The sequence below is a fragment of the Schistocerca nitens genome, chromosome 4 (assembly GCF_023898315.1).
Source record: "Schistocerca nitens isolate TAMUIC-IGC-003100 chromosome 4, iqSchNite1.1, whole genome shotgun sequence".
Lineage (NCBI taxonomy): Eukaryota > Metazoa > Arthropoda > Insecta > Orthoptera > Acrididae > Schistocerca > Schistocerca nitens.
Genome location: NC_064617.1, coordinates 685,767,122 through 686,299,053, shown reverse-complemented (window position 1 = coordinate 686,299,053; position 531,932 = coordinate 685,767,122). Strand labels below are relative to the sequence as shown.

Sequence of the window (531,932 nt, the reverse complement as noted above, 5' to 3'; positions counted from 1 at the left end):
ATATATATATATATATATATATATATATATATATATATATACGACGGTAGTAACTGTTCCCGAAAGAACAATTACTGTGGATGACCATGCAGCTTTGCTAGAAATGAAATGATTATTAAATAGACACCCTCGCTGCATACAGGCGTTGATGTACTTCATTGGGGACATGTTGAAAATGTGTGCCCCGACTGGGACTCGAACCCGGGATCTCCTGCTTACATGGCAGACGCTCTATCCATCTGAGCCACCGTGGGCACAGAGGATAGTGCGTCTGCAGGGACTTATCCCTTGCACGCTCCCCGTGAGATCCACATTCCCAACATGTCCACACCACTACATTCGTTGTGCGCCTAATAGATGTTTGCCCATCATACTCATTACTCGTGGCAGATTAATCTACCAAGTCCCGTACCAAACGGGACTTGGTAGATTAATCTGCCACGAGTAATGAGTATGATGGGCAAACATCTATTAGGCGCACAACGAATGTAGTGGTGTGGACATGTTGGGAATGTGGATCTCACGGGGAGCGTGCAAGGGATAAGTCCCTGCAGACGCACTATCCTCTGTGCCCACGGTGGCTCAGATGGATAGAGCGTCTGCCATGTAAGCAGGAGATCCCGGGTTCGAGTCCCAGTCGGGGCACACATTTTCAACATGTCCCCAATGAAGTACATCAACGCCTGTATGCAGCGAGGGTGTCTATTTAATTATCATTTCATTTCTAGCAAAGCTGCATGGTCATCCACAGTAATTGTTCTTTCGGGAACAGTTACTACCGTCGTATATAGTTAAAATATGGCTTCCCGGCCATTGACCTTCTTGTGCGAACGCACACGCTATGCCCGAACTCGTACGGGACTTGGTAGATTAATCTGCCACGAGTAATGAGTATGATGGGCAAACATCTATTAGGCGCACAACGAATGTAGTGGTGTGGACATGTTGGGAATGTGGATCTCACGGGGAGCGTGCAAGGGATAAGTCCCTGCAGACGCACTATCCTCTGTGCCCACGGTGGCTCAGATGGATAGAGCGTCTGCCATGTAAGCAGGAGATCCCGGGTTCGAGTCCCAGTCGGGGCACACATTTTCAACATGTCCCCAATGAAGTACATCAACGCCTGTATGCAGCGAGGGTGTCTATTTAATTATCATTTCATATATATATATATATATATATATATATATATATATATATATATATAGCGCTTTTGTTCGGTAAGTCACATCATCTTTGTTATATATATATATATATATATATATATATATATATATATATATATATATATATATATATAAAAAACAGACTTACCGAACGAAAGCGCTATATAGAGGGAAACAAACAAAGATGATGTGACTTACCAAACGAAAGTGCTGGCACGTCGATAGACACACAAACAAACACAAACATACACACAAAATTCAAGCTTTCGCAACAAACTGTTGCCTCATCAGGAGAGAGGGAAGGAGAGGGAAAGACGAAAGGATGTGGGATTTAAGGGAGAGGATAAGGAGTCATTCCAATCCCGGGAGCGGAAAGACTTACCTTAGGGGGAAAAAAGGATGGGTATACACTTGCACACACACACACACATATCGATCCACACATATACAGACACGAGCAGACATATTTAAAAACAAAGAGTTTGGGCAGAGATGTCAGTCGAGACGGAAGTGCAGAGGCAAAGATGATGTTGAATGACAGGTGAGGTATGAGTGGCGGCAACTTGAAATTAGCGGAGATTGAGGCCTGGTGGGTAACGGGAAGAGAGGATGTATTGAAGAGCAAGTTCCCATCTCTGGAGTTCGGATAGGTTGGTGTTGGTGGGAAGTATCCAGATAACCCGGACGGTGTAACACTGTGCCAAGATGTGCTGACCGTGCACCAAGGCATGTTTAGCCACAGGGTGATCCTCATTACCAACAAACACTGTCTGCCTGTGTCCATTCATGCGAATGGACAGTTTGTTGCTGGTCATTCCCACATAGAATGCATCACAGTGTAGGCAGGTCAGTTGGTAAATCACGTGGGTGCTTTCACATGTGGCTCTGCCTTTGATTGTGTACACCTTCCGGGTTACAGGACTGGAGTAGGTGGTGGTGGGAGGGTGCATGGGACAGGTTTTACACCGGGGACGGTTACAAGGATAGGAGCCAGAGGGTAGGGAAGGTGGTTTGGGGATTTCATAGGGATGAACTAACAGGTTACGAAGGTTAGGTGGACGGCGGAAAGACACTCTTGGTGGAGTGGGGAGGATTTCATGAAGGATGGATCTCATTTCAGGGCAGGATTTGAGGAAGTCGTATCCCTGCTGGAGAGTCACATTCAGAGTCTGGTCCAGTCCCGGAAAGTATCCTGTCACAAGTGGGGCACTTTTGTGGTGCTTCTGTGGGGGATTCTGGGTCTGAGGGGATGAGGAAGTGGCTCTGGTTATTTGCTTCTGTACCAGGTCGGGATGGTAGTTGCGGGATGCGAAAGCTGTTGTCGGGTTGTTGGTGTAATGGTTCAGGGATTCCGGACTGGAGCAGATTCGTTTGCCACGAAGACCTAGGCTGTAGGGAAGGGACCGTTTGATGTGGAATGGGTGGCAGCTGTCGTAATGGAGGTACTGTTGCTTGTTGGTGGGTTTGATGTGGACGGACGTGTGAAGCTGGCCATTGGACAGGTGGAGGTCAACGTCAAGGAAAGTGGCATGGGATTTGGAGTAGGACCAGGTGAATCTGATGGAACCAAAGGAGTTGAGGTTGGAGAGGAAATTCTGGAGTTCTTCTTCACTGTGAGTCCAGATCATGAAGATGTCATCAATAAATCTGTACCAGACTTTGGGTTGGCAGGCCTGGGTAACCAAGAAGGCTTCCTCTAAGCAACCCATGAATAGGTTGGCGTACGAGGGTCCATCCTGGTACCCATGGCTGTTCCCTTTAATTGTTGGTATGTCTGGCCTTCAAAAGTGAAGAAGTTGTGGGTCAGGATGAAGCTGGCTAAGGTGATGAGGAAAGAGGTTTTAGGTAGGGTGGCAGGTGATCGGTGTGAAAGGAAGTGCTCCATGGCAGCGTAGCCCTGGACATGTGGAATATTTGTGTATAAGGAAGTGGCATCAATGGTTACCAGGATGGTTTCCGGGGGTAACAGATTGGGTAAGGATTCCAGGCGTTCGAGAAAGTGGTTGGTGTCTTTGATGAAGGATGGGAGACTGCATGTAATGGGTTGAAGGTGTTGATCTACGTAGGCAGAGATACGTTCTGTGGGGGCTTGGTAACCAGCTACAATGGGGCGGCCAGGATGATTGGGTATGTGAATTTTAGGAAGAAGGTAGAAGGTAGCGGTGTGGGGTGTCGGTGGGGTCAGGGGGATGATGGAGTCAGGTGAAAGGTTTTGCAGGGGGCCTAAGGTTCTGAGGATTCCTTGAAGCTCCGCCTGGACATCAGGAATGTGATTACCTTGGCAAACCTTGTATGTGGTGTTGTCTGAAAGCTGACGCAGTCCCTCAGCCACATACTCCCGATGATCAAGTACCACAGTCGTGGAACCCTTGTCCGCTGGAAGAATGACGATGGATCGGTCAGTCTTCAGATCACGGATAGCCTGGGCTTCAGCAGTGGTGATGTTGGGAGTAGGATTAAGGTTTTTTAAGAAGGATTGAAGGCAAGGCTGGAAGTCAGAAATTCCTGGAAGATTTGGAGAGGGTGGTTTTGAGGAAGAGGGGAAAAAAGGACAGGTATACACTCACACACACACACACACACACACACACACACACACACACACACATATCCATCCGCACATACACACAAAATTCAAGCTTTCGCAACCAACGGTTGCTTCATCAGGAAAGAGGGAATATATATATATTGGGTAGTTATACATTACCTAATATATGTTTTCTGAATTGATCTTGCATTTTTAGTTTTTGTGATGAAGAGGACATGAAACATGGTAAAATGCATTTAAATATTGTTGAAACATAAACATTAGGCTACACTGCTGGCCATTCTGTTATCACAATGTTTATTTAGCTGTCACATTCCGTGGTTTTGCAGACTCATGCCAAAGTTATCACCTTTCGACCTGACCTACATCTTGAGCTATGCTACATATGTCTGTCAGCACAACAAAGATTTCAGGAGGAGGGGGGTCACGGGTAGTTGAATATCTCACACTAGCCCAGGTTTGTTTGACCCACTGTAGAGTGTCACTGAGATGCTGAAATACTTTAACTGCCAGGTGACTAAAGTTAGATGTTGACTATCCCATGAAGGCATACTTACCATGTTTCAAGAAACAGTATCAAGAAAGGAGTATGGAAAAGTACAACTACTACCTACGTATTGCTCTCATGGAGATGGCAAAGACAAGATAAATGTACACAGTGTGCACAGTGGTGTTAAAGTAGTCATTCTTCTGCTTTTTAATATTACTAAGAAAGAAGCAGTCGTTTTTAGTCAGTAGTTACTCTCTTAATTTTATTTAGATCACTTTAACTTGTGTAGGCTCTGAAAATCTGGAAGAGTGGAGTGAAAGTGTTAATTGTTAATGAAGTACACAGAATTAGTGTCAATAGCTCTTTCTTTGCTAATTTATGCTTGACTTGTTCTACATGTGCAAAAATATATTTCCAGCATAAATCATCCATAATAGGCTCTACGAAATGATAAATTAATGGTAGATCTGTACTTCACTCAATATCTTGCAGAAGTGTGCTTTACTTACAACATTCTGATTGTTGTTCTTAATGTGCTAGGACTCTATTTTAAACCTGTTATGTAGTTGTTTATGTTTTCAACAGTGTCTTCATATATTTTATGTAGAGTTCTACCTATTAAGTTGTGTCTAAGTTGAGCCTTATAATAGTATTAACATCAAGAAATGAAGTAAGTAATGTGAGCGACAGAGATCAGGGCTGAAATTCTTAAGCTGTCATTTCAGTAATCACTCTGTCCTAAATATGCATATAAGCTTTTACTCACGATTTAGCTGTTCTCCATCCTGTTCGTTTCTCCCACAGGTGCTATTCCTGCAGACTCACAAGAGATCCTCTGAGGAGCTATGAAATGTAGTTGTATATTGAAGCTTTGATGATATGGTTTTAGGAGCAGTTCCTGTTTCAGCAGATCCATAGTGTGGAAATCCTATAGGATGTAGATCATGTCAGAAAAACAAGAACACACAATGAATATTTACAAAACACACACACACACACACACACACACACACACACACACACACAAAAGAGAGAGAGAGAGGTGGGGGGGGGGGGGGGGAGAGAAAACAAATATGCTAATGTCTCTTCCACAGATCGATTTATATATTTATTCAGCCTTGATCACTGTTTAGAGTGATATTGGCTGCATCAGTATACATTTACAATTACAGCTATAGGATTAATTACAATTTGAGCATATACATCATTATTTTACGATAGATTGACATGCATTAGTAGAATAATTAATGAAAACATAAGCAAAACAAATAAACTAGTATTAATTTAATTTACTACGTATAAGCAACCAATTTTAATTTCTGTTGCAATGTATGAGATGTAAGAAAAAATTTTCAAGTTTACTTTTCATTGGCGTAGTGTGTGTAGTGCCTTAGTACTGCAGATTCCTTCTGATTATTTTGGACTGGTCTTGAAATATTCACCCAGCAGGATAGCACAGTGGTTAGCACATTGGACTCTCATTTGGGGGGGGGGGGGGGACGACACTGGTTCAAAACCATGTCCAGGTTTTCCATGATTTCCCTAAATTGCTTAATATGAATGCTGGGATAGTTCCTTTGAAGCCACCTTCTGTCTCCATCCTTTCCTAATCCGAGCTTGTGCCCCATCTATAATGCTCTCATTGTCAACGGGATGTTAAACACTGACCACCTCATCCTCCTCCTCCTCCTCCTACTCAAAATATTCCTTAACAATGTAAAACTTGCTGTTTATACAAACTCTTTTAGTTTTGTTTTGAAAACTGGTAATGCTTGTATGTTTTTTAAACTGTTTGTAATTTGTTGTTTAATGAGTTCCTAGACTTAGTAGGGTCTTTATTGGCCAATTGTGTTGGGACACTGTTGGTGTGATAGTTATCTTTTACTCTTATGCTGTAATTGTGCAGTTCTCTGTTTAGCATAGATGTACAATTTAATTTGAGCTACATGGTGGTTTCAAATATATACATAGAGGGTACAGTCTAAATTTTATATTCTTTGAATTCGATTTTACAGGGCTATCCCTGTGATAGCCTTCCAGTACACCTAATTGCTTTTATTTTGCAGATTCATCAGTCTGTTCATATGCATGTTTGCTGCCCTATCCTATATTATTGTTATACAATATGATAAATACGGATGAATTAATCCATAGTACATCTTTAACAGAGTGTCAATATCAACTGTGTGGGGCAGTTTCGTCATTAAAAATACATTACTGCTTCTTTTTGAGCTGGTCTTTTCTATATGATTGTTCCAAATCATAAGTCTGTCTATCGTGAAATGGTAATTAAATCGACACACTAGCTGCAAACAGGTATTGATAAACATCATTGGGAACATGTTGAAAATGTGTGCCCCGACAGGGACTTGAACCGACTGGGTTCCAGTCCCGGTCGGGGCACACATTTTCAACATGTCCCCAATGATGTATACCAATGCCTGTTTGCAGCTAGGATGTCGATTTAATTATCATTTCATTCTAGAGGAGGTGCATGGTCATCAATAGTGTCTATTCTTTCAGGAACAGATACTACCTTCATATCTGTCTATTATCAATCCCAGGACATTTACAAATAGCCTGTTTTCACTTAAATATTTATTTGCTCTTTCTGTATTCATGATAATCCCTGTTTCTAAATCATTTATTGAGCTATCACTTACAATGAGGGTTGTATTGTATGCTTACAAGATTACCTTTTCTGTTCCTGATGCTACCATGTCATTTACATTCAATGTAAGCATTAGTGGAACAAGTATTGAGCCTTGTGCTACCCCATATTTTACCATTCAAGAATCAGAGTAAAAGGTTTCATTCTTATTGTTTATATTGTATCTTAATTTTACACTTTGATCTCTGTTTTCTATAAATGATTTTATTAGACTGGCTTCAGTCCCCTTGATACCATATCTATGCAGTTTTTCTGACAGAGAGTATGGTGTAAACAAGTCAAAGGCTTTTGAGAGACTGACAATATGCTGCAAACCCTCTTTTGTTCTTACAGAGCTTTGATTACAAGTATATCTCAAATGAAATAGTTGTCATAGATGTGGAATAAGTAAAAAAAGAAAACTTCAATAGATTTTCGTTTAAAAGGTGATAAATAACTTGTCACAAAACATTTTACAATCATCACATTACTGAACTGAGTTTCTACAGAAATCTGATTGTACTAATACTCGCATTATTTGATATTATTTGTAACATATGTACTTCAGTTGGTTCTACTAAGAAATTCGTCAGTGCTGTAGATGATGTTGGCCACCAATAAATCCCTTAGGCTCTTCTTCAAGTGAACTTTATTAATACTGTAGTTAACTTTTTATGGCTGATAGCAAGTTATTGAAAGTGTGTGAATAAGTGACTTTAAATTTTTACATGAACTTAGATATTGCTTTGAAAAAGATATATACTTTTAATGAAAAATTTCATTAAGGAATAAATATATTGGGAATCAGTAGTTAATATCCGTGGTTTCCTAAATAGACCTCTGCAAAATGTTTTTGAGTTCACACCACAAATAATTCCTATTACACATTTTTGGACCCATAAAACTTCAGCTTTGCTTGCTGAATTACCCCAAAAAATAATCCTGTATGATGTTACGGAATGTAAGGAAGCATAGTATGCCAGCTTTTTTTTATTTTTGTAGCACCTTTGTCTGGCAACTTTTACATTGCAAATAAATATTTTTTTAGGCACTTCAGCAGTTCTGTTGTGTGCTCCTTCCTGTTAAATTTATTATCAGGCTGCAATCCCAAGAATTTAACACTGTCAGCTTCTTCTAGGTGTTTGTTTTCATATTTTAGGAATATACTAGGGGAAACCTCTTGTAAGTTCTAAACTGCATGTAATGTCTTTAGTGAGAAAGAACTGGCTAGGAATTATCTATTAATGTCCATGAAAATGACATTAACCAATCTTTCTAAGTTTGTACTTGATTTGCTGTCTGTTGGATGATGCCTGATACCATAATATACATTTCTTTCATAGTGAAACCCTTTGTTTCCTGTTGGAGATATAGTATTTTAATCATTTTGTAGCATTTCGTGTTACATTGTAATGTAATTTACATAACAGGATATTGTGACAAACAGTCAATTTCCTTTGACAAATCTCAAAATATACCAGCAGTCTGTAATTTATTGCCTAATGAATTAAATACATTCCCACAGAATGTGTGGATATACTTCTTAGTATCATACCCCTTTAGAAATCTGAACTGTGACATGAAAAGTATGAGGGAGGATTGGAAAGTAAGGCACAATAATTTTTTCCTCCTTTGCTGTTGCAGCCATAATGTTGAAATGTCATGACAATATGGTCTGAAGTTAGCACTACAGAGGGTATGATTTTTTTTTATGTGCAGCTGTAGCAAGAGAAGACTGAGCTATAAAATAAACATGGCATGTGTTTACTGTCGTGAACGTGTGAAGAGCAGCAAAGTGTAGCTCAAAATTTGTGGGCCAAAGAGCGTAAAGTGAGTGAAATTCACACGGACATGTGTGGCACTTACGGGGAGGACTGTATGGACTGTAGCAATGTCTCCAGGTGGTGTGCATTCTCCCAAGAGGTCCATGTGAAACTTTGTGATTCGCCATGTTCCAGGTGGCTGGTAACAGCTGTAACTCCGCAGGGAGTGTCAGTGCCTTTGAGGCAGCAATTTTTAATGATCACTGTGTGCAACTGTGAACCTTATCAGAGCAATTCAACATTTCCTTTGGTTCTGGGTGCCTAAGAACCTGACAGACAACCCCAAGGACCAGCAAATGACAAGTCTGTATAACTTAATGTTTTACTCTGCAGAAGGGCATGACTCTCTGAAAGGAATTGTCACTGGCGATGAGTCATAGACATACAGCTACACGCCTGAAACCAAGCTGACCTCTATGGAGTGGAAACATGCTAGTCCCTCAGTAGGAGAAAAAAAAAAAAAAAAAAAAACGCAAAGTGACTCAATCTGCTAGGAAAGTGCTTGTGAGAGTGTTTTGGGATACGCATGGTGTGTTATTGACATGTCAGAGTTCTTCATGACAGTGCTCACCCACAAGTTACTGCACTTGTTTTTGAGAAAACTGCTAAATTTGGGTTGGAGGTACTCCAGCATCCACCATACAGTCCAGACCTTGCACCATTGGACTTCCAACTGTTTGGTACCATTAAGAAATTCGCAACAAATGCAGAAGTGAAATCAGCAGTGAACAGGTGGCTATACTCCAATGAAACAGACTTCAACAAACAGTGCATACTGAAACTGGTATGAAGATGGCAGAAATGTATTGAGAACATTGATGACTATTTAGAAAAGTAGATAAAAGATGTAAGTTCATTTGTAATTTTTTGTTTTGTTTTGATACCTATTAAAATTTTTGGTAATAAAATTATTGTGCATTACTTTCCAATCTTCCCTCATGTATTATTTGTTGCCAGATGGTTAATAAACTGATTGTGTATTGCCTTTTCTAAGACTTTTGAGAATGCTGCTAAAAGGGAAGTGGGATGGAAGGTTGAATGTATTTCTCTTTATATATTCTTACCCAGAGGCATGACTTCAACATATTTCAACCATTTGGTAATTGTTCCATGGACAAAGAATTAGGTTTCACAGGTAACTTAATAAACTCAGAAGCACATTCTTTAATTAACTATGTCGGTATTTTATTATAACCAGTAATTTTTTTTGATTTTAAAAATATACTCTGCAAGCCACTGTGAAGTTCATAGGGGAAGACACATTCCACTGTATTAGCTACTAGGGCATTTTCCCATTCCACTCATGTATCTAGTGCAGGAGGAATGATTGTTTAAATGCTGCTGTGCATGCTGTAATTTAATCGTCTCCTCATGATCCCTATGGGAGTGATATGTAGGGAGTTGTAGTATATTCCTAAAGTTGTCATTTAAAGCAGTTTCTTGAAACTTCATTAACAGATTTTCTCAGGATATTTCTATTTCTAGATGTTATAGGTCCCACACACATGAGAAATATTATAGGACAGATTGCATGAGAGATTTGTAAGCTATCTCCTTTGTAGACTAATTGCATTTCCCCAGTATTCTGCCAATAAACTGAAGTCTGCTATCTACTTCACCCATGACTGAACGTACATGATCATTCCATTTCATACCTCTATGAAGTGTTACGCCCAGATATTTGTATGAGTTTACAGATTCTAACAGTGATTCACTGATATTATGATCATAGGATATTATGTTTTTCATTTTGTGAAGTGCACAGTTTTACATTTCTGAACATTTAAAAAAAAGTTGACAATCTTTGGACCACTTTGAAGTTTTATCAAGGTCTGACTGAATATTTTTGCTGCTTCATTCAGAATGGACTTCATTGTAGGTAACAGCATCATCTGTGAAAAGTGTGAGGTTACTATTAATATTGTCTACAAGATCAATTGTATACATCATTAATGGCAAGGGAGTGAACGCACTTCCCTTGGGTATAGCCTAAGTTACTTCTACACATCTTGGTGGCTCTCCATCCAAGGTAATATTCTGTGTCTTCCTTACCAAGAAATCCTCAATCCAGTCACAAATTTTGTGTGATTCCACATATGATCATACTTTTGATAATAAGTGTAGGTGTCTTATTCACATTAGTGAATTTATTGTAATGACTGGTCTGAGGTACTCTATTGCAGCATCTACTGAAACTGGCAACCCCCAAATTGTCAGCAATAGTTATGAAATATTTATTAAAACAATTGCAACACTGCACATATCTGTTACCAAAGTGTAATTTACCCTGAATGCTATCCACCTCTCGTCATGTGTTGTTCTACCAGTCTTCTACATCACTATAACCCATATTGTTCTTTATTTCATAATATGGCGTAATTATCTTTTTTGTAATGAATTTACTTTCAAGTCAATATTACTGTCTTTCATATTTTGCGTTATATCTTGTAATGAGCTGCAACATCAACATTAGAGCTGTATCTGACTTATAGCAACAGTTTCCATTCTGTTTTACAATATACCTTTATTCCTTTGGTAATCCATGCATCTATGTGGGTTTTGGTGTAATCTGTGTTAGTTTTGGAGGAAATAAAGATGTTGTATTTTTCATACACTGTAAGCTTTTGTGGCTGACAAGACTTCAGTTAGAACTTCCATGCTTATAGGTCAAGGTTGATGAGTAAAACTTTGACCTAATGTTTCATCTCTGACTGTGGGAGACATCTTCTATGGTGTTAAATTAGATAAAATATGGACATCAACATTGCATTGTAAGAATGACGATCAATTACTTTCAATTGCGAATGTTGGCATTACCACAGATAATCTCGTAACCAACATTCTTCGATGGACTGTGGTGCCTGCTACACTGCCTATATATTTGGCACTCCCACGAGTTCTGGTTGCAGTTCAGCACTTTATGTCTGGAGATGTTTCCCACAGCCTATCAGCCCAGAAGTTCTAAGTGATGTTGTATTTTTCATTCACCCCATGAGCACTGTATACATTGCTCCTATTCATGTCTTTGAGGAGTGTCCTAAAATAATCCATTTTTGGTGTACTGAGTATGCACTTGAATTCAGATTTAATAGATGTCACTGCCAACAGGTCACTTTGTTACCTGTAGCCACCTCTTCTTTTTTTCCTTTTAGTCACCTTTAGTTACTTTTTCTTGTTATATGTCACATTTCATGGATTCTGAGGTGATTTGCTGCTCAGCAGCAGAGATGGGAAAGTGTTTATGCTAATTTGAATTTGGTAATCCTTGCAAGTGAAAATATTTACACATTCCAGTGTATTAGAGTGCAACATCATACTTCCCAGTTGTTGTATCTTCTTCTGCAACAACTTAATGCACAGGAACGTCATGCTAAGGACAATGCTTCTGGAAAAACCCGCAGTGAAAGTTGAACAAAAGTTGTTTGGTCCACTCCATATATTTTAACTCAGTTAGCCAGAACATTCCAGGAAAAGGAGCCATTGATAGATTTGCTTTAAAGTGAAATAAAGAAATTTGTTCAGGTGTTGCTAGGAAGAATTTTTAAATCATTAGTGTTTAGCACGAGTGAACTATCAGAAGCTGTTTCACTGGTATCCAGTTTACTGTCTGTACAATACATGTTTTGTGGTAGATTAGATTATATTAGATTAGTACTTGTTCAAATGGTTCAAATGGCTCTGAGCACTATGGGACTTAACAGCTATGGTCATCAGTCCCCTAGAACTTAGAACTACTTAAACCTAACTAACCTAAGGACATCACACAACACCGAGTCATCACGAGGCAGAGAAAATCCCTGACCCCGCCGGGAATCGAACCCGGACGCGGGAAGCGAGCACTTGTTCCATAGATCATGAATATGACACTTCATAATGATGTGGAATGTGTCAGGTTAATAAAAGGTGTCCATACAAGATATTACATTAGACAAAATGTTACATGACACTCAATATTTTTAATTTTTTTTTTTGTGGGGTTGGGAAATTACCCACTTACTATATCCAAAAATTCATCTAATGAGTAGAAGGAGTTGCCATTAAGAAATTCTTTTAATTTCCTTTTAAGTGCTATATGGCTATCTGTCAGACTTTTGATGCTATTATGTAAGTGACTAAAGACTTATGTGGCAGCATAATTTACCCCCTTCTGAGCCAAAGTTAGATTTAACCTTGAGTAGTGAAGATCATCCTTTCTCCTAGTGTTGTAGTTGTGTAAATTCCTATTACTTTTGAATTTGTTCGGATTGATAATAACAAATTTCATAAGTGAATATATATATTATGAGGCTACAGTGAAGATTTCTAGCTCTTTAAATAAGTGTCTGCAGGATGATCTTGGATGAGCTCCAGCAATTATTCTGATTACAAGCTTTTGTGCAATGAACACTCTTTTACTCAATGACGAGTTACCCCAGAACATGATGCCATACGAAAACAGAGAATGAAAATAGGCGTGGTAAGCTAATTTACTCAGATGTATATCGCCAAAATTTGCAATGACCCTAATAGCATAAGTAGCTGAACTCAAACATTTCAGCAGATCCTAAGTGTGTTTTTTTCCAGTTCAACCCCTCATCAATGCATACACCTAGAAATTTTGAATATTCTACCTTAGCTATCGATTTCTGATCGAAGTCTATATTTATTAATGGGGTCATTCCATTTACTGTGTGGAACTGTATATAATTGTTTTGTCAAAGTTTAATGAGAGCCCATTTGCAGAGAACCACTTAATGATTTTCTGAAAAACATCGTTTACAATTTCACCAGTTAATTCTTGCCTGTCGGGTGCGATAGCTATACTTGTATCATCGGCAAAAAGTACCAGCTTTGCATCTTCGTGAGTATAGAATGGCAAGTCATTAATATATATCAAGAACAGCAGAGGACCCAAGACTGAACCTTGCGGCACCCCATTCTTGATTGTTCCCCAGTTTGAGAAAGCACCAGTTTTTTGCATATTATGTGAACTGGTTATTTCAACCTTCTGCACTCTTCCAATTAGGTACGATTTAAACCATTTGAGCTCTGTCCCATTCATACCACAGTACTTGAGCTTATCCAGAAGTATTCCATGATTTACACAATCAAAAGCCTTTGATAGATCATAAAAAATCCCAATGGGTGACTTCCAGTTACTCAGAGCATTTAATATTTCATTAGTGAAAGTATATATAGCATTTTCTGTTGAAAAACCCTTCTGGAAACCATACTGACATTTTGTTAAAACTTTATTTTTACAAAGGTGTGAAGCTACTCTACAGTACATTACTTTTTCAAGAATTTTGGATAAGGCAGGCAGAAGAGAGATTGGGCGGTAGTTGTTGACATGAGACGTATCCCCTTTTTTATGCAGTGGTTTGACAATGGCATACTTCAGTCTATCTGGAAAAATACCCTGCTTCAGAGAGATATTACATATGTGGCTAAGAATCCCACTTATTTCTTGGGAACAAGCTTTTATTATCCTGCTGGAAATGCCATCAATTCCATGTGAGCTTTTATTCTTGAGAGAGTTTATTATCTTCCTAATTTCAGAAGGAGAGGTGGGTGGAATTTCGATTGTATCAAATGGTGTGGGTAAGGCCTCTTCCATTGACTGCCTTTCTTCTTATAATGAACATTTACATCCTATTTTCTCTACAACATTTAAAAAATGATTATTCAAAATGTTTTCAACTTCCGGCTTGTTGTTTATCAAGTTTCCATTTGCTTTGATGGTGATGCCGTCATCCTGTACTCTTGGCTCTCCTGTCTCCCTTGTAATAATATTCCAAATTATTTTGATTTTGTTATCAGAGGTATTAATCTTAGACATGATGCACATCTCATGTGCTGTTACAGCAGCTTTCCCGCAGATATCTGTAAAGGACCACCTTCAGTTCTTGACACATGTTAAAAAGCATTTTACTGAGGCCTGTACATATCGTCTTTGTAAAGCTAACCCAGCAAGTTCAAGGAATTTGCAGCATTTCTGATGTCCTCATCCATCTGACAGAACATTAGTGGGAAGTGTCAGTGATATTTAAGCACCACTAAAAAAGTGCTTGATATTGATCTGCTAGTGGATGATTGAAAGCTTCTCCTGTTGGAAACCAACACAAGTATAACAGTGTGACATGTTTGACTAGAGAACCAAGGTGTGGAAAGCAATACTTGCTCTGTCTAACAGGAATGCTGAAGTTAAAAGTTTTTTTTTTATTTATTTGCATCAAGAAGATATGATTATACAGGATCAGGCATCACTCTCAGAACAAAAACTGTCTATGTAGTTATGACAGTAAAAGATACAATGACATTGTATGACAGATAATTAGTTTCGTATTTGCATGATAAATTATAATGATGTGGAATGAGTCACTTTACATTCCCATTGCCAATTAACTGGTAAATATGGCTACATGCTGACCATTTATAATAATAACAATAATAATAATGAAAAAACAGCTCCTTTCTTTTGTGGAATGTGCATGCAAGAAGTACTGGAAGTACTTAGAAGAAGGAAGAAGAAAAGAAGGAAAAACAAAAATATGAAGAGGGAAAAAAAGCAGTTCAAGGAAAAGAGTCCACAAAAACTTGGAGCAGGGAAAAAGGAAATTTCATCATTTGGAAAAATACCTAAACAAAAAGACAACAAAGACAGGAAAAACTAATGGCATCTGAAGCTAATGAAAGACTTTAGGTTGCCTTACTGAAGGAAGAATTGCCCAGGCCATGTTCACAGGTGCCCAGGGCATCTTGACAGGTCCTCTTCAGGTTCAGGAAGAAGTTCAGAATCAGAAACAAGATGCAAATGTTCTCCAGTCTAGAAATGTTAAAAGAAGGAGAAGTACTTTAATAAATGAAAAGCACCAATTTGCTCCTGTTCTACAATAGTTCTTTTATTGTGTTAACCAGTTTTCAGCTTACAAGGTCATTCTCAGACATTTACTGAGTATTGTCACCAAAGAAGTTACAATGTTTGCAAACAACATTGGTAGAGAAAAAACAAGTCTAGACTGAAGCAGAAACATACAGTAAGTAACATCTTTGACAGTGTGGTGGTAATGCAATGAATAAGTAAAAAATTGAACTGTAAATAACTAAAAATGGAGTAGACAGGAAAAACTTTTTCACAAAACAGGAGCAGCAAGCCTACATATCAGCTTATATTAATAAACAAAACTAATAAAATAAAATTAAATTAATGCTTGACAAGGCTACATTGTTGTTGTTGTGGTCTTCAGTCCTGAGACTGGTTTGATGCAGCTCTCCATGCTACTCTATCCTGTGCAAGCTTCTTCATCTCCCAGTACCTACTACAACGTACGTCCTTCCGAATCTGCTTAGTGTATTCATCTCTTGGTCTCCCTCTATGATTTTTACCCTCCAATACTAAACTGGTGATCCCTTGATGCCTCAGAACATGTCCTACCAACCGATCCCTTCTTCTGGTCAAGTTGTGCCACAAACTTCTCTTCTCCCCAATCCTATTCAATACTTCCTCATTAGTTATGTGATCTACCCATCTAATCTTCAGCATTCTTCTGTAGCACCGCATTTCAAAAGCTTCTATTCTCTTCTTGTCCAAACTGGTTATCGTCCATGTTTCACTTCCATACATGGCTACACTCCATGCAAATACTTTCAGAAATGACTTCCTGACACTTAAATCTATACTCGATGTTAACAAATTTCTCTTCTTCAAAAACGCTTTCCTTGCCATTGCCAGTTTACATTTCATATCCTCTCTGCTTCGACCATCATCAGTTACTTTGCTCCCCAAATAGCAAAACTCCTTTACTACTTTAAGTGTCTCATTTCCTAATCTAATTCCCTCAGCATCACCCGACTTAATTCGACAACATTCCATTATCCTTGTTTTGCTTTTGTTGATGTTCATCTTATATCCTCCTTTCTAGACGCTATCCATTCCATTCAACTGCTCTTCCAAGTCCTTTGCTGTCTCTGACAGAATTACAATGTCATCGGTGAACCTCAAAGTTTTTATTTCTTCTCCATGGATTTTAATACCTACTCTAAATTTTTCTTTTGTTTCCTTTACTGCTTGCTCAATATACAGATTGAATAACATCGGGGAGAGGCTACAACCCTGTCTTACTCCCTTCCCAACCACTGCTTCCCTTTCGTGTCCCTCGACTCTTATAACTGCCATCTGGTTTCTATACAAATTGTAAATAGCCTTTCGCTCCCTGTATTTTACCCCTGCCGCCTTTAGAATTTGAAAGAGAGTATTCCAGTCAACATTGTCAAAAGCTTTCTCTAAATCTACAAATGCTAGAAACGTAGGTTTGCCTTTCCTTAATCTTTCTTCTAAGATAAGTGGTAAGGTTAGTATTGCCTCACGTGTTCCATTATTTCTACGGAATCCAAACTGATCTTCCCCGAGGTCGGCTTCTACTAGTTTTTCCATTACTCTGTAAAGAATTCGTGTTAGTATTTTGCAGCTGTGGCTTATTAAACTGATTGTTCGGTAATTTTCACATCTGTCAACACCTGCTTTCTTTGGGATTGGAATTATTATATTATTCTTGAAGTCTGAGGGTATTTCGCCTGTTTCATACATCTTGCTCACCAGATGGTAGAGTTTTGTCAGGACTGGCTCTCCCAAGGCCGTCAGTAGTTCTAATGGAATGTTGTCTAATCCGGGGGCCTTGTTTCGACTCAGGTCTTTCAGTGCTCTGTCAAACTCTTCACGTAGTATCGTATCTCCCATTTCATCTTCATCTACATCCTCTTCCATTTCCATAATATTGTCCTCAAGTACATCGCACTTGTATAGACCCTCTATATACTGCTTCCACCTTTCTGCTTTCCCTTCTTTGCTTAGAACTGGGTTTCCATCTGAGCTCTTGATATTCATAGAAGTGGTTCTCTTCTCTCCAAAGGTCTCTTTAATTTTCCTGTAGGCAGTATCTATCTTACCCCTAGTGAGATAAGCCTCTACATCCTTACATTTGTCCTCTAGCCATCCCTGCTTAGCCATTTTGCACTTCCTGTCGATCTCATTTTTGAGACGTTTGTATTCCTTTTTGCCTGCTTCATTTACTGCATTTTTATATTTTCTCCTTTCATCAATTAAATTCAATATTTCTTCTGTTACCCAAGGATTTCTACTAGCCCTCGTCTTTTTACCTACTTGATCCTCTGCTGCCTTCACTACTTGATCCCTCAAAGCTACCCATCTTTCATCTACTGTATTTCTTTCCCCCATTCCTGTCAATTGTTCCCTTATGCTCTTCCTGAAACTCTGTACAACCTCTGGTTCTTTCAGTTTATCCAGGTCCCATCTCCTTAAGTTCCCACCTTTTTGCAGTTTCTTCAGTTTTAATCTACAGGTCATAACCAATAGATTGTGGTCAGAGTCCACATCTGCCCCTGGAAATGTCTTACAATTTAAAACCTGATTCCTAAATCTCTGTCTTACCATTATGTAATCTATCTGATACCTTTTAGTATCTCCAGGGTTCTTCCATGTATACAATCTTCTTTCATGATTCTTAAACCAAGTGTTAGCTATGATTAAGTTGTGCTCTGTGCAAAATTCTACCAGGCGGCTTCCTCTTTCATTTCTTAGCCCCAATCCATATTCACCTACTACGTTTCCTTCTCTCCCTTTTCCTACTACCGAATTCCAGTCACCCATGACTATTAAATTTTTGTCACCCTACATTAGGAGGTATAAAACATGGAGAGTGATACACAAACCAATTAAAAGAAGCAACAATTATCAGTCTAACTATAGAATACACAAGGAACTTAAGCAATATCAATAAGATAAACAGAAATAAATAAATGCAGGAAAATGGAGGTGTTTGAGGTAACATTGTTATTTAAATGCAAGCACCCATGGCAGCAAAAGGTTGGCATGAGCATAGCACAAGAAGAAATAATAAAAAACTTGTGACAGATAAAGAAGTACCTTAGTAACAGGATGGATTTTTGGGTATATAAGGGAGAGAAACTGTAGGTCCGTGTATCATGTGCTCAGCTTCTGCAGTTGCCAGATCATCACTGATGGAGGAAACCACAACAGTGAGTATACTTATTCATAATGGAATCTTTGTATAAACTTGCACATAGTGTCATTTGTGGAAACCTTAATAATGCAATTGATGCATTAGATCTTGGTTTACCACATAGTATTGAAGATGATATTTTGTTAAATTTTCGTTATGACGAAATGAAATTTATGTTGGATGCATATCGTTTACCAGAAAGTTATATTTTTACCGACAGTGGTAATGTTCCCATGGTTAGCGAAATAATTATGATGCTCTTCAAGCAGCTGAAAAAATTGCACTTAATACACCAATTCCGTGGCCAACAATGTGCTTACTTAGTATATGCAATTTTCCACAAAGCACATTTTGGCAAAGCAGATTCAAAATTACAATGCAGTTTATTGACATTTCTTTCAAAGAATATATTTGGACAATTTGCGAATTATGCTTGTCTAAATTAACAGAAAATTGGCAAAAACAATCAGTACAACATATTCTTCCAAATATTAAAATTCATTTAATAAGCAAAAGTCCTTATTATACACTCCTGGAAATGGAAAAAAGAACACATTGACACCGGTGTGTCAGACCCACCATACTTGCTCCGGACACTGCGAGAGGGCTGTACAAGCAATGATCACACGCACGGCACAGCGGACACACCAGGAACCGTGGTGTTGGCCGTCGAATGGCGCTAGCTGCGCAGCATTTGTGCACCACCACCGTCAGTGTCAGCCAGTTTGCCGTGGCATACGGAGCTCCATCGCAGTCTTTAACACTGGTAGCATGCCGCGACAGCGTGGACGTGAACCGTATGTGCAGTTGACGGACTTTGAGCGAGGGCGTATAGTGGGCATGCGGGAGGCCGGGTGGACGTACCGCCGAATTGCTCAACACGTGGGGCGTGCGGTCTCCACAGTACATCGATGTTGTCGCCAGTGGTCGGCGGAAGGTGCACGTGCCCGTCGACCTGGGACCGGACCGCAGCGACGCACGGATGCACGCCAAGACCGCAGGATCCTACGCAGTGCCGTAGGGGACCGCACCGCCACTTCCCAGCAAATTAGGGACACTGTTGCTCCTGGCGTATCGGCGAGGACCATTCGCAACCGTCTCCATGAAGCTGGGCTACGGTCCCGCACACCGTTAGGCCGTCTTCCGCTCACGCCCCAACAACGTGCAGCCCGCCTACAGTGGTGTCGCGACAGGCGTGAATGGAGGGACGAATGGAGACGTGTCGTCTTCAGCGATGAGAGTCGCTTCTGCCTTGGTGCCAATGATGGTCGTATGCATGTTTGGCGCCGTGCAGGTGAGTGCCACAATCAGGACTGCATACGACCGAGGCACACAGGGCCAACACCCGGCATCATGGTGTGGGGAGCGATCTCCTACACTGGCCGTACACCACTGGTGATCGTCGAGGGGACACTGAATAGTGCACGGTACATCCAAACCGTCATCGAACCCATCGTTCTACCATTCCTAGACTGGCAAGGGAACTTGCTGTTCCAACAGGACAATGTACGTCCGCATGTATCCCGTGCCACCCAACGTGCTCTAGAAGGTGTAAGTCAACTACCCTGGCCAGCAAAATATCCGGATCTGTCCCCCATTGAGCATGTTTGGGACTGGATGAAGCGTCGTCTCACGCGGTCTGCACGTCCAGCACGAACGCTGGTCCAACTGAGGCGCCAGGTGGAAATGGCATGGCAAGCCGTTCCACAGGACTACATCCAGCATCTCTACGATCGTCTCCATGGGAGAATAGCAGCCTGCATTGCTGCGAAAGGTGGATATACACTGTACTAGTGCCGACATTGTGCATGCTCTGTTGCCTGTGTCTATGTGCCTGTGGTTCTGTCAGTGTGATCATGTGATGTATCTGACCCCAGGAATGTGTCAATAAAGTTTCCCCTTCCTGGGACAATGAATTCACGGTGTTCTTATTTCAATTTCCAGGAGTGTAGTTTTGGGGTAATTTCTCTGCCTCATATTAAGCAATATGGACATTGGTGCATGTTTTGTGCAAACACACCATTATTTAGAAGTGTATGTTGTGGTGGTGCCCTCTCTATTGCATAAGATTCAGAAGATGAAGATTCTAATTTTGTTGAAAATTTGCTTGCAAATTTGTAATGGACAACATCATTGAGGTGATGCAGATGCTGTACACTCTTCTGGAAGCTCAATTTTCAACTCCATCCTTGAAAGCACTTAAGTACTTGGTGATGAGATTACACTCCAACATCGCAACAGGAAATGGACTCTTAGGGGAATATGCGACCTTAATTTTGAGCTATGTGATTCAGTTAAAAGTTTCTTCACAACCACTATCTGCCTTTGGTTTAATGACCTTATTAGAATTTTTGAAATCTCAGAGCGATGGTATTTCACTGACATTATTGTCATCAGAGGACCGGATGATGTTAATGAATTGTGTAGATGAATTAATATTATCTCACAAAACTACCCTGGAGAAGTTATCATGTACAAACAAGATGGGGACCACTTCCACATTATCCATGACTGTATCTACTCCTCCAGACAATGCCGATGCCGTTTCTGCACTGTCTTATTTATTGCCACCAGAATTAAAAAAACCAATCGATGCTCCATAGCAATCAAATTCTCAATCAGTAATATGTTCTCATCCTGATTTCAATAATGTACGTGTGAGAACTGTCTGTTGGAGGAAATCTGATGAACTGAAAAATGCATCTAAAAACCTTATCTGCTTGCTTTTTTTAATCTATTACAAATGTATAATGTGAAATATTAAATAAATGTAACACTTGTTTATACTACATATTGTTTATTGAAACTCAATTTTTACGAAATTAATGTAACACTGTACTATACAAATTTGTTTACAATATATATAATAAAAGTGTTATGATTGTTTCATTTCATACTGTCCCTTATATTTTGATGACTCCTCATTCCTTGTTACATTAGACATATAAACCACCGTAAAATGGGGTGACTTTGTGACAAGTTTTGCATGTTTTCACTCGTACACTGATCAATTTTTAACATAAACTGAAACGGATGGCATCATAAGATAGCTACAACCTTCCTTTACAAGATTATGTCTTCAAAAAATTTGTATCTTTTTTATGAACGACTATATAAAGGGAAAACTCTGTCACAAAGTCACCCCAACCTGTGGGGTGACTTTGTGACAACATTGTTTTTGGGTTACAAAGTATGGGAAAAAAATAATGTCATAATTTTGACCAATCAAAAAGTATATTTAATCAATGTAAATGTGTTTGATGCTTTGGTAGAGCTACATCATTTTTACAAGTGATGAAAAAGGAGCTCCCTAATCTAGATTTTTCACCTCAAAGAACCCTCGCTTTCCTACCGGTCTTGGGGGGTCGATAGTGTACAAAATTTCTTCTTTGGAGTACAGAATAGCATCTTCTTTAGTAGGCAACTTCCAGAACATCTTGGTCCTCTCCATAACGCTGACAATGTAGCCCTCTTGTTTTTCTTCAGTCACCCTTCCTGGAAAAAGTTTCCCTTCAAAGTTCACCACTACAAAATCATCCACTTTGAAAACGTTTTTTTCAGGAGCCATGCTGTCGATTCCCAAGACGTCTTTATCATTTGGAATCACTTTTGTGGGAGACATTTCAGGTTCTGAATCCTCCAAACAGCTGAAAGATTCATCCAGCACGTCGGGGTCACTGGGATCTTCATCCGTCCAGTTCCTCTCTCTGCTGTTGTCTTCATCTGAAGAGCTTTCTTCAGACATCTCACCTGCCAGTACAGCCTTTTCCTTGGATCCGCTGGGTCTGGAGGAAGTGCTGGCTTTTGTGTTCTTCCCTTTCGGCTGTTCCGCCCTACTGGCTTCGATTTCGGCACTGGAGATACTTCTGCCTGCTGGAACAGTGAGCCTTCTCCTTCTCTTGGGGGCCCGGCATCCTGTAACCTCTTCTCTCTTCTTCTGCAGTTCTTCTATGAAGATCTCACCAACCACTCCTGATAAGGACTGTAGGCTCTCTTCCAAGACGGCCTTCGGGAGTCTTTGGAGGACTTCCATTTTGTTAAGCGGAAAAATCCCAGTCTTCCTAAATCCTGACTGGAGATTTTTTATGATGTTCTCCTGCAGCTTGTCCATCATTTTCTTTAACAGACCAGACAGTTCATCTTTTGGAACTGATGTGCACCGGCTACCAGATGTCAATTGCTTCCAATCTGACAAAATTTCACGCCAAATCAGTTTTAGAACTCTGAATATGGCAACATCTAGCGGATGCAGTAGATGTGTCGCATTTGGTGGGAGTGCAATAAATTTTATCCCATACTTTTCGCAGAGTCGAATAACCTCTAGGTTAATATGCGAACTCAAATTATCGCCAATAAGAACTTTTTGGCCATCTTGTTGTTTCAGTATGGAGAGCATAAGATTGATGAACCAGTCCTCAAACACTTGCTGATCAAACCATCCAGATTTAGTACGATTGTAGCGGGCTCCTTCAGGTCCATTTTCGGTCCAGGTCGACCACATGTTCTCGGCCTTGTAATTTACGTATAGTGGAGCCAACTGTCCTGCGGCGTTCCCACAGACCATAATCGAAGTACACGCTTTGGAACAATTTTGTATCCGCTCTGGATATTTTGCTCCTCTTCTGACCAACACTTTTTTGCTTCCCGGATCGTCCTGGACGTTCGTTTCGTCGTAATTCCAAATTTTTTCTGGCGGAATACCCTCTAACTCCTTCTCTAAATGCTCAAAATATGAGTCAATCACTTCAGTATCAGTCGCAGCTCTTGCATATGTGATATTTTTGGCGACACGTTCAGAGAGAACATACTTATGCCGCTTCATAAATGACATGGCCCACTCTCTCCCAGGAAAGTTTCCATTTCCAAACACGGGAACTTTTCTTCCAGTTCAATCTAGATATGATTTGACGACACAGCGCAAATCAAGTAATGTCATTGGGAAACCATAAGATGCCATTGCAATGGAATGAGCAACGAATGTATCCTCTTCTTCTTTTGTAAAAATAGGTTGACCCCCATGCTGTCTTTTAGGTTTGACTGTCTCTGAGTTTGAGGTGGTCGAATGTTTTATCTCTTTGGTTTTGTTCCACAATGTGTTTCGATGAATATTGAACCTAAAAGCAGAGAAAAAGAATGTATAAAACATATATACCAGTATGGTATAATTCAGAAAAAAATACCATACCTTTTAAAAGATGTTTAATAGAAAAAATGCCAAAAATATCAGAATTTTACGAAGGTAGGTTTAAAATTTGCATAAATGCTTCCTTTACAAATGCCAGAAGTTGCAAATTGGTGTAAAAACCCGTTTTATGACAGTAAAGTTTGTAACAAAATAAAGGAATGTAGGTAACTTCCTGGTGTACATAGCTGTATTTTGCTCCCTATTCAAGCAGAAGAATTTGCTTAAAAACGCCAAACAGATGGTCATCTAAACGTCTATTTTAGCCTTACAGTATCCAATAAAACGTTTACTTCCTGTGTGACAGTGTATGAAAAATTAAAGAACTGCCACTAACCTTTCAGATGCTGCTCGCAGGGTCATTTTCTTTGTTAAAACCAATTTAACGGCTTTATCTAACGTCTCTGGAGAGTAATTTCTATAGGCTCTTGCACCCAACTTCCTCTTATAAGACCTCATCTTCTTTTCAGTGCTTGAAAGACAAAAAAACGTGATAAAATATAACCTAAAACCATGGTGGGGTGACTTTGTGACAAGTTGGGGTGCCACAAAGTCGCCACACAAAGTGCGTGCATTTCAGTTTTTGTCTCATATGTTCAACAAACATGGCTTGATTTAATCGATATTCTACAATAATTTGCCCAACATATTAACAAACAAATGTACATACCTGTTTTAGTTGCGTCCTTAACGTAAACGTTTTCACAATATAAAGTTTCCCTCGTTTTACGAAAACGTAAATAACAGCGTTTCTAAGCAACGGCGTCGGAAAGAACTATGCGTGTGCAGAAGCTTCACCCTGCTGCCGCTACGTGGCGTGGCATGTCTGACAAACGAAATGCGTGGTTCAGCTCTTTCCTGAGACGAGCGGTCGCGGCGCGAGATTTAAAATACGAAAACTTGATCCTTGTCACAAAGTCACCCCACCAGTCACAAAGTCGCCCCATTTTACGGCATATCAGAAGTTTGAACATTTGCTACATTTGCAAAAGGATAATGTGTTTCTAAACCATCCGAATATACAGAACACTCAGTAATGACTTCAAATAACATTTGGGTATCTGTATATTTTGCAACATCAGAATTTAAACTACTACCGGTACTGCTTAAATCATATGTAGGATTTATCCCAACTTGAAGACTGGATTGAACATTAGTATCATCAAGTCTAGTATTGTAGCCCACAGAAGCAATGTCAGCCTTCTCTTTTAAATTGTTGTATCCATATTTATCTCCATTCGTTTCTAAGCTAACAGCTCCTACTAGTTCCTCTTGAATTTGCGTTGGTTCTAAGGGCGTTTTAGAAAATTTATCACAAGTCATGAAAGGAGTACAGTGCTTATCGCCATTCATTCTGTATCGTTGAGGTACACCGGATGAATTAGCAGTAGTGGGAAAAATATCAACATTACATGGTTTTGGTATTTTAAGAAAACCTAATGTAGGGTTATATTCATAATTAACAACACTTCCTGTACGTGCATCGGCATCTACTTCAGAAATACGTGGTTGTACACATTTCCAACCCCAATTATGTAAGCGTTTCTCTTTTGTGCTTGACACACATGCATAATAGTATTTCATATTAATAGGTTGCCCAAATTAATGTGCAGGAACTGTAGTTAAAAAAGCATATTCGTTATTTTGATATCCATACCATGACTTCCAAATTGGAGATAAATCTCATTTATGATCAATACTAGTTGTTTCCATTGGGGCTAAAGTGCCAAATGCAGTAAACTTTACATTACCACCAGGAATTTTCATATTAATGCCAATGCTAGTAATCATATTTTTATTTTTATTTTAAGTTAAAAGTTCTGAATTCGATGAATTAGTTGGAAAAGCAATCCTAGGGCTACGGGCAATTACTTTTGCAGAGCAATGAACAGTTCTACTAGCATCCGGAAGTAAATCAAATTCAGATGGCGTCATGTACAAAAATGGTCTATCGACAGGAATTTCAGCTAAAAGTGTTATCATAAAAACAGCACTTTCATGAGTTATTACTTTGTATGCCAACCCATATGTAAAAAAATCTATGTACTTTCCTATATCGTGTTAAGTTTTCCGTGTCTAAAATGGATGGTGCAGGCAAAGGTACATCACGTGTATTTGCAGAATCACCCGTTTCACTTGATGCTGGTGCAGTGCCTGGTAATGATTCTGTTGTGACTTGCTGATCTTTCAAAGTGCCGCTGGACAGTTACGCGCGTCCTCTACATGCGGTGCTGTCTGCCAGCCACGTAGCAGCGGCGCCACCTAAGCGGCCAGCCAGCCAGTGGCCGCTAGACTTGGACTCAGTGCTGATTTGAATGTTACTGTGTACACATGTCTTACTTTGTCTACTTGCTCTGTGACTTACATGTGTTGTGTCGTTTTTGAAACATATGTGTTCAACTTGACGTTACAACAATTTGTGACGAGGTAGTGGATTTTTCCTTTTCATCGTTGACCCACAGGTTTCTATGGCTACTTTAGAGCAACTATTGCAAGGTCTCATTGAACAACAAACGCTTATCACATCGGTGATTCGCGATTTCGTCACGGCATCCAATGCGGGGCGTTTCTTGTCATTGTCTATAGGCCTACCTCCTTTTCCTCCTTATGACGAGACGGCGGAGGACTGGTCTGATTACGAAAAACGTCTTCGACAGAACTTCTTGACATTTCATGTCATGGACGAACAAACATGTAAGTCTCTGTTCGTTTCATGGATTTCACCTCAAATGTATCGGTTGTTGTCGCAATTGGCTCCTTTGAAAGATCCTGTGTCTTTGTCCTTTGCTGACGTGCTCACTTCTGTCCGTATAATTTCACAAGCAAACGCATGTGGTAGCCTCTCGTGTTGCCTTTTATCGCTATCAAAAACAACCGAATCAATCTTATCGTGCTTGGGCTGCTGAACTTCAAGGCCTCAGTAGAAAGTGTCAATTTGTTACTGAAGTTCACAAAGAATCCTACGCAGATTCAGTGGTACGGGATGCTATTATCCGGTCGGCGACCGACAAAGAAGTTAGGCAATGTGCCCTTCAGTTGGCAAATCCGACTCTACATGAAGTCCTATCCATCGTACAGTCTTATGAAATTTCTCGCGCCGCTGGAGCACAAATAGAGGCATGGGGTGACGTCGGGGAAATACGACGTCCGTGCGCTGTTGACGACACGTGTGGCGTGTCCCCGCAGGCCGACGTGGCTGCAGTATGCTACCAAGCGCAGCCTCGGCCTAACCGTGAAAAAAAGTCTAAGAAACTGCAGCAAAACCCCCGGCAACTTCCTTCATGTCCGCGGTGTTTTACGAAACATTCGCGGGAGGTTGTCCCCAACGTTGGGCTGTGTGTCACAATTGCAAAAAGAAGGGTCATGTGTCATCCGTTTGCAAATCCGACCGCATACCTGATGTTCATGACCGCTGATTCAGCTTCTGTGTTGTCTGTAAATGGTACTTCTTCCCTTTCAGGGAGCCGGCCGCGGTGGTCTAGCGGTTCTGGCGCTGCAGTCCGGAACCGCGGGACTGCTACGGTCGCAGGTTCGAATCCTGCCTCGGGCATGGGTGTGTGTGATGTCCTTAGGTTAGTTAGGTTTAAGTAGTTCTAAGTTCTAGGGGACTTATGACCTAAGATGTTGAGTCCCATAGTGCTCAGAGCCATTTCCCTTTCAGGGAAGTTATTCCTCACTGTCCAAATCCTTGGTTGGGATGTCCTCATGCAGGTGGATACTGGTTCTGCTGCCACTATAATCAATTCTCAGACATATCCTCAGTTGGGTTCTCCAATCCTATCACCTGTCACTCGGCAATTACGGACGTACAATAAACAGAAGATTTCTCTCATGGGACAATCTAATGCTGAGGTATCTTACAAATCCGTCGTTCGCACTGTTACCATATTTGTGGTCGACCATAGTAGCGCAGAGAATTTTTTTGGTTTCGATGCCTTCCGTGTTTTTGGGTTCTCCATAGATGACTCTGTCAATATGTCTCTGATGCCATTCCTTATGCCCAATTGGATTCCTTGTCGATGACATTTTCGTTCCTGTTTTCTCCTGGGTTAGACCGTGCAAATGACTTTGAAGCTCATATCATGCTGAAACCCACTGCTCGGCCTAAGTCTTTTTGGGCTCGGCCCATTCCTGTGGCGCTTCGCGATTGGGTAAAACGGGAGCTGGATCTTCTCACTACTTCCGGGGTCTTGCTTCCTGTCACTTCCAGTGAATGGTCCTCTCCTGTTGTTGTCGTTGCTAAGCCAAATGGTGATATTTGTCTCTGTGGCGATTTTAAATCCACTGTAAATCCTCCATGCCTCATCGACACTTACCCTATGCCTCAACCTGAAGAACTGTTCACTAAACTTGCTGGAGGCCAGTATTTTTATAAAATTGACCTGTCGGAAGCTTATCATCAACTTCCTCTTGACGCTGCTTCCCGGCAGTTTCTGGTCCTTAACACGCCTTTCGGCCTCTATCAATACCAACGATTGCCATTCAAGGTTGCCAGCGCCCCTGCTCTCTTTCAGCGATTCTTGGAACAATTATTGCTCCCTGCCCCTGGGTGTATCAATTACATGGACGACATTTTTGTCACTGGCTCCACCCCTGAAGAACATCTTCAGAATTTCTGCACACTTTTTCATGTCTTACAGACTGCCGGTCTTAAGTGTAATCTTCAGAAATCACCATTTTTTCAGGCATCTGTCACGTACTTGGGGTTCCAACTCTCTCGGGATGGTATTCGTCCACTTCAGCAAACTGTCACTGCGATCGATGCTCTTCCTCGCCCTACATCTGTTAAGGAGCTGCAGGCTTTCTTGGGTGAAATGGCATACTATCACAGGTTTTTACCGTCTGCGGCTTCGGTGGCTCAGCTGTTACATCGCCTGTTGCGTAAAAATGTGCCCTTTCACTGGTCCGCGTCACGCGATGCAGCTTTCCAAAAATTGAAGACTGTGCTGAAACAGGCCCCGTGCCTGGCTACTTATCGACCTGGCCAACATCTCGTTCTTGCCACAGACGCCTCTCAATACAGGGTTGGTGCAGTCCTTGCGCACCGTTTTTCTGTTGGTTCTCAACAACCCATTGCTTATGCCTCCAAAACGCTCACGGATGCCCAATGAAAATATTCTCAAATCGAAAAAGAAGCTTTGACCATTATTTATGCTCTTCATAAATTTGGTGTTTTTCTTTATGGATCCAAATATCATCTTGTTACGGACCACAAACTTCATGTTTCCTTGTTTCATCCATCAACTTCGCTTCCCGACAAGGCTGCATACTGCCTCCAGCGTTGGGCTCTGTACTTGTCTCATTTCAATTATGAAATTCATTTCCAGCCAACGGCTCAACATGCGAATGCTGATGCACTGTCTCACTTTCCCATAGGTCCTGATCTGGCATTTGATAGGGACGAACTTTTGTGTTTCCACCTGGATGTTGCCGAGCAGCGGGTTGTGGACGGGTTCCCCATCACAAGGGACCGGCTGGCGGCTGCTATGGGTTCTGATCCTACCCTCTCCCGGGTTTTACGCTCTGTTCAGAAGGGTTGGCCAGATCGTTCGTCCGCTAAGACTTCTGATCCATTGCGGAACTACTACGCTTTGCGCTACCGCCTCACGGCCAGGGATGGTGTTATCCTCCTTTCCACCAATAATGCTTCGCCGCGTGTTGTGGTACCTATGTCTTTGCATGCTTTGGTCTTGCGCCTCCTTCACTGAGGGCAGTGGGGTGTCTCTCGCACAAAATCTCTGGCGCGCTGTCATGTGTACTGGTCCGACATCGACTCTTAAATTGCACACATGGTCACTGCCTATGGCCCTTGTGCGTCACAGCCCGCCACCCCGAAGTCATCTTTGTTACCGTGGCCTTTGCCTGAGAAGCCCTGGGAGTGTATTCATGCTGACTTCGTGGGACCTTTTTTGGGTACTTATTGGCTACTCATAATTGATGCCTACTCTAACTTTCTTTTCATTGTCCTTTGCGCATCACCTACCACCGCAGCAACCACAAGTGCTCTCGCTCGCATTTTCTCTTTGGTAGGCCTTCCCTCCACTCTTGTTACTGATAATGGTCCACAATTTGCCTCTTCTGAATTTGCAGATTTTTGTGCTCGTCATGGCGTCCTGCATGTCACGGCCCCTCTGTTCCATTCACAATCAAACAGTGAGGCTGAACGACTGGTCCGCACATTTAAGGCTCAGATGAGGAAACTCCTGACTTCTTCTGCTGCTGATATTGCGCTTCTCCTATTTCTGGCTTCTTACTGTTTCACCCCCATTGGCAACCGCAGCCCGGCTGAGCTCTTACATGGCCGACAGCCCTGCACGCTACTTCATCTTCTGCAGCCTTCCACCTTACGGCCGCAGGTGCCTTCGCTTGACCGGTTCACTGCCGGCGACCTTGTATGGGTACGGGGATGTGGCAGGCGGCCAAAATGGAGTCCTGGCCGCATCTTAAGACACCATGGCTGACACCTGTATGAAATCCAGACTGACACGGGTGTTGCAGTGCATCATTCGGACCAGCTTCGGCCTCGTGTGCCAGCAACACCTGTTCCGAATGCTGCTACACCACCTTCGGCTCTACCTGATGCTTGGGATCTTGGGATCTCACAACGCAGCCCTCTCACCATCATCTCGGTGCCAGCACAAGAAAGGACACCACCAGGAGACGTGCCCATGCAGGAACCAGATGACCATCATCTGTCGGAGCAACTCTACTTGCCTCCTCCTCCTGCAGATGCCAACACATCGCCCATGTCTCCTGTTATAACTGGACTTGCCGCAACAGGCAGATTGGTGCACGGGGCCCCAGCAGATTCGACCCCTACATCTCCTGTCATCTCGACCAGTTATCATCGGGGACACTTCTGTCCGTACGGGAAGCCTCCTCCTTGAGACTTTACGGACATTCCAACAACACCTATGGACGTTAGCAATCTACGGGCCACCTCCATCAAGACCAGTGCAAAAAATTCAAAGGGGGGAAAAGTGTTGTGACTCACTGATCTTTCAAAGTGCCGCCGTGCAGTTATGTGTGTCCTCTACATGCGGCGCTGTCTGCCAGCCATGCAGCATCCGCTCCACCTAAGCGGCCAGCCAGTCAGTGGCCACTAGACTTGGACTCAGTGCTGATTTGAATGTTATCGTGTACACATGCCTTACTTTGTCTACTTGCTCTGTGACTTACATGTGTTGTGTCATTTTTGAAATATGTGTGTTCAACTTGACGTTACAACAGATTTCTTTTTTTTTCTTGGCGTCATTTGCCTTTTGCAATTGTGCTGTACGTTTTCCTGAATTTACATCCATACCACTCATATTTGTGTCAGAGTCAGAATATGGAACCAATGGTGCACCTGGGTTGTGACTGTCCGATTCTTCTTCCGAATGCTCTTCAGAGAAGTTGTCTTCGTGATGAGGGGCAGTTTCTCCAGGCGATGCTAATGATGATTAGATTAGATTAGATTAGATTAATACTAGTTCCATGGATCATGAATACGATATTTCGTAATGATGTGGAACGAGTCGAATTTTCCAATACATGACATAATTAGGTTAATTTAACAACATACTTAAGTTAATATAACAACTTTATTTTATTGTGTTTTTTGTTTTTCTTTATTATTTTATTTATTTATTTTTTTCTTAATTTATATCTAAAAATTCCTCTATGGAGTAGAATGAGTTGTCATTCAGAAATTCTTTTAATTTCTTCTTAAATACTTGTTGGTTATCTGTCAGACTTTTGATACTACACTCCTGGAAATTGAAATAAGAACACCGTGAATTCATTGTCCCAGGAAGGGGAAACTTTATTGACACATTCCTGGGGGCAGATACATCACATGATCACACTGACAGAACCACAGACACATAGACACAGGCAACAGAGCATGCACAATGTCGGCACTAGCACAGTGTATATCCACCTTTCGCAGCAATGCAGGCTGCTATTCTCCCATGGAGACGATCGTAGAGATGCTGGATGTAGTCCTGTGGAACGGCTTGCCATGCCATTTCCACCTGGCGCCTGAGTTGGACCAGCGTTCGTGCTGGACGTGCAGACCGCGTGAGACGACGCTTCATCCAGTCCCAAACATGCTCAATGGGGGACAGATCCGGAGATCTTGCTGGCCAGGGTAGTTGACTTACACCTTCTAGAGCACGTTGGGTGGCACGGGATACATGCGGACGTGCATTGTCCTGTTGGAACAGCAAGTTCCCTTGCCGGTCTAGGAATGGTAGAACGATGGGTTCGATGACGGTTTGGATGTACCGTGCACTATTCAGTGTCCCCTCGACGATCACCAGTGGTGTACGGCCAGTGTAGGAGATTGCCCCCCACACCATGATGCCGGGTGTTGGCCCTGTGTGCCTTGGTCGTATGCAGTCCTGATTGTGGCACTCACCTGCACGGCGCCAAACATGCATACGACCATCATTGGCACCAAGGCAGAAGCGACTCTCATCGCTGAAGACGACACGTCTCCATTCGTCCCTCCATTCACGCCTGTCGCGACACCACTGTAGGCGGGCTGCACGTTGTTGGGGCGTGAGCGGAAGACGGCCTAACGGTGTGCGGGACCGTAGCCCAGCTTCATGGAGACGGTTGCGAATGGTCCTCAGCGATACCCCAGGAGCAACAGTGTCCCTAATTTGCTGGGAAGTGGCGGTGCGGTCCCCTACGGCACTGCGTAGGATCCTACGGTCTTGGCGTGCATCCGTGCGTCGCTGCGGTCCGGTCCCAGGTCGACGGACACGTGCACCTTCCGCCGACCACTGGCGACAACATCGATGTACTGTGGAGACCTCACGCCCCACGTGTTGAGCAATTCGGCGGTACATCCACCCGGCCTCCCGCATGCCCACTATACGCCCTCGCTCAAAGTCCGTCAACTGCACATACGGTTCACGTCCACGCTGTCGCGGCATGCTACCAGTGTTAAAGACTGCGATGGAGCTCCATATGCCACGGCAAACTGGCTGACACTGACGGCGGCGGTGCACAAATGCTGCGCAGCTAGCGCCATTCGACGGCCAACACCGCGGGTCCTGGTGTGTCCGCTGTGCCGTGCGTGTGATCATTGCTTGTACAGCCCTCTCGCAGTGTCCGGAGCAAGTATGGTGGGTCTGACACACCGGTGTCAATGTGTTCTTTTTTCCATTTCCAGGAGTGTATTTGGTAAGTGACCAAAGACTTTAGTGCCAGTATAATTCACCCCTTTCTGTGCCAAAGTTAGATTTAATCTTGAATAGTGAAGATCATCCTTTCTCCTAGTATTGTAGTTATGCACACTGCTATTACTTTTGAATTGGGTTTGGTTGTTAATAACAAATTTCATAAGAGAGTATATATACTGAGAAGCTACTGTGAATATCCCTAGATCCTTAAATAAATGTCTGCAGGATGATCTTGGGTGGACTCCAGCTATTATTCTGATTACACGCTTTTGTGCAATAAATACTTTATTCCTCAGTGATGAATTACCCCAAAATATGATGCCATATGAAAGCAATGAGTGAAAATAGGCGTAGTAAGCTAATTTACTAAGATGTTTATCACCAAAATTTGCAATGACCCTTATTGCATAAGTAGCTGAACTCAAACATTTCAGCAGATCATCAATGTGTTTCTTCCAATTTAATCTCTCATCAATGGACACACCTAAAAATTTGCAATATTCTACCTTAGCTGTATGCTTCTGATTAAGGTCTATATTTATTAATGGCGTCATACCATTCACTGTACGGAACTGTATGTACTGTGTCTTATCAAAATTCAGTGAGAGTCCGTTTACAAGGAACCACTTAGTAATTTTCTGAAAGACAGTATTGACAATTTCATCAGTTAATTCTTGTTTGTCAGGTGTGATTACTATACTTGTATCATCAGCAAAGAGAACTAACTTTGCCTCTTCATGAATATCGAATGGCAAGTCATTAATATACATATAATAAGAACAACAAAGGACCCAAGACTGACCCTTGTGGAACCCCATTCTTGATAGTTCCCCAGTTTGAGGAATGTGCTGATCTTTGCATGTTACAAGAACTACTTATTTCAACTTTCTGCACTCTTCCAGTTAGGTACGAATTAAACCATTTGTGCACTGTCCCACTCATGCCACAATACTTGAGCTTGTCTAGCAGAATTTCATGATTTACACAATCAAAAGCCTTTGAGAGATCACAAAAAATCCCAATGGGTGGTGTTCGGTTATTCAGATCATTCAAAATTTGACTGGTGAAAGCATATATGGCATTTTCTGTTGAAAATGCCTTTCTGGAAACCAAACTGACATTTTGTTAGCACTTCATTTTTACAGATATGTGAAGCTACTCTTGAATACATTACTTTCTCAAAAATTTTGGATAAAGCTGTTAGAAGGGAGATTGGACGGTAATTGTTGACATCAGATCCATCCCCCTTTTTATGCAAAGGTATAACAATAGCATATTTCAGTCTATCAGGGAAAATGCCCTGTTCCAGAGAGCTATTACACAGGTGGCTGAGAATCTTACTTATCTGTTGAGAACAAGCTTTTAGTATTTTGCTGGAAATGCCATCAATTCCATGTGAGTTTTTGCTTTTAAGCAAGTTTATTATTTTCCTAATTTCAGAGGGAGAAGTGGGTGAGATTTCAATTGTATCAAATTGCATAGGTATGGCCTCTTCCATTAACAGCCTAGCATCTTCTAATGAACACCTGGATCCTACTATATCCACAACATTTAGAAAATGATTATTAAAAATATTTTCAACTTCTGACTTTTTGTTCGTAAAGTTTTCATTCAATTTGATGGTAATACTGTCTTCCTCTGCTCTTGGTTGACCTGTTTCTCTTTTAATAATATTCCAAATTGTTTTAATTTTATTATCAGAGTTGCTGATTTCAGACATGATACACGTACTCCTGGATTTTTTAATAACTTTTCTTAATATAACACAGTAGTTTTTATAATTTTTGATAGTTTCTGGGTCACTCCTCTTTCTTGCTGTCAGATACATTTCCCTTTTCCGGTTACAAGATATTTTTATACCCTTAGTAAGCCATGGTTTGTTACAAGGTTTCTTACGAGTATATTTAACTATTTTCTTGGGGAAGCAGCACGTCATCCCAGTCTAACTGCTGTAGGCTTTCCCTGAAATTTGCAATTGTTAAATCGTTGACTGGACGTACTACTTTGGAGGACTGTTTAGTATTGCTGAATGGAGCTATGTCATATATTGTAACTAGCTGTGCACCATGATCAGAAAGACCATTCTCAACAGGCTGAGCATTTATCTGGTTAAACTTATCTTGGTCTATAAAGAAGTTATCTATCAGTGAGCTGCTGTCCTTTACCACCCGAGTAGGAAAATCAATAACGGGTGTACAATTTAAAGAACCGAGTAATACTTCAAGGTCATTTTTCCTATTACCCTCTTTCAGAGAATCTACATTGAAGTCCACACAAATAATAATTTGCTTCCCCCTGTCTGACAGATAGCACAACAAGGAGTCCAAATTTTTCAGAAATAGATGAAAATTTCCTGATGGGGACCTATATACGGTTACAATTATAAATGTGCCTTTATTTAATTTAAGCTCACAGGCACATGCTTCTATATGTTTCTCTACACAAAACTTTTTTGTTTCTATACTCTTTGCACAATGATAACTTTTGACATATATGGCAACTCCTCCTTTCTCCATATTTTCTCTCATTACATGTGCAGAGAGCTTATATCCACTTACATTTACCTTATCCATATCAGTAACAATGTGATGCTCAGACAGGCATAGTATATCTATTTCATTCTCAGCTTCTAAATCTTCTAAACAAACCAGAAGCTCATCTACTTTATTCTTTAAACTCCCAATATTTTGATGAAATATACTTACATTATTTTTAATTATACTTTTATGAGAACCTTTCCTTATTCTAACATTTGCAGTACTCTCCTGTCTGAGTTTCTCATTGTGCTTAGGCCTAGTTCCTATACCAGTGGTCACACGGTGTTCAGAGAGGCAGATTATGTCAACTGGGTTGGGTGACTTTAATTCATCAATGCAATTACCTAGGACTGAGATACAACTTGGTGGAGATAAAATTTCTGGTGATTGGTGAAAATTTATAATTGATAGCTGTGATTGGTGATCCAATGTGCTAGAATTGTGCTGTTTAATTTCTTTCCTAAACTGAAGATTTGTTTCAATCCTGACCTCTCATAGAACTTGACATCTTTCTGTCTTACCTATCCTAAAAAAGGTGCTGCTCCAACACCTGTAACCACTGGTATTTTACCATTCATGGCAGTGCCTCCCCCCCTTAAATTTCCTGCTATTACCCCAGCCAGTTTCCCCTTCCCTTTCCTGTTGAGATGTAGGCCGTGCCTGGTATAGTCCCACCTACTGAGATAATCAACAGGAACCACACCAATATGAGCCCCCGCACCCGACCCAAGCAGCCGTTCCAACTCCAAATTAACTCTCCCAACAGAAGAGTTCAAATGAGGCCGGTCATGGCGTCTCAGGACAGATACAAATTCAACATTGGTGTGTCTCGATGCCGACGCAATCTTTACCAGGTCACACTCTATACTGTACCCAGGATCTCTGTCGATGCTGTTCCCTGGCCCTCCCACAATAACCACGGTGTCTTCCCTGGTAAATCCTTTACAGAGTGAACCTAAATCCTCTGTCACCTGATCCAGACTAGCACTTGGTTTGAAAAAATTTGTGACCTGGTATTCTGGTCCTAATTCCTCCTGCAGAAGTTGGCCTACACCTCTGGCATGAGAACTGCCTAACAACAAAACTTTCTTCCTTTTCGATGACTTTCCTACATTCTTTATCAATTTCCTATTGAAAGTTTGTTGTGTCCTCTCTACACCTACCTCTGCTTGAGGCTCATCAGTTTCTAACTGAAGCAACAGGTCAAACTTATTTTTGACATTCACCACAAAACTGTCAGACTTAGTTCTAGGCCTGTTCCTTCTGCTACCTGTTGCCACTTCCCACCTCTCTTTGCCCTTCTCCCTCCTTAACCTGTCCAGATCTTCCCTAGCCTGATCTAGCTCAGCCTGAAGGGCAGCAATTTTCCCCTCCTGTTCCACTATCTTCCTATCTCTGCTGCAAATCCTACATAACCACTGATGAGCCTGATCCACTTTCCCAACACCCACGCCACTGCAATCCCCCCAGTGAAAAAAACTACTACATCTATCACACCAAACCCCGGAACTAACAATTCTACGGCAAGTCAGGCACTTCTCACTCATGGCAAAAATAATAATTTAGCTAGAATAAATCAATTAAATTACCGAAAATCAAAAAAGACGTTACAAGAATTAAGCCTATTCACAAATGTATATAAGCAAGTTTCTGATTTAAAATTCCACTGTACGATGTACGCTGTACGCTGTTATTTGGTTAACATTATATTAAAAACTGTGGCTATGTAATGGTGTGCATTAAATAAATGAACCAAGTAAAATATAAACAATATTTGATGAGACAACTACAAGAGGTGTTAAACATGGACAGTAATACAAGTACCGGTTAAAAGAAAGCCTTAACAATTGAAACTACAGCCTATATGGAATACATAGACAACTTCAATAAAACAAAAGGACTTAATGAATACAGGAAAATGGGGACATTTAGGAACAGACAGTGTGGGAAGTAGTGAATATCAGAGATGATTATGTGAAGTTTAGGAGAGGGGAGGTGTTGAGGTGTGTCTGTCACTTAGGATTAGATCTGGACTGTGAGCAAGATCTTTGTTAATTTCCAGGGCTTCCAGCAGGTTGAGTTTATGGCCTTTCTTTGCTAAGTGAAGTACATAGAACACTGGCTGGTAGTTGTGACCCTCACTCAGTACATGCTCAGCCAATGTGGAGTCAGAATTCTGCAACCTCCAGCTGCGTTCATGTTCAGTCAGTCTAGTTGCTATGTCTCTGCCTGACTGACCGATGTAAAATTTGTACAATCAGAACAGGTGGTTTTGTATACCCCACTGTTGTCTAATAACTGGATCTTATCTTTGCTATTAAAAATACACTGGGCTGTTGAGTTCTTAACAAAGTAAGAAATCCTATACTTGCAGGCTTTCAGTGCTTTGACTACAATCTTGTGGTACCTCACCTAGATGTGGTGGTGTACACCATTTCTTGCAGACAGTGGATTGGGAAGCAGGTGGGGCATAGAGGAGGGGTATAATTTTCAATTTTTGTGTCATGTGCAAGATGTGGTCAGTAAGAACTGGACTGTACCCATTGCCTGCAGCAATAAATTTTATTGTATTTAACTCTGCTTTAAAATCATCTCTGGACATGGGGATAGATATTAGATGGTGTAACATTGAGTGGAAAGCTGCATGTTTGTGAGCTGTGGGGTGTTGTGAGCAAGAAGGTATTACTGTACTTGTAGTTTTTCTATAAATTTTGAAATAATGTGTGTGTGTGTGTGTGTGTGTACTGATGTCAGTGGTGAGATCTAAGAAATTAATGGATTTGTTGCCAATCTCCATTGTGAACTGAATATTTTTATGCTGACTGTTTGGATTTTTTTAAAAATGTGTTGAGTTGTCTTGTAGTACCAGTCCACATATACAGGACATCATCTACATATCTAAACCAGTATTTGATATTTGCACTCAGAGGTTCTGCTTTTAGAAAATTTTGTCCAAAATGGTCCATGAATATTTCAGCCAACAGTGGACCGTAGGGTAACCCATAGCTAAGCCATCTAATTGTTTATAAAGAGTCTCCTGGAACTGGAAATAGTTGCGTGCCAAACATGTCTGAGCGGCCAGTCTCAATTCATTCAATTCCACAGGATTGACATTACACTTGTGCATCAGCTCTGTCAGAATATCAATGCATTTTGCCACTGGTATGTTGGAAAATAAACTGCAGACATGAAAGGATACTAATTTATCACTGTGTGAGACAGGTATACCTTTTAACTTATTTACTACGTCCACAGAGTTTGAAATACCATGCTTTGGTTTGCATTTAATCTTGCTCTTAGTTAGGATATCCAGTTTACTAGCTAGTTTGTAAGATGGAGCAGTGAATGATGATACAACCGGACAAATAGGAATATCTTGTTTATGCAATTTAGGAAGCCCACACATTCTAAGGGGCACTGGGTTCATATTAGTAAACAATTTTGCTTCAAACTCAGAGAATATGCTTTTGCATGAATTGATTGCATATTTAACATCCTCTTTGAATAATTTAGTAGGGTCTTTAGAAAAGACTTTAATTCAATAATTTTTACAAAAAGTGAGTCTTAATTGCTCCAGTGTAATTTTCTATGCAGCTCCATGCTTAGTTTTATCTTATATTTCTTTCAAAACATAACTTATATTATGATATAAAATGTTTGCTAATAATGATAGAAAGTTGCTAAAATGTGCACAGCTTATGTAGATAGAAGAAAATAGTGGCCAAGCCACTTGCCAAGTCACGCAGTCGCTATCAGTGTGTGTGACATTCACTGAAATTCTATATTCCCTTGTAAATAGAAAAAAAGGTAAAATAAGTATGAGGTATGTCACTTTTGATGGATATAGAATACAGGTTAAAGAATTGATTTCTTGTTTCTTGTAAACAGGTAATCATGGTTTTAGCCAGCCTGTTTAATAGAGGATGTTTTTTTCTCTCTAAATAAATAATGTCCTTTTTTAAATACATTTTGTTACATCTTAAATAAAATTAGTCACTTTTGGCTAAATTTTGTCACTTTTATCATCTTTTCACGTGCAAGAACTGTTAGCAGCCTGGAATATAGTTTATATCATGTTCGTTATTAACAAAATTTAATAATGGAAACTGTATGTCATGACCTAAGAGATCATTGACTACTGATTTTAAAATATAATTATGTTCATCAGACCTTTCTATAACTGTATTGTCAATGGTTGCCACAGATCAATTAGCTATTCTAGTTATGAAGTTTATTGTGGAATTAAGTTGGATGGTAGTGTTATTGACTCTAATAAATTCTTACTGGAATTTTTTTTTTTAAGAAAATGTACATCAAAATCATCAGAAACCACTATTTCTTTGTTTTTTGTTGTTAAATAGGCAGTAGAATTTCAAGGTGGTTTATGAACAGATTAAAATTACCAGTAGGTGCTCACTATACATTTCCTATTATGAGGGATTTATTATGAAATTCTACTTCTGCCGCAAATGCTGCCATATGCTGCTCTTGGCAAAATTTATGAATGCCTATGTTCTTCAGTTTATGCCAATTCCTGATGAATGTGGCAAATCCTCCTTCCTCCATTTCTGCTCTACAAAAGGGAAATATTAATTTCAATCCTGCACCGTAACATGTAACACATCTATATTTGTGGTCACATGATGTCCAGAGAGGAAGATTTTGTCGGCAGGGTTTGATGACTCCAATTCATCAGTGCAGATAAGTAGTTTATTAATTTTTCTTATTAGTCCTTGAATATTTTGATGCAATAAAGAAGCTGGTATTTCAGTTGACTGAGTTAAAATTGGGTGAAAATAAAATTTCTGTTGATTGCGGAAAATTTTTGGTCAACAGCTGTTTGTGCAGAAGCAGTATACCAAAATTATGTTGTTTGGTTCCTTTATCATACTGAGAGTTTGTTTCAATCCTAACCTCCCTTAAAATTCAATTTATTTTTGTCCTTCTAACCTTAAAAAAGGCGCTGTTCTGAAACCTGCAACCACTGGTATTTTATCACCCATGATAATACCCCCCCCCCTCCTTTTAATTTTTCTGCTACTAGCCCAGACAGTGTACTCTTCCCTTTCCTGTTGAGGTAAAGGCAATGCCTAGCATAATCTCATCTACAGAAAGAATCAACGGAAATATACCAATAAGTGACCATGCACCCGACATAAACAGCCATTCCAACTCCAAATTAATTCTCCATATAAAAGACTTCAAAAAATGAGGTCATTCATGGCATCTGAGAGCAGATAGAGACTTACCATTGGTGTGTACCAATGGTCAGGGGTGCCAACTTATAAAATAATAAAGGGGGGGGGGGGGGCGGGGGCATACTGGGGGTCTTGCCCCGGGAAATTTTCTAAATTTTAGATGAAAAATAGTGAGTTTTAAAGTTTCTTTTAGGCATTTTAGGGCAATATCATCTACATTAGAACCTCAAAAACTGGACTCTCAATAATTTGACATTCCGGGAAACTCGACAAGCCTGACACATTTTTTGGCTTTGAAAAAAGAAACAAAACATAAACATGCATGGTATTTTTGTAAAAAGCTAATTTAATTTACAGTAATAATCATGCTTATAGACTATTACAGAGCAGTGAATATATAGCTCTGAAAAAGACTGAAGTTATATTTAAATAAATCCTAAACTATCATTAAAAGAATAAAACATAAAATATTGCTGTTGCACAGTAATAGCACTTTGATTAATGAGTGAAATAGCTAATTTAAGCTTACTTTGAATAAGGCTCAGGGTTCGTTAAATAAAAGCAATATTTCAAAATTAATGCTTTAATACAGTTAATAAAGTTAATACAGTATGCCTAATACTTTCAGTCAAAAAATGTGTAAATAGCGGATTTTAGTTGGGTTTTACACCCTAAAAATATTTAAGTATTTGAAAATAAATAATATAGTACTATAGTAATACAGCACTAAACTAGTACCAATATTTTGAAATTGAAAATTTAACATTATGTATGTATTTAATTCTCTATTTTATAAAGATTTTTGATATTGCTCTACATGCCATTATTAGGGTTAGAGTGTCTTTAGAAAGGTGCAAATGTCGACCGTCTGACTGGATTATTGAATATGAAGTCGTTGATGACTGGTCAGATATCCAGTTCATCCAAAACATCTTGGTGGGCATAAAGAACAGCCAAGTTGTTCAATCGCTTATGTTTCATTGTTGATCACAGATATGACTTCAGATGTCTAAGGGCACTAAATGACCATTCTGCTGTTGCTGTCGTGATTGGAACTACTTGGAGAAGCTTAATGCACTTCATTACTTCACATATCACTTCTCCAACTGCAGGCTCTTGTGTAATGTACTTTCTTACATCACACATGTTTTTTAAGACCAGTTGTTTTTTATTAGTGATATCGGCTAACATATTCAAGTGTAAGCACAGTCTCTAAATGTCTATGTCATTTTTGAAAAACTCATTTGATTTTTTCAAATTTGTTTCACCTCAGTTTACTAAACATATTCCTTTGGGGTTTTGAAAGTGTGCGGTGAGCTGGCTTCATTGTTTTCATACTTCTTTGGTATACTTCGATTCTGAGGAAGCGAAGTATCATCAACTTGTGAAGGTTTTTCTTTTAAACAGAATTCCCAAAAGTGTTCAAAACTATCACGCCTTCCATTCAATATAAAAATCAAGCCCACATATATTTTTTCCAGATCAGCTACACATAGATGAGGGCACTGAATTTTTTCATTGACTTCCTCTACTGGGTTCATTGCATGGCAAAAAAGACATGAAAAGAAATAAGTCTTGAATTGTAACATTGACTCAAGGTAGTCTGCACATTTGTAACCTGCCTCTGTTTTGTCCTCTGCAGAAAATGTTTCGGAAAACTCTAGAAGTTCTTCAAAGTTTTTCAATATTCTCCAGATACTAGATGCTCACATACTCCATCGAGTTGGGCAAAGGGGTCGCAGACCAGCTTGGTCATTGGCGGTCTCACAGTGCATGCTTCCAAAAAGTCCCAACCTTCTACTGGATTCCCTTGTGGAGTTTATTAAGTCCTTCTTAGCTGAAGCCATGATATCCCTCATAGGTGTAAGATGGCAGAGACTGTCTACAACTGCCGAGTCTAAACTGTAAGCAGTGCAGTGCGCATAATGTGTTTTTGGCTGTATATCCAAAACTAACTTTTTAAGAATCCTTTTAACTTACCTCTCATATTCAAGGCACCATCATAGCACTGTCCTCTCAAGTTATCCATTGACAAATCAAGATGAGCAAAAATGTCTTTTAAAATACTAAACAGAGTTTGTGATTCAGTGTTGAGGATCTTGTATAAGCCAATAAAGTCTTTGTCAACCATAATAGAAAAATGTTGAGTCTTCTTGATTGAAGCCAATACCTTTCTCAACACAGACTTTCCTAGTAGATCAATGATCTCGTTTCAAATACCGTAGGACGTCCACTTATACCCCGAATACCCCAACCACTCTTTAAACTCAGGTATGTTATTCTTTCGGAGTTCCAACAATTGAAAAAAAAATTAAGTTTATATCTTTGTGCCCTCTAATTGCTAGTCCTTGTCAGCATAGAAATTGCACGGTTGTAAAACTTGTCTCGAGAGCTAAAAGGCCTTTCTTCATATCACTATCTAACTGTTCATTCAATTCGGAGGCTACACTTCGGTTACTGATAGAATTTAGTTTCAAAACAACTTCTTTATACATAAACATATTTTCATGAAGACAGAATTTTCCCAAAGCCTTTTTCCAGTTAGAAAACCCTAGGGAAGTAAATGCATCTTCTTATTTTGAAGAAAATTGTAGTACATTTTTAGCTTCTGCCTCTTTGCAGATTTTGCAAAAAACTTTTTCAGTAGATGCTTCATATTCTAGCCTTGTATATTTGATCAACCAATGCTTCTGAAATGATCTTCCCTTACTGGGTTGTCCAGGTTTCGGCTGTGAATCGTCCTCGCCTGAAGACGATGAAGCAATTGACGCCACAATAATTGTTGGAGGTAGACTTGCAGTATCATCAGCTTCCAAGTGCACCTTTTTGGCAACAGATTTATCCATTGCAAACTTAATTCACAATACACTAAGAGACTAAAGTAAATGAATAAAATAAATAGTCCACTAGACACTAAAGTCAGAACACTAAACATGTCTGCAGCATACACTGAATGAAACTATCCACACTGAATGACTGTGACAGCGGGGTGGGCTCTATATGTCATAATGTCTTGAAGCATCAAGACGACATAAGGTGGAGGGTTCCAGCTGCTTCTGCTCCAGTCCTTTGGATGTCGCTGTGGCCTCAGTGCTGGCCCGCTGGCGCCAGACTTTACCCAAAGGTTCGCCCAGCGGGATGAATTCTAAGTGTGCCCGCAGCACCATATCATGATTCCCATCACTCGTTTTCAGTTAACCTGCTTATTACTGTAATAATTATTTGTTTTGACTCATTACTGAATGTATTTTAAAAGGTAACTATCATCCAACAGGGAAAATAAAAAAATACCAACATAATTTTGTGATTTTACAAAGCATAATGTAACTAATATTTTTCTTAATGAAACAGGCCCCATGGAGTCGTTGCCTGTGCCAGTGCTTATGTAATCTTTGCCATAGTATATATTATCCAGGATCTCTGACAGTACTTTTATGTGGCCCACCCACTATAGCCACAGTGTCTCCCTTGGTGCAGTCTTTGCAGAGTGATCCTAAATCCTCTGTCACCAGCTCTGGACTAGCATTAGGTGATCTGGTGTTCTGATCCTAGTTCCCCCTGAAAAAAGTTGGCCAACATCTCTAGCATCTACATCTACATGACTACTCTGCAATTCACATTTAAGTGCTTGGCAGAGGGTTCATGGAACCACAATCATACTTTCTCTCTACCATTCCACTCCCGAACAGCGCACGGGAAAAACGAACACCTAAACCTTTCTGTTCGAGCTCTGATTTCTCTTATTTTATTTTGATGATCATTCCTACCTATGTACATTGGGCTCAACAAAATATTTTCGCATTCGGAAGAGAAAGTTGGTTACTTGCTTTGCTTTGCTTTAATGACTTCCATCCCAACTCGCGTATCATATCTGCCACACTCTCTCCCCTATTACGTGATAATACAAAACGAGCTGCCCTTTTTTGCACCCTTTCGATGTCCTCCGTCTATCCCACCTGGTAAGGATCCCACACCGCGCAGCAATATTCTAACAGAGGACGAACGAGTGTAGTGTAAGCTGTCACTTTAGTGGACTTGTTGCATCTTCTTAGTGTCCTGCCAATGAAACGCAACCTTTGGCTCGCCTTCCCCACAATATTGTCTATATGGTCTTTCCAACTGAAGTTGTTCGTAATTTTAACACCCAGGTACTTAGTTGAATTGACAGCCTTGAGAATTGTACTATTTATCAAGTAATCGAATTCCAACGGATTTCTTTTGGAACTCATGTGGATCACCTCACACTTTTCGTTATTTAGCGTCAACTGCCACCTGCTACGCCATACAGCAATCTTTTCTAAATCGCTTTGCAACTGATACTGGTCTTCGGTTGACCTTACTAGATGGTAAATTACAGCATCATCTGCGAACAACCTAAGAGAACTGCTCAGATTGTCACCCAGGTCATTTATATAGATCAGGAACAGCAGAGGTCCCAGGACGCTTCCCTGGGGAACACCTGATATCACTTCAGTTTTACTCGATGATTTGCCGTCTATTACTATGAACTGCGACCTTCCTGACAGGAAATCACGAATCCAGTCGCACAACTGAGACGATACCCCATAGGCCCGCAGCTTGATTAGAAGTTGCTTGTGAGGAACGGTGTCAAAAGCTTTCCGGAAATCCAGAAATACGGAATCAAGTTGAGATCCCCTGTCGATAGCGGCCATTATTTCGTGCGAATAAAGTGCTAGCTGCATTGCACAAGAACGATGTTTTCTGAAACCATGCTGATTACATATCAATAGATCATTCCCTTCGAGGTGATTCATAATGTTTGAATTCAGTATATGCTCCAAAACCCTACTGCAAACCGACGTCAATGATATAGGCCTGTAGTTCGATGGATTACTCCTACTACCATTCTTAAACACTGGTGCGACCTGCACAATTTTCCAATCTGAAGGTACAGATCTATCGGTGAGCTAGCAGTTGTATATAATTGCTAAGTAGGGAGCTATTGTATCAGCGTAATCTGAAAGGAACCTACTCGGTATACAATCTGGACCTGAAGACTTGCCCGTATCAAGCGCTTTGAGTTGCTTCGCAACCCCTAAGGTATCTATTTCTAAGGAACTCATGCTAGCAGCTGTTCGTGTTTCAAATTCTGGAATATTCCATTCGTCTTCCCTGGTGAAGGAATTTCGGAAAACTGCGTTCAATAACTCTGCTTTAGCGGCACAGTCGTCGGTAACAGTACCATCGGCACTGCGCAGCAAAGGTATTGACTGCATCTTGCCGCTTGTGTACTTTACATACGACCAGAATTTCTTTGGATTTTCTACCAAATTTAGAGACAAGTTTTGTTGCGGAACCTATTAAAGGCATCTCGCATTGAAGTCCGTGCCAAATTTCGCGCGTCTGTAAATTTTAGCCAATCTTCGGGATTTCGCGTTCTTCTGAACTTCGCATGCTTTTTCTGTTGCCTCTGCAACAGTGTTCGGACCTGATTTGTGTACCATGGGTGATCAGTTCCATCTCTTACCAATTTATGAAGTATGAATCTCTCAATTGCTGTTGCTACTATATCTTTGAATTTGAGCCACATCTCGACTACATTTGCATAGTCCCCTACATTCTTTCTTTTCATTTTATTGCTGACTATTTGTTGTGCCCTGTCTACATCTACATTTATTTAAGGCTCATCAGTTTCTGACTGAAGCAACATGTCAAACTTATTTTTGGCATTCACCACAAAGCTCTCAGATCAGTTGTTCTAAGTCTGTTCCTTTTGTTGTCTGTTGCCACTTCCCACCTCTGTTTACCATTCTCCCTCCTTAAACTGTTCAGATCTTTCCTAGCATCATCTAATTCAGCCTGAAGGGGAGCAATTTCTCCCTCTCTTCCTATCTTTCTCTACTACATATCCTACAAAACCACTGAAGAGCCCTGTTTACCACCCCATTTCCCATGCCACTTCATCAATGTTCATAATTCTTATGTCTTGTGAGGAATAAGCTACAGAACATAAGTCTTCTCCCCTGTCATTATGTTCCAGTGGGTGTCACACCATTATGGTTGCTGGTCTCAGTTTAGGGATGATTATAAATATTTTGTGCACGTTATAGGCACCATTGTGCTGTGGAACCATTTGATTGTGGAAGACCTGATGAAATAACAACATTATGAGTACATAAATTTATTAAAGAAATATGGATAATTTGGAGAACTAGTATGAAATACACTGAACTTTTATTCCCCTTATGTATAACATGTGTTCAAATTATTGTACTAGTGCCAGCAAAGTTTCCTCCCATTTTGAATTCACATTTGTGTCTGTGAGTCTTCACTTTTCTAGACCCAGTATTACAAATGACATCAAAATGTTATTACATGATACACCAAAGACTGTTTGTTATAACTTTGTAAAACAATTTTATTTTCAGTCACAAACACAGTTAACATTTCTAACTAACCTATTATCACTTTTGACATTTAAGTAATATTAAGCTATCCAGTTGTTTCCTTTATGCTAATAAGGAACAAAAATCTTAAAAACCATAAGTTATAATAGGTCCATATCAAAAATGAAGGATTCGTCAGTCACACTATATTCACTTATTGAGAAGGTGGTGCACTGTATGATAGTATCCTAACTGAATAATGATGATATCCTTATTAAATTACAACTTGTATTTCAAAATATTTGCTCAACTAAGAATGCAATTTACACATTCACTCGCAACATTTTACAAGCGTTAAATAACATAATAGCACTGATTGATATTTTCTATTTTCTGTGACCTGTCTACAGCATTTGGCTGCATGAATCACAATACCCTCCTTGGTAAATTGAGATTTTCTGAAATTGATGGTATAGCCTGCCAATGGATAGTGTCATATGTAACAAAAAGAATCTGGAAAGTTGTCCTTAATAATTCAGCCAATGTAAGCAGGGGAGATTCTTTTGACTGAAGAAAATCACTTCTGACTTCCACAATGCTCAGTCATACATCCAGTATTCTGGTGTATGTAAATGACCTTCTGTCTAATATACAAAAAGCATAAGTAGTTCTTTTTCCAGATGACACTAGTGTTGTAATCAGTCCAAACATATATAGCAACAGAAGAAAGTCTAAATAATGTTCTTAAAATTATTATTGAGTGATTCTGTGTGAATGGTCTCTCTCGGTTTCAAAAATACAGCATGTTCAGTTCTGGGCATCTAGAGGTACTATGCCAGAGATACATGGTGAGAAAGAAAGCAGATTGGAAAGTTCAAGAAATTTATGTATCAATATTAATGAGAATTTAAACCAGAAAAAAATACATATTTTAACTCCTAAAACAACTCAGTTGAGCCACATTTGCTCTTCAAATCACAGTAAATCTTGGAAGAGACATATTAATAAGTTAACAGATTTTCTGTCTTTTCATTCAATAATGTCATGTAGTACAATGTTCTGAGGTAATTCACCTTTAACACCTAGACTCTTATGAGGCCAATGGTGACCATGGCTGAATTCAGTTTTTACAGTTTCTAACTCACAATTCAACAAGAACTGACATTTTAATCAGACAGAATGGGCATATTATAAGCGAGACGGAACAGTTCAAGTTCCTAGGCGTATGGATAGATAGTAAGTTGTTGTGGAAAGCCCATGTTCAGGATCTTGTTCAGAAACTAAATGCCACTTTATTTACCATTAGAACAGTATCTGAAATAAGTGACATTTCAACACGAAAAGTAGTATACTTTGCATATTTTCATACGCTTATGTCATATGGTATTATTTTTTGGGGTAATTCTTCTGATTCAAAAAGGGTATTTTTGGCTCAAAAACGGGCTGTTCGAGCTATGTATGGTGTAAGTTCGAAAACCTCTTGTCGACCCCTATTCAATAGTCTGGGAATTTTGACATTGCCCTCACAGTATGTATTTTCTTTAATGTCGTTTGTTGTTAGCAATATTAGCTTATTCCCAAGAGTTAGCAGCTTTCACTTAGTTAATACTAGGCAGAAATCAAATCTGCATGTGGAATGCACTTCCTTGACTCTTGTGCAGAAAGGAGTGCAGTATTCTGCTGCATCCATTTTCAATAAGCTACCACAAGAACTCAAAAACCTTAGCAGTAGCCCAAACACTTTTAAGTCTAAACTGAAGAGTTTCCTCATGGCTCACTCCTTCTATTCTGTCGAGGAGCTCCTGGAAGAGCTAAAAAATTAAGCAAACTCCAGTGTTACATTCTTGATTTTCTTTATTTAAACTAACGACTTGTCGCCTGAATATGTTTCTTATATTTCATTTCATTCTGTTTCTACAATCGTGTTATAATTTCATGTATTGACTCGTTCCATGACCATGGAGACTTCTCCTAAATGTGGTCCCACGGAACAATAAATAAATAAATAAATAAAAATAAACACCATGGCCATAATATGTGGTGCTCACCCATCATCATCTTGTTGACATCTGTTTAAGGAGTTAGACATTTCGACTACTGATTCACGGTAGGCATATATTTATCCCTTCATGAAATTTTCTGTAAAGAACCCACTGCAGTTAAAAAGGAACAGTGATGTACATAATTACAATACCAGAAGAAAAAATAATATTCATTATTTGACAATAAGTTTGTCTTTAACTCAAAATGAGGTGCACAATTCTGCCACCAAAATTTTTGATCATTTATCCAGTGATATAAAATATATGACATACAGCAATGTTATATTTGAAAACGAATTGAAAAAGTTTCTCCTTCTCTATTCTGTAGAAGAATTTCTTTTTGTATCATTTGAAAAAGGTGATGGATAGAAATTATATCTTTATTGTAAAAAGTATAAAACTCCTTGTAACTGGTCAGCATTTTGTCATATTTTCATATGAATATGTAATATAAATAGAAAATGACATTGTCTTCAGTAATCTTTCACAACTGTTGGTCAACTTTTGCTCAAATGAAGTTCAGTGTGATTTTATAATGTTATTGGTATTTTTCCATTGCATAATAACTGTTTTGCCTCACAGCTAGGGCTGATTAAAGTTTTTCTAACTTTCGCTTATGAACCAAGGATTAATTTTTCCATTCATTCATCATGTCCCATAGATTTCAATGTGAAGGAGATCCTTCAGGGACATAGAAAGTATCAAGATGTACATTAACAAAGACAAGCAACTCTTAAAACCTGCAATAATAATTAATTGTTATGCTATTGTAAATAACTTTTGTTCCTACAATACTTGGTGTATTAAAGATTATATTACAATAAAGTTCGCTAATTTTCAGCCATGTGTCAATCCCATTGTCACTTTGCCAGACGATTATGAGGAACCACTCATCGGAACATTATTTTATTTCTGCAAACTAACCTGGCTGCAAACCTAGGAGCTATATATTAGTTCAACTCACTGGGAAAGACAATGCAGTTATAAAGATTACTTTGTTTATTGAGTTCTGTACACTTTGTGTGCAGGCTACGTAGTCCCTGCTGTGTTTTAGCTTCTTTGCATACCTCATAGGTTGCTCAGGAACAATTATAAAGTAATTAGAGCAAATGAACAATATTTATAATTCATTGATTTTATCTGCTTTTTTGTCCACAAGTTAGTTTACAGCTTGGTATCTTCTGTTTGCATAATTTAATTCAAAACCTATACACAACCAACCTGGTCACAAAGAAAAGACAAAAAGAAGACAATTTGTCACACACCCAGGACATTCTGTGCAGAACTTGTTTATATGTGTTGTTATGATTTCAGAACATACAAGTACTGCCAGACAGTTCTAGATATGTTCAGTGTTGATGTTCAGTTTCCTTCACCATCCGTTGTCAATCAAGGCATCTTAACAAAAGATGTCACGTAATGGGATTGATGTCTACAACAAATTTTCCAGTAACATATCAGTGAGTTTTACAAAATAAGTATGTGGTGGATAGAAGTTGAGGGTAAATTGGAAATTTTAAATTGACATGAAATACACAAATGACTATACAACCAGTATATAGACAGTAAAATGACAGAGAGTACATGGTTATTTTGGAGGATAGGCTGCAGGAGGTAACCTCAGGTGAGAGTTCATGATGTAGTAGGCTGTTGAGCTCACAAGGTTCATTACTGAAAAGTAAGTAGAAGTATATCATCTTTCTTTTTCCTCTCCAATTTATGTTTTAACACCTTTAACTCGCAACAGTCAAGCACTATTAAACCAAAATCCATTATGAACATTTTTAAACTGTTTGGGACTGGGTGACATGATTCATTGTTTAGACACTGACACTTGACTCTTATTCAGGACAGTGGTTCAAATACCTGCCATGCTACCCAGATTTAGGTTCTCTGTGATTCTCATGAATTGCTTAATGTCAATTCTGTAATGGTTTCTTTGAAAGGGAACACCCAAGTTTCTTTCCAAATTTGAGCTTGTACAAAATCTCTAATGATATTATTGTTGATGGAATGTCAAACTGTAATCTTCATCCTTTTAAACTGTTTAGAGTCTGCCTTTTTGCCTTGAACCATGACTTTTATGATGTGAGAAACATAGAAGTTGGGTTTCACTTGATTAATGTTCTTGAAATCCATGCTGGTTGGCCTGGAGGAGGTCATTTGGTTCAAGATACCTCATTACATGCGAGATCAGAATCTGTTGTAGGATTCTAATACAAATGGATCTCAAAGATATTGGACAGTAGTTTTGTGCAACACTTGTACTTCCCTTTTTGGAGAGGTGACATGTGCTTTCTTCCAATCACTGAGCACAATCTGCTTGTTTGAGAGCACTTTGATCTATTATTGTTAAAAGTAGGGCTAACTCAGACATAAAAATCAGTGAAGTATCTGATAGGGATTACGTCAGGCCTTGAACCCTTGTTCAGTTTTAACAATGTTGGCTATTTTTCAATGCTAGTGACACTAATACGTACTTCATTTGCCTTTTCAGTGGTATGAGAATTAAATTGGGACAGTGCTCTTGGACTTTTTTCTTTAATAAAGGAACATTTGAAAACTGAGTTCAGCATTTCAGCTTTTTAATATTTATGGAATATTCTGTAGGTACTTAGAGACACACTTCAATAATATGGTATTGATGTTCCACAATAATATTTATTTAATAGTCTGTTATGAACTGGCTTTCAGCTTTCTAGGCCATAATCATAAACTTAGCTATAAACAGATATCCACACAACTTCAGTGTGATTTCATAACTGTACAAAGATTGTTTTTCAAAGATATATAACTCTTATGACTATATATTGATAGAAAAACACAAGCCTAATGTAATACCCAAAGAAGTTCTGAGCAAATGAATCTTATATACTAAAAGTCTAGGAATACATAAGCCAAATATATTGTAAATGTGAGTACTGGCACAGATCACTGTCTATATGCGAAGAATAGTAGCTCTGAATGCTGTCCCCAAATGTCAGGGGGTAAAAAAAAACTCACCACTAGTCAAACACACAGGGAGGAACAAACTTGGGCTGCTTGGACTTCTGCTGCAGCCTTCAAATGACAACCCATTACTTGACCAATGTAATTAAAACTAACTCATCTGATGAATACAGCACCACACAGAACAACATACATTTGGAGGACACAGGACAACACAGGAGTAGTTTTCCACTGTGGGCACCCCGAATTTGTTGTATGCTACTCCAGAGAAGGTAGAGAAGCTTTCAGTGACTACTACACCAGCAGACATCAGTCGTTGCAACAGTTCTGTTCACTCCAATCAACTGCAGATGATTATAGTTCACCTTTGGAATGAATCTCATTGCCATACTCTAGACAAGGTCACTCCCCAACATGCCGTACCCATTCCCCATCACGGTAGAGAGATACTGGCTGCTTGCATAGCTGCCAAATTCAGGAAAACCAAGCAAGATGACTGTCTAGGGAGGAGAGGCCACCACAGACAAAAATCCTCCATGACAACAGTCACTAATATATCAGGAAATATAACATATGCCATAATCAATGGCCAACTTGTCTGAGCACTAGTCAACACAGGGAATTCATGGCAAACTTGTCTGAGCACTAGTTGATGCAGGGACTTCCTTTTCTGTAATTTTGGATGCATATCATCGCCCACTAAAGATGACTATGTTCTGTGGTATGAAATCGAGTGTGTTGAAAGTTGCAAATGGGAAATATGTCTAGCTAAGAGGAACATGTTTTGCAAGAATAGCTATCAATGGCAAATTACAACCATTTGAATTTCAAACAATGGAAAATCCAGGATGGAATGCAACAATATTATGAAAAGAAAGTTGCCACTCACCATATAATGGAGATGCTGAGTAGCAGGTAGGCGCAACAAAAATACTGTCACAAATAAATCTTTCATCCTGTAAGGCCTCCATCAGAAATAGATAACAGACACACATGCACACATACACACATACTCACATGCAAATGCAACTCACACACATGACTGTAGTCTCAGGCAATTGTAGCCACACTGTGAGCAGCAGCACCAGTGCATTATGCGTGATGGGAGTGGCGACTGGGTGGGGGTAAGGGGAAGGCTGGGGCGAGGAGGGGGTGGGATATTAGGGTAGGGGTGGCAGACAGTGCAATGCTGCTGCAGAGCGCGCAGGAACAAGGTGGAGAGAGAGTAGAGCAGCTATGTGCAGCCGGGAGGCTAGACATTGGACAGTGGAGTGTTGGGGAGGGGAGGGGGTAGTGGAAAAGGAGAGAAGTAAAAATCTAGGTGCAATAGTGGAATGAGGGCCATATAGTGCTGGAATGGGAACAGGGGAGGGGCTGGATGAGTGAGGACAATGACTAACGAAGGTTGAGGCAAGGAGGGTTATGGGAACATAGGGTATATTGCAGGGAAAGTTCCCATCTGCACAGTTCAGAAAAGCTGGTGTTGGTGGGAAGGATCCATATAGCACAGGCTGTGAATCATTGAAATGAAGGATGTCATGTTTGGCAGTGTGCTCCACAAGTGGGTGGTCCACTTGTTTCTTGGCCACAGTTTGTCAGTGGCCATTCCTGTGGACAGACATCTTGTTGGTTGTCACATCTACATAGAACGCAGTACAGTGGTTGCAGCTTAGCTTGTAGATAACATGACTGGTTTCACAGGTAGCCCTGCCTTTGATATGATAGCTGATGTTTGTGACCAGACTGGAGTAGGTGGAGGTGGAAGGATACATGGGACAGGTCTTGCATCGACACCTGTTACAGGGATATGAGAAATGAGGTAAGGGGCTGGTAAGTAGGGGTTGTATAGGGATGGACGAGAATATGTAGGTTCAGTGGACGGCGGAATACCACTGTGGGAGGGGTGGGAAGGGTAGTGGGCAGGACATTTTTCATTTCAGAGCATGACAAGAGATAATCGAAACCCTGACAGAGAATGTGATTCAGTTGCTCCAGTCCTGGGTGGTACTGAGTTACGAGGGGAATGCTCCTCTGTGGATGGATGGTGAGACTTTGAGAGGTGCTGGGAGACTGGAAAGATAAGGCATGGGAGATTTGTTTTTGTCTTTGTGTATCTCCTGTGCCTTATCTTTCCAATCTCCCACCATCTCCCATAGTCCCACCATCCAAAATTTCTATGTTTTGGCTTGAAGCAATTCATTGTTATCTTCCTTGTGCCTTTTGAGCATTCCATTTGTACAGAGTTCAGTGGCTGCTGATGTGCCATCATTAACTGTTTTTATATTGTTTGTTCAAGCTTCTCATTATTGTTGTGTGTAGTGTGGGTCCACTTCTGCCATACCTATATTGTGCTTTTATTTGCAAACTATAACTGAAAAACGGCGTTGCTATACTATTGTGTTTAAGCTGCAAGTGACTGCATACACTAAAAAAGAGCACAGGAACAGGGCTGCAGAAAGGCATTTTGGGCCATCTCCAACTGATAAAATGATAAAAACTTGGTGAAATCAGGAAGACATGAAACATATTTGGAGCTGCGAATATTGACAACCATCAGCTGTATAATGGAATGATGACAAAGAAAATTTGTGCCAGACTGAGACTCAAGCCTGGATTTCCCACTTATAGTGAGTGGTCTGGCTGCAAGCTGTGCTCCGATAGTCAAATAGTAAGACTGCAGCTGATGGTTGTCCATGTTCGCAACTGTGAATACATTTCATGTAATTTGTAATTTTATTTATCCTGTAGATCATACATTGTGTGCAGAGAAGCACATGATGATATAGGACAAGTCACAAATGGAGATGAAATGATACATGGTTAAAATGATTATGACAGTGATCTTATAATGATACAAAAGTTCATACACAAATCAAAAAAAGTTTTGCATCACCTTGGTTCCACGAGTTCCGGGACCTGTATAGAAAATTGAAATAGAGATCAGCATAAACATCATTTCCGCCCTTTTATTGCTCATGAAAACCACACACTGCATGTTGTACCACCATACAGTAAGACCTTCAGAGGTGGTGGTCCAGATTGCAGTACACACCTGTACCTCTAATACCCAGTAGCATGTCCTCTTGCATTGATGCGTGCCTGTATTCATCGTGGCATACTACCCAGAAGTTCATAAAGGCACTGTTGGTCCAGATTGTCCCACTCCTCAATAGCGATTCAGTGTAGATCCCTCAGAGTGGTTGGTGGGTCACGTCGTCCCTAAATAGCCCTTTTCAATCTACCTGAGGCATGTTCAATCAGATTCATGTCTGGAGAACATGCTGGCCACTCTAGTCAAGTGATGTCGTTATCCTGAAGGAAGTCATTCACAAGATGTGCATGATGGGGGCGCGAATTGCCATCCATGAAGATGAATGCCTCGCCAATATGCTGCTGATACAGTTGCACTATCGGTCGGAGGATGGCATTCACATATCATACAGCCATTATGACACATTCCATGATCGCCAACAGCGTACGTCGGCCCCACATAATGCCATCCCAAAACAGCAGGGAACCTCCACCTTGCTGCACTCACTGAACAGTATATCTAAGGCGTTCATCCTGACTGGGTTGCCTCCAAACACGTCTCTGACGATTTTCTGGTTGAAGACATATGCAACACTCATCGGTGAAAAGAATATGATGCCAATCATGAGCAGTCCATTTGGTATGTTGTGGGCCCATTTTTACTGCACTGCATGGTGTTGTGGTTGCAAAGATGGACCTTGCCATTGACGTCAGGAGTGAAATTGCGCATCATGTAGCCTATTGCGCACAGTTTGAGTTGTAACACAATGTGCTGTGGCAGCATGAAAAGCATTATTCAATATGGTGGCGTCACTGTGAGGGTTCCTCTGAGCCATAATCCATAGGTAGCGGTCACCCACTGCAGTAGTAGCCTTTGGGTGGCCTGAGCGAGGCATGTGATCGACAATTCCCATCTCTCTGTATCTCCTCCATGTCCGAACAACATCACTTTGGTTCATTCTAAGACGCCTGGACATTTCCCTTGTTGAGAGTCCATCCTGGCACAAAGTAACAATTTGGATGTGATCAAACTGCGGTATTGATCGTCTAGGCATGGTTGAACTACAGATAACATGACCCGTGTACCTCCTCTCTGGTGGAATGACTGGAACTGATCGACTATTGGACCCCCTCCATCTAATAGGTGCTGTTTGTGCATGGTTGTTTACATCTTTGGGCAGGTTTAGTGATATCTATGAACAGTCAAAGGGACTGTGTTTGTGATACAATATCCACAGTCAACATCTGTCTTCAGGAGTTCTGGAAACCGGGGTGACACAAAACTTTTTTTTTGGTGTATAATACATGTGTAGTGCCAAGAAACAGAAAAGTGTGTAGGTGGATATCTTGTGAAAAATTCAGAATTGCACATTATTTCTAAATAAGTTTGCATTATTAAGGGAAAGAAACATATAAGCAAATAACATGGAAATTAAAAAGTACTGTACACATTTAAATATCCTTTTCTAAAATAAAACAATAAAGATGACACACTTCTGTATCAAGGTGTTCGGGTTTACATACAAAGTTCAGACCATGGACAGAACAAATTTTTATGTTTCAAGACATTGATCTATGCTATAACAACACTTTTGCAATAAATATTTTTTGATAGCAGTTTTAAATTTTGAAATGTCTTTTTTTGTTTTAATGTTATTTAGTAGCTTCTTGTACAGTCTGTTTCCTGTTTGCTTTGGTTAATTCTGTTTTAGTGTTGTGTATGCATGTTGAACATGGGTATCCTGATTTTTCCATGTATTATGCAGATGGATACTCTGGTTAGTCGATACAAGAATGTATTTCATAATGGCTGTAGTCGCTGCAGCACCTGTTTCTTCGGACATGCATGCATATCTGAAGAAATATTGCATCATAATTTGGAATATCACATGCACTGCAGTATCGTATGAAATCAGGAAAATGTTGTAAAGAAACCACCCCGCAGTAAGCAATCTGAGAACTGGAACTGTTAAATGGCCAGAACTTGAAATAGAACTCAGTACTTGGATTTTAGAGAACCGAAAAGTGAGAATTTCAGTTTCTATTAAAATGATGATTCATTAAGTGAAAGCAATATCCACTAACAAAGGAATCACCAACTTCACTGGATCAGTGTCATGGTGTTTAAGTTTTATGAAGAGGTTTCAGTGAGAGCTGCATCAAACCAGTCTCAGGACTGACAACCACAACAACAACATCAGCTTTGTATGCTGACCAAGACGAAAACATCACAGAAGATGCCAGCAGTGTACAAAGAACAAAGTGTAGAATTTCTTCAATTTCTCATTAACACAAGAAAAGACAAAAGTTTGAATTTTCACAATCTGGAAACAGGGATGAGACTCTGCTAACCTTTTATGTGCCTTCTAACAGAACTGTGGGTTCCAGAGGCGCAAAAAGTATTATTGTTAAAACTCCTAGGCATGAAAAGACTCATTAAACCTTCTGTGCATGAAAAGACTCATTAAACAGTCATTTTATCCCGCTGTGCTGATGGGACAAAATTGCTACTCCTTTCGATTTTTAAAAGAAATAAATTTGTGAATGGATAAAATATGGTTTAGTGATCTGGAGGGGTACTGAAGAATCCTGTCCTGTCACTATGGGGCCAGTTTTGTACTCACAGAACAGAAGACATTATAAATACACTCAAAGAATTGAAGACTCACTTAGCTGTAATTTCAGGACTAACTAGTATACTTCAAGCATTAGCTGTATGTACTGACAGACGGATACAATCTACAGATTTTGAAACCACACCATCTGGAAGGAGGAAGAGACCTAGCATTCCTCAAGTTTGTGAATGGGTCAATGCTTCATAGGCCTCTATAAAAACTGAAACAGTTATTTAATCATTCAAGAAGTGTGGAATGAAAATAATGCACTGGATGCTACAGCAGATAGTTTATGTATGAGAGTTAGATTTTGACATGGTGGCTTCAAGTATTTCTTCTTTCATCTCTGAGGATGAATTTTGTGGACTTGAGGACAAAAATTAAAAGCTGAGCACTTTTACCTATGTATACTGCCTAGATATTTGATACACATGCATGTATGTGTTATTGTTTTTCCATGTATGCATTAAGTGAGAAAATTTTCTCTAAAAACAAAGTCGTAAAAAGGGGTTGTGTCTTTTACACTATTGTCTTTTATACCCTGGCAAACACAATAGTCAGTTGGCTGTACACGAAACTGAGCTTCAATTGGGGTGATCTTTTGTTCAAAACTGCCGCATCTGGCAAATAAGTATCAATGAGTTGCGGATGGAAGCTGTTACTTTGTAGTGATGTGAAGTGGAATGACCATGTAGACTTAGTTGTTGGTGAAGCATGTGGCAGACTTTGGTTTATTTGTAGAATACTGCAAAAATGCAATCAGTCTACAAAGGAGATTGCTTATGAATCACTCTTGTGACCCATCCTTGAATACTGATCATGGGTATGGGACCCACTCTAAATAAGGCTAAGAGAGGATAGTGAATCTATACAAAGAATGGTAACACAAATGCTCACAGGTTTTCTTGATCTATGAGAGAGTGTCACAGAGTGCTAAAGAAACTGAAGTGGCAGAGTCTTGAAGATAAACATAAACTATCTTGAGAATGTCTACTTACAAAGTTTCAAGAACTGGCTTTAAATGATGACTGTAGGAAATACTACAACCTCATATGTGTCACTCTCATAGGGATTATGAGGGCAAGATTAATTAGAGCACAAATGGAGGCATTTTACCAGTCATTCATCCAGTGGTCCATACATGAATGGAATTGGGGGGGGGGGGGGGGGGAAGACACCCTAATAACTGGTTCAATGCTGTGTACCCTCTGCAGTGAACCTCACAGTGGTTTGCAGAGTACAGATGTAGATGCAGGTAGAGATGGAGGTGTATACAGTGACTGGAAGTGCACGTTTGTTAACCCCTGCCAGGTGAGCAATGTGTGCAAGAGTAGGAAAACATATTTAAATATTGATGGTATAGAATTACACTGTAACATTGCTGAGGTGCATGATTTTCTTTGTGTATGAAAGAGCTGATCCTGTGACAGAAAGATGTTTTTATCAGTTTGGTCCACAGGATAGGAGACAGAATATTCTCATAGTGTAATGTGAATATTAAAATTCACAGAGGTTAGGATTTAATGGGGAGGCTGTTGATAAGATTAGTGAGGATGCTCATACTGATCTGTTACAGATATTACTTGTAAGTTGGTAGTAATGAATGGAGGTGAAGTTTAGTATGAGTCATCTTAAAAAAGATAAATACTCCTCCAGTACATTCATCCATGACTTTTTTGGTGGTGTAAGAGGAGTAAAATTGACTGTTTAAATTTTCCACAGTAAAGACAGTTGCAAGCACAGGTGCTCTTGTTCTGTTTTGTATCATAAAGTCTGCCTTAAGGAATCGTTTTGCCAGGAACATGTTTTGGTTACTATAAGATGAATGTTAGTTACTTATGGTGTCTATATAATTTGTTGCTTTCAGAATATCATGTTCACTTTTTTTATATTAATGTTTATATTTATTCATCAACCACTGATCATATAGATAATATGGGTTCTTATATGCATACATTAATGCAATTTCATGTTAAATTTAGACATCACATTTAAATTTTAAATTAAAAATTAAATGTTTGGTTTTGGATAACATGCTATTATATACTTATTCTACTTTGTAAATGCAGTTGTTTATTAATAGGTTCTATACATACCTCTCAAAGGAATTGTATGATAGGTGTCTCTCTGCCAGGGGTAGTTTATCATACAGCTTTCTGTCAGTATATTTGAAATTATTTTTGGAACTTATTTAATCTAGAACATTATGAATTTATATTATTTCTGTTCCTTGATTCATAACTGTGGATAGAGTTTGTGTAAGTTAAAGTCTCTGGCTTTTTTACTGATAGGAACAGACTTTAATAAAGAGGGAAGATAAAATTAATATTTTTAGTCCTTTAAAATGTGACTGTCATGACTCTCTGGTATGCCTGTACCTGTTCTCATTGCCTCCTTTTTACCACATACTGTTCACATAAGAAGAGTTGCCCCATAGGAAATTTCCAGAAGTTAAGTGAGAGTGGAACAAAGCATAATATGAGGACCAAAGTTGTTGCTTACTGACACAAGGTTTTAAAATTTGCATAGTAAGTAAATCACACATGACATTTTAATACACAGTTTGCCTGAGTGTGCATTGTATTTCAGTTGTGGGTTCAAATGAATTCATAGTAGGCCAACAGAGTTACATCCATTTACCTTTTCACTTAGTTTGTGGAAATAGATGAATGAAGCATCTCCAGAAAGTAAGAACCATATTGGAAAAAATTATAAAAACGCTTGTTCAAACCAAAATTTATTTTTACAAGGAAGAGTATTTTTTAAACTATTTTTCTACATACTTGCCACCATTATTCAGATATTTCTCTTAGCAGAAAACCAACTTTACGATCTAGGAAAATGAAAGTCAACTATGGTGGATCCACTATACCAGAGCAAACCTAATACAAGTGATTTGCTGTGGGATACTCTGGAATTTGAAGACTGTTCTCTTTTTTGCCTTAGTATTTCATCAGTGTATAGTATATTTTGAAGTTTAGATGTTTTCAATATTTATTTTGTAATATGTGTTCCATCTTCATGATTTGTGAACATCCCTGTATCCTGTGACATATTCTAATGTAATGCAAAATGTTGCTCATTTAAATATAATGGGAAGCTAGTCAGCAGTGTCACTTTACTCTCAACTTCTAGTTTGGAAACCTTGTGTTGAATTTTTCTGTTTAATGCAAAGGATGTTATGCTCACTTTTATTAATGATTAACAATGTAGGAAAAAGTAGATTGCTACTTACCATAAAGAAGACACATTAAGTTGCAGACAGGCACACAATTTAAATGCCTGAGCTGCTAGAGTTGGCATTCATGTGTGCATGAGGTGATTTGCTTGAGTGTACAAAGGGCATGTGTTTCCCTGTTTCTCTTTTACTGATGAAGGCTGTGGCCAAAAGCTTTGTGTAAATGTCTTTAAATTGTGCCTGCCTGTAACTTAATGTGTCTTCTTTATGGTAAGTAGCAATCTACCTTCTCCTACATTGTTCATCATTAATAAAAGTGAATATAATATCCTTTGCATAAATCAGAAAAATTCAGCCCAGTGTTTCCACGGTAGAAGTTAACAGTAAAGTCTCCAGAATGCATTCTGGCCTGCGCTGCCAGAGTTGGCGGTCATGTGTGTGTGTGTGGTGTGCTTGCTTGTGTGTACGAGTGGTGTGTGTTTCCCTGTTTCTTTTTTGCTGATTAAGGCTGTGGCCGAAAACTTTGTGTAAGTGTCTGTTAATTGTGTCTATCGGCTACTTAATGTATCTTCTTTGTGGTAAGTATCAATCTGTCTTTTCCTACGGTGTTGATATTCCCATGTGGAATTTCCATTTTTTGTTAATGATTAGTTACAATATTTTTTTCATGCCTATATTTTATCAAGTGACTGTGCTGTGTGGATTCTGCTTGTTCCATTCACAAACAATGCATGGGAGAATGACTGCTCAAACACATCTGTGAGATTTTATCCATATAACTCTTTCCCTACAGTCCCTTCAGGTGCTGTTCTCAGAAGACGGAAAGGTATTTTCGTTTTTCTCCCTAAAAAAATTATTCTTTAAATTTTATGACTAGATTTTTACATGATATTTTGTGCCTTACTTCAATTGCCTGCCTGTTCAGTTAATTCAGCTTTTCCGTGGCATACTCCTGCAAGTCAGGCAAATCCTAGACTGTTGCTACTCTTTGCCAGTGAGCTAAAACAATATGACCACTTGCTTAATAGCATGTTGGCCCATCACTAGATTGCAATACAGCAGCGATTCTGAGTGGTGTGCATTTGGCAAGTCCTTCATAGAATTCCAGATGGCCATGCATAGCCCATACAATTCTGTAAATTATTAGGTGATGCTTTATGGGTGCAGAAATGGTGCCTGATAGTGTCCCACATGTGTTCTGTCGGATTTGGATCGGGTGAATTTGATGGTAAAGATATGTAATGAATTCACTGCCTTGTAACTTAAATCAATATAACAGAATTCTGGCTTGTGAGATGGGCAGTTGTCCTGATAGAAAATACCACAACCATTGAGGAAGAAATAAAGCATAAAGGAATAATGCAAGTGATCTGTGATAATGATTATGACATCAGATCTGCCAAGGATCATCATCTGTCCTGCTGTACTGTGTGGGCAAGCCACTGACCTCCACATTCTGTAATGAATTGGGGCATCCAGTGTGTGTCATTCACCTGCTTTATTTCTTCGTTTGTTGTGTCGATGTACTGCATTGCTATACTGGCTGAAAAATGGTGTTTGTAATTTCGACACTGACTACTGTAAATAATGTAGCCAATAGGTGCACAGTTGCGTTTCACAGTTGTTTACTTTCACTGTTCAAAAATCCCCCATATACATATTTAATATGGCCAGTGCACTATTGTTTAACTTTTGATAAGCATCATTAATAGTTTGCAGACAAACATCCACATACTGGTACAATAGTTTACTATTGAATACCTACGAGCAGTAAAAACCTAACCGCATAGTTCACAGTACTTGAAGGATAAAAAGGTACATGTGGAGCAGACACTGTCATTGTTTCAACACACGGCCTAATTGTGTTACACTTATTTCACGGATGCATTGTTGTTGATCTAACCAATACAGGTTCCTCGTCTGAAACTCTGCTATGGACTGACTGCCTCGTGACCAAAAACCGGGCCTTTATATATCAGCACAATAATAGGCGCTGAAATTACACATTGTTCAATGTTTAATTTACATAAATATCAATTAAAACTTAGCTCATTAAATTAACTAAATACATGAAAAAATTGGTTCTTTTTAACAGTTTCTTCTACTACAAATGTTAGGCTGAATTATTTGTTTAAATTATGAAATTTACAAATATCATTATGAAAACAATACTTCTGACAACTGTTAATTACTTTGGAATTAATTAAGGGCTGGGTCTGCTAGCATTTTCGAATAGAGCCAAATAGATACTTTAAGAATGCTATTAGTTATTCCCCCAAATATTTATATGTAGTACGGAATTTATATTTGTTTATAAGTCAACAAGAGAATTTAAGTTATGAAACAATTACTGATTTCACCCTGTAATGAAAGATACTACTTAGTAATACTCAAAATAATTAGAAAATCAATTACATACATAAGTCTAAGCACAAAATTAGATCTGGTGTTATATTCTTTAAAACTGAGGGCCAGTCTCTCTCTTTTATAAAAATGCAGATTATACTCATGTATGTTATGGTAATTAGTTAGAAATGAAAAAATGAATTTAAGGAGGAAGATGGCAAAACAAGAGGGAATGTAAAAATACCCCAGCTTGCTTCGTCACAAGTGCCTTGTTGCCTACTTGAGGTTCCACTGTCCTTCAATCACTTTCCATAGATGCTAATGACAGCAGCACACAAACAGCCAATCAGCGTCACCATTTCTGAGATACACGTTGTCATGTGCCAGCCCATAAAAATCTGCCATTTGTCAGATTCACTTATGTCAGTGGATTACCCATTTGTGTCCTGTATTTTCACTAGAATGATTCCTCATTTGTCTCTGATCTTCTTGTCAGATACTTTCAGCATTACATCCACATGAAGTCACCAGGCAGCATTCAATCTCATGGTGAGCTGTTTATTTGTTTCCTCCCCTCCCTTTTCTCTCCCCTTGCTCAAAATTGGATATCTCAAAGATCAGACAATATATACCTGTATATCAAGTGAACACCTAAAAAAACATTCTCTTTCTTACCTTAACTACAATTTCCCAGTGTTATACCAATGATAGGAATCAGTGACTTACTTCATGTCTAATGACCTATAATACATTTGATGAGGGAAGATCCCTGACAGCTGGCTGTGCTGTAGCCAGCTTTCAACTGTGGAGCACAAATGACTGCGGTCAAAAACAAGTTGTCTGTAGAGATGCAAAAACACTGAGGTATTGCCATAGAGATACATACAAAATCACATGTGTCATGACTATGGCAAATCTCAAGAATCTTCTTTTTCCTGCTCTGTAATAGAACACAGTTTCATTTTATATATGCAGCAGGACAAATGCCAAGATTATCACAAACTATGACTCATGAATATGTGGCAAAGGAATACTGAATTTTTGTCTTTTGTGAAAAACTTTACTTTTTAAATTTAAAGGCTGACACATTTACTAAGTTGATACCTTTTCAATCTCTGGCTGCATGTTTTAAACTCTTATTTGCTTAATTATCCCTCTTAGTGCAAACCATGGAACATATAAGTCTTGTGTGATAATGATGGTGGTGATTATGATGATGATGATGATGATGATGATGATGGATTGAAATGTTTGCCTGGACACACAACAGCAAGTTATTCGACACCCGTACAAAAACAGATTGAGATGAGTGTCAGTAAAGTACACAAAACAGGAAGGGAAAACAGCACATAAAACACAGGTAGCAACAGTGGGAAAACTAACCACAGAACAAAATATTGTGTCAATAGTAAAACATTAACAACACAGGAAGAAAGTGGTATAAGGAGCTAAAACAATGTAGCAGATGGATGTGACTAAAAATAAATAAGGAATTAAAAAAGGAGAAGCCAGTTACTCTGCAACACGCAAAAACCTCGAGTGTAAAAGTTTAGGCCAGAGTCTACATACATCACAAAACTGGAAAACCTTAGTCACACTCATCTCATCATCAGCTAAAATAGAGGGCAGATCCCCACCAATATTTGCTTCTGCCCTTGCATCATGGTATAAAATGCGTTCCGTTAAAATACAGTGGATAGCGATCTGTACTCCACAAGCATCACAAAATGGGGGATCCTTTTGCTGTAATAAAAAGCTATGTGTGAGAGGGTAGTGCCCAATTCTAAGATGCATGAGGGTCACTTCATCCCACCTGAGCAACTGGCAGGAGGAACGCCATGGCCGGGTTGTTGACTTCACCAACTGCAGCTTATTGGCCTTTACCACCAGCCTTTCCTCATCTCACAAGTGCATGCATTTCCTGTTAGTGCAGAAATGACAGCCTGTGAGAGAACAGGACACTGTGCCACATCCTGTCCTCTGCAGGCCTCCTTGGCATCATGATCAGCCTGTTTATTGCCTCATATCACTACATGACGTGGCACCCAGCAGAATGACCCATGACCCCTACTTACTTACCATTGGAGCAAGTACAGTTGGTCATATATCAGCCAGACCAACTCAGTTGGGCACAGGTTCTGTAACAACTGTAAGGAACTAAGGGAATCTGAGCAAATGAGAAAACATTTGCCCCAAATACGATGATCTGCTCCAGTGCCTTCAGAATTGCATGGAGCTCCACTGAGAAAATGGTGTATTCATCAGGAAGGTGAATCCTGGTGACATGGTTGGGGAACATGACAGAGCAACCAAGGGAATTCCCTTGTTTGGAGCCATCAGTGTACATTACTGTGAAACCATGATGCGTATCTAAAATGTTAAAAAACAGAGATTGAAATGTAAAATCTGTCACACGATCTTCCTTAAAATCTGTCAAGTCTAAAATAAGTCTGTGCCTCTGGAGAAATCAAGGCAGAAGTCTGCTCCCACCACAATGTGAAACATGAAGACAGGTCACGCCCATCGCTAGAAGGCAATCCTGTGCACGAATCCCATAGGACCTTGTTGCCTGTTGCCGGTTATGAAAAAGCCTTTCCAGTGGAGGCTGAGCAAAGATATGGTAGGTGGGTGTCTATGATGTGGACAGTGTTTTATATGCCTGGACACCATAAGCCACTGTCACCTCATGTGAAATGGTGGTCACCAGCCTCTGCTCAGGGCTCGGTATGGGGCTTGTTCTGAATGCCCCAGTGGCCAACCAAATCTCTTCATGGTTCACCATGTCCAACATCTGTAAATAAGAGGGTCTTGCACACCCATACATTGTGCACCCATAATTGAGCCAAGATTGCACAAATGCTCTGTAAAACTGGAGCAGACAAGTCCTGTCTGCTCTCCATGTACTGTGGCTAAGATATTTTAAAATATTTAAAGCGTTAAGTGACCGTTGTTTCAGGTCCTTAAGATGTAGTAACCACATAAGTTTAGAGTCAAATATGAGACCCAGAAACCTCACTGTGTCTTTAAAAGTAAGGATACTATCCCTCATCCTCAACTCAGGAAAGGTTAAAACTGAACGAGAATGGTTAAAAAGAATACACACAGACTTCTCGGTGGAAAACTTAAAACCACTCTTCTTCGCCTATTCATCCAAATGTCAAAGAGTTAATTGCACCTGATATGTTGTCATTGTGAGGCTTGAAGAAGAATAAAACACAGGGAAGTCATCCACAAACAAAGAACATTGGACAGGACTTTTCACTATGGATGTAATGCTATTAATAGCTGTGGCAAAGACAGTCACAATGCTACCTTGAGGGATATGTTCTCCTGCTCAAAGTGATCAACATGATGTCACTGGCTCAGTGTCTAAAAAAATATCATGGCAAGAGGAAGGATTGAATAAAAATGGGAAGACAACCATGAAAACCCCATTTGTGAAGCTGCTCCAGGACAATATACCTCCAAGTAGTATTGTAGGCCTTTTTGATGTCAAAAAATACACCTAGAAGGCGATTATGGTGTAGGAAAGCTTGTTGTATAGCTGCCTACAGGAGGGCAAGGTTATCAAAGGTGGAGCGAAACCCCCTGAACCTACACTGAAAGCAAGGAAGGAATTGTCTGGATTGTAAGATCCAGACAAGGCGGCAGATGACGATCCACTCCATCTTCCCCATGCAGCTAGTGAGAGCAACACTACAGTAACTACTTGGGTGTGTACAATCTTTCCCATGTTTTAAAAGGGGAATTAAAACTGCCTCACGCCGTGAGTTGGGAAAGTGACCTGGTGCCCAAATGGCATTAAAAAGTGTGAGGAGGATATCTTTGATTCCCCTTGTGAGGTGCCACAGCAAACTGTAATGGATCCTGTCATGACCAGGGGATGTGTCACAAGCTGCAGACAATGTAGAATCCAGCCCCTACATGGAAAATGGACAGTTGTAATCTTCATTAAAGGTCGACTCGGAAGTCCAAACTATACCTCTCAGCAACTGCTTATGGCACTGGAAACCTGGAACATGACTATCTGTTGCAGTAACTGTGGCAAAATACACTGCCATAGTCTGGGCAATGTCTTGCAGATTCGTTTGAATAGTGTTCGTTATGCATTACAGCAGCCATGGAGCACCTCCCTCCTCTCCCCAAAATTTGCCCAATGGTCTCCCAAACAATGGAACTTTTGATGGAATGATTAATGGTGTTCAGGAATTGTTCCTATGACCTCTCCTTGCTCTCTCAAATAATTCGGTGACACTTTGCCCTTGCCACACAAAAGGCTGCAAGATTCTCTGCAGCTGATCGACACTTTAACCTATGCAGAGCTGCACGCCTGGTCCTGATTGCAGAGCGACATTCATCACTCCACCAAGGGACCGGTTGCCTCTTCTGTTGTCCTGTGGACTGTGGAATGGATGCTGTAGTGGCGTGGTGGATCATTTTGGTAATATGATCCACCCATGCTTCGATGTTTGCACAGTGTTCGAACTGGGCCATATGGCTATTAAAGTATCCAGTTGGCACTACTGAGCACCCAAGACAGTGGTTTCCTTTTGGCTTCCACTCCATCTGCTAGGTGAATCCAGATCAGGAAGTGATCTCTTCTGTGCAAGTCATCAACCACTTCCAATTGAGCAGTGTGAGCAAGAGCTGGAGAGCAAAGTGAGAGATCAGTGGTAGAGAGTGACCTAGATACTGTGCGGAAGTGAATGTTGTGTCCCGCATTTAGCAAGTATGCACATGATGATATGAGAAGCCTCTCAATTGCTCTACCCCTGGGCCAGGTAGTTGCAGAGCCCCAAAGAACATTGTGTGCATTAAAATCATCACAGAAGATGAAGGGGTGGAGGAGCTGTGTAATAAGGTCATTAGGATCTCTTCATCATGTACATCATGTGGGGGCAAGTAAAGGGAACATATTGTCAATGGATGACACATGTGCACGGATTCGGCAACTGCTAGTAAACTCGTAAGTGAGAGAAGCGAGAAGTGATAGTCAACACTGATGAAAATACCTTTGCCTGCTCTAGCTCTATCTCCAAGCAGGTCATCCTTTTTGTGGAGTACTTAGTTTCTTAGCTTATGGGTGTATGATTGATGGAAATAAGTCTCCTGAAGTCACAGAGACAATGGTCAATCCTGAGATAGTAGACGAAGTTCCTCCACATGCTGTAATGTGCAGTAAGCCGTTTGGACAACGTATATTCTCAAATTTATGATCTTATACTTTTTCAATCTTATTTGCAATGTTTTGAACTCTGACTGTATAGTAGCAAATGTCATGCTAACACAATTAAGCCCTGAGATTAAAAAACAAATTTCATAAAATTTCTCTACTACAAACAGATATATTTTTGTTCATGTGAATTTTTGTTATGATAATTGTTCTATTGTGCTGTTGAGCGAATTTCATTTCCTGTAAATTATTTTTGATTTAATGTTCTATGTTTTGATCTTAGTATGACTATATCTTTACTGATGTACTTTGGAATGGTGTTAACTGGGTGCCGGTTGGTTGTATGCTGTCTGACAGGAAGGAAGGAAGGAAAGAGAAATGTGAAGTTTTCTGGAGTTGCATACAGATGGAATGTATTTTGCTGTTTTAACATTGTAATAGATGGCAGCAAGGCATCCAGGACTTTTAAATATGAAAATTATGTACGAATCATTTTGTCGTCAATGTTTCCAGACCTACAAGAAAACCTGGCTTCCAGACAGAAGAAATTCAAGCAGTGGATTTAAGGAGATCCTCAAAAAACAAAATGAGTATTTTTTCTTTAAAACTACCAATAGACCCGACCAACAATAGTTTTACTCCATGAACATTTATTAAAATTAGTGGTCTTCCAATTGTGCGAAACAAAGGAGGTCATTAAAATGCGTCCTGAACTCCTACAAGTTCCACTGAAGTATGGGAGTCCTCTGTGACAGGGGTGAGATGTTTGCCCCACACATACCTCATACTCCATCAGCTCTGGGGAAGAGACAGATGAAGCATCAGATAAAATCACATTGACATGGTCAGAAGGTTTACCTCTTGGTTTTACCTGCTGTTGTTGCTCTATAGTAGCCTTTCATTGTTCTGTGGGCTTTGGTGGAGCCAGAGTAGGAGTGCCAATGGCTGTGCTGGGTTTCGGAACAGCCTCAGCTGTTGGAGGTGCCAGGGGCTCACCCAAGTTGGCCACTGTACCTTTGTCTGCTGTTCTAGTTGAGGCTACAGGCTCTGAAGTACTTGGTGCCTTGCAAGTGCACTGTCACATCCAGGTGTTAATGCCAACACTCGCCACCTCCATCTGCTTATAGGCATCTGCTTTTGGAGTAGGTTTCAGAAGCATTGATGCAAAAGATGTAACAAATGTGGGAGGCTGCATGACTTTGTAGATTTTCTTGGGCTCCCCATATTAGATACCCTTTTTGATTTTTTATTTCCTGTACTTTGCATTTCTCTAAAAAGATTCAGTATTCCCTACTCCAAACAGGGTAGTTTCCAGAGCAATTGATACATTTGGTTGGAGACAATGTGGCGGTTCCAACTCCTTTATTTCTTCTGATTGTCCTTGGTGTCGACGTACTGCATTGCTACACTGGCTGAAAAATGTGGTTTGGAAGTAAACACTGACTACTTTGAATGATGTAGCCGACAGACGCACATTTTCATTTCACTGTCTTTTACTTACACTTTTTCAGAAACCCCCAATAATAAACAGTTACATATGGCCAGTGCACTATTGTTTAACTTTAGATAAACCTCATTATCAGTTTGCAGGTAAACTTTGACATACTGCTACAATAGTTTCCTGTTGAACATCTACGAGCAGTAAAACCTAACCACAAAGTTCAAAGTTCTTGAAGAATAATCAGGTACATATGGAGCAGACACTGTCATTGGTTTTACACATGGGCTAATTGTTTAACACTTATTTCCACAGTCAAGTTGAAGCATTGTTGTTGTTCTAACCAATGCAGGTTTCTCGTCTGAAACTTGGCTGTGGACTGACTGTCTCTGGCCAAAAACCAGGCCCTTATACAGGGTAGTCCATTGATCGTGACCAGGCCAAATATCTCAAGAAATAAGTGTCAAACGAAAAAACTAAAAAAAAACGAAACTTGTCTAGTACGAAGGGGGAACCCAGATGGCGCTATGGTTGGCCTGCTAGATGGCACTGCCATAGGTCAAACGGATATCAACTGCTTTTTTAAAAATAGGAACCCCCATTTTTTATTATATATTCGTGTAGTACGTAAAGAAATATGAATGTTTTAGTTTGATCGCTTTTTTTGCTTTGTGATAGATGGCGCTGTAATAGTCACAAACATATGGCTCACAATTTTAGATGAACAGCTGGTAACATGCAGGTTTTCTAAATTAAAATACAGAATGTAGGTACGTTTGAACATTTCATTTCGGTTGTTCCAATGTGATACATGTACCTTTGTGAACTTATCATTTCTGGAAACGCATGCTGTTACAGCATGATTACCTGTAAATACCACATTAATGCAATAAATGCTCAAAATGATGTCTGTCAACCTCAATGCATTTGGCAATATGTGTAACGACATTCCTCTCAACAGCGAGTAGTTTGCCTTCTGTAATGTTTGCACATGCATTGATAATGCGCTGATGCATGTTGTCAGGTGTTGTCAGTGGATCACGATAGCAAATATCTGTCAATTTTCCCCACAGAAAGAAATCGGGGGATGTCAAATCCGGTGAATGTGCAGGCCACGGTATGATGCTTCGATGACCAATCCACCTGTCATTGTTTTTACACATGTCATGAAATATGCTATTTAATACCGCTTCAACCACATGTGAGCTATGTGCCGGACATCCATCATGTTGGAAGTACATTGCCATTCTGTCATGCAATGAAACATCTTGTAGTAACATCAGTATAATATTACGTAGGAAATCAGCATACATTGCACCATTTAGATTGCCATTGATAAAATGGGGGCCAATTATCCTTCCTCCCATAATCCACACCATACATTAACCTGACAAGGTCACTGATGTTCCACTTGTTGCAGCCATCATGGATTTTCCATTGCCCAATAGTGCATATTATGCCGGTTTACATTACCACTGTTGGCGAATGACGCTTCCTCGCTAAATAGAACGTGTGCAAAAAAGTCTGTCATCGTCCTGTAATTTCTCTTGTGCCCAGTGGCAGAGAAATGTACACGATGTTCAAGGTTGTCGCCATGAAATTCCTGGTGCATAGAAATATGGTACGGGTGCAATCAATGTTGATGCAGCATTCTCAACACCGACATTTTTGAGATTCCCGATTCTCACCCAATTTGTCTGCTACTGATGTGCAGAGTAGCCACAACAGCAGCTAAAACACCTACTTGGGCATCATCATTTGTTGCAGGTCGTGGTTGACCTTTCACATGTGGCTGAACACTTCCTGTTTCCTTAAATAATGTAACTATCCGGCAAACGGTCCGGACACTTGGATGATGTCGTCCAGGTTACTTGACAGCATACATAGCACACACCCGTTGGGCATTTTTATCACAATAGCCATACATCAACATGATATTGACCTTTTCTGCAATTGGTAAACAGCCCATTTTAACATGGGTAATGTATCACGAAGCAAATACCGTCCGCACTGGCAGAATGTTACGTGATACCACGTACTTATACGTTTGTGACTATTACAGCAGCTATCACAAAGCGAAAAAAGTGGTCCAACTAAAACATTCATATTTCTTTTTGTACTACACGAATATGTAATAAAAAATGGGGGTTCCTATTTTTAAAAAAGCAGTTGATATCCATTTGACCTATGGCAGTGCCATCTAGCAGGCCAACCATAGCGCCATCTGGGTTCCCCCTTCATACTAGACAAGTTTTGCGTTTTTAGTTTTTTCGTTTGACACTTATTTCTTGAGATATTTGGCCCGGTCACGATCAATGGACCACCCTGTATAAGGGCCTGGTTTTTGGCCAGAGACAGTCAGTCCACAGCCAAGTTTCAGACGAGAAACCTGTGTTGGTTAGAACAACAACAATGCTTCAACTTGACTGTGGAATAAGTGTTAAACAATTAGCCCATGTGTAAAACCAATGACAGTGTCTGCTCCATACGTTAACAAAACGCAGTTGATATCCATTTGACCTATGGCAGCACCATCTAGCGGGCCAACCATAGCACCATCTGGTTTTCCCCTTCAAACTAGACGAGTTTTGTTCTTTGTAGTTTTTTCGTTTGATGCTTAGTTCGTGAGATATTTGGCCTGGCCACTATCAATGGACCACCCTGTATATCATCACAATAATAGGTACTGAAACTACACATTGCTCAAAGTTAAGTTTACAGAAATTACAATTAAAACTTACTTCATTCAATTAACTGAATACATTTAAAAATTGTGTCCTTTTAACAGTTTCTTCTACTGCAAGAGGTCGGCTGAATTATTTGTTTAAATCATGAAATTAACATATATCGTTAAGTAAACAATACTTTTGACAAAACTGTTAATTACTTTGGAATTAATTAAGGGCTGGCTTTGCTAACATGTTTTCGAGGAGATCCAAATAAATACTTTAAGATTACTAGTATTTCGTCTTCCAAATGTTTACAATTAGTATAGAATTTATATTTGTTTATATGTCAACAGTAGAATTTAAGTTACAAAACAATTACTGATTTTGACCTGTAGTGAAGGATACCAACTAGTAAAAGTCAAAATAAATATGAAAATCAATTACATACATAAACTAAGCACAAAATTATATCTGGTGTTATATTACTTAAAACTGAGGGCCGACCTTTATCTTTTATGGCAATGCAGATTCTATTCACGAATGTGAATGGTAATTAGATAAAAGTAAAAAAAAAAAAAAAAAAAAAAAACGAATTTAAGTAGACAGTGGGCAAAACAGGAGGGGAATTAAAAATATCCCAGCTTGCTTCGTCACAATGAGCAACTAACTCCTTCATAAGCAGCCTTACCGCAGTTGCCACATGTCGCCTTGCCTTTACACCCTAAGGTTGTATGCCCAAAATGCTGGCATATAAAACAGCACATTGGGTTTGGGAAATAAGGCCTCACACTAAGGCGAATGAAGCTGGTCTGATCATGCTCAGGAAGTTTCGTGCTACTGAATGTCAAGATAAAGCAGTCAGATTTGATAAGATTGCCATCAACCCTCTTCATGAAATGTTGCACGTCAGCTATATCTTCTGGAGCCCACTCACATTACTATTCCTCCTTGGGAATGTCAGCTACATCCCTGCACATCACATCAGCTTTGCTATAATTCAAGGTGCTGTGTAGTTCAGTGTCTACATACTCCCCAAGGCATTTAGCAGTTTAGAGGTTAGCTGCTTGCTGGGAATTGGAAGTTTCCACTTCCACTAGCAGGGTCCCATTGCACAAGCGCTTCGCTGATTTTAAGGAGCCACAGATTCCCTCCAAACCATTTTGTATACAAAAATGTGAAACCTTCTCAAAACTACCCTTCTTCTGTTTCACTATGAGAAATACATTCTGAGGACCAGCATGCCCTCTGTTACTAGAGACTGTACTTTTCAAATAAGTGCTGGAGTGAGGAGGACTGACTACTCGAGCCCTCTTGTTATGCTGGATGTTAGTACCTTCCAGTGGCCCACCCTTTTCGCTGGCAGGAGGAAGATTTCATAGGATCCATTTCGGTCCCATGAGCAGCTAGGGAAGTAAGGATCCACTCAGACAGAGCCCCACATGCCTGAGTAAGCCTTATACAACTGAGGTGCGGCAGGTTCCCCAGAGGTCACCTGAAAACAAGTGTTCCATCTGAACAGCCATGTGTCTCGTCAGCACACAGCACACCTTGAGTTTGAGGTTTTTTTAATGGAGATTTGGTCCATCCTTGCGATCCGGGCAGTCAATCCTTGATCCCCATTCCCTGAGACGCACAAAGTTCCACCGTCCCATCGCATGGTGGTCGCTGAAGTATGCCCACAGTGCATGGTGACAGGGGACTAGCAGCACTTACCAGTCACCGGCTCAGGAACCCCAGGGTCACCAAGCCGGTACTCCGAAAATGAATGCCGAGCCCTTGAGGACATAAGTCTGCGGGAGAGCACTCCTGTTACCATGGCAAGTATGATAATTTAAATTGTCATGTAACTAGGATGATGTTGCTGTGGCAGTAATGTACAGGATGAGTACAATAAGAGAAATCAGTACATTTAAGCACAGATACCCAATGAGTAGGACACTCCAACTCTGATGTAATGCAAACTCTGGCTTCCCACACACCACTATATTGACTGTGTTTCAGTCAGGAAAAGTCAGTGTCCATGAACAGCAGTATGTTATTGATGGACCACGAACTACTATAGTTTGTAATAGTAGATAGGTAGACTACAGTGTTGCATATTACTCACTAGATCAATGCTAAACAGCAGCAACCATACCATCCAGAGCTAAGTCTCTGTTATGTTGTGCCAAAGCCACAGCCTCACACATGTATCTCCTCTCAGCATATATCAGAGAACACAAACTGTGCAAGTGATGCAGGAACACCACCATTCGCTGCCTGAATTATATAGGGAGGACACGTAGAAAGGCAGTGTTTGGGTCGATCAAGAACTACATGTGGTGATACATCCCACTTCCAACAGATCACCATTCTGGCATGTGGTGATGGCATCCTCATTTGGTTAAAGCTTAGTTGGGATGGCATGGAGTCCATAATATATTTGCCATAATCTCTGACTGATAAATGGTCAAGAACTGACTGTAAAGACATATTCATCCATTTGTTTGTATAGTGCAACCCACAGGAAACTTCTGTAGACAATGCTTTGGCCTATCACACCATCAGAATGGAAAAAAAAAAAACTCTACGTGGACTTTACAATGCTTATGTGACTATAATGCTTATTTGGCCCTAGGTTCCTAGGTGGGTACTACTTCCTGTCGAGGGTTACTAGATAGCATGGCATGCACACACTGGTAAAGGAAGCTGTTATCTGCCAATGTAGAGTGCTGGGAAGGGGATATTTGAGGAGAGTCACGAGAGTGAATTATGCTGTTCGGCCACCCGTAAAAGCTTGATTGTGAGATGAGAGTGGCCTTGTTGATGCAGGTTCACACATAAGCATAAAAATTTTGTGGGCCTGCTGAGCTGAGCAGACTTGAGGCACTGGAACCTGTGGCTCATGGATATTGGTCATAGTTTGTGGATTTTCCCTTGAATATGAGACACGCTGACTTATGCTATATGCATGATGTATACAGCCTGCTGCACCAAGAGCCTGATATCCATGACCAAAAATCTGTTTGTAAAATTCTTAACAAACATCTTACCTCTCCAGCTGACACCATAAAGTCAGACCCAACATCCCAATATACAGCTACACAGAAGATAAATCCACAGCTACAAAACAAACACTGAAGTGGTTGGAATGGTCTTTTCAATGCAGTAATTTTAAAAAAGCACAAATGTTGTGTTTAAACCAAATACACATCACATCAATTTTAGCTTCAAAGGTGGTATGTTTCCTAATGCATTGAAAAAGGAGCATTGTCAGACCAGTTTCAAAGGAGGAAGGCTGAACTACAGATCAATTACTCTGATTCCATCATGTAGTAAAATTTTTGGATTGGTGATACTGCACAGTGTAGTGCTCTTTTCACTAAAAACTCCTTGAAGAAACACAACATGAAAAGATTACAACACCACAACAGCTGTGACAGAATTTTTGCACTAAGTCTGTCGCTGTCTAGATGAAGGGAAGTATACTGTAGGCATTTTTTTAGATCTCACAAAGGCTTTTGACCTAGTGAGCCATGCAGTTCTCTAGCAAAAACTGAGGGCTTGCAATGTAATGCACATATCTCTCGAACTCCTATCTGCTTACCCCAAAAAACCTCTAAACAGTACACAAATATAAATTAACAAAAGGGGTGAGGAAATTCAATATTAAGTCTGTTACAGAAACAGTAATGCAGTCTGTGCCCCAGGTGTCAATAATGGGACAGTTTCTTTTTTTTTTTTATATATGCAAATTATATTATACATACTTCTAATTCCCATATAATTATTTATGCAGATAACACATCTTTACTGTTTTATGGTGACAGTTAGGAGGATATAACATATTTTTAGCAAATGGGATATCTGATGTGACTGTTTTAGTAACCAAGATGTAAAAGTAAATACCAAAAATCACAATTATTGAAATTCAAAGCACTGTAGGAAAGATTTATTGAATTTCATATACAGACAATGAAGACTATAAATTCCTTGGTGTGCATTTGGATGACAGTTTTTGATGGGAAAACCATGTTAACAATGCAGGAAAATATGCAGTACATTGTACTTGCTTACGTGTAATAAAACACTAAAAATGTATAATAATACAATTTTCCCATTCAGAAGTTATGGGATAGAGCTCCGGGGGTGTGCTACCATTGTGCAGAATGCTAGTGCTACGAAAGAGAGCTGTTGGGCAGATACATGGCCTGGGATACAGGGAAACTAGTTGTGATGCCCTTATCACAAATAAATATTTCTCTGTATAGATGTAAACCATCAGCGTGACACATCCAAATGATATAGTGTACATAATCACAACACAAGAAATAAGAATAGTTATTACAGACAAAGAACAAAGTTAAATGTGGCAGACCACAGTCCCTGTATCAGGGGCTCAATGTGGTACAACAAATTACCAGAATTGATGAGGATGTACTGAGGATCCATTTAAAAAATATCAAAAATGTTTCTTGAAATGAATCTTTTGTGGTGAAATATGTTATGTATTAAACCTTTGTACACAAATGTGATATGTATTGTATCTCTGTAACAATATGACATTTAAAAGGCCATCATTTGATGACTACTCATAATAAATAAATAAATAAACAGATAAGTAAATAAATAAATTGGTACTGTACTCTTGTGTTTCCTAAAACCAGCATTTTCTAATTGACCCAGAAACAGTACTTTACTACATTGTGTTAATGCTGATGATTTTGTGGTGGCTAAATGGGAGACAGGTCTCTTAACTATTGTGTATTATCAGTTGGACAGTAGTTATGCTAGATGTTTTAAATATGAGTACGTTATGTTATGGTTAAAGGCGCTGTTATGGTCATGTGCTTATGCTAATGAAAGGATGTGGCATGGTTGTTTTCTGTTTCAATAATACTGAACTGTTTCAGTTTATTTCCTGTGGCATTTTCTCATGCATAATCTGCAGATGTGGATTGAAGTATGTGTACCCAAGTGCATATTTATGACAGTGTATTCAAATGGCAGAAAACCCAAGGGCTTTTAAAATGGATGCTACTGTTTTTAATAGTTTTGTTATTCATGGTGAACATTTGATCTTTTAGACTTAGTATGTTTCTTAAGTTCCTTTGCACTGGCTTATTTTCTTAGCACTGCTTTTTTAAACTTATGATGCTAAACTCATTTAAATGTCATTTAATTTGTCACTTTTTAAGAAGTTATTTTAAGCATTCCATTTATGAATCTGATGATTGTAGCCAGTTGTTCTGGTCAAGGTAAATCATTATTTGTATTGTGCTATTGGTTAGTGTCATCAGTAAATGCATAAATATTATATTGTCAAACCAAAATCTCTCAATTGATTCCAGCCCTTTCATCCTAAGGGCCTAACCAGATACAACACCTGGAATGCCTTCCAGCAAAATAATTCAGGCAGTACCATGTTGCCACCATCACCATTAGTCTTGTGACATTCATATAAACATTGAACTGCAAACGAGGACTCTCTCTCCACTTGCGACTTCTGTGGATGAAATGTTTGAGATGATTCAATCTGTTTATGTGACGTGCTGTATGTACATGTGTAGATGATTGTACTTAAATATACATCTGTATCGAAATATAAAGTGGAAATGTTTGATGTTGGGATAGAAACCCATCACATTCCCACAGTGGTGACTCCATTACGAATTTTGAGTACATTCCATGTCTCCCACGCTAGTTCATTGTGCTATTAGCGATTGTTCGCTGCCGTGACTTCTCCATACAATGCTCTCCCTGTGGACTTGGAAGCTCAAACCATCTCTCCAGATGTATTCATCATGTCTCCCACAAGCAGATTTTCTCCTGCTGACTACAATCCATGTGCTAAACCCATGTCACATGAGATGTTTGTCTCACCACAATGGCTGTTTGCTACACCTCTGGCCAGAACAATGGACTCAGGATCTGTATTGTCGGATTGTGTTTGTCACCATGTGCAGTTCAACTCGGACAATATTCAGACCAGTGTTCTGGCAATCATAATCTGAACACACAGGTTAGATTGCCTCCACAGCTGAACATACATTCACAGTGTGCTCCCGCAACTGCTACTGTGGTGCCGTGTGCAACGCTGCCATTACCGCACCATGTAACATGTTTCAATCAGCTGTCCTCCGCACCTGTTATGACTCCCATGAATACTATCCAAGGACATATCATCACTAATAATGATGCCCCTGGCCGGTGTATCAGTTCTGGGGATCCCAGCTCCTGGCACCCTTCCACCCGTCTGTTCCATGGATCGCCGAATAATTGTACTCTCTCCTGCAACAGCACCAACCTCCGCATGCTCTACTACAGGTTGCAAGATGCCTGGCTGCCAAGATGCCTGGCTGCCTGTGCTCACTTTCCCTGCTCTCCAAACATTCCCAGATCATGCACATCCCTACCCAAAGTAATCGATGACGACAAGCCGCCCCTTCTTGCTAAGTCTCCGCCTCCACCACATCCAGCTCACCAATACTGCTGGTATCACAAGGTCTTCGGTGACACAGCTCAGTAGTGTAGACTGCCTTACCAGCACACAAATGCTGTCCACAGTGCACAGTAGACTCCGAACCCTGTGGGGGATCAGACAGGTGTACCCCTATACTGCACTCCATACATTCCCCCATTTTTCCCAACAGCCAATTTTATGTAACAGACATTCCTTTGAAACACAATTTTTTGTGGACACAGATGCAGACATATCTATAATCCCTACATCGATGGCTCCATCTGCCTCTTCTCCGTCAACTTCGTTCTTCCAAGCAATCAGCGCTTTGACTCTAAAGACTTCAGGCTCAGTCAAAGTTAAAGTTCACCTATCACAATCCTTGTGTTTCACCTGGACTTTTTACATAGCCAACATAGATGAGACAATCCTAAGGATAGATTTCTTGTCACACCACAAATTTTCTCTGAATGTCGTTCAGGGCACGGTGCTGCACCATCTTACGAACACAGACACATACAGTATCCTCACCTTTCGCTTTCCTGTTCAAGTGTTCTAGTGGTGAATAGTTTGGTGTGTGAGTGTTCCACCCTCATGGGTGACATTCTGAGGAGTATGAACATTTTACTGTTGGAGTGTGAGCCTGTGATGAAAATCCGTCAGAGAACAATGAGCTCCAACACTGCATTTTGCTCACCTCCAACAAGCTTGCCTCTGGTCACATTCAGCTGCAGGACATGAAGTCATGACAGCAATGACAGGACAAGTTTCTTCTGCTGGCTCCAGCCCGGTCACTTCTCCAATCAGTCCTATGAAACATTTTGCATGTGACGAACAGGTTTTCATGGCAGGCACACCACCCACACCATGCTTGTATCTCCCTGCACTGGGTGTACCAGTCAGTGTGCCTGAATGCCAACTCTGCCCTCACACATGTGACATGCCCACCTTCCTCTGTGCAGACTGACATGCTGCATATTGATAAACAATCCCCCTCTCCTGCGTGCCAGCCATGTGATGCAGCCGACACCTCTGTTTCTCACGCTCACCCAGTACCACTTGTGTCCGTGCTGGCTTCCATGCACACTAGTGACAGTTGATGCTCACCATTAGCTGCACTCACTACTGGTTGCCCAGCATTCATGCATGTCACGTGCACGAGCCAAACATGTCACTTTCGCACACCATTCTCTACTCACTTCATTGATCATATTTCGACCTATGGGGATACTCCCCACACAATGGACACGTTTGTTAGCCAGGAACTCCTCATGTGCAGCATTCAGTGTTCTCCGTCATGGATGGGACAGTGCATAATATAGTTATTACTGATGGCCCTCCAATCCAGCATAAAGTCAGATGCCTCAACCATATTAAATTATGCGTGGCATGGCAGCAAATTAATGATCTGTTAGCTGCAGGTATACTACAGCCATTGTACAGTAATTGGTCATCACCTACTCACTTTGCTACCAAACATGACAGCTCATTTCACATGTGTGTGGACTACAGGTGTTTAAACACAAGGACCATAGTAGACAATTACCCAGTGCCGAACATCAATGACTTCACCCACATGTTATCGGTGCTTCCATCTTCAGTGTAATTGACTGTAAAGGTGCCTACCTACCTGTGGCAGGAGGATATACCCAAGATTGTAACTATCACACTGCTAGGTTTGATCCAGTACCATTACGTGCTGTTCGTACTTAAAAGTGCTGCCCAGACATGGTAATGATTTACTGACTCCACCTACGAAAGTTTGAATTTTGTTTTGAGTACCTCGACAACATACTAGTTTTCAGTAAGACAGCCGAGGAGCACGAGTGTCACTTATCCACAGTGCTGAAGATCTTTGAGTCGAATGTTGTAGAAGTCAACAAAGATAAGTTAAAATTATGGCAGATATCTGTAACCTTCCTCAGCTACATATACTTGTAGAGAGTATACAACCTCCAAAAGCTCATGTGTAGACCATCTCATCTATGTCACCCACTTTGACTTACAAAGAACTGTATTCACACTGTCAACTATGACCACCATCACTTGCCCTCAGCAGCTGCAGTACAAGCTCCTCTCATGGATGCACTGTCAGGTAAGCAAACCTCGGGACTCCGACCAGTTCATTGGATCGAACCCATGTTCGAAGCCTTTAAAGCACTAAAGGTTTCCCCAACCTGGGCTGTGACACTTGCCCACCTGGACCCCTTGGCCAAACTATTCATAACCTCAGACGCTAGTGACACAACAGTGGGAGCTGCCTTTCAACATTGCTCTGGTGACAGCATCTCACCCCTGCACTTCTTCTCGTAAAAACTGTCTGCTGTACAGAAGAAATACTTTGCCTTCGACAGGGAGCTCCTGACCATCTATGAGGCTCTTAAAAATTTGTGCCCTGATGTTGAAGAGCACACATTTTATATCATCAAAGACCACAAATCACTCATGGATGCATTCCAAAACCCTCTGGAGGACCCGTCCCCTTGTCGTTTCTGCCATTTCGACTTGGTGTCTCAGTTTATGACAGACGTCCTCTATATCAAGGGCACAGATAATATCACTGCTGATTTTTTTCTCACATGTCAATGCAGTGTCCAACACTCGCTGGTGTTCACCAAGGCACAATTTCTTGGCATCGCTGATGAGGTCTGGTGCAATTCGTCGACTGGGGTCTTACACCTGGTGTTACTGGCTCCCTTATACTGTCAAATTTTTGATACCTTACACAATCTTGCACACCTGGGCATTTGTGCATCTACCCTGCTCATTACTGAGCACTTTATCTGGAAAGATATCAAAAGAGACTGCCAGATGTGGGTTCACAATTGTATCCCTCGCCAACACAACAGTTAGCTGCCATGTGGTCCCCCTGCTGGGTAAATTTCACATTCCTCGAGGATGTTTCAGGCATGTCCGTAATGATATCATCAGTCTCCTTCCACCATCAGAAGGTTTTAGATACGTCCTGTCTTTTATTGATTGCTTGTTCCGATAGGTGGAAGACATACCTTTGCTGAACATCATGGCCGAGACAGTTCCCAAAATTTTGTCTCCTCTTAGATCACCTGGTTTGGCTGCCCAGCCACAATCAGAACCAACCAAGGCTGGCAATTTGAGCCATCCCTGTTCTTTTTGCTGTGTCACATGTGCAGTATGCATCAAATCCACACCACCTTGTACCACGCCCAGAGCAATGGGTTGATGGAACGGTCGCACCACACTTTAAACACCACCCTAAGATGCCATAACTGCCTTTGATCAGAAGCTCTACCTTAGGTCCTTTTAGGTTTACGATCAATGCACAAACCAGACATCCAGGACATTATTTCAGAGGCAGTTTACGGGGAGAACATTGTCCTGCCAGGTGAACTAGTCCAGCCCACGGCTCAGGAGCATTTCTCCCACCCCCTTCCAGACTTCATTAGCCACTTGCATACGCATTTCAAGCACATACGCCTCTATCCACCGATTACCCAGACCCTGCTGGTCTCCGGAGTACCCTCTTCTCTTTGAGACTGTTCCCATGTCACATTATAGGATGACGCCATATGTCAACATGCACAGCCCCCCTACCAGGGCCCCTTCAAGGTTCTGCAACATGGGGATTCAACATGCGACATTCTTGTCAGGGACACTCCACAGACAGTTTCACTTTCACTGCATTGGGTCAAACCTGCGTTTGTGGACTCCGATTCTCTGGCACCAGGCTTTCCCAACACGTCTGACGACCTAGGCCCACGCCATGTTTCAGACTCCTTGAATGATATGGCACAAGTCACTCAGGCCCATGGTCCCTCACTGGTGTCCAGCCCTAGTGACTCTCATTTTCCTGGTTTCCCAGACAGTTCAAGTGACACTCTGATCACAGATTTTCCAACCGACACCACCCATGATGAGGCCGACCCTCCTACAATCATGTTTCATGTCTCAATTCCGGCACACCATGTGGAAGATGTCTCACTGGTAGTAGATAATGGCCATCTCCTCATCCTTCGGATGGGCTTGAACCCTCCATCAACAGACAAGCGCCTGGAAGTCCCGGTACTACAGTGTTTTGCTCTCCCTCAACACTGCAACCCCACCCTCCTACATGCCTTCATCTCTCCACTCAGCAAGATTCAAATCATCTCTTTGCACTTCACTTCTTCTCCACACTTCGGCCCACTGGCTTTCTCTCGAGCTGACGCTGCCTCACCTGACCACGCTGTCTGCAGGACTTCATGTTCCACCACCGAATTCATCGCCGGACGACGTGGAGATACAAATCATCCAGCTCCTGGACCCCACGGCACCCTTGAATACGATTCAGATCCTACACCTCCCCCCCCCCCCCCCCTGGACTAATCACAAGTACTCTGTGTGTGTGTGGGGGGGGCACAAATGAAAAGTTTGAGATGATTCAGTCTGTTTATGCGATTGTTGTATATACACACATAGATGCTTGTACTTAAATACATATTTGTATCAAAATATAAAGCTATAAAGTGGAAGTGATTGATTTGGGGATAGTAACCCATCACATTCCCACAGCCTCATGCATGCTATTATTGGTGTCAAGCATTCCGTTATTACCAAGTCTACTAACAAAATTGGACAAATTTGATAAATTACTAATCATCTGTCTGCTTAACTGGTAGCACATCAAAAATAATGGTTTAATTTTATCCATATTTTGCAGCTGTGACTGTGTTTAGTATGATAATGGTGACTGAAATTAAGTGTGTTAGGAGAGGAGAGAGGAGGAGGATTGTGTGGTCTTTTCAGTGTCAGTAACATTACAAAAATTAATTTCCTAGTGGGATAAAGAACTAACTAAATGTATAAAAACAATGTATTAATTCTATAAAGAAACAGAACTGTTCAAGTTTTCTGTTTTCATAAAGTGTAGTTGCTGGGATATCTCATATTTAGATGATTATGATTGCTTCATTGGACTGAGCACAGTTTACTTCAACTGGATTCTTTTTGTATGTAGAATCTGGTCAGGAACATTAAGGTGAAAGCTTTAAAATAATGTGATAGTCAGTTGTCTGATTTAACAGATTTAATTCTTATAAAAACTAAATATTGGTTTTACATAAATACTGTTATTGTTTTATTGCTCACATTTCATATAGTTTGGAGGCTATAACGTCTCCAATAGCACCAACTTTTAACAGTGGGATAAAGAACATTACATTCCATGTAAATATGATATCCTCACAAAATGAAATGCATTTACATACAACTTCTATACATATTTAAAGAAAAAAAAATAAAAACAGATGAACAAACACACTAATTTTGTAAAGATTGTTCATGTAAACAACACTTGAATTATCAAAATGTTTAATAACAAATATGTTCTGTCACTTAATAACCAAATCAGATGAGACAAAAAAGAAATACACAAGTTCACGTCATACTTTGTACAGCTTCAGTCTCACCAGAATTTCTACGCAAATTCTGAAGGTCTGTGACAAGACTCTTGTCTGAAACTTCTAGAAAGCTATAACTCTTTCATTTACTCTCTCAGTTCATCCTTCCACCTGGAACATGTGCCTACAGACATGCATGCATTCATGTGCACAAGCGTGCAACCACTCTCTCTCTCTCTCTCTCTCTCCCCCCCCCCCCCTGCCCCCCGCCCCCCATATCCCTCTCACAGTCTTTAAATATAAAAATAAATGATGTGCATTTCTTAGGAACATCTACAGCAACACAGTATAAGTACTTTTCACTTTAAATCGTCAGGAATGAATTATTTTTTCAGTCACATCTTCTAGACATAACTAACAGGACATCCTCCATCAGTAGTAGGTGACTTCTCTATCGTACTTTCACTCGTTGTAGCTTCAGGGATTCCTGTAGCACTGTCATCTGGATATTTCTCAGTCTTAACAATTCCATTTTCACTAGGAACTTTTCCCATAGCTGATGCTTTATCTTCAGTCTGTTTTTCAACAACCTTTACTACAGTATACTTCCTTGGAGGACCAGGAAACATTTTACTTATCTTCAGTGCAAGTGGATGAATTAATTTTTCATCATATATGCAGTCATCAGATGTACCTTTTAACAAAGTAGAAATGTGAATAGATGTTAAAATTTGTACACTGGGAGGAAACAAAGAAATGAATACTTGGGTATAATCTTATAGTAAAACTAAAAACAAATCTGTATTTAAGGCATATTTTATTAGTAACTGCTGGGCATATGCAGTATTTCTGTAGTTACTATTTGCAATTCTTAAATATAGTTCAGTATCTCCATGACTTTTTTGTATTTTATTGTTCAGTTTTCTCTACTTTACCTGTAATGTAGCTACCAACAACTCCAAGGAGTACTGTGAGGCCACAACCAATTAAGGAGTAATACATGTATGTGATTGCATACAACTCTTCAAGAAAATTGCTGAAAATATAAAATGTTATTATTAGCTATGTTAACTTTATCGGGCTTCTACATCAGTACATTTTATTCTAAATCAGTTTCTGAAAATTATGAGTTTACCACCAAACCACATCAGCTAAGTAACACTTTAATCTCTCTACTGCCACCAGGTTTCTGTCATTTCCAAGTGAAGTAGGTTATAAATAACTGAAAAGCAATCTCCCTTCTTTCTGTTAAGTGCAAAATTCGATCTAAGACCCTATTTAAATTTTAAAGACAGAAACAGGCAACCTGGGTGAAGTAGGCCCATATCAGACAGGAGTTTAAAAAAGTGGAATTTCTTTGTAAAACAAATTCTAAATCTTAAAAAGATGCTTCAGATTTATAACACCAGTCAAACAATAACTGTGCATTCCTGACAAGTTAAAACTGTGAACTGAACTGAACTGGACTGGACTGGACTGGACTGAGACTCAGACAGGGATAAGTGCAAATGTGTTTCTCTGTTGGGCTTAATGGATAAAAAGATTTTTTTACAGATACATCTTGTGAAAATTCCAACTGTAAAACATGTGTGGTCACAGGAAGAAACAGCTGTAGAAACAATAAACTGGCACCAAGACTCATAAGAAACCAGTCATGGAATGAACCAGCTAGAATAGGAACGATTTTCAGCTACATGAAGGTTAATAAAAACAAGTGATTTCCAGAAGGAGCTGCATAAAAATGCAGAAGAGGTCTGAGAAAAATAGTTTGTTGTGCACACTAGTAATGATACACACAGGATGACACTCCCAACATCAACGCAGCACTTTGAAGAATAATGGAAACACTATTCCCCAGACTCAAAAGCACAAAAGTAGTCATGAAGACTATCGGGTGTGTCTCACAACAATTCATGCAATTCATGTCAGGCTCACTCAACTGGACTACCATACAAACTATTATCACACCACTCCAGCACAGTAACGCAAATGTCAACACAAACTCACAGATCCTGTTTTGGAATGCCAGCAGGATCTTAAACAAAAGAAATGAAATGGTGGCATTCATTAAGTGAAAGGGTATCTGAATTGCTCTTGTAGATGAAACACTGCTTACACCTCACAAACAGCTAAACATCCCAGGTTATTGCATCTATCAGGGCAACCAAGCAGATGGCTGGCAGGGGGGGGGGGGGGCACAGCCATCATTGTACACAAAGACATAGATCATGTGAACATCAAGCTCGCTGCACTTGAGAGACTAGAGGCTACAGCTGTCAGAGTCATGTTCCATGGAGCTAACACCACACTGGTATCACTGTACAACCCACCTAAAAACATAGTAACATGTGATATCAGTACAGTTCTCAACATAGCACTGAGGTAATTGCCACTGCAGATTTAAATGCAAAACACCCCGACTAAAATTCATGAATACATACTGCCAATGACAAGAAACTATACAAACATGCACTAGGTCAAAACTACATTGTACCCTCATCAAGGGTATCACATGCACACTCAACCTAATGTTTGAAAATGGTCTGGACTCAGACCAGATGCTGGTAATACTTCACACAGAAGAAACACTGCAGGATGGAGAACCACACAGGATACTGAGCTACAGGCACACAAATTGGACTCTATTCAAGGAAATGCTTGATAGTCATGTTCTGGACACTCACAAAATTAACAACACACAACAAATTGATGAGGTGGTTGAGGCTCTTACTACAGTTATCCAAGACACAGTGTCAGATTCCATTCCACATATAACACCACAACAACACTTGTTGGTCACACCCCAGGAAATCCTGGGCCTTATCCCAATGAGGAACCACTTCAGGAGATACTGGCGGCATACCAGGCATCCGTTCTATATGCTGTATGTTAGCAGATTCCAGGGACTAACACAGGAGAAAATACAAACATTTAGAAATGAACAATGCGGGCAGAAGCTTGCAAGGCTAGACATCAAATGTCCTATCATGTGGAAGGTAGCCAGACACTTCACCAGGGAGAAACATTACACACACCTGCTCTACAAGGCCCAGATGGCCCTGAATACCCCCAAAGAAGAAGGCAGAGCTTATGGCCACAACATTTGCAGTGTCCTTCATACTGAACCTGGCTCCTTCAGACCCAGCATTCACTCTTTAAATGGACCAGGGGGTTACACTACTTGTAACTCAACCCAAACACAATGAAATCAGACATACTAGCACAAATGAAATTACTTGGGATATCAAGCATGCCAATATAAGGAAAGCCCCTGGTTCTGATGGCATTCAAAAGCATGTCTACCAGGAGTTCATGGAAAGAGCTGTAGAATATGTGACACACATACCAAATGCCATCTTACAACACCAACACTTCCCTGACATTCGGATGGCACCCAAGGTCCTGATGTCCAGGGAGCCAGGGAAAGACCACTCCCTGCTGTGAAATTACTGACCCATCAGTCTGCTGTGCTTCATCAGCAAGATTGACAAGAAGGTAATACTAAAACACATCAGTAGGCACTGCATTGTCAATGACACCCTATAGCTGGAGCAATTTGACTTTAGCAATCACCACTCAGCAACTCAATAGCTCCTCTGCATAGCTCAATGTATAACACATGCTACATCACGAACAAAGAAACAGGGTCTGTGTTCCTGGACATTGAACAAGCTTTCAATGCAAACTAAATGATACTGGTTTTCCTGATGGTCTATACATCTCATACACTCATATCTCACAAACAGATGTTTCAACACTGATGTGCAGGGCAGACAATTTGACACAACATGATATCCAAGCTAGAGTACCCCAGGGAAGCATACTGGGGCCCATATTCTTCAACCTGTACATTAATGATCTCCACGCAATACAAAACATGACATTGGCCATCTACGCTGATGACACAGCCATCCTTGCACAAGATCGGATTATGTTGAACATAAATCCCTGATTACAGACAGCACTCAGAACTGCTGAGCTTTGGTTGAGATGATAGTATATTAAAGTAAACATTGACAACTGCGAAGCAATTCTGTTCACAAGCAGACTGAAGCTGCTGCGCCAGCATCAACACTATAGACAGGTAACACTACATGCATGCCCAATACGTTTCTGAGAGGAAGTTAGATACCTTGGTGTTTTTCTGGACTGGAAACTTACACAGGGGGGATCACATAGAATATGTCGCCAACAGAATGCATGTGAGGGTCAATCAGTTCTACCCAATGCTCAACAGGGAAAGCAGACTAAACAGGGGGGGGGGGGGGGGGGGGGGATGTCGAGGACCATATACATGACACTGATTAGAACTCTGATGATGTACGCAGTTGACATCTGGGGATATGGAGCTCCTGGACACTTGTGCTGCCTGCAGATTGTACACAACAAAGTACTATGCATCATTGGCAATGCTCCACACTACACTTGCACTGTGAATCTTCATACTGAATACCTCCTTGAAACCTTCAAGGAATATTCAAAAACCTCACCACATGACTATACAGGAACTTTAGACACTCAGACAGTCCATTCATCCTTACTCTGGGACACTATGATCACAACCATAGGTGGAAGCATATGTGGCCAAAGACACTGCTAAGTGGGGCATAATCACCTATGGCGAACTTACACACACTCACAAGTGACAATATTGGCAAGCCCTTGAACATCAGCAATTCTTACTGGATATGCCAGCTGGTATCACAGCTGACCCACAGGCAACAGCAGGGGATCTAACAAGCCCACACACTAATGCACAAACCAAACCCCAACACTACCCTACACTGTGAATCCAATCCATGACCTATCAGACACTAAGCGATGATGAACCCAACTGTTACAGGTATACTGAAGCTGGTCAAGAAGCCAGCACTGGTTCCCAGCTGAAACCATTGAGTAACAATGCTTCACAATGTCAAAGGTATCCACCTGCATGATACCGTTTACTAACAAAACCTATGCTTGCATGACCTGTCACAGGTAGCAATAAATCCTCTACTGCTCTTACTACCTGACCCAACTACCACAGAGACTTTTTTCCCTTCACTTTTGCCTTGGCACTTTTTTTCCCCTCTGCCCTTCTAACTGCTACCCTTTGTGTTGGTCATCATGCCGGTGTGGGCATGGAGGGGCTCCACCCTACAAAACTAGTAATGATATGTAAATTGTACTGAGGTGGACAGTAATAAGCATCAAAGATTTGAATAATTCCAGACTCTAATAGTTTAGGCTGAAATGTGTAAGCTATTGTGGCTAAATAAATATTATATGTCATTCATGTAACTGAAAATTTATACTGTTCTAGGACATCAGAAACAATTATTGAGAGTCTGACATTACCAAAGTCATATTTTTCAGTGTCCATTGATGTCTAGATTATTGAACAAAGTTTTAAAAGCCACTGGTAGTGAATAACTAAATGATAATTATTTTGAGTTTATTTTGGCTCAGTTCAGTAAATGGATTTGGTGAAATCAATGGACAGATGATCAATGAACCAATACTGTGAGTTATTATTTCTCATCATTACTGACGACTTACAAGCAATGTAATATCCATTAAAAACAGAACTTCACTCACTCTGCATCTCCATCAAGTGCATCAACTACTTCCTCTGTGGAATTCAGTAGGTACTCTGGTAGCTTGCCTGAGATGTTTAATCTACTCATTAATTCTTCAACACTCAGTGCATATGAAATTATTGGGTTTGCTGGTGCCAGATCAGCATATGACGTGTTTGTACAACCTTCTGTAGAAAGTGGTAACAGAGCAATTGGTCCTTGGTCAACAGTCATTCTGCCAAATGTGATCCATAAAGTAACAGCATGGCTTACAATCATACCTAAGGCTGCTCCCTGAAAAAATATATCTGTATCATTAATTAATTATTAGTTACAATATTACTAAGAGCAGAATTATATATGACAAAGCACTGCTGTAAGCATTGGTAAAAATATGAAAGTTTAAACTCTGAATTTTGCATTTAAAAGTAAACCCAAAAATGAATTATTGAGAAAATGCAGGATTATGTATGATTCAAAATGTAAAAAGTTGCTTTGGTGGAGTATTGTGGCACCTACATATTTTTATCTGGCAGCAAATCCAAATAGTCTATTTGCAACAGATCTGCTGGGAAAGCTTGGAAAGGGTCACCTTCATTAGACCACAAAAAGAGGAATATCTGCTGCTCTACTCTGTACACACACACACACACACACACACACACGAGACCACAGTCTCTGGCAGCTGAAGCCAGACTACGTGCAGCAGCAGTGCATGATGATGGGAGACAGGCAACTGGGTGGGGATAAGGAGGTGGCGACACTGGACTGGGCTGGAGTGGGGAGTGGAAGGGGAGGGATAGCAGTCTAGGGTGAGGGACAGTGAAGTGCTGGGGAGTGTGCAGGGATGAGATGGAGAGAGTGTGGGGAGGCGAGGGGGAGGGTAGCGGGAAAGGAGAGAAGTAAAAAAGACTGGGTGCATTGGTGGAATAGAGGGCTGTGTAGTGCTGGAATGGGAGCAGGGGAGGGGCTAGATGGGTGAGGCCAATGACTAATGAAGGTTGAGGCCAGGAAGGTTACAGGAACATAGAATATACTACAGGGAGAGTTCCCACCTGAGCAATTCAGAAGAGCTGGTGTTGGTGGGAAGGATCCACATGGCACAGGCTGTGAAGCAGTCATTGAAATGAAGGATGTCATGTTGGGCAGCATGCTCAGCAACAGGGTGGTTCAGCTGTTTCTTGGCCACAGTTTGTCAGCAGTCATTCATGCGGACCGACAGCATGTGGTTGTCATGCCCACATAGAATGCAGCACACTGGTTGCAGCTTAACTTGTAGATCACATGACAGGTTTCACAGGTAGCCCTGCCTTTGATGGGATAGGTGATGTTTGTGACTGAACTGGAGTAGGTGCAGTGGGAGGATGTATGAGAAAGGTCTTGAATTTAGGTCTATTACAGGGATATGAGCCATGAAGGTAAGGGATTGCGAGCAGGGATTGTGTAGGGATGGATGAGTATATTTGTAGGTTCGGTGGATGGTGGAATACCACTGTGGGAGGGGTGGGAAGGACAGTGGGCACGACATTCTCATTTCAGGGCACAACTAGAGGTAGTCAAAACCCTGGCGGAGAACTTAATTCAGTTGCTCCAATCCTGGGTGGGACTGAGTTACAAGTGGCCAGTCAGTGAGATTGTGGGAGGTGGTGGGTGACTGGGAAGATAACAGATGGGAGATTTGTTTTTGTAACATATTGGGAGGACAATTACAGTCTGTAAAGGCCTTAGTGGGGCCCTCGGTATATTTCAAGAGGGACCGTTCCTCACTGCAGATGCGATGACCATGGGTGGCTAGGGTGCATGCAAGGGACTTCTTAGTATGGACAGGTTGCAGCTGTCGAAGTAGAGGTATTCCTGGTGGTTAGTAGGTTTGATATGAACAGACCTACTGGTGTCGTCATCTTCGAGATGGAGGCCTACATCTAGGAGGGTGGCTTGTTGGGTTGAGTAGATCCAGGTGAAGCAAATGGGGGAGAAGCTGTTGAGGTTACCGGGGAATGTGGAAGTGTGTCCTCACCCTTGATCCAGATAGCGAAGATGTCATCAGTGAATCTGAACCAGAAGTTTAGGATTCTGGGTGTTTATGAAGGATTCCTCTATATGGCCCATGGATAGGCTGGCATAGGATGGTGCCATGGGGGTGCCCAAAGCTGTACCCTGGATTTGTCTGTAGTTAATGCCTTCAAAGGAGAAGTAATTGTGAGTGAGGATATAGTTGGTCATGGCAACTAGGAAGGAGGTTGTTGGTTTGGAATCCATTGGGTGTTGGGGAAGGTGATTTTCAATAGTGGTAAGGCCTTGGGTATTAGGGATGTTAATGTAAAGGGAGGTGGTACCAGTAGCAATGAGCAGGGCACTGTGTGGTAAAGGAACAGGAACTGTGGGGAGTCAATGGAGGAAATGGTTGGTATCTTTTATATAGGAGGGTAGGTTCTAAGTGATAGGCTTAAGGTATTGATCTACAAGAGCAGAGATTCTCTCAGTGGGAGCACAGTAACCAGCGACAATGGGACATCCTGGGTGGTTAGATTAAGGACTTTAGGAAGCATGTAGAAGGCAGGAGTGCAGGGAGTGGTAGAGGTGAGGAGAGGAGAGAGATAGGGACCAGGCTGAGGTTCTGGGGTATACCTAAGGATTTGAGGAGAGACTGGAGATCCTGCTGGATTTCTGGAATGGAGTCAAAGAAGCAAGGTTCATAGGTAGATGTATCCGACAGCTGGCGGAGTCCTTCTGCCAGGTAATCCTTGCAGTTCAAAACAACAGTGGTGGAGCCTTTATTTGCAGGTAGGATTATAAGGTTGGCATCAATTTTAGGTGGTGGACTGTGGTTCTTTCTGCAGATGTAAGGTCAGTTTGCATGTTGAGGGATTTGGGGAATGATGATGAGGCAAGGTTTGAGGTTAAGAAATTATGGAAAGTTAACAGGGGGTGATTTGGGGGCAGTTAGGGTGGATCACGATTGGATGGAGGAGTGAACTGAGTCAGGCAGGGTTCAACATTGGTCTTTGCTTGAGTCTGATTGGTAGAGACGGTGGCGAAAAAGTGTTTACACTGTAGGGTCTGGGAGAAAGAGAGAAGCTCTTTAACAAGTCCTGCATGATTGAATTTGGGAGTGGGGCAAAAGGTGAGGCCTTTGGAAAGTGAAAGGACTGGTAATTATGTGGGGCTAAGGCTTTTTGAGGAAAGGTTCATGACTGTGTTTTGGGTCTGTTTAGATGCTGGATTCTGTGTGGTGGTGGGAGGGAGTTTTGGAGGGTGGAGTAAATGTATTAGGTCTGTGAGATGGGGTTTGTCAGCTATGAGCAGATGTGGGGGAGCTTTGGAGGTTGTTGTAGAGGTGGTGTGCAGTGGTAGTCCAAGATGGGTGTAGGAAGTGTGCAGGGTAGAAGTTTTCTGAGGTGGCTTTGTGCATGTTGCTGTATTTCCATGAGGATAGGAGTTTCAATGGGTGTTATGTGTTCCAGGAATTTGGGATTGCATAGCAGGAGAATTTTATGGATGGAGATGGGGTATTGCAAGGAGGTTTGGACTTGATTGATATGGCTTTGCAGGATTACGTTGGTGAGAGCTAAGGACTAGCAGAATCTGAACAGATGGAGATCATTGTGGAAGGAGGGATGGCAGCTTGAGCTGGGTAATTTAATGGTAAGGTCATTTGGGGGGATTCCATGAGCCAAGCAGCAATGCAGGAACATTATATGGGACTGGGCTCTGGGTAAGGATAAGGAAACTTTTCTGTATTGATGCAGGTGGAAGGACCAAGGATCCATGGTGGTGGAAAAAAACGTGAAAAATATGTAAAAAACATAGAATTACGTCTGAAAAAATTCATAAAAATACGTTCGAATAAGTGGGAGAAATCATGAAATGAATGAAGTAGGGGGAAAGAAGATGAAATCTGAGGGAGTACGATGATACTCAAAGAAGAAAACCCACTAAAATTGGCGTGATGTCACAATAAGATCAAAGAAAAGATATAAATAAAAAAAAAATACTGTGAGTTGCAGGTATGATGGTGAATAAGTGTGAAGAAGAGGAAAGGCAGATGAGACTGTATGAGGTGAAATTAGTAGGTGCAAACTGGAATAGGACAGAGAATAAGTGGAGGCAGGGGAGGGGTTGGTGGCACAAGATACAAGGTTGTGTGGCACCGGAAAGGTGTGGGAAATAACACACAAAAATATGGGAGAGTGATCAATTTGAAGGTATAGGATTAATGATATTGGTGGGAGTAATGTGGGACATAAGATGCTGCACTAAGAATCAGCTTAGTCTGTTGTGTGTGGCCAAGACAGCTGATACAATGTGGCTCGTAAGTAGAGCATACAGTGAGGTTTGTAAGGTGATAAAAGAAATACAGGAAAGAAGAGAATGAAGGATGGACATTGAGTATAGTAATGCATTAGAAAATAGTAACAGAGGAAAACAGCACTGTGTTAGAATGGAAAAAAAAACTGCCAGGCAAAATAGAAAAAAATGGAACATCCAGGATGAAATGTAACAATGTTATTAAAAGGATAGTTGCTACTCACCATATAGCAGAGATGCTCAGTCGAAGATAGGCACTACAGAAATGATGTCCAAAATAAGTTTTTGGCCAGCAAGGCCTTTGTCAAAAATAGATGACACACACACACACACACACACACACACACACACACACACACACACACACACACACGACCACAGGCTGGGCTGGTGTGGGGAGTGGAGGGGGAGGGATAGCAGGGAAGGGGTGGGGGAGCATGCAGGGACAAAGTGGACAGAGAGTGGGGCAGCTAGGTGCAGTCAGGAGGAGGTTAGACGGAGATTAGTGAAAAGGGAGGGGGGGGGGGGGGGTAGCGGAAAAGAAGCGAAGCAGAAAGACTGAGTGTGTTGGTGGAATAGAGGGCTATGTAGTGCTGGAATGGGAACAGGGAAGAGGCTAGATGGATTAGGACAATGACTAATGAAGGTTGAGACCAGGAGGGTTACGGGAACGCAGGACATATTGCAGGGAGAGTTCCCACCTGTGCAATTCAGAAAAACTGGTGTTGGTGGGAAGGATCCATGTGGCAAAAGCTGTGAAGCAGTCATTGAAATGATGAATGTCGTGTTGGGCAGTGTGCTCAACAACAGGGTTGTTTTTGGCCACAGTTTGTTGGTGGCAATTTATGCAGACAGACAGCTTGTTGGTTGTCCCCACATAGAATGTGATTCTTGATACCAGAGTGGTCTTTAAAGGAGCAAAAGTTACAAGTAATGCTGATATAAAGCAATATGGACATACCAGATGGAAGTTATTAAATTATGTAATTTCTTCAAATGCAATGTAATTACATTTATTTGTGTTGGAGGTACTTGAAATGCTCAACCCTGGAATGGTGAAATGTGAGAAAACAGTGTATATTAAAGTAAGCAGTTTTAAAAATAAATGCAACTTTGTCTCATAGTTGCAACAAAGCAATAAATTCTCCTGAAATGGAAATTTGTGCTTCACAGATGAAATTTAGAATTTTTAGTGATAAAGACATAAAGTGATTTATGTCTAGTTGTTTTCAGATTACAGTAATCATTCAGTGATATTTTTTTCTCTATATCATTTATATAATATGAGATTGAAGATTATTTTATGATATTGTTTCACTGGTTACTATTACTGCTTTAACTCAGCAGTAAATAGGGCTGAAGATTTAGACAAAAGAGAACATCAGCTGAATGTTTTTTATCCTTAGCCTTATTATCTAAGCATTCACGTTAAATCTATTCAAAAATAAAGTATTAATACTAAGAAAGTTGCTGTCTCATCAGCTGTACTTATATATATCAATAAATAATTATATTACTGTAAATAAATTATACACAACTGCAACCAGTCACTTTTTTCATTAATAATGCTTTATTACATTAACCGGTTTTCGAACCCTTTCAGGTTCATCTTCAGATGATTTCGGGAGAATCCGGGAAGTTACATCATTACTGGTGGTAGCATAATGCTGGGTGCTGGTTTGCGACAGTATAGGCGGCTTTTTTCGTATCTGTCTGCATCCATTTTGAAGTCCAGAACACTTTCACACGAACTATATTAGTTCACACTTTAACAGTGACACTTCACAACTTTACAACTGTTGTAAAGCGCATGCTGGATGCTGGTGAAGTGTCACTGTTAAAGTGTGAACTAATATAGTTCGTGTGAAAGTGTTCTGGACTTCAAAATGGATGCAGACAGATACGAAAAAAGCCACCTATACTGTCGCAAACCAGCACCCAGCATTATGCTACCACCAGTAATGATGTAACTTCCCGGATTCTCCCGAAATCATCTGAAGATGAACCTGAAAGGGTTCGAAAACCGGTTAATGTAATAAAGCATTATTAATGAAAAAAGTGACTGGTTGCAGTTGTGTATAATTTATTTACATTAGTATACAGTCACGGTTCTAAAATATCCGTAATGGATAAGCATAATTATATTACTGATTTCTTCCATGTTTCATGTACTCTAATCATATCACTACTAAGTGTATGTCATAAAGAAAATACAATGTACAATACCTAAACAATAAAGATTCAATAAATAGTTACTTCTATACAGCTGTACAAGTTAAATGTGCATTTGAAGTCAATGTTTGCAATGTTGAAGCAGAAGTTTATGGTATATACATGTTGTTATTTTAACTTCTACTTATTTGGATTGAAAAAGACAAAGTGAAGAGGAGTGATTAAGAGAGAAGATGTCACAAATGGCATGCATTCATATGACTTTCTATCACATCATCCTTTCACATATTTCTATCACATCATCCTTTATAAATAGCACAGTACCATACCTTCCAGTTGCAGCATGGGAACAGCATTGCTAATACAAATACTCCAAGGAGAGGTCCACTTGTTGCAGATGTCATAAGCATTGAAGACTCAATGACTCCTGATGACATTGCAACAAGGAATGCAATTCCTGTGATAATGGCTCCAAGAAAAATACCTGTTGGTAAGAAATTGTGTTTTGGAATAAATGTATAATATTTAAATTGAATTTTACTAATGTACCATAACTATATATTCTTTTACAATGTCAACTGTTTATTATTATCTCTTCTCTTAAGAAATAATACAATTTGTACCCTATATTTTTGCTTGTGGTGATACGTATAGTCTTTCAATAGTTGAGTAAGTTTCTGGTACTTCCGTTGTTTTGCAACACGGATATATTATAAAGCAAGCTACATGTATGAAAATTATGTAAATAATGAATAAACACTCAACCAGGCAGATTTCATATGTAATTTTTATCATGTTCTACAGTGTCCATCAAGAACAGGTGTGGAATAAGTCAAGGCATAACATAGCAATAAATTATCACTATACTTCTTAAAATTATTTGTGCTTATGCCAGCTAAATGTAGCAGAGTCAATTAAGAAGAAAGTTGCAGTTTTGGTGGTGCGGGGAATCACTCATCTTGCTACAGTCCAAGTTGCTACTTTGTTATTTTAATTCTGATAGCTAGTTTCAGCTATGCCATCTCCACATAAAATATGGAAGAATTAAATGGTTTATGAAAGGCATAGATAAAATTATAATACACCTGTTGTTGTTGTGGTCTTCAGTCCACAAACTGGTTTGTTGCAGCTCTCCATGCTACTCTATCCTGTGCAAGCCTCTTCATCTCTGAATAGCTACTGCAACCTACATCCTTCTGCATCTGCTTAGTGTATTCATCTCTTCATCTCCCTCTACGACTTTTACCCTCCACGCTTCCCTCCAATACTAAATTGGTGATCCCTTGATGCCTCAGAATGTGTCCTACCAACCTATACCTTCTTCTAGTCAAGTTGTGCCACAAATTCCTCTTCTCCCCAGTTCTGTTCAGTACCACCTCATTAGTTACATGATCTAGCCATCTAATCTTCAGCATTCTTCTGTAGCACCACATTCTGAAAGCTTCTGTTCTCTTCTTGTCTAAACTAGCTATCGTCCATGTTTCACTTCCATACATGGCTACGCTCCATACAAATACTTTCAGAAAAGACTTCCTGACACTTAAATCTAGACTCAATGTTAACAAATTTCTCTTCTTCAGAAACACTTTCCTTGCCATAGCCAGTCTACATTTTATATCCTCCCTACTTCAACAGTCATCAGTTATTTTGCTCCCCAAATAGCAAAACTCATCTACTACTTTAAGTGTGTCATTTCCTAATCTAATTCCCTCAGCATCACCTGATTTAATTAGGCTACATTCCATTATCCTCATTTTATTTTTGTTGATATTCATCTTATATCCTCCTTTCAAGAAACTGTCCATTCTGTTCAACTGCTCTTCCACATCCTTTGCTGTCTCTGACAGAATTACAATATCATCGGCAAACCTCAAAATTTTTATTTCTTCTGCATGGATTTTAATTCCTACTCCAAATTTTTCTTTTGTTTTCTTTACTGCTTGCTCACTATACAGATTGAATAACACTGGGTTTAGGCTACAACCCTGTCTCACTCCCTTCCCAACCACTGCTTCCCTTTCATGCCCCTCGACTCTTATAACTGCCATCTGGTTTCTGTACAAATTGTAAACAGTCTTTCACTCCCTGTTTTTTACCCCTGCCACCTTCACAATTTGAAGACAGTATTCCAGTCAACATTGTCAAAAGCTTTCTCTAAATCTACAAATGCTATAAATGTAGGTCTGCCTTTCTCTGACCTATCTTCTAAGATAAGTTATAGGGTCAGTATTGCCTCACATGTCCCTACATTTCTACGGAATCCAAACTGATCTTCCCCTAGGTCATCTTCTACCAGTTTTTCCATTTGTCTGTAAAGAATTCGTGTTAGTATTTTTCAATTGTGACTTATTAAACCGATAGTTCGGTAATTTTCACACTTGTCAGCACCTACTTTCTTTGGAATTGGAATTATTATATTCTCCTTGAAGTCTGAGCATATTTTGCCTGTCTCATACATCTTGCTCACCAGATGGAAGAATTTTGTCAGGTTATCAGTAGTTCTAATGTAATGTTGTCTACTCCCGGGGCCTTGTTTTGACTTAGGTATTTCAGTGCTCTGTCAAATTCTTCATGCAGTATCATATCTCCCATTTCATCTTCATCTATGTCCTCTTCCATTTCCATAATATTGCCTCCAAGTAAATGAAATGAAATATCATGTGGTGATGGCCACCCAGTAGAGAGACCCTATCACTTGGTGCAAGTCTTTTTACATGACGCCACTTCAGTGACTTGCGCATCAATGAGGATGAAATGATGATGATGAAATTGACACAAACACCCAGTCCTTGAATGGAGAAAATCTCCAACTGAGCCAGTAGTTGAACCCGGGCCCTCTAGCATGACAAGGAGGTGTGCTGTCTACTCAGCTACGGAGGTGGACCGCCCTCAAGAACATTTCCCTTATACAGCCCCTCTATATACTCCTTCCACCTTTCTGCTTTCTCTTCTTTGCTTAGAACTGGTTTTCCACCAGAGCTCTTGATATTCATACAGGTGGTTCTCTTTTCTCCAAATCTCTCTCTAATTTTTCTGTAGGCAGTCTCTTACCCCTAGCAATATATGCCTCTATATCCTTACATTTGTCCTCTAGCCATCCCTGCTTAGCCATTTTGCACTTCCTGTCACACTCATTCTTGAGACGTTTGTATTCCTTTTTGCCTGCTTCATTTACCTCATTTTTATATTTTCTCCTCTTATTAATTAAATTCCCTATATCTTCTGTTACACAAGGATTTCTACTAGCCCTCATCTTTTTACCTACTTGATCCTCTGCTGCCTTCACTATTTCATCTCTCAACGTTAGCTTTTGACAATGTTGACTGGAATACTCTCTTTCAAATTCTAAAGGTGGCAGAGGTAAAATACAGGGAGCGAAAGGCTATATACAATTTGTACAGAAACCAGATGGCAGTTATAAGAGTCGAGGGACATGAAAGGGGAGCAGTGGTTGGGAAGGGAGTGAGACAGGGTTGTAGTCTCTCCCTGATGTTATTCAAGCTGTATATTGAGCAAGCAGTAAAGGAAACAAAAGAAAAATTCGGAGTAGGTATTAAAATCCATGGAGAAGAAATAAAAACTTTGAGGTTCGCCGATGACATTGTAATTCTGTCAGAGACAGCAAAGGACTTGGAAGAGCAGTTGAATGGAATGGATGGTGTCTTGAAGAGAGGATATAAGATGAACATCAACAAAAGCAAAACGAGGATAATGGAATGTAGTCGAATTAAGTCGGGTGATGTTGAGGGTATTAGATTAGGAAATGAGACACTTAAAGTAGTAAAGGAGTTTTGCTATTTGGGGTGCAAAATAACTGATGATGGTTGAAGTAGAGAGGATATAAAATGTAGACTGGCAATGGCAAGGAAAGCGTTTCTGAAGAAGAGAAATTTGTTAACATCGAGTATAGATTTAAGTGTCAGGAAGTCATTTCTGAAAGTATTTGTATGGAGTGTAGCCATGTATGGAAGTGAAACATGGACGGTAAATAGTTTGGACAAGAAGAGAATAGAAGCTTTCGAAATGTGGTGCTACAGAAGAATGCTGAAGGTTAGATGGGTAGATCACATAACTAATGAGGAGGTACTGAATAGGATTGGGGAGAAGAGGAGTTTGTGGCACAACTTGACCAGAAGAAGGGATCGGTTGGTAGGACATGTTCTGAGGCATCAAGGGATCTTCAATTCGGTACTGGAGGGCAGCGTGGAGGGTAAAAATCATAGGGGGAGACGAAGAGATGAATACACTAAGCAGATTCAGAAGGATGTAGGTTGCAGTAGGTACTGGGAGATGAAGAAGCTTGCACAGGATAGAGTAGCATGGAGAGCTGCATCAAACCAGTCTCAGGACTGAAGACCACAACAACAACAACAACAACGTTACCCATTCTTCTTCCACTGTACCTCTATCTCCTTTTTTTGTCAATAACTCCCTAATGCTCTCTCTGAAACTTTCTACAGCCTTGGGTTCTTTCAGTTTATCCAGGTCTCATCTCCTTAAATTTCTACCTTTTTGCAGTGTCTTCAGTTTTAGTCTACAGTTCATAGTCAATAAATTGTGGTCAGAGTCCACATCTGCCCCTGGAAATCTCTTACAATTTAAAACCTTGTTCCTAAATCTCTGTCTTACCATTACATAATCTCTCTGCCACTGTCTCCAGGCCTCTTCCATGTACACAAACTTCTTTCATGATTCTTAAACCAACTGTTAGCTGTGATTAAGTTATGCTCTGTGCAAAATTCTACCAGGTGGCTTCCTCTTTCATTTCTTACCCCCAGTCCGTATTCACCTACTACTTTTCCTTCTCTTCCTTTTGCTACTACTGAATTCCAGTCACCCCTGACTATTAAATTTTTGTCTCCCTTCACTATCTGAATAATTTCTTTTATCTCATCATACATTTCATCAATCTCTTCATCATCTGTGGAGCTAGTTGGCATATAAACTTGTACTACTGTGGTAGGCGTGGGATTCATGTCTATCTTGGCCACAGTAATGTGTTCACTATGCTGTTTGTAGTAGCTTACCTGCACTCCTATTTTTTTTTATTCATTATTAAACCTACTCATGCATTGTCCTTATTTGATTTCATATTTATAACTTTGTATTCAGCTGACCAGAAGTCTTGTTCTTCCTGCCATCAAACTTCACTAATTCCCACTATATCTAACTTTAACCTATCCATTTCCCTTTTTAAATTTTCTAACCTACCTGCCCGATTAAGGGATCTGACATTCCACGCTCTAATCCGTAGAACACCAGTTTTGTTTCTGCTGATAACAATGTCCTCCTGAGTATTCCCTGCCTGGAGATCTGAATGGGGGACTATTTCACTTCTGGAATATTTTACCCAGGAGGTCACCATCATAATTTAACCATACAGTAAAGCTGCAAGTCCCCGGGAAAAATTACAGCTGTGGTTTCCTCTTGCTTTCAGCCATTCACAGTACCGGCACAGCTATGCCGATTTGATTAATGTTACAAGGCCAGATCAGTCAATCATACAGACTGTTGCCCCTGAAGCTACTGAAAAAGCTGCTGCCCCTCTTCAGGAACCACACATTTATCTGGCCTCTCAACAGATACCTCTCTGTTGTGGCTGCACCTATGGTATGGCTATCTGTATCACTGAAGCACACAATCCTCCCCACCAATGGCGAGGTCCATGGTTCATGGCTGGAATAATACAGCTAGGAATGAAAATATGTAGATTTGCTTTAGAGAGTCATTGTGGTTGCAGTGCAGTCACCAATGAGGTAGTAGTTCCCCATGATGGGCACATGTCAGCTCTGTGAATGAAGCAACTTGTGACTGACAAGCAGCAGTGCTCATGGTTTCATACAATTAAGCTGTTCATTCATTCATTCATTTTGTCTGTATTTCTCTCCTTTCCTCATATTCTGTAGATCCCATCAAGAAGGAGAACCTTCTGGAATGTGGAACAAGTAAAGATACACTTTAACATGAGACAAGGAAATTGTAAAAGCTTAAGCTGTATGAACAAACTATCACTACACTACTTAATGCTATTCATGCTTATGCTGTCTAAATTTAATTCAGTAAGTTAAAAAGGAAGCCACTACTTTGAAAATAGCTGCTGCCTTCTCAGTTATACTGTAGAGCTACTGTTTACCTGCTATTTGTCCCTGCATCTGTACAAACAATCCTATTTACAGAGCATTTTTACTTGTCATGTAGCTTTACAGTGAATACTACTATATACCATGTAGGTAACATAACTTTTCAGTCTGTATACAGGTATTCAGATAGTCCATAAAAAGAGTGACTAATAATATATATTTTTGATTTTCTTTGGAACTGGTAAGGATTTCCAGTTTCTTGCTTTATGGAGTATGGGAGCTTGCTGAATATCTCCCCACCAGAGCACATAACTCCATTCTGAACCCTAAACTCTTGTCTTGTGTTGAATCAACACAATGAGAGATTCTTCTAAAAATGTAACACACTGACCTGAGATTCTTGATTAGTTTATATTTTGACTTCACTTTAACTTGCAATCCAACTAGGTCCCAAGGAACATCACTCAGAGAATTTTATTTAATGTGTGACCATCAGTGCCTACTTCTGCTGCTACCAGTAAATCGCATAACACAGCTATTTGCAAGAATGGTTGAATGGTCTTCACAATAACATTCCCATTGAAACTAGGATTACATATTGTAAAATAGCTTGGTAATTTATTTCTAAATTCAAGTGTCTTTCAGAAAATATATGAGAAAATCTTAATAAATTTAGAGTATCTGTATCAATCATGTCTAGCTAAGAAGAAAAAAAGTAAATTTCAGAGAGTTATCATGTTTTTCTCAATCATGCTATTCAGAGGGACCTCACAGGATTAAAAATGCAAAGAAGTTTACAGGGACACACAGTGGATAATGAATTTAATTCTTTCCCAAAAATATGCTTAAAATATGTCCACATAATGCCTCTTTCTTCATCTGAGGCAAATATGAATAAAAGTGCTTGCACAATAATTAGTGGAAAAAAATGTTGTACACATGCACAATCTCATGTTCACAAATTGCCCCATTGTTAATGCAATCTGCTATGCGTCCACTTCTTTGCTTAGCAGCTGCACAGCTTATCAGTGTAATTGTGGTGAAGGGTGATAGAAAAAGAAAACCTGAAGGTGACTATGAGTAAATCAGTATCTAAGTAACAGAGGTACTATACACAAAAAAATATGAAGTGGCAGTGAAATTTTTGTATCCAAATGTTAGAAGGATGTCACAAGATTTTGATTCTGCTTGGGAAACAGAGAACATGTATCCCTAGGCAACATTCTGTTATGTATAATGTGATTTGTACAGCAGTAAGGCTCACAGAAGTATTTCACAATCTGTCAGCTGGCAAGTGATGTAGTGATTTGATCTGTTTACGCTGTCTTGCAAAAAGCTGAAATATCCAGTCAGATGCCAATGAAACTCTGTATACATACACACCATCACATTAAAGCTACAGTTCTCTGCTACATGTAGAACAGCCACCAGAGTGCATTAGCATTGTTACCAAGCCTGGTAGGATATATAAGGGATGTGAACAGTGTCAGATGCTGTGTGATGACAGTGAAGGACATGAAGATGCCACGTGCTTATGAGAGACAACTTTGTCAGCATGTGACAATGTGTGAAAGGGTCCTCCTGGTGTCTCCCCATTAGGTTGGCTGAGAAAGTGTACAGTATCTAGGTTTGTGGGGCATTTGAACAGGAAAGTGACTGGATGTAGGTCCGTAAAGGTTCTGGTTGACCTCAATTGACAACTGGAAGGGAGGTTCACTGTCGTGTGCACCAAGCACATCATAAACCATCCACATCTGTGCCTGCCATAAAAGGACAAGTGCTAGACTCCTTGCAGCATTCTGTGTCATCCTGCACTGTTTGCTGGAGACTAGCAGCAGTCTGAATAGGGAACTACCATCCTCTACATTGCATTGTGTTGTGTTGTGTTCATTGATGAATTGCAGTTCTGTACCGTCCAAGATGACCATTGCCTGCAAGATGGCAGTGGTCTGTTGAGATGTTCCATTCTACTAATGTTTTGGAGATGCACAGTGGTAGGACTCCGGGTGTCATAGTGTGGTGGAGCACCGTCACTCAAAAAATGGTATAGATTAACATCCTCAGACTTTATTTGGGAAGGCCATAGCTTTCAGAATCCACTACAATGGACTTTGTGTTTTCCAAATTTGTATTTGAGAAGGCCATAGTTTCCAGAATCCACTATAATGGAGTCTGTGTTTTCCAAATTTGTATTTTGAGTTCTAGTAGTTTGCTGAGGAGCTCATCCTGTGCCATCTTTTTCCTTGTCCTATTTTTCTTATATGTGGTGTCTAGGCAGATGCACTGACTACTATGCCATCTGGACACAGTGGTCTCCACAACTGCATGGACTACCCTAGTATGCTTCCCATCAGACCCAAATTCTCAACTTATACCAAACACTATTAATATAGTACCACTGCTCATTAGTTTCATTAGTCGTGGCATCTCAGTGATTCCTGTAAGAGGTCGAGCTTGGTATGAATCTGTACTGAAACAATCATTTACTGTTATCACCTTAATTATATACACTCCTGGAAATTGAAATAAGAACACCGTGAATTCATTGTCCCAGGAAGGGGAAACTTTATTGACACATTCCTGGGGTCAGATACATCACATGATCACACTGACAGAACCACAGGCACGTAGACACAGGCAACAGAGCATGCACAATGTCGGCACTAGTACAGTGTATATCCACCTTTCGCAGCAATGCAGGCTGCTATTCTCCCATGGAGACGATCATAGAGATGCTGGATGTAGTCCTGTGGAACGGCTTGCCATGCCATTTCCACCTGGCGCCTCAGTTGGACCAGCGTTCGTGCTGGACGTGCAGACCGCGTGAGACGACGCTTCATCCAGTCCCAAACATGCTCAATGGGGGACAGATCCGGAGATCTTGCTGGCCAGGGTAGTTGACTTACACCTTCTAGAGCACGTTGGGTGGCACGGGATACATGCGGACGTGCATTGTCCTGTTGGAACAGCAAGTTCTCTTGCCGGTCTAGGAATGGTAGAACGATGGGTTCGATGACGGTTTGGATGTACCGTGCACTATTCAGTGTCCCCTCGACGATCACCAGTGGTGTACGGCCAGTGTAGGAGATCGCTCCCCACACCATGATGCCGGGTGTTGGCCCTGTGTGCCTCGGTCGTATGCAGTCCTGATTGTGGCGCTCACCTGCACGGCGCCAAACACGCATACGACCATCATTGGCACCAAGGCAGAAGCGACTCTCATCGCTGAAGACGACACGTCTCCATTCGTCCCTCCATTCACGCCTGTCGCGACACCACTGGAGGCGGGCTGCACGATGTTGGGGCGTGAGCGGAAGACGGCCTAACGGTGTGCGGGACCGTAGCCCAGCTTCATGGAGATGGTTGCGAATGGTCCTCGCCGATACCCCAGGAGCAACAGTGTCCCTAATTTGCTGGGAAGTGGCGGTGCGGTCCCCTACGGCACTGCGTAGGATCCTACGGTCTTGGCGTGCATCCGTGCGCCGCTGCGGTCCGGTCCCAGGTCGACGGGCACGTGCACCTTCCGCCGACCACTGGCGACAACATCGATGTACTGTGGAGACCTCACGCCCCACGTGTTGGGCAATTCGGCGGTACGTCCACCCGGCCTCCCGCATGCCCACTATACGCCCTCGCTCAAAGTCCGTCAACTGCACATACGGTTCACGTCCACGCTGTCGTGGCATGCTACCAGTGTTAAAGACTGCGATGGAGCTCCGTATGCCACGGCAAACTGGCTGACACTGACGGCGGCGGTGCACAAATGCTGCGCAGCTAGCGCCATTCGACGGCCAACACCGCGGTTCCTGGTGTGTCCGCTGTGCCGTGCGTGTGATCATTGCTTGTACAGCCCTCTCGCAGTGTCCGGAGCAAGTATGGTGGGTCTGACACACCGGTGTCAATGTGTTCTTTTTTCCATTTCCAGGAGTGTATGTATGTGTGCTGTGCATTCTTTCGGACATGTGTGCAAGAACAGGCTCCATTTTGATCATGCAGCCACTCTAAGTCAAGACAAAAGGGAATTAAAGAAATTGGCAGCCAGTTGGCATTTACATCAATGGGAAAGGTTGAAAATTTGTACTGGACCAGGATTCAAACCCTGGCCTCCTGCTTACTAAGCAGATGTGCTGACCACTACACTATCTGAAAATGTTCAGCTTTCTCCTTTGGTGTAAATCAATGCCCATTGGCAGCTAATGTCTTTAATTCTTTTGTGCCTACACTTATCTTATTTCTTCTTTCTGCCAAGTTGAGCACATACTTGGCACTCAGGGCATTGCATCTCCAATTTTTGTTTAGATGGACTGCCATATGACTTCTCTTTGCTCTTGTAATCATCTACAAATTTCAGTTTGATTTCTTCAACCTCAAAACATGCACATAAATTGTCTTTAAAGTAAGCACAACCCAGTAAACAATCAACCAAACATGGGACCACTACTCATTATCTGCTAAACAGTGCAAGAGAAGAAATGTGTGATGCACTTCCATGATTTTGAACAAATTATGCTTGCACATGTTTGCTGAATTGTTGGAAATACTGAGCACATCCACAAATTTGATTGGGAAAAAGGGAATTGTGTGGCAGCACAAGCAGAAATTTGATCAGGAATTTAGCAGTACCTTACTGCACCATAGATCCAGTTTTCCTTTACAGTGGCTCAACAACAAGTACAGTGGAAATCAAGAGAAAGGGTGGCCAACATTTGAGACCACAGTATTTTATGTTAGGAAGGTAAAACTTTATTTCATGGGAGGAGTAGCTCTAATAAAGAATATGCTACAAACAGTACTGCAAAGTCCTTCACTGTGTCATAAAAAGGCTAAAACCATGCAATAAGTGCAAAAAAATCAAAATTCCAAGAACAAGGCAAAGGACAAGATGGAGCACTGTAAGATTTGAAATGCATTAACTCAGTAAAGTGAATTGTACTTAACTCCCTCATGGTAGTAGTAGGAAGGTGTATGGTGTAAAATGTGTATCATTATGAAATAAATTAAATTATTTTTTTCTAATAGCTGAAAAAATATGGAGGAAAAAAATGGATCATCAAAAACAGCTTTATTAGAATTACTTATCCAGGCATTGTATGCACTACAACAGACATCAGTTTTGCTGCATCAACTGTTAGATAGGCTACAGGTATCACTAGAGCACTGAAAAGCAACAACTCTTCTGGTTACGATGGTATTTCAGCTTTTCCTCACTTGGTAGCATCCCTCTTGGGTTACCACTGTAAACAGCTGTAATCAGTCTATGAATCTAAGAGTGCTGACCGAAGGATGCTGTTGTAAGATTCATTTATTATAGACTCCTTTCCTTCCTTTCTGTTTCATCAATAGTTTTCAAGAAGATAAAATACTGAAGCACTTTTCTCACAACAACCTTTTAACAACAGGTAAGCTTGGCTTCCATACTCTACAGAGAAAGTAATACATGATCCAAAAAACTGAGCTCTGATAAAACTAACAAAGAAAAATAACTTTTAGTAAATGTAGGTAAACTACATCAGCTCGGATATTATTTGATTTATTTGTCTAATTTCACACATCATTTGGAAATCCAGCACACACCAGCACCAGCACATGTTGATGGTGCCAAGTAGTGCTATAAACAATTAACTTTGTCATTTAGGACAATGAATATCTGAGGATACTTGCATGTGAGGAGTGAAAATGGTCAAATAAATCCAATAATAAGTGACCTGTGATGGCTTACTATACATTCCATACCAGACACAGCCAAGGGACCGTAACTACCCTCCCATCCTTGTACAAAAACACCTCCTGTGCCTTATCTTTCCAGTCTCCCACCACCTCCCAAAGTCCCACAGTCCAGCCACAGAGGAGCATTCCCCTCATAACTCAGTACCATCCAGGACTGGAGCAACTGAATTACATTCTCCGCCAGGGTTTCGATTACCTCTTGTCGTGCCCTGAAATGACAAATGTCCTGCCCACTATCCTTCCCACCTCTCCTACCGTGGTATTCTGCCGTCCACTGAACCTACACAATATACTTGTCCATCCTTACACAACCCCTACTCCCAATCCATTACCTCATGGCTCATACCCCTGTAATAGACCTAAATGCAAGACCTGTCCCATACATCCTACCACCATCTACTGCAGTCCAGCCACTAACATCACCTATCCCATCAAAGGCAGGGCTACCTGTGGAACCAGTCATGTGATTTACAAGCTAAGCTGTGACCATTGTGCTGCATTCTATGTAGGCATGACAACCAACAAGCTGTCTGTCCGCATGAACGGCCACCGACAAACTGTGGCTAAAAACAAGTGAACCACCCTGTTGCTGAACACGCTGCCAAACATGATATCCCTCATCTCAATGACTGCTTCACAGCCTGTGCCATATGGATCCTTCCCACCAACACCAGCTTTTCTGAATTGCGCAGGTGGGAACTTTCCCTGCAATACATCCTATGTTCCCATAACCCTCCTGGCCTCAACCTACGTTAGTCACTGTCCTTGCCCATCCAGCCCCCTCCCTGTTCCCATTCCAGCACTACATGGCCATCATTTCACCACCACACCAAGTCTTTTAATTTATTTTTATTTCTCTCCTTTCTGCTACTTACCCCCTCCGCACCTTCTCTCTTGCCCTCTGTCTAAACTGCAACACTTCACTGTCCACCACTCCCACCACACTATCACTATCCCTCCCCCTCCCCGCCCCAGCCTCCTCCTTAATCCCACCCAGTCGCCACTACCATCATGCACTGGTGCTGCTGATCGCAGTGTAGTTTCAGCTCTCTGAGACTGCAGACATGTGTGCAAGTTGCGTTTGCATTTGTGTGTGTGTGTGTGTGTGTGTGTGTGTGTGTGTGTGTGTGTGTGTGTGTGTGTGTGTGTATGCGCGCGTGCGTCTACTGCTGACAAAGGCCTTAATGGCCGAAAGCTATAATTGTGTGAATCTTTTTGTTGTGCCTATTGTGACTCAGCATATCCACTATATGGTGAGTAGCAACTTTCCTTCTCTGGTATTGTTAAAAGAATACCTTATTAGCCATATCACCTATAATTTACCTGAATATTTAGATCCAGATACATATAACAATAATGGAAATTACTGGTGGGAACAATACTTAAAATACTAATCTTTGCATCAATCAAGTTTTGACTTTATCAGTATGTAGACAGCTGATATTTTTCTATGTGAAGTTACATAAAAGCTTTGTGTGACGTAGAAGAAAAATACAACAGATGAGTGGTGCAAAAGGAGGCTCAGTGGCCAGCTTGAAAATACCAGAAATGTATCTCTTCTGATATACTCTATGCTTTTGCCTTTTTGTATATAATCTGACTTGTTCCACATTCCTGAATACTTTCATTATGAGGGAATTTATAGAAAACAGTGTGTGAATGGATGAATGGAAGTTTTATTCCCCATGGGCTTCTGTGAACTGCCAGTATCCTTTTCTGTCATGACTGTTAACCATGTATAGTAAGTACTATTTACAAACATATCTAAATTATGACAGTTATACATAGGAGAAAAGAGTATAAACTTCACAACTCATGTATTAACAAAAAATTACAGTATGATGATTGTATTATTTACCTATTCCTTTTATGAAATACACTTGCTTCTTGTCTGAAAGCAATTTGATGCTTGGAATCTGACAGAAGAAGTCTTCAAACATCACTGTGGCCATTGAATTTATATTTGATACAGCGATGCTGTTGGAATGAAAAGTTAGTTTAGTGCACTCAACCAACAAAGAAAACATTAAAATTAAATAATCAGATAACATTTTTCTAACAAAAAGCTGTAACACTTCCTTTTTCATTTTCATAAATTATATTGAATTTATTTTACTTTTTATATTTTATTATCATAGAGTTATTTATTAAATCTCTCAGTAATTCAAAGTGGGAACAATTAAGTGGTTCCAGAATGAATTATCACTCTGAAGTGGAGAGTGTGTTGATATGAGATTTCCTGACAGGCTGAAACTGTGTGATGGACCAGGAGTTGCATCTGGGAGAAGTACTGGCAGAAATAAAGCTGTGAGGATGGGTTGTCAGCCATGTGTGGATAGCTCAATTGGTAGAGCACTTGTCTGGCTGTGAAAGGCAAATGTGTGTGTGTGTGTGTGTGTGTGTGTGTGTGTGAGAGAGAGAGAGAGAGAGAGAGAGAGAGAGAGAGAGAGAGAGAGAGAGAGAGAGAGATACACTCACTAACAAAGACATCTGAAATGATTACACATATAGTTTGTTGTATATCATTCTGTTCACTGTGTGCAATGTAAGAGCGAGAGCCTTGTTATTGAAATAATATAAGTAAATGAAACCTGATAACAAGTGACGGACTATTAGGTTATCAAAGATTCCACATCTCTGCCACAAATCAACCAATATATCAATGAAAATAACCCATTCTTGAAAGTATAATGTAATTGTATGGATAAAAAATCTACTCACCAAGCAGTGGCAGGAGAACACACTATAAAGGTACTTAAAATCTGCAAGCTTTTGGGGTTAGTGGCTCCTTCTTTGGGCTGTAATGTTGAAGGGGAAGAGAGATGGATGAAACAAAAGGACTAGAGAGATTTAGGAAATGGGGAGAGTTTAGAAAAAAAGTCACCCATAACTTTGAGTTGGATGGAGAATCACTAGATGGGATGAGAAGGTCCTACCCGGTAAGTCTCCCCTGACCTGGGGTTCTGGGAAACTTCTCCAAATTATCCCCATTTCTTAAAATTCACTAGTCCTCTTCCTTCACCTCTCTTCCTTCCCCTTCAGCCTTTCTGCCACAAGAAGGATTGCCTGGCTCTAAGAGCTTGCAAGTTTTGAATACCTTTATGTGTGTGTTCTCCTGCCACCACTTTGTGAGTAGATTTCTTACAAATCAACTAACATCGCACACAGTGATTTAACACACCATGATCTCAGGAGTGACTCCAGTGTGTTACTTCTAAACATTCATAGCACATGCCATCACCCCTTGATGACACTATTCTTATGCCATGATTAACAGTTCTGTGAAAAGTGTAGATTGTCACTCACCATATAGGGGAGCATTTAGTCATAGACAGGAAAAAGACTTCTTGGGTTGTCGGGTGTTCTGCCGGATATCAGCGTCGTACTTGCATGATATTTCAGTCACGTAGCTCGTAACCTTCATCAGGTGCGACCTGAGACTGCTCCTTGAGTGGACCTGGTCCAGTATTTATGCCTATGGCCTTCCCCCTCCACCAACGGCTGCAGGCGCTTCCTCTGTGGTCCGCGTCCATTCCCTGCGACCTGCTGGAGCATTGCTGCTCCGTTTTCCGTCCGCTGCGGTTCTAGGTGTTCCCTCTGTGGTCCGCGCCCACCAAACCCACTCCTGGGGGTTTCATCTACTGTCTGGGGTACGTTCAGCAACGCTCCAGCAGGTCGCAGGGAATGGGCGCGGACCACAGAGGAAGCGCCTGCAGCCGTTGGTGGAGGGGGAAGGCCATAGGCATAAATACTGGACCAGGTCCACTCGAGGAACAGTCTCAGGTCGCACCTGATGAAGGTTACAAGTTACGTGACCGAAATATTGTGCAAGTACGACGCTGATATCCGGCAGAACACCCGACAATCCAAGATGTCATTAGATCGCTGGGAAAGCCTGAAGAGTTACAGGAAAAAGACTGCTAAAATATTGAAGCTTTTGGACAAAGTCCTTCTTCTGCAGTAGGAAACACACACATTCACACAAGCACAAGTCTCACAAACATTTTGCCATTGTGTGCTGGAGCCTATTTGTGACTGCATCTAATGAACAGCAGTTTGCTAGGATGGGTCTTGGGAGTAAGGAGGAGGCATGAGGTGGCAGGGTGGGAGGATAACACGGTATGTATGGGGAAGATGCTAGTGCTGCCTGGCTGAGTAGGTAGAATGTGGGACTTCGTGGGGACAGAATAGGGCTGTTATGTGCAGTGTTGGAAGGCTGTGGCTGGATGGGAGAAACAGGAAGGGGGGCGGGAGTGGTAGGGGAGTGGGGGCGGTGGGGGGGATAGGCTATGTAAATGGAAGACAGAGACTAGTGAAGGTTTAGTTCAGGGGCTTACAGGAAAGAACGATTTTTTGTAGGGAGAGTTTGCACCTGTGCATCCCAGAAAAGCTGGTATTAGTGGGAAAAGTGGATCTGAATTCTTCCTGCCAACACCAGCTTTTCTGAACTGTGCTTGTGGGAACTCTCCCTACAGCAAATCCTTCATTCCTGTAAGTCCTCTAGACTAATCCTTTGCTAGTCTCTGTCTCCCACCTGCCTATCTGCTTCCCTGCACCTGCTCCAGTATTATACCTGTCCTACGTCAGTGCCTCTTCAAGCCCTTTCTCCTTCTCTATTTCTCTCCTGTCCCCTCTCCCCCACTCAGGACAGCATCCTGACACTGTACCTGATAGCCCCGTTCTGTCCCCATCAAGTTCCTGCACCCTCCACCAAGCAGCACTAGAATCTTACCCCTACCTATACCCTGCTACCCCCCCCCCCCCCCCCCCCTCCTCATGCCGCCTCCTTACCCTGAACACCCATCACAGCAGATTGTTGTTCCATCAGTCAGGCTCTGGCATACTGAGACAGTGACTATATGTGTGTGAGTTGTGCTTGAATGAATGTCTGTGTGTTTTCTACTGCAGAAGAAGGGCTTCGTCCAAAAGACTTAATATTTTACCTGTCTTTTTTATTGTGTCTGTCAGTGACTCAAATCCTCCTCGATGTGGTGAGTGGGAATGTAGCCTGTCCACATTGTTGTTATTCTATCCTGGACTTTCCAGTGTTTTCTTATGTCATGATTGTCATCACTAGTGACTTAAATATGTAACAGTCTATATGCCATGAAAAATTTTAGTCTGCAGTAAAAAGGTCATTGGCAGAATGATGATACACTTTTGAGAAAAGTTTTAAATCGAGAGAACCAGTGATTCTTCTGCACTTACTGTACATTTTTCTTTAAGATAATCTAAGGTAAACTGCAGTACACGCAGTGTCATACATAAATATACTTTTTATGATGAAGTCATTGTTGGTTTGTGTCCAATAGAAAATGTTACTGCCTATTCACTTTTGCAGCAAGCATGAGAAAATTGACATCTTTATTGTGAATATGATTCAGATATAAATACTGTTATTTTACACATTACAGTTAAAAATTTGCTGGTAGTATACAGTTGTATATAAAACACATATAGGTAGGTTGTATCAAATATTTTGACTTCATTTTTTTTTTAAATGAGGGGGACCAAAAAGCTGTGTTTCGGTTAGCAATTCCCAATTATATTTACAAGAAATGGCAGCTGCATTGTTTTGTTTGGTATGGCACAACTTGACTAGAAGAAGGGACCGGTTGGTAGGACATGTTCCGAGGCATCAAGGGATCACCAATTTAGACTGGCGGGCAGCGTGGAGGGTAAAAATCGTAGAGGGAGACCAAGAGATGAATACACTAAGCAGATTCAGAAGGATGTAGGCTGCAGTAGGTACTGGGAGATGAAGAAGCTTGCACAGGATAGAGTAGCATGGAGAGCTACATCAAACCAGTCTCAGGACTGAAGACCACAACAACAACATAGCTTCTTCAATTTCATGGTATTTTAATGTTTCATATAAAATTCACTCAATCCGTCTTCTTTCAAGAAGTGCCTTCCTACCATTATTTCTGCCTGTACTTCTGCATTAGACATAAGAAATTGTATAAAATTTGTAATCATTTTAAGTCACTCATAAAAGATTTTAAACCAACAATATTCATTTGCAGCAGAGTGTCTTTTTTTTAACATCACACAAATTGTGGCATTTTTTGTTTTTCTTTTTCCAAGCACAAATAGTTTCTTCTACTTTCAAAATCCAAAAAATTCAGAACCATGGCTAGTTAAAGAAGAACAAGACTGGGAATTGCCACTCACATGAGTAACTTCATTGGAACTGGTCGAGAAATGCTGCTTTCTGAACTCCCAACTCTGCATGATGTTCTAAGATATGTGCTTCCACTAAGGGAGCAGAGAGGATAGATAGAAATTACCCTGTGGCCAATCTTGCAAAGGATATTTATCCAAAAGTACTGGAAAAGTGGCAGCTAGCAAATACTTGTTTTGTAGTGCTCATTTTAAATTCTAGAGTCACAGGTCTGAAGAAAGTAGAAGAAAACTGGGAAAAGGCCAAAACATGTCACCTGGCAGAGGAAACCTTGAAGTGAAAGAGGCTTTCATAGCAACTTTAGACAAGCTCCATGACATTCTCAATTGCAAGTTTGAGATCAAGCTATCTTCAGAATTTGATGGTCCAGGTCCTGGTGATGCTAACTGTAAACATGGAGTGGACATCTCATGTTCTTGTTCTAAGGAAATTAAAATCCCTGTCAAAGCAATGGTGCGTATTATAGGTCAAAGAGAGAAAGTTGGGTCTATGGGACAGCATCAGATTGGGTTACCAGACCTACCTGTGCATGGGAGACAAATTAAAAAGCAGAAGAGGCAAGAAAATGAATTACGAAGAATTTCTGAATACAAACAGAAAATGGAGGAAGAGTTAACATTACAGTCAAATGAAATTATTTTCTCCAAAAAAGAGATGAGGTGTGATGAAGCAAGCTGGGATAATTTTAATACCCTCTTGTTTTGCCTACTGTTGCAATTGGTATGAATAGGATGGAAAATGGTATGAAGAAAGTAGTACCTAATACAAATGAGAATTTAACATCAAGTAGTAAATGTGTAGAACAGAGAGAGAAACTTTGTGATGACAGTAGTAGGAAGGTGGAGGTTTTTGACAAACAATGAGCTGAAAATAGTATTAAACTTGAGAACCAAATCGATCACATTAAAAATGATTCAGAAACTGACATAGAAACCAAGTGTGCAGTAGTTTTAGAGGAAAAACTGGACAAAGTAAACAAAATGTAGATTCAAAATTGACTGAAATATAGAAAAAGGTGGAAGAGGTACAAAATTTCAAGCACAGCGTAAGTGACAGTGGGCCTGATTCTGACTGTAGTTGTAACGATGATAGCAATGACAAATACAGTAGTGATGAGAAGGGGGTATTTGAATTTATAATTTATAATGAGGGCAGTGTGTTAAGTAAAGAAAGAATTAATGAGAATTTGTTGTATGAACAAGATCACACGGTAAACAAAAAAGAAGTGTGTGAACCTGTAATAACAGCAAGTGTACAAGGTATACAGGCTAAGTGTTTATTGGACAGTGTTGTGATTTGAATGGCACGTCACAAGCATTTTTTGAATCTATTAAGAACAAAGAGTGTATAGTAATCATGCATGTTTCTCGAATACAAGTTATTGGTGCTACAGGTAAGCTCTCAAAAAGTGTGAAACATGAGATACTATTAATTGTGAAATTGGCAAAACAGCTGTTGAAAATCAGTTTGTTGCTGATTCAATATCTCAGCAGTGATGTAATATTTGGGACTAATTTCTAGAACAATTAGTAAGTAGGGGGTTCAACATTCTGTGTTGGATTTATTATGTGGCAATAATGTTTACCCCAGCTGTCTGTCTCATTTTTCATGTTTCCTGAAGCAGACAAACTCTTCTACTATCCTGTCTGTAGCTTATAAGAAAATCAGAAACACTATCTTCAACTTTCATGTAATAGAAAGTAAAGAGGTACCATGGTTAAAGAATTCATGTCAAACATAGAATAGAGGTAAGGTAAAATGAAAATTGAAAGGTGTCAGCATATGTGGAGTATAATTAACATCTGAAGTAATCAGCTTACTGGTGTAGCAGGAGAGACAATATTCAGCCATCTTGAATACTAGGGATTAATATTAATTGTGATATAATAGAAGTGTTTGTTGTTTCAGTGCCATCAGTATATAGATATAACTGTCTATCCACAGAAGCATGTCCTGGTAAAGCTTTTCTAACATTAAGGAATTCCAACTTTAAACATAGTTGCCCAAAGTAATATTTTATAGTGTAATGTGTACTTGATTTTAAAACTTTTTTTAGTCACCTACCTTTTGTACTATAGTCAATTTTAGTGATAATTATTGAAATGTTATGAGAACTATGTAATGTATTTTTGTAAGATGTAATGACTATCATTTGCCATTAGTGTTAAACATATTTTTTTCTTACACTTAAGTTAGAAGTAAAAGTAAGTGTACTGAAGTACGGCATTTTGTCTCATTTTTTCATGTACTGTGGCGGAGGAGAACCACCTCCAAGGGAACTAATCGCAGTGCATTTCCTTGCTAACTGCCACTTGGACCTGTTGAAGGTATGGACAGCTGGGTGAGAAAGTGTGTTAAAGCTCATTGAAAAAGTTAAAATGCTAGTAAAAAATACTAAACATTGAGCAAGTGAAATTTAACTTCTTTGCTACCCATGAGGATTAATATTTTGTTTGCAAGACAGGACTTGTATCAAATGATATGCATCTTTAAATGTAATCTTAACTTAAAAATGAGATCACTTATGATGAAGATGCCTAATTTTTTGTTAAAAGTATAACTTGCAGATATTTTATGTAAATATACAATACACTGTAAGTGAATATTTTGTACAGGGATTTCTGTATGGCCAGTTCACATAAGTATAAATTGGAAAAAAAGTATGTACTGTAATTTTGATTAGATTTCTTATGTAAAATTTTTGTGTGTGTAGATTTTAAACCTAATGTCTGGTGTCACTTGTGGTCATTGAATTGTCCAGTTTGTTATTTGCAATATATATCTGGTCAATCCAGTGAGGGAGTGATGTGATGAAGCAAGCTGGGATAATTTTAATTCCCCTCTTCTTTTGCCATCTGCCTCCTTAAATTCATTTTTTCATGTTTAACTAATCACCATTAGCATACATGAATATAATCTGCATTTTCATAAAAGAGAAAGATTGGCCCTCTGTTTTAAAGTGTTTAATATCAGATCTAATTTTGTGCTTAGTTTATGTAAAAACAAAGATGATGTGACTTACCGAACGAAAGCGCTGGCAGGTTGATAGACACACAAACAAACACAAACACACACACAAAATTCAAGCTTTCGCAACAAACTGTTGCCTCATCAGGAAAGAGGGGAAGGAGAGGGAAAGACGAAAGGATGTGGGTTTTAAGGGAGAGGGTAAGGAGTCATTCCAATCCCGGGAGCGGAAAGACTTACCTTAGGGGGAAAAAAGGACAGGTATACACTCACACACACACACATATCCATCCACACATATACAGACACAAGCAGACATATTTAAAGACAAAGGGTTTGGGCAGAGATGTCAGTCGAGGCGGAAGTGAAGAGGCAAAGATGATGTTGAATGACAGGTGAGGTATGAGTGGTGGCAACTTGAAATTAGCGGAGATTGAGGCCTGGTGGGTAACGGGAAGAGAGGATATATTGAAGAGCAAGTTCCCATCTCCGGAGTTCGGATAGGTTGGTGTTGGTGGGAAGTATCCAGAGAACCCGGACGGTGTAACACTGTGCCAAGATGTGCTGGCCGTGCAACAAGGCATGTTTACCACAGGGTGATCCTCATTACCAACAAACACTGTCTGCCTGTGTTCATTCATGCGAATGGACAGTTTGTTGGTGGTCATTCCCACATAGAATGCATCACAGTGTAGGCAGGTCAGTTGGTAAATCATGTGGGTGCTTTCACATGTGGCTCTGCCTTTGATCGTGTACACCTTCCGGGTTACAGGACTGGAGTAGGTGGTGGTGGGAGGGTGCATGGGACAGGTTTTACACCGGGGGCGGTTACAAGGATAGGAGCCAGAGGGTAGGGAAGGTGGTTTGGGGATTTCATAGGGATGAACTAACAGGTTACGAAGGTTAGGTGGACGGCGGAAATACACTCTTGGTGGAGTGGGGAGGATTTCATGAAGGATGGATCTCATTTCAGGGCAGGATTTGCAGAAGTCGTATCCCTGCTGGAGAGCCACATTCAGAGTCTGGTCCAGTCCCGGAAAGTATCCTGTCACAAGTGGGGCACTTTTGTGGTTCTTCTGTGGGGGATTCTGGGTTCGATGGGATGAGGAAGTGGCTCTGGTTATTTGCTTCTGTACCAGGTCGGGAGGGTAGTTGCGAGATTCGAAAGCTGTTGTCAGGTTGTTGGTGTAATGGTTCAGGGATTCCGGACTGGAGCAGATTTGTTTGCCACGAAGACCTAGGCTGTAGGGAAGGGACCGTTTGATGTGGAATGGGTGGCAGCTGTCATAATGCAGGTACTGTTGCTTGTTGGTGGGTTTGATGTGGACGGACGTGTGAAGCTGGCCATTGGACAGGTGGAGGTCAACGTCAAGGAAAGTGGCATGGGATTTGGAGTAGGACCAGGTGAATCTGATGGAACCAAAGGAATTGAGGTTGGAGAGGAAATTCTGAAGTTCTTCTTCACTGTGAGTCCAGATCATGAAGATGTCATGAATAAATCTGTACCAAACTTTGGGTTGGCAGGCGTGGGTAACCAAGAAGGCTTCCTCTAAGCGACCCATGAATAGGTTGGCGTACGAGGGGCCCATCCTGGTACCCATGGCTGTTCCCTTTAATTGTTGGTATGTCTGGCCTTCAAAAGTGAAGAAGTTGTGGGTCAAGATGAAGCTGGCTAAGGTGATGAGGAAAGAGGTTTTAGGTAGGGTGGCAGGTGATCGGCGTGAAAGGAAGTGCTCCATTGCAGCGAGGCCCTGGACGTGCGGAATATTTGTGTATAAGGAAGTGGCATCAATGGTTACAAGGATGGTTTCCGGGGGTAACAGATTGGGTAAGGATTCCAGGCGTTCGAGAAAGTGGTTGGTGTCTTTGATGAAGGATGGGAGACTGCATGTAATGGGTTGAAGGTGTTGATCTACGTAGGCAGAGATCCGTTCTGTGGGGGCTTGGTAACCAGCTACAATGGGGCGGCCGGGATGATTGGGTTTGTGGATTTTAGGAAGAAGGTAGAAGGTAGGGGTGCGGGGTGTCGGTGGGGTCAGGAGGTTGATGGAGTCAGGTGAAAGGTTTTGCAGGGGGCCTAAGGTTCTGAGGATTCCTTGAAGCTCTGCCTGGACATTGGGAATGGGGTTACCTTGGCAAACTTTGTATGTGGTGTTGTCTGAAAGCTGACGCAGTCCCTCAGCCACATACTCCCAATGATCAAGTACCATGGTCATGGAACCCTTGTCCGCCGGAAGGATGACGATGGATCGGTCAGCCTTCAGATCACGGATAGCCTGGGCTTCAGCAGTGGTGATTTTGGGAGTAGGATTAAGGTTTTTTAAGAAGGATTGAGATGCAAGGCTGGAAGTCAGAAATTCCTGGAAGGTTTGGAGAGGGTGATTTTGAGGAAGAGGAGGTGGGTCCCGCTGCGACGGAGGACGGAACTGTTCCAGGCGGGGTTCAATTTGGATGGTGTTTTGGGGAGTTGGATCATTAGGAGTAGGATTAGGATCATTTTTCTTCGTGGCAAAGTGATATTTCCAGCAGAGAGTACGGGTGTAGGACAGTAAATCTTTGACGAGGGCTGTTTGGTTGAATCTGGGAGTGGGGCTGAAGGTGAGGCCTTTGGATAGGACAGAGGTGTCGGATTGGGAGAGAGGTTTGGAGGAAAGGTTAACTACTGAATTGGGGTGTTGTGGTTCCAGGTTGTGTTGATTGGAATTTTGAGGTTTTGGAGGGAGTGGAGCTGGAAGTGGGAGATTGAGTAGATGGGAGAGACTGGGTTGGTGTGCAATGAGAGGAGGTTGAGGTTTCCTTCACGACCTTTCCAGCAAACCTCAACTTCCTCTCATTGCACACCAACCCAGTCTCTCCCATCTACTCAATCTCCCACTTCCAGCTCCACTCCCTCCAAAACCTCAAAATTCCAATCAACACAACCTGGAACCACAACACCCCAATTCAGTAGTTAACCTTTCCTCCAAACCTCTCTCCCAATCCGAAACCTCTGTCCTATCCAAAGGCCTCACCTTCAGCCCCACTCCCAGATTCAACCAAACAACACTCATCAAAGATTTACTGTCCTACACCCGTACTCTCTGCTGGAAATATCACTTTGCCACGAAGAAAAATGATCCTAATCCTACTCCTAATGATCCAACTCCCCAAAACACCATCCAAATTGAACCCCGCCTGGAACAGTTCCGTCCTCCGTCGCAGCGGGACCCACCTCCTCTTCCTCAAAATCACCCTCTCCAAACCTTCCAGGAATTTCTGACTTCCAGCCTTGCATCTCAATCCTTCTTAAAAAACCTTAATCCTACTCCCAAAATCACCACTGCTGAAGCCCAGGCTATCCGTGATCTGAAGGCTGACCGATCCATCGTCATCCTTCCGGCGGACAAGGGTTCCATGACCATGGTACTTGATCATTGGGAGTATGTGGCTGAGGGACTGCGTCAGCTTTCAGACAACACCACATACAAAGTTTGCCAAGGTAACCCCATTCCCAATGTCCAGGCGGAGCTTCAAGGAATCCTCAGAACCTTAGGCCCCCTGCAAAACCTTTCACCTGACTCCATCAACCTCCTGACCCCACCGACACCCCGCACCCCTACCTTCTACCTTCTTCCTAAAATCCACAAACCCAATCATCCCGGCCGCCCCATTGTAGCTGGTTACCAAGCCCCCACAGAACGGATCTCTGCCTACGTAGATCAACACTTTCAACCCATTACATGCAGTCTCCCATCCTTCATCAAAGACACCAACCACTTTCTCGAATGCCTGGAATCCTTACCCAATCTGTTACCCCCGGAAACCATCCTTGTAACCATTGATGCCACTTCCTTATACACAAATATTCCGCACGTCCAGGGCCTCGCTGCGATGGAGCACTTCCTTTCACGCCGATCACCTGCCACCCTACCTAAAACCTCTTTCCTCATCACCTTAGCCAGCTTCATCTTGACCCACAACTTCTTCACTTTTGAAGGCCAGACATACCAACAATTAAAGGGAACAGCCATGGGTACCAGGATGGGCCCCTCGTACGCCAACCTATTCATGGGTCGCTTAGAGGAAGCCTTCTTGGTTACCCACGCCTGCCAACCCAAAGTTTGGTACAGATTTATTCATGACATCTTCATGATCTGGACTCACAGTGAAGAAGAACTTCAGAATTTCCTCTCCAACCTCAATTCCTTTGGTTCCATCAGATTCACCTGGTCCTACTCCAAATCCCATGCCACTTTCCTTGACGTTGACCTCCACCTGTCCAATGGCCAGCTTCACACGTCCGTCCACATCAAACCCACCAACAAGCAACAGTACCTGCATTATGACAGCTGCCACCCATTCCACATCAAACGGTCCCTTCCCTGCAGCCTAGGTCTTCGTGGCAAACAAATCTGCTCCAGTCCGGAATCCCTGAACCATTACACCAACAACCTGACAACAGCTTTCGAATCTCGCAACTACCCTCCCGACCTGGTACAGAAGCAAATAACCAGAGCCACTTCCTCATCCCATCGAACCCAGAATCCCCCACAGAAGAACCACAAAAGTGCCCCACTTGTGACAGGATACTTTCCAGGACTGGACCAGACTCTGAATGTGGCTCTCCAGCAGGGATACGACTTCTGCAAATCCTGCCCTGAAATGAGATCCATCCTTCATGAAATCCTCCCCACTCCACCAAGAGTGTATTTCCACCGTCCACCTAACCTTCGTAACCTGTTAGTTCATCCCTATGAAATCCCCAAACCACCTTCCCTACCCTCTGGCTCCTATCCTTGTAACCGCCCCCGATGTAAAACCTGTCCCATGCACCCTCCCACCACCACCTACTCCAGTCCTGTAACCCAGAAGGTGTACACGATCAAAGGCAGAGCCAGGTGTGAAAGCACCCACGTGATTTACCAACTGACCTGCCTACACTGTGATGCATTCTATGTGGGAATGACCACCAACAAACTGTCCATTCGCATGAATGGACACAGGCAGACAGTGTTTGTTGGTAATGAGGATCACCCTGTGGCTAAACATGCCTTGGTGCACGGCCAGCACATCTTGGCACAGTGTTACACCGTCCGGGTTCTCTGGATACTTCCCACCAACACCAACCTATCCGAACTCCGGAGATGGGAACTTGCTCTTCAATATATCCTCTCTTCCCGTTACCCACCAGGCCTCAATCTCCGCTAATTTCAAGTTGCTGCCACTCATACCTCACCTGTCATTCAACATCATCTTTGCCTCTTCACTTCCGCCTCGACTGACATCTCTGCCCAAACCCTTTGTCTTTAAATATGTCTGCTTGTGTCTGTATATGTGTGGATGGATATGTGTGTGTGTGTGAGTGTATACCTGTCCTTTTTTCCCCCTAAGGTAAGTCTTTCCGCTCCCGGGATTGGAATGACTCCTTACCCTCTCCCTTAAAACCCACATCCTTTCGTCTTTCCCTCTCCTTCCCCGCTTTCCTGATGAGGCAACAGTTTGTTGCGAAAGCTTGAATTTTGTGTGTGTGTTTGTGTGTCTATCGACCTGCCAGTGCTTTCGTTCAGTAAGTCACATCATCTTTGTTTTTACATATATTTTTCCCACGTGGAATGTTTCCCTCTATTATATTGATATTTGTGCTTAGTTTTATGTATGTGATTGATTTTCTAATTGATTTCAACTATTCATACTTAGTATCTTTTGTTATAGGGTGAAATCACTAATTGTTTCGTAACTTAAATTCTATTGTTGGCAGATAAACAAATATAAACTCTGTTCTAATTATAAACATTTGATGGAACAAATACTAGTAATCTGAAAGTATCTATTTGGCTCTATTTGAAAACATGTTAGCAAAGCCAGCCCTTAACTAATTCCAAAGTAATTAACAGTTTTGTCAAAAGTATTGTTTTCATAATGATATTTGTTAATTTCATCATTTAAACAAATAATTTGGCCTAACATTTGTAGTAGAAGAAACTGTTAAAAAGAACCAATTTTTTGATGTAGTCAGTTAATTTAATGAGTTAAGCTTTAACTGTAATTTCTTGAAATTAAACTTCAAACAATGTGTAGTTTCAGTACCTATTATTGTGATGATACATAAGCGCTCAAATTTTGGTCATGAGACAGTCAGTCCACAGCCGAGTTTCAGACAAGTAACGTGTGCTGGTTAGAACGACAACAATTCTTCAACTTAACTGTGAAATAAGTGTTGCACCAATAGGCTGTGCATTAAAGGAATGACAGTGACTGTTCAATTTATTTAATGGATTGTGAACTATGTGGTTACATTTTTACTGCTCATAGATGTTCAACAGAAAACTATTGTAGCAGTATGTGGAGGTTTGCCTGCACGCTATTAATGAGCTTTATGAAAAATTTAAGCAATAACGCACTGGCCATACATATATAACTGTGTATTATTGGGAGGCTGTGGAAAGTGAAAGTAAACTATGATGAAACACAAATGTGTACCTGTCAGCTACAGTATTTACAGTAGTCAGTGTCCGAATTACAAACCCCATTTTTCAGCCAATGTAGCAAAGCAGTATGTCGACACTGAGGACAACAAATGAAGAGATAAATAAAATCAGGTGAAACCACTACAGAGGCAACTGATGTTAAAGATGAATACCCTTTGCAGATATCATTCTAATGTATCTTCAGCATGAAGTACAAGTTAGTATAACACATCACAATTGTGCAGTGTTGCAGAGCAAAGTATTAGGTATTGTGTCACGCTACATACAACAGCTGTCATTACAAAAGCTACATAGTGGATGCTTGATTAATTACTGAAGGAGACTAGTGGTTCATCATAATAAAGTGAAAAGAGCCCAAAAAAAAGTCTTGAATTACTTGATGAAAAATTTCATGGTCAATGCAGGACAAGAAAGACGGAATGTTATCTTCTTTGATGGAAGCCAAGATTTCACTGAATTCTGTTATGAGCAGGTAACTCAAGTTACCAGTTTCCAAGTATTGTGAAAGGAGAACATTACACAGTTTGCAGTCAGCCAGATGGAATATATTTTTGCCATTTTACTCCAGAGAAAGACTTAATGAAAAGGAAATATGCTGAAGTTATCGCTGACTGGGAAAGAGAAGTCAAGCACTGTGTTGAGACAAAGCTTAATTGTAAACTAACCTGGTAGATTTGTGCTCTTCATACCAATGAGTATCTATGAGCCACTTGATCAAACAGCTAGATGGGAAAACTTTGTCTAACAGCAAGTGGAGTGCTTGATAGTGCAACAGAACTTGTCATCCATCCCTCATTTCTCACAATTTTCTTTCCAGTGTGTCTGGTTCCAATGAGTGACTCTGTTGTCAAAGATCTGTCTACATGTAGGGCCTATGGTTACAGGATAACTCAGACTACAAGGACAGGTGCACTTCTGACTGATATTGCAGTACCAGAAATTGGTTCTGCAAGCCACTCTTGGTGGTTAACAACTGCAAATACGATTTATCATGTATGACTTTTAAAACATGACCTTAAAGGCAACAACTTGAAAACATTACAAGTGCTTTTGGAATACACTGTTGCTGTTCACTATCCCTGCTGTTTTACAATCAAATCGAAATTCTCTCGGATGGAAGGACTCTGTCATATTCTTTACAAACTGAAGCTTCTAAAATCCCAGAAGAAGGCAGTAACAGATATTGTTTTCTGACAATCCAATGTTCATCGTGGTTCACATTTAGTGAAATGGTGCTTCAGACACTTTTATGCATGGAAGACCAAGAAGAAAGTAAAGCAGGGACACAGAAGACAACTGAATTGAGGAATGAAGATGATGATATAGCAGGAGACCTATTTGTTTGCCCTAGGAAGACATCTGCAGTAAATCTATGTGCAATTTCACTTTTGGAACTGACAGGCTAGTCAGAAAAAGTGTATCAGCCTTCACATATTTGTAAACTCAAAACATCAGAAACTTGGAAGCTTGTTCAAGAGCCAATGCAAGTTCAAATGTAGCAATGTCATGACAGTCCATGGAGAGGTAGGTGAAACAAGTGACAGAGGCTCCTGATAAATAAGAATCATACATTATATGCCAAGAAGCACACAGAAGAATGATTTATAGGAATGAATCAAAGCAAGAGTAGATCTATATTATTAATTGAAGTTTTTTTCATTCACATGATGTGTTTTCAGTGTTTGATAATAGAGGCAAAAAAGTTGTTTGAGTTCAATAAACCACTTTTTGAGCAAATTTTTCTTTAGTTTGTACTAATTTATACCCTTTTGTTGGAAATATACATATATATTATAATCAAGTGCAAATTCACCAAGCTAAATATTTACCAATAAAGAAAAACCTATTAAATTTGAATATTTCACATCAAAAGGCACGTTTTTGGACCCCCTCATTCACAAAAAATCACGACATTTTATTTTTGTCCTCTAAAATGACAAGCCCTAACGTACAGATTACTGAAGTCCACATTTAAAGCTCTTTGTAACATTTTAGAGGATTATGAAGAAATAATTTGGTAGTAGACACTCAGGATCAAGGAAGTCACAACACATCTCAAAATTTTCAACATGAAAGTGGTCATTATTTCTTTTAGATATTCAAGCTGGTAAAGTTATTTTGTTTCTTCATTTTGTGCTGTGATTAGGAGACATGTTAGTACAAAGTTCTCACTATTGGTGGAAGCAAAACACATATTAGATTTCCTGAGACCATTCATTATTAAGTCACAAGTTCACTGGATGTTTTGCATGTTTCAACATCACTTCTGACTGTACAACCAAACTGAAGTCTGCGAATCTCTAACAAAATAATAAGGCCAGCTTTCTAAGGTGTTGGTTTTCTTTTGTCACCACAAGTGACTAGTACCAGTTCTCAGTTTTTTCCACAGTGCCATGAAAAGCTATGATTAAGTTGCTATTCAGAAAGAAGGAGTGATGGACATTGCAGTATGGATGATGCCATGTGGTGAAGAAAACCATGTACCATGGAAATTATGGACCAGTGTCGAAACTTTTTGCTGTTGGATCATGTTTCGTTATTAAGGGAAATAATGGGATACTTGTTTTAAAAAAGACACGGGCAATTTCCTTCCCCTAAGTGAGCTTGTGCTCCATCTCTAATGCCATCATGATGGGATGTTAAATCTTTATCTTCCTTTCTTCTTTTCTCCTTTTGAGAATTGCAAGCACACTGAAAGTTATTGAAAAAGACTATGAAGCACCACCAGAACATTTTCTGCCATTATTTTGAGACTAAGATTTAATCATGGATGCTATAATAAATATTTTTTCTGCAGAGTAATGCCAAATTGTTCTGTATGTAAATCATGTCTAATTTTGTTCTAAAAAAATTATATCTGCAAACAGTAAAACAGAATGGCATATGAACTCAAACTGTGACTATCAACTCGATCAAAGATATAATTCACTTCCAGAGATGTGTAAGCATTGAGTGCAATATATACATTTAAGTAGCACATTGTCAAAGTAGAGAGGATATAAAATGCAGACTGGCAATAACAAGAAGAACATTTCTGAAAAAGAGGAATTTGTTAGTATGTAATATAAATTTAAGTGTTAGGAAGTCTTTTCTGAAGGTATTTGTCTGGAGTGTAGCCTTGTATAGAAGTGAAAAGTGGATGATACGCAAATAAGCATTTCAGCAAGAAGAGAATAGTAATAACTGAAATGTAGTGCTACAGAAGAATGCTGAAGATTAGATGAGTAGACAGAATAACTGATGAGGAGATACTGAATCTAATTGGGAAAAGAACAAACTTATGGCACAACTTGACTAAAAGAAAGGTTTAGTTTGAAGGACACATTTGAGGCACCAAGGAATGGTTGGTTAGGTGATGGAGGGAAGAGTGTATATGGGGAGGGGGAAGTAAATTGTAGACAGAGACATAGACATTCACATTAAGCAGGGTCAATTGGACGTAGGTTGCAGTTCGACTAGTGTGGAGAGCTGCATCAGACCAGAGATAATTAGTAACATTTGTAAAGAATGAAACTGGTTGCATGGACATGATTGCCTATAGCAAATAACAAAAGAAACATTAAAAAATCATACTAAAGCACCTAAGGAGTGTGTTAAAGCCATCATGAGTATAATGCCATCTTCCTCACTTCTTGCTTAGTTACTTTGATCCAGAAGCTGCAGTGTTGGACCTGACCATTATAAGTAGCACAATACCAATTAACTCATCTTTTTCTAGTGATTCAATAACTTATAGAAACTTCTGGCTGATTGTGTTGTCTGATTTTTTGTTCATTTTAATTTGAGAACAAACCGGCACACGCTTTCTGTAGGTTGTGGTAATATCTGAGAAAGGATTGAACATTCCATGTTGTGTACATGTTAATGAAGTGAGTTACAGAAGTGTTATGAGTCAATTGTAATCTGCTCATGAAAAACAGAAAGTCTGGCACAAATCTTCATTTGTCCAGAGTCATGTCACGTTCAATGCCATCACATTTCACTCAAGAAATATGTTCATGGAGCACTTAAATATCTCCTGAGATGTTTACCGTTATTATAACTGTAATATTTAAGACTGTCTTCTCCACCATCCCAAAAGTTTACATAGCCGATTATTGGGTCTTGTTGGAAAATCTTTGCCTCTCAGTCATCACTGCAGTCTTCTGAACAGGTTGTTGAAAACACACACACACACACTCACTCACTCACTCACTCACTCACTCGCTCCCCTTCCCCCCACACTACTATAATTTGGCAGCTGAACCTAATCATCTCACTAATTGAGGGACAGAGAGAAATGCATATAATTCAAAATAAATGTGTGAAACTTTTGCTAATTTAAAGCACTATTGTTATTTATAGAAGTATACCTCAGAGCGCCATTGAAGAGAGATCCCATGACAAGTCCCAGAAATCCAGGCAGAAAGGAAAACTTGTCCTCCACAAAGAATGGCACTATTTCATCTATCTTGCTGATGTAGCCCAAAGAGAGTGGGTCACAGTTAACATAATTGGCGAAAATGACCATGCCAACTACCCAAGACAAACTAAACAATACTGTGATGACAGGTATGTTTGTCATGAGTGTTCTGAAAAGAAAACAACATTTAATTATTAACTAATTCATGGTATACTTTAGGATAAGCTATTCTGTTCACAATATTAAAACTGTGGTATTAAGCAAACATAAATGATTACCAGACTCTCATTATAATATTTGCATATCAATAATGCTATGAATTTATGTCATTAACTGTAAGAATCTTAAATTTAAAAAGATTCTATTGTTTCAAGAACTTACTTAGTAACTTCACGAACAGATCCCATACTGATATATCTTTGCACAAAATTTTGTTGGCAGCCAAATATTGACAGTGACATGAAAAGTTGACCAAACACAGCTGATAGTGTTGCAACACGGATTGTAGGGTCAAGATCAAAGCTGTAAATGAGAATGAGTTTGAAGATACCATGAGTTTTTAAAAACAGAATAGTTATAGTAGTTATTTGACTGCAATTTTTCACTTTAACAGTATGCACATTACATACTGCAGGAATATATCAAACTTACTCAAAAAACTGCAATCTTCCTTGTTCACTTGGTATCTTGAATACGTCTGCTACACCTCCTGGTACATCTAGTGCTCCCTTAATTATTATAGTCACACTGCATGCAATAGTCACCAAGCCTTGAATCATATCAACATGTATTGCAGATTTTAGTCCACCCTGAAAAAAAATGACCGGTTCGTGTATTAAAGTAAATTGTCAATACAGAAAACCAATGTGACAAAGAACAAATAAATCAGACATATGTCAATGACTTTCACAAAAAAATTTCTACATAAATTTCATTCACTACTTAGGATAGGGATCTTTGAGCTTAAGTTGCAGAATATTAATCTGTTATGATTGCTGTATTCAGTGATCTCCACATTCTGTTTCATACATCCAATTTAGAACTATAAATACAAGCACAAATCTCTGATCACACACTGGGAAGTGTGGGGAAGAAACATTCAGCTCATAAAATTTGGTATCAATACTAAGTTTGAAAATTTGTAGTGGCAAGAATCTCAGGCATTGCTCAAAACTAGTGTTACAGACTAAACTCCAAATGACGTCATAAGAATTTACCTCATTCTAAATGCACAAACAACTATTGCCACTGTCATTTATACTAAAAAATTATTGTAATTTCTGAATCATGAGTACTATTGTAACATCTGCTGTTTGAAACTAGTAATTCTAATGACTGTGTGGGTCACAAGCTGTAGGTAGATTTAGAAACTGTACGAGAACAAATGTTAACTAGAGCAGTTGATAGGCACATAATCAAGACTGAAAACAATGCTAAACTTTCAAACAGTCTTTCTTCAGAACTCATATAGATCCGTTTTACATAATGTTATTGTCATGAGTGACTATACTTTACAGCAAGGGTGCAGCATGTTGTTTTGGATGGATAGTCATTGATAGAAGTGAAAACTGCTTCAGGCGTGCCCCTGAGAAATGTATTTGCTGTTCATGATGTATATTAAAGATGAAACAGCCAATATTAATAGTAACTTTATATGCAAACATTTTAGGATAGGCTTTACTGTGACTGTTATTGATATTGAATGAAACAACAAGTTTACTGTTCAGTCACTGTTTGTTTATATCCACGACAGATTTCAAAGTTATAAACCTCCATCTGTTAATATGACATGCATGTGTTGTGTTACAACTTTGTGGTAACCTGTGCCACTGCCTATTAGAGAAACAAAACACTACTTCAGAACATGGTTCTGGGGAAAGTTTTGACTAAATGTAAATATAAATCTGAAAGTAATTGAAATTATTCTGTTTTAGTTGTTTTATTTTCATGTTTACAGTTATATTTAGTTTTGAGTCAAAAACCTCCCCAAACCTATGTTCTGAAATAGTGTTTTGTTTCTCAATTAGACTGTGCCACAGATTGCCCCAAAGTCATAACACAACATGCAGATGTCATATTAACACATATAAATCAAATTGATGATGGAGGTTTGAACCTTTGAATTGCATTGTGGATATAAATAAACAGTGAATGGTAACAGAAAACGTGTTGTTTCATCCAATATTAACAGTAACCTCAGACTTTTTTCAGATGATGAAGTTATTTGCTGCAAAAATATCTAAGTAGGTCTTGATAAGATTTGAATGTGATGCAGATGTTGGCAGCATACAGAAATCCAAAATTATGCACTTCACAAAATCCAGAAAAATAGTATCCTATGTCTACAATATCAATGAGGTGCAACTGGAATCTGTCACCGCATATATGTACATGGATGTAAATACTTTTGGATTGGAGTTGCTGATAGGCACAGGCAATTTCAAGCTAAAGTAAAACAACCACACACACACACACACACACACACACACACACACACACACACACACACACACACACACACACACCTACCAACCTATGCCCCTATACGGCGTGGATTGGACAAACATTGCCAATGCTGCATTTCAGCAGGTGGAGCAGGTTTTGGTGGGGATTGTGTTGGGTAGGGTGGGTGGAGGGAGAGAGAGGTTGGAGGCAGGGAGAGAGATTGGGGATGAGAGGCTAGTTACTCAGAGGGACAGAGCCAGTTTGCAGGCTCTCCTTGCAACACGGTCTTCGTTCTCATAATTGTCTTGGCCTCAATCTCCAGTAACCCATTGTCCCCACACCCTAAACTCAACAGTTTCCACTTCCTCTTTCCTGTCACCCATCCCAATCCACATCCCCATATCACCTTGAGCATGCTCTGCTCCCCGCTGGCTCAGACAACAGTGCATCACGTGCCTAGCCAGTGCACCTGCCATCCCTTTCTCCTGTATTCCTAGCTGGCAGTCTGGCTGTCTCCCTCTGAGCCACTGGCCACACAACCCCAAAACCTCTCCCTGCATCCTGGTTCTCTTTTCTCCCTCTACCCAACCCACTTGACACAACCCCTACCGCAACCTAGTCCACATGCCGAAATGCAGCACTGGCACTGTTCGTCCAGCCTCTACCACACAGGGGCAAAGGTGCGTGTGTTCAAATGGCTCTGAGCACTATGGGACTTAACTTCTGAGGTCATCAGTCCCCTAGAACTTAGAACTACTTAAACCTAACTAATCTAAGGACAGCACACACATCCATGCCCGAGGCAGGATTTGAACCAGACTGTAGCGCCTAGAACCGCTTGGCCACCCCAGCTGGCCAAAGGTGTGTGTGTGTGTGTGTGTGTGTGTGTGTGTGTGTGTGTGTGTGTGTGTGTGTGTGTGTGTGTTTACTTTAGCTTGAAAAAGGATTATTCCAAAAGCTGCTAAGTTTTCTTTCTTTCTGTGTATGCCTGTTGACAACTCAATGCTTTTGCTTTTCAATGAGTTGTCTCCTTTAATTAAAAATATTTACATTCTGCCATCACTTTACTACAACATGGGCACGTGGGTGTATCACTTTGTGTGGATATAAAATCACATAGGCTCTGTCATGTGTAGAACAGGTGGCAGACCTCGTTTCATTACCAGGATGCTGGGAAAATGCCATCAGTCCAGTAAAGAGATTGCTCACAAAGCACTTATGCATCCCATGTTGGAATATTGCCCATATGTGCAGGACTCATACCAAGCAGGACTAACAGAAGATACTGAATGTTTATAAAGAAGGGCAGTATGAATGATCACAGATTTTGTTTGACACACAGAAGAGCATCTTGGGACTGCTAAAAAACCTGAAGTAGTACAGTCTTTAAGACTGAAGCCAATTATCCTGGAGAAACCTGCTTAAAAATGTTCAAGAACCAGTACTAGTCACAAATCTAAAGATAACTGCAGTTCCCTACATGTGACTCCTGCAGGGATCATGAAGACGAGATTATACTAACTGCACAAGCATCTGAGCATTCTTTATTCCCACACTCCATAAGCAATTGTTTTATAATGTTACAGAGTTCAATTTGAGTGAGTGAGTGAGTGAGAGAGAGAGAGAGAGAGAGAGAGACAGACAGACAGATGTGCATGTGCATTAGGATTGTAGGATCGAAGGATGCAGAGAGAGAATTCCCACGTATGTAATTCAGAGAAGCTGATATTGGGAGTGAGGTAGGAGTGTGGAATCCATATAGGATGAACTGTAAAGTAGCCATTGAATTTGAGCTGATTTATCACATACCTGTTTTTATGGGTGCTGTGCCATAGACAGGGTAGGATATACTTGTGACAGGACTGAAATAGGATTTACTGGATGGATGCACATGGGTATTACACATTTGATAATTGGTATGGAATAGGGGTGTCTAAATTGCAGACCAAGACATTTAGTAGATTGTGGGGTTGGTGGATACCACTTTTGGAGTATAGCATAAGATTGTGAGTAGGCTATTTCATTTCTGGGCATGATGATTGGACATTGATTCGTGGCAAAGGATATGGTTCATTTATTCCAGTACAGGATGATGTTTAGTTATTTGGGTGGGGCATGGCTTTACAACTGTTTCATGGGGGCAGTTGGAGAATTTGGGGCATGTGTGGAAATGATATAAGAGATCTGTCTAGGTTTGAAGGATTGTAACTGTCTATGAATGTCTTAGTAAAACCTTCAACACACCAAGCAAGGAATTGTTCATGACTGCATATGTGATATCCACAGGTGGCTAGGCTATACGTAGAAAAGTAGTTACATGTTAGAATATAATTTCCATCTCTAATGACCATGATGTCAACAGGATATTAAACTGTAACTTTCCTCCTTCCTTCTTTCAGGATGTAATTTATCAGGTGTATAAGGAATGAGGTAGCAGGTTTTAGGTTTTAGGATGCTGGGAGAGGTGGAATTTGCCAGTGGCAAGGGCATGAGCATAAGGGCTATTGTTATGAAAAGAGGTCATATCAAAAGTGATGAATTGGAATCACGGTTTAATGGAATGTTGATAGTTTAGAGACAGTTTGCGTCCTTGATGTGGGAATGGACAATGGGTTGGAGACATTGGTTAACCAAGGCCAAGATTCCTTCCCCATCCCAAGATTCAGTCATAATTGGCTGGTCAAGGGCCTACTCTCCTCCTCCCATTTCCTTCACTGGAAACACTTATTTGTCACCAGCCTCTCAGACCAAAACCAACCAATAGCCAATATTGAACCTTCTTCTCATATTTTATATGTTTGTCCACTTGTGAGCGTCCCTCATTCCCATCCAACCACTCACTGGTTACCTTCCTGAAATTCCTTACCACCAAATTAGTCTCACCCTCATTTGCTAAGTCCATGCCCAAAAACATGAGCATATTGTTTGAGAAAAGAACAGCTATCAATAGGTTTGTATAGACCCTCAATTGATTATCCTCCTTGCAGACAAAGGCTCCAGCACTGCCACAAAGACATAAATCATATCACAAATGAGATCCATCAGAGATGTGTAATGAGTTAGATTATACATGAAATGGCATACACAGCCACTGTGGGCTGTTTTTGTAATGCTTATTAATGGCCACTTATGACCATTCTTAATCTACTCACATTTATAACTATGGGAATTACTTGTATGAAGGTGTGCTGAAAAGTAACACTTCCAAAAATGTTTTTTGTTAAAACTCTTAAAGATTTTTAATTAAAACAAATGTTTCTAACATTCTACATCCTTATTCTTCATGTCTACATATCTGCAGCCCTGTGCCATTACAGAGAGCTTCGAATTGTAGCATGTAACATGGCGGTGTGTAATGTAACTTTGCTGATTTGTGAGAAACAAAGTACTGTAATTGAGCTTCAAATTTAAGAGTTTGTCAACACACTGAACATCATCTCCTTCAGCAGGACAATGCAGACCATACACAAGCACTTTGACATCTGGAACAATCTGATGCCTTGGGTTCACTGCCATCGATCATCCTCCACACAAGCCTGGCTTGGGCCCTTCTGATTTTCATCTGTTTCCAAAATCAAGAACATCTTTGAGGATTTCACTTTCATAGCGATGAAGGGGTGCAAGCAGAGGAGAGGTTGTGGTTCTATCAACAAAGTTAAACATTCTACAGTTGCAGTATCAACAAAATGGTCTCTCATTGGGAGAAATGTGTTCATCACCAGGGTGACAATGATGAGAAATAAATATGTAGACATGAAGAAAACTGATGTAGAATAGCATTTGTTTTATTTAAAGAGCTTCAAAGTTCTTCCAAAGAAATTCAGAGGCATTTATTTTCAGCACAAAGGTACTGCTCCTCCACTTACACAACTCATCTGTTATTTTTATCTAATAATCCATTCCAAGCATAACAGTGTTCTAGGTTTGTTTGGTTTCTGGGTTTTATGGAGAAAGCTGTGGGAGATGCAGCAGATGAAATAGGTCAGCAAGTCAAGGTCTGGATGGTACAAGGGATTGAATGAGGCATTACTTGGGAGGGGTAGGATATGTCCTGTTGGGTAATGGCATTCAAAGAACATAGTAAGAACACAGTAGAATGGATAAATTTTGGAGGTGGGATATGAAGTGGTCTTCTAGTTGTTGGAGAAGAAAAGTAAGAAAGAAGGAAGGACATCTAGTGTTGGATTAAGATTTGAACCACCATCCTCCTAAACACAAGTCCAGTGTAGTTGCTGGAGACCAAGAACTTCAAATTAGGAGATAGGGTGTAAAACATAGGGATCTGTTCACTATACAACATGTCAGTTATATGGTAAATGATTAATTCTACTGCTTTCAATATTTGTACCGCACTATGGCTTTTGAAGTATTATACTGAAATGAGGTTTATGAAATTTTTAGCTTCAGATACGAAATTTTTCTAGCATAGATTTGTGGAAGAAGTCATTGACATTATTCTTGTTCACCTTTAAAGTACCACAATCTTAAAAAGACAAAACTTTTAGATTCGAAGGAAGAAATTGAAATTTTGTACTAAGAATTTCAGAGCAATTAAATCATGCTACATAAAGATGCAGAGAACACATATTTTTTTGTAAACTCACCAATAATGTGAATACCACACTGATTGTTGTTATAGAAATTATAGATGCCCAATATGGCATCCCCACTACAGTTTTCAGTGCAACACATGGCGTGAACACTGTAACTCCCATGTTTAGGACACCACGGATCAGATAGGTCAGACTTGCCAAGCGGCGGACTAGTTTTGATTTAAATCTGAGATCCAGGTACTGTAAATAATAAATTACTATGTGAGACACAGTAAGTGGACTATAAACTATATAATTATATTTAATTTTATCTTGAAGTATTTATGAGGAAATGTTTAGTCACCATGTTATTCATCAAATAAATTTCAGTTTCTGGAAAAAGAATTTTTTTCCTCTTAAATCACATTATAACAAGAACTGCCACTTCACATGAATCAAATGAGCAGAGAAGAAAATAGGACTATGATTATGGATTTTTGTACAATAATCTGGCAAAATGAAGATACACTTGACAGAATAAAAATGGCCAGAGCTGGAATACAGACATAGGTAAAATAGTTGTTAATGTGAGGTGGAGTCAAGAACAGTAAGTAATTTCTTGATATCACAGTCATTAGTATAATGCCATCATGGCTTAATGACAATCTACAGTCTGGAAAGCAAATGAGTTATAGCAGAATTCACTTCATATCTCATTTATTTCAATTTTTATGAGTTACTGCAGTAATCAGATTAATGATCAGAACAAACAAACAGTCATTAACATTTCTGTTCTGTCAAGTCCACAGCATGTGGTTTATTTATCAATTAGTATCACTGATTATCTATATTCTGTGAGGAAAGAAGTCTATGAACTGGTTTACATATACATTTTCTGCTAACTCTTCCCAGCTAACTAATGTGACATTCCAAAGGCTGTGGCAGCTTTTCGGCATGAGGTTAGACCAGTTATCCATATGGTTCATTTCTTTTTTGCCCAAACATTTCCAATAGCCTGAATTATGGTACAGGAGGAGGCCATCTCTGTAAATCATCTTTGCATCATTTCTGAGATGTGTACTGTGAAATGGTCTTGCTGTAAACAGATTCAGTCATAGGATATAGGTGTCACATTGATTCAATCATAAAATTACTTGTAATGTACATTGGGCAACAACAAGTTTATCATCTTTTCTAAGTACTCCAAATCCACTTGAGCATATCCAGTCCCAAACTGTTACAGACATATTGTTACTGCAACATGATGTACAGATAAATTCTGGGACAAAATGAACACATTGCAACCTATATACTCATACTGGATCTTCATTTGCTGAGAAAAAGACTAATCTATCAGAAAATATTATGTTTTTCCAAACTCAGTTGATACTGTTACTAGCAAATGCTAATTGCTAGACTCAATCTTCATCACAGTGCCTCTCCTTGATAGAAGCTTGTATTCTTTATAGTAAAGCTTCTGAAAACCAGCACCAAACTGTCAATCAACCTGGGAAATGCAGTAGTATGGTTCAAATGGACCACTTTTAAAAAAGATTTTTGCTATTATGTGTTTACAAGTTCATTATCCTATGCTTATGTTGTTACATGCCAAATTATAGTTCCCAGGTTCCTCCTGGATTCTCCAGCATCTCAATATCATCTTATCAGTTGTTGTGCAATGTCCTCATTAACACCATACCCTTCCCTGGCCTTCAGTTGTGTCAAACTCTTTCCTCCAGAAGAGAAGTGCTAAGGTGATTCTAAAATTAAGTTGATTAACTTAGTCTCTCTGTATGTGTCCATATAGACCTACTAGTGAAAACAAAACCAGATAGTGCAACACAAAATATTCTAATAATGGTAATGGACATTTGTATCAATCTAAACAGTTCCAGTGGTATTTCATTATAAATACATTATTTTTTGTAATTTTTGTTAATTAGTTACATGAAGTCTTTTCTTCTTCATATATTTTGCAGAAGTCAAGAGTGGCATGTCAGGGTCACCCCACATCATTAAAATAGTGGCAGAAGATGCCACAACTGAGTTTCTCAATTGTTGCAAGTATTATTATCTCTGTCACCAAAAGTTTTCTTCTTATATCTAACAAAGTGTTGAAAACAGTCTAGGAAATTAACAGGTCAATGTAAAAACCATCAGAATGAGTTATTTTAACCAATAACTATCGTGAAAATAAATGTGACTACATTTAGAATTTTAAATCCAAAACTTTACACAAGCAGCCAACAATATAGGATGTGGCACTCTGAAAAGCAGGTTTTCTGTCACTCAAGCAGTCCATTGTTGCATGCATTATTGGTGTTGTGTTTAGTGGTTTGCAACAGAAATGTATGCAAAAATAGCAATTATGTATCAAAATATTTTCACAACAGTGTTAACCATGGCTGCCCCTCTTGGACCAACTCATTCTCCAGAGATCTCAAAAGACATTCCTGTCACCAGCAATGTGTTTTCCCATTGCAAAAACTGTATTTGGTCTACTGTATCTACAAATACTACTACTCATCACCTTTCTGAGTACAGGAAACTTTCTTGATTTCCTATTAATTTCCCATGGAGAATGTCTCTGATAAATTGAGTGAATATCATGCAGTGCACATATAATTGAAACACAGAGAAACCATCTACTTTTGAGATCTGTGATAGGATTAATGGGGAACTTAAGGAAACTGAAAATAGTATGATAGGCATTTATCACAGTTTTGTCCGGAGTTGTCTTTAGTTGAAACTACCAGGTGCAAAGGGATGTGAAAAGTTGCGAGTTGCTAACTGCAATGCTGTAATATTTCTTTGCAGAGATGGCAACGTCAGTGATATGCTAATTACTCGAGTGAGGCATTAATGGAGAACACTGAAGTATGCAATATTCCATTGTGATTAAAAATCAAATAAATTAAATACCTATCAATATTAGCTTACTGTGAATACTTATTTTATCATAAGAAAAATCTCTGTAAATTAGCTTGGCTGAAATATCACAGAGCAACAGGCCTAAAAAGGTAGCTCCATCTTATTGAAGCAACATGTCAGGACTATGGTGAAAATGTGGAGATGAGAGAAGATGCATGAAGGAACCCAATTAACAAAATTGTGCAATATTGTGCAGCAATCAGTCAAAGTGCATAATCACAAAAATGTGACCTTTAAGTTGGTATGGATAACAGCAGTCGTGTCACTATGTACTTTCCACACTTTATATCTGAATGTACCATAGAGAAATTATATTACTCAGTCTATTTATTGCTTCCATGATTTATCCCACATTTTGTGGTCCCTAAATGATAAACAAAACCGAAAATTACATCACTGATTGTCATTTTAAAACTTTTTTTTTTTAAAAAGTAAAAAGATATATATGACTAAATCTGTGAGCTATTGATGTGAAGTAAAAACATCCATACCAGACAAGATGGAGTCAGCACACACACACACACACACACACACACACACACACACACACAAATTTGGCACTCTACTCCTGGATAGGTTAAACATTGAACATTCAGCTACAAGGACCACTGATGAGATATTTGCTCTTTAGTTACTATGCTCCATAAATGAAGATAATGGAAGACGGGAAGTCTTCTACAGGTCTGTGACTGTGGAGTGCTTATACAAAAATTGTATGCCTTGATCTCACATTTTATCTCCAAATGAGTAACACATTTCAGGAGAATGCCATCATCAGATTGATTTTACGACAAAAAAGGACTAAACACAGGATACATGCTATTTCATGTGTTGCTAGAAAGATGTGCTCACTAATTGATGAAAGAAAAATATGGATGATTTTGCTACCACCAGTATGTCCTTATATGCAGCATGATCATGTACTATTTGGTGTAATACAATGTATTGCTTCTGTGGAATCTTACCCCACGGTAAGGTAATAGTAACAGCTAGAAATGACACAGGGCTGATTACAACACTCTCTATTTGCCATATGGCATTAATACAAAAGCTTGTCAAAATGCTTGGCAGCCATGGAGTGAACTGAGCCCACTTTCTGAACAGAAAACCTCTCTAATGTCATGGCATATAGGTGGTACCCTTAGAGGTGGGGTGGGGGCAATGGAGGTAGCCATAAAAAGAATGACTGTAGATGTCCGATGCTGGGCCAGGGCTAGTGTGAACCCTCAGTGAAAAGGGAGCATCAGGATCCACTAGAGTAGAGTTGTCCTGATGTGGTGTCCTAGGGGCTGTTACACAGAGGAAACCCTTAGATGATAGGTGTCATGAAATGGTGTCCAGGTCCAGGTGATTAGGTAGGTTGTAATTGTAAATGTATGAGAATTGATGGGTAATGAATCCTGTTTTGGTTTGTCGCATGGCATGCCCCCCCCCCCCCCCCCCCCTGATCACCACCCATTTGTCAAATAGTTTGACATGTATAACTGAGAGAAACTCTTAGTCACTGAGATATACTTCAAAGGCATCATCCATGGTATCTGGCTCTGTAGCTGTGGGCAAGACTGTGCGGGTCAGAGCAAATGATACATCATCGTTCGAAGTGTTGTTCCGTACGGTCCACACTGGCTTGAGCCAATTTATTGAGACTGTCTTAGGCTTGCCATCAGGCAAGATGTCAATTTTGTGAACTTTGTAATTGAGAAACTTGTATGGTGGCTAGAGTACCAGCCGAACAGTATCATCATGAAGTATGCTGAAATCACTGTCAATTAGTGCCTAGTGGATGAAGGTCCACAAAGTGTTATGCAGCTGTGGAGGGGACACCTGAAGGTGTGCTATTTGCTGTTTGATGTCAATCATGCCTGATGCACAAAGTCTGTCAGTTGAACAAGTGCTTTACTGCATAGGACCTCCACCTAGGAGACACCATGGTCATCCTTGTGCCTTGCACACAGAGAAAACTCCCAACAGTACCCCAAAAATGGCCTTGGTCCATTGATCCAAAAGGCACTTAAGGGTAGCTTTCAAAGTATACGCCAGCATTTGATGAGGCCATTGCTTTTCAGGTGCTATGCATAGGTACGGTACTGACAAAAACTGCAGTGGTTGTATAGTTTGTTGAATAATGCTGATTCAAACTGCTGACCTCAATCAGTGATTATAAAGGCAGGGCAACCAAAATTGAAGATTGGCAAAAACCCTGGCCTTTCTCCATCCACAGCATGTCACAGTTGATGACTGGGAGTATGTATGGCAGGAATGGCACTTGATGCTGAAGATAGACCAGGAGGTGAGATACTCATGTTAGAAGCCATGTGAATGACGAAACAGTGTTAAATAATGCAGTGAAAGATGTAAAGCCTGCTACTGTGTGGCGTGAAAGATGTTTTTTTGACATGACATGGAATAAGGCAACTTCAATTACCTTTGTGACCTGGTGTGCTTATTGCAAACCACCTGTCACTTTAGCATAGCCACACGGCAAGCAACAGTTACGCAAGGTGTCACCAAATTGCATGTGAAACCAGCAAATCCATCTTCTTATGGGCATGTCAGTGTGCAAGGTGAGGTTGCTAGTTATGGAGTTGTTTGTTGTGGTCACAAGAAGCTCACCATCCCATGTGGCAGAGTTTATGTCACATTCAGCAAGAGTCAGATGAGCTCAGTCTGGCTCAGCTGTAATGAGGCAGAAGGCAAGACAAGAATGCCATAAGCTATGTTTGGAGGATTATTTATACATTGTCAGTGTTGCAAAATAGTAAAGATTCTTTCTGCGTGTCAGTTTGAAATCCACTAATATGTACAACTAGCACCAAATCTGTGAAGGTGTCCTGTCCTGAAGCTGTTTTTCATAAAGAACTGTTGTAACTGTTGCTCTGGCATCCAGGAGGGGCATCAGAAAAGAGCAGATTTCATTGTGAAAGATTTATTATCAGATAGGGGCAAAAGAATAATGCCACTGATCACATCTGCATGTTCACTGAGGTGACTGAGTAATGTGACAAATTTGGCACTGTCACTTGATATATCATATGTAGTGAGGATGCTCTCAACAACTGTGAGCCAGACAGTGAGTTGATCTGGGCAAAATGACAGCAGTTTAGGTTAAGCACTATAATGGATGAGGGTGTCATCAGCGAATGGTCATGCCGACGACCAAGTCAAAATCCGGAATTGTACAGCAGATGAGTGCTCACCATCTGTAGTTCAGCCAGTCATAGGAGTCACAGGAATGTCTGAAAATTGTCCATAAGGCTGGGCCACATGTTGTGGTGTGAATGGTTTAAATGAGTTTGAATGTGGTGTGGCAGATGCATCAACAGTTCAATCAAAAATGTGTCTCTTCAAGCAGATGATGCACAGCATTTATCTGGCCTGATTTCAGAGTAGAGTCTGGAACAAAATCACCTAATAAAGTGTCTGTAGGATTACATTGTTCAGTATCATTTTCCACTTCTGTAGCACTGTACTGATGAAAGTCATGCTTGATTTTGATGAATATGGCTCCTTGTGGAGTCAACTGGAAAACACTGCACACTTACATATGTAAATTGCTGTCCTGCATTGAGAACTGCATTGTATGCCAATTCCATAATGGTTGCATTGTCAACATGTAGTATCCAAATCCAGAGATGTAGGAGCATGAAGATGATTCTTAAGCGGTTGTCATGGGTCACCAGTATGGAATCTTACTTGCGGATAAGATAAGGGTGATAGTAATTGTTGTGTCGATTCCCTAAGGTCTCGACACAATGAGTGGCTAGGTGCACGCGAAACTAACGCAGACGGGCGTAAATTCTGAAACAGGAGACTGGATGAAAACTATAAAGAAAAGAAGAGAGATTTTAATATACTTAACTTTAATGTAGTCTTGTTCTTGTTGAAATACATCTCTTGCATAGTAGTAAGCAATTAGCAATGATACACATGGCGCCTTGCTAGGTAGTAGCGATGGACTAGCTGAAGGCTATTTAATCTGTCTCTCGGCAAATGAGAGGAAGACGTGATACGTCTTGTCGCAAGCTATGTCGTCCGTACAACTGGGGCGAGGTCAAGTCCGTGTCTTGTGACCTGCCCTGTGGTGGCGCTACGTTTGCGAATACACAGTGGCGACACGCGGGTCCGACATGTACTACAGGACCGCGGCCGATTTAAGTTACCACCTAGCAAGTGTGGTGTCTAGCGGTGACACCACATTCCTCCCCCGCAAATCGGCGAACGGTCGTGAGATAAGGCTTCCGCCCGCCGTGGGGAGGACCCCATGTTGACGTATGCGATGAGGTGGGGAGCCGAACAACAGGCGAGGCTGTGCCACCCGCACCCGGCCATTCGGTCCGAGGGGAGCTAGGAAACGCCTGCAAACCTAGTCCAGGGTGCACGTCAACATGAGGTGTTTGCGCACGGAATGATATAAGAGGAGCCGCGGGGTCGACCTCCACGTGGTCGGAGCACCCGACGGGCGAAGACGACATCTGGTCCGGAGCGGGCAAGAGGTCCATGGCGGAGGACGGCTGGTCACGGGAAACAAGCGGCGGCGCGTGACCCAGGGAGGCGCGAGGCGGCTGCAGCGAAGCGTCCGCTGCTGGCGGCGCCGGCGGCGGCTGCGGCGGCGCGACGCCATGAGGCAAAATGGAAGGCATCGTCGGTAACACCTGGGGATGAGGCGAGCCAGTAGATGGGTCCCCAAGGCGCTGACCTGACGGCTCCGTCGCTGAAAGCAGACGGGGAGCGGCAGAACCCAGGCGACGACAGAGGCGCAGCTGATTGAGATGCCGACGCACCTCACCAGAGGCCCCCAAAACCAAATACATCGCGCGGCCGAGGCAGCGAAGAATGCGCCCTGCGAGCCAACGCTGTGAACCGCGATAGTTGCGATAATAGACAACGTCGCCAGGAGCAAAAGCAGGAGTCTGCCGCTGCACAGGAACCTGATGTGGCGGATGCAGCAAAGACATCAGAGTTCGATGAGGACGACCATGGAGCAATTCAGCCGGCGAGCGACCATCGCGGGGCTGAGAGCGATATGAGGACAAAAAGAGCAACAAAGCGTCCTCCCGAGAATGCGACTCTTTCAACTTCAACATCTGTGACTTGAAAGTCCGGACCAATCGTTCCGCGGCACCGTTTGACTGAGGCGAAAACGGCGCGGATGTCAGATGTTGAATACCATTGGCCTTGCAGAACGACTGAAATTCTGCGGACATGAATTGTGGGCCATTGTCGGAAACAATAGTCTGCGGAAAACCTTCAATGCAAAAGATAGCAGACAAGGCTTGGATGGTGGCAGAAGACGTCGTGGAAGACATCCGGACAACAAAAGGAAAATTACTGAAAGCATCGACCACAACCAACCATCGAGCATTCCAGAATGGACCAGCAAAATCGATGTGCAAGCGTTGCCAAGGGGAAGTGGCTTTCGGCCATGCAAAGAATTTCCGCGGCGGTGCGGATTGTTGTTCGGCACACGCCACACAAGAGGAGCACATATTCGTAATCGCAGCATCGATTCCGAACCAAGTACAGTGCTGACGAGCAAGCTGTTTCGTACTCACTATACCCCAATGTCCTTGGTGAAGAAGCTTTAAGACAGAGGACTGTAACGAACGTGGGACGACGACTCTGGATTGATCATTATCAGAACGCAACAACAACACACCACGTCGTACAAAAAGTCTCTCCTTGTGAGCAAAAAATCTGCGAACCAAAGGATCCTCGATCCGTGACTTTGACAAGGGCCATTGCGTAGCAACAAAACGCAAAACGGAAGCAAGGACAGGGTCAGCAGCTGTGGCAGTAGCTACACGACGAAAATCAATCGGAAACGATGCGACCACGTCATCGGCTTCCGAATCAATGAACATGCAAGCAAGTTCGGAAGAATCGAATGCTTTATCCTCAGCAACAGGCAAACGGGACAACGCATCAGCGTTGCCGTGCTTAGCAGTGGACCGATACAAGATATCGTAGCGGTACTGCGAGAGAAAAAGTGACCAGCGAATGAATTTCTGCGCTGTACGTGGAGGTACAGGCGTGTTCGGATGAAAAAGCGATGTCAAAGGCTTGCGGTCCGTGATGATGGTAAAGTGACGACCATACAAGAAGTCATGGAACTTGGTAACACCAAACACGAGAGCTAAAGCTTCTTTCTCTATTTGTGAATAATTTCTTTGCGCAGATGAGAGCAATTTTGACGCAAAGGCAATAGGGCGATCATGCGAACCATCTTTGTGCGCAAGCACAGCACCGATCCCGAAATCCGATGCATCGACCATCAACAAAAGGGGTTTTCGGGGATCGAATGGCGTAAGGCAAGTATTTGAAAGTAACGCCGATTTCAACTGGCGAAAGGCGCGTTCGCATTCCGTTGTCCAGACGAACGGAACACCTTTACGGCGTAAGCGATGAAGCGGAGCTGAAATAGAAGAAGCATTGCGCACAAACCGATGATAATAATTTACCTTACCCAGCACACTCTGTAGCTGTTTTAAGTTCTGCGGTGACGGCAAGTCCTGAATGGCACGAAGGTGCTCTGGACTCGGATGTATACCTTGGGCGTTAAGGACATGGCCCAGGTACGGTAAGTCCCGAGCAAAGAACACACATTTGTCCTTCCTCAAGCGAAGACCATTCTGACGCAAGACCTGAAAGAAGGTCCGGAGATTCTGCAAATGTTCTGCTTCTGTCTTTCCTGAGATTACAATATCGTCCAGATAGTTCGCAGCCGTAGGGACCGACGCACAAATAGTTTGTAAATATTGCTGAAATAAAGCAGGGGCGGATGCACACCCTAATGGCAGTCTTTTGAAGCGATACAAGCCAAGATGCGTGTTTACCACTAAGACGCGCTGGGATTCTTCGTCCACAGGTATTTGCAAGTACGCATCTGCTAGGTCCAATTTTGAAAAATATTTTCCCGGGCACAGTTTGTCAAAAAGATCTTCCGGGCGGGGCAAAGGAAAAGTAGCAGTCACAAGTTGTGGATTCACAGTTGCCTTGAAGTCCACGCAAAGTCTCAATTTTCCGGAAGGTTTTGGCAAAATGACTAAGGGTGAGGCCCAGAGAGAAGCCTGCACACGTTCAATGACACCTTGAGATTCTAAATCGTGCAATGTTCGTGCGACCTCATCACGCAATGCGTGGGGAACATTGCGCGCTCTGAAAAATTTCGGGTGCGCGTTGTCTTTCAGTTCCAAATGCGCTTCATAGTTCTTAGCGCAACCAAGGCCCGGTGCAAAAATGTCTGCAAATTCTTCACAAAGACTAGAAACACTGGCGGAAGGCACAGTCTGATTCACTGAAAGGACCTGATTTACAATAGACATATTAAACAATTGAAACAAATCTAATCCAAACAAGTTCACTGCACTAGAGGAACGAAGAACATAACATGACACAAGTTTTGTCTGTCCCTTGTATGTGGCAAGAAGGCTGCACTGTCCTAACACAGGTATATGCTGTCCTGAGTAACTAGTTAACGTAACATTTGCGGCACGCAATGGCGGGGCGCCCAGTTGTTTGTACGTGTCGTGATTGAGCAATGAAACAGCAGCTCCGGTATCGAGCTGGAATGGGATCACTTTTCCTGCAAAGACTAAGTCCACAAAAAGTTTATTGTCTTGTTGACGACAAGAGCGACTGTCTCGTGCAATTTGAACTGAGACAGGTACAGAAGCACTTGCGACTTTACGGGATTTCCGGCGACGTCGACGCACACTTTGGGTGGGACGAACACAGTCACTGTTAGCTAAAGTGTCACTGGACGGGTGGGAATGAACTACATGAATGTCCATGGGCGAAGGTCCACGAGCCTGATTGTCCTGGGTTCGATTCCGGCGCGAAGCAAAGGGCCTGGAATTTGTGTGATTGTCTGATCTGAACTTTTTCTGGCAAACACTTTGTACATGTCCTTTCTTGTGACAGTAAAAGCAAATAGCTTGGCGTGACGGGCAATTGTCACGCGAATGTCTAGTGGCACACCGCGGGCAAGATTTCACTGCATTTGCTTGCTTACGCGGCGCACGTGGTTGCAAGCGAGGCGGCCGCTGCGAAGTCGGGCGCGAGGGCCGCTTAGCGTCCCGTGCAGCGGGCCCGGCGGGCCGATTAATGTGACACACTGCTGGCGAAGTTTCAAATGATGCCTGAGCAAAGTCAAGTGTGTCTTGCCTGTCCAATATGTCTATCACTTGTTGCAGGGAGGGATTAACTAGCTTCAAAATCTGTTCCCTTATGCGAACATCAGAAACGTTCTGTGCAATTGCATCACGCACCATAGTATCTGAATATGGGAGGCCACATTCACAGGCAAACGCGCAGTCTCTAGTAAGTCCTTGCAAAGTTGCTACCCACTCCCTATTAGTCTGACCGGCCGTACGTTTTGTACGAAAAAACGTATACCGTTTGGCAACTACATTTACTGTTTCTTTGAAATAGGCATCCAAAGCAGACAAAATTTCTTCGTAGGACAGAGTTGCGACGTCGCGTCGGGGAAACAATTTCACTATCACCCGGTAGGTAGACACACCGACACAAGAAAGCAAAAACGGCTGCCGCTCTTTACCTTGAATTCCATAAGCAGTGAGGTGGAAGTTGAACTGATCGGCCCACTCAGTCCAGCTTTCGGTTGTGGCCTCGAAGGGCCTAAATGGCGGTGCGACAGCGTTGTGTGGCTGCGGTAGCGAAGAAGCGGCTGCCGCCGCATCGGTTTGCAGCGCACGTTGACCCTGGACGAGCTGTCCAAGGGCTTCCAATAACGCCTGCGTCTGCTGATTCTGCAAGCGAAAAAATTCGGACAGTACATCTGGAGATTGCGGCGAAGCCATGACACAAGCAAATTAGAGCAAGTATAACACAAAGACTGCAACGTGGGCGCGGCACCACTCCTCGGCGCCAAAATATTGTTGTGTCGATTCCCTAAGGTCTCGACACAATGAGTGGCTAGGTGCACGCGAAACTAACGCAGACGGGCGTAAATTCTGAAACAGGAGACTGGATGAAAACTATAAAGAAAAGAAGAGAGATTTTAATATACTTAACTTTAATGTAGTCTTGTTCTTGTTGAAATACATCTCTTGCATAGTAGTAAGCAATTAGCAATGATACACATGGCGCCTTGCTAGGTAGTAGCGATGGACTAGCTGAAGGCTATTTAATCTGTCTCTCGGCAAATGAGAGGAAGACGTGATACGTCTTGTCGCAAGCTATGTCGTCCGTACAACTGGGGCGAGGTCAAGTCCGTGTCTTGTGACCTGCCCTGTGGTGGCGCTACGTTTGCGAATACACAGTGGCGACACGCGGGTCCGACATGTACTACAGGACCGCGGCCGATTTAAGTTACCACCTAGCAAGTGTGGTGTCTAGCGGTGACACCACAGTAATGACACAGTGCTGGTTAGAACACTAATTATTGACTATATGGCATGAATACTAAAGCATGCCACACTTCTTGGCAGCCATAGAGTAAACTGAGTCTACCTTGCAAAGAAATGGTTGGTGAGGACACAGTCGATGGTCAGAGAGGTTTGTCTGTCAAGGTATCCTCATAATTTTTTTTAAGTTTTTTGTGTGTATCTTTCATATCAACATACTGTATTTTTCTTTCATCAATTAGTGAGAGAACATCTGCCTTCTAGTAATAAGTGTATGCTGTGTTCATTTCTTTTATGTCTAACAACAGATCTGATGATGGCAGTCTGCTGAAGCACATTATCCATTTGAAGAAATAAAGTGCAATCTAGATGGACTATTTTTGTATAACTACAAATGAAGGTAATATCAATGTGTTCTTTTCAGAGAAAAGATGATTATCTTCTTGGAATAAGTCTAGAATACTAACAGGGCAAATCTCATGTTATTTCTGGAGTAATATTTCCTCTTTAAAATTTTTGCAATGTAGAAGGAAAAATCTGACATGCTCTTTTTCGTTTGTGTCATGTCTTTACAGGATTTTAACTTTGTCTGTGACTGTCAATGGGCAATTTTTATGATGTGAAGGGTACATTGTATACAATGTGCTAGATGTGAGGAACTCTCAACAAAACAAATTAGCCTTGTAACTTAAAAAAAAAGATGAATTCTTAATTTTTTGAGCAGTATGAGTAATATGAGCACTATGAGTAATTTAAATGAGAAAATAAACAAACCTGATAGACTGATGTGATTCCAAGGTTAAAGTAGACAGGAACAAACACAAAACAAACTATTGGGTATGCAGCTATTATACCATACAGTGTTTCCCACATAGCACTTCCCCTGTAATAAAGCTCAGATGGATAACCTGAAAAGCATAGATAAAAGTCAAACAAAAAATTCATATAAAATATACCATAAGGTGGCAACCATATAGGTTGAACACCAAGTAAGCCATCAGAAAATAAAGTCAACTCATATTCCTCATATCCGAGTGTTATCCTAGTTGTGAGAACTGGTGTGATAAAACCTAAGCAAATAATTTAATTTTAAGAATCACATTTTCAAATTTTTGAGGCCACTGAATCTGTGAAATAATCAAGTAAGAAACTGTACAAAACGAGATATTCTCAACTGAAATTGAATATCCAAGACCAAGTGTGTGTGTGTGTGTGTGTGTGTGTGTGTGTGTGTGTTTTTTTATTTTATTTTATTTTATGTTCATGAACTACTAGTTCCAATTCTTATCTGGCTCTATAGTATAAAATGTGCATTGACTTAATAATTAATGACTATTTATTTGTTTATTCAGTAGTGCTTGAACTTGAGGCAGTTGGCTGGAGTATGTGAAGGGGAAGGAATATTCTTTACCGAAATTTTCCTGGGAAGATGTGCTGACAACAGCATTATACCAACATGTATGTTTCTCATGAAAAGAACTTTCACTCAGCTGTGAAACAAGATCTGAAAGTATCATTCTGGAAAGGTACAAACTGTGAGTAGGCAACATATTACTGTCTGAGCTAAGTGAACTACTTCACAACTTAAATCTAAACTGAGCTCCCCATCCAAGCTGTGAAGACCCATCATGCAAACGTTGTACAGAGGTGCATGTGGTCAGCACACCACTCTCTCAGCTGTTTTTCAGACTTACCAGACCATTGAGCAGCTACTATTTGATCAAATAATCCCTGAATGGTTGAGTGTACCCTGTACCAATCCTCCAACCAAGGAAAAATTCTTGTAAATACTGAGAATCAAACCCAGGTCTTCTGCATGGCAGCCATCTACACTGATCTCTCAGCCACAGAGGCTGACCAAACTTCAGTCTGCCAGAGTGAAATTCCCACGTTTCAGTATGATCACTACTGAAATGAATGGGGCTTGTTGTCTACAGAATAAATGTAATGTGGTTTGAAACCGAATCCAGCACCAAGTTTCAATTTATTAGGAAGGTTCATGGAATATTGTCAATTGTCTTCTTTTTGTATGTATATAATGGAAATAACACTTTTTTAAAGCACCACTGAAGTCATTTATGTTATAAACGACTTGGGAACAGTTTCTCCCCAACTGAATATCAGTGAGCGTGTGTTGGCTTAGATTTAAGGGGAGTAGTGAATCAAAGAATGAGCTTCATGAGACTAAAAATGTAACTGTGCTGTGAAATGAAAACAAAACAATAGCTAAAATAAAGGCAGTCTGTATGAAAGTGCACGTCTTTATTCCATGAAACAAAAATCTGCTGTTGTGGTTTGGTAACAATACTGTGCTGCTCCACCATGCACATTAGAACATGCTTGGATGCTCCTCAGCATCATGTCACAGGGTCATTGAAATATCACTGCTCAAACCTGCCCCAATCTTCAGCAGAGGCCCTCATGAGATTAACCAACATGTGAGAGGTTTCCTATAATAATGTCACTACAAGTTTCAGCTGGCTCCAAGTGCCCTAATTTGAGTTAATGTCAGCAGATAAGACAGGCCATTCCATTCATTTGATCCCATCTTCCTGGAGAAAGTCATTCACGAGAAGCATGCAGAGCACTTGTCCATTATCAGTTTGGAAAATGATCATTGAAATGTTATTGCTTAGTCCTCACATTATCTTTGGTATTGATGAGAGTTACTTGACATCCATACATGCTACTGGCCTAAAACATGATGGACGTTTCTTGTATCTTTTTACAAACACAGGAACAGCCTGAGGTTCTTTGATAGGTTCCATTGAATTAAAAAGCATCCATGGTCACAAAGTTCAGATGTTTGTTTTGTTGCTATAAAGATGAAAAGCTACTTACCTAGAAAGGCTTTTACTCCGAGCATGCCTCTAGCAATTGACAGCATCATAGCGAACATAGAAACGCTACTGCCTGCAGCAAACACATAGGCAGCTTTAGTGCGTTCCTTGCCTTCCATGAGGTTCCTGTACAATGGCACAGACACGGAGACCAAGATGAACACAACGAACACCACATAATCCACCAACATGTCAGCCATGGTGGCCAGAGAAACCTGCAACAAGAGAAATTATAACAATAAAAATTCTAGTGGTTCATATCATTTACTCCTGTACAAAGGTAAATTAAGTCTTTTCTGCTGTGTAGTGCCAGAGCCTTAATGCATAAATGAAAAAAAAACAACAACCAATAATTGATCAACATTAGTTCTTGTTTCACAAAAAAGAATATCACAGATTAGCATTCCACTGAAGATGAGATCATTAGTGCTGCATTGGTACAGCTTATGTGAAGTGTCACATTTATTTGTTTATGGACTTATTCCTGTATGATATGATGTATGTATGCAGATCTGCATATCTAAGTCTCTAAAATGTTGCAAACTATCTTTGCAGTCTGATAATTCTATCATTTCAGTGTTTTGTACAATATTCCATGTTTACTTCCTATGAAGATTCCAGTAAACTTTTTGACATTGTGTTTCTTTCTTGTCGTTTACCCAAACTGTGCTGGAAAATGGTCTCTGACTGAAACCAGTCTCTTATTAAAGAATACTTTCAACAGGAGCTTGTAGTGGAACATAATGTCAATTCTAAAACTTACCACAGCTGTGTAACACAATTGACAGAAAACATTTTGTTTCTTTTCTTATTCTCATGCCCCTGTGTGAGACATATGAGACTCGCAACAGAATTGTCACACACCCTTCCTCTTATATTCTTATATTGGTTCCGCGAATTCATCTGAAAGAGTTTCCCAAGATCAACGTTGATCTCCTTTCAAAGATTTCCATTTAAGTTCCCTTTACATCTATGTTACACTTTTATGTGAGCTATACCGCCTATTGTGATCCTATCTGTGCATCTCTGAATTTTTTTGATGCCTACTTGGGAAGGACTCCAAATCCCAGTGCAGTATTATTAGGTTCACTAGGGTCTTAAATGCTATTTTCTTTACAGATCCAGTATGCTGTAACAGGATCGTTCTAACATATCTAAGTCTTCTATTCACCTACTTTCTTCAGTTTTTACATGTTTTCCCTTTTTCTATCAGTTCTTAGTCATCATCATCATCTTGGACAGTTTCCAGCCACTGGCTGGGTCTGTCGGGAACACAAGCCTCTCCATCGTGTTCTGTCTTTCCACCGTTCCCCCTCTTCCACCTTCGTCCAGTTCTCCCCTCTTCTCGTCACACATTCCTTCACTCCCTTCACCCATCTATCTCTTGGTCTTCCTCTGGGCCTCTTCCCCTCCAGTTGCAGATCAAACATCCTCTTTGGAATTCTTCCCTCATCCATTCTCTTCATGTGTCCATACCACTGCAGTCTTGATTTTTCTATCCTGTCCTGTACTGGTTCCTCCTTTAGTCTTTCCCTCACATACACATTTCGCAATCTGTCTCGTCTTGTTACACTCAACCTGCTCCTCTGGAACTTCATTTCACTAGCCTGTATTCTACTTTTGTCGCTTTTGTGCATTACCCATGTCTCACTTCCGTATGTCAATATGGGGACAAAGTAGGTTTGGTATATAATTCCCTTGGATTTCTGTGGCACCTCCTTGCTCCAAATAAGCCCCCTAATGCATTTGTAGAACTGCCCTGCTTTTCTGCATCTTTCATTTATTTCCATTGCGTTTCCCCCCTTACTTTCAATCATGCTTCCCAGGTACTTGAAGTTCTCTACCACTTGTAGTTTTTCCCCTCCACAAGTTATATCCACATTTGGCCTATTCTTCTTCCTTGTTGTGACAATTATTTCACTTTTCTTTGCAAAGAAATGCATTCCATATTGTGCTGCCGTTGCCTCCCATACATCTAACTGCTCTTGCACCTCCTTCTCGCAATTTCCCCATAACATCAGGTCATCGGCAAAAAGCACTGCTTTCATTTTATGATCTCCAATTGCATCTGATACTTGCTGTAGGATTTCATCCATAACAATAATAAACAATAAAGGCGAAAGTGCACTTCCCTGTCGCAGCCCATTTTCCAGCTTGAACCATGCAGTACGTTCCCTCCCCACTTTCACACAACTCTCACTTCCCTCATACATTTTTCTGACTTCTCGTGTTATCTCTTCATCTATCCCTTTTGCGTTCAGCACATCCCAGAGCTTGTCCCTACAGATACTGTCATACGCCTTCTCAATATCTAAAAAGGCCATGATTAAGTCCTTCCCGTACTCATAGTGCCTTTCCTGCAGTTGCCTTACCGCAAATATGAGGTCCGTTGTTGATCTTCCCGGTCTGAAACTGTACTGCTCCTCTTGCAGTCTACTTTCAATACTGCTTCTTATTCTCTTTTCCAGGATCTTTTCATAGATTTTTCCACAGTGGCATAGCAGGGTGATTCCTCTGTAGTTCTCACATCTCCTTTTATCCCCTTTCTTGAAGATCGGGACTATAATTCCTTTCTTCCAATCCTCAGGAATTCTGTTCTCCTTCCACACCACCCTCAGCACTCTGTATAGCCACTGGGTTCCTACTTCTCCTGCTGCTCGTATCATATCCACTGTTACTTCGTCCCAACCTGGTGCCTTGCCCCCTTTCATCCTCTTTATGGCTTCTTCCACTTCATTCCAAGTTAGATCATCAATTTCCCCACTATTATAATCGTCTGCTGCCTTAGGCTCTCCATCGCTGTTAGTTACTCGCTTGGCGGCATTCAACAGATCTTCAAAGTACTCCTTCCAAATCTTTTTGAGCTCATGCATTTCCTCCACAACTCTTCCATTATTATCCATGATCCTCAGGCACTCGCTTCTGTCGTTCCTCTTATTTCTTACCATGGTGTAAAGTACTTTTTTGTTCCCTTCACTGTCCTCTTCTAACATTCTTGTCCATTTTTCCATCCACTTCTTCTTCTCTGCCCTTACTATGGTCTGTGCCGCTTTCTTGCTTTCCTTATGTTTTACCCTAGCTTCCTCTGTTCGGGTCTGGAACCATTCTCTGAAGGCTTTGTTCTTTCGAAGTACTGCCTCTTTACATGTGTTGTTCCACCATGGGGTTTCCTTACTTCTCCTCTTTGTGCTAGTTATTCCGCACACAGTCTCAGCTGCCTCAACTAGAGCCCTCTTAAAATCTCCCCATTCTTCTTCCACTGTTCTCTGATCTTCCTTTGGCAGCTTCTTCCTGATCAGTGTCTGGTACTGGGTCCTCCATTCATCCTCTTTCAGCATCCATGTCTTCAACCTTTTCTCCTGTATATCTGTTGCCCTCCTATCTTTTTCCTCTCTCAGGGTGGCTACCAACAGCCGATGGTCACTGTCTAAGGCCTCAGATGGAATGACCTTAACATCTGTGAGGCTGCTCATCATCTGCCTATCCACTAGTACATAGACTACTACTGAAGTTTGGGACCAGTCTCCACTGTAACAAGTTATTTTGTGGCTACTTCTCTTCTTGTACCAGGAATTTGCGATCGTCAGCCCATTCCTCTTGCAGAATTCCAGCAACAATTTTCCTTCTCTATTTCGGTTCCCCCAGCCCTCTGGTCCCATTATCTCCTCGAATCCTTTCCTGTCTGTGCCAACATGTGCATTGAGGTCCCCTATTATAATCTGATTACCTCCATTTAGCTGCTTTTGCATGTCATCTTCAAATTCCTCCTTCTCCTTTTTTGTACACCCCACCTGTGGGGCATATGCTAGGATGATTTCAATGCTTTTTCCTTTCACTCGTACTCTGGCATTTATCATTCGATCATTGATACCTTCCACCTCCTCCTGCAGACCCTCTCTGACCACTATTGCCACTCCATTTCTTCCCCTCTCATTCCCTATCCAGTACAGTTTACATCCTTTACTTAGTGGTTTTTCACCAACTCCTCTCCACCTAGTCTCAGCAAGTCCCAAGACGTCCAATTTCCTCCTTTCCATCATTTCTACAATTTCTTCTAACTTCCCAGTTAGAGTCCTTACGTTTAAGGTGCCCAGTCGTAAACCATCTCGTAATCCTTTTCCATTGCTTGGTCGGTTTCCTTTAAATCCGTTCCGTGATCCGAGGCATGTTCCCTTTTTAAAAGCAGTTGATTTATCCGCTACTGGCTTGCTAGGCGTATCGCAGCTTCACCAGATCCCCGTTAGCCGTCACGTTTCAGGGTTCCCATAGGGCCTTCCCAGCTACCGTAGCGGTCCTGGGGCACACGAAGTCCCCGCTGTACATCGCCCCTATAGGCAGTCCCCTACTTTGTGCCGTTGCCCATCTCCCACGACTTGGACGAGGGGTTGGACTTTCTTAGTATTATCCCTAAATTTATAAATAATGTGACATGCTGCAGTTGTTCACCACTAATCTTGCAGTACTGTTAGGTTCTCTCCCTTTACTGTGGGCATCATTTTGTACTCATTCAAAGTTACTGGTAGCGGTTGTTCATTGAAGAAAGTAGAAATTTTGTGCTGTTCTTTCTGTAGCCCCTTCAGTCATCCAACACAACAGCATCATCAGTGAACCAGCTGATAGTGCTGCTGACCCTATCTAATAAATCATTTATGTTTATTGAAATATGTGTCTGTTGAACATTTTCCGTCCATTCTGGGTTGTGTTAGTCAAAAGTATCATAAAGCTAACCAAATATTTGTGAAGAGACTCCAGGTGACTGTATGATGGATTTTAGTTAATAGTGTGGTAGTGTGCAATGGCTTTCAGGCAAGTTGTTGAAACAATTATACATATCTTGTGAAATAGAAGACAAGGAAAATTCAAAATAACTTTGTAGACAATGGGTATGATGTGGTAAATAGAATACAGAGAAAATAATTGTGTTACTAGGCAACAAAATCACAAATTTGAGCCTCTTATCTTTCATTCATATGCACTCCAAATGCAAGCTAATGTCATTTTGAGATTAGTATGCAAAACAGAGTCTAGAAATACATATTACACTATCAATGTGCGTCTTTCAGGAATATTACCCAAATAATTTGTAAATAAACAGTTTGCAAAAACTTCGGACATGAACAACCAGCCGTACTGAACCTCATTTCTTTGTTGTTGTATGTCTACAAAACTGCAGGCTCAAAGACCGTGAGAAAAGAGTATCACCTGACAACAGCACTCAAACAAACCTCTTCAAGAGCCATTATTGTTGTGGGAGGGACCTCTCATTGCAGTTTGACTAAATTATCAGTGATAGTACAAGAGATGAGACAGACCTCTATCGAAGGAACTTTCACATCCTTATGATGATGTGAGACAGTGTTTTGCAGATTCGTGGTGAAATATTAGCAAACTACACAAAGCTTTGCTTCTAGAGGGAACATTTTCAGATTTTGTCGTTCTTCCCTGTTTACCAGCTGAGAACAACAGACATATGCGGCCCTAAGCACAATGTAATGTGCCTGATAACTATATTTCTCATGACTGTTGAATCAGAAGGTGATCCCCTTGTGAATAGGGTTTCATCCGGCCGAAGTGGCCGTGCGGTTAAAGGCGCTGCAGTCTGGAACCGCAAGACCGCTACGGTCGCAGGTTCGAATCCTGCCTCGGGCATGGATGTTTGTGATGTCCTTAGGTTAGTTAGGTTTAACTAGTTCTAAGTTCTAGGGGACTAATGACCTCAGCAGTTGAGTCCCATAGTGCTCAGAGCCATTTGAACCAATAGGGTTTCAAACCGCCTTCCTGAAGCTCATTTGTCGCCACCCTTCACAACGTTGTCTCACAGGGTGTTGAGCAGGCCCAGGTGGCGAGCAGTTCACTGAAATGAACACCATACCTCCCTGACTTCACAATTCGATATCTTTTGAATTTTCTTAATTCAACAGTGCCAGTGGATTCTTACTCCATGATACCAAGTTCATACCACTGTTGCTGTATCGAGTATTTCTTCATTGTGCAGCGGTAATTACAAAGAACTGGGACACCTCTGGTGGTTTCTCTCAACTACAAATCTTCACCATAACTTTTTTACTACATTTTTTGTTTCAGATTCCGAGAAGTCGTGTGAAACAAAGGTATATGGTCTCAGAATGAGCCTGCAAATAATTTACAGAGTGCAGATCTGAAAATTTATAGAAAAAGAACTAAAGAATAAAAGACGAAAACAATGACAAGAGAGTAAACGAAGTAGAAAGACATTACGGAGATGTATCCTCATCTACTAGGAGAAACTCCAGCAAGGGAGTGTGCCACAAGGTAACTTTCCAGCTTTGGTTTTTCACTATTTTTTCCATTCTGCTGTAAGCCTGTTGATAATGAAGCCCACTGAGTGGTGCACACTTCTGTACAATTCTCAAGGAAATGTTATCCAAGTGGGAATCATCCCTTTGTCTAGCACTCACTGAAGGAAAGTTGCAGTTTAAATTGAATGAGTCGGTATTGCCAACAACAAATCCCATGATGGAGTATATGCACAAGTCAAGTAGAGTTACGCTGTCGAGGATGTCAACAAAGACCGATCATTACACAGATGTTAATCTCTGCCGCCCCACACTGTACCCAGGGTTATTGTGCGGTTCGGCCCCCCCGGTGGACCCCCCAGTGAACGTCTCACACCAGACTAGTGTAACCCCTATGTTTGCGTGGTAGAATAATGATGGTGTACGCGTATGTGGAGAACCTGTTTGCGCAGCAATCGCCGACATAGTGTAACTGACGCGGAATAAGGGGAACCAGCCCGCATTCGCCGAGGCAGATGGAAAACCGCCTAAAAACCATCCGCAGACTGGCCGGTTCACCGGACCTCGACACAAATCCGCCGGGCGGATTTGTGCCGGGGACCAGGCGCTCCTTCAAGCCCGGAAAGCCGTGCGTTAGATCGCACGGCCAGCCGGGCGGGCAAACCCATGCATAAAAACGAGATTTTTCCAGGACTCATCCTTGGGTTCTATTGGTGATAGAAAAGTGGGGTCAAGTGTTTTGGATAGTTCTTGGGGTAAGGACCAATCTATATCCAACATAAGGATCGTCTTAATGTCACTATCATACAGTAACGGGTCAAAATATGATTGTTACACACTCCTCCTACTTACGCAAATGGAGCAAATCGGTTGGTTCTCTTTGCGTTTGTTATGATCTTTGGTGGGCCTCACGGAGCTTATGGAGGTACCATAAGTTCGTGGGCGGTTTCTTAGAAAATCCCAAAAAAGCGTTTTTTGCGGTATGTTCCTAAGATCCCGAGCTCGAACAGCCTTGAAAATTTCATTGATATCTTTGCCCGTTTCGGAGGTAAAGAGGTTCAAAGTGAACCCATCTGTATACATAAATCACGCACGTAAAATCCGGTGTGAGGCGAAAACAAAGTCACTTTATAGTGATGTAGCACGCAGAAATACGCTGTAAGGTGTCTTCATTATCATCAGAAGGGTTATGGGAAACACGTGTTGCAGTACTGAGGCACAAGAAAAGTTTTTAAGCACGTAAAATCTGATCTGAGTCGTAAAATTAGTTTTACATCATTTCATTTTCACATAAGTGGCTATCAAAATTTTACTGGTCCATAACATTCTTTTCATATGAGTGACGTGCCCTGCTGTGGCAGGAAAAAGAAGGGAACCAGTGGTAAAATGCTTCTACCCGAGCACAAAAAGGCGAATATGCTTCTGTTTATAAGACTGACTGAAAAGTGTGGTACCAGTTACTTCATCCTATCTTCCCCAGCACCTTCACAAATTCCCGACGATTTTGACAAACTGTTAATCGATAGTAATCGGAACGTATTGCGACGCCTGCGAGTAAATGTGATGAAAGAAACGGTCTGATATGTGATGAAACTGTTCGTGGTGTCTTTCATCACGATAACGCACCCGCACTTTCATCCCTGTTGTGCGTGACTATTGAACAAAAAACGAAATCACTGTGCTACCGCAGCCTCCGTACCCTCCAGATCTGGCCCATGCGGACTTTTTTGCATTTCTGAAGTTGTAAACCCCGTTGAAAGACGAAGATTTGCAACGATATACGAGACAAAAGAAAATGCGCAGACGGCGCTTCGTGCGATCAAGCAAGAGGCATACAAGATTGCTTCCTCAAGTGGAAACGGCGTTGGGAGAGTTGTATGTGGACAAAGTTCCGGACTTTTTTGAACAGGCCTCGTGTTTTCGTGCTGTGGGATACGTATTACAAAACAAATAGTTTTGGTACCGTACCTGAAAAGGAGATTTTAAGTCATTTATGAGCGTCGATTATCCGAACGTCGGTCAACCGAACGACCGCTTAACCGAACTGTGTACTCGCTCGCACCTGTCACTCTCCCACCCTACCGTCCATCATCCCCCTCACCCCCAAACCAAGTTTTCCTCAGTAGTCGCCGCACCGGGCCACCGCTATTGAGACTTTCAAACGATATTACAGGAAAGAATTGTTGCCTAAGTTATTGTTAGAAAGAGAAGAGGATGGAGAAGTCTCTTAACAAATCATAAGAATATTGACTTAAAAGACGCGTCCTACATGATCAGCGCAGCATGGAATAGTGTAAAGGAAGAGAATTTGAAGAAAGCCTGGAATAAAATTTTGGACACAGGAAAATTCACAAGGTATGATTGAAAATGACGAACAGAATGATATGTCCGAAATTCTCGGCATGCTAAAAGAAATAGATCGCCACGAATGTGATGAAGAAGACGTCCATGAATGGATAAATATCGATGATGCATATCCAGGACACCAAATCATGCAGGACAGCGAGATTGTAAATTTCGTCACTGATAAAGATGACGCCGCCGGCATCTCATCAATCAGTGCTCCAGAAAGTGAAGATGAAAGTATACCAACAGCTTCTGAGGCGTTCACTTGTTTAGATACTGCGTTGCGATGGTTTGAAGCCCAAGATGAAATCGACCAATTTCAGATATTTGTAATGAAAAAAGTACGTGACTTAGCTGCTCGTAAGCGTGTAGGCTTGCATAGACAGACCAAAATAAATGATTTTTTTAAACGTTAATTTTGTATACTGTGTGTATTCAAAAAATGGCTCTGAGCACTATGGGACTTAACATCTGTGGTCATCAGTCCCCTAGAACTTAGAACTACTTAAACCCAACTAACCTAAGGACATCACACACATCCATGCCCGAGGCAGGATTCGAACCTGCGACCGTAGTAGTCGCGCAGTTCCGGACTGAGCGCCTAGAACCACTAGACCACCGCGGCCGGCCTGTGTGTATTGTTCATGCAAAATGCGTATGTGATATGTATATATTTTTTGTTTAATAAACTGTGCCACATACTATATATTCCTACTGAGGTTGCCTTTGTATGTTACTTTGTAATCCTAAAAGAGATGCCTTTTTTTATGAATAAATTTACTGTACAGTACTTCTTTTTGGCAAATAAACATGTACAGTTCGATTATCCGAACAAACCAGTTTTCCGAACACCCATATCCCCCAATTACTTCGGATAATCGACGCTCTACTGTACTCTGTTAATATTCAATATGCCTCTTTGCGGGATCACAGTCACCATTATAATTGTAGAACATAGATATTAGTGACTATTGAAGAATTTCTACCGCCGATAACTTCAGGTGGTCACTGGTTTAAACGGCAACGTGGATCTTCTGTCGAAATTGTGTGGAGGGGAATGGGAAGCTGAAGGGTCGTCGACTGCTGGCCATATGCACGTGTTCGAGGGTTAGAGACAACGGCTTCTCTCAGTGCCGACGTGGGCCACAGTAAGGTCCGGCCTTCTCTGAAGCCTAACAGCTGCGCCGTGAAAGCTTGTGCGTGTGTGTCATCAGGAATAGACAAGGTGGAGCAGACAGGACTGCACATACTCAGTTCTCGAGAAGCTGCAAGAGTGCAGCTAAGTACGACACGTCACGAGTACCGTCGCGTGACTGTCACAGTAGGAAATGCTGCACCTGTCCAAGCTAAAGAGGAAACTGTCAAGTCTAAAATCCTGTGGTCGATACTGCAGTGTGCACAGATAGACGAACTGGATGGGAGCAAACCATTACCGGGAGTCTACTTTCAAAAATAGGGCGCAGATCTCTTGTGCAATCTGTTTACACATAGTAAGCGCCATTAGCACACCGATTAAAAATGTACCAATTAAGGTTGTTTTAGCTTTTTAAATTACAAACAGTCTTGGTTGTAACTTGTTCTTCTATTAAAAACGCTTTTCGTCTTCCTGAGGCATCTTCAGATTATCTATGAAGATAACAAAATAAGCAAAAATGTAGGGTCCCAGCTTGGACGATTCTAAAAGTGAGCAAGGAATTGTTAATGACCTTAAAACTTTCATCTTACAACATATTAAAAACAATAACAACAGTACCAGTACCAGTGATTCACCTTGTGGATGATATGAAGTGTAATGATTATGTAACCGATAGAACTTTGTCAACTGGTAGGAATGTTTGATATTATCGCATCCTTTTCTAATTACAATATAATGATAGCGTGTAATGCAGTGTTACTTATTTTCGTCTGTTAGTAAAATAGCTTAAACAAAGTTGGGAATAAGGCGTGAACTATTATTATCCATCCGTATAACAAATGTATGCAACGGAAGTCACAAATTTTCAAAGGAATTAGGACAATTTGCGGAATTATGCAATTCAAAACACGATGACATATCACTGAAAGTTACTTTTGTGTCAAGGACAGAACTACTGTTAATACTAATAAAAAGCTCTATTCAAATATACATGAAAACACGATAGGAAAGCTGTACTCAATTTCGTCTTCATGTTATTAGGGAAACTGTGAAATTCATTGTTGTTTCTACATATTTGATGTAAACTTCTGTGTAACATTTTTTACGTTGTCTGGATTGTAAGCCTGAAACTGATAAGGGCACTTGAAACAATTTTGTACATATGTCAAATTAACTTGGTGTGATGGTTTTTCATTGTAATATCTGAAAATTGAATTGTTAACAAGCACGCAATTGTTCAAAGCCTGTATAAGAGCAGCAGTTGGGTCGCTAGAGGGCACTGCTTGTCAGAGGCTTTATGATGGACAACCTGTGTCACTTTGAACAATAAAGATGCAATGAAAAATAGTAAGGCGTATCTGTTACTGAATCCATGTAGCATGCTGAATGGACTTTAAAAATGGCTCTGAGCACTATGGGACTTAACATCTATGGTCATCAGTCCCCTAGAACTTAGAACTACTTAAACCTAACTAACCTAAGGACATCAGACACAACACCCAGCCATCACGAGTCAGAGAAAATCCCTGACCCCGCCGGGAATCGAACCCGGGAACCCGGGCGTGGGAAGCGAGAACGCTACCGCACGACCACGAGATGCGGGCCGAATGGACTTTAGTTACGAATCCTGTTCTTGTGTAGAATTACAGGAGAACGAAGCGAAAACAAGGTAAGTACCCGAGTTACACCAACCGTAAACACATCATCGAGGTGAAAATTGCAGCCGCGCGGGATTAGCCGAGCGGTCTTGGGCGATGCAGTCATGGACTGTGCGGCTGGTCTCGGCGGGGATTCGAGTCCTCCCTCGGGCTTGGGTGTGTGTGTTTATCCTTACGATAATTTAGGTTAAGTAGTGTGTAAGCTTAGGGACTGATGACCTTAGTAGTTAAGTCCCATAAGATTTCACACACATTTGAATTTTTTTTTTTTTGAAAGTTGCAGCAAATTTATATTATTTACACTGTCAAGAACGAAAGTACATTTAGTTGGCAATAGTAAGAAGAGGTTGCGTCACAGAAGGCAGTAGTAGTGTAGATTCCAGTATTTTTACAGGTGGAGCACTGTCACACGCTATATGTTTCTACACGCCTACGCCCTGCAGTGCCCAACAGTTAAACACTGACTGGCACTTTTGTTTGACGAAACTCGTCATGCATTATTACCGAGTCAATTTTTTTTTTAGTAAACCACTGGCAACGTTGACTCTGACGCTCTATTTTTCAATAAAAAATCTGTTGTATGCTTCTTTGATATTTTTTCCCATTCGCTCATGATGATTCATTTATTCTGCGTACTCTTAAAACTAAATACCATGGAAAGAAGAATTTGCGTCAGTATCTCCTGGTTAGCCATGAAACACCATTCTGTGCGACTCAAGGTCTGAAGTTTACGCTAATTTGGTATTTCCTTGTATTTTTCACAACATGCAGAAATTGCAGCCTACCAACACATTTATCGGTATCGTCTGTGCAACATTTGTTGCTTGCACTTCTTAGTTTTTGCGGATACTGTACTCCTACTCCATCATCACTGCGTCTCTCCTGTCGTGATTTTCACACCACGGACGTACACTCAACTTGCTTGCATGTTCCGTCACTTTTTCCATTAGAACTGTCACAACCCGCTGTTTGCAGCTACTGTTTCCCTTCCATGTCCTCTTCCTCCAATAACTGCTGTCTGGCTTATGTACAAGTTTCAAATAACCGTTTGCTGCCTATATGTTATTGCTGCTACGGTCATAATTTCGAAGAGTGAAATCCTGACAACCTTATTAAAAAGCTTTTCTCTAAATTGATAAATGCTGTACCTGCAGGTTTGTTTTCTTCTGTCTATATTCTAAGATAAATCATAGGACTAGTATTTCTTCGCGTGTTCCTACATTTCTCCGGAAGCCAAACTGATCTTCTCCAGAGTTGGTTCTTAACAGTCTTTCCTTATTCTGTCAGTATTTTGCAGTCATGACTTACTAAATTTATGATTATGTAATGTTTACACCTGTCAGCATTTGCCATCTTTGGAACTGGAGTTATTAAATTCGTCTCCAAGTTAAGGGTATTTCACCTGTTTTTTTACATTTCTGTAAAACAAAAGAAAAAAAAAGGTTCAAATGGCTCTGAGCACTATGGGACTAAACATCTGAGGTCATCAGTCACCTAGAACTTAGAACTACTTAAATCTAACTAACCTAAGGACATCACACACACCCATGCTCGCGGCAGGCTTCGAACCTGCGACCGTAGCAGGAGCGCCTAGAACCGCTCGGCCACACCGGCCGGCCTCTTCTGTACCAGGCAGAATATTTATTGTCGTGGTATTTCCTCCCGGACGGTACTTTCATACGATTGTAAAACCTGAGCGACATCAGAGGGAACTGAAGAAGCAATCTGTGGCTTCAAGGGGAAGGCACTTCGAAAGATCTACGAGTACGGACCCGTCTGCAATACCATGGAACGTAAATGTGAACGAAGAACAAAAGAAGACCTGCACCAGCGGTTTCAGAAGCCACACATTGGGCGAATATTAGGGCGGAAGAGGTTACAGTGTTTGGTCTCACCCTACGAGGTGATAGATCCCTCCGTGTCCTCCATTCTCAATCTGCTGGAAAACGCCCAAGGGCACGTGCAAGGACGCGATTGAATAACAATCGTCAAACAAGTGGAGCTGACAGTAGTGGAAGATGAAGCTAAAGACTGCCATCTGCAGTACGCGTCTCCTATGTCGTGACTGACTTCTTTTATTTATGATGCTTTTTGTTATGTGTTCTTTTATAATTTTTTATAGTGAGCTGTTTTTCTGCCTTTGTAGAGTGTGTGTTCCTTTTCTTTTTTCTGCTGTAGGCCTTAAGGCCCGTTAATGCAATAAATGACGATTTCCTCCGGAGGATCTCAATAATTCTGATATTTTGTAAATAAATTTGTCCCAAAAATTGTACTATTCACCACCTATTTATAACAGTTCACAGCATCATAGTCGAAGCATTAAAATGATGAAACTCAGAGTAACCAAAATGTGGTTAGAATTACATGGCGTTATCTCTTCGAACGACCGAATGCGTCGTCCAGGAACTTTGCCGGGTAAATGAATGCGCGTGTGTACGCCTATGTTTACAGCGGCTCGTGCACCTCGTCGCTCGTGAGCCAAGCGTGCCAAATCCGGATTTAGCTGCCCGAGACCCGCGCATGAACCCGCTGTTTACCATCAGCGACAGTAAACAAGCAAACTAATTTCGACCGAAAGTGACCGAAACTTCACTGCTTCCGTTTTGAGAAATCGCAGAAAACAACGAATGTTTTCTGGTACGATATGACAGTACCGGAAGACTCATTTAAGTTGAGAAATAAAAAAAAAAAAAAAAAACTCGAGTGCTGTTCTAATCACAAGACGTCTGTAAACATGAAGGAAGGAAGGAAGATTAGGGTTTAACGTCCCCTCGAAATCGGCGTCATTAGAGGTGGAAGGAGCACAAGTTCGGATTGTTTCAAGGATGCTGAAGGAAATCGGCCGTGCCCTCTCAAAGGAACCTTCCTGGCACTGGCTTGGAGCAATTTGAGGGAATCGCGGAAAACCTAAATCAGGATAAATCAAATGCATTCGCAATTGCGAATATGGACAACCTTCAGCTGTGGAATGGAATGACGACAATGAAAATTTGTGCCGGACCGGGACTCGAATCCGGATTTCCTGCTTATCACGGGAGATATCCGTGCATGACTGACGGCCAGACTCAAAACTTCCGTATGTCGTCAACTATGCGTCTACAACATGTACTTGTACATCCATTACCTACACTACTGGCCATTAAAATTGGTACACCAAGAAGAAATGCAGATGATAAACGGGTATTCATTGGACTAATATATTATACTAGAACTGACATGTGATTACATTTTCACGCAATTTCGGTGCATAGATCCTGAGAAATCAGTACCCAGAACAACAACATCTGCCGTAATAACGGCCTTGATACCCCTGGGCATTGAGTCAAACAGAGCTTGGATGGCATGTACAGGTACAGCTGCCCATGCAGCTTCGACACGATACCACAGTTCATCGAGAGTAGTGACTGACGTATTGTGACGAGCAAGTTGCTCGGCTACCGTTGACTCGACGTTTTCAATTGGTGAGAGATCTGGAGAATGTGCTGGCCAGGGCAGCAGTCGAACATTTTCTGTATCCAGAAAGCCCCATATAGGACCTGCAACATGCGATCGTGAATTATCCTGATGAAATGTAGGGTTCGCGGGTCGTAACAAATCTGAAATGTAACGTCCACTGTTCAAAGTGCCGTCAATGCGGACAAGAGGTGACTGAGACATGTAACCAATGGCACCCCATACCATCACGCCAGGTGATACGCCAGTATGGCGATGACGAATACACGCTTCCAATGTGCGTTCAGCGCGATGCCGCCAAACACAGATGTGACCATCATGATGCTGTAAAAAGAACCTGGATTCAACCAAAAAAATGACGTTTTGCCATTCGTGCACCCAGGTTCGTCGTTGAGTACACCATCGCAGGCGCTCCTGTCTGTGATGCAGCATCAAGGGTAACCGCAGCCATGGTCTCCGAGCTGATAGTCCATGCTGCTGCAAACGTCGTCGAACTGTTCGTGCAGATGGTTGTTGTCTTGCAAACGTCCCCATCTGTTGATTCTGGGATCGAGGCGTGGCTGCACGATCCGTTACAGCCATGCGGATAAGATGCCTGTCGTCTCGACTGCTAGTGATACGAGGCCGTTGGGATCCAGCACGGCGTTCCGTATTACCCTCGTGAACTCACCGATTCCATATTCTGCTAACAGTGATTGGATCTCGACCAACGTGAGCAGCAATGTCGCGATACGATAAACCGTAATCGCGATAGGCTACAATCCGACCTTTATCAAAGTCGGAAACGCGATGGTACGCATTTCTCCTCCTTACACGAGGCATCACAACAACGTTTCACCAGGCAACGCTGGTCAACTGCCGTTAGTGTATGAGAAATCGGTTGGAGACTTTCCTCATTGTCAGCACGTTGTAGTCGTCGCCACCGGCGCCAACCTTGTGTGAATGCTCTGAAAAGCTAATCATTTACATGTCACAGCATCTTCTTCCTGTCGGTTAAATTTCGCGTCTGTAGCACGTTATCTTCGTGGTGTAGCAATTTTAATGGCCAGTGGTGTATAATCCCGTACATGCGAGACATTTTAACTGAAAGTCGCTCGCTCGGTGTCGGCGGATAAATACGACATTGTAGTACCTGTGTTATTCTGAATGACGATGCAAAGTACCTTTGGACATGCATATTCGCAACTGCTTTACTGTTTTCTTGCAGAATCCATAGCTCTCGAGATGTTTTGATGTCCCAACGTAAATTATTATCGTTGCGGTAGTCGGGAACTTTTCTGCTTCTCTGTTTTCTTACTGGAAGAGTTCTTTATCATTTACGGATTTGAACGTGAGTAGGCCTCTGAAACGACAAAATAAATACGGCGAGAGTTCACGTACTGTAGTGCGGAAAGCTGTAGAAAACCACGAGCCGAGTGGCTTTGGCCGGCCGAAGTGGCCGTGCGGTTAAAGGCGCTGCAGTCTGGAACCGCAAGACCGCTACGGTCGCAGGTTCGAATCCTGCCTCGGGCATGGATGTTTGTGATGTCCTTAGGTTAGTTAGGTTTAACTAGTTCTAAGTTCTAGGGGACTAATGACCTCAGAAGATGAGTCCCATAGTGCTCAGAGCCATTTGAACCATTTGAGTGGCTTTGTTCAATGGATCACCGCCCCGCATTATCTAATTCAGTGTCCGTGTACTCAATCTCGAAGGCTTGGAAAACAGAAAATATGCGAATATGAAGTACTTCATATAGAGACAGGAATTTTTTTATGTACCAATGCACCCACGCGTGAAATGTAGCTTTAGTAAAACCCATGCAACAAATTCATATATATACTGTTCAGTGCTTTGAATATAATAAAAATAATTCCAAGTGGGTCAACGGCCGGCCGGCCGGCCGGAGTGGCCGTGCGGTTCTACGCGCTACAGTCTGGAACCGAGCGACCGCTACGGTCGCAGGTTCGAATCCTCCCTCGGGCATGGATGTGTGTGATGTCCTTAGGTTAGTTAGGTTTAATTAGTTCTAAGTTCGAGGCGACTGATGACCTCAGAAGTTAAGTCGCGTAGTGTTCAGAGCCATTTGGTCAACGGCCTGGAGAAAGTCTTTAGCGTCTCCATCCTCCCCTAAAACTCATACCTTCGCTCACCATTTTCGTTTCCTTCAACGTCGGCTTCTTTTGCCATCACAATAATTACGAGTAGAATAAAATTCTTCTTGTTATTTCTGTCCCATTTCTTCCCTTAAGGTCATCGGTTTCTGATCTTAACGTCATATGATAATTTAAAATCGTATGTTTATGTAAAAACTGAACATATAAAGAAAGTGAATTGCTTTTTCTTGATTGAAGAAGACGAATAGATAACAAAATAATTGAAAAGAATATGTGTGAGTGGAAAGGAATGATCTTTTCGATCTTGAAATAATTATATTTACCAAAGTATTTACTGTTAGGTATTTTTTGTTAAGCATATGGCATAGTAATTTTTAAATTCTCTTACTCTCTGCCACTCTGTCCTTCGAAAATTAAAAAATTCTCCAGTTCTTTGTCAGTTTCGCCTATGATGTACTGGACAAAGTCCCATAGCACAGCATTTTGTTTAGTTCGCAGATTTCGTCTCTTCTCAGGTCAGGTTAAGTTGTATAATGATATGATGATGACGAGGTCCCATGGTTTGTTTGCCACTGCCTTCCTCCGACCATAATGGGGATGAATGATGATGATGAAAACGACACAACAACATCCAGTCATTTAGAGGCAGGTAAAATCCCTGAACCCGCCGGGAATCGAACCCGGGGCCCCGTGCGCGAGAAGCGAGAACGCTACCGCAAGACCACGAGCTACGAACTATAATAATATAATATTATATAATTAATGTATCTACAACGAGGTTCTAGCTCACATACCATGAGTTCTAGATGACCAAAATGTACAATACATTAGGTAGCACTTGTTTTTCGTTCATATTTTTTACCATGTAGATGTTGCAGATTGAATTTCTCTACATTTTATGTTGTACATAATTATTATTGTTGCTTAGTACGTAAGCAACATTGACAAATTTTAAATCAACTTGTGAAGTGTATAATTCAGTTTTTACTCGGCACTTTAGATAAATTCGCACATTCGCATTGACCAGTTAAGACTTTTATGACATGTATCATGCTTTACATGCGCTGGTTTGTTGTTACGATTACTATCTTCTTGCATCTGATATAAAATGTTGACAACTGACAGCTCTAGCCTCTGTGCATTGTCTCTCTATTATAATATACATGGTTATGCTCCTCATGCTGTTCTGCTATCACCTCGTTCATTTTGTAATTGTATGACGTCATGCTTTATTTTTGTCTTTTATAAAAAGTGTATATGGATATAGTGCTACCAATGGATTTTAACTTCAAATTGCGCATTATCCCCCGATGCTGGCACATTTTTTCAATCGTAACGAAAATGTAAACTTTTTTCACTACATATTTTTCGATTATTATGACCGTGGAGAAAATTACTGCATGCTTTATAATGTTGCTATGATTTTGTAAGTTTGTTGTTGATATCAACAAATTGGTTTACTTTGTGTGTTGATTAACGTTGTTCCTATATTACATGTTGTTATGTACGAGAGTACTGCCACCTAGTGGTACTCTGTGTTATTATCTACGGTTTTTGACGACTTTCCGGCAGTACGGTCTGATTATCAATAAACACAGATCTGACAGTGTTAAATGCAGATCATTCCTTGCAGCACACAAATTAAATATAATTTAAGAAAAATGTTTTAAACTATGTAGGTAACGAGGAAGTATTAGTTAAAATGTGTTTAATCCGATTTTCTTGTCGCAAATGATGACGAGATAGACAGAGACTGTTGTGACAGGCGAGAGTATTGCCATGTGTTGGGATTAAAGACAACTTGATGGGGAGGACATGGGTGGTCGACGAGAGTGACACCTGTGTGTCTTTCGTCTAAAGGTAGTAACACAAGACTCCTATCGGAAAAGCGGAAATTGCCGCAATGTTTTTTTCAAAAAACTGGGAGATATATAATTTTCTTCTGCCTACGAATTGTATGAGTAGCTTAGCACGCTACAAAGCTGCCACTGCAGTTGTGATAACGAAATACGACATTTCTAGAGAAATTCAAGTATTGAATTGCTCTCACATTATGTTCCAACAGCAAACCCTCTTTATGTACTTTGGATACGGCTCTCGGCTCAGTATCCTGGCGATCGAATTTGAATATTCAGTAATCAAAATACTTCTTTCGTCTCACGACGGACGAAGCCCGATACGAGCGGTCATTCAGTGCACTAGCAACGTCTCCACTTTGACACATCTTAATATGCTGATTTCATACAAGCCACTGGCGCACGGACACCACTACATTACCACGTCTTGCGTCCGCGCTGGAGGGCGCATGGTCGCCTGCTGCCTATCCCATATCTACAGCGCTCTAAACCAACTAGTGTGCTCTTATATGGAGGTACCTTTTTGGCCTGTGAGCTTATTCTGTCAAAAGAAACTGCCACTTCCCTCTTTTAAAAGTTTTATGAATGAAGGAAACATCTGCATTCATATTTTGATGCATGTTCCCGCACTCGAACGGCTCAAGAAGCGAGGTAAACGATAATGACCTCGTAGAATTCTATCCTGAACAACTGAGGTTGTGCCAAACAATGAATCGTAAAGAAGAGTTGTCAGTGGAGCGAGTAACATAATAATTCACATTTCAGAGGTTGAATTTTTCTACTGGTTCTGTAATGCAAGCGGTTCCATGGAAAGGGAAGTTTGAAAAGACTGAACATACGAGGGTAGTGGTCATATCCGAATTATACATCACGATTCGTAAACTTCTTGGCTATTTGTTTTAAACAGAATGGAGGGTGTTTGCATGCACATAAAACAGCAATCTGAGTAAAACCTTCTTATAACACTGGATGTGTGATTTTTCAAAAACGTATAATCATGTACTAAACAAAATCCAAAAGAATTACCCTAAATCCATATAATTTGTTTTTGCATTCGGTGTTTTTCGCGCCCCTGACATTTCCGCTATGCGTTTGCATTTATCATTGGCTATAGTAATGTTGACTGTAGTGGACTGACATGGCAGCCAGTCCACAGTGACGGGTAACCGAAAGGCACGGGTACACACACGCCGACTGGCGTTAAGTCTGAAACAGGATACGTGATGAAAGCTATAAAGAAAAGAACGGAGCTTCTCGTATACTTAACTTTAATTCATTGTGGTACATTTCTCTTGATAATACAAGTGAGACTCTCTCCAGATATGGTTAATGGCGCCTTGCTAGGTCGTAGCCATGGACTTAGCTGAAGGCTACTCTAACTGTCTCCTGGCAATTGAGAGAAAGGCTTCGTACGTGTAGTCGCTAGCAATGTCGTCCGTACAACTGGGGCGAGTGCTAATAAGTCTCTCGAGACCTGCCGTGTGGTGGCGCTCGATCTTGGCGACACGCGGGTCCGACATGTACTAATGGACCGCGGCCGATTTAAGCTACCACCTAGCAAGTGTGGTGTCTGGCGGTGACACCACATTGACAATACACTGTAAGACAAAAAAGAGAAAAGAAAAAGACGCATCAAGGAGGAGTTTATGTAAACATTGACGGCCAATGGATGAATACGCTGCAGCGCAATTTCACCGCACTGCTGGCAAGATTAGTAAACAAGGGGCATGTCGATACCAGGGCATAAAGTCTTTGCTAATTTCATTCCGTGTACAGTAACTGGTAACAGTATTTGGACAGTAAGTGTGCCTCGTAGCAAGGTGCGTGAACAGATGTCAGCACTTGAGAGAAGGCGTGTAATTACGGCCAAAGAAGCCGGTTGGCGTAGCGTTGCTGCCTCTGAATCACGGGATCCCGGGTTCGATTCCGGGCCGGGTTGGGGATTTTCCCTGCCCGGGGACTGGGTGTTTGTGTTGTCCTCATCATTTCATCATCATCGTCATCATCATCATTCGTGACAGTGGATAGATCGGATTGTGAAAAAAAATTGGACTGTGTCAAAATTGGGGCTTTGTACGCTGATGACCGCCCAGTTGAGCGCCCCACAATCCAAACATCATCATCATCATCATCATCATCATCATCGGTTGGCGTAATCAGCAAATAGCTCGACATTTGAATGGGAGCGATGTCACAATTTGACGATGTTGTCAGGAATGAGTGAACAATGGGCGAAGAGAGCGTCAAGAAGGAAGTGGTCGATACAGAGAGACGGCAGAAGGTGAGGACCGAACAATAGAGGCACTCAGTGCCTCGGATTCATCATCATCATCGTTTAACAGGTGATGCAGCGACCCCAAGGATGATTAATAGGCGGCTTACAGAAAGGAGGCTGAGCTCACGGCGCCCCTTGCGCCAACTACCATTGACCTCCGCATTTCAACAAGTCCGGTTGCAAAGGTGATGGGCACATTCGGCCTGTAATCTCATTTGACCGGAACAGAACTGTCTTCAGTGACGAGTTACACTTCGAACTGCGCCTCGATGACCAGCAAAGACATGTCTGGAGACGCCCTGAACAGTGTTGGGATACCTACCGGACTGTCACCCGCCATACAGCCCGGCAACCAGTATTGATGGTTTGGGGTGTCATTTCGTTTCGCAGCAGGACCCCTTTGTTTGTCATCCGCAGCGTCCTTACCGCAACTGTACATCGGCGGTATTCTACGCGCCGTTTTTTTGTCCTCCATAGCAAACCACCCTGGGCTTACGTTTCAGCAAGATGATGCCCGCTGGCACACGGCGAGTTTCTACTGCTTGTTTTTCGTGCTTTCCAAACTCTACCTCGGCCAGCGAGGTCGCTGGATCTCTTTTCAGTTGAGAACGTTTGGAGTATTATGGGCATAACCCTCCAGCCAGATTGGGATTTTGACGATCTAACGCGCCAGACTGACAGAATTTGTCACGATATCGCTCAGGAGGACATCTAACAACTCTCTCAATCAATGCCAAGCTGAATAACTGCTTGCGTAAGAGCCAGAGGCGGACCAAGATGCTCTTTCTCTTGAATAAACCATCGAATTTTTCTGAAATTGTGATATTTTGTTTGTCCCTACATGTGCCCACTTGGATAGTTCCTTCGTGGTGCGTCCTTTCTTTGTCTTATACACTACTGGCCATTAAAATTGCTACACCAAGCAGTAATGCAGATGATAAACTGGTATTCATTGGACAAATATATTATACTAGAAATGACATGTGATTACATTTTCACGCAATTTGGGTGCATAGATCCTGAGAAATCATTACCCAGAACAACCACCTCTGGCCGTAATAACGGCCTTGATATGCCTGGGCATTGAGTCAAACAGAGCTTGGATGGTGTGTACAGGTACAGCTGCCCATGCAGCTTCAACAAGATACCACAGTTCATCAAGACGTATTGTGCCGAGCCAGTTGCTCGGCAACCATTGACCAGACTTTTTCAATTGGTGAGAGATCTGGAGAATGTGCTGGCCAGGTCAGCAGTCGAACATTTTCTGTATCCAGAAAGCCCCGTACAGGACCTGCAACATGCGGTCGTGCATTATCCTGATGAAATGTAGGGTTTCGCAGGGACTGAATGAAGGGTAGAGCCACGGGTCGTAACACATCTGAAATGTAGCGTCCAATGTTCAAAGTGCTGTCAATCTGAACGAGACGTGACCGAGACGTGTAACAAATGGCACCCCATACCATCACGCCGGGTGATAACGCCAGTATGGCGATGACGAATACACGCTTTCAATGTGCGTTCACCGCGATGTCGCCAAACACGGATGCGACCATCATGATGCTGTAAACAGAACCTGGATTCATCCGAAAAAATGACGTTTTGCCATTCGTGCACCCAGGTTCGTCGTTGAGTACACCATCGCAGGCGGTCCTGTCTGTGATGCAGCGTCAAGGGTAACCGCAGCCATGGTCTCCGAGCTGACAGTCCATGCTGCTGCAAACGTCGTCGAACTGTTCGTGCAGATTGTTGTTGTCTTGCAAACGTCCCCATCTGTTGACTCAGGGATCGAGACGTGGCTGCACGATCCGTTACAGCCATGCGGATAAGATGCCTGTCGTCTCGACTGCTAGTGATACGAGTCCGTTGGGATGCAGCACGGCGTTCCGTGCTACCCTCCTGAACCCACTGATTCCATATTCTGCTAACAGTGATTGGATCTCGAGCAACGTGAGCAGCAGTGTCGCGATACGATAAACCGCAGTCGTGATAGGCTACAATCCGACCTTTATCAAAGTCGGAAACGTGATGGTACGCATTTCTCCTCCTTACACGAGGCATCACAACAACGTTTCACAGGCAACGCCGGTCAACTGCCGTTTGTGTATGAGAAATCGGTTGGAAACTTTCCTCATGTCAGCACGTTGTAGGTGTCGTCACCGGCGTCAACTTTGTGTGAATGCTCTGAGAAGCTAATCATTTGCATATTACATCATCTTCTTCCTGTCGGTTAAATTTCGCATCTGTCGCACGTCATCTTCGTGGTGTAGCAATTTTAATGGCCATTAGTATATATGAATACGAATTCAATGCAGTGGGTACCACAGGATCGGTTTAAGGCCCAAACGACGCAAGCAGACGAGTGGGGTGCACAAGCTGAGTAGGGCGCCAGACATGCCACGAAAGTTAAGGTTTCAACACAGGTAGAAGCGGCCGGTTTGGGAGCCAAGCCGAGAGGTTTGCGCAAGTACAAGGTTTGTGTACAGTGTATATCACAATTAGTAACTAAAAGGGACACGGGTGAAAGTATACGAGGAAAAAGGGAGGGAGACGGTGGGTGGGGGTGGGGATGGGGGGGGGTGCTTGAGGGGGAGCATCATCACAGGTGGCCTTGGTATGGCAACCGTGGGGCTACAAAGTACACAGGATTCCCAAACTTTTACGGTCCAAATTATTCAGTTGGCAAGGGATCCTAAACTGGGTACTTTGAGATTAGGAACTAATGGATGGAAATGAATTTTTAGTTTTTCATTGATATAAATAACGTACAACAAATATGGAACCATTCACTACACGTTGTAATTATAGGAGTATAGATGCTGCTCAACGAACACTCGCCGTACTGCATTCTTCGAAGTGTACATTTCGCAGTGTAGGTGACGGCAATGTTCTTCCACCTGCTCAAATTTTACTGTGTAAAAGATCCTTTGTTCAGAACATAACCAGCTCTATGTGGCTTGAATATCTAATTTTCTCGTAACTTCATATCCACCGCGATAGATGTCTTCAATTTAGTGTGACTTATACTCGAGTGTGGACCACTGCTACCATATCTTAAAATACAATGTCTGTATAAATTTTGGTGCAAGTCGTTTGCAAAACCCTGTATAAGCTATTTTTAATACCTTCAGAACGAGGAGTTAAAGTCCGCTCTAGTGTTATGACGTCAAAACCGTGATCCTAACCAATTTCGCTGGTGCTTGGAAGCACTTAAAGTCATTACGGCCCACGGCAGATGTCAACTGCAGCTGATTCGCAGCTAGCCGTTGCGGCGCGAACTGCCATAAAGTCGGATGTGCCGTAGTGTTCCACGTCAAGGGGTTTTACAAGACAAACGATTGTGTGTAGGCCTACATCACTATACTGCCGACGTCGCTGATAGTGAGTGTTGGTTGGACGGTACCTATATCTCTACAAGAACAAGAACATGAACAGGTGAATGATTTACGAAATGTAGAGGTAGGCAGTGCAGTATCCGAGTAAGTTAAAAGCCGAACAACGCTGCTCTAATTTCATGACGGAGCTAGACTTCATAAAGTGGATGATAATTATAACGTGGCAACGTCAGAACAGAAGAGAACTGAATCATTTGAGACGTGGTGGTACAGCAGAACGTTGAAAATCAGATGGACGGATAAGATAAAGGAGGTCCTTTTCGAAGGAAGGAAAATATGGAAGAATGGATAGGACATGTGTTAAGACATTACGTTATAACCTCCATGGTATTAGACGGAACTGCAGACATGAAAAACTGTAGGTGAAGACAGACATTGGAATACATTCAGCAAATAATTAATGACTTAGGATGCAAATGCTACTCTGAGACGAAGAGGTTGGCATTGGAGAAGAATTTTCGCTTTCGTGTCGCATCAAAACTATTGAGAAGACTAATGACATTCAAAAATTTAAAAAATTATAAAATAAAAACAAACGAATAGGTCATTTCCGACTGTACCAGTTAGTACAGCTCTTCCCGTTTCACTCACTCAAAAAGCGCAAGGAGACAATGTTTAAATGCCAGTGCGCGCTAAAATTAATTTAATCTTGCGTTCACGTGCCTATGCGAGTGATACAGGGGGTGCAAAAAATATGAGAACAGTAAAAAACACATTACCATGCACAACACGGTAGCCGGCCGCGGTGGCGGAGCGGTTCTAGGCGCTTCAGTCTGGAACACGCGCGAGCGCTACGGTCGCAGGTTCGAATCCGACCTCGGGCATAGATGTGTGTGATGTCTTTAGGTTAGGTTAGGTTTAAGTAGTTCTAAGTTCTAGGGGACTGATGACCTCAGATGTTAAGTCCCATAGTGCTCAGAGCCATTTTGAACCTAACACGGTGCAGGAAAACAATTGGCATTCAAAACAGCTTCCAGTCGTCTCGGAATGGATAAATATAGGTCTTGTATGGTTTTCAGTGCAATGGTATATCATTCTTCTTGCAAAAATAGTGGCAAGTTGAGGCAACGATGGAGGAATTGAACAGCGATTACGCACACCTCTCTCTCAACCATACCACAAAAGCTCATTAACACTGAAATCTGGTGACTTTGGTGGCCAGGTGAGATGCTACAATTCATCCTCGTGCTCACAACAGTCTTGGACGACGCGAGCTGTGTGAACATGGGCCCTGTAGTTTCGGAACTCAGCATCACCGTCGGGGCAAGGACATTTACCGTAGGACTGAATTGATCAGCCAAAATAGTCACATAATCCTTGGCAGGAATGCGGCTCTGTATGGTAACCATGGAACCCGTGGAATGTCATGATATGGATGCCCAAACCATCAGCCGGCCGCCGTGGTCTCGCGGTTCTAGGCGCGCAGTCCGGAACCGTGCGACTGCTACGGTCGCAGGTTCGAATCCTGCCTCGGGCATGAATGTGTGTGATGTCCTTAGGTTAGTTAGGTTTAAGTAGTTCTAAGTTCTAGGGGACTGATAACCACAGCAGTTGAGTCCCATAGTGCTCAGAGCCATTTGAACCATTTTTTGAACCCAAACCATCACCGGATCCTCGCCATATTTCACTCTTGGGGGTTAAACTCGACTAGAAGTTGGAAACAATGTGCAACAAGACTCACCCGACCAAGTGAGTTTCTTCCATTGTTATAGGTGTCATGGCTTCGGCACCTCGTTTCTATGTAATGGGCATTTGAAACACTCATAAGTGGTTCTGGAATTCCACCTCGCCCTGCAATTCCCCGATTGTGGAGTTATTTTAGTGTCGACAGGGTTCGCGAGTGAGACGTTCAGTTCTGCAGTGACTATTGCAGCTTTCGTCCTCTTATTTTTCATCACAATCCTCTTTCATAATCGCTCGACACACTATTTCACCCGCTTGTGACTCAATGGATAATGTTTTTCCGCTTTTCCTCTATACGGTATAAATCTTCGGTATGGTGCCTCTTAAAACACTAAATACTTCGGCTGCCTTGGTTACGGAAGCACGCACCATACGAGACAAGTTGCTCATGTTCGAACTCACTTGGCTCCAATACGATGCACTCACAACTTCACCGGACGCCATTCTGACTACGACTGACGCTTTCAACGTATTGTGGTGATTGCGCAGGTGTCGTTCGTGATCAAATACAACAGCGCAACCTGCAGCCTTGTCTAATATCTGCGTCTGTATTCAAGCCCGCATTTCTCGTGGCGTTTAATACTTTTGTCAAACCCCTGTACGTAAGATGTTGCAGGTACGTACCGAGTAAAACTGTGAGGGAAGGGAAAAACCCACCGTGGTTCAACAACAAAGTTTGGAAACTACTGCGAAAGCAAAGAGAGCTTCCCTGCAAATTTAAACGCAGCCAAAACCTCTCAGACAAACAGAAGCTAAACGATGTCAAAGTTAGCGTAAGGAGGGCTATGCATGAAGCGTTCAGTGAATTCGAAAGTAAAATTCTATGTACCGACTTGACAGAAAATCCTAGGACGTTCTGGTCTTACGTTAAATCGGTAAGTGGATCGAAACAGCATATCCAGACACTCTGGGATGATAATGGCATTGAAACAGAGGATGACACGCGTAAAGCTGAAATACTAAACACCTTTTTCGAAAGCTGTTTCACAGAGGAAGACCGCACTGCAGTTCCTTCTCTAAATCCTCGCACGAACACAAAAATGGTTGACATCGAAATAAGTGTCCAAGGAATAGAAAAGCAAATGAAATCACTCAACAGAGGAAAGCCCACTGCACCTGATGGGATACCGATTCGATTCTACACAGAGTATGCAAAAGAACTTGGCCGCCCTTCTAACAGCCGTGTACCACAAGTCTCTAGAGAAACGGAAGGTTCCAAATGATTTGGAAAAGAGCACACGTAGTCCCAGTCTTCAAGAAGGGACGTCGAGCAGATGCGCAAAACTATAGGCCAGTATCTCTGACATCGATCTGTTGTAGAATTTTAGAACATGTTTTTTGCTCGCGTATCATGTCGTTTCTGGAAACCCAGAATCTACTCTGTAGGAATCAACATGGATTCCTGAAACAGCAATCGTGTGAGACCCAACTCGCTTTATTTGTTCATGAGACCCAGAAAATATTAGATACAGACTACCAGATATATGCTATTTTTCTTGACTTCCGGAAGGCGTTCGATACAGTTCGGCACTGTCGCCTGATAAACAAAGTAAGAGCCTACAGAATATCAGACCAGCTGTGTGGCTGGATTGAAGAGTTTTTAGCAAACAGAACACAGCATGTTGTTCTCAATGGAGAGACGTCTACAGACGTTAAAGTAACCTCTTGCGTGCAACAGGGGAGTGTTATGGGACAATTGCTTTTCACAATATATATAAATGACCTAGTAGATAGTATCAGAAGTTCCATGCGGCTTTTCGCTGATGATGCTGTGGTATACATAGAAGTTACAGCATTAGAAAATTGTAGCGAAATGCAGGAAGATCTGCAGCGGATAGGCACTTGGTGCAGTGAGTGGCAACTGGCCCTTAACATAGACAAATGTGACGTATTGCGAATACATAGAAAGAAGGATCCTTTATTGTATGATTATATGATAGCGGAACAAACACTGGTAGCAGTTACTTCTGTAAAATATCTGGGAGTATGCGTACGGAACGACTTGAAGTGGAATGATCATATAAAATTGATTGTTGGTAAGGTGGGTGCCAGGTTGAGATTCATTGGGAGAGTCCTTAGAAAATGTAGTCCATCAACAAAGGAGATGGCTTTCAAAACACTCGTTCGACCTATACTTGACTATTGCTTATCAGTGTGGGATCCGTACAAGGTCGGGTTGACAGAGGAGATAGAGAAGATCCAAAGAAGAGCGGGGCGTTTCGTCACAGGGTTATTTGGTAAGCGTGATAGCGTTACGGAGATGTTTAGCAAACTTAAGTGCCAGACTCTTCAAGAGAGGCGCTCTGCATCGCGGTGTAGCTTGCTGTCCAGGTTTCGAGAGGGTGCGTTTCTGGATGAGGTATCGAATATATTGCTTCCCCCTACTTATACCTCCCGAGGAGATCACGAATGTAAAATTAGAGAGATTCGAGCGCGCACGGAGGCTTTCCGGCAGTCGTTCTTCCCGCGAACCATACGCGACAGGAACAGGAAAGGGAGGTAATGACAGTGGCACGTAAAGTGCCCTCCGCCACACACCGTTGGGTGGCTTGCGGAGTATAAATGTAGATGTACAAACAAAAGTAGTAAGCATACAGTGACTTCAAATATTTCTATTTACGTTTAACGTAAGTTCTGTATAATTCTGTCTTTCCCTTGACAAATCTACCACAGGGCATAATTGCCAAAATGTAAATACTCTATAACAAGTACAGTATCTGATCAAAAGTATCCATCCTCCCCTCTGTGATGCGGAATTGACCTCTAGATATCAAGAGGGACGGACACACCAGTATGGATGGACATGGGGGGAGGGGGGTGGCTTGCGGAGTATAAATGTAGATGTAGTACATTCCTATGTTCATTATGTAGATTCCTCATGTAAACATGGTTCTTGAAACTTTGTAAGTAGACTTTCGAGGGATAATTTGCGTCTATCTTCGAGGGCCAGCCATTTCAGTATTTTCAGCATCTATGTGAAACTCTCGCAAGCACAGTAAAACGGGCAACAGTTTCGGATAGATGGCTGTAGAGCAACACGGCTTAGTATTTCTGCAGGGGACTTCATACGACTTGTTGAGTTCATGCCGCGACCCAGCAAAAGGGGTCCGACATGACATTAGGTGGCATCCTATGACTTTTGTCCTGTCAGTGTAGTACTTTAATGAGACTTTTTACATAATTATATCTTTTATAATTTTAACAATAGTCCTCTTCCTAAAGTCATGACATCCTCATCATCCGTTCCCAGCTCCCTTTACTTCTCCCAGTCGCCATACTCCAATTGCCCTTCCCCCTACCCTGCTCTCAGGTACTTACGATGTGTATCTATTTATAATATTGAACGCAATTGCAAAATGGTTCAAATGGCTCTGAGCACAATGGGACTTAACATCTGAAGTCATCAGTCCCCTAGAACTTAGAACTGCTTAAACCTAACTAACCTAAGGACATCACACACATCCATGCCCGAGGCAGGATTCGAACCTGCGACCGTAGCGGTCGCGCGGTTCCGGACTGAAGCGCCTAGAACCGCTCGGCCACAGTGGCCGGCGCAGTTGCATGTCTCAGTACTATGATATGCGGTTCTAAAAAGACGGGTTGCTGATGCCACTACTTAGGTAAGTTCTACATTTACGTGCATTCCTTTTTTCTACTTATGGTAAAAATTAGAATGTACATATTTAGTTTTACTTTGTTTTAGGCCTGAAGATGATCCTGGGTGATTGAAACATGTAATCTAATTAAAATGTGCCGGCCGAAGTGGCCGAGCGGTTCTAGGCGCTTCAGTCTGGAACTGCGCGACCGCTACGATCGCAGGTTCGAATCCTGGCTCGGGCATGGATGTGTGTGATGTCGTTAGGTTATTTACGTTTAAGTAGTTCTAAGTTCTAGGGGACTGATGACCTCAGATGTTAAATTCCATAGTGCTCAGAGCCATTTCAACCATTTAATTAAAATGTGCAACTGGGACCGATCAATAAATGAGAATTATCTTAAATATCTCAGGAATGGTGTTGTCCACAAAGTGTTGCCTCAGAGATGCTGACCCAAGCAAACATCGTCTCCGAACTGTTCCTTCGTTGTATGCAGTACACAAGGTTATGTGTTTGTATCCTTCCGCATTAGCGTCCTGTTAAGCACAATAATGGGTAAACACCCTAACCACGAGAAACACCCTCATACCGTAACACCACCTCCTCAGTACTTCAAGCTGTTACTACACATGATGGTTCTCCAGGCTTTTGCCAAACCCAAACCAGTCCATCAGATTGCCGCAGGGTACAGCATGATTCTTCTCTCGCTTCCAGTTGTCCACTAGTGTCGTGTCACTGTTTACACCACTACAAGCGTCGCTTAGTATGGACTCCAGAAATGTGTGACTTATGAGGAGCGGCCCGACCGTTGTATCCCGTTCTTTTAACTCCTTCACATAGTCATGATGCTAGTTGGACTGCTCGTAACAGTCCTTCGGCTCATTTCATACGATTCTTTACAACCACACTCCGTAATACTCAACAGTCCGTGTCCGTCAGTACATTAGATCTCCCTCGTCTGGGTATAACTGTGGTTGTTCCTTCGCGTTTTCACATCACAGTCACATCTCCAACTGTTGGCTTCGACAGCTTTAGAAGGGTTAAAATGTTACTGATGGTTTTCTTACTCCTGTGATATCCAATGACTAATTCACATCCGAAGTCACTGAATTCTCATGAGCGACCCATTCTGCAGTTTATTTATTGGTTGAACAAGATAGATTTATTTAATCTTCACTTGTGTCGCGTTTCGCCTTTTCTAGGCATCGTCAGACATTCTGGGGACGTTACAAACTGGTATACTTTTAAATTGTTATTAAAGACAACCAATTTAGTATTGGATGGCAGCGTGGAGTGTAAAAATCGTAGAGGGAGACCAAGAGATGAATATACTAAGCAGATTCAGAAGGATGTAGGCTGCAGTAGGTACTTGGAGATGAAGAAGCTTGCACAGGATAGAGTAGCATGGAGAGATGCAACAAACCAGTCTCAGGACTGAAGACCACAACAACAACAACAAATTAAAAATAACAGAAGGAAGACAAACGTCGATTGGACTATGGAGCACAGGGCCACATTTGTTTTTCAGCGGGTGGTGAGGGGTATAAATTTCAACTCATAAAATATTACACCACAACTGAGGTTACCTATAAAACTATTGCTAATCGTGACCAAGGCGTCAAACTTAATTAAAAGCCTCCATAGAACCGGGAGGTAGCCACAGCCAGTGCGTCATTACATCACCGATAAAATTCTTCTTACTCGTAACCGAGGCTTCAAACGTGATTAAAATTTTCCCACTTTGCCCAGCACATCAAATTTTCTGGCCATCGTCTCCCAGATTTGGAAAACCTCAAAATCCTTCACGTGGCCGAAAAAGACGAGAAACTGAATTTATTGGAAGAGTTTGAAATTTCTAAGCATATCTTTCTCAGATCTCCGAAACTAATAAATGAACAAGTCTGTTCGAAACATCAAATTTTTTTTGATATAACAACGCGTATCTTTAAATGATGCTTGGCAACTACATTACTTACTGAATGTAAATTCAAAACAGATCTCAGTGGAATCACATGTGGACTATTATCTGCATCAAATAAAAACGTGTTGGATGAATGAAAATACTGAACGTAATGCAAAAACGGATGGAAAAATATTTAAATTGATTTATATCGCTCGTAACTTAGTTCAAACTGAAAATTGTTTCACCCGGCGGAAGACCAATACTATGAAAAAAAATAAAACGTGGACTAGACTGTGTTTTGTTCATAGTAATAGAATTCATACAAGAGCAGCAGGCTGGCGCAGTATGTCCGACAATAGATAGAAGGATGCTCACTGTGTACTGATATCACACCACTGACGAAAGCAGTGTCTATGGATGGATGAACTAGTTTACGTAAAGGAAAGCCATCATTAAAGAGAAATGGCGCGACTTCCGAGGCGAATAATCGTTACTGAGTGTACGAGTTCATTCGTGCGGACAGGCATATTACAATCAGTGAGCTTGCAGCCCAACTTGACTGTGGTGGCAATAGCGTACAAAAGACGGCGGAAAATCTGGGGTAACAGAGAGGATACAAGGAGGATAATCGGATAGTTGCCCCTGAAATGACAGAGAGAGGAGTAGAAATCTCATTCCAGCTGGTTAAAGGATTCAGAGCCGATAAGGACATTGGTTTTCGTATGGTGGCAGAAGACGGAACGACGGTGTATGTTTATGATTCGGGAACGTCCAGTCTATGGAGTAGATTTAAGACCCAACGATCAGTAAAGGAAGTCATGGTCACTGTTTCGTAGGGTGATCTTCAGCTTAATTTTCTGTAAATGGCAGTATCAGCAAGTAACCTAGCTGCGACACCAATAACTAACGAGGTATGCCGCCACGTTGAAAAATATGTCCACTCTTTAAAATGCTGTACAGGTCGCTGTGGAAAACGTCATTTACTGTGTGCAAGTCGACTGAATTATTCCAATATTAGGCGTTTCGGATATTGCTCTCACCATACATCCAGGAACAATATGTTGCACATAGAAACAAAAGTTGGATGCTGTGGTAGTAGCGATCATAAGCAGAAACAATCACAGTTCTGTAACACATGAGACAAATTGTATAAATGGTATTTCAACAATCAAACTAAAACCTAATAATCTAGGAGATGTATATATATTAAAATACTGAAATATTTGTAGCGAAAGTTGGCACGAACACTACAGGGTGGTTATAATTAAACTTCCACTACTTGAGAGGGCGCTCATGAAAAACGAGCTATCGCATCACGAGGAAACTTTGTGGAAACATTTTTAAGAACATGCGAAAGAGAAATACCGAATAAACCCTTTGAAAGAAATTCATTTTAATTTCCACACGAGATGGTAACTTTTGTTACTTGCGGACCGTGTTTATGTCCCAGGTTAGATACGTTGCTCACAATCAGTGTGACGACCACCTGCATCCTCGACAGCCTGAAAGCGCTCTAGAGATTGCTCTACTGCTGTCCGAAACATCTTACGTGTTATGGTGGACCATGAAGTGTTCGGCTGTCGCGACACCCCTCGTGCAATGCTTGAAGATCGCATGTTGCGTCCAGTAATTTCAGCCGTGGCGGCAGCAAGTTCTTGAATAATTTGTAGCGGAACTGGCCGTCGGCCTATCCCAGGAGCAGTCCCCAAATCGCTGGTTAATTCGAACTTCCGAGTCATGTTCTTCACCTCCGGTGCGGAAAGAGGACCGTAGCAGCACTTTTGCTGTGTTTTTGATAAAATAGCTTTAGGAGTAGTGCCCTGCTCCCCTTGACCAGACCACGTGGACTGTCTGCAATTGTAATGCCCACTGACGTTTGTGTTCCAGCCGTACATCGCCCGGCCATTACCGGCGCCTAATGGTAAGTCATGACACCAACACTACTAGCAGCGCAAATCCTGCCGTGCACAGTCTGAACTTAGCTCCGGTAAACTTGGATACGCATACGGTAAATAGTTTTCCCGCTACAGAGCGTTCTACACAGTAAAAATACAAATTGAAGAGATCGTAAAGATATGTTAGAGTAAAATGCTGTTTGTCAATATTCAACGTGTCACACTATGTTAAGGTAGAAATATCTCTGTGGGGAGGCGTTGAATAGTCAAAAATTCTGGTCTAAAGCATGATGAAATAAATTATAAAACCAACTTCATATACACGCGCTGTTGTTGCCTTTTATTAGCACCGTAGTCTGTCACCGCTTGTTTAATGTGTTATATATGCCCCTCTATCATATTTCATGTAAGACTATGCTATCTGGTACATACAGGTACTTTTTGTTTGGTTATCAGTCTTCCGATTGGTTTGATGCGGCCCTCGACAAATTCCTCTCCTGTGCTAACCTCTTCATCTCAGAGTACCATTTGCAACCTACGTCATCAATTATTTGCTGGATGTATTCCAATCTCTGTCATGCTCTACAGGTTTTGCCCTCTACAGCTCCCTCTAGTACCATGGAAGTCATTCCTTCATGTCTTAACAGCATTCCTTCATGTCTTAACAGATGTCCCAACATTCTGTCCCTTTTCGTATCAGTGTTTTCCACATATTCCTTTCATCTCCGATGCTGCGCGGAACCTCCTCATTCCTTACCTTATCAGTCGACCTAATTTTCAGCATTCGTCTGTAGCACCACATCTCAAGATTCTCTTCTGTTCCGGTTTTCCCACAGTCCATGTTTACTACCATCCAATGCTGTCTGTACTGCAGACGTTCCCAGAAATTTCTTCCTCAAATTAAGGCCGATATTTGATATTAGTAGACTTCTCTTGGCCAGGAATGCCCTTTCTGTCATTGCTAGTCTGCTTTTGATGTCCTCCTTGCTCCGTCCGTCATTGGTTATTTTACTGCCTAGGTAGCAGAATTCCTTAACTTCATCCACTTCGTAATCATCAATCCTGATGTTAAGTTTCTCGCTGTTCTCATTTCTACTGCTTCTCACAACCTTCGTCTCATTAGAATGTTCATTCCGTTCAACAGATCATGTAATTCTTCTTCACTTTCACACAAGATAGCGATGTCATCAGCGAATCGTATCATTGATATCCTTTCACCTTTAATTCCACTCCTGAACCTTTCTTTCATTTCCATCATTGCTTCCTCGATGTACAGATTGAACAGTAGGGGCGAAAGGTTATATCCTTGTCTTACACCCTTTTTAATACGAGCACCTCGTTCTTAGTCTTCCACTCTTATTATTCCCTCTTGGCTGTTGTACATATTGTATATGACCCGACTCTCCCTATAGCTTTCCCCTACTTTTTTTCAGAATTTCGAACATTTTGCACCATTTTACACCGTCAAACGCTTTTTCCAGTTCGACAAATCCTTTCAGCTTGTCTTGATTTTTCCTTAGTATTGCTTCCATTACGAACCGCAACGTTAGAATTACCTCTCTCGTGTCTTTACCTTTCCTAATGCCAAAATGATAGTCATCTAGCGCATCCTCAATTTTCTTTTCCTTTGGTTGCATCAACTGTTCAGCTGATTGTGCGATAATTCCCGCACTTGTCAGCTCTTGCCGTTCGGAATTGTGTGGATGATGCTTTTCCGAAAGTCAGATGCTATATCGCCAGACTGATACATTCTACACACCAACGTGAATAGTCGTTTTGTTGCCACTGCCCCCAGTGATTTTAGACATTCTGGTGCAATGTTATCTATCGCTTCTGCCTTATTTGATCTTCTCAAAAATCTCTTTTAAATTCTGATTCTAATACTGGATGCTCTATCACTTCTAAATCGACTCCTGTTTCTTCTTCTATCACATCAGACAAATCTTCCCCCTCGTAGAGGCTTTCAATGTATTCTTTCCACCTATCCGCTCTCTCTTCCGCATTTAACACTAGAATTCCCGTTGCTCTCATGTTATCACCCTTTTTTCTATGCCACCGAAGGTTATTTTGACTTTCCTGTATGCTGACTCTGTCCTTCCGACAATCATTTCTTTTTCGATGTCTTACATTTTTCCTGCAGCCATTTCGTCTTAGCTTGCCTGCACTTCCTATTTATTTCATTCCTCAGCGACTTGTATTTCTGTATTCCTGAGTTTTCCGGAACATTTTTATACTTCCTCCTTTCACGATCAATTGAAGTATTTCTTCTGTTACCTATGGTTTCTTCGCAATTACCTTCTTTGTACCTATGTTTTCGTTTCCAACTTCTGTGATGGCCCTTTTTAGAGATGTCCATTCCTCTTCAACTGTACTGCCTACTGAGCTATTCCTTATGGCTGTATTTGTAGCCTTAGAGAACTTCAACCGCATCTCGTCATTCCTTAGTACTTCCGTATCCCACTTCTTTGCGTACTGGTTCTTCCTGACTAATGTCTCAAACTTCAGCCAGGTACTTACACAGCAGTAAAAAGAAATTTTTCATTTGTTCATTTGATTTTACTGTCTCTGATGTGATGTTGAGACTATATTCATTCGCGATAGTAGCTGTGTTGGTGGAGCTACTTCATTCCTTCGTAAGTGCGTCAGTGTGTTCTAGCAAAATGTCAGAACAGCTGTGAAAGCGGTATTTCCCTAATGACAATAGTTGAAATAATACAAAGAGAGTGAAAATAAGAATAAACATAAACAGAGATAAAAAAATAACCGCAGTCATACGCGTACCGGAAACATTTTGTAGGACAGGACGTGTATTGTATCAGTGTTTCCTCTCGGTGGTCATTAGTCCTCCGCTGTGAATATGATGGCAGTTGTAGGCAGCGCAACAGGTTGTTGATATACTTCACTGTACTTTAGAACTAAAACTGTTCTTGTTACTGTTTTCTGTAATCATCAATCTTCTCTCATGTTCTTTATTTACTTTTAAAGTCTCTTTCATCTACAGTAATAGCTAACGTGTCCGGCCACTAACGCGAAGATCACCAAGCTGAATTAGAGGTGGCTACCTCAGATGTTTCTGGAACAGATTTTAATCAGACTCATGAGATCAGAGGACAAGATGCTTCAATGAAGAAGTACTGACAGGGACGTAGACGTCCAGGGAGTCCGGATCCCCCTCCCCCTCCCAAATGTAATGAAACACGAGCTAACTGCCGTGTAATGAAATAGGAAGTCACAAGAGGCTATTAAAATTTCGGTTTGAGGGCGTTGCTGCAGCGTATATGCGGGTACATAAGCACCGACATCTCAGCAAGGGATTAGTCTGTCATTTGTATCTTTTTTTGTGCCCGCGAGATAAATGCGGAGACGTGAACTATGGCGATGTTATTACCAAACGCGTCCAAACATTACCAACGTGCTGAGAATCTTTTCTTGGCTGCTGAAGGACAGATTCTGGTAGGTATTCATAGGAGAATGAAGACTATGTATGGGGCAGCATGTTTGTCGAAAAGGACCGTTGGAAAATGGTGCGACAAGGGGTGCTGCTGCTTCAAGGTAATTCATGTCACCATATCGCAAATGTTGTAACGAAGAAATTACGCCAATTCAAGTGGGATACACTCGAGCACCCGCCCTGTAGTCCTCACCTCTCCTCATGCAATTACCACGCCTTCGGTCCCTTAAAACAGGCCAGGGTCGAGGGTCCCTGTAGGATGGGGATTTGCAGTGGGCAGTTGCGGAGTGCTTGACGCAGCAGGACACGGTGTTTTACCGAACGGGTATCTTCAACCTGGTTCGTCGGTGGGATTATTGTCTCTGTGCCACCGCGATTGTGCCTGAGTGGCATACCGATTCTGGACTGTACGGAAATTTTTTGATCGCCTCTTGTGTTTTGATTCAGTAACACAACAAAAAAGGGGTATGCACTATCGACATACAACGATGCTATCGATCGGTTTAACAGATTTAAATTATCGCTATATCGATAGCATTATGTGCTTTTGCCTGCCGCTTCTTTAGTCAAGATCAAATATTGTACAATGCTGGCCTTACCCGACTTCAGTTTTTATTTTATTAATCAGTTCAGCTGTCACTTAATTTAATGTAAGTGCTTCATGTTGAGGGTTGAATAACACTTAGGCGGTTTTTGTTCTACTGATTTTTATTTGTATGAACTAGTTTCCGGCTCATTAGGCCATCTTCAGTTAACTACTCGCTATTGTTTACAAAGAGCTTGTGTTATTACGTACCAAACATTCTGGACTAAGATACAACGCACTTACACACGATCTGAAATTTTGTTAATGTCTTTGGAATTGTCAGACGAGTCTTTTGACTTTTTGTTCTGTAAAACTGTTCTTAAACATAATAAATCTCATTTTATGGTTTGTCAGTACCATGTATGACAACAATTACAACTATTTAGAATACACAGTATTACAAATTTACAATTTTTTGGTATTTGTTGTGAACAGTTGCACTGGATATTAATTGTTGGTTGTACAACAGCGATGTTTTCTTTCGCTGTTACATTTTGTTATTAGAAAATTGTGTATTAATATATACCAATTATTACATTGTTACAGTTGAGTTACAGTTAGGAATGTAAACACGTAAGGGATATTACATTATATTGGGGTGTAAATTTGTTTACTTTTGGGTCACTTTGTGGTTAGTAGCAGGTTTACTTTCTTGTGTAAAGTTTAAGAGTGGTGACGTGCTCAGTTGCAGTTGGTCATTTAGGACCAGCTGGAGAATAAATAAATCAGACTCCACCTTTGCTGAACAGCTGCTCAAAGAAGGACATAAATATCTAACACACACAGAAGTGCCACATATAGCTAACAAAGGCAGAAAACTCAGCCTACTAGAAGCACTTGAAATTAACGAACACTTAGCCCTAAATCCCCAGCTGGTCCTAAATGACCAATTACAACTGAGCACATCACCGCTCTTAAACTTTACACAACACAGCAAACCAGCTACTAACCACAAAGTGTCCCAATAGTAAACAAATTCACATCCAAATACAATGTAACACCCCTAACTGTAACTCAACTGTAAAATGTAATATTTGGTATATATTAATGCACAGTTTTCTAATAACAAAATGTAACCGCCAAAAAAAACCATCGCTGTTGTACAACAAACAATTAATGTCCAGTGCAACTGTTCACAACAAATACCAAAAAATTGTAAATTTGTAATAATGTGTATTCTAAGTAATTCTAATTGTTGTCATACATGGTACTGACAAACCATAAAATGAGATTTATTATGTTAAAGAACAGTTTTAGAGAACAAAAAGTCAAAAGACCCGTCTGACAATTCCAAAGATAATACCAAAATTTAAGATAGTATGTAAGTGCGTTGTATCTTAATCCAGAATGTTTGGTACGTAAGAACACAAGCTCTTTGTAAACAATAGCCAGTAGTTATCTGAAGATGGCCTAATGAGCCGGAAACTAGTTCATACAAATAAAAATCAGTAGAACAAAAACCGCCCAAGTGTTATTCAACCCTCAACATGAAGCACTTACATTAAATTAAGTGACAGCTGAACTGATTAATAAAATAAAAACTGAAGTCGGGTAAGGCCGGCATTGTACAATATTTGATCTTGACTAAAGAAGCGGCAGGCAAAAGCACATAATGCTATCGATATAGCGATAATTTAAATCTGTTAAACCGATCGATAGCATCGTTGTATGTCGATAGTGCATACCCCTTTTTTGTTGTGTTACTGAATCAAAACACAAGAGGCGATCAAAAAATTTCCGTACAGTCCAGAATCGGTATGCCACTCAGGCACAATCGCGGTGGCACAGAGACAATAATCCCACTGACGAACCAGGTTGAAGATACCCGTTCGGTAAAACACCGTGTCCTGCTGCGTCAAGCACTCCGCAACTGCCCACTGCAAATCCCCATCCTACAGGGACCCTCGACCCTGGCCTGTTTTAAGGGACCGAAGGCGTGGTAATTGCATGAGGAGACGTGAGGAATTGTTCTATTAAGAAGCGACGGAAGAAACGATAAGTAAGTGCTTCAGTTTACTATTTTTGTGCAGTGTGCTATTCTGATAGTTTCTAATTACGGATACCTTTGTAATAAGAAAGTAGAAAAACCGATTGTGCTTCGTCCACTAGCGTTGTGATAAGTTAAAAGCATGTACGCATTGCTATAATAGCCTGATTACTTATCTGCAACAGACTAATGTTATCACTGGAGTCGTTATTTGGAGACTGGTAGAACTTAGTCGTTGAAATATTTCAGTATTCACAAGGCGCTGGAGTGGTGAACATCACTACAAATAACATTAAACAAAAGTCAATGCCATAGAAATGCACTTTTATTTGCCTGTGTCGCCAAAAAAACTCGTTGATCAACAAAAATATCGCCCAAACGGCGATGGTTGCATATCTTTAAAAAAATTTGCCAAACATTCTATCGTTATTAGCCCAAATGTGATCATCACGGCTGTACTCAGTTACGAAAATCAGTTCTGATACGGGAAAAATGGAGAAGAGTTTGTGGAGAGCAGAAGGGGTATGCGATGACAACACATTCATAGTTCGTTCCTTTCTAAATGATCTTTCAGCGAGCTGCCTGAATTCGTTCGAGCCGATTGCGTTCTACATCCCCCCCCCCCCCCCCCCTCACCTTTCGTCCCAAATCTATTTACGCTCTTAATACTGTAATAACTGAAACCAAGAATTCCCTACACAGTTAAATCTTAAAATGCATGCATTCATGCGCTATCAAATAACAAACAGGCACAATTCAAGGGACATAAGAAGTCTACCTTTTGTTGTGATGCATTTTATTTTCTTTGAAAACAATGTACAACAACCAGTTTTTTTTCTTACATTTTCCACCGATCGGGATAGCTCTGTGCAGTGAGGTGCTGAGCTAGCAGTCCCTGGATTCGGGAGGCGAGGTGATTCGAATCCATCTGCCGGCAATCGTGCAAATACTTCCCTGTGGTTTCCCATTTCCATTTCAGCCAAATGCAGGAGTTGGTCCCTTACTACAGGCCTTAGCCAATTCATTCCGAATTCCTTTCTTGCCTGTCACATTCCAAGTCCTTCAAAGAGGCAGCCTGTCTGCTTAAACGGAAAGAGCTGGATCGAAGGCCGAGCCGAACATCTCTTTGAAGACTCCTGACACTAATAGCTATATTTACAATGGAAGGCTGCTAGAGGATTGTCATTTTGTGTTTCTGCGCGTAAAGATGGCTCACTTGTGGAACAGCTCTGTATCATGTCTTCAAGCTTTTTACAAAAACGATGTTCTGTTGTGAAGTGTTTTATTAATATCCTTGAAACAGTGAGTCCAACCGTCACAACTTTAACGTCTTTGTATATAGAAGTCATATAACCGACAATGTGTATTGTACATCGTAGAAGAGTTTAATAGCATAAAAGGCTTGATAACCGTATTATCAAGGGTAAATACAAACTCATTTATGAGGCTGCATACATTACAAGTCGAGTTGAAATTAAAGCATGAATCAATGTAAGGATCCCAAAACTATAGCTCATAGTAACAGTGAATACTGTTTTGTTTTATAAATAAATTCATTTACTACAATGGACTGTTGAAATAGTAATTTTTCAAAAAAGTTCTTGGTCACGTAAGAAAACTGAAGAATTTTAATGTAATGAAAGATACTTAAATAAAATTTGAGTCTGAACTCAGGAACTCGGGATGCTATGATGTGCTTAGATTAGATTAGATCAGATTAGTACTTGTTCCATAGATCATGAATACGACACTTCGTAATGACGTGGAACGTGTCAGGTTAATAAAAGGTGTCTATACAAGCTATTACATTAGACAAAATCTTACATGACACTCAATAATTTTTTTTGTGGAGGTTGGGAAATTACCCACTTACTATATCCCAAAATTCATCTAATGCGTAGAAGGAGTTGCCATTAAGAAATTCTTTTAATTTCCTTCTAAATGCTATATGGCTATCTGCCAGACTTTTGATGCTATTAGGTAAGTGATCAAAGACTCTTGTGGCAGCATAATTAACAGCCCTTCTGAGCCAAAGTTAGATTTAACCTTGAGTAGTGAAGATCATCCTTTCTCCTAGTGTTGTAGCCATGTACACTGCTATTACTTTTGAATTCGTTCGGATTGTTAATAACAAATTTCATAAGTGAATATATATATTGTGAGGCTACAGTGAAGATTTCTAGCTCTTTAAATAAGTGTCTTGGATGAGCTCCAGCAATTATTCTCATTACACGCTTTTGTGCAATGAACACTCTTTTACTCAGTGATGAGTTACCCCAGAATACGATGCCATACGAAAGCAGAGAATGAAAATAGGCGTGGTAAGCTAATTTACTCAGATGTACATCGCCAAAATTTGCAATGACCGTAATAGCATAAGTAGCTGAACTCAAACGTTTCAGCAGATCCTCAGTGTGTTTTTTCCAGTTCAACTCCTCATCAATGCATACACCTAGAAATTTTGAATATTCTACCTTAGCTACCGATTTCTGATCGAAGTCTGTATTTATTAATGGGGTCATTCCATTTACTGTGTGGAACTGTATATACTGCTGAAGAAATTCTGAGTGTTTCAGATAAGTCGTAAAGTTAAATACAAGATTACAGGAGAAAGATAGCTGCCATCAAAAAATATTTGAACCCTTTATCTTTATAAGTTATTCAACACAACATTAAGACTCTTCTGCTCTGCAATAGTGCACTTTATATTGCAAGCTGTGTTTCGTTAGCAGTGAGGCAATACAATACATTCGAATTTTAATTCGTTTGGTAATAGAGTGAAGTTATCATATTGCAAAATAAAGAAATATTTCACGTAATTTTATCCATAACTCTCAGTGTTTCTTCGTGTCTGTATTACTTTCGTAAAATAAAGAACAACCGCCTTCAGTAACAGTCGTAATTTTATTTCAATGTACGGTGCATTTCGATCCCTGAGGACACATCTTCAGATGCTTTAACAGTCTACATCAGTTTTTTTCCTTTCTCAGATTTAGGTTAATTCTTGTCCTGGTAGGATTACAATGGTATATTACAAAGGGGTACATTGTGAATATAAGTTTACAAAATGAAGACACATAGAAAAATAACTTTTGCAAAGGAACAGGAACTTAGCGGCAGAAGAATACAGAGAAAATAGGAAAAGAGCGGATAAGCTCTGTAGGGCAAAGAAAAGGCAAAGGAGAAGGATAGAGCAGCTGGACGAAATGGGAGACGATAAAAGAGATCAGAAGTTTCTATGAAAGAACAAGAGATTTGCAGAAAGGTTTCTATAAGGATAAGGAGGAAATATAATTGGAGACAAAAGCAAAGTCATAGAAAGGTTGCAAAAGTATCGTACCGAACTGCTTGACGGGAAAGAAGAGGATAAAGAAGAAGGAACCGTGATTGATAATGATAGGGAACAGGACTCAGAATTGGAATCAGAGTTAGATGTAGAGGATCGGGAAGAGGAAGTAGTACCAGAGCTAGAGGAAGTGAAGAACGCTGTCAAGAGCCTAAAAAATAATAAAGCAGCAGGAGAAGACGACATAGAGGCCAAATTGTTAAAATATGGGGCAAAGAAAGTGGAGGAGGCAGTCCATGAATTGATAAAGGAAATGTGGATAATGGAGGTAATGCCTAAGGATTGGAACATGGAAATTATCTGCCCGTTACATGAAAAGGCGACAAGTCAGAATGTAGCAATTATCGTGGAACCACTCTCTTGGACGTAACATATAAGATATTTAGTAAAATTTTAGCCTCCAGACTTGAAGGGATGATAGAAGGGCTATTGGGGGACTATCAGGCTAGATTTAGGAGGAACAGATCCACGAACGATCAGATATTTTTATTAATACAAGTGCTAGAGAAGTTTTATGAGTATGACAACCAAAAACATCAGTTGTACATTGATTTTGAGCAAGCGTACGACAGCATACACAGGAAGAAAATTATAAAGATCATGAAAGAATTTAGAATCCCATTAAAATTGATCATTTAACAGAAATGACAATGAAAGCAACAGTATGTAAAGTAAGAATAGAGCAAGAACTGTCTGGTGAATTTCATGTACGGAGGGGGCTACGACAGGGAGATGTGATCTCTACAATGTTATTTAATTTAGTTTTAGGAAAGGTGATGCGGCAAATGCCGATAAACCCAGGATGAACAATACTTAATCGGCAAGTTCAAGTGGCAGCATTAATGGCAAGGAATGTAAGGGCACTAAAGGGGAACTACGATACGTTAGAGGAAGCAGCCAGAGAAGTAGGTTTAGAAGTAAACAAAACAAAGTATATGGTGATGGGGGAGCCCAATGTAAACGGACAAAGAAATCAGTAGTAATGAATGGGAAAGAATATGAAAGAGTGATAACATTTAAATATTCAAGTTCTGTAATAACGGAGGACAATAAAGTAGCAGTAGAACTTCAAGAAAGGATAGCGAGTGGAAATAGTTGCTATTTTGCCTTTGCTGAATGTATTTAATTCCATGAATGTTAATAGGCATATAAAAATCAAAATATGCATGACCATATTAAGACCTATAGAAATATATGGATCAGAAGGCTGGGTATTGAGATGTGAAAGAAAGATACTGAGAAGGATTTTTTGGAACAGAGAGAGGAAGATGGCTGGAGAGTAAGGGCAAATGTAGAACTACAAACACTTTGTGGACAGATGGATATTGTTGTTAAAATTAAGCAGTGAAGAATAAGATGGGTGGGACATGTACAGAGAATGCCAGAAAGTCGGAGTGTCAAGACAATTTTCATGGGAAAACCTGACGGGAGAAGGAGAAGAGGTAGACCCAGGAAAAGGTGGCTGGACGATATGGAAGAAGATCTAAAGTCGATGGGAATAAGAAATTGGAGAAGGAAGGCGATGAACTGAGAAGAATGGAGGCAGGTGATATGGGAGGCCAAGATTCTTCAAGAACTGTGGAGCCAACCAAGAAGAAGAAGAAAAAATGATTCAAATGGCTCTGAGCACTATGGGACTTAACATCAGAGGTCATCAGTCCCCTAGAACTTAGAACTACTTAAACTTAACTAACTTAAGGACATCACATACATTCATGCCCGAGGCAGGATTCGAACCTGCGACCGTAGCGGACGCGCGGTTCCAGCCTGAAACGCCTAGAACCGCTCGGCCACAACGGATGGCAAAAGAAGAAGAAGAACTTCCGTGATTCTGAAGCTCAGTATGAGTAAGCACATTTATGTGTATTTATACACGTTTCTATAATGTGTAGATACGCACATAAACTTGTTTACCGATACTACGCTTCAAAACCATGTATCCACAACGGGAAACAGTAAATTATCCTTCGATTTGTCTTAGTTTTGTAAACTTATAATCACAATTTTCCAGTTTCTAATATACCATTGTAATCTTACAAAGACCAGAATCAACCTAAATCTGACATGGAAAAAAACTGATGTAGAGTGTTAAAGCACCTGAGGACGAGTCCCCATGCACTGCACATTGAAGTAAAACCACGATTGTGACTGAAAGCGGTTGTTCTTTACTTTACGAAAGAAACATTTTATTGCACATTTGGGTATTTCTTATTACATGTTACGCTTTTTAAGACAAGCTTTTCTTGCTCAATTTTGTAAACGAAATACTATTTGTATGAAGGTTTTGCAAAAGCATATTATGTACATACAATAAATAAATAAGTAAATAAATGTTTTTTCAGAATAGAATGAAAAACGTTATTCTTTTTATGGTCCTCTTTAAGAAATCAGACCCCCCCCCCCCAGCCTCCCCTTTGACAAAATCCTGTCTACGTCCTTGGCAGTGACATGGTTCAAAGGGCTCTGAGCACTATGGGACTTAACATCTGAGGTCATCAGTCCCCTAGAACTTAGAACTACTTGAACCTAACTAACCTAAGGACATCACATACATCCATGCCCGAGGCAGGATTCGAACCTGCGACATTAGCGGTTGCGCGATTCCGGACTGTAGCGCCTAGAACCATTCGGTCACTCCGGCCGGCGGCAGTGACATAGGACAAGTTCCCAAGATGTACCTGTTGAAGCTATGAGACGAACTATTTCGTCCAGTTTAGCTTTTATTTCATTTCATTTACTGACAAGAAGTTAAATATCCTGAAAATATGGAACTGGTAAGTGCTTTTAAAATAGTACTGCTCCACAACACACTTAAGGATTAGAGTAACATATGGAGCAAATGAGAAACACTGCGAATGAGAGTTAGAACTCCAGTTATGCCACAAGAAATCATTTGGTGTGCACTGGCTACAGCTAAATGCACTCGATCGAGCTGCTCTGTTGAAGAGAGAGTACTCCTGCCTACATAGCGTACTGCTGCCTTTGGTGTGTCTGGTGGCTGGGATGTCGGCAGATCTTCCAATGGCAGTCGGCGTGACACGCGAGCGCGGGGTGGGCGAGATGCACGAAATCAGTGTACAACAAGCTCCCAGCTCCCGATTATTAATGTGTGGATTATCCGTTTTGTGGATCATATGTGCATAGTTCAGTGATTTTTTAAACAAAAGTAACGAGCTGAAATATCTAACAAAATAAGAACGAACATTTTTCACTATTATGCTTGTGACTCATGGTGCCCCGGTCGGGGACGAAGCAGCACACTCCGCTTGTAAGTGTCTACCGAGTTTATACTAATAAGAAACGTGATACTGCTCCTTCTCTGACAAATCTTGCGAAACATTTGTGGTTGTGAAGACGTAGATGACGAAAACATTTCTGATTGGTTAAATATCACTTGAGCAGATAAGTGCTGCGGACAGGGATAGCGAGAAAAGTGTGTTTCGAAAAGGAAGGCAACGTTTTTACACATACCGAGGCAATGAAACACGTTAATCGGGTAGCAGAATAAGGAGGACAAAATTGGTTTGACCATAGCAATGTTTTGACTGTACTGACAGTGATAACGGTCGACAGCGAAAAGCTGATTGAAAAACAGAAACAGAAAAAGATTGGCCGATTATTTCCCAGAAGTGATATGAAACAAGTAATACGAAACTCTACGCGTTTTAAGTGTAATTCACGCTGTGGCAAGTAACGCATAAATAATGCAGTGGACTTTGAAATGTGATTTGTTGAATCTTGTATAAATGCAATAAATAGCGAACAATATAGAGGAGATTACTTACAACCTGCAGAGCCTTTACAATGTAGCAATTAAGAGCGACTTGAAGATCAACATACAGAAAACTAAGTTCAGGACCAACATCAAGGAAGTCCCCCCCTTCCCCCTCACACACAATTCCACTAGAAGCCGACCATTAGGAAAGTATCAGCAGTCGAGTACCTAAGAGAGGGGATCTCAGTAGACCAGAGAGAGCAACTAGCCACAGACACCAAATGCACCAAGTTTGAAAGGTCTCACCACTGCAGCAGAAATATTTACTCATCAAAGTGCCACTGCAAGAGCTTCAAACTCTTGACACTACAAATCGCAGTAAAACCTTCTGTTCCGAGAGCCTTGTAATGACCAAGAAGGGTCCGCTCAGGAAACTGGAGATTAAGAAGAGGAAGGAGAAGGTGCTAGGATCCGTAAAAGGAAGACTCCTACAGGATCCGGGACGAAGACAACGTGATGTACCAACACCAGGAGGATATCGTAAAGTATGTAAGGAAAAGGCGACACCGTAAAGTATTTAAGGATCACGCGACTGGGCTGGGAAAAGCTCACCAACAGGATCTTCAGAGTGGCAGGTAGAGGGAAGGTTTCCAAGAACAAGTGAATTGCATTGGTAATTATGCACTTCATGTACATCAGTAGAGACAACAGACGAAGACGAAGACGACGACGAAGACGAAGACGAAGAAGACGACGACGAAGACGAAGAAGACGACGACGAAGACGAAGAAGACGACGACGAAGACTACGTAAATAGCATCATGTGTAGTTCGAATTATTCTTCTTTTCTGCTTCAGTCTCGGGTCTACATTAATCCTGATAATCGGGAACTTGTTGTATTACCCCGCGGCCAGACCGTGTTACGGGAACACAGCGATTTGTTGGAGTAAGCTGCCGTAGGCAGCCACTTGGTGGTGAAAGGGATCGTGTCAACTACAGTGAATCAAAGCACCAGATAGAAATTTGTGTGTCGTATTTTCTGGGTTTTCAGCCGAGAATTTGCCTAAACGAACGTGGAAAACCATCTAAAAACCACTCTCAGGCTAGCGGTTAGTAATCATTCGCGCGGATTCGATCCGGACCTGGCTACATTGCCGTCTCGCAAACTAGAGCGCTGTGCGTTACGCTATACTTAAAAGTCAGAACGACCTCGTAGATATGTGTCACAATAGCCTCCGCCCAATACGTGTATGTGTGCACACCACCCGTCACGGGGCACACAGACTGGCCTTTCCATACATGGTCACCCGGACGCATGAGTTGTAGTTCACACTGGTACGCGACGATGACGGGATAAGAATGCAAAGAAAAATGCATGGTGTGTCCTGCTTGCCCACAAGGTACCGTTCAGAAGTTTGTAGAGGAATCCCCACATGGAGGGTGTTTACATTAGAACCGACGAGCAACACATAATCCAGAATGAATCTCTTACTCTGTGGCGGAGTGCGCATTTTTGAAACTTGGTAACAGACTTGGTCTCAGACCAGCATTCGAACCCGGAACCTTGTCTTCTACGTGCAGTGCTGTTACCGTCTGAGCTATTCAGGCAAGAGTCACGATCCGCCTTCACAGCTCCAATTCTACCAATACGCCTTTCCTGCTTCCCAAAGTTCGCAGAAACTCTTCCCACACTTCTCGAGACTAACACTGCTGGAGGAAAGGATCACTGCGTAGGCGTTGTTTCGAGAATGAATTTTTCACTCTAGTGCGGAGCGCACGCCGTTTCTAAATTTCCAGACTTATTAAAACTGTCTGCCGGAACTTTGGCTTTTACGGGCAATATATTTACCTAATGAGGGATCTGTCAGTAAGTCTCATAACAGAAAACAGTTGTTTTGATAATTCGCTTCCATTGTAGTCCCCTATGACTTTCCACTGTCGACTTGTACATACACTGAAGGGTACTTGTGTCTGACAATACTTTTCGCACATTATCACAGTGACAACATTTATTGTCAGAGTGATGTGTATAGACGTTTCATCTGAATAAACCACTGTCCGTTTCGTTTTTGGTTCTCCTTTCTTCCGTAAAAATATAATGTAGTGCCCATTTCTCGAAACTATACCCTCTCCTCGACGCAGGAACCTCATTTATTCCGCACCTTTTAAAAACAAATCCTAGATTAAAAACTTTCTCAAAGCAGCCGCGGCCGATCGTTGATGGCCGAGCGGTTCTCGGCGCTTCAGTCTGGAACCGCGCGACCGCTGCGGTTGCAGGTTCGAATCCTGCCTCAGAACTACTTAAACCTAACTAACCTAAGGACATCACACACATCCATGCATAAGATCTAGGGGACTGATGACCTGAGATGTTAAGTCCCATAGTGCTCAGAGCCATTTTTGAAAGCAGCCGCGAAGGCAATTTGTGAGAGATAAAAGCTATCGAATTTTTGCAAAGTTGGTGTTCAGTTGTATTGTTCACAATACCGCGGAAGTCATTGTCTAATAACACGTTTATTCATATCGTCAACGGGTATGCACAGTGTGTACTTTATTTCTTTTTCTCTGGGAATCCCAGTCCACTCAATAATGTGCAACTCCCGCCCTAATTTACAGATCATCGGTTTACTCAGTTCTGTCAGTTTTGTCATCAACATTTCCATTCTTTTATCCTTCTCGTAATCAACAAATTTAATGACTTAAACAGCAAGCCGCCACGTCCGTCCGGGAAGACATCTTTCGCGATCCCTTCCGCAATTGCACTGCGAGGTAAAATCGCGTGCTATGCAGAACTGCAGCGTGCTTAGCCTTTCCTAGCCACACCACCGAATTAGTTGGTTTGGTATGTCAAGTGACACTATCTAGGATGTTCAAAGGCAAGCGCGAGCATACACTGATGAACCAAAACATTATGGCCACTTGTTTAAAAGCTTGTTTGTCCATCTTTGGAACGAGTATTATGAGTATCAGGAATCCGACAGTTGGTAGGTTTGTGGAGGTATGTGGCATTAGAGGTCTACAAACACATGTCCCTAAATTCTCGCCGCGACGGTAGCCACGCGGTCTGGGGGTGCCTTGCCATAGTTCACGCGGCCCCCCGTCGGAGGATCGAGTCCTCCCTCGGGCATGGGTATGTGTGTTATTCTTAGCGTAAGTTAGATTAAATAGTTTGTGAGCCTAGCGACGAAGACGTCAGCAGTTTGGTCGCATAGGAACTTACCACAAATTTCAAATTTTTTAATTTCTCGAATTTTCTAGTCGGGGTCATTACGCGAGATGTATGTTGGAGGAAGTAATATGTTGTCCAACTCTTCCCAGGAAGTACTCTCTCGAAATTTAAGCAGTAAACCTCTCCGTGATGTACGACGCCTCTCTTGTAACGTCTGCCAATGGAGTATGTCGAGCATCTCGGTAAGGCTCTCGCGCTGATTAAACGACTCCGTGACGAAACGCGCCGCTCTTCACTGGATCTTCTCTATCTCTCATTTACATACTCGTCCTGAAGATTCTTGCTACAAATCTCAGTGTTCTCGCCACGCAGGGTAGCCGAGCGGTGAGGCGGGAGATAAACGCCATCCGCAATGCTAGTCATAAAAAGGAAGGAAGGAAGAAAATCAGGGCTCAACCTCCCGTCGACGTAATTACAAACATAGCTGAGTAGCGAAGGCTGATGAAGGAAATCGGCCGTATACTTTATAAGGAAACCCGCGAGAAACTTAAATTTGGTTTTTCAACTAGCACCCTCCTCAACGCGAGTCAAGTGTGGTACCACTGCGTCACTTCTCTCAGTAGTATCATTTCAAGGGCACGGGGAAAATTCAGGGGTGGGTAACCATTGAACAGAGTTAAGGGCAAGATAACGTAGGTTAACGGGTTCTTGAAAGTGTGCAGAAAATAGATCGCTTCCAATTCTGTTTTTGTGTAGTTCAGTGATAAATTTTCCTTCCACTGAGTGTTGTAATCATAAATTAAAGGAACTGACGAAGTTGTTTGCTTATTTTGTTGAGTATCTCTTGTTATTGTTATGTAACCCTAACCAAATTTTTCCTGTCATTGGAAGGTTACGTGGAAACCCTTTCCCGTCCAAAATTCTCTTATAGTTGTGAAGATACATATAGTGCAGCGCCCCTACGAAGTTCAGAGTGGCAATACAACAAAATCTGTGATCGAGGCCGTCAGTAAGCTGGTCTGCAACGATTTTATTAATGTTTCAGACTTAAACAGCTCTATCTTATAATTGTTAGTTTTGTGTGGGATACATGGCAGGCCTTTCTGAGGGGAGTAGTTATAATACGAATACAAACATGAAGTTCTGTATATTCCAGTAAGGTTATCTACTATATATTCAGTGTCGATTGTAGTCTTTCTGCGTAAACGGGGTGGGGGTAATCTCGCCTTTACATGCTCCTGGAGTCTTTCAGATAAATTAAATGTCTAAGATTATCAGCGTAAGTCGAAACGAAGTGAAAGCAATTAATAACGGGAGAGATGAATGGAATAATTAGGTTTATTGTGTGTGTGTGTGTGTGTGTGTGTGTGTGTGTGTGTGTGTGCGTGTGCGTGTGTGTGTGTGTGTGTGTGTGTGTGTGTGTGTGTAGAAGAGGGAAGGGGGAAAGAGAGGACAGCGTATCTGAAAATAAGAATGCATGCAGGAATCTGAATCAATTTGAAGGTCTGAGATGCTCGCTAAGTGAGAGTTCAGTCAGTCAGTAATGAACATCACGGGGAAGTTCTGAAACTAACATTTGAATCGCCGGAAGATACTAAACTTATTGTAATCGGTTACATGGTAATTTGCGAATGGGTACGTGAGATATATAACAAGGGTAAAACAACGGACCGGCAAAATTACAGACCAACATCCTTAAAATCGGTTTTCTGCAGAATTCTAGAGCATATTCTGAGTTCGGATACAATAAATTTCCTTGCGACCGAAAAGCTCATGGCCACGAATCAGTACGGTTTAGAAAGCATCGCTCGTGTGAAACTTTGCTTGCCCTTTTCTCGCATGATATAGTGCGAACAAGGGATGAAGGGCAACAAGCAGATTCCATGTTCCTAGAGTTCTGAAAAGCATTCGACACGGTACCCCATTGCAGGTTTTAACGAAGGTGTGTGCACGCGGAATAGGCCCCCAGATGTGTGACTGACTCGAAGACTTCTTAAGTAATGGAACCCAGTATATTGTCCTCCACCGCGAGTGTTCATCGGAGACAGTGGTAATATCAGGAGTGCCCCAGGGAAGTGTGATAGGACCGTTGCAATTTTCTGTATACATAAATGATCTGGCAGTTAGGGTGGACAGCAGTCTGCGTTTGTTCGCTGACGATGCTGTGGTGCACAGGAAGGTGTCGAAGATAAGTGACTGTAGGTTGATACAAGATGATCTAGACAAAACTTCCGGTTGGTGTGATGAATGGCAGCTGGCTCTTAAGGTAGAAAAGATGTAAGTTAATGCGGATGAGTATGAAAAACAAGCCCGTGATGTTCGTATACAGCATTAATAGTGTCCTGCTTGGCACGGTCGTGTCATGTAAATATCTGCGACATGAAATGGAACGAGCATGTGAGAATTGTGGTAGGGAAGGCGAAAGGTCGACTTCGGTTTATTGGGAGAATTTTAGGAAAGTGTAGTTCATATATAAAGCAGACCGCATATAGGACGCTAGTGCGACTATTCTTAAGTACTGCTGGAGTGTCTGGGATCCGCACCAGATCGGACTGACAGAAGACATCGAAGCAATTAACAGGAGAGTTTCTAGATTTGTTACCGGTAGGTCCGATCAGCACGCAAGTGTTACGGATATGCAACGGGAGCTCAAGTGGGAATCCTTGGAGGGAAGAAGATATACATTGCGAAGAACACTACGGGGAAAGTTTAGAGAACCGGCATTTGAAGCTGAATGCAGGAAGATCTTACTGCCGCCAGCATACATTTCGCGTAGGGACCACGAAGATACGAGAAATTAGGGTTCTTACGGAGGCATATATGAAGATGAGGTCCCATGCTCCGAGGAGCGTAGAGAACGATGCGGGAGACCCGCACAGCCGACTAGGCAAGGTCGTAGCGGAGGTGGTTGAGGCATACAGATAGTCGTTTTTTTTATCGTTCTATCTGCGAAAGGAACAGGAAAGCAGACGACTAGTTGTGGTACAGGGTACCCTCCCCCACGCACTGTGCGGTGGCGCGCGTAGCATGTGTGTAGATGTAGATGTACATATAGGTATTCTTACTCCTATAGTTAGCCATTACTGAGGTACGTTCTTTGTAGGGTCCATGAGGTCAGCTGATGTAATATCACAAAGTGGGTAGAGACGTTTAGCCAAGAGGGACCACGAATAAACTATGTGAAATGCTTTCCGCATGGATGCATATTGGCGAGGATGAACACCTGAAAGTGAGTTTCTGGGAGGTCAGTATTATTTGTATTTAGCTGTTACCTCTCTGGAGCTATTAAGATATAAGTTTATATTTAACAAACAAAAGAACTACTCACCTTTCACTAATCCGAAGCGTCCGAAGAATATCTGCAATAAAAGAGAAAATGTTTAAGTAGATAAGTACACACTTATGAAAATTATCTACCGTTTAACTGAACGGTCATCAAGAATCTGTTACCAGATCAGCTAACTCGTCTATTTCTACAGCGAAATATTTGGCACACTTCCGAAAAGGGATTATTGAGCGTCCAAAGGCCAGGCTGAGTCAGCTGTCTGCTGGCAGCCAATACGACTACGTGGTCTCTTAGCTTCTCTGATAGGCAGAGAGCTGTATGGTTACTCTAAACGAATAAATGCAGTTCTCACGTAGAAAAGCGGTATGAAGTGTACAAAAACAACTACCACTTAGTAAAATGTGACATCTGATACAAACTATAAAGCACTCCACAGAAACTAGTTGTTGTCTTATTCTACAGCTGTTTGCGAAGCTCATGAGATCAATTTCTCCGTTGTATGTGTCCACAATTACTCTGACACTCGATTAGGACGTTATGGCACTTCAAAAACATATTTCCTTCTGCCACAACTTATAGAACATAGTAACTAAGCACTGATACACGTTGCTTTCCGTCAATCTTCGAGGTAGCACGGAGCTACTACTGTAACAGGAGAGTACACCAGAAATTACGCGCGTATACTAATCTAAAAGAAAATCCAAAAGAAACTCTCAGGACCTACGGTACGACACGGCGTTGTTCACTTTACTTTATTACGGGTACACCGACAAATATATTTTTTTCCACAGTAAACATCACGGACTACTGTGAGAAAAACTTAGTGAGACTAAAATCTAACAGGAATTATCTTCCTAGTCAAGATTTCCTCTCCTAATTTCAGACCTAATCTTATACTATAATGTCTACATCCACCGTAGCTTTCTATCACGAAGGAAAACACAGAGTAGACGTAAATACTGTTTCCTTTTTCTGCTTACCGACTTAGTTTAATAAAGCACAAACTCTGATGTAGGCTTATAGCGTACAATGTTTATAAGTGATCAGCGTTGACGAGCCTTTACTAGAATGTAACAAATCGTATCAGGTATAAATAACATGTGCAAGACCGAGGTTTGAAACTATTACGTTACTGTGGTATTCACTATCGCGTTAGGCCATAAAATTAAAGTCAATATTAAATATGAAACATCACGATAAAGGATGGCAGTCAAAACAGTTGCACGATAAAAATTTCCAGCTTCTCTCATGTTCAGACATCCTAATTGCCAGTTTCTCTTGATTAACGAACATAGATTTTTTCACAGCGATTGCATGCGATGTTTTACGCACCACTCCGCGCCAAGAGTTACAGTTTTTCTTTACTGTAGAATAAAAAATTTTGACATTCTGTTGGTTTCATGTATGAGGATCTGTAGTTGGGAGACCAGCTTTTCAGCGAGATTATCTGAAAATGTACCAACATATGGAGTGGTTTATAACTGCAGACTGGTTCCTGTTGGCCAGTATACAGAAGTGGTGTAACTTCATGTACTTTCTCTTTTCGTAGTGTCTTATCGGTCAGCGCAGAGTAATAGCCATTAGTGGAAGCGATAAATTTGATGGCCTATAGTTCTGCTTGAAAGGCAGATTTAGATGATGGAACAGATATGAGGCGATACAAAATCGAATGGAAAGCTGCGTGTTGTGACTCTGTGGGTGTAGGGATCTCGCAGGAATTATCGCATCTGTAGCTGCGGGTTTTCTGTGAATGCTAAATAATTCAAGTTACGCAAAGTTCGTCATATGGATTATTGTCTGTCGTTAAGTACGTGAGGTATTTTCGTCCAGAGAGATGACGCCACTTTCGGAAAGCTTTCTTTACCTTTGATGCTATCCCCCTCCTTTGATCTCCTCATCTCTAAGTGACTACTTCATTCAACACCGCCTAATCTGCATTACTTATTCAAGTGTTTGTCTGACCTCACTATACACTATTCCTCCACTGCCTCCTGTCTCCCCCCCTTCCTATTGCTCCTTCCAGCGCTAACTCTTCCTGGATGCTTTATTGCATGTCCTGTTAACCTGTTCCTTCTTTTGGTAAGGGTGTTCCATATACGAGGTGTGACTGGAAAGTTTTAAGAATGGGCTTATTATTGTACAATGGTGGTAATTACGTGCTACTGTGATGCATCTCCTTCAAAATAGTTCCCTTCTGACTGAACACACCGACTCCAACGGTGTTTCCACTTTTGGAAACATTCCTGGAAATTTTTTTTCCTGAAGGGTGTTAAGGACGCTCTCCGTATTTGCCTGGATGTCTTCAATCGAGTCAAATCGCTTCCCTTTCAGTGAAAATTTCAGTTTAGGAAACAGGTAGAAGTCAGCAGGGGCCAAATCAGGGGAATATGGAGGTTGTGGAAGCACAGGAATTTTGAATTGGGTCAAAAATTCAGTGATTGAGAAGGCACAATGAGCCGGAGCATTGTCATGGTGTAGCACCCAACTGCTGTCTTTCCAAAATGCAGGCCTTTTCTTCCGCACCGTTTCGTGCAAACGCTCAAGGACACATTTGTAGTAATTGTAGTATTCCTGGTTAATTTCTTTCCTCCAGGGGTAGATTCATGATGCACAATACCGGTAGAATCGAAAAAAATTACCAACATTGTATTCACCTTCGACCGACTTTGCCGTGCTTTTCTCGGTCGTGGTGAACCTGGAGTTTTCCACTGCAAAGACTGCACTTTTGTTTCAGAATCATATCCATATACCCACGATTCGTCACCTGTAATTACCCTATTTAAGCAATCTGGGTCATTGTTAGTCCGATTAATCGGATCTTGGCACACTTCAAATCGGAATTGTCTCTGGTCACTTGACAACACTTTTGGAATGAATTTTGCGGACACTCAACGCATGTTCAGATCTTCAGTTAAAATTGTCTGAACTGTATAGAAACTTAAATTGGGTTCATCAGCCATCTCCCTAATGTAAGTCTACGATCAGGGCGCACTAAGTCTCGAAATTTCACATTTTCATTCGTTTTTGAGGTGGAAGAACGTCCAGACCGTGGTTCATCTTCAAATGATTCACGGCCATTTTTAAATCTGTTGAACCAGACAAAAACATTTGACTGGCTCATACAGTTATCTCCAAAAGCTGTTTTTAATAGTTCATAAGTCTCAGAAGCCGATTTCCTGATTTTAAAACAAAATTTCACATAAACTCGTTGCTCCGTTTTTACGTCCATTTTCACGCAGACAGAATCCGGCAACAAGCCCTAACAGACCCGCACTCAACCAACTACCATCACAAACTGAATAAAGGAAACGCAGTTTCCTGTCAGAAGGCATTCAAGTATAAGGCAACGACTCACCCCCCGCCCTCCGTGTACCTGCTCGCCAAACCAGTAAGCAGTAGCGAATCCATTCTTAAAACTTTCCTATCAAACATCGTATTTCCTTCCTCAACTATTCTTTTTACTTTCATTTTGTACTTTATACGTTATCTTTATTTTTAACATTCGTCGACAGTGTGGCCACATCGCAAATGGTTCCAGTTTATCCGGCTCAGGATTTCCAAAGCTCCACATTTTATTGCCACACAGTTTTGTGCTTCAGACGTCCATATCAGTATATTGCATCAACAGAGTTCTTCTATCAAAGAAAGCTTTTCTCGTCTGTGCCATTCTACTTCTGAAATCTTCCTGGCTTAGGACATCCTGTGTAACCCCGATTCCTAGGTAGTGAACTTGTGAAGCTTACCCTCCATAAGTGACAGAATAAGAGGAAATCATAAAATTTCCGTTCGAAGACCGTGTCGTGTAGAGGAGGAGGAGGAGGAGGAGGAGGAGATTAGTGTTTAACGTCCCGTCGACAACGAGGTCATTAGAGACGGAGCGCAAGCTCGGGTGAGGGAAGGATGGGGAAGGAAATCGGCCGTGCCCTTTCAAAGGAACCATCCCGGCATTTGCCTGAAGCGATTTAGGGAAATCACGGAAAACCTAAATCAGGATGGCCGGAGACGGGATTGAACCGCCGTCCTCCCAAATGCGAGTCCAGTGTGCTAACCACTGCGCCACCTCGCTCGGTACGTGTCGTGTAGAATTGGTATGCCAATCACACATAATCAAATGGTCCAAATGGCTCTCAGCACTATGGGACTTAACATCTGTGGTCATCAGTCCCCTAGAACTTAGAACTTCTTAAACCTAACTAACCTAAGGACATCACACACATCCATGCCCGAGGCAGGATTCGAACCTGCGACCGTAGCAGTCGCGCGGTTCCAGACTGAGCGCCTAGAACCGCGAGACCACCGCGGCCGGCCACACATAATCGCCATGAACACGAGGCAGTCGTCCCATTGAGGCTCCAGACTGAAGAAATCCGTGTGGTAAAACACAGTGTCCTGTTCCGTGAGGAAGTCTGCAACTGTATGCTGCACATTCTCGTCCGACAGAAACCGACGACTGTTTTAACACCTTTTGCTAAGGGATCGAAGGCGTGATAAACACATGGGGAGAGATCAGATTATAGGGCGGGTGCTCAAGTGCCTGCCACCTCAGCTGGCGTAACTCCTGCGTTAAGACATATGTGATGTGGGGACGTGCGTTATCACGAAGAAGCAGCACCCCTTGTCACACCATCCCACAACGATGGTTTTCGAGAGACATGCTGCCCCATACACATACTTCAATCTCCGGTTGAAGGCTACTGCCTTTATCGTGTGCAGCCAAGGAAAGAATAACAGAACATTGGTACTGTTCGGGAGCACTGGTTAATGACGTCGTCATAGTTCACGTTTCTGCATTCACTCCGTGCACGTCGGATACCATGCCTGTATGTCGGTGGTTATACAGTATACCCGCATTGGAGACGCGCTATGTTACATGGACACTGCAGCAACACCCTCAGACGAAAACTTTTTGACCGCCCCTTTTATAATTGTCAAACCAGAATTAGGTTAATTAGAGATTAACAAACCCGTGAGATTGGCAATGATATTCCTATGTGAATTAGTTAATTCTCAGATTCCTTTGAATTTATGTATAAGGGCCAATCAAATGAAAACGGGATAGGTGGAAAAAATATAAGTAAACTATTTATCATTTCAAATGTAATCCCCGTAACCGTTCGTACATGTATGTCTCACTGTGAGACAAGACTGTTGTCAATGTTGTTTCGAGTACGCCGCAGAAGTTTCGCTGGGAAGTCGTTGTACATACTTCTATAATTCCGATCTCTCCCCGTGCAATTTTCATATTTTTGGAGCGCTGAAGAAAGAAAGATTTGCTTCACCTGAGTACAATCATGGTTCCGTAGATAATGGCATATTTTTCCCATGAAGGCACTGACCGTCTTGTCGCACTATGGTATATTTGTATTAACAGTCATGCAACTTACTTTTGAATTGATAGTTTTTTCAGTGATGATGACTCAGTGTAGAGGTATTGCCCATGATTTTTGCAGGTAATAATTGAAATTAATTCAGTAGTTAGTAATTCTCGCCAAATGGCGTTTTCCGTTGTAATGGAGCCTTTTGTGCCACGTTTGAAAAGTCCTTCGCGCATGAATACATCAAAGAAGCCATAGAAACGGTTCTGGTCGTTAGGAGACTAGTCTCTGGTAGCCTAATACAACCAAGCATACTGCCAACAACTGTGTAAATTAGCACAGTTATGTTTGCTATGATACACAGAGCCTTACACGCAGTCGGCAACATTCTCCGAAAGCGGAGGTTTTAAATAATCCCCACAGAAAGAGCTCTGCCCCACTGGGATTCGAGCTGTTCTGCCATCAAGATGGTACGGTCCGTGCCCAGACGGCGCGTTCCTGTCATTTAGGCAATTCGTTCAGACAGTTCGACTGAGTGCTGCAGGCACAAGATAATCTATAAAAGATTGCTGGTTAGTCGGAGAAACAGTTAATGTTAAGGAATTCGTCATTCTCATTTATGATACTGTTTATACCTTCATTAAGCTCACTTTATTCTTAAAACATATTTCGTGTTAAGTATGTTCTCCATTCCTATCAATAGTAATCTGAAAGCCGGCCGCTGTGGCCGAGCGGTTCTAGGCGCTTCAGTCCGGAACCGCGCTGCTGCGACGGTCGCAGGTTCGAATCCCGCCTCGGGCATGGATGTGTGTGATGTCCTTAGGTTTAAGTAGCTCTAACAAGGGAACCTCCCCATCGCACCCCCCCCCCCCCCTCCGATTTAGTTATAAGTTGGCACAGGGATAGGCCTTGAAAGACTGAACACAGATCAAACGAGAAAACAGGAAGAAGTTGTGTGGAACTACGAAAAAAAAGCAAAATATACAAACTGAGTAGTCCATGCGCAAGGTAGGCAACATCAAGGAGAGTTCGTATAAGCTTACGAGCGCCGTGTTCCCGGGGTTAGCGTGAGCAGCTGCGGAACGAGAGGTCCTTGGTTCAAGTCTTCTCTCGAGTGAAAAGAATAATTTTTTATTTTCAGACAATTATCAAAGTTCAGGCACTCACACATAATCAACTTCGCTCTCCAAAATTCCAAGACATGTTCAGATTTGCTTGTACATAGGCAGTATTTGACGGTCTACACACGGAAATATTTGAAAACGTAAAAAAACATATGTTTTGACAGAGCACAGGGAAAACTGTGCGACTGTGAAACTGTTGCATTCATTTGTTGCAGTTTATGTGACAAACTCTTATGTTTTCATCACTTTTTTGGGAGTGATTATCACAACCACAAGAAAACCTAAATCGGGCAAGGTAGAAGTATCTTTTTACCCATTCACCAAGTGTACAAGTTAGGTGGGTCGACAACATATTCCTGTCATGTGACGCACATACCGTCACCAGTGTCGTATAGAATATATCAGACGTGTTTTCCTGTGGAGGAATCGGTTGACCTATGGCCTTGCGATCAAATGTTTTCGGTTCCTATTGGAAAGGCACGTCCTTTTGTCTACTAATCGCGCGGTTTTGCGGTGCGTTCGCAAAACACAGACACTAAACTTATTACAGTGAACAGAGACGTCAATGAATGAACGGACAGATCGTAACTTTGCGAAAATAAAGAAAGTAAAATCTTCACTCGAGGGAAGACTTGAACCAAGGACCTCTCGTTCCGTAGCTGCTCACTCTAACCACAGGACCACGGCGCTTCTCAGCTCACATTGTCCTTGATGTTGCCTATCTTCGCATGGACTACTCAGTTTGTGTATTTTGCTTATTTTTTCATAGTTCCACACAACTTCTTCCTGTTTTCTCGATTGATCTGTGTTCTGTTTTTCAAGGCCTATCCACTGTGTCAATTTATAACTAAATCTGAGGGGGGTGCGTTGGGGAGGTTCCCTTGTAAGTCTAGGCGACTGATGACCTAAGATGTTAAGTCCCATAGTGTTTAGAGCCATTTGAACCATTTAGTAATCTGATCCTTAGATCTGGCCAGAAAGCCCATGTCATTTGTGAACCTTTTCATTGGTACGGTTTCTGCCGAACATTTAGTTCCCTTTCTAAATTTTATTTCACTACCCTTACTGCTGTTTCAACGTACAGGTTCACCTCGTGGGTAATAACCGCACCGTTCCATACAAGTTACGTAGCATGAACTTGTCCTCATTGACCTTCCACTTTTACCACTCCCATTTGGGTTTCGTAGATCTAGATTATTCTGTCTCCGGCGATCAATCGCAAAGAACCAAGAGCCGGCGCCTTGACTGCCTAGAGCCATAGAAACAACCGACGTGCGTATTCGGCTCCATTGTAAGACTCGTGGTATATATTTTTCTTACTGATTTTTTTTTTTAATTTAATCGTATGGCTAGGGACCGAAGTCGTGCAGACCGTTCGCCGGGTGCTGGTCTTTCAATTTGACGCCCCTAAGGCCCCGGGTGTGATTCCCGGCTGGGTCGGAGATTTTCTCCGCTAAGGGACTGGGTGTTGTGTTGTCCTAATCATCATTTCATCCCCATCGACGCGCAAGTCACCGAAGTGGCGTCAAATCGAAAGACTTGCACCCGGCGAACGGTCTACCCGACGGGAGGCCCTAGTCACAAGACATTTACATTGTAATTTGACGCCACGTCGGCGACCTGCAGTCGATAAGGATGATAGGATGATGGTGAGGACAGCACAATACCCAGTCCCTGGGCGGAGAAAATTACCCGACCCAGCCGGGAATCGAACCCGGCCCAGAGGATTGACAATCCGTCACGCTGACCATTCAGCTACTTGGGGCGGACTTCTTACTGATAATAACTTGTTAAAAACTTTAATTCCATGACTCAGTCAGTTATTTAATTATGAACTTTTCTTGCTAGGAAAATATTGCAATACGGTCTTCACGTTCGCCATACGTCGCTTACACATGGGCAACTTACATGAGCGACATGTATGAAGAAAACTGAACAACTTTCATGGGGACATACAGAACGGTTCAGATGGGAAGACAAAGGTAACATGTTTGATGGTCCAAAATAAAGCTGCCAAGCAAATTACGACGCTTGCGACGTATTCTGTGTGAAGGCGACTGAAGTAGTGCTGCGAGGCATTACGTAGTTCATGGGGTAGTTGTCTTCTAAGACTACGCAAAAAACAAAATCTTATGTACTTTAAGCAAGACTACACCCCTTTCAGATTTATAATAATTTAGTACATATTTCACTTTTTTTTAGAAAGAAAAACATATCTATTTTATATTCTACGTGAGTTTTTTCGCTCGCTGTTGTTTCACAATCGATTTGTAAAAAACGAATCGGATAAAAGCTTAAACTACTTAAGTGCTATTCACTTCGCAGCTTCGTGACGAATTTCATAGTTATTTAGATACTTCGAAATTAAAACGTCTAAGATACGGTATTGTAAAATATGTTCACAGGCTACGTTTGCTGCGTAAGCTATGTAGCTAACACTTCGAAACAATTTCTGAAGTTAGTGGATAAACCAAATATCCGTCAACAGACGAGTAAGCCGAAAACGCGATGTACCGCGATTGGTGAAATCATTGCACGCAATGTTGAATCTACCGACAGTGTGCCGTGAAACTGTATCACAAGTGATATAGCGTATTAATTCACAGGCAGCCATAATGAGCATTTACATTACGTTTACATTCACTTTAGGTTTTATGAGTATACAGGGATGGCTAGAGGATAAATGTAACGCCGGCCGGTGTGGCCGTGCGGTTCTAGGTGCTTCAGTCTGGAACCGCGTGACCGCTGCGGTCGCAGGTTCGAATCCTGCCTCGGGCATGGATGTATTTGATGTCCTTAGGTTAGTTAGGTTTAACTAGTTCTAAGTTCTAGGGGACTAATGACCTCAGCAGTTGAGTCCCATAGTGCTCAGAGCCATTTGAACCCATAGTGCTCAGAGCCATTTGAACCATTTGAACAAATGTAAGGATGTAGAGGCGCATATCACTAGGGGTAAGATAGATACTGGAGACGCTTAAAGCAGTAAATGTGTTTTGCTATTTGGGGAGCAAAATAACTGATAGTCGAAGTACGGAGGATACAAAATGAAGACTGGCAATGACAAGGAAAGCGTTTCTGAAGAAGAGAAATTTGTTAACATCGAGTATAGATTTAAGTGTTAGGTGGTCGTTTCTGAAAGTATTTGTATGGAGTGCAGCCATGTATGGAAGTGAAACATGGACGATAAATAGTTTAGACAAGAAGAGAATAGAAGCTTTCGAAATGTGGTGCTACAGAAGAACGCTGAAGATTAGATGGGTAGATCACATAACTAATGAGGAGGTATTGAATAGAATTGGAGAGAAGAGAAATTTGTGGCACAACTTCACTAGAAGAAGGGATCGGTTGGTAGGGCATGTTCTGAGGCATCACGGGATCACCAATTTAGTATCGGAGGGCAGCGTGGAGGGTAAAAATCGTAGAGGGAAACCAAGAGATGAATACACTAAACAGATTCAGAAGGATGTAGGTTGCAGTAGGTATTGGGACATGAAGAAGCTTGCACAGGGTGGAGTAGCATGGCGAGCTGTATCAAACCAGTCTCTGGACTGAAGACCACAACAACAACAACAACAACAACAACAACAACAAGGGTCCTACGAGTTTCGAGACGAATTATGTCTGATATTACAGTAGACAACAGTAATTTAGTTTCTTTTAAATCAGTAGATGGATTCAGTTTAATTACTGCACAGCACGAGTTTCATGCAACTTCCAGTGTGGCAACAAACGTCGGTTTGTTTCTCGCTACCAACAAAATGTTTCTTAAAAAGTACGAATTTATATGCCCACGCGAAAGTCCGCCGCAGGTTAGTGTAGAACGATATTCGGTTTAGTGGCAAGTCCTCTAGCACTTATATGCGTATACATCTACGTCCGCGTATTCTTTACCCAACTTTCCCGCCTCCTTAGCGTATCCGGGCAGCGACCGCAGCTAGCGCCATGCAGCAGCAGTAATCAGCTTCTGGAGCATTACGTCCTCGTGTTTTGCACTGCCTGTTAATACAAGTCATTAAACTTTATATTGCACTCTACGTGTTTGGCACTGCTCTATCGAATGGACACGCAATGTTTTAATTAACGGTAAACGAAGTGTCGTTTTCCGTTCTCTCAGGGCTGGAGTCCGAGATTCGGACAAAAGAAACACCTTAGAAAAAAAATGAGCTCTTGTTAAATGAATATCAAACTCACGAAGATTACTGTCTCTTATAAAGAATTATATTACTCCCCATTTGCTTCTGTACTGATCCATTAACGCGAACATTATAAAGAGGTTCATCTTCAAATGCGGTACATATTTGTAGCAATGAATATCAAATAAACTATAGGCTTTTGTAATACAACGCAATGCACTCTCCGTCTTCAGGGCACAAGTGGCCCATCGGGCCCATCCGACCGCCGTGTCATCCTCAGTGGAGGATGCGGATAGGAGGGGCATGTGGTCAACACACCGCTCTGGAAGTCGTTTTCTTTGACCGGAGCCGCTACTATCCGGTCCAGTAGCTCCTCAATTGGCATCACGAGGCTGAGTGCACCCAGAAAAATGGCACAGCGCATGGCGGCCTGAATGTGGCACAGCGCTTAACTTCGGTGATCTTCCGAGAACCGGTGTATCCACTGCGGCAAGGCCATTGCCAACACAACGCAATGAGTAGAAGAAAAGTGACATTCTAAACATTTGTAAACATTTATGATCATTATAGTTCATTTAAATATAAGTAGAGTTACGGTTGGAAAAAATGAAAATGAAGTCCCATGCTTCTTTACAGAGCGTAGGGGAACGCTGCGGGAGACCCGCACCGCCTTACTAGGCAAGGTACTAATGGAGGTGGTTTGCCGTTGCCTTCCTCCGACCGTAAAGGGGATGAATGACGATGACGAACACGACACAACAACACCCAGTCATCTCGAGGCAGGAAAAATCCCTGACCCCGCCGGGAATCGAACCCGGGACCCCGTGCACGGGAAGCGAGAACGCTACCGTGATACCACGAGGGTTACTAATCTGTTAATCATCTCCTGACACAGGCGACACTTCGCCGGGCAATTACGGTGTCAGACTTCGAAGTCGCTGAGGATGGCAGCAAATTGAAGCAGAGAACAGCAGGCAAAAAGTGTTCAAATGGTGTCTGTTTTTAAGGAACAGTATTTGCGAGCAAGCAGCCGACAGTCCTTACTGCAGCTAGTATACTGGGGACTCATAACATGTTAATTTATTTAGGTGATCTATTAATAGTATGATCGGTATGTGCGGCCCGAGGTTCAAAAACTGGTTCAAATGGCTCTGAGCACTATGGGACTTAACATCTGAGGTCATCAGTGCCCTAGAACTTAGAACTACTTAAACCTAACTAAACTAAGGACATCACACACATCCATGCCCGAGGCAGGATTCGAACCTGCGACCGTAGCAATCGCGCGGTTCCAGACTGAAGCGCCTAGAACCGCTCGGCCACATTGGCCGGCTCGGCTCGAGGCGCCGCTCCACAATGTAAGTGTTAGCTCTTGAACACAAAAATTTGACGACCTCTGCACTACAGAAAATCTTGAACACTTGTTTTAGAGATGTCGCTCCAGTGCAATTGGTGACACAACGCGGTTGACAGACTACGTCTTCAGGTCCACAACTAAACACTGCCTGTTCACAAGTGGTTGATCGAATGTGCAACTGTTGTTTACAGTTGTTAGTTCACGCTGCCACCGTAGTTACAGCGCTGGCGTCGCTTATGCCCCAGGAATAAAAATGTGTCTTGGGTGTTATTGGCCGGACGCTGTATGTAGATTTAGACTATCGAATCAGATCCCATATAAAAGTAGGAAAGTTGCACAACTGTGACGCAGCAAGAAGCTTGACGTGCGGCAGCGCCGAGACGCGACGCGGTAGCAGAGCGGGCGGCGAGCGCCGGCACTGACCTGCGAGGTTGGCGGGCTGTGTGTGGGCCGAGCTGGTGTCCGGCCGGCGGGCGAGTGTCGACGCCGCGTGTCCGGCGGCGGTGATATAGCGAGCCTCTGCGGGGTGGGGTGGGGCGGCGCACGGCCGAGGCCGCCCCCAGCCGGACCGCCTTGGCCGCCCCACTGCGGTGCTGGCGGTGCACAGCGCAGTGCAAGACGCGCGCGCCTGCGGCTCCAACGTACGTGTCGAAACGACACGGTTACAGTGGGGCAACAAAAGGCGTCGGGTACCTTCTAATACACCCTGAAGAGCCAAGGAAACTGGTACTCCTACCTAATATCGTGTTGGACCCCCGCGAGCACGCAGAAGTGCCGCAACAGGACGTGGCATGGACTCCACTAATGCTGGAGGGAATTGACACCATGAATCCTCCAGGGCTGTCCATAAATCAGTAAGAGTATGAGGGGGTGGAGACCTCTTCTGAACAGCACGTTACAAGGCATCCCAGATATGCTCAATAATGTTCATGTCTGGGTAGTCTGGTGGGCAGCGGAAGTGTTTAAACTATGAAGAGTTTTCTTGGAGCTATCTGTAGCAATTCTGGACGTGTGGGATGTCGCATTGTCCAGCTGGAATTGCCCATCAACATCTACATGCACATCTACATCCATACTCCGCAAGCCACCTGTCGGTGTGTGACGGAGGGTACCTTGAGTACCTCTATCGGTTCTCCCTTCTATTCCAGTCTCGTATTGTTCGTGGAAAGAAGGATTTTCGGTATGCCTCTGTGTGGGCTCTAATCTCTCTGATTTTATACTCATCCTCTCTTCGCGAGATATACGTAGGACGGAGCAATATACTGCTTGACTCCTCGGTGAAGGTATGTTCTCGAAACTTCAACAAAAGCCCGTACCGAGCTACTGAGCGTCTCTCCCGCAGAGTCTTCCACTGGAGTTTATCTAACATCTCCGTAACGCTTTCGCGATTACTAAATGATCCTGCAACGAACCGCGCTGCTCTCCGTTTGATCTTCTCTATCTCTTCTATCAACCTTATCTGGTACGGATCCCACACTGCTGAGCAGTATTCAAGCAGTGGGCAAACAAGCGTAATGTAACCTACTTTCTTTGTTTTCGGATTGCATTTCCTTAGGATTCCTCCAATGAATCTCAGTCTGGCATCTGTTTTACCGACGATCAACTTTATATGATCATTCCATTTTAAATCACTCCTGATGTGTACTCCCAAATAATTTATGGAATTAGCTGCTTCCAGTTGCTGACCTGCTGTATTGTAGCTAAATGATATGGGATCTTTCTTTCTATGTATTGGCAGCATATTACACTTGTCTACATTGAGATTCCATTGCCATTCCCTGCACCATGCGTCAATTCGCTGCATTCCTCCCGCATTTCAGTACAATTTTCCATTGTTACAACCTCTCGATATAACACAGCATCATCCGCAAAAAGCCTCAGTGAACTTCCGATGTCATCCACAAGGTCATTTACGTATACTGTGAATAGCAACGGTCCTACGACACTCCCCTGCGGCTCACCTGAAATCACTCTTACTTCGGAAGATTTCTCTCCATTGAGAATGACATGCTGCGTTCTGTTATCTAGGAACCCTTCAACCCAATCACACAATTGGTCTGATAGTCCGTATGCTCTTACTTTGTTCATTAAACGACTGTGGGGAACTGTATCGAACGCCTTGCGGAAGTCAAGAAACACGGCATCTACCTGTGAACCCGTGTCTATGGCCCTCTGAGTCTCTTGGACGAATAGCCCGAGCTGGGTTTCACACGATCGTCTTTTACGAAAGCCATGCTGATTCCTACAGAGTAGATTTCTAGTTTCCAGAAAAGTCATTATACTCGAACATAATACGTGTTCCCAAATTCTACAACTAATCGACGTTAGAGATATAGGTCTATAGTTCTGCACATCTTTTCGACGTCCCTTCTTGAAAACGGGGATGACCTGTGCCCTTTTCCAATCCTTTGGAACGCTACGCTCTTCTAGAGACCTACGGTACACCGCTGCAAGAAGAGGGGCAAGTTCTTTCGCGAACTCTGTGTAAAATCGAACTGGTATCCCATCAGGTCCAGCGGCCTTTCCTCTTTTGAGTGATTTTAATTGTTTCTCTATCCCTCTGCGTCTATTTCGATATCTACGATTTTGTCATCTCTGCGAAAATCTAGAGAAGGAACTACAGTGCAGTCTTCCTCTGTGAAACAGCTTTGGAAAAAGACATTTAGTATTTCGGCCTTTAGTCTGTGATCCTCTGTTTCAGTACCATTCTGGTCACAGAGTGTCTGGACAGTTTGTTTTGATCCACCCACCGCTTTGACATAAGACGAAAATTTCTTAGGATTTTCTGCCAAGTCAGTACATAGCCCAAATCTGTCGGATTGCACAGTGGACATGAATGGATACAGGTACTCACACAGGATGCTTGCTTACTTGTCAGAGCCGTTTATAGACGTATCAGGGGTCCGATATCACTCCAACTGCACACGCCCCACACCATTACAGAGCCTCAAAAATGTTCAAATGTGTGTAAATTCTTATGGGACGTAACTGCTAAGGCCATCAGTCCCTAAGCTGACACACTACTTAACCTAAATTATCCTAAGGAGAAACACACACACCCATGCCCGAGGGAGGACTCGAACCTCCGCCGGGACCAGCAGCACAGTCCAGGACTGCAGCGCCTTAGACCGCTCCGCTAATCCCGCACGGCTACAGAGCCTCCATCAGCTTGAACAGTCCCCTGCTGACACGCAGGGTCCATGGATTCATGAGGTTCCTGATATTCTGGGTACACTCGTGTAATGGTCGTACGGAAAAATCTCCTCTTCATTGAAACTTCCTGGCAGATTAAAACTGTGTGCCAGACCGAGATTCAAACTCGGGACCTTTGCCTTTCGCGGGCAAGTACTCTACCAACTGAGCTACCCAAGCACGACTCACGCCCCGTCCTCACAGCTTTACTTCTACCAGTACCTCGTCTCCTACCTTCCCAACTTTACAGAAGCTCTCCTGTGAACCTTGCAGAACTAGCACTCCTGAAAGAAAGGATATTGCGGAGACATGGCTTAGCCACATTCTGGGGGATGTTTTCAGAATGAGATTTTCACCCTGCAGCGGAGTGTGCGCTGATATTAAACTTCCTGGCAGATTAAAACTGTGCGCCAGACCGAGACTCGAACTCGGGACCTTTACCTTTCGCGGGCAAGTACTCTACCAACTGAGCTACCCAAGCACGACTCACGCCCCGTCCTCACAGCTTTACTTCTACCAGTACCTTGTCTTCTACCTTCCAAACTTTACAGAAGCTCTCCTGCGAACCTTGCAGAACTAGCACTCCTGAAATAAAGATAGAGCACTTGTCCGCTAAAGGCAAAGGTCCCGAGTTCGAGTCTCGGTCCGGCACACAGATTTAATCTGCCAGGAAGTTTCATATCAGCGCACACTCCGATGCAGGGTGAAACTCTCATTCTCCTCTTCATTGCTGCTTCGGAGATACTGTGTCGCATGGCTCGTGCGCCGACTATAACACCACGTTCAAACTCATCTGAATCTTGATAACGTGCCACTGTAGCAACATTAACCGATCTAACAACTGCGCGAGACACTTGTTGTCGTATATAGGCCTTGCTGACCGCACCACCGTATTCTGCGTGTTTACATAGCTCCGTATTTGAATACGCATGCCTATACCAGTTTCTTTTTCTTTGGCGCTTCCGTGTAGTATACGACCCTTTTCTGTTCGGCGTAGAGCAGTAACGACATGGCGTGGACTCAACAAATCTTTAGAAGTCACCTGTAGAAATATTAGGGTCATTTTGCCTCTTTGGCCGTCCATAATTGCGGAAGTGATGCCAGTCACAGGATTTTCTGTACGAACTGACAAATCGATTATGTCCCTCAGATGTTCGATGGGATTTATGTCGAGGGATCTCGGTGGCCAGATCAATTGCGTATTGTCATCCATAAAAGTACCATCGTTGTTTCGAAACATTAAGTCCACCAATGGCTTCAAGTGGTTTACAAGTAGAAGAACGTAACACATGACACATTCCATTCCATGTACACATAACCCACAACATTATGGAGCCACCAGCAGCTTGCATAGTGCCTTGTTGACAACTTGGGTCCATAGCTTCGCGGGGTCTCCGCCACGCTCGAACCGTTCCATGAGCTTTCATCAGCTAAAATAAGGACTCATCGAACCAGGCCACGGTTTTCCAGTCGTATAAGGTCCAACCGATATGGACACGAGCTCAGGAGAGACGCTGTAGGCGATGTCGTGTTGTTAGCAAAGGCTCTAGCGTCAGTCGTCTGCTACCATAGCCCATTAATACCAAATTTTGCCTCACTCCTAACAGATACGTTCGTCGTGCGTCCCACATTGATTTCTGCGATTATTTCACGCAGTGTTGCTTGTCTGTTAGTTCTGACAAATCTATGCAAACGCCGCTGCTCACGGTCGTTAAGTGAAGGCCGTCGGCCACTGCGTTTTCCATGGTGAGAGGTATTACCTAAACTTTGGTAATCTCGGCACACTCTTGAAGCTGCGGAACTCGTAATACTGAATTTCCTAACGATTTACTAAACAGAATGTCCCATGCGTCTAGCTCCACCTACTACTCCACTTTCAAAGTGTATTAATTCCCGTAGTGCGGCCACAATCACGTCAGAAACGTTTTCACAAGAATCCCCTGAGTACAAATGACAGCTCCGCCGATGCCCAGTGCACTACCCTTTTATACCTTGTGTACGCCATACTACCGACGTCTGTGTATCTGCGTATCGCTATACCATGATTTCTGTCACCTCAGAGTACACACGAGATAGATAAAAACATAACGTCCTCAGCACACAGCCAATAAGCGTATTTATCACCACTGGGCACACACTTCTTTTATAAAGGGTTTCTGTCCTCTCTTGAGTTAACCTCCTTAGTCCTGAGCTTAGGTTTTACGATTGAAAAATTTATTTTCGTGGTCACTACATTGTTCTGGGACAAAATAAGATAAATATACGAATTAAAAAAAAAAAACTGTTGTAGTTCATCAGAATTTTAAAACACGCTCAAAGAGAAGACGATTTTTGTTACAAAATAACACTCAGAAAATTCAAACACCAAAAAATTATTAAAACAATGCCATTGGAATGTGAAAGGATACGTTGTTGCTGAATGTAGTCCCAGTGCAACATAGGAAAAAATACATCGCTGTATTGTTTTAATGAAGTAAACAATAACTTACCCGATAGGATGGGATTTATTAGCATCTTACGGCATGCTCTATATAGATTACAGTCACAAGCTGCAAAAAAAAAAAAAAAAAAAAAAATGATCTTTATTTCTCGAAGATATGCTGAGACTGGAATAAGTATATTTTCTTAAGCAGATGCTACCACCTGCTCAGAAGTGATGCACTGAAAGCACATCGTGTAAGGAATGTGCTGCATTCCGGCATAACGACTTTAATTTATTCCAACAGCTCGAAAAAAAAATAATATTTGCGTTTAGCATATACACTTATCAGCCAGAACATTATGACCACCTACCTAACAACCGGTATGTCCACCTTTGACACGGATAACAGCGGCGACGCATCGTGGCATGGAAGCAATGAGGCCTTGGTAGCTCGATGGAGGGAGTTGACACCACATCTGCACACACAACTCACCTAACTTCCGTACATTCCGGGGAGGGAGCGATGAGCTCTGCCGCCACGTTCAGTCACATCCCTGATGTGTTCGATCGGGTTTAGATCTGGAGATTTGGGATCGAGGGGGGGGGGGGAGCAACGCATCAATCCAAACTCGCCACTGTGTTTTCCGAACCGCTCCATCCCACTCCCAACTTTGTGACATGGCGCATTATCCTGTTGAAAAATACCGGAGGCATGATAGTCATGAAGGGGTGCACGAGGTCTACAACCAGTGTATGATACTCTTTGGTCGTCATGGTGCCTTTCACGAGCTCCACTGGACCCATGGACGCCCACCTGAATCTTCCCCAGAGCATAATGGAGCCACTGCCACCTTGTCTTCTTCCCGCCGTACAGGTCTCAAGGAGCTGTTCCTCTGGAAGACGACGGATTCGCGTCCTCCTATCGGCATGATGGAGAAGGTATCGGGATTCATCAGACCATGTAACGCTCTGTCACTGCACCAACGTCCAGTGTCGATGGTTACGTGCCCAGTTCAGTCGTAGATGCCGATGCCGTGGTGTTAACATTGGCACATGTATGGGTCGTCGGCTGCGGAGGCCCATCGTTAGGACGTTCGGTGGGCTACGTGTTCGGCCACACTTGCACTCTGCCCAGCATTAAAGTCTGGTAGTTCCTCCACAGTTCCCAGCCTCTCCTGTTCTACCAGTATGCCCAGCCTACGGCGTCCGGCATGTCTAACGACGGGTGGCCGCCCAACCCCACAATGTCTGAATGTGGTTTCACCTGGCCATGTGTGGTGTCACCGTCAGACACCACACTTGCTAGGTGGTAGCCTTTAAATCGGCCGCGGTCCGCTAGTATACGTCGGACCCGCGTGTCGCCACTATCAGTGATTGCAGACCGAGCGCCGCCACACGGCAGGTCTAGAGAGACTTCCTAGCACTCGTCCCAGTTGTACAGCCGACTTTGCTAGCGATGGTTCACTGACAAAATACGCTCTCATTTGCCGAGACGATAGTTAGCATAGCCTTCAGCTACGTCATTTGCTACGACCTAGCAAGGCGCCATTATCAATTGCTATTTATCTTGTGATGCATGCACCGTCAGACCGATGTTCACCCATTATGGATTAAAGTTAAGTATTCCAGATTCTACGTACCTTTTTTGCTAGTCTCAAGACATTGTCCTGTTCCAGAACTCACGCCATCCTGCGTGAGCTTTAACGCGTGCCTTTCGGCTTCCTCTCATTGTGGGTTGGTGCTCTGGCCAATCCACAACACCATGTGTTGAAGACACACACCACAGCACTCCTCAAACATTCGACAAGTCGTGTAGTTTCCAAATTACTCGTGCCGAGCCTCCGGGCCGTCATAATTTGCCTCTGGTCAAGCTCGGATAGATCGTACGCCTACCCCATTCGACACATAGAGAGCACGCTCACAGACACTACATAGGCGTACACCGTGCGTGTGTCTGACTAGCAGTCATTCCTCGCCAGGTGACGCTGCTATCGCCTGGACGAATTTATATAGATAGTTAGTCGGTGGTCATGATGTTCTGACTGATTAGTGTTTTGTATCCGAGGACTGAGGAGGTTAACTGATGACTGCGCCGATAGAAAGGAAACCCAGCCATACTGTTATATAAAAATAAATGTGCGATATCACGAAAAACAGAGGAGACCGTAGGAGGGATCAACGCTAGGAACGAGTGATTTAGTCAAACTAAATGTGGGTGTTCGGACGGTTATTTTACCCGTCTTCCATCCCCTTACCAAAGCGCTACCTCGATCCGTCACCAGCTTGTATGTAGTTTTCCGAGCATAGCAAAACGTTGTATCCTTCAGTGTGGTTTAACGTAGGTCTCCACGATAGTCTATGCTGTGTAAGTCTCTTCATCTGTGCAGAATTACTGTAATCTACATCCACACTAACTTATTTAGTCAACACTTGCTCCATCTACAATTAGTACCATTCACACTTCCTTTCAGTACCGAATTACCTATTCCTCGATGCCGCCGAACGCGTGCTGCCAACATATCACTTACGTGAGTCAAGTTATTTCTTAAAGTCATTTTCTTCCCACTACAATTCAGGACGTCTTCATTAATTATGTCAACCACCCTTCAGTATTTTTCTGTAGTGCCACATCTGGAAAACTTGTATTCACCGTTAATCGTCCAGGTTTGGCATTCTTATAAGGTATCACTCTAGAATCCAGGCAAACACTTCAAGAAAAAGCTTTCCAAAAAAATTTATATTTTGTGTCAACATGCTTGGTTTTTTTTCATAAAAGTTGTTCTTGCTCTTGCAAGTGCACGTTTTACAGCCTCTCTACATCTGCCATTGTCAGTTACTTTGCTCTCTGAATGGCAATTTGTCTACTAATATTGCTGTCTCATTCCCTAACCTAATTTGCTAAGAATCACCTAATTTAATTCAACTACATTCCACTACTCTTACTTTACTTTTGCTGATTTTCATCTTACAACCTCTTTTCAAGACAAGTCCTTTGTCTTCTCTGCCAGAAATACGCCATTGTCAAAGATCAAAGACTTTATTTCTTCTCCCTGAACTTTAATTTCCTCTCCAAATTTATCCCTGTTTTCTTTTACTACTTTCCGCACGTACAGATTGATAACAAACATACACTTTCGTTCAAAAATGGTTCAAATGGGTCTAAACACTATGGGACTTAACATCTGAGGTCATCAGCCCCCTAGACTTAGAACTACTTAAACCTAACCAACCTAAAGACATCACACACATCCATGTCCGAGGCAGGATTCGAACCCTGCGACCGTAGCAGGCACGCGGTTCCGGACTGAAGCGCCTAGAACCGCTCGGCCACAACGGCCGGCTACACTTTCGTAAATGTCCTCAAAATCCACCAGGAGCACCGTATCATAAAATGAAAAAGTTTTCTGCTCGCCAGAATAGTGTACCGCTTATTCACATCTTAAAACTGTGCATAGGACAATTAAGCAAACTTACGTCATAGAGATTTTAACGTATCAAAACGATGATACTATTTTACAGTCCTGTTCTGGAGCACAGTTTAAATCCATCGAGCAGGTCAGCTTTATTAACTGTAGGAGCCTCCTTTCGTTAAACTGAAGTCTTGTGCTTTATGTAGCCACCAGAGTCGCTGGTATGAAGTCAGTATAGTGTATCCGTAATGTTTGGCAATGGACACACCATTGTAAGGATACGGATTCGCAGTTTGCAAGTACTTCGCCTGGCGCTTCTGCAACCCGTCGAACTCTGCTGCTGTGTTCGCTTGCCAGCGACAGGCGCATGCACCGTTTCGCATCTGCAGAGTATCCCGGCTCAAACTAATACTTGCAAACGTAGGCATCGACTCCAGGGAAACATCGGTCGTAAGGAATTTATGGCATAAACCACCACACGTCTCGCACTGTTTGGTTTAAAGAGTAAATTTATTAACGTCTCATGCTTGGGGGTCACAGTATATACTTATTTTAAAAGACACCATAGTCGCCATTGGCTGTACAGACTATTTTAACTGTTGTAATTACTGTCTTAAGTCAATTATCAAATGGTATACTCCGAAAATCTGTGTTCAGATAAGAAATGAGGCAGTTCGTGCAAAAATGTGATGTGTGAATGAATTTTCGTACTAACTGCCTCATTTCTCATGTAGACAGTGTACAGGAACGGTGTTTGTTGGGAGCTATATTATAGATGTTAGCACTGTTAAAACGCTTACATACAACGATGACATGTGTACATGTCAGAAGATTTTTAAAGGAAAATTTTGACTTGATACTGGTCTTAAAGCTGAAATTGCAATAGTGAAAATGAATAATTTCTACGGTCGTCTTTTGAAAAATTTATGAAGGTTAAAGATTTATAGCTCCACTCTACACCATCGATAACATTTTGTGTTGCCACCAGGGCAATCAATATCTGAAGATGCTCGCGTTTGATAAGAGAAACTAATTATAAATCAAATAATACGCGACCTTTGGCGGTTTATCCGCGCAATAATTCACTGTTGCCACTGGTTCGTCCTTGAGATATGAGACTACTGCCGACGACGCTGTAGTGTAAAGTCTCGTAGTTGAGTGGCTGTAGGAGGATGCGGGATGACCAAGATAGAATTTCTATTTGATGTGAAAATGGCAGCTTTTTCAAAATACCAAAAAATGTAAGTTAATGTATATGAGTAGGAGAAACAATATTATGATGTTCGAGTACAGTACTTATGGAGTGCTGCTTGACACAGCCATGTGTCCGTGACAGTACGAGAGGGTAGAGATCTCTTCTGAACAGCACGTTGCAAGGCATTGCAGATATGCTCAATAATGTTCATGACTAAGGAGTTTTGTGGCCAGAGAAAGTGTTTGAACTCAGAAGAGTGTTCCTGGAGCCACTCTGTAGAAATTCTGGACGTGTGGGGTATCGCATTGTCCTGATGGAATGGCCGAAGTTCGTCGGAATGCTCAATGGATACGAATGGATGCAGGTAATTAGACAGGATGCTTACGTACGTGTCACCTGTCAGAGTCGTATCTATACGTATCGGTAGTCCCGTATCACTCCAACTACACACAGCCCCACACCATTACAGAGCCTGCACTAGCTTGAACAGTCCACTGCTGACATGCAAGGTCTATGGATTCATGAGGTTGCCTCCATACCCGTACACCTCTATTCGCTCGGTACAATTTGAAACCAGAGTTGCCCGACCAGGCTGCAGTCACCAGCGGTCCATAGTCACCAGCGCTCCAAAGTCACCAGCGCTCCAAAGTCACCAGCGCTCCAAAGTCACCAGCGCTCCAAAGTCACCAGCGCTCCAAAGTCACCAGCGCTCCAAAGTCACCAGCGCTCCAAAGTCACCAGCGCTCCAAAGTCACCAGCGCTCCAAAGTCACCAGCGCTCCAAAGTCACCAGCGCTCCAAAGTCACCAGCGCTCCAAAGTCACCAGCGCTCCAAAGTCACCAGCGCTCCAAAGTCACCAGCGCTCCAAAGTCACCAGCGCTCCAAAGTCACCAGCGGTCCAAAGTCACCAGCAGTCCAAAGTCATCAGCGGTCCAAAGTCATCAGCGGTCCAAAGTCATAAACAGTCCAAAGTCATAAACAGTCCAAAGTCATCAGCGGTCCAAAGTCATCAGCGGTCCAAAGTCATAAACAGTCCAAAGTCGGTGTTGACGGGCCCAGGCGAGGCTTTGTGTCATGCAGTCATCAAATGTACACGAATCCATATCGATGATGTTTCGACGAATGGTTCGCACGCTGACATATTGATAGCCCAGTATTCACAGTATACTCGTGAAGTTGTCCTATGGGAAAATCCCCACTTCATTGCTACCTCTGAGATACTGTGTCCAATCGCTCGTGCGTCAACTATAACACCACGTTCAAACGCATTAAATCTTGATAACCAGCCATTGTAGCAGCAGTAAGCGATCTAACAACTGCGCCAGAAACTTGTCGTATTATATAGACGTTACCGACCGCAGCGCCGTATTCTGCCTGTTAACATATGTCTTCATTTGAATGCGCATACCTATACCAGTGTCTTTGGCGCTTCAGTGTATACGGGAATGGAACAGGAAAGGAAATGAGTAGCAGTAGTACGAAGTACTCTCCGCCATTCGCCGTATGATGACTTGTGGGGTATGTGGTGTAGAAGAGGAACAAATGGTCGGAAGCGAATATTTAGTTTTGTATTGTCACACAATTTACACTTTAGAATAGCTACTCAAGCTCACAGCGACTGGTCACATTGGATCGACAGTCTCATTACTTGGATCACAGTGGTGCATGCAGTATTACCGTACCATCGAATACCACTGTTATCCGTTTACAACGCCAATATGAAGTGTGCACATAGAAGGTAAAACTATCGCTATTCATTGGATCAAATTCATGTGATCTAGGAGATGATCTATCGTTCTGCGCTAGTTAGCGCGTTACGCCTTGCTGTTTTTCAAAGTCTATGCAGTTATTAATTAAGGAAATAAATTTCCTGAGGACTCTGCGTTCACTGTGGACATTTAGTGAGGAACGCAGTCGGGGGTCCCTGTTGAAGACGGACAGTAAAGACGAAGGTACTTTGAAAAAAAAATTGATTGGAAGTACACTAGTCTCGGCTACCAAAATTTTTATTAACATCTCATCGTTGGGCGTTTCGAGATATACCCTTAATCAGATCTGTGGAACAAATATACACTGTAAGATAAGAAATGGAATTTAGAGACATATGCTTCAACAATGCAGTGAAGCTAACACACGCACCTTTCAAAAACTAATAGTCCTATCTCGCCTCCTACTACACTCCGACAGGACTCAAACGGATATTGGATTAGCCGAGCGGTCTAGGGCGCTGCAGTCATGGACTGTTCGGCTGATCCCGGCGGAGGTTCGAGTCCTCCCTCGGGCATGGCTAGAAGTTAGCCATTCTCAATGCACTATTATTTTCGCTCAATGTATGTAAGTCCCTGTTGATCGGGCTTCACCCACAGTTCATTGAACTGTGGGTGAAGCCCGATCAACAGAGACTTACTTACATTAAGCGAAAATAATAGTGTATTGAGATTGGCTAGCCGGAATCTAGATCTGCACAATAAAATTTAAAAAGGAACGACTGATTGCTGCAATCTATATTTTACAAATTACATTTCATTAAAAAAATGTGGACATGATGGGAACAAGGGCATTTTATTACGATAAACGGAACCAAAAGTATTTTTATAGCTAGTAAAATCGTACAAAGGAAGCATCGTGATCATCAATCATTCCAAAAGACATCAATCGTCAGTCATTTATTTCACTAAGATACTATAAATTACTATAAAGAGTACATAAAAACAAGCATTAAGATCTTTTTTTGTTTAAAACAATAATACAATACTACTTGACAATCAACCATTAATAATCTATTAAAAAACAATAGCTGATGCCAGTCAACTTACAATTACAGTTATAGTTAATGAAACCATTGACTTTTGAGGTCAAAAGGAAAGCTCAGAAATAAAATTCTAAAGAAACGTTAAAGGAGGCGAGCAAAGGCGTGCACAATTAAAGGCATCAACAGAAACAATAGAAAATTGTGGCGTAGAGTTTTGTTAACATCACCATTGGGATATCGTATCTCATCTCAGAGGAACATACGAACAAAAGCCATTTATGTGACATCGCTACTGTAGGTAACAGCGCATAATCTGTGGTAAGTTCGTGTGGGACCAAACTGCTGAGGTCATCGGTCCCTAGGCTTACACACTACTTAATCTAAATTACACAGACTTACGCTGAGGACAACACATACCAATGCCCGAGGGATGACTCGAACCTCCAACGGTGCGGAGCAGTGCGAACCGTGGCAAGGCGCTCTAAACCAGGAGGCAACAGCGCATATCTCAAAATGTTCAAATGTGTGTGAAATCTTATGGGACGTAACTGCTAAGGTCATCAGTCCCTAAGCTTACACACTACTTAACCTAAATTATCCTAAGGACAAACACACACACACACACACACACACACACACACACACACACACACACAGACACCCGAGGGAGGACTCGAACCTCCGCCGGGACCAGCCGCACAGTCCATGACTGCAGCGCCTAAGACCGCTCGGCTAATCCCGCGTGGCACAGCGCATAGCAGCAGACGGTAATGAATACATCCAAGTAGTTTTCAAAGGAAATACAGTCATTTTATATGGAGCCAATAGAAACTTATGGCGTACAAACCTTACACACCACTAACGGGACGCCGCTCCTCATCTCAACGGAATGCAACAAAGCCATCTATTTGACTTGAGAACCACAGATAAGGGGCATAGTGCCAGACGATAACGAAAAGTGTAATTATAAACAGTATTAAAAGACGATACAAACATTATACCATTTTAAATCGCGAAAGCAAGAATAACCCTCAGTCTGAAACAATGTCATAAAAAATGTTTAAAATACAGATGTTGCTAGTACCTTAAAAAAACATAAAAAGATATGTAAAGAGTATCGTTGGTGACACTTTCTTCAAAAATGGTTCAAATGGCTCTGAGCACTATGGGACTTAACTCCTGAGGTCATCAGTCCCCTAGAACTTAGAACTACTTAAACCTAACTAACCTAAGGACATCACACACATCCATGCCCGAGGCAGGATTCGAACCTGCGACCGGAGCGGTCGCGCCGTTCCAGACTGAAGCGCCTAGAACCGCTCGGCCACTCCGGCCGGCACACGTTCTTCAACTTTATTAGACTGACCTACAAAAGATCAAAGTAAGCACAATGGCTTTCAAGCAAGGCGAAAAAAATAATTTCTACTCAAACCACTCTTCTCATTTGTAAGTGTATCTCTTCTATACTGCGGTGTAAGAAGATAATTTAATTTAATTTTTGGTAAGGTCTTATGGGACCAAACTACTTAGGTCATCGTTCCCTAAGCCTACACACTACTTGTTCTAAATTAAACTAACTTACGCTATGGACAACACCCATGCCCGAGGGAGGACTCGAACCTCTGACGGGGCGGGCCGCACGGACCGTGACGAGGCGCCGAGACCGCGCGACTACCCCGCGCCGCGTGAGAAGATATGTTACCTCGAGGACATGAAGTGTGGTGCTCTTCTGTACCGATTTCAAGATTTACGTACTTTCATCGATTGACTGTTGTATGTGATTATAGACCCTACTTGGCATCCTAATCCACTCAAATTGCTAGCCTAAGTTTATCCGTGAAAGGTGTTTTAAAAGCACGCCCCGTCTGCCGATTGTAGCAGTCTTGGCAAGATGTATCGATCTTTCTTTGTCACTGAGATATGAACCCAACTTTTCTCTGGTGAGGAAGCCTACCTTCAAATTTGCGTCCCTAAAAACGATTTCCAGTCTCATGGAATGGGCGATACGTAATGATGAAATGTTAATAAAAATTATATTGGAGGTCAAGACTAGAGTATTCCCAATCAGTGCTAAAGATGGTCGCAGATCTTCTATGGGACTTCTTGTCGAAGTTAAGAAAACAACAAAGGGAAAGTCTGATAAATAAATGCAACAAATAACTCACAATGTTGTTGTATGTAGTATTTTTTAGTGGTCCGCACAGCTGACTGCCAAGTGGGGGACCCGATTTCGATTCCCGGTAATGTCAGGGATTTTTCCTCGGCGGGAGGACTGGCGGGAGCCTCGTGATACCAATTGGGCAGCTACTCGATCGATGGCAGCGGTTCCAATGTCATGAAACCCGACAACGACTTTTTTTTTTACCTCATTTTGCTCTATATTGGTCGATGAATTTGTTCGTAGCGGACGTCTGATGACAGTCGTTCACGTTCCTTGTTGATCCGTTCTCTCAGGTTTTTTTATTACAGATCACGCTGAGCTACCGTGCCGGCAAACGAACCGCATCCGATGACGCCACTGGTAGCGGTTACACGATAGTAGGTCGGGCCCGATTGGCGGAACACGGAACTTTACCGTTACCTACCTTTCTGTACTATTTTTAGCTTGTGTCTAGAAAAAAAAAAAGAATTGTGAAAATGAAGATTTAATAGAAATTTTATTTTAATATTTGTACGTTAATTACTGTGAAAAATGCTGACTTGATAGAACAAAATTGAAATAACAGACTCAGTCTTACAAGCTAATTCTACGACACGCATTTTTTGAGAAATCTAACAAAATATTTAAAACGCCGGCTTTTCTAATTTATTGTGTCTGTAATCCTCACCCAAAGTGTTCGAGATACAATGTGTATGCGTCCATTCACCCAGTTATTTCATTTCTTTTTTACACCAGTATACCGCTGCCACTTACTGCTAACAAGTACTGATTTGCATAAGACGATCCATAAGCGCACTTGTAATTTCTCACATACAACAATGCAGTGAATAGTGAGCAGATTGATGGTTAGAACTCCAACTAGTATGTGCAACTCAGTGTTTGTCAGTAACAACTGACAGTGGTTTTTTCACATCAAAGTTTACAGGCGCTGAAACCTTGCAAAAAAGTACATTTATTAATTCAGAACTTGTTGCATTTTGACAAAGGTAGCTAAAAATACTTAATAAGTTGCTCAGGTAGTAATGAAATCGATCTGATACTTTTTACTGAACTGACAACACAAACACAGCTTGAATGTATCGTTGTATTTGTCTACAGATATACGTTTTATACGATAGGAAGCTGTATTTAACACAGAAATTTGCTTTGCCTTAGACACCTTTCGTAATTTTCAAGTCAGGCTTGATCTTAGCACCTCGGTAGCAGTATATGAAACAAACTCTCTCTCTCTCTCTCTCTCTCTCTCTCTCTCTCTCCCCCCCCCCCCCTATCCGGTAAGGCTGAGGTGTTATTGACAGGAAGGAATGCGCTGTGGCCTAGTTTAATAGCTTGAAGATGATGAAAACTTGAAACAGAATTTCTGACCGAAATTCGATTCGTACTGAATGGAGTTGGGACTTCAGGATTCGTATCAATAACATTTTTATTAGTTTAGTGTGAATTTTACAGTTTACAGACAATCTTACAACATTATTCTCTTACAGTGCAAAAGCCCTTACATTAACGTAAACGATTTACAATACAGAGGGAGAAAAATAAATTTTGACAATTGTTGCTTTGCTCTTTGCCATTATGAGTGTGAAGAATATTCTACGAGCAGATGTTTAATATGAGATGTACCGTACGTCACAGTTGTTAATATTCTACCAGTTCTGCTGCAACTCCAGTATTAGTGTTACATTCGGCGCGCGGGGTAGCCGTGCGGTCTAGGGGCTCCTTGCCACGGTTCGCGCCGCTCCCCCCGTCGGATGTTAAGAGTCCTCTCTCGGGTGTTGGTGTGTGTGTTGTCCTTGGCGTTAGTTAACTTAAGTTATATTAATTAGTGTGTAAGCCTAGGGACCAATGACCTCGGCAGTTTGGTCCCATAGAACCTTATCACAAAATTAGTGTTACATTCTGGGAAAATCGTGTTCGAATCCCTGTGGAATAGGAGGCAGTGTGTGGATGTGGAATGTTAGGGATTGTTACTTCACTATCAGAATTCTGTTAGTCTGTTATGTGTATGTATGAGAAACAAGGGAAGAAACGTAAAGAAAATTAAAGTTTATGGAGAAAAGATTAAAACTTATAGATTTGTATGTAACTCACTGAAATTTTGACAGAGCTTTCAAAGGACTCAGAAGAGCCCTTAAACAGAATGGGTAGATATTTTACTTCGAGCAGTCACCAAAGCAGTACAAAATTTCTCGAATGACAACATTTCTGCATCGACTATAATTATTATTCATTTCCCACTGTTTACCACTTTGACGTAATAGCCATAATTGACCTATAGTGGGAGAAAAGAAAAAATAAAGAAAACAATGCAGCCCATGGGGAAAATATTACCGCTTCAGAAATGGATAGTGTATTGAAACGAGATTACAAGATAAACGCCAACAGAAGTAAAACAAAGGTAATGCAATGTAGACGAATTAAATTGGGCGATGCTGAGGGAATTAAATTACGACATAAGACATAGAAATAGTAAATGCGCCTTGCTACATGCTAAGTAAAATAACTGATGAAGGCAGAAGTAGGGAGGATATAATTTACAGGCTGCATTCCTGAAAAAAAAAAAAAAAAAAAACACGACTTTGTCCACGTTGAATGTATATTTAACTGTTAGTAAGTCTTTTCTGAAGGAATTTGTCTGGCGTATACCTCTGTACGAAAATGAAACATGGACAATAAACAGTTCAGATTCGAAGATTGGATTGGATTGTTTGGGGGAAGAGACCAAACAGCGAAATCATCGGTGTTATCGGATTAGGGAAGGACTGGAAGGAAGCCGGCCGTGCCCTTTCAAAAGGAACCATCCCGGGATTTGTCTGGAGCGATTTAGGGAAATAATGGAAAACCTAAATCAGGATGGCCGGACGCGGGATTGAACCGTCGTCCTCCCGAATGCGAGTCCAGTGTGCTAGCCACTGCGCCACCTCGCTCGGTCAGATTGGAAGAGAACAGAAGGTTTTGGAAGTTTGGGGGTAGGTTGAATAACTAACTAATGAGGAGGTACTGAATTTAACTGGGGCAAAATAAATCGACACTAATGTCCATAAGAAAAAAAAAAAAAGAAAGTTAGTTTGAGCTCCGAATATAAAAACTTATGAGAGCTATCGATTGGTCTTCACAATAAACAGCTTTGCACGGTTCGTAACATTTCATTACCAATCTGGCCACAACGCACAACGGAAATACCGTCACCTTGAAATATGTTAATGTATTCTTGATCATATTTGTTATATAAGGGTCGCCTAATCATTGGAGAACTTGTAGGAAGTAAGGCTCACAAATAATAGTCGATTTCACAATTTACTAAACTTTTCTTCGGGTTTAAAAATGACGTGGGATCTAACTCCGACGTTACTCTTGGAAAATAAAATTACAGAAAAGTAACGTGAAAAATGAAGCTAATAATGCGAGACTTTGTTTGACATCGTAAGGAAGACGTGAAGACGAACAGATCTGAGTTCCTCATGTGTGCAATTCACATTTTCTAACAAACGAGAGAAATAACCAATGAACTATATCCTAGATGCACTAACAACTATATAGGGGTCTGAGATATGTAGTCAACGCCTCTTACTAGAGCAAAAAGCGACACTTCACGTCTTCAAGCTGCAGTCAGCACGGCACGACTCCCAGTAAATGAATGACAAGGATACTAAGTACTCTGTTCTCAGTCCAAACTCCGCTGGAGGGGCGACAGAATGGTTCTAACCAGTGTGACGAACGTAAATGTGCCTCAAAGAATGAAAATGGAAGGGGAGTGCTGAAAAAGTTTCTCCGATGTGGTACGCAGTTACACATAAATCTTCCTCTAGGTTGGTGCAGAGTTTGTACGGTCTTTTACTATTGGTTAACAAAGTTTCGCACAGTCTAGAAGAGAAAACAATCCGTAGAACTGGGCGAACAAAAAATGCTTCTAAGAAGGCGCTAAATTTATCACGTTTCATGATAACGGAGACATCCATGCTGAATAGATACTTGCCATATCCCGTGTAGGCACATGGGAGCTAAGGCACCGAACGGCCGCGGACCAGGGATTGACACAGAAACCGCAACAATAGGCCAAGCAGGCGCTGGGAACCATCCCAAGGTGACACCTAACTCTTGAGCACAGCTTTCCTGTGGCCGAGCGAGGTGGCGCAGTGGACACTGGACTCGCATTCGGGAGGACGACGGTTCAATCCCGCGTCCGGCCATCCTGATTTAGGTTTTCCGTGATTTCCCTAAATCGCTCCAGGCAAATGCCGGGATGGTTCCTTTTGAAAGGACACGGCCGACTTCCTTCCCCGTGCTTCCCTAATCCGATGAGACCGATGTCCTCGCTGTCTGGTCTCCTTCCCCAAAACAACCCCAACCCTAGAGTTTTCCTGTCATAGATGACACTGACCACGGGCAGACCCCGGAATCCACTTCCTTGTGTGAGAACCTTTCAACCACCGCCCAAAAGTCTGCACTCCCTGCTTTAATTTAAGAAATAAATGTATCTGAACTGATACAGAACCGTGAAGCAATCTTTACATCTGCATCTACGTGATTACTCTGCTATTCACAATAATGTGCCTGGCACAGGGTTCAATGAACCACCTTCATACTGTCTCTCTACCGTTCCACTCTCGAACGGCACGGGGGAAAAACGAGCACTTACATTTTTCCGTGCGAGACCTGATTTCTCTTATTTTATCGTGATGATCATTTCTCCCTACGTAGGCGGGTGCCAACAGAATGTTTTCGCAATCGGAGGAGAAAACGGGTGATTGAAATTTCATGAGAAGATCCCGTCGCAACGAAAAACGCCTTTGTTTTAATGATTGCCACTCCAATTCACGTATCATATCTGTGACACTAACTCCCCTATTTCGCGACACTTTTTCGGTGTCATCCGTCAGTCCCACCTGATGCGGACCCCACACCGCACAGCAATACTCCAGAATAGGGCGGACAAACGTGGTGTAAGCAGTCTCTTTAGTAGACCTGTTGCACCTTCTAAGTGTTCTGGCAATGAATCGCAGTCTTTGGTTTGCTCTACCCACAATATTATCTATGTAATCGTTCCAGTTTAGGTTATTTGTAATTGTAATCCCTAAGTATTTAGTTGAATTTACAGATGTGTGTGACTTATCGCGTAATCGAAATTTAGCTGATTTCTTTTAGTACTCATGTGAATAACTTCGCACTTTTCTTTATTCAGGGTCAATTGCCACTTTTCGCACCATACAGATATCTTATCTAAATCATTTTGCAAGTAGTTTTGATCATCTGATGACTTTACAAGACGGTAAATGACAGCATCATCTGCAAACAATCTAAGACGGCTACTCAGATTGTCTGCTATGTCGTTAATATAGATCAGTAACAATAGAGGGCCTATAACACTTCCTTGGGGGACGCCGGGTATTACTTCTGTTTTACTCGATGACTTTCCGTCTATTACTACGAACTGTGACCTTTCTGGTAGGAAATCGCCGGCCGGGGTGGCCGAGCAGTTATAGGCGCTACAGTCTGGAACCGCGCGACCGCTACGGTCTCAGGTTCGAATCCTGCCTCGGGCATGGATGAGTGTGATGTCCTGAGGTTAGTTAGGTTCAAATAGTTCTGAGTTCTAGGGGACTGATGACCTGCGATGTTAAGTGCCATAGTGCTCTGAGCCTTTTTTTTTTTTTTTTTTTTTTTGGCAGGATATCACGAATCCAGTCGCACAACTGAGACGATACTCCGTAGGCACGCAGTTTGATTAGAAGACGCTTGTGAGGAACGGTGTCGAAAGCCTTCTGGAAATCTAAAAATATGGAATCAATTTGACATCCCCTGTCGATAGCACTTATCACTTCATGAGTATAAAGAGCTATTTTACCCGTTATGTTCAAAAATTTGGGGCATAATTTGACTAAAAGGAGGTATCAGTTGATAGGACGCATACAGAAGCATTAAGGAGCTGTCGTTTGGTAATGGATGGAAATCTGGGGTCGGAGAGGGAGGGACGTCAAAAATTATAGGGGGGACGGAAGGCGGAGGCTTGACTACAGTAAACCTCTTCAAATGGTTATAGGCTTCAATATCGATGCAGTAATGAAGAGTCTTGCGCGGGATAGAATAGGGTGGAGAGTAACATCAAACCAGTCTTCGAACTGTGAAGACCACGACAACAACACAGGAGATTAGCATGAAGTCTTTGGTGAGGCGCTCGACATGTGCTGAAATGCTCTCATCGGATTGTCTGTTTTCGCCTCCATCCCGCTGCCCACCCGCGTTACCTGCGGATGGCCATGCCGCCTAGTCCTTTCTCGTGCCGATCAGCGTCGGTTAAGCGTACAGAGCACCAGCCTGTGCAGATTTTCCTTGCCGTCGCCACAGCCGTTGCCTCACAGCCACGGCGCTTGCGAAAGCGGCGGCAGCGGGCAGAAACTGGCGCGAAAGTGTCAGCCGGTGAGGTCTGGCTGGGTCAACGCTCTTCCAGAGGCCAGTATCACCCAGGGCTGGCCTTCCGGCTACCTGTAGTGGCCGCCGTAACGTAGGGGGGAGGGGAATACTGACCTACTGCGCGCCTTACCTGTGTTGCACAGGCCTCACTAATTGGTTTCACTCACAAATCTGTTGCTTTCTTTTCATAGACGGTACACCATCTCTCCGTATGTTCCATTCTACAAGAGGCGATAAAAAAGTTTCCGTTCGAAGGCCGTACCGTCCAGAATCGGTATGCCAATCAGATACGCCGTGAGCATAGAGGCAAACATCCCACCGACGCATCGGTTGAAGTTGCCCATTTGGCAAAACACCGCGTACTGTGACGTGAAGTGACTCCTGTACATCCTCGTCCGACAGCATTCGTCGACCCAACAAGTCGTTTTTTACGGAACGAAGGCGTGATAATAGCACGAAGAGGTATCAGGACTATAGGGCGGTGCTAGAGTGTTCCCCCTTGAGTTGGCGTAACTTCTGCGTTACGACATTTGCGATATGGGGATGTGCGTTAGCATGAAGCAGAAGCACCACTTGTCGCAGTTTCCCCGGGTGGTGGTTTTCGACATACGCCCTACTCCACACACATTCTTCATTCTCCGATGGACCTGTTTGGATGCATTTGGCGATAACGTCGCCATAGTTTAACTTTCCGCATTTACCGCACGCACGTCGGAAAGACAAGAATGTTTCGCTAATGCCTCGGCTACATACAGAGGCTTATACAGGGTGTTCAGAAAGAGTCTGAAAAGGTTATATTGGTGCTTCAGGGTAGTTTGGTAGAGAAATAACTGTTAAGAAAAAAATTATATAGTTGAGTCGTTTCAGAGTTAATTAGCATTGAACTTGGCCGATCAGACTGTTGCTGACGCAAAATCAAGTGGCGTGCTAGATACAATTACTGTCAGTTGTTCTCATAGCGTAGATGATCGCACATGATACTGCTCTATTTTTGGCTCGGGTTTGATCCTTACTAACGTCCCGCGTTGAAATTTTGTATCGTTGTTGTTCCGTTGTATGAAACCAAAAAGAAGAACGCGTTTGGCGACACCCTCGCGGCCGCTTGAATTGGCGCGCACATTGGCTTGACTGATTAACTTTAGCGCTAATTAATTTGGAAACGGCGTGACGTATCGAATTCCTTTAACAAATATTTCTCAGCACAACCGATCCTACAACACCCACAAGGTTTTCAGACGGTGTCTGACCACCCTGTATATCGGTATCGGAGCCGCTCTACGTTGCATATACGCTGCAGCAACGCTCACGAATGGACACTTTTTGATCGTACCTTATATACCTAACGTCCCTCGTAATCTGTGCTGCATGCTCCATTCTTTACTTTCCTCCTTTTTTTACTGTTTATTAATACCTTAAGTGCCAAAATTGCGTGCTTTCTCACGTTTTTTTCTTTTTTGTTTGTTTGTTCAACAGTCTGCCGACTGATAATGTTCGCGATCTCTTCCTTTTTTGAACTAATCTACTGGTGGCCATTAAAACTGCAACATCAGGAAGGATACATATGGAATGTTGAAATAAGAATATATAATTAATTTGCACTATGGGTGCAAAAAGTAGTACACAGAGCTGGCAGCAACAATAATTTCTAACCCGAGTATCGAGCTTAGATGACAGATGTAGGGTATGTCATGCCGTTTCTTCATCTCCATGCGAGAGTTCACCACCGAGCGAGGTGGCGTAATGGTTAGTATACTCGACTCGAATTCGAGAGGACGGTGGTTCAAACCCGCGTCCGGCCATTTAGATTTAGATTTTCCGTGATAATATGCCTCAATCCTGTATTGCATTCTTAAGACCAAGTATTTACTGATTTTCTTCTTTCATTTCTCTCACTTGGTTTTATTAATTTTTTGGGATACTTTTGCGTTACTATTTGCTGGAAGAATCAAGATATTGTATTACGTCTTACTTCAGTTGACATCCAATGTATGTTAAGCCAATGTGCCATGTCTTACTGAGACGGACCTTCTCTTACTTCTTTCGACGTTAGCTTCATCTCCCATGGCAGCTCTCAGTCCACTTTGCCGGAACATTGAAAGAAAGTAAAATACTCTTGATTTTCTATACATTGGCCAATGTTTCATTTGTAGCGATTGTAAATAAATAAAAATGTTAGAAATATAACGAAAATGAAAATACGCGTGTTTCAGTTAGATTGCAACACTTTACGTACATCAAAGACGTTGTTCCGGCTTAGAAACTACAATGTGGAACACACATGCATAATGCTCCAATCCTACCTTCATCTCTGCAGAAGAACGGCACATGAATACTTTCTCCGACACTGCTAAAATTAAGCAACTGTTCATGCTGTAACCTTGCTCTCGACGTTAACTATCTATTCAAATGTATTCCTTCAAACAGCAATTTGTATGCAATGTTGGAACTTTCTCTGTGACGTAACTGACGTTGCCGTGACTGATATTAACACAGTGAAGTGAGAGGCACTTGCCCGTTTCCGCTTAATGGCGTACTCTGACGTTTATTTCATGTAAGGGGGGCGCTCCGTCCGATATGACCCCCTGCTTCGGTCCCAGCTAGTTGTTGTTGTTGTTGTGGTCTTCAGTCCTGAGACTGGTTTGATGCAGCTCTCCATGCTACTCTATCCTGTGCAAGCTTCTTCATCTCCCAGTACCTACTGCAACCTACATCCTTCTGAATCTGCTTAGTGTATTCATCTCTTGGTCTCCCTCGACGATTTTTACCCTCCACGCTGCCCTCCAGTACTAAATTGGTGATCCCTTGATGACTCAGAACATGTCCTACCAACCGATCCCTTCTTCTGGTCAAGTTGTGCCACAAACTCCTCTTCTCCCCAATTCTATTCAGTACCTCCTCATTAGTTATGTGATCTACCCATCTAATCTTCAGCATTCTTCTGTAGCACCACATTTCGAAAGCTTCTATTCTCTTCTTGTCTAAACTATTTATCGTCCATGTTTCACTTCCATATATGGCTACACTCCATACAACTACTATCAGAAACGACTTCCTGACACTTAAATCAATACTCGATGTTAACAAATTTCTCTTCTTCAAAAACGCTTTCCTTGCCATTGCCAGTCTATATTTTATATCCTCTCTACTTCGACCATCAAATGGTTCAAATGGCTCTGAGCACTATGGGACTCAACTGCTGAGGTCATTAGTCCCCTAGAACTTAGAACTAGTTAAACCTAACTAACCTAAGGACATCACAAACATCCATGCCCGAGGCAGGATTCGAACCTGCGACCGTAGCGGTCTTGCAGTTCCAGGCTGCAGCGCCTTTAACCGCACGGCCACTCTTCGACCATCATCAGTTATTTTGCTCCCCAAATAGCAAAACTCCTTTACTACTTTAAGTGTCTCATTTCCTAATCTAATCCCCTCTGCATCACGCGACTTAATTCGACTACATTGCATTATCCTCGTTTTGCTTTTGTTGATGTTCATCTTATATCCTCCTCAACGCAGTGTCCATTCCGTTCAACTGCTCTTCCAAGTCCTTTGCTGTCTCTGACAGAATTACTATGCCATCGGCGAACCTCAAAGTTTTTATTTCTTCTCCATGGATTTTAATGCCTACTCCGAACTTTTCTTTTGTTTCCTTTACTGCTTGCTCAATATACAGATTGAATAGCGTCGGGGAGAGGCTACAACCCTGTCTCACTCCCTTCCCAACCACTGCTTCCCTTTCATGTTCCTCGACTCTTATAACTGCCATCTGCTTTCTGTACAAATTGTAAACAGCCTTTCGCTACCTGTATTTGACCCCTGCCACCTTCAGAATTTGAAAGAGACTATTCCAGTCAACATTGTCAAAAGGTTTCTCTAAATCTACAAATGCTAGAAACGTAGGTTTGCCTTTCCTTAATCTTTCTTCTAAGATAAGTCGTAGGGTCAGTATTGCCTCACGTGTTCCAACATTTCTACGGAATCCAAACTGATCTTCCCCGAGGTCGGCTTCTATCAGTTTTTCCATTCGTGTGTAAAGAATTCGCGTTAGTATTTTGCAGCTGTGACTTATTAAACTGATAGTTCGGTAATTTTCACATCTGTCAACACCTGCTTTCTTTGGGATTGGAATTATTATATTCTTCTTGAAGTCTGACGGAATTTCGCCTGTCTCATGCATCTTGCTCACCAGATGGTAGAGTTTTGTCAGGACTGGCTCTCCCAAGGCTGTCAGTAGTTCTAATGGAATGTTGTCTACTCCCGGGGCCTTGTTTCGACTTAGGTCTTTCAGTACTCTGTCAAAATCTTCACGCAGTATCATATCACCCATTTCATCTTCAGCTACATCCTCTTCCATTTCCATAATATTGTCCTCAAAAACGTCGCCCCTGTATAGACCCTCTATATACTCCTTCCACCTTTTTGCTTTCCCTTCTTTGCTTAGAACTGGGTTTCCATCTGAGCTCTTGATACTCATGCAAGTGGTTCTCTGTTCTCCAAAGGTCTCTTTAATTTTCCTGTAGACAGTATCTATTTTACCCCTCGTGAGATAAGCCTCTACATCCTTACATTTGTCCTCTAGCCATCCCTGCTTAGCCATTTTGCACTTCCTGTCGATCTCAGCTAGTTAGCCAGTGCAATTATCTCCGATATGTCAGGGTGTCCGTAATTTTGGGAGGAGACTCTACTCTGTGAACAGATGTGCTACAGCTAAGCAGACAAATATAATGCAACATGTGGTTGTTGCAAGAGACGTGTTGTTGAGGACAACGGCATTTAGCACTGATTGAACATATCAACAGATAACGGAACAGAGTACTCTAGCCATCAGGGCGAAATTCGAAGCAGCACTTCTTGACTGCACGCGAATACATTTATTGTGTCCCAGGTACACGGCTATGGAGTACGGAAATCAAATGTGGACGGTAAGCAGTTCAGACAAGAAGAAGATAGAAGTTTCGGAACGTGGTACTACAGGAGAACGTTGGAAAATAGATAAGTAGATCGAATTATTAATGGTGATACTGGATCAAATTGGGGAGACAAGAAATTTGTGGCACAACACGACTAAAAAAAGCGAACCGGTGACAGGACACATTCTGGGGCAGGAAGGAACTGTTAGTCTGGTGATGAAGGAAAGTAGTGGGTGAGTGGGGCCGGGGGGGGGGGGGGTGAGGGGGGATAGGTTCAAATGGTGGTAGGTTGCAGTCGCTATATAGAGGTGGACAGGCTTGCATACAATAAACTACGGTGAACTGAAGACAGAGATGGATAGGCTCGCGTGGAATAAACTGGGGGTGAACTGAGGACCATAACACTAAAGACCATAACAACAGACATGAGGTAAAAGTATAAGTAAATTTCACTTGGCACCACCTGATGAGGCATGTAAAAGTAAAGAACGGATATATATAACGGCAAATACGACTACAGAAATAGAAAAAACGAATTATTTGAGTTATTTTCCTCCTTAACAATCATAAAAGTAGACGAAATTTAAGAGAATTATACATGCTTCGAGAATAAGTCAATTGAATCACATTTGAAGTGGACTGAACGAGTTGGAGGAGCGATTACGATAGTGGTTCAAATGGCTCTGAGCACTATGGGACTCAACTTCTGAGATCATCAGTTCTCTAGAACTTAGAACTACTTAAACCTAACTAATCTAAGGACATCACACACATCTATGCCCGAGGCAGGATTCGAACCTGAGACCGTAGCGGTCGCGCGGTTCCGGCATGTAGCGCCTAGAACCGCTCGGCAACCCCGGCCGGCGATTACGATAGTGGATTCGCATTCACAAGGAGTACGTGTGGAGTGCACATGTGGGTTTTTTAGGTTAGAGAATTCCCTCCCTAGGCCCGACAAGACGCCTCCTTAGACGCGGCAAGGTAGGAGCAGGCAAAATGCAACAGGGAATAACAATATTAATGTGCTAATAGTAAACTGCAGGAGCGTCTATAGAAAGGTCCCAGAACTGCTCTCATTAATAAATGGTCACAACGCCCATATAGTACTAGGGACAGAAAGTTGGCTGAAACCAGACGTAGACAGTAATGAAATCCTAAACTCAAATTGGAATGTATACCGCAGAGACAGGCTGGACAGTGAAGGGGGAGGCGTGTTTATAGCGATAAGAAGTGCAATAGTATCGAAGGAAATTGACGGAGATCCGAAATGTGAAATAATTTGGGTGAAGGTCACGGTTAAAGCAGGCTCAGACATGGTAATTGGATGTCTCTATAGGCCCCCTGGCTCATCAGCTGTTGTGGCTGAGCACCTGAAGGATAATTTGGAAAATATTTCGAGTAGATTTTCCCACCATGTTATAGTTCTGGGTGGAGATTTTAATTTGCCGGATACAGACTGGGAGGCTCAAACGTTCATAACGGGTGGCAGGGACTAGGAAGCCAGTGAAATTGTTTTGGGTGCTTTATCTGAAAACTACCTTGAGCAGTTAAACAGAGAACCGACTGGTGGCGATAACATATGGACCTTCTGGTGACAAACAGACCCGAACTATTTGAAACAGTTAACGCAGAACAGGGAATCAGCGATCATAAAGCGGTTACTGCATCGATGATTTCAGCCGTAAATAGAAATATTAAAAAAGGTAGGAAGATTTTTCTGTTTAGCAAAAGTGACAAAAGGCAGATTACAGAGTACCTGACGGCTCAACACAAAAGTTTTGTCTTAAGTACAGATAGTGTTGAGGATCAGTGGACAAAGTTCAAAACCATCGTACAATACGCGTTAGATGAGTATGTGCCAAGCAAGATCGTAAGAGATGGAAAAGAGCCACCGTGGTACAACAACCGAGTTAGGAAACTGCTGCGGAAGCAAAGGGAATTTCACAACAAACATAAACATAGCCAAAGCCTTGCAGACAAACAAAAATTACGCGAAGCGAAATGTAGTGTGAGGAGGACTATGCGAGAGGCATTCAATGAATTCGAAAGTAAAGTTCTATGTACTGACTTGGCAGAAAATCCTAAGAAATTATGGTCTGATGTCAAAGCGGTAGGTGATCAAAACAAAATGTCCAGACACTCTGTGACCACAATGGTACTGAAACAGAGGATGACGAGGATGACGGACTAAAGGCCGAAATACTAAATGTCTTTTTCCAAAGCTGTTTCACAGAGGAAGACTGCACTGTAGATCCTTCTCTAGATTGTCGCACAGATGACAAAATGGTAGATATCGAAATAGACGACAGAGGGATAGAGAAACAATTAAAATCGCTCAAAAGAGGAAAGGCCGTAGGACCTGATGGGATACCAGTTCGATTTTACACAGAGTACGCGAAGGAACTTGCCCCCCTTCTTGCAGCGGTGTACCGTAGGTCTCTAGAAGATCGTAGTGTTCCAAAGGATTGGAAAAGGGCACAGGTCATCCCCGTTTTCAAGAAGGGACGTCGAACAGATGTGCAGAACTATAGACCCATATCTCTAACGTCGATCAGTTGTAGAATTTTGGAACACGTATTATGTTCGAGTATAATGACTTTTCTGGAGACTAGAAATCTACTCTGTAGGAATCAGCATGGGTTTAGAAAAAGACGGTCGTGTGAAACCCAGCTCGCGCTATTCGTCCAAGAGACTCAGAGGGCCATAGACACGGGTTCACAGGTAGATGCCGTGTTTCTTGACTTCCGCAAGGCGTTCGATACAGTTCCCCACAGTCGTTTAATGAACAAAGTAAGAGCATGTGGACTATCAGACCAATTGTGTGTTTGGATTGAAGAGTTCCTAGATAACAGAACGCAGCATGTCATTCTCAATGGAGAGAAGTCTTTCGAAGTAGGAGTGATTTCAGGTGTGCCGCAGGGGAGTTTCATAGGACCGTTGTAATTCATAATATACATAAATGACCTTGTGGATGACATCGGAAGTTCACTGAGGCTTTTTGCGGATGATGCTGTGGTGTATCGAGAGGTTGTAACAATGGAAAATTGTACTGAAATGCAGGAAGATCTGCGTCGAATTGACGCATGGTGCAGGGAATGGCAATTGAATCTCAATGTAGACAAGTGTAATGTGCTGCGAATACATAGAAAGATAGATCCCTTATCATTTAGCTACAAAATAGCAGGTCAGCAACTGGAAGCAGTTAATTCCATAAATTATCTGGGGGTAGGCATTAGGAGTGATTTAAAATGGAAAGATCATATAAAGTTGATCGTCGGTAAAGCAGATGCCAGACTGAGATTCATTGCAGGAATCCTAAGGAAATGCAATCCGAAAACAAAGGAAGTGGGTTACATTACCTTGTTCGCCCACTGCTTGAATACTGCTCAGCAGTGTGGGATCCGTGCCAGATAGGGTTGATAGAAGAGATAGAGAAGATCCAACGGAGAGCAGCGCGCTTCGTTGCAGGATCATTTAGTAATCGCGAAAGCGTTACGGAGATGTTAGATAAACTCCAGTGGAAGACTCTGCGGGAGAGACGTTCAGTAGCTCGGTACGGGCTTTTGTTGAAGTTTCGAGAACATACCTTCACCGAAGAGTCAAGCAGTATACTGCTCCCTCCTACGTATATCTCGCGAAGAGACCATTAGGATAAAATCAGAGAGATTAGAGCCCACACGGAAGCATACCGACAATCCTTCTTTCCACGAACAATGCGAGACTGGAATAGAAGGGAGAACCGATAGAGGTACTCAGGGTACCCTCCGTCACACACCATCAGGTGGCTTGCGGAGTATGGATGTAGATGTAGATGTGTTAAAGACCGTGCGAAAATCTTGATGTAGTTATTCCCGATTTTCCTAACATCTCTTTAAGAGATTTGGAATGGTTTCTACAATGCAGTTACAGCCACGACTATTCTCAGCCGTAGTCCATCGAGATAATTTTCCGCCTTTGACATCAACAGGGCAGACTCTCCGATACTTCAAGCCTTTGCGTCAAACGATTTGGAGTGACAGATGACGTTACGGGGAACAACTTTTGTTATAGACAAAATATTCACTGACGCTTTCGGCGACGTTACAGTTGTTCAGGTACATAGGAGTGTAGTGAATATTTCTACATAACACAGACACGAGTAAAGTGTTGAATCAGCATCATAGTATTTTCCTGAGTCAGAGAATCTGGCCGGTTGAAGGCTCAGCTATGCAATATCCTCACAAATGTATGGATTTATCTCAACAGAGTACACCAAAACGACATCAGCCTGTAATTTCTTATCGCATTTCTGTATAAGCAAGTGATCATTAAAGCGTGACAAGCAATTTCCTTGACATGTCCTCTATCAAGGCGCAATCGTTACCAGCAGTACTATACCTGTCTGAAGTTCGGTGCACTGTTATGTTCTCTGCTGCTAATGTTTGCGCGAAAAATGTTTTAGGAATACCTAACTGTTTGGAGCTCGCAAACGCTCGCCTCGCATTATGTTTGCGTCTTCAGGCGTCTGCTGCGAGCCTTCAGTTAGTTTCGTCACACTGCGTCGAGGAGTGTAGGTGTCGCCTCTTCGGCGGCGCGGTCACGCGATGTAATTGCTGCATCACAGCGACATGTGCTGCGTCGAGTTTATCTCTCTGGCAACGTAACGAGTGTAGCACGTGATCCTTAGGAGGCCTCATATGCGACTGAACTGTCGCAGAGGTTACTTTAATATACTCTCTGACCAGATATTTTTTGAAAATTCCTGGCAGATTAAAACTGTGTGCCGGACCGAAACTCGAACTCGGGACCTTTGCCTTTCGCGGGCAAGTGCGCTACCAACTCAGCTACCGAAGCACGACTCACGCCCCGTCCTCACAGCTTTACCTCTGCCATTACCTCGTCTCCTACCTTCCAAACTTAACAGAAGCTCTCCTGCGAACCTTGCAGAACTAGCACTCCTGAAAGAAAGGATATTGCGGAGACATGGCTTAGCCACAGCCTGGGGGATGTTTCCAGAAGAGATTTTCACTCTGCAGCGGAGTGTGCGCTGATATGAAACTTCCTGGCAGATTAAAACTGTGTGCCGGACCGAGACTCAAACTCGGGACCTTTGCCTTTCGCGGGCAAGTGCTCTACCAACAGATATGTTTTGTTTAGTGCCCAAAACAACATGTCGTCAGCACTCTTTTCTCCCAATCTGACGAATGTTTTGGCAATCGACGAAACTTTTTCTCCTTACTTGAGCGGCCTTGTCATCCTTAAAGGGGTTTAAAAATATATTTTGTTCTTTCCTCTCGATAGTAGTGATTTGGCTGTGGCAACTGATTTTTCAGTTTTGCTACAGCGATTCTAGCAAACTTCGTTTTATGTGTCCCAGCTCTCAGCATCCCAACATTTCTCTGAGTGTGATCACTGTATCGCCCATTCATCTTGTAAGCGTATCCCTCTTCTTCAACTCTTTATTTGCCCTAAAATACACTCCTGGAAATGGAAAAAAGAACACATTGACACCGGTGTGTCAGACCCACCATACTTGCTCCGGACACTGCGAGAGGGCTGTACAAGCAATGATCACACGCACGGCACAGCGGACACACCAGGAACCGCGGTGTTGGCCGTCGAATGGCGCTAGCTGCGCAGCATTTGTGCACCGCCGCCGTCAGTGTCAGCCAGTTTGCCGTGGCATACGGAGCTCCATCGCAGTCTTTAACACTGGTAGCATGCCGCGACAGCGTGGACGTGAACCGTATGTGCAGTTGACGGACTTTGAGCGAGGGCGTATAGTGGGCATGCGGGAGGCCGGGTGGACGTACCGCCGAATTGCTCAACACGTGGGGCGTGAGGTCTCCACAGTACATCGATGTTGTCGCCAGTGGTCGGCGGAAGGTGCACGTGCCCGTCGACCTGGGACCGGACCGCAGCGACGCACGGATGCACGCCAAGACTGTAGGATCCTACACAGTGCCGTAGGGGACCGCACCGCCACATCCCAGCAAATTAGGGACACTGTTGCTCCTGGGGTATCGGCGAGGACCATTCGCAACCGTCTCCATGAAGCTGGGCTACGGTCCCGCACACCGTTAGGCCGTCTTCCGCTCACACCCCAACATCGTGCAGCCCGCCTCCAGTGGTGTCGCGACAGGCGTGAATGGAGGGACGAATGGAGACGTGTCGTCTTCAGCGATGAGAGTCGCTTCTGCCTTGGTGCCAATGATGGTCGTATGCGTGTTTGGCGCCGTGCAGGTGAGCGCCACAATCAGGACTGCATACGACCGAGGCACACAGGGCCAACACCCGGCATCATGGTGTGGGGAGCGATCTCCTACACTGGCCGTACACCACTGGTGATCGTCGAGGGGACACTGAATAGTGCACGGTACATCCAAACCGTCATCGAACCCATCGTTCTACCATTCCTAGACCGGCAAGGGAACTTGCTGTTCCAACAGGACAATGCACGTCCGCATGTATCCCGTGCCACCCAACGCGCTCTAGAAGGTGTAAGTCAACTACCCTGGCCAGCAAGATCTCCGGATCTGTCCCCCATTGAGCATGTTTGGGACTGGATGAAGCGTCGTCTCACGCGGTCTGCACGTCCAGCACGAACGCTGGTCCAACTGAGGCGCCAGGTGGAAATGGCATGGCAAGCCGTTCCACAGGACTACATCCAGCATCTCTACGATCGTCTCGATGGGAGAATAGCAGCCTGCATTGCTGCGAAAGGTGGATATACACTGTACTAGTGCCGACATTGTGCATGCTCTGTTGCCTGTGTCTATGTGCCTGTGGTTCTGTCAGTGTGATCATGTGATGTATCTGACCCCAGGAATGTGTCAATAAAGTTTCCCCTTCCTGGGACAATGAATTCACGGTGTTCTTATTTCAATTTCCAGGAGTGTATATATCACTGACAGACTTTCCCCTTTACTTTGGCTGTTTTATGAATTGACAGTATCTTGTCTGACACTAACTCGTCGTGTACGAATTTTTCACTATTTCCTGATGTACTCCTCCTTGACAATTTTTCTTTAGTCTCATTTATATTCAGTTTGACTGATCTCGCTCGCCACTGGAAGATATTTCCCGTGCTACGACGTGCGACTTACTGCTTATGCGCTCCTTCTCACGTCACTGAAATACTCTCTTTTAGAGAGACGACAAGATGAAGTTGGTCCTTCCACAGCCAATGGTAGGGAACTTAGCCGATGCTCGCTTAGGTTCGTATTGCAGTGAGGTGACAAAAGTCATGAGATAGCGATATGTGCACATACAGATGGCGGTAGTATCGCGTACACAAGGTATAAAAGGACAGTGCATTGGCGATGCGGTCATTTGTAGTCAGGTGATTCATGCGGTAAGACTTCCGACGTGATTATGAACGCACGAAGGGAATTAACAGACGCGGAATGGTATTGGAGCTAGATCCATGGGACATTCCATTTCGAAAGAGTGAGGAGGATAGCAAAATTCAGGCATTACCTCTCACCAATGACTACGCAGTGGCCGACGGCCTTCACTTAGCGACCGCGAGCAGCGCCGTTTGCGTAGTGTTGTCAGTGCAAACAGACAAGCAACACTACGTGAAATAGCGGCAGAAATCAGTGTGGAGCGTACAAGAAACGTATCCGTTACGACAGTGTGGTGACATTCGGCGTTAATGGCCTATGGCAGCAGACGACCGACGCGAGTGCCTTGCTAACACCACGATATCGCCTGCAGTGCCTCTCCTGAGCTCGAGACCATATCGGTTGAACCTTAGATGACTGAAATTCGTGGCCTGGTCAGATGAGTCCCATTTTCAGTTGGTAAGAGCTAGTGGTAGGTTTCGAGTGTGGTGCACACCCCACCAAACCATGGACCCAAATTGTCAACAAGGCACTGTGCAAGTTGGTGGTGGCTCCATAATGGTGTCAGCTGTGTTCACATGATCATCTGGTCCAACTGAACCGATCATTGACTGGAAACATTTGGAGCCATTCATGGAGTTCATGTTTCCAAACAACGGTGGGATTTTTATAGATGACTATGTGCTATGTCACCAGAATGAAGAACATTCTGGACAACTCGAACGAATGATTTGGCTACCTAGGTCGCCCGAAGCGAATCCCATCGAACATTTATGGGATGTCATCAAGAGGTCAGTTCGAGCTCAAAATCCCGAACGGAAACACTTTCGCAATTATGGACAGCTATGAGGGTAGCATGTATCATTATTTCTGCAGGGGACATCCAACGACTTATTGAGTCTATGCCACGTCGAATGACTGCACTAAGCCGGGCAAAAGGCGGTCCGACACGATATTAGAAAGTATCCCATGACTTTCGTCACCTTGGTGTACACTGTAAAAGATCTCTGACAAAGATCTTTGTCAAGGTTTTAGTCAAACATCTTTGACCGAAATATCTCACTGGAGCTAACACACTGTCGTAAAATTTTTCGACGTAGTTGCTCGGGAATGGATGCCAAACTGCTGGTCGTTTGTACAACAGCATTTAATTTAATGTTACTGGCGAGCGCGTTGTTTGCAAACAAAGACAAATGGAAACAATTGCCGGTGAAACCGTGGATGGCGAGGAGACAAGCTCAAAGTGGTTACCAGAATTTGCTTCGTGGGCCACAGTGTGAAGACATGAAGAACTACGAAAATTATTTGAGGTTGGGCGAACAAACATTTCAATTTGCCCTTACGTAAGTATTTGTAAATAATACATTCATTTAATAAATGTCATTTCTTAATTTCATTCATCATAGTCGATGCTTTTGGAAGGCCTGCAACTGTGTCGTTCATGATTTAAATAATGAAACACTGCACATGCAAATATTTACATACGTGTTTTATCTGATGTTTGTATGTGTTTTTTTTTTCGGTTCGCATTCTCTGCGGTTGTCTTGTTATGCTTTACTGCAATGGGACTGATTTATTTTCTCCGATTTTCCGAAACGTTAAATGAAATACCTATATAAATATTTGCGCTTCATAATGCGAATAAATTTTCGATATGCGTCATGCTAAGCATGAAAAAATATGTAACTGTGCACCAGCGTTTCATTATTTAAATCACGAACACCATTTCTGCCAAAAAAATAGTCTCGTCGTTAGATTAATATTTTTAGCAACAGGCGAAAGCTAATCGAGCTATTAGTAGTCGAATCCTTCAGCGTATCAGCGTTTATTCCAGAATTATGTGAAGAAGAATATCAATCACTTGAGGTGAAATTTACGAAAGTTAGTTCATTTATTTACAGTACAAATGAATACATTTATTTCACTTATGTACGCTTAACTGGCGACTCACATCGCCACAGACTGCTTATCCCATTTTATTTCTTCCTTAAATCATCCACAGTGCAGCCACTTCGAGTAGAGAAGATTGCTGCAGCTTCTTTCTTGTAAGATTCTAACCGTTTATTTCGGTTTTTGGAGTCAGCGTGCTTTTTATTGTGAAGAATGTTCTACATCTACATCTACATCCATACTCCGCAAGCCACCTGACGGTGTGTGGCGGAGGGTACTTTGAGTACCTCTATCGATTCTCACTTCTATTCCAGTCTCGTATTGTTCGTGGAAAGAAAGATTGTCGGTATGCCTCTGTGTGGGCTCTAATCTCTCTGATTTTATCCTCATACGTAGGAGGGAACAATATACTGCTTGACTCCTCGGTGAAGGTATGTTCTCGAAACTTCAACAAAAGCCCGTACCAAGCTACTGAGCGTCTCTCCTGCAGACTCTTCCACTGGAGTTTATCTACCATCTCCGTAACGCTTTTGCGATTACTAAATGATCCTGTAACGAAGCGCGCTGCTCTCCGTTGGATCTTCTCTATCTGTTTTATCAACCCTATCTGGTACTGATCCCACACTGCTGAGCAACATTCAAGCAGTGGGCGAACAAGTGTTCTGTAACTTACTTCCTTTGTTTTCGGATTACATTTCCTTAGGATTCCTCCAATGAATATCAGTCTGGCATCTGCTTTACCGACGATCAACTTTATATGATCATTCCATTTTAAATCTCTCCTAATGCCTACCCCCAGATAATTTATGGAATTAACTGCTTCCAGTTGCTGACCTGCTATAATGTAGCTAAATGATAAAGGATCTTTCTTTCTATGTATACGCACCACATTACACTTGTCTACATTGAGATTCAATTGCCATTCCCTGAACCATGCGTCAATTCGTTGCAGATCCTCCTGCATTTCAATACAATTTTCCACTGTTACAACCTCTCGATATACTACAGCATCATCCGCAAAAAGCCTCAGAGAACTTCCGATGTCATCCACAAGGTCATTTATGTATATCGTGAATAGCAACGGTCCTACGACACTCCCCTGCGGCACACCTGAAATCACACTTACTGCGGAAGACTTCTCTCCATTGAGAATGACATGCTGCGTTCTGTTATCTAGGAACTCATACTTGGTAACGGTCACTGTGGCGGTAGCCACGGGCCAGGTATGCTTCAATGTCATTTTATAGGTTAAAGGCACTAAAGCTAGCGAAACCACAAGTATAGAATGGCGAACTTTGATCAAAGCTACGCTCATGCTGTAACTTTGGTTAAAATCCTTTGATAAAAGATATCTTTGATATAGATGTCGGTGGGACACTGTTAAAGATTTGAAGAAAAGGGCTTTGGCAAAAGATCTTTGTGGAAGATCTTTTACAGCGTAATGGGAGCCTTACAGATATGAAAGCAGCGAACAGCTGATCCTGCTACCCGTTGAGCGTGCGACGTGTTTGAATCTCGCGGTAGAGTTTGGTGGGGCGGGGAGGGTGGGTTGGGAAAGAGGGACGAGTCGGCTACCTGATGACAGAATAGGGTAGGGGAGGGATATTTTCGGTCGTCCTTGGGGTCGGGGAGACGTAACGAATCCCGAACTCGTCTTGGAATGCTGTGCTGGGAGCGCGGATGCGGGACCCACGTCTCCTATAAGCAGGTTGGCCTGGCAGGTAGCAGGACCCGTACCTCCCGAAGAAGTCTCAGCGTCGAGCCCTGCGTGCCTCCTCGGAGTGACAGTTGGTGGGCTCAGGTTTCTGTCAACAGCAGGCCGCTCCATAGTGAACGTGTCCTTTGACGCTGTTGCACTTATTGCGAGTAGAACAGGAAAGACAATGCTACTTTAAAAAGGTTATGCTTTTAGATTCGAAAAATTGTTAAGTGGTGTAGCGGTATGGAAGTGTAACATTAAGAATTGCAAAAGTTATACTAAAACCGCCTCCACTGAAGACACAGATGTGCTCGAGAGTCAAGACCACTGTAGCCACGCAGGGCACACGGAAGAGATAACTATTAAAGATGTCGACAACTTTCGTAAAACCATTTACAAAGCTCGGCGGAAAATTCTACCAAAATAAGTATTCAGGAGGCTCTTGTTCCGAAAACTTTATTTGTGAAAACGACGGATGGGGCGGTTTTGTTGTTACATAATGATGCTAATAAGATACTTGTAATACCTCAAAATACTTAGTGTGACAGATTATATGTTGGTGGAAAATCCAATACTGCACGAAGTTTTTTTGTCAGCTATTTATGAGTCATCGGCTTGTTACTGGATATAACATTTTGTATTGAGCAGTGGGCAAAATTTATCTGAAGGTGGTTAACGCCGAAACCGGTGTAATATCTCTTTATAATCTACTAATTATCCCTGCACAATTCAATGAGTGAATTATGTTTCCTACTGGACCATCTATACAGGGTGTTACAAAAAGGTGCGGCCAAACTTTCAGGAAACATTCCTCACACACAAAGAAAGAAAATATGTTATGTGGACATGTGTCCGGAAACGCTTACTTTCCATGTTAGAGCTCATTTTATTACTTCTCTTCAGATCACATTAATCATGGAATGGAAACACACAGCAACAGAACGTACCAGCGTGACTTCAAACACTTTGTTACAGGAAATGTTCAAAATGTCCTCCGTTAGCGAGGATACATGCATCCACCCTCCGTCGCATGGAACCCCTGATGCGCTGATGCAGCCCTGGAGAATGGCGTATAATAATACAGAATAACACATACACAGCCGTCCACAATACGAGCACGAAGAGTCTCTACATTTGGTACCGGGGTTGCGTAGACAAGAGCTTTCAAATGCCCCCATAAATGAAAGTCAAGAGGGTTGAGGTCAGGAGAGCGTGGAGGCCATGGAATTGGTCCGCCTCTACCAATCCATCGGTCACCGAATCTGTTGTTGAGAAGCATACGAACACTTCGACTGAAATGTGCAGGAGCTCCATCGTGCATGAACCACATGATGTGTCGTACTTGTAAAGGCACATGTTCTAGCAGCACAGGTGGAGTATCCCGTATGAAATCATGGCGGTGAATCGAGGAAGTACAGTACATACTGACGAAACTAAAATAAGCTCTAACATGGAAATTAAGCGTTTCCGGACACATGTCCACATAACATCTTTTCTTTATTTGTGTGTGAGGAATGTTTCCTGACAGTTTGGCCGTACCTTTTTGTAACACCCTGTATACTCGCAGAATCGATGCGCAAAGTAGCGCTTGATTACACTTTGTAATATTCTCTCTGGTGTGTGTTGAGGGGACTTCTAGGATCTTCTCCGTGCCGAATAACCGCATTGAATAATTGTAATTTTGCTATCGAGATTACTGGAAGAAAGAGATTGAAAATATATTTTATGCTACTCAAGAAAATATATACTGAGCATTTACATCACAGGTGTGTCAGGAATTTCATTATATATGTATTCTGTAATTGGAAATTTCCACGGAGGTGTCGTTTCGTTGGTAATCAGAAGGGAACTTCCGATGAATTGGAAACGAACCTGCAATTATTAGATCCAAGAGCTCCATTATTTCATCGGATAATTAAACTCTATCAAAGCAAACCTTCCGCTTGATCTGAGGTTTCCCGACTGACTACGCAACGCAAGAAAATCAAGACATTTTATTTACACAGGATTGCAGATCGCTTCGAATCATCGAGACTGCGGACAAGGAGAGTCATCGTCCGATTCTGATTAACCAAGTAAAGCCTAATTGTAACTTTCTTGAGCGACTGTGTTGACTGTGATATGGCTGCTTATGAATGAAATCATTAATAAAATACTAATAACTAACTTCCCTCCTCACCAGCATCCAGTATAAACACAATAATTAATTAAAATTATACCGGTAAGCATAGTAAAGTGCTTATGCGATAAATGAAAATAATTGTAGTAAAAGATCTGGCATTATATTTTTTATTTATTTATTTACACGTCTAGTTCCGTAGGACCAAATTGAGGAGCAAATCCCCAAGGTCATGGAACGTGTCAGTACATGAAATTACAACATAAAATAATAAGTTAAAAATAAAAGTTTATGAACCTGAAAAAAGTCAGTCCATAAGTTTAAGTAAACGCCATCAGCAATACAATAAGAATCAGCTTAATTTTCAAGAACTCCTCGACGGAATAGAAGGAGTGACCCATGAGGAAACTCTTCAGTTTCGATTTGAAAGCGCGTGGATTACTGCTAAGATTTTTGAATTAGAGTGGCAGCTTATTGAAAATGGATGCAGCAGTATACTGCACACCTTTTTGCACACGAGTCAAGGAAGTATGATCCAAATGCAGGTTAGATTTCTGCCGAGTATTAACCGAGTGAAAGCAGCTTATTCTTGGGAATAAACTAATATTTGTAACAAGAAACGACAATAAGGAATATACATATTGAGAGGCCAATGTCAAAATACCCAGACTCGTGAACAGAGGTCGGCGAGAGGTTCGTGAACTCACACCACTTATTGCCCGAACCGTCCGTTCCTGAGCCAAAAATATCCTTTTAGAATGGGAAGAGTTACCCCAAAATATAATACCATACGACATAAGCGAATGGAAATAAGCAAAGTAGACTAATTTTCGTGTCTAACGATCACTTACTTCTGATACCGTTCGAATAGTCAAAATGGCAGTATTAAGTCTATGAACAATATCCTGAACGTGGGCTTTCCACGACAGCTTACTATCTCTCTGAACACCTAGAAATTTTAACTGTTCGGTTTCACTAATCATATGCCCTTTCTGTGAAAGTAAAACGTCAAGTTTTGTTGAATTGTGTGTTAGAAACTGTAAAAACTGACTCTTCCTATGATTTAGCGTTACTTTATTTTCTACAAGCCATGAACTGAGGTCACGTACCGCACTATTTGAAACCGAGCCAATGTTGCACACAACATCCTTCACTAACAAGCTAGTGTCATCAGCAAACAAAAATATCTAACTCTGAATAGTCTTTAAGACAGTCACTCACACAAAGGCCGGCTTATTTCGTTGCCGACGAACAATAAAGCACCCACTCAGTGGTAAAGTATCGTCAGACTTACTCATCTCACATGGTACGCGTTACAGGAATTCCTAAAGGCAAATAGATGATCTGTGTGAAATCTAATGGGACTTAACTGCTAAGGTCATCAGTCCCTAAGCTTACACACTACTTAACCTAAATTATCCTAAGGACAAACACACACACCCATGTCCGAGGGAGGACTCGAACCTCCGCCGGGACCAGCCGCACAGTCCATGACTGCAGCGCCTAAGACAGCTCGGCTAATCCCGCGCGGCTAAAGGCAAATAGAATAAGAGGCGGAGGCAGAAGCAAATCCTTACATTCGTCTGAAGAACACATGACAGAAAAGGAGATGGTGATTAGGCGTTAATGTCCCATCGACATCGAGGTCATTAGAGACGGGCACAGCCTGGGAATGTTCCAAGAACGGGGAAAGAAATATGCTGTGCGCTTTCAAAGGAAGCATTCCAGCATTTCCGCGTGGAGTGATATAGGGAAATTACGGAAAATCTGAATCTGGATGGCCGGACGCGGATTCGAACCTGTTTCCTCCCGAACGCAACTCCAGTGCGCTAACCTCTAGGCCACCTCGTTCCGCCATAGTAGACAGGAAGAAGGAGAGCAGACTGCAAAACGTAAAGAAAAGGTTATTTAGAAATGATGCACGATGTAGTTACTATGTACCTAGGATGGAAACTTATCTGCAGGTATTACAAAAATTATGTTTCAAATGTAGAGACATCCCATAAAAGCTTAGTTGTATGTTTTCATGAAAACGCTGACTAGTATCGTTCGTTTCGATTTTCGAATAAGAACCTGTCATCAATTCCCGGCTGATGTCAATAAAAGGCGGCGTATTTGTGTGGGACTGTGTAGCGAACAGATAGCTGGAGGCCGTTAGTAAACGAAATGGCTATGTCAGTTTTTAGTAATGTCAGATTCAACAGGATTGCTTTCGTGGAGGTAAAGGGTTTGATTTTGTGTAACTATTTTGACTCTATATTTATGAACAATTAGCCCGACATACCTTGTCTGGGATTCCTAGGAACCAGTCTTTGGTGAAGAGGAGACTGCTCTTCTTCCGCTCCAGTGGTCGAGTCAGTAGTCTGGTTGCAATGAAACTGTTTTCAATAAGATTTCTGCTTTACTGATAGCAGTAGTAGCAGACTAATTTCATCTCAAGAGTTCAAAAAGAGTTTGACAATTTCTATCAGAACTATATCAAGAGTACAGGAGTGTTGGAAGTCGATCTGGGCCATCTGCGCAACTTTTTAGTTTGTAACAGTTGTGTGAAGGGGCACATGTTGGGAGATGGAATGTGTTGATATTATAGCAGAGTCCAAAACACTTCAGGCATTTTTTTACTTCCACATTCGTTGACCTCGCCCACTTGCAGCTTAATCCTGGTGTGGTCGTAGTTTCTTTTCAACTTTTCAACATATGTTAAAACTAATTCCAAGTAACGAGTGTCGTAGACTACGACACACGATGTGCCCCTTATTTCTGCGGTACCTGAGGCTCTGACCAAGCGCCTCCCCCCCCCCCCCCCCATAGTAGTCACACCGCATGAGTGGTCCAATCCCAAATTTCCCCGTCGCCAAGGGTTGTGGAATTAAATCGCATAGCAAAATCCTGTTCGTAAAGCATCAGCTCCATCACATGAATGGCGCTAGCGGACATTCTTAAGCGCGGTCATCCTCAAGCTATGATAAGACAACCTATTTCAGCAGCTTTATTGTCTTCTCTCTTCTTTCCAGGCGGTTAATATGTCTGTAATCGTAGCAACAGCTGTCGATATGCTGCTTTCCTCATCTATTTACCCAATTATCGCTTCGTTCCCTATTTTTTGGGTAGTCTTTTCATGTTTAAAATGCTTAGAGCTTCTACTTCTGGAATTACACTGAGGTGACAGAGATCATGGGACAGCGATATGTAAGTATACAGTTGGCGACAGTATCGCGCACACAAGCTATAAAAGGGCACTGAACTGGCGGAGCTGTCATTTGTGCTCAGGTGAGTCACGTGAAAAGGTTTCCGACGTGAATGTGGCCGCTTGAGGGGAGTAAATAGACTTGGAAAGCGGAATGGTAGTTGGAACTAGACACGTTTCGGAAATGGTTAGGGAATTCAATATTCCGAGATCCACAGTGCCAAGAGTGTGACGAGAATACCAAATTTCAGGCATTGCCTCTTACCATGGACAATGCAGTGGCTGACAGAACTTTCACTTAACGACCGAGAGCACAGGTATTTGCGTAGAGTTGCCAGTGTCAACAGACAAGCAACACTGCGTGTATTAACTGCAGAAATCAATGTGGGACGTACGACGAACGTAGCCGTTAGGAGAGTGAAGCGAAATTTGGTGTTAATGGGCTGTGGCAGCAGGCGAATGAAGCGAGTATCTTTGCTAACAGCACGACATCGCCTGGAGCGCCTCTTCTGGGATTGTGACCCTAGACGTCCAGAAACTGTGGCCTGGTCACATGAGTTCCGATTTTGCTTGGTAAGAACTGATGGTAGGGTCCGAGTGTGGTACAGACCCCATGAAGCCATGGACCCTAGACGTTCAACAAGGTACAGTGCAACTGGTGGTGGCTCCATAATTGTGTGGGCTGCGTTTACACGGAATGGATTGGGTTCTCCGTTCCAACTGAACCAGTGGAAATGGTTGCGTGCGGCAACTTGGAGGCCCTTTTCAGCCATTCATGGGCTACACGTTCCCAAAAAACGATGGAATCTTTTTGGATGACAATGCACCATGTCACTAGGCCACAATTGTTCGCCCACGGTTTGAAGAACAATCTGGACAATTCGAACGCCCTACATGAGTCCCATCGAGCATTTATGGCACCTAGTCGAGGAGTCAGTTCGTGCGTAAAATCCAGCGCCGACAACACTTTCCTTATATCAGGGTACGATTTGTGCTTTTACCAGTGGGGGGGATGCCTTAATGGGTTAGTAGAATTATATATGTTACTTGCTTGGACCGTGGCGACGCATGGTTGAACAGCTATTTATAAATAGATGTTAATGCCGAAACTCACTATTCACTCGTATGCACTATCAGAAAAGCCATTCCTTGTTATATATTTAAAAGTACATTATAGGTAAAGCTTATTTACAAAATCATCCACATACAGGTATACGAGGGGAATTCAAAACGTAAAGGCACATTTGTGGAAAGCTGTGCTTATTCTGATGATAGAAAACTGAAACATATTAATAGTATTAATATATCTAAAAACAAAGATGATATGACTTGCCAAACGAAAGCGCTGGCGGGTTGATAGACACACAAACAAACACAAACATACACACAAAATTCAAGCTTTCGCAACCAACGGTTGCTTCATCAGGAAAGAGGGAAGGAGAGGGAAAGACGAAAGGATGTGGGTTTTAAGGGAGAGGGTAAGGAGTCATTTCAATCCCGGGAGCGGAAAGACTTACCTTAGGGGGCAAAAAGGACAGGAAAGGGCACTCGCACACACACACACACACACACATATCCATCCGCACATACACAGTCACAAGCAGACATTTGTAAAGGCAAAGAGTTTGGGCAGAGATGTCAGTTGAGGCAGAAATACAGAGGCAAAGATGTTGTTGAAAGACAGGTGAGGTATGAGCGGCGGCAACTTGAAATTAGCGGAGGTTGAGGCATCTTTGCCTCTGTACTTCCGCCTCGACTGACATCTCTGCCCAAACTCTTTGCGTTTACAAGTGCCTGCTTGTGACTGTGTATGTGCGGATGGATATGTGTGTGTGTGTGTGTGTGTGTGTGTGTGTGTGTGTGTGTGTGAGTATTAACTGTCCTTTTTTCCCCCTAAGGTAACTCTTTCCGCTCCCAGGATTGGAATGACTCCTTACCCTCTCCCTTAAAACCCACATCCTTTCGTCTTTCCCTCTCCTTCCCTCTTTCCTGATGAAGCAACCGTTGGTTGCGAAAGCTTGAATTTTGTGTGTATGTTTGTGTTTGTCTGTGTGTCTATCAACCTGCCAGCGCTTTCGTTTGGTAAGTCACATCATCTTTGTTTTTAGATATATTTTTTCCACGTGGAATGTTTCCCTCTATTATAATAGTATTAATAGTAAGACTTATTAAAAACTTTCAGTGTTCGGCTCCACAAATTTAAATTATATGTAAAGTTTTACTCCAGTGCGTGGGAAATAAACATTCCAGGTTGGGATGCATAAACTAAAACCAGAGGAGGCGATGGTCTGATGCAGAGAGGGGGGGGGGGGGGAATCCCCCCATCCCCCCCTGCAAATCGCACACTGCCTTATATTGGAGTCGACGGGACGTTAAACACTAACCACCACCACCACCTTATATTGGAGGGCTATACAGGCAGCATGTCTCAATATTAATGGAGAGGACTTCCAACGAGTTGATGAGTCCATGACACGTCGAGTTGCTGCACTACGCCAGGCAGGAGGAGATCTGACACGATATTGGAGGTATCTCAAGATCAGCTTATCGTTCCGTACTCGACGCTTCACTTCCACAATATGTGTTCGTTCATACGTCTATGTTCAGAAGAAATTCCCTTAGCTGCATCGAGTACTTAATACCACCAGAGTATTCTGCACCGAGACTGAAGCAGTAACGATGAGAAACAGCGTTGTGTGACACCGGCTGAAGATCTCCGCGGAAGTGGGACAGAGCTGGCGGCGTTTGTGGATCAAGGCGAGGCGTTGTCCGCCCACTGTCGACAAACTGCCGTTACCGCTGTGTGTGTGTGATAGGACGTGGCGCGAACCCTGCAGCCGGAGGCCGCGTCACGCCGTTGTTGCTGGAGCACTGACCTAGAGGCGGCCGGCCGCTGCAGCTGCGCGCTCAGCCAGCCAGGCTAGCTGCGCTGCAGACCGGTTCCTTGACTATGACCCCCAGCCACAGCCACAGCTGTTCTCCGGCTTGGCAGCGCTGGTAACTCGTCGGCGGATGTGTCTCTGGGACTGGGGGTGCCAGTGCCAGAACCGCTGTTCGCGACAGGCGATTCTGGGGGACGGTCACAGTTTATTTCTCTCTCTCTCTCTCTCTCTCTCTCTCACACACACACACACACACACACACACACACACTGATTGACAAGAATGAGGGAAAGAAATACGGTAGGAGAAGAATGGGTAGTTTTGAGAGATGAAATAGTGAAGGTAGCAGAGGATCAAGTAGGTAAAAAGACGAGGGCTAATAGAAAACCTTGGGTAACAGAAGAGATACTGAATTAACTGATGAAAGGAGAAAATACAAAAATGCAGTAAATAAAGCAGGCAAAAAGGAATACAAACGTCTCAAAAATGAGATCGACAGGAAGCGCAAAATGGCTAAGCAGGGATGGCTAGAGGCCAAACGTAAGAATGTAAAGGCGTGTATCACTAGGGGTAAGATAGATACTGCCTACAGGAGAATTAAAGAGGCCTTTGGAGAACAGAGAACCACTTGCATGAATATCAAGAGCTCAGATGGAAACCCTGTTCTAAGCATAGAAGGGAAAGCACAAAGGTGGAAGGAGTATATAGAGGGTCTATACAAGGGCGATGTTCTTGAGGACAATATTATGGAAATGAAAGAGGATGTAGATGAAGATGAAGTGGGAGATATGATACTGCGTGAAGAGTTTGACAGACCTAAGTCGAAACAAGGCCCCGGGAGTAGACAACATTCCATTAGAACTACTGACAACCTTGGGAGAGCCAGTCATGACAAAACTCTACCATCTGGTCAGTGAGATGTATGAGACAGGCGAAATTCCCTCAGACTTCAAGAAGAATATAATAATTCCAATTCCAAAGAAAGCAGGCGTTGACAGATGTGAAAATTACCGAACTATCAGTTTAAAGCCACGACTGCAAAATACTAAAGCCAATTCTTTACAGACGAATGGAAAAACTGATAGAAGCCGACCTCGGGGAAGATCAGTTTGGATTCCGTAGAAATGTTGGAACACGTGAGGCAATACTGACGCTACGACTTATCTTAGAAAATAGATTAAGGAAAGGCAAACCTACGTTTCTAGCTTTTGTAGACTTAGAGAAAGCTTTTGACAATGTTGACTGGAATAGTCTCTTTCAAATTATGAATGTGGCAGGGGTAAAATACAGGGAGCGAAAGGCCATTTACAATTTGTACAGAAAGAAACAAGATGGCAGTTATAAGACTCGATGGGCATGAAAGGGAAGCAGTGGTTGGGAAGGGAGTGAGACAGGGTTGTAGCCTCTCCCCGATGTTAATCAATCTGTATATTGAGCAAGCAGTAAAAGAAACAAAAGAAAAATTTGGAGTAGGAATTAAAATCCATGGAGAAGAAATTAAAAGTCTGAGGTTCGCCGATGACATTGTAATTCTGTCAGAGAGAGCAAAGGACCTGGAATGGACAGTGTCTTGAGAGGAGGATATAAGATGAACATAAACAATGGCAAAACGACAATAATGGAATGTAGTCGAATTAAATCGGGTGATGGAGAGGGTATTACATTAGGGAATGAAACGCTTACACTAGTAAATGGGTTTTGCTATTTCGGGAGCAAAATAACTAATGATGGTCGAAGTAGAGAAGATATAAAATGTAGACTGGCAATGGCAAGAAAAGCGTTTCTGAAGAAGAGAAATTTGTTAACATCGAGTATAGATTTAAGTGTCAGGAAGTCGTTTCTGAAAGTATTTGTATGGAGTGTATCCATGTATGGAAGTGAAACATTGACGATAAATAGTTTGGATAAGAAGAGAATATAAGCTTTTGAAATGTGGTGCTACAGAAGAATGCTGAAGATTAGATGCGTAGATCACATAACTAATGAGGAAGTATTGAATAGGATTGGGGAGAAGAGAAGTTTGTGGCACAATTTGACCAGAAGAAGGGGTCGGTTGGTAGGACATGTTCTGAGGCATCAAGGGATCACCAATTTAGTATTTGAGGGCAGCGTGGAGGGTAAAAATCGTAGAGGGAGACCAAGAGATGAATACACTAAGCAGATTCAGAAGGATGTAGGTTGCAGTAGGTACTGGGAGGTAAAAAAGCCTGCAAAGGATAGAGTAGCATGGAGAGCTGCATCAAGCCAGTCTCTGGATTGAAGACCACAACAACAACAACATTACGCATTTTTTCCCTTAACACTCCAGTACCACAAAGGTCAATATGACCTATAAGCAAATTGGAAATATAAATCTCCCATCATTTAAAACCAGCTATTTTCAAAATATATGTGTCCCTCTAAGTCAATTGTATCCAGTGATATTGTGTTCCATTTTATGTTTACAGCACATTAATATTTGTTCATAGTTTCTTGCAACGAGTAGCACTGGGGCAATATGAACCCATTTTAAATTTCTTTTTGTGTCTCGAATGTAACATTTGCACTGAAGAGCCAAAGAAACTGGTGCACTTACCTAATTTCGTGTAGAGCCACCGCGAGCACGCAGAAGTACCGCAACATGATGTGGCATGGACTCCCTCATGTCTGAAGTAGTGCTGGAGGGAACTGAGTCCTTGAACCCTGCAGGGCTGTTCTTAAATCCGAAAGAGTACGGGGGTGGACATCTCTTCTGAACAGCACGTTGCAAGGCTTCCCAGATATGCTCAATAATGTTCAAGTTTGGGCAGTTTGGTGGCCAGCGGAAAGTGTTTGAACTCAGAAGAGTGTTCCTGGAGCCACTCTGTAGCAATTCTGGACATGTGGGTGTCGCACTGTTCTTCTGGAGTTGCCCAAGTCCGTCGGAATGTCCTATGGACAAAAATAGATGCAGGTGATCAGACAGGATGCTTACGTACGTGTCACCTGTCAATCGTATCTAGACGTATCAGGGGTCCGATATCACTCCATCTGCACACGACCGACACCATTAAAGATCCTCCACCAGCTTGAACAGTCCCCTGCTGACGTGCAGGGTCCATGGATTTATCAGGTTGTCTCCATTCCCCCGTACACGTCCATCCGCCAGATTTAATTTGAAATGAGACTCGTCCGACCAGGAAACATGTTTCCAGTCATCAACAGTCCAATGTCCGTGTTGACGGGCCCTGACGAGGTGTAAAGCTGTGTGTCGTGCTATCATCGAGGGTACATGAGTGGGCCTTGGGCTCGGAAAGCCCATATCGATGATGTTTCGTTGAATGGTTCGCACGCTGACACTTGTTAATGGGCCAGCATTAAAATCTGCAGCAATTTGCGGAAGGGTTGCACTTCTATCACGCTGAACTATTCTCTTCAGTCGTCGTTGGTTCCGTTCTTGCAGAATCTTTTTCCGGTTGCAGGGATGTCGGAGATTTGATGTTTTACCAAATTCCTGATAATCACGGTACACTCGTGAAAGGTTCGTGCGGGGAAACGCCTACTTCTTCGCTTCCTGGCAGATGCTGTGTCCCATCGCTCATGCGCCGACTGTAACACCACGTTCAAACTCACTTAAATCCTGGTAACCTGCCATTGTAGCAGCAGTAAGCGATCTAACAACTGCGGCAGACTCTTTTTGTCTTATATAGGTGTTGCCGACAGCAAGGCCGTATTCTGCCTGTATTTGAATATGCATGGGTATACCAGTTTCTTTGGCGCTTCGGTGTATGAAAATAGAATGATGACTGTTATACTGAAAAGCTGTAGTGTGTAAGCTTTTATGCTAATTCATTAAAATACTACCAGCATATCTCGTACAAATTAATTTAGGTCTTTATGACCCCAGTGGCATTCAGTGAAGAAAAAAAAAAAAAGAAGAAGAAAAAGACCCCGGTACTAGGTAGATTAAGACAGTGGTTGAACATTAGTATTATATGATTCTGTATGGGAGCGGAACAGGGAGAGAAGATGGTAGTTCTGGTACGAGGTACGCTCCACCACGCACCGTATGGTGGATTGCGGAGTATGTATGTAGATGTAGATGTAGATGTTTTCCTTCATTCCTTCATTCTTTCACTGTGTTACTGTTCCTCTTCTGTCATATTTTTCCCGTTTTATTTCCCTCTTTTACTTCATATTCCATGTTTATAATTTTGTTTCTGAGTCTCCTTCATTTATCATTTCCCCATTCATTCCCGCCAGTTTTTGGTCTTCTTCCGTTTCTTGAAGCCAATTGGCTTTTTGACTGAGTAATTTCCTGATTGTAGGCCTGCTGTCGTTCATTCAGTGTATGTGTTCATAGAACGTTAGTCCACGTTTTCTGATTATGTCTGTGAATCTGTATGAGCGTTCGAATAGTTCTGCGGTTGGTCACTTCATCCGTATCCATCTCTGTATATTGCTACAAATAGACATGACTGTGGATTCTGCATTCTAGTTTGTTTCTTTCACTACCATACTTGCTGCTCCGACTGTAGTCGTTTCTGATGCGTAGTTTGCTTTTGATACTACAAGTGGTACTGCAGAGTCTGAGTTTGGCCTGTCTTGGCATACTTCACTTACTATGTTGCGTCAACGTGAGCTTGTACACTTTCTGAAGTTTTTCCCCTCTTTCGATGTTGGATATCTTGTTCGATCTTCCTATTTGCATATACATCCCTAGATACTTCAATTTTTCCATATTTTCGTTTTTACATATTTTGTATGCATGGGATTATGCGACGTCGTCGTCGTTGTTGTTGTCGCTGTTGTTGTTATTGGTGTTGTTAGTTTCTATGTGTAGCGTGTAGCGTTTTCTCATGTAATAACTGTATACGTTTTTTTGGCATAACTTCATGTAAGTATTTCCAGGTCATCTGAAAATAGCAGACATTTTGTGACTGTTGTGTTTGCATATGTTCTTCCTAATCGAATCCCTTTCATTTTCCTTCCCATTGTTAAAACATTTTGTCCACGACCTTGTTCAATGACTATGATTAATAATAATAAGTTACAAAAAATTTCATGTAAAATATTTCAATATAGCGATAAAAACTTGCAGACATCACTGCTTAGTACACCGCTTTCCTTTAACATCCAAAGAAGCTGCTAAGAGGAGTATAGTACACCACAAGAATTGGGGCGAAAATTTGAGTACATGTGTCACGCGATTAATTTAAGGATTGTAATATTTACAACCGGTCAGACCACAAGGCCTCAGTACCAAAATAACACCGATGATCCAAACAAGAACATAAAACGTAGAGTAGCTCAGGTAAAAGAAGTCTACTGGCGTTGAACATCGTCCTTAATTTAAAGAAGAAATTTCTCAGAATGTACTTTGGAATTCAGCACTGTATGGAAATGGATTATGGACTGTGGAAGAACCGAAACAGAAGACAATCTAAGTATTTGAGATGTAGTGCTACAGTGCGATGTTGAAAATTAGGTGGACTGATGAGGTAGGGAATGAGGATTTTTTCCGCAAAATATGGAGAACACTGACAAGAGGAAGAACAGTACGATAGGACAATGCATCATGGGATAACTACCATGGTACTTGAATGGTCTACAAACGGCAAAAATTGTTGCGGGAGACAGATATTGGATTGCATTTCACAAAAAACTGGAGACGTCGGGTGTAAGGGCTACTATTAGATGACGATGTTGGCACAAGAGCGGAAACCTTCAGAGGCCGCTTCAAACCAGTTACAAGACTAATTACCAAGCACGAATTTAATGGGGGTTCAAAATTGTTCGCTTATTGACAATACAAAAAATTTCTCTTCCTGGGGTAATTAAAGCTTCTATAAGGCTGGCATAGGTAAAATATCTTTAGGTGTACAAAAATAGTCTTTGTCTGTGTCCCTCCAGTAGGTATTGAACACACTAAAATAGATCTTTTCTACTACTCATACTTTCACTGAACGAGTAACGCCAATGAAAATGGTTTTCTTCTAAAATCAACGTTTAACATAAATTAAACTCCCTCTTGCAGATTTGATACCCATGCCCATAAAGAGGCTGTCATCGGAGTGCCAAGAGGACATCTAAAATCAAAGGAACTTAAAAAAATGGTTCAAATGGCTCTGAGCACTATGGGACTTAACTTCTGAGGTCATCGGTCCCCTAGAACTTAGAACTACTTAAACCTAACCAACCTAAGGACATCGCACACATCCATGCCTGAGGCAGGATTCTATCCTACGAGCGTAGAAGCCGCGCGCGGTTCCGGACCGAAGCGCCTAGAACCGCTCGGTCACATCGACCGGCTATCAGTTTCCATGCAGGCTCCAAATCTTGTTAGCCTCCAACGATATAGCAACGTATAAAATACCATACGAGTTCGTGAACAGTGCCAGCACCCAGATATAGCCTCCTGTGCTGCTATTCTAATAATCTCGGTAATTAGAATGCCAGGAGAAGACAAAAGCACAATTATCTGACTATATTCGCACGTGCTACTCAGCAGGACGTGGAACACACTGCCTATAAATGTATGTCAGTGTGTACCTCCTACATGTATGTGTCTCAGTACTTGTGTATCTATACGTATGGGTGTAATATCCAAAACTGATTATCGTATACTGTTCTCATGTTCTGTCTAGGTGGTACTTTTAGACATGCGAAAATATTCCGCAACTTTTAAAACAGTTCTTACAGGACGTACGAAAGAACATTTTATTGTTAATTTAGATATATATATTCATTAATATGGCTTGAACTGGGAGCATCGCAAATGTGTACCAACGGCTTTCTATAATCTTTTATTGCGTTACCAGTGGGGTTTTTATAGTATACTACGTCTGCGTATCCTGTGTTACTTTTTCTTCTTGTTTATTCGTTTCATTATACTGTGAATGTAAAATTTGTTTTCTGTTGAAATCTGTCCTTTGTTAAGCCTATGTAACTTCCTATCAGAGTATGACTTTAATGTAAACTCTGCATTGTCAAAGCGCTCTGTAGAATCATATTTTGAGTGTCGGGGTGGCTGTATGCGCAGATACCGAAAGCCAGTAAATTATATATAAAAAACTGAAATTAAACCGTCTTTTTCTTAAAAGGAGTATCACTGACCCACCAAACAATGCTAGTACGAGGTGCATTCAAGCTCTAAGGCCTCCGATTTCTTTTCTCCGGACTGGAAAGAGATAGAAACATGTGCATTGTTTTAATGTGGCCGCATTCATTGTCAATACGTCCCAGAGATGGCAGCACCGTACGGCAGATGGAATTTTACCGCCAGCGGCGAGAATGAGAACTGTTTTAAATACTTAAAATGGCTACGTTTTCCTTACTTGAACAGCGTGCAATCATTCGTTTTCTGAATTTGCGTGGTGTGAAACCAATTGAAATTCATCGACAGTTGAAGGAGACATGTGGTGATGGAGTTATGGATGTGTCGAAAGTGCGTTCATCGGTGCGACAGTTTAATGAAGGCAGAACATCATGTGACAACAAACCGAAACAACCTCGGGCTCGCACAAGCCGGTCTGACGACACGATCAAGAAAGTGGAGAGAACTGTTTTGGGGGATCGCCGAATGACTGTTGAACAGATCGCCTCCAGAGTTGGCATGTCTGTGAGTTCTGTGCACACAATCCTGCATGACGACCTGAAAATGCGAAAAGTGTCATCCAGAAGGGTGCCACGAATGCTGATGGACGACCACATGGCTGCCCGTGTGGCATGTTGCCAAGCAATGTTGACGCGCAACGACAGCATGACTGGGACTTTCTTTTCGTCGGTTGTGACAATGGATGAGACGTGGGTGCCATTTTTCAAACCAGAAACAAAGCGCCAGTCAGCTCAATGGAAGCACACAGATTCACCGCCACCAAAAAAATTTCGGGTAACCGCCAGTGCTGAAAAAATGATGGTGTCCATGTTCTGGGACAGCGAGGGCGTAATCCTTACCCATTGCGTTCCAAAGGGCAGTACAGTAACAGGTGCATCCTACGAAAATGTTTTGAAGAACAAATTCCTTCCTGCACTACAACAAAAACGTCCGGGAAGGGCTGCGCGTGTGCTGTTTCACCAAGACAACACACCCGCACATCGAGCTAATGTTACGCAACAGTTTCTTCGTGATAACAACTCTGAAGTGATTCCTCATGCTCCCTACTCACCTGACCTGGCTCCTAGTGACTTTTGGCTTTATCCAACAATGAAAGACACTCTCCGTGGCCGCACATTCACCAGCCGTGCTGCTATTGCTTCAGCGAATCTCCAGTGGTTAAAACAGACTCCTAAAGAAGCCTTCGCCGCTGCCATGGAATCATGGCGTCAGCGTTGTGAAAAATGTGTACTTCTGTAGGGCGATTATGTCGAGAAGTAACGCCAGTTTCGTCGATTTCGGGTCAGTAGTTAATTAGAAAAAAAAATCGGAGGCCTTAGAACTTGAATGCAACTCGTAAATGATACATGGAAACAAACGAAACACCATTACTCGTCTTCAAAGCTCATTCATTTAGCTCGGTACCTCTTCCAGAAACGCCTATGAAGCTGCTGGTAACAGTGAAAGATTTTTTTGTGCTCTATCGAAACACACACATCTCACACGTCCTTGGATGCCGACGGGTGCACTGCCACTTTGCGTACCCTGTCTGGGTATTACTGATAGTGGCATGTCTTACGACGCGTCGTGACGGTCAGTACAATATTGGTACTTCCGTCATACGAGTCAAAGACTTCTCCAGCAGTTTCCATGCGTGTTTCGCTCAGCTGTGCAGTGCAAATCAGGAACAGATCTTTTGCTCCAGCAAATTTTTGTTGGCCTGAACGCAGTTAAAATCCAGTAATTCTTGTGTGATCCGAAGAGACAATCTTGACTGTTATTGCCGGTAAGTTCAGATTAAATGACAATATACAGCACGTCACAGGTCAAAGTACGAAATTAATACAAGCTTTATCAGAATCAACCAGACGTAACCAGTCTCTAAGAATTATCTGCAGAGGAGCATGCGTTATCATATGAATCTCCAGTATGGATTAACGCTCTAACAAGACGGTACAATTGCAATAAGTATAAAAGAGTACAACAGTAATTAACTTCAAGATTGCCAGCGCCTATAGAACAGTATCTAATGAAGTACTGTATATTCAGCCAGGCTTAACAACAGTAATTATTAAAATAAAGGAAATTTGGAATGAATACAATGAAATTAAAACTGGAATTGCTGGCCAAACATTTGAAATTGCTGTTGCTAGTAAAAATGGCCTCCTCTGGATATTACTGTCGTTCTTAACAAATAAATTTTTAGGAGGCAGTACCTGATTAAAAGTATTCAATGACGGGAGTAAAACTGAAAGGTAAGGATAAGAGACAGTAATTTTCATCAGCTAAAAGCCAATATACCTAATGAAATGAACGATCAAACAATCAGGCAACGTGTTCTACCATTTAAAAGGCTCTCGAAAAATCAAATAGCCGACAAAGAACGCCAGTAAGAGAGACCGACAGTAAAACAATATTATATTCTTTGAGCAATCAAAACCATCACAGCAGTGTAATAACTGAAGAAACAATAAATAAGAGTGTTGGAAAAGAAGAAATGGGTTCAGGACTTTACATGCTTTAAAGCGCGCAGGGACATTCACGAAAATGAACTTGCAGACAAGCTGGAGAAAGAGGCGTCTAGATCACAAGACGACGTTAGCTGTATCAAAAGTCACAAAAAGCAGCTGTGGAGAAAAAAGAACGGCAACAGACTACAAAGGGAATCATTACAAAGGACTATTTTCGACGGTGCACCAAAGACTGCGATCGGATTACCGATCTCTCGTAATTTCACAGCAATGTTAACGGAGCACGGAAAACTGAAAGCTTACTGCTTTCGATTCAGAATAACAAACGACGTCATGTGTCCACGTACTGGAGGCAACGAAAGTGTAGAGAACTTGTTACTGGAATGTAGCAGCTTGTAAAGACAGAGAAAATACTGTTGTTGTTGTTGTGGTCTTCAGACCTGAGACTGGTTTGATGCAGCTCCATGCTAATCTATCCTGTGCAAGCTTCTTCATCTCCCAGTAACTACTGCAACCTACATCCTTCTGAATCTGCTTAGTGTATTCATCTCTTGGTCTCCCTCTACGATTTTTACCCTCCACGCTGCCCTCAAATACTAAATTGGTGATCCCTTGATGCCTCAGAACATGTCCTACCAACCGATCCCTTCTTCTAGTCAAGTTGTGCCACAAACTTCTCTTCTCCCCAATCCCATTCAATACCTCCTCATTAGTTATGTGATCTACCCATCTAATCTTCAGCATTCTTCTGTAGCACCACATTTCGAAAGCTTCTATTCTCTTCTTGTCCAAACTATTTACCGTCCATGTTTCACTTCCATACAAATACACTCCATACAAATACTTTTAGAAACGACTTCCTGACACTTAAATCTATACTCGATGTTAACAAATACTATAAAGTGTAATAATGAGAGCATGACTTGGTACAACTCTTGTTAAAATACTTCTATAAAGTCTATAATTCAGTGGAATTTCCAAGTGAACGCATTTCCGTCACCAATCGCAAAACAAACTCTGTGACAGGTTTAAGCCAGTAACCATTTTAAGAGAAATTACGCAATATTTAAAATGTATTTTTTGATGTCTAGAACAATTGTCGTAATTAAGTACACCAACACGTTTAGCGTTACTGCACGTTATGGTGCAGGTCTATAACAACAAGTAAAAATAATAAAGTTGTAAAACCGCAGTGTCAGACTCTTTGTTTTTGAACATACTAATCAGCAAAACTATAAGACTTATTTTCACGGGGTGTGGCAGGTGACTTGAGCACAGTTCGAGGCACCGTATACACTTTATTCATCAAAATCTGATCACAGAAAAAAAGAATGCATGATAATTAATTGCAACCATCAGCTGCCGTCAGGTGTTATTGATATCTACATACGAATGCGCACAGGTTGTCCGAACTCTTACGGCAAACGTCACCTTAGTTGGCGCGAGTAATGAGTCGATGGGCAAATATCTATTAGGAACATTACGTATGTGGATTGTGGACAGTTGGGAATGTGGGTCTCACGGGAAGCGTGCAAGGGATAAGTCCCTGCAGTCGCGCTATTCATCTGTGTCCGCTGTGGGCCGGCCGGAGTGGCCGTGCGGTTCTAGGCGCTACAGTCTGGAGGCGAGCGACCGCTACGGTCGCGGGTTCGAATCCTGCCTCGGGCATGGATGTGTGTGATGTCCTTAGGTTAGGTAGGTTTAATTAGTTCTAGGCGACTGATGACCTCAGAAGTTAAGTCGCATAGTGCTCAGAGCCATTTGAACCATTTTTTGTCCTCGGTGGCTCAGATGGATAGTGTGTCTGCCATGTAAGCAGAAGATCCGGGGTTCTAGTCCTGGTCTGAGCACACATTTTCAGCTGTCCCTGTCGAGGAATATCAACAACACCTGACGGCAGCTGAGGGTTACAATTAATCATCGTTTATTCTAGAGAGGCTGCACGGTCATCAAGCGTATCTGTTCTTTCGGGAACAGTTACTATCTTCGTATACAGAAAAAAAAAGATGTTCATACGCATTATAAAAAATGTATGTACCACATCTCCTTGAAACCACTAGACCAATTTCAAACGGTCTTCGTACAAATATCACTTACTGTCTGGATTGAACCGCTGTGGCGGTAAGAACCACATATCTATAGAAGGAGTGGGGTAAAAAAGGTGTAGGTCATGAGGAGCGAATACTCTGATCTTATTCATCCAGTATTTGAAAACGAGAACACTAGTGACTTGCAACATACTTACACACAATTTTAAATCTTAGGAAACTTTTTCTCGCTCACACGTCCCACATAATGATGAAAGGAAAAAAGTTAATCACTTACTAAATTTGCGATGTTCATTTTTGCATCACACTTGACATTTTAATTTATTACTTCTTTAGCACTAACTGTATTCGCAACACATTTTGCAGACAGCACCCACATACACTGCTGAATGTATCTACAAAATTATTCCACTTTACGATACATTGCTCGGGAGATACGTGGGAAGGAACAGATGGACAGGGAACGGGGGCAGGAGGATATGGAGGGTGGATAGAAGGGAAGAGGAGAAAGGAAAGAGGAGGTGATGGACATAGAAAAGAATGAGGAGAAGAGGAGAGAGAGAGAGGGGGGGGGGAGGGGGGGGGGAGTAGCAGTTGGACAGAGACAGGGGCAGGAGGAGGTGGACAGAGATAAGAGGGAGATGAAGATGGACAGAGAGAGGGGAAGGAAGAAATGGACTAACAGAATTGAAGTAAATACATACCAGGCTAATGCTGGGTACTCAGCTAGTAGTAATGTTTGTAGCAGTAGTAATAATAAAACAACAACAACAACAATAATAATAATGATAATAATGATTTCATGTCAACAACTGTGACACTTGCTCGATCTCAGTAACAAGGAAAGTGGCGATGTTGTTAAAGACGGAGTACAATTTTGGACGGGACAAGGATAGGTAAGGACATCTGCGCGTCATTTTCAGTGGAATCACACATACATCCGCATTTAAGAGAGGCACGTAAAATTTAAGTCGGGATGACCGGGCGGAGATTGAATCTCATCCCTATCGAATGCGTTGCTGAGTGTTGTCTGTTATTAAGCTTGTTTACGGGTGACGCGAACACGTTGAATAGCTCCACCTCCGTTCCAAAATTGTTCGAATCAGCCGTAGCCCCTTTCGTGCTCGTCGCTTTTGTCCAATACACTACCTCTAACTTCGCATGCGGCTGTGTCGTCGTTTCCCGCAATTTACAACAGAAATAGTTGTTACTGCGTTGCTGCACACTAATCGTTACACTCACTACGTATTACTGGTTGCCGAAGATTTGAAATTTCTATCCTGAGCTATTTCTATACGTTACTCTTTCCGATTTTAAATTCCAACTGCTTGGATACCTGCAGCTACGGCCTTGATGATAAAATTTTGATCCCTTTCGTTTACTGTTTTTTTTCTTACAAGCAAAACATAAATTAAATGTGCAATTTTTAAGAAAAATTCGCCATATAACGATTATGTCTGATGTTATATGCATCACTTTCACTGAAGCCGTCTGGTGGTGAAACTGATTTCCTTGTAAAGTGTGGAGTTGACATCGGCAACCTGGCATTGATGTTACGGAGCAGTGAATGAAGATACTCTGAATTGTTTTCAATACGTATGTACTCTGCTATTTCAACGTTGTTGCAATTTACTCTTTTGAATGAATTGTATCATGTTTCATACTACAGACCTGATGTTTGCGTTCCCCGAAACACGCCATGTAATGAGAAACGAAGTTATTTTGGCCATCAAGGCAACTGTCTTACTACTTAGAGAATACCTGCACTAGTGAAATTAATATTCATTGGCACTGCGAGATGTAGCCGATTTTATCACTTCAGATATTGAATGTTACTGTAATATTACAATTGTACATGTTTACGCATGTGTGCTTGTTTGTGTGTGAGAAGCCTTAGGTTTGGTTCAAATGACTCTGAGCACTATAGGACATAAAAGCTGAGGTCATCAGTCCCCTAGAACTTAGAACTACTTAAACATAACTAACCTAAGGACATCACACACATCCATGCCAGACGCAGGATTCGAACTTGCGACCGTAGCAGTCCTCCGGTTCCAGACGGAAGCACCTAGAACCGCTCGGCCACCGCGGCCGGCGCCTTAGGTTTATTGTTATTTGCGAACTTGAAGGTGAGACCTTGCTATACAGCAGCAAAATGTAGGTATTTCCTTCATATTCCATTTATTCTGTTAAGACGGTAGGAAGTGTGGAGATCGTCATTCGAGTGTAGGTTAAAACCGTGAATGTTAGTTCATCATCCCTACATTCGTTTATGGAGAAATAACAGTGTTATGAGAATAGCAGCAGTGTCAGTCTGGCTTTGATATCAGGAAGAATGCGTTTATAAAAAAGTTTTAATATTCGGGACAGGTGTCACTGAGAACCTAACAATGTATGTGAGATACGCTGTGGTCCAGTACATTTTCAGTAGAAGATATAAGATTCCCTTCCTAGTGTGGTAGTCCCATCTGTCGTTCACCACTTGGCATGAAATCATTATTCACGGCATCGACTGCGCCTGTACGATGATAATGTTTGGTTTGTGGGCGCTCAACTGCGCGGTCATCAGCGCCCAATTTTGACACAGTCCAATTTTTTTTACCCAATCCAATCTAGCCACTGTCACGAATGATGATGAAATGATGAGGACAACACAAACACCCGGTCCCCGGGCAGAGCAAACCCCCAGCCCAGCCGGGAATCGAACCCGGGACCCCGTGATCCAGAGGCAGAAACCCTCGCCACTGGACCACGAGCTGCGGACTGCGCCTGTATGGCTGCGGTAATTACATATAATATGGTCACCAGATTACGGCAACTCTACGATGTGTCTGGAAGTGTAACTGCGAACACAGAAGTGCTCTGGATTAAAGGTCATCAGTTCGCTGCTAGTTGCTGGGTTGGTCAATAGTATTATGACTGTGGGTCGATTCGAAAGCTGCAAGATTGGTTTCGCTAGCAACACACGGTCTATTATTTGAGTTCTAAGAATTAATTAACAGAGAAATCCTGGTAAGATCAGTGTAATTTCTTAGCGAATTTCAATTCAGAGGTTATAGTGACAAAAACACTCGAAATCCGATGAGCTTCGAGGAAACTGGAGGAACGGTTGCCTCAGGGTTTGCCTACGCACGTGCTTCATCGTTGTTTGCTGTGGCGACAATGACCTCAGTACCACAGGGACACGGTATCTGATGCAGATGCTCATCCTTCATAGAGGCGCCCGCACAACACTTCTCTTTACATCTGTTTTACTCGAGCAGCTTGCTGGTCAAAGTCGACTACCAGAATTGAGTGCGCCTGTCATGCTTACCTGTAAATCAGTAGCGCACCCTGTCGCGAGTGTCTCTACGTCATCAGTGATCCATAGATTGTTCCGAGCATGGAACTGTAAATTTCCAAAAATGCTGTACACTGCGCATGCGCTGAAACAGGAAACTGTGGCGGCATCTGCCAACATCGATAATTACTGGCCGAGCTCAGTCCTGTTATGGAAATGGGTTTTGTGTGTTTTGGTCTCTTCCTAATCTTTATTTTGTCGCTTGCTTTGTTTTATTTATGTATTTACTTAGCATCTTTGGAGCTACGCACACGGAGTGTTCAAATGAAACGGTACACAGCATCGTAACAACCAAACCCCATTGAAATTTGCATGTGACGCTTTGGGGTAACATAGTGAGACATCTAGGGACGTGAATGTAGTGTCACCACCTCCTAGTAAAAAATTCGATGATGTACCCCCAGCAAGCAAATAGACGCTCATCGTGGTTTTCGACATCCGAAGTCCGATACTCATAGAATTCTTCGAGCTAGTAATACTCCGTAGCCTACACGAGTCCGTCTAAAGCAAACAGCTTGGACTGTCATGGTGGGAGTGATTCTGGTCCAGGATGACGCGCGTCCAAACGTCTCCACGGCCACACAATGTAACGGTCAAGTTCAAGAGAGAGAGAGAGAGAGAGAGAGAGAGAGAGAGAGCAGTAATAGCATCTCTCCTACAGCCCGAAATGGTCGCCCTGCAATTTCCACGTGTTTGGTCCGCTAGAAAAACTACTCAAAGGGAAACGCTTGAACTCTGACGACGAACTGAAGGACAGAGTGGAGATCTGGCTCCTGTGATAGCCAAAGGAATTTTCTGAACAGGGAATATTTCTGCTCATGAACCTGTGGGATAGTTGTGCTCAGGCCTCTGGTGATTACTTTTGAGTAAAGACTTCGATTATACCGACAGTGTTGTTTCATACCTTTCCTTTTGAACACCTTTCAAATATGGATCAGATCCAAGGACGTATTTGCAGATTTCGTGAAACACTGATTAGATTACACGAGTGAAATGATAGTTAAATCAAGACTCTAAGCTGTCGACAGGCGTTGATATACATCAACGGGGACAGTTGAAAACGTGTGCCCCGACTGGGACTCGAACCTGGGATCTCCTGCTTACATGGCAGACGCTCTATCCATCTGAGCCACTGAGGGCACAGAGGATAGTGCGACTGCAGGGATTTATCCCTTGCACGCTCCCCTTGAGACCCACATTCCCAACTTAATGTCCACACACTGCATTCGTAGTGCCCCTGCCCATTACACTCATTACTCGCGGCAGACAATCTTACCGAGTCCCGCAAGAGTTCGGGCAATGCGTGTGCATCCAGCACAGAAGAAGAAGGTTAATGGCCGGTTAGCCTTAACTATATGAAGATGGTATCTGTTCTTTCGGACGAGGTCCTGTCATTTTTCTTACTAGTGTTCTCCTACGAAATAGACGAAATATCTTAAAGGAAAAAAGTATTTATGTTTTACAGAGAAAAAGCCGACACTATGCATAAATATGAACGTACACAGATAATGTGCTTTAATATAAATTACTTCAACAGTAAAAAACTCAGACGTGAAGAGAAAAATACTTTTGGATGTTGTTTGGCACTTAGCAACGGAAAAAGATAAAAATGATTAAATAAAAAGCCGCTGTTTACTATGCTCCGTATATTGTTTGATATGTTTGCACCTATATGTTTTCTCGAGCAAATGAAAGTACATGTACTTAAATCTTTGGAAGACATTCTTCCTATTCTCAGGAGTGCAGAGAATTTACCACACGATCTTTGGCAAGAACGTAGACTACGAATTTAATTAAGTCCATCACAATTGCTTGCTCCTACGTTTTGTTACTACATTTCGATTTTTTCGTAAAAAGGGCTGCCCCTCGTAATCACTTTCACCGTTGAGGTACCAAACTGCTCTGTAGTCTGCTCTCACAACACACGCAGTTTTGGTGCCGACGCGGCGTGTAAATCAAAATCACTCGAGACAGATGAGACTCGGTACAAGAATAAAACGCCAGGGGCGCTGCAGTACACTGCGACAAGAAAGCCGCTCTTGTAAAAGGGCTTAACACTGTCCTACAGGTGAGCTCTTGTCGCGGCCGAAAACGGTTGGCCTTTGTTCGGAGGCTGACTTCAAATAATCTGTTACACTAGCCCCTCCCAGGCTTCCAACCCAATTTGTGTCTTCGTCACGCTCCTGCCACAGGGACCACAGAAGGATTTGTCTCCGTCAAGTTTCGTGGGAAGGTCTATTATAGACTAGACCTGAGATTTGAACATAACGGTCTCGTTGTCTCTTCCTATCCCAAGGAGCTCCCATTGTCAACATTTCTCCCAAAACACGGCCACGAACCATGTGCCGTTAATACGTCTCATACTATTCCTCTGCCACCTTCCGCATTCACATCATTAAGAGTTTTAGTTTTTCTGTAAGTACCAGAGATTTTTTTCGATGTCACAAGTTCAGCTTTGTGGTGAGTAATTAAAATATTCGTATCACCACACTAGACGAGAGAAAAATGTGTAAAATTTCTTGACTACATTACGCTACGTTTTATTTAGTATCTTACAGTCAGGTAGAACTGTAAAAACTAGACTGTCTGAATATGAGAGCAATTAGAAACCGCGGAACAGGGACGTTACGTTCACTGGCAATATCTGAGTGAAGGCCACGGCTACCAAACATAGGTTCAGGTCCTCCACTTGCAAACAAGGGGCGAAAGCTTGACCTGCTGCGAGCCCTTCAGATGAATTGGCGTGTGACACACGGTCCTTCTCTCTCCTGAACTTGACCCAGTACAGTTAACCACTTAGTCCTTCTCTCTCCTAAACTTGACCCAATACAGTTAACCACCTCTGTACTTCCTATATTCCACTTTGATTCAAATTTATTCGTGTTGATTTTCGATGTATTTTAAATTGCGAGTTAATCATATGAATATAGTAAATGGACAGGTTCATCATTTGTATATAGCAACTGGAACTCACGAAGGGAACATCATAGATAAATAGACTATACGACAGAACATTGCTTAGGAACTTAGTTTTAATTTCACAAATGAAAGAGGCAATGGAACGAAATATATATTCCATTCCATTAATAGAATCATTTATAAAATTAAAAACGACACGTACAATAAGTTTTAACGAAAGGCCATGAGAAAGGTGCGGGAATTTCAGGCTAACGGATGAAAACGATGGAATTTACGAGACTGGCTGGCTGCAACTCATTTGACGCAAAGATGGACACATTAAACATTTGGGTATTAATTGTTAAAATGAGTTTTAGTAGATTAAAGAACACAGAAACGCAGAAAAGGAGACTGTATCGATAGATTGAAACCATGATATACTACTACTGTTAATTATGAATATTACGATGACAAAAGTGGGTTAGTATTGTGGAAGAGATAAAGAACGGTAAACATAAACAATGGCATAAGACAGTCACAGCAACAGCAACAGCGGAACACATGAGGAACGAAAAAATAAACAGAGACAGCACTCAGTAAAGTGACAGTTTGAATAGAAATAGGTAGAATTAGTTACTGACGCCTTCGTCTTTAAGAACCACGAACCATCCTCCAGAGTAATGAAGAGACATTGTGACTGGACTTGCATCACATGAGTAGAGCGGCAGAATCTTTTTTTAGTACTATACGCACAGCAGCTTCCGGACAGGTTTAGTTCGACCCTCCGTGCCACTTCTGAATGTAGTTTCCGGTCCAAATGCAGGTCATTAACGCACGGTTCCAGTGATATACGTGGCGTCCACGGAGGCAAAGCGGAAGTCTGTTCGTTGCCTATCTGACCTCCTCCCGTCGACTCCCACGCGTATACACCGTCTTAGAATACTTCCTGTGTTTTTGTCGGATATACACGTCTGTTTTCTTGACTCAGTTTTAATCGCAATACAAAGAAGGGCTAATCCCGATGGACGGTACGCTCTTCTCTACTCTAGTGCTAAGAATTTAACTAATTCAGCAGGTAACAAAGTTTAACGGCCATGAATTTTCATACGTGGTCTGCCCTTCAGCATGATGTCCTGCAGGAACTGACCAGTGAATTAAAGACAAAGTAGTTAAAGCAGTGGACTCCTAGTGGTTCCTTCATCCCCACCAGAAGTCCAGCTTTAGGATTTCCGTGGTGTCCCTAAGCAAATACTCAGAAGATTCCTTCGAAACCGACGCGTCCAGTTTCCTTCTCTTTCGTTATTCTCCGTCTGTAATGGCATCATCGAAGGGGAAATGTACACTAATCTCCCTACATTTTCTCTATTTTTAATTGCAGTTTTCTTCACCAAATAGATTTTCGATTGCCTTTCAAAACATCTTGACAGCCTCACTACTAAACCGCTGACTTTAATCTCTTCTATTGCCGTTGGCACATAGACGTCTGAGTTTATTTGCTCTCCGCCTTCCATGAACTGCATTTACTTCTTACATCGGGAGCAATGATATTTTGGTATAGAAAGGGACCCAATTCCAAAACTTTTAGCACAATAAAATAAGACGATTGCACCTTTAGAAGCATGTGGATACCATATGTAAAGAAAGTAATGAACTCTTGAAGCCAGTGGAGAGTAACTGACTTAAGTGCAATGGGTTATAGAAGCCTACAAAATAGAAACCGTTTCTTAAAGCTATATAATCCGGTTACAATTAGACTTCTTTGGGCACCCCCGTATCTTAACTTATCTAAATTCCAGGGAAATACCTATCAACTAATAGGTAGCGCTTCAAAAGAATTTGTCTTCTCTTTTCACAAGACGTGCATATATTCGGCAACTGCAAAATGACTAAAAACGTCTTCGTGCCATTATCAGAAATGTGTTGGGAACCAAATTCTGCCAGTCTGAAAAGATAGCTACTGAATTGCATTAATCGTGACGGTAAGTCTGTGGAATATGAGTCACGGGGTACCAAGACAAATCAAATAATCTACTTCTTATTCCGAACAAATGAGATTCAAGTCATTGTCCAGGATTAAGATAAAGGTATCTTAGTGGTTTATTAAAAAAAAGTTTAGGTGAAAACTAGAACTGTTGCTTTGAAAAAAGGTCATAGCTGATTTCATGCCCATGTAACTCGTCAGGTGTCGCTACTGCACAAAAATTTGACAAGTATGCACGCATAATTAAGTAAAATCATACAATTAGGTAAAAAAACCTATTCTGGACCTAAAATATGTTGTAAGTTGTCATCGTGATAAAATGAAACACATCAAAAAATGTGGATGAAATCAACAATTTTCAAAAGTATTAAAAAAGAAATGGGCGTGTAACGATAAGTGATGCTGAAAAACTATGCCGGTAACTTCAGATAGCAGTAAATATAACAATATATACCAGTTTTAGGAAGTAGCAAAGTTAGGTAGAGATGATAAAATGAATAATAGAAAGAAACGAAACGTAAAACTTGAGTAAGTAATCAGCGGACTCCGTTGGCGTAGCCATCGGATTGCGGCATAGGAGAGTACTGACTGGGGGATCATATGCGCTAGCCAACATCAGATTGCCAATGAAATCCGTACATATTATAAAAATGCATGTATCTAAGTTTGTATGAATGCATGTTCCACATAATTTCCTAAACCAGTGGACCTATTTCAACCAGAATTGACAAACCCATTCCTTACTGTCAGGCAACTATCGCTGTTGGGGTAAGAACCACCTACCTATCATAGTTCCGGAGATATTATATCATAAGCAACGAGATTTGTGAAGAACTGACCCATTGTGTATGATATTTAAATTTATTACTCCTTTGCTCTCAACAAATTTCGCTGACAGTATCCTCATATGCCGCTCAGCGAACCTACAAAGCTATATCTCTGTACGATACGAGATATGACATGACAAATACTGAGACGCGTGAGAAAAGCCGTATCATGCATCGAATATTAATACATTTATTCTTTACTACTAAGACACTCCTACAGTCGCATCACCTTAAAGAAATCTAAAGCAGCTGCGTATAGTGTACGGAAAAAAAATGGTTCCAATGGCTCTGAGCACAATGGGAATTAACTTCTGAGGTCATCAGTCCCCTAGAACTTAGAGCTACTTAAACCTAACTAACCTAACGACATCACACACATCCATGCCCGAGGCAGGATTCGAACCTGCGACCGTAGCGGTCGCGCTGCTCCAGACTGTAGCGCCATAGTGTACGGAAACTGTGATCATCCCACACCGAGTGTGCTGCACGAGGACATATAAGGTTTCGTTTCTAATAGAAAACTGGCAAAATGAATAGCCGGACAACGCCGGATCTTGTCAGATGGTGCATTATACACTACTGGCCATTAAAATTGCTACACCAAGAAGAAATGCAGATGATAAACGGGTATTCATTGGACAAATATATTATACTATAACTGACCTGTGATTACATTTTCACGCAATTGGGGTTCACAGATCCTGAGAAATCAATATCCAGAACAACAACCTCTGGCCGTAATAACGGCCTTGATACGCCTGGGCATTGAGTCAAACAGAGGTTGGACGGCGTGTACAGGTACAGCTGCCCATGCAGGTTCAACACGATACCACAGTTCATCAAGAGTAGTGACTGGCGTATTGTGACGAGGCAGTTGCTCGGCCACCATTGACCAGACGGTTTCAGTTGGTGAGAGATCTGGAGAATGTGCTGACCCGGGCAGCAGTCTAACATTTTCTGTATCCAGAAAGGCCCGTACAGGACCTGCAACATGCGGTCGTGCATTATCCTGCTGAAATGTAGGGTTTCGCAGTGATCGAATGGTCGTAACAGATCTGAAATGTAACGTCCATTGTTCAGAGTGCCGTCAATGTGAACAAGAGGTGACCGAGACGTGTAACCAGTGGCACCCCATTCCATCACGCCAGGTGATACGCCAGTATGGGGATGACAAATACACACTTCCAATGTGCATTCACCGCGATGTCGCCAAACACGGATGCAACCATCATAATGCTGTAAACAGAACCTGGATTCATCCGAAAACATGACGTTTTGTCACTCGTGCAGCCAGGTTCGTTGTTGAGTAGACCATCGCAGGCGCTCCTGTCTGTGATGCAGCGTCAAGGGTAAAGGCAGCCACGGTCTCCGAGCTGATAGTCCATGCTGCTGCAAACGTCGTCGAACTGTTCGTGTAGATGGTTGGTGTGTTGCAAACGTCCCCATCTGTTGAATGAAGGATCGAGACGTGGTTGCACGATCCGTTACAGCCATTTGGATAAGATGCCTGTCATCTCTACTGCTAGTGATACGAGGCCGTTCGGATCCAGCACGGCGTTCCGTATTGCCCTCCTGAACCCACCGATTCCATATTCTGCTAACATCATTGGATCTCGAACAACACGAGCAGCAATGTCGCGATACGGTAAACCGCAATCGCGATAGGCTACGATGCGTCCTTTATCAAAGTCGGAAACGTGATGGTTCGCATTTCTCCTCCTTACACGAGGCATCACAACAACGTTTCACCAGGCAACGCCGGTCAACTGCTGTTTGTGTATGAGAAATCGGTTGGAAACGTTCCTCATGTCAGCAAGTTGTAGATGACACCACCGGCGCCAACCTTGTGTGAATACTCTGAAATGATAATCAATTGCATATCACAGCATCTTCTTCCTGTCGGTTAAATTTCGCGTCTGTAGCAAGTCATCTTCGTGGTGTAGAAATTTAAATGGCCAGTAATGTAAAACAAAGAAAAGGCAAACAAAAAGTGTAAAGTGAGTTTTAAATGTTTTGGAACGATTATGTTCAAAACTAGGTTAAGTGCCCAGAAAAGAGCGTTATGGCAACCGATCGTCCATCCGGTCTGCGTGACAAGGACGGATCGCCCTCAACTGCTCGCCGGGGAGCGTGTAGCGCTGTTCGCGGACCGGGTGACCGCCAGCCTGACCGCCGTGGCAGGAAGTGCACACAGCCTCGACCGGCCATGCGAAACGTGACTCCGCAGAGGGCGGGGTGGCACGCCAAGGCCGGGGAACCCGAGAACAGCCCGGGGGCCGCCGGTTCGACTCCGGCGGCAGTCGCCCTTGCCTAAGGCAGCCTTCACCCCTCACGCCATTCATTACCCCCCCCCCCCCGTCCCCGTCCCCCCTCTGACCTTATCGACAAACACCTTTTATTATCATTAACTGAATTTTCCGTTGGTGCTTGGCAGAACATGATAATACTAAAAAGGATAACACTTCTCAATGTTCTGCAAAACTGTATTAATTTGGTCGCGAATCGGCTTTCGGATTCTCTCTTCGGATTGTCTCTTCATGTGACAACTGACGGTCGCGTCACAGATAAACATGGTATGCGACTTACACAGATATAATTTGTACAAAAATGACAAAGTGTTTACACAGAAAAATATTACAGGAATTACATGAACAAAAAATGGGGCGGCGGGGGGGGGGGGGGAGTACAAAGTTACTATGTAGAAATATATATGTACATATAACAACAAAAAAGGCATATAAGATGGATTTACACTTAAAATCTAGTATTCGCAACGAAAACTTAATTAAACAAGGGGGAAAATGGAAATTTAGTCTGATCATTTAATACTAGGCTGACATTCTGTGTCATGTATTGGTTGATTTCCGTTATTTCCAGTAGGTTCATCTTTCTGCTTTTTTTTTCAGAATGTAGAACTTCACATTCTATACCATATGCTTGATGTTAGGTTAGAATGTGAAGTTCTACGTTGTTCGGGAATATCTACGTTGTTCGGAAAGATGACCCCTCTGGAAACAAGGCAAGTCAACAAACACACGACACAGAATGCCGACTTAGTATTAAATGATCAGACTCAATTTTCCTTTCGCCTCTTGTTAAATTAGGTTTTCGTTACAAATACTAGATTCTAACTGTAAAATAATTTTATTTCTCATCATTTTGTTACACGTATCTCTACGTAATAACTATGTTTACCCCAATTCTTACTTAATGTAATTATTGCAATATTTTCCTATGTAAACGTTTTGTCAGTTTTGTATCTTCCGTGCAAATAACATCTGTGTAAGTCGCACATCATGTTCATCTGTGGTTACGAAAGTCAGTTGTTACCTGAAGAGCCGGCCGCTGTGACCGAGCGGTTGTAGGTGCTTCAGTCCGGATCCGCGCGACTCCTACGGTCGCAGGTTCGAATCCTGCCTCGGACATGGATGTGTGTGATGTCCTTAGTTAGGTTTAAGTAGTTCTAAGTTGATACATTACAGGTCGTGTTGCGGCAGTTCTGCTTGCTTACCGGGCCCTACACGATATTAGGTTGGTGTACCAGTGTTTTCGGGTCTTCATTGTATGATATTAGATAGATTTTGGTAACTCACAGCACTTGCACGGTTCAGGCTTAGGTTCAGCACAGACATATGGTAAAGTTTGAAAACTAGGAGCCGGCCGGGGTGGCCGAGCGGTTCTAGGCGCTACAGTCTGGAACCGCGAGACCGCTACGGTCGCAGGTTCGAATCCTGCCTCGGGCATGGATGTGTGTGCTGTCCTTAGTTTGGTTAGGTTTAAGTAGTTCTAAGTTCTAGGGGACTGATGACCTTAGAAGTTAAGTCCCATAGTGCTCAGAGCCACTTGAACCATTTTGAAAAATAGGAAACCAGTCCAGTTCAGTTTAGTTTAGTCTACAGAACACAACAGACTCGACAAGTGACAGCCTATGTTTCAGCACTAGCTATTTAAGAACTCTCGGCTGTCACCACATCACACAAAACTAATTGTAAAAAAGAGCCACTCTGAAGAGATTCAAACTTCTGTATTATTTTTGACCTCAAAGGCTTCTTAAGCTTTAATTACTGTAATTATCCTTTACTGATTTAATTCCTCCATTCCTAGAGAGTGTGGCATTATGTTGTCTCTTGACACTAAGTTTCCTAGTGTCGGGGACCTAGAAAACTTCGCATTCGGGAGGACGACGGTTCAATCCCGCGTCCGGCCATCCTGATTTAGGTTTTCCGTGATTTCCCTAAATCGCTCCGGGCAAATGCCGGGATGGTTCCTTTGAAAGGGCACGGCCGACTTCCTTCCCCGTCCTTCCTAATCCAATGAGACCGATGACCTCGCTGTTTGATCTCTTCCCTCAAACAATCCAATCCTAGAAAACTGGAAGCTGCGTGTCCATTATTTACCATGTGAGTGTATGGTTCAAATGGCTCTGAGCACTATGGGACTTAAATTCTGGGGTCATCAGTCCCCTAGAACTTAGGACTACTTAAACCTAACTAACCTAAGGACATCACACACATCCATGCCCGAGGCAGGATTCGAACCTGCGACCGTAGCGGTCTTGCGGCTCCAGACTGTAGCGCCTACAGCCGCTCTGCCACACCGGCCGGCCATGTGAGTGTAACTGCTCACGTTACGATGCGTGAACATGTATTAATCCTATGAAACTGGTTCTGTTATTAATAAATGACATTATGACAGAGGTGGAATATTACGTACTGCGTAAGTTAGAAGCGTTTCTAATGAACGTAGTGTTCCAAGACACATTGCAGTCTTAGAACAGAGTTCCACCAGGAAAGTTATTTGCTCTGTGGTGGTCAGCTTAGTAAAATGCTCTCTCTTAAATACTTTTACCACTGCTGCCAAACTACAGTCTCATTTTCTTTTTACGTTGGAAATACTGTTCAGCTTTCCTGGTTTGCTAGGAAAAGTCCACAGTTTTTTATTTTTTATTTTTTTCCCCAAGTCAGACACAGAAATGGCGCAGAAAACTGATTTCACAGAAATGACCTCAGTAAACACGGAGAGGTGACAGGAAAGTTCCTCTAATTCTATTTTCATCTGGCGGCAAATTCCTGCTCACAGTTTGTGCTTGCACTTCGGCGCCGGGTCCACATGAAGCAACCGGGCAGGAACCCCGTGTTTCCGGAAACACGAGCTGGCGTGCGGCCACACGACGCGTCACTCGGGCGCGCGCCGAGCGCCTGTTGTCCCAGGCGGTCCCTGAAATAGCCCGCGGCTTGTGTCAGCTGTTGGCGGTCTGCCCACTACACGCTGGCGGGGCCCTCCCCAGCGCCGGCTCAGGCCGGTTGCGCGGCTCGCGCTCAAACGGTGCGGCTTGACACCTGTCCGGGAGGAGTCGCCCTCTTTTAACCACAGCACACCGTAGATCCCTCGAACAAAAAACGGTGCCCAGTAGTTGCACGAAAGCACATATCTCACACATCTACAGGAAGAGCAACAGAAGTGATCCACAAACCTACGTCCAGTATCCTTGACATCTATTTGTTGTAGAATCTTAGAACATACTGAGCTCAAACGTAACAAGGTATTTCGAACAAAATGACGTCCTCCATGCCAACCAGCACGAATTCCAACTCGAGATATCCTGAAAGCTACATATCATGATAGATCCAGTATTTCTTCACTTCCGAAAAAGCATTTGGCTCAGTACCACATACACACTGTAACGTATTTATGACGTTTCTCATCCAGCCATATACGTTATCTCGCATTTCTAGCTGCTTCTCTCACACAAATAATGATAAAAATTCAGCAATTCAGGGTCGCCACCAGCCCCAGCCCCAGCCCTTCCTAACCATCTAGAAAAAAAACGGAGCTGGAAAATTATTAATTTAATTACTTTAATAATTTAATTACAAGTACGCAAATTTCTTTAAGCAGCCAGATAAATAGCACTCCATGTTGTGCAGGAAGCAACTTGATTAATTCAGGAGTGGAAATCAGAGTAAGTGGGTAAGATCAACACCACAGAATTTATCTTACACGTACATTATTTATTGTATCTAAGTATTTGGTTGCACATCCTAACTGCAAATAACTGATGCCTGACTAGAAATATTTAAGTAAGAATTACGTGAGAACGTAACAGAGCACAATTTAAGTACAACAAGAAGAAACTCAGAAAAAGGGGGTGGGATACAATGATACTATTTCGCATTCATACCATAAAAATATCTCAGTGAGATTCGCATTACGATTCTGCGCATGCACTATTCTGGACAGAGGTTTAGCCAATGCACGAAGTTGTGCGATAATTATTCAATATACTAAATGCGTCTGCTGCTTGCAAATGGCCGATCTAGAGCACGTGGTGCGTTCCGAATCAAACTGTTGTGCTGCTTTGTAGAAAACGCACGAAAGAACAGATATTCTTGCAGAAATTATAGCTCATTAAACAAGCAAACTGTTAAAATAAAGAGCCGGCCGAAGTGGCCGTGCGGTTAAAGGCGCGCAGGTTCGAATCCTGCCTCGGGCATGGATGTTTGTGATGTCCTTAGGTTAGTTAGGTTTAACTAGTTCTAAGTTCTAGGGGACTAATGACCTCAGCAGTTGAGTCCCATAGTGCTCAGAGCCATTTTTTTTGTTAAAATAAAGCCTATTGCGGTGCCGTGGTGGACCAGAAGGGTCATTGATTACCAAACACGTGGCACAAAATCGACACATAAAAGCAAAAGCAACTTCCACAAAATATGAGATTAAAAATTATTAAAAATCATACTCGCTTCGCACGCTTCAGTTAAGCTGAAGTTCTTATGTATTTCAACAGTTAAACATAAAGAAGTCCTAACTCAGCCTGCTACCTATCACCTGAAACCCCCCTTAAGAGCTATTATCCGTACTCACCAAGCGTTCACCGAAGAGTCTCCTTTCTCTCGTTCGAGATTATCTAGCTCCCCCGTGCAGCGGAAGCAACCAGAAGGTAGCCCTCCGTCACCAACCTCACACACAAAAACAGCCTTCGACACCCTCGACTAAGATGGGTAAACCTCTCTGTTCATGTATTGGAAACCTAAGTTGGTCATCCTGTGCTCTCCTTCGAACGAGAAGCAACATCGTCTGCTCCCACAAAACAAAACCGAAACCTCACGTTAAAACACACATATAATAATCAATACGCCTTATTAGAGTGCTCAGTCTTTCTGAAGAGTTCATGAATTGAGGTAAAATCAGGTAGTAAAATGAATAAGTTGTACCTAATTCGACAAGAGTCTTATGAAACGACTTCACAGACACGTTTCAACACTTACTATTGAAAGTACGATGGTATGAGGTATCAAGCGAAGTTTGTGACGGGACTGAAGAAATCTTGATACGGAGGACGCACCATATGACCTTGAATCGAGAGTCATTGAGATATGTACAACTAAAATTATTGGATATAAGGTCCGCCTGTTATGCAAAACTGTGTTTTTTCTTGTGACCAACACATGCTTCAGCACCACTGTACCATCATCAGTGGATTTTCTTTACTCACATCTTATACATTATATGATTTTGCAGGACAATTTGTTCATTATCCTTTACTGATAGCTTGTAATGTTTTGCTGCGCCAGACCCTCCTTCTTTTCTGTTCTGATGACTTATTGGGAACCTCACAAAAATGTTACACACACATTTTGTAGAACATGTGTTGCAACGAACGCTTTTCACTTCACCAAAAACAGTATAATCGTCTTTAAAAATATTCTTCAAAATATGTGTAATAATATTTGTGTGGTTCTCAATAAATCAGCAGAACACAAAAGAAAAAGGATCTGGCACAGCTAAACATGACAAGCTATCCGTACAGGATAATACAAGAATGGTTCTGCAAACCAATATAATGTAAGAGTAAGATTTGAATAATTTTGATGAAGACACAGACATACTGAAACATGTCTGGGTCACAAGAAAAAAATGGTGTTTTGCGTAACCTGCAGCCTTATATCCAATAATTTTAACTGGAAGCAAGGCAAACACAAGAACTCCAAGACAAAATAACGAAGATGTAGAAGTAACTTTTTGTATTCCCAGAGATGTCTCTGGGACCCTTGCTCTTTGTGTTGTACAAGGTGCATTCAAGTTCTAAGGCCTCCGATATTTTTTCTCCGGACTGGAAAGAGATAGAAACATGCGCATTGTTTTAAAATGAGGCCGCGTTCATTGTCAACATGTCCCAGAGATGGCAGCACCGTACGGCAGATGGAATTTTACCGCCAGCGGCGAGAATGAGAACTGTTTTAAATACTTAAAATGGCGACGTTTTCCTTACTTGAACAGCATGCAATCATTCGTTTTCTGAATTTGCGTGGTGTGATACCAATTGAAATTCATCGACAGTTGAAGGAGACATGTGGTGATGGAGTGATGGAAGTGTTGAAAGTGCGTTCGTGGGTGCGACAGTTTAATGAAGGCAGAACATTGTGTGACAAAAAACTGAAACAACCTTGGGCTCACACAAGCCGGTCTGACGACATGATCGAGAAAGTGGAGAGAATTGTTTTGGGGGATCACCGAATGATTGTTGAACAGATCGCCTCCAGAGTTGGCATTTCTGTGGGTTCTGTGCACACAATCCTGCATGACGACCTGAAAATGCGAAAAGTGTCATCCAGGTGGGTGCCACGAATGCTGATGGACGATCACATGGCTGCCCGTGTGGCATGTTGCCAAGCAATGTTGACACGCAATGACAGCATGAATGGGACTTTCTTTTCGTCGGTTGTGACAATGGATGAGACGTGGATGCCATTTTTAAATCCAGAAACAAAACGCCAGTCAGCTCAATGGAAGCACACAGATTCACCGCCACCAAAAGAATTTCGGGTAACCGCCAGTGCTGAAAAAATGATGGTGTCCATGTTCTGGGACAGCAAGGTGTAATCCTTACCCATTGCGTTCCAAAGGGCACTACGGTAACAGGTGCATCCTACGAAAATGTTTTGAAGAACAAATTCCTTCCTGCACTGCAACAAAAACGTCTGGGAAGGGCTGCGCGTGTGCTGTTTCACCAAGACATCGCACTCGCACATCGAGCTAACGTTACGCAACAGTTTCTTCGTGATAACAACTTTGAAGTGATTCCTCGTGCCCTACTCACCTGACCTGGCTCCTAGTGACTTTTGGCTTTTTCCAACAATGAAAGACACTCTCCATGGCCGCACATTCACCAGCTGTGCTGCTATTGCCTCAGCGATTTTCCAGTGGTCAAAACAGACCCCTAAAGAAGCCTTCGCCGCTGCCATGGAATCATGGCGTCAGCGTTGTGAAAAATGTGTATGTCTGCAGGGCGATTACGTCGAGAAGTAACGCCAGTTTCATCGATTTCGGGTGAGTAGTTAATTAGAAAAAAAAATCGGAGGCCTTAAAACTTGAAGGCAATATGAAGGGCAACTTCAGAGTTTTCACAGATGATGCAGTTATCTTTAATGAAGTACTCTCTGGAAACATTTGCACATATATTTAATCAGATCTTGATAAAATTTCCAAGTAGTGCGAAAATTGGCAGCTTGCTTTATATGTTAGTGAATTTATAATTGTAGTTTTACAAAACGAAGAAACGTAGTATCCTAGCTACAATATCTGTGAGTCACGGTACAAATCATAGAAATACTTGGGTGTAAGAAACTGAAGGTATAGGAAGAGGAATGATCACATAGACCCATGGAGCAGAGTCATGGAGATGCAGAATGGATGGCACTGCAAAACTCATGACTATAGATGCAAATTATCCAGAGAAAGCATACTTACAAAGTTTCAAGAAGTAATAAATCTAGAAATATACAACAACTGGCTGCGTATCGCTCCTTCAGGGATTGCGTAGACAAGATTAGACTTTCTATAGCGCGCACAAAGACGTTTGAGTTATCATTCTTCCCACGTTCTATACGTAAATGGAGTAGGATATACGTCGTACATTTCATAGTGATTTTCAGAGTGTGGATGTACAGGTGGAATATCATGCTTTCAATTCGAATGAAATAAAGAAGTTTGTACTGGGCAATTAGGCACAACATCCAGCCACAGAAGAGTTATATTGCTACAAGTACAATGCCATTGTTTGAGTTAGACAGCTTCAGAGAGCATCAGAGAGATAGATACCACTGCATTAAAGACACATAATGTGTATCCACAGGACATAAAGCCTGCAATTAAAACACCGTCATGATGATTTCTCCATTGGCAAAAGATTCGTGATTACTCCCGTATTTGGGTCTCCTGGACGTGAGTGCCAAGATGGAGGTGACCACGAGGAAAAGATGGAATAACCGACGAAGGTATATCATTCTATGAATCGGAGCATGCGATGTCAGAAGTTTCAGCGTAGTAAGAAAGCTAGAAAACCTAACAGGGAAAATGCAAAGGTTAGATATAGATAGAGTGGGGATCAGTGAAGTGAAATCCAAAGCAGATAAGTATTTCTGGTCTGACGAATATAGGGCAATATCAGCAGCAGTAGAAATGGTGTAGTGGGAATAGGATTCCTTATGAATATGAAAGCAGGTCAGAGAGTGAGCTACTCTGAAGAGTTCAGTTTTAGGGTTGCTCTCATCAGATTCGACAGCAAACAAATGCCACGATGATAGTGCAGGTATACATGCCGATGTCGCAAGTAGAAGACGAAGCGACAGAGGATACTGAACGTGTAATTCAGTTCGTAAAGGGAGATGAAAATCCAATTGTCAAGGGTATTGGAATGTGGTTGTAGGGGAAAGAGTAGAGGACAAGACTACAGGAGAATGTGGGCTTAGTCGTAGGAATGAGAGAGGAGAAATGCTACCTGAGCTCTGCAGTAAATTTCAGCTAGTAATAGCGAACACACTGTTCAAGAATCACCAGTCGAGGGTGTACACTTGAAAAAAGCCGGGAGATACGGAAAGAATCTAGTCAGAACACATTACAGTAAGGGAGAGATTCCGAAATCAGATACTGAATTACAAGGCGTGCCCAGGAGCATGTAAAGATTCAGATCACAATTCAGTAATGATGAAGAGTAGGCTGAAGTTTAACAGAATCGTTCGAAAGAATCGTTGTGGAAAAAAGTGGGATAGTGAAGCAATGAAAAAGCATTTGAAGCGTTTAGTCAGAATTTGAAAGTGCCCTGGAAGACTTGAGATAAAATAAAGAAGAAGGTATAGGTAACGTTCCATCCGAATTTCTAAAATCTCTGGGGGAAATGGCAACCAATCGACTGTCCAACTTGGTGTGTAGAATCTATGGGACTAACGACGTATCGTCAGGCTTTCGGAAAAAAAAATTGTTCACGCAACTCCGAAAACAGCAAGGGCAGATAACTGCGAAAATAGAACCAATGGCCGGCCGAAGTGGCCGTGCGGTTAAAGGCGCTGCAGTCTGGAACCGCAAGACCGCTACGGTCGCAGGTTCGAATCCTGCCTCGGGCATGGATGTTTGTGATGTCCTTAGGTTAGTTAGGTTTAACTAGTTCTAAGTTCTAGGGGACTCATGACCTCAGAAGTTGAGTCCCATAGTGCTCAGAGCCATCTGAACCATTTTTTTTTAGAGCCAATGAACTTAATATCTCAAGCACCCAGGCTGTTGACAAGAATAATATACAGAAGAATGAAAAAGAAAAGTGATTATCTGTTACATGACGATGAGTTTGGAGAAGGTAGAGACACCAGAGAGGGACTTCTGACTTTGCGCTTGATAATGGAATCAAGGCTGAAGAAAAGTCATAATACGCACATAGGATTTGTCGATCTATAAAAAGCGTTCGACAATGTGAAATGGTGCAAGACGCTAGCAATTCTGAGAAAAAATAGGAGAAAGCTACAGGGAAAGACTGGTCATATACATTATTTACAAGACCCAAGAGAGAACAATAAAAGTGGAAGACCGAGAACAAAGTGCTCGGATTGAAAAGTGTGTAATACGAGGATCTAGTCTTTCGCCCCTACTGTTCAACCTATAAATCGAATATGCAATGATGGAAATACCAGAGAGACTCAAGATAGGGATTAAATTTCGAGGTGAAAGGACACCAACGACATTATTCGCTGATGACACTGCTGTCCTCAGAAAGTGAAGAAGACTTAAAAGATCTGTTCAATCGAATGAACAGTCTAATGCGTACAGAACGTGGAATGAGAGTAAACCCGAAAAAGGCAAAAGTGGTGAGAAGTAGGGGAAATGAAAATAGCGAGAAACCTGACATCGCAACTGGTGATTACGGAGTAGACGAAATTAAGGAATTTTGCTACGTTGAAAGCAAAATAACCCGTGACAGACGAAGCAAGGAAGACATAAAGAGCAGACTAGCACTTACAAAAAGGGCATTCCTGGCCAAGAGAAGTCTACTGATGTCAGACACAGGTCTTAATTTGAGGAAGGAATTTCTGAGAATTGACCTTTGGAGTACAGTCTTGTATGCCAGTGAATCACGGACGGTAAAATACCAGAACAGAAGAGAATCGAAGCGTTTGAGATGTTGCGCTACAGAAGAATGTTGAAAATCAGGCGGACTCATAAGAGCTGTGTGTTAATTGTGGCACCGTGCTCCAGAAAGTAAATGAGCTGCGGTCCCTCACAGTCAAAGAAAAACGTCATCGTGAATTTCCCGGAGCTGGCTTGCACGGCTTTGGAATTTATAGGTGGAGGTAAATCTTTGTCGTTCCTTTGTTGCCTCTGACGCTTGTTGTCTAGCTCAAAATGATATCATTTTACCTCTCGCGACAAAATGGGACAGGAAACGATGTTCTTCGTCGTGATGCCATTCCAGATGCTGCAGTGATGTCGGCATTCTGTTCAACTTCTGCTCCTCAATCAGGCTGGGAAACCCAATGCGCAGAGACTTTCTGGAATTTCAGGTGGTCTGTCACGATGGCGTGGGCCGTACAGCGACTGATGCCCAAGAATAGCTGAATGTTTTCCACCGTTCGCCGTCGATCATTTTTGACGGCAGTATCCACAGCAGTAATAACACGGAGCCTGTCCTGGCCGACTGACACCCGATCTTCTTGAAATGAACACAGTTGAACGTCACATACCGTGAACGCCAAACACGGCGGACATTCGAGCACGAATTTCATTTCATGACATTCCTTACGCAGTCAAAAATCGCGCTGCGCCTCGCTGTTCCACTTTCCCGTCCTCCATAGTGGAGTCGGACGCTCACACGACTCGCTGACCTCAGTCGAGCACGTCTGGCAGACAAATGGCACAGCGGTGAACGTTCCAACTGTTCCTTCCTGATTCCCAATACAGGGCATTTCCGTACACGCATCTACTATCGTTACCAATGTCCGCGCAATGCTCGTTATATAGTCTGTCTCGCATTCATTTCATTTGACTACCCCTTATAAGCAGATATCCTCGGTCGATTTCAATCTCATTAAAATCCTTCTAGTTATACTGCCACTTCACCTTATAAAATACTTAAACTGCTAAAATACTAAAATAGGTGAAGTTTCGGCCGTGTTGCAGTTGCTGCCTCAGGACATAGACATGCCAGAGAGAGGCCGCCGCAACATGATCGTAACGTTGTTTATTTTAATATTTTAGCAGTTTAAGTGTTTTATAAGATGATGCTGAGTACATAATGAACGGTTTAATGAGACGTAACCTTTCCTGTACATTCCCAAAGTATCTCAAGATTCTTGGAGCGGAAATACACTCCTGGAAATGGAAAAAAGAACACATTGACACCGGCGTGTCAGACCCACCATACTTGCTCCGGACACTGCGAGAGGGCTGTACAAGCAATGATCACACGCACGGCACAGCGGACACACCAGGAACCGCGGTGTTGGCCATCGAATGGCGCTAGCTGCGCAGCATTTGTGCACCGCCGCCGTCAGTGTCAGCCAGTTTGCCGTGGCATACGGAGCTCCATCGCAGTCTTTAACACTGGTAGCATGCCGCGACAGCGTGGACGTGAACTGTCTGTGCAGTTGACGGACTTTGAGCGAGGGCGTATAGTGGGCATGCGGGAGGCCGGGTGGACGTACCGCCGAATTGCTCAACACGTGGGGCGTGAGGTCTCCACAGTACATCGATGTTGTCGGCAGTGGTCGGCGGAAGGTGCACGTGCCCGTCGACCTGGGACCGGACCGCAGCGACGCACGGATGCACGCCAAGACCGTAGGATCCTACGCAGTGCCGTAGGGGACCGCACCGCCACTTCCCAGCAAATTAGGGACACTGTTGCTCCTGGGGTATCGGCGAGGACCATTCGCAACCGTCTCCATGAAGCTGGGCTACGGTCCCGCACACCGTTAGGCCGTCTTCCGCTCACGCCCCAACATCGTGCAGCCCGCCTCCAGTGGTGTCGCGACAGGCGTGAATGGAGGGACGAATGGAGACGTGTCGTCTTCAGCGATGAGAGTCGCTTCTGCCTTGGTGCCAATGATGGTCGTATGCGTGTTTGGCGCCGTGCAGGTGAGCGCCACAATCAGGACTGCATACGACCGAGGCACACAGGGCCAACACCCGGCATCATGGTGTGGGGAGCGATCTCCTACACTGGCCGTACACCACTGGTGATCGTCGAGGGGACACTGAATAGTGCACGGTACATCCAAACCGTCATCGAACCCATCGTTCTACCATTCCTAGACCGGCAAGGGAACGTGCTGTTCCAACAGGACAATGCACGTCCGCATGTATCCCGTGCCACCCAACGTGCTCTAGAAGGTGTAAGTCAACTACCCTGGCCAGCAAGATCTCCGGATCTGTCCCCCATTGAGCATGTGTGGGACTGGATGAAGCGTCGTCTCACGCGGTCTGCACGTCCAGCACGAACGCTGGTCCAACTGAGGCGCCAGGTGGAAATGGCATGGCAAGCCGTTCCACAGGACTACATCCAGCATCTCTACGATCGTCTCCATGGGAGAATAGCAGCCTGCATTGCTGCGAAAGGTGGATATACACTGTACTAGTGCCGACATTGTGCATGCTCTGTTGCCTGTGTCTATGTGCCTGTGGTTCTGTCAGTGTGATCATGTGATGTATCTGACCCCAGGAATGTGTCAATAAAGCTTCCCCTTCCTGGGACAATGAATTCACGGTGTTCTTATTTCAATTTCCAGGAGTGTAGTATCTCGCTGATCTCGCATGAGCTAAGTTGTCTGCAAGTCCACGAAAAAGTATCCAGAAACCCCTGTGAAACACGGAGCTCCACAATAGATGTTAGCCGCGCGGACTAAGGCGCCTCGGTTCGCGTGGCTCCCCCCGTCGGAGGTTAGGGTCCTCCCTCGGGCATGGGTATGTGTGTTGTCCTTAGCGTAAGTTATAGATTAAGTAGCGTGTAAGCCTAGGGAACGATGACCTCAGCAGTTTGATCCCATGGAAACTTATCTCAAATTTCCAAAAATATGTGTCACGAGAGGCGGACCCCCAGTATAAATAGAAGTGGGGAGTAGTATGCTGTCAGTAGAGGGGCAGCAGAATGGGTTGTTCCGGAGAGCTCAGTGACTTCGAATGTGGAGTAGTCAGTGGATCTCACGTAACAAATCCATTAGGGACATTTCAGTCCTTCGGAGGTTGCCCAAGTCGACTGTTGGGTTATTGTGAACTAGTTGCAAATTAAAGCTGGTATGGTCAGATCTTGATAGACCTCTTACTTTCAAGAAGCCCTGCATGAACTGCCAGTCAAACGTTTCCACCAGAAACAATCATATACGGACCTCCCTCCCACCCCCCTCCCCGGACCATAGTACGGTAGTTAACGTAAAACTCTATGAAGCTCTTGGTGTAATTCAACACAAAGACGTGGACGCAGTTCTCAGTAACATCTGCAGAATCGCAACTAGTTGCTTGAAATCCACTCCAGTCGAATGGATTTACACCGAGCAGGAATAGCACCACCTTCTCTTCGAAGGGAAATAACTGCGAATGAAGAAAGAAAGACAGTGGAGCAGGAGATAACGCATGTTCAGTATGGGCACGGACCGCACCCGTTAAGGCTGATGTCAAGGAGGACAAAATGGTTCAAATGGCTCTGAGCACTATGGGACTCAACATCTTAGGTCATAAGTCCCCTAGAACTTAGAACTACTTAAACCTAACTAACCTAAGGACATCACACACACCCATGCCCGAGGCAGGATTCGAACCTGCGACCGTAGCATGTCAAGGAGGAGTTTCCTTATAACATGGACGGCACTTAGAACCCTGCTGAAGAATCTAGATTGCAACTGTGGAGGGCTACGACCTACCTTTCCCTGGCAGAAACGCTGCCGCCCGGCTGTGATGAGAAATGGACAGCCGGCCTGAGTGGCCGAGCGGTTCTAGGCGCTACAGTCTGAAACTGCGCGACCGCTACGGTCGCAGGTTCGAATCCTGCCTCGGGCATGGATGTGTGTGATGTCCTTACGTTAATTAGGTTTAATTAGTTCTAAGTTCTAGGGGACTGATGACCTCAGAAGTTAAGTTCCATAGTGCTCAGAGCCATTTTTGAGAAATGGGCAACTTGGAAGTCCCTGAACTGACTAAGATATGGAATTGGCAGATAAAAGGTTGATTTGGTAAGATGATATTCACTGCGACTGTGGATAAGGCAAGACTGCTCACCGTATGCTTCAAAGCTGACTGTGTCCAGCCTCCTACACACTAGATGAGCTACATCAAGGAACAGAAAAGTGGCCAAGTTTTGGGCAGAAGTAATATAGTCATAACTGTGTATAATATATATCTTTCTCAGACGACAATAAATAAAAACTGCTGCAGTTCCTCGGTAACTCTGAAATTTCTAAGTCTCCTACTCTAAAACTGGTCTACTCTGGAATTGGTTAAATTTATAGACTGCTAGTTCAATGACAGACAAAATAATTTAGATTTGATATTACTTCAAATTTATTAGTGTCAAGATGATGACGTCGATACGGTAATCAGCTACTTCTATCAGCTATTTTTATAGTAAAATAAACCAGCTTAGCAACTGCACTGGATGAACACTAAACTGTGGCAGTTCCTTAAATACACATTTCCATAATGAATTCGACACTCCCATCTCCACAAACGAAATATTTTCAAAAAACACAGTTCTGCAGTACGTCACTGAAACTTCACTAACACACTGACACAAGGAAGTTATATGGAGACTGCAGCCGAGCTCTTCAAATAAGTCTATAAAATGTTAACACTGACTGCCTGTAACACTCATATCTGCGCACATTGATAACTTTGACACAGAAATGTTGATCGGACGAAAGCAAACCGCGAATTTTTAACGTGAAAATTGCTAATTGCAAGCTCTATCGAGAGATGTTATCAGAACAATTATTAGACGCAGATTTTGCTCGACATATTGCCCGCTGACTGTACTTGTATTTGTAGAAAAGTGAATTAATACTAATGAAATCCATAAATATATCTTGCTTTATAAAAGGAACGATGTTGTAATTAGTGGAAATGATATTACAGGAAACCAAGCAATAGTTTGGCTTGTATGAGGCTGGAAAATTAAGAAAGGTGGGTGGGTGGACAACTTCGTTCATACCACGTGCTCTACTGTAGAAGTTCGTAATATCCCAGTTTACATGATGTGCTGGTCAACAAATTATTCTGGTAACGAAAGGTACTTTCTAGTTCAGAAAAACTAACACAACAAAATTATAATATCAGTTCTTCGAATTAAATCTATCTAATGGTCCAGAGAACAAATGGATGGCGAAACTTTACTGACGAATAACTTTATAGTTAATGACTTGTCAGAAAACTAAAAATGTTTGCTGGGAAGAGTGAAGTCATGGCTTTCAAATAAGCTACGTCCTTTTGGAAATAAAAGATTATTAGCTCACGATGTTCTTCCGAGCACGTGATTTCTGAACAAAGTAAACAACAGATTTCTCTTAAAGGGACACATTTACCGAATACTAATTATACCATCGGCACTAGCAGAACTTATACTAATGAATAACGAATTTTACTGAAATGTCGCCTAGATAAGTATTATGATATTTCAAGTAAATGCTGTAGATCTACTACCAGTATAATACAGAAAAGAAAAAATATAGTTATCGGAGGCGTAGGATTATACCAAATGGAGATATTCAACTTTGCTACGTTTCAGCATCAGTGGTAAAATGCTAGACTGAGGATCCAAACGTCTAGTTCGATACCTGATCAATCCTCGAATTTGTTATTTGCCACTTATCACTTATTTCACCTCTGCCAATGTTTGTTAACCTGAAAAACGCCAGTTGTGCAGTTTTCCGGAGTGCACATTGAACTATAGGTCCTTCTGTACCTGACTGGGTAACTTACTGCACGAACTGGAGTAAACGAACTTCACACGACGACAATAGGACCAGAACTAGTGACGCACATTTCGAGTCGATGACAGCTTTACCTTTATGATGAGATGATATAAGTTCATTGTCTCTAGATGACCCTCCGTTCAAAATAATGTGCTTCGTTCATCTCGTTAGTACATTTTCGATCCATTCGAAAACCTAGTTATGTATCTCCTAGGAACATATTTTCCTTAGAAACACTCGGGTTGATACACAATTAATAGCTTTTCTAAATTTTAGAAGCACAGAGTGCAGAGTGAGAGATTCGTTATAAAATATTGTTATTCTTATGAATGCTGTGTTTTAGTTTTGAATTGATTCAACAGCCTCTACAGAAGAAGCTAGTGATTTTTTTTTTTTTTTTTTTTTTTACGTAGGGATTTTGAATAACCACTTTACCGCCTTTGTCGATAGACTTATTTTGCCGAGTGCCACCTGGGCCACGTGGCAGTTTGCCGTCCGTCGCTGGGATGTGGCGACTGGCCCGTGTCACCACTCAACAATCGCTGCCAGCTGAGAGACTGCCAGAAACAGATCTAGCGCCCAGGTGCTGACATGACTGTTTGGCTGTCTTGCGTATGGACAGCAATTTCAGCGACGAATTAAACGTGAAATGCGGTTACTGTCGACGTTTCCTGTCGACTATGCATAAGGCAGCGATGATCAGTGAATTCCATAACGTCAATGAGCGTAATGCAGGTAAGTATCTGCACAGTAACACGAAGTGCTGAAGAGCCGCCCTTTCTGTACTGTACGAATAAGCTTGTGTACCAAAAGTACACTATGACCCTGGAAAATGAGAGAGTATTCCCGTGGATATGCCAGTTGTAGCTTGAGGAAAGTGAAATCCCCAGCAATATTACTTTTTACATCTTAAAAACAACACAGCACGCCTCTATTACTTGTAGCATGTAGCAAGCTGAAGGTTACTTTTGCCATCGCAACATTTTGCAAGATGCTGTTGGAACTGGTATAACTCAGTGTTCTCCTTCCTGAAGCAGCAATTTTTCCATCGTCCTATAGGAGAACCTACAACTTACTTATATAGGAGAATGATTGTACTAAAAGGGTGTAACGTGCATAAGCTGAGACATTTGTACATGTGGTACATTGATGTGTACACACATCAGTTTCTTGGTTGTTTTTTCTCTATGTTGGTCAATTTTCCCATAAATGCGTCTCAAACTTTATGACCTGATGTTTTCTGCACAGTCATAGCTGCACCATTAAGGAGACTACGCCCGTCAGCATAGACTAACCGTTTAGCATCCATGTGCCATGCTTCAACACCTGACTCGCTGCCCAGGGAAAAATAAGCATCATTGTCACATGTACTTGGAGGCACTAACCATCCTAAAAACGTACTGCTCCTAACAGGAGATTGCAAATGAGGTAAATACTGATGTAAAGTTGTTCACCACTCTCAGTAACCATCATAAATATCTGCAGTTATATCCAGTACCATGAATACTCGAAAAAATTATAAAAAACAAAAAGCTAATTGAAGGTTCTTATGTTTTTACTTCTAATTTGTATGTGGGCAGTTGACTATGTAGTCTTCGAGAAGTTTTCCGAGCTATATGCGCTCGTTAGTTCCTGGACTCCAAAGCATAGCTAGTACACTCCGCTGTTCGTGCCAGAGGACGATTCATGTGCCTGCTATTTTCTGACACGTATTTGTTTTCAGGTGTCGGCGTTCTGTGAATCTTACGTCCTTCTGGAAATTTCGACGGACGAGATAGCTGGCCAAATCTTAATAAACAGAATGGTAAATGTGAAGCCTTCTTGCAGTCTCCCAGAACCTAAGAGCCTGCTTCACAATAGAGACGTTGTACATAATTCCAGGATTGTACTGACAGGACCTATTTAATGCAATAAACAGTCTAAGAATATGCACTGAGAGTAAACAAAGAAATATGAAAGTATTGTGGAGGATAAGAAGCGATATAGCTATAATTAACCTGAAATCTGGGGGCTATGTAGTAGACGAAGATGAGTAATTCTGATAACGTGGCAGCACATGATGGTTGAAGGAAGGAGGGTATAAGATGCAGACTTGCGGAGGCGAAGAGGGCGTTACCTGTGACAAGAAATCTACTGTTGTCGAAAATGAGCCTTAACTTGAGAAATAAATATCCGGTGATGTACCACACATGGGTTCATAGGAGTCTGCTGAAAATTAAGTAGCCCGACAAGATAAGAAAAGACCATTTTCTCCGAAGTATCGGCGAGGAAACTTTATGTGGAATACGTCAACTAGAAGAAAGGGCAAAATGACGCGACTGATGTGAAACCGTCAGGGAATTACATGGAACTAGAGGGAACCGGAGAGGGCCAATATTGTAGAGAAGGGCAGAGACTGGAATATAAATAACGAATATCTGCAAGTCTGAGATGAAGAATTTGGCATGTGAGAGGAAATCATTGCGGGCCACATCAATCCATTGAAAAGCATAAAGAAAAAAATAGTTGCTGATGAGTCTTCCAGGTTGTACGTCCATATTATTTCAGGGACATTTCTGTCCCTGGCGTTTCGTCCAAAGCTGCGGTGAGTATCTTCGGAAATGCTCAAGGCGACCCTGTGTCTTGCCGACTGACGAATCGGACCTCAAATAGCGACATAAACATTGGAAAATTGACGTCGCCGAGTTAATACGTGATCAGCAGAGGTAATCCTTGTCAGAGATAAAACTTAACCATCGATTATTGCCTGTCAACGAGAAAAACTTATCCATCGATTCTGTGGACTCTGTGTCAATGTATCACTTTGTTTCATATTAAAATTATCCACATGCCTATATTTATCGATGGCCTCCAACAGAGGTTTTTGAATGTCACATTTAGAGACAAATATCTGCGTAAGGACTCCGTCAGTTACTCACTACAAAAGAGAGGTGTCATCAAGAGTCTTGTTGACAGACCCAAAAGAATTTGCACGCCGGAACATCTGGACGCCGAATTGAAACATCTGAAGCAGGCTACCGAGAAAAATGGCTGTTCAGCCAAAGAAGTAAACAGGTTACTGCGACCAAATAACAGTAGCCCAAAGGGCAACGATAAAACACGGCGATGGAACAACACGGTTTCTCTCCCCTTTATCAAAAAAGTAACAGCTCAGATCGGGAAGATTTTACAGAAACACGACATCAGACCGGTTCTTAAACCAACGAAGAAAATATGTCAGGCACTTCGATCTGTAAAAGACCCGTCTGCTTGTGCGGTATATGAGATTCCGTGTACTTATGAAAAGGTATATATTAGAACTACCAAGAGAATCGTGAGTACAAGACCGAAAGAACAGGACTAGGGAAAACAGAAAAATCAGCTGTAGCAGAGCTTGCTCTTTAGTCAGAAAATCATGATGTGAAGATTTCTGAAAACTAAATTTTATCTGTAATGGCAAACTGCTATCCGCAGCTATACAGAGAAGCTATCGAATATATAAGCAAGGGCATAATTTTGACAGAAAAGAAGAAGCCATGAACCTTATATAGACGGTGGTTCTGCAGAATCGATAGAAAAGTTTTTATTCTTGACAGGCGATAATCGATAGTTAAGTTTTATCTCTGACAAGGATTATCTCTGGTGATCACACGTAAATTCGACCAAGCCCATATCACAACAGTATTTATGTCGCTCTCCGATGTCCGCGTCTTCAGTCGGCAAAACTCAGCGTCGCCAACGGCAACTCCGAAAGCGTCCTGCGTCACTCTGCACGAAACGTCAAAAACCGAAATGTTTCTTGGACCACGCACGAAAGACAGTGAAAGCCTTCTTATATATGTTCAAATGTGTGTGAAATCTTATGGGACTTAACTGCTAAGGTCATCAGTCCCTAAGCTTACACACTAAGTAAGCTAAATTATCCTAAGGACAGACACACACACACACACACACACACACACACACACACACACACACACACACACACCAATGCTCGAGGGAGGACTCGAACCTCCGCCGGGACCAGCCGCACAGTCCATGAGTGCAGCGCCTCAGACCGCTCGGCCAATCCCGCGCGGCTATATATATTCCTTGGTTGCTTTAGCTGGGTAGTATCATTTATGCTACATGCACCACTTTCTCAGGTTAACAAAGGAGCACCTCACCTCACAATTTGCAAGTACTGCAGGAAGCACGTGTACGTATCGCATGCGAGACGTAACGAAGGCGACCTGCTGAGTCGTCGAAATACTTAGTGTGAGAGTGTAATCACCATGCCATCATGACTCCTTAAATATATCGTCTAACTGCTTCCTGTATCTGTCGAAGACCTTTTGCCTTCTGAAGGTTTCAGATTCGTAACTGTGGCCTTGGATACGACCTCACACGTTGACCTTCATCATTGGCCAAAGACGTTAGTGTAGCTGGAGCATGGAAGTAGAGAAAAAGATGTGTGTGTCACATCAGATATAGAATTCAATGGGACTGTCTGCTTTGCCTGGAAGGTTCTCAACACTGCCGGACGTTGGAATGAAATTAATTCACGTTGTGTGGAAGCTACTCTCTTTGATGGCAGTATAAATGTCACATCTGTCTCGTGGAGTGAGGTAAGTCCGTTCATCCGGATTTAGGTTTTCAACGTTTTCCTTATTTTGCTGAATAATTCATGCACGTTTCCATTGTAAAGTACACGTTCGATTTCCTATCCGACCTTTCCCAATCCAGACTTGGGCTCCGTCGGGACGTTGAATGCTAATCTTCACTCTTCCCATATTTTTGTGAAGCGAACGAAATACCCAAAAAAATGAAAGCTGCTGATGTCGTTGCGTAAACAGTGTGGTTACGACGACGACGACGTATGCCTTCATCAGTACGATATTCCAGCCAGGTCACAAAACAAGAAGTGGGTGTTTGTGACAGTACAAAAGACTGTGCTGTCAAGAAGAAAGGTGTGGCTGTGTTTTTTAACACTAAGGGTTTGTTGTTTCGCGTGTAGTGGATACTAAACTCTCAAAGAATTTTCCATGGGGAGTAATATGTGGAAATTTGTATGCCTGAACCTGATGAGCACTTAACGCCATCCGTTCGATCTTATCTGATAGTTCATCTATCACGACACTACACTCATTCTATTTGCTCAAAGAGTCGTACTAGCTAACACCTGTGGCAGGCTATTTAGACTAAAATTTAACACTTTAGCACTCTTACAAGACCCCTTATTGTCAATTACGTGTTTATGTTGTCCCCAAATGCAGGAACTCCGTATCAGTATCAAGAAATGAGGATTTCCTTGAGGCGTGGCAAGAAAAATATTCTACTTGTCTTTCGTAGACCGAGGAGTTGCTCAGAGAGTAGTGAAAACTATTTTAAAAAGTAAAACAGATGGAGTTATAGTAAAAGAAAGGGCCAGAAGTCCCGCTGTGGGGGTTCCGTGCAAACTTAGTTATGTACCCAGGAATCGTGAATTTCGATATTTTTGCCTGTTATCGATATTGATACTGGCACGATACTGGTCCTGGGAATTCCAAGACTATCGAGAATGTTTTAATTTCAAGTTTGAAGTTGGATGACAAATGGCAAAAGACGTATTTTTTCGTGTGGTACAATTATATATTATCACTTAACTAATTTTTTCTTTTACTTGTAATTATCACTTTACTAATTTTTTCTTTTACTTGTACTATGAAACTTTGCTTTTTGCCAAAAACCTACAGGTTTTGACGAGTGAGTTTGCGAGTGTGAAAATATGTGACATAAATGGCCTTATCTTTTACTTGCATTGACTTAGAAGCTTACATTTATTACGCCGCCAAGTGGCATGTGACATAAATTTCTACTTGATATGCCTACCCATTCAGATGAAAGACGAGTCTTAACAGACGGATGGACTGATAGTCTGATAACAAATGACAAAATTTTTTTCATGTTATGTAATTACAAATTCACTATTCTTGGATGTTTTCCTTTGCCTGTACTGTGAAACCTCTACTGTTGCCAAATTTCGCGATTCTAGGCAAACAGGAAGGCCCTTATACGTTTTCATGAGTGTGAATTTTCTTATCAAAATATTTGACATAAATGGCCTATCTTTTGATTGCACTGACTTGCAAGCTTAAATGTTTTACACCGTAGCGTAGAGCTTAATATGTGACGTAAGTTTCAACTTGATACATTTACCGATTCTTGAGCAAATGGGCCGGCCGAAGTGGCCGTGCGGTTAAAGGCGCTGCAGTCTGGAACCGCAAGACCGCTACGGTCGCAGGTTCGAATCCTGCCTCGGGCATGGATGTTTGTGATGTCCTTAGGTTAGTTAGGTTTAACTAGTTCTAAGTTCTAGGGTACTAATGACCTCAGAAGTTGAGTCCCATAGTGCTCAGAGCCATTTGAACCATTTTGAGCAAATGGAAAGACAGAGGCAGACAGACATATGGACAGACAACATTGTAATACTAAAGATTCCGTTTTTACCGACTGAGGTACAGAATCTACATCTACATCTACGTCCATACTCCGCAAGCCACCTGACGGTGTGTGGCGGAGGGTACCTTGAGTACCTCTATCGGTTCTCCCTTCTATTCCAGTCTCGTATTGTTTGTGGAAAGAAAGATTATCGGTATGCCTCTGTGTGGCCTTTAATCTCTCTGATTTTATCCTCATGGTCTCTTCGCGAGATATACGTAGGAAGGAGCAATATATTGCTTGACTCCTCGGTGAAGGTATGTTCTCGAAATTTCAACAAAAGCCCGTACCGAACTACCGAGCGTCTGTCTTGCAGAGTCTTCCACTGGAGTTTATCTATCATCTCCACAACGCTTTCGCGATTACTAAATGATCCTGTAACGAAGCGCGCTGCTCTCAGTGGGATCTTCTCTATCTCTTCTATCAGCCCTATCTGGTAAGGATCCCACACCGGTGAGCAGTATTCAAGCAGTGGGCGAACAACTGTACTGTAACCTACTTCCTTTGTTTTCGGACTGCATTTCCTAACAAGAAAAGAGTGAAAGGTTTTCCAGCAGACTTGAAAATCAGGCAGTTATGAAGGCGGGCTACGTCAAAGCATACAGGGTTATCCATAAGGACCTGCGGGGTTTCAGAAGACGATTGCACGAAAATTACAGGATGTACAGAGAACACACACACCACAGTGGACAAAGTATCTCCTCAAGTTTTCAACCCACATTACAGGTGCTCAGTATGTGCACCATTTGTGATTCACTGAAATCAGTCACACGAATTGTCCTGGAAGGCGCGACCGCAGTCCGCTTTGGAAATCTGTTCATTGGGCTGCCTGTCTGCAGGCGCGAACTAACACGATGCGCCATCGCGGAGGGGTTGCTTTAATGCAGCCACGCCGCAGCTCGTATTACGAATCGCTCCTTGGAAAGGTTCTCTGTCCACTGTTGTCTGTCATTTTTCTTTACGTCTTGTAGTTTTCACACAGTTGGCTTCTGAAATTCCCTGAGGTACGTAAAGGTAACCCAGCACTTGCCTCTTTCCCATTATCTTTAGTCAAATGGTCGTCAAACTGCGGCACGTCGATCGCGTGGGGCCCGAATAAAGTATTCGTTCGGTCTGTGGTTCTCAGCCATACATTAATATGCACCTAACAGCTACCAGTCGATTCCAAAAAGAGCTCGCTAAGAGTGTAATTTCTCCGCTCAGTAACAAACAAAAATACTTGCAGACACAGTAATATTTTAAAATGTGTTTTGAACTTCTTTATGAAATATATTGTACACAGCTATTATTTTTAAAAAAATGTAGTAATGTGGTGGGCTCAAAAGAGCAAATTACTCGTATCGTGGTACAGCTTTCCAGCCATTCATGCCAGCTTACACTTGATAATGGTCATTTGATCGAAACTATTAGCGAAGCCCATTGTGCAAAATAAAGGACATCTGAAGGCTCACCACGAATTTTAACAATTTTAAAATGTGCCTAATTTTAAGTGACGTGAATTCGACCGTAGGTTAAACAGAGTCGGACGCTTACCTCCTGGCCAGAGCAGAGCCGCTGCTGCCAGGTTGTGAGGGAGGGTATGCTTTTTTGCTTAAGAAGTCGCTAAAGTGAGTACCGAACAACTAGCGTCCGGCTGAAATCGGCCGATTTGATTGTGGTGACAGTCTTATATGTAGCGTGGCTCGAGGTCTAGGTTACGTTTAAAGGTGACGGTTCATTGTAAGATGGCGAAGCTAACGAATGTGAATACCAAATAAAGGTTGTGGTACTAGACTGACCCGAAGCGTGGCCTGATGTTTAAATTCACGCCATATTTAATTGGTAGAGTTCAGTCGAATTCCAGTTGTCGTGTACTCATTTTAGTTGCTGGTGTTTTTTGTCTTGCGGTGCTGGCAGCTCATGGGGGTGCGAGACACGTACCGATCAGCTGCTATCGTATAGATTTTGACACGGAAGTAAAATGGACTCGTGACTGCGCATTACAGACAACAATGCGGTACTTATTTGTGGCAAGAAATATAAAATCAAATTAAGGCTGCGATTGTACAATGCAATGAGTAGAAAGTAAATGGCATAGGCCTACAGTACTTTCAGTAAACATTTGTAATCGTGTCTCACACTGAAAGATGCATTTAAATGTAAGTACAGGTAGTGTTATTGGTCAATTAATCCTCTGCTCAGACAGACAACACGGCACCTCTGCAGGCAATTATAGAGTCATGACTTCGCGGTTGCTGAGGATGGCACCAGTTTGAAACCGTTAACAGAGAAGAGTATAAGGTCTAATAACATACTAATTTACCTAATTTACCAATTAACGACAAGATCGTTACCTATACGGCACGAGGCGTTGCCTCACAATGTCCTGAGCAGAAAAGTTTGACTACCACTGTTCTAATCTAATGACATACTATAGAACGTAAGCTCTGGATGTAAGTCAAAGGGGTGTCTCGGGGGCAATTATAAAGAAGCACCTTAGCCCAGCAGCAAGAAACGTACCATTAGCAGGAGAAACAAAACAATTCTTACATTTTATTCTTTTCAACTCCCAAACATGACAGATACTTCACGTTGCTGTTACCTTGTGAAGCGGAGGGCATCGAAACAACATATTTCCAACATGTTGCCAGATATGTATCTGCTTTGCGGATATTACACACTGTGTTGGTATGTGGAAGGCTAAAGTCGAGTTCTAAAAACATTAGGAAAAAGAAAGCACGTCAGGGGCAAAAGGAAAACCGCAGAATGTGACGTCCCGAGTTCTTGGGAATTACGCGAACACGTTACGTGACTCGTCTGCGGTAACTGCTTACTTAACGGCTGAGACACTTCCAAGACGCTACAAACAGAGTTAGAAACATGGCCTAGACAGGAGACATGAAAATTGCTTATCTTGTTTTTAGATTCGCGGTTATTTTGTTGACCGGTCATGAAACACTTGTGGGCACTGTTAGCGAGTAACACAGGTGAACTTTCAAGCAGAATTTGGACTACGGAAACCCATTCTTCATCAAGACTGTATTGTTTCTAAGAATTTCAGATCATAAATCATAAAAATCGAGCTCTGAAAACGTCAGATTTAGCCCACGGATCTCTGTTAACAGGTAAGATCTTAATCAGCCTGAGGCTCCTATTTCTCTGTCGTGTTCACGATTTCTAGTTTTAGATCTGGAAGTGTAATTACCTTGACTATTAATGACAAAAATTATTTTAATTGAAAAGAAATTCTACTTTAACTATCAGGAACGTTTGTCAATTCTTGTACTGGATTCGAGTGACAGAGTCTCGTATACAACTATTTCAGAAGATTTTACTCTAAGAAATTACGTAACTAAAGGCGTACCGGCAGTGTGACATAATACTTGATGCTGAACCAGTGTTTCAAAGACATGGAGCGTTCAAAGAGATTTACACAACCCAATATTCGAAAATCACTGAATATTGTTTATTGTTGTAAAAAATGCAATGCGAAGAAAAGTAATGCTTCTACGCATCAGTATCCGTCATAACATCCCCGACGTAATACTTTGCTGCTTGCGTGTTCTTTACGTACCCAGGAGTGATACGTTCGTAGAGACATTAGCGAAATCAGTTTACCGCTCTCCATTCAATATATGATGCCATTTTTGGAACATTTCCCACTGGATTTTATCGACCGCCTGACGCGTTGATGTTGTCGAAAACCCGTGGTAAACGACGCAGATCCGATTCAGTTATTTTTAAAATTGATGCTCTTGTTCTTTCGTGATAAAAAGTGAAACCATAGAAGTAATAGCGCCTGTAGGGCTAGAAGAGTGCCTTAAGTTAACTACATATTTCGAGAATCTATGCGTTCAGTAGCGCTCCTATGAACGACTACCAAATTTCTGCCTTTAAAATTAGCCCAACAAGGCACTCTAAAGCTTCGCTAACCAGTGATCATTTTCTGAGAGACTGAAGAGAGGAGTCTATAATTCATTTCTTCTGCACGTTGCCCACCCGCTCCGCCCCCGCCCCCCCCCCCCCCCCCCCGCCCCCCGCCGCGGCGGAAATCAGCTCTTGCGAGGTGTTCCAGCATGACGACATTATGTAGTCTTAGGGTGATAGTTTAAACTAGGTGGTCCTACTGCATGGCCAACTCTATTATCAGTTATGACACAGACTGACGCATCGTTCAGGGATGGTATGAAGAGCCTAACGAACATAAAACTAGCGTATGATCATGTTACACCGAACCAAGCGCAGTCGCAGTCTTTCTTGTTCCGTGCGTAACACAATGTTTGATTTAGAAATTGCGAGAAAAATCGAAACAGCTGAATTCTCATCGGTAAAAGTTGACTTTGAAATTAGCTGACGAACGCAACATTGCCCAGGTATTCATTTTGCCAGTTTTTTTTTTTTTTTAGAAACGAAAACAAAAAATGAACTGTGTTTTTAGTGAAATAACGAAAAAATTTCATTTCCATGCTTTCGTGAAAACGCCTTTGAAATTATGAAACAGTCATACAAAAAAACACGCATAAATGAATAAGTACTGTATCCAGATTAAGAAACGTGATCCCCGTCTGTACGCTCGGCGCATCTGCTTCGTAGGTCTACAACGCGATTATGTAAAAGTCTCCATACCAATGGGTCTTCGCAGATCTATAGACAGCTGTCATTTTGGCCCACAGCCATTTCCGCTTCGCAACTGAAAGCTGTCAAAAACACTGCCAGATGTCAGGGATTTCCCTGAGTCGACTGAAGGAGTGTCTTATCGGTGAAGAATAAACGTACTGTATGAAAACTTCATGCACTATGTGGCATTTTTCAAGTATCTTAGTGTTTATATCTCTTAAACTGTGAGTCGTACAGTGGTATATTTGTGTAGTTACATTCAGCGACATGTATTGCTAGAAGCGTTGCGAATAGAGTTAGCAGCAAGGAAGTAATAAGTATAAACGTCATGCATGGTGCGGCAGTTTTTCCCGCATGTCTCGGAGACGTCAAGTTCACACGCACTTCTACGCAGCTGTTCATACACCACGTCTAGCTGCAACACACATTCCGGAAGATGAAAACAGAGTTTTGGAAATCAATGTCTCCCGTCCTGTTTACATACACACCAGATCTGTATTTGCTAGTCCGAAAAAAGTACTGGTTTCCGACCGGCAGTTATTTTACACGAATGGTGTCTGTAAATCAGCTATTCCAGTTTCGTCGATTTTTTTTATGCACGCCAGTGAACCCAAAGAGGAGAGGAAGATTGTGCAAGAAAAGATTTTCGAACATCTTACCCATATCAAACTGTTTTATTAGACCCATCTATACCAAAAAACCTTCAAATGATAACTGGTTTCCATCTATTCTTTATCTCTCCGATCGTACACAGAAACTCCTCTTATAGCTAAACCTAATTTTCAACATTCTTCTGTAGCACCGCATTTCGAACGTTGTCATCCTTTTCTGTCCGGTTTTCACAGTCCATAATTCACTACTATACGATACAATGCCGTGCTCAGAATGTACATTCTCTGAAATTTCTTCCTCAAGGTATTATACCAGTAGACGTCTTTTTACAAGGAATGCCATCTTTGCTTGTGTTAGTCCTTATATCGTCCTTCCTTCGTCCGTAATGCGTAATTTTGCTTCCAAGACTGCACCTCGTCTGCTGTGGGGTCCCTAATTTTGATGTTACGTTTATCACCGATCCCTTTTCTGCTACTCCTGGTCAAATTCGCTTTTCTTTGGTTGACGCTGAGTCTATCTTCGGCGCTTACTAGAGGGTTCTTTCCACTCAACAACTTTTGTAATTCTTCCTCACTTCAACGCTTTCGATACGGGTCTCAGGCAGCTTGGTTTTTCCAACCAACTAGACGACTGTTTTTAACACATTTTCCGACTATCATAGCGCTGTAAATGTAAATGCAACAAGTTTCTGTGATATGGCATGAAACCAGCTTTAAGTATTCGTAAAAGGTGGATTATGAGATTGTGAAAGTAGGAGATATATCAGCCGCAACGACTGAATGGAAGATATACAACAGTTCTAGTAAACCATTGTTTTATTCCGAAAAATAAAAAAAAATGTACGCCATTCTCATATACAATTTACCTGAATGCGGTATGTTTTGAAACAATCAGGCACACAAAGAGCTACATTACAATTTGGACATCACTAGGACGTTTCTTATTGGCCCATTGTCCACTTCCGGCTCTTACCGACAAGCAGTTTAGACGTAACACAGAGCGGCGAACACAAATATTTGAATACAGATAGGTGAGAATTCGAACACTACGTGGTAGCACAATACAGATAACCCTTCGTTGTAGTGTCTAGGTGGTTGCCAGTACAGGAAAGGAAGGGCAATAGCAGCTACGAAGTCTTACTCACTGCACGAGCAGGACTCTTGCCACATTCCACCTGACTACCTGCCGCTGGACGAATCCTACTCTCGAAAGGGTTAACTGAGGATAGCTATGTCATTAACGCATCTTATTATTGATATGACTTCACCGTGGATTTTAATCCCATTTCTGATCCTTTTTTTCAACATCCGTCATTGTTTCTGAATTGTACACTTTCAACACTAGGGGCGAAAAATTACGTCCCAGTCATGTACCTTTTTTAACCGAAAGTGGGAACTGAAATACAGCAATCAAAAATGTGTTTCCAGAGTCGATACTAGTGTGTTTATATGTCAAACCAGAAGCGGTACTGGGAAATTGCTTTAAGGAAAACCGAATGAGGGAGGCGTTGTACACTACTGCCCATTAAAATTACTATACCACGAAGATGACGTGCTACAGACGCGAAATTTAAGCGACAGGAAGAAGATGCTGTGATCTGAAAATGATTAGCTTTTCAGAGCATTCACACAAAGTTGGCGCCGGTGGTGACACCTTCAACGTGCTGACATGAGGAAAGTTTCTAACCGATTTCTCATACACAAACGGCAGTTGACCGGCGTTGCCTGTGAAACGTTATTGTGATGCCTCGAGTAAGGAGGAGAAATGCGTACCATCACGTTTCCGACTTTGATAAACGTCGGATTGTAGCCTATCACGACTGCGGTTTATCGTATCGCCACAATGTTGCTCGCGTTGGTCGAGATCCAATTACTGTTAGCAGGATATGGAATCGGTGGGTTCAGAAGGGTAATACGGAACGCCGTGCTGGATCCTAACAGCCTCGTATCACTAGCAGTCGAGACGACAGGCATCTTATCCGCATGGCTGTAACGGATCGTGCAGCCACGCCTCGATCCCAGAATCAACAGACGGGGACGTTTGCAGGACAACAACCATCTGCACGAACAGTTCGACGACGTTTGCAGCAGCATGGGCTATCAGCTCGGAGACCATGGCTGCAGTTACCTTTGACGCTGCATCACAGACAAGAGCGCCTGCGATGGTGTACTCAACGACGAACCTGGGTGCCCGAATGGCGAAACGTCATTTTCTCGAATGAATCCAGGTTCTGTTTACAGCATCATGACGGGCGCATCCGTATTTGGCGACATCGCGGTGAACGCACATTGGAAGCGTGTATTCGTCATCGCCATACTGGCGTATCACCCAGCGTGATGGTATGGGGTGCCATTGGTTACACGCCTTGGTCACCTTTTGCTCGCACTGACAGCACTTTGAACAGATGTGTTACGACCCGTGGCTCTACTCTTCATTCGATCCCTGCGAAACCCTACATTTCAGCAGGATAATGCACGACCGTATGTTGCAGGTCCTGTACAGGCCTTAATGGATACAGAAAATCTTCGACTGCTGCCCTGGCCAGCACATTCTCCAGATCTCTCACCAATTGAAAACGTCTGGTCAATGGTGGCCGAGCAACTGCCTCGTCACAATACGCCAGTCACTACTCTTGATGAACTGTGGTATCGTGTTGAAGCTGCATGGGCAGCTGTACCTGTACACGCCATCCAAGCTCTTTTTGACTCAATGCCCAGGCGTATCAAGGCCGTTATTGCGCCAGAGGTGGTTGTTCTGGGTACTGATTTCTCAGGATCTATGCACCCAAATTGCGTGAAAATGTAATCACATGTCAGTTCTAGTATAATAAATTTGTCCAATGAAGACCCGTTTATCATCTGCATTGCTTCTTGGTGTAGCAACTTTAGTGGCCAGTAGTGTATACACACATAGAGTGGTGATGTAAACAGGCTGAGTCACTCGCTCGGCCGGTGTGATTATCTGTGCGGGCCGGCTGTGGTTCGCTGCGCATACGAGTCTCCTCGCGCGCCAGCCGCAGGGACAGGGTCGAGCTGGTATTCCGGTTTCCCAAGGCCAGACTGCACCGCAGCCCGCCGATGCCAGCGCAGCTCCTGAACTACTACTCCGATCGTCACGGGCGCCTATGAAGAGTGTTTCGCTGGCGACGCTCCCCTCCGGTGTACTAATGTGGCTCCGCACGGCTAAATACCATATGCAAGGCCACATGTGCGGTCCTCTCGTAGGAAACGACTGTAGTGCATCACCCCTGGAGTATTGTTCCTGTTCTGACTCTCGCCTATCACGAGTGGTCGTCTTTGTTTACACGCCGGCGCCAAAACTGTGTGCGTTGTGAGAACAGACTGATATGCAGCTTGGAGCGTGAACGATCACGAATGAGGTTATGAGCGACCATCTTTCTTACAAAAAAAGTTGAATTCTACCAATACCATTATGATGCAGGGTGATTTGGCTACCCCTAGGGGCGAGTTGGCATAAGCTCATATGCGTAACACTACTTTGAGCACAGCATTTTCCGAGCTGATACTTTTTATTTTATCTAAACTTGACGTAACTTCCTCTTCAACAAATAAATTGTTCCAAAAATAAATACTACCTCTAAACCTACATGCATGCTCTGGATCCGTGATTTCCTGTCAGAAAGGTTACAGTTCGTAGTAATAGACTGAAAGTCATCGAGTAAAACAGAAGTAATATCCGGCTTTCCCCAATGAAGTGTTACAGGCCCTCTATTGTTCCTGATCTATATTAACGACACAGGAGACAATCTGAGTAACCGTCTTAGATTATTTGCAGTTGATGCTGTCATTTACCGTCTTGTGAAGTCATCAGATGATCAAAACGACTTGCAAAATGATTTAGATATCTGTATGGTGCGAAAAGTGGCAATTGACCCTGAATAAGGAAAAGTGTGAAGTTACTCACATGAGTAATAAAAGAAATCAGCTAAATTTCGATTACGCGATAAGTCACACAAATCTGAAAATGCTGTAAATTCAACTAAATACTTAGGGATTGCAATTACAAATACCCTAAATTGGAACGATCACATAGATAATATTGTGGGTAGAGCAAACCAAAGACTGCGATTCATTGGCAAAACACTTAGAGGGTGCAACAGGTCTACTAAAGAGACTGCTTACACCATGCTTGTCCGCCCCATTCTGGAGTAATGCTGTGCGGTTTGCGATCCGCCTCAGGTGGGTCTGACGGATGACATCGAAAAAGTACAAAGAAGGGCAGCTCGTTTTCTACTATCGCGAAATCGGGGAGATAGTGTCACAGACATGATACGTGAATTGGAGTGTCAATCATTAAAACAAAGGCGCTTTTCGTTGCGACGGGATCTTCTCGTGAAATTTCAATCACCAGGTTTCTGCTCAGATTGCGAAAACATTCTGTTGACACCCACCTACATAGCGAGAAATGATTATCACGATAAAGTAAGAGCAACCAGGGCTCGCACAGAAAAATTTAAGTGCTCGTTTTTCGCGCGTGCCGTTCGAGAGTGGAACGGTAGAGCGCTTGAAGGTGGCTCATTGAACCCTCTTCCAGGCACTTTATTGTAAATAGCAGAGTAATCACGTAGATGTAGATGAAGCCACCGTACGGTGCATGGCGGAGGGTACCCTGTACCACTAATATCCATTTTCTTTCCAGTTCCACTCTCAAATAGAGCTACGGAAAACGATTATCTATAAACCTTCGTATGAACCCTAATTTCTCGTATCTTTTCTTCGTGGTTCTTACGCGAAATGTGTGCTGGCGGCAGTAGAATCGTTCTGTAGTCAGCTTCAGATGCCGGTTCTCTAAATTTTCTCAGTAGCTTTCCTCGAAAAGAACGTCACCTTATCTCCAGCGATTCCCATTTCATTCCCGAAGCATCTCCATAACACTTATGTGTCATTGCAACCACCGGTAACAAACCTAGCAGCCCGCCTCTGAAATGCTTCGATGTCTTCTTTTAATCCGACGCAGTGAGGATTAAAACAATCGAGCAGTACTCAAGAATGGGTCACACCAGTGTTCTACGTCCTGTCTCTTTCACAAATGAACGACACATTCCCACAATTCTCCCAGTAAATCGATATCGACCATTCGCCTTCCATACCACAATCCTCAGACACTTGTTCCATTTCATATTGTTTTGCAACTAGATATTTAATGGATGTAACTGTGTTAAGCAGGACACTACTAATGCTGTATTCGAACATTACCGGTTTGTTTTTCGACTCATCCGCATTAACTTACATTTTTCTACTTTTAGAGCTAGCTGCCATTCATCACACCAACTAGAAATTTTTTCCAAGTCATCTTGTATCCTCCTATAATCACTCAACGACACCTTTCCGTACATACCGCAAACAGCCTCAGATTACTGCTCATCATTTGTGTATATAGAAAATAACAGCTGAACTATCACTCTTCTGGGGCACCCCTGACGATACATTTGGCTCTGATGAACACTCGCCGTCGTGGCCAACTTACATCTACATGGTTACTCTGCAGTTCATACTTAAGTGCCTGGCAGAGGGTTCATCGAACCATTTTCATACTATTTCTCTACCATTCCACTCTCGAATGGCGCGTGGGAAAAAGGAACACCTTAATGTTTCCGCTCGAGCTCTCTCTTTTTTTATTATGATGATCATTTCTCCCTACATAGGTGGGTGTCAACAAAATATTTTCGCAATCGGAAGAGAAAGTTGGTGATTGAAATTTCGTAATAGATGTCGCCGCAAAGAAAACCGCCTTTGTTTCAGTGACTGTCACCCCAACTCGCGTGTCACATCTGTGACACCCTCACACCTACTGCGCGATAACACGAAACGAGTTGCCCTTCTTAGTACTTTTTCGATGTTCTCCGTCAATCCTACCTGATAAAAATTCCACACCGCGCAGCAATATTCCAGTAGAGAACGGACAAGTGTAATGTAGGCTGTCTTTGTGGTGGGTTTGTCGCATCTTCTAAGTGTTCTGCCAACAAAGCGCAGTCTTTGTTTCGCCTTCCCCACAATATTATCTATGTGGTCTTTCCAGTATAAGTTGCTCGTAATTGTAACTCCTAGGTATTTAGACGAATTGACAGTCCTTAGATTTGTGCGATTCATCGTATACCCTAAATTTATCGGATTTCTTTTAGTACCCATGCGGATGACCTCGCACTTTTCTTTGTTTACTGCTAATTGCCACTTTTCGCACCATACAGAAATACACTCCTGGAAATTGAAATAAGAACACCGTGAATTCATTGTCCCAGGAACGGGAAACTTTATTGACACATTCCTGGGGTCAGATACATCACATGATCACACTGACAGAACCACAGGCACATAGACACAGGCAACAGAGCATGCACAATGTCGGCACTAGTACAGTGTATATCCACCTTTCGCTGCAATGCAGGCTGCTATTCTCCCATGGAGACGATCGTAGAGATGCTGGATGTAGTCCTGTGGAACGGCTTGCCATGCCATTTCCACCTGGCGCCTCAGTTGGACCAGCGTTCGTGCTGGACGTGCAGACCGCGTGAGACGACGCTTCATCCAGTCCCAAACATGCTCAATGGGGGACAGATCCGGAGATCTTGCTGGCCAGGGTAGTTGACTTACACCTTCTAGAGCACGTTGGGTGGCACGGGATACATGCGGACGTGCATTGTCCTGTTGGAACAGCAAGTTCCCTTGCCGGTCTAGGAATGGTAGAACGATGGGTTCGATGACGGTTTGGATGTACCGTGCACTATTCAGTGTCCCCTCGACGATCACCAGTGGTGTACGGCCAGTGTAGGAGATCGCTCCCCACACCATGATGCCGGGTGTTGGCCCTGTGTGCCTCGGTCGTATGCAGTCCTGATTGTGGCGCTCACCTGCACGGCGCCAAACACGCATACGACCATCATTGGCACCAAGGCAGAAGCGACTCTCATCGCTGAAGACGACACGTCTCCATTCGTCCCTCCATTCACGCCTGTCGCGACACCACTGGAGGCGGGCTGCACGATGTTGGGGCGTGAGCGGAAGACGGCCTAACGGTGTGCGGGACCGTAGCCCAGCTTCATGGAGACGGTTGCGAATGGTCCTCGCCGATACCCCAGGAGCAACAGTGTCCCTAATTTGCTGGGAAGTGGCGGTGCGGTCCCCTACGGCACTACGTAGGATTCTACGGTCTTGGCGTGCATCCGTGCCTCGCTGCGGTCCGGTCCCAGGTCGACGGGCACGTGCACCTTCCGCCGACCACTGGCGACAACATCGATGTACTGTGGAGACCTCACGCCCCACGTGTTGAGCAATTCGGCGGTACGTCCACCCGGCCTCCCGCATGCCCACTATACGCCCTCGCTCAAAGTCCGTCAACTGCACATACGGTTCACGTCCACGCTGTCGCGGCATGCTACCAGTGTTAAAGACTGCGATGGAGCTCCGTATGCCACGGCAAACTGGCTGACACTGACGGCGGCGGTGCACAAATGCTGCGCAGCTAGCGCCATTCGACGGCCAACACCGCGGGTCCTGGTGTGTCCGCTGTGCCGTGCGTGTGATCATTGCTTGTACAGCCCTCTCGCAGTGTCCGGAGCAAGTATGGTGGGTCTGACACACCGGTGTCAATGTGTTCTTTTTTCCATTTCCAGGAGTGTACTATCTTGACCATTTTGTAACTGGAACTGATCCTCTAATGATTTTACTAGACGGTAAATTACAGCGTCATCTGCAAACAATCTAAGGGGGCTGCTCAGATTATCATCTACATCATTTATGTAAATCAAGAACAGCAGAGGGCCTATGACACTACCTTGCGGAACGCTAGCTATCACTTCTGTTCTACTCTATGATTTACCGTCTATCACTACGAACTGTGGCTCCTCTGAGAGGAAATCACGAATCCAGTCACGGAACTGAGACGATACTCCGTATGCACGCAATTTTATTAATAGTCGCTTGTGAGGAACGGTATCAAAAGCCTTCTGGAAATCTGGGAATATGCAATCGATCCGAGATCCCTTGTCGACAGCACTCATTACTTCATATGAATAAAGAGCTAGGTGTGTTGCAAAAGAACGATATTTTCTGAATCCGTGTTGGTTATGTATCAATAAGTCATTTTCTTCAAGGTGATTCATAATGCTCGAGTGCAGTATATGCTCCAAAATCCTACTGCAAATTGAGGTCAGTGATATGGGTTTGAAATTCAATGGGTTACTCGTACTTCCTTTCTTGAATATTGGTGTGACCTGTGCAACTTTCCAGTCTTTAGGAGCAGACCTTTCGTCAAGTGAGCGGTTGTATATGATTGCTAAGAAAAGCGGTAATGTGTCTGCACACTCTGAAAGGAACCTGACTGGTATACCATCTGGACCGGAAGATTTGCCTTTCTTAAGTGATTTGAGTTGTTTCGCAACACCTAAGATATCTACTTTTATGCCACTCATGCTAACAGCTGTTCTGGTTTCGAATTCTGGAATATTTTTTCGTCTTCTTTCGTGAAGGAATTACGGAAAACGGTATTTAGTAACTCCGCTTCAGTGACACCATCATCGGTAACATTTCCATCGCTATCGCGCAGTGACGGTATTGACTGTTTTTTACCACTGGTGTACTTTAGATACGACCAGAATCTCTTTGGGTTTTCTACCATATTTTGAGACAATGTTTCATTGCGGAAACTATTAAAAGCATCTCCCATTGACGCCCGCACTAAATTTCGAGCTTCCGTGAAACTTAGCCATTCTTGGGGATTTGGCGTTGCTCTGGATTTGGAATGGTTTTTTCGTTGCTTCTGCAACAGTGTTCTGACGTGTTTTGTGTACCATGGAGAATCAGTTCCGTCTCTTATTAACTTATGCGGTATGAATCTACCTATTGCTGTCGATATTGTACCTTTGAATCTGAGCCATACCTGATCTACACTTACATTATTAGCATACTGAGTTCTATTACTCGAGAAGTTTTCGAGCCACTCATATCTGTGAACTTATTCCATTTGCTCGTACCTTCATTAACAGTCTGCAGTGGCACGCAGCGTCAAATGCTTTCCGGAAATCTAAAGGTATGGAATCTGCCTGTTGCCGTCCACCCATAGTTCAGACATAGTAGGAAAGGGCAAGTTGAGTTTCGCATGAGCGATGCTTTCTATGACCGTGTTGATTCGTAGACATAAGCTTCTCGGTCTCAAGGAAGTTTATTATATTTGAACTCAGAATACTTTCAAGAATTTTGGATCTTAAGGATATTCGTCTGTAATTTTGCGGGTCCGTTCTTTTACACGTCTTATGTACAGAAATTCAAATGGTTCAAATGGCTCTGAGCACTATGGGACTCAACTGCTGAGGTCATAAGTCCCCTAGAACTTAGAACTACTTAAACCTAACTAACCTAAGGACAACACACACATCCATGCCCGAGGCAGGATTTGAACCTGCGACCGTAGCGGTCGCGCGGTTCCAGACTGTAGCGCCAGAACCGCTCGGCCACCAGCGGCCGGCTTTTACAGAAATTATCTGCCCTTTCTTCCAGCTGCTTGAAACTTTGTTTTGGGCGAGAGATTCGCTATAAATGCAAGCTATGTAAGGGGCCACAGTCGTACTCTTTGTAAAATCGAACCGGGATTCCATCCGGGCCTGGCGACTTATTATTTTGCGATTTTTTCAGTTGTTTCTCTACGCCAGGGATGCTTATAAGAACTCCGTCCATTCGGCGGTCTGTTTGATGGTCAAACGACAGTATATTTGTGCCATTCTCCTGCGTGAATGCGTTCTTAAACCACTTGCAGGTTAGAAAATTTGCCATCCAGTCACGAACCGGGTTAAGGGGACCTGGACGTGAAAATGATTGAAAAATCGAAAAAAGTTTTGCCGTCATCTGAAAGACAAATTTCTCCCGTCTCCAAAAATGTATGGTTTATTAACTTTTAAATTGTTATTATAGTCTTAAACGCTCGTTGAACAAATGTCTGCACACTGGCTTCAGGCCACAGTCGTGGAAACAATAAAGCCAATATACAGGGAACTTGCAGATAAAAAATTACTTAGCAAAGTCTACATGGCCATACACAAAACCCTAATGATCTATGTTTGTCATTCTGTACATAATTTTAGCGGTATTTTTTTAAAAGAAAATAGTAATGTGATATAATAAGGGTTTTGCTGTTTCCTCAGATATACTCCAAACTACAAAACGAGAGGCGTAATGTGTTCCTATGAATGTTGAGAGCAGCCTGCAATAGTTTGAATGCTATTAGACTGATGACGGACCAGAAAATGGTACCAGAATGGTAACGTGTATTATAAAATATCTATTAGGCAAATTACTGTAATTCTTAGACTATAACAAATATTTCAATATATTTCCTTTTACAGCTTGAGTTAATGTCATTCATTGTTGGTAAAAAACCACAAATTCCTCCGCATTGTAAATCAAGAGTAATGTGCACTGAGAGCGAGGTATAAAAATGCAGCCTGTTCACGTTCAGGTCCCCTTAAATATTCCATAGACCTGTGTTTCTTTCAACAGACGTCGATGTGATGAAACACAATGTTTTTCGAATGTTTAGAAACACAGAATCAGCCAGATTTCCTCTATACGTGGCACAGAAAACAGCATGTATGAAAGGCCGAGTTGCCGGCCGGTGTGGCCAAGCGGTTAAAGGCGCTACAGTCCGGAACCGCGTGACCGCTACGGTCGCAGGTTCGAATCCTGCCTCGGGCATGGTTGTGTGTGATGTCCTTAGGTTAGTTAGGTTTAAGTAGTTCTAAGTTCTAGGGGACTGATGACCTTAGAAGTTAAGTCCCATAGTGCTCAGGGCCATTTGAACCATTTGAAAGGCCGAGTTGAGTTTTCCATGATCGATGTTTTCGGAACCCGAACACTCGCCCCGTACTGGAATGGAACAGTATAGGTATGTTCATTCCAAATGACAATCAGCAGAGTGGCTCGTACCAGCTTCCTACCATTTCACTTCAGTCAGTGAAATTGCAGGCCGAAGACATGTCTGGAGGCGCCCCGTTAGTAGTGGGATAACAACCTGACTGTGCCCCAAACCGCCCGACAGCCAGGAGCGGTGGTCTGGGGTGCCACTCCTCTTCATAGCTTTGGTTGTCATTCGCGGCACCCTTACAGCACGGCGAAACGTCAACGACATTCTACGCGTGGTTTCTTGTCTTCGATTCTATATTTTGGCAAATTTACAGTAACCTTGAAGGTAAGTAAAGGTATTTTGTAAGCATAATTTGTTTTCCATTTCATATTAGTTTTCACGGAACGCTTCAGTAATACCTTACGTATGTTACTGTACACTTCCCTTCGCTTGGCACTTGGTGCTGGCCTCGCTGCCTACGAAATGCATAAAGCATCTTGAAATAGTTTTGTAGTCTTACCTCTAAGATGGGAGTGTCCAAACCATATGGAGATAGCACTGTCAGTCTTAAAGTACCGTTCTGGCCCGATTATAAGCATCGCAGTACCCCCACGATTAGGCCATGAAAAATTAGAGTGCTTGTTATTTGTGCGACCTATCAATATCTTTCTGAAGAAGAGAAATTTGTTAACATCGAGTATAGATTTAAGTGTCAGGAACTCATTTCTGAAAGTATTTGTATGGAGTGTAGCCATGTACGGAAGTGGAACATGGACGATAAATAGTTAGGACAAGAAGAGAGTAGAAGCTTTCGAAATGTGGTGCTACAGAAGAAAACTGAAGGTTAGATGGGTAGATCAGATAACTAATGAGGAGGTATTGAATAGAATTCGGGAGAAGAGGAGTTTCTGGCACAACTTGACAAGAAGAAGGGACCGGTTGGTAGGACATGTTCTGAGGCATCAAGGGATCACAAATTTAGCACTGGAGGGCAGCGTGGAGCGTAAAAATCGTAGAGGGAGACCAAGAGATGAATACACTAAGCAGATTCAGAAGGATGTAGGTTGCAGTAGGTACTGGGAGATGAAGAAGCGTGCACAGGATAGAGTAGCGTGGAGAGCTGCATCAAACCAGTCTCAGGACTGAAGACCACAACAACAACAACAACAACAACAATATCGGAAGGTTTTCCCACGAAGTGGAGTAACAATATCGCTAGTGTTTGGGAACTAATCTTTGTATTTCATTTAGGTATTGACTTTTATCGCGGCGACGGTGCTGCTATTCTATGCGACAGTATGGGCAGAGCTTTCGTCTAACTCAAGAGAAAACTGAAGAGTCTTCGCATATGGAAAGTGGTAAGGTCGATAGAAAATCATCAACAAACTTCAGAATTCGACACAGTGACGGTGCAAATTTCAAATGTCTAGTTATTCGTTGTTATGTTAAATGTGTAAGGAGCGATCAAAAAGTTTTCGTTTGAAGGCGTTGCTGCGGCCTGTACACAAGATAGTGCGTTACGGGTATAAAGCTTGAACATTAATAAACCCGGCAAACTGCGGGGACGGGTTGCTGAATAGATATGGAGGAAAAGAAGTCCGATGAACAAGTGTCCGGGAATGGACGGTGAGCGTGCAACGACAACAGATCGTCCCGGAACGCAGCACAGACCTGCATCGCATCCACGTCGCAACGTATGTTCAAGGTGGCCTCCATGGGATTGCAGGTGACATATTAGGGATTGTCATGCAGGATATACCTAATCGTACTTTGGCTTACACCTTGTTGGCGCGCCACTTGCCTGGAGCTTGTACTAGGGTTCGTCGCAACATTCAGTAGAACCTCAAATGGTTCGAATGGCTCTGAGCACTATGGGACTCAACGTCTGAGGTCATCAGTCCACTAGACCTTAGAACTACTTAAACCTAACTAACCTAAGGACATCACACACATCCATACCCGAGGCAGGATTCGAATTCGCGACCGTAGCGGTCGCGCAGTTCCAGACTGAAGCACCTAGAACCGCTCGGCCTATAGAACCTCATCCTCCAAATATGGTTTATGCACAGTCAGCCTCCTCCCTCCACGTTCGTCTGTCTGAAAGGACCCATGATCACACAAATGCCCAAAAAAAGCTAGATACGTTGTGTGACGTGGTTTGTGTCTGTGAGGGTACTTCTTGTGGTATAGCCGTGCTGCCTCTCGAGCGTTTCCTCTTACTAGGCCGTATACAGACACCGTCTCAGCTTGTTCCCGACATCAATACCGGACCATTCGGCTGCTTTCAGTATGCTGAGTCAATCTCACAACCTACAGTACGCAAGGAACACGTGGCATGTGGACAGAGGAACTAACTGTCTCTCGTCAGCGCCATCTACCGTGGCAATGACGCATTTCCGGACACGTGTTCATAGGACCTTTTTCCCTCCATTACCAGTTAGCAATCCGTCCCTGCAGTTCGTAGGTTTCATTATTATCCACCCTGCATAGGCACCGACATGCAGACAAAGGATTAGTGTGGCATTCGTGCCTTTCTGTTGTTCGTGCTATAAATGCGGAATCGTGAACAATGACAACGTTATTCCCGAATGCGTCCAAACAGGACGAACGTGCTATTATTATTTTCTTGCCTTTCGAAGGACAAACATCCATCTGAGAATGAAGAATGGTTAATGAAGGAGAAATGTCCAGGAAAACTACTTCATGATAACCCAAGTCCTGTATCACAAATGTCATAACACTAAAGTTACGCCAACCGAAGTGGGAGACACTAGAAGACCGCCCTATAGTCATGATCTCTGCCTACGCGATTATCACACCTTCGGTCCCTTAAAAAAACACTTTGTTGGGTCGACGATTTCTGTCGGACGAGGATATGCGGCAGGCAGCTACGGACTTCTTCATACAGCAGGAAGCGGTGTTTTACCAAACGGGTATCTTCAACCTGGTGCGCAGGTGGTATGATTGTTTCAATGTTAACGGTAATTTTGCCTGATTAGCATACCGATTCTGCACTATACGGTCTTCTAACGGAAACTTTTTGACCGTTCCTTATATTTCTAATGGAGAAGGTTTCATAACTTTACTGTCCCATCACCTGGATCTGACCAAGGTTATAGGATGGTTTTCGGAGGTTTCCATTGATTGTAAGGCAGATGTCGGAGTCTTAAATCTTCCCCAAAATATTCCCAAGTGGGTCTCCCTCTCCCCACTGCCAGATCAACTGGTATTTGGCAGCAGTTGTTTCTAAAGTTCAATACACGAACAGGCCTCTCTACAAGACAATGTAAAATATATTGAAAATAAAAGTATGGTCCACTCTGCTGTAGCCAGTTGTGGGGTTGTGGACCACTGTGGGGTACGGCGAGGACGAAGCCTCTCCGTCGTTTCTAGGTCCCCAGTTCCATACAATACAACACAATACAATACAATGGTCCACTAATTGCTGAGTGTCCAATGCCCTGGATGGTTGCTTGGACAACGTACTTTCGGAGAAGAGCGACGAGGATACTGACAAATTATGAAACAAATACCGGCAGTGAATTAGACTTCACTGGTGGAGATTATGTTTAAAAGTCTGGTACTTCTGGGTAATTTGCCGGTGCTACATAATGTGTTCGAAAATGCCACGTATAGTAACGGAATTCTTCCGTGACTCATACCTCGGATTCTACTGGGACAGAAATGTAGGAAGAAATGTTTTGGATAGCCCCTGGGGCTAGAGAGAACTTTTAAGCCCAACCGAAGGCTCCTGTTAGCATCAAAGATAATCATTTACAGACACTAGAAACCTAGGGAAATGGAGCAAACTGATTGGTGCGTCCTAAGGGGCTTACAGAGCCCCCATTAGTTCATGGGCGGTTCCTTAGCCTCCGCAAAGAGGTTTACCATTTTTTCGTACCGAAACAGAGCGGCGGATTCCAAGACGGCTGAGCACAACAAATGGCTAAAATTTTTACGATATATTCCTAAGATCTGATGTCAAACAATCTTAAAAATTTTCTTGATATCTCTACCCATTTCCGAGATAGAGGGCGTCTAAGTTACCCTACTTGTACAATTAAAATACGTTCGTAAATTTCTGTGTGAGGCGGAAACGTAGTTTATAAAGTGATGTAGCACGGAGAAATATGCTGCAAAGTGTGTACGTTATCATCATAATGGTTCTTGGAACTAAATGTTGTAGTACTGAAGCACAATAAAATTTTTGTGTCCGTAAAATCGGTCTGAGGTATAATTGATGAGAGCCACTGACAATACGAGTCAGATTATGACAGTGACGACGAGGAAGAGAGAGATACTGGCAGTGAGAAGAGCAGCAGCAGTGGGAACGAATGAATGAGACAGCAGGAGTAAGAAAGAGCAAGAGAGCAAGAGCGAGACAGTGATGGTGAGGGGAAACAGCATAGGAGAGAATGAAGAAGACAGTGACAGGTAGGCGCTAAGAGATGATGACTATATGTTGGGCTGAATTAGTGAGAATGGGAGTGGATGGGGCATCGGAGTGGATGGGTATGAGCGACTAGTGGGTGTGAGCGAGTTACACTTAGGAGAGGTTGTGGAAGTAAGAGGTGAGTTGCATGTTAAAAAGAGCGTTCGCATACCAAAATCTTTAGGAATAATTTTAAAAGTGCTGAGGAAGATAGAATTAGGCAGCTGGTACCTCACTTTTCAGTAAGAGTCTTATAAATAAATAGGAACATGTTCGTATTTTTTGTGCTCCGATAGGAACTTTTGTCCGCTCGTCTACAGCATTCAAAATGTGATTATGAGTGGCTGCATTGTGAACAGTTTTTCCAAATAGATAATGGGACAAACAATCTTTTTCCACAAAGTTTCTCTTTTTCTGCCCCCATCCACCTTCGAAATATTCGGGTCAATGCGCACGGATACACTGCGTAGCAGGCAAAGTAGCCATTATAGGCAGAGGTTCGTCACGCCCACAACGCCTGGCCTCTCAGCTCGTCAGCGACAGCAAAGGAGTGTGTGTGCTGTAAGCCGATGACAGAGGAATTCGACTAGCGAGTGAGCTGTCGCGTCGTCCCCTATCTGTGGCACGATTGCCGTTATGAGAGGAACTTGCCCCAGTGAGTCACCGCGGCCGATAGCGCTCCTGCAGCAGCAGATAACCTCAGTCTTGAGAAGCGTCAGCTGACGGCCCGAACGCTGCGTATCGTGTTTCTGCTGTCAGAAACATTTCCGGAACCGCGGCAGACGGATTGCAGTTATCCGCGTCTGCTGATTGCGTGATAGTAATGAGCGACTGAACTGGGGAGTCATTCCGTTGGCTGTGTCAGCGATAGGAATGACTCGAGCCTGAAAGAAAATCTCACGAACTTATCTTCATGGAAACGTGCATCTGCCTCGGCAGTTCTAGAGTAACGCTATCCATCGCATCGAGGACTGGGTTCGATTTACAGTACTGACAAAGATCGTTTCTCTTGCATAAGAACGCAGACTTTTGCAGCTGATGTCGATTATGTTAAAAGCTTCCGGGACTGCTACTGCGTTATTCTTGCAGAATCTTTCTGTGTGGCGTTTCAGTCTTTTTGCAGATATCTTCTTCAGGGAACTGTCAGAGAAATTTTTCCTTTTTGAAAGCACTAGGATGTGGGCGATACAACATCGTGAGGATTTTAGGAACTGCATTGATTAATATATAGTTGTGCTATTTTTTTTTACTATCAATTTAGGCGTAATTCAGACCACCTTTGAATCTTATACTGACATACAATGTAAACATTAATGTACCTGGAATAATCATAATATCTAGTCTAAGACTAGTCTTAGACTACTCTTATACCAGGTATTAAAGGTGTTTCAGGCACATCAGTGTGTACATTGCAGGAAGGAGTTCATGTTATATCGAAATAGAAAATTTCAAGAGTTATTCGTTTTTGGAGTTGTGGAATTTACATTTGAATACAGTTTTTATGACCCGAAGGTTGTGTGAACATGAACGAAATCTATACTCAAAGTTAAGAAGTCAACTTAGTTACTTTCATGTTCCATTGATCACTTATACAATTAATCGTAATGGTGTGGAAAGAATCATTTACGTTCACATTACACATTCATATGTAAATATGGTTACATGCTAGCCATTTACAAGACTTTGATATTGTTTTTGCAGAATGGATGCATTTATCAACGAGAACCTTTTTCAGTTTGTTTTCAAAATTAATTTGCTGTCTGTCAGAAATTTTATATCATTGGGTAAGTGATCAAAAATGTTGGTGGTGGGACTGCGTACCCCATTTTGTGCTAAAGACAGCCTTAATGTGACGTGATGAATATCATTTTTCCTTCTGCTATTGTAATTATGTACGTCATTGTTCTCATTACTGACAACAAACTTCATGACGCGATAAGTGTACTGGGAAGGAGTAGTGAAAATGCCCAACTCGTTTTGTATGGAAGATGACCATGGATGAGTACCACATGTAATACATACAGCACGTTTTTGAGTAACAAGACTTTCTTTCCTAAATATGAGCTACAACAGAACATCATTCCATGAAATTGTTGAATGTACATATGCAAAATACGTAAATTACTGATTTATTTCTTCCCAAGATTTTTAATTATTTACGATGCAAGTGTAGCTGAACGAGGTTGCTTAGGAGGTCCAAAACGTATTTCGTCCAGTTTAAATTCTCATCAGCATGGACACCTGAAATTATTGAAAGTTCCACATTAGTTAATATTTCTCCTCACATGTGACACTTATAATTGGTGTAGAGCCTCTAGATGTCCAGAACTGAATATGTCATCTCTTTTTGAAATTTAACCTCTCAATAACACTTAAGAACGTTGTTGATCATTTCTTCTGTTGCTGTATGAATGTTTGGATTGATTGCAATATTTGTGACATGCATAAAAAAGAAATTATTTGTGCTTCTTGTGTATTAGACGAAACGCCATTTATAGATACGAGAAACAAAACTGGACCTATAATTGAGCCTTGTCGAACCTCATAATCTATTTGTCCTTAGTCAGAGGAAAATTCCATGCTTACATTGGCTGACCAATTAAATAATCAACTTTCAGCATTCTTTTGGTTGGATATGACATTATCCATTGTTTGGCTATACCATCAGTCCCATAAAACCTTACTTTAGCTAGGAGAATATTTTGATTCGGACAGTCGAATGTCTTAAACACGTCACAGAAAATACCAAACGATGCTGTTTTGTCATTTAGCGCTTCTAAAATCTGCTACGTGAAAGAGTAAAAAGCATTCTCTGGTGAGTAACGCTTACCTCTTTCGAAATGCAAACTATGATTTACTGAAGGTATTATTTTTGCTCCTGTGCAATACTATTCTAGAACAGGCTGCACGACCTTCTCAAAATTTTGCAAAATTTGGTCAGTATTGAATCAGTCTGTAGTTACTGACATCTCAGTAACAGAGGAGTCTAACAATGACCTATTTCAACTTCTCTAGGTAAATTGCGTGTCAGTGACGCGTTATTTAAGACAAGACTGTGCTTATTATGTGGGAACAAGTCTGTAGTACTCTGTTAGGAACACTATCAAATCGAGATGAACTTTTATTTTTGGGGAAACTGTATAATTTTCTTAATTTCAGATAGACAAGTGGCTGACCATACAGATCATTGAACTTTATGTGTGTTGTTTTTCCAACATATTGCTTTGATTTTTCTCTTTAATTGTTTGGTCCTATATTTTCTACAACTAAGAAATCATTATCAAACATACCTGCTACCACCGGCTGATTATTTATAGCGCTTTTATTAAACGATTCAGATCCCAACATCTATGAAAGCTGTCCAACACGTCCTACACAATTTGTTTCAGAGAACATTTTCTTCCTTTACCTGCCTCCGGAAACTCTTCCATACTACATAATTCATTGATCAAACAACTCTTTAAAATGAGTTAGTGATGGCAGTATATAGCGTAGTTCATAGTTTTCGAGGGATATGTGGGGGTAAGAAAACTAAGAAGAAGACAAGCGGCCACTGTGATCTGTGGCTCAGCATTCTTCCTACGTGGTGACAGCAACAGAAATCTGGTTACACTCAAAAGTGACATCGAGCATTCCATGCGAGGACGTAAGATCCGAAATGATTAGGACTTGAGCGGAAAGATCCTTAGTTAACTTAACTATTTTACGATTTTTCTGTGAAAATTCAAATTTTTCTCCAGTTTTACAATGCAAAAATGGTTATCAGAAAATGTAAACAATGGTGGCATCGAAATTTCCCTGGCAGATTAAAACTGTGTGCCGGACCGAGACTCGAACTCTGGACCTTTGGCTTTCGCGGGAAAGTGCTCTACCAACCGAGCTACCCAAGCACGACTCACGCCCCATCCTCACAGCTTTACTTCTGCCAGTACCTCGTCTCCTACCTTCCAAACTTTACAGAAGCTCTCCTGCGAACCTTACAGAACTAGCACTCCTGAAAGGAAGCATATTGCGGAGACATGGCTTAGCCACAGCCTGGGGGATGTTTCCAGAATGAGATTTCGCAGGAGAGCTTCTGTAAAGTTTGGGAGGTAGGAGACGAAGTACTGGCAGAAGTAAAGCTGTGAGGACGGGGCAAGAGTCGTGCTTGGGTAGCTCAGTTGGTAGAGCACTTGCCCGCGAAAGGCAAAGGTCCCGAGTTCGAGTCTCGGTCCGGCACACAATTTAATCTGCCAGGAAAATTTCATATCAGTGCACACTCCGCTGCAGAGTGAAAATCTCATTCTGGAATGGTGGCATCATTAGCGACCTGGGCATTTTCTCTCCATTTTGCTACAACAGGGTTATTTGATTTGTAGGCTCTTTTTACGTGAGGAAATTGCCTCTTAGGCTCCACCACGCTATAGTGAGACGGTGAATGTGGGGAACATAACGATGACACGAGAAACTGAGCACACAGTGTTGGCTCAACCAGACCATAAGCTGTTGTAGGACTAGTATTACAATACTTGTGATTCTGCTATGCCAAGAGGGTGGGATGACTGATCATATTTGATTGTACAGTGGATGTGAATTTTATTTTTACTACTACTGGGAAGATATGGAATACTACTGAAGAAGTAGTACTATAATAACAATAAAGCATATATGTATAGACCACCGTACTATTTTGTATTATGAAGTGATGGAATATATAATCGTGGTGTGCGATCGTCAGTTGTCAGGCATCTACGAACAGCTCGATTTCTGTCCAGTACTTGGTGCATTCACTCACTTGTGCGAGATGCTCTCAGGAAAGTATTTCAGGGGCAGGCTTTCAGAAGAACAACGGACAGAGACGAGCTGACAGATGACGGTCAAGGAGCACGCCGTGTGCTTCAGTCCGTTGAAGCACGACCAGACACGTGCATCGATCGAGAAGGAAACGTAATTCTGTTCGTTATGGTTGCTTTTTGTTATTTGCCTTGCTTTTCACGATCTGAAATTCTAACGCAGAATGTTATGACATCAGTACAACTCAGGCACGCAAAATCTCGCGATCGTAAACAAGCAAGTGGGGAGCGAGAAATCAAATCAGTCTATCGGGTAAAATAGGTGTGATGCAATCTCGTTGTGGGTCTTGCGTCTCTCATTAAGGAAGGAATAATCTGGTATCTCGTTGCACGGTAGAAAATAAACAAATGCACGCTGACGCATACGATTTGCAGGCGACAGAATGGATACTGTCAGCGAATAATAATCTGCACTACAAGGACTATGCTAAACACATTTCTGCGGAAATCACACCGCCACGAGCTCTGGGCTTATTCTTAATGGCGATTCAAGACGGGCTACATTGGCTGACTAACTAACTTCATGCTCCGTATATTAAAAGAAAAAAGTAGCTATCCTGTTACATTTTACGTTACTTGGTATACATACCGCTTTTCAATATAAAATATTCTAAATATAAAAAAATTACTTCAGATGATGTTATTTCTATCCTCTTTCAGTACTACCGTCCACTGCTCGTGGTCTCGCGGTAGCGTTCTCGCTTCCCGAGCACGACATCCCGGGTTCCATTCCCGGCGGGTCAGGGATTTTCATCTGCCTCGAGATGACTGGGTGTTGTTGTGTCGTCTTCATCATCATCATTCATCTCCATTACGATCGGAGGAAGGCAACGGCAAACCACCACCGCCAAGGCCTTGCCTAGTACGGCGCTGCGGGTCTCCCGCATCGTCCCCTACGCTCTATCAAGGAGTATGGGACATCTTCTTCTTCTTTTTCTTCTTCTTCTTCTTCTTCAGTAATACCCCTGTCCGTGCCGCGGACTATAGTTTAAGTATTTTTTGTTTATTTGTTCAGTGATTCAGTGATGTGTTACGTTGTTGTAATCATTTCGTTTCTCATCTTCACCGACGCGCAAGTCGCCGAGACGAAATCAACTAGAAACACTTGCAGCAGGCGGCCGAACAACGCCAGACGGGCTCTACGGTCAATGCTGCCACACGATCTTTAATTTTGCCCCGTAGCTTATTTTAATCATCACCGTGTGTTCACTTGGATCCTTTACATGCAACACAACTTCACCACTTCATCGTAGCTTTCTGTCATTCCTGCCCCTATGACAGTGAAAATGTGGTGATTTAGACATTTGGCCACCCTCACCAGCCAAGAAAAAGCTTTTGTTATTGTGATACCAGAAAGATATCTGTATTTGAAATATCAAATACCTTTCAGAAACCAATGATGACAATTGATACTTTATTTTTTCGCAAGTTTAGTTTTCTTTTATATAGAAAATGATGTCCACTGTAGAGCGTTTCCATGTTTCTCACCCAGAACACTTTCTACGATATACGGGGTGTTCCAAAAGCCTCTCCGCAGTGCCGTATGATTGTTAGCCGCGACTGCCATATGCCGCAGTGAATATACCGAAATGAAGCACAGTGAAATACAAGTTATTAATTTATTGAGTATTCATTTTTACTTACAAATTTTCACATTAAATGTTGAAACTGTCCTCCCTGTTGCTGAATACGCAATTCAATTCGTCTAATCATGTTTCGAAACACAAGCTGTAACATTCTTTCTGTAACAGAAGCAGTGAAAGTGGATATTGCAGTTTTCAGTTCATCGTTGGATTTTGGACTGTTTTTATAGACAGTTGCCTTCGCTGCACGCCAGAAGAAAAAGTCAGGTGGTGTTAGGTCAGGCGATCGTGGAGGCCAAAGTCCCTGTGAAATTATGCGATCACCAAAAACATCAGCAATCAGCGACACTGAAACGCGAGCTGTATGCGCGGCTGCACCATCTTGTTGAAAATAACCGTTCAGTATTTCACTTAACTGCAGTATTGTTGTGTGTTTATTGTTTCGTTGAAAAATATGGGACCCACAATCCGACGTCTAGAAACTGCAATGCCAACTCCTATTTTCACAGAATGAAGTGGTTCCTCATGAATACACAATGGATTTGGAGTACTCCACATATGAGAATATTGCGAGTTCATGTACCCAGATAAATGAAAACACGCCTCATCAGTGAAAAACGTTTCATTAAGAATATCCCTTTCATTTTTTGAACGAATTTTTTGAACCACTGACAATAATGCAGTCTCTTGCCATGATCAGTATTTTTCAGTTCTTGCACGATTGTCACTTTGTATGAGAAAAGTTCTAATTTTTTCCTTACAGCTGTGTGGGCCGTCTCGAGACTAACGTCGATTTCCTGGGCGAGTTTTCTACTGACTTGTTCGGCCTCAAGGACATTTTATCGGAAATATCGAGTAATTTATCCCCAGACAAAACGCTAGGACGACCACTTCTCGGTGCATGTCACTGAACCCGTACTTCGAAATTTGTTAGTCAAATCTCGCACAGTATCGCGATGTGGGAGTGTTGTCTCCGGGAAAACTGAATTAAATGTTTGACGAACTGAAACTGTATTTACCGCCATCTTTGAACACTTGTTCGACTAAAAACACACGTCATCCAATGGTTAGCATTTTAACAGTGACAAAACCTAAACGTTCACGTTCATCTACATCTACATGACTACTCTGCAATTCACATTTAAGTGCTTGGCAGAGGGTTCGTCGAACCACAATCATACAATCTCTCTACCATTCCACTCCCGAACAGCGCGCGGGAAAAACGAACACCTAAACCTTTCTGTTCGAGCTCTGATTTCTCTTATTTTATTTTGATGATCATTCCTACCTATGTAGGTTGGGCTCAACAAAATATTTTCGCATTCGGAAGAGATCGTTGGTGACTGAAATTTCGTAAATAGATCTCGCAGCGACGAAAAACGTCTTTGCTGTAATGACTTCCATCCCAATTCGCGTATCATATCTGCCACACTCTCTCCCCTGCTACGTGATAATACAAAACGAGCTGCCCTTTTTTGCACCCGTTCGATGTCCTCCGTCAATCACACCTGGTAAGGATCCCTCACCGCGCAGCAATATTCTAACAAAGGACGAACGAGTGTAGTGTAAGCTGTCTCTTTAGTGGACTTGTTGCATCTTCTAAGTGTCCTGCCAATGAAACGCAACCTTTGGCTCGCCTTCCCCACAATATTATATATGTGGTCTTTCCAACTGAAGTTGTTCGTAATTTTAACACCCAGGTACTCAGTTGAATTGACAGCCTTGAGAATTGTACTATTTATCGAGTAATCGAATTCCAACGGATTTCTTTTGGAACTCATCTGGATCACCTCACACTTTTCGTTATTTAGCGTCAACTGCCACCTGCCACACCATACAGCAAGCCGGCCGTGTGGTCTAGCGGTTCTAGGCGCTCAGTCTGGAGCCGCTCGACTGCTACGGTCGCAGGTTCGAATCCTGCCTCGGGCATGGATGTGTGTGATGTCCTTAGGTTAGTCAGGTTTAAGTAGTTCTAAGTTCTAGGGGACTGATGACCATAGATGTTAAGTCCTATAGTGCTCAGAGTCATTTGAACCATACAGCAATCTTTTCTAAATCGCTTTGCAACTGATACAGGTCTTCGGATGACATTACTAGACGGTAAATTACAGCATCATCTGCGAACAACCTAAGAGAACTGCTCAAATTGTCACCCAGGTCATTTATATAGATCAGGAACAGTAGAGGTCCCAGGACGCTTCCCTGGGGAACACCTGATATCACTTAAGTTTTACTCGATGATTTTCCGTCTATTACTACGAACTGCGACCTTCCTGACAGGAAATCACGAATCCAGTCGCACAACTGAGACGATACCCCATAGGCCTGCAGCTTGATTAGAAGTCGCTTGTGAGGAACGGTGTAAAAAGCTTACTACTGACGTTGGCTTTGATAAACGAAACAGTGGAATGTTGGTAGATTCCACTTGAAGGGAAGTAACCCAGGCAGGCGAAACATCATACGGCACTGCGGAGAGACTTTTTGAACACCCCGTATTAGAATCAGCCAGTCCTCTGGGACGTTTTTGTTCCAGCTTAATTTCCTTGATTAGTCCGGCACTGTCAGTGAAAGTAGAAAAGAAAATACTATCAAGTTTTATGAAGGTAGCCGGCCGGTGTGGCCCAGCGGTTATAGGCGCTTCAGTCTGGAACCGCGCGACTGATACGGTCGCAGGTTCGAATCCTGCCTCGGGCTTGGATGTGTGTGATGTCCTTAGGTTGGTTAGGTTTAAGTAGTTCTAAGGTCTAGGGGACTGATGACCTCAGATGTTAAATCCCATAGTGCTCAGAGCCGTTTGAACCATTCTTTTTATGAAGGTAATAAGCCTAACAGTGAAGCTATATGTTGTTAATGAGAGAATCAATCGCCTCGGTTGTTGCCTGTATCATCTCTGTTCGCTGTTCTTGTTAGGATAAGGAGGAAATAGGGAGAGGGCGAGGGAGGAGGGAAGACGAATGTCGCGCTGGAGTAGAGTGAGAACACTTTGCATCCCGACAACAGTCTCGCATTTTGGAAGGAGCAGGGTTAAAAGTTCCGGCTCACTATTTAGAATTATTGCGGTTTGTTTCAAGTGATTAATGCAAACGATGGGATGGTTAATTTGAAAAACACAAGGCCATTTTTCTTCCTTATACCTGTTCTGTCCGAGCTACTGTCTAGCGACTTCATCGTTCACGGGACGTAAACTCCATCTCATCTGTTCTGAAAACTCATGCATCTCGTGAACGCTGATCATTTATGCTGTGTTTACTTGCATCCAAGCATTTTGTTTTCATTCGTGCAGACATGTTTTCCTGAGTTTGTTTCTAACAAGTGTGGAGAACAGAAACAGAAACGGCACATCCTGAAGATGGGACCAAATCCGTTGCAACAACACTACGCCGACGTTTTGGTGTCCTCTAGCAGTCCCCTTCTCCAAAAAGGTGCCCCCACCAAAAAGTTAGAATGTATCACCTGAACGCCCAATTAACTGGTGGTGGGTGCACCATTACAGTGCTGCCGGTTCTCCCCAGATGATTAAGTATCGAAAACCACTGTCGGTCTGTGATGGAGGTTCAACTGAGTAATCACTTTTTGTCAGTATAGTCACCTTGTTGTATTCGTCAGTGACAGCACTATAACTTGATAAATACGTCGATCTAAGGCATAAAAATGTCGTCTTCTACAATTTATTCGCTGCGAGACAATCCAAAGCAAGACGTGTCTGAGCAGCAGCAGCAGTAGTAGTAGTAGTAGTAGTAGTAGAAGAAGAAGAAGTAGAATTGGATGATTGTCAATTTGAAGAAACTGGTATGCTTTTACACCAGAGCAATAGTCCGGACCAATCAGAAACAGGAAGACGAGTAACCACGTTGGTCAGGACGAAACTATAATGGAAAGGAGGAGAAACGTGCTTAATAGTACCAATTACTGGCACGAAGCCTAAATTTACTGAAGAACAATATCTCTGCGTAAAGGGCTAGCTGTTAATCTGCACTGGCAACTGCTATCAGCGTTCTGCCGTCCCAGCAACCGAGCGCTTGGTTCACAACCACAGTCTTCGTGGCCGATTAAGTCTCGTCCGGCGTGGCGAAGCCCGTAATCGACTGCCAGCCCGCCGCACGCTTTCCCGGCAGGCAGGTGTCTACAGGCACAGTGGGGCTTCGTCAGCTGCTCCTCCAAGCGCACAGAACGCGCTTTCGTAAGAGGAAGAGTGCTTCTAGCGCCGAAAACGAGCCAGAGAAGTTGCTACCAAGCAGCTCGCCGTTTAACGGTACTTCCAAAGAAATTCAGATGAAATCCAAAATATTATGTCCATGCCGTAAGTCAGTGACTTCTCCTGACCGACGCATCCTACTGTTACTGTTTCTCTGCTAACACTATACACCCCCACCCCTCTCTCTCCCTCCTCCCCCCACGTCCATTCATATTGGCGGGTCCGTCTCCTATGACGTCTAGAAGTCAATTCCGCGTTAAGAGGGGAGGTTGGATACTTTTTGTCAGATACTGTACTTGTTACAGAGTATTTACATCGTGGCAAATATACCCTGTGGTAGATTTGTCAAGGGAAAGGCAGAATTATACAGAGCTTAAGTTAAACGTAAAAAGAAATATTTGAGGCCACTGTATGCTTACTACTTTTGTTTCGTGGCAACTTCTCAGTCTTGATTTTTATGATGGCCTTGTCATTAACATGCTCTGCACGCCTGCGAAGACTAACATGAGTAAACATGTTCACTAGTCTAGTAGCTTTCAACAGTTAGATTACTCCATATATTCCCTCTTTTTAATGGCTCTGAGTACTATGGGACTTAACATCTAAGGTCATCAGTCCCCTAGAAGTTAGAACTATTTAAACCTAACTAACCTAAGGACATCACACACATCCACGCCCGGGGCAGGATTCGAACCTGCGACCGTAGCAGTCTCGTGGTTCTGGACTGAAGCGCCTAGAACCGCTCGGCCACCCCCTCTTTTTTTTTAATTTCCTAGCCAACAGTAAGCCTATTTGTCTGCCCATAGCTTCCATCTGTTCCCATGCCACATCCACAGCTAATCTTTTCGCATCTGAATCCCTACGTCTCAACTCTACTCTGAAACGCCCAATCTTTTTTTCTTATCATCTTTCTGTTATATCCTAGTCAGTAATGCCAACCGAGCCCGCTGCCAAAAAGGTTGGCAGCATCAAAGTCCGGACGCCGTCCGCATAAGCAGCTCCAGCGAGACAGGAAATCGCCGCAAGTCTGCGCGCGCCACCGCTGGCTTCTGGCTTCTTAAGCGCTGGAGTCGCGAGCGCTAGGACAGTTCTGGATTCGCCGCTCAGTTGTATACTCGCCACCGAATTGTGTACCTGGTAGTCAGTTGTGTGTTCATCGCAGCAGAGTTGTTGTTTGTCGTCAGCCGACGCTGACCTAGCCGCACCGACTCGAACTAGACAGATTTCTGTAGACCATGTTCACCACTGTGTTCTGTATCGTCGTTAATAAAGATAAGTACCGACTTTCATTTAATCAGAGTGTTTGGGTTTTCATCTTTCTGTTCACTGTTCCAGCGGACCGGTCGGCCCGCTATTAAAAGTGTGGCGGTGACTTCGTAGGCCGTTTCTACAGCGAAGTGTTGTCGCTACGAAGGCCGTCACAAAACTTTCCTCCCTGTGTTAACCGCAGCCGAATAAATTAAACATGTTTATCTCATACTTCCTCTGCCCACATCATTTTTAACATCTTTGTTACATTCCCTTCAAATGTTTTTACTTTTCCCCCTCGATTTTCTCATGGATTCAACGCTATTCTACGGGTGCCAGCAGGACTTTTTCACTATTTTTTCCCCTTTTCAGCTTGTACCATTCCGTTTATGATGTCTCTCATGCTTTGTTCGGACCACAATACAGACCAGGCTTCTACTGCATAAATATGTTTCGTACAGTGATCAGCTCGTTGGTAAAGTGCCAGACCACAGATCCAGAGCTCTCGGGTTCGACACCTGATCAGTCCTAGGATCTTTGTCTGTCACTTACACCTCCGAAAACGTTTGCTAATGTGTAAAATGCCGTTGTTCGTTGTTCACGGTAAACTATGTATAGGGCCCCCTGTGGCCCTGTAAGTCAGTTCAGATGTCTCGGAGGAAGGCAACGGCACGCTACTTCCAGTACGACCGTGCTAGTAAAGCACTGCGGTGTTCAAAACAACCTTCGGGTTTACGACAACTTCACCATTTTTATTAATAAAGAACAGGAGTACTAAAACTGGTATCACAACAGTCAGTAAAGACTAAAAACCATCATCAAATAGTAATTTACAACAACAAAAAAATTAACGTAATGCCTTGATACGAAACGAAACTGAAATCAGGTCTGCCAATGACGTGGCCCGAATCGTAATACCAGACTAATTCTCGTTCGTTCGTCTCACAACAGATGTAATTAGTTGTGCCGCACACAATACTTTCTCGTCGATTTTCATGCAGACTAAGTGCTGTGATTAAAAAATTTTGAACAGTTGTTTGCGAAGGAATACGACATATTTCCAGTTCACAATTAACTTTCTTTTCAAATTTCCTAGACAGATATCAAAACTATAACAGATCTTAATTTAATGCGACAGTAACATTTATCTAGCCAGCTATACTTACGGATGAAAAACTGTGTCTGTTGTTGAACGTGGAGTAAATTCCCAAATGAATAGCAACTAGTCCTTTTTGTGTCATACTTGTTTAGCGATTAGGTAACTCTCTAGCCATTAAAAGTTTGGCGACTTTTACTACACGAGCAACGTGCAGAGTCTCGAAAAAGGTTTAGTTGTGTTGTGGGAACACGCAGTATGTTCAAAATCTTTGTTGGGTGCAAGATTTTATAATGTCTTCCAAGGGACTATTTACGAAGAAAAGACTCATTGATGCTCTATCATCCTCAAATAGAGCCCGAAAGCCTTGTTCTTTATTTAATCGAACATAAAGATTACAACTAAAGGTCATAAGGTGACTACACACGTGTATCATTGAGCCTTTCCATGTTAATATTTCACTACAAATGATAAAAAAATATTTTCAGTCACCAAAAACATTTCGAGCGTGCTGTTATTTTCGTTTCTCAGTCACCACTCAATTTTTTTCGCTGATTTGCGAGCTGCTTAGTCTCCTGTTTCCTGTACATGGAGCTTAAAAGCTCGTTTAGGAGGGAAAACGTGAGTGGCTGCTGTCTGTACAAGAATTATCTTGAACAGCAGGAGTAGCAGTGTTTAGAACGCCAGTTGTGTCTTGAACTTCGTACTGTCCGACCGGTACTACAGGGTGTTTCGGTTGAAACAGCAAGAATGTTTCTTGTAATCTTTTGACTTTTTTAAAAAGAGAAATCTTCTGATAGCGACACAAACAAGATCCATGAAGACTGCCCTGAGCAAGATTCTTAATAAAAGCCATTCAAAAGACATATCTGACATGTTTCTGGATGTGGGTGTCTGTCTCTGCCATCGAGAAAATCAGATTCGAATGAGGTGCAAGAACGACAGCACACCACAGAACGTCGACTCCAGATACCAACTACGACAGAGTTGCGTCAAAAGAACATACATTAATGACGTTCGTTGGACCCATGATCACCTGAAATTTCCTGCGGCACCATACAGGGTGTCAAAAGAAGTATTTCGTATTCGGCCGGCCGAAGTGGCCGAGCGGTTCTAGGCGCTTCAGTCTGGAACCGCGCGACCGCTACGGTCGCAGGTTCGAATCCTGCCTCGGGCGTGGATGTGTGTGATGTCCTTAGGTTAGTTAGGTTTAAATAGTTCTAAGTTCTAGGGACTGATGACCACAGATGTTAAGTCCCATAGTGCTCAGAGGCATTTGAACCATTTCAATGGGTGTGTGTGTTTGTCCTTAGGATAATTTAGGTTAAGTAGTGTGTAAGCTTAGGGACTGATGACCTTAGCAGTTAAGTCCCATAAGATTTCACACACTTTTTTTTTAACCATTTCATATTGTGAGAGGTGGTAATTTGGAGCAAAACAAGAAAAACTCTAATAAACATGGACTCTAAAATGCCTGCCTTAAGAACTATGAGCACTTGTTCATCTTCGCTGTGAAATACATCTTTTCTACTGATAAGTGCTTATAGCTCTCGAGACAGGACTTTAGAACCCTTGTTGACTGGAATTTTTGTCTTGTTTTGGTCCATACTAACACTTTTCGAAGTATGTAACTTTTTAAAATACCTTGTATAGGCCGGTTTAACATTATAATTTTGTTGGTAAATGCTATTGTTTCTGTATTTTTGTTCGAGGTGTTCTTGAAAATTAGGATCTATACGCTCACAAAAAAGCTTACAAATAAACTTTACGGTACTGACTTTAGTTCCATACAAACCTATTTCACTTTTCCACGTAATCGCCGTCCACTTCTAAGCACTTTTCGTAATCTTGTAACTAACTTCTTGCACCTTTCATCACAGATCTCCACCTGGGAATTGAACCAGTTGAAAACGTTGGTGCTAAGCTTGTCATTTGCAAGCTGTTATTCACCAAGCCACTGTTTCGGGTGCTGGCCACGAGGTAGGGTAGTGAAAACGTTCCCAACGGAAATGTTGAACCTTACCGTTCGTAAGAAATTGTGGTGTCCATCTTACACACAGCATGCGGTTTCCGAGCATTTCCGTAGCAACTGTGAATATAATGGTGCGGAAAAAAATAAACTCATCAGGCACGTCACCAGTCGTCAACCGTCGATCAGCTCGCCGTTTCTGGTTTACTTGTTGCACGATTTCGTCGGTCTGGAACTGGGTCTTGCTTCCCGCTATTCATCATCCACGTTTGTACGCCACATTTAAAGGCTCAATGTCTTCACCTTCCTTGTCTCATTGCTCTAGACCCGTAAACTATGCACAACTGATGAATCTGAACAGCTGTAAATCATTTTGGTCACAGAAATCCAATTATAACACGCAGTACGCAGTCAATGAGTTTCTAGGCCATCGTCGCTTTCTTTAAACACTATCAAACGAATACAGAATAATAGCAACGGCTTGAATGGTTTAGTAATCAATGAACAGATGGCGCTACCTGGGTGCATCTTTGGTTCCAGATTGCCAGTGCACAGTAGGCAATGTAAAATAATAAAAAAACCGAGTTATTGTTTCTTATTAGATCGAATATTTTCGTTGAGATAACACATGTGACATGTTTTACTGCTGACAGATGGTGTGTGCCCCAGTACCCACCCTGATAATCGGGAGCTTGTGTTTATAATAAACCTAGTGTTTTCTGCAGTAGCGGAAGTGAGCAGATATGATCGAGGAACCAGTCATAACGGACAATGAGCCACTGAAGTGAGTCGATCTCATTTTTACAGAGTGGCCAACGACAAACCGTACCGTGTCAATTGGCTATTTTACCAAGATGTAGATGTGTTCTTGCCGTCTACCACATTCAAGCGTACCCGCCTGGTAGGCCATTCACTTCAGTATGGAACATCGGGTAGTGCCGATGCGTTTTGAGGCAGCGGATACAACAATGACGCAAGACGAGTTCAGTAATCAATGTGCGGCATAAGGGACCTGAAATGACAGTCGAACGCCGGGAAATATCCGATGAAGTCGTGCAGCTCTGTAAAGGAGCCTACACCGATCTGTCCGCCGCCATTCCGAAAATTTCAAATCCCTCGTCCGTCTTGGAAGAGGATTATGAAAAGAATTTATTCATCCTTACAAGATAAAAGTGCCTCGATAGTTACGGCCGGGAGATGAAGTGAATAAGAGCAATTTCTGCACAACGTTTCTGGACAGAGTTGGTTGGTTGATTGATTTTTTTTTGGGAGGGGGGGGGGGGGGGAGGGGACCAAACAACAAGGTCATGAGCCCGTCGATGAATGATGCATCCGAAAGTAGAGACGTATACAGATAACGATTCCTGATGGAGTCAGGAGATTCATATCAAGAAAAGTGAGAAGATTAAAATTGTAATGGACAACTTTTGTACAGTCAATAATGAAAGCAAGATGAAGAAAACAGGGATGTCAGCAGATGACCGTCCCTGTGGCTCTGCATCCCTAGTGAATTATAGTCAAGAGCACCCATTATTCGACAGAAAGGAAGAAAAAAAGAGTCTAAAGGCAATTAAAACAGAGTAAAAGAGGGATGAAAGATTAGTATGGTCAAGGAGGTAGGGTAGGGTAGGGTAGGGGATCCCCCAGAACTAGCACACAGCGGGAGTCGCACCATCCCCAACCATCATGCCCTGCTCAAGGGGTAGATTAAAACCTTATAACTGAGAATAAAAACCACTTTTACAGAGAAAATTGAGAACCAGGTCAACCGTCCTTGACTCTTCGGCCAACATTAGAGGCAATGAACCTGAGGGGTAATGAACCTGAAGTCCATACTTAGCATGGAGGGCCGAAAGGAGGGAGCATTTCAGCAAGATATGAGCTACTGTCTGTAAGCTCCACAACCACAGTGTGTGGATGGCTCGTTACATAAAACGAAACTGGTGGTTAACCTGGTATGGACAATTTGAATACGACGTAGGACTGTGGATTCCCTCTGGGAGAAGTGAAAGGAAGAGCGCCATGCTGCAGTACTCTCCTTGATTGTACGGAGTTCACTACGTGGTGCAGTAGCCCACCAGATATCGCTCCTTTTCCGAGTGAGCAGAAATCTCATACGCACCCGCAGATCCGCGCCTCGGGTCGCCAAAGCAAATGGGGAGCTAAATGCTGCCCTAGCCAAACGGTCGGCCAGTTCAACAGGACAGAGTTGACCAAGTTGTGACAAAACTTTAGATATCTGATGAAGCAAACTTTCATCTGAATGAGCTTGTCAGTAAATAAAACTTCCTATTTTACTCGTTCGTTAGCCCGCAGCTCATTCATGAAAAGGACCACAGTAGGCCAAAGGTCGTCCTCTGGAGTAGTGCTCGACAGTCCATTGGAATCGTTGGGCCGTATATATATATTTTTTTCTGAAGACATGAACGACCGGCCAGTGATTGTCAGCCCCGGGCGGTAAACGGAAATGATTATTTCATTATTCCACAGCTGCAGAGACATTGCCTCCAAACGGATTCGGCAGGATCTTGCTGAAACCACATCACTCCTTTCTTCTGCTGCCAGTTAACGGCAGCTTGCACAGAAGTAGTCTTAAATAGCATCGGCTTTGGCTATTTACGCACTTGTCGCCGTGTTCCCACACGTTCGCGGCGTCTCTCGCAGTTACTGGGCGTCCTTGACGCCGCAGCCAGAGATATATGCGCCGTCAGACAAGGACGCCGCGCCAGCTTACGGTACCGCCTTGCCGCCGCTTCCTGCATACCGCGCACCCAGGAGTGCGACAGCACCGTCCTCAACAGCTGTCTGCGTCATCAGAGGCTGCCGAAGACGCGTTCCCTCATACTGTACCACTGTTCCTCGCCTTCAACGTTGCATACTTATTACTAAACGTCACATTGACCCAAGCCTTGTCGGTAGCATCAGTGCGTCGAACCTGACAGATCAGGTTTTTACTGTGGATACAAAGGACAGTGGAGACCGTAAAACAAATTGGTTTTGAGGTCTTCAGTCTGAAGACTAGTTTGATGTAGCTCTTCATACTACGTGGTGGCGCAAAAAGAACGCACTAATCTCATAGTATCAAGACTATCATTAGGCTGCAATATACTAATACGAATTCTTTACAGAGGAATGGAGAAACCGGTAGATACCAACCTCGAAGAAGACCACTTTGTATTCTCGAGAGATATGGGCACATGTGAGGCAGTACGACCGTATGACTTTCCGCTGATGGTAGTTTATGGAAAGGCCAAACTACGTTTATACCATTTGTAGACTGCAAGAAAACTTTTGACAATGTTGACTAGATACTCTCGTAGAAATTCTGGCGGCACCACGGGTAAAATACAGAGAGCGAAAAGTTATCTACAATTTGTACAGAAACGAGACGGTAGATATAAGAGTCAAGTAGAATGAAACGGAAGCAGTGGCTGAGAAGGGAGTGAGACAGTGCTGTAGGATGTACCCAACACTGTGTCACCCAACTTTATTCAGTCTGTTCAAGGAGCAATCATTAAACGAAACCGAAAGTAAAAAAGAAATTGAGTGGGAATAGAAGTTCAGAGGGGATAAATGAGGTTTGCCGATGACATTGTAATTCTGTCAGAGAGAGCAAAGGACTCTGAAGAACTGCTGAACGAAATGGACAGTGTCTTGAAAATGGATATAAGACGAACATCAACATAAGCAAAACGAAGATAATTGAATGTTATGTTAACCGGGGACCTAGAAACGACGGAGGGCCTCCGTCCCCGCCGCAGCCGCAGTGGTCCGCAACCCCACGACGACTCCTGCAGTCCACTTCACCCCTCCGCCGCTCCACACCGAACCCAGGGTTATTGTGCGGTTCGGCCCCCAGTGGACTCCCCAGGGAACGTCTCACACCAGACGAGTGTAGCCCCTATGTTTGAGTGGTAGAGTAATGGTGGTGTACGCGTACGCGGAGAACTTGTTTGCGCAGCAATCACCGACATAGTGTAGCTGAGGCGGAATAAGGGGAACCAGACCGCATTCGCCGAGGCAGATGGAAAATCGCCTAAAAACCATCCACAGATTGGCCTGCTCACCGGACCTCAACACTAATCCGCCGGACGGATTCGTGCCGGGGACCAGGCGCTCCTTCCCGCCCGGAAAGCCGTGCGTTACACCGCACGGCCAACCGGGCGGGCTTAATGGAATGTAGTCAAATCAAATCGGGCGATGCTGAGGGAATTAGATTAGGAAACGAGATGTTTAAAGTAGTAGATGAGTTATGCTGCTTAGGCAGCAGAATAACTGATGATGGCTGAAGAAGAGTGGGGTGTAAAATGTAGACTGGAAAGGAAAACGTTTCTGAAAAAAGAGAAATTTGTTGACATCGAATATTTTTTGTAAATATTCGTCTGGAGTGCAGCCATATGTGGAAGTGAAACATGGAAGATAAACAGTTTACCGGATGCAAAGAGAGAATAGAAGCTTTTGAAACGTGGTGCTGCAGAAGAATGTTGAACATTAGAAGGGTAGATCGCATAACTTATGAGAATGTCCTGAATAGAATAGGGAAGAAACGAAATTTGTGGCACAGCCTGACCAAGAGAAGGGATCGGTTATAGGAAATATTCTAAGACATCAAGTGATCACCAGTATATTACTAGAGGGAAATATGGGAGGTTAAAATCGTAGACGGAGACCAAGAGATGAATACAGTAAGCACAAAGACGTAGTAGCAGTGGTCACTCGGAGATGAAGAGGCTTGCACAGGGTAGATTAGCATGGAGAACTGCATCAAACCAGTCTTCGGACTGAGGACCACAACAACAGCATGATTAGGTTTATTTTGATCACCTATAAAAACGATTTACGTCATTTCAATATGCAAGTTATCCAATTTAAGAACTGAAATTATTTTTTAAAGATAACAGCAGACAGATGGCATCCTTCTTCCATACACACTAAAAGTCTTTCTTTAAATTACTGCATAACTTTTGTCAAAGTCTTCTGTGAAACAGCTACAGTTTCTCACGCATTGTAACCTTCACAAAGATGAGTGAACGAGGTTTGTGACAGTAAACTTTGCATTTCATACGACACCATAACAAGAAGTCACAAACTGATAGATCTGGCAAAAACGTGCAAGCCAGTGGAGATCACCGAAACGTGACAAAGTGTTCAGGAAACATATCTCGAACAAATATCATGGATGCGTTAGCTGTGTGGGCTACGGCTCCATCTTGTTGGAACCACATTTCTGCCACGTTGATCCCCAAAGCCTCAATTTATCAAGTTGTGTTCACAAAACATTGCGTAACATTGCAACATAACGTTCAGAATTTGCTGTTATATAAGCGCTGCCTTCTTTAAGCAGAAAAAAAAATTGCCCAGCAATCACCGCTTTGGAAATTGCACACCGCATGTTCACTTTGGCACTGTAAAGTGGCTTATGATGCAGTTAGTTTGAGCTGTCTGCTACCGAATAGCGACAATTCTACTTATTTACAAAACCGTGAGCTTAATCGCTCATCATTACAGAAACTTTATCAGTAGCGAGAATATCACGGGTTCTCTCATAAAACTGTCCTCGTTCGTCAAAATCACGTTCGTGAAGCTTCTGCGCTTTCATTATGTTATAAGATTGGACGCGCAGTAGCGAACTACGAGACACGCCCAAACTCGGAACACGCCGCCTACTTGAGCAGTGAGGACTCTGGAGAACAGACGCTCTTACTCTGCGACATTTTCTGGAGTTCGCGCCGTACGAGGACGACCAGTCGACTTTTTATTCATAACTGATCCACTTGTGCGAAAAGGGTTAACTCAACGAACAACCGTCTTGCGAAGGTATCGAACCATACACTCGACATTGAACTGTGCGCATAAAAGCTGTTGAACGGTGGTAACGGACTTATTATTTTTGAAATAATGTTCAGCATCGAAAAGACAATGCTGAACGGTACACTGCGCCATTGTTACTAAAACTGGACGCTGTGCGGCGCGACGCAGCACAGCACGCGTTTTTGTAACATCACAGGTTCAAATGGGACCGCGCAAATTGCGACGCGACGCGACTGGGACGCGACACGCGCCTGCGCCTGCGCCAGGTCGCGCGGCGTTGTGGTTGAGGCACAGTTTCTCGCGTCGCGCGTGCCTCGCTAGAACCGTAGGAAATTTGAGGCGGGGAGCGGAAAAGTAGCCCCGGCCATATGCTCACATCGGAACGGTGCAATATGCTGTAAGCAACCGATGTAAATCAGTCAAGGACTATTCGAAATGTTTGCTAACTACGTTGTGCATATGAGCAGTGGTAGTATTGCCCATGCGAAAAGTTTTGCCTTACTGTATACTAAATTTTATTTCCTTTGTGTAGTGTTTCGTTTTTCGCCATTTAAACGCTCCAGCTTTCTTCGTTAGTACATTATAGCTTCTGTTATTTATATCTGTATAGTTTTGTTTTGTTTTTCTTCTGTCAAGAAAAACGCATACTTCAGTAACTGATGAGCCATTGGCCGCTGGAATTGTATCATATGCCTCCGCGATGTTTTCAGGTCGCAAGAAGGGACAGTGGGTAGTGAATAAGGAAGCAAGGAATATTATAAAATCATGTGATTAAGAATCAAGGCAGGAAAGTAAAACAAGGTTATCTTCTCGCTGCCTAGTATGCTGCCGTATCTGTACGATATGTTACAAAAATTTAGAAAGTGATAATCTCCACAGATCTGTTCCCTTTGTGTTCCTGGTATAAAGTGTCCAAGATCAGAAGTATAGAAGGCTCACTGTGATTACTCTGATATGGATGTACTCGTAATAATGTAATACGACACACTGTGCTACATGCATGTGAACATCAATTTTCACTGCAAGGTAGAAACATTCGAAAAGCAGTCACAAATAACAATGTTTTAATTGGTTAGCCGTGATGAGAAAAAGCATTTCAATTGTTGCATGTGTTGTGTCTAGACCATACAGCCTAGACACAATGCTGTAGCCGATAGGGCACGCAAGACTAACGCAGACGGGCGTGAAGTCTGGAACATGAGAACTTAAAAATGAATAAGAAGAAAAGTACGTAGATGCTTGTTACTTAACTTTTAATTAGTCCTTGGAATACATCTCTCTTGAATAGTAGTAAGCTATAGGCACTGATACAAATGGCGCCTTGCTAGGTGGTCGCCAGTTAACTTAGCAGAGGGCTATTCTACTGTCTATCTCTCGGCAAATGAGAGCAAGGCTTAGCACGTCCAATCGCTAGCTATGTTGTCCGTACAACTGGGGCTGAGGTCTCCTCAGTCTCTCGAGACCTGCCTTGTGGTGGCGCTAGGTTTGCGATCCCACAGTGGCGACACGCGGGTCCGACATGTACTACAGGACCGCGGCCGATTTAAGTTACCACCTAGCAAGTGTGGTGTCTAGCGGTGACACCACAGCATGCACATTATCAGCATTAATAAACTAATTATACAACAGGCTACACAAATGAAGAAAATGATCGATATTATTACGAAAGTAGGAATGTCCTAAAAAGTGTTACGATTATATATATTTAATTTGTTGAAATGTACAGATGACAAAGGCAGGTCTACTACGTTCATGATAATGTTTTTCGAACTCTTCCTCACAAGGCAGCTTGCGCATTCCTTGTCACGCGCATTATCTTCGCTGCTGACAATACACTGATCATTGTGTTGTGCGACAGATCAGTTGTCTAATTTTTCTCTATAACAACTATTTTATTCGCGATCACATATTTTGAGTTTGTCAAGCCGTAGGTGAGTAACCAGTATTTGGCATGTGCCTATCATTCCGCCTGAAGGAACGCTCGTCATTATTTTAATACTGCTCGGATCAAGAGAAGGAATAAAATCCTTTGGTAAGTTTCCATTCCAGTCGCTCAGTGTTAAAAATACGATGGGTTACGGGGATTCCACCAAAATTCCAACAGAATTGGCAATCTATTTTTGTGTAAGTTGTTAATTTTACTCATTCGAAGAAGCATCACCATTTGTGAGTAACTGCCACATTTCTCTTGGTGACTGGTTTAATTGTACTTCCTTTGTCACAGTGTAATTTGCCAAACTCATCTCACAGCAGCTATTGAGACAGAATTCCGAAACGGAGTGCCTCATTAAACAAGTAATTGGCAATCACAGAGCTCAATAGCTTACGAAGAACCTCATAGTGTCGGTTTGCAGTAACATAAAAGAAGAAATTTCATATTTATTTTCATACTAGGAAGCTGTTGTTTCGCTAGCTATCGGTAACTCTTAAAAAATTAGTCACTGGAGTAAAATAAATAAAAAGGGAAGTATAAGTACTGATATATCGCCATAGATAAGAAAGTTTCTGTGTGTATAAGAATTGGCAAAAGACTCTCCTCCTTGTGTGCTATCATTCGCCAAACTTTCGTTTCGATGTCTCGAGCGGTTTAGGACATACGAGAGACGTTGCGAGTATTTCATTCTCGCGGGCGTGAGATCGGAAAAGAGCGCGCTACATGGGATACATTTTCTCGAGGTCGGAGGCAGATATAGATCTCCTCCCAAGTCTAAACAAAAATTCAGCATGTTAGCTAAATTTCATACGCAGCAAGATATGGTGTAATACGCACCAAACGCAAAATCATAGCGACCCCTAATTTTCGTTGCAAACTTTTTGAGTTTTGCGTAGTGCGTTACTAAAACGTGCACATCACAATAAGAATCGTCATTAGTGAGGTAATGGGCACTTCGCCACGAAGCTGACATATAACGCTACAAGTAACGCAAAAATCATATATTTTCAGTGAATAGTTTCTGTAAAATCGTTTGAGAAAGATAACAGGTTGCGTGCGCTTCGGTTCTGTCAGCGCAGAGCGTCGCCAGTCGGTGTACGCGTCGCAATATGCGCTGCACTCGCGCGACTCGTGCGGCACGTGCGTGTCGCGCTGTAGTTCGTGTCACGTCACACGTGCTATACGCGTCTCAATTTGCGCCTAGCCTAACCGACAGAATAACAGCGCTTGGGGTAATTATTCGCTCCCCTCCGCTTCTACTGTGATCTCAAGTCCATTCGCTAATTTTGCGTCATCCTGTAATACATGGTGTGCATACTTCATCACTGCGCGACTACGGCAGCCTACATCCGTTTAAACCTGCTTATGTAGTCGAGCCTTGCTGTCTCTACGATTCTCCTTTCCTCCCCCTTCCCTCCACACTTAATCCTTCACTAACAAATAGATAATTTTCTTGATGCCTCACAGTGTGTCATATCAACTGATGTCTCCTGTTAATCTTGTTATGCCACAAATTTCTTTCCTCTCCATTTCGGTTCAGTACCTCACCGTTACAGTCCCACTCTTTTAATCTTCAGCGCACTGCTGTGGAACAATGTTTGAAAAGATTCTATTCCATTATTGTCCGAAGAGTTTTTTTATCGCCCAAGTTTAACTTCTGTTCAAGTCCACACAGACAATTACCTTCAGAAAAGACTTGCTAGCACATAAATCCATAGCAGATGATAAAAAATTTCTCTTTCTCGGTGACTCTGTTATTATCAGTCTCCATTTTACACTGAAGAGCTAAAGAAAGTGGTACACCTGTCTAACATCGTCTAGGGCCCCCGCGAGCATGCAGAAATGCGGCAACACGACGTGGCATGTACTCGAATAATGTCTGAAGTAGTGCTGAATCCAAAGAATACAAGGGGGTGGAGATCTCTTCTGAGCAGCACGTTGCAAAGCATCCAAGATATGTTCAATAATATTCATTCTGGGGAGTTTGGTGGCCAACAGAAGTGTTCCTGGAGCCACTCTGCAGCAATTCTGGATGTGTGGGGTGTCATTTTGTCCTGCTGAAATTGCCCAAGTCCGTCGGAATGAACAATGGACATGAATGATGCAGATGATCAGAGAGGGTGTTTACGTACGTGTCACCTGTCAGAGTCGTATCTAGACGCATCGGGGGTTCCGTATCACTCCAACTGCACACGCCCCACACCACTACAGAACCTCCATCAGCTTGACCAGTTCCCTTCTGAATTGCAGGGTCCATGGCTTCATGAGGTTTGTCTCCATATCCGTAAACGTCCATCCGCTCGATCCAGTTTGAAACGAGACTCGTCCGACCAGGCAACATGCTTCCAGTCATCAACAGTCCAAAATTGGTGTTGGCGGGTCCAGCCGACGCGTAAAGCTTTGTGTCGTGCAGTCATCAAGGGTACACGAATGGGACTTCGGCTCCGAAAGCCCATATCGATGATGTTTCGTTGAGTGGTTCGCACGCTGACACTTGTTGATGACCAGCCTCTGTGACCGAGCGGTTCTAGGCGCTTCAGTCCGGAACCGCGCTGCTGTTACGGTCGCAGGTTCGAATCCTGCCTCGGGCATGGATGTGTGTGATGGCCTTACGTTAGTTAGGTTTAAGTAGTTCTAAGTCTAGGGGACTGATGACCTCAGATGTTAAGTCCAATAGTGCTTAGAGCCATTTGAACCATTTTGAACTTGTTGATGACCCAGAATTGAACTCTGCAGCAATTTGCGGAAGGGTTGCACTTCTGTCACGTTGAACGATTCTCTTCAGTTGTCGTTGGTCCCATTCTTGCAGGACCTTTTCCGGTCGCAGCGATGTCAGAGGTTTGATGTTTTACCGGATTCCTGATATTCACGGTACAGTCGTGAAATGGTTGTACGGGAAAATCCGCACTTCATCGTTACTTCGGAGATGCTGTGTCCCATCGCTCGTGCGCCGATTGTAACACCACGTTCAAACTCAAATCTTGATAACCTGCTATTGTAGCAGCAGTAACCGATCTAACAACTGCACCAGACACTTGTCTTATATAGGCATTGCCGACCGCAGAGCCGTATTCTGTTTATATTTCTGTATTTAAATACGCTGCCCAAATAGCAAAACTCATCTCATTGTTTTAGTGTCTCATTTTCTGATCTAATTGTTGTGTCTAGACCATACAGCCTAGACACAATGCTGTAGCCGATAGGGCACGCAATGCTAACGCAGACGGGCGTGAAGTCTGGAACATGAGACTTATAAATGAATAAGAAGAAAAGTACGTAGATGCTTGTTACTTAACTTTTAATTAGTCCTTGGAATACATCTCTCTTGAATATTAGTAAGCTATAGGCACTGATACAAATGGCGCCTTGCTAGGTGGTCGCCAGTTAACTTAGCAGAGGGCTATTCTACTGTCTATCTCTCGGCAAATGAGAGCAAGGCTTAGCACGTCCAATCGCTAGCTATGTTGTCCGTACAACTGGGGACGAGGTCTCCTCAGTCTCTCGAGACCTGCCTTGTGGTGGCGCTAGGTTTGCGATCCCACAGTGGCGACACGCGGGTCCGACATGTACTACAGGACCGCGGCCGATTTAAGTTACCACCTAGTAAGTGTGGTGTCTAGCGGTGACACCACACTAATTCCCTCTCATCTCTTCATTTACTTCATCTACATACCATCGCCATTGTTTTACTTTGTTAATTTTCCCATTACTATGACTCTTTAATGCACTATCCATTCAGTTCAAATAAAGTTCCAAGTCCTTTTCCACCTGTCAGAATAAAAATATCACCAGCATACCTTCAAAGATTTTACACCACTTCTGAGTTTCCATTACTGCTTGCTAAATATTTGATTAACATGTAGGAGAGGGCGCAGTCAGATTTTACTTCCTGTTTAGTCACTCCTTTCCATTTACCCCTTTCCTGTTACCCCTTCGACTCGTGCAAGTGCAGTCTGGTTCTCTTGCAGCTGTGGATAGCCTTTCGCTGCTTAAATTTGTCCTCTGATAACTACATAATGTCCAAGAGTGTACTAAAGGGTACATTGTCAGAAGCTTTTTTTTTCCTAAATCTGCTAATGCTATAAATGTAGGTTTGTCGTCTTCAATCCAATAAGAAGCCCACATGGAATTTTTGATTTTTGTAATTTTTTTCATATTTATGGTACTGGAAGACCAGAACTCAAGTCTACTAAAGCAGTTCAATGCAACTTAAAAATTCTCAAGAAAAGTTTTCAGAGCGTCTTTAATACGCTAAATTAAAGTCAGTTTTTTTAGACAGGTAACGTGTCTTTGTGCAACGATGTGTGCCTGCCACGTGCCGGGGCTGGGTTCATTTCCTGGCGATGCAAATTTTTAAACAAAGCATTTCTGTGAAGCTTAAAGGACATAAAAATGGAAAAAAGATGTAGTACTTGAGACTGGTGATGGATGGTTCGAGTATTTTTCGGTTTTTATTTGCCATTTCTTGTATGCATTTCGAATATCTATGTCATTCAAATATAAATTCTTAATAACCCACATTTTATAAAAGATTATTAATAAAGTAGATTCTAACAAGTTGTTGTGCTCATTGCTGTTCGTCTTGTCCCCATGAACCAAGCGCCTCCATCCTGGCCGGTTACCAGCTTAACTTAGAGCCTGCTGAAGAAGTAGATCAGAGATCATCTTGATTTGCTCAATCCACCTGTTCGCTGCTCTTCCCGTTGGTCTCTTTCCTTCTATCTTCCCTTCCATGATTCTTTTCTCTAGGTTTTTCTCCATCTCTTTTCTCAATATGACCAAAGAACTGGAGAATTTTTGGTTGACACTGGAAGAAAGGCATATGGAGATATTGAGGTGCTCAATAATGGACACATTTGTTCTTCCTTCAGTCCAATTTATGCGCCAGCACCAAAGCTCAAATGCATTGTGCGCTGTTTGGCTCTGACTTAAAGGGTTCATGTCTCGCAACCATTAAAGAAGACAGCAAACGGAACTGTTTCAACAAGCCGTATCCTTGTAGTGTTCGCTATCCTCTGCTCTGCCGGATCTTGGACAGCTTCTTCATAGACACTCGCGCTGGTGTGATCCGTCTTCTTTTCTCATCTTTGTAGCCTCCTGTGTAGCAGATGGTTGACCCAAGATATATGAAACAATTCACGACTTTCAGTTCCTTTCTACATCTATATCTACGTTTATACTCCGCAAGCCAACCAACGGTGTGTGGCGGAGGGCACTTTACGTGCCACTGTCATTACCTCCCTTTCCTGTTCCAGTCACGTATGGTTCGCGGGAAGAACGACTGCCGGAAAGCCTCCGTGCCCGTTCGAATCTCTCTAATTTTACATTCGTGATCTCCTCGGGAGGTATAAGTAGGGGGAAGCAATATATTCGATACCTCATCCAGAAACGCACCCTCTCTAAACCCGGACAGCAAGCTACACCGCGATGCAGAGCGCCTCTCTTGCAGAGTCTGCCACTTGAGTTTGCGAAACATCTCCGTAACGCTTACCAAATAACCCTGTGACGAAACGCGCCGCTCTTCTTTGGATCTTCTCTATCTCCTCCGTCAACGCGACCTGGTACGGATCCCACACTGATAAGCAATATTCAAGTATAGGTCGAACGAGTGTTTTGTAAGCCACCTCCTTTGTTGATGGACTACATTTTCTAAGGACTCTCCCAATAAATCTCAACCTGGTACCCGCCTTACCAACAATTAATTTTATATGATCATTCCACTTCAAATCGTTCCGCACGCATACTCCCAGATATTTTACAGAAGTAACTGCTACCAGTGTTTGCTCCGCTATCATATAATCAAACAATAAAGGATCCTTCTTTCTATATATTCGCAATACATTACATTTGTCTATGTTAAGGGTCATTTGCCACTCCCTGCACCAAGTGCCTATCCGCTGCAGATCTTCCTGCATTTCGCTGCAATTTTCTAATGCTGCAACTTCTCTGTATACTACAGCATCATCCGCGAAATGCCGCATGGAACTTCCGACACTATTTATATATATATTGTGAAAAGCAATGGTCCCAAAAACTCCTCTGTTGCACGCCAGAGGTTACTTTAACGTCTGTAGACGTCTCTCCATTGAGAACAACATACTGGGTTCTGTCTGCTAAAAACTCTTCAATCCAGCCACACAGCTGGTCTGATATTGCGTAGACTCTTACTTTGTTTATCAGGCGACAGTGCGGAACTGTATCGAACATCTTCCGGAAGTCAAGGAAAATGGCATCTACCTGGGAGGCTGTATCTAATATTTTCTGGGTCTCATGAACAAATAAAGCGAGTTGGGTCTCACACGATCGCTGTTTCCGGAACCCACGTTGATTCCTACAGAGTAGATTCTGGGTTTTCAGAAACGACATGATACGCGACCAAAAAACATGTTCTAAAATTCTACAACAGATCGACGTCAGAGATATAGGCCTATAGTTTTGCGCATCTGCTCGACGACCCTTCTTGAAGACTGGGACTACCTGTGCTCTTTTCCAAATCATTTGGAACCTTCCGTTCCTCTAGAGACTTGCGGTACACGGCTGTTAGGAGTGGGGCAAGCTCTTTCACGTACTCTGTGTAGAATCGAACTGGTATCCCGTCAGGTCCAGTGGACTTTCCTCTGTTGAGTGATTCCAGTTTCTTTTCTATTCCTTGGACACTTATTTCGATGTCAGCAATTTTTTTGTTTGTGCGAGGATTTAGAGAAGGAATTGCAGTGCGGTCTTCCTCTGTGAAACAGCTTTCGAAAAAGGTGTTTAGTATTTCAGCTTTACGCGTGTCATCCTCTCTTTCAATCCCATCATCATCCCGGAGTGTCTGGATATGCTGTTTCGAGCCACTTACTGATTTAACGTAAGACCAGAACTTCCTGGTATTTTTTGTCAAGTCGGTACATAGAATTTTACTTTCGAATTCACTGAACGCTTCATGCATAGCCCTCCTCACGCTAACTTTGACATCGTTTGGCTTCTGTTTGTCTGAGAGGTTTTGGCTGCGTTTAAACTTGCAGTGAGTTGAATCTGCATTCCTCGATCAATTATAAAGACTTTGGACTTGCTGAAATTGAGATCCAATCCATATGATACATTACTGTCTTTTACTTTGTTAGTAGCGCAGCAGGTTCATCTTCGCTGCTGTCTAAAAGCATGGTGTCATTAGCAAATCGGAGGCTGTTAATAGTTCCACCACTAATCGAGATGCCTCTAGTCCTTCCATCAAGAGCATTCCTAATGTCATGATTGGGGGGGGGGGGAGGGGGGGGGATAGAACACAACCCTGTCTGACACCTTTTGATACATTGAAGAAATCAGACGTACTAGCACTTGTCTTCACAGCTGCGAGGTGATTATTGTATAGACTCCTGATCAGTGCTGTCAAGTGTGAAGGGACACCAAACTCTGCAAGCACCTGCCACAGTTTTTCCCAAGACAACACAGTTAAAGTATTTCCAATAGTCAAGGAAGCAGATGAAGACAGGAACACAGAACTCCAGCGATTTCTCGATTATTTGTCGTACGTAGAGAATCTGTTCACGAGATGTTTTTCCTTCAACAAAACATGCTTGTTCTGTGGAAATGTGAGGCTGAATGTACGGCTTCAAAAGCTGGTTGAAGATGAAGAGCAAAATTTTGCTTGCGTGGGATAGGAGAACGGCGGTTCGGTATTTGGAGCGTCCCTGGTTGACCCTTTCTCGTGTAGGGGGATGAAGAGACACGTCGACGAGTCTTCTGGCCACTCCCCAGTTTTCCGTATTCTTGTACACACGGAATGTAGCAGATCAGCACCATCCTGTCCCACTTACTTGATCACCTCACCGTATATACTGTCTAGACAAGGGGATTTATAGTTCTTCAGATGTTGTATTGCGTTCCCTACTACGCTGGTAAGGTCGTTAGTTCCAATGTAAGTTGCTTGACTTTTTGAACTGTTGATAATCCCAGAATACAGCTTTTTACTCTACTGTTTTCACTTCACAATAGGTTCTTCCTTGTCTCCGATAACGTTGCCATTCTCATGGCCTGCCACCCACGTACAAGGATTAAATTCACCTGTGATGCTTGTGAGTTTCTTGAAGAGATAACGTACTTGATTGTGACTATGATGTTCTATCTCATCTCTGATACTTTTAATGAAATGTGATCTGTCATTTCTCCAATTACATTGTATTTCCCTGCAACGATTCTTTTATCTGTCTTGGTCATGGTTGGTGAGGATACCAGTTTTATTCAGACTTGTCCTCTCCTCAGTAAAGTGTGTGGACTGAGATATCAAAGGATGTTTTGCACTTTGTGGTCGTTCTGATGTCGGAAGTGTTGAGGAAACGACACCCTTCACTTTGTCCCATATTTATGATGGTGGTGCAGTTCTTTAAATAACAAATTAGAAATTAAATTTTTTTTCATCTTTATGTATTTTACACTTCACGGAAATGGTCGTAGAAGATGCAGGTTTCATTGAAATTTGTATCAGCCAGAAATCGAACCTAGGGCCCTCACGTGACAGATGAGCGCTATACCACAGACCCCACACTGCGAGTAGAAAAATTTACTTTCTCGAGGGTTTTTGAGAGTTGCGTCGAACTACTTTGCCAACTGATTTTTCAGTTCTGATCTTCACGTACTGTAAATACAAAAAAAATTATAAAAATCTGGTTGTCGTGTTGTCTCCTTGGAAGATTAGCTGTAACGTCAGCATTGCTTCACGCATTCCTATATTTCTCTGGAATGCAAATTGATCTTCCTTCAAGTCAGATTCTACAAGTTTCTCCGTGTTTCTGGAAATAACTGTACGTATCCGAGTGTAACGTCGTTTCAGATTCCCTCTGAAATTCGGGTAATTTAAGCCACGGCGATCACAGTATCTACAGTCTCAGAGAACTTCAAGTATATCTCTTTATTCAGAAAATGGTCCAAATGACTCTGAGCACTATGGGACTTAACTTCTGAGGTCATCAGTCCCCTAGAACTTAGAACTACTTAAACCTAACTAACCTAAGGACATCACACAGCCCGCATCTCGTGGTCGTGCGGTAGCGTTCTCGCTTCCCACGCCCGGGTTCCCGGGTTCGATTCCCGGCGGGGTCAGGGATTTTCTCTGCCTCGTGATGGCTGGGTGTTGTGTGATGTCCTTAGGTTAGTTAGGTTTAAGTAGTTCTAAGTTCTAGGGGACTGATGACCATAGATGTTAAGTCCCATAGTGCTCAGAGCCATTTGACATCAGACACCGGCCGGCTCTAGTATAATAAATAGATTAATTACCGTATTTTTCGATCTCACTTTGTATAAGTTCGGCTTTTTCTAGGTACGGAATGCTTTTGACTTTCACGTAGTGTGGTCGACGGGTATAGGAAATACACTGCATATTAATCGCGCAAAGTAAGTTGATACATGGCATGGTGGCTGAAGGAAGCGACCATAAATGAATTTCCCATTTACAGTCGCTCCCATCACCCACTGCGCCGAGTGTCAACGTAGTTTGTGCGAATAATGCTGATATTTGCACGAACCGTTGCGTCTCGTCGTGCAGCCATAGATGGCGCTATCGCTTGAATGGCTTCGGTGACTGCTGATTCCGAGAGCTCGTCAGTGCACGCGCACAGGGCCCACGTGCAATGGGGGAGGGAAGGGAGGGGGTCTTACTTTAACAAGCTTTGAGTGCAAGGAGGGATGTACCAGTCGAGAGCAGTGTAAGCATCATCAGTTTCTGTATCTATGAATCTTCAACTTCCTTTCAAGTGTCTTGAATTTTGCTTCTCATATCCTCATTAGTTCGTTCATTATTTTCTGTGTACCAAATTTTCGTCCCTATACGTCACTTTCTAGTAGTACAGCAGACCATATCACAGCTTTTAGTAATGCAGATAGTTTAAACTCTTTCCTATTAATGTAATACCGAAATATTGGAACGACGCGCATTTTCTTTCAGAAGATTTTTCTTCTATGTTGTCGCCTTATGGGTCCCAAATCCAGGATACTACGATGGGTACACAAGGGCTTTGAAAATTTCACACAGTTGCCATTAACCTTAGGAATATGAAGGCGCTTTCCATAACGCACGTTACTGGGGGGAGGGGGGGAGGTTATTTTACACCAACCCTAAAATAAGTTAAAAATAAGACAAAATTCGTTAAATGTTTTTTTGTCTTATATTAACAGCTTACTTTTCAGAGAGGTAAATAGAGTTCATAACCTGAAAATATCTTTCAGTACAGTCTTAGCGTTATCGAATTTTCAACAGATTTTCAATAAACGGTACTAGAAAGCTGGGGGTACTTTAAGGCCACCACAAAAGAGAATTAAGAAATGCAAATTTCATTAATTGATGTTCACTTTTACTCAGAACATACTTTATAAAGAGATATTGACGTGTAAGTAAGGTCCTGAACCTGAGAATACTGAATATGGCATTCACTGTAGAAAGTGACGTGTACCACTAGACTTAAATTTTTGTATTAACTTGAACTGAAAAATTTAAAACATATATGGAATCCAGCAGAAGAATTCATTAAAAAGAATAAATAATAAATGTTTTTTCCTAAAATTTCATTATGTAAAGTCGTGTGACTAGGGCCTCCCGTCGGGGAGACCGGTCGCCTGGTGCAAGTCTTTCGATTTGAAGCCACTTCTGCGACTTGCGCGTCGATGGGGATGAAATGATGATGACAAGGACAACACAACACCCAGTCCCTGAGCGGAGAAAATCTCCGACCCAGCCGGGAATCGAACGGGGCCCTTAGGAGTGACATTCTGTCGCACTGACCACTCAGCTGCCGGGGGCGGACATTATGTAAAGAAACTGACTAGATTACAATATTTTCAAAAGTTGAACATCAAGTACCCTCCTCCCCACCCCCGTCCCTCCGGTACTGCGAAGATTAACATTTGGGAGCTGCTACTGGATAGCGGATATTCGTGACACAGTGGATGAGATAAAGTTGAGGAGGAAATTTGGCTCTACAGTTCGTGACATTAAAAGTGTATATCACAAAGGGACTTGATCCCAGAACTTCCGCACTTAGTACACATATTGGGCCATCTCCTTTGCCTTTAGAGAAACGTTAATATTTGAAGACGCTTTGAGTTCAATGGAGACAGTGAAACAAACAATTTCTGCATTCGTCTGTACAGATCTTTAGAAACCAAAAATGAAAAACCCTGCGTCTTACCCTTGCCATTGAGGTCTGATCTATCGGAATCTGACTACTACACCTTTACTACTGTGCACGTACAATGTTAAAATGATTGTTCTACCTTTAGTTTTCTTAAAAACGTCTCTGAATATAAAACGAGAGTAAGTGGCAAATTATAATCACCAGAACGGGTTAAGTTTCTTGTATTACAAGTTATGATCATTATTTCAGAAAGAAAAGCTTGCCATAATATTGGAATTTTATCTTTGAGCGACATATTTAGTCACATACAAAAGAAATACCACAGATATATCTTCGACAACAGTCCTGCTAGCAACGGAGTGAAATTACAATATAATAGACAATGGGGTTCATTTCTCCTTCGTCTGTAACAAAAATAAAACGAAACCAAAAGCAGTGGGATGGGAAACTTTCGAGGATAGTCACTGTGAAGGAAACTTTATAACCTGATGGTTATGGAACGCTGTTTATCAGGCACATGTCAGTAACTGTTCTGTCTGGTACATCATCAAACTAACATCTATGAAACTGTAGTGGCTGAGTTACGGGTAGGTGGAAATAGTCTATTAGATAATATTCGTCCCAGAATAGCTATAATGCCACTCCAGACAACGACGTAGCTGATTAGCTGTACTCCTTTGATTTCAGAATCTGATAACATTCAAATAAATTTTGACAACAAGTTGAAACTTCCACTATCGAACTTTATATAAAAATAGAATGTAGCAGTTTGTGTATAAAGCATCTTTTCTACAGTAAATAGTATGATATACTGGAAGCAGTTTGTTATGAACTAATTGCTAATGACAAGTTTCTGTATACAACAAGAGGCTTTCATGCACTGAGGAGCCAAAGAAACTGGTAGACCTGCCTAATATTGTATAGGGCCCCCGCGAGAATGCTGTTTACATATCTCTGTATTTGAATACGCATGCCTATACCAGTTTCTTTGGCGCTTCCGTACAGTTAAGATGCTTTTTGGCAGAGTATTTTGAGACAAAAATTTTTCACAAGAAAATACAGTATGATACGCGGAGCAGTATGTTTTTTCGACACACTGTATGCAATCGAAATGCTTAAAATGTCTTTAGGCAGTTTTATCGACGTATGCTGTATATGGAGGCGAGTGGCTGGGTTGTGTTTAGACACTGCGGAGGTAGAAGTCGTCGAACGCCGAGTACGGCGGGAAGAATAACTGTGTTGTGTTGGCCAGCCAGTGAAGATGCAAGCCTCCGAGGCAGTGCGAACAGACTTGCATCACCATGACGACCACGGGCGTCCCGCTTCGCATCGTCTTTGCCCAACCAGAAAGCAACGGTCTTCTGTGAACCTTATCTACTCTGAACACAGTCTAATACTTCGCGCAAGCACACGACACGGGCAGGTGGCGTTCTGGCGTTCTTTTCAGCATTCTGGCTGTTGGTTTCATTTTTTGCAGAAAAAAATGTAGACATAAAACTAGTAACACAATCTTAGGGCTTCGCATGCAATAAGATGATTCGGTACTGCACGTACTATTTATAATTCGTAATAGTTTTACATGCAGATCAAATGGGGAACGACGGGCAGAGCCTCGCTTCTGTAATTCCTAGACCTTGCTGGATAATCCCCCTAAACTCACAAATCCCTTGAAATCCTGAAAAGACACACACTCCGGCTTCGCCTTTCGCACCCGTGTACCTTCCCTAACTTGCATACTACACCAGCCCATCCACTTCGCAAGTCTTCTTCTCATCTTGGACCCTCTGCGGATACAATACATTAACTGCAAAACCCTGTCTCGGCACCCAATATCCTACCCACTAATCACCAATCCAGGTACGCGACTGCGAACTACACCCATCTATATCTCACATTCCATGCACTTTTGCCGGCCGCGGTGGTCTAGCGGTTCAGGCGCTCAGTCCGGAACCGCGCGACTGCTACGGTCGCAGGTTCGAATCCTGCCTCGGGCATGGACGTGTGTGATGTCCTTAGGTTAGTTAGGTTTAAGTAGTTCTAAGTTCTAGGGGACTGATGACCACAGATGTTAAGTCCCATAGTGCTCAGAGCCATTTGATTTTTTTTGCACTTTTATCTCGTGTCTATCCAACCATCAAATTCGTCCCGATATATTCCCTTCTTTCCAACGCTAGTTATGAGGTCCCATATCACACCATTCTTCTATTTTTTTTCCTTTCCCTTCCCCTACTTCAACAATTTTTAGTCGCTACTTGCTGTTCCACAGACCTCATAGCCAAATAGATCATTCTACCTCCAACATGAGCCTGATCACATCCATTTTCATGCATCGCCACTACATCATTACCTCGTTAATATTATCATCAGTGATGATCTTTTGACTTTAATATAGAATCTAAAAAGTTGTCAAAATCGTATAATTGATTAGCACTACGTTTTTTAGAAGCATTAATTATAGTATGCTTTTTATGTATTTTAATATTTCTTTCTAAGAGCAGTCCACTTCCAGCCCGGCTCCTCGTGTGGAACTGAAACAAAAGTAAAGAAAGGAAACTGTCTAATCAGCAGTAGTTGACGGATGCCCTATGGTATTACATAGGGGCTCCGAGCACCGTTACTAAGGTTGTTCTAAGATTAATAATTTTGTTAACCTTTTGTCATTTTCTATTATAAAACGTTTCATGTTGAAGTGTTTCAGATTACTGCTATTGCTGCTGCTGTCTTCAGTCCGAAGACTGGCTTCATAGATATTTCCACGCTACTGTATCCTGTGCAAGCCTCTTCATCTGCGAATAACTAATGCAACCCACATCCATTTCAGGCTACCTACTGTATTCATTAAGTGATCTCCCTCCACAGTTTTAACCCCCACACTTGCCCCCATTAAAAAAACTGACGTTTTCTTCATGAATCAACTGATCCCTTCTTTTAGTTAAGTTGTACCATAAATTTCTTTCTTCACTTGTTCAATTCAGCACCTCCTCATCAGTTACTCTGGTAGCTTTACACGATTGTGTATTATTCATGTGGTGTGCACTGATGTGTATCTACCCACTAAAATTTCAGCGTTCGCCGGTAGCACCTCATTTCGAAAGCTCCTTTTCTCTTCTAGTCTTAACTGCGGCTTTTCGCGGATGATGCTGTAGTATACAGAGACGTTGCAGCATTAGAAAATTGTAGCGAAATGCAGGAAGATCTGCAGCGGATAGGCACTTGGTGCAGGGAGTGGCAACTGACCCTTAACATAGACAAATGCAATGTATTGCGAATATATAGAAAGAAGGATCCTTTATTGTTTGATTATACGATAGCGGAACAAACGCTGGTAGCAGTTAGTTCTGTAAATTTTCTGGGAGTATGCGTGCGGAACGATTTGAAGTGGAATGATCATATAAAATTAATTGTTGGTAAGGCGGGTACCAGGTTGAGATACATTGGGAGAGTCCTTAGAAAATGTAGTTCATCAACAAAGGAGGTGGCTTACAAAACACTCGTTCGACCTATACTTGAATATTGCTTATCAGTGTGGGATCCGTACCAGGTCGCGTTGACGGAGGAGATAGAGAAGATCCAAAGAAGAGCGGCGCGTTTCGTCACAGGGTTATTTGGTAAGCGTGATAGCGTTACGGAGATGTTTAGCAAACTCAAGTGGCAGACTCTTCAAGAGAGGCGCTCTGCATCGCGGTGTAGCTTGCTGTCCAGGTTTCGAGAGGGTGCGTTTCTGGATGAGGTATCGAATGTATTGCTTCCCCCTACTTATACCTCCCGAGGAGATCACGAATGTAAAATTAGAGAGATTCGAACGGGCACGGAGGCTTTCCGGCAGTCGTTCTTCCCGCGAACCATACGCGACTGGAACAGAAAAGGGAGGTAATGACAGTGGCACGTCAAGTTCAAAATGGCTCTGAGCACTATGGGACTCAACATCTTAGGTCATAAGTCCCCTAGAACTTAGAACTACTTAAACCTAACTAACCTAAGGACATCACACACACCCATGCCCGAGGCAGGATTCGAACCTGCGACCGTAGCAGCCTTGCGGTTCCGGACTGCAGCGCCAGAACCGCACGGCCACCGCGGCCGGCGTTGGCACGTCAAGTGCCCTCCGCCACACACCGTTGGTTGGCTTGCGGAGTATAAATGTAGATGTAGATGTCCGAAATGCTTACCTTCCACATTACACTTACGCACCAGACCACATTCTATACACATACCTACTGGAAAAACCTCGTATCACTTAAACTTATATTATGTGTCAACAAATTCCTCTTTTTCAGAAATTATTTCCGCGCTAAAGCCAGTCTGCATTTTATATCTTCTCTACTTCTGCCACTGTCACTCATTTTGCTTACCAAATAGCAAAAATCGTCCACTATTTTTAGTGTCCCGATTCCTAATTTAAATTTTCAGCTTCACCTGATTTAATTCGACTACATTCCTTTAGCTTTGTTTTGCTGTTGTTGTGTTCCTCGTATAACCTCTTTCAGGACACTATCCATTCCTCACCAGTTGTTGAAAACGAGTGATTTATCGAACGAAACACATGTTTGGGTCTACATTATCTTGTTAGCAAGTTCGTACAATTAATATGTCATTAGGCACAGAATGAAAAATAATAAGCAGAGCATATCAGCCACTTGGTTATGTTTGACTGTGTCTTTTTTTAAGAACATGATAATGGGATAATGTAGTCCCGGAAAATGCTTTGTTAACTAACAACTTCTGCTTCGTAATAATTTCAGTACTCTGTCGTTCTACTATCTATTCCGCTGAACATTTCTTCCAATTCCTCTGCTGTCTCTGATACAATTACAGTGTCATTGGCAAACATCAAAGTTCTTATTTCTTCTCCATGACCTTTAATTCCCTCTCAAATTTCTCTTTCGCTTCCTTCGCTGCTTGCTCATTGTACAGATTGAATAACATTGTGGACAGGCTACGACCTGTCTCACTTCCTCCTCGATCACTGCTTTTCTTTCCTGTTCTTCTCTACTCTTTAAGTTCGGATTCTGTAGAAGTTGTGAGTAACCTTTCGCTAAATGTGTTTTATACCTGCTACCTTCATAATTTCGAAAACTCTGTTCCAGTGAACCTCATCAAAAGCTTCCTCTGTATCTATAAATCCAGCAAACGGAGGTTCGCCTTTCTTGAACCTATCTTATAAGATAAGTCCTACGACTTATTGTCTCAAGTGTTCCTACATTTGTCCGGAACCCGAAATCGGCTTAAATCAGTTTTTCCGTTCTTCTGTAAATAATTCGTGTCAGTGTTTCGTAAGCATGAATTATTAATATTAAACTGATAGTTGTGCAGTATCAACACCTATCAGCATTTGCTTCTTTTCAGTTGAAATTATTACGTTCTTCTTGACGTCTGAGGATACTTCACCCGTTTTCTGTATCTTTCACACCAGTTGGCATAGTTATGTCATGGCCGGCTCCGCAAAGTCTCTCAGTAGTTCTGACGGAGTGTTGTCTACTCCAGGGGCCTTGTTTCAATTTAGGTCCTTCAGTTCTCTGTCGAATTCTCCTCCTAGTATCGTATATCCGAACTCATCTTCATCTACTTCCTGTTCCCTCTGTGTAATACTGCCACTAAGTTCGTTTCCGTTACATTGCCTTCCTATACACAGTATTGTTTCCACCCTTCAGCTTGCCCCTCTTTGATTAATACTGGCTTGCCATCCGAGCTCTTAATATTTATACAGCTGCTTCTCTTTTCTCCAAAAGTCTAATTTTTCCTGACATCTGTTTTTTTCTTTCATAGTTAAATGAGAGTCACTGTAACCGAAATCGGTTACCATCAGTAGAATGAAAATAAACTGTGATTTCGACTGTTATTTGAATTTTTGATAACATCAAGTAAGGCAACCCTACACATGTGTTGTACGGCAGAAGGGCAGTCCGAATGCTGGTAGACTGCTTCCACGTAAAGTATCTCTTTCGCCATCCCTAAGAAAGACAGCAGGCCACTTAAATCCTCAATGGAGTCACAACAGTGTGTCACACCGGTAGCTATCGCTCAGCGGCGAAACGAACTACTGTGGAGTGGGCGCTGTGGTAGACGTCACGTTCTTATCTGTGGGCAGTGTGGGTCAGCCGGCGGAAGGAAACAAAGCTGTTTACGTTCACCTTAAGAATGCCACAGAGTCGGACAGTGGAACATCAGGAAAGGCATCTTAGGAATGGTGCCAGTCTTATGTTTCCCCCAAACAAGTACACTTTTCTGGGTCGTTAGGCCCTGGATAAGGATAGAGTGTGTTGTCAAAATGCACAGGAAAGAAGTCACTTGCTCTTTTCGTGTATTTTTTTCATGGTAACGGATCTTATTAATGTCTCCAGTCGCTATAGGTGTTTGATAAGAATTGCAGAGAGAATAATTTTTACAGATGATATAAGGTAAAAATGAATTTGGCCACAATTATGTCGATAAGTAGACTTTGTATCGTTTTTAAGTTATTTATTTGGGATAAACAGTACCAGGGTCGCATTAAATAGTTGAAGTAGACCTGTGTTGCCGAAGTAAAAATCACGCGAACTTCATACTTATCTAAAAATGGTTCAAATGGCTCTGAGCACTATGGGACTTAACATCTTAGGTCATCAGGCCCCTAGAACTTAGAACTACTTAAACCTAACTAACCTAAGGACATCACAGACATCCATGCCCCAGGCAGGATTCGAACCTGCGACCGTAGCAGTCCCGCGGTTCCGGACTACAGCGCCTAGAACCGCACGGCCACCGCGGCCGGCATACTTATCTACAAGAATACTTATTTTAGCCGTACATGAAATGGGCTTGACATTTTTAGTCTGAATCAGGACACACACACTCTGTAGGTCATCAGAATCGTTCAACCGAATGCGCTAGCACCGTGGTTACAGTGTTCAATGCTGACGATGAGAGGGAACATTAGTTTCTCATCTGGTGATCCTGATTTCGATGTCCTCTGACCGCCCCAAATTTTAGTCAGGCGAATGCTGAGACGGTTCCTTCCTTACAACTACAAACGTGCTTTGCGAGCCACAGTACAATTCATGGCGAAGGGTACATTCTACCAGTGTTATAGATTTTTTGTCCTCTGCCATTCGCCAATCTGACGAGGCGAAAAATACTTTCTATATACCCTAGTACGTGCCCTAATCTCTCATGTATTACTGTCAATTCCCGGGCAATATTGGCGATGGTGCGAGCACAATAGTTGCACCGTTTCCCTCTAGCATTTTTTCCTCAAAATTTACGCTATAGGATTTCGCAAGAACTACGTCTTCTTTTCTCCAAGGATTCCTCTTTAAGCCCGTAGGATATGGCACTGCAGGACTAGAGGCGTGTCAGCGAACGGCGTACATACGAAGGCAGATTGATAGGGCCGTAACAAGATCTAATTCCACGAAGGAAGGATCCAAATGGGGCAAAAATCCCAGATGTGACTCAATGTACAGAAAAACAAACAATTACAGTTCCAGAAAAAATTCCATCATTTATTCAAGAAAACGAGCTTCGCAAACTGAGCAAGTCAATAATACATTGGGCCACCTCTGGCCCTTGTGCAAGCTGTTGTTCGGCTTGATACTCGTATGTTGTGCCAAATTCTGCCGAGGTGGTTGGAGGGTCCTGCCCATAATGCTCCAAGCGTTCTCAATTGGGGAGAGACCCGGCGTTTGCAAGACGCCACTAGGTGGCACAGGGAATCGTAGAGTCAGTTACGGAACTCAACCCTGCATTCGTTCGGTGTCTGCTGTCATGCCTAATTGATAAGGACTCCAAACACTAGAACATTTTTTTGTGTTAAGATCGCAAAGAATTTTATTTTGATTTTCATTTTGATTACTACTTTCAACTACGCACGAGCCATCTTCCGATCAGGGGGCGTTCTGCAGATTGTGATACTTGAGGATACACTTTAGAGCCAACATCGGATTTAAATATTTATTTTGAGCTTTACTGTCACCTTCGTATCTTATCTTTTTCAGAATTATACCATATATTTTGACAATGTTGAAAATTTAAATATTTTGGAAATGCAAGCTTCACTAGCAGGTAGATCACATTCAATCAGCACGTCATTATTAAAAATACTGTTTAAAATTATGTTGCCATGCAACTTCCGCCGATTACGTGCGACCATACACAGATGCTCGTCTGGAGCTGTAATCGCACATCGTCTTAGACTGGCTCTGGTTCCCTTTCATAAGTTATTTATGCTTACTGAGAACACTGAGGTACATCCAACGTATTTCCGTTTCTACAGATTCCATAGTGCAGAACATTCGCGGTCCAGTTTAATGTATTGGGTTCCATTAATCAAGTATTCCTCGAGCCAGTTATCTAATACGTGGGTGGGAAACTAAAGCCCACGGGCAGCTTTCGGCCCGCGGAAGAAATTCCTAGTGAACACAGAGCGAATGTACCATCAAAAACACGTGTTCTGGGCCATATTTTGCTGTCGTTGCGTGTCGAGGAAGGGGTGTAATTCATAGCGGTGCGTTAACTCATAAACATAAATGACACATACGTTATAATTTTGACTTTATGCGCTAGGAGCGCTGCTGTCGCGTCACGTGACGAGGTGGCCCACGAGCTTAAATAAGTTTGCGAATCAGGCATGTGACTCACCAAAGGATGCCATGCCTGATTCTACTTCCCTCAGTCAAGACAAATTTTCGGCTTCGATTAATTCAACTTGCTCTGATTTCCACAGTCGGCACCTTTATTCAGAGGGACCTTTCGGTTTCAAGCAAGGTTCTGTTTTGTTAAGTTCAATCACCCCCCCCCCCCCAAAAAAAACTCCCTTCTTCACTCATCCTTCCTCTTACCTACTCTTTAATTTGGCCCCGTCACCCCCAAGCAGTCTTTATTTCCAGCTAAACAGCTCCGTCTCTGTCCCCATTTTGTTGCGTTGACTCACGATTTCTTTCGGAAGCGTTATTTCCGAGACCAGTGCGTGTAATCGTTTCTGTGATAGACACGCCTCCTGGCCGGGCCTGAAAGCTCGTTCAGCGATACAGTGTCACCGCTTACGCGCGCTATTGCGTCACATGCCTCATTGTTGCATTGTAGTGTATGTCGTCACACAAAATACGGGCGCTGAGAGCGTCATTGGTTCAAAAAGGAGTACTGTTTGCTTTTCAGCTGTGCTAGTTTCATTTTATCGTTGTTCTTTGATCCTACTAGCCATTAGCCTTCCGGATTAAACGAAGTGAGAGGAGATAATGTTTATTACTTGTTGAATAAATACCTGGACGATTTTCCTTTTAGCTCGCTCTGTCCCCCTCTTTTCTCTTCTTCTTTTTGCTGGTCTTTATCCTGTAGCCGGATCAACGCGAGTTGGGGTGGCAGTCATTAAAAAAAGACGTTTTTCATTGCAGCGATACCTTTTGACGAAATTTCAGTCACAAGATTTCTCCTCCGAAGGCGAAAATATTCTGTTGACGCCCACCTACTTAGAGAAAAATGATCATCGTAATAGAATGAATGGAATCAGAGCACTCACGATAAGATTCAAGTATTCTGTTTTGCTGTGCGCTATTCGAGAGTAGAACAGCAGAGAAATAGTCACAAGGTGGTTTGATGGACCCTCTGTCAAGCTCTGCAGTGTGAATAGCAGAGCAGTCGTGTAGATGTATACGAACATGTCTGAAATGCCCTCAGTTTACACTGAGAGAGCCGGGTATTAGTTCAGGACGTCGGTGCATACAATGTTCGTGCAACTCTCACCTTCTCCTATCAGACCAAATGGATGACGCAGTGTTCTTCGACTACTCGTATCTGAACAGTCCACCTCTGGACCGAACATCACGACACTTCCGGTTTCGGGAGCGGGCCGCGGGTTGCAAGCAGGCGTGGAACAACACCGCTCCGGTACGTCTATAAGGCTATTTATGTTTTAAACAGTTCAGCAAAATTACTTAACAGGTTAATCAGAAGTTCGTAACCACCGGGAGAAGGGAAGTTCTGTAAAAGTCTCCGAATTGGCATGAAAGTTAAGTGTCTATACGTTTCTAGGTGACAAAGGAACCGAAACTGTGCGTAGTAAAGGAAAAGCAGAAATGGTGAATTGAGTTTTCAAATATTCTTTTACAAAAGAAGATAGAGAAGTACTGACCAAGTGAAAATTCGACCGCTGGGAAGGATGAGCAGTACACATACTATTGTTCAGAAACATTTATAAACAACTGAAATCGCTAAAATTGAACGAACCTCCAGGGCCTAATGGAATTCCTACCAGACACTATAAAGAATTTGCATCCGAGCTAGCCCCTCTTTAAACTTGACATACGTACAGCTCTCTAACAAAAACCTATGTCCAGTAGTTTATTAACAAAAGTACGATGATTGGAAGTATCAAAGAAAACTTGCCACTGGATTAAAGACTTATAGGTAGGAGGAACAGTATGATATCGTGGGTGAAGAGACATAGACGCACAAGTAATCTCGGGCGTGCTCCAGAAAAGTGTATCGGGAGCCTTAGCGTTCCTGTCGTATATTAATGACCAAACAGAGAATATTAATAGTAATGTCAGAAGCTTTGCAGATGATACAGTTACCTGTAATGATTCATTGAATGTAAAATCTGCACAAATATTCAGTCAGATCTTGATAAGATTCAAAAGTGGTGCAAAGATTGGCAACTCACTTTTAGTGTACTCAGGTGTAAAACTGTGCACTTTATAAAACGCAAAAAATAGTATCCCTTCGATATATCACTGAGCCGCAGTTGTAATCAGTTAACTCATGTAAACACCAGGCAGTAAAAATTTGTATGAATGTGATATGGAATGGTTTCATAGGCTCTGTTGTAGGTAAGGCAGATGGCAGACTCCTGTTTATCGGCAGGATGCTGGGGTACCGCAGTCAAATAGGACTAACAGGGGATTCTGAATTCTAAGAATGGTAGCACGAATGGTTACAGGCTTTTCTGACCCACGAGAGTGTGTGATGTAAACGCTGAAAACCTGAACTGGAAGACGCTTTAAAATACTCGTAGGTTCGAACTACCCCGCGACAGCCTGGTTACGAAATAGGGACCTTCTAAACAATATTAGACTAATAATAGTAAGCACAGAGGCATTTAAGGTATCACCCCTCCTGCGCTCCATACTTAAATTAAATGGAAAAAAAACTTTAACATGTGGCGTAATGATAAGCACCCTCTGCCATTCTCTTCAGAGTTGTTTGCGGAGTATGTACGGGGGCGTGAGGAAAAGTAGCCTCAGAATTTCTTACGTGAAATTTCTGAAAGCTTTTTAAATAAAACAAACTTTGTTAATTCATCATTTGGATTTGCAGCACCTAGTGATTACCGTGTTCGCAGTTACAATTGGATGTAAGGTCCACCAGTTATGCAAAACACCTCTTTTTCCAAGTTCCCAAACATGTTTCAGTACCACTATGCCACCATGAAAACCGAGTGTAAAGATTAAAGAAAACAGAAACCCACTGATGACGGCACAGTGGTGCTGAAATATGTTTGAGAACATCGAAAAAAACGGTGTTTTGCTTCAATGGTTGACCTTAACCCAACAAACTTTGTTAACATTCTACATCTTCATTCCTCGTTTTTACATATTTATTTCTGAACACAGTCACCCTTGTGACGAAAACCTTTCTGCCAACGAGAGACCAGTTTGCTAATACCGTCTCTGAAGAATGTAAGACTTTTTTTGATGTAGCCAACCTCAGCTCTGCTTCCGCCGCTTCATCACTATCAAAGTGAAGTCCTGGAAGACGTTCTTTCACTTTTGGAAACAGATGAAAATCTGATGGGGACATGTCGGGGAATGTATCAACGATGAGCAATGGCAGCGAACCCAAGGCGTCGGAATGTTGCAGATGTCGCAGCTCTTATTTGGTCTGGCATTGTCATGCTGAAGGAGAGGGTGCTCCAAGTGTGGACGAATTCATCGAAATTGTGCTAAGCTCTTACGGGACCAAACTGCTGAGGCCATCGGTCCCCAAGCTGACGAACTGCTTAATTTAACTTAAACTAACTTACGGTAAGGACAACACACACACCCATGCCCGAGGGAGAGCCGCGCGAACCGTGACAAGGCTCCTTGGACCACACGGTTCATCGTATCCAAAAGTCTATTACAGCACTGTGTTTCTCATATACAGACATAGTTAATTTGACCAACGCCGTGTTACATGCTACGAATAGGAACCCTGTAGCGACAGAGGGTTGCAAATATGTAGACATCGAGAATAAATATGTAGAATGTTAGCAGCGTTTGTGTTATTTAAAAAGCTTTAAGAATTTTCGCGTAAAAATTCGGAGGAATTACCTTTTCAGCACGCCCTCGTATTACTCGAATCCTGCTGTGTAGGTCTTAGCATGAATCCTCGTAAGAAGTGCTTCAGTCTCATCGACTATGAATTGTTTGTAATACTGTACAGTGAAACAGTTATGAGTGGGCCCACCCATCAAATGACAGACGAAATTAAGTCTCCAAGTTAAAACACCCGTTTATTCGACGTTGCAAATCTGTTCTAAAATGTTGACGGAGTACTGAAATCCCGTGCAGGTATTATACACTGTTGTTGTTGTTGTTGTGGTCTTCAGTCCTGAGACTGGTTTGATGCAGCTCTCCATGCTACTCTATCCTGTGCAAGCTTCTTCATCTCCCAGTACCTACTGCAACCTACACCCTTCTGAATCTGCTTAGTGTATTCATCTCTTGGTCTCCCTCTACGATTTTTACCCTCCACGCTGCCCTCCTATGCTAAATTTGTGATCCCTTGATGCCTCAAAACGTGTCCTACCAACCGATCCCTTCTTCTAGTCAAGTTGTGCCACAAACTTCTCTTCTCCCCAATCCTATTCAATACCTCCTCATTAGTTACGTGATCTACCCACCTTATCTTCAGCATTCTTCTGTAGCACCACATTTTGAAAGCTTCTATTCTCTTCTTGTCCAAACTGGTTATCGTCCATGTTTCACTTCCATACATGGCTACACTCCATACAAATACTTTCAGAAACGACTTCCTGACACTTAAATCTATACCCGATGTTAACAAATTTCTCTTCTTCAGAAACGCTTTCCTTGCCATTGCCAGTCTACATTTTATATCCTCTCTACTTCGACCATCATCAGCAAAACTCCTTTACTACTTTAAGTGTCTCATTTCCTAATCTAATCCCCTCAGCATCACCCGATTTAATTTGACTACGTTCCATTATCCTCGTTTTGCTTTTGTTGATGTTCATCTTATATCCTCCTTTCAAGACACTGTCCATTCCGTTCAACTGCTCTTCCAAGTCCTTTGCTGTCTCTGGCAGAATTACAATGTCATCGGTGAACCTCAAAGTTTTTACTTCTTCTCCATGAATTTTAATACCTACTCCGAATTTCTCTTTTGTTTCCTTTACTGCTTGCTCAATATACAGATTGAATAACATCGGGGAGAGGCTACAACCCTGTCTCACTCCTTTCCCAACCACTGCTTCCCTTTCATGCCCCTCGACTCTTATAACTGCCATCTGGTTTCTGTACAAATTGTAAATAGCCTTTCGCTCCCTGTATTTTACCCCTGCCACCTTCAGAATTTGAAAGAGAGTATTCCAGTTAACGTTGTCAAAAGCTTTCTCTAAGTCTACAAATGCTAGAAACGTAGGTTTGCCTTTTCTTAATCTTTCTTCTAAGATAAGTCGTAAGGTTAGTATTGCCTCACGTGTTCCAACATTTCTACGGAATCCAAACTGATCTTCCCCAAGGTCCGCTTCTACTAGTTTTTCCATTCGTCTGTAAAGAATTCGCGTTACTATTTTGCAGCTGTGACTTATTAAACTGATAGTTCGGTAATTTTCACATCTGTCAACACCTGCTTTCTTTGGGATTGGAATTATTATATTCTTCTTGAAGTCTGTGGGTATTTCGCCTGTCTCATACATCTTGCTCACCAGATGGTAGAGTTTTGTCATGACTGGCTCTCCCAAGGCCATCAGTAGTTCTAATGGAATGTTGTCTAATCCGGGGGCCTTGTTTCGACTCAGGTCTTTCAGTGCTCTGTCAAACTCTTCACGCAGTATCTGCCATTATACACTAACGACGCTGAAGTCTGCGCCTAACAGTTTTACGGCTCGTTCCGCATAAATATGTTGTAACCATAACGGTGGATATCGCTGGCGCTTTGGATCACTTGGGGTGACCAGCACTTTTTGCCAACCTGAGGGATTTTAACTGGCCACGAGCGTTATGCAAATGTTTTAAGAACTATTTTCAAAATAGGGAAGCAACTCTGTCTTGCCTTGGAAAGGCCCTTACAGAAGAGATTTCGAAAGGCTGCCCACAGGCAGGCTGTCTTGTGGGATCTGGTACTCAACACGGTACTGCGAAAACTGCAGTATAGAAAAGCGGTTGTTGGAGTAATGGCATATGCCGACGTCCTGATAATCCTTGTGAAGGAAAGTTCCAGAAGGAACATGGAAGATGGCTCTAACATAGTCCTTCAACAGTAACATCAGCTAGTCCAGAGAATTAAATTTTCTGTTGAGCCTGAAAAGGCCGCCTACATGTTGTTAAAAGGGAATCTTTTAGTAGATCTTACTATGAAATCAAGCAACTGATCCATAAACAGAAAATCAGCCACCAGATACGTCTTCTGGATGAGCGACAAAATTATAGTGCATATATCGAAGAAATGGGCAAGGCAGGCAGAACATGATGGAGAAAATAATTAGCCTAGCCACTTCCGATTGTACACTACAAACGCAAATAATAACGTAGCGCTATTGTAGCCGCGATCATGGGATGCTGTGCGAGTGCTTGGGTGCACAGTACGGGTAGTTAACAGGCTGCAACGCGGAATACTTCTTCGGGTGACGAGAGCTTTCGGTATAGTGTCAGCTGAGGCCTTGTCGATAATACTTGGAATATGTCCGCTCCATCTCCAGATACGAAAAAAACCGGCAGTGTATTGGCTACAGAAAAATCGTCCTCAAGGAGTGCAAAATGTGATAGGAATAAGGGCTACAAGCTGGCAGCAAAATCACATTCAGATCCACTGCCTGTGGAAGAAGTGATGGGATGATGGCCAAACAGCGAGGCGCGCCTACGGTTTCCTCCCGAATATAGAACAAAGACTGGAACTGAGGCACCTGAATCCGTCAAGAGACCTGACATACGTCTTGAAAAGTAACGGGCCATAAACCACGTACTGGCCTCAAACTGGTCGAAGAATGTGCCCGTGGTGAAGAAGGCACGTCAGAACACACTAGCTGGCGATGTCCGCCGTACCCCCCCGACGTTGCTGACATTAATCGGCAGGAATTGTATCGGCAGGGACGACGCGATATCAATGAGATACCGTGTTGCGAGACAGAATGGCAGATCCTGGGCAGTATTGGCAACGATATTTCGAAAAAAGCTTGGGTAGCGGGTGCCTTGTAAATCAACCCCCGCCTGCTGCACTGCAGAATGTTGTGACAGAAGATCGATGGGCAACGCAGCGAAGACAACTGAGGTCAACAGTTGAGGCAGACGAACAGACGACTTCGCATGCACGGCGATCGCAACAACAACGCCAGAATGGAAACGCAACCGTGTTCCGTTTCTCGGCACTCGACGAACTAATACAGAGATGACTTGAGCCGACATGTGGCTACACTTCTCACCGGTAGCGACGGTGCTCCCACGGATCAGTGAGTTGTCCCATGCAACTAGGGAGCCGACTGATAACGTGACATGCAGATAACAACACAAAGCCCTGCGCAGTGCCCAAGGTATCGGTAGGGCATGTCTATGGAACGGGAAGCGATGGAGTGCACACTGGAATGTCCCAGACAAGAACTTATACGCGTATTATAACAGTAGTAGGCATAGTCAGATTTTGTAGTAGGTGTAGTTTTTATTGTAGAATTAAACTGGTGATGGGAAGTGGTATTCTGTTGGATGTAATGAAGAATGTTGTACAATTCGTTAGTGATGTACAGGAAAAGAACCTTGTTAATAGTAATAATTTGGTTAAGTATGAGTACAGCCTGTGTTTAAATTATAGGTAAAGGATAATAATATAATAAATTAATAAATAGTAAACAAACACCTTCCACTAACACTGCGCCACGTTCAAATGCTTAGGCTAAGTGCGACCAGTTCGCCGCTAATGAGACATACGCACGTCTCTCAGCCATTATCTGTCACCTGAATCGCGCATCCTACGTGCAGATACCCGAGCAAACGTTTCCTCTCGTCACTAACGTGCCGCCCGCTCCCGGCGGACAAGCTCTTATACGGAGTGTTCATAATTCGTTCTAGGTTCAAAACGCCGTAGAAAGAGAACCACTGCTCAGAAAGACGTCATATTTGAACTGTATTTTATTGACGCAAGGGCAAACGTAATGGAACTGAGCCGTGCGTGGGCCGTGTTCGTGCCATCTCTTATTTAACACCCTGTTTTTACTGTACTGCCGCCTCGTTATGTTAATTTTCAATTACTGTTGTCACTGAGTTGCTGCCTTGCCTGCCCGTGAGCGGCAGCAGCAGCGCTTATCGATATAGGCCCTGCCGTATTATCTTTGGGACTGCTATTACTTCCTGGTCGTCGTATGTCGTCCATCGGGTTGGAACGCGCCAGCAGTGGAGTTCGGACCTGGCAGTCGGACAGTTGGGACGCGGCAGAAATTCGGTCGGCTTGGAGCGGCAGTGAGGTTCGGGTAGCCATGACTCTCCGGACCGCTGCCGGCACATATGGCTGGGGACGGTCTCGGTTGATCGTCGGTTGGTCGTCTTACCGGACGACGTGATTGCTCGCCAGTCGCTTATGGGTTGGCGGTGTGTGTCTCAACTCGTGGTTCGTCCTGGTGGTCGCACAGTCACTGCTTTTAGTATTGGTCGCGTTCTTCGTCCAAGTGTTTGTGAAATTATGTGTAGCCTGTGATGTTCACTGCCCAGTTATTTTACTGCTGTCTCCGTGCTGATGTGTAGCAGTTGGTCGGTTGGTGCAGTCACGTCATAGCACCAGTGGGGCATGCAGCGCCAGGGAGGCACGCATAGCCATCACTCGCCGATGATTACCGACACACGTGATTTGAGTGGGGACGACTTTGGGTGATCGTCGGTCGGTCGTCTTGTCGGACGACGTGTATGTTGGCCGGTGATCGCTTAAGGGATGGCTGTGTGTGCCAACTCGTGATTCGTCCTTGTTTTGCTCAGTCACTGCCGTTAGCTTTGTCTAGTTCTTCGTGCAAGTGTTCGTGAAACTGTGTGTAGTTTATGTGGTTTGACTGACAAGTTATTTAAAAGTTGTCGGCGTACTGGCTCTGAATTGGTCGGCTGGCGTGGAGTAGCGAGGAAGGACAGGATAGCCATCACTCGCCCGACGACTGCCGACACACACGTTTGAGTGGCAACGACCTTGCTTGGCCGTTTGGTCGGTCGTCTGATTAGACGACGTGTATTTGGGTCGCCTACCGCTTATGGATTGTCTGTGATCCGTTCTGGTTGTTGTTCCAGTCTCCGCTCTTAGCATCGTTTGAGTTTTGTTGCAATTTTGGAGCGGAACTGATCTTGATTATTGGTCTGTTGGCTGTCTGTCGGTTGGGTTCCCAGCGGGTTGAAGAAAGTTGGGCCGACTACCTATCTCACCTAAGCGAGCATTAGTGTGTGAATTACAGGCCCTTGGGTGTACTGCCCCTTTTTTTTAATTTGTTCTTGTTGTTTGTACTTGTATGGGCTTGTAGCCGATTTTTTTTTAAAATTAGAGTTGTTTAGCTCTAAAGGCCATCAGCCTATTTTAAAGTACTGTTTCACGTAAGCCCTGTGTCATTTTAAAAAAAATTAATGTTGATGATTTTTTTAAGCCTTGGGCCTTCAGCCGATTTTAAGTTTGAGTTGTTTCTAAGGCCTTCAGCCTAAATTAAAGAACTGTTTCACGTAAGTCCTTTGGTATTAAAAAAAAATTTATGTTATGGCGCTTCAAGTGTTAGGCCTTCAGACAATTTGAATTTAACTTTTTTACTTCAGCCTAACTAAAGAACTGTTTTAAGAAAAGTCTTGCCTTTTAAATATCTAGGCGCTTCAGTTTGGAACCGCGCGACTGCTACGTCACAGGTTCGAATTCTGCCTCGGGCATGGGTGTGTGTGATGTCCTTAGGTCAGTTAGATTTAAGTAGTTCTAAGTTCTAGGGGACTGATGACCTCAGATGTTCAGTCCCATAGTGCTCAGAGCCATTTTTTAAAATATCTGATTATGCTTGCGTTTTAAGTTATTAGCCTTCAGCTGTTTTTAAATTAAAGTGGCTTTCAGCCGGTATTTAAGTTCCAAAGCTTAAAGGTGTGTGTTTAAAAAATAATTTTTTTTGGGATCTTGCAATGTTTGATCAAATAATAAAGTTGTATGTTCGAGTGTAACTGACAAACCCTTATTTTGGCCCCTCTCAACAATTTATACCATCTGTCCTGTCCTGCGGGATTAGCAGGGCGTTTCAGGAACGAAAAATTTAATCAGTAGATGACGCTGTAAGCGTCAGAATCTGCACACCAATAGATGTGCGGCACACGGCTGTTCCTCAATTTTATCTGTGACGCCCAGAATGTCTGTCTCCATGAAAGATCCTACGCTTCTGGTAAAGCTCTTTTACAAGAACGATGACTGTGCGCTGGTAGCCCTGCAGAAGACCCGGACTCTCAGGGGTATGAAAAAAGGCGTCTGCTAAGGGTCCGGAGAGAATTATTACAAAATTCGAAAACATAGGTTCTTTTGAAGTGCAGTGTGGCAGAGGGACGAAAGTAGTTGATACGACATTTGTCGAAGATGTGGCCACAACATTGCAGAAGGAGTCGAGCAGTTGTGTGCAAACATGCAGTGCACAAGGAACTGCCTGAAAGTTTGACTCGCCTATGAGCACGGTGCATAGAAATCTACGAAACATCCTGCATTCCTGTCCATACAAAATCACCCATGTTCAGGAGCTGCTTCCTACTGACCTGCGAGCAACACCAAGTTCGATCTGGAATTCCTTACTCACTTGGAAATGGAGAATAAGTGGCCATGAACTTTCTGGGGACAGGCGAAGCCTATTTCCATCTCCAAGGACATGCCAATACGCGGAACTGCAGAATAAGGGCGACGGAAAATCGACTCGCACAACAGGTACACTTCATTCCTCAGAGGTGACACTGTGGTGCTGGTCGACGGCATCGTTTGTCGTAGGACCGTATTTTTTCGAGACGATGAGCCCTGCAGGTCCTTTTACCTATTCCGACACTGCTAAAAGCTATGGGAGTCTCTTGAGCACCGTCATTTCAACCCTTAAACAGCGTGGATGCGTGTGTAGGATAATTTTTATGCAAGACAGTGCTCCTTCGCACAGAGGCATTTCGAAAATGCTAGAATTGTCAGCATTTCCCTACAGCTTGACCGCCCCTATCACCTCACGCTAATAGGTGTGGCTACTGGCTGCGGGGTTATCTGAAAGATGTTGTGTTCAGTGCTCCAATGACGAACGTAGATTAACTGGAGGCACGCTTTGCGTAACGTATTCTGAACATGACCCCCGAGACACTTCGATCTATTGTGGAACGTGCTGTTTCTCGATTTCAGCTTGTGGCAGAAAACGGCGCACAGCATATTGAATATGCCTTGCCCCAGTTTCACGACCATTAGAAACTCATGTTATATGAATGCGGATGGGTTTGGTGTGGTGGTGGTGGTGGTGGGGGGGGGGGGGGGGAGGGGGGGGGGGAAGGAAAGAAAAGGAGAGGGATTACTGTTGTCAACTGCATCAGTACACTGCACGGAATCAGCGGCGACGTGTGAAAATGTGTACTGGACTGGGATTCGAACCCGAGATCTCCTGCTTATGAGGCAGGTGCGTTAACCACTGCGCCTTCCGCGACACGTTGTTATCGCAACTCACGGCCGACCCGCATACCCGCCGAGGGCCACCTGTCTGCAGTCCATGTCCATTTCCTCCATGCTCGCTACTCTGAGTCTCCCGCAGGAAGTAGGTCGTACTTGTACATCCGCACTGAAGAAGGTGAACCCATTGCTCATCTAGGCGAATTAATTATATGAATTCGTGCTGTCTGTTCTTTCCGAAAGGACGGACACCACGCAACCGGCTCGCCTAGATGGGCAATGGATGCACCTTCTTCAGTGCGGATGTACAAGTACGACCGACCTCCTGCGCGAGTCTCACAGTAGCGAGCATGGAGGAAATGGACAGAGATTGCAGATAGGTGGCGCCCGGTGGGAATGTGGGTCGGACGTGAAGCTTGCCGAGATAGTCCGCGTAGTAGCGGAAACACTGTCCCGGATGGCGCAGTGGTTAACGTATCTTCCTAGTAAGCAGGAGATCCCAGGTTCGAATCCCGATCGGGTCTAAATTTTCACTCGTCGCCGCTGATTCCCCGTAATGTCCCTGTGCAGCTGACATTCCTTTCCTTTCCTTCCTTCTCTCACTCCCTCCTCCACCTTCAATTTACATACACTCCTGGAAATGGAAAAAAGAACACATTGACACCGGTGTGTCACACCCACCATACTTGCTCCGGACACTGCGAGAGGGCTGTACAAGCAATGATCACACGCACGGCACAGCGGACACACCAGGAACCGCGGTGTTGGCCGTCGAATGGCGCTAGCTGCGCAGCATTTGTGCACCGCCGCCGTCAGTGTCAGCCAGTTTGCCGTGGCATACGGAGCTCCATCGCAGTCTTTAACACTGGTAGCATGCCGCGACAGCGTGGACGTGAACCGTATGTGCAGTTGACGGACTTTGAGCGAGGGCGTATAGTGGGCATGCGGGAGGCCGGGTGGACGTACCGCCGAATTGCTCAACACGTGGGGCGTGAGGTCTCCACAGTACATCGATGTTGTCGCCAGTGGTCGGCGGAAGGTGCACGTGCCCGTCGACCTGGGACCGGACCGCAGCGACGCACGGATGCACGCCAAGACCGTAGGATCCTACGCAGTGCCGTAGGGGACCGCACCGCCACTTCCCAGCAAATTAGGGACACTGTTGCTCCTGGGGTATCGGCGAGGACCATTCGCAACCGTCTCCATGAAGCTGGGCTACGGTCCCGCACACCGTTAGGCCGTCTTCCGCTCACGCCCCAACATCGTGCAGCCCGCCTCCAGTGGTGTCGCGACAGGCGTGAATGGAGGGACGAATGGAGACGTGTCGTCTTCAGCGATGAGAGTCGCTTCTGCCTTGGTGCCAATGATGGTCGTATGCGTGTTTGGCGCCGTGCAGGTGAGCGCCACAATCAGGACTGCATACGACCGCGGCACACAGGGCCAACACCCAGCATCATGGTGTGGGGAGCGATCTCCTACACTGGCCGTACACCACTGGTGATCGTCGAGGGGACACTGAATAGTGCACGGTACCTCCAAACCGTCATCGAACCCATCGTTCTACCATTCCTAGACCGGCAAGGGAACTTGCTGTTCCAACAGGACAATGCACGTCCGCATGTATCCCGTGCCACCCAACGTGCTCCAGAAGGTGTAAGTCAACTACACTGGCCAGCAAGATCTCCGGATCTGTCCCCCATTGAGCATGTTTGGGACTGGATGAAGCGTCGTCTCACGCGGTCTGCACGTCCAGCACGAACGCTGGTCCAACTGAGGCGCCAGGTGGAAATGGCATGGCAAGCCGTTCCACAGGACTACATCCAGCATCTCTACGATCGTCTCCATGGGAGAATAGCAGCCTGCATTGCTGCGAAAGGTGGATATACACTGTACTAGTGCCGACATTGTGCATGCTCTGTTGCCTGTGTCTATGTGCCTATGGTTCTGTCAGTGTGGTCATGTGATGTATCTGACCCCAGGAATGTGTCAATAAAATTTCCCCTTCCTGAGACAATGAATTCACGATGTTCTTATTTCAATTTCCAGGAGTGTATAAAGAAACTGATTTTTTCTTTTCATGCGGTTTTTGGCCCAAGGACAATTAAAAACAGATGTCATTTAATTTTGTATGTGGTTTTTGGCCTCAGGACAGTTAATAACCGATTTTTCCCATCCGATAGGGTACGATTTTGCAGCGATGGATGGACTTGCCAAACTAACAGCGCCACAACTGTTGACTGTCGAACTTGCGCAGTCAATCATATTGAATAGTACGGATGGTGTAACGTGCAACTGTACCATAGCCATCGTATTGCGATTCATCTGTAAGTATTATTCCGGCCGCTGTGACCGAGCGGTTCTAGGCGCTTCAGTCCGGAACAGCGCTGCTGCTCCGGTCGCAGGTTCGAACCCTGCCTCGGGCATAGATGTGTCTGATGTCCTTAGGTTAATTAGGTTTAAGTAGTTCTAAGTCTAAGGGACGCTGTCGTTTATCGACTAATAAAGTCATCTGAAGATCAAAACAAACTGCAAAACGCGATTTAGAAAAAATATCTAAATGGTGCGAAAGGTGGCAGTTGACCCTTAATAACGAAAAGTGTGAGGTCATGCACATGAGTGCTAAATGGAACTCGTTTAACTTCGGTTACACGGTAAATCAGTCAAATCTAAAGGCCGTAAATTCAACTAAATACCTAGGAATTACCATTAAGAACAACTTAAATTGGAAGGAACACTTATTGGTAGGACACTTAGAAAATGTAACAGACCTACTAAGGAGACTGACTACACTACGCTTGTCCGACCTCGTTTAGAATACTGCTGCGCGGTGTGGGATCCTTACCAGATAGGACTGACGGAGTACATCGAAAAAGTTCAAAGAAAGGCAGCACGTTTTGTATTATTGGGAAATATGGGAGAGAGTGTCACATAAATGATACAGGATTTGGGCTGGACATCATTAAAATAAAGGTGGCTTTCGTTGCGACGGAATCTTCTCACGAAATTCCAATCACCGACTTTCTCCTCTGAATGCGAAAATATTTTGTTGAGACCGACCTACATAGGGAGGAACGATCACCACGATAAAATAAGGGAAATCAGAGCTCGTAGGAAATATATAGGTGTTCATTCTCTCCGCGCGCTATACGAGATTGGAATAATAGAGAATTGTGAAGGTGGTTCGATGAACCCTCTGCCAGGCACTTGAATGTGATTTGCAGAGTATCCATGTAGATGTAGATGTAGATCAAGGGCCTGATGACCCTAGATGTTAAGTCCCATAGTGCTTAGAGTCATTTGAACCATTTGCAAGTTTTAGTCGAACCCCTTGAAGTAAAGACTGTTACAGCGCCATCTATTGGTAAAATTTTCATTAAATAATTTTTGTTGTTCCAAGTCGTTTTCCCCTGCGTCGATAATGTGCTGTTTGTCAGCAGCGTTTTAAACTTTAATTATAGATAGTGTATACATAACAAGCTTCTCCCAGAAACAAAACCTAGAGCCTGTGATATCCCAGTATGTCGATGTGTTAAGGGGCGATCAAAGAGCTTCCGTTTGGGGGCCTTGCTGTAGCGTACGTGCAAAGTAGCGCGACTCCGAAGCGGGTGTGTAGGCACCGACATGCACACAAAGGATTAATGTGGCATTCGTATCTTTACGTCGTAAATGCAGAAACGTGAACTATGGAGACGTTATTCCCAAGTGCATCCAAACACGGCCAAAGTGTTGTTATTCTTTTCTTATCTACTGAATGAAAACAACAATGGACATCCATTGTAGAATGAAGAATGTCTACGGGTCAGCATATATATCGAAAAGCACCGTTGTACAATGGTGCGCCCAGTGCAGCTCGTGCATCATGATAACACACGTCCCCGTACCGAAAATATCGGAACGCAGAGGTTACGCCAGCTCAAGTGACACTACAGCATCAGCCATATAATCCTGATTTCTTCCCCTGCTATTATCACTCGTTCGGTTTCTTGAAAATACCTTAAAGGAGATGATTCCTGTCGGACGAGGTTGTGCAGCAGGCGTCTGCGGTCTTATTTTTGGCAGGAGATGGTTCAAATGGCTCTGAGTTCTTTGGGACTTAACTTCTTTGGTCATCAGTCCCCTATAACTTAGAACAACTTAAACCTAACTAACCTAAGGACATCACACACATCCATGCCCGAGGCAGGATTCGAACCTGCGACCGTAGCGGTCGCGCGGTTCCGGACTGTAGCGCCTAGAACCGCATGGCCACTTCGGCCGGCTTTCGCAGCAGGGCAAGGTGTTTTGCCGAACGGGTATCTAGCACCTGGTGCGTCTGTGGAATGATTGTCTCGGTGCTCACGGTGATTTTGCCTGATTGACGTACCGATTCTCTACTGTATGGGGTTAGAACGGACGTTTTGATCGCCCCTTACAGATGTTGTTGTTGTTGTGGTCTTCAGTCCTGAGACTGGTTTGATGCAGCTCTCCATGCTACTCTATCCTGTGCAAGCTTCTTCATCTCCCAGTACCTACTGCAGCCTACATCCTTCTGAATCTGTTTAGTGTATTCATCTCTTGGTCTCCCTCGACGATTTTTACCCTCCACGCTGCCCTCCAATACTAAATTGGTGATCCCTTGATGCCTCAGAACATGTCCTACCAACCGATCCCTTCTTCTTGTCAAGTTGTGCCACAAACTCCTCTTCTCCCCAATCCTATTCAATACTTCCTCATTAGTTACGTGATCTACCCATCTAATCTTCAGCATTCTTCTGTAGCACCACATTTCAAAGGCTTCTATTCTCTTCTTGTCCAAACTATTTATCGTCCATGTTTCACTTCCATACATGGCTACACTCCAAACAAATACTTTCAGAAACGACTTCCTGACATTTAAATCTATACACGATGTTAACAAATTTCTCTTCTTCAGAAACGCTTTCCTTGCCATTGCCAGTCTACATTTTCTATCCTCTCTACTTCGACCCTCATCAGTTACTTTGCTCCCCAAATAGCAAAACTCCTTTACTACTTTAAGTGTCTCATTTCCTAATCTAATTCCCTCAGCATCGCCCGACTTAATTCGACTACATTCCATTATCCTCGTTTTGCTTTTGTTGATGTTCATCTTATATCCTCCCTTCAAGACACTGTCCACTCCGTTCAACGCTCTTCCAAGTCCTTTGCTGTCTCTGACAGAATTACAATGTCATCGGCGAACCTTAAAGATTTTATTTCTTCTCCATGGATTTTAATACCTACTCCGAATTTTTCTTTTGTTTCCTTTACTGCTTGCTCAATATACAGATTGAATAACATCGGGGAGAGGCTACAACCCTGTCTCACTCCCTTCCCAACCACTGCTTCCCTTTCATGCCCCTCGACTCTTATAACTGCCATCTGGTTTCTGTACAAATTGTAAATAGCCTTTCGCTCCCTGTATTTTACCCCTGTCACCTTGAGAATTTGAAAGAGATTATTCCAGTTAACATTGTCAAAAGCTTTCTCCAAGTCTACAAATGCCAGAAACGTAGGTTTGCCTCTTCTTAATCTAGCTTCTAAGATAAGTCATAGGGTCAGTATTGCCTCACGTGTTCCCATATTCCTACGGAATAAATAGGCAAATTTTAGGTAAACAACACCGCTATAAACGTGAATCGTTATCAAAAACTTTATTCCACGCGTCGGTGGACGGTGGACGGGACGGGCGTTGGGCGCTCTTTGTAGGGGCTCCCGAGGCGCCGGCCGGCCGCCCTTGACGCCCACGCAGCGTGCCGCTTAGCCGGCAGTCGATACCAGCCGCGGCGGGCAGCGGGGCTGCACCGTACGCGCCGCCCGCCGCTGCTGGGGCTGTCACTCGCCACCAGTTACTTTTGCGCAGCGGTCTGTACGTTCTGAAGCACACTAACACATTGCCATACACCCCCGTCCACAACAGACCACAGAGTTGCTCATAGCGTAACAGTTCTACTACGATCATCATCATCATCATCATCATCATCATTTAAGACTGATTATGCCTTTCAGCGTTCAGTCTGGAGCATAGCCCCCTTGTAAAATTCCTCCATGATCCCCTATTCAGTGCTAACATTGGTGCCTCTTCTGGTGTTAAGCCTATTACTTCAAAATCATTCTTAACCGAATCCAGGTACCTTCTCCTTGGCCTACCCCGACTCCTCCTACCCTCTACTGCTGAACCCATGAGTCTCTCGGGTAACCTTGCTTCTCCCATGCGTGTACCATGACCCCACCATCTAAGCCTGTTCGCCCTGACTGCTACATCTATATAGTTCATTCCCAGTTTTTCTTTGATTTCCTCGTTGTGGACACCCTCCTGTCATTGTTCCCATCTACTAGTACCTGCAATCATCCTAGCTACTTTCATATCCGTAACCTCAACCTTATTGATAAGGTAACCTGAATCCACCCAGCTTTCGCTCCCATACAACAAAGTTGGTCGAAAGATTGAACGGTGCACAGATAACGTAGTCTTGGTACTGACTTCCTTCTTGCAGAAGAGAGCAGATCGTAGCTGAGCGCTCACTGCATTAGCTTTGCTACAACTCGCTTCCAGTTATTTCACTATGTTGCCATCCTGTGAGAATATGCATCCTAAGTACTTAAAACCGTCCACCTGCTCTAACTTTGTTCCTCGTATTTGGCACTCAATCCGTTCTACTTCGATGGGATACTAAAATTTTTTCAGAAGCTTTCCTACATAATATTGCACAGCAGTGACAGGAGATACCGAGATGGAGGTGTTCGAATTAATATTGAATCACGTGTAGAAATAGTGGGGCTATCTTCAGTACGTCGTACACTGAAGTGCCAAAGAAACTGGTATAAGCAAGCACATTCAAATACAGAGAGATGTAAATAGGCAGAATTCGGCGCTGCGGTCGGCAACGCTTATAGAAGACAGCAAGTGTCTGGAGCAGTTGTTAGCTCGGGTAGTCTGCTACAATGGCAGGTTATGAAGAGCGATGCGACACAGCATCTCCGAGGTAGTGATGAAGTGGGGATCTTCCCGTACGACCACTTCACGAATCAGGTATAGCATCAAATCTCCGACATCGCTGCGTCCGCAAAAAGATCCTGCAAGAACGGGGCCAACGACGGCTGAAGAGATGGTTCAAATGGCTCAGAGCACTATGGGACTTAACTTCTGAGATCATCAGTCCCCTAGAACTGAGAACCACTTAAACCTAAATAACCTAAGAACATCACACACATCCATGCCCGAGGCAGGATTCGAATCTGCGACCGTAGCGGCCACGCGGTTCCAGACTGTAGCGCCTAGAACCGCTCGGCCGCCATGGCCGGCGACTGAAGAGAATCATTCAACGTGACAGAAGTGCAACCCTTCCGCAAATTGCTGCAGGTTTCAATGATCGGCAATCAACAAGTGTCAGCGAGCGGACCTTTCAACGATACATCAATATGGACTTTCGGAGCCGAAGGCACCGTCGTGTACCCTTAATGACTGCACGACACGAAGGTTTACGCCTCCCCTTGTTCCATCAACACCTACATAGCCTTGTCGGGCGAATCTCGTTTCAAATTGTATTGAGCGGATGGACGTGTACGGCTATGGAGACAACCTCACGAGTCCATGGACCCTGCATGTCAGCAGGGGACTATTCAAGCTAGTGGTGGCTCTGTAATGCTGTGGGTGTGTGCAGGTGGAGTGGTGTGGGACCCCTGATACGTCTAGATACGACTCTGACAGGTGACACGTACGTAAACATCCAGTGTGATCACCTGCATCCGCTCGTATCAGTTGTGCATTCCGACGGACTTGGGCAATTCCAGCAGGACAATGCGACACCCCACACATCCAAAATTGCTGTAGAGTGGCTCTAGGAACACTCTTCTGAGTTTAAACATTTCCGCTGGCCACCAGACTTCCCAGACACGAACATTATTGAGCATATCTGGTTGCCTTGCAACGTGCTGTTCAGAAGAGATCTCCACCCCCGCATGCTTTTAGGGCTTTATGGACAGCACTAAATGATTCATGGTGTCAGTTCCCTCAAGCACTACTTCAGACGTTATTCGAGTCCATGCGACGTCCTGTTGTGGCACATCCGTGTGCTCGCGCGGGCCCTACACGATACTAGGCAGGTGTACCAGTTTCTTAGGCTCTTCAGTGTATATAGGTAAACTGATGTCGTATGGAATTAAATAGACGTACAGGGTGTTTCCGTAAAAGCTAACAGGACATAAGAGAATGCTCCATTGAAGATTCTGAGGCAGGGTACCTGGAGCCGGAGAAGCCAGCATAGGGAGATATGGAAGTAAACTTGTCTAGTGCTTTGTCTAGCATTACTGTTTACCAGCTTATTTGAAACTAATATGCGTACAAGTTTACACGTACTGTGCGGTTTACTTACATGTGCATTCATTATTCCTTGAAAGAAAACAAGGAGGACGAGCCTGATTACTAGGAAGTCATGGTGCAGGTTTTGTTTACTTTACTTGTCCATAAGGTGGCTCTGTTGTATCGTATTTACACTGTCCCATGACAGAATGTGCTATGAATGAACGACAGACCCATTCATTACTCAGCGCTATTCAGAGACGTACAGTACGATACGATGGGGCGATACAGCTTCGTACAAAAAAATGGTTCAAATGGCTCTGAGCACTATGGGACTCAACTTCTGAGGTCATTAGTCCCCTAGAACTTAGAACTAGTTAAACCTAACTAACCTAAGGACATCACAAACATCCATGCCCGAGGCAGGATTCGAACCTGCGACCGTAGCGGTCTTGCGGTTCCAGACTGCAGCGCCTTTAACCGCACGGCCACTTCGGCCGGCAACTTCGTACAACTCATTGACTTGCACCTTGTGTATAGGTAAGTATGTTGCAATGCTCTCGCTGCTGAAAGGGTGTACAGGGAAGGATTTCCTAACAGGCATCATCCGTCACGACGAGCATTTGTTTCTCTCGATCGACGAATGCGGGAGACTGGTTCATTGGAAAGAAGAAACGAGGGACCTGGCAACATGAGGACCACTCGCACGCCCGATTTTGAAGAGGATGTTCTGATACGTGTTGCATCGGACGCAACTACAGGTACTCGCCGTATTGCGCGTGAAATAGGCGCTGCACATACTAGCGTGTGGCCAATACTCCACTAACAATATAATCAAAACGAGTCCATGCAGTGCGTATGACTGACGTTGTACCAAGGTTCGCATTGGGTCAGTGGTTGCTCCAACAATGGATTGATCGACCAGATGTTCTCCAAATTTCCCTCATTGTCTCAAAGACGGTATTTGCATTTAACTGTAGCTAATGTAAATAAAAAAGTACACAGTAATCTGTACGGTCGCAGGTTCGAATCCTTTCTGGGGCATGGATGTGTGTGACGTCCTTAGGTTAGTTAGGTTTAAGTAGTTCTACGTTCTAGGGGACTGATGACCTCAGATGTTAAGTCCCAAAGTGCTCAGAGCCATTTGAACCAAGTAGTGTTTTTTTTTTTTTTTTTTTTTTTTGTGGTTTTAGGGCGCACAACGTCAACGGTCATTAGCGCCCAGACTACTTTAGGAATGCACCGCGAGTCACAAGTTTAAAACAGCAACAAAACGGAGAACACGATGAAAGACATACTGACAGGCATAGGATTAAAAAAGAAAACAGCATAATCAAATGTCCTTTGAGAGGGTTGTCAAATTGATAAAATGAAGAACGCGAGCAGCTGCTCGTGGGTCATCCGCTAAAATGGCTTCTACAGTACATGGCAGGCCAATATCGAGACGTAGGGTGTTAAAATTCGGACATGACGTTAAAATGTGGCGGACCGTCAGCAATTGCCCACATGGGCAGAACGGCGCCGGCGCAGCCGTCAGCAGATGGCGATGGCTGAACCGGCAGTGGCCAATTCGCAACCGGGCCAAAACTACCTCCTCCCGCCGAGAAGGGCGTGAGGAGGACGTCCAAGCCACGGGTAGAGCTTTCAAGGCCCGAACCTTGTTGTCTGAAAGTGCAGCCCAATCGGCATGCCACAGCGAGACAATGCGCCGACAAATGACCCTGCTACAATCTGACGAAGGGACACCACAAGAAGCTGTCCGAGGCTGGAGGACCGCAGCCTTGGCCGCGGCATCTGCAGCTTCGTTCCCAGGGATACCGACATGGCCAGGAATCCACATAAAGCTAACCGGAGAACCGACGTCCACCAGCTGCTGAAGAGAGCGTTGGATCCGGTGCACGAAAGGGTGAACCGGGTACGGATCACCGAGGCTCTGGATAGCGCTCAGGGAATCGGAGCAGATGACATATGCAGAATGTCGGTGGCGGCAGATGTAAAGGGTAGCCTGGTAGAGGGCAAAGAGCTCAGCTGTGAAGACCGAACAATGGCCATGGAGCCGATATTGGAAACTTTGTGCCCCGACAATAAAAGAACACCCGACCCCGTCATTGGTCTTAGAGCCATCTGTATAAATGAAGGTCGTATTAATGAACTTCGAACGAAGTTCGACAAAACGGGAGTGGTAGACTGAATCGGGAGTAACCTCCTTCGGGAGTGAGCAGAGGTCAAGGTGGACGCGAACCTGAGCCTGGAGCCAAGGTGGCGTGTGGCTCTCGCCCACTCGAAAGGTGGCAGGGAGTGAAAAATGAAGGTGTTGAAGGAGGCGACGAAAGCGAACTCCAGGGGGTAGCAGGGCGGAGACATACAACCCGTATTGACTGTCGAGAGAGTCATCAAAAAAGGAACGATAAGATGGGTGGTCAGGCATTGCCAGTAGCCGACAGGCATACCGACAAAGCAGTATATCGCGCCGGTAGGTGAGTGGCAACTCACCAGCGTCAGCATGAAGACTCTCGACGGGACTAGTATAAAACGCTCCGATCGCAAGTCGTAAACCCCGATGTTGTATGGAGTTGAGGCGGCGTAAGATGGATGGCCGTGCAGAGGAGTATACGAAGCTCCCATAATCCAGCTTGGAGCGGACGATCGATCGATATAGGCGAAGGAGGACGGTTCGATCCGCTCCCCACGACATACCACTGAGAACACGGAGGACATTGAGAGAACGGGTACAACGGGCAGCCAAATAAGACACATGTGGAGACCAACTAAGTTTCCTGTCAAATGTAAGACCTAAAAATTTTGTTGTCTCCACGAATGGGAGAGCAATGGGACCGAGTCGTAAAGACGGTGGGAGAAATTCTTTGTAGCGCCAGAAGTTAATACAGACCGTCTTCTCGGCAGAAAAACGGAAGCCATTGGCGACACTCCACGAGTAAAGACGGTCAAGAGAACGCTGAAGACAGCGCTCCAGGAAACACGTACGCTGCGCGCTGCAATAGATGGTAAAATCGTCCACGAAAAGGGAGCCTGATACATCAGCTGGGAGGCAATCCATTATTGGATTGATCGCTATGGCGAAGAGAGCGACGCTCAAAACTGAGCCCTGTGGTACCCCATTCTCCTGGCGAAAGGTGTCTGACAGGACAGAACCCACACGTACCCGGAACTGTCGATCCATTAAAAAGGAACGAATAAAAAGAGGGAGGCGACCGCGAAGACCCCATGTATGCATGGTGCGGAGAATGCCCGCCCTCCAACAGGTGTCGTAAGCCTTCTCCAAATCAAAGAACACAGCCGCGGTCGGGCGTTTCCGCAAGAAGTTATTCATAATGAAGGTCGACAAGGTAACCAGATGGTCAACAGCAGACCGGCGCCTACGAAATCCACATTGTACATTGGTAAGTAGGCGTCGAGACTCGAGCAGCCAAACCAATCGAGAGTTAACCATTCGCTCCATCACTTTACAGACACAGCTGGTAAGCGAGATGGGTCGATAACTGGAGGGCAAGTGCTTGTCCTTCCCCGGCTTAGGAATCGGGACAACAATAGACTCGCGCCAGCATGCGGGAACATGTCCCTCAATCCAGATGCGATTGTAAGTACGAAGAAGAAAACCTTTACCCGCAGGAGAAAGGTTCTTCAGCATCTGAATATGAATAGAATCAGGCCCTGGAGCGGAGGACCGTGATCGGCCAAGTGCGGTTTCGAGTTCCCGCATGGTGAATGGGGCATTATAACTTTCACGATTCGAGGAGCGGAAGTTAGGTGGCCTAGCCTCCTCTGCCTGTTTGCGGGGGAGGAAGGCAGGGTGGTAATGAGCGGAGCTCGAAACCTCTGCGAAAAAGCGGCCGAAGGCATTGGAGACAGCCTCAGGGGCCACAAGGACGTCATTCGCGACCGTCAAGCCAGAAACTGGTGAGTGGACCTTAGTGCCAGATAGCCGGCGCAGGCTACCCCAGACAACAGAAGAAGGAGTAAAACTGTTGAAGGTGCTTGTGAAAGCAGCCCAGCTGGCTTTCTTGCTTTCTTTAATAATACGACGACACTGTGCACGTAATCGTTTATAATTGACACAATTCGCCACTGTAGGGTGGCGTTTAAAGGCGCGTAAAGCACGTCGACGAGCACGTAGAGCGTCTCTACATGCTGCGGTCCACCAGGGGACCGGTACGCGACGTGGAGAAGAAGTAGGGTGAGGGATGGAATATTCAGCAGCAGAGAGAATGACTTCCGTGAGGTGTGCGACCTGACTATCGCAGCTTGGGAATGTTTGATCCTGAAAGGTCGCCCTTGAAGAGAAGAGCCCCCAGTCTGCTTTGGAGACGTTCCAACTAGATGAGCACGGAGAGGGGGTATGCTGCAGGAGATGGATAACACACGGGAAGTGGTCGCTCGAATATGTATCAGAAAGAGCATACCACTCGAACCGGCGTGCAAGTTGGGGAGTACATATAGAGAGATCTAAATGGGAATAGGTGTGAGATGTATCCGAAAGAAAAGTAGGGGCGCCAGTATTGAGGCAGACGAGATTGAACTGGTTGAAAAGGTCTGCTAACAGGGAGCCCCTCGGGCAGGATGCTGGAGAGCCCCAAAGGGGATGGTGGGCATTGAAGTCTCCAGTTAACAAAAACGGTGCAGGTAGCTGAGCAATAAGTTGCATCATGTCTGCCCTGGTAACGGCAGACGACGATGGAGTGTAAACGGTACAAATGGAAAATGTAAAAGTGGGGAGAGTAATGCGGATGGCAACTGCCTGCAGGCCGGTGTGCAACGTGATGGGATCGTAGTAAATATCATCCCGGACCAGCAACATAACCCCTCCATGAGCTGGGATACCTACCACAGGGGGTAGGTCAAAACGCACAGAGGTGTAGTGTGCCAAGGCAATTTGATCGCATGGGCGTAGCTTCGTTTCCTGGAGGGCTACGACGAGCGGACGGTGCAAGCGAAGCAGCAACTTCAAGTCCTCTCGGTTGGAGCGAATGCTGCGAATATTCCAGTGAATAAGTGCCATCGTAAGAAAAAAGGAAGATGAAAGAAGGGGTCACCTCGAAGGCCGCTGAGGGCCTGGCTTCGAGCGAGCACTGCCGCCGCTATCAGTAGGCGGACAGTCATCGTCCATTGGGTCTATAGGTTCATCGGCCATCTTGGGAAGATGGCCGGGAGGGGGAGCTTCCTCCGCCGGTGAACGGCCAGATGTTCGGCTACCAGCGGTGCGGCCAGGCGAAAGGGATGACGGCCTGGGGCGGCAACCGCTGGGTGGCGCAGGAGAAGAAATGCGCCGTGGCGGAGAAGGAGAACTGTGCTTCCTATTAGCCTTCTTGGATGGTCGTTTGGTGGAAGTACCGGACGAAGGCTGGGAGGTCGAGGTACGTAGGAAGTCTGCACGGGACTGTTCCTTCTTGAAGGCCCGTGCATCTGACTTCTGGGTCTTCGTCTTAGCAGAAGCTGATGTAGGGGCTGGTGTCTGTGGGGTGATGGGACGAAGAGGAGACGTCGACCGCGCGATCTTAGCACTGGCCGAACGGACGACCGTGGTGCTGAAGGTCAGATCGCAGGTCTGGGTTGCCACCTCCCTGGTAGTCCGAGGAGAGGCGAGGACAGTACTGTATTTCCCCGCTGGGAGCAGCGTGGGCTTCCTACTAGCCAATAGCTTGCGAGCAGCCGAGGTGGACACTTTCTCTTTGACCCGAATTTCCTGGATACAGCGTTCTTCCTTATAGACAGGACAGTCGCGGGAGGATGCAGCATGGTCACCCTGACAGTTCACACAACGAGGAGACGGAGGTGGACAGTCACCCTCATGGGCATCCCTGCCACAAGTGACACATTTAGCCGCATTGGAACAAGATTGGCGAGTGTGATTGAAACGCTGACACTGGTAGCAGCGCGTAGGTGTCGGGACATAGGGGCGAACAGAAATAACCTCGTAGCCCGCTTTGATGCGCGATGGCAGCTGAACACTATCGAAGGTCAAAAAAAGTGTCCGGGTCGGTACAAGGTCATTGTTGACCTTTTTCATGACCCTATGGACAGCCGTCACGCCCTGCTCAGCGAGGAAAGATTGAATCTCCTCGTCAGTCAAACTGTCGAGGGATCTAGTGTAGACCACACCACGAGACGAATTCAAAGTTCGGTGAGCCTCCACCCGGACAGGGAATGTGTACAGGAGTGTGGCCCGAAGCAGTTTTTGTGCCTGAAAGGCGCTCTCAGTTTCGAGTAATAAGGTACCGTTACGCAACCTGGTACAGGATTTGACAGATCCGGCTATGGCATCGACGCCCTTCTGGATAACGAAAGGGTTGACAGAGGAAAAATCCTTTCCGTCCTCAGATCGAGAAACGACGAGGAACTGTGGGGCAGGCGGTAGTACTTTTGTCACTGGTAGCTGGTCACGTTTCCGTTTTTGGGCAGAAGTCGAGAGAGATGGAGTGAAATCCATTGCGGAGAAATCCCCCATGATTGCCAGCGTCTCCGATGGCGCGCTCCTTCCTTGTGGGGACCCTCTCAGAGGGCACTCCCGCCTTAGGTGAATGTTTACACCTCAGGTCACACCTCCCGAGAAACAGACGGAGGGACCAATCGGCATGGTCAGAAGGTATCAGCTCAGGCAATCACCCCTCCGCGGGCCTGGCCTTTACCAGGGGGTACGCGCGTGCCTTACATGTCGACCCAGGGCGGGGAATTACGCGTTACCCCGTCACCGGCTACGCGTGCGAACGCGTGGGTCGGCCTTCAGGCGCGCACAGGGAGGAAGGAAGAAGAGGAAAAAGCAGAGAGAGAGAGAGAGAGAGAGAGAGAGAGAGAGAGAGGACAGTGTCTCAAACGCCGAGGCGGAGACCAGAGAAGGCAAGGAGAAGAAGGCAATGAGAAGGCAATGAGAAGGCAAGGAGAAGAAGGCAATGAGAAGGCAAGGAGAAGAAGGCAATGAGAAGGCAAGGAGAAGAAGGCAATGAGAAGGCAAGGAGAAGAAGGCAATGAGAAGGCAAGGAGAAGAAGGCAATGAGAAGGCAAGGAGAAGAAGGCAATGAGAAGGCAAGGAGAAGAAGGCAATGAGAAGGCAAGGAGATTATGCAGGGGAAAGAGTAAGGAAGACAGTGAGGTGGAGAAGAGCAAAGAAAGGAACCAACCAAAGAAAGGAAGAAACGAGAAGTGAAAAAGCAAAATGACCGCAAATAGAGGTCGTGGAACCGTCCGTCTCCGGACGCAGGCGCTAACTACCCCCTTGAGGGGGAGGGACTCCTTTTAGTCGCCTCTTACGACAGGCAGGAATACCTCGGGCCTATTCTTACCCCGGACCCGCAGGGGGACCCAAGTAGTGTGACGTATGAGAGTCGACCTGAGTTGGAACAGCCAGCAGAATATTCCAGCCAATTGACTTAAGAAAATTTCGAAGCATGCGTACATTTTACTGTGTACATAGCTGTGACAGTTACGGGAAACTTTCGTACAATATTAGGCTTAAGTAGAGGCGGCGAGGTATTGAGGTTTGTTGCCTAGGTACTGGCTGAGTTTCTATGCTATGTTCCGTAGCGTTTTATGGCATAAAAAGTGAATCCTGTGTTAGGTTAAATGGGAGAAACTGCGATTCCTATGATTACAACAGTTGCTAAAACTGGACCTCTCCCCTGTTCTGTGATTTTCTGTTCAACAGATATTATGTATTCTACGTACACACACATAAGTAATACCCGCTAAACTGATCTTAGAATTCGGATTAGTTGCTTCTACGTACAGACTTTCTGTTGATGCCCCTGTCGTAATTAGAAAACATCACTCCCGTCCACCTTCTTCTGATACCTGATACGAATCCTCTACCTCCCCGATCCCTGGTGTACAGCGGTTGGACAAAGATACGGGAACACCGCGAGAAATGTGTGCTTGAACGTAAATGCAGCAGCCAGTCAAGCCGGCAGGTAGCCTTGTTGTGTTGGACCACGAACGGACCTGTGGAATGTTCTCAGTACGTTGCAAGTGTCAGCCGTGTTCAGAACAGAGTTCTGTGTAGTTGTGAGTGTTTTACGTCGGAGCTAAGTCAGTTCGAACTTTGGCAAATTATTGGTACTCTTATGGTGGGTGCTTCCGTAATCAAGATAGTCCCAGTACTTGGTGTTCCAAGACGCACAGCATACAGGGGAAACGGAAGGACATCACCCACTACGTCACCAGTCAGACGTAAAAAAGGTGTGTTGAGTGATCGTGACAGACGGTCATTTGAGAGGATTGCGGCAAAAAGAGGACAGTTGCAAAATCCACTGCAGGACTGAATCTCACATTCGGATCAAAACCCAGGAAGAGAGTTCCAAAGTAGGGAATTCAGGGCAAGCCGGAATACCAAACCCATTTATTAGTGATGCAAAGGCCCTTGACAGAAAACATGGTGCTGAAGCCATAAAACCTGAAGCTATGAAAGAAAGTCATTTCGTCGGATGAGTTTTGTTGTCCACTGTTTCCAACTTCTGATCGAGTTTACGTCCCCAGAATGAAACATGGCGGGGGTTTGGTGATGATTTGGGCATCCATATAATGTTATTCCATGGGCTCCATGGGTATTGTACAAATCGAATTCGTGAAAAGGATTATGTGACCATTTGGCTGAACAAATCGATCCCACGGTACAATGTTTATTCCCCAATCGTGTATGATTTATCGCATCTCTCCTGGCCATCGCAATCACCATATCTCAATTATTGAGCCTTTGTGGTCTACTTTGGAGAGAAGGGCGTGTGACTGCTATCCACATCCGTCAACGTGACCTGAACTTTGCAGTATTTTGCAGGAAGAATGGTACAAGATTACCTTAAAAATCATAGAGGATCTGTATTTATCTATAAGCTGATTCGAGTGCCAAAGATTTTCCTTCACCGTATTAAGCATGTTTATGTGTTGTGTCTTTGGTGTTTCCAAATTTTTTCCTCCCGTTGTATAAAGGATGTATCATAATTCAAAAGTGGCTCTGAGCACTATGGGACTTAACTTCTGAGGTCATCGGTCCCCTATAACTTAGTACTTAAACCTAACTAACCTAAGGACATCACACACATCCATGCCCGAGGCAGGATTCGAACCTGCGACCGTAGCGGTCGCGCGGTTCCAGACTGTAGCGCCTAGAACCACTCGGCCACCCTGGCCGGCTATCATAATTAATGGTGTAAACGAAGACAGTTGAAAGTACACTGTACTATAAGAAAGTAAGTCATAGGACGGGATCTAAAATGTATACGTTACGAGCTGTGAGCCCTTCGTTCACCTTCGATACTTGAAATAAAATCTCTTCTACTGAATAAGTGCTCATAACTCTCAACGCATGCGTTTTAAAACCAATGTTTATTGCTCCTGGCATCGTGTACTTTCAACTGTTTGCGTTTACGGCATTACCTACGGCATAGTGAAGCGTATCAACGTTAGTCCACTAGACGGAGGACCTACCCAGATAAAAGATTCTAATTATTTTGACGTGTACAAACAGGAGGCCCCTAGCATACTACAACTCATATCATCAAGAAATCTGCCACTAGTAGGAACGTTAGGAATCAAATTTAAACTGAAAATCTTACTGTGTTGGTGATTATAAATAGACAAGGCTACAATGTTTTGTCTTGGCAAAGAAGTCGAGTACTGGATGTTAACAAGGACATTAACAATGCAAGAACTTTGTGAAAAGCCACAAATCAGAGCGTTTCTCGATAAGGTTGAAGACACTGACACGACACGGCGGAGAGCGCCTTGTCAGGAGGCAGAAGGTGGGCATAGCGTGTGAAACACTACACGGAGCTACAGAACCAGCCGGGAGCTGCTGAAAAGCGCACTCGCAGACACCGACTCGCCAGCCCTTCTCCTCTGAGACTTCAATCCACAATGTGAGAGCACCGTGCAAGGAAATTTATAACCTTGGTTTGCTGGGCATCTTGCAGAAAAACCACACCACACACACACACACACACACACACACACACACACACACACGCACACCGTAATCGCTAGCTTCATCACACAACTAAAGATGACCAGCGTCAGAAGTTATCGATAGTGAGTATTAATTTTCAGCGTGAGAGCAAGCAGCATTAACTCTATTCCTCTGTTGCTTGACCAGATAGAGAGCAGGATTCCAAGCAGAATTTAAGCAAAAGCCTCCGTCTCTACTTATAAGACCACTTGCTAATTTCATCGCATCCGCTTCCTTTATAAAACTTCCGCATTAACTGAGGTGCATGCTAGAAAAATTTGGAAATTTGTGGTAAGGTCTTATGGGTCCAAACTGCTGAGGTCATCGGTCCCTAAGCGTACACACTACTTAATCTAACTTAAACTAACTTACGCTATGGACAACACACACACACACACACACCCATGCGCGAGGGAGGACTCGAACCTTCGACGGGGGGGAGCCGCACGGACCGTGACAAGGCGCCTCTGACCTCGCGGCTGCATGATAGAACCTGTGTGTTATATTCCATAGGATGACAGGCGCCAAGACTATATTTTGCAGTAGAAGATTTGCTCGGTTTTTAAGTCTGTGATGCTTATGTTCAGTATAACGGTCCTGGTGCTCTGATCAAAACGTGATGTGCCACAACTGCAAGGGATACGGTAAAGACATGCCTTACGCAGAATCACCTCCACAGACCCTTAAAGAGCCCTGATCTCAGATGATAGTCGAAAAATACACTTCACACTGTGTTTCTGCAAAATACTATCAACCGTGTCGGTTTAAGGCAAAAAGTCCTTACACTTTAGTGCCACTTCGTTATTTTCATCACTCAGACGATTCACGGTTGATCGATAGCGAAACGAGCGTCTGATCTGCCCTTGACTATAACAATTCTGGCAAAAGATGACTTCGAGGTGGGCTACGCTGTTGACAGACTTTCAGGATCTGAGATGACGTGGTCCTCAACGAACCGAGGTACAAAAGTACTCTTTCACGCTGACCCGGGTCGTGACAACTACTAGCCAGAATATACAAATCAATGTGTTGGCTTCCTACCACGGTTCGGTAGTTTTGATACAGTACATAAATCACGTAGTAAGTGGCAGGATTGCCGGTTTCATTGGTAGGGAAAGAAAGGTGAATGATTATGTATGAGAGAAACTGGGATCCGACGACTTCTCTTTGTTTGTTTTGTCTTTTGTTTTGAACATAATTTGAAATGCACATCGTTCATTGTTAGCCCATTGCGTATTTTATATCCCTACAGAACATTAACTGCATTTTATACGAAATAAAAATTAGTTGATCGCGTAACTTCTGCGCATTTATTTAACCAAAGCAATTGCTTTTGATGTAAGTACAGTTTGCAAGCACAAACATAAGAAGTCTATACAATCATTGCTATTATTTTGCACTCGGCATAATGTTCATCACTATGATGAAAGACAAAAGTTTTCTGTTATTCTTGACAGGTTCTTAAGTTATTTATGAATAACAGTAATATGTCTTGTGTAAGCTTGACGAAGCATTGAAGCAATGTTTGATATGTCTTCGTATAGCCATCGTTGGTCAGTGTAAGAGTAAGTGGAAGGCGAGTGCACAACTAATGGTAGAGTAAAGAATTCGGATGTTGTAGATGAGTACTGACCTGTCTGGGGACGACTCTGGGAGGACCCCGCAAGTGATGACGTGACAGAGCCGGAACTGGTCGAGAGGCCAAATCCTTGAAGGTAAAGAAGAAGAATAAAAAGAACTGAAATAAATGTAGAACATCTTAAGCAATTATTAGTACCTTTCAACTGATGAAGAAATAAATGTGTTAAAAAAAGACAGATTGTCTTAAACTTTTCGTCTGCCATGCATCAAACCTTCATTGTAACTGCTAGACAAGAATGTATGCCCTTCACTCGTTAACGCTAACACAAAGGGTTTTATAGGGGAAATAGTGAGTAAAATAAAAGCAGAATCAGTCTTTCACTCTGTAGCAGAAGTTACGCTGTTTCGAAATTTGTACACAATTTAATGCTGTTTGCTCGACTTGATAAGAACATCGCCCGCGAAAGGTCTGAGTCCGATTCCGAGTGTCGGTTCACTTCACACTCTTAGTATCTGAATCAGGTTCAAATGGTTCAAATGGCTCTGAGCACTATGGGACTCAACTGCTGAGGTTATTAGTCCTCTAGAACTTAGAACTAGTTAAACCTAACTAACCTAAGGACATCACACACATCCATGCCCGAGGCAGGATTTGAACCTGCGACCGTAGCGGTCCTGCGGTTCCAGACTGCAGCGCCTTTAACCGCACGGCCACGTCGGCCGGCTATCTGAATCAGGACAAAAACTGAAGTATTTTAATGCACGTTCGACGAACACATCGAGTGTCACAAATGTCATGTTGTTTAAAATGGCTGTAGATGCCGAATATTACTCCACTACGGTTGAATGAGTGCCGAGTAGCTATTGAGCGCCGTCCGTCTCCGTAGCGCAGCGGTAGTGTTACAGCCCACCATGCAGGGGGCCCGGGTTGTGTGTTCTTCATCATTATTTTCATTGTCACTGACACGCAAGTCGCCGGAGTGGTGTTAACTAAAGAAACTTGCAATACAACGGCCGAACCCCGAGGGGGATATCCCGACCAGTAAATGCCATACGTTAATTTCATTTCATTGTGCGCCCTCCAGTGAATCAGAGCTAGGAGGTAACCGTCGCAGATTTAAGTTTAGCAATGAAATACGTTCTCCTAGAATTTATAAACATATAGCCAAGTGCAGCCTTCACTGACAAGATAAACTAAAGGCATACAAAGGTAGTAATCAATGAATCCAAAAATCAACAAAAATAAATATAAAAGAAACCGCCCCAGAATTTTTAAGAGCTGAATTCATGTGAGGAAAATCCTAACAGGGAGAGCTGAAGACATGAGGCAGCAATACAGATAACAACAGCGGGTGCTTGCCGTTGCGAATGAACATGTACGTGCGTGTCCCGACGCGTACGAACCCCGATAGGGTTGCGGCGTTACAACTTCACGGATAGAGAACTGTCGCATAAGGTTAAAAGACAATCAGCTAAACTTGCTACATTTCCGTAAGATTCAGTGTGTGTATTAGACAAGTTACGTGATGGGTATAGAAGGCGACTAGGACGTTTGGTTCCTTGTTTAGGCAGGCGTGTGTCCCGGTCAAGTGGTACAGCAGTAAAATTAGTTGTGTATTACGTCACAGATTCCCACCACTTGCACGATCTTTAATGCGTTAAAATAGTAGGTACGTCCCACTAGAGTGCCAAACGACATTTTGCTCTTCTCTTACAGACGGAACAATAACGTTTGCCGTATAGTGTATAGATAACGACACTCCGTAATCGTCTCTTTTTCTGTTTAAAAGTTAGTCTTGAACCGGCCTGTGAAGATGCGAGTGACGGCGAGCAGCAGGGGTCGTCTCGACAGACTGACGACGGAGGAGGTTAGCTGGTCCCAGTGGACGAAGACTGTCAGTGCTTTTTGGTCAATAAGAATGATACTTACAGAATAAAAAATTGCTTCAGTTTCCAGGACCGAAACGATCGGTTTCGAAGCCTAAAGCCCGGTCCACACGCAACGATCTGTCTGCGCAGACATCGGCGCAGATGTCTGTACATGCAAAAGATCGCTGCAAATGTGGTGTGTTCACACGACACAAACCCCAATCTACTACTCGCCCGCCATCTGTCGGTGTAGAAAAGAAATCAGTAGCAAGCGACTACGCTCCCCGTAAACGTCAAAAATTTAATTCAGTTATTTTGAAATATAGAAATGGAGGAAGTTCTGTTGTGGTCTGTGTTCGCAACTTGTGTTGCAAAAAACATTCAGACCAACCGCAGGAAACAGAGAAAGCGGTCAAAATGGTGTAGACAGTGGCTGCTAAAGCGAAAGCAGTTTTCTCACGTACAATTACTGCGAGAGTTGCAGAGCGAACCTGTTTTGTTTTACATTATCTCGTGTTCCATTTCCTGGCACATTGAGACTCCTCCAATTTCATCTTCAATTGTACTCCTGCTTGGTCTTGGCGTTTCTTGATCACTAAGAAAGCCAAGCAGATCAAAATACCATAACGTTGGCTGGTACACTTGATCTACTCTTACACCAGATCTTCTAGATTTCTGAACTTTGGATAACTCTTTTCGGTAAACGGTTCACTGACCGACTTAATTTACTTGACTTGCCTTCATGAACTCATCCTTCAGGACAGCGTAAATACCTTCACATGTGTTGGGTATTATTTATTTTACTCAACGCTTATTTCGATATTGCAGTTGAAAATTCCAAATCCTTTTAGCTCCTTCCTATCGCTAGGAATCTTAATGTTACTGCCAGCCGTTCATGAGGAGAAATAGCCCTTCTCATACAAGTATTTTTTCTGATAATATGAGGGGTTACAAGCTTTAAGAGATAATTATAAGTTTCGACATCCATCCGCAAATAATTTCCCCAGTTCGCAACGATTTTTTTTTTATTATTACCGTTTCTCTGTTTGCCGAGGCGTCAACTGCCCGAAATTTTTCAATTACAGCATTGTATGCTGCTGTCTTTTTGTCTCGGTCACTATATTCTTTACTTTTAATCTTCCACGAACATGGATGGTTTCTATATATTTCAATGAATTCACTTACAAACTCTCGAGAACACTGACTAGTATCAGCCATTTTAATGCCCTGTGCGCACAAATACAAACACTAGACTGAGCAAACAGCTGTTTCGCGCCAGATTTGCGGCGATCTCCTGTCCACACGCTCCAACTCGTCTGCGCAGATGTGGTTTGAACCCACAGATTTGAGAGGTTTCGCTCAAACCTCCAACTCCAACTTCCAGGTTTGCACACACCTCAGGTTGGTGCAAATCTTCTGTCCACACGCAACGATCTGTCTGCGCAGATGTGATGTGCGCAGACAGATCGTTGCGTGTGGACGGGGCTTAAGGCTTTATCTTCAGGTGCAACCAACTGCGAACCTGGGTGTCTATTAGCGAACAAGTACTGTGTGGTTGGTCTGCAAAATGAAAGATAAAGTGGTGTACTCACATAAGGTGGGCGGGGGAGGGGGGGGGGGGGTCATGCCCATATCAAACAATGGGACTCGAAAAAAGAGGCTATCATAGAGGGAGGAATGTGGACAGAAATGAACTCAGTAATACTGCGTAGGACCAGGGTCCAAGACCGAGAGGGTGGCGCAGCGGTTAGCACACTGGATTCTCATTCGGAAGGACGGCGGTTCAAACCCGCGTCCAGCCATCCTGATTTAGGTTTTGCTTGATTTCCCTAAATTGCTTCAGGCAATTGCTGGGATGGTTTCTTTGAAAGGGCACGGCCGACGTCTTTCCCAATCCTTCCCCAATCCGATGGGTCCGATGATCTCACTGTTTGGTCCTCTCCCCCAAATCAAACAAACAACCAAACAAACAACCAGCTACCACGGCGCCCTGGAAGTGACTAGTGCAGACGGTACAGAAGGCAGCTTACCGCGGCGGAACCGACTGACGTAGGAGGCAATGAGTTGGGACCGTAGTATATGCCTGCAAAAGAGCAGAAAAGAGGACTGACTGGTTCCTTCGCTTGCATAAATGTGGTTCACAAGGTCGATACAAAATAGAACTACAAAGATAAGAATAAATGTAACAATACGTAAACATGAGTGTTCGACAAAACTGCCTAAAAGCCAACATGACAGATTGTATCAGAGTAAAACTGGGGGGGGGGGCATGGATGATATATAAAAATGTCTAAAAATTGAGCAGTAAGACAATAAAAAACGAATGAGCTTTTTATTACGTGTTTCATGTGGTTTAAAATATTCAATGCTTTGTGTTTCAATTTTCATGAAAATTGAAATGTTGCAAGTGATTTTCGTACCAGATGACGTCTTACGGCCGAAGCCGGTGGTACTAATAATGTCTAGTTAATCCAGTTTAGTGTCCTGAGTTTTTTGAAACATGTACTGCTGAAAATTTCCTGAAGAAAACCCATGGATTTGGATTGAGGAGGGAGGCGATATACGGTAGTCTGTTTAGTTGTGCAAAGCCACTGTGCCAGGGTGACGTAGTGGTTAGCACATCTGCCTAGTGAGCAGGAGACCTGGGTTCGAATCCCGGCCTTGGTACAAATTTTCATTCGTCCCTTCAGTCTGAATATATACACGTCTTAATGAGTTGACGATGATAGCATTTTATATTGTGTAAATCGTCCAATAATTCTATGAAATACGGCACATCTTATTTTTTGTTGCCCCTGGAAACAACAAAATGGTGGGAATTTGAGGAGATGGGACCTGGATAAACTGAAAGAACCAGAGGTTGTAGAGAGCTTCAGGGAGACCATTAGGGAACGATTGACAAGACTAGGGGAAAGAAATACAGTAGAAGAAGAATGGGTAGCTTTGAGAGACGAAATAGTGAAGGTAGCAGAGGATCAAGTGTGTAAAAAGACGAGGGCTAGTAGAAATCCTTGGGTAACAGAAGATATATTGAAGTTAATTGATTAAAGGAGAAAAAAATGCAGTAAATGAAGCAGGCAAAAAGGAATACAAACGTCTCAAAAATGAGATCGAAAGGAAGTGCAAAATGGCTGAGCAGGGATTGCTAGAGGACAAATGTAAGGATGTAGAGGCTTATCTCACTAGGGGTAAGATAGATACTGCCTACAGGATAATTAAAGAGACCTTTGGAGAAAAGAGAACCACTTGTATGAATATCAAGAGCTCAGATGGAAACCCAGTTCTAAGCAAAGAAGGGAAAGCAGAAAGGTGGAAGGAGTATATAGAGGGTCTATACAATGGCGATGGTCTTGATTACAGAAATGGAAGAGAATGTAGATGAAGATGAAATAGGAGATATGACACTGCGTGAAGAGTTTGACAGAGCGCTGAAAGATCTAAGTCGAAATAAGGTCTCAGGAGTAGACAGCATTCCATTAGAACTACTGACAGCCTTGGGAGAGCCAGTGAGCAAGATGTATGAGACAGGTGAAATACCCTCAGACTTCAAGAAGAATATAATAATTCCAATCCCAAAGAAAGCAGGTGTCCAAAAAAATTGTTCAAATGGCTCTGAGCACTATGGGACTTAACTTCTGAGGTCATCAGTCCCCTAGAACTTAGAACTACTTAAACCTAACTAACCTAAGGACGTCACACACATCCATGCCCGAGGCAGGATTCGAACCTGCGGCCGTAGCAGCAGCGCGGTTCCGGACTGAAACGCCTAGAACCGCTCGGTCACAGCGGCCGGCTAATGGAAAACAAACAGACGCATTAAGTCGACACTGTCGGCAATATGAAAGACGTGATGAGCGGCCTTTGTTAGGGATGACTCCAGATAAACACTGTAAAAACGAAACTGAAAATATCTGCCGAAGCACTAGAGAAAATGCGCCTGACAACTCTTAGGTGAATGGTTCAAATGGCTCTGAGCACTACGGGACTTGACTTCTGAGGTCATCAGTCCCCTAGAACTTAGAACTACGTAAACCTAACTAATCTAAGGACATCACACACATCCATACCCGAGGCAGGATTCTAACCTGCGACCGTAGCAGGAGCGCGGTTCCGGACTGTAGCGCCTAGAACCGCTCGGCCACATCGGCCGGCTGCGGACGTTGCATCTGAAATTAATGGCTACACTTTCTTGTGGAACTGACTGTGTATCCGGGACATATCGACGATGAGCATGTCACAGAAGTCATACTGTCGATCGCTTAAGAGACAACTGCTAACAATTTTCAGAAACTTCATAAAAATTCCAAAGAGTGTGTCGTATGAAATTGTCAGTTCTTTGTGAAAATAAAGGCAATATATTTCCAGTACGATTTCAGGTGTTTGCTGGCATTTTACAACGCTAGACAAAGAAATGTTTCAGGACACGTGATTTCTATGATTCAGACTTTAATAACGTATCCACGCACAGCGAATTCACTTACCCAATGCTGCACGCCAAGTACTACCCCGTCTAAAAAAGAATTTCTCTGGTTAAGTCTTCAGGGGTTAGGTATATGCGACGTTCTGGGCTGTGGTCGCGTTGGGCTTATAACTGCTCTCATAAATCAGTTGCTACAGACCAAAGATCAAAGGACCGTAGGAGAGTATCACATTTCCAGTAGAATAATGATTAGTAAAGTTATCAGGTGTTCGACGCAGTTTAATGACAACCACTTTTCATTTTTGGGCATTTTCAAGGATTAAAATTCAGAGCTAAAGGATATCAGTGATAAGATTCGCTGATGATATATTTACCCTCAGTGAATCTGGAGAAGAATTACAGCACCTGTCGGATGGAATGAACAGGCTAATTAGCACAGAATGTCGGTTGAGAACAAACAGGAAAAAGCCACAGGTAATTAGATGGAGCAGAAATGGGAACATCGTGAAACTTTGCATCAAAATTGTTGATCAGGAAATAGACGAAGATCTACTATCTTAAAAGAAACATTACCCGTGACGGACAAGGAGGACACAAAAGGCAGCCTGCCATAGGCGAAGATTGCGTACCTGATCATGAGTTATCTACTGGTATCCTTAATTTGAGGAAGAAATTTCTGAGAATGTAGGTTCAGAGCACAGCGTTGTACCGTAGCGAATCGTCTACAGTGGGAAAACCGGAACAGAGAAGAATAGAGGCATATGAGATGTGGTGCTACAAACTAATGTTGAAAATTAAGTGGACTGTTAAGATAGAGAATAAACAGTTTCTCCGCAGAACCGGGAACAAAGGAACATACGGAAAACACCGACAAGAAGAAGGGACACTATGATAAGACGTCTGTTACGTCATCTGGGAATAACGTCTGCGTTACCAGAGGGAACTGTAGAGGAAAAAAAAATCTGTAGGGGAAGATAAAAACTATGGGGGGGGGGGGGGGGACAGAGATCTGAATACACCCAACAAATAACTGAGGGCGAAGACTGACGACTCAAAAAAAAAGCACTTTCAAGGGAAATCTGGTAACTGGCTCTGTGTTCTTTCAAAGGTCAGACTACCTTGACGAGTGTCCTGTGCAGAGCGCTGGCGGCGGAAACAGACAAAACTGGGGAGATTACGTCCGCGCTAGCGTGTCGCCCTACGGTGTCGCCATATTACGTCACTCACCGCACGAGGCGCGCTCCTCGCGAAGATCTCGTTCGAGCCGAATTTGCGAAAGCGAGTCACTGCATTAGCGGTAAGGAATTCCCCCGCCAAGGAGAAAACCGCAGCTGCCTAATCGCACCGATTTCGCTAAAAAGTTTCGAAGTACACCTCACTGTTAGATCTTGTCCTAGTTTCTGAGCCATACCTACTGTCCAGACAGTGAGCAGAACAACAATGAAGGGATGTATAGTGCCGCCGTTATAAGACAACTTTACGCCCAGCAACTTTTCTTTGCAAAGCGCGAGCGCGGAATCGTACAGTCTCGGTTGGATGACAGACGGAAAACCTTCTACTGTTAGTTAGTGCAGTGAATGAAAAAGATTTTGGTTCAACCGTGACAGTTTAAATCATAAGTAACTGTAATCAGCCACTTTAGTTAATGCTACATACACTCCTGGAAATTGAAATAAGAACACCGTGAATTCATTGTCCCAGGAAGGGGAAACTTTATTGACACATTCCTGGGGTCAGATACATCACATGATCACACTGACAGAACCACAGGCACATAGACACAGGCAACAGAGCATGCACAATGTCGGCACTAGTACAGTGTATATCCACCTTTCGCAGCAATGCAGGCTGCTATTCTCCCATGGAGACGATCGTAGAGATGCTGGATGTAGTCCTGTGGAACGGCTTGCCATGCCATTTCCACCTGGCGCCTCAGTTGGACCAGCGTTCGTGCTGGACGTGCAGACCGCGTGAGACGACGCTTCATCCAGTCCCAAACATGCTCAATGGGGGACAGATCCGGAGATCTTGCTGGCCAGGGTAGTTGACTTACACCTTCTAGAGCACGTTGGGTGGCACGGGATACATGCGGACGTGCATTGTCCTGTTGGAACAGCAAGTTCCCTTGCCGGTCTAGGAATGGTAGAACGATGGGTTCGATGACGGTTTGGATGTACCGTGCACTATTCAGTGTCCCCTCGACGATCACCAGTGGTGTACGGCCAGTGTAGGAGATCGCTCCCCATACCATGATGCCGGGTGTTGGCCCTGTGTGCCTCGGTCGTATGCAGTCCTGATTGTGGCGCCCACCTGCACGGCGCCAAACACGCATACGACCATCATTAGCACCAAGGCAGAAGCGACTCTCATCGCTGAAGACGACACGTCTCCATTCGTCCCTCCATTCACGCCTGTCGCGACACCACTGGAGGCGGGCTGCACGATGTTGGGGCGTGAGCGGAAGACGGCCTAACGGTGTGCGGGACCGTAGCCCAGCTTCATGGAGACGGTTGCGAATGGTCCTCGCCGATACCCCAGGAGCAACAGTGTCCCTAATTTGCTGGGAAGTGGCGGTGCGGTCCCCTACGGCACTGCGTAGGATCCTACGGTCTTGGCGTGCATCCGTGCGTCGCTGCGGTCCGGTCCCAGGTCGACGGGCACGTGCACCTTCCGCCGACCACTGGCGACAACATCGATGTACTGTGGAGACCTCACGCCCCACGTGTTGAGCAATTCGGCGGTACGTCCACCCGGCCTCCCGCATGCCCACTATACGCCCTCGCTCAAAGTCCGTCAACTGCACATACGGTTCACGTCCACGCTGTCGCGGCATGCTACCAGTGTTAAAGACTGCGATGGAGCTCCGTATGCCACGGCAAACTGGCTGACACTGACGGCGGCGGTGCACAAATGCTGCGCAGCTAGCGCCATTCGACGGCCAACACCGCGGTTCCTGGTGTGTCCGCTGTGCCGTGCGTGTGATCATTGCTTGTACAGCCCTCTCGCAGTGTCCGGAGCAAGTATGGTGGGTCTGACACACCGGTGTCAATGTGTTCTTTTTTCCATTTCCAGGAGTGTATTTCGTAGGGTCGCACTTAGATCACCTAGTGGATTTTCACTGATCATCCGGAACGTTATGACCACGACCTGTCCAGGCGACAGCAGATTCACCTGCCGAGGAATAACAGCCAATCAGATACATACAATGCATGTAGTATCAGTGAATGTGGTGTTCGTGTGTAGGACGGGGTACGCGCGATCTATCTGAGTTTGACCCAGGGCAGATTGTGATGGCTCGGAGGCAAGGCACGAGCATTTCGGAGACTGCAACACTTGTCGGGTGTTCGAGGAGTTCTGTGGTGAGTCTCTACAACACATGGAAAAACAGAGGTAAAACCACGTCCAGGCGTCGTGGGGTTGGGCGTCCACCCTCATTACAGAGGCTGGGCAGTCTTGTAAAACAGGACAGGCGGCGAAATGAGAAGGAACTGACGTCAGACATCAATGCAGAGCAGAGTAAAAATGTGTCTGAAGACACAGTGCACTGAACACTCCTAACGACGGGGCCACCGCAGCCGACGATCCATGCATACGCCAATGTTAACACCACGACATCGACAACTACGACTGAAATGGGTACGTAATCATCTAATCATTGGCACTGGACGTTGGCGCAGTGGCAGAGCGCTGCACGGTCTGATGAATCCCGATACCTCCTCCATCACGCCAATGGGAGGGCGCTAATCCGTCGTCTTCCAGGCAAACAGCTACTTGACACCTGTATTGCGAACGGAGACGAGCTGGCTCCATTAGACACTGGGTAACATTCATGTAGACATCCACGGGTCTACTGGAGCTCGTCCTAGGCACCATGATGGCCAAGAAGTGTTCTACGCTGGCTACAGACCTCTTACACCCCTTCACGATCATCAGATTTCAAGACAGTAGTGACATTTTTCCAACAAGATAGTGCGCCATGTCACAAGGCCGGGAGTGTAATGGAGTGGTTCAAGGAACAGATTGGCTAGTTCCAACTGGTGTGCTGGCCGCCCAACTCGCCAGATATGAACCCAATGGAGTGCATCAGGGATGTGATTGAACGTGGCGTCAGAGATTGTCGCGCCTTCCCCGGAATTTACGGAAATTACGTGACTTGTGTGTGCACATGTGGTGCCAGCTCCCTCCAGCGACCTGCTATGGCCTCACTGCTTCCATGTTACAACGCGTCGCCGCTGTTATCTGTGTCAGCGCTGGACATACCGCCTATTCGGCAGGTGGTCATGATGTTCTGACCGATCAGTGTATTGAACATTTATGTCACCACAGCCTTTCTGCCTCCTGACTCACTTTGTTACTTTCGAGGGCTGCTTCTCTCTTCTTGTCTACAGGGAGCAACCTGGTGATTTCGTTGTATATTATTTCATCGATTTTGGTAAAGGTTGCTAATTCCTTTTTTCATTTTAATGTCAAGGGTGATGGTCGAAATCAGTGTTAGACTGGCAACGAGTTGCTCCAGGTTTTCCCAGTCGAGTGGGAGTTGAAGGCAGTGTTTTAAGCATTTGGTGAATGGTGACCCCACAAAGATAACAATCGAAAACGCACGAAAACAGTACGTCGAAAACGAACACAGATAAGTTTACAAGAAGAAGCAAATGACTTACACGTAATAGTACGAAGTACAGAGACAACTGATAACGTTGCTGCAGGGAAGACGGAAGAATAATTAAGATTTGTCACGCCTTCCACCATTCCCATGCCTCGCCCAGACTCTGATGGTGAAGCTACTGGAACAGCATCTTGGACTGAAAATGGTTGAGATAGGAAATCTAAGTGGATCCATCCCAGCATTTGCCCGGAGCGGTTTATAAAAAGCACAGAATATCTAAATCTGGATGGCCGGACAGAGATCTGTCCTCCCGAACGCCAGTCCATCATCTTAGGTACTTCACGCAGCAACTCACTCGTTGAAGATGTTAGTTCACTGATTAATATATAAATTAATTGCAAAATAAGTAAAAAAAAGGGGCACCAGTTCCACAACAAACGGAATGAGAGCTACGAATACAGTAATAAAGAAGCAAATATCATCAAACAACAGTTACTCTTAAAAAGTGAAAGTAGTTGGAAACAATAAACGTTTTTAACACCGAGGCAGTCCTCGATTCAGAGGAAGTACTACTCAGTGGAAGGCTTAATGCCCATAATTTAGGCACCACCCGAAGCAAAGGAGCTCTATGCAACCTAATGCACATGTGAATCATCGTCTTCAAGCCAAGAAAAATAATAGCAGCATGCCACGAAATCAAAGAAATAATAAACGAAATCAACAAGCTATTTCTTGTACGCACTTTCATACATGACGTAGGGAACGGAAGGGCAACAGAGCTGTGTTTACGCTCGTTTTAAAAGGATTCTCCGAAAATTTTAGTGTGAACTTAAAAAATTAACTAGTTACAGATACGACAATTTGGCCTATATGGTTATGTTTAGTTAACTAATATTAGTTCCCATGATTAGAGTGGAAATAAGCTGCCGAAAATGCATACCGTTACAATGATATCTAGCTGTAGCCATCTTATTGTGACATCAAAAATTATGAAAGTGGATCTCATTTACACGTCGTCGCGTCTTTTCCACGCGGCTGGAAACTATTTTTTGTGTTTTTTACCATTGGCTCAATATCTATGCTAAGCAGGCTGTCCATTTCATTTAGCATATTATTGTTCATACGAATTATTTTCAGCTGTAACGATAGTGTCGTATTCGATATTGGAAGTATTGTAAAATGCACATTTTTACTAGTATAGGAATGATAAGGCATCTATGATTCTGCTATTATCGTTGCGTAAAACCGGCTTCGAGACCACGCATGTCGATGTCAACTGTCGCTGTTGTAGAACAATGAATAATCATGAACTATATTTTCACCTTATTTTTTATTCAACGTCAGCAACAAAGCCTTTAGAGATAGAACACTAGCTAAGTTTCACACGAAGGAGAAAACCTAAGAGTAGGATATAAGACTAAGTTATCTAAGGGGTTATCGCTACATTTGATTAGCAGCATGGCCACCTCAAGGGTTTCCTACGCGTAAAAATGCGAAAAAATGAGCTACAAGTGACAACATAAAATGCAGCTGCAACGTTCAGAATGCAATCGACAAAGCGTAGTACTGCGGAAGATATAAACGTTTTATGCCAACTGACGTTGAGCGAAAGTCAGAATTTCACGTAATATTAGTTTTCTTCACTGCGTTTCCCTACGTAAAACATCTATTTGAAGTTATAAGAATGACATTTATTCAGAGTACGCTTTGCAAAGATGGAACCTTCTATTTTCAGTCGCCAACACATTTCTTGTTCAGTCAGTCTAGTAGTTATAGGCCCTACGTTATTGACCTACATATAATTTGCGACAGAAATTGCAAAAATGGCTCAAATGGCTCTGAGCGCTATGGGACTCATCTGTGGTCATAAGTCCCCTAGAACTTAGAACTACTTAAACCTAACTAACCTAAGGACATCACACACATCCATGCCCGAGGCAGGATTCGAACCTGCGACCGTAGCAGTCGCGCGGTTCCTGACTGAGCGCCTAGAACCGCTAGACCACCGCGGCCGGCACAGAAATTGCAGGAAATCCTCTAAATTATATGTTATGTGACCATATTAAATTTACTACAAATGACCTTATAGGTCACGCAACCACTGCTAAAAAAATTTTACATGATGTGAAGGGGCAATCAAACAGTTTCAGATTAGTGATGGTAAAATACTCTTTTAAAGGTGAGTGAAAGTTCAAGTCCGCAATAGCTGTTTACTGTGTTCTCACAGTATGACGACTGGTTTCATACCCTGGAGGTATATCTTCAAGTCATATGAAACTAATACTTCATGCGTCACGAATTCCAAGGTACAAGAGCGCTTAAAAGCGTGTCACTTCTAGGTAAAACTTGTATGAAACGGCAGGGGGGCATCCGTCCCGAACCATGTATGATCAATAATACATCTGCAAAACACAGTCTAAAGACGAGTCCGGATAGCAAATGACAATCCGCGTATGATAAAATAAAATCATCCTCAAAAACCGCGGGGGAAACGAAGAATTGAAAGATATAGCCTACAGTCTTTGGGAGTCACCAGTTTACTTAAATACCGGGTCATCAAAAAGTCAGAATAAATTTGAAAACTGAATAAATCACGGAATAATGTAGATAGAGGGGTAGAAATTAACACACATGCTTGGAATGACATGTTTTATTAGAACCAAAAAATACAAACGTTCAAAAAATGTCCGACAGATGGCGCTTCATCTGTACAGAATAGCAATAATTAGCATAACAAAGTAAGACAAAGCAAAGATGATGTTCTTTACAAGAAATGCTCAATATGTCCACCATCATTCCTTAACAATAGCTGTAGTCGAATAATGTTGTGAACAGCACTGTAAAGCATGTCCGGAGTAATGTTGAGGCATTGGCGTCGGATGTTGTCTTTCAGCATCCCTAGAGATGTCGGTCGATCACGATACACTTGCGACGTCAGGTAACCCCAAAGCCAATAATCGCACGGACTGAGGTCTGGGGACCTGGGAGGCCAAGCATGACGAAAGTGTCGGCTGAGCACAAGATCATCACCAAACGACGCGCGCAAGAGATCTTTCACGCGCCTGGCAATATGGGGTGGAGCGCCATCCTGCATAAGCATCGTACGTTCCAGCAGGTGTTTGTCAGCCAGGCTGGGGATGATGCGATTCTGTAACATATCGGCGTACCTCTTACCCGTCACGGTAGCAGTTTTGCTGTCCAGCGCCATCTGTCGGACATTTTGTGAACTTTGTTTTTTTCTGTTCTAATAAAACCCCATGTCATTCCAAGCATGTGTGTCAATTTTTAGCTCTCTATCTACATTATTCCATGGTTTATTAAGTTTTAAAATTTATACTGACTTTTTGATCACCCTGTATATTGGTGTGCGTCAAATAGAACTACAAGTGACAGCACTAGCGCCGGCCGGTGTGGCCGAGCGGTTCTAGGCGCTTCAGTCTGGAACCGCGTGACCGCTACGGTCGCAGGCTCGAATCCTGCATCGGGCATGGATGTGTGTGATGTCCTTAGTTTAGTTAGGTTTAATTAGTTCTAAGTTCTAGGCGACTGATGACATCAGAAGCTAAGTCGCATAGTGCTCAGAGCCATTTGAACCATTTTGAACAGCACTAGCCACACACGCTGCTCTAGCGCTGGAGCGTGTAGTCCTGTATCACGCACGGCAGTATATTGTAGTACGTTGACGACTGCCGAGGATTGCGTATGTCTCAATTCTTTGTTTTCCCCGCGGTGTTTGAGGATCGTTTTATCCTATCATACGTGGATTGTCATGTGCTGTCCGGGCTCGTCTTTTGACTATGTTTTTCACCCTTGCCTTAAAGTGCTTTTTGTAAATAGTACAACTGTTCACCATCCACAATCCACTGACTCCTTTCTCCTCTCCGCTCCTCCCTTTTTTTCGCCTATTCATCACGTTTTTTTTCCATATTACATAATAGTCCCCGCCCATACTCACGAGTGTTCTGTTTTGGCCTTTACATTCTTCTGCTTTTAAATTTTTAATATAAAGTAATTCAAGGACCTGGAAGAGCAGCTGAACGGAATGGACCGTGTGTTGAAAGGAGGATATAAGATGAACATCAACAAAAGCAAAACGAGGATAATGGAATGGAGTCGAATTAAATCGGGTGATGCTGAGGAAATTAGATTAGGAAATGAGACGCCTAAAGTAGTAAAGGAGTTTTGCTTTTTGGGGATCAAAATAACTGATGATGGTCGAAGTACAGAGGATACAAAATAAAGACTGGCAATGGCAAGGAAAGCGTTTCTGAAGAAGAGAAATTTTTTAACATCGAGTATAGATTTAAGTGTCAGGTAGTTGTTTCTGAAAGTATTTGTATGGAGTGTAGCCATGTATGGAAGTGAAACGTGGAGGATAAATAGTTTAGACAAGAAGAGAATAGAAGCTTTCGAAATGTGGTGCTACAGTGAATGCTGAAGATAAGATGGGTAAATCACATAACTAATGAGGGGAGAAGAGAAATTTGGGGCACAACTTGACTAGAAGAAGGGATCGCTTCGTAGGACATATTCTGAGGCATCAAGGGATCACCAGTTTAGTATTGGAGGGCAGCGTGGAGGGTAAAAATCGTAGAGGGAGACCAAGAGATGAGTACACTAAACAGATTCAGATTGATGTAGTTTGCAGTAAGTACTGGGAGATGAAGAAGCTTGCACAGGATAGAGTAGCATGGAGAGCTGCATCAAACCAGTCTCTGGACAGAAGACCACAACAACAACACAATTCAAAGTGTATTTGTTGATGTAGCTCTTTCGTGAATTTTATTACGCTTGTGTTTTTGTATAGATACACAGTCATGAAAGGTTACATATCTTTGGAAAAACAATCGGATACAGATTCTCGCTGATGATGTCTGGACTATCTGTTTAATTTTAAATTGTCTGACGGTGGCATACAAAGCCGAAATTTGGTTCACAACGAACTAGAAAAGAGATGTTATTGTACAACTTCGTAAGCGTGTGTTTCAGTTTTAATGATAATATATTAATGATGATAATAATAATAATAGTGATATTAATAACGAGAGTGGCGGTGGACGCTTCTTCAGTGTCATACAAGTATCATGCAGCTGACCTCTCCCTGACCTAGGATTGCTAAGCTCGCTGGCCCCAATGACTGGGTACGGGGTAGTACCGGTTTAGATTCTATATACTTCTTGCCATCCGCAGTAATTAACACAACACAGTCAACAATACCTTGCAGAACTACTCCTCACGATCATCCTTCACTGCCCAAGTTTGCGTGTCATTACTGTTTGCACACCAGCCATAAAGTTTCCGCGGCCTCTGTAAATCGGGAGTTGCGGCAAGTTTGGCCACAAGGACCGGGAGTTCTTTGTTGCGGGGAACAGCGGCGCCGCCGCAGAAGGACTGCTTTGTGAGGCGTCTGGCGCGGCCCTGGAAGGGCGCCAGTCACGTGGTCGAGCCCTGCGCGTGCAGCAGAAAATAGGCCCTGCACGTGCCCACCAGCTGATCCCGCTCGACACACAGTCCTTTGTTTTCGTCAGCTGCTACCTGACTCCGGCACACTCCAGAGGAGCACCATGTTACCATAATCCTGACGTCTGCAGATTAGCATTGACGTCAATAAAAATTAATTAAGTCAGTAACTTTTTTATCTGACTGGATATTTTAGAAGATATAACTACGCCATTTTAATTAATTCACAATAAATTAATAATTAACACGAAGAAAGTTCTGTTCGCTGCGGAAACGTCCGACTCTATGAAGTTTAAACGATTTCAGCACAAAAAAATTACGCTACGAGATGCATAAATTAGAAACCGCGGTTCATTGCATTATTCTGTAATTAATTTGACTTCCGTGACAAAAATCTTAAGTGAGAAAAATACCTAATGAATTTATTCCGAAGTATCGGTTTGCGGAAAAGAATAGAGGTTCTTCCTTTTCACTGCATCAAGTAGTCATATCACTGCAAAGATCATAAAGTTTATAGATTGATACTACTGACATTCTATCCTTTTTGATAGGTAATGCTTTGCGTTACACTGATAAAAGCTTAATTTCTCGACTGTGAAGTCTATGTACGATCTTAGCGTAGCGCCATATTGCTCCATTGTCCTATACATATTACATTTAGAGGTACAGCAATATTTCAGTGACTTTCGGTCAGCATAGTAATCTGGCAATGGGCAAAAATATGTAAACTCAAAAACACAACACGTTACCATGCGTAACTAGGTGGAGGCAAACCTTTGCCATTCAAAATAGCTTCCAGTCGTCTCACAATGTCTAAATACACGTGTTGTGTGTTTTCCAAGGGTATCTTTAACAATTCTTCCTATAAAACAGCGGCAAGTAGAGGCAAAGATAGTGGAGGTGGTTGAGATCTGGCGAGTGTGGTAGCCAGGGAAGTTGGGTCAATTTATTCTCGTGCTCACAAACCAGTTCAAATTCAAATGGCTCCAAGCACTATGGGACTTAACATCTGAGGTCATCAGTCCCCTAGACTTAGAACTAAGTAAACCTAACTAACCTAAGGACATCACACACATCCATGCCCGAGGCAGGATTCGAACCTGCGACCGTAGCAGCCGCGTGGTTCCGGACTGAAGTGCCTAGAACCGCTCGGCCACTGCGGCCGGCACAAAACCAGTCCTCGATGATATGAGGTGCATGAAAACTCAGCATCACCATTGCGGAACTAACTTAGTACCGTGGGATAGACCTGATCAGCCGAAATGGTAACATATTCCTCGGCAAGTAATGCGACCATGGAGAGTACCACGATATGACTGCCCAAATCATCATCGAACCTCTGCGCTGTTTCACTCTTTGGACGTAAACTCGGCCACAATTTGCATAAAACTCGTCCTGTCGAATGACATTTTTCCGTTTTTCCAACCCCGTATACTTGCGAGTTTATACAGTTGTCCCCGTTTCCCATTTTCCATTGTTTATTGTCCATCCCGCATCCATATTGCAGAACTTTACTTTGCATTACTTAGTCTTCATCCTATTTCAATGTTTCTGTGGTCTACCTATTTTTCTTCTTCCAGGGATATTCACTGCTACATTCGTTTCGGTCGTATTGTACCATCTATCCTTTCAAGAAGTCCATACCAAACTAGCCTTTTTGTTTCAATTGTGTCTGTAATAATCTTTTAATCTTCCATTTTCCGCAGTAGTCCTTTATTTCTTATGTGATCCAGTCTTCATGTTCCACTACTCCTCCTCCACTTACATTGCGAAAAGCCTGTTTATCTCTTTCAGTATTTTCCAGATCTCTGACCCACACGTTGCAATGCTTTCCACAGTTATATGGTATATTACTTTTTTGGTTTTGACTGTTAGTTTTTTATTCCTCAAGGCAGAATTTAGCTGTTGGATTGCCTGCTTGCCTCGTCCAACTTAATTTTTTTAATGCGCTCTTTCCGCTGACAGATAATGTGTCCCCAAGGTATTTGAAAGCAATACTTTCTTTTTATCTTGCAACACCAGTTCCCAAATCCATTGCTTCAAATTCTCCCACTTCTAGATACTTTTGGCAAGGTCTATTGAAAAGTCCCATTGCTCATATAGCTCTCTAAGTTTCCGTAACATATATTCCACATCTTAAACATCTGTTGCAATGATCACTTGGGCGTCCGCGAAAAGTAATGTACACAACGTTTTTGTTACAACTGCAATTCCCATTTGAAGCAGTTACGTTTCCAATATTGTAAAACTTTTTTAAAAGTAGATTTTGATCAGAGTAGGAGCTAAAGTGTATTCTTATCGGAGTCCTTTTGTGATTCTGTATTCAGCAGATATCTGTTTACCCGTCGTTACACAACTGGTGTATCCAGCAGAATATTTTCGCAGCTAATAGATGACTTCCACAGACACCATTCTTCAGTATACTCTCCCACAACTTGCTTAATGGGAGAGTTCTAAGAAGATCCACGAGTGTCAAAAGAGTGTTCTGATTTCTAGCCGTCCTCTTCTCTATTGATGTTCGAAATCCAGTATACTGATCTACCAGTTATTAATGGGTTGGTCGTTTTCGTGTTTGTTTCCATTCAGTAGCATACAAACAGCTTCTTTTCCCGCAGAACTAAGTTTGTCTTATCAACAGCTATTCCAAGCCACGCGGGAAGCGGCGTGCACCTGAGAGAGCACTGATGAAACCACAACAGTTACTGACATTCTCACAAAAATAAAAAAAAATAGCGGATACAGAAGACAGCTAACGGACGGGATGAACCCGAAGTCCATCAAAAAATCTGGAGGCTATCCAGGGATATTTTCTAAATATTTTGATGTGAGGGACCCTTGGTCTCCAGCGACTGATTCACAATGATAACGTAATTGTAATTTATTCTGATTGTTACTACAGACACCTTTGTTTCTGTAAAAAGCATGTATTAGGGGCGATCAAAAAGTTTCCGTCCGAAGGCACTACAGTCCAGAATCGGATGCTAATCAGACGAAATCACCGTGAGCACTGAGCCGATCATCCCACAAACGCACCAGATCGAACACACCAGTTTGGTAAAACAAAGTGTCCTGCTGCGTGAAGAAGTCCATAACTTAATGCTGCACATCCTCGTACGAGGGGACCGAAGGCGTGAGAGCGCAGGTAGCGAGCTCAGGACTATAGGCCTACCACTGTACCATGTAAGCGGCTTGTAGTGAAATTGCGTGCTTATGGAATATCGTCTCAGTTATGTGACTGGATTCATGATTTCCTGTCAGAGAGGTCACAGTTCGGAAAGTCATCGAGTAAAGCAGAAGTGATTTCTGGCATTCCACAAGGTAGTGTGTTATAGGACCTTTGCTATTTCTTAATTATATAAACTATTTGGAAGACAATCTCAGCATCCGTCTTAGGTTATTTGCAGATGATGCTGTCGTTTGTCGACTAGTAAAGTCATCAGAAGATCAAAACAAACTGCAAAACGATTTAGAAAAGATATCTGAATGGTGCGAAAACTGGCAGTTGACCTTAAATAACGAAAATTGAGAGGTCATCCACATGAGTGCTAAAATTAATCCGTTAAACTTCGGTTACACGGTGAATCAGTCAAATCTAATGGCCGTAAATTCAACTAAATACCTAGGCATTACAATTAAGAACAACTTAAATTGGAAGGAACACACAGAAAGTGTTGTGGAGAAGGTTAACCAAAGACTGCCTTTTATTGGCAGGGCACTTAGAAAATGTAACAGATCTACTAAGCAGACTGCTCACACTATGCCTGTCCGTCCTTTTTTAGAATACTGCTGCGCTGTGTGGGATCCTTACCAGTTAGGATTGACGGAGTACACCGAAAAAGTTCAAAGGAGGACAGCACGTTTGGTATTTTCGCGAAGTAGGGGAGAGTGTCACTGAAATGATACAGGATTTGGGGTGGACATCCTTAAAGACCTTTTTCGCGGGCAAGTGCTCTACCATCTGAGCTATCCAAGCATGACTCACGCCCCGTCCTCACAGCTTCACTTCTGCCAGTATCTTGTCTCCTACCTTCCAAACTTCACAGAAGCTCTCCTGCGAACCTTGCAGAACTAGAACTACTGGAAGAAAGGATATTGCGGAGATATGGCTTAGCCACAGCCTGGGGGATGTTTCCAGAATGAGCACTCGCCAGCGAAAGGCAAAGGTCCCGAGTTCGAGTCTCAGTCCGGCACACAGTTTTAATCTGCCAGGAAGTTTCATATCAGCGCACACTCTGCTGCAGAGTGAAAATCTCATTCTAAAGACGTTTCTCGTTAAGGCGGAATCTTCTCACGAAATTCAAATCACCAACTTTCTCCTCCGAATATTTTGTTGACGCCGACCTACATAGGGAGAAACGATCACCATGATAAAATAAGGGAAATCAGAGTTCGTACGGAAAGATATAGATGTTCGTTCTTTCCGCGAGCTATACGAGACTGGAATAATAGAGAATTGTGAAAGTGGTTCGATGAACCCTCTGCCAGGCACTTAAATGTGATTTGCAGAGTATCCATCGAGATGTAGATGGGGCGGGTGCTCGAGTGTCTCTCACTTGTCCTTACTGGATGAGGCTGGCCTCCCACATCGACCAGTGTTTTGAGGCCAATCGTGATCAGCACGGAGCTTGCGGCACCATTCCACATCGGTGTTTTCTGAGGGACATGCTGTCCCCATACACATTTTTTATTCTACAGTGGATATATACCGGTGTTTGTCCTTCGGCAGCCAAGGAAAGAACAGCAGGACTTTGATCACATTTAGACTCATTTGGAAATAACTTCACCGTAGTTCACGTTTCGGCATTTACCATACACACGTTGGAAAGACACAAATGCCAAACTAATCCCTTGTCCACATGTCGGTGCTTGTATACCCGCATCGCAATCGCGCTACGTTGCATATACGCTGCATAAACCCCATCAAATAGAAACTTTTTGATCATCCCGCACAATATTCAATTACCAAAACGTAAGGTACAAAAAAGAGTAAGGCAACTATGTTGAGGTGTAAAAGTACTATGATGTGGTTTCTGTCGCAACGGAAGCAACTCATTATAGCTTCCTTGTGATGCTCTTTCATGGCATTCATTCAGTGAACCCATACACTAAGTAAGTATCGGCCAACTAGTCACCAGTAAACCTATCCATATTGTTGTGCGTCGCTTATTGTACAACTAGCAGTACCGGAAAAACAAATCCGAGGCAGAATCAAATAGTACTGAAGCAAGCTCGAGAGCGAAGATAAAATTGGCATCGCTGTCGTCAGCAGCAAGTACTGTGCGTGGATGCAACAAGTTGGTTTTTCAGACTGGACACACTGTGGATGTGTTGTGAGGATATTTTCAATTCTATACAGGTAAAAGCGATAAAAAGAGCTTAGAAGTCAAACGAATTGCCAAACTCCGTAATGAGCCACCGGCGATCACGGGTCCTTTGTACCAAAATACGCAGAAACATTCTTGAACAATATCCGAAATTTTAGTTTTGTAGTCTTCTTTTGGAAAAGTTTTTCTTTGCCAAGATCGCAAGGAAGAATACAACGATTACTAGTTTAGACCAGTTAAACACCCATCCTCATATCACATAATAGAAAACGATGTCCAATTAGTTATCAAAGCGATACGCTTTGTCACCATCATAGTTGTAGTTGTTGATGTTGTTGTTATCCTCAGTCTAGACACTAGTTTGATGCAGCTCTCCATGCTACTCTATTCTGTGCAAGTCTCTTCGTCTCCGAGTAACTACTGCAACCTACATCCTTCTGAATCTGCTTACTGTATTCGTCTCTTGGTCTCCCTCTACGATTTTTACCCCCTCCCCCGCACCACATTTCCCTCCAGTACCGAATTGGTGATCCTTTAATGTCTCACTATGTGTGCTACCAACCAATCCCTTCTTGATGTCAGGCTGTGCCACAATTTTTTTTACTTCCCAGTTCCATTTAGTACCTTCTCTCTAGTTACGTGATCTACCCATCTAATCTTCAGCATTCTTCTGCAGCACCACATTCTCTTCTTGTCTAAACTATTTATCGTCCATGTCTCACTGCCATATATGGCTACACTTCAAACAAATACTTTCAGAAGAGACTTCCCGACAAATCTATACTCGATGTTAACAAATCTCTCTTCTTCAGAATTGCATTCCTTGTCATAGCCAGTCTACATTTTATATCCTCTCTTCTTCGACCATCATCAGTTATTTTGCTCCTCAAGCAGCAAAACTCATCTACTACTTTAAGTGTCTCGTTTCCTAATCTAATTGCCTCATCATCACCTGCTTTAATTCGACTAGATACCATTATCCTCACTCCGGAATATTTTACCCAAGAGGAAGCCATCATCATTCAGCCATACAGTAAAGCTGCATGCCCTCGGGAAAAATTACGGCTGTAGTTTCCCTTTGCTTTCAGCCGTTCGCAGTACCAGCACAGCAAGGCCAGTTCCAAACTCGATAACTGTAGATACAATTGCGTATGCTACATACCATTTCATTGCGCGGTGTAACAGATACATCATAGTGGTAAAATGAGCCAACATAAGGAGCCAACCTGTCTGTTAACAGTATCGGAAGCAGCTATCCAGCAGACAGGCTACCGATGTTACCTGGATTGCTTTTCTAATACTGTCAACAGACAAGGTGGCTCCTTATGTTGGCTCATTTTATCACTATGATGTATCTATTGTATCTTGCAATGAAATGGTGCTTGGCATGTACAGGGTGGTCGGAAGCTGTCTGGAAAACTTGCAAGGGTGTTGATTTGTAAGTTGTGCGGAGAAATAATTGTTAATAAAAAAGATTCGATAGAAGTTAGTTAATGAGGTCAGTGTACGCTCAAATTCAAGGGGCCCGACAGAGATGGTGTCGCAAACGTGTTCTTCGTTTGGTTTCCTGAAAGCGGTTGAGAGAGCGATACAAAAATTGGACACTGGACGGTAGCTAGGATCGAACCCGAGACAAAGGCTGAGGAGTGTCGTGGGCTGTCATCTAAACTATGAGAGCGACTGACACAAGTTGTATCGTCTCGCTTTAATAACCAATTTAGACACTGCTTTGTATTATGTGATTTGGAGGTGGCATATTAACTGGTCGGAACTAGTAATCGTCATGCCCTCCCTTGTGATCTTTGTAAAGAAAAAGTTTTCCAAAATTCGACTAGGACACTACAGGGTGTTACAAAAAGGTACGGCCAAACTTTCAGGAAACATTCCTCACACACAAAGAAAGAAAATATGTTATGTGGGCATGTGTCCGCAAACGCTTACTTTCCATGTTAGAGCTCATTTTATTACTTCTCTTCAAATCACAGTAATCATGGAATGGAAACACACAGCAACAGAACCTATCAGCGTGACTTCAAACACTTTGTTACAGGAAATGTTCAAAATGTCCTCCGTTAGCGAGGATACATGCATCCACCCTCCGTCGCATGGAATCCCTGACGCGCTGATGCAGCCCTGGAGAATGGCGTATTGTATCACAGCCGTCCACAATACGAGCACGAAGAGTCTCTACATTTGGTACCGGGGTTGCGTAGACAAGAGCTTTCAAATGCCCCCATAAATGAAAGTCAAGAGGGTTGAGGTCAGGAGAGCGTGGAGGCCATGGAATTGGTCCGCCTCTACCAATCCATCGGTCACCGAATCTGTTGTTGAGAAGTGTACGAACACTTCGACTGAAATGTGCAGGAGCTCCATCGTGCATGAACCACATGTTGTGTCGTACTTGTAAAGGCACATGTTCTAGCAGCACAGGTAGAGTATCCCGTATGAAATCATAATAACGTGCTCCATTGAGCGTAGGTGGAAAAAACAAAAATGAGCTCTAACATGGAAATTAAGCGTTTCCGGACACACATGTCCACATAACATCTTTTCTTTATTTGTGTGTGAGGAATGTATCCTGAAAGTTTGGCCATACCTTTTTGTAACACCCAGTATATTTAAAGATCGCCTCCTACATCACTGACAATGTTAGATAATTATTCCTCCGAAATTGTGTCGGTGAAGTTCGGCCTCACACTGTATGTTCATTCCGACTTGCGAGTAAATTAAATGAGTTGCTTTTACACCAACGATATTTTCACTGTATCACACTAGGTGTCTCCGTAACGAGAATTCCCTTATATCTCGATCTGCAAGTGCGACTCGCAACAAGAAGTGGTTGTCTTTCTCTGTACTTACGCGAAATATTAACGTATAGGAATAGGGGCCGCCGACATTTGGATGAGGACGATAAACAGTACGTTTCCTGTCTAGTTTAGGGTTTTTGTAAACAGCTTTAGACTATACATGCTGTGCGTTGCCAAAAGTAGGGATGACAGCTGTGACGCAGACAGTGTCTCCTGACGTCTTTTCACCTTGCGGAACGAATCAAGCCGTTCTAGTGGAGGACAGCTGATTGATGACAAGCGCCAAGTATGTGACAACTGGAACAGGAGATGAGTAGGCGAGGAGCTCTAGCTTGCATTTTAGCAGCTAACTGTAGTAAAAACGGCCCGCACACCAAGTCAGAAGGAATCTTCTGCTAAAGGAATATGCGTAAGTCTCTTCGAATCTACCGTGATAACTACAACATTGTTATCTCCTCAAAGCACTGGGATATTATACGTATCAGTGGACAAAAAATTAGTCACTCAGTGGGCACACTCAGTTGAATCTGTAAGCTTTTACAGATGGTCTAACGATCGAATCACCTGCTGACCACGTACGCACTGTGCCTACGTAAGCATAAATCAATAGGGATTAGTGAGACATTTATGTTTCAAGCCGACATTGTACGGAAACATGGCTAAATATAAGGACGTGACGAAGTGGTGAAAGGGACAATCGTTTGTGCCCATTGTGTGTGCCCTGGCCATACGATGTGTGACGTTGCTAGATTTGTTGGTGTTTCGTGGGGGACGGTTCAACGTGTCTACGATCAGCGGTGTAAAACACGTGGTCACGAAACACAACGTCAGAATTGTGGTCAGAGAAAAAATACTGTCTGAGAGGGACTGGAAATGCGTTTCACGGCTTGTGAATCAATATCGCTTCCAAACCAGACAGGATTTGCTGCAGGCAGAGAATGAAGGTCTATCCAGAGCCGCTAGTGAGAGAACATCGCAACGGAAGCTGCATGAAATCAACACTGAGAGTCGGTCACATTACTCACACAGGAACATAAAGACAACGGTGAGGTTCATCTGGCTGTAAAAATATCTGATTGGTTTCCCGAACACTCCACCATCCTATTCCATCTCGATTTGCCTGCAAAATCACTTGACTTGAACCACATATAAAATCTGTGAGACATATTGGAACAGCGATGAAAGGTCGACATCAACGTGCCCGCAATTTGGTGGAACTGAGCGATCAAGTCCTCAGGGAGTGGCTTAACATGGATGCGACGTACTTGTACAATTCCGTGGGCTCACTTCCTAACCGAATCCAGGCGGTTATTGCGTCAAGGGGCGGAATTACACGGTATTAAATGATGCGTGTAATGATTTCTCTAGGGGTGACTAACTATTTGTCCGCTGAGCTAATAAATATTAGTTAATTTCCACGTGCCGTGTCATTGTTTATGGAAGGTCTACGCTTCACTTACCGTGAATACTTTCGTTAGAAGTATTCCTTTTGTTTCTCTTTTCTCATTAGAGTTTTCCATTTTCTCTTAGTTTCTTACCTGATACACTTATTTCAATTTTTGTTTCCATTTCACAACTGATATTGATTTTTTTTAGAATTGTTGCTAAATGCTCTCTGTGAATAACTTGTCACACATTTCAGTTATATTTACTTCTGTTCTTAAAGGATTTCGACTATGTGAAATATTGACCAGCTATTCACAATTACATTTTTCTGTTCATGTATTGTTATAACGTTGTTATCTTCATAAATAAATTTAAAATATGCGCGTCCCTCGGGCGCATAATTTTTGGTACTCGGGATTGCGTTCGCGCTGTCCTGACGAAAATGTCTAAAAACACCTTGTCAAAAACATACGTATTGAGAAACAGTGAGTGCGGTGAAGTATAGAGGCTATAACTAAACTAACTGCAAGTGAAATTCTATTATTAATTTAAAAGTTTAGACAATCAGTTTTGGTACTGGCTGCTAAGGGCTTTCGTTTTGCCGAAGCCTTCCTCCTGTGGTGTTCTAGTGGTGATATGTGATGTGTGTTTCCTAGGAACACATCTGTCGTACGTCACTCATGCAGTCTCCTAATGTAGTTCGATATGCATCTACAACATAGATGTAGCTTGCAATTGTCTTAAAATCATCTAACGAGGACAACACGCTAAGAGACAGGCAATAATTGCCCTAACTGCTAATGTAAAATGATTGGTTGGTTGATTTGGGGTCATCGGTCCTATTGGATGGGGAAGGATGTCAGTCGCGCCCTTTCAAAGGAACCATCCCGGCATTTGCCTGAAGTGATTTAGGGAAATCATGGGAAACCTAATTCAGGGTCGCCGGACGCGGGTTTGAACCGTCGTCCTCCCGAATGCGAGTCCCGTGTGTTAACCAGTGTGCCACCTCGCTCGGTGATGTAAAAAGAAAACCAAGTTATATAATGACGCCGTTAACGGATTAGCGACGGCTCGATATAGAGGCATGTAGCCTCCAACATGGAGTGAAGGAGGACCATTTCTGGTACCTGGTACGGGACCACTTCGAGGTATGATAATTACTCTGCAATTCACACTTCAGTCTTTGGCGGAGTACTCATAGGACCATTCTCAGACTTTTTCTCTGTCGCTCCACTCCAGAATGAGACATCGGGAAAATGAACACCTAAATCCTTCTATGAGAATTCTCGTTTCCCTTATTTTATCACTATCGTCATTTCTCCCTATGTAGGCGGCAGTCAACAAAATATTTTGGCATTCGGAGGAGAAAGATGAGGTTTTAAATTTCGCCGGCCGTGGTGGCCGAGCGGTTCTAGGCGCTTCAGTTTGGAAACGCGCGACCGCTACGGTCGCATGTTCGAATCCTGACTCGGGCATGGATGTGTGTGATGTCCTTCGGGTAGTTAGGTTTAAGTAGTTCTAAGTTCTAGGGGACTGATGACCTCAGAAGTCAAGTCCCATAGTGCTCATGGCAATTTGAACCATTTTTTTTAAATTTCAGGGAACGGTCTGCTGAGGAAAAAAAGTACTTTCTTTTACTGATTACCACCCCAAATCGCGTAACATATCAGTGACCATCTCTCCCCTGCTTTGCAATAATACAAAGCGATGTCCTCTGACAAACCTAACTGGAAAGGGTACCACACCGTGCAGAATTACTCCAGAAGGGGACGGACAGGCATACTGTGGGCGATTTCTTCAGTACATTTGTTGCACCTTCTAGGCTGTTGTGCCAGTACAATGTAATCTTTAGTAAACTTTCCATTACAACACTTTCTATTTGATTGTTGCAATGTAAGTTGTTTGTAATTGTCATCTCTTGGTATCTACGAGGAACTTTCAATAAGTGACGCAATCCTTTCTTTTTTTCACGATCAATTTCGGTTGAAATGTAACATCGTGGAATATCCCTGCTTCAAGCCCTATAGTCTCATGAAGTTCCGACAGGCGGCGTTACTATACGTAGCCTTCAAAATGGCGTCTAACGGAGGTAAGTTCCAAGCAGACAGCTGTGAGTGAGTGACTTTCGGCGGAAAACCACAACATCGCAGATAATCATAGGAGCTTGCAGAATGTCTAAGGAGACCTTTCAGCGAACAGAAGCGTGGTGAGTCCTTGGGGGAGGCGTCTGTCATCATACAGCAAGGTCGCACAAACCTGCCAACAGGCCGCACGCAGCTGTGATGACTCCTGCAATGTTGGAACGTGCGGACACTCTCAGTCGAGATGACGGACGCATCAATCAAACTCCTCACTGCACAACTGGACAAATGGTTCAAATGGCTCTGAGCACTATGGGACTTAACATCTGAGGCCATCAGTCCCCTAGAACTTAGAACTACCTAAACTTAACTAACCTAACGACATCACACACATTCATGCCCGAGGCAGGATTCGAACCTGCGACAGTAGCGGTCGCGCTGTTCCAGACTGAAGCGCCTAGTACCGCTCGGCCACCACGGCCGGCACAACAGGACATCTCTGTTGGTAATCCTGATACACTCGTTCACTATTTGGGGTACTCAAAGGTGTGTGGCCGCTGTGTTCCTCGCCGCCTAACAGAAGGCCATAAAGAGCAACGAAGGACCACCTGTGCGGAATTGCTTGCGCGTTACGAGACTGATAGTGACATTTTTTGTTGAACAGCGTCATAGGCGATGAAAGGTGGTTTCATCAATTCGAACCGGAAACAAAACGGCAGTCCGTGGAGTGGCGCCACATCACTTCTCCTCCGAATAAAAATTTCAAAGCCATACCCTTAGTCGGTAAAGTCATGGCGACGGTCCTCTGAGACTCTGAAGGGGTTATTCTGTCTGCTGCCCTCCCTCATGGTGCAACGATCAACTTTGAAGAGTACTGTGCCACACTTAGGAGACTGGAAAAACGAGTTCAGCGCATTCGTTGCCACAAAAATGCAAACGAACTTCTTCTCCGTGGCAACGCGAGGCCTGACATAAGCATGCGCACCCGAGAGGTGCTCAGAAAACTTCAGTGGACTCTTCTTTCTCATCAAGCGTACAGACCGGATCTCGCACCTGCCGTCTTCCACGTGTCTGGCACAGTGAAGGGTGTACTCCGCGGGAAGCAGTACGTGGATGACGCAGAGGCAGCAAGAGGTTGGCTCCGATGTTGACCAGTGGGGTGGTACGATGCAGGCATACAGGCCCTCCCAGTAAGGTGGTGGAAGGCAGCCATATTGAACGGAGATTATGGTAAAAAAAGGGCTTTTGTAGCCAAAAGGGTGCGGAATAATATGGAGTATTGGAATTCTGAGCAAAACCAGCCTGCCTTCACAAAAAAGGGTTGCATTACTTACTGAACATCCCTCATAGCTGAGTTTACAACAACTAATTCTGTGTTATTTATCGGGTAATGTAAATTTAACTGAGAAAGGAAGAAAGTAAAAGTTCTCCGCAACCATTAAGTTGGCTTTAGCATCGCAGTGGTCTAATAGGCGTGGTGCTACTGGAGGTGGCTTGCCCCTGCTCTCCTCTGATTAAATACGTGATACGAGAACCTACCGTCCAACATGGACTCGTAATCACTAGTGTCAGCTGGCACTTTTCGAATTAACAAACCGTTGTCCTAGTTGAAAGAAGCGATAAGTGAGAGAAAAAATCCTAGGTACATTTACTCGTACTCCACAAAAACGCTTATGCTCCGAGAGCTACTGCTGCCTCGTGACAGTAATTAACAGGCTGTAAATTGGAAAACCGGGAATGAAGAGAATAAATGCGTTTGAAATCTGGTCGTTTAGGAGGATACTGAAAATCAGGTGGACTGGTAAGCCAGTCTGGAGAAAGGGGGAGGAAGGAACATGTGGAATACAATGACACGAAGAAGGGACGGGAAGATAGGTGAAGTGCTAAGACGTCAGCGAATAACTTCCGTGGTACTAGAGCAGTTGTTCCCAGATTTTCTGAAACCATTACAGCCAAGCACAATGAGATGTTACCTAGACCCCCCCCCCCCCCGGTGATCATCAGCATCTCATTAAACTTTAGAATGAAAAAGAATTTTCTTCCAACACTTGCATTTTTAAAACACAGATGATATTTAGTTTTTGGTAGCTGTTTTATTAGTTCTTAGTGTATCGTTAAGTACTCCTTCTCTGAAAAAAGGCTAGCTGTCCACATTAAGGGTAGACACTTGGTACAAAACTTGCTTCCACTGCACCACTCCTCTCCCCGCGACAGCCGCGCGGAGTAGCCGTGCGGTTTAGGATGCCTTGCCACGGTTCGCGCGGCTCCCCCCGTTTGAGGTTCGGGTCCTCCCTCGGGCTTGGATGTGTGTGCGTGTGTGTGTGTGTGTGTGTGTGTGTGTGTGTGTGTGTGTGTGTGTGTGTGTGTGTGTGCGCGCGCGCGCGCGCGCGTATGCGCGCGCATGTGTGCGCGCGTGTCTGCGCATAAGTTAGTTTAAGTAGTGTGTAAGTCTTGGGATCGATGACGTAAGCAGTTTGGTCCCTTTGGAATTCACATACATTTGAACATTTGGAAAGGAACCATGTAGGTGTTCACCCCCAAGCAATACGTGAAAACTAAGGAAAAACTAATCTTAATACCCGGTCCAATTCCCGAATTCGAATCCAGTGCCTTAAACATTGAGCCTTGTAGTTCGTTGGCTCGCTATGGCATCTGTACGGTATCTGTATAATCAGGTGATAGAAGTCGTGGGAGACCTCCTAACATCGTGTCGCACCTCCTTTTGCCCAGCGTAGTGCAGGAACTCGACGTGGCATGGTGTCAACAAGTCGTTCGACGCCTCCAGTGGAGAAACCGAACCGTGCTACGTCTATAGCCGTCCACAATTGCCAAAGTGCTGCAGGTGAAGGAATTTGTGCACGAACTGACCTCTCGATTATGTTCCATAACTGTTCGATGGTATTCATGTCGGGCGATCTAGGTGACCAAATTCTTCTCTCGAAATGTCCGGAATGTTCTTCAAACCAATCGCGAAAACTATGGCCTGGTGATATGGCGCATTGTTGACCATAAAAATTCCATCGTTCTTTGGGAACATGAAGTCCACGAATGTATGCAAATGAAGTAGCCTTACATAACCACAAGACTCACTCCATTCCATGTAAAAACAGCGCACACTATTATGGAGCCACCACCAGCTTGCAGAGTGCCTTGTTGACAACTTGTGTACCATGGCTTCATGGGATCTGCGACACGCTCTAACGCTTCCATCAGCTCTTACCAACTTAAATTAGGACTTGTCTGATCAGGCTACGGTTTCCCAGTCTTCTAGGGTCCAACCCATAGCGTCGCTTGTCCAGGAGAGACGCAAACACCTCTGCTCTCGGTCGTTAAGTGAAGGTAGCCGGCCGCTGGATTGTCCGCGATAAGACGTAATACCCGAAATGTGGTATTCTCGGCACACTCTGTGGATCTCTGAATACTGAATTCCCTAAGGCTTTCCGAAATGAAATGTCCCATGCATCTAGCGCCCATTCCGGGTTCAGAGTCTGTTAATTCCCGTTGTGCGACCATAATCACGTCGAAAACTTTTTCACATGAACAACCTGAATACAAATAAGAACTCCGCCACTGCACTGCCCTTCTATACCTTGTATACGCGATACTACCGCCATCTGTGTGTGTGCATATCGTTATCCCATGACTTCCGTCACTCAGTGTATTCTGCGAATGTTACAAACACTCCAGTACTGCTGTGAAGGAGATCTCCATTAAGCAGAGCTGCCGGTTCACGAGCCTCGCCGCTGCGTGGTGGGCAGCCCCTGCACACGCTACCAGCCATCAGCCCCAGGCGGCTGCCGCTCAAGGCCGCCGACCAGCAGACGACTGATCGGAGCAGCCGGTTGTATAATGCACCCACTAGCCGTTTGTTTACGGCGCGTAGTTGCAGGTCAGTATGCTGAACGTGAAGCTGCGCAATTTCAGTCTCGCCACCATGTATGGCAGATTGCATAGCTGCTAGAGGACGAATGATTCGTTCGTGACGTCTTTTGCAGTTGCAAAAGATGCCATCAATATTTCGCTTGAACTGCAGCCGTTGAGGGTCTAAAGAAGGTATAGGAAACAAGCCTACCAGCTTCACGTAATATTACGAAACCGCTTCCCCTGTTACAGTTTTCGGTAATTTCCAAGACTGATTGCCTATCGATGTTGGAGGGCTCCAAACGATACATATCGAACGTGCGATTGTAAATCGATTATGGAAGTCTCGTGGCGCGCGTTATGATCAATTATTTGTGATCGTCATTTTTATCAGTTTTGCGTTGTTTCTGCAGTTCGTGTACATTACATTCCCGCCGTAATTGTTTGTGATTCCATTGGGAGATCGACTCAGGTTCTCTTGATAGCGAGTGTAATGTCTGCTGCTTCTCACGATTCTTCTGCGGAATGCCTCACATGGAAAACTCTAATTCCATGCCTAACCAGTATAGAAAAATGTTTGACTTTTCGCCGGAAATATGGACTTCTGCCGGACGAGGAAAGGAGGGACTGTGTTGACTGTGGTGCTGCGAAGTCTGTGAAACTTCGTAAGAAGAGTGTGGACACTGAGATTCCGTTGCAATTTCATTGCGGACTTTGCGGAAAGCAGATCTGCATCAGGAGAAACACGTGGTTCCAGTCCTCCAAATTATCGATTCAGACGACCGTAATTCTTGTGTCGTGCTGGATTCGAGATTACACGTTGCAAGCCACAGCATCAGAAACTGAGCTATCGGCAGATACCGTGTGTGACTACTTCGGGATTTGCCAATAAGTGTGCTACGTGATAGTGACAAACGACAGCGTGCCAATTGGTGGACCGAATAAAACAGTAGAAGTATACGAATCTCATATTGCTAGACGAAAGAATCAAAGAGGACGACCTTATAAAACTGAAGTAGATCATAGGTTTTCGGTGAGATAGAAAGGGAATCCCGCAAGTGTTTCGTTGTGAGGGTATTGTCCCGAGACAAGGTGACTTTAGTGGGTCTCATAAAACATTTCATACTGCCTGGAACAAAAGTCATCACAGACGGGTTTCAGTCGTACTGGACTCTCAAAGCTGAAGGGTTTGACAACGAATTCGTGAACCACTCTGTGGAGTTTGCCTCTTCAGATGACGCCAGTGTCCATAATCTGTCACGTCTACCATAAAAAGAGAAGGGTGCACAGGACAGAGGGATGAACTGTACTTGTTCCAGTACCTATACTTCCACAACTTGCGTTTGCAGGGGAAAGTCGACGCATGCGACACTCTGCCGATATTCCTGCGCGATATTGGCAGAGTTTACCCTGGGTACGGGAAAAAAGCAATTGCCCCTGTAACTTACACATCACGCGGACTGTCACAAGACGATAACACCGACGACGACTAGGGTAAGTCATTTCCTTTGAATTTAGAAGTGCTTCTCTTACGCTTTTCTTTTGCCGTTGCTGTAGTGACAACTTGAAATATACTCGTAACGCGCGCCACGGGACTTCCATAATCGATTTACTATGGCACGTCTGATATGTATCGTTTGGAGCCCTCCAACTTCGATAGGCAATCATTCTTGGAAATTACCTAGTTTTTCTAGAACACTACAACATATGTTAGACACGTGAGTCGACTTGTAGGAGAGTCGGCGTTAAGTTGATCCTTGGTAGTTGCAATGGGGTAGGCTCAATCAATCAACGCGATTTAGTAATCATCTCTATGGCAACGCCTCGGTGTTGTCACAGCTCTACAGACGGCTATTGTTTTTGCCTGCTGCCGATTGCGCTTCGCAGTTGAAAGTTGGCAAGCAGCGCCGTTAGCTGTTAGGGATCATCTTACGCCAACTCGACTATAGTCGTTTCAATGAGATAGTTGTCGAACGCGAAGGGTCTAAGAATTTCCATTCAGTCTTATTCATCTCCATTTTCATAGACCTTCTGTGTATTTGTACATATAGAGCAAAAACCAAACAACAGCCGATCTCAACCAGTTCTTATTTTTCTTTAAGCCACGAGTGTTGGTACTTCACTGGTGCCATCCTCAGGCCCCTACACACGCTGTGGTCAGATGAACCACAAAGCTTGGTGTAATGCAACAGGAGCCGTGAGATAAATCTGGATCCGTGAACATCAAAAAAAAAAAAAAAAAAAAAAATGGCTCTGAGCACTATGGGACTCAACTTCTCAGGTCATCAGTCCCCTAGACTTAGAACTACTTAAACCTAATGACATCACAAACAACCATGCCCGAGGCAGGATTCGAACCTGCGACCGTAGCAGCAGCGCGGTTCCGGACTCGAGCGCCTAGAACCGCTCGGCCACCACGGCCGGCGTACCGTGAACATCGTTGTGGAGTGAGCACACCAACGGTCAGGCAGAAAATATGTAGACTGGCAGTCAACAACAACGAACAACAGTTGTAGTCTAACCTTTGGGATACTAACTTCAGAAAAATATTTACGGGATACAGATTTATTTGCACCCAGCTTTGTGGTACATCTGTTCACATTGTGCACAGGATGGCACCACTGAAGTCCAGAAATGGTAGCTTAACGAAAAACTGATTGAAATACTACTGTTTGGATTTTGCTCTGCATGCTGTTTAATCGGGGCGTAAGGTACAGTGAAGCGACTCTAACAGCCTCTCCTGTACAAATGTCAACCTCACCTACCCGAGTTGCAGCTAAGGATTGCTGCACGGTACACCCTGTTATTGCTAACGAGGCTCTGACGACCGAATGTTTCCCGGGATAAGGAAACCCCCCCTATCAAGTGCCAACGGTCTCAAAGAGAGCGGATGAGCGGATAGAGGCAGGGCACTCTCTTGTCCTTGGAGTGAGAAATTGCTCCTAAAGGCGGAAGAACTTCACAGTCAACGGCATAGGATGGAGAAGGCAACGGGAAACCACTCCATTAAAGATCACTCAAGATATCCCAAGAATCAGTAGCGCACCATGCCAGAATCTTCTGTTAAACATAAATCCGGAGTAATAGTCCCCCAATCGGATCTCCGGGTGGGGACAATGGAAGGTCAGGCAAAGTTGAAGAATACACTAAAAATAGCAACATGGAATGTAAGAACACTCCTCCAATGCGGGAAATTAGAGAACCTCAAACTAGAGATGGACAGAATGGGAACAGACATAATAGGAATATCTGAGATGCGATGGCCTGAACCAGGAGACTTCAGATCAGGAAATTATCGTATCATTCATACAGGTACTAACCAAGGAACAACTGGAATCGGTGGAGTTGGAATAATTCTAAAAGGAAAACTCGGGAATCTAGTCACAGGATATGTGCAATTTAACTCTAGGATAATACTAGTCAAAATTGGAACCAAACCAAAGAACACGGTAATAGTACAAGTCTATATGCCGACATCGGCAGAAGAAGACGATGTAATAGAAACAGTGTATGAAGACATCAACAAAGTTATAAATTATGTTAAAGGTGAAGAGAACTTAATTATAATGGGAGATTGGAATGCTAGTGTTGGAGAAGAGAAAGTTGACGGAATTGTAGGGAAATATGGTCTAGGAGATAGGAACGAAAGAGGAAGCCGGCTAATTGAATTTTGTGCCAAAAACAAGTTGGTCATAGCGAACTCCCTTTTCAACCACCATAAAAGAAGAAGGTACACGTGGAAAGCCCCAGGAGATACTAGAAGACACCAAATCGACTATATATTAGTAAAATCGCGTTTTAAAAACCAAATCAAGGATTGCAGAAGCTACCCGTCTGCGGATATTAATAGTGATCACAACCTTGTAATGATGAAATGCTTACTCAAACTCAAGCGATTAGAGAGAAAAACGAACAAAGTATGGAACAGAGATAACCTAAAGTCTGAAGAACTAGTGATCCCTTATGCACGGAAAACTGATGAGATGGCATCAAACATTATTCCCGGGAGTACTAACGAGGAGTGGAAACAAATCAAAGAAGGCATACATAAAGCAGCAGAAGAATTTATTGGGAAAGCCAAACCTGTAAACAGGAAAGAGTGGATAACACCTGAAATAATTTGTCTAATGGAAGAAAGAAGACTATACAAAAATGCCTCTGACGAGCAAAGCGAAAACAAATATAGAAAGCTTAGAAACCAAATAAACAGAGAATCTAGGAAAGCAAAAGAAAATTACCTCAACAGCATTTGTAAAGAGGTGGAGGAAAACATGGTTAAAGGAAAAACTGACTTGGCCTACAGAACAATAAAACAAAACTTTGCTAAACGGAAAGTAAAATCTTCAGGAACTATAAAGAACAAAGAGGGCAAGGTACTATTTGGATATGACACGCTGAAGAGATGGCAAGAATACATTGAAGAGCTATATCAAGGAGACCCTCTAACAGATAATATGATAGAATTAAGCGAAGAAGTAGAGAAAGAAGAACTAGGGGACACAATTCTGAAAGATGAATTTGAAAAAGCACTAAAAGAACTACCAGATAAGAAAGCGGCAGGTGTTGATGATATACCTTCTGAACTAATTAAGAAATCAGGAGACAAAATGAAAGCTACATTACTGCAACTCATACAGAAAATATACAAAACAGGTGAAGTTCCTGAAGACTATCAGAAATGCATCATATTCCCCATACCTAAGAAAGCATCTACTATGGACTGTGAAAACCATCGAACACTCAGTCTTCTTTCACACGCATCAAAAATTCTAATAAGAATAATTTTGAAAAGAGTTGAAAACCAATTGAATAGCACTCTAAGTGAAGACCAATTCGGTTTTAGAAGCGGTGTAGGGACGAGGGAAGCAATCCTATCTTTAAGACTAATAATTGAGAAACAAATTTCCAAAAACAAACAAGTATTTATAGCCTTCGTAGACCTCGAAAAGGCATTTGACAATGTTGTATGGCCAGAAATGTTTAGAATTCTGAAGAAGGCTGGTCTGAAATATAATGATAGAAGGATAATCTTTAAAATATACCAAAATGAAACAGCCTTAGTTAAGAAGGAAAACAAAGAAGAAACAGCAAGAATAAGGAAAGGAGTGAGACAGGGATGCCCACTATCTCCAGTAATTTTCAACGCATATATCCAAGAAGCAATAGATAAAATAAGAGAGAATATTGAAGTAGGAATAAAACTTAACGGAATGAAAATAGATATGTTGCGATATGCAGATGATATCGCCATAATTACAGAAAGGAAAGAAGATTTAGAAGCCGCACTCAATGAAATGGAAAACACCTTAAAAGAACAGTATGGAATGAAAATAAATAAGAAAAAGACTAAAGTGATGGTGAGTGGCGCCCTGAACTACAATGAACCCATACGAATAACAATAAAGGGAAAGAAACTAGGGCAGGTTACAGAATTTAACTACTTAGGTAGCAAAATAACAGCAGATGGAAGGAGCAAAAGTGACATTAAAAACAGAATACAACTTGCCAAAATAGCATTCAATGGAAAAAGAAACTTACTGACGAGTAGAAATGTTAGTTTAGACGTAAGAAAGAGAGTCATGAAAACCTATGTGTGGAGTACAGCCCTTTACGGATGTGAAACTTGGACTAGTGGAAAAGAAGAAAAGAGAAGATTAGAGGCATTCGAAATGTGGTGCTACCGGAGAATGGAAAAAATCAGCTGGCGAGACAAGGCTACAAACGAAGATGTCCTCAGAAGAGTGAAAGAAAACAGATCTCTTTGGCGAAATATACAGAAAAGAAGAATAACCTTCATAGGTCACATTTTACGGCATAACAATTTCATTAAGAGAATATTAGAAGGAATCATTGAAGGAAGAACTCGCCGAGGACGACCTAGATTAAGCTACATTCAACAAGTAATAAATGACATCGGGTGCCAGACCTATGCAGATATGAAGAAGAAAGTTGACAAAAGAACGGAATGGCGTGCTGCTGCCAACCAACCTGTGGGTTGATAACCGAAGAAGAGAGAGAAGCTGTTTAATCAGCCGCTGTCCCGAGTCCATGATGGATCCGAGAGGTCTTTGTAAATTGTCTGAATACTTTTTCGCAGCAAAATGTTGCGGAAGTCAATAAATGGGCTTGTCTTCAAGCTAGTCATCATTTGTTCTTTTGGCAAAATTAATGGAAAGAGAAATAGCGATTAACTATGCACATCCTCAGATTGAGCAAAGGTGGGAGAGAAAACTGGCCGTATCACAAGTTAAAAGTCATCCTAGGGTACGCTGCCAATGGCTTACGGAACCACTTCTCCTCTCAAACTCTATACGCAATGTCTTAAACTCATCGATAGTATCCAGAGAGTAGAATTAGAGGACACTATTCAGCGAAGAGGTCACCTACACGAAAGCTGACTTTATTATGGATATCAGAGTTTTATTTTCACGAGAACATACATAGAAAAGGCAGCTTAAACCACTTGACAAAGGCAAGGTCTCTGGTTCTGATTGTACACCTGTCACGTCTCTTTCACAGTATGCTGATACAATACTTAGCCATCATATACAACCGTTCGCTCGTCGAAAGACCCGTATCTAAAAACTGGAAAGTTGCACTAGCCTCACCGGTACTCAAGAAGGGAAATAAGACTAACCTGCTGAATTATAGGCCCATATCGGAACGTCGATTTGCAGTAGGATTTTGGAACATATACTCTGTTCGAACATTATGAATCACCTGGAAGAAAATGATTTATTGACAAAAAACTATGAGTGCTATCGACAGGGAATGTCAAATTGATTCCAAATACTTATATTTCCAGTAGGGTTTTGACACCGCATCTCACAAAAGGCTTGTGGTCAAATTATGTGCTTATGGAATATCGTGTATTATGCGACTGGATTAGCAATTTCCTGTCAGAAGGGACACAGTTCGTAGTAACTGATGGTAAGTCATCGAGTAAAACAGAAGTAATATTTAGCGTTCACCAAGAAAGTGTTAAAGCTCTCTGCTGTTCCTAATCTGTATAAATGATTTAGGAGACAATCTTCCATTTTAGATTGTTTGCAGATAGTGCTGTCATTTACCGTCCTGTAAAGTTATCACACGATCAAAAGCAATTGCAAAATTATTTGGTCAAGATATCTGTATGGTGCGAAAAGTGGCAAAGATTCTAAATAATGAAAAGTGTGAAGTTATCCACATCAGTACTAAAAAGGATCCACTAAATTTCGGTTACACGATAAACACATAAATATAATGGATGTAAATTCATGTAATACTTAGGGAGTAAAATTACGAATGACAAACTGAAGCAGTTACGTAGATAATGTTGTGGGGAAAGCAAACCAAAGACTGCGATTTGTTGGCAGAACACTTAGAAAATGCAACAGGTCTACTAAAGAAACTGCTTACACTATGCTTCTTTGCCCTCTTCAGGAGTATTGCTGTAGGTGTGGGATTGGTGGAAGAGAGTGAAAAAATCTAAAGAACTACTCCTCGTTTAATATTATCGGAAATATGGGAGAGAATGTCATAGATGTGATACGTGAATTGGGGTGGCAGCCATTAAAACAAAGGTGTTTTTCGTTGCTGCAGGATCTTCTCGTGAAATTTCAGTCAACACTTTCTCCTCAGTGTGTGAAAACATTTTGTTGGCGTACACCTACATAGGGACCAATGATCTTCATCATAAAATGTGACGTATCAGAGCTCGCACGGAAAGATTTCGAGAGTTGAACGGTAGAGAAAAAGCTTGAAGGTGGTTCGATGAACCCTCTGCCACGCACTGAATTGTGAACTGTAGAGATATCATGTAGATGTAGAGATGAAGTTTTCTGAAACGAGAAACTTTCTTCAAGATACAAAATAAGTGATTAGCGTTGTGCCACTCTCTAACCACGTAAAGCCGATCTCAAACCGAAGTTCAGTTCAAATGGTTCAAATGGCTCTGAGCACTATGGGACTCAACTGCTGAGGTCATAAGTCCCCTAGAACTTAGAACTACTTAAACCTAACTAACCTAAAGACAACACACACATCCATGCCCGAGGCAGGATTCGAACCTGCGACCGTGGCGGTCGCGCGGTTCCAGACTGTAGCGCCAGAACCGCTCGGCCACCAGCGGCCGGCCGAAGTTCAGTTAATATAATTCTGTCACCCCGTCTTGAGATTCAAACAAATTTTTCGTAAGCAATCTGATTAAGAAATTAGCCTAGATTACGTAAATATATTTTGCAGCAGTGCAACGACACACACCCCCACACCCCAACACACACACAGACAGAGAGAGAGAGAGAGAATTGGGAGGGGGGGGGGGAGATTAATGTTCTAACCCTCTGCGCTTGAAGGTCATACCTTATATCAGAACCAATAATGTCACTGTTACAACCTTATTCCTCATGTGTGGCCTGTGCACAGCACGTATCGCATTTGTTGTAACTCAGTATTGGGGCAACAGGAACTTTCGTTCCTGTTACTCGCCATTGAAGTGCAAAGTAGCAGATTCATCACCAGACATAATACTTTTTCAGTTCAGATTGGCCTCCAGGTACAGACAAATTTCTCTTCATTCATAGTTAAAGGCGTGAAGTACTGACGCTGCTTGGTTGGTAGAAGTAAAATTGAAGTGATATCAGGTGTTCCCCAGGGAAGCGTCCTGGGACCTCTGTTGTTCCTGATCTACATAAATGACCTGGGTGACAATCTGAGCAGTTCTCTTAGGTTGTTCGCAGATGATGCTGTAATTTACCGTCTAGTAAGGTCATCCGAAGACCAGTATCAGTTGCAAAGCGATTTAGAAAAGATTACTGAATGATGTGGCACGTGGCAGTTGACGCTAAATAACAAAAAGTGTGAGGTGATCCACATGAGTTCCAAAAGAAATCCGTTGGAATTCGATTACTCGATAAATAGTACAATTCTCAAGGCTGTCAATTCAACTAAGTACCTGGGTGTTAAAATTACGAACAACTTCAGTTGGAAAGACCACATAGATAATATTGTGGGGAAGGCGAGCCAAAGGTTGCGTTTCATTGGCAGGACACTTAGAAGATACAACAAGTCCACTAAAGAGACAGCTTACACTACATTCGTTCGTCCTCTGTTAGAATATTGCTGCGCGGTGTGGGATCCTTACCAGGTGGGATTGACGGAGGACATCGAAACGGTGCAAAAAAGGGCAGCTCGTTTGTAATAGGGGAGAGAGTGTGGCAGATATGATACGCGAGTTGGGATGGAAGTCATTAAAGCAAAGACGTTTTTCGTCGCGGCAAGATGTATTTACGAAATTTCAGTCACCAACTTTCTCTTCCGAATGCGAAAATATTTTGTTGAGCCCAACGTACATAGGTAGGAATGATCATGAAAATAAAATAAGAGAAATCAAGCTCGAACAGAAAGGTTTAGGTGTTCGTTTTTTCCGCACGCTGTTCGGGAGTGGAGAGGTAGAGAGATAGTATGATTGCGGTTCGATGAACCCTCTGCCAAGCACTTAAATGTGAATTGCAGAGTAATCATGTAGATGTAGATGAAATACATACGTATCGTTTTTCCATGAACTTAATAAATACAACAGATACACATTCCAGAGGCTTTAATCATCAATAATATACAAGAGTCTGCCAACGCTGGGGTAACTTCCGATTCCGAGACTATAAAGATGACGTGGTTTTGAGGCGAAGAACTCGTCGAGCCGTGTCCGGAGTGCATTTTCGTCCGGAAAGAAAGTTAACTGAAGGTTGTCCGATAGAGACTAGAAAAGATGAAAATCAGGGGGTGCAAGATCAGGTGAATAAGATAGGGACGGAATGGCTTCCCAGTCCATCCTCTGTATAATGTTTTTTTGTCAGTCTAGCAGAATTCGGGCGGGTCTTATCGTACTTCACACAGTCTTCTTAGTCGACGTTCTTGGACCGCGTCTGCAAGACATCTCAGCTGTTGACAGTAACTGTCAGCAGTGATGGCTACATCTCGGGGAAGCAATGCGTAGTACACCACACCGTCGCAGTTCCACTAGATACATAACATTACATTTTGTGGATGCGCGCAGGTCTCTGTACGGGGAGCTGCTGCTTTGTTTGGTTAAACCATTCCTCTCTTTTGCTTACGTTAGCATAAAGACACCATCTTCCTTCACCGGTAACGCTACAGGATAGGAATCGTCGGCTTGAGGAGCAAACAGAGATGGACGTATGGCCACCATCTAATTTTTGTGATTTTGGTCTAGAGCATGCAGTAGCCATACACCAGATTTTTGGATCTTCCCCACTGCGTACAAATGCCGCACGATGGTGGAATGATCACAGTTCATCACATTTGCTGGTTCTTGATTACACTGATGTGGATCAATATGTATTAATCCGTTTAAACGATCTTCAACAAACCCCGAAGGTCTTCCTGAACATGCAGAGTCACTAAGGTCGAAATGATCTTCTTGAAAACGAAAAAATCATTTTCTTGTCGTGCGCTGTCCAATGGCATTATTCCCATACACGGCGCAAGTGTTTCTGGCTGCCTGCGCTGCTGCCACCCCTCTACTGAACTTAAACAGAAGAATATGTCGGAAATGTTCAGATTTCTCCACTTCACACTCCATTTCCTAGTGTCCACAGCTCCACTCCATAAAAAATGGCTCTGAGCACTATAGGACTCAACATCTGAGATCATCAGTCCCCCTAGAACTCAGAACTACTTAAACCTAACTAACCTAAGGACATCACACACATCCATGCCCGAGGCAGGATTCGAACCTGCGACCGTAGCAGTCACGCGGTTCCGGACTGAAGTGCCTAGAAACGCACGGCCACCGCTCCACTCTATCTCCAAATGACAAAACGACAATACGTAAATTGAAGTAGCAACAGTAAACTACAAACAAAAAAAAGACAATCGATAAATGAACCATAGCAACCGGAATACCAACATGCAAAAGAAAAACGCTAAGAACTTGTGCACCAACGTAATACGTTTGTGCACTGATTACCGAAATTTTCTTTCTGCAGTTCATTGTCGCAAAGTCAGTCATAGCATAAATTACTTCACCGGATTTTGGAAGCGACAATGGTGTCGACAAAGCCAGTGTGTGCGCCGGAGCCGTGAGAACATCCGGCAGCCAGAAAGACTTCTTCGAGTCTCGCCAGTCTGCCAAGGTTAAAGTTTAGGAACAAGTAGACTTTTCAGTGTCTCTATTGTCCTCCGCAAAGTCTCTTGTTTTCAAGTGTTAAAGTTGAGGACATCTTCACACGGGTGTTAGCATCATGCTTAACATAAGCTTCAGTCATCTCTATGATTAGGGCCATTTAGCTTCACTACTGCTAAGCTGTCCATTGTTGTGACAAGCACGAATTTCAACTTGGTGCGCACGCAGTTCATTACGAATTGCTTTGTCGGCTGTGATCGGGCACCTAGATACGTCGCCCCATGACCCCAGAAGTTTACTCTCCGTATTCTGTTTGTCTACAACTGGTCCAGAATACAGACTGTTGCTGCGAGACGCGTCTTATCCATCGCTGCTATACATAGAGAAAACAGGCGCTTTTAAGTACTTAGGACTATTTCCTACATTAAATTACACAATATTCGACAATGTCTAAAAACGCATGCCTTCAACAATAAACATTAGGCCTACGGAGACTACATTCGCAGCGAAAAAGAGTTTATTACTTTTCGGCTTTTGAAAAATAAGTTCATATACCAATACGAGTATTCGAAATCATGACCTCTAATCCTTTTACCGAAGTATATATCCAAAACAAAAAGGCTCTTGCAACCTTACATTTATGCCCAAAGCATTTAGCTTTGCTTAACAGTAGCACGTTAGCCTTTCAAGTATGTAGTATATACACAAATATTTTCTTGTGTAAGGATATGTATTCTCTCATACTCTCACATCCTACCCGACAATTAAATTGCTTCTTGTAATCATTTGCATTTAAGTGTATGAAAAATACATTACAGACGATCAAAAACAGTCCGACCGAATGTTCTCCTGTTGAGAAATGAGAAGGAGCGATCATTTTACTTGGTAAGAAACTTTCTACAGCCACATCGCATAAATATTTCTTCATTTTCCACAACGAATTTCGACAGACTTTTATGTCATCTTCTTGTTTGTAATATACTGCATATACACGGAATATATCTCCTATCATGATTTATGGTGTAATATTTGAGAAAAAAGTTTTTGATTTGGCGTTACAAGAACCGGAAATGGAAACTGTACACCTTAGAAAATTTTTGTGCAAAACGCGTTCATCGTGAGTTGGAAATGAGCTGCCTTTTATCTACTAATAAGACAACTTGGCATGAGGTTCCAACTCACAATGAACACCTTCTGTAAAACACATTTTTAAAGACCTGTATATGTACAATTTGTGTTTCCGTTTCTGGTAATGTACAACAAAAAACTTTTTTCTCAAACATTGCGTCATAAATCATAGTAAGAGATATATTCCAAGTACATGCACTGTGTTATAGACCGTAAAATAACAGCAAAGTCTGTTGAAACCGGTCGCTGAAAATTAAATATTTATGTGATCTTGGCTGCAGAATATTTTTTTCTTTTTTAGCAAGAACAGTCCATGAAAGGAAACAACATATCAGACGCAAAACGCAGAGAAGCAGAAACAAAAAAGCCTTCGTTTCAAAGAAAACTGCAGTATGTTCTAACTTCCTTACAATAGAAGAGCGATCAGTAACGATTAGACTTGCTTAAACCCTACAACAATCAGTTTGATGATTTGCTTCTCTCCCAATTATTTTTATTAGTCTTTTCATCTCGCCTCAGATCTTACGATTTCATCCATACTCTGATTTTGATTTTCCTATCCGTTATTTTCATTCTACCATTCCATTTCTATACTTTTCGCAAACCTTCAAACACAGCTGCAGAGTCAAAAACTCTTTATCGTTCTCTTGCGTGAAGAGGAGCATCACAAAACGAAACTGTAGTTTTTCACATTTGTTCGAGACTGATACTGGGTCACAATGGAGAATGTGCTATGTATCACGACGTGCATCACAACAAGGAATTGATATATTTACTGTTGTTGTTTGTTTAGAAATTGCCAGCAGTTACAGCGCGCGGCTATTTGTAAACACGGACGGGCTCCGCGCGACTCACCTGGCGTGTGCTGGAGCGGCGTGGTGGCGGGTGCCCGACCGACGCTCTCCGCGAGAGCAGGAGACAACACCACGCGCTAACACGGCGACGTCTCGCGACGGACTGACCACGGCGTAGCCCCGCAGCGAGACCCATGCCGCCGGAGCGGGCGAGCGCGCATGCGCGCACGTGCCGGGGGTTGTCTCGTCAGCGCTTCCCGTGCGACGCGGGGGCGGTCGCTTCCGCGGCCTTCACTCGGTTGGCTCCGCTGCCCGCCACAAGCCAACGGGCGAGCGGCCAGATCGGCCGGTTGTTGGACTCCACAGCATCGCGGTTCCCGTTGTCCGTGGGCAGTTCCTCCGACTTATTAGTGGCAGGGTACGTAAGTTGCTTTTGCCGATCGGGGTGTCATTAGCGGATGGAATGAGGTACGGAATAATGTAACCAGAGAAGTATGTGCCTGGAGAGTTCCCGTGAAGTTCATTACTGAACTCACCGGTGTGTTTTCGCATGTGTCACTGCCCTGTAAATACAGATCGATGAAATTTGAACCATACATAGAAAGAACTGTTACAGCGTAATACAGAACTGAAAGAACTACACAATGAGACAGAACACTTCTATTCAAAGACAATAATGAAATTGCCGTGATTTATGATGGTCCCCTGGACATTACAAAAGTTGGGACATTGTTCTGAACAGCATGTGTAATCACCACCGCCGGCAGTGCACGTTTTGCAAGGTGCACCCATGCTGACTACACGATTCATAACGATTTCTAATGGTAGGGTGTTCCATTCCTCCAAAAGCACGGTTGACAACGGCTGAATGGTCATTGGTGCATGTCGATGTAACACGCCGGTCCAAACATTCCGCCGGCCGGTGTGGCCGTGCGGTTCTAGGCACTTCAGTCTGGAACCGCGTGACCACTACGGTCGCAGGTTCGAATCCTGCCTCGGGCATGGATGTGTATGATGTCCTTAGGTTAGTTAGGTTTAAGTAGTTCTAAGTTCTAGAAGGTTGTATAAATGGAAGAATCCTGGAGATACTAGAAGCTATCAGATAGATTATATAATGGTAAGACAGAGATTTAGGAACCAGGTTTTAAATTGTAAGGCATTTCCAGGGGCAGATGTGGACTCTGACCACAATCTATTGGTTATGAACTGTAGATTAAAACTGAAGAAACTGCAAAAAGGTGGGAATTTAAGGAAATGGGACCTGGAGAAACTGACTAAACCAGAGGTTGTAAAGAGTTTCAGGGACAGCATAAGGGAACAATTGACAGGAATGGGGGAAAGAAGTAGAGTAGAAGAAGAATGGGTAGCTCTGAGAGATGAAGTAGTGAAGGCAGCAAAGGATCAAGTAGGTAAAAAGACTAGGGCTAGTAGAAATCCTTGGGTAACAGAAGAAATATTGAATTGATGAAAGGAGAAAATATAAAAATGCAGTAAATGAAGCAGGCAAAAAGGAATACAGACGTCTCAAAAATGAGATTGACAGGAAGTGCTAAATGGCTAAGCAGGGATGGCTAGAGGACAAATGTAAGGATGTAGAGGCTTATCTCACTAGCGGTAAGATAGATACTGCTTACAGGAAAATTAAAGAGACGTTTGGAGAAAAGAGAACCACTTGTATGAATATCAAGAGCTCAGATGGAAACCCAGTTCTAAGCAAAGAAGGGAAAGCAGAAAGATGGAAGGAGTATATAGAGGGTCTATACAAGGGCGATGTACTTGAGGACAATATTATGGAAATGGAAGAGTATGTAGATGAAGATGAAATGGGAGATACGATACTGCGTGAAGAGTTTGACAGAGAACTGAAAGACCTGAGTCGAAACAAGGCCCCGGGAGTAGACAACATTCCTTTAGAACTACTGATGGCCTTGGGAGAGCCAGTCCTGACAAAACTCTACCATCTGGTGAGCAAGATGTATGAGACAGCCAGAATTCCCTCAGGCTTCAAGAAAAATATAATAATTACAATCCCAAAGAAAGCAGGTGTTGACAGATGTGAAAATTACCGAACTATCACTTTAATAAGTCACAGCTGCAAAATACTAACACGAATTCTTTACAGACGAATGGAAAAACTGGTAGAAGCCGACCTCGGGGAAGATCAGTTTGGATTCCGTGGAAATATTGGAACACGTGAGGCAATACTGACCTTACGACTTATCTTAGATGAAAGATTAAGGAAAGGCAAACCTACGTTTCTAGCATTTGTAGACTTAGAGAAAGCTTTTGACAATGTTAACTGGAATACTCTCTTTCAAATTCTGAAGGTGGCAGGGGTAAAATACAGGGAGCGAAAGGCTATTTACAATTTGTGCAAAAACCAGATGGCAGTTATAAGAGTCGAGGGACATGAAAGGGAAGCAGTGGTTGGGAAAGGAGTGAGACAGGGTTGTAGCCTATCACCGATGTTGTTCAATCTGTATATTGAGCAAGCAGTGAAGGAAACAAAAAGAAAAATTCGGAGTAGGTATTAAAATCCATGGAGAAGAAATAAAAACTTTGAGGTTCGCCGATGACATTGTAATTCTATCAGAGACAGCAAAGGACTTGGAAGAGCAGTTCAACGGAATGGACAGTGTCTTGAAAGGAGGATATAAGATGAAAATCAACAAAAGCTAAACGAGGATAATGGAATGTAGTCGAATTATGTCAGGTGATGCTGAGGGAATTAGATTAGGAAATGAGACACTTAAAGTAGTAAAGGAGTTTTGCTATTTGGGGAGCAAAATAACTGATGATGGTCGAAGGAGAGAAGATATAACATGTAGGCTGGCAATGGCAAGGAAAGCGTTTCTGAAGAAGAGAAATTTGTTAACATCGAGTATAGATTTAAGTGTCAGAAAGTCGTTTCTGAAAGTATTTGTATGGAGTGTAGCCATGTATGGAAGTGAAACATAGACGATAAATAGTTAGGACAAGAAGAGAATAGAAGCTTTCGAAATGTGGTGCTACAGAAGAATGCTGAAGATTAGATGGGTAGATCACACAACTAATGAGGAGGTACTGAATAGGATTGGGGAGAAGAGGAGTTTGTGGCACAACTTGACTAGAAGAAGGGATCGGTTGGTAGGACATGTTCTGAGGCATCAAGGGTTCACAAATTTAGCATTGGAGGGCAGCGTGGTGGGTAAAAATCGTAGAGGGAGACCAAGAGATGAATACACTAAGCAGATTCAGAAGGATGTGGGTTGCAGTAAGTACTGGGAGATGAAGAAGCTTGCACAGGATAGGGTAGATGGAGAGCTGCATCAAACCAGTCTCGGGACTGAAGACCACATCAACAACAAGTTCTAGGGGACTGATGACCACAGATGTTAAGCCCCATAGTGCTCAGAGCCATTTGAACCATTTTCCAAACATTCCAGTCGTGGTCGATGAGGTTTAAGTCGGGGAAACGAGCGGGCCACTGTATTCGCGCGAATATTTTCTCGTTCCAAGAGCTGCTCCACCTGAGCTGCTCGATGTCCTCTCGGATTGTCATCCATAAAAATACCGTCATGGGCGAATTCACGCCTCAAAGAACACGCCTGGGGCAATAGTTCAGTGTCATAATAATGTTGGTCCGCCCCCGGAAGCAGAGTGTGTATCTATACAAAAACACACGTGTAATAAAATCCACGAAAGAGCTACATCAACAAATACACTTTGAATTGTGTTGTTGTTGTTGTCTTCAGTCCAGAGACTGGTTTGATGCAGCTCTCCATGCTACTGTATCCTGTGCAAGCTTCTTCATCTCCCAATACCTACTGCAACCTACATCCTTCTGAATCTGCCTAGTGTATTTACTCTTGGTCTCCCTTTGCTATTTTTATCCTCCACGCTGCCCTCCAATACTAAATTGGTGATCCCTTGATGCCTCAGAATATGCCCTACCAACCGATCCCTTTTTCTAGTCAAGTTGTGCCACAAATTTCTCTTCTCTCCAATTCTATTCAATACTTCCTCATTAGTTATGTGATCTACCCATCTAATCTTCAGCATTCTTTTGTAGCACCACATTTCGAAAACTTCTATTCTCTTCTTGTCTAAACTATTTATCGTCCACGTTTCACTTCCATACATGGCTACACTCCATACAAATACTTTCAGAAAAGACTTCTTGACACTTAAATCTTTACTCGATGTTAACAAAGTTCTCTTCTTCGCTTTCCTTGCCATTGCCAGTCTACATTTTATATCCGGGACAGAATGTCAGTCCTAAGGGCCTGGGTTCGATTCCGGGCTGGGTCGGACATATTCTCCTCTCAGGGACTGGGTGTTGTGTTGTCCTAATCATCATCATTTCATCCCCATCGACGCGCAAGTCGCCGAAGTGGAGTCAAATCGAAAGACTTGCACCCGGCGAACATTATAATAATGTGGACTGGTGACCATACCGAGTCCAAAGGTTTGAAGGCCTATACACCTACGCCTGCGGTCTAGGGGTACGCCGGCACAGTAGCTCAGAGTGTTTGGTCAGAAGGCTGGCTGTCATTTGTAACAAAAAACTGAGTGAAGTATTCAACGATCAACTTGAAAACGTATCATGCGATGCCGCCCCACACAAAATGCCGAGAACAATAGCGATAAAAAAAGGGGGGGGGGCGTCTTTAGCTAGTAATCAAAACGTTCTGGGTCCGGGGTTCGAACCCCGCCACTGCTGAATAAAACTCATCAGCAATGGCGGTCCTGGACTTTCGCTACAAGAAGTGACTCTCATTCTGCCAACACTCTTGTCAAAGAGACCGGAGGAACGGACAGAGGTTCAGGGCACTCTCTTGCCCTCGCAATGGAAAACTGTCCCTAAAACGCGGAAGAATCAGCAATCATCAACGGCATGAGGATGCAGAAGGCAACGGAAATCACTGCATTAGACACATACCGTGTATCCACAGGATATATGGACTGTAACTGAAAAAGTGTCTTGCAAAAGATTCCGGACTAGTCTCCATTCGGATCTCTGGGAGGAGAGTGCCAAGACGGAGGTCACCATGAGAAACAGATTACGTAACCAAAGAAAGGGTAACGTTCTACGAATCGGAGTACTGAATGTCAGAAGTTTGAACGTGGTGGGAAAGCTAGAAGATCTGAAAATGGAAATGTTAAAGTTCAAACTAGATATAGTGGAGGTCAGTGAAGTGAAATCAGAAGGAGACAAATATTCCTGGTCAGACGAATATAGAATAACGTTAACAGCAGCAGAAAATGGCATAAAGTGTTTGGATTCTTTAGGAATAGGAAGGTAGGGGAGAAATTGAGTTCCTGTGAGCAGTTAAAAAAAATGGTTCAAATGGCTCTGAGCACTATGGGACTTAACTTCTGAAGTCATCAGTCCCCTAAAACTTAGAACTACTTAAACCTAACTAACCTAAGGACATCACACACATCCAAGCCCGAGGCAGGATTCGAAACTGCGACCGTAGCGGTCTTGCGGTTCTAGACTGGAGCGCCTAGAACCGCTCGGCCACACTGGCCGGCGAAGAGACGGAAAACGTATATGAGAATATTGAACCGGTAATTCAGTACATACAGGGAGATGAAAATCAAATAATCATGGGAGACTAGAATGCGGTTATAGGTGAAGTAGTAGAAGAAAGGGTTACGGGAGAATATGGACTTTCTCATAGGAATGACAGAGGAGGAAGACTGATTAAATTCTGCAATAAATTTCAACTAGTAATAGCAAACACACTACTCAAGCATGGAAGAGGGGCAGGTATACGTGGGAAACGCTAGGAGATTCGGGAAGTTCCAAGTTAGATTATCATAGTCACGCAGAGATTCCGAAATCAGATATCGGACTATAAAGCGTATCCAAGAATGGAAAAAAAATGGTTCAAATGGCTCTGAGCACTATGGGACTCAACTGCTAAGGTCATTAGTCCCCTAGAACTTAGAACTAGTTAAACCTAACTAACCTAAGGACATCACAAACATCCATGCCCGAGGCAGGATTCGAACCTGCGACCGTAGCGGTCTTGCGGTTCTAGACTGCAGCGCCTTTAACCGCACGGCCACTTCGGCCGGCTCCAAGAATGGAGCTCGACTCAGATCATGATTTCGTAATCATTTAAAGTAGGCCGAAGATATTAGTGAGGAAGAATCAGTACGGAAGTAATAAGGAATAAAGAGAGCCGCCCGGGTGGCCGTGCGGTTCTAGGTGCTGCAGTCCGGAACCGCGCAACCGCAACGGTCGCAGGTTCGAATCCTGCCTCGGGCATGGATGTGTGTGATGTCCTTAGGTTAGTTAGGTTTAAGTAGTTCTAGGTCTAGCGGACTGATGACCTCAGATGTTAAGTCCCAGAGTGCTTAGAGCCATTTGAACCATTTTTCGAATAAAGAGATACGCTTGAAGTTCTCTGAGACTGTAGATACTGTGATAGTGAATAACTCAATAGACAATTCAGTTGAAGAAGAACGGACAGCTCTAAAAAGGGTACTCATGGAAGTTGGAAAGGAAGGTAACTGCGAAGAAATCATGCTTAATATAAGAAATACTTCAGCTGATCGACGAAAGAAGATAGTGCATAAGTGTTTATGGAAATTCCGAAATACAGAAATACAATCGCTTAGGAATCAAAAAGAGCAAGTAAGCTAAGGCGAAATGGCTACATGAAAAATCGACTGGAGGACTGACTCAGCATACAGAAAACTCAAAACAATCTTCGGTGAAATTAAAAGCAAGATTGTAAAATTAAGAGTCAAAGGGGAATTCCAGTCTTAAATAGTGCCGAGGAGAGATCAGGTAGGTGGGAAGATTACTCTGAAGGCCTCTATGAGAGGAACGACATGTCTGAGGACGTGATAGAAAAAGAAGCAGTAGTCGACAGGGAAGAGACAGAGGATCTAGTATTAGAGTCAGAATTTAAAAGAGGTTTGGACGACTTAAGATCAAATAAGGCAAAAGCGATACATAACATTCCATAAGGATTTCTGAAATCATTGAAGGAAGTGACAGCAAAACGACTCTTCAGTTCAGTGTGTACGATGTATGAGACTGCCAATATACCATCATACTTTCGGAAAAACATCATCTACACAATTCCGAAAATAGCAAGAGCAAACATGCCCGAGAATTATCGTACAACCAGCATAACACTTTATGCATTCAAGTTGCTTGCAAGAATGTTACACAGGAGAATGGACCAGAAAATTGAGGACGTGCTACATGATCTCTTAGATGATGAGTTTGGCTTTAGGAAAGATAAGGGCACAAGAGGCAGCTCTGGCGTTGCGGTTGATAACGGAAGCAAGATTGAAGAAAAATCTGTACACGTTCATAGGATTGCTCATCAATGTAAAATGGGACAAGATTCTCCGAATAGTAGCGGTAATACACAATATGTATAACAACCAAGAGGGAATAATGAGACTGGAAGACCAATAACGAAGAGCTCGAATTATAACGGGTGTAACACAGATCTGTCGCCACTAATGTTCAACCCGTAAGCAATGACGCAAATAAAGATTCAAGAGTGGGATTAAAATTCAAGCTGAAAGTCCAATGAGAAGATTGTCCGATGACGTTGCTATTCTCAGTGAAAGTGACGAAGAATTACAGGAGCTGCTGAATGTGGTGGACAGGCTAATGAATACAGAACATGGGCTGAGAGTAAATCGAAGAAAGACGAAAGTAATAAGAAGTAGCAGAAATTAATAACAGCCCGAAACTTATCGTCAGCACTGATGATTACGAAGCAGACGAAGTTGAGGAATTCTTTTACCTGAGCAGCAAAATTACCTAGGTGGACGGAGCATGGAGGACATAAAGAGCACTGGCAAAAAGGGGCATCCCTGGCCAAGAGAAGTTTGCTAGTATCAAGTATGAGGGAGAGAATATGAGGGAGAAATTTTTAGAATGTACGTTTGGAGCTCAGTGCTGTATGGCAATGAAACGTGCACTGTAGGGATGCCGGAAAAGAATGAAATCCAAGCATTTGAGAATAATGTTGAAAATTAGGTGGACTGATAAGGTAAGAAATGAGGATGTTCTCCGCATAATCGGCGATGGAAGGAGTATATGGGAAACACTAACAAGAAGAAGAGATAGGAAGATAGGACATGTGTTAGGAAGTCAGGACATAACTTCCGTGGTATTAGAGGGAGAAAATAATCGAGGACATAGGTTGAAAGTGCTACACTGAGACAAAGAGGTCAGCACAGGGGAGGAATTCGTGGCGGGCTGCATCAAACCAGTCGGGAGACTGGAAAAAAAAAAAAATACGTACACACCGTATCATCTGGACCAGCAAACCGATCACGTTCCTGGGTGCACTTCTAGTTCCCACTTCTCGTCGTATCAAGGAACATTCAGAATCACTACTGAGGGTGAATCTGCTCTCAGCCGATAGTATCACGTGACCCTAATCACCATTGGTGCAGTCCCTATGCTGTTGGTAGCATCGCAAACGGTGCCGCGGCTGTCAACGGAACACAATCTTCTGGTAGTCGGCAAAGAGACCACCCACATGGAGTCGTCATGCCACTATGGAGTGTGAGATTGCGAGCCTAGTAGTCCCGTTAAGTGTTGTGTTTGATGCCTTTGAGCAGCAGTGCCTGTGGTTCACAAAGCTTCGCGTGCACGTGACTCAGTGCTGTAAACAATACTGAATTCCTGGGCTACTTTCATCACACTTCGTTCTTCTTCCAGGTTCCCGACAAGTGTTCGCCGTATGAAGTCATTCAAATGTAGTCTCCAGGTCATGTTATAAAGAAGAACATCACCACAGTTCACCATAACTACTCGCTGATTGACACACAGTCTTTTCCCCTTCCTCCAATTGCCTCGTGTTGCAGGGCCAGGCCAGTTTGGCGCTTGCAAGACCCCCTCGCTTCTAAACTGATACTGTTATTACTCAGCCGTGAGTCCGTAGAGGGTGGTATATATGACGTACAGTATAACTAGTCAGCAATTCCACCCGGAATTTGCGAGTGTAAGTCGGACCTTCCTTGATCCGCCTTGGTGGGCCGTGTCGTCGGATTTCCTCCTACCTGTGCGCGGTACAGCTCTCGTAAATGTCGTCCCGTGCAGATTCTTCATTGGCGCATTGAATGTCTCTGTCGGTGGAAGCTAATTATCTGAAATTGCTGTCGATCAACTTTGGGGTATCTATTTACTAAAAATTAACATTCAGAATGCCGTAATATCACTTTTATTCCTATACTTAGAAGGAGAGACAGCAATGGTCGTATTTTTTTTTTTTGTTTTATTAACCGAAAAATCAATTTTCGGTCACTTAGTGACCATCCTCAGTGCTGTAATATACAATTTAAATTGGTAGGCACTGGTGTCAACAAGCTTAGAGCGATCAATGCTGTCTCTCCTTCTAAGTATATCCATTATCTGGTCGTGGTGCACAGGACACTCCATGGAGTCGCCAATCAATAACTTTTATTCCTATTAGATCAATAATGAAACACTCATGTCACGAACTACTCGTAGCCGAGAGCATGGCTACCATCGAATAAGACAGGAAGAGCTCTTAACGCCGACTGCCGACTTTGGCGCGCAGTCCGTATCTCTTACTAGTTTCGTCACAGTTCGTGGACTTCCGATCAATTTCGTACTTACTAAGATGTGCATTTGTTAATGAACGGGTGTGAATTTTAACGAGGCACAATTATGATAAATAGTTTTAAGCATCCAGAGGCTCTTCCTAGTACTCGTGTTATCATAAATGACTTTAATTATTAAATATAATTAAACAAAATCGGTGACTTTGGCGCCTAGATGGCGGTACTTCCCGTCATGTGTATTTCCCAGGCTGTCGCTTGTTGCTACGGTCCAGCGCCGAGCCCCACCCCATTAGGCGCGACATGTTGTCGCGCCGCCACCTAACCAGCCAGCGTGGGAAATGCTCTCCGACTCATGGCCGGCTACGGACTACAGCACTTCGTAACTATCGTGAATACATCAATAAGGGACAATAATTTATTGAAACTGGTAAAAATTTCTTCCTCATGTAAGAGGCACCTTGCACGCTACAGTCACTCTGACCTCGCACCCTGTGATATCCAGCAATCTGTGCACGAGCAGGAGACGTCTGGCAACGTGCTCCCGCACTTCCATTCATTTCCATTGAGTAGTTAACACGGTACTTTATCTCATCCATAAGTTTTGCAGGACGCCTGCCCTTTAAAAGAGCACACAAGGAATTTTGGTGCACTGTGATTGGTTTAGAACTAGTAGTAGGCTGTCATGTGACCCTCTACCGCTGACGTAAGTCATGGAATTGAAATGCTGTGTATGTGCCAGTCGATTGTTTGGAATCAGCACAATAAAATGAGTCGTTCTAGAGGCGTCACGCAATGGCAGAGAGCAGATATCGTGTTTAGACATGCTCATGACCACACCGCGAGTGAAGTTGCCCCATTTGTTGGTGTATCAGAGAGGAGTGTCTAAATGCCTGCCAGGAAGAGTGTACCACTCACAGTCATGTGAGAAGGTTCCGAAGCGCAGAGAGCAAACATTGCCGTCATTATGACATTTCGTGTTGGAATGCATACAGGGCCAGCTCACCGGCTGACGCAACAGGGGAACAGCTGATACGAGCTCTGCTTCCCGTAGCAGGCGTGCCACCGGATGCATTTCGGGATTCCAGTCTCGAGTTGCGAGAACATTATAGCATTTACACATCCGGTAAACAGTCAAGTTACTGCGTACTGTACCTACGAGGACACACTTTGAGTACTTTCCATTTAACCGAAGGGAGGAAAGGGAGAACGAAGTAGTGCACAAGTACTTAATATTATTCGAGAGCTGTAATGGAAGACGGTAACGGGAGAAGTAGCAAGTACTTGGACGAACTTTCTTAACTTTTAACAATTTTTCTCAAGTAGAAGCTGTGAGAAAAGACTAATTAGACGTGGCTGATGACACTATTTCGGAAGGGATGGATAGGGCTGAAGTCATTTTGATTGGGTGCGTGGCAGAACGCTTTATGTTTGAGGGGTAGGAAGTCATTGAGTCTACGTCCCTAATATCTACAAGGAACCTATATTATTAATGTGAAGAATAATTCTGAGGAGGGAACGGTATCTTGTGATCATTAGACAAGTCTTTTTATGACGAGTGCAGACACGCGTCTCAATACCTGAACCGCCCAACACCTGATGAAACCACGTTACTTAACGGAGAAATGCATCCGTGGTAGAGGCACACTACCATTCAGAAGCGGCACAACTCTCAGATATGGAAATGTCTCGATAGCACAGTTCTTTACTAAGCGTTACGCGTTTCAAAATCTCATCATCAGACAGAAGTTGTGAGCTGGAGTGTACAAAACTATTAAAAATGACAAATATACACATAGACTATGTGATCAAAAGTATCCGGACACCCCCCAAAACATACGTTTTTCATATTAGGTGCATTGTGCAGCCACCTACTGCCAGGTACTCCACATCAGCGACCTCAATAGTCATTAGACATCTTGAGAGAGCAGAATGGGGCGCTCCGGAGAACCACGGACTTCGGACGTGGTCAGGTGATTGTGTGTCACTTGTGTGATATATCTGTACGCGTGATTTCCACACTCCTGAACATCCCTAGGTCCAAGTGGAGACGTGAAGGGACACGTACAGCACAAAAGCGTACAGGCCGACCTCGTCTGTTGACTGACAGAGACCGCCGACAGTTGAAGAGGGTCGTAATATGTAATAAGCAGACATCTGCCCAGACCATCCCACAGGAATTCCAAACTGAATCAGGATCTGCTGCAAGTACTATCACAGTTAGGCGAGAGGTGAGAAAGCTTGGATTTCATGGTCGAGCGGCTGCTCATAAGCCACACATCACGCCGGTAAATGCCAAACGACGCCTCGCTTGGTGTAAGGAGCGTAAATATTGGACGATTGAACAGTGGAAAAATGTTGTGTGGGATGACGAATCACATTACATAATGTGGCCATCAGATGGCAAGGTGTGGGGATGTTGAATGTCCGATGAACGTCATCTGCCAGCGTGTGTAGTGCCAAGAGTAAAATTAGGAGGCGGTAGTGTTACGGTGTGGTCGTGTTTTTCATGGAGGTGGCTTGCACACTTTGTTGTTTCGCGTGGCACCATCACAGCACTGGCCTACATTGATGTTTTAAGCACCTTCTTGCTTCCCACTGTTGGAAAGCAATTCGGGAATGGCGATTACATCTTTCAACACGATCGAGCACCTGTTCATATTGCACGGCTCGTGGCGAAGTGGTTATATGACAACAACGTCCCTGTAATGGACTGGCCTGCACAGAGTCCTGACCTGAATCCTATAGAACAACTTTGGGATGTTTCGGAACGCAGACTTCGTACCAGGCCTCACCGACCGACATCGATACCTCTCCTCAGTGCAGCACACCTTGAAGAATGGGCTGACGTTTCCCAAGAAACCTTCCAGCACCTGATTGAACATAAGCCTGCAAGAGTGGAAGCTGTCATCAAGGTTAACGGTGGGCCAACACCATACTGAATTCCAGCATTTCCGATGAAGGGCGCCACGAACTTTTAAGTAATTTTCAGCCAGGTGTTCGGATACTTTAGATCACATAGTGTATATGTATGCAAAATTATGGTTCATATACTGAATTTTCTATTAATATCATACTTACACTTGAATCAAGCTTTAGGAAAAGCTGATGAAACGGAACACAAACGCTGAATATCATAGAGATCTCATAGAGGCATATTTGACAGTGCCGTTGTCTTTTCGAGGAGAACCAATGCCAAAGTGGCTGTGGCGATTTAGAAGTATACGAGCGCCGTTAGGTGCGATTAGCATTGACCATAGAAATGAAATCAAAGAGTAACTTTACAAAGAAACCATACATAGTGACGAACTACAGTACATGTCAGAACGTCCTAGACATCTTGACAGGTATACACTGATCACGCAGAGTATTGTGCCCAGCGACGTACTATCGATATAAACCCGTACAGGCGATAACTGCGTCACCTGGCGAGGAGTAACTCCTACTCAGATACACGCACGGTGCATGTAGTGTCAGTGGGCGTGCTGTCCGCGACTTGTCGACTGTACGAGGAGTGTTGGGGTGAGTGTCTTCAACACGTGATTGTCGTGAAACCACGTCCAGACGTCGTGGTGTTGGGCGGTCACCCCTCATTACAGACGTTGTACGTCGTAGGCTGGGCAGACTAGTAGAATAGAACAGGCAGAGAAGTGTGCTATATCTAACATCAGACTTTAATCTGGGCAGAGTACAAGTATGTCTGAATACAAATTGCACCGAACACTCCCAGAGATGGGCCTCCGCCATCGACGACCCGTGCCTGTGCCAATGTTAACACCACGACATCGGCAACTACGACTGAAATGGGACGTGACCATCAGTACTGGGCGTTGACTCAATTGCAGAGCTCTGCATGATACCATCTTTGTCAGGCCGATGTGAGGGCGCGAATCTGTCGCCTTCCAAGGAAACAGCTCCTTGACATCGGTACTGTGGGACGGAGACAAGCTGCCAGCTGCTCCATTACGGTCTGGGGATCATACACATGGGCATCCATGGGTCCAGTTGAGCTCGTGCAAGCCACCATGACGGTCAAGGAGTATCGTACGCTGGTTGCAGACCACGTACAACCCTTCATGACGATCGTGTTTCGCGATAGCATTGGCATTTTTCAATAAGATAATGTGTCATGTCACAAGGACAGGAGCGTAACGAAGCGGTTCGAGCAACGCAGTGGCGATTTCCAATTGATGTGCTGGCCCCCGACTCGCCAGATCTGAATCCGATAGAACACATCTGGGACGTTATTGAATGTGGCGTCAGAACTCATCGGCCCCCTCCCCGGAATTTAAGGGATTTAGGTGATTTGTGTGTGCAGATGTGGTGCCATCTCTCTCCAGCGAACTACCAAGACCTCGTTGCTTCGACATCACGATGCGTCGAAACTGTTATCCGTGCCAAAGTCGGACATACCGGCCATTAGGTAGGCGGCCATTTTTTTTTTTTTTTTTTTTTTTTGCATAGTGGAAATGTGCGTCTTAAGGTAACAGCGTGAACCACGTAACAGAGATACTTGTTAGTCAGTAATCGAAACAGAAGACGTAGTTGCAATCATCAACTGGTGTCGTACAGTGTAAACATAAAACCGATATAGATCACAAAATAAATTGAATTATAACTTGTGAAAGAATACTCTCATAAACGTCAGAAGATAAAATATTACATGAGTATGACCAAATGTTGTCATATTACAACAGATGAACATATAATAAATGACATACAGCAGAATCATCTCGGTAAGCCTAGGTGAATGGCAGCAACTCGAAATAAAATAGCTTATGTTATAATTATTTTAAAGCGTAATGGCATACTATTGCACCGTAAGAACGGTCTAGCTGTTATAAGTGTACAACCATCGCAAGCTAAAATGTTACTTGAGTATGACCAGCTGGAGTCTTATTTCAGTAATCGAACGTAATAGCTGACATACAGCAGAACCATCTAGGCAGGCCTAGATGGGTGGCTACAGCTTGAATTAAAATAGGAGCTAATATTACAATTAAAAAGATACAAAAAATTATTTTCTTAAAATGCATAAACGTTGAACCGTACAACAATCTAGCTTGAAGTTGATGAGTGACTATTTTTTTATGTTCGAGTAATATGATAACATTTGGTCGTACGCAATATTTTAGCTTGTGATGTTTGTAAACGTATTCTTTCTCAACTTACATTTCATTTTGTGATCTACATCGGTTTAATGTGTACATTGTATACAACAGTTAATGGTTACAAATATGTCTTCCATTTCAGTTACTGATTAACGAGTATCTCTGCTAAGTCGTTTACGGTGTTACGTTTCGACGCACACTTCATGCTATGGAGGAAAAAGAAAAAATTATTTAATGTCATTATGAGTTTCTCCACTGTATACGTAGCACAAATCTGTCATTGTCAACTAGTCCAGGATGTTCTGACATGTAGTTCGTCTTTATGTAAGGTTCTTTGTAAAGTTACTCTTTGATTTCATTGCTACGGTCAGTGGTAACGCCATCTACCGGCCTTCGTGTACTTCCTAGATAGCTTAATCGCACATTCAGTTTGGTACTGGTTCTCTTTTAAAAGACTACGACACTGTCAAATATGCCTCTATGAGATCTGTATTATATTGAGCGTATGTGCTCACTTTCGTGAGCTTTTCCTCAAGTTTGATCTGAGTGTAAGTAAGATGTTAAATGAAAATTCTGTATATGAATCACTAATATCCATACTTATGCAAGTATGCATATATCTCTTATCGTTAATTTCTTTGTAAAATTTATCCCACAGCATCTGTCAGATGAAATTTTGAAACGCTTAACGCTTAATAAAAAATTGTGGATCAAGACCTTTCCATGTTACAAAGTTGTACCTGATGAACGTTTTTCTCGTGCCTCGCATCTGAAGTAAATCTCTGAGGCGCTAACGCTTCGTGTGAGTATCATCTTTATTACAGTCTCCGATTAGTGATAGCCGAATGGTCACAAATAATTAATCAACAATGAGTGCTGTATATCTTAGCAAGTCGAAATCTTCAATTATTTTAACCAGTTTTGGAAAGTGGCTCTGTGCAGTTATTTGTAAGTCCCAAGAGGTACATAAACCGTTTATTGAGAACAACGCCTCTGGATTGTCATTTATTTAGGCAAGGTATATAATACTGTGCCACCTCCGTGCTGCTGATCAAGCGTGTGTGGAAAAGTGTACGCTTAGCATTGTTGTGGGCTCTTTGGTTATCTCTGCATCGGCAATATGTTCAGATCTACTTAGGGAAACGATTTCTTGTAATGTACAGCTTTTTGAAGCCACTGCACTACCACCAAGGCAAGGAAGAAACGAACTAGTATTCAAGTATTTAATGTTATCCGAGAGCGCTATTGCAAGGCAGTAAACTGGAGAACTAGTAATGTTCTTGGATGAACTTTGTTAAGTTTTAGTAGCGTTTTTGAAGTATAAGCCATGGGAAACGATGAGATAGAGGTGATGATGACGGTGGTCACGGGCTAACTGAGATTGGGCTGATGTTGAATGAAAATGTGTGGCCTGGCCGGATGAATCACTTTTCTTGTTACACCGAACTCATGGTTGATACGCCATCATCTAGGTGGACGGACGCTCGAAACATGCAGCGCGCACGGACACATGACGTTGGTGACAGCAGTTACGCTGCGGGGGACATTCACTGGGCTTCCATAAGACCTGTGGTGGTGATGGAAGGCAGCGTCACAACTGTGGACTACGTGAACAGCAGCCGGCCGTTGTGACCGAGTGGTTCTAGGCGCTTCAGTCAGCAACCACGCGGCTGCTACGGTCGCAGGTTCGAATCCTGCCTGGGGCATGGATGTGTGTGATGTCCATAGGTTAGTTAGGTTTAATTAGTTCTAAGTTCTAGGCGACTGATGACCTCAGATGTTAAGTCCCATAGTGCTCAGAGCCAGTTTCGTATTGTTTGTGGAAAGAAAGATGTAGAATCTAAACCAGTGCTGCCCCGTACCCAGTCATTGGGGCCAGCGAGCTTAGTAATCCTAGGTCAGGGAGAGGTCAGCTGCATGATACTTGAGCCGGCCGGTGTGGCCGAGCGGTTCTAGGCACTTCAGTCTGGAACTGCGCGACCGCTACGGTCGCAGGTTCGAATCCTGCCTCGGGCATGGATGTGTGTGATGTCCATAGATTAGTTAGGTTGAATTAGTTCTAAGTTCTAGGGGACTGAGGACTTCTGATGTTAAGTCCCATAGAGCTTAGAGCCATTTCAACAATTTTTTTAAGGGTACTGCGGACCACCTGAATCCCTTCATTCTTGGTTTCTCCTCCGACGGCGATGCCATCTCCCAGCAGGGTATCTGTCCGTGTCACAGGACCAGAATCATGCCACAGCAGTTTGAGGAGCGTGATGGCCACCTCACGTCGATGTTCAAATCAAATGGCTCTGAGCACTATCGGACTTAACTGCTGAGGTAATCAGTCCCATAGAACTTAGAACTATTTAAACCTAACTAACCTAAGGACATCACACACATCCATGCCCGAGGCAGGATTCGAACCTGCGACAGTAGCGGTCGCGTGGTTCCAGACTGTAGCGCCAAGAACCGCTCGGCCACACCGGCCGGCCACATCGATGTCTCGGCCACTAAATTCACCCTGTCTGCACCCGACAAAAACCCCTCGGATACTATAAGGCAACACTTCCACGCCAACCGGGTCGTAATTTATGCATATTATGTGATCTGTGCTCAATATGAATAGCGTATGATTCCATATACCTCCGAAAACCTACCAAGAACTTGTCGAAAGATTTTTACCATGTCGCGATATGATGTACATTCACTGAAATATTTTAGCTGTCTTCATGATGTTCGAGGTTACTGTTTTTGTTATATATCTGTACGAATCTTTGTAGCGGATTTTATCATATCTTAAGATAGCGATATTTGCAAGAACGGGTTATGTGGATACTGTATACTTATATTTAAGCGATAGTGACATAATAAATTATTAGAGAAACATACAAAGGTCGCATAATTCCGCTTGACAAGATGTCAATTTCCAAAAAAAAAGGAAAGAAGAAAAAAGACATAGTTACGGAGCTCTGTGCTTGTCGATTGAATTTCTGGAAGAATTCACCAACCTGTCACATTTTTATAAATTTTATGACAAAAAGCATTTCGGTTTTTCTTCCATCTTCAAGTGGTGCATTTCGTTTATAACATTGTACTGACGAAAGGAGAAATGTATTACACCAACATGCCTGGAAATCTGAAACGTGTCTAGCCCCAGAAAAAATTGACTGGTTGCTGCATTTCTTCAAACAACCTGTGTTAGATACTTTAAGGTGAAGAAAGAAAGAAAATCTAAGGCAATGCACACATAATTCCTATTAATGAAGCAAAATATTGTAAACCCCTCGTTTGTATTGAAAAATTAAATTAATTTTGATTCCAATTACAAGCATTTTTTCTAATTTTATAGTTTACAACAAAGTCACATTATGATAAAAATATGGGTCAGAAAAAACTGAAGTCAGATATAGATTCAGTGCCCAAAAACTATGGGGTTAAGCTGTTCCTAATTGAAAGTAATTTAAAAATATTTTTTCGTTGGCCTGGGTTATCTAAGTTGACGGATCAGTCTGGTACTCGAATGCCACGCTGCACAGTGGGGCAGAATCTTGAAAACGTGAACAAAAAGGAAAAAAAATGTTTAAAGATGGGGATTTTGGACTATCAGGTTGGCAGCAGCAATGCTGGGACAACTGAATGCCGGCTGTGCGGACGACCAGATGTTCATTTGTTCGGTAATATCTCAGGTCAAATGCGGCAGTTCATTGTTAGCGTGCGCGCAGCTGGCCAGGCTACAAAAACAGTCGGGTTGTTGAAGGAAGTTATTTATGTTTTGTGCAAGTGAAACCAATACTTTCAATATGGAATGTATTCCAGGAGGTATGTACTAGTGAAAAAACACTTATATCACTATTAAATCATCAATTATGCACGTTTACATTTCAATTAACGTACTACAGGGAAATGAATGACAAAATCGTAAAATGCGGCGCTTAAAAATAGAGATAAGTTACGAATTCCACGACGTTCCGCTTTCTTTTGCGTTTTGTACGCAAGTATATATTATTACCTTTGTAAATTAAGCTTCGAATCCTGCGACTAGTTGCGACTCTGGCTTTGAGCCACGTTTTAAGCGACACTTGCAAAATGTCATTGTTCAGACATCTTCAAAAATGACAGTAGAATCAATTAATTATGAGTTTTATTTGTACAATTTAAATTACAATCGACACGTAGAAGCATTGTAAAGAATAAAATAATTAGGAAAATGACGAAAAGTGTAACACAGATTTTTTTTTAAATTTCAGTTTCATCTGATCCAGCGCATTCCAGAATCGGATTTTCGAGGAAAGATATTTTTCTAATAACAAAAGAGTATTTGTCAAATGATTTGGAAGGGGTCATAGAACATTTGGAAAGGTCATTGACTGAAAAAAGTGGACATACAATTAAAATTCCCTATGATATGAGGCCTACCATTTCGATTTTGTTAACAAAGTTAAGAAGCAAGTATAAGAAAGCAACTCGGCGACAAGGATATTTTTTCAAGAAGACCGAAACCTGGTTAAATACAATAGTATATATTCCGATTGATTCGAAACCTGCAAGTGTGACTAAATCAACAGGCCGACCTGCCACAAAATTTGAAACATTATCTGATAGGTCTAAAAGAAGGAGAACTGAGGAGATTCGTACGAAGTTCAGTCCTGTTGAATTATCGTTCGTCGCGCAAATGAGTCTTCGATTTTCGGGGCACCCAGATGCTGCGAAGATTGTGAAAGACGTCACACTCTCAAGTCCATCCAAGGTGAAAAAATACAAGGCAGGCTTGCGATTTTCAACATCATCGCCATCCTCATATGATGCAAATGAAGATCTAGCACTCCTTTTCGACTTGAAATTGTCAAAAGAATCTTACCAGCATTTGAGAAATGGGGCTAAACGAAAAGGCTTAAACACACTATATCCACCGTATTCAGCTGTTTTGGTAGCAAAAAAAGCTTGCTGCCCTCCAGACGTAACCCTCACTTTTACCGAATCAAAAGCTGAGGTACGGTTGCAAGCTTTGTTAGACCACACTGTTCAACGTGTTCTACTGCTGAAACGAGACGATATTTTACATATGAGTGATTCGGAAATGTCTAATATGGCCCTTATTTGTAAGTGGGGCTTTGACGGAACCTCCGGGCAAAGCATGTATAAAATGAAGTTTTCAGATTCGAGTATTTCAGATGCAACTTTATTTTTCACTTCGCTTGTTCCACTGAAACTTGCAGGTGTAAATGAAGAAACTAAAGAAGAAAAGATCTTGTGGATTAATCCGAAGCCGTCTTCAACCCTCTTTTGCAGACCACTGAAGTTAGAATTTACAAAGGAAACAGAGAAAACGTCTTTAAATGAGAAAGCGTATTACGACAAACAGATCGAACAACTCCAGTCATTCGAAACAGTTATTCATGGGAAAGACATTTCCATTACATACAATTTAAGCATGGCCATGGTAGATGGTAAAGTGTGCAATGCTATCACCAACACGAAATCTGCGCAACGGTGCTATCTCTGCAAGGCTACGTCTGCCCAATTTAATAACATTGACGATCTTTTGAAAAAACAAGTTACCGCCGACTATCTGCAGTACGGACTATCAACTCTTCACGCCTGGATTCGATGTTTTGAATGTTGTGTTCATTTGGCATGTTGTTGTTGTTGTTGTTGTGGTCTTCAGTCCTGAGACTGGTTTGATGCAGCTCTCCATACTACTCTATCCTGTGGAAGCTTCTTCATCTCCCAGTACTTACTGCAACCCACATCCCTCTGAATCTGCTTAATGTATTCATCTCTTAGTCTCCCCCTACGATTTTTACCCTCCACGCTGCCCTCCAATACTAAATTGGTGATCCCCTGATGCCTCAGAACATGTCCTACCAACCGATCCCTTCTTCTGGTCAAGTTGTGCCACAAACTCCTCTTCTCCCCAATCCTATTCAGTACCTCCTCATTAGTTATGTGATCTACCCATCTAATCTTCAGCATTCTTCTGTAGCACCACATTTCGAAAGCTTCTATTCTCTTCTTGTCCAAACTATTTAACGTCCATGTTTCACTTCCATACATGGCTACATTCCATACAAATACTTTCAGAAATGACTTCCTGACACTTAAAACTATATTCGATGTTAACAAATTTCTCTTCTTCAGAAACGCTTTCCTTGCCATTGCCAGTCTACATTTTATATCCTCTCTACCTCGACCATCATCAGTTATTTTGCTCCCCAAATAGCAAAACTCCTTTACTACTTTAAGTGTCTCATTTCCTAATCCAATACCCTCAACATCACCCGACTTAATTTGCCTACATTCCATTATCCTCGTTTTGCTTTTGTTGATGTTCATCTTATATCCTCCCTTCAAGACACCATCCATTCCGTTCAACTGCTCTTCCAAGTCCTTTGCTGTCTCTGACAGAATTACAATGTCATCGGCGAACCTCAAAGTTTTTATTTCTTCTCCATGGATTTTAATACCTACTCCGAATTTTTCTTTTGTTTCCTTTACTGCTTGCTCAGTATACAGATTGAATAACATCGGGGAGAGGCTACAACCCTGTCTTACTCCCTTACCAACCACTGCTTCCCTTTCATGTCCCTCGACTCTTATAACTGCCATCTGGTTTCTGTACAAATTGTAAATAGCCTTTCGCTCCCTGTATTTTACCCCTGCCACCTTTAGAATTTGAAAGAGAGTATTCCAGTCAACATTGTCAAAAGCTTTCTCTAAGTCTACAAATGCTAGAAACGTAGGTTTGCCTTTCCTTAATCTTTCTTCTAAGATAAGTCGTAAGGTCAGTATTGCCTCACGTGTTCCAGTATTTCTACGAAATCCAAACTGATCTTCCCCGAGGTCGGCTTTTACCAGTTTTTCCATTCGACTGTAAAGAATTCGTGTTAGTATTTTGCAGCTGTGGCTTATTAAACTGATTGTTCGGTAATTTTCACATCTGTCAACACCTGCTTTCTTTGGGATTGGAATTATTATATTCTTCTTGAAGTCTGAGGGTATTTCGCCTGTTTGATACATCTTGCTCACCAGATGGTAGAGTTTTGTCAGGACTGGCTCTCCCAAGGCCGTCAGTAGTTCCAATGGAATGTTGTCTACTCCCGGGGCCTTGTTTCGACTCAGGTCTTTCAGTGTCTGTCAAACTCTTCACGCAGTATCGTATCTCCCATTTCATCTTCATCTACATCCTCTTCCATTTCCATAATATTGTCCTCAAGTACATCGCCCTTGTATAGACCCTCTATATACTCCTTCCACCTTTCTGCCTTCCCTTCTATGCTTAGAACTGGGTTGCCATCTGAGCTCTTGATATTCATACAAGTGGTTTTCTTCTCTCCAAAGGTCTCTTTAATTTTCCTGTAGGCAGTATCTATTTTACCCCTAATGAGACAAGCCTCTACATCCTTAAATTTGTCCTCTAGCCATTCCTGCTTAGCCATTTTGCACTTCCTGTCGATCTCATTTTTGAGACGTTTGTATTCCTTTTTGCCTGCTTCATTTGGCATACCAAATGAAAACAAAAAAGTGGCAGGCACGTAAAGGAGAAGATGAAGAGGAAAAAGCAATACTGAAAGCCAACATTCAAAAAGCTTTCAAAGAGCAGCTTGGAATTGTAGTTGACATGCCGAAACAAGGGTTTGGCAGTACGAATGACGGAAACACCGCTCGACGTTTTTTTGAAAACACTCCAACATCAGCGCTGATAACTGGAGTTTCCGAAGAGCTAGTCCACCGTTTCAATATAGTTTTGCAGACGATTTCAAGCGGACGTCAGATCGACGTTGAAAAGTTTCGAGCATACGCCTTAGCAACTGCCAGGCACTACGTGAAAGAATACCCCTGGTACAACATGCCAACAGCAGTCCATAGATTGTTGATTCACGGTCCAGACATTATTTCTTCGGCCATTTTACCCATCGGTCAACTATCGGAGGATGCTCAGGAATCAACCAATAAGTTGATAAAGCAATATCGCCTGTGTTTTTCTTGAAAGTTTTCAAGAGTTAAGACTATGGAAGACGTGTTCAGGGGATTGTTGGCAACGACAGACCCCTACGTTTCTTCCTTTCGCAAATCTTCGCCGAAGAAACTGAAGAGTTTGTCGTCAGAAGCCGTTGCCCTCTTAGTTCCTGTGGCGGAAGACTATGAAGATTCAGATGCAGATGCAGATAATGAGGAAACAGTTTTTGAGGATGATGACGATTCAGTTGAAGCAGAAGATGAAAAAGAATAATAAAATGAAAACTTGTAAATTAAGTTATAAAAAATTTACAAAATAAATAATTGTAATTAAAATGAAATAACTTTTTGTAATATTTTACACCATCTTGTAACCTATATTTGGTCCTTTCTTCGAGTTTTCCACTTTTTTGGTTTATTTTTTAAGCATTAACTACAATAACCCCTAAATACTGACTTTTATATGAATAAAATATATAAATATAAATAAATAAAATGACATAGATTTTGACCGCCATCTTGGATCCACCATTTTTAAATTTTTTGAACTCTGTCATCATCAGTATTGAACGTATACATAGAAGGGCAGCACGAATGGTTTGTTTCATCAGTGGGAGATCGTCGCTGAGATACTGACAAATCTGAACTGGTAGACGTTTGAAGACAGAAGTCAACATCCCACCCGAGTCAGCTTGCGAAGTTTCAGTAACCAGTATCAACTGAGGAGACTAGGAACGTATAAATCCATACTCATCGCCTCCGCAGGGACCGATAAGACAAGATTTGACTAATTACAGAGCACAGGGATGCATTTAAACAAATCATTCTCCACACGCGAATGGAAAAGGGAGCGAGAAGAAACCTTAACCCTTGAAGTGACACTGGAAAGTATAAATACCACTGGCAGACAACCGTAGTTACCGTGTATAATGGTTTTTCTCCGGATTCATTAGTATTAATATTTAGCGCCCGACGCCACGAAGGAATTATTCGAATGGGACGATGTTAATGTACAGACAAACTGAAGCCCGGCACGTCCTTAGACACGTCTTTCTTGCTCATCGGGACCCAGTTCGAAGTAGTACTCCTCACTGAAGACAATTATACTCCATTCAAGGAGATTCCTCGCCGAAGACGAGTCTCGAGACGCGCCGGACATAAGTGGGATAGCCCAACATGTAACCCTACAGCCAGGAGTCATGGTCTGGGCTGCTCTTTCTTTTCATAGTAGGAACCCTTTGCTCGTCATCCGCAGCACGCTTGCAGCACAGCGGTACGTCGACGATATTCTGCGCCCCGTTTTGTTGCCCTTCAACACGAGCCATCCTGGGCTTACGTTTCAGCAGGATAATGCTCGTCCGCGCACGGCGAGGATTTCTACTACTTGTATTCGTGCTTTCCAAACCCTACCTTGGGCAGCAAGGTCACCGGATATATCCTAATTCAGAACATTTTGAACATTTTGGGCAGAGATCTGCAGTAATTTCAGGACTTTTGACGATCTAACGCGCCAGTTGGACAGGATTTGGCACGATTTCCCTCAGCAGGTCATCTAGCAACTCTACAGGGTGGTCCATTGATCGTGACCGGGCCAAATATCTCACGAAATAAGCGTCAAACGAAAAAACTACAAAGAACGAAACTTGTCTAGCTTGAAGGGGGAAACCAGATGGCGCTATGGTTGGCCCGCTAGATGGCGCTGCAATAGGTCAAACGGATATCAACTGCGTTTTTTAAAAATAGGAACCCCCATTTTTTATTACATATTCGTGTAGTACGTAAAGAAATATGAATGTTTTAGTTGGAGCACTTTTTTCGCTTTGTGATAGATGGCGCTGTAATAGTCACAAACATATGGCTCACAATTTTAGACGAACAGTTGGTAACAGGTATGTTTTTAAATTAAAATACAGAACGTAGGTACGTTTGAACATTTTATTTCGGTTGTTCCAATGTGATACATGTACCTTTGTGAACTTATCATTTCTGAGAACACATGCTGTTACAGCGTGATTACCTGTAAATACCACATTAATACAATGAACGCTCAAAATGAAGTCAGTGCAAATGGCTCTGAGCACTATGGGACTTAACATCTGAGGTCATTAGTCCCCTAGAACTTAGAACTACTTAAACCTAACTAACCTAAGGACATCACACACATCCATGCCCGAAGCAGGATTCGAACCTGCGACCGTAGCGGTCGCGCGGTTCCAGACTGAAGCGCCTAGAACCGCTCGGCCACTCCGGCCGGCATGAAGTCCGTCAACCTCAGTGCATTTGGCAATACATGTAACGACATTCCTCTCAACAGCGAGTAGTTCGCCTTCCGTAATGTTCGTACATACACTGACAATGTTGTCAGGCGTTGTCGGTGGATCACGATAGCAAATAGCCTTCAACTTTCCCCACAGAAAGAAATCCGGGGACGTCAGATCCGCTGAACGTGCTGGCCATGGTATGGTGCTTCGCAGACCAATCCACCTGTCATGAAATATGCTATTCAACACTGCTTCAACCTCATGCGAGCTATGTGCCGGACATCCATCATGTTGCATGTACATCGCCATTCTGTCATGCAGTGAAAAACCTTGAAGTAACATCGGTAGAACATTACGTAGGAAATCAGCATACATTGCACCATTTTGATTGCCATCGATAAAATGGGGGCCAATTATCCTTCCTCCCATAATACCGCACCATACATTAACCCGCCAAGATAGCTGATGTTCCTCTTGTCGCAGCCATCGTGGATCTTCCGTTGTCCAATAGTGCATATTATGCCGGTTTTACATTACCGCTGTTGGTGAATGACGCTTCGTGGCTAAATAGAACGTATGCAAAAAATCTGCCATCGTCCCGTAATTTCTCTTGTGCCTTGTGGCAGAAGTGTACACGACGTTCAAAGTCGTCGCCATGCAATTCCTGGTGCATAGAAACATGGTACGAGTGCAATCGGTGTTGCTGTAGCATTCTCAACACCGACATTTTTGAGATTACCGATTCTCGCGCAATTTGTCTGCTACTGATGTGCGGATTAGCCACGACAGCAGCTAAAACACCTACTTGAGCATCATAAAAATGGGGGTTTCTATTTAAAAAAAAAGAAATTGATATCCGTTTGACCTATGGCAGCGCCATCTAGCGGGTCAACCATAGCGCCATCTGGTTTCCCCTTCAAGCCAGACGAGTTTCGTTCTTTGTAGTTTTTTCGTTTGATGCTTATTTCGTGAGATATTTGGCCCGGTCACTATTAATGGACCACCCTGTATAAATCAATGCCAAGCCAAATAGTTGCTTGAATAAGAGTCACATGTAGACCAACGCGTTACTGACTTGCTCAGTTTGTGAAGCTCTTTCTCCTAAAATGCGAAAGTTTGTGAGGCTGTGTGTGTTAATATGTTTGTTACTCCTTCACGCTGAAACGCCTGGAGAGATTTGGATGAAACTTGTAACGTACAGCTATATCCTGAGTTAACACATAGATTATCTTACATATACCTGTCAGAGGGGTAGGGACCAAAATGAAGTGTAGCCGACGACGCACGAATACCCATACTAAATTCATCCAGTAGACTATTTGACAATGAGAGTACACAGTGACCTGCAACAAACTTGCACACAACAACATAACATCGAACCTTTACGAAACCTTTTCTCGCTGACAACCCCTACAAAATGACGAAAGGAGAAAAAGTTTACCGCTTACTACATTTTCGCTGTTCATGTAGAACAAGTGCCGCAAATGCATGACGTTTTAATTTATTACTTCTATACTACTTATTGTATACGTGAAACATTTTGCAGACAGTATTCATATACACCCATGAATGTACAAGCATTATATCATTGTAAGATACATATTTCAAGAGATACGGCGTCAGAAACATTGAGCTGCGTGAAAATGGAACTGCAGGACGAAATTCGCTAAAGATACACGTGAAATACCGGGTGATCAAAAAGTCAGTATAAATCTGAAAACTGAATAAATCACGGAATAATATAGCTAGAGAGGTACAAATTGACACACATGCTTGGAATGACATGGGGTTTTATTAGAACAAAAAAAAAAATACAAACGTTAAAAAAAGTCTGACAGATGGCGCTTCATCTGATCAGAATAGCAATAATTAGCATAACAAAGTAAGACAAAGCAAAGATGTTGTTCTTTACAGGAAATGTTCAATATGTCCACCATCATTCCTCAACAATAGCTGTAGTCGAGGAATAACGTTGTGAACAGCACTGTAAAGCATGTCCGGAGTTATGGTGAGGTATTGGCGTCGGATGTTGTCTTTCAGCATCCCTAGAGATGTCGGTCGATCACGATACACCTACGACTTCAGGTAACCGCAAAGCCAATAATCGCACGGGCTTAGGTCTGGGGACCTGGGAGGCCAAGCATGACGAAAGTGGCGGCTGAGCACACGATCATCACCAAACGACGCGCGCAAGAGATCTGTCGGACATTTTGTGAACTTTGTTTTTTTTTCTGGTTCTAATAAAACCCCATGTCATTCCAAGCATGTGTGTCAATTTTTACCTCTCTATCTACATTATTCCGTGGTTTATTAAGTTTTAAAATTTATACTGACTTTTTGATCACCTGGTACGTGTACCAATACTTGTGAAATATGTTAAATATATGTTAAATATATTTAATATGTGCGTATGGGGACAAAGACTAGGGTAAAAAGCTCATGCTAAACTCCTGGAACGATTTCAAGCAAATTTGGTGCACATATTAGTTACGAACTTGGAAGAAATACAGAGAAGGTAAGAATCATCAGCCTCCTATTGCGACAGGGGCGCGGAGAGAGAAGGGGGGAGGAGGAGATGGACAGAGGGAGGGGAGGAGGACCTGGACAAATATGGGGGGGAGGTGGGGGAGGCGGACACAGAGAGGAGGAAGGAGATAGACGAATATGCTTGGCATAAACACATACCCGGGCATTTTTTTAATAAATAATTGTTTAACCGCAGGTGACAGGGCGGGGCGTAGCTAGTGCATAACAAACTGATCAAATCTATTCATTGATATTCACGAGTAGTACGTAGCGACATGTATTTTATTATTATATTTGGAAAAAACCTTTCATCAGTTGAAGGGTTAACACGTGGTACAATGAGAAGTATCATTCACCATGCAGTTCACTGTGCTTTGCAGAGTATAAATGTGTGTCTAGACAAGGGGTCTCCAAACCCTTTAGTCCGCGGGCCACATTGACTCCTCCACGAAGTCATAAGGGCCAAGATCTAACTAGTGGGATTAAAGCACCCTAGCACTCCATGATCACCGTAATGTAAGGTTAAAGGAAAGACGAAATCGCAAAAATCTAAGGTTGTGGGAATAGCTAGCACTGAAACGAACTACGATTTTTATTTAATTACATAATTTTGATTGGAGGACGTACCTGACCGAAATTATGGCGTATTTTATTCTGGCGAATTTCACCGACAATTACTGCAAGACTTAACAGAGGTAGAGTATGTCAACGCATTGTCATTTCAAGCGGCGCAACAATAAGTTTGGTTATGTAGTCTTGTAGCGAGTAGCAGAGCCAGGACATATATTTGATAATGTGTTGCGTGATTGTGTCCATGTTGTGAGTGTCTTACGAGTTTTTTAGTGTTTTATGCGCTGTACTAATAGGTGAGACAACGAAGTGTGGGACAATTCAAAGTTTGAATTCGTAGAGACAAGGAAAATCTGAAAATCGAAATACGTATAGCACGACTTGAGTATTTTTTCACTGTATTTTCTAGTGGAACTACAGTGTAATTGTGAGTATTTAATTTAGTTGTTATGGTACCTTAAAAATAAATTCATTGCATTTTGTTGAGGCAGACTACTCCCTGGTTTTATTAGTATTAAATAGCACAATTTTATTTTCAGGTTAAAATCTTTTGTGAAGTTCTGTACAAATATGGAAAAGAAACGAAACTTTGACAGTGAATGTAGAATTTTTGAAGAGCAGTGGGGATGTCAATATTTCGTGGTGGAGTCAAGCAACAAACCAATGTGCATTAAATGCAATGAAGCAATATCTGTCTTCAAAGAATACAATATCAAGCGTCATTATGAGACTAAGCACTCTCAGAATTACTCCAAGTTTACAAGATGCGAACGATTAGAAATGTATGAGTCTCTGAAACACCAGCTAAAAACCCAGCAGTCGCTGTATAAAAAAGTAAATGCTGAACTACATGCAGCAACTCGTGCTAGTTTTCGTATGGCTCATTTAGTAGCGAAACAGTGTAAGCCATTTACCGACGGTGAATTAATTAAGAACTGCATTATTGCAACAGCAGAAGAAATGTGTCCAGAAAAAGTTAATTTATTTAAAAACATAAGTTTGTCGGCAAACGCTGTGGCTCGAAGAATAGATGACATTGCACAAAATATATCAGCACAACTGCGCGAAAAAAATCAAGACTTCGACTGGTTCTCTTTGGCCGTGGATGAGTCAACAGATGTACGAGGTGTGGCTAGAAAAAAACCGGACTAGTACTGGTGAAACAATAAAACGAATGCAATAAGGCTGAAAGTCGCGTGGCCTGTCACGTGACTCTCGCTCCGCCTACTGCTCGAGTTTCATCTGCCTCCTGCACTCAGTCTGCCCATGGCGTCTGTTTTAAGTAGTTGACGTTTTTTCTGTGCGTCGGAAAATGTTGAGTGTACAGAAAGAACAGCGTGTTAACATCAAATTTTGTTTCAAACTAGGAAAATCTGCAAGTGAAACGTTTGTAATGTTACAACAAGTGTACGGCGATGATTGTTTATCGCGAACACAAGTGTTTGAGTGGTTTAAACGATTTAAAGATGGCCGCGAAGACACCAGTGATGACACTCGCACTGGCAGACCATTGTCAGCAAAAACTGATGCAAACATTGAAAAAATCGGTAAACTTGTTCGACACTTTCCTTGTCAACTCCTGTTAACTCAAACACTGCTCTGATTGTTAAACGGCGATCTTGTCGAACAAGTTTACCGATTTTTTCAATGTTTGCATCAGTTTTTGCTGACAATGGTCGGCCAGTGCGAGTGTCATCACTGGTGTCTTCGCGGCCATCTTTAAATCGTTTAAACCATTCAAACACTTGTGTTCGCGATAAACAATCATCGCCGTACACTTGTTGTAACATTACAAACGTTTCACTTGCAGATTTTCCTAGTTTGAAACAAAATTTGATGTTAACACGCTGTTCTTTCTGTACACTCAACATTTTCCGACGCACAGACAAAACGTCAACTACTTAAAACAGACGCCACGGGCAGACTGAGTGCAGGAGGCAGATGAAACTCGAGCAGTAGGCGGAGCGAGAGTCACGTGACAGGCCACGCGACTTTCAGCCTTATTGCATTCGTTTTATTGTTTCACCAGTACTAGTCCGGTTTTTTTCTAGCCACACTTCGTATCAGATACTGCTCAAGTACTACTTTTTATTCGAGGGATTGACAAAAATTATGAAGTGTATGAAGAGCTCCTTGATGTTCACAGTATTAACGGGACGACCACTGGCGAAGATATTTTTAAAGGAGTTGAAAAGACAACTCAGAAAAACAATCTTCAGTGGAAGAAATTAAAATGTATTACAACTGATGGTGGCGAAAACATGTGTGGGAAAAATAAAGGTGTTGTTGCTCTCCTTTCTAAGGCCGTAGAAAATGACGGTGGCTCGAAACCATTAGTAGTGCATTGTATTATTCACCAACAGTCTTTGTGTGGAAAACATTTAGATATGTCAGAAGTTTTAAAGCCAGTTATTTCAGTTGTTAATTATATCAGAAAAAAATGGTTCAAATGGCTCTGAGCACTATGGGACTCAACTGCTGTGGTCATAAGTCCCCTAGAACTTAGAACTACTTAAACCTAACTAACCTGAGGACAGCACACAACACCCAGCCATCACGAGGCAGAGAAAATCCCTGACCCCGCCGGGAATCGAACCCGGGAACCCGGGCGTGGGAAGCGAGAACGCTACCGCACGACCACGAGATGCGGGCTAATTATATCAGATCCCATGCTCTCAGTCATCGCCAGTTCCGCGAGTTTCTTGAAGATATTGAGGAAAGCGACTTGCCATATTATACTGCAGTGCGCTGGCTTAGCTGCGGTAAAGTTCTGACCCGTTTATTTGAACTCCGAACAGTAACTGAAATTTTTTGAACGAAAGGAATCGTCCTCTGGCTGAGTTACGGAACGGTGAGTGGTTATGGAAGCTAACATTTTATACAGACTTAACTAAACGTATGAATGACCTTAATTTAAAATTGCAAGGTGAAAACCAGCTTGTGCCAGATTTACACACGCATGTTAAGTCGTTTCGACAAAAGATTGCTTTGTTTGAATCTCAGTTGAACAAAGTATGCTCCACGCATTTTAATACATGCCAAACATTCAGTCAGCAAACTGAGATTCCGTTTCCTGTAACTTTCGCAATTGAAGCTTTGGGTGCTTTAAAAATTAATTTTGAATCACGGTTTTCAGATATCGATGCAAATTCAAACGATATCAAGATATTTCAAAATCCCTTTGACTTCGATATAGAAGCGTTACGCGCAGAACTTCAGTTTCAAATTATTGATTTGCAATGTAGTGGCTTTTTTAAAGAAGAACATTCAAAGTCAACATCAATGGAATTTTATAAGTGTTTTCCATCCTCACAATTTCCAAATTGACATAAATTTGCCCGTGGCTTCTTTTCCGCTTTTGGCATTACTTATTTGTGTGAAAAAATGTCTCCAAAATGAAACATGCAAAAACTATTTACAGATCAAAATTAAGTGATGAGCATTTGAAGTCGCTGATGATTATCTCTACCAGTAAACTTGATCCACAACTGGAGGTAATTATGAAAGGAAAGTTACAGCTACATAAAAGTCACTAATTATTACTAAGACGTTAAATTTCTTTACGTGAATACTCTAACACTGTGAGTTTTCAAGATATTAATTAATTACAGTTATTTTTATACATCAGTTAGGCTAGGCTAGTCGTCGAAGAGGCGTCCATTTCAAAGACTTGCACCAGACTCGTGAGTAGAATAAAATGCAAAGAATTTTTTTACTTAAAATGTTTTCGCCAAACTACTCTGTTAACCGATCTTTTTTTTTTTCACTATCGCACAGAGAATGGTCTGTCTGTTTATTGTGGATAGCCGCAAGTTTAACCATGACCTTCTGCTTTGTAAAGATAGAGCTCCGACAATATCGCGGTGTATTGGTCGCGATAGGCCTGGAAACTCAATTGTTGGCAGTATAGGTACCACCTCAAATATTTAACGGGCCGGATACCGGGGATGTTCGGCCAGCTAACGCGGACCGGTTTGCCGGGCCTCGCGGGCCGGTTTCGGCACGCGGGCCGTACATTGAAGACCCCTGATCTAGACTACAAAAGCTGTTCTGACAAACCATCGATCTCTCACGAAAACATCTCAGGCTGTATATGTTCAGAGAATCACGACGGTTCACTGCGAGATGTGTGGATCCGATTTACGATGCTAACCGTCATAATGGTAAGTTCTAAGCCCCATGTCAAGTAGTGTATGGAGGGCGGCATAACAGTACAACTTTACAAATTTATTTCGTTTAGTGACGAAGCGCCGTAACAGACGAAATGCAGATGGAAAATTGTATTTGCATAATTCCAACTGCGGCATCTTCTAACCCTTTCCAGTATAATTTACATATCATACACTAGCAGTTACTTAATTTTTCAGTGGAGAAAACTATGGTCCTCATCGACATACGTGGCTACAGTGTAGTGGAAGATTGTTATAGTTGCTTACTTTTGGTCTCATTTCAGAAATTTCCGTGTCAACATGATACTGCATCTTACTCAAAGTATGGTGTACACACACACACAATCTATGTAATGAAGTGTTTCTGCAGGCAAAAATCGTGTGAGAGTCGACAGTATCAGTTCGTGTCCGTCGCAGCAGCTCTGCGTGATGAATGAATTCGTGTTTCCTAGGAAGTCTGTTGTCACCGTAATGCAAGCGTATAATGCAGAGGAGGCTCTACCAAACAAAGCCACGGGAGACGGAACGAAAAATCCTGTTACAGAAGGACGGGGCGGAAAATTGAATGTGCCCTCTTCTAAGGAGTCACTCCGGCTTTCACCCAATGTTGTTTTGGAAAATCACTGAAAACCTGTATATGAATAACCGGACGGGTATTTGAACCCTGTTCCTCCAGTACCTTAGCCTCTATGGCAACACGTTACTCGTAATAAATTCCTTGGATCAAATACTTGTTAAGCGGCATAACATCCACGACATATATATTTTTTTATTACGAGTGGAATATGAACGTGTGGAAAATTACGTAACTCAATAATATTCATTCAGTTACGTTACTTCTTAAAAAGATGATAATTACGTAAAACAGAGACAATATTTGTCTCACATTCTTTGTTAATCTATGTCATTCTTTTCTTTTGTTTTGTACCCTTTTGTCGTCTTCTTCTGATGTACGTCGCCGACGCAAGACGCGAATCGATTTGAGGTCTGTTGAATGAAAAGCATTTAATGTAAAATTATTGTACTTTTATGTTCATTTGCTGCTAAAAAACAAATATAGCCAATGCGTTAAAACTATTTATGATTAATTACTGAAAAATCACTTCCTCTTTTAATTATAATTTTGTATTAATTGTTTTATCATAGCTGCAAGAAACGCAGCCATTGAGAGTAGCGATTATATAGCAACTTCGTCTGTACTTCTAGTTGAAAATAGTTTGGGTTTGTGTTAAACTAATTTGCAAAACAATTTAATAATTTTTTTATTGGTGGCATCAATTTAAATGATTAATTATTTATTTAGCAAAGGAAAACCTTACTTAAAAAAGAAATTCTCTATCTTTTGTTGGCCGCCATCTTAACTTTTATCTCAGCGGAAAATTTAAATTACTTGAAATTGCAAACAATATTCCGATGTGTAAGAAATAAATGTGCACCGGTGGTAGTGAACTCTATTTATAAAAGAAAAAATTAATCGAATCAGACTGCATTTTCTAAGAACAGTGCTGATGGTATTTACTGTTGAACAAGATTTCATTGCTGATGTATGAGGCCAAAATTAAACTACGGTACGAATCACGGAGAAAAATATTTCTGGTAGCATACGTCAGTGTTGTGTGCGGGTGGTATTCTGTGGTTCCTTTTCATGATCAATTTGCTAAGAATAATTAAATCCATCGAAGACAAAAATTCTAAAAGCTCTGATGTACGATCTGTAATTTTAATGATACGAACACAACTTACAGTCAACATTATTACACTATGTCAGGTAGAATTCTTGTGCAATTTGAACAAAATAATTATCCGGGAGAAGTTGTAGTATGAATAATGCATTATACATGTGTATAATATTGTCAGTATAATTTACAAAATCAAATCAATGCAACTGCTAAATAACAGAGTGAATTCAAACCGCAGAATACCATAGAGTATCGTATCGTCCATGTTCATTGCATTTGTCCATGTTGATGATACGAAAAAACCGCCACAGCGGCATCACGTGAAATGGATGCAGTGTTGATGTTTGAACTCCTTTCCGCATAATAATAATAATATCATGAAATGTGCATCTGTCGGTTGACCACTGGGAGACTGCGTCAAATGGTTCAAATGGCTCTAAGCACTATGGTACTTAACATCTGAGGTCATCAGTCCCCTAGACTTAGAACTACCTAAACCTAACTAATCTAAGGATATTACTCACATCCATGCGAGAGGCAGGATTTGAACCTGCGACCGTAGCAGCAGCGCGGTTGCGAACTGAAGTGCCTAGAACTGGTCGGTCACAGCGGCCGGCGGGAGACTACTATTAGCTGCCATTTTATATGAATGTTCAGCTTTGTCCATTGCAACACGGAACATGCCCGTTTGAACTCGTACTTAATCAAATTACACGAAGTTCCGTTACAGTTGCTCAGGCAAAAAGCCGTTTCTGACATCAAGGAAATTCTGCATGTAATAGCAACGGACCAGTACAGGTTGGTCATCAAGGGATACCAGATGTGAAGCAAAGCAACTGATGCGTTTCGTTGCTGCTCAGCAGGTTCGGTTTCTACTTAATGTGACTGGACACTGTACTATGTTCGACCTGTTTAAAAGCTGTAAACAGGAATTATATGGTAAGGCCCCCAAAAATAGGTGAACTTAAAAATTAAATAGGAGTAACAAGTAAATAAATAAATAAATAGATAAATGAAGTTTTCTCGGCTCGTTCATTTATAATACGAGGACTTCCGCTTCACATACGTGGTCCTAACACAATAATACACCAATCTTACAGAAGTCTAAGCTTAGCCCTATTGGGATGTCGTAATTACTTTGAATGATTGTAAAACGGATTATTCGTGAGAAAACGGCAGCTTGTCCACACGCAAGAGCAATGACAACAAAATACAGGAATGTCGTCTCACGCACATGTGGAAACGCTTTGAGGGCAGACGCATTAGATATGTGGTCAACGATTCCAACTAAGCCTAGAGGTACTTCCCCTGTGTACAGCGAAATCTTATTACCATTGGTGCAGCCCCGTCAATTAACGGGAAATAAAAGGGCAGTCTTCATACCGGGAAACGATTGGCGCAGCTCGTACGAAGCGATTTACGGGAAGCTATTCGAGGTCGATTCAGAACGAGAACATTTCCCGTCTTGACCTTGGAGAAAATCTGATATTGCTGACACGATAACTTGTTACAAATCGTAAGTTCAACTGGCACAGCCAAGCGCAGGGAGAGCTGGTTTTGTTTTTTCGTCAAGTTATGCAAGCCCGTCGGACAAGGAACTGATAGAGGCTAAGTTCTACAAGTCACACACCGAACAAGCGTTACACAGTATCATTGTGATTTCATGCTGAAAAAGTACAGGGCGAGTTGTGTTTCATTTAGTGTGGTGTCTTTTCTTTATTGATTTCTGCTTTCTTCAGCGTGTCCCGGTCTTGGTTCTATGGAGAGGGTAGGCGTGTTACCTATATAGTTTGAAAATTAACTTTCAGTCGTGTTGAATAAACAGCATAATAGACGCGGAAAACAGCGAAATAAAAAAAATACTAGCATGGGCCACAGAGATGAACAACAGCCTACTTCGCTAGTTTCCAACGACGCGCTCTATTCCAGCTTGTGACAGACGAAAACAGCTCCACATTTCACAAAACATAAAATATTACTGGCATAGTTTCGACTATTTGTACGCGAACAGAGTTCAGTTGTAGTAATGATTACTTGCTTACTTCTCCTTCTAGGATTGGAACTGTCGGTCTGTGTGTATGATGCAGGTAGCCTTAGATTTTACATGGATCATCCTTAATGTTGAATACACCTTAGGCTATATCGTAGCTTTTATGTGGATCATTTCGCTGTTGACTAAGTCTTATGACTTCGTTTCTCTTTTCACACATATCTAACACCTGTTACTTCTTCTTCTAAGGAAGACAAGTTTATCTCCGTGGAAACCTAGGTAAGGTTTGAATAAACTATGGACGTGCAACCCCGTACGGGGCTGTCAACATCTCTTCATATGGTAGGATGATAATTAAGGGCAAGCTTCGGATTTTTATTGTCCTCCATTCTAAAAATGTGGTTTTCCCAGTTTCTCTTGTTTTGGGAAATTCTGTCATTCAAAAATGGCTCTAAGCACTACGGGGCTTAACATCTGATGTCATCAGTCCCCTACACTTAGAACTACTTAAGGACATCACACACATCCATGCCCGAGACAGGATTCGAACCCGCGACCGTAGCAGCAGTGGGGTTCCGGACTGAAGCGCCTAGAACCGCTCGGCCACAGATCCGCCTCCTGTCATTCAACAAGAGTATATTTAACTGATGCCTTATCTCTTCGTGCGTTTTTTGTCTTTTAGTGAGTGTCCTTTCACTGATCTGAGGAACCACATTTCAAACTAATTTGTATTGTATCGATAATTTGTTTTATTCTTCCACGTGTCGCTTCCATACATCAATTCGCACAACAATAATCTTATAAAACTTGAATCTCTTCTTTCATGTTATCCTTCGATGTTCGGTGACTTGATCCACATAAATACTGAAAGAGGTGAAGTTGTTTCTTCACTTCGTCATTATTGATAAAAGATAGATCACAACCAGCATAGGTGAAGCTTGAAACTTGCTGCATTGATTAAACGTCAAGTATTACCTTGGTTCTAATTGTTTACATTCCTTGTCATGTCATAAATCTAGCTTTTGTCTTAGATACCTGAAAATCATAACTCTTCCAAATTATATTCAGCATATGTAATGATTTCTGGAGCTTATCTTCATCGTCCTGTAGAGTGAATAGCTCATCTACAAAAAATATTGTATTTATATACATATTCCTATTCAATTTTATTCCACGTTGCACATGTTCTTGCCAGTGCCTAATTAATTCATACTGAAAAGCTTTGGGAAGAGGTCGTAACTTGGCGTACCCTTCGATTAATTAGAATTTCTCCCGTAAGGTCACGACAATACTTTTATCTGAAATGACGCTGTTCCATTTCGCTTAACTGTCCACATGTGGCTCCTTATCGGACAACAATGCGAGTTGAGTACTTGAAAATTCTTGTCTTGTGTTTATTAGGCACCGCAGGGGCAAGTTATGAAGGTATACGTAAAGGTCGAATATGTTGCCAGCTAAAAGAAGACAACGTGTATTCTGATCAGGGATTCAAGTACATTTAAAAAATGTTCCTGCAGAAAGAGAATTGTGTGGTGCAATAATATTATTCCATGCATAAGTGGTTCCATAAATGTATGAGCCTTGATGTACAGGGCGGTCAGCAACAGTCTGAGAAGCTTGTAGGGGGATCCAGGATAGACTGAGCTCAGAAATAATTGTTAAAAAAAATTCGATAGGTTGCACGTTTCCGAGTTAATTAGTATTAGCTTTAGCCTATCAGGTCGTTGTTCGCACAGATTCAAGCAGTCCGCCAGATACAAATAGCGTAAGTTATTCTAATAGCTGGATGATAGCGTACGAAATTCTTCTGCTTTTGACTCGATTTCGATCCTTACTATCGTCCCATGTCCTATTTTGGTATCGCTCTCTTGTTCGATTTTAGAAAACCAAAGGAAGTTCACCTTTGGCAACGCCGTCTCTGGCGGGCCGCTTGAATATGCGCGCGCAACACCCTGACTGGCTAGCTTCAATGGTAAGTAACTTGGAAACAGGATTTAGGAATAGTCTCCACTTTCTGTCCTTCAATTCAAAATTTGTAGTTCCTTAAAAAAGAATTTTTCTCCTATCTGCTGCGTGGTAGTTTGACAGATAATGCTTGGCTATCGGCATAACAGAATTTGACGTCAGTGATGTCAGGTAAGTGGACCTGCTACAAATTAAGTTTAACGCGTATGTCTGTTTTCTGGAACTGGGATTTCGCTACGGTTCCGTGTCACTCCTCCAGCTTACGAGCTGTGAAGCTGCTGTGTGCTACTGCGTGGTGCCTTACTTCAACTTTCCAGTTCCAGAACCGTGTACTACTTCTTTGTGAAGCACCTAGATAATATTCTCCATCTGACAATGACGTCTTAATTTCTTCATCGAATTTTTTTCCTTCCAAGAACTATGAAACAGTCGAGCAATAGCTTCGAATATCCTTCAGATAAATGATGTTTCAGATATCGATTGACTGTCTTCACCCACGTGGTGTGTGAGATTTCATTAGCCCAGAGAGTAATGAAAAAAGGTAAGGGTTTAGCGTTCTGTAGGTGATGGTGTCATTAAAAATGGAGCACAACCAGAGATTAGAAAGGAATAAAGAGAGAAAAACTGCCGTGTAATTTCTTGAAGGAACCATTCCAGCACATTACTTACGTCATTCGCTTTGTAACATTTTCTGAAGATTAACAATGGGCAAGGAATGGAGAAGGCTTCGCCTAAGCACTATATGGCATTTGGCTAGACCGATTTGAGAAAACCGTAGGAAACCTAAATCAGAATGGTTGGATCAGGGAAATGTAACTGCCCACGTTTCGACTTATTTTCATGAGAAGTAATTACACGATTAACCAAGCGAACATGAAGTATACATACAAAAGCCCTTATTTCTACTTCTTAGTTCTAGTGAGACAATTTCGATAGCTCGAATGCTGTGAAGTATCTTTATAGTGAATAACAGGTTGTCAAAGGAAAGACTTCCACTTGGGCTCGAAAACTGGAGTATGCCACTAACAGATTCCTACCGCTGTGATAATTTGCACTATTTATACAAAGTAGAGGAAAGGTGCCTAATATGAGACACATTTTTGTAACCCCATTTAAAAGGCCTAAAAGTAAGTGCAATTGTATTTTTTATGATGGTAATAATATCTTGCATTATTTAATTTTATCATACAATTATCGTATTTGCAATAATAAACAATCTTTCAGAGTAGTAATTAAATCTTCACAAACAAGGCATTTCGTAGAAATGAGATCAAGGTTTCCTAATATGAGACAGTACTAATATTTTGCTTTAATTATTTTACTACAGAATATTGACATATGAATATACAATTTTTACATGTTCATTCATTTCTGTTATCCTTCACTCACTTCACACTACTTAGGTTTATATTTACGACATCTGGGGCTAACAAAATTGTCTTCTGTGACGCGGCAATCTTCATGAGCCCAGCGATAACATTTCATACACTGTGCCCATTTCTCCTCGTGTTTGTCTTCAGAAAAGCGCCCAGTACAAACAGACGCTCTGCGTCATCGTCATCACTGCTGTCTGAATCCCCACTGTCTTCAAGATGAACATCGGATGCCGAGTCTCTAGACGATTCTTCTGCCTTAGGTCTACGAGTTGAAGATTTTCCACTCTTCTCCCCAAATAACTTTCTGGCTGCTTTCTTAGCTTCAGCCTCTGATTTCTTCTGTTATATTCTTGCAGTTGTTTCGCATAAGGAGTTGAAGGTAGCAACGCAGCAGAGCACGAACGCGATGTTTGACCTACTTGACTTTCTCCAGGTGGTTTTGCGATGTGTGGGAGAGGTATGATGTCTGCCGGGCTGACAGCTTGACCATCACCATCAGTAGTTTCATTTTCGTTTTTGGCATCTCTTTCCTGAAGGGCGTCAGCATGACGATGAACTGAATATTCGTGTTCCCTAAAGATGTTTCTGTTGCATGGGATGAAACCTGTTTTTCTGAAGGCATTCACAGATGCTTCCATTGTTGCTGCTCGGTTGTAAGCTGCCCCACATAACCTGGCTATTAATAATGGGGTTATAACATGACCTGGGTTACTTGCCAACCACGTTTCTATATCTTGGGCATAGTAGGTTTTCAAAGGCCCCATAAATCCAACGTCAAGTGGCTGCATTTTATGCGTTGAGTGAGGTGGCAAACATACAATACGAACATTGTTTTCACGTGCTTTATCTAACACATCGAGAAACTTTTTGTCGGAATAATGCCCATCAAGAATCAAAATGACAGGGTCATTTGAAGATGGCTTTACATGACTCACAAAATGATCAAACCACTGAGTAAAAATGTGTGTTTGTATCCACCTACTTGGAAGACAAGCTGATATTGATCCTGCAGGTGCACCGTCCATCAATTCCTGCTTCATATTATTCCTTGGGAAGACGATTAGTGGTGGAACATAAGTGCCAGCTGTGTTCATACAGGTTACAACTGTGATGTGATTTCCCCTTTCTGCTGAAGTCAAGGCAGCAACTTGTCTCTTCCCTTTCATAGCAATAACCTTGCTCTGTTTGTGCTGCACAGACATCACCCCAGTTTCGTCAACATTGAAGACTCGATGCGGATTATGGTTCACTTTAGATAGCACAAATTCGTAAATATCAAAAAATCTCCCCACATTTTCTGGAGTGAAAGCTTTCACTCTTGCTGCTGCAAGACTCTGAGGAGTTCTCATTGATAAAATGGGATGTCTCTTAAGGAAAGCTCGGAGCCATTTCTTTCCTGCTGAAGCTTTTTCTGAATTGAAGGGATTCTTGAGCCTATTCCTGACAGGCCATGCTTTGTATGCCCTTACATTTAAGAGCATAAAATCGCTCTTCCATTGCAAGGCAGTATTTCACTAGTTCATCTTCCAGTTGAGATGAGAGAACAGGCCTTCTGCCAAGATTAACACCAAGCAGCTTCTCGGGTGTACGAGTTTTATCCTTCACATACCTTTCCAAACTACGTTATGATACAGCAAAAACTTTTGAGGCTTTTAAGTACCCCATCTCGCCATTTCTCACACATGTAATGGTACGAACCATGGCGTCTTTATCCCACGTTTTCGTTTTAGGTGCCAATGAAATCTACAAAGAATAAATACAATAATCAGACATATTTCACAAAGGACTTCAACTTCTATGGTTTTATTTGTTAGGTTATTTTTTATAAGTACAGTGAACGCAGTAATATTGATCAACTCCTGAGCAAAATACTGCCTTGGAAGAAAGTTCCAGAAAACATTCCAATTTCTGATCATAAGACTAGTCAAAGCAATCCCTGTTTATGATAATTTAATCGAATTAAAATAAACGCAGTTGCCAAAATTTTACTACATTAAATGATAAAATATTGTTATCTCAGTATTGCGTAAATTACGTATAACAAATCGTGAGAGAACGAGTTCCCCCAATATTCGATAGGTATCGTAATACGCGACACTGTCGCCTATTTGGATCCCCATACTATTGCATATTAGGAATTTTGGCCATCTTACACAAAGAATCACGCACTTGCTAACAACATTCGTTGGAAAATGAACTTAATTGTCAATGATTATAGGTAATACCGTCACAAATAACAAAAATAAAAGAGTATAGTAATATCCACTCACCTTTAAGCGGAAATATTGTCTTAACACCGGTTTCGCAAAAACTCCAAACACAAGAAATTTTGTATCAACCTCTATATACTGTGTCTGGCTCAACTATGGCGTCCTACTCGCTGTGCCGTCGTCTGGGACGCAATAGACGCGCCATATATGCTTTCACCAATCAAATTTTGAATGATATGAATAACCGAACACCACCCATTGGGATTTTTTGTGATCTCTCAAAGGCTTTTGACTGTGTAAATCATGAAATTCTAATAGACAAGCTCAAGTATTGTGGCATGAGTGGGACAGTGCACAAATGGTTTAATTCATACCTAACTGGAAGAGTGCAGAAAGTTGAAATAAGCAGTTCTCATAATATGCAAAGATCAGCACATTCCTCAAACTGGGGAACTATCAAGAATGGGGTTCCACAAGGGTCAGTCTTGGGTCCTTTGTTGTTCTTAATATATATTAATGACTTACCATTCTATATTCATGAAGAGGCAAAGTTAGTTCTCTCTGCTGATGATACAAGTATAGTAATCACACCTGACAAACAAGAATTAACTGATGAAATTGTCAATACTGTCTTTCAGAAAATTACTAAGTGGTTCCTTGTAAACGGACACTCACTGAATTTTGATAAGACACAGTACATGCAGTTCCGTACAGTGAATGGTATGACGCCATTAATAAATATAGACCTTAATCAGAAGCATATAGCTAAGGCAGAATATTCCAAATTTTTAGGCGTGTCCATTGATGAGAGATTAAATTGGAAGAAACACATTGATCATCTGCTGAAATGTTTGAGTTCAGCTACTTATGCAATAAGGGTCATTGCAAATTTTGGTGATAAACATCTTAGTAAATTAGCTTACTACGCCTATTTTCACTCATTGCTTTCATATGGCATCATATTTTGGGGTAATTCATCACTGAGGGATTAAGTATTTATTGCACAAAAGCGTGTAATCAGAATAATAGCTGGAGTCCACCCAAGATCATCCTGCAGACATTTATTTAAGGATCTAGGGATATTCACAGTAGCTTCTCAGTATATATACTCTCTTATGAAATTTGTTATTAACAACCAAACCCAGTTCAAAAGTAATAGCAGTGTGCATAACTACAATACTAGGAGAAAGGATGATCTTCACTATTCAAGATTAAATCTAACTTTGGCACAGAAAGGGGTGATTTATACTGCCACTAAAGTCTTTGGTCACTTACCAAATAGTATCAAAAGTGACAGATAACCAACAAGTATTTAAGAAGAAATTAAAAGAATTTCTGAATGACAACTCCTTCTACTCCATAGAGGAATTTTTAGATATAAATTAAGAAAAAAAGGAAAACAAACAAAAAATTATAAAAAAATAAAAAAGTAAAAAACACAAAAAATAAAAAAGTTGTTATATTAACTTAAGTATGTTGTTAAATTAACTTAATTATGTCATGTATTGGAAAATTTGACTCGTTCCACATCATTACGAAATATCGTATTCATGATCCATGGAACTAGTATTAATCTAATCTAATCTAATCTAATCTAAGAAACTCTCCACCAGAGTGCAACCCCTAACATGAGCACAGTTGGGGTGTCTCATATTAGCGAACTATCGCATAATAGGCACCTTTCCTCTACTACACAGTGTTTTGATCATAAGACTGTGTTCTTGAGCGAATTCTTCTTTGTTATTCATTCACCCAATGGATGCTGCTGTTCCATTTTAACAAGGTCATGCTGTCAGTTAAAAGTGCGACGTCAAAATGAGAGAACCCAGATTGTTAAATAGCTTCTTTCTCTAACCTGGTCGCAGGTTGTGCCCCAGCACGTTGTGTCCCAGAATTGAACAGCTTAGAGAAAGAAGGGGTGACTCTCTACAGGACGCGCTCATCATTTTGCAGAAAAATGCTCTGACACACATGGAGCAAGATGTGACCGATTTGTTCGATCGATTTGGATAGGAAGTACTGTACTAACCAACACTTTTCCCGAACTTCAGCCGATGTCACTTCAACCTGGGCTCATAAATTGAATCACACACTTTATAGAAGCCGGCCGGAGTGGCCGAGGGGTTCTAGGCGCTACAGTCTCGAACCGCGCGACCGCTACAGTCGCAGGTTCGAATCCTGCCTCGGGCACGGATGTGTGTGATGTCCTTAGGTTAGTTAGGTTTAAGTAGTTCTAAGTTCTAGGGGACTGATAACCAAAGAAGTTAAGTCCCATAGTGCCCAGAGCCATTTGAACCCAACTTTATGGAATTTGCTTCAGAACTGTTACAGAGATATGTCAGGCAGAAGACCGCTCCAATCGAACAATCAACACAACTGGCGCTGCTAAGAGTACTACACGGCTTCCACATCATTAGTAACGGACTATACACAAAGCTGGTATCCACCCTGAAGGGCAATAAAACTCTGAAACATTAATCCATTTTATATAAGCAGTAAACAATATTGTTGTTGTTGATAATGTTCTCACGTTTTTGGGCCACAGTCATGTAGCAATGTTTAAATAATATTTCCTCCATCTGATTGTACAAAGTTTTTTATTTTGTATTACTGTCATGATTTCGGACTTAAGCCATTATTAAGTACACAGGGTTGGTCATAATTAGACTTCGTTAAGTGAAGTCAGTTTATGTTGATGATGGCTTCACTTAACAAAGTCTAATTATACGGAGTGTGAAACATTAGAGTAATATAAAATGAAGTATGTACAATCGATTGGTGGAAATGTCCTTCAAACGTTGTTGTTGTGAGTCGGAAGACTGGTTCGATGCAGGTCTCCATGCTACTCTATCCGATGCAAGGCTCTTCGTCTCCGAAAAACTGCTGCATCCAACATTTTTCTGAATCCGCTTACTGCATTCATCTCTTGAACTCCCCCCCTCCCCAACCACACATGTCCCTCCAACACTAAATTGGTGATCCCTTCATGTCCCACAATATGTCCTGTTAACAAATCTTTTACGATATTGCAGTACCTGTGTTTTTCTGAATTACGAAGCAAAGTTTTTTTGGACATGCACGCATGTCCGAAATAACTTTGCATCGTAATTCAGAATAAGACAGACACTGCAATGTCCAATTTATCCGCCAACAACGGGTAAGCGTCTTTCAAGTTAAAATATCTCGCCTGTACGAAAATATACACAGTGGATGTACGAGTACAGGTTGTAGACGCATGGTTGATTACGTATGGAAGTTTGGGTCTGGCCGAGAGTCGTGCACAGATAGTTAAATGGTAAGGCGATTGCTCGCCATAAGCGGGATATCCGTGTTCGAGTTCCGGACCGGCACAAATTTTCGTTGTCATCATGCCATTCTACAGTTGATGGTCGACCGTATTGACAGTTGCGCATACATTTAATGTAATCCCTTTTTTAGTCAAGTTGTGTCACAATTTTCTTTTATTTTCTCCTCAGTTGTTTTCAGTAGTCCTTCATTAGTTGTGCGATGTACTCATCTAATCTTCAGCATTCTTTTGTACCACCACCCTTTCGGAACCTTCTGTTCTTGTCTTGTCTAACCCGTTTATCGTCCATGTTTCACACCCATACATGGCAAAACTCCACACAAATGCCATAAGGAAAGTCTTACTAACGCTTAAATATGCACTACTGGCCATTAAAATTGCTACACAAAGAAGAAATGCAGATGATAAACGGGTATTCATTGGACAAATATATTATACTAGAACTGACATGTGATCACATTTTCACGCAATTTGGGTGCATAGATCCTGAGAAATCAGTACCCAAAACAACCACCTCTGGCCGTAATAACGGCCTTGATACGCCTGGGCAATGAGTCAAAGACAGCTTGGATGGCGTGTACAGGTACAGCTGAACATGCAGCTTCAACACGATACCACAGTTCATCAAGAGTAGTGACTGGTGTATCGTGACGAGCCAGTTGCTCGGCCACCATTGACCAGACTTTTTCAATTAGTATGAGATCTGGAGAATGAGCTGGCCAGGACAGCAGTCGAACATTTTCCATATCCAGAAAGGCCCGTACAGGACCTGCAACATGCGGTCGTGCATTATCCTGCTGAAATGTAGGGTTTCGCACGGATCGAATGAAGAGTAGAGCCACGGGTCGTAACAAATTTGAAATGTAACGTTCAGTGTTCTAAGTGCCGTCAATGCGAACAAGAGGTGACCGAGACGTGTAACCAATGGCACCCCATACCATCACGCCGTGTGATTCGCCAGTATGGCGATGACGAATACACGCTTGCGTTCACCGCGATGTCGCCAAACACGGATGCGACCATCATGATGCTGTAAACAGAACCTGGATTCATCAGAAAAAATGACGTTTTGCCATTCGTGCACCTAGGTTCGTCGTTGAGAACACTATCGCAGGCGCTCCTGTCTGTGATGCAGCGTCAATGGTAACCGCAACCATGGTCTCCGAGCTGATAGTCCATACTGCTCCAAACGTCGTCGAACTGTTCATGCAGATGGTGGTTGTCTTGCAAACGTTCCCATCTGTTGACTCAGGGATCGAGATGTAGCTGCACGATCCGTTACAGCCATGCGGATAAGATGCCTGTCGTCTCGACTGTTAGTGATACGAGGCCGTTGGGATCCAGCAAGGCGTTCCGTATTACCCTCCTGAACCCACCGATTCCATATTCTGCTAACAGTCATTGGATCTCGACCAACGGGAGCAGCAATGTCGCGATACGATAAACCGCAATCGCGATCGGCTACAATCCGACCTTTATCAAAGTCGGAAAGGTGATGGTACGCATTTCTCCTCCTTACACGGAGCATCACAACAACCTTTCACCAGGAAACGCCGGTCAACTGCTGTTTGTGTATGAGAAATCGGTTGGAAACTTTCCTCGTGTCAGCACGTAGTAGGTGTCGCCACCGGCGCCAACCTTGTGTGAATGCTCTGAAAAGCTAATCATTTACATATCACAGCATCTTCTTCCTGTTGGTTAAATTTCGCGTCTGTAGCACGTCATTTTCGTGGTGTAGCAATTTTAATGGCCAATAGTGTATATTAGATGTTAACAAATTCCTCTTCGTCAGAAACGCTTTTCTTGCCATTGACAGTCTACATTTGATATCCTCTTTGCTTCGGCCATCATGTTAGTCTTCTGCCCAAATAGCAGAACTCATCTACTACTTTAAGTGTCTCGTTTCCTAATCTAATTCCCTCAGTATCGCCTTATTTAATTCGACTACATACCATTATCCTTGTCTTACTTATGTTGATGTTAATCTTATATCCCATTTTCAAGACACTGTCCTTTCAGTACAGCTGCTCTTCCAAGTCCTTTGCTGTCTCTGACAGTATTAAAACGTCATCGGCAAACCGCAAAGTTATTGTTGCTTTTACTTGAACTTTAATTCCTACTCCAATTTTGTTTTCGTTACCTTTACCGCTTGCTCATTGTACAGATGGAATAACATCGGGGATAGCCTACAGCCCTGTCTGACTCCCTTCTCAACTACTGCTTCCCTTCCATGCCCCTCGTCTCTTGTAACTGTCTGGTTTCAATACAGCTTGTAAATAGCCTTTTGTTCCCTGTATTTTCCCCTGCTACCGCCAGAATTTGAAAGAGAGTATTCCAGTCAACATTGTCTAAAGCTTTCTCTAAGTCTACTAATGGTGGAAACGTAGCTTTACTTTCCCGACATACCTTCTAACGGAATTTGTAGGATCAGTATTGCCCTGCGTGTTCTTTTATTTCTCCGGAACCCAACTGACCTTCCCTGATGTTGACTTCTACCAGTAAACAAATAGTTGCGACTATTAAAATTCCATTCCCATCGGAAAAAGTGTAACATGAAATAATATTTTCATGTTTAATATTCTCTTAAGGCACTATGTGTAACTTGTGTGTTACGTGGGAAGACAACTGACACAGACCCATTACAGTCACTTATACTTAACAGGTATACATACGCACGCAGCTATCAAACTTCGCGAAGGAAAGGTACCTGAGGGCGCGAATGATGAAAACCTTTACAATTTGGTTGCCGAACCTGCACTTCGGGTTTTCCAGCCATTCACGTCATACGACCTTACTTTACTTTTCACAGTAAATTTTTACATGTAACGTGCTGAATTAATGTTTCTTGTTAAGGTGGGCCACAATAGACACATGGGGACTTACGCGAAAAGTTTACATTTCAAATACATTTGTACTGCCGAGGACGATATTTGATAATGAAGTCAGTGTTTCCTCGAAAGCTCACATTCGCAGTTATCTTAAAACGGGTCCTTTGCGGACCCCTGCTTACTGGAACGTTTTTGCTTCCATTATCTTATACTTCCACATTTGTCAGTTTTCGATATTGTTTGTGATACACCTTACGTACAGATTTTTCATATTTTGGTCTTAAACAGATGTTTACCATATGGCATCGTAGACGGGAAGTATGCAACATAAATAAGTTTCAGTTTATCATTGGCACCGATTGTGAGAAGTATTTTAACTGTTCAGTTTCTGCAGAACATCGTAAATACGGCACTTACAGGAGAGCTCCGCATCTACCCTCAGCTTCATTACCGCTGTCTTCCGATTCACTAATAGTGTTAGTATTGCAGGAGAACTAAATGTCATTACAGATGGCGCGCTCAGCATTTAAAGTGCTGTAATGTGATTTTATAAAACGAATTCTATCATTAATCACGGAGAAGCAGTAAACTGTATTGGACTTAGATCTTGCTTTGTGTCCCGATGATAAGGAGTCTCACGTAACCTTCCAACATCCACATGTGTCATGGATTTGTATTTACGAGGGCGTGCTGCAAAGCAATGATTTCCAATTTCTTCAGTGAAAACACTTAAAACTTGCAAATAACAGTAACGAAATTGATATTCTCCATCTTTATTCTTCGTGTATACATATTGCAGCCCTCTGCCGCTAGAGGTCTCCGAACTGTAGCGTGTAAGATAGCGGTGTGTAACGTAAATGTAGTGAAGGAAAAATATAGCAACACCAAAAATTAATTAATATAGCGTAATAAAATTTCGGGAAATGCGCTTGCATTGTTTCGCACAACTCCCGGATGTCAGTTTGTGGGATGGAGTTCCATGCTTGTTGCACTTCGGCAGTCAATACAGGGAAGGTAAATACTGGTTGTGGATGATGGTGTTGACTGATGATGTCCCATGTGTGCTTGATTCGAGACAGAACTGGTGATAGAACAGGCCAAGACAGTATCTACACTCTGTAGAGCATGTTGGGTTACAAAAGCGGTACATGGGCAGGGGTTATCCTGTTGGAAAACAACCCCTGGAAAGCAGTTCATGAATGACGGCACAACAGGTCGAATAACCAGACTGACGTATAAAATTGCAGTCAAGGTGCTGCGATAACCTCAAGAGTGCTCCTGCTATCAAACGAACCCGCACCCTACAACGTAACTCCAGGTATAGGTCCAGTGTGTCTAGCACGCGGACAGATTGGTTGCAGGCCCTCGACTGGCCTCCTTCTAACCGACACACGGCCATCACTGGCACCGAGGCAGATCCAGCTTTCATCAGGAAACACAACACACCTCCACCCTGCCCTCCAATTAGCGCTCCCTTGACACCACTGAAGTCGCTAATGGTTGCAGTTTGGGTTCAGTGGAATGCACACTACAAGGCGTCTGGCGCGGAGCTGTCCCTGAAGTGGCCGATTTGTACCAGGCCATTGGGTCACTGAGCTGCCAACTGCTGCTGAAATTGCTGCTGCAGATGCAGTACGATGCGCCAGAGCAGCACGCCGAACAAGGTGGTCTTACCTCTCGATGGTGCCACTCGGCCCTCCGGGGCCCAGTATTCTTGCGACCGTACGTTCTCGTGATCACCGCTAACAGCAATCATGTACAGTGGCTACATTCCCGCCAAGTCTTTCTGCAATTCGCTGAAGGAACACCCAGCTTCTTGGAGCCATATTACACGACTCTTTCAAACTCAGGCGTTCTTGACTAAAATCAACTCACCACGTCCACTAAAGTCACGAACGTTACAGCGCGTATTTAAAGTCAACCTTATTTGCATCCTCATAGTAGCGATAAAAGTGCTACTTGTATGCGACTGGAGAGAAATCGTAAAGATGTAGAAACACGCCTACAAACTTTCGTTTATGTTGTACAAATGCTTCTCACTGTTGCGATTTTCCCCCGTCGGTAAATGTCGATGCTTGAGCAACAGCGTGCTGTAATCGAGTTTCAAATTCGAAGAGTTCGTAGACAGATGGAGCAGCCCCTCCTTCAGCATTAAAGTAAAGACCACGCAAGAGAGCTGCGCCATCTGCAATAATCCGACGCCTTGGGTTCACTGTCGTCGATCATCCTCCATAATGTCCCGAACTGAAGCCCCCCCCCCCCCTCCCGATTTATATCCGTTTCCAAAACTGAAAGTACACCTTCGAGGACTTCACTCTGATAATGGCGAAGCGGTGCAAGCAGAAGTGATGTGGCTCCATCATGAAAGTAAAATATTCTATAGTGACGGTGTCTAGGAACTGGTCTCTCGTTGGGAGGAAAGTGTTCGTCACTGGGGGGACTACGTTGAGAAATAAATATGAATAAAGATGTAGAATATTAAGCTTCAAGAGCTTTCACATAAAAAAAATCGGATCAACGACATGAGGATGCAGAAGGCAATGGAAACCACTGCATTAAAGACACGTAACGTGTATCTACAGGACATGTGGTCTGTAACTGAAGAAGTGTCATGATGATCTCTCCATTGGCAAAAGATTCAGTAATCGTCCCCCATTCGGATCTCCGGGAGGGGACTGACAAGGCGGAGATTAGCACGAGAAAAAGACTGCAAAATCAACGGAAGGATAACGTTCTACAAGTCGAGGCGTGGAATGTCAGATGCTTGAACGTGCTAGGGAAACTAGAAAATCTGAAAACGGAAATCCAAAGGCTCAATCTAGATATAGTAGGGGTCATTGAAATGAAGTGGAAAGAAGACAAGGATATCTGGTCAGATGAGTATAGAATAATATCAACAGCAGCAGAAAATGGAATAACGGGAGTAGGATTCGTTATGAATAGGAAGGTAGGGCAGAGAGTGTTACTGTGAACAGTTCAGTGACAGGGTTCTTCATATCAGAATCGACAGCAAACCATCATCGGCAACGATAGTTCAGGTACACATGCCGACGTCGCAAGCTGAAGATGAAGAGAGAGAGAAAGCGTATGAGGATATAGAAAGGGTAATACAGTATGTAAAGGGATATGAAAATCTAATAGTCATGGGAGACTGGAATGCAGTTGGAGGGGTTGGTTGGTTGGTTTTTTGGGGAAGGAGACCAGACAGCGTGGTCATCGGTCTCATCAGATTAGGGAAGGATGGGGAAGGAAGTCGGCCGTGCCCTTTCAAAGGAACCATCCCGGCATTTGCCTGGAGTGATTTAGGGAAATCACGGAAAACCTAAATCAGGATGGCCGTACGCGGGATTGAACCGTCGTCCTCCCGAATGCGAGTCCAGTGTTTAACCACTGCGCCGCCTCGCTCGGAGGGGTAGGAGTGGAAGAAAAGGTTACAGGAGAATATGGGCTTGGGACACGGAATGAGAGAGGAGAAAGACTAATTGAGTTCTGTAACAAGTTTCAGCTAGTAATAGCGAATTCTCTGTTCAAGAATCACAAGAGGAGGAGATATACTTGGAAAAGGCCGGGTGATACGAGAAGATTTCAGTTATATTACATCATGGTCAGACAGAGATTCCGAAATCAGATACTGGATTGTAAGGTGTACCCAGGAGCAGATATAGACTCAGATCACAATATAGTAGTGATGAAGAGTAGGCTGAAGTTCAAGACTTTAGTCAGGAAGAATCAATACGCAAAGAAGTGGGATACGGAAGTACTAAGCAATGACGAGATGTGGTTGAAGTTCTCTAAGACTGTATAGATACAGCAATAAAGAATAGCTCAGTAGGCAGTACAGTTGAAGAGGAATGGACATCTCTAAAAAGGCCCATCACAGAAGATGGGAAAGAAAACACAGATACAAAGAAGGTAACAGCAAAGAAACCATGGGTAACGGAAGAAATATTTCAACTGATCGATGAAAGGAGGAAGCACAACAATGTTCCGGGAAACTCAGGAATGCAGAAATACAAGTGGCTGAGGAACGAAATAAATAGGAAGTGCGGGAAAGCTAAGACGAAATGGCTGCAGGAAAAATGTGAAGACATCGAAAAAGAAATGTTTGTCGGAAGGACAGACTCGGCATACAGGAAAGTCAAAACAACCTTCTGTGACATTAAAAGCAAGGGTGAAAACATTAAGAGTGCAACGGGTACTCCACTCTTAAACGCAGAGGAGAAAGCGGATAGCTGGAGAGAATACACTGAAAGCCTCTCTGAGAGGGAAGATTTGTCTGATGTGATAGAAGAAGAAACAGGAGTCCATTTAGGATAGTTAGGGGATCCAGTATTAGAATCAAAATTTAAAAGAGCTTTGGAGGACTTACGGTCAAATAAGGCAGAAGGGATAGATAACATTCCATCAGAATTTCTAAAATCATTAGGAGAAGTGGTAATAAAACGACTATTCACGTTGGTGTGTAGAATGTATCAGTCTGGCGACATAGCAGCTGACTTTCGGAAATGCATCATCCACACAATCCCGAAGACGGCAAGAGCCGACAAGTGCGAGAATTATCGCACAATCAGCTTAACAGCTCATGCATCGAAGCTGCTTACAAGAATAATATACAGAAGAATGGAAAAGAAAATTGAGAATGCGCTAGGTAACGATCAGTTTGGCATTAGGAAAAGTAAAGGGACGAGAGAGGCAATTATGACGTTACGGCTAATAATGGAAGCAAGGCTAAAGAAAAATGAAGAAACGTTCATAGGATTTGTCGACCTGGAAAAAGCGTTCGACAATGTAAAATGGTGCTAGATGTTCGAAATTCTGAAAAAGATAGGGGCAAGCTATAGGGAGAGACGGGTCGTATACAATATGTACAACAAGCAAGAGGAATAATAAGAGTGGACGACCAAGAATGAAATGCTCGTATTAAAAATGGAGTAAGACAAGGATGTAGCTTTTCTCCCCCACTGTTCAATCTGTACATGGAGTAAGCAATGATGGAAATAAAAGCAAGGTTCAGGAGTGGAATAAAAACTCAAGGTGAAAGGATATCAATGATACGATTCGCTGATGACATTGCTATCTTGTGTGAAAGTGAAGAAGAATTATATGATCTGCTGAACGGAAGAAACAGTCTAATGCGTACAGAGTATGGATTGACAGTAAATCGAAGAAAGACGAAGGTAATGAGAAGTAGTAGAAATGAGAACAGCGAGAAACTTAATATCAGGATTTGTAGTAACAGGCCGGAGTGGCCGTGCGGCTCTAGGCGCTACAGTCTGGAACCGAGCGACCGCTACGGTCGCAGGTTCGAATCCTGCCTCGGGCATGGATGTGTGTGATGTCCTTACGTTAGTTAGGTTTAATTAGTTCTAAGTTATAGGCGACTGATGACCTCAGAAGTTAAGTCGCATAGTGCTCCGAGCCATTTGAACCTTTTTTTTATTTTATTTTATTTTTTTATGGTCACAAAGTAGACGAAGTTAAGGAATTTTGCTACCTAGGCAGTAAAATAACCAATGACGGACGGAGCAAGAAGGACATCAAAGGCAGATTAGCAAGGGCAAAAAGGGCATTCCTGGCCAAGAGAAGTCTTCTAATATCAAATATCGGCCTTAATTTGAGGAAGAAATTTCTGGGAACCTCTGGAGTACAGACAGCATTGTTTGGTAGTGAAACATGGACTGTTGGAAAACCGGAACAGAAGAGAATCGAAGCATTTGAGATGTGGTGCTACAGGCGAATGTTGAAAATTAGGTGGACTGATAAGGTAAAGGCTGAGGAGGTACAGCGCAACATCAGAGAGTAAAGGAACATGCGGAAAACACCGATAAGACATGAGGGAATGACTTGCATGGTACTGGAGTTAGCTGTAGAGGGCAAAAACTGTAGAGGAAGGCAGAGATTGGAATATATCCAACAAATAACTGTGGACGTAAGTTGCAAGTGCTACTTTGAGATGAAGAGGTCAGCACAGGAGAGGAATTCTGGCGGGCCGCTTCAAACCAGTCAGAAGACTGGGAGAAAAAAAATAAAATAAAATAAAAATAAAAAAATAAAAAAGCTTAAGGAGAAGTCGGACGTTCACACTCCAAAGGCCACGTGAGTGCAGACACAGCACTGTCGGTGTTGGACAATGTGGTCCACATATAACCCATATGTCAACACAACAACGTCTTGCAGTTGCTGCAATCTGGGACTACTTCCAAGGCTCTCTTATAGTACTGCCAGCCATTCCTGCGTTGACCCGCATGTCATTAGTTGATTCCGCTCTAGCTTATGACCGTGTGAGAATTATGAGGACAACTTCGTGTATGCTGCTTTACAATACCAGAATATTCACATTCTCTTTCAATTTTTTTTTTTTTTTGTTGAGTCGTCAGTCCTCTTTTATGCGGCCCACCACGGATTCCTTTCCTGTGCCAGCCTTTTCATTTCAGTGTAACACTTGCAACCGACGTCCTCAGCTATTTGTTGGATGTATTCCAATCTCTGTCTTGCCCTACAGTTTTTACCCTCCACAGGTCCCTCTACCGCTATAGAGGCTATTCCCCGACGTCTTGACAGATGTACTGCCATCCTGTTTCACCTTCTTGTCAATGTTCTCCACATATTCCTTTCCTCGCCGAGCATTCGTGAAGACGACGGTTCAAACATATGTCCGCCATACTGATTTAGATTTTCCGTGATTTCCCTACATATCGGGATGGTTCCTTCGTAAGGGCACGGCCGCTTTCGTTCTTCATCCTTCCCAAATGCGAGCTTGTACTCCGTCTCTAATGACCTCGTCATTGACGGGACATTAAATACTAATCTCCTCCTCCTCCTTTCCTCGACCATTCTGCGTAGAAGCTTATCAGTCCATCTAGTTTTCTACTTTTTTCTGTAGAACCAGGTCTCAAATGATTGAATTTCCTCATTTTGAGGGTACTGAAGGGCGATCTGTTTTAATTCTTAAAAACCAAGATGGAACAAAATATTTCTTTATTTAAGACAACCGGTTTCAGTAGAGATGTTCAGTAGAGATGTTCATTTAACGCTGAACCTCACGCACAAAGTGTCAGGTGGATAAAAATCAGAGAATTATAAAAGGCTTGACTTCACAAATATATTAAAAATGTTTAGCACCCGTATAAAGTACCTTATACACCATTTAAAGTAGATTCACACTGTTTGGAATATGTCTAGCATATGTAAACAGATGTGGCATGTGTACCGTGTAAAAAGCATCTGTAAGCAATTTTTTATATGGACATGGCCTGTTGTAGAAGGTGCTTTATGTTTTTAAATATTTTAGCGATGACAAACGTTTTATAGTGCGCTGATTTTTATCCACTTTTCATCTTGTGCGCGAGGTTCAGCGTAAAATGAACGTGTTTTACAACGAAAATATTTTTGAGACCGGAAGATGACAAATGGTTCAAATGGCTCTGAGCACTACGGGACTTAACTTCTGAGGTCATCAGTCCCCTAGAACCTAGAACTACTTAAACCTAACTAACCTAAGGACATCACACACACACCCATGCCCGAGGCAGGATTCGAAGCTGCGACCGTAGCGGTCGCGCGGTTCGAGACTGTAGCGCCTAGAACTGCTCGGCCACCCCGGCCGGCTGAAGATGACAGAAACGTTTGTTGAAACCGGTTGTCTCAATTAAAGAAATATTTTATATATTGGCTGTGGAATGGTTTCGAACATCTCAAATGCTTTGATTCTCTTCTGTTCCGGTTTTTCCATAGTTCATGTCTCATTACCATACAATGTTGTGACACAAACGTACATATATTCTCAGAAATATCTTCCTCAAATTAAGGGAATTCATGTCTCATTACCATACAATGTTTTGCTCCAAACGTACATATATTCTCAGAAATATCTTCTTCAGATTAAGGGGTATGTTTGATACCAGTAGATTTCTGTAGACCAGGAATGCCCTTTTTGCCAGTGCTAGTCTGCTTTTATGTCCTCTTTGCTCTCTCCATCATGCTTTATTCTGCTGCCTAGGTAGCACAATTCCTTAATTTCGTCTACTTCATGATCCACAAATTCTGCGCCGGCCAGGGTGGCCGAGCGGTTCTAGGCGCTACAGTCTGGAACCGCGCGACCGCTACGGTCGCAGGTTCGAATCCTGCCTCGAGCATGGATGTGTGTGACGTCCTTAGGTTAGTTAGGTTTAAGTAGTTCTAAGTTCTATGAGACTGATGACCTCAGCAGTTAAGTCCCATAGTGCTCAGAGCCATTTGAACCATTTTGAACCCAATTCTGCTGTTAATCTTCTCGGTGTTTTTATTTCTGGTACTTATCATTACTGTATTCTTTCTTCGATTTACTCTCAATCCATATTCTGTACTCACTGGACTATTTACTACATTCAACAGGTCCTGTAATTCTTCGTCACTTTGACTCGGGATAGCGAGGTCATCAGCGAATCTTATCGTTGATATCCTTTCATCTTGAATTTTAATTCCCTGTTGAAGCTTTCTTTTATTCTTATCATTGTTTCTACAATGTATATATTGAACAGAAGGGACGAAAGACTACGTCCCTGTCTTACACCAATTTGGTCTTCCAGTCTTATGGTTGCCTCACGGTTCTTGTACATATTTTGTATTAGCTGTCTTTCCCTATAGCTTACCCCTGTTTTTCTCAGAATTTCGAACATCGTGCACCATTCGACGTTTTCGAACGCTTTTTACAGGGCGACAAACCCCACGAACGTATCTTGATTTTTCTTCAGTCTTGCTTCCATTATCAAGCTCAACGTCAGAACTTCCTCTCTGCTGCCTTTATCTGTCCTGAAGCCTAATTGATCGCCTTCTAACAGATTCTAGATTTTCTTTTTTATCCTTAATACATTACCAGCAGCTTGGATACATGCGCTAATAAGCTGATTGTGCGATAATTCTTGCATTTTTCAGCTATCGCTATTTTCTGAATTGTGTGGATGATGGTTTTCCGAAATTCAGATGGTATATCGCCAGACTCATAGTTTCTACACACCACCGTAAATGATTTTAGGAATCCTGCCTTATTTGATCTTAAGTCACCCAAATGTCTTCACTTCTGATTCTTATACTTGATCCCCTATCTCTTTGCCGGCCGGAGTGGCCGTGCGGTTCTAGGCGCTACAGTCTGGAACCGAGCGACCGCTACGGTCGAAGGTTCGAATCCTGCCTCTGGCATGGATGTGTGTGATTTCCTTAGGTTAGTTAGGTTTAATTAGTTCTAAGCTCTAGGCGACTGATGACCTCAGAAGTTAAGTCGCATAGTGCTCAGAGCCATTTGAACCATTTGTTTCCAAATTTTTTGGTCCAGTCCCTATACAGTCATGATTTACCCTTTTTGCCTAGATTTCAATCTTTCCTTAATATGAAATTTATTAAAAGGCAACACTTCCATCAAAAACCCGTCGAAAATCCTTAACAAAAAAGTACAGTCTGCGTTGCGTGTTCCTTAAGTAGGCACACTTCTGACCTAACCATTATCAGTAATTTAATCGTCAGTTATCAAAAATGAATGGCGCTCCTTATATGTATGAAATTATTTCGGAAGCACTGCAAATGTCATTGTATTTACAGACCTTTATACTTTATTTCCCTCTTCCAAGGCCAGTAAGAGGTGACTGACACTAGCCAAGAACAACTAATGCACTTGCTGATTGATGCGCAGCACATATACAGATAAATTACATTTTAATCCAATTGTGAGTACGTAAATTCTCGACGATGGTGAACTCATAAAAGACCCATTGACGTCGTCAGGAAAAAAATTTCTCGATACAGAATAAAGCGGTGACCTAGATGTTGTACGCTGATGAAAAATTTGGTCTCACAACAACAGTATGAAATTAATTACACATGTGAGAGTGATGATTCTAAAATAATTTAGTGGTCAGTATTCTTCATGAAATCCACTGTACATGCTCTCAAATATAACCAAATGCCACACCAAAGAATGACACAAACGACAGTCTATACCATAGAGACGTTACTAAACTGAGCACAGCATAATGTAAATGTACTCAACATCAAATTGGCATTTCCACAAAACTTCATAGCAAAATACCAGAAAGGTTTCGGCCCGCTATCATGGTAATAACAACCAATTTGTATGTTGTAAAATATCAAGACCCATTGCAACGAAGGTGTAATATCATGAGGATAGTTTTGTAGTTGTATGATCAAGCATTTATGAGATAAGTCGTAGTGTGGGAGAATTATGTTGGTAAATATATTGAATGTATTCACATTTCGAGCGGATTTCATCTGCAGAAAAGATTTAAACAGTCTGAATTCCAAATGATTATGTTTGTAATACAGCAGTCACAATAGGACGATATACTTCTAGTACTGAAGATGTGAGGATTGATTGTGTAATTAATAATTTAATTTCCATATGTATTTATAAAAATTAATAATATATGCAAGAAAAAAAGGAAGTTTTTTTTTTGAAAATATTTGAGACTCTCCTCTAAACACGTCACAAAAGAATATTTTGGTAGGGAGAAGTTCTAGGTCTGGGGCTACAGTTAATCCCTCCATGAAAGCGAACAGCGACTGTGTTTGTGTGTGTGTGTGTGTGTGTGTGTGTGTGTGTGTGTGTGTATGTGTGTGTGTGTGTGGTGAGGGTGGTGGGTGGTGGGTGGTGGGGGGGGGGGGGGAGAGGGAAAGAGGGAGGCAATAGTAATCATACCTGATTGAATAAAGACATACTAAGTCACCTTACGGCCCTTCACCTAGTTTCAACTGCAAGGTGTTACATAACAGTTAGTTTACTTATCACGTTTTTCGAGTTGTCTAACATTTAATTAGTAGTTAGATGTATTTGGTTTTTTTTGTAGTTTGTGCCTCTTTTTTCAGTCTTTATAAGAGTAATACGAACACATTTAGGTTTGCTAACGCATTTATGTAGCGTAGCATTCACCATGTTGCCAACTAATGTGTTTGTTTAGATCGCGTAATTTAGAATGAATTCTAGAACATATCTGAATGTGGGTGTGAACTGATCACTAAGTTTTAAATGTAAACTATACAGATAGTGGTTCAGAAACTTTTTCTCCCATTCTGGTTTTTAATAACTTCAGTTCTTCAGTTTTTTTTCTTTTTTTGTTGAGCAGTTATGACCATTGACATTCCCTTCGATGTATTTCGGAATGAGTACCTCACTTAAACACTTCGTGTTGAATGTGATCGCAAGAACTGTTTTCAACAACTTAAATTTGTACTTTGTGAAGATGTGTAAAACTCTAAACACCTGGCGAGGTAATGTTAACATTATTTTACACATTTAAATTGAGTTACGTGAATTACCAGAAGAAAAACAGCAGCCAACCACATTTTGTATATCTTTATTTTATGACAAGACGTGTTTCTGTTTTTCACCCATCTTTAACTGGCATCTTACACTGTTATCTTCGTCCATAAAACGTTTTGATCAGCTGTATTTTCAAACTCTCACTAAAATCAGCTGACCAAAGCGAAGCACTAAACACCATTAAAAATTACCCTCAATGATGGCTACAGTCCAAAAAGCACCACCACATCACAAGTAACACAAAAATATCTGATTATGTCATATTTAGGAAACCTATGTTTAAAGGAACATCCATTTTTCAAGGAACTAAATCAGTACATGAAAATCAGCTTTTGCACAAATTATAAAATATAGAACAAAGTCATTCTGAGTATTAAAAAGAGAAAAGGAAATCCATACAATGAAACAGGAGTATACAATGTTATCTACTATTCATATCTGAGGATGTACATTCCCACCTAGGAAGAATTGCACTACATGCACTACATGATTCCACGAACATCTAGATACTCTTGGTTTAAACAAACTAAACAAACCTACCTTTTCCTTACATGTTGATAAATATCAAGTGATTGACATAGCACACTATCTATAAACATTGTACGTAGCCGAAAATGGTAAAAAAATAGACCTACTCCAAGAACTAGAAATTTATTTTGATAAGTGCATATCCACAAACGATATCCTAAATGATCAAACAGACCTACCCAAGAAAACGTTGCTAAAATTACCATAAAATACTTATACAACCAAAACATCAATTGCAGCCCTGGAAAAAATATAAAAACAATAATCAATAAAAGACAATAACTTTCGGTTCTCCTCCCTAATGAGACAACTGAATACCTGTGTATACCATAAGGCAATAACTTCTTGCATTATTCATTCTAAAATGTTAGGCCAATAAGTCATCCTATTAACTACGTGTAAAATATTTGATATCAACACTTGTAGGGGGAAAGAGACATACCATACCACTTTTAGTAACGTGAAATATAATTCATAAGGAGTATATTTTGAAGCAACGACCAGCCACAAGTTAGGATTAACAACTTTTATTTAAATCAAATGATTACCGGTTTTGGATTCCTTGCAAACCGTTCGTTAGATGGCTGTTACAGAATAACCGTTTTTTTTTTTCCTGCTGGGGTCTCGTTTTGTAGTCGCTATTGGTTTTGTTTGGTGGTGTACACTGGGACGCAAGGGTCATGGGATACCGCCTATACACCGTGTCGGACCTTCTTTCTCACGGCGAAGTGCAGCATCTGGACGTGGCATGGAAATTCCCTGCAGAAATATTGAGCAGTGTTGCCTCTATAGTCGTCCACAATCGCGAAAGTGTAGCCAGTGCAGGACTTTGTGCACGAACTGACCTCTCGATTACATCCCATAAATGTTTGGTGGATTCATGACGGCCAATATGGGTGGCCAAATCATTCGCTCCAATTGTCCAGAAGGTTCTTCAAACAAATCGTGAACAATCGTGGCCTGGTGATATGGTGCATTGTCATCCATAAGAATTCCACTGTCGTTTGAGAACATAAAGTCCACGAAAGGGTGCAAATGGTCTCCAAGTAGCCGAACATAACCATTTCCAGTTGATGATCGGTTCAGTTGAATCAGAGAACCTGGTCCATTCCACGTAAACACAGCCCACAGCATTATTGAACCACCAACATCTTGCACGGTGCCTTGTTAAAAACTTGGGTATGCTCCACGCTCGAACACTACCATCAGGTCTTTGCAACTGAAATCGAGACTAATCTGCCGAAGCCACGGTTTTCCAGTCGTTAAGAGTCCAACCGATATGTTCGCGAGCTCAGGAGAAGTGTTTCAGGCTGTGCAGTGCTATAAGCAAAGGCATTCACTTCGGTCATCAGCTGACATATCCGATAACGCAAAATTTCGCCAACTATCCTAAATGATATGTTCGTCGCACGTTCCACATTGATCTATGCCGTTATTTCACACAGTGTTGCTTCTCTGTTATCACTGACAACTCTACGCAAACACCGCTGCTCTCAGTCGTTAAGTGAAGGACGTTGACATCTGCGCTGTCCGTGGTGTGAGGTGATGTCTGATATTTGATATTCTCGGCACGCTATTGACACTGTGGATTTTGGAATACTGAATTCCCTAACGATTTCCGAAACGGATGTCCCATGCATCTAGCTCCAATTACCAGTCCTCTTTCATAGTCTCTTAATTCCCACCATATGTCCATGATTACGTCAGACACCTTTTCGCGTGAATCACCTGAGAATGGACGACACCTCCTTTTTTTTTCTTTTTTATAGTTATTTCATGCCTCAGATGAGGCAGGCAGGCAGCGGCCTACATACGCCGCTCTTTGGCCAATAGATAAAATAGATAGACATAGAAGACAGAGAACATAAAAAGAATGGTAATACGTGATGAACATTACATGATATATTAGAAGCCGTTCGACGGAAGGCATGGTATACAAAGAGTGTCACCAGTAGAACAGATGAAGCCACCCAGTTGGAGATGCAAACATAGGAGAACACTGATGAAAACACTGTAGCACACAACTGAGAAACACTGAAGCTTGGAGACACTGGTGACAATCATCGGCGAAACACTCACACACACACACTGATGAAGGGGGGGAGGCTGCCTCCAGGTGGAAGGGAGAGCTAGGAGGGCCAGAAGGAGGGGGGTGGAGTCAGTGGAAGAAAGAAGAGAGAGTGGGGGGAGGGGAGAGGGGAGGGGTTGGAAGGCCGGGGAGGGAGGTGGAAGTGGGAGACATGGGAGAGAGGAGGGGGGAAAAAGGAAGGTAAGAAGGGAGAGAGGGAGCCCTGGGGGAAAAGGGGGGAATGGGAGGGGAGAGTCAGAGCTGGTAGGAGGAGTAGATGGACGGAACAAGGACATATCAGGAAGGGGGAGTTGGCGGAAGCCACCTTGGACAAGGGTATGGAGGGTGTGAAGATGGAGAGCTGGTGGGATGCAAGAATACAGGCGCGGCAGCGGGCTGGGATGGGCGAGGATGGGAGAGACAGCTCCTCCAATGCACTGCCCTTTTATACCTTGATTAGGCGATACTACCGCCACCTTTTGTATGTACATATCGCTATCCCGTGTCTTTTGTCACCTTAGTGCGTATTTCTGTGTGACAGATTCGTCATGTATTTGTCTTGGAACTTTAAAATTTCCTCATTTTGGCACATGGCTTACGCAAGTGCTACTAAAGTCGCTTAAAACTGGTTGGCTATCCAACGTTTTATGGCAGCAGACACACGCAACATTTGCAAAACTTCTCGAATTAGTTACATCAGTGCACAAAAGACGGCAACTACAAAACCAGGTCCCGGCACTAAATTATGTGAATTATAAGAGCTATCTGACGATGGATTTGTAAGAAATTCGAAACCAGCAATGGTTTGACTTATATAAACGTTTTTAAACCATACGTATGGCTGTTTGCTGCTTCATAATAGAAATCTATCAATTATACTACAACAACGGTCCTCATAATGACTATTTTCGATAATATAGCAATGAGAAATGAAACGATCGTACGGCCCTGCCGGCAGGGAGGCCCCATCCGGGCAAGTTCGGCCGCCGAGTGCGAGCCTTATTTCATTAGACGCCACATTGAGCGGCTCGCGTGCTGGTGACGAGGATGAAATGATGATGAGGACAACACGACACCTAGCCCACGAGTGGAGAAAGTCTCCAACCCGGCCGGTAATCTAACCCCGGCCCGCTGCATGGTAGGCGAGCACGTAGACACTCCACTAAGCAGGCGGATACATAGCAATATAATTTAGTTATCATTCTGTCATTGTTAGTCAGTTATATTCAGACGGGTAAATAACGATTCATGTTCATTTCTAATACAGTCATTTTACATCTAAAAAGACAAAGAGCGCGTCAGTCATTACAAAAAATGGTTCAAATGGCTCTGAGCACTATGGGACTTAACTTCTGAGGTCATCAGGCCCCTAGAACTTAGAACTACTTAAACCTAAATAACCTAAGGCCATCACACACATCCATGGCCGAGGCAGGATTCGAACCCGCGACCGTAGCGGTCGTGCGGTTCCAGACAGTAGCGCCTAGAACCGCTTGGCCACCCGGCCGGTAGTCATTACAAACCCACACAGTATACGGAGAAAATTTTTAGTCATATGGGAACACGTGTGTTATTTTCTGACGATCAGTATTGTCAATGAGCACAACTGTCGTCAGAAGCAATTTTGTAATATGTAAGAAAACTGTAACTTGACTTTAGTTGTAAATTACGATATAAACAAAGGCATTGGTGAAAGTAACGGAGATTACTGCTCTGTATCGGTGCGCTAGTGAACCTGAGTCTCTCTACGTCCATCTTTCCAGAGACGGTTGCGGGACTCGGCTGTTCATTACAGGATGTCGAATCAAACACCTTTCAACCGTCTAATTTCCAAACTTATTAGGCTACCAGATTCGGCGATTTACTACGCCATCTTCAGGTCCCTGACCAACGTGTAGGAAGTTGCACCTCGATTCTGGCCAAAATAAAGGCCAGGATTCAATTACTGCATCTGTAGATTTCTGCTTCCTATAGCGATCACCATCATTTGCCGAGAAATGAAATTGGAAATTAGACGGTTGAAAGGTGTTTCGTTTGACATCTGTATTGAACTTGAGAGTGGTTGTGTTAAGCATCTGCTGGATCTGCGTTTTTTGCACTTCAGTTCGCATGAAATGAAAACAACTTTCGTGAAGTTTACAGAAGCGAGTTGCAAAATGCGGAAATGCAGCAAAAAAAAAAAAAAAAAAAAAAAAAAAAAAAAAAAAAAAAAAGGTGGTTTCGTAAAAGCCCAAAATCGCACAAGATTAATGTGCAACCATGATTTCTTCCACTTTAACATCCATTAACAACCAGAGAAAAGGCAGTCGACTTCAGAACATGTAAAAAAGAGGAAAAAAACGCTGTGAGTAAATTGTCACACGGTTTTTTGGACTTTAAAGGTTGTCTAGTTACAAAAAGTGAGCAAATATTCTACTTGAGAGCGTTGGGTGAGGACGAAATATCCCTCCAACGTAAACTCAGACAGTAATAACTGATTTAGGAACCATATTTTGAAGCTTGAAAGGCCACAAATCAACAGAAGAAGTGTCGATCTGAGCATCGAATATGTGGCACGCACAATTTGTAAAATAATTATAGTAATAACAGAAATAATGAAAACGAAGAAATTAAATCTTACTGAAAGGTTCGATGATGATTGTTTACCGGCCAAACCGTTCTAGCAACAAGATCATTTTAAGCCGCGTCGAAGCATGATTTCAAAGACAACACTAAAGATACAGAAGTAGTTACGATGTGATGTAGGAGTCATCCACCGGTCTGGCAGTGTACTTCACAGAGCAGGCTCTTCTGCAGCACTCGCAGGATCGTCGAGTTGTATGACTTCGCTAAGGAGGCCGTGGATGCTGTCCGCTACGCGTAACTTACGTCCACGGCTTTACCGACAAGCGAAACACAGGGTGAGCACAAAGTCTTGCCCTGATTATAACAATTTATAACAGAATAACTGTTTGACATAATAAGTTACATTTGATGCCGTTACATAGATTAGTGTTACTAGTTTTTTCTTAAGACTACGTACGTTAGTGAATCTCAACGTGTGCTACCTTGGTAGCTCGGAGAATATCGAGGCGGTATTGCAGTTCCCGCCAGGTTTTCGTAACATTTGTTCTGTCACAGTACCCACAGCAGCTTTTATCCTAGTCTTCAGTTCGTCGACGTCAGCAACTGGTGTGACGAAGACTCTGTCCTTGATATAGCCCCAGAAAAAAAAATCAAGCGGGTTAATGTCTGGAGAGCGGGGTGGCTAAGGTGTTGGACCATTCCTTCCAATCCACCGGTGCAAACATTACTCCCCTGTCCAGACATTACGCCCCTCTTTTTCTGGGGCTATATCAAGGACAGAGTCTTCCTCACATCAGTTGCTGACGACGACGAACTGAAGGCTAGGATACAAGCTGCTGTGTGTACTGTGACAGAACACATGTTACGAAACACCTGGCGCGAATTGGAATACCGCCTCGACATTCTCCGAGCTACCAAGGGAGCACACGTTGAGGTTCACTAACGTAAGTGTTCTTAAAAAACTAGTAACACCAACCTATGTAACGGAATCAAATGTAAATTATTATATCAAACGGTTATTCTGTAATAAATTGTTATAATCAGGGAAAGACTTAGTGCTCACCCTGTATGTTTCTCTGTCAAGGAAACCAACGGGCCAATAATAGTGTTGCGTTGAAGCACGACCGCTATAGCTGTGCACCACACACATCGGACAAAGTGTCAGACACGCTTCTGTCCTTCTCCTCTTCCTTTCCTTCGCTTCCTGCCCTTCCTTCCTTCTAGAGGACGGTAGGCCGTACCTGATTACTTCTTTTGCCTGCCACTCTGGTGCCTCGTGTTAGTGCTTCTGCTCCGTTTCAGCTTCATGCGAATATCGCTAAAAATGGATCGTGATGCGAGTAAGTACTATTAAATTTTTCTGAAGATGTGTCTATGCATGTGATCCTGAAGTCAAATTTCAGCTTCATGCCTCATTCGGAAACATGTTTCAGGAGCAAGTTATTCATTTCGTGCTTCAGTCTGTAAAAACGGAACCCATATGGGAACGGTTTTCTGTCCGCCTGTCTGTGAGTCTCTGTGTTTATCTTTCTGTCCGACTGTTAAGAATCCTTTTCTATCAGGAACTGATGGACGTATAAATTTCAAACTAAGGTCTGTGGTCCCTTAGGAGTGTAAACATTTAAGCTTCTAAGTCACTTCAATCAAAAGGTACGGCTGTTTATTTCACACACTTTGATACTCGTCAAAACCTCTAGGGTGCTTCTCGTTGTCCTAGAATCACGAAATTTGGCAAGATGCAATAAAAGGAAAAATTCGAAATCTTTTCATTTGTAATTACATAATACGAAAATTTGTTTCTCATATTTTTACCCATCTGTCAGTTTGTCAGTCTGTATGTTAAAATCATTTTTCTCTGGAACAGTCTGGCATACCAACTTCAAATTTGCGTCACTTATTAAGGTCTGCGGTCCATTAGTGGCGTAAAAATTGTAAGCTTCTAAATCAATGCAGTCAAATGATACGGTCATGTATATCAAATAATTTGATTACTGCATACTCCCTCATCAAAACCTGTAAAGTGATTCCGTTGACCTATAATCGTGAAATTTGCTTAGAAGCCAAGTTTCGCAGTAAAAGTAAAGCAAAAAATCTGAGACTTGTTAAACTGGAATTACACTACTGGCCATTAAAATTGCTACACCACGAAGATGACGTGCTACACACGCGAAATTTAACGACAGGAAGAAGATGCTGTGATATGCAAATGATTAGCTTTCCAGAGCATTCACACAAGGTTGGCGCCGGTGGCGACACCTACAACGTGCTCACATGAGGAAAGTTGCCAACCGATTTCTCATACACAAACAGTAGTTGACTGGCGTTGCCTGGTGAAACGTTGTTGTGATGCCTCGTATAAGGAGGAGAAATGCGTACCATCACGTTTCCGACTTTGATAAAGATCAGATTGTAGCCTATCGCTATTGCGGTTTATCGTATCGCGACATTGCTGCTCGCGTTGGTCGAGATCCAATGACTGTTAGCAGAAAATGAAATCGGTGGGTTCAGGAGGGTAATACGGAACGCCGTGCTGGATCCCAACGGCCTCGTATCACTAGCAGTCGAGATGACAGGCATCTTATCCGCATGGCTGTAACGGATCGTGCAGCCACATCTCGATCCCTGAGTCAACAGATGGGGACGTTTGCAAGACAACAACCATCTGCACGAACAGTTCGACGACGTTTGCAGCAGCGTGGACTATCATCTCGGAGACCACGGCTGCGGATACCCTTGATGCTGCATCACAGACATGAGCGCCTGCGATGGTGTACTCAAAGACGAACCTTGGTGCACGAATGGCAAAACGTCATTTTTTCGGATGAATCCAGGTTTCTTTCTGGATACAGGAAATGTTCGACTGCTGCCCTGGTCAGCACATTCTCCAGATCTCTCACCAACTGAAAACGTCCGGTCAATCGTGGCCGAGCAACTGGCTCGTCATAATACGCCAGTCACTACTCTTGATGAACTGTGGTATCGTGTTGAAGCCGCATGGGCAGCTGTACCTGTACACGCCAGCCAAGCTATGTTTGACTCAATGCCCAAGCGTATCAAGGCCGTTATTACGACCAGAGGTGGTTGTTCTGGGTACTGATTTCTCACGATCTATGCACCCAAATTGCGTGAAAATGTAATCACATGTCAGTTCTAGTATAATATATTTGTCCAATGAATACCCGTTATCATCTGCATTTCTCCTTGGTGTAGCAATTTTAATGGCCAGTAGTGTATATAACATAAAAATATCTTTGTCCTTTGAACGTAAACTGCATTCATCATCCATCAAAAGCGTAACAGACGGACATTACTGCATGCAAACATAATATGTGAGTTTTAGTCGTTTTAGTAAGTAAACAAAAGATGTTTCATAAAATCATTTCTCTACACCTATATAAACAGATGTCTCCTAGGCGCTTTTTTTTTGTATGTCCGGGAAGTCTGAGGAACTGCTGTAGAGATTCTGATACAGTCTTGAAATTCACGGTATCATTATCTTGCCAGTATCGATATCGATAACAGACAAAACGTTTTTCTCTTATAGTACGGACACGTAGTTATAACGATTCCCAATGAAAAATGAGATGCCCTCCGTTTCACTGAAAACTGCGCCATGTGGTGGGCAGTATCTTTCTGTAGACTGCAGTTAATCAAGTGAATGCGAATTTTTTCTTATGGGATGCATTATTCTCGAAATATTTTTACATCTCACGTGATTCATTCCGTATTTACCTGAGCTTGCTACTAGACACACGGTAGTTGCGGTATTTCACTCAGCAACTCTTTAGGTCATACGGACACGCATGTGTCTGCTCCGCTGTAGTTTATGGTATAAGTCGACGTAAACCAAGAGGCAAAGAAAACCTAGACGTTTACATTATTTATTTTTCCGGGAAGAACCTACCACTAAAACATTGTGAGCATTCATTGGAAGCTGAGAAAATTAAAGTAATTTGATGAGCACCGACAAAGCAGTTCCCTGCTGTTGTTACTTCGCCCGATCACTGTGCGAGAACTCCGTGTGTCTGCAGCAGCGTGAGGACTCCTATCTGTTCTGCGGGCGCCGTTGTTTTGTCTCTGACGTCTGCAGACTCAGCTGTCCACGTGGTTGGTCACGCTCCGTGCGAACTTCCTGGGAGCGTCGGCAGACGGGAGCCTCTTCAAACACCGAATCGTGTTTCTGTTTCCCCAGTGCAGACGGTTTCCCCCCTCGCTGAATACACTTTGCGCAGTCAACAAGGATTAGTGCACAAGGTAACGTCGCTACTCGTGACACAGTTTCAGTCGGTGCTGCAGGCGAAAACGTTTGCTATAGGCTGTTGCAACAGATATGAAGACTACCCATGCTTAGCTTGCAGCTGATACGTCGTTGAAACTACCCCTGACTGCTCGTAAAGGTAACTTTTAAAACGCTTTTGTTCCAACAGGTGCAAAACTCAGTGTTGACTGACAGTTATTCGTATCTTAAGCGACCAGTGCCACACACGACGTAAAAGTAAATGAAGTCGCACATGGTGAAGATAGATACTTTATCTTTGAACGGAGAAAATATAAAAAAATTCAGCGAATGAAGCAGACAAAAAGGACTAAAAATTATGACTGATGTAAAATACAAAACAGGTAATGTAGTGCAGTAAGCGCAGTGATCGTACGACATTGATGGCCAATAGTCGCCACCTCGGGAATTTGGGCCGTGGAGTTGCAAATGTGGCAGGGAATCGAAACTTAGCCCACGAACTGCCCACTCAGCTAAAGTGCGGACATTAGTAGTTAAGAAAGCCTAGAGGACGAATGCAAGGATGTTGAAGCTGAATGACTAGGGAAAAGATAGGCGTTGTCCATAGGAAAGTTATAACACCTTTGGCGAAAAGAGAAACAGAGAACTGAATGACATAAGTGGAACAAGGTCCCTGGAGTAGACTACATTCCCTGAGAAATACTGAGATCCTTGGGAGACAAAACCGTTCTGGTGTAATGTCAAGCGCTGACACGTCGGCCAGGAACGTTACAGCAGAGAGGGCTGAGAGACGACATCAGCCAATAGTACGCTGATGGACCCCTCTCTAGGATGACACCGAGACAGGGACGGCATCTACACGAAGAGAATATAACCGCCGCGCAGCCTGGCCGCGCCCCCATCCTCACCGGTTCACCACTTGGTGTAACCAGTGGTTGCTCAAGGTCAATCCTTCAAAGACCCAGGTGACCACTGTAAGCAAAACCACCCCTTCCTTCAATCTCCTTGATTTCTATCTCACCATCTACTGCTGTCCTATAAACCTCACCCTCACCCTCACCCTCAAGTACCTTGGCGTCACCCTTGACCGTCGCCTCTCCTGGACTCCCCATCTCCGGACAATCCAAGCCAAGGCACACTCCCGACTCCGCCTGCTCAAGCTCTTTTCTGGCCGCACATGAGGTCTGAACCCCTCCACCATCCTCCACACCTATAAATCCCTCATCTGCCTTATCCTCTGCTAAGCCCATCCCGCCTGGATCTCTGCCCCTCCTACCTTCTACAAATCCCTTCAAATCCTGGAACGCCATGCGCTTCACCTCGCCTATCATGTCCACCTCCCCTCCCCCATGTGCCTTCTGTATGACCTAATTCCATTCCCACATATCCTCCTTTTCCTCAAATGGATATGGATACTCTACACCTCCCGCAAACGTGATCCCCCTCACCCACTTCTCTTTCCCATCCTTTTCCACCCCACTCCGCTGCCACACCTATATTCCCACATCCCACCTGCTCTCCATCTCTCCACCCTCCATACCCTTGCCCAATGTGGCTTCTGCCAACTCCCCCTCCCTGATGATGCCCTCATCCCCTCCATCTACCCCTCCTATCAACTTTGATCCTCCCCTTCCTCCCCCTGTGTATTTCCCCCCAGGGCACCCTCTCTCCCTTCTCTCCCTCCTCTCTTCCTCCCTCCCTCCTCTCCCCCTGGGCTTCCCCTACCCCCTACCTTCTTTCCTCCCCCTCCCCTCTCCTCTGCCACTGGCATCTACACCCTCCCTCTCTCCATCCTAATCCCACCCTTTCCCCTGTGTCAGGTCCCCAGATTTGTACATGAACAGTGAATATTCGTGCGCTGGAGATCATCGCCAGTGTTTGTGTGTGCCTTCGTGTAAGTGGTTTAGTGTTTCACCATTTGTGCTCCATCGTTCACATGTGTCATTTCTGTCGTCTCTGTTCGTGTACAAGTGCTGAACGTTTATTTATTCGGACACTGCCCCTGTGAACGGCTCCATGTATTTTAATTTGTCTGTCTACTGTTTTTTATCCACCGTGTTTGTTTTGTTTTTCCATGCCTCTTTATGTACTGTTTGTATTATCTGTGGCCGAAGAGGGCGTAGTTTTGCCGCTGCCGGCCTACCTTTCCTGTATTGGTTTGAAAATGACAATAAAGAAAAAAAAATGGCCACGACCCGACTTGTAGACGAGCCGTCCACCGAACGCTCCAGCAGTGACTTATGAACTGTATTGTTTCGCTCGCATTGGAATGGTATATACCGAAGGACATTGCTTGTGTTTCGTGTCACCCTTTGCTTGCGACACTTCTGATAGTTCGGAAGTTAAGTATTGTAATCATTTCCTTTTTAATAAACGTTATTAATACGATTTGGTCGAAATGTTGTCTAGCGATCCGAGAAACCAGGTTTTCTAGGCACTCTATATTAGACAACTGGGCAGAACACAACAAAAACCATTCCACCCCGTATTCAAGAAAGAGAAGGCGGAATATCCTAAACTTCAAGAACAAATGCAATAATTGAAAGTTCGAGAAAGACAGGAGCAGACAGATGTGACTTCAAAAATGAAAGGAGCAGACAGATGTGAATGTTATCGAATTATCAGTCTAAGGAGTATTGGTTGCAAAACAAAGACATGAATTATTTACAGAAGAATGGAAAAAAACTGGTAGATACTGACCTCGGGGAAGATTAGTTTTGGCTCTGGAGAAATGTAGAAACACGCGCGTGCACACTACAAACCCGACACATGACGAGCGTATTCGCTTCTGGCATCTGGCACTTGATGTTCCATATCTGCAGGGAAAAAAAAAGAAAAAAAAATCTACACCATCCAAGAAGACCATAAAAAATGAAGACTTGAAGTCTGAAAAACAAGACACCAGGAACGATGTTGCAGTGCCTGTGTTTTTAAGAAGAACGATAAAACGTTGCCGGCCGCTGTGGTCGAGCGGATCTAGGCGCAGCCTGGAACCGCGGTGCTGCTACGGTCGCAGGTTAGAATCCTGTCTAGGGCATGGATGTGTGTGATGTCCTTAGGTTAGTTAGGTTTAAGTAGTTCTAAGTCTAGTGGACTGACGACCTCAGCTGTTAAGTCCCATAGTGCTCAGAGCCATTTGAACCATTTTTTTTGTTCTTTCGCAGGAGAATATTTTGCAGTGTTGACTGTTATTTGCATCCAGTGTCAATTCCTTATCTGTCATTTTTCACATATTGATCTTTGTTGCCCAGCAAGTATATTATATTTGGCAAAATATGAATGTGAGTACAATTTTTTTCATCTTGGTGTAATGTCCTAGTGCTAAACTGTTGAAGGCAGTATGTGTCAAATTGGATGAGAATAGAATATATAACTGTTGCGTGCCAGCACACGTCGAAACTACCAATGTAGATTTGGTATGGGCTGCGTGGCGTTGTCAGCGCGTTGACAATAGCAGTGTTCGTTGTGTTTCCCCTAATTTACTATTATAACTGAGTCGAGAGGGAGTCGAACCTCCTTGATTGTTTTAGGTTTGGTACTGGGCAACAGAGAAGAATCTTTGAGTAGAATGGTAATTTGACCAAGAACACCCATAACAAGTATATACACTAGTTACACCTCATGCCAACGTATTACTGTTGCAGCCCATTTCACTACGGTTATGTCCGATTACATACGGGCGACTCACTATTGTTACTGAACGGAAGCGATGTAACAAATATGTTTGAGAAGGGCAGTCGCAGAATGACGGCTGGGTCTATGGGGTGGAGGAGTGGGGAGGGGGGGAGGGGGTCTTGGTGCTTGGTTCCCATTTGAACTAGCAGCATGGCTTAACTCGGACCGGCGGCCATTTATATAGCCATTCGAACATCTGCCTCACGAACCGGACTGGCGCCTAGAAAAATTGTGCGAATCGAATAATTCCTTTTTCAAAAGCTGTTAATTGGCGGGAAATTAATGCTCAGCTAATGCCACCATCATGATGTGCACCATTACGATTTTTAAGTGCAAATACACGCAAAAGGCACGTTTTTATGGGACGTTGTGAAGTGCGCCACTTATACACTTTAAAATTGTACGAAACCGGCCAAGACTTTGAACTGTGGTAACAAATGGATAAACTAAAATCGAAATTTTCTTTATCCAACAATATTTATCTGTTGTCGACATGCAATGGTTTTAAATCGAGCTGTATGTAGCACGTAAAATTAATTGTTATGTGAACTGAATGTGCGAAAGCGGTTTAAAGTGATTCAGGTAAATAAAAAAATGTTTTATTACGATAAAATTGAAAACTGGCTTTCAAAAACCTAGCTTCATTTGATTTGACGTGCATAAAAATGTGTTTTGTGACTTTTTCTGCGCACGCCTTTCTGTGTTTCAAATTACGTGCAAAATGGGGACGCTTTTAAGTGCGCCACTTCTATATCTTAGTGTTGTACGGATCGGTTCAAACTTTGCACTAAGGTAGTAAATGAATAAAGTAAAAAAGAAATTCTTTTTATGCCTTAATCTTTGCCCGTTGTCGAGATACAATGGTTTAAATTAGAGATAAACGTACCACGCAAAAGTCATTGTTACATGAAATGGAAGTGCGGAAGCGGTTGATAGTGATGCAGTTAAATAAAATTAAAAAAAAATACATTCTTACGATAAGATAGAAAACTTGATTTCAAAAATCTAGCTTCACTCAGATTAAAAGAAAAAAAAGAGATGATCATTCCACCTGGGACCTGTGGAAGGTATATTAGCTTATTTGATTTATTTGTAAATATTTGTCATGTATTATTGTTTTTCTGACATGTTGCACATCCTTGAGGACCTCCTCACTACCGATCAATTGGAATGAAAGTACATCTAATCTAATCTTACGTGCAAAAAACGTTTCTTGTGAGTTTTTTTACGCGTCAGTTTTATGATTCAGACTTCTGGGAATCGGTTCAAATTTTGCAAGAAGGTAGACAAACGCATATAAGTAAAGATCGTCCTGTTATTTTGTGATAGAATTATCCGCTACCTCGACATGGTTCGAAACACAACAAAAAAGACCTATACTGTATCAGTCGCCGCCCGAGTTAACAAAACTCGCCATCGGTTGCGAAGCTATGGCGGTCTAATATCAAAATTATGGTGGAGTAAACGTTGGGAACCAGAATTGGTTCAAATGGTTCTGAGCACTATGAGACTCAACTGCTGTGGTCATAAGTCCCCTAGAACTTAGAACTACTTAAACCTAACTAACCTAAGGACAGCACACAACACCCAGCCATCACGAGGCAGAGAAAATCCCTGACCCCGCCGGGAATCGAACCCGGGAACCCGGGCGTGGGAAGCGAGAACGCTACCGCACGACCACGAGATGCGGGCAAGGAACCAGAATTCAGATTGCTCTTATCATAGTATACAAGAGAGAAATGTGTCCTGGGGAGAGTTAGGGATGTCAAATAAAGGTACAAGCTTTTGGTCTTATCAGACAGCGTCAAAGACATTGTAAACATCTTGGCGTACTCACGCTTTTTTACGAGTTAACCCTATTTCCCCAGCGCAGTGAGCTCTCATATTTACAAGTTGTTGCCTACCTGCATCTTACAATTTATAGGTTAAACTCCCTGATCACGAGCCCAGAATCCGGAAAATTTGTCGGCCCTAGTAAACAACACACAATATCATATGGCCGAAGACCATACATGTAATGCCTAAAAATATTTTTTTAGGAGGGGGGATAAAATTTCTGGTGGGGGTGGGGGATTTGGTCTTGGAGTGAAGGGGAATAACATCATGAATCAGTTACTTTTCTTGACACGATGCATTGTATTACATGACATAGGTACTAGTACTAATAAGCAAAAACACACTGTCAAGTTGTTTTGGTTTAAATGTCATTGAAGCTACCATATAAGTCGAAACATTAGTTCCCTTCTCTTGTATCGTTAACTCTGCCCAGTACATATTCGACTTTTTTGTGGTAATACAGGAGCGTTTTCGTTCTGGTCCAGAGACTAGAGCCACGTGCCTTCTAGTTCCAATCAATGTTAAATGCACTGCCTGGGGTACATAGGCCAGAAACGAGTCCAATCGTTGCCATTTGTTCTGATGTCTACAGAATGAATGGCCACTTGGCCTAACTCATAGAAGACATGTGTAATTAAGCTACTTATTCCAAAAGGAAAATGAAATCCCATTGTGAACTGAGACAAAGACAGTCTCTGTTCATCACTATTCAGAGAAACATACACTAATGAGAACATTCCGACCTACTGTCTATATAAACCCGTCCAGGTAAGCCGTGCGGTTAAAGGCGCTGCAGTCTGGAACCGCGAGGCCGCTACGGTCGCAGGTTCGAATCCTGCCTCGGGCATGGAAGTTTGTGATGTCCTTAGGTTAGTTAGGTTTAACTAGTTTAAGTTCTAGGGGACTAATGACCTCAGCAGTTGAGTCCCATAGTGCTCAGAGCCATTTGAACCATTTTGAACCGTCCAGGTAATACCAGGGTCACCTGGCGAGTAATGACTGCTCGTCAGACACGCGCAGTGTGCATGTACTCTCAGTGAGTGTTCCGTCTGAGTGTAAAATGGAGAAAGCGTTCGATCTATCTGATTTTGACTGGGGGCAGATTGTGATGGCCTGGAGGAGGCTCGGCACGAGCATTTCGGAAACTGCAGGAGTGCTGTGATGAGCGTCTTCAAAACGTGGGGAAACCAAGATGAATCCACGTCCAGACGTCGTAGGATGGCCTCTCATTATAGACGTTGGACGTCGTAGGTTGCGCAGACCGGTGAAATAGCACAGGCGGCGAATTGTGGCGGAACTAACATCAGACTTTAATGCTGGACAGAATACGAGTGTTTCTGAACACACGGTGCACCGAACACCCCTAACGATGGGCCTCCACAGCGGACGACTAATGCATGTGCCAACGTTAACAGCACGACATCGGAAACTACGACTGAAATGGGCAAGTGACCCTTGGCACTGGACGATGGCGCAGTGGCAGAGCGTTGCATGGTCTGATGAATCCCGATACCTTCTTCACCATGCCCATTGGAGGGCGCGAACCCATCGTCTTCCAGAGAAACAACTCCTTGACACCTATACTGTACGACAGACACAAGCTGGCGGCGGCTCCATTATGCTCTGGGGAACATACACATGGGCATACAAGGGTCCAGTTGAGCTCGTGCAAGGCACCATTAAGGTCAGACCACGTACACCTCTTCATGTCGATCGTGTTTCCTGACGGAATTAGCATTTTTCAATAAGATAATGCGTCGTGTCACAAGACCAGGAGTCTGATGGAGTGGTTCGAGGAACAGTGGCGAGTTCCAATTGATGTGCTGATCCACCAACTCGCTATATCTGAATCCAATCGAACACATAGGGAATGTGATTGAAAGTGGCGTCAGAGCTCATGCCCCCCCTCCATTCCAGGAATTACGGGAATCAGGTGACGTGTGTGCGTATGTGCGGCCAACACCCCCCCTCAGCGATCTACCAATGCCTCATTGCTTCCATGCCACAACGCTTCGCCGCTGTTATCCGTGCTAAAGATGGACATACTGGCTATTAGGTAGGCAGTCATAATGGTTCAGCACCATTTAGAGCACACACTTCATCCTCGTGTCCTGTTTTCTTGTACTGTGTCACAGACTCGGTAACGTGCCGGAAGTGTGTGAACGTCGTTGCAGATGTTAGACATTCTCTGAATAGAGAATAAATTTTAAAATAAATTTACAGCAGTCTTCGAAAATTTGTTGTGCATATGAATACATACAAAAGTATATTCGTAGACATCCTTACATATGTACATACATACATACATACATACATATCCACACACATACAGTCACACATACAGGATGTTTATAAATGAATGGTGTGGCTTTAAAAACCAATAATAAATCTATTTATTACTTTATATGGTCAAACCTTATAGCATAAGCAGGGGCAGCTGTCAAAGATTTTGATACATGAATCACAATCCTTAAATATGTGTATCCTTGGTCATACGATATACATCTGCGTGGTAATCAAATTCCTTCCATGCTTGGTGTAGCATGTCCTCCATGGTGGTCTGCAGTGCATGCATTAACCGATCACGCACTGCTTCAAGGGAGACGGGCATTTGCGATACATAGACTCGGTCTTTCGTAAACCCCTACAGAAAGAAATTGCAGGATATTAAATCTGGTGAACGGGATGGCCAAAGCAGAATGTGGTTGTCTGCTGTTGCAGCACTCCCAATACAGCACTGGTGAAAAACATTATTGAGAAGTTCTCGTACATTCCTGTGAAAATGGGGCGAGTGGCAAAATGTAATCATTATAACTGATTCCAACATGCCTCGAAACGAGTTTACCTGTCATCGTTTGTGGTCAGAAGAAATGTGGGCAGTTAACTTTCTCGCGCGACACTGCACAGAAAAATGTTCACTTTTTGAGAGTAACACTGATGGTCTGTCAACATGTGGTTTCTCGCTTCCCCAGATGTGAGCATTTCGTGTTCACCTTGCCACTTACATGAACAGTGGCTTCATCACAGAATACGAGTTTTTCTACAAAACCAGCGACCTCTATTTTTAACTGCAGCCTTCACAAAAGTCACGCATTTTCACTTTGTCTGCTGGCATTAGGGCCAGCACTTATCCCACACTGTACGGGTTAAAATATAGCCGCTTACACAACACCTTCCACACCGTAATCTTTGTCGTGAACAATTCCGTGCTTGCTTTGCTAAGTGACTTCCGACGCTTTTGTAAAACACCTGGCGCACTCTTTCGACGAGGTCGACCAGGAGTCTTTCCCCTTCCAAAGGCATCTGATTTCCACGAACTGTCGGTACCACCCATTTACGTTATTCTTGTATAGCGGGTCCTTCCTAAACCGTGCACGAAACTGACGCTGCACTGCAACCACAGGTCTGGACACCTCAAAACGGAGCACACAGAAAGCCTTTTGCCGTTGCGACGCCATCTTGAAAACATACGCTGCATCTGCGCAATAAGCACTAAAAGTGAACAGCAGGTTGCGCACCAAAGGCTTGCACAGTAGCTGCTACATGTTCTGTAAGGCTTGCCCTCATAAAGTAATAAATCGATTACTTACTAATTTTTAAAACCGCACCATTAATTTATAAACATCCAAGACACTTTGCTAATCTACTATCAGTTGTTGCTCTTTTGCCCTGAGTAGCACTGTCTTCTTGTGGATGAAGTATTACTATTCCATCAGTAGCTGCCGTCGTCCATGTGCTGGCGCCTCTATTGATACTCTGCGTAATCCGTTACTACTGACTACTCACTGACTGATTATTCACTTCTGCCTGCCCATGGATGACCTTTTATACGTTTCCTATTTTTCCACTTGGATCTGGCTGCACACAACCATCTTCATTACCTTTCTGGAGCATTCCATCTACACGCGATCATCTCAGTTCCCGCCTGGCGAAAATCCAAAGTTCGCTTCCTCCTGTCAGTAATTTGGCCTCGCCCCGCAACTCATTTGGCGGGCTGAAAAGCGTTATCCACTTGCTGTAATCCTGACAGGCCGTCAACTGTATCAGCTGATTCTGAAGTATTACCATTAACAAATACTGAAGTTTGTCTCGTCTTGTGGCATCTGGCACCGCACACTCATCATGGGCGCCAGCCAAGAAGCCCCGTTGGAATTGTTCCACTTATTTTCTTATATTTAACAAAATATTCTTCGGGGCTGACACTATATAGCAGCTATGATTGACGATATGGCGTCCAATAATTATATAAATGTAGTGGTTCAAAATCTACAAAAAAAAAGGTACTGTACAACTTTTGAGAGAAATGCGAGCGTGATAAATATATTGATCATAGTCCAAGGTTTGTTTCTTGGACCAGTTTTCCACTTTGAACGTGAAACATCCGCTTAGAAAAACTAAGAATGACAATACTGGTAAACCTCTCACGTTATTTGATTTTCAAATAGCTGAGCAAAACTGAACTTACTCAGACATTTCTCTCTTTACTTATTCTGATCAACAGTTAACTGACAGACAATATTTTTTTTAGCGCAACGCAATCTGACTTTCAATAATCCGTACATAAGAATGGCCCTGACTAACAATAACCTATACCTTTCATGAATCACTTACCTCACAAAAATCTTCGTTACTAAAACTAATGCAATACAGCGTGCGCCATTACTCCCAGCTAAATAAAAGATTCTAACTACTGAAGGCACTAACTACCGATAGGCATAGTTAGCAAACGAAATATTTTGATGGAGGACAAACAATGTATTTACCTTAATAGTGTTCAAAAGTCATAATGTTCATGACATCCAGTCTTACAAATTTCCTTTTTCTGACGGACACACGTCCAGATCGTCCGCTTTAAAAACTCTGCCATCTCTCTCCCCACATCCACCACTGCTGGCGGCTCACCTCCAACTGCCCAACACTACAATAGCGAATATTCCAACAATGCAAACCAGCCACAGACTGATCACAGCACAGTCAGTGATTTTCATACAGAGCGCTACATGGCGTTACCAACATAAAAACCTAAACAGCCTACATACAAACTGTTGAACCTTTGTTGCATTTCTGCGAAAGCCAGGAATCTTTGTTCGATTTCCAATTTAACGTATGGTTACTATATGGCGCAATGCTCCAACACAGACCATACCGTTCTGTGAAATGCTAGAGACATTGTGGAGCCTGTCTTACATTGTGGGTGGACCGCCGCACTCAAAGCTCGGTGCCTGCTTTCTTTAGTCAGGGTCTCTGAACAGCAACTGATGTTTAGTGCCTCAGGCAGTGTTCTCAGTGAATATGGCAGAGAACTGGCTCGATATCGGCGAAAGCGAAAGCAACCAAGACAAACAAAGGAAAATGCTGTTCTGTCTGGCGAAGTCTTGGCAGGAATTGCCACCCGTCTATTGGCGCAGCGTGGGCGAGAAGCTGGTGTGACGTCAAACAGCACGTCAAGTGCTTAATGATCGGCCGACGGCACGCTTTCCGAACCGCCGGGTTGCGAGTACGCACCAACGGCAAACAACACCGTGAACACACGCACTGGGTGGAGGAGTGCGTACGCCTGCCCTGCACTGCGTAAACAATAGGATAGCCCAGCTGGCATCCAATTTCTCTAACTAGTCCTCAGTTCTTGGTGCTTGAATTTCACGTTCTTTTTGTAACTATTTCATGTCCTCGTCTATATCTGCACCCACGTCCATAATCTGCAAACCTATGTGAAACGCACGGCTGAGGGTACATCCCAGTACCAGTTATTGAGGCTTTTTCCCACTCCATCCCCGTATGCAGCGTTGGAAGAATAACTGTTTAAATGCCTCTGCGCATGCAGTAATAGTCTAATATTGTCCGCACTATCCTACAGGGGTGACACATAGGAAGTTGTAGTATATTTCTAGATTCAACATTTGCAACTGATTCTTGGAAATTTGTAAGTAGGATTTCTCGGTATGATTTGCGTATACCTTCAGGTGCCCCCTCATTAAGTTTTTCCGGCATCTCTGTGACGCTCTTCCAAGGGTCAGACGAACCTGTGACAATTTGTACTGCCCATCTCTGTATGTGTTCAGTGTCCTCTATCAGTGCTATTTGCTACGGGTCCCATGCACTTCAACTCTATTCTAGGATAGATCTCACGAGTTATTTATGAGCAATTCCTTTGTAGACTGATTATATTTCGCTAGTATTCTACCGACGAACCTGATTTACCTACGACTGTCAAGGGGACCATCAGACCTGTTAATCACAGACTCTGATGAGTCATAGGTATGTTGCAGAGTAGAGGGAACCGTGCTGAGTACCTGGCTAGCGGAATTTCACGCGACGGCTCCTACTTTCGGAGAAAATTGATGTTGAAGTTTTATGCGTACTTCCTATATCGGTAAAGATAATTTTGTTTTGAGAGCGCGAGCATATTGAAGCGGCTAAAGCTCACGGCCACCATAGGAACGGGTTCGCATCCTGCATGTGTATCTTTTTTCTGCCTCCTCTTTGATTCTCCGCACGGAATATCATTAAAAATATATGTCATGCGAAACTGATAGAAACAGTCGTTTTCGCCAGTGTAGTTTCATTAATAAATCAATCATTACGTCACACTTTCTTCAAATGTGTACTTTGTTTGTGATTCGTAGCCAAGCTCCAAATAGTTCGCAACGATGGATGAATTATTATCAGCTGCGAAAGTACCCTAATTTTGCCCTCCATTAAAAAATACAATCAGATCTGTTGTCAGTACCAGTAGACATACAATAGAGCCTTGCGGAACAAACAGTGAAAACCAATTGGAAACAAGATTAGTCACTCTTTCACAGAAAAGTATACTGTAACTGCATCGCAAAATGTTTGTTTTCAAATGCAGTTTAAAATTTTAAGGAAAAAATTCAAAATGCTCCAGATTTGCTCAAGACTAATAGAGAAATCATTTCGAGAGAAAATTAAAAAAAAAGTACATTTCTTAATTCTGCATCACTTCAGTGCATCTGCTTTCACAGTAGTGATCAAATACGCGTGGTTCGCCTCGAGCGTCATCGAAGAAAGAATAATTTTTTTGAATTTAATCTAACTGCGTTTCAGGGCGTAGCTTCTGAAAAATTCCCGACAGTAGCTTTCGTTCAATGGGCGTATTCTACGAATTCATGTTTCGGTTGCACTTACGACAAATACCATTTGAAATTCTGTTCTTACGAAGCAAGTGATAGCGTGTAAGACGATACTGTAATCAATTTTCTAACAAACGGAATACACATTTGAAAAATTGTTTGCTATAATGATTGGTTTGTTAATGCAATTAGTACTGCAAAAATGACTGTTTTTAATAATTAGGTATGACATATACTATTTAATGATTTTCTGTACGATGAAATGCAAAAAAAGAGTACGAAGACGGTATTTGAATGCGTGCCGCCAGCATGGTGGCCCTGAGGATTAGCTGTCGCGCAACGCTAGCTTTGTCAAAACTGGACTTACACTATGCGATAAAAAGTATCCGCATACAAAAACATACGCTTTTCATATCGGGTACATTGTGCTGCCACCTACTGGCAGGTACTCCACATCAGCGACTTCAGTAGCCATTAGACATCTTGAGAGAGCGGAGGGGGTTGTTTGGGGGAAGAGACCAGACAGCGAGGTCATCGGTCTTATCGGATTAGGGAAGGACGGGGAGTGAAGTCGGTCGTGCCCTTTCAAAGGAACCATCCCGGCATTTGCCAGGAGCGATTTAGGGAAATCACGAAAAACCTGAATCAGGATAGTCGGACGCGGGATTGAACCGGCGTCCTCCCGAATGAGAGAGAGCAGAATGGGGCGGATTTCGAACGTGGTCAGGTGATTGGGTGTCACTTACGTCATACGTCTGCACGCGTGATTTCCACACTCCTAAACATCTCTAGGTCCACTGTTTCCGATGTGATAGTGAAGTGGAAACGTGAAGGGACACGTACAGCACAATAGTGTACAGGCCGACCTCGTCTATTGAATGACAGAGACCGTAGACAGTTGAAGAGGGTCGTAATGTGTAATAGGCAGACATCTGCCCAGACCATCGCACAGGAATTCCAAACTGCATCAGGACCCACTGCAAGTACTATGACAGTTAGGCGGGAGGTGAGAAAAATTGGGTTTCGTGGTCGAGCGGCTGCTCGTAAGCCACACATCACGCCGGTAAATGCCAAACTACGCCTCGCTTGGTGTAAGGAGCGTAAAACATTGGACTGCTGAACAATGGAGAAACGTTGTGTGGAGTGACGAATCACGGTACGCAATGTGGCGATCCGGTGGCAGGGTGCAGGTATGGCGAATGCCCGGTGAACGTCAGACGTTATCTGTCAGCGTGTGTAGTGCCAACAGTAAAATTCGGAGGCGGTGGTGTTATGGTGTGGTCGTATTTTTCATGGAGGGGGCTGGCACCGCTTGTTGGTTTGCTTGGCACTGTCACAGCACAGGCCTACATTGATGTTTCGAGCACCGTTTTGCTTCCCACTGTTGAAGAGCAATTCGGGAATGGAATTGCATCTTTCAACACGATCGAGCACCTGTACATAATGCACGGCTCGTGGGGGAGAGGTTACACGACAACAACATCCCTGTAATGGACTGGCCTGCACAGAGTCCTGGCATGAATCCTATAGAACACCTTTAGGATGTTTCGGAACGCCGACTTCGAGCCAGGCCTCACCGACCGACATCGATACCTCTCCTCAGTGCAGTACACCATGAAGAATGGGCTGGCATTCCTCAACAAACCTTCCAGCACCTGACTGAACATCTGACTGCGAGAGTAGAAGCTGTCATCAAGGCTAACGTTGGGCCAACACCATACTGAATTCCAGCATTACCGATGGAGTGGGCCAAGATCTTGTAAGTCATTTTCCGCCAGGTCTCCGGATACTTTTGATCCCATAGTGTATGTTACAGGTATTCGAGTACGTATAAAACTTCAACTTCTATTTTCTCGGAAACAAAGGGACTTCCCATGAAAAACCGCTAGCCAGCTATTCTGGAATATCCCTCTACAACATACCTAAGACTCATAAAAAGCCATAATTAAGAGGCCTGATGGTGCCTTTGTGAGCGTAGGTGACTGTTCCATTTCATATCCCTACAAAAAGAATATCCAGGTATTTGTATGAGTTCACAGGTACCATTTGTAGCTCGCTGATACTGTAGTCATAGGATTTAATTTTGTGAACTGCACAATTTTATATTTCTGATTTAAAGCAGTCTTTGCACCACTTTGGAATCTTATCAAGATCTGACTGTATATCTCTGCAGTTGTTTTCAGACAGTATTACATTATAGATAACTGCATTTGCAGCAAAAAGTCTGAGGTTGCTACTTACACTGAGATGACAAGAGTATTACACACATGTACAGCTGGCGGTAGTACCTCGTAGTATAAAAGGCAGTGAATTGGTAGAGCTGTCATTTATACTCAGGTGGTGTATGTGGAAAGGTTTCCGGCGTGATTATGGTCGCAGGACGGGAATTAAGACTTTGAACGTCGAATGGGACATTCCATTACGGAAATCGTTAGGGAATTCAATATTCAGAGATGCACAGAGCCAATAGTGTGCCAAGAATACCACATTTCATTCTTTACCTTTCACCACGGACAACGCTATGGCCGATGGCCTTCACTTAACGACCGAGAGCAGCGGCGTTTTCGTAGATCTGTCAGTGCTAACAGACAAGCAACATTGCGTGAAATGACTGCAGAAATCAACGTGGAACATGCGACGAAAGCGTCCGTTAGGGCAGTGTGGCGAAATTTGGCGCTAATGGGCTACGGTAGCAGACGACCGACGCGAGTGCCTTAGCTAACAGCACATCGCCTGCAGCGCCTCTCCTGGGCTCGTGACGACTGGAAAACCGTGGCCTGGTCAGATGAGTCCCGATTTCAGTTGACACGAACTGATGGTAGGGTTCGAGTGTGGCGTAGACCCCACGAAGTTATTGGTCTAATTTGTCAATAAGGCTCTGTGCAAGCTGGTGATGGCTCCATAACTGTGTGGGCTGGAATGAACCGAACATTGACTGGAAATGGTTATGTTTGGCTACTTGGAGACCATTTTCAGCCATTCATGAGCTTAATGTTCCCAAACAACAGAAGTTCCCAAAAAAGTTATTTAAACCAATCGCGAACACCACACGATTCGCGATTGGTTTAAATAACATTCTGGACAGTTCGAGTGAATAGTTTGGCCACCTACATTCCCCGACATGAACCCCACTGAACATAATCGAGCTGTCAGTTTGTGCACAAAATCGTGCACCAGCAACATTTCTGTAATTATGGGCGGCTGTAGAGGCAGCATGGCTCAACATACCTGCAAAGGCCTACCAACGACTTGTTGAGCTTACGTCACGCCGAGTTGCTGCACTATGGCCGCCCGAAAGGAGGCGTGACACGATTTTAGGTGGTATCCCATGACTTTCATCAGCTGTATGTATATTTCCTGCAAGATAATTAATGTACAACATGAACAGCAAGGGTCCTAACACGTTTGCCTAGGGCACACCCTAGGCTGCTACTAAATCTGCCGGTGTCTCTTCATCCAAGGTAACATGCTGCCTCCTCCCTGCCAAGAAATTCTCAATCGAGTCTCAAATGTCGCTTGACAACCTATCTGATCGTACTTTTGGTAAGTGTAGGTGTTATACTGAGTCAAATGCTTTTCGGAAAACGAGAAACACTGCGTCTTCCTTACCCCTTCATGCATAACTCTCAGTATGTCACGTGAGAAAAATGCAAGTTGGGCTTAACATGATCGATGTATTCGGAATCAGTCCTAGATGTTGTGGAGTACATCCATATAGGTTTGCGGATTTTGCTAGACAGAGATCCACAGTAGACGGTGTAAATTGGGCTTGACATTTTGGATTTTTTAAGTTATCGATGTGCACGTCAGAGAGAGAGCAAGTTATGTTACTGTTACACAATCTTTGGTCTAGTAGTGGAACAGTCTTTCCCTATTGCGCAGACTGATACATTCTTATTGAAGTGTGGTAGCTGATGGATGTATTCAGTAGTGCTGTGCTTATTTGTGTTGACAGGCGAAGAAAGATTTATTGTAAAAATTAGCAAGGATGGGTATAATGTGTAATTGAAAGGCGAAAACAGCAAAAATTTTGAATAATGTTATTATTTTTAAGAGAATAAATCTGAGATAAGGCTGCAGCACTGCGTAGCTAGCTTTTCGGAATGATTATTGTCTAACTCCGTCTACAGGCCGCAAGCGACCCATCGGGACCATCCGACCGCCGTATCATCCTCAGGTGAGGATGCGGATAGGAGGGGCATGGGGTCAGCACACCGCTCTCCCGGTCGTTATGACGGTTTTCTTTGACCGGAGCCGCTACTATTCGGTCGAGTAGCTCCTCAATTGGCATCACGAGGCTGAGTGCACCCCGAAAAATGGCAACAGCACGTGGCGGCGGGATGGTGACCCATCCAAGCGCCGGCCACGCCCGACAGCGCTTAACTTCGGTGATCTCACGGGAACCGGTGTATCCACTGCGGCAAGGCCGTTGCCTGAATGATTATTGTCACCTCGTTAATTCTGTTCAGTTGCTCAGAGCTGAGAGAAAGACCACTCCACTTACCTGAGTCTTTCATTAACATATTAACTGAGTAAGCTGATGGTTTTTACAGAAATTCTCTGTTACACCGTTTTTAAATCATTGTTCACTTTGTTAAGCCTAGTATTGTTGAGATCAGTGTTACGCGTGAAGATCACGCGAAGCTTTACTCTGTCTTGTCGAACACATACTTCATTCTAAAATCGTTGTCTAGGAATATCATTTTATAGGAATAGTTACTCTCCCCATCCCACAGCTTAAAGAAGGTTTATCATTACGGATTACCACATTGCATCGTATGGTAAGCAACAATTTGAATATTGTATGGAAATTTTATTTAAAAATAGATATCCAGCGTAGCCACTGCGTGTTTGCTGTTGTGATTCTGCATACATTTTGTCAAAACGCGGGGGAAATAAAAATCTCGATTAGGGCCAGATAATAGTTTTACTTCAGCTGCGCATTTAATTTCGTGCAGAAACGCATAGTGGGGAACTTAAACCAGTATCGGGATATCCACCGACGATGTTCCTCTATTTGTTCTGTAGATGTTCTGTAGATATGCAGCTCCACAGCCGTGTCGTTACCTCTTGAGTTGATGGTGATGGTGCGGTGAGGTGGGTTGAGGGGAGAAGGAGAGGACTGAAACCTGACTTAGTTGGGTCGTGTCCTGGTAGGGGTAAAATTTTTCATCTCCAAGGTTTTGCCAGCAAAGGAAGAGGAGGTTGCGACTTACAGGTCTAGAGTACCAGAGTATTCTGCACTGTTCCGGGTTAAATCGCAGCCTCTGCGCCGTGTCTCAGTGAGTGAGGACAAAGGTGGCTATTGATGGCGATCTGGCCTTCACATGGCATATTAAGCAGTGCAGCCCCCTTAAGGGGGGTAGGACGTCAAACGGGCCGACTTGGAGCAGGAGAGGTACCACAGGACATTTCATTTTTTACTGTCTATACTTTTACAAATAAATTCATAAAACTTTGTCAGCATGACCAGGAAGGATTCAAGATTCACACTCATAGCAGTGGAAGTGCAAAAACATAACAAAATAAATTTTTTTAGATATGAAATTTCATCAGTTTTTCACTTACTGTTGGTTGCATTTGTCGCTATAGGTACATTTTTCTTCACAAGTAAGAGAGATTCTTTGATGAATTTTGGACAGCATACAAACCATACTTACAGGTGTATGAAACTCTAGAATTTTCCAAATCTATTAAAAATTGTGGTAAAAATTGGGTTAATTAACTACAAAATTTGATTTTTTTCTAAACATAAAGTTTAAAACGTAACAGCTCATTCATTTTTTCATACACTAAATAGATTCTAGAGTTTCAGACACCTGTAAGTACGATTTGTGTGCTGTGCAAAATTCGTCGAACAGTCTCTCTTACTTATGAAGAAAAGTGTACCTATAGCAACAAATGCAGCCAATAGTAAGAGAAAAAATGATGAAATTTCACATGTAAAAAAAAATTCTATTATGTTTTTGAACTTCCGCTGCTACGAGTATGAATCCTGAATCCTTCCTGGTCATGCTGACAAAGTTTTATGAATTTACTTGTAAAAGTATAGACAGTGGAAATTAAAATGTCCTGTGGTGCCTCTCCTGCTCCAAGTCGGCCCGTTTGACGTCCTACCCCCCTTAACACTATTTGAGAAGAGTATTTACTGACAAGGCTTTGGCTTGACCTTTGTCATC

General features: G+C 42.7%; 1 protein-coding gene and 1 non-coding gene across 3 annotated transcripts; one reads left to right on the top strand and one right to left on the bottom strand.

Annotated features, from left to right (window-relative positions):
• Positions 1-84,654: 84,654 nt before the first annotated feature.
• On the bottom strand, positions 84,655-445,121 carry LOC126252873 (sodium-coupled monocarboxylate transporter 1). 2 transcript variants are annotated; one of them, XM_049953829.1, is made up of 14 exons: positions 445,019-445,115; positions 400,152-400,226; positions 203,494-203,524; positions 150,352-150,565; positions 148,285-148,418; positions 135,287-135,475; positions 128,889-129,046; positions 128,619-128,759; positions 128,188-128,406; positions 110,076-110,194; positions 96,740-96,894; positions 89,950-90,224; positions 85,305-85,405; positions 84,655-85,063 (listed from the first exon to the last, which is right to left on the bottom strand). In XM_049953829.1, the coding sequence occupies exons 4-14, from the start codon at positions 150,548-150,550 to the stop codon at positions 84,774-84,776; spliced, it is 1,980 nt and encodes a 659-aa protein (XP_049809786.1). In that variant the 5' UTR covers positions 150,551-150,565; positions 203,494-203,524; positions 400,152-400,226; positions 445,019-445,115; the 3' UTR covers positions 84,655-84,773. The 2 variants fall into 2 exon arrangements, with proteins under 2 accessions (XP_049809786.1, XP_049809787.1); XM_049953830.1 differs by lacking the exon at positions 400,152-400,226 and having other exon boundaries at positions 445,019-445,121.
• Positions 404,564-404,635, top strand: Trnat-agu (transfer RNA threonine (anticodon AGU)). The gene has a single exon. It is a non-coding gene; the product is annotated as a tRNA-Thr (tRNA).
• Positions 445,122-531,932: the final 86,811 nt, after the last annotated feature.

Coding starts and splice junctions, on each gene's coding strand:
- LOC126252873 (XM_049953830.1), bottom strand. CDS start 150,550: ATGGCTGACATGTTGGTGGATTATGTGGTGTTCGTTGTGTTCATCTTG. Junction 148,419..150,351: donor CGGAGTAAAAGCCTTTCTAG/GTAAGTAGCTTT, acceptor TATGCTTTTCAG/GTTATCCATCTGAGCTTTAT. Junction 110,195..128,187: donor CTCTTCAATGGCGCTCTGAG/GTATACTTCTAT, acceptor TCATTCCAACAG/CATCGCTGTATCAAATATAA.